The 485000-nt window shown below is 38.5% G+C and overlaps 2 protein-coding genes across 5 annotated transcripts; one reads left to right on the top strand and one right to left on the bottom strand.

Annotated features, from left to right (window-relative positions):
* Positions 1–56356: 56356 nt before the first annotated feature.
* LOC130071773 (leucine-rich repeat transmembrane neuronal protein 4) lies at positions 56357–324702 on the bottom strand. Of its 3 annotated transcripts, none has more exons than XM_056236641.1 (3): positions 324618–324701; positions 188234–189774; positions 56357–56887 (listed from the first exon to the last, which is right to left on the bottom strand). In XM_056236641.1, the coding sequence occupies exons 1-3, from the start codon at positions 324643–324645 to the stop codon at positions 56666–56668; spliced, it is 1791 nt and encodes a 596-aa protein (XP_056092616.1). In that variant the 5' UTR covers positions 324646–324701; the 3' UTR covers positions 56357–56665. The 3 variants fall into 3 exon arrangements, with proteins under 3 accessions (XP_056092616.1, XP_056092617.1, XP_056092619.1); XM_056236642.1 differs by lacking the exon at positions 324618–324701 and adding an exon at positions 197353–198062; XM_056236644.1 differs by having other exon boundaries at positions 56751–56887; positions 188184–189774; positions 324618–324702.
* A 125910-nt stretch (positions 324703–450612) lies between these two features.
* lrrtm4l2 (leucine rich repeat transmembrane neuronal 4 like 2) lies at positions 450613–479131 on the top strand. 2 transcript variants are annotated; one of them, XM_056236647.1, is made up of 3 exons: positions 450613–451058; positions 457884–459496; positions 478989–479131. In XM_056236647.1, the coding sequence occupies exons 1-3, from the start codon at positions 451055–451057 to the stop codon at positions 479055–479057; spliced, it is 1686 nt and encodes a 561-aa protein (XP_056092622.1). In that variant the 5' UTR covers positions 450613–451054; the 3' UTR covers positions 479058–479131. The 2 variants fall into 2 exon arrangements, with proteins under 2 accessions (XP_056092622.1, XP_056092621.1); XM_056236646.1 differs by having other exon boundaries at positions 457884–459545.
* Positions 479132–485000: the final 5869 nt, after the last annotated feature.

Here is a 485000-nt window from a genome sequence, read left to right as displayed (position 1 = left end):
TTCAGGATTCTTTGATGAATAGAAAGTTCAAAAGAACAGCATTTGTGAAACATCTTTACAAACATTACAAATGTCTTAATGTCTCTTTTTGATCAATTAAATGCATCCTTGCTGATTAAAAGTATTCAAATTAAATTTAACTGACCCCAAACTTTTGAAATGTAATATACGCCCCTACTCCAGATAAATACAGTAGCCTATGTGCAAACATGACAGGTTATAGATGTTACATGCTGTTAAACCAGCGATTATTTTCCCTAACACTGCGACTTCCATTCACAGAACTTGTTTATTAAATTGGAGATATCCGTCATATAAAGAATGGGAATATTTTGGCTGGTGTGCTAACCGTGATACATGAACCGTGCACACTTTCTAAAAAATAAATGGAGCCGTGGTAATGTTCAACGTTGTATTTACGAGGCAATTGGCAGGACTTCATATTTTTCCCATAAAGACTGGTCCCGCCTGACTAATGCGCGCACGCAGACACAACACAAGAGCCTCATTGAGCAGGACACGCTCTTCCCGATCCTTGACCTGAGGTGAGGCTTGCTCTTTTTCTGAAAATGAACTTTCGGGAGCAGGTGAGCTCTGTTGTCCATCAGCGAAGATGAAACGAAGCAGACGAGATTGTTTTCAGACTTGATCTGGCCATGTCTGTCTGCCGTCGTGGTGTAAACATAACAGGAGTACTATTGATTTTTGCCAGCAGGAAATCACTTTGTTGAGGATGTGTGGTTTATGGAAACTATAACACATCATGGTGTCTATCTCCGAGGCAGTTTGTGCCGTGGCATACTGAGATCACTCATATGCTCTTCGCTTTTATGCGCTTTAAAGGGGTTGCATCATATATTTTTTATTATTTATTTATGTTTCCCCCTCAGGTCCACTTGTACTATTAGCACCAAAACAGGTTATTAATACACTTTTCATCTCTAAGGAGTCATATCAAGGGGAACCTTTTTTTTTTCCTTGACCTAAAAGTGTTCCTGAGTTCTATTAAAACCAAAATAAGACCAAAAGAATAATTTATTGAAGCTGACCTGCAAAAACGTCTAGTCAAAAAACCAAATTCATGAAGCCATGCTGTTCCAAACCTGCATGCTGTTGCTTTTTAGTAGAATACAAAATAAGGTGCAGTGAATTAATAGAAAAATCAATGCTGAGGTTAAATGAAAAAAATACAATTGAAAAGGTGTAACATTTAATCCATCCGATAAGAACATGTTTTATATAAAAACTATAATTTGTTTAATTCTATTTTATTTGTTGATGTCTAAAACACTAATGACACTTATTACACTAATTAATACTCAAGTTATATTGTTTTATGATATAAAATAAAGGCGCAGTCCATAATTTTTTAATTCATTGCATATTGAGACAAAGTATGTTAATAAAATATTGATTGATTGTGAAATATTGTTACATTTTAAAGTAAGTGTTTTCTATTTTAATATGTTTGAAAATGTAATTTATTCTTGTGATCAAAGCTGCATTTTTTTGCATCATAACTCCAGTCTTCAGTGTCACATGATCAGAAATCATTCTAATATAATGATTTGCTGCTCAAGAAACATTTATTAGTATTATCATCAACGCTGAAAACACTGAAAAAAATGGAAACTGTGATAAATTACTCAAAAGTTCAACAGTTTTCTGCAGGACACATAATAAGATGCATCTTTATGCAGCTGTTTTCTACAGCGACAACATCTGTAAAGCTCCAAAAAGGACAAAAAAACACCAAAACCAATTCTTATGAAGAAAGATGGTATGTTAATCACTTCAGGGCAAGCACTTCCTCTGAGGTGACGGACAGCTCGGCTCTTTTCTCAGCTAAAGTCACCTTTCCTGTCGCGGCTCGCGGAGAGGCATCCAGTGACATGATGCCAGGTATTAAGCAGTTTTAATCTCTCTTAATCTCCCTCGTGTTCAGACCAGCCCTTCAACTTCCAAGTTGAAACTTTTATGATTTGCATTTACGATACCACCTTTATCCTTACTGTTCTCCACCATCATAAAAACACTCACCTTATTCATTAAGACAAGGAGAACGTGCTGGCCACCTCTTAAGTGCTGTAAAGAGAGTCATCTCTGAACCTGTCTGACCCCACAATGCACTGCTGCATCGCCACCGTCTGGTTTGTCAGCGCTGGTATACACATCTGTTTGGCACACGAATAAAATACTGTTCAAAATATATCCTCGAATTACAGACAGATGGACCTCTTGTGCACCTTTAGTCACTTCATGTGCTTTCATTGATCCAGTTGCTATCGGATCGGATTCGCTCGCTACTATCCGATTAGTAAAAATGGAAAAAAGTGGAAATACCCTTTAAATGTAAAAAAAAAAAAAAAAAGTCTGGGGAAATGTTGCTAGGAAACTGGGGATGCTGCTGTATATTACAACTCTGGATTGTGTTTCTCCTTATAAACCTCATTTAAAGGTCATGACCTGCATCAGGTCTTTGACCTTTGCTTTAAACGTTCATTTCTGTGACCTATAAATCAATTTAGGACTCGAACGTAAGTCAAATCGGTAACACTTTAGGATCCAATAGTTGCTTATTATCATTCAAATTACTTATAAAGCACATAATAATGACTTATTCTGAATGACCATATTCCCTTAATCCTCCCCAATACCTAAACTTAACAACTACCGTACTAACTATTAACAAGTAATTACGAGTTTATTGAGGAAAAAGTCATAGTTAATAGTTAGTTAATAGTGAGAATTGGACCCATAATCTAAAGTGTGACCGTAAAATTTGTTTTAAAAAAGGTGGTCTACATGCGCAAATAAAAATTCTTAATAAGTGTATAATTCTTATTATGTGTTGAATGTAACAACATTTGAAAATTATTAAAATAGCATATTTTAGAGAAGAATGTGAGCTCTGGTGCAAGATTATTATAATGGCATTGAGCCTGAATAATACTATTTGGCCAGTTATGAATAGTAATTTCCATAGGCTGGACATTTCCCAAACACGCTCGAAGTGCTTGACCAATCACAACACACTGACCCAGCCGACCAATCAGAGCACATTGACATTTTTGGAAGGAGAAAGCATTTCTGACAGACAGGGAAGAGAGGAGCTGTAACAAGATATGTGAAAAATAATGTGTTTTTTGAATATTCAATCATTCTAGTAGAGCTCAAAAACAAAATCAAGACTTTGTAAAAGGGCATAATGTGGCCACCTTAAGTTGTTGGATCATGACATCTAAAAATAACCATGCTTATATTTTATATAAAATATAAAAAAGTTTTTAAAAAAAAAGTGCCATTGTATTACCATGCTTTCACACCAATTTGAAGTACCATGTAAATACCATAGTATATGAAAATGGTAATATTACCATGATATACTGCATATCAAAACATCTGACTGTACATTTTTGTAAGGGTTATAATCTATCTCTCTTTTAATCTTGGGATGCATTTAGTGTCACACTGAATATTTTACTATATCAAAGTACTATAATCATCTTTTTATTAAGGACAAGCTCAACACAATAAATCAGCAATTCAGAAAAAAAAAAAAAGACTGAAATAAGACATCAAGAAAATGTAGGTTAAATGTCCACGGTTCAATGATTATGGAGGATCATCTGCGTAATGTAGGCTTAAGGCTGCCAGCTGGTGTTTCTTAATCAGTGATCTGATTAAACACCGCTTTTTCTGGTTGTATATAATCATAATAGAAGATTTTATTCTAACAATCATCAAGCTTGTGCTACTATTTCGCCCTGCCAGGGTATGACATCATTAAAACAGAAAAAGTCTCTTGATACTGTGCAGTGTTTTGTCAGCGAATTACAAATTACATCTGCACTTCTGAACATACTAAGTGTTCCAGATAGTTCCAGAGTCAAGAAGACAGAGAGATGAAAAGTTAAACAACACTCAGTGAGTTTTGTTTGATCAATGATTGATAGCCTGTCTGATGGTCGGAAGTCATAAGCCATTTTTGCTGAAGATCAACTATTTTCTTTTCATTTTGTGAGAGGTCTCAATCTTTCACCCTTTCAATATTTCACAAGTGACAAACAAGATGTGACTTCCATTCAGACCTTGGCCACCTCCCCAGAAAACATTGCTTCGTTAGAAATGCTGATTCAACCTTTTCACAGCTTTCTTATTTTCCTCCGGTGATGCAGCATCAAAGCCAAAACCAGCACTGGGAACTGAAAATAAATATGTGGTCAAACACTTGTCTTTCTTCCTTAATTTGTTTCTTTCTCCGATCAATGGCAGATGGGGAGTGTTCAGGAAACCTGTTTGGAAACATCACGCCAAAATTGATTACACACTTGATTATCTTGCACTGTGATATTAATCGCATGGTAATTAAAAGGAAGGGTAGGGGATTTTCAGAGAGGCTAGCAATAAGCTGATTTCACGCAGCCGCCATTTTGAAATGGCTCCGGTGGGAAGAAAACCGGAAGTGTCGCCTTTAATCATAGGAGAGTCGCGAATGCGATGGCGTATTGTTGTGTTTAATGTAGAAATTAGTTATTCTAAAAATGTACATACATTTCTTTAATACTTTAGACTATATACAGTGAAATTCATTTATAAATAAAATTATTTTTTTATATACAACTCAGAACGTAAAAAAAGAAGCAGGAACGAACTATATACATATCCTGTATTGGATATTAACATCCAATAGTGTAAATCGCGGCAGCAGCTTCAGGTTCGTAGTCCAAGGCACTGTTGTCTATCTGTACTTCCGGGGTTCTTCCCACCGGAGCCTCGCTTTCGATTTTAAAATGGCGGCTGCGTGAAATCAGCGTATAGCGAGCTAGCAAAAGAAAAGCAAAAGATCCCACCCTCCCTTCAGAGCGTCTCCGAAGACACGCCTCCTTGAAAACACATGAACGCGGACAGCAAGGAGCAAACAAAAGCGTCACAATCTCTTCTTTGTTTGCTCCTTGCGGCGTTAAAATACCTAATGTCTCAAAGCACATAACATTACAATAATAATGAACACAACTTAAAGCGCACTGACCTGTATCACCTGACTGCTGCAGTATCATTTCGGCGTTGATAGTGTTGACATAGAAACACCTAAATTCAAGTCACGAACCGCTCGGAGTTTAACGTCACAGGTTTCCATCTCTTCCAAATGATGGTAGTTATGACATGAACTACCATAAGCTGGTTGTTTTAGTTCTGGAGGAACTGTATAAGGCGGCTGCTGTTTCGGTTGCGGCACTCGGTGACTGACGTCTGTTTAACTCTGATGACATGTGATATGTACATGAGCCGGTGCGCAGAGATAATAATAATAATAATTCATTACATTTATATAGCGCTTTTCTAGGCACTCAAAGCGCTTCACATGGAAGGGGGAATCTCCTCAACCACCACCAATGTGCAGCATCCACTTGGATGATGCGACAGCAGCCATAGTGCGCCAGAACGCCCACCACACACCAGCTTACTGGTGGAGAGGAGACAGAGTGATGAAGCCAATCAGTGTATATTAGTGCTGTCAAACGATTAAAATATTTAATCGCGATTAATCGCATTAATGTCATAGTTAACTCGCGATTAATCGCAATTATTCGCATATTTTTATCCTTTCTAAATGTCTCTTGATTTCTTTTTGTCACATTATTTTTTTTCTCATTTTAATGCTCTTATCAACATGGAAAAGTGGATCGGCTTGCTTTGTGCAAATGTTTTTTATTGAAAACAACATTGGCATATACTGTGTTCAATTTCACACTAACATTCTCACTTGGAGCAAATAATCTCTCACACAATGTAACACTGTCCATCCATAAAAGGGTGAAAGAAATACTGACGAGGTGATATTGACGAGGGGGCGGAGCATTCGCATCAGCTGTGTGTGTGTGTGTGTGCTTGGCCATCAAGTGGTATTTCAGACTGGACGTGCTGTGCTGATGATAGCTCAGTTCACAACGACAAAACACACAGATCACTTTGGTCTTGTCAATGGAACCATTTGGCAACTTTTTAAAAGTAAACTTTCCATTCAGAATCTTATTGGCATCCATTTCGGCGTCTCGCGCTCGTCATCCACTCAAAACCAACTATTTGGCCGGCTCGCAGACCCAAACGAGTGTGTGCCGCGTGCCTGTTGTTTCAACGCTATCTCACGACCAATTCGTCCGAATTTGACGAGTCATTAAAAGATGGCTAATTCGTACGAATTCGTACGACCACATTCGTACGAATTTGTACGATTTGTCTAAACCCACGTGATGGGTAGGTTAAGGGGCGGGGTCAGGGGTAGGTCATTCGTACGAATTCATACGAATTGGGCAACTCGTCAAATATGTACGTTTTAGCAAAAATCGTACTAATTCGTACGAGTGAGGTCGCACGAATTGTTACGAATTAGCCATCTTTTAATCACTCGTCAAATTCGGACGAATTGGTCGTGAGATCTGGTTGGTTGTTTTGTTTCCGGTCTAGCTAGATCCGCTTGCGCTTTGGTCGACGAAGCAACAAAACGTCCTCGCGCAGCGCAAGCCATTGAAATGAATGGGTTTCATAGCGTAGCGCCGCGCATGCCGCGTCCTGTTGCAAAAGCATGTGAAAAAAAACTACAAAGTTTGCTAGACCAAAAAGACCGTTAATCGCGCGATAAAAAAATTAACGCCGTTAATAGCGCGTTTAACAGACAGCCCTAGTGTATATATATATATGGGGATGATTAGGAGGCCATGATGGACAGAGGCCACTGGGCAAATTTGGCCAGGATGCCGGGGTTACACCCCTACTCTTTCGAAAGACATTCTGGGATTTTTAATGACCACAGAGAGTCAGGACCTCGGTTTAACATCTCATCCGAAGGACAGTGCTCTTTTTTATAGTATAGTGTCCCCGTCACTATACTGGGGCGTTAGGACCCACACAGACCACAGGGTGAGCGCCTCCTGCTGGCCTCACTAACACCTCTTCCAGCAGCAACCTGGTTTTCTCAGAAGGTCTCCCATCCAGGTACTAACCAGGCTCAGCCCTGCTTAGCTTCAGTGGGCAACCAGTCTTGGGCTACAGGGTGATATGGCTGCTGGCTATGTATTTTCATTTTAGATATGAAAATACATACGCTGAAAGGGCAGGTAGGACATTGTATCATTGCATTCGGACCGAATGCACTAACTGGAAAGTAAAGCATGATCAATTACATTTCACTGTGGGTGGGGCTTGAGAAGAATAGCATTTATTTATTAACGATTGTATGTGTGTGTGTGTATACACACATAATGGTCTATAATGGAAAAAACACAGTCTAAAAATTATCCTCTATTTATCTTGTGCAAAATATTTTTCTTTTTTTTTCTTTTGATTTTAAGCTGAAAATGTTATCAGGACAAGTTTCCATGAGATCCACCCTCATATAGCAGAAAAAAAAAAAAAAATTCCGACTGCCCACGAGATCTGAATAACAGGCCGAATAACTCATTCATACAGTTCCCATTAATCAGCTCATTTGTTTGGTCTGCCATGGCCTTGATATTTCAAGCTTCCCTGAGTCTGTCGCTGGACGGTAATTACGGTAAATGAAATCAAGAGAGCCATGGAAATACTTTATGCCAAACTAATCGAGCAAACAAATAGACTTCTAAATCTACACGCGCTAACTACTAAAACCCCTCACTCGCCGCACACACACACACACACACACACACACACACACACACACACACACACACACACACACAAAGACGAGGCTGTGCTGTGCAAACGCTTCCCTCCTGTGAGATCTCTGCATGCTGCTCACAGGTCAGGTTTGAATACTGTCTGAAGAGAGGAAGGTGGCTTTGGCACATAAGAGACCTTTGAAGCTTTTGATGGGCAAAAAGTCATTTTCATATTGTTAGAGCCGGCCAATGAGCTCGAATAACAATATACATTAGACGCTTGGTCAGCGGAATAAAGCGGGGCTTCGGAGCACAGAAAAGGCCTTAGTCCACGGATATGTGTGGATGTATAATTTCCCCGGCTGCATTATCTCCGAATAAGCATGTGGATCCAATGCAAATCCCAGAATTCTAGGGAATGAGTAATTTGCAAATATATCTGCTTCCATCCTGCTCTGACACACCATGAATAAGACTGTTTTAAGCCGAACTAATGACTCATTCCACTCATATCCGGATATAGCGCTTAATTGGCACGCCGTATTCCACAGGAAAAGTATTCATGGTTTCATGCATTCATAACCAGACTATTAGTTTAGATTTACATATATGAACAGCCTGAAGGAGAGAAATACAACAAACGAGTTCACAAAGAGTTTCTCTTTTACAAAAATCAGGGGGCAAAGGTTGACCTTTCGGGACCAATGAAACCAATAACCAATAAACAGCTGATTAAGTCTCCTGAGGCATTAAGCAACATTTATCCTGAAAGAAAAGGCTTTTTTTTTTACCCCTTTTCTTTAAAAAACCCCCACCTAAAATCCCCAGAAAATCCAATAAAATCCCCTATCCACAGAATATCAAACAAAAAAACATGCTCTATTGAGACTTAAACACTGAAAAAAAATAGTATGTTAGTAGGCTTTAATAAACCCACTTAATATTCCCACATATTCCCAGAGCGACAACTAGTAAATGAGTGGATAGTAAAGTAAACCGAGGATTTGACTGATGAAGTTAAAATAAGTTTCTGTAATAGCCAAATAAGGAAGAAATGTTAAAACAGTAAAAAGCTGATAGCTTGAAATATTCCACACCAGATGTTAAGGATGTGTAATGACGCAGTTGCTCCATGACGTACACAAAATAGCTGATTCTGTGTTATTAACATTTTTATATGGTAACAGTCTAGTTTTTTATTAAATATATTTATGATTATTGTTATTACTATTTTTTTTTACTATTATTATTATGAACAATAATATTTATTTTTCATTACATTTAATTTGTATGATTAAATAGAAAATAGTGAATACAAATTTTTATATATATTTATATACATGTATGAAACTGATTACATTATCCCTGGAAAAGAAAGGTTATTTTCTTAAAAAAAAAAGAAAATCAAAACAAGAGACACATTTTACTCTGTTGAGTCTGTACTTAAACACTGAAAAAAACTTTGTGATGCCAAGGAAACTTTAATAAGCCAACTCAATTATATCAGAATTATTATTATTAATAATACAAATAAAATTATTATTAAATAAATAAATAATTATTTATTAATGAATACATTTTAGACTGTAGAAGAAACTATTATTATTATTTTTTGTTGGCTGGTAATCTGTTAATACGCTGTATTAGTCGACAGTATTTTCAGACGTGCAATTTCTGTTCTTTTTGGTTCTGTTTTTTTTTAGTACAGAGGAGAGCATGAATATACATGAAACCAAAATATGGTGTTCTGACACTACGGGAAACAATTTAGAGCTGTAACTTGCCTTACAAATGAATTCAAAAGCACATCATTTTGCCGAAATCCCAACATCCAGTCACATTCTATTGCAAGTGTTTTGCTAGGGCGTAGTTTGGTATACTAATGATCTGAAATGTGTCTGACTTGAGAAGATAATGCTGTAGGACAGCAGAGGAGCGAGCGGCACCTGTCACCGCACATCATTTCACAGCTTTGCATTCTTGAATAGTAATAAGTTGTTTAATTCTATCATTCGTGCATTTTGCGAGCGCCCGCGAGTAGATGATGACATTTAATCTATATTTCATTAAATATCATCTTCAGATTATTTCCGAATAAGACATTATTCTTGAATTCTTCTCATGGACGCCATCCCGCAACAGTAAATCCCGTCTCGAGTGATTATTAGAGGAGCGGAGCGGGTCTTCTCTGTCCCAATGCCCCGCTTTGCCGATTTCTCATTTCCCATTACAAGAGCCCTTCCTGATTCTAATTGTGACACTGGTATTTGAACGCCCGTGTTTGCATGGCGAGCCTGATAAGGGCCAAGGGTAAATAAATGAAAAAGAAGTGACAACAGCAATCTATCTGCCCTTTCTCCTTCAGCATTCATTGGACGATAACTCTTCCCGCTGTGTGTGTATTTGCTCGCCTGTCTTCAGCTGCAGTGAGCTGGAAACGCGAGGTGCCAGGGCCCTTGATAAGCATCCCGCCACAATCATGACCGGGCCGATCAGTGCGAAAACGTGAACGCGCTTTGTGTCCATCTGATGGGGTTCTGTGTGTGGACCCTCAGGTGCAGTGACAGGTGCCGCTCGCTCCTCTGCTGCTCCTCTTACAGCATTATCTTCTCAAGTCAGACACATTTCAGATCATTAGTATACCAAACTATGCCCTAGCCAAACGCTTGCAATAGAATGTGACTGGATGTTGGGATTTCAACAAGCATCTTTAGAACAGGTTTTTTTGCGGTATAGAGCTCTAGAATCGCTGTCGAAGAGTAATCAGCTGGTGAAGAGGATTGACTTATTGTAGAGTAAACCAAAGTTATCATGAGTATTGTAATGTTTGAAGCGGATGTCATAACACATGTCTGCAGACCAGGAAGATTTTTTAAATGAGCGGTTCATTCAAAAATCTGTAAGATCTTACCTTCATGCTGTGCAAATACAAACGAATCGCTACTTTTTCAAAAAGAATCGCTACTTTTTTCAAAAATAATAATGTAACAAAATAATATTGTAACAAATGTATAATAATAATAATGTAGCAAATGTATAATAACACTGTAATAAATGTATAATTACATTGGAATAAATGTATAATAACACTGGAATCGCTACTTTTTCAAAAAGAATCACTACTTTTTTCAAAAAGAATAATGTAACAAAATAATGTAACAAATGTATAATGATAATAATGTAACAAATGTATAATAACACTGTAATAGATGTATAACTACATATTAATAAACGTATAATAACACTGTAATGTATAATTACATTGTAATAAACATATAATTACATTGTAATAAATGTATAATAACACTGTAATAAATGTATAATTATATTGTAATAAACGTATAATTAAATTGTATTAAATGTATAAGTCTGTAACAAATGTATAATTTACATTTTTTACTCTACTTTTTTCTAAAAGAATCACTACTTTTTCAAAAAGAATAATGTAACAAAATAATAATGTAACAAATGTATAATAATAATGTAACAAATGTATAATAACACTGTAATAAATGTATAATTACATTCCAATAAACGTATAATAACACTGTAATGTATAATTTCATTGTAATAAATGTATAATAACACTGGAATCGCTACTTTTCCCAAAAAGAATCACTACTTTTTCAAAAAGAATCGCTACTTTTCCCAAAAAGAATCACTACTTTCTCAAAAAGAATCGCTACTTTTTTCAAAAATAATTGCTACTTTTTCAAGAAGAATAATGTAATAAAATAATAATGTAACAAATGTATAATAACACTGTAATAAATGTATAATTACATTGTAATAAATGAATAATATCACTGTAATAAATGTATAATTACATTGTAATAAACGTATAATAACACAGTAATGTATAATTACATTGTAATAAATGTATAATAACAACCTTGAAAAGAATCGCTACATTTCTAGAAAAGAATCGCTACTTTTTTACTTCAGAAGTAAACAGTGTAGCTGACATAATGTTTAGCTGACACAATGTTTATTTTTAAACCACAACTTCAATGTGTGCTTCTTTTACAGATATATTTAACGATATCTTTAGCATTTCTAATCCAAACAGTGTCAAACTCGGCACTGCACTTACTCCTGCCCGTAGCAAGACACCTGTCAAGATTGAAATCCATCGGACTAACGGTTCGAGAGATATCCGATTAACAGACAGACAGACAGACAGACGTTCCTGTAATTTATAGATAGATGTACATATGTAATTTTTTTTTTTTTGCATTAACCATCCAGCTTTTTATCTATCGTTTTATCCATAGTGCAGTTTGCAGTAGAAGTGAATGTAGGCCCACCTCTGTGTTTGTCCTCACTTCTGCATCCTGTAGTAATTCTTCGATATGCCGTGCCAGGCGACAGTCCCCAGGTTTTTTTTTTTTTTGTAATGTCAGGGAAATTTGTAGCCATGGCAAGGCGACTTGTTTAATAAATCAAAAGTTTGTGGCACGCCTGCTGCCTCTGCCGTGCTGCTCAGCACATAAACAACATGTCGCAGCATCTGAATTTTGTCACTTACAGATGAGACAACAGCTCAGTGTTGGACGAAGGCCTGTCCTAGACGACCCTTACAGAGACGTTTTGTCTACAAGCTTTTCTCTGCATGTTGCCTTTTCTGAGAAATGCAATTTGGGTTTGAATTCCAGATTCACTGAATGTAATGCATTTTTTATCTAATGAGAAAACATGTGCATAAACAATAACGGAAGCACATTTACCGCATAAATTCCAGTTCACAACTAGTATTAAGATGCGTTTCGGTCGATCGGATCCCAAGTAGACGAGGGAGACACATTCCTGTTTACACCTGGTGTTTAATCCGTCTCTTTTGTCCACTTTCAGCCACTTCTGTCCTGATTTCTTCGACGGGAGGGTCTATGGGCGGGTAAATGAATGTGTTTTTTCTAGTGCTGTCAAACGATTAAAATATTTAATCGCGATTAATCGCATTAATGTCATAGTTAACTCGCGATTAATCACAATTAATCACACATTTTTATCTAAATGTCTCTTGATTTCTTTTTGTCGCATTATTTTTTCTCATTTTAATGCTCTTATCAACATGGAAAAGTGGATCGGCTTGCTTAGTGCAAATGTTTTTTATTGAAAACAACATTGGCATATACAGTGTTCAATTTCACACTAACATTCTCACTTGGAGCAAATAATGTCTCACACAATGTAACACTGTCCATCAATAAAAGGATGAAAGAAATACTGACGAGGACCGGATATTGATGAGGGGGCGGAGAATTCGCATCAGCTGTGTGTGTGTGTGTGTGTGTGTGTGTGCTTGGCCATCATCAAGTGGTATTTCAGACTGGACGTGCTGCGATGATGACAGCTCAGTTCACAACGACAAAACACACAGATCACTTTGGTCTTGTCAATGGAACCATTTGGCAACTTTTTAAAAGTAAACTTTCAATTCAGAATCTTATTGGCATCCATTTCGGCGTCTCGCGCTCGTCATCCACTCAAAACGTAACGTTAACCAACTATTTGGCCGGCTCGCAAGCCCAAACAAGTGTGTGCGGCGTGCCTGTTGTTTTGTTTCCGGTCTAGCTAGATCCGCTTGCGTTTTGGTCGACGAAGCAACAAAACGTCGCGCATGCCGCGTCCTGTTGCAAAAGCATGTGAAAAAACTACAAAGTTCGCTAGGCCAAAAAGACCGTTAATCGCGCGATAAAAAAAATAACGCCGTTAAAATGGGTTTGCGTTAACGCCGTTAATAACGCGTTTAACTGACAACCCTATTTTTTTCTGATCTTTCGATCCAATGGACAAAATAACCATAAGCAATTCATATATGAATGCGCCCGGAGACGACGGAGAAACACACGAGAGCATCAGCTTTAGTTTCGGCTCTGACAGCCACAAGACCAGCTAAACACTGTGAGTGTGTGTTAGAAATCAGGAATAGTGAGAGAACACTGTGCTTGATACTTTTTCGTCTTCAAACCAAACTTGGGTCTCCAGCCGACAAAGTTTAAACGCCGGTTGTTTAGCGCGCTTTCCATAATGTTCACGCATCAGGTCAGTAGGCGGAGAGTAGATGTCTTTTGTGACACATTCGTCCACATGAGCGTTTACACTACAAAAGCAATCGAATGTGTTTTCGACTATCTCTGGAAGTGGTGGAAAGTGGACAAGCTCAAACCGTTTTAGACCCCTGTTTACACCTGAATTTGGCGTCGTCCACTAGTGATCCGATCGACCAAAACGCATCTTAATACCAGGTATAAACAGGGCCAAAAAAATCATGCGACTTTGCGCGATGGGCCGGCGGACCGAACTTTATGTACAGCATCTGAAATGACTGTTCAGACTGAGGTCGCATTGCAAAACATCTAACCTGTATCGGCTTTGGCAGCAAAAAAAAAAAAAAAAAAAAAAAAAAAAAAAGTCATTACATAGTGTGTGAGTCCAAACGACCTGTTCACCTAAATGACATTCCAGGCCAAATCTCAATTCACAATCCCTATTTTCAGTAATCCAAACAATCCCAGTGCTCACTATGGATCCAAACGCACTTGCTCTGTTCTCCCGCCTCTGAATGCCTGATTAATTAATGTTCCTTGTTTCATCAACGCAATAAAACAAAATTAATTCCCTTGTCATTAATGTAATAAAAGCAGGCGAGAACTAGCGTATGGCTAATCAGCGACTGAATCTAGCAGTGGTCTGCAGGGGAAAATTAATTCCTGTTTATATTTGTCCTACAGTAATAGTGGCCTGGAGACGAACCAGCGTATTAATCTCAGCAATGCTCACAAACACGCAGATGTGGAGATAGCACAGGAGTTCTTGTGAAAAGAGGAAACAATGAGGAATCAATATGCCGCGGGGGGGGGGGGGGGGGGGGGGGGGTATCGAATGTTTGCATATGTCCTGCGAGCACAAGTGGATGCATTCATCATACGTGCAATATATGCAAGACTCAGAGCAGTGCTACTTGGTATTCATTTTTTTATATTAGAAATATAAAAAATGAAAAAATGAAATCAAAACTCTGCTTTTCTTTTGCCACTTTCGTCATGGCAACAGCACGGTACACACAAAATCAATTTCGATTCGTGGAAATGTAGCCAGCTGAACAAGGGCTTTTGACATTGAGCAGAAAAAGCTGATGACAGAGTGTATTGTACTTGCGCTTGCTTTCACAAAGACTGATCCAGACAGCCATAGCTCCCGCCATACTTACAAACCACTATAGCTCTCAAGGTCTCTGTATTTTCCATGGGATGTCAAGTGGAAGAAACAAAACAAGAACAAAAAGAAAACACTTAGTGTATTGTTTAGGCTTGCTAAATAATGCAGTCCTCATGAGCGAGACTCAGAACAGGGCAAGAGCCGGCTGGGGGAGAATGGAAGAATGCTGGTTTTGTTTTTGTCGTAAATGACTTTCATACTACACTTTTCTTTATGTGTGTGTGGAAAGAGCATACTAGCACTTTAACTACTGTATTCCTTCAGTATGTACGATGTGAACCAGTGTATTATAAGATTAGACAGTAGTATGTAGTAAGTGTGTAAACTATTTACTACACTCATGACCCAAACTCAATGTGGTGGGTCACATAAGCAGTATGCAAGTATTTCATACCGAACACAGTTCATGTCTGCCACATTTAACCTGGAAGGACAGTCTTTGTGGACGTCTAAGGTGCTTTGAATTCTCTCTCACCCACCTTGATGCCAGATGTGTAGTGAAGCTCTGTCAGTCTGCATCACCGGCCCGACACAATGACACTGTGTGTGTGTGTGTGTGTGCGCGAGGCCAACTGTCAGCAGGCGACACAAATATCAGCATGACCAGAGAAGCCAGCGTGTCCTCTACAACCTCTGAGTCTGCATGCCACTACGGCACCATGTGGGACAGACCCCAAGGAACGCAGAGGATGCATATGGCAACAGGCTGGGACAAATCGCCTGGAGGAGTTTGAGTCTTATCCGAGTTGGTGCCATGACCTGGTGCAGCTGGGACCAGTCCAGTCGACACACACACGCACACACACAAGTCAAGTCACCTTTATTTATATAGCGCTTTTTACAATACAGATTGTTTCAAAGCCGCTTTACAGTGATAACAGGAAAATAATGCAACAGAGTTTGTTTCGGCTGTACAGCAGATCTAGAAGAAAATAATGTTTTATTAAGAACTTCAAGTTCAGTGATGGTTCATTTCTGACCAACGAACAGTGTATGATTATGATTCAGGCAGCATTACAGGTCAGAAGTCAGATTGGATCAGAACATTCAGAATATCTTTCCAGATGGATGGACACACACAGACACACACGGACACGCACGCACGCACACACACACACACACACAGACACACACACACACACACACATACACACACACACACTGTTTTCATGTTTAATGGAGTCTCTCTATAAACATAATGGTTTTTATACTGTACAAATTCTATATTCTAACCCTACCCATTACAGACAACTTTCTGACCAAAAAAGGGTTTTGGATATTGCCATCTTTGTGGGGAAATTTGGTCCCCATAATGAAGGGTTTACCTGGAACACACACACCATATGAAAACAAAAGCATTTTGTGTTTGACAGAAAATCAACGCTTGGGACGGCACAAAGGTGAGCAACTGACACCTTTTTAATTTTGTGATGAACGAGTCTTTAATAAAACAACATTAACATTACTTAAAAAAGCTCAATTGCATAAGATAGTTTGTGTTTATGTTCCACAGAATAATGAAAGTCATACAGGTTTAGAATGACATGAGGGTGAGTAAAAGATGACAGAATCTACATTAATGGGTGAACTGTCCCTTTAAGACTTTGTAGAAAATGTAAATGGAATATGTAAATTTTGTCTTGCTCTTTTGAAAGACGTTCACTTGATAGCCTACTCCTTTAGACTTTTACAACTTCAATTGAGAGACTTCTATGTTTAAAACGAGCAATACAAATAAAGACAATGCTCTTCAAGAAATATTTTCTTTTTAATGGAAAACCAGACAAATATGCTGATTAAGAACTAGCATAACAGTAGCAGAGAGTTTTTCTCTTATAAAGCTTGTATTCTAAAAAAAATGCGGTTGTCAAAATTCCCAGTAGGTGGTCCAGATCTATTTGTTTCTCATGGAACAGTGAAAGCGATTGTCCTCTCATAAATTCCTTCCACCGTGGGTGACTGAGCCGCTCGGCTATTTTCTGAGTAGCTTTGAGCAGTTGTCGACCCAACACCCAAAAACCTATTTCTTACATGTCACTGTGATTCGTGGAAAGCTCGGACATTCTATTACGACGCCCCATGAGGACTACAACTTGTAAATCAAATGATTCATTGGAAACAAGAATCTGTCTAGTGGAAGCTTGTGCTGCGTCGATGCATTATTCGTAAGATCGGACAATATAGCATTGTGTTGCGTTCTGACCCGAGGGTCGCGTCAAACGAGAGAATCCTTTTGTTTAGTTTATTACATAAACATGTTGGTTGAAAAGTCATGAAACATGAATTAATCCTAGTGACGTAAATGAAATTAAGGCAAAGTCAATGTATCAATTACATGGTGTCCAGAATGATGTAAAGAGATATTTATTCTACAATACATGTGTTTTTCACAACCTGAATTACTCTTGCCCTGACATAAAAACTAAATGACATTGTGCAAGGCCCGTTAAAGTACTATAAGCCAGTGGTTCTCAACTGGTTTGGCCATGGGACTCACATTTTCCCATGATTATTAAACCGTGACCACTGTTAGGTCGCGACTCACCGGTTGAGAAACACTGCTAAGAGCAATAAAAAAAATAAAAAAAAAATGCAAAAGCATGAAACAATCTTCTTAAAAATAGCGTTAAACCCATTGTAATTACATAAGAGTGGCTGACAGCAGGTGGCTTTGAGTATGATGATTATAACTAAGCGGCGGTTAACCATGTTTCCACCTGCAGACAGCAGGAGCTCTGTTTCCATTACATGCGGTTTAGGAGGACAAATCCCGTTGTGTTTGGGATGGCATGGGCGTTTTATGCATGAGTTCCATCCTGTTCAGAGAAATGCACTTGTTCTTTAAGTGTGTGCTGCTGCACTGTAAAAAAACGATTGTGATTTTAACGGTAAAAGACTGTAAAAATGCTACAGTGAAAAAAACGTTAATTGGTTAACAGAAAGTTTCCTTACTATATACGGTAAATGACTGTGATAGATCTGATAGTACATTTAATGTAATTTTACTGTAAAATACCATTAAATTCATTGTATAAATTACAGTGAAAAAACGTTAATTGGTTAACAGAAAGTTTCCTTACTATATACGGTAAAGGACTGTGATAGATCTGGTAGTACATTTAATGTAATTTTACTGTAAAATACCGTTAAATTTAACAACTCATTGTATAATTTACAGTGAAAAAACTTAAACTGACATTCCCACAATTCCCTGCGTGACACTTCACATTTGATGTATTTTTTGTTGAAATAACGGTTTCTTTATAGTTTTCTTAGTTTTTTTTCTAATCAGTTATGTTCATTAGGGTTTTATGTTACATTTAATGTTGTTAAATTAATGTTTATTGCATTTTTTTAATTTCATAAGTTTTTAAGTTAAAACCAATAACGTTTTTTTACTGTAAAAATTACGGTTTATTTTTTACAGTGTGATTCTCCAAAACTGGAGAGCTGACACCCGAAAATTGTCAGGTCTGAACCTGAAAGTGGAGATGTGCTCATAAATGCAGAAACATTCCTATTGTCTCCGAGAGGTTTTAGTTCGGTTGGTCTCGTGTTTTAATGTCAGAGAACTCATTTAAATATGGATAAATTCTCAGAGGCCTGTTTAATTCATATCCACCCTGCTGAGAACACCAGCATATGTTGTGTTTTGGACGCTGGTCATCATTTTAGATGCTAGTGTTTCCATTAGGCTTCTTAACTAGCTTAACCAGTGACACTTCCCAGTCAGCCAGCAAGAAAATCAGTAAACCAGCTCATAAACCATTTATGCTGAGGTAAGATGTTGTTCAGCAGGGCAGGCATGTTTTATGGACTTTGATTAATACAAAAAAAAGTACATTTTGGTGAAAAATTTAAATAAATAAATAAATAAATAGTCTTTGCATTTTTCTTGTTTTCCTAAAAAACTAAATTCTCACAATTATGTCAGACTTGTTTTCAGAGATTAAAATAGAATTAAGGGATTTGTACCTGAACAAAAACATATATATTTTGTACTCATGTCGTTCCCAAGTTTCTTTCATGAAACACAAACGGAGGTAGAATGACAGAATTGGTCACCATTCACTTTTATTACATTGGAAAAAATATGCAATGAAAGTGAATGGAGACAGAGACTATCATGCTACCTAACATCTCCCATTAAGAAAAGCAAGGATTTTTTTTTTTTTTTTTGCAGTGCAGTTCATGGAATGTGATCCCGCATAGGAAGCATCACAAATGACATCTCTTTAATTGAATCTCCTAAATAAATAATATTAAATGGAGTGACTTACTGTACATACAGTATGTCTCCTCAAGAGAATCAGGAGAGACCTCGACGTCTCAAACTGTGCTCAGATTTGCCAAGACATCAAAATCTGCAATCAAAAGTCCAAGATCTCAATATGAACTCAAACCTTTTTCATCCAATTCTTTGATCAAATGATCTGAGCAGTTATCCACATTCATTTAGTAACTCAACGCTTACTGAATGGCAACTATAGTGACACATTTCTGTCTCTTTTTATTTCTCTAAAGTGAGCCTCTGAGACAAATCACATGAATATAATATAATATAATATAATATAAAAGCACAACCAATCACTAAATTACCTCTACTAAGATAATGTAAAAAGGAACAGGAATATTCCTGAACCTGAATGAGGGATATTGGGAATTGTCTGTGGAACGGTGGGTGTTTGGATTGATCATCTTTCACAGTTGTTCTGGTTCCGGGTCATCTGTTGTCATTGAGTCATGGGACAGCTTGCATTTTCGCCTTCTCTCCCTCTCTCTCTTACAGGTGTGCACACGCAGGCTGGTGAAGCCGAGAGGATTTATCGATGGTGAGAGTGAAGCTGTCATGTCGCGCTGGTGTTTACCACCAGCCCCATTCTCTGAGCGCAGACCGGGTTTGTTTTGGAAGGGATCTCTATCGCATCCTAATGAGCTGCATCCAGCAGATGGGAGAGACCACACCACGCTTTCACACACATGGGATCGGAAAAATCAACAGACCACCATCCCTGCTGGAAGAACAGCCTCTCAGGGTCACAGTAATGTCAGGAGCAGAGCGGCACTCCAATTCTCATGACAGACATTCCATGAATAAACTGAAAAATATATATATTTGTCAGTATTTTGTGTTGTTTTCCAGTCAATTTAATATTAATAAACTTTCTCTAAAGGCAAACTGAAGCAAAACGGTGTAAGTTATTATAAATAATATATATATATATATATATAGTGATGTCTGGCCTACAATTGATATCTTCAGGCTTTATTCAAAAATGCTTAAGGATTTGTTCAAGATTTTGCAAACATATTGCATAGTTACTCTGAGTCAATTGTTTTATTTGTGATAATATTGCGTATTTAAATAAGCCAAATTGTGTGGACATAATTTTTGGCCTTGCTTTATATATATACAGGTCCTTCTCAAAAAATTAGCATATTGTGATAAAGTTCATTATTTTCCATAATGTAATGATAAACATTAAACTTTCATATATTTTAGATTCATTGCACACCAACTGAAATATTTCAGGTCTTTTATTGTTTTAATACTGATGATTTTGGCATACAGCTCATGAAAACCCAAAATTCCTGTCTCAAAAAATTAGCATATCATGAAAAGGGTCTCTAAACGAGCTATTAACCTAATCATCTGAATCAACTAATTAACTCTAAACACCTGCAAAAGATTCCCGAGGCTTTTAAAAACTCCCAGCCTGTTTCATTACTCAAAACCGCAATCATGGGTGAGACTGCCGACCTGACTGCTGTCCAGAAGGCCATCATTGACACCCTCAAGCAAGAGGGTAAGACAGAAAGAAATTTCTGAACAAATAGGCTGTTCCTAGAGTGCTGTATCAAGGCACCTCAGTGGGAAGTCTGTGGGAAGGAAAAAGTGTGGCAAAAAACGCTGCACAACGATAAGAGGTGACCGGACCCTGAGGAAGATTGTGGAGAAGGACCGATTCCAGACCTTGGGGGACCTGCGGAAGCAGTGGACTGAATCTGGAGTAGAAACATCCAGAGCCACCGTGCACAGGCGTGTGCAGGAAATGGGCTACAGGTGCCGCATTCCCCAGGTCAAGCCACTTTTGAACCAGAAACAGCGGCAGAAGCGCCTGACCTGGGCTACAGAGAAGCAGCACTGGACTGTTGCTCAGTTTTGCATGTTATTCGGAAATCAAGGTGCCAGAGTCTGGAGGAAGACTGGGGAGAAGGAAATGCCAAAATGCCTGAAGTCCAGAGTCAAGTACCCACAGTCAGTGATGGTCTGGGGTGCCATGTCAGCTGCTGGTGTTGGTGCACTGTGTTTTATCAAGGGCAGGGTCAATGCAGCTAGCTATCAGGAGATTTTGGAGCACTTCATGCTTCCATCTGCTGAAAAGCTTTATGGAGATGAAGATTTCATTTTTCAGCACGACCTGGCACCTGCTCACAGTGCCAAAACCACTGGTAAATGGTTTACTGACCATGGTATTACTGTGCTCAATTGGCCTGCCGGCTCTCCTGACCTGAACCCCATAGAGAATCTGTGGGATATTGTGAAGAGAAAGTTGAGAGACGCAAGACCCAACACTCTGGATGAACTTAAGGCCGCTATCAAAGCATCCTGGGCCTCCATAACACCTCAGCAGTGCCACAGGCCACAGTTCCCGACCAAGTATTGACTATTGAGTGCATAACTGAACATAATTATTTGAAGGTTGACTCTTTTTTTTTTGTATTAAAAACACTTATTTTATTGGTCGGATGAAATATGCTAATTTTTTGAGACAGGAATTTTGGGTTTTCATGAGCTGTATGCCAAAATCATCAGTATTAAAAAAATAAAAGACCTGAATTTTTTTCAGTTGGTGTGCAATGAATCTAAAATATATGAAAGTTTAATTTTTATCATTACATTAAGGAAAATAATGAACTTTATCACAATATGCTAATTTTTTTAGAAGGACCTGTATATATATACACACTCACCTAAAGGATTATTAGGAACACCTGTTCAATTTCTCATTAATGCAGTTATCTAATCAACCAATCACATGGCAGTTGCTTCAATGCATTTAGGGGTGTGGTCCTGGTCAAGACAATCTCCTGAACTCCAAACTGAATGTCAGAATGGGAAAGAAAGGTGATTTAAGCAATTTTGAGCGTGGCATGGTTGTTGGTGCCAGACGGGCCGGTCTGAGTATTTCACAATCTGCTCAGTTACTGGGATTTTCACGCACAACCATTTCTAGGGTTTACAAAGAATGGTGTGAAAAAACATCCAGTATGCGGCAGTCCTGTGGGCGAAAATGCCTTGTTGATGCTAGAGGTCAGAGGAGAATGGGCCGACTGATTCAAGCTGATAGAAGAGCAACTTTGACTGAAATAACCACTCGTTACAACCGAGGTATGCAGCAAAGCATTTGTGAAGCCACAACACGCACAACCTTGAGGCAGATGGGCTACAACAGCAGAAGACCCCACCGGGTACCACTCATCTCCACTACAAATAGGAAAAAGAGGCTACAATTTGCAAGAGCTCACCAAAATTGGACAGTTGAAGACTGGAAAAATGTTGCCTGGTCTGATGAGTCTCGATTTCTGTTGAGACATTCAGATGGTAGAGTCAGAATTTGGCGTAAACAGAATAAGAACATGGATCCATCATGCCTTGTTACCACTGTGCAGGCTGGTGGTGGTGGTGTAATGGTGTGGGGGATGTTTTCTTGGCACACTTTAGGCCCCTTAGTGCCAATTGGGCATCGTTTAAATGCCACGGCCTACCTGAGCATTGTTTCTGACCATGTCCATCCCTTTATGGCCACCATGTATCCATCCTCTGATGGCTACTTCCCGGATAATGCACCATGTCACAAAGCTCGAATGATTTCAAATTGGTTTCTTGAACATGACAATGAGTTCACTGTACTAAAATGGCCCCCACAGTCACCAGATCTCAACCCAATAGAGCATCTTTGGGATGTGGTGGAACGGGAGCTTCGTGCCCTGGATGTGCATCCCACAAACCTCCATCAACTGCAAGATGCTATCCTATCAATATGGGCCAACATTTCTAAAGAATGCTTTCAGCACCTTGTTGAATCAATGCCACGTAGAATTAAGGCAGTTCTGAAGGCGAAAGGGGGTCAAACACAGTATGGTGTTCCTAATAATCCTTTAGGTGAGTGTATATACATTGTTCAAAAAGTTTTTCATTTGAATGATTTTTCTTACTCAGCGGTTTTGTCTTGTTCTCCAGAATAAATATCTAAAAGTGCTTAAATCAAGATACATTTATTTAAAAGAACGCAAAAGAAGAAGCTTAAAACAAGAACAGAAACAGAAAATTCCTCCAATCTTTCATTGCAAAGAATTTGGTTAGCCCTCTCCATCTACATCAACACGCAGCATTTTGCACTGGTCTCAAATAAATGTGCAGCCAGCCTCAAGTGCACCAGTGACTCCATCAATCTGCTCATGCCATGTTGATTTACATTTCCCTGACAGAAAGCAATTTATGGCATGCAGAAATCCAGAATATTTAACCCCCCCTTCTTCTCTTTCCTTCTTGATCCTGAACACATCACAGGTGATTGGATCAAAATAAAGGCACAGGAAAACTACCTAAAAGAGAACCATTGATCACGGCACATCTCCTGCCAGATCGTCTTTTAATCTTTAAACAGAACGATAATTTGCACTCGAGTTCATATGGAAATCTTTGACTTTGGTTTCATGGCAAATCTGCGCACAGTTGATTTCGGAGCCTTTTTCAGAAGAAACATCTGAGAAATAGGAGACACATGTAACAGTCTATATTTTCTCCATTTAATCTAATTTCATCCCATTTATCCATTGATGCATACAATGCTTTTCTTTTTCTTCAAAATATATATTTTACAACCCAATTTGGACTCTAAATTACTAGAAAATCAAAGCCAAATGTCTAACCAAAAGTCCCCATGAAATTAAAATAGATTTTTTTTGGCTTTTAGTATGAATATGTTAATACTGTTATCTATAAGCTATCCAAAACAATGACAAAATTCACATTTAGAAGATATAAGGATTCAAAACTTACAGTCTCTCACTTCCACCAATATGGATTAACGATTTTGATGACATCATTCTTCACTTCAGCTTCTCATTAGATTTTCTGTCCAATCAAATGCTCTCTAGAATCAAGCCCTGCCCCCTACAATATAAATAGACGCTGAAGCTGCGGCAGAAATCGGTCACTTGTTCACACATTTACTATTTCTACATGGTGAATGGCACATAGTGCACTATATAGGGGATATGGAACAATTCAGACAGTGTAAATATGCTTTCCATTGAGGCGATTGTGTCACGCGAACCCCCACAGCTCCGGTCCAGAGACACGATACACACAGCGGATCATATGATCGAGTCCCGCAGACGAGAAAACATATCGGACCCTTTGAATACTGGACAGAATGCTGTATTTTAAAGCGATATGGAGAAGATTAGGAGGAGAAACGGTTAGAGATTTAACGGCTCTGGCTGAGCTGTGATATATAAACGAAATGCTATTGGCTGTTTTTAAAAAGGGGAGGAGCTGTACGATATGCCCCGCCCTGTATTTCTGTTTCAGTGGAAATAACGTCAACACATTGAATAATGCTGCGCGTTTCAAGGCACTTCAGTGGACATTAAAATGTTTTTTTTTTTTATTCTTATATTTATTGCAGAATGTACATAAGACAGTAGACCTTTAAAGTAGAAATTGATCCCGCTAAAAGGTTTTAAAGTAGCATTTCCATGGTAAGGCAATGTCCAATTAAAAAACAGTTTTCACAGGATGACCTTTAAGTGTTTAAGCTTTCAAATGACCTGATTTATGACGATTACTAAAATATGGGCCGCTGTTAACAGGCTATACTTGTATGGATGTAGTCCATGGAAATAAACCACCAATATTTTGCTCATATCTCACAAGAAAGTTGAAGGACAGCCTTCAGATGTCTCTAAGACCTATTGAAAATATACTGTTTAACTGCAAAATGACTTCCAGGCAATGGTCCAACAACCAGCACACAGAAATGAGAAATGAGAAATGACAGATGCACTCTCCAAATGCTTTTAGGCTTTTTATCCTACTGGGCATTTAGTCTCACTTTTTTTTTGCGAGTTTCAAAAGATCTACGAACCAATCATCTAGGAGAAATTGACTCGCGCAGCCGGGTTTCCTATAATTGAACACAAGCCTTGATTGAACTGTCTGAGATTTGCGTGCGGCACATTTCACAGGGAAGATCTCGGGAGCGATCTTTGAATTATTTAGGCGATGCTTCACGGAGCCTGTTGATTTTAAGACGTCGTGTATTTGGCAAACAGAAAACTGTTACCATATTTTGCAGCCGTTCTCCGGAGAACAAACAGTGTATGCCAAGATACTGAAGGCATTAATATTGATATCAAAATCATGAGTCATGTGCGATTCTCTCTGATTCACTCTTGCTGCGGTTCTGCTATCTGTCACATATAATCCCACCATCGGTGCTAATTGAGACTCAAGGCAGACATTAATCGCATGTCCACATAATTAACACGTTACAATGAATTTGCTCCTACCTGGGTTATTTTAGTACGTGAAAACAGAATTCAGCTCTACTTACAGTAATAGATTAGAAGAGTATGTTTGGAGAAGGAAACTCACTTGTAGTTGGACCACAGAATGAAACACTAGAAGTTTACTGCTAAAGTCAAGGCTGGAGCAGAGCTTGAGTCCTATTTTAATGGCTTTCCTTATACTGAAAAGTTGTTTGGAGAAAGCAGTAAATTGCCATCTCCACACAGCTCACTATTCAAAGTCTCACAGAATGAAACAGACGACTTTTAAAGCTGCCATGATTCCGGGTTGTGGCTTGAGGGGGAAATCATAAACGCTGTGTTCAAGGTTACCAGGGTCTGCGCTTACAGTCTTTGATGGATATATTTGACATCACATTCTCTTCAAATCTCTTATAGCCCGAAGAGCATACAGTTGTGCTCAGTGTGAAAGGAATGAACCGGGTTCTTTCAGAGGCTATTGATTACCACAGAAAAAAAAATCTGTCTTTTAACTTGTAACTATATAACCAAAAGTAAATCTGCCAAGTTACAGCACTAAAAGGACAAAAACAACTTTACAGCTCGAATAACACGATTTTTGTAAGGAAGAGAAACTACAAGCATCGCCTTTGGTTGAATTTCTCCATATTGTAAGTGTGAGGGAAATAATTTTTTAGCAGTTTTTTCCCCCTCAATGATTTCCTATAGCACAGAAAATATGTAAAACATCCAATGAAGCCATTTAGTACGGAAGCCCTGAACCGCAACGTAAAAAAAAAAAAAAAAAAAATCAGTAAAAAAAAAAAAAAACCTAGCATTTCGAGATTAAAGTCGAAACCGTAAGGTAAAACCCCCCAAAAAAATCCGTAAAACCCCCCCCAAAAAACTAGCATTTCGAGATTAAAGTCGAAACATTTTGAGATTAAAGTCGAAATATTTCGAGAGTACGAGAATACAGTCTTCCGTAGAAGTTGCGTGTGTGCTTGCCATTGTTTCACATTGCCGCACACACAGGCATTCATAATGGTGCATAGCGAGTGTTTCACACTGTGTGTGTGTGTGTGTGTGTTTTGTTTCAACAAAAGGAAATTCAATAGGTGACAATCTACCAGCATTAGGCTACCATTATAGGACGTTATAAAATATACTGCGCTGGAATAGATTTTAGCCTATAGGAAAACCAACCTGGAAAACACTTTTCAGACTGGATGGAGATATCCAGCTTTATGAATGAATTAATGAATTAATGAATGAATGAGGCATTTATATAGCGCTTTCATATGTCTACACTCAAAGCGCTTTACAATCATATCAGAGAACCATTAGTGGTTATTAAATCTGAGGAAATCACAGGATCCGGCCAAATGATTGGATACAAAATGATAATGTATCCAGAACGTATTTACGGTGAAGAGGGAGACAGAACGGTTACTGTTGTATTCTCGACCCAGATAGTGTTGCCTGGACGAGCACGAAAACATTTAAAAAACACTGCCACATAAAGTTTGGACCATTGTGATACCTACTCCGGCGGAGTCTGTGTGCTCGTCTATAGGCAACGCCGTGGTAATTCTTGTTGGTAGATTAGCACCTGTGTAGAATTTTGTTGAAAGCCCAGATAACACACACACACGCGCGCTCTGAGCCAGTGGACGCGCACTGTTATATGCACACACTTCTATGGAAGACTGTATTATCGTAATGTTTCGACTTTAATCTCGAAATGTTTCGACTTTAATCTCGAAATGTTTCGACTTTAATCTCGAAATGCTAGTTTTTTTTTTTACTGATTTTTTTTTTCTTTTCGTTGCGGTTTCGACTTTAATCTCGAAATATTTCGACTTTAATCTTGAAATGCTATTTTTTTTGTACTGATTTTTTTTTTTACGTTGCGGTTTCGACTTTAATCTCGAAATATTTCGACTTTAATCTCGAAATGCTTTTTTTTCTTTTCTTTTTTTTTTACTGATTTTTTTCTTTTCTTTTTTTTGCGGTTCAGGGCTTCCGTAATACGGGCCTGATTATGGCCAATATTTTCTTTTTAAGTATATTAATAAATTAATTGTTTGAAAAGGTACACTACCATTTAACGGTTGAGGTCAGAAAGATTTTTTTGTTGTTTGAAAGGAATTAATACTTTTATTCAGCATAATATTGAACAATAGTGGCAGTAAAGACTTTCACATTGTTACAAAAGATTTGCAATTTTACATAAATGGAGTTTTTGTTTTTACTTTCTATTCATCCACTAAAATAATAAGCAGCACAATTGATTTCAACATTATTGATAATAATAATAAATGTTTCTTGAGTATCAAATCATCATATTAGAATGATTTCTGAAGGATCATGTGACACCGAAGACTGGAGTAATGATGCTGAAAAAATCAGCTTTTGATCACAGGAATAAATTACATTTTAAAATATATTCACATAGAAAACAGTTATTTTAAATTGGAATAATATTTCACAATATTACTAATTTTATTGTATTTTTGATAACAAAGGCAGCCTTATCCAAAGCAACTTACCACAGATTGCATTTAAGATAAATTTGATCATTTCATGCAGTATTTCCTTAGCCTGGGTAAACCCAGACAACTTCCGGCACATTTAGATTTGCTCTGAAAGTTAGTCTGGCAAAGAGCTCATTCAAGCCCATTTCCAATCCGTCGAAATCGAGGCACCAATCAGAAACGTTGGGGCGGGCTTTACACGATGACGACAGCGCTGGGATTTTGAAGCAGATTTTGTAGCCTACATTACAAAGATGGATGCCGCCGTCGAACATCACTTGTTCGAATCAGCTATCGCGTCTGTTTTAAGCAATTTGAACGTTTCCTTTTAGTTAAAAACCGAGCAAAGAACAACACTCGGAGATGTTTCTCCGCCGCTCTGCATGCGTCATCTCCTTCATCGCTCTGATTGGGTTTAGGTCTATCCGCGACGTCCGTTGGTGACGCCCCTCTGGAAATGATTTGTCTATGACGCTTTGCCAGACCATAACTTACAACTGAGGATGGTCTGGTTTTAACCATGCGAGTATTTCCTAGTAATCAAACCCATGACCGTGATGTTGCTAGCGCCACAACAGTTTGAGTACATTATGATTTTCTAATTATTTCCAAACATAATGCTCGTAACTTGCAATGCAATAGGCCTACCTCTGGTCTCAGTCATCTCTAGTCCTGCTGAAACATCACATGCTGGTATACTGACATGACTCAAAAGGTGTGTAAGGATCAATGAGATCGCGTCCCTGTGAAACAGCACAAATCCACATGGTTTAAGCTGCATTATTCTCATTTATTCCAAAGAGGAAACATCAAGGAGAAAATGTGATTTAACACAAATCCACAAGTCTGCCAAGCACAGCTGGTTACTCGCGGTGGTCGCGGTCACGACAGCTGTTGACACACACTCTCCATCCTTTAATCTGGAACTTCTCTCTGTGTTTATGCCATTAGATCAGATTTACACAGCTCTCCCTGCATCGCCTGCTGGAGAAAATATATCTTTTTATCAAGCATACTGTAGATAAGAGACCATCAACACTGGAATATTTGCGTTAAATGATGTGATGGCATAAACATGATCCGGTGGTGGTACAGTGATTTCAAATATAAACCGTTCAAAGGTTTGGCGTCGGTTAAGATTTTTTATGTTTTTTTTTTTTTTAATGAAATATTTTGCTCTTCAAGGCTGCATTTATTCAGAAACAAACTTTGAAATATTACAATTTAAAATAACTAGATCTATTTGAATTTATTATAAAATGTTATTTTATTATCAAATGTAATTTTTTTTGTGAAAAAGAAAAATGTAAAATGTAAGTTTTTGTGATCAAAGCTGAATTTTCAGCATCATTACTCCAGTCTTCAGTGCCACATGATCGTTTTAATATGATCATTTTCTGCTCAACAAGAAACATTTCTGATTATTATCAATTTTGAAAACAGTTGTGCTGCTTCATATTTTTGTGGAAACTGTGCTCAATTTTTTTTTCAGGATTATTTGATGAATGGAAAGTTCAAAATAACATTTATTTGAAATTATAAATGTCTTAACTGTCACTTTTAATCAATACATAATGCTGAATAATTTTTTTTTTACCCCAAACTTTTAAATGGTAGTGTATTATTTTTACAGTCAAATACTACAATATTTACATGGTACCTCCAGAATTACCATGATGCATGTCCAAAATAAACAATTATGTTCACAATTTGAGATCTGATGTGATACTTTTCTCAGGAATATAACACTCAGTTTAATCTCTTCTATTAAATCAGGATTTTTTGGTGGTCAGTAAAAATATTTATTACCTCTGTAGCTACGACTGTTAGACAGAAATTCCTAAATTGAGATTTCACAGCGAGTCAAAAGCATGTCAGTATTTAATTCTGTCACAAATGCATGTCAGACTGTTTTGTTTTTAACTTGTGTTGGAATGACCTTGGAAAATCCAGCAATTGTTTGGTCACACTTTGATTCACACCGCTGTGTTCTTTGGTGTTTGTGTTGTGCTGCGTTTGCCCTCCGGAGGCCCCAAAATGATGAGAGTCGAAGCTGTGCTTTCTCCTCATCAGAATAACAATGTCGCCTTCGTCTCGACGCCTTACCTGCAGTTTGTCAGAGTCTGCGTCTGAAAACTCGGCGAGGCGGCGGTACACAGAACCGGTTTAAGTGATTTAAAATGGCCTTCCTTCGGGATCCAAAGAACGCTTGGCATCAATAATGCAACAAACTCTGGAATGTGATAAAAGAGAGTTATGATACTGTCACATTGGCATAGAGCTAAAAAGCAAGATGAAATGGCCAGTTATTCTGCCTTGATTTGCAACAGGAAAAATATGATGACTTATGACAGATCGCAACATTTCTTATATTTTGAACTTATTTTGTAGAGTTCTGCACTTCTAGTGGCACACAACGTTTCTCTCCACACTTTATTTGCAGTTCCTCGTCATAACGGTAAAGAAACCCAATTCTCTTTGCATCCTTAAAATAGACCAGAGTAAAACTCTCTATGCAATGGGAATTTAGTGCTTACCTTGGCACAAATCTGCATGTGTTCCTCCTGATTTTTGTCTTTCTGAAAAGGATGCTAATACTCTGAAGTATGTTTGCTTTCATAATTCATCTAAGCTAGATCTATTTGTTCGCATCCCACTGGCACAGTAAACAATCATTCGTGCCTATATTTAAGTCTTATAAATTTGGGTTTGGCAGTGGTAGAAACACAAGATCTCCAAGTCTTCCCGCATGTCGGAGATCAAATGGCAAGCTGTTAGTGCGATCAATCGAGCTCTTTGTTCTGGCCGTCTTCATTCAGGGCTGCATCTATTAGTTTTTATGTAAATGCCCTCAGCATCAGGGTCGTGTCAGAAGTCAACGCCTTTTAAATTCCGTTTCAGTTATCATACACATATTTCCAGAAAAATTACATATATTAGCGTTTAAAAGTTTGGGGTCTATGACATTTTTATATGTCTCTTATGCTCACCATAGGTTGCATTTATTTGATCGAAAATACAGTGGAATAATTTTTTCCTTCTTCGAAAATCATTCAAATATGCTGATTTTGCGTTAAAGAATTTTTTTTAGTATTATGTTGAAAATAGCTTAATATTTTTGATGGAACTGATTTTTTTTCCCCAGTATTCTTGATTATTAATAAATAGAAAATTCAAAAGAACAATTTTTTTTTTAAAGAAATCTTTTGTAACATTATACATGTACAGTGGTGTGAATAAGTTATTACCCCCATGCTAAAGTTGCCTAAAAAGAGGAATAAAAAATCATCTTTTGGAAATTGATCTTAATGCCTTAATTAGAAAAATGAGGAAAAATCCAACCTTTAAGGACACCAATTTTCTTTGTGTATGAATAATGTATCATAAATAAATAAATGTTCTTCCTTAAAATACAGGGTGCATAAGTCAGGCCCCCCCCTATGTTAAATTCCCATAGAGTCAGGCAGATTTTTATTTTTAAAGGCCAGTTATTTCATGGATACAGGATAATATGCATCCTGATAAAGTTCCCTTGGCCTTTGGAATTAAAATAGACCCACATCATCACATTCCCTTCACCATACCTAGAGATTGGCATCTCTCTCTCTCTCTCTCTCTCTCTCTCTCTCTCTCTCTCTCTCTCTCTCTCTCTCTCTCTCTCTCTCTCTCTCTCTCTCTCTCTCTCTCTCTCTCTCTCTCTCTCTCTCTCTCTCTCTCTCTCTCTCTCTCTCTCTCTCTCTCTCTCTCTCTCTCTCTCTCTCTCTCGTCTCTTCTTCCGTGTTTAAAATCGTATGAATATGTAAATTGGCAAGACAAAACATATCCAAATGATAAACTTTCATCACCGGGGGTGGTGATGGCGCAGTGGATAAGACACATGCCTTTGGTGTGAGAGACCCGGGTTCGAATCCACTGCAAGACACCAATGTGTCCTTGAGCAAGACACTTAACCCCTAGTTGCTCCAGAGGATGGAATGGCATATATAGCAATTGTAAGTCTTTTTGGATAAAAGCGTCAGCTAAATGAAGAAATGTAAACGTAAACTTTCACTCTATGATTGTGAAACTTAGCAGTTAATCCGCGAATCACATGCGTGCCGAACCATGGGGCCTCAAACAAATCACGGATCAACTGTGATCCATCGCACCCATAATAATTAATGAACACACTTATCATATCATCATGATTGCTATCTTACAAGAGATGGAGAAAAATCCTATCCAGTAAATCTACCACTGCCAAACGTGTCCCTGTCCCCAAAAATCTTGCACCCCTGCATATAATTATGCAGACTTCCTGCATTAAAAGAGAAATAAATTCTTCATTTCTTCAGGATTTGCCTGAGCCTGCTCGCTGTACTATTTTTTATTGATAATAGGTCAAGAGGTCTGTATGCTAATAAGTGTGCTGATAACAAGCTTTGATGTTGCAAATCAACTGTCAGATCAAAGCCTGGTCTCGCAGACCCGTGAGGGTTTGGCAGCCACAGTCTCCAACCTCCCTGTTTTCAGAGACCAATTAACACCTGCCTCCGTCTAATTGCCTAATGCCCTCCACACAGCAAAACTGCTTAGCAGGTGATTAGCGATGCAAAATAGGTGCTGGCGAGACCAGCCATCCAAAGCCTGCGTGTTTCAAAACTCCTGTAAAGTTGAGCCAATCATTTGGACGGCTGTTCCCCGGGCAGAGCTCTCGGCATGCTAAAAAGAGGTCAAGATGAAACCTGCTGAGCGGATCCTGAGGCTCCGCAAGTGAGTGTTCGGCGAATTAAGATGCAAAGGAACATGCAGTGCACAACAGTGCAGTTTTGGACTGTAGAGATCTGGACATGTTTGAAAGTGTGTAGATTTACTTCAACCTCATTTATTCACAGCTCTGATTTTGGTTAAAGGAATTAACTCACCCAAGAATCGTTTACTTACCTTCATGAACCTCTTTTCTACGGAGCCCCTAAAGGGACATGGTAATGGAAAAATGAGAAGAAAAAATATATTTCAATGATTTTGCGCGCTCTCGCAAAAGTTTTGCGTTCCCGAGAAACTTTGCGTTTGATTGCAAAACGTTTGAGTTCCTCGCAAACATTTTGCAAGTGAACGCAAAGTTTTTTTGGGGAAACGCAAACATTTTGCAAGCAAATGCATAGTTTGTTGGGGGAACGCAAACATTTGCAAGTGAACACAACGGTTTTTTTGGGGGAAACGCAAACATTTTACAAGTGAATGCAAAGTTTCTCTGGGAACGCAAACATTTTACGAGCGAAACGCAAAGTTTCCACAAACATTTTACGAGTGAACGCAAAGTTTCCGTAAACATTTTACGAGTGAACGCAAAGTTTCCGTAAACATTTTACGAGTGAACGCAAAGTTTCCGTAAACATTTTACGAGTGAACGCAAAGTTTCCGTAAACATTTTACGAGTGAACGCAAAGTTTCCGTAAACATTTTACAAGCGAAACGCAAAGTTTCCGTAAACATTTTACGAGTGAACGCAAAGTTTCCGTAAACATTTTACGAGTGAACGCAAATTTTCCGTAAACATTTTACGAGTGAACGCAAAGTTTCCGTAAACATTTTACAAGCGAAACGCAAAGTTTCCGTAAACATTTTACGAGCGAAACGCAAAGTTTCCGTAAACATTTTACGAGCGAAACGCAAAGTTTCCGTAAACATTTTACGAGTGAACGCAAAGTTTCCGTAAACGTTTTACGAGTGAACGCAAAGTTTCCGTAAACATTTTACGAGAGAACGCAAAGTTTCCGCAAAATTTTTCAAGCAAACACAAAGTTTACTCACCATCATGTTGTTCCAAACCTGTACGACTTTCTTTATTTCTGTGGACACAAATCGTTTAATGAATTTCTTTTTTTGGTGAATTTACTACAAAAGCAGTGCATCATGACTCATGTTAAGGATAAATAAAAACCTCTCATCGATCATTTATCAAGAATTCAGTTTTCATGAAAAACTGCACAATATTTGAGTAAAATCGTGAAGATCACCACTGTTCTTCTGTGCACCAACAATTGAGTTACTCAACATTTTCATGTCAGATTGAGCGGTATATTTAATTTGTGCTTTTATTTCATGGACAGATCAAAGACGAGGAATTTAAGATCACACTGGCAAGCAAGCAACCTCAGCCTGAGCCTCTGTTCTCTTCAATGATTTGAGCCGTTGTAAACACTTAAGTCTGCTCCTTCAAATCGTTTCAATGGCTGAGAGTAAGTGCATGAGCCACGGTGTAAAAATAGTGGCGGGAGGCAGTTTCTTCATGATTTGATCATATTTCAAGTGGCCAAATCCACAGATCCCAATCCATTGGCTGAATGTGATTTATTTTCACAACAAGCTCTATCTTTCAATCAGAAATCTCCAGCTCTGCCATTTGCACCATTTGCATATGAACGTGATTGTTTAGTGCATGAGAATGAGTTCTATTTATGATCCTCTTTTCGTAAAGCTGTTTTCTAACCATGCACAGAAAATACATCAGTCCAAATGACAGCTCAAAAATCATGGCCTGTTTGTGAATTGGAGAATTTAATATCTAAATGAAGATATGCCGGGCATTTGTTTACTGTCAAATGTAACGTGATGGTAATGTTTGGCATTCACTCCTGAAAAACATAAATGTGAGATTAAGTTATTTTTAATTCTCTTGCAGTGAATGAATTCAAGAAAATGAATATTGCTTGTTTAGAGTCCATCTTTCCTGTCTGCACAATAAATGTGGCAGCAAGTTTACATTTACTCCACCAACAGACTCTCATGACAACATAATAATAAAATGTATGAGATGGTACAATTGCATGATATTGTAAGAAAAAAAAAGGGAATTAAAGAGAAACGAACAAAAAAGCTATTAAAGTTACTATAATCTAACATTTAACATTTTTATTGTTTCCCATTCTGGGGACAGGAAATGTCCTCTAATTGAAGAATTACCCATCACATCTGTTTCTTCTTCTCATATCACATTTATTTCTATCAAGGTTGTGTATGGAATGCTATTAAAGTAATGAAACCCCTAAACACAAATAAAACAACGAGTTCCCATTAGACAGACCGATTGCTCTTTGTCTCCTTGTGAAAAAACACATTTCATGTAAAATAGAGTATTGCCTCATTTTCCTTCACCCTTCCCAGAGATTGGATTGAGTTGGTTCAGTTTTCATTAGTTCCGTTCACACCACAAATGAATATGACAGTCTAGATCTGATTTTTAATCTGTGAAAAGCAAAAATGGCTGATTAAATTAAGATTCACAACCCATTTCATAATGGGAAAATTATAACCCAATATATAATTTCGTTATGACGATAACATTCCCATGTCCAACGCGTCTGTGTACGAAGCCAAAGGTTTCTCATTGAAAATCGATGGAGTTCTCTGTTCGTCGATACCGTGACGGCTAGGATTACCTGTAACGGCTAATTTTAATGCGGAAGGCATTGACCATGCGTCAGTTTTTGACGCATTGGGAGTGAGAATGGTTTGACAATGGGTTGACTTTTTTCTTCCAATTGGAAGTTTATATCCCACAATTAAAATTTTGTTTTGTGCAATTCTGAGTTTATAACTCTCAATTCAGACTTTTCCCCCTCAGAATCGTGAGATTCAATTGATTTGATTACTTTATTATCCCCATGGGGGAATTTGTGTTGCCTGTTTTTCAACATGCGTACACACAAAGAACCAACAATATACATACTAAAAAAATAAAAAAGTGTGAGGAAATAAGTCAGAATTCGCCTTTGGCTAAGCCCCGCCCCCCTTGGTTACTGTTGCTATGTCCGACAAACAAACTTCATCTGGGCTCTGGTATCAACATGGCTGATGCTGTGACAGCTCTTCCGGCTGAAATTTTATCAAACTTTTATAAAGCAGCAAATAAAGTGTCCGATAGAAGTAGGCAAAAGCGGCTGCAATATACGTTCGAAGGCTATATTCACGACATACAGGTGAAACGCAAGGAACAACAAGGCATCCAAATAGAGGCAAAAGCATACCGGTCACAGTCAAAAAATGAACCACCGCATATCCTACTAATGGAGACGGAGGCTGGGACTAACAATATCAAGGAGCAACACTGTTCATGCAAAGCTGGGTAGGTCTCTATTCACTTCTATAATCGTTATTACAAAGCAAACGGACTACGCGAGTATAACGTTGTATTTATTAGCAGCGTGTGCTAGACGACACTTGTCAGGATTTGACTTCGGTTTGGGAAGGGAAAAAAACGGACACCCCCCTCCAACCTCTCTGGGAAACGCGTATCTGTGTTACAAATGCCCCAGGCACAACGTTTAACCATATTTTTGATAAAACTATGACGGTAGACCAAAAATATGAGACGCCTGTGTTAAAGTCAATGGAGCGCTGTGAAAAAGTGTCGGACCTCTGTGGCAGCTCGTTCTTGGCTGCGCTGTGATTGGTCAATCTACATTCTAGGGTGTGGCTTAGCCAAAGGCGAATTGTGTCTCTTTTTTATTTTTTTATTCCGAGAGGGAAACACGCTTCCATACCTTTGAAACCACTCTGTCTTGATCTAGTTTAAATCTTCCTGTTGTATGAATCCACTGTGATGATGTCAAACGCGCTCTTGGTTCTCTAACCCGAGGTTGATTGAAGCCTTCTGTCATGGTATTTTAAATGAGCAATAATAACTTAAGCTTTAATTAAATCTCCTGCAGAGAGACTGAGAATGGAGAAGTTGTAGTGTGTTTTCAGGTGGTGTGAGTGAGCAGTCATTTAACTGCATGATTACAGTTCATAATTAGACACTGATATTACAATTATGGGAGGAGTGTAAATCTCACACATCATGGATTCACTTCTGGATTTACGGCCTTCCCTCCCAGAGATTTGCTTCGGGATTAGTATTGATTGGGAAGAAAGAGCCCCGTTATGAAAATGAGTCTTTTCATTTGTTTTTGAGGATGTTGTATATCCATTCGGGCAGTTGCTCACTGACACTGTGCGTAAGTAAGCCTTTCAGGTGCGATTATGTAAATTGCGTCTCCGATTGTAGATTACGCACTGATATGTTACTGCTCTCCCCATGGGGACTAAAGCATCTAACGAGAAAGAAATCCTATCTGGAATTTCTCTGAATCTCATTATTGCTTAAGCAAACTTTTATCGGGTCCTTCATCAAGACTCAGATACTGGCTAATGCGTTACATTAATTAGAGATACATTTCATTAGTTTATATGGATTGCTTGCAGAGAGCAGATAATGCAGGAGGACACGGGCTGCGTACTGGATCAACAAGGGAAGCTTGCTCAAACTAAGGAGGTCTGTGGAGAAAGCAATCCGTTTGCATTTCCATCAATCTCGACTGGCGCATGCCTGCTATATGTCAAAAAAAATAGTTGTCAATGGTCAAACATCTACAGTTACATAATAAGATATTTGTAATTTACACTTGCAATAATAAAAAGTATTATTTTTTAGTGCTTTCAAATCGATTAATCGTGTCTAACATATTTTGTAACATGCACACACACGCACACGCACACACACACGCGCACGCACACACACACACACACGCACGCACACGCACACGCACACGCACGCACACGCACACACACACACGCACACGCGCACACACACACACTTTTGTTAGATGTGATTAATCGCGATTAATCGATTTGACAGCACTAATTGTTACTGTTATTATTATTAATGCCATCATCATCATCATCATCAACAACAACAACATGTTTGTCTGTCTGTATGTATGTGTTAATAATTATTATATATGTATATTAATAGTATTGATATTAAGTATTATTCAGCAAGTTAGCTTTGAGGTCATCTCTATGACCTCACTCCTAAATTTTAGGTTTTAAGTAAATGAATAATTTACAAATAACATTTATTTCTGTATGCTTTATACAATACAGATAGTTTCAAAGCAGCTTCACAGACATAAACAGGAAAATTGGTGTTGCAAAATTAATCAATTATGAAATGAAAGTATAGTAATGCTAGGGGAAAAGTAACTTTAGTGACTTTATTGATGACATGGGCTTATGTATTTTTAGTCCAATCAAATGCCACGGAGTAGCAAATAATATTTCATGACTGCAAGCCTTTTGATATGATCAATAGAAAATGCATCTGGAAATACACAAAACTGCACTATTCAATCCATTTCAAGGAGCCATAAATGCCTGTGTGGACCTCTGGTCACCAGCAGACTTCATTTACTCAGCAACATTTCTTTGGTCAACCATCTTCACCAAAAACACTGTGCTGGTTTGTCAGCATTCATTTGTTTGAACCAGCCTGGATCAGTAGAAATTCAAGGTGCTCTTTTCATCAGAGTACCAGATTCATATAAAGGGTGACTCTACAAAAAACAGACTAACCACACAGGAGCCTTATCCCACCGTTCTCAACACATGCTCCTCCCTTTTCAATGCAAACGCAATTATCTCTTTCACAATTGACTTGCATTTGACACTTGCTTTGACAACAGGTTTGTAGTGGCAAGGTTATTTTCAAAGCAAATTTCAAAGCACTGACAAACGGCATCCAAAAGACAGATGGCCGTACGGTTGCCCGTGTGCTCACATTAACAGGGGAAAAGGCTTTGGCTCTTCACAGTTTTTCAAAGAGTCCCATGTCACATTTTGTCCAACAGACATTAGTTGGGCTTTGTAAACAGAGAGCACAAGGGCGTCTTGCTCCCTCCTGGAATAGCAAAGAGCGGGCAGAGCCGGAAACGGGGCAAGTGATCTTGTGCTGAGCCGTCACAGATATAACAGTGCAAATACTGTATACCTGTGTAGTATCTGACTCAATGTCCTCTTCCTGCTCTCATTTATCTTTCCTCATATCAAGCTTTCCCCATCTGCTTTTCAAAGAGCCTCAAGAGGAACCCATATCCCCCCTGGGACCCGCTATTCATTGTTGTCCTCTGTAGAGGACTTTTTTGTTGTTGTGGGCTTTTCAGAAATACCAAATGTTTTAAAAAATATATGTTTATTAAAATATAAGTTTATAGAAAGAGGAATAGCACTAGGCATTAGGGATGGGGTACAAATATATTTGATATTCTAAAGTATTCTAGCACCTGGAATCAATATTTGTAGTTTGTTTGTACAGTTTTTAACATTAATATTTGGGCCAAAAAAATAAAGTAAAACATTGCAATATATATATATATATATTTATAATAACTATACATTAAACATATAACAATAATTGGAAAAAAAAAATCGTAAAGATTTAAAATGTTAAAACCAAATGTCTTTGTGCGGATATTTGGGTTCCACAAAGTAGGGTTTACCAGGAACACACACACACACACGTTTGTTTTGCTTAACTTGTGTGGACTCTCTATAGACGTAATGGTTTATATACTGTACAAACTGTGTATTCTCTCCCCCTACACTAACCCGACCCCTAAACCCATCACAGAAAACATTCTGCATTTTTATATTTTCAAAAACCCCCACAATTTATTATGTTTATTAATCAATTTCCCTTGTTCCAAATCCCACAATGTAGGTAATCTCAGGTTTTATATGCTCGTGGGGAGTATAGCAAAGTATAGCAAAACACAGAGACACGCACACGCACACACACACCTGCCTATTAAAAACAATTACTGAAATCATATGTAGACTCTTAAACATAAAGGTCTTTTATTGTCATTGATGGTTCCATGAAGAACCTTTAACATTCACTGAACCTTTCCATTCCACAAAAGGTTCTTTAGAATTTTTAAATGTTTTTTTTACAATAATATAAATATATATATATTTTGAGAACTCTTCACTTGCAGGTTATTTGGGGAACCAAAAATGGTTCTTCTATTGCATCACAGTTTTTTTCTGAATTGCCAAAATACTAAATCCCATTCTCTGAACCAAATTCTCACAAATAAATCGCTCTTTCCGTAAAATGTTATACAAGTCTAGGTTGTTAAGACTATATTTGCAAATCTCAAACACTCTAAACACATTCTCACTCGCTAAAACACATTTTGCAGTGTGATGCACTTATGTTTCAAAACCGCTAAACACAGGCTAAAGTTAAACACATCTACAACACAGTTGTCATCATTTACATTCAAAATTGTTCACACTTATCTCTAATGATGTGACCAAACCAACTGTACATTCACGAGTTCATTTGCCCATGTAATCTTTAAGCTAATAAGATTAAGCGTCTTTGGCTTGCTGTCCGCAGTGTGGGTCTGGAGGAAGCTTCGATACACCCCCCAGTGGGACTACCAATGCGTGGATGATGAGTAAGGTGCCTAAATGATGTCGGTGGAGTTGGGGAGGTGGAGGGATGCCAAAACAGCTGATGCCAGAGCAAGGTGAGCGGCTGCTTATGCTCCGGTGGTTAATTGAAAGATTAGATGGGTTCACTCCTCCCGAAATCACGTTTGTGAACTTCACTAACACAAGTCAGTTCAGAGTGCCAAAATTGACTCAAAATGTTGCACTGAATGTTGATACCAACAATGGATGGAAACAATATGAGGGAGAGGAGGAAGAGTATGTGTAAGAGGTGGTGAACAAGGAGGATGAGGACGAGAAAGAGTAAAGTGTGGAGAATGTTGTCAAGGATCCGGCACACCAGATCCGGATTTTCCCTTTGCCTGGGAAGAAACAACATTGCCTGTGATGTGGACAAACAAGAAGACGTGACGCGGAGGCAGAATGAATCTCTTGTTGAGATTTTGCCGTTGCACAACTCTTTCGAGTGACTGTAACATGCTTTACGTTTTTTTTTTAGACCTTTTTGGCTTTTGCAGTTGGGTTACTATGTTTTCACAGTATGCAAGTGCTGAATAAACAGACATTCAATAGGCCTACTATACAATATTCAGTACAATACTATACTTGCAGTGCATACCTATACAATTTATTCACCTTAATACTGCAAGTTGTGTTTACTATACTTTTTTATGTACAGTAATTCCAAAATTTGTTTACTTTGTTACAATTTACTTTTGTTCTGTAACCGCATGCTTTGGATTTTTTGATGTAGTGTCTAATAGATGATCTGTAGTGTTTATATTATTGACTCATGTGTGTATGATCTGAAAGCGTTGGTTGATTTCGAGGACAGATAAAATAGTTTTGAGGCATCTGTTTGATTTTGCCAGAAGAGTCAGAGGTTCTCTGAATGTAATATGTCGTTTGAAGATTTGTTTTTGTGTTTAAGGTTTCGAGAAAGTGGGTGACGCTTTAACAGAAAAACTGTTAAAGGGATAGTTCACTTTGAAATTAATTTTTGATATGTTTTAGCTTACCTCAAGGGCATCCAAGATGTAGGTGTCTTTGTTTCCGCAGTAGTTTCAATTTTTATATTTTTAGGTCAAACCGTTCTTGTCTGTCAGTCATTTAATGCAGGTCTATGGTCACCACCTCAAAGAGCATGCACAGAGAAGTCCAAATTAAACATGATTTAATGACTCGTAAATGTAAGTACACATTGATGGCCTAAGACACGAAACGAGCGGTTTGTGTGAGAAAACGAACAGTATTTATATCGTTTTTACCTCCACAGCCACGTCCAAGTGATCTGAGGGCGCGGGCGCTTCGGTCTGCGCAAGCGCTGGAAGTTATATCTCGCGCGTGTACGTCACTCATTGTTTACACAGAGATTTCAGAAGTGTTACCTTTCACTGTGAAGATCTAAACATATTTAGATATACAGGAAATCGCAATGGAAGACGATTTCGATATATCAACAGACAACGTTGAATTTTTTTCACAACTGCGCGAGAGATCACTTGGACGTGGCTGTGTTTACAAGATGTAAAAACGATATAAACACTGCTCGTTTTCTCACACAAACCACTCGTTTCGTGTCTTAGGCCATCAATGTGTACTTACATTTACGAGTCATTAAATCATGTTTAATTTGGACTTCTCTGTGCATGCTCTTTGAGGTGGTGACCATAGACCTGCATTATATGACTGACAGACAAGAACGGTTTGACCCAAAAATATCAAAATTGAAACTACTGCGGAAACAAAGACACCTACATCTTGGATGCCCTTGAGGTAAGCTAAAACATATCAAAAATTAATTTCAAAGTGAACTATCCCTTTAAACCTTTTTGGAACCTTTATTTTTGTGTAAAGTGTGAATACAAAAAAACACTGAGCATAATTTTTCTTATAGAATGAATATTACACAGGACATGTTTAATAAAACCTGAAAGCAAAAATAGATTTTTGAATGGAAAAACACATTTACCTGCAGTGTCCTGTCTTCATTTCCTGAATAAATGAAAGTAGATGTGCATCAGGGAGAGCTGTGGTCACGATTCACTGTTTGGGTTTGGAAGTGATTTCCTTTAAAACAAGTTTAAAACGGGTGAAATTGCTGATCCTTGATATGGAGGCTCTGATGGCCTCCTCATACCTTTTTTAGGCCGCAAAATATAAACATTTCACAGCTTTATTTCATTTTCGTGACTCTTGGCATGCTTTAACAGAAGAGCCATGACACAGCTCTCTCCAGTCGATGGGGTTAGTGAGTGTTTTTCTTTTTATGCTATACTCTGCAATCTGATTTAGGACTCAGGGAAGGTCATTGAGCATCAGTGGATATCTCCAGATAAGAGCCACAATGGAGGAAAGTTAGCATAATAAAGTGAGTGACTGCTGCCCGCACCGCCAAGGACACCTCGTATCTGTACCCGTGAGACGCGCTCCACGTAGACCTTCATTAAGATTAATGCAATGCAAAGTTCTCAAATGAATGCGACAGACGAGAGAGATAAAGAGACAGATTCTCTGTCACGTATCCAGAATACACTTCTTTAAAATAGAATTGACCCCTTTCTCTAATGTAATAAGATATAATCCTCAATATTATGAAGGTACTCAGCTATTAAACTGGAGCATTATTTCATTGTGCATGACACATCCTTGACCTGAAGGGCTGCTCGTCTTTATTGAGGAATGAGAATGAACAGTTTTTTTATTTGTAGGTTAATCTCTCTTGAGCTTAAGTTTAATGCACAGCGCATCAGTAAAATCATATCCATGATCTCCATGACAAAACTGATATACAGTACACAAGCTATTCCAGAAAGAAGATCATGAAGCTAACAATAATGGTAATATATGATGGGAAATATGTCTAAGAATTACTTAATGATCATTTCTGGTTGTATTGGCTAGCAATGTGAAACAGTAACAATTGCTCAAATGCAAAAAAAAAAAAAAAAAAAAATTGGTGTAGGAAAAAAATACAACGCAAGACAACCCAAAAGCATTGAAATATACACTCACCGGCCACTTTATTAGGTACACCTGTCCAACTGCTCGTTAACACTTAATTTCTAAGCAGCCAATCACATGGCGGCAACTCAGTGCATTTAGGCATGTAGACATGGTCAAGACAATCTCCTGCAGTTCAAACCGAGCATCAGTATGGGGAAGAACGGTGATTTGAGTGACTTTGAACGTGGCATGATTGTTGGTGCCAGAAGGGCTGGTCTGAGTATTTCAGAAACTGCTAATCTACTGGGATTTTCACGCACAACCATCTCTAGGGTTTACAGAGAATGGTCCGAAAAAGAAAAAACATCCAGTGAGCGGCAGTTCTGTGGGCGGAAATGCCTTGTTGATGCCAGAGGTCAGAGGAGAATGGCCAGACTGGTTCGAGCTGATAGAAGGGCAACAGTGACTGAAATAAACACTCGTTACAACCGAGGTATGCAGCAAAGCATTTGTGAAGCCACAACACGCACAACCTTGAGGCGGATGGGCTACAACAGCAGAAGACTCCACCGGGTACCACTCATCTCCACTACAAATAGGAAAAAGAGGCTACAATTTGCAAGAGCTCACCAAAATTGAACAGTTGAAGACTGGAAAAATGTTGCCTGGTCTGATGAGTCTCGATTTCTGTTGAGACATTCAGATGTTAGAGTCAGAATTTGGCGTAAACAGAATGAGAACATGGAACCATCATGCCTTGTTACCACTGTGCAGGCTGGTGGTGGTGGTGTAATGGTGTGGGGGATGTTTTCCTGGCACACTTTAGGCCCCTTAGTGCCAATTGGGCATCGTTTAAATGCCACGGCCTACCTGAGCATTGTTTCTGACCATGTCCATCCCTTTATGGCCACCATGTACCCATCCTCTGATGGCTACTTCCACCATGTCACAAAGCTCTAATCATTTCAAATTGGTTTCTTGAACATGACAATGAGTTCACTGTACTAAAATGGCCTCCACAGTCACCAGATCTCAACCCAATAGAGCATCTTTGGGATGTGGTGGAACGGGAGATTCGCATCATGGATGTGCAGCCGACAAATCTGCGGCAACTGTGTGATGCCATCATGTCAATATGGACCAAACTCCCTAAGGAATGCTTCCAGCACCTTGTTGAATCTATGCCACGAAGAATTGAGGCAGTTCTGAAGGCAAAAGGGGGTCCAACCCGTTACTAGCATGGGGTACCTAATAAAGTGGCCGGTGAGTGTATATTTCTCCTTCAAACTAAATTTTTCCCCCCCCACTACCTTTACCTTTAGAGGCTCCGTAAGTAACACATTGAATTAAACATGACATTTTAAAGTAGAAAGTAATATGTAGAATAATCTTTTTTTTTTACAACTTCGGACATTTTTTTTTTTACAGCGAAGTAGCGTAATTTGTAGCGTAGCTGTTGATGAGGAAACCTGTTTGAAAATAATGATTAGTTTTGCAATTCTCTTTTGTAACTCTAGTAGCGCTGAAAGTACATCACTTTTAATAATTTTAATTTGTAGTTTTCCTCTTCATGCCATTTACTGAAATCCTTTCTTTGTTCCTCAGCCCTGGTATAAAGAATTTTCTTTCTTTCTTTTATAGCACTTATGCAATTAGATTTCAAAGATGCTGTGTGTGTAAAAGACAACTAAACAGACGAATTTGCATTTGTTAAAACTAATGCTATAGACTCTGCCATTAGTTCCGTGAAAAGCCGTTTTTGAAACCTTTCTCCATTAGGCCAGTCTTCTTTTTAATACTTGCCTTTACTTCTCACTTTTGGATGTTTATAAGTGTGAATTTTTTGTTGGGAGAAAAAAAAATCAATCCATCTTGAAGAACATGAAGTAGTTTGTTTACTAGCGCAAATTTATTGATGCATGAAGGCATTTTTCTTGCTTTAAAGGATGAGTAATTTTGTGTGTCGTACAATATCACACCGGATACAAGGTCTTGATGGAACAAAACTCAACTTCAGAAAAAAACTTTGCAGGAAGCGAGCATGAAAAAATCAAATCATCTTAATCATATGTTATTTTCCATTTCTATCCATTTTGACACTGTCCTCTTTCCGCCTACAGACACACCATCATTGAACTTTTTTTTTCTGCCTCAACACTGAGGCTTCTTCTACTTCAGTTTGTATTTATGCATATGTATTTATTATTAGTGATTCCCACAGTACGTTGCATTCAACTAAATTTTTTTTTCAATTCATGCATGGATCCCCTGTGAATCGAATTGTTGACTATATATCATTAATTTGTGGAAAGACATGCAAAATCAATAAGGATGATTGGTAACACTTTACGTAAAGCCCTATTATAAAGGGATTCATAATGTACGTTATAATGCATTATGATGTTTGCAGATTTTACATCTGAAATTGGTTGTCATGTGTTTTAATCAATTATACTTTCCAAAGGAGTAACAATGTATAGAATAGAAGAGAAAAGAAGTATGATAATCATTAGATCTTAAAATGCACTGGAAGGTGCATTAAAAGGCATAATTAATGCATTACAAAATACTTTTATAATGCAATATATATATATATATATATATATATATGTATATATTAAAAGTTGCTTCATTTAATAGATTTTTTTTTTTTTTTACCAGTTGAGACTCTTCCACTAACTAACCCTGGCTCTGAAAAGTGTCCTGACATTGACTCGGACAGAATGAGGAGCCTTTGAAAGAGGACAAGGGCCTGTTCAGGCGGGTTTAAAAATAAACCTGATGTCAGTAGGACTGGTGCCATTCTGTAGGTCCACACCCTGTCTGTCTGCTGCCCTGCAGAGCGACCGGAGAGGTGGCACAGCATTCTCGCTCAGTCTTTTTTCCCCTTCAGCATCCCTGGGGAAATCAGCGCCTTTCAGAGCCGCCCTGCCTAGAGTGCCGTCCCTGCGCCTGGCTGTGACAGGACCTCGTATACCGAACCATGAGGCATCAGAGAGAGTGGGGAAGAGACAGCTGCCTTCCACTGCGGTACACCACCTAAAAAACAGCGCGCCACCCGCCACTGATCCGAGCCATCAGTCAATGTGTAGATGCGCACTGGGCTCTGAACCCATCACACTCCGGCTGCTGCATCCTAAATCACTCAGATAAAGCCAACCAAGAATGAAAAATCAGTCATTGTTTACTCATGTCATTTTAAACACATATGATGTTCTTAATTTTGTGAAACCATTCAATAATTTTGTGGAACCATTCATTTTTTTACAATATTGATGCATTTAATTGATCAAAAGCGACATTAAAGACATTTATAATATCACAAAATATTTATATTTCAATTAAAAGCTGTTCTTTTGAATTTTATATTTGTATTTATAAAAAATGTATTAAGCAAAAATATTAAGCAGCACGACTGTTTTCAACATTGATAGTTATGCTATGAGAAAAGTTTCTTGAGAAACGAATCAGCATATTAGAATGATTTCTGAAGGATCATGTGACACTGAAGACTGGAGTAATGATGCTGAAAAATTCAGCTTTGATCACAGGAATAAATTACACTTTAAATGATATTCAAATTCAAAAACAGTTATTTTTCAATTGTAACAATATTTCACAATCTTACTGCTTTTATACTGTATTTTTGATCCAATAAATGCAGGCTTAGCAGTAGAGACTTCTGTCTGAATCCCAAACTTTTGAATGTTAGTGTAGATCTTTTCCATATAAATCTCCACACCGATCCAGTTCCAGAAAGGACTAACAGGCACCATACATGTAATTCCCTTGATATGACTCATACACTATATTCCAATCATATATTTTTAGATGATAAACAGATCAAAATTGAAGTCATGCATCTTCTCACGGTTTGCATCCTTTCAGATGTATACATCCTTCCATGACTGGAAACTGGAAATATTGTGCACAAGTCATATGACCCAAATATATGAAAAGTGTTTTTGTCATGTTGAGCTTTTCACTTTCATTATATGGAAAATATATAAAAAAATCTGTTGTGTTCCACTGAAGAAAGAACGCCATACACGTTTGGAACAACATGAATGTGAGTAAATGACTATATCAACAGTTCCCAGGTTACATTTTGCAAATTAACCTGGAAATGTTTTTTTTTTTTTGTGGAATATGTACAAACTTACGTCACACACACCTGTATTCCAAAACATCTGTTTTCGCTGCCAAAGCAGCACTTGCCCCTTCTGCCTGGCACATATGTGGTACTGACGCAAACCCACAGCCAGGAGGAACCCGTTTAAGAAATATCCAGAGGCCGTTCAGCCGTCTTACCTCCAGTGTCCTTGAATTATTCTTAGAAATTGTCCTCGTGACTTTGACATGTTCATAATAACATTACACAATCGCCACACATCCCCGGAGTAAATGTGTCACAAGTGCAATCGGATGAATAGCATCAATACTGCCTAATTGTTCCATGTACAAACATTTTAATACAAATATCAGTGCAATTCGAGAATCAGACAATATTTGACACATAGAAGACTGTGTGCAAGACAGAATCAACTTCACAGCAACAGAGCTCGGGAACAAGTTAGCCCGCAAATTAGATCTGCTGCATTCATATCTCGTAATATCTTGTAATATGCATAATATAGACTCAAATTGCTTTCGCCTCACAATTACATGATAGGACGTGTCTGCCACAAGTGCGTAGTGGAAAGTCTCTCATCTTCATTTGTATCATTTGGGCTTTCCAATTTAAGTTTTTTATATAATTACCTTGACTGAAAGGGAGAATGTTTCAAAGCACTACTTTTTATTGCATTTATGGCAAATGTAGTCAATGAAGCTGAAAAGCCAGTAAAGCATCTTGTTGGTCTCCATTAAATTTCAGAAGTCAGAGGAAAACAGCTGAGGCTTAATTTGGATGTGATGAGAACAGCAGAATTTATGCAGGAAAAAGGACGTTTTGATCCTACTTTAACAAGTTAAGGGAATAGTTTACCCATAAAATTAATTTTTTGGTCATTTTTTACTTACTCTCATGTTGTTCCATGTCACATTTAGGTTTAGGCCGTTTCTTCTTCTTCTTTTGTGGATTTATTGGCGGGTTGAAAACCGACTGGAAAGCTGCGTACCGCCATCTACTGTGCTGGAGTGTGACGAAAATAACACAAGGAAGATTTTCTATATTCTGTTTTTCAGCTCACTATTTCTCAAGAACGTCATTTAAGCGGAAATTGTTCTTCCAGATTCTAATCCTGTCTTTAAAATATTGTATGAGGTGAATTCTGTAATACCCAAGGCTTGCATATCTCTTATAAGATACATTTTTTTTTTGTGCCCGACCGATGCGGACTTGGCTGTCATGCTTTTGGACTAGTAAGTAAGTATACTGCTTGCATACTATCTCTTTGTTTTTGTTGTCTGCCTTTGTTTTATTATATTATAAATAATATTGACGATATGGTTATTATCTACCACTCAAACATTGCATTGAAGTATCACATAGATTCAGTAAAACGGTAACCAATAGACTAGGCTACTATAATGACGCTGGCTTGTAAACGTGATCATCGCGATCATTTGTCGTTAGAAAAAAAAATAAAACCCATGAAATTATATTCATATGACATGCTGAAATATATGCCACTGTACCTGGGATAAAGACATTTCACACGCGACGCAAGCAGAACACCTGCATGTGACCTCCTCCTACAGTGTTCAGGGCTATCATGGTTGTCAACAAATGCACGTGCATGTAGGATGACAGAGTTTACGACAGTAGTAGAGGACAATACTGTTTCCCAACTGTAGGGGGAGCCCGAGAGCAAAAAGTTCCCTGGTGTTACTTTAATGCTCATTGGTTTAAACAACCGTTTTAAAATGTTTAATTTTAAAACTGTTTTTTGTGTATACGTTATCTGTGAATATTCCCAAACTCTCTGACAGTGCGATCTCTATGGGTTATGCAATGTAATTTTTATAAAAAAAAATAAATACAAAAAAATACAAAAACACATCTGCATTAAAGAAAAAAAATGATTGATAAACAAGTATTTGGAATGGAATTAAATAACAAGTACTTTGGGTGTCCTGTTCATTATATTTGTTTTCATATAAAAGCAACATAACTTAAATTACATCCAGTTTATTAGCAACACTGTGCATGAGCGTGAATCCTGTGAATCCCGCAAAATCGCTGGATTCACAGAGATTTCAAAAGAGATCCAGTCCGCCCCTGTAACTAACCCACTGATGTCACATGGACTACTTTGATGATGTCTTTATTTCCTTTCTGGACAAGGATAGTATACCGTACATACATTTTCAATGGAGGGACAGAAAGCTCTCGGACTAAATCTAAAATATCTTAAACGTGTTCTGAAGATGAACGGAGGTCTTACGGGCTTGGAACGACATGAGGGAGAGTCACTAATGACATCATTTTGAACTAACTAACACTTTAAGGCGAGGCAAGGGGCATCTCAAACAAGCCTATTGTCTTTTGTTGGTGTAATCTGCCTTTTGGTGAGTCAAGTGAAGGTTTTGTTTTTTGTTTACTTTGGATTATCTTCACTAAAACTGCACATGGGTTCGTCAAACTTGCCTTCAGTTGAATTGTTACAGTTCCAAACCATATGCTTGCATTTTTTTTCTGTGAAAATCTGAATGATCTTTATAGATAATATGACGAGTTCATTAAAAAGCAAAAAGAGCATAAAATGAGTTTAAATTACCCTTTTTAAGTATAAGCGTTGTGCATGGAACATCCCAAAAAAAGTTTATTAATACAAAATCCACAAAACTTTTGAAATCTCTTAAACTCTTTACAATAAAGCATTATTTGCTTACATTAGTTAATGCATAATCACATATTTATAAAGCATTTATTAATTGTTGTTAATGTTAGTTAATGAAATATCTAATTGTTGACTTCTAACAATTAAATGTTCTAAATGTCAGCCAATGTGTCTTTGGATTTAAACAAATAACTTAGTAAATGACTACCATTGACTAAGATTAACAAATGCTTTATTGCTCATTGTTATAATAGGCAGATAACTAATGCTAACAACTGAAACCTTACTCTAAACTACAACCAAAAACTTTCTCTTTATGTTCCAAGGAAAAACAGCATACAGTTTTGGAACATCACGAGTAAACGTTGGCGATTTCTATTTCCGCTGGAACTGTTTCTTTGTGTTCTAGAATGTAGTTCAAAGGGCTCAAATATCCCTGAGATTTCTTTCTGTCAAACTCTTGCACGCAGCATCGCAAAAAAAAAAAAAAAAAAAAAAAGACTTCTGAACTGTGCCGTAATGAAAGAAAGGCCTCATTTTGTAAAACTGTGATGTGGTTTTGGAGCCATCGGGGGCAAAACCTAAGCCGTGTTAAAAGCCTTGACTACTGTATCAGCTCCATTTGGCTTGTGATCATCTCTACCGGTATCGGAGCATAACAGACAGTGTGGAACTCAGATGAAAGTGTCAGGAATTCAAACGGTAGCTTTCATAGAGAATAATCACTCTTAAGGTTTTGCATGGTGCTGTAGGTATAAACCAAGAAATGATAAACATCGCACCAATTATTTAAGGTGATATCTATGACATCAATCGGCATTTTACGGGAAGATGAAAGCAACATAAGATAAGAATGTTCCATTACAATCAGTAAAAAATGTTATGAGTTGTGCGAGAGAAATTCAAACGGCATGCATAATGCAAGTAGGAAGATGAGGGGGAAATCACGTAGGCTGCTGAATAAATTCAGAAACAACAAAGCTTTGATTTTTCCCTGTTCTGTGACACGTAAAGTGCCAAAAGAACAATGAAAACCAAACAAAACAGGAAGTGGGATCTTGTGCATGCCCCTCTGGTCATGTCATTTTTTATTGCAAAATAAATATATACCCGATTATTGCTGTTTTTACTTCATTGTATGAATTTGTGTAAATGCATGTTTAATTTCACTTTATGTAACAGAATTAAAAAAAGTGCACAATAGCTGTATATACTTACACTGCATGGCAGCCAAAAGTGTGGAATAATTAAGATTTTTTTAAATGTATTTGATAGAAGTCTCTTATGTTCTGCAAAAATACAGTAACAACTATAATATTGTGAAATATCATTACAATTACAAATAACTGTTTTCTATTTGAATATATTTTAAAGCGTAATTTATTCCTTCCCCCTTTATTCCTTTATTTATTCGTCAAAGCTGAATTTTCAGCATCATTACTCCAGTCTTCAGTGTCACATGATCCTTCAGAAATTATATAGATACATTATTAAATATATGATATTATATATTTATATCTTATAGGCTACACTCAGTGTTGGGAAAGTTCATTTTCTACATGAACTAGTTCAAAGTTCAGTTCACAAATTTTAAAATGAACTAGTTCAGTTCATAGTTCATACTTCAAAAAATGAAGTTCATAGTTCTTTTTTTCCATATGTTGCTGCGAGCTTCTTCTTTTTTTTATTATTATTATTGCCACAGCCCATATACCACAGACAGCATTTCAAGCTTTAGCCTACATAGGCTGTATTTTGTTTCCGTTTTCGCGCTTCAGTTCACGGAGACCATGAAAGCGCGCCTGATTGTTTTATTTTATTTTACAAAACCACAGCGTTTTCTTGTTATTGTGAGTTTACGCAAATAAAAGTAGTTGCGAATAATGTATTATTATTTTCTGTATGACCAGAAATAGAGTATTTTAAGTTGTTTCCAATGTTGATAGGAAAATGCAAGTCTTCCCTGCCATTCAGTGCGCGCTCCGCACAAACACTTGGATATGCGTCAAAATCTTGTGTTTATTTGTGATAATCTTAGCCCCGTATTATTATTGTCCAACCTGTATTTTGAATGAGATGTGATGAATTGATTTGTTCCTTTTTTGGATAAAAGCGTCTTCTACATATGTAGCCTAATAAATGTTATAATAATGATGATAATTATTATTATTATTTGCGGACACGGACCCCAAACACACCGCGTCTTCTAAGTCAGGTGACTGTAAATGCACAAAAAAACCCTGTTTCCATTGCAGTTTTGCAAAATATTCCTTTTTCGAATTGCCTGAAAACCTCCTCATGCGAGCGTAAGTTTTTGCGAAATGGACGTGGTTCCATTGTGCGTATTTTCAATTCGCAATTTCAATTTGAAGGGTAATGGAAACGAAAGCGGAACCGGAGCACGGAACCAAAACAAACTAGCAAAGAGATTCGCGAAGCACACACCCCCCCTAGCGTTGAAATGCACCGCGATGCAACGCAACCTGACGCAGAACCATAAAACGGCCACGACGCTGTAGGAGTGACGGCGTAGCTACACCGTGGAGTTGACGCAGAAGCATAATGAGGCCTTTACGTTCATCAGGCAGTAATTCAGTTCAGTTCACGTTCGCCCAAAATATGAACGAGTTCATGAACTATCGTTCATTGAACGCGTTCAGGCACAACACTGTCTACACTATAAAACAAAGTCTGTAAAAATAGGGCACTATGCACTTCATAAATATGAAGGAATTTTCCGTATTGATTTTTTTACAGGTGTTTTACCTGTTGTTTGAACTCATTAAGGGTTAACAGACATTTCTGTAAAATTACTGGATAATGTCCTTTTACTTTTTACAGTGTAGCAAGATACATTTATCTCAGTAACCATAACTTGCTACATTTAGTATTGAACTAAATTATCTTTTTTTCTCTTTTTTTTAAGCTTGACTGTTGCCTAAAGTCTTTTACCAGTCACTTGTAGTTTGACGAATATGAGTTTCAAAGCAGCAGTCCCATCACTTCTGTACATGAGTTTCATCAGTCGGGCTCCTAGTCGAAGTTTTATCTGAGTTTCACCAAGGTCTTAAGCTGAACGTTTCTCCTCATACATCACTCTCACATTAAAAAGGATTCACTGTGGCACGGCGGTCATGTTTTCGCAGAGATACAGGCTCTTGCATTAGTCTCTGTCTTCTCATGCGATGGAGGAGGATAACCAGGTCATTCTGGAAATACGATGACAAACACCCCTTGAATTGTGTGATCTCAAACTGTCCCCGCCACAAAGTGTTGGTACACTCTTAAAAATACAGGTTTCAAATAGGGGTTTTCACAGTGATGCCAGAAGAACCATATTTGGATCCCAAAAGAACCTTTCAACAAACAGCTCTCAAATGAACCTGTCTTTTCTTAGTGCGAAGGACATTTAATAAAATCTGAAGAACCTCTTTTCCATGAATGAAAAGGTTCCATTGATGTTAAAAGTTTTTCATGGCTCCATCAAATAACCTTTATTTTTGAGAGTGTAGAGGAAAGAAACCCTTTGTTCGATTCTAACAATGTACCTTTGTCCAAACGGCTGAGAAACATGATGATGAAGCAATTTCTGCTGCGCCAGGAGCTTCTGTCCGCTCTTCTTCAAAACTAGGTCCTGTGAATAAAGCAGTGGCAAATTGAAATCTAATAGTCAACAGGGACGGGCTGTTACTCCCTATATATAGTACATAAGATATTTGTTAGCATGCTGCTGTAAAGGGCTTGAGCATCTTTACTAGACGGGCTCTTTTCTCTCCTGTCCTCTCCGCTCACGGCTGCTTTACACCATTGACGACTCTTTCCCCGAGGAATAAAACTTAATGGGCGAAGACTTCGAGAATTCTCAGAAGTCTCAGGGTGAGAGCCTAAATGTCAAATTGAGCGAGTACAAGCGTCTATGATTGAAGGTGATCAAACTGACAGCACAAAGCCAGAGGTTTTGATGGATGCACACGCTATAATGAAGTGTAATAGATGAAACGTCGTATTGAATGTGGAGGAATACATAACCATTCATCACCGACATGCCGTTTGGGCTTTTACCTTTACCGGAGGGTACTTCTGCTTCCTTAATGTTCAGGATTGGTGCCTTTTAAACTAGTTTGAAACACTACTTGAAACACACTACAATTGCACAAACGTTTTAAGCAAATATTATTGTGCACTGCCTCAGTAACAAAATAATGGGCTTTCAATGGGATATTTGCATAATTACATCTGGTCGAACTTTCTGGCTTCTCAAAAACATGGTGCTCATGAAGTCAGACGGCGATGTTCAACAGTGACAACAGTGAACAACAGATGTTCAACAGTGCAAAAACACAAACTGCCACCATGTCTTTATACTCTACGTGTGTAAGAGCATATACTAGATCAACGTCCTCAAAATAGAGAAAATAAGAGACGGACAGGCATATAAAAAAACAAAAACAAATTTACGCTTTATAACTGTTGAATAGACAAAATGAAATATATCGACCTCATTGCTAAGATACAGGAAAACACAGTCAAATGCTTAAAATAATCATCACAATCTTGACATCAGAACTGAAGCGGGTCCTTCCGCTCTACAGACGCAAGTATTGCATTGAAGGGGTCGGGATAATGTAAAATGTAAAAGTATATACTAGTTATCTTCTTTTTTTTCTCACATAAATACTGGTATAAAAACATTTGGTTGGAAAATCACTGTAATCATTATTAGAGGACAGGTGTTTGACGCACCGTGCCACTTGACAGATGCTTCGAACATATGTTGCAATTATGTAAAATCGCAAAGTAAAGTCAAATTTTTTGAAACCAATGTTCTTTTCAAACAGCAGGCTAATATTCAAACACAGCCATCTTCTCTTTCTTTTTCCATTCGCACTTTCAGTTCATGCACTCGCGCTAACACGCACACACACACACACACGCACACGCGCACTCAGAATGCATGTTCACTTCCTCCTGGATTAAAGATAAGGCTCCTCTTCTAGGTAACAAGATTGTGTTTCTGTAGAAGCAAAGACATCCTTGTTTTAATTTACATATGTACAAGACAAGTAGTCCAGTCTGGGAAGAGCTTCCTCCCACTTCATAGCGTCTCTAGGTCACTCCAATGGTCTTTATTTATACAGTTCCAGCTGGAATGTGAGTTGTGGCAAAACAGAAAGAAAATCCATTTCCATGTCATTTAATGGATCGTCCAGGCCTCTGCGAAATACGGCACAATGTCCAAAGGCGGTGTTACATGGAACAAATGGGCAAGATGATGATGGTTAACAGTTTATGGTACTAACATAGTACACTGTAGCATACATCCACTTTCTTAATGGGTACGTAAAGGATGCGACCAATAGGCTTCAACAACAGATGTGGGTGGGTCATTCCTGCTATGCTGGACATTTTCATGTCCCCAAAAACAAGTTGTTAATCTGTAAAATGCTTTTTACAACAACAAAAAAAAGTTCTTTAATGACGAAGTGACATCGTTTTATAGGGAAACAACACCCTGCTTGATAAGCTTTTAAAAGACAATTTTGAAAAGTATCATCGTCATGTAAACTTTCTTGCCATGGTGAAAATAATAATCGTGTTATATTTACTGTAATTTTCATGTCCCCTAAAACACGTTGTTTTAGTTAATTGTCCCTTGTCCTCGACTTTCCATTCTGTTAGTTATTTGTAAAATGCTTTTTACAAACGAAAAAAAAAGATATTAAAAACTATCATTCTCATGTAAAATGTCTTGGTGTTGTTATTTTACTTATGATATAAGTGCCTGATCTTGACCTGATTGTCTTCAAGACCATTTTATTGAAATAAATTAAACTACCACAAAGTCAAGGCAAGGAATGACCCTGGTGTTAACATCCTATAAGTGAAAGGAAACTCAATGTGAATACCTCACAGATTGTGTCAGACATTTTCCACAGTCGGTGTAAAACAGCACTGATAAATGATGTCACAGCTGTCAGTGGTTTTCAGAGTAAAATCAGCATGGCGTGATGGAGTCTTTCATCATAATACCAAACCATCAAGACTCATTTTAAAGATTTACAATAGAGAAGCCGTCAAGTGAGGGTCATATTATCATTTACAATTCAAATTCGCCAGCTCACCTTGAGGAATTAAATTTGGGAAATTTTATATAAAGCAATTATCGCTGACTTCATGGGGCAGGAGTCCTTCTGAAAGGCCTTACTAGAAAGAGATAAAAGAGATTTTTTTAGCTCAGAAATTCCTTTGCTTGCTGCGGCTCTGGTTTCTTGAATCCATTTAAGGGACGGCGTTTTACTTTTAATTACTTCGGGTAACATTTAGTTACCAATGTTTGCTTTTTCAAAGTATGCATGCTCTGGAGTCAATAAAGGCCTTGATGTTTATTTCTCGCTTGAGACGTTTCGCATGACGCTTTTGAAACATTTAGAGGGCAGAGCTCACAAAAAGCATCAGGATAAAATGCTCGCCCACCCCCCTAAAAAAAACATCCTGTTAGATTGTTCCAAACACATCGATCGTACAGTACAATGATGATCCTTGCGAATGACAAACCAGAGTGTGTTTTAACCCACTTCGCGACAAAGACAGAGTCGATCCTGTCCTCTCCTGAGAGTCTGTAGTCCATCACACTGGCCCATATATCTCTACATCAGTCTCGTGGTGGGTTCATGTTGAGGGTAGAGCGTAGGCCCTCCGGGGACATCCAGGCGACAGGGACGAGTCCATCTCCGGCTCACTGCGGGAGGGTGCGGATGTCTGACTGAGGGGCTGCAGGCACGGAAGGAAGGAGGCCGGCGGACGGGACGGCGCAGCGTTCTCGTGCCCCCAGCCCCTCCAGGGCCTGGGGCGGGGGCTCAAATCCCCTGTTCATGTGCAGGGGCTGGTGAGCCTGGCAGTAGTCCACGATGGGCTGCTCATACCTGTAGAACGCCAATGTGCCCATCTGTTGAGGGGCCTGAGAGACAGAGAAGACAAAGAGGAACATGGTTAGAATTAATGCGGTGTTTCATAGAGAGATCTGCTCTAGGATCAAGGATGCCGGCTGTATCTCGTATATGGTGTTGCAACAATTACTATTCATTTAATCAGGATTCAGTTTCAATCTTATAGATTTCATGAATAATTTATTTGATAAAAAAAACAAAAAAACATATAGGCTATAGGCTATATATACGCACAATAAAATATAAAAACAATATATTTATACATAAATACAATTAGGAAAAAACTATTTTTATCCAATGATAACAATAATGTGGGTTAGTCAATCATTGTAAATCTAAAAAAAAATAACATTAATAAAAGTTATAAATATATATGTAAATAAATGGAATATTATATTTATTATTTATGTGTACTGTAGCCTACTATTTCAATATATATTGAAATAGTATAGTACACATAAATAATAAATATATTATTACATTTGGATCCTGGCTGTTTTGTGACGTATTCATGTAAAAACACTTTTATATCTTGAAAGAATGTAAATGGACAGGGAAAAAATAGGATATGGATCTGTGCCTTATAGTGTAAATGCAGCCTTAAATTGTGGCAGTGTCCAACCGAGTGCAGCGTGCACAGATAAAACCTATCTAAAGTGTGTGAAATGTATTTTCAGTGGACTGCAAATGAGTTCCCCTCTCTCGTAAGAGGCCCATGAGCTCTGCAATCAACCCCATAAATACATTCTCCATTTGCAGCAACAGGCCAATCAAAAGTTTAACACACAGCAAATGGAATGAGATTGGCAAGCCGGCCACCCGCTCACTCTCTACAACGGTGCCAATACAACGAGTATTCGCAAATAACAGGAAATGCTTCTGACAGGTGGAGAATGCTAATAATATATTAGATATGGCATAAAGATCACACTGAAAGTGAAAAGAGTGTGCGGTCGTTTCAGTAATTAACAACACATTCAGATTCAGATTTTTCCCTCCAACAACCTTGACAAAAGAAAGCCTAATTACTCCTTTGAGTCTAATTTGGTTGTAATTAGTACCTTTGGAATGCAAAATGTGATAACATCGTTTAGAGTTCATCATTAGGGTAACCAGGGCTCATAAATGAACCTTTTTATCACTTGTGCAAGAGGTATTGTAACATGTCAAACATGCTTTTTATCAGATGACAGTGATGCTGCAATAGAAACACTGAATGGAAATGGAAACTACTACAGTGCAGAAGTAAAAATGTACACTCATTACCTTATTAAAGGGACAGTGCACCTATAATGAACATTTGTGGAAAACAAAATAATTGTTTTGCACAACGGAAATGCACCTTAACCTGTCCATTTGACTTTTGTGGTATATTCGAAATCATATATGATAGATAGATAGATAGATAGATAGATAGATAGATAGATAGATAGATAGATAGATAGATAGATAGATAGATAGAACAAGTTAATGGTAGATGTTACCAAGTGAAGCAAAACCTTTTAAAGTGCACTCTACATTATATAAAATTTCCTGCTGAGGATTTGTAAACCTTTTCCATTCTTCCCTGAGTATGTGTGTGTGTGTGTTGTTGCTGGGAAATTGAGGATAGCCGGCCGTACTGACATTTAAAGCACAGAAAACATGGCAGAGACAGGGTTTAGCACACACAAATGCACACATCTTCATAAGCAGCATCTGAACATGGCATCGGTTGGCCGGCCGCTCTGTAGACCTGATTTATATGCAGTCCCGGGCTCTAGAGAGAAAGCACTTACATACCACTGCTTTTATTCTCTTAAATGGAGGGCTTGACTCCATTAAGTGGAGACCACTTATTACATTACAGCCATTTTGCTGATACCGCGCGTTTGGCTTCCGCCATCCCAACCTCTGCCTCACTGCTGCTTTGAATTGTATATAATTATGTGCTAATTAAGTAATATTAGCTCCTGACTGTTTTAAAGAAAGCAGACCCCAGCAATAATGCGTGAGATAAGCAGGTAAGTTTGCATACAACGAACTGCACAGGTTAATGCTTAGCTTCTTAGCTTATTAAAGGAACGTTCTGAAAGAAAATAGCTGGCGATGAAGACACTAATCATAAATGCAACCTGCAACGTAATGATTGGTGCGAAATATTCTAATGGCGACGCCACTAATGTGGACAGGGAGTGATATAATGGTATTGTCAATTACACTTTTTAATTGCATCACAAGAACAAGTTCCTCAGAGCGATTAAGAAATATAGAGGAGCATCGTTTGATAGCTAAGAGAACTGAAACGCAATCTGTTGTGTTTGATTAGCAGCACATTCACCATCTGTGAACTCTCTAAACCGATTGCGTTAAACTCGCGGACGCTAACGCCATGCAAACAGAGAGAAGAGACGAATTGTCCAGAGATCATGGTGCATGTTCCATCAGCCCACAATTGGATTGTGCTGCATTACCCAACAGAAGACAGATCGATTTACAACGAATGCTTGTCAGATTAAATACGGCCCCTCCCTCTCAGTCGCAATGACGGCGACTGAGATATGTTCATGAAATTCACTTTAGGAAGTGGGCAAAGGACTGTGTGTGTCCGTAATGGCACTCCATTTGTGCGTTTGTTTCCGTTTCCCATCCTGCTTCATACAGCACATTATGGCATTTTTAGGTACACTGGCACCAAAAAGTGTACACTTAAAATAAATGTCAGTGCATTAGTGTGAGGGAAGACAGACATTGTGGATGCGTTGTCAGTTAATTTTTAAATAAATCATATTTGCATAAAATATTAAAATGGGGGCATAAAGTGCCTACGGAATATGGTGCTCCAGTGGAAGGGCATGTGGTGTCCGTGTGGTCCAGCTTCCCTCGAGCATGAGCACACTTATCGAGAAAACATTTCACATAAAGATATTTAAGGTTTAAAAGATTAAAAATAGATAAACTGTTTAAAAGTATGTGTTTACTAAAGCCACACTTGAGCATCTGTGTCTGAAACAGTTTTGATCAAGGATTCAGTCTCTCTAAACCCTCCTTTCCGAGAGCCTACTCTGCTCTGATTAGTCAGATGGCCCAGTCTGTTGTGATTGGTCAACTCTGCTCTGATTGGTCAGATGGCCCAGTCTGTTGTGATTGGTCAACTCTGCTCTGATTGGTCAGATGGCCCAGTCTGTTGTGATTGGTCGACCGCTTACACCACATGCCAGAAAGGAAATGGGCATTACCAAAACTGAATTTCAACTACGGAGGTTTCCTCAGCACTTGATACACAGTGATACGAAGAGTAACGATGGCACCAGTTTTACCGTATCAATTTGAGCATGAGTCCTCATGCTTTGGAAGTGCATGCAAAATGGATTTGCTTTGGTAGCGCAAAAAACAGCATCTTCTCAACATGTCGACAACACAAACCAAACTCTCAACTTTAGTGTTTGAGGGCAGCTCAAAGTAGACGTTGTTCGTAATGAAGACCATAGGCTGGGATTCTGCTAATTAAATATACAAATCGTCTCAGGTTACAACACAAGTCACACAATACTTCATTTTTGTTTTAATAATTTATCGAATATTTACATTATATAAAAAACCCTGAAAACACCTGAATAGTTGTGGGCAGGTGCGTAAGGCCACAGTGAATTCAATGAAAAATGCAAATTCAACCACACTTTATTAAAATTATAACAAAATGACTTATATTTATATTATATATTCTTTATAATGTATAAAGCATCTTTGTTGATGTCTATTTTTTGCATATAATGCAACAACATTCATATGTTTTTAAGTGGGATTTACGTGTTCAAATACCTTTCGGGGCCACTGTATACCCTAAATGAAGAAAACAATTATGCAAATTTGCTTAGTTGGGGGTCCACATAAAAGGCCTGCAGAACGACCTTAAGGCTCAGTTTGCCTAATTACATAGCTGGAAATAAAGAAGTGAAAATGTTGTCTAAGAAGCATTTAAATGAGCGTATGGCTCTTTTGTGTTGAACAAATTGCCACTTTTTGCACATTTACAATCGCATTGAGAGAGGACGGGTCTACTTCAAACGGGATTTCAAGTGCATATAATCTCTTGTTAATTTCCTTGTTTTGCATGTCCTTTTACACGCTTCAACTGTGTCTGCATTCTCGCTATTTAACAAAAGTGTTTTTTAGTATTGTCTCTAGGGCTTTGGCATACCTTTTGAAGGCTGCCCTGTCAGGCACCTAAATCACATCACATTGTTTACATAGGTGCGGATTTGAAAGATCCACAAGGTTGGATTAATCTTCATGCAGCGGAGTCTTCATCGCACAGCTGCGTTTCACCGCATTCATCTGGGAACAAGGACTTAAGAGTTAACGATCGACCTTTGCCGGATACAAACCCCATCTGTACAGCCTTGTCAATCCTATTTCTCTGTTTAATGGACTGCTGGAGCGATCATTCAGTTTGCAGCTATGCAATCAATTATCCATAAATGCAAATGGGATTAAAATTTAACCGTTCCCTTTTCTTTTTATACCAAGATACAACAAGTGCAAAGGGAACATGGGGGTACAACTGCTAACAAAAAAAGATGGATATGCATACGTAAAACAGTATTTCTGATCAAATTCCCAATGAAGTGTTTGACTATGGTGTTGTTTCCTTCACAAACACCCTTCCGCCCCCGTTTCTTCTGAAAACAGGATTAAAGATGCTTGGGAGTGATGAATATTTTAAAAATAAAAGGCTTTTTGGCTTCGCACGCCTGTTGTCCATTCTGGTTTAATCACAAATATTGGGAGCTTTTGCTTTTGGCTGCTGCGGTCAGAGCTTTTAAAGACGTGACTCATGGCGGGTTGCGTCTGGGCTCTTGCCAGCGTTCTGTGTTAAGAGCTAAGTGCAGATGATGCACAGGATTGAGTCTTAGAAACTCCTCTTCTACACAATACAGAGCTTTGGAGTGCATATCCACTACGCTTCCGATTGAGAGGTAAACACACAACAAATATTGGCTATGTTTGGATGAATCCTTCTGCTTACTAAAGGGGCGATATGACCATAATCTTATATCATGGCAAAATAATTGTTTTTTTTCTTTCTGAAAAAAGTTATTTATATAATAGCAGGGTTATTATTGTTAAAGGGTTAGTTCACCCAAAAACTAAAATTCTGTAAATTAATTGTCATGTCGTTCCAAACCCGCAATACTTTCGTTCATCTTGGAAACACACTTTTTTTATTAAATCTGAGAGCTTTTTGTCCCTCCAACACTTTGACATTTCAAAATGTTCATAAAAAGATCGTAAAACGAATCCATATGAAATGCAGTTTAGTCAAAATTTTCTAAAGAGACTCGATCGCTTTATATGATGAACAGATTGAATTTAGGCTTTTATTCACATATAAACATTGATCAGCGAACATAAACAGAAGCTCAACCGAACCTGCTTGATGCATGAGAATGAACCTCATTGGTTCTTGCAGAAGCTCAAACGTGCTGCGTAACACGAGAATGAACCTCATTGGCTCTTGCAGAAGCTCAAACGTGCTGTGTAACACGAGAATGAACCTCATTGGTTCTTGCTGAAGCTCAAACGTGCTGCGTAACACGAGAATGAACCTCATTGGTTCTTGCGGAAGCTCAAACGTGCTGCGTAACACGAGAATGAACCTCATTGGTTCTTGCTGAAGCTCAAACGTGCTGCGTAACACTAGAATGAACCTCATTGGTTCTTGCACGTCAAGTGAACATGCTTGAGCTTCTGTTTACCACAACTGATGTGTGAGTTGATTAATGTTTATACAGTATGTGAATGAAAGCCTAAATTCAATCTGTTTATCATATAAAGCGATCGAGTCTCTTCAGAAATAGTGGATAAATCGCTCAATTCATATGCATTCGTTTTATGATCTCTCTATGAACTTTGTGAGGTGTCAAAGTGGTAGTTGCGTAGCTGTCAATGGAAATCAAAAATATCTTCATTTGTGTTTCCGAAGATGAGCGAAAGTCTTACGGGTTTGGAACGACATGAGGGTGAGTAATTAATGACAGAATCTTCATTTTAAAAACTAAAATTGACTAAAACTACAACTGAAATAAAAATAAATTAAACCTAAATAGCGATATTGAAAATAATAATAATAATAATAATACTGTCAAAAGCACATAGCAAAATTACTACAACTTAAACTAAAATGAACATGAAATCCACAAATATAAAAATAAAAGCTCAATCAAAATATTTATAAAACTAAAATAAAACTGATCTGAATAGCTTTTTGAGTGTCAGATTAAATCAATATAATGTATTACTTTAAAATATACACTACCGTTCAAAAGTTTGGGGTCAGTGAGAATTTTATTTTTATTTTTTGGAGGAAAGAAATCAATACTTTTATTTATCAAGGAATAATTAATTTGATCGAAAGTGACAGTAAAGACATTTATAATGTTACAAAAGTCTTTTGAACTTCCTATTCATCAAAGAATCCTAAAAAAAAAAAAAAAAAAACTGTACAACTGACAGACCAACAACTGTTTCAACATTGATAATAATAATAAATGTTTCTTGAGCATCAAATCCTCATATTATACTGATTTGTGAAGGATCATTTGACACTGAAGACACTGACACTGGTGATGCTGAAAATTCAGCTTTGATCACAGGAATAAATTACACTTTACTATATATTCACACAGAAAACAGCTGATTTACACTGGAATAATATTTAATACTATAACTGATTTTTGTTGTATTTTTAATCAAATAAGCGCAGCCATGGTTAGCAGAAGAGAATTCTTTTAAAAGTATTTAAAATCGTACCGACCCCAAACTTTTGAACGGTAGTGTATGTATGTATATATATATATATATATATATATATATATATATATATATTCAATAGCATGGTTTCTTTTCTGGAGAATCTGCATATATGGATGTGGAATTTAGCCTACGAAAAAACTAAATTAATTGAATATATGTGAGTCTTTTTGAGCTACTGTGAAAAAAAACAAAAAACAACAACGGTGGAATGGCATTTATTTCTCATTCACATCCACTAGAATACTGTGTGTAAGTCACACCTGTTATAATAAAATAACCGTGTGAATGTAGCCATAGTAATTTTTCCTTTTACAAAAAGTTTTACACAGAAATGAATAGTATGTGTCACACCTATTGAAATTCAAATCCACTCACACGAAGAACAGCTCATTCTGCATGAAGGTGATTCCCACCTCCCGGTTGAAATCACATGACCAGCTGGACATTGCTTATATTATGCTGGAAATATCAGGCACTTTTAAGAAAGAATAAACTCATAGTGGGTGACTATTATGCCTGTGAATCTGGCATTTCCATTTTCAAATACCAATAACTGAATGTTTTTGCTTTTGTGTAATGACACACACAGAGGAAGTCAAAAAGGCACATTCATGATTGTTAAGCAGATTTTTTATTATAGTGAGGCAGTTTTGAATGGTTTAATTGCGTTTTCTTGGAAAATGTCTCATAAAAAGTAATTGATTCATTCAAAGATTTTCAGTAATTACCTTCTCTCTCTGACGCTCACCTTATTAGGCTGCCATGTTTAACTTTTCAGCATTGCAAATGATAAATGTTGAAAAAGCTACTTCAGCTGTGTGCGTACAGTGTGCTAAAATATCATGCCAACTCTCAAATGATCTTACTTTGACTGAAATAACAAACATTCCCATTAGCAAACACCACTTAAATTAGCAGGCAGTATAGATATTGCAAAGAAAGATTTGTAGTAGAAAGAAAGAGTATTTATTATGGAAATACTATACTTTATGTATATTTTTATTTTGTTCAAAATGAACAAAATTTAAAAAATGGGTCAATACATCATCAATCCTTCTTCAAAAACGTGGTTTTGTCTTACACTGATTCACTATGGTACAGTGTTTATATTTTAGACCTGACAGGATTGCGCACATGCATCACTCGCCCGTGCGTGTCTCGTCATATCCGTAAATAGAGAAAAGTTGCTTCGGCTACATTGACGCCCGCGTTAGCTGTCACAATGAGTGAGAAAGGTTGACAGCCGCTAAATCTCCAACCTCTCACCCGTTTAAACAAACGCCGAACAGAGGAGAGTCAGCTGGAAAAAGAGAACGAGACAGAGCTCGTAATAAAACAAGAATCAACATTGGCTTGGCTTTTCTGTGAGGGTGACAACTGAGAGATTTGAAATGTAAATGTGATGTGGAGATGTTTTTATTACTCAACAGGAGAATAAAGAATTTTATTGAACACATAAAATGCCATATGTAGCTCTCTAACAGAGTTTGAGACATTGTAAAGCGTTATCTATTGTGAAGGGCCATTTATGGTTGTAGCACTGTGCTGGAATTTATTTTCAAGGAAGTATAGTGTCTACTAATGGGTAAAGCTACAGCAACGTCTTCAGCTAATAATAAACTGTCTATCTAAACTGTTTATATCTGTAGGATAATCTCTCTCTGTTTTTTTTTGTTTGTTTTTGTTATGATAAGGAACCACATTCATCGAAGCACCACCAAAACAATGTTCTTCCACAAAAAATGTTATAGTGTAACTTTAATATTATATTATTTGCAAGTATAGTTTTTTTTGAAAAAATACATACTTTTAAGATTTGAAGTACACTACAAGTGCACATTCAGTATAATTAAGTGCACTTCTTTTTCTCAAGGGAACAGTTTGACATTTTGTCATTCTCAACCCAGCCTGTTCTCGTTTCATTTCCACTGTGGAATATTTGATATTTCTAAGCAGATGTCCATGTTTCTGCTAACGTTCCCTTTCAGATAACGCCAGCTTCACCCTGAAAGCACCTTCATTTATTCAGCGCGCTCGTCTCCACAGCGTCAGAAGGCCGTGTCTGAGACATTAGTATGCCACGCTGCATGCTGGGACACATGATGGCCAATGATTCTAATAGCAGGCTGTCCAAGTTTCTTCGCCTCGGCAGCGGACAGGCCCTACACAGAGCGACCGCACACTGAATGATCCCACAGACTAAAGGACAGGCCAGGAACGCCACAGTTAATATGCAGCGTAGTGGCCGTGGTTGTCACAGGAGAGCCCGGCACACGCAAGCTGTCTCAGATTAGTTTCTGCCTTTTTAGCCCGTCCTTTATTACCGACGTCTTTTTCCTTTAGCGTTGCTCTTAATCACTTAGGCTTATGTTCGCTGTCTCTCTTTCTATCTTCACCCGGGAAAGGCGTTTCGCTGTGACCCCTGATGCAGCGCAGAGGGACACGATCTGAATGAGCAGTTTGATAAGCAATCTAAACCTAATAGCTTAGAAACTGGAATTAATTGTGTTGCACAAAGACATTAAAGTGTTGATCGCCTGTGGTCTCTCGGGTCCACATGCAAATCTACACACTGTATTTTTCTTTCCCACTACTGACACATGGACACATCTTTTTTTTTTTTTATTCTTATTAGTAGTAATAATTACAAATAATTTGTTACATTTATATAGCGCTTTTCTGGGTACTCAACGCGCTTTACATATGGAAGGGAGAAATCTCCTCAACCGCCACCAATGTAGAAGCAGTAGTATTATATTTAGTATTCTTGTTTTAACTATAATATGCAATTCCTTAAAAAGATTATTATTATTTTTTTTTTCAGAATACAACTTATTTTTAGAGAATATACCGGTCATGAGTTTGGTATCCTTACAATTTGCATTTTTTTGATGGCAAAGCTGAATTTTCAGCATCATTACTCCAGTCCTGAGTGCTTTGCATCTCAGGAATAGATTAAATTTTCAAATATTTTCAAATAGATATTTTTAATTGTGATCATATTTGACAATATTACTGTTTTTACTGTATTTTTTATCAAATAAATGCAGCCATGGTGAACACGGGAAACATTGTAAACATTAAAAATAAATCGAGCAGTATCTTAAACCAGAACGATACTGAATTTACATTTATTCTCCCTCAAGTTCCAAACCCGTATGATTCTTTCTTCCATGGAATACAAAAGGAGGATGTACTGGGATCTCTTTTGCATACGATTACAATAAATGAGGACAAAAAAGACTCAAAAGCATCATAATAGTATCACAAAAATAGTCCATATGACCATGTGCACTATACTCTAAGTCTTCTGAATCCAAACGATAGCTTTGTGTGGGGAATTTTTGTCAGGATATACTTTCATGGTGCTTTTGCATCCTCTTTAAAGCATGAAAGCCTTTTTCAAAACAATTCAATTTTACGAACAATGGGGCTAGAAAAACATAAAAAAAAATTTATCTGAAAACAAGACAAAGTATATTACACATTATTTCTTCCCACGCTTTACAGTGAGGTCCCATTAGTTAATGTGGGCTAATGCGTTAGCTGTGAGCAATATTTATTACAGTAATTATTAACATTTACAGATAACATTTTATAACATTTAAAAAAAAATAAAAGTACATAGTTATTGTTAGTTTATTGTAGCTCGGGTTCATAATGCTAACAAATTTTGATTTAAAAAATGTATTAGTAAATGTTGAAATTAACATGGAAGTGTTACCAATTTATCTTGTTATAAGGACGTTTAGATATATTTTAGTGGAAAATATATATATATTTTTTTCCCCAGCTCAACTCTTGACCTACACTTCTGCTCTTGTCCTGAGCAAGATAGCATGTGATATCACTATCGCCCATGTGCGCTTGTTACAGATGAGCAAAAATGAGTGTACAGATACATCAACGCTCCACTGGCCTCATGCCGAATCTGATAGTGGGACTGTACATATGATAGGTGATATATCCATATACCAACATCAATGTAAGGTTTTTGTATATGTTAAGATTCAAATATTTTATAAAATGGACACTCTTAGAAGAAAAGGTTCTATATAGAATCTTAATGCACTTCATTTTGAACCTTCTATTTAGACCCCACTGAAGTGTAAGCATTTTTAATCAGTGTTGGGTAAAGTTACTTTTAAAAGTAATCCGTTACAAAATTGTGTTACTCCCTAACTAACTTTTAGTTAGTAACTAACTTTTTATGGAAAGTAATACATTACGTTACTTTTTGGGTGACTTTCTCTCTCACCTGGGCTGGGCTTGTTCAAACAAAACAGCAAAATAGTAGTTCATATGGTTGAATTCATATTAGCTTTGTGTGAAGAATAGACCCATTGAATGTCTTGACCTCCGCTTAAATTCTCCAGTCGTATGCAAGCAGTGTGAACATGCATTCAAAATCTCATTTTGTGTTCAGCATACAGGTTTGGAACAACTCAAGGGTGAAAAGATAAGGACAGAAAACCCTTGCTTTAAAACGACTCTGCAGTCGCTGCATCGACGTTCCCACCATGTTTAAATATTCAAGCAGTGAATGAGCAAGTCTGTGAAACTAAACAAAGAAGTGCCCACATTTGCCAAAGCCCCGGAGAGAGCATGTCATGTATACGCAAGGCATGCCAGCAGAATGAAAATGCGGGTCTGAAAGCTGTTTTTCTGTTTGTTTGCTTTATTTTTTACTGACATTCTCCTTATTTTGCTCCTTATATTAATCAGGCAGATGGTTCAATATCTCTAAGTGGCTTCTTGTTATTTCCTAAGTAGATAAAGAGAAATATATTCCAATATATCAGAAATCCCAGAAGAATACACAAGAGATTGGAAGCGCTTCTGAAAAACATTTTTATTTGTTCTTGCGACATGCATCACTGTACCTGCAGATTGTTATAAAGTTTATTAGCTAATAGTGGACATTTGGGTATTTTTGTTGTTTCTTTTCCCTCTCTTCATTTTCTGTTTCTTTTTTGTTGTTCTCCAATGCATTTGTCCTGATAGGGAAATTCATGTCCTTCAGTAAACTGATATTTCTTATATATGTTCTGTGCTGTCTGCTTTGGATTTGTCAATATCTATCACCTCATGTTGTGCAACGGCTATTGAAAAGTTCTTGGTAATTGACCGTTCGCAAAGAACCGCCCCCCTTAGTTACTGTCGCTATGTCCGACAAGCTACGCTGCTCACACACACACACACACACACACACACACACACACACACACACACACACACACACACACACACACACACACACACACACACACACACACACACACACACACACACACACACACACACACACACACACACACACACACACCTTGTTCTCACGCAGTGAAAAGTACATCGCGGACTGACAACATGCTGACAGACAGGACAGACCAGGTTACTTTTCGGTTACTTAGTTTTGATATTAAACATATTAAACAAAGTCTCACCTTTTAAATTTGGTCATTTAAAAAAATTTTTTTTTTGTTTTGTGGCTCTTTAAAGGGTAACTAAACACTAAACCAACTTTTTTAAATTAATGATCTGTAAGACTGGGGCTTTATTAGTGCTGTTCATTGATTCGAGTAACTTTTTGGACATTTGGGTATAAAGTGTTTTAAAGGTGCATTGCGCAACATTTCATGTTAAAAATACCCGTTTTTCTAACCCATACATGCTTAAACAATTGCCTGATGGGCTGAATGAGCCCTTCTCTGATCACTGCGATTGCCTCTATAATCCAGTACAGTAAAATAAATAAGAGGGATTCGGGCCGGAACGTGAGACTGGGCGTGACGTCATGCGCGTTCACGCTCCCCTGGCTATGTCTGGCAGGTTTGTGTATTCGCCGCCATTCTCCGTATTAGCGAAGACAACTCGAGAGACAAAACTTCAGTCAACTTTCGACAAAAGTAGAAGATGGATTCAAAGAGACCGGCTTGTAGTTCAACTCCACGCAAGACAAAGACAGTAAGGCAGTTTCGCTTGTCGCCAGAGAAGGGCATAGTTCTGCAAAAACTCAGAGAGGTGCGCAATGCACCTTTAATTCTACAATATATGGTGTAAAAACGTCTGAGTGCTGCCCTCCTCAGGTTGAACGGTGGCTACTGCAGTTGAATTTTCCTATTGGATGTTTGCGGTAGTTCGTGACGGTAGCGGTGAGAGCTGACGTAAGCAGGTTTCAGCTTACCACGTCCATGGCAGTATAAAAACCATCTTGTTTCGTCAAAACCACTGTAGCGAGTCAGGAGTTGGAATTGCGAGTATTAAAAAAACGATCAGGATAGAGTATCCGTTCATCCCCTCTATCTCCGCTGGGCTCCGCCCACTTTTCCAGCATTTTTCAAATATTGCCAGTGGGTGGAGTCAGGCTCTGACCAGGGGTTTAGTTACCCTGTCGTGACCAGTCTATGGTCGTGACAGATCGCTGTAGAGCATCAGTTAAAGCTGCTCGTGATCCGATCATCTCTTCCTTCTAGTTCATTTATATAAATAAACATGAATGAACAAGAAGGAATGTTGTTTTAACCGCAGAAAGGCATCAGTACATTCCGTTTTTCAAGTTCAAATCCTTCCACGTTAATCTACTAACTCTCCTGACTGCTTTGTCGGACAAAATGGCGGATGGCGAAGTATGATTGGTCAGATCACCTGTCAATCAAGCTCCCTGCGAAGGGTCAATTCAGATAATTTGATGCAAAGTTTGAAGGGTTTTTTTCTGAAATCATGCTCAACAACATTCGATTCTTTTGTGTTGCTTGTGGCACTATATGACATTTTGATTACAATAACCCGGTTTTACAGTATCTAAAAATATGCTGGTTATTTAGTTGCATTTGCCAAGCTTCACTTTTACTTTTGGTCATATTAAACAAACCCCTAAAAGTAAGTACTAAACTTTGTATATACATGATGTCATTAGTCCCACACATTTTGTGCTACAGACATGCATGATGTCTCAAAATATACGGTTTGTTAAAAAGAGTTGTGCTGTTATTTTATAATACATAACATTTTATTTTCACCTGATGTATGATAATACTCTGAAAAAAAATCATATCCATATCCATCCTATCCATCCAGACTTACAGAGATATTTAAGCTTGTTTCTGCCACAGAATAAAATATTTTAAAAGATAATTGTGGCTTTTTATCTCACAATTGCGAGATTACATCCGACTTTATTTCTCAGAATTGTAAGATACAGCATAAACTCGCAATTGCAAGTTATAAAGTCCGATTCTCACAAAAGTTTATATCTCACAAATCTGACTTTATAACTCGCAATTGCGAGTTTATATCACGCAATTCTGACTTTTTCTCGCAATTGCGACTTTTTACAGTATCTAACAATTGTGATTTTATAACTTGCAATTGTGTCTTTATATCACGCAATTCTGAGATAAAAAGTCAGAATTGCGAGATATAAACTCACAACAGAGAGAAAAAAACGTGCAAATTTGCAAAGTTGCAATTACCTTATTTATGTTTTATTCTGTGGCAGAAACAAGCTTTCATACAGAGACTTTAAATGCATCATAGAACATGTAATAAAGAAACGGTAGTATGCTTGTTGTCACATGACGTCATTATGTTACATTACATTTCTCTTAAATAAATTTGAGTAAAACACACACACACGTCTGGATTACGTAATGTGGATTATATAATCAGATTCCAAAAAATGATGCACTTCATGTTGTTGATCACAAAGAATGGAATATATATTTCTTTCTCTTTGTATTTTTATATCAATATGGTATACAATTAATCAATGTGATAAACAAGTTTGGTCAAATGTAGTCTAAAAGTAATCAAAAAGTAGTCTACTTTAATAACAATTTTTTATACGGAATCAGTAAGCAACTATACAATTTGTAAGTAATCTACCCAGCACTGGTAGTACACCAGACACTGCACAAGATTTACTATACGAGCGCAGTGCTGACCATTAAACAGAAGCAGCAACGGCTCCCTTGTTGCTAGGCAATAACATGAGATAATGAGAAGATAAATAACTTATACCTAAAATGTAAACCAGGCTGCTACTGGGTGGCCTCATTTATATGATGAATATAAACACCATGCCCTTAGGGTCACTGATTATTAGAGGAACAGCAATCGATCGTAAAGCATGGAATGATGAAACTTAATATCTGTCAAGATCTGAACATGAATGCAAAAGAAAGGACTATTACATAAAATGCATATGCATGCATATAGTCTGTACTAATCACATAATATTAATATATGGGTATTATACAATAGTAAGTAATTCAATATTAATATTACTAATTCAATGAATTGATCAAAATATTTCATTGTGATTCTTCTCATTTTTTGTATTGATTTTGTTTTCTACCCACAAATTGACTACCATTTTTAATGGAAGAAACCAAACGAATTATTTAGGTCTGATTCATGAAAAGTGCTCTTTACTCGCATGCAAAAACAAACAAACACATTCTTTGCATCTAAAACAACATCAAAACTTTAGTTGAAATTATAGGCTATTCCTCAAAGTCACTGTTAAAATGAACATTAATAACTGCTGTTAACCTTCTCCCTCTTCATTTAAAAGCAGTTTGCGCACATTACAGCACGGTATCAGTGAGTATCACACATAGAAAAATCATCTGATGGCAGCTGACAGTTAACAACGTTCTGACAAGCCTTCAGCCTCTGGCAAAATCACATTTAAAAATCATTTAAATCTATTATTCAACACAGCTCGATACGGTCTCTTCCTATACTGAACGCCCTTTAGTGCAGCTTCTCTTCTTATTCGTCACAAGAAACATCTGATATGCTTTTCTTGTCTCTCTGCTCTTATATTGCATCGGTTTGAATGTGATGAACGTCAGACTCTATAAACTCTAACTTGTTCCAGATAACATCATCCGTTGACTGTTAACCGCAATGAATATTGTCTTAAATAGTGCGGTTTATGCATTATCTTCACCTTGCGCTGCAGAAAACTGGCCTTTAGGAAATTAATGGAGGTAAACAGCTGCGTGGAAGGATGCGGTCCTGCATTATTGCTGACTCGGCTGCTTTTTTAATTCAAAATTTGATTTGGAAATGTCAAAGTGGCTTTAATCCATCAGATGGCCAGGTTTATCTCTCTGTAATGCCGTTCATCCCATTTACAGCTCACCAATTTCCCCAAAGCTCAGCCCTTGACCTGCTGTTTCCACTGACACCGGCTGTCATCGGCATATTTCAGGATACCTTCAAATCAAATAATCCATTTCAAAATGACAAATGCTCATCTAGCCAAAATCTGTGCAGTCAATAAGGGAAATACTCCACATTAACCTGGATAAATACAGGCACCAGGTTTAAACTCATATATTAAACTGGATTTCCCTTTTTAATTAGAGAATAATATTATCTCCATCCCTCCCTTCCATCCCTCCATCTATCTCTTACATTCTGTTCCGTTCTGTCCATCCATCCATCCATCCATCCATCCATCCATCCATCCATCCATCCATCCATCCATCCATCCATCCATCCATCCATCCATCCATCCATCGCCTATCTATCTAACCATCCATCCATCCATCCATCCATCCATCCATCCATCCATCCATCCATCCATCCATCCATCCATCCATTTATCCATCCATCCATCCATCCATCCATCCATCCATCCATCCATCCATCCATCCATTTATCCATCCATCCATCCATCCATCCATCCATCCATCCATCGCCTATCCATCCATCCATCCATCCATCCATCCATCCATCCATCCATCGCCTATCCATCCATCCATCCATCGCCCATCCATCCATCCATCGCCTATCCATCCATCGCCCATCCATCCATCCATCCATCCATCCATCGCCCATCCATCCATCCATCCATCCATCCATCCATCCATCCATCCATCCATCCATCCATCCATCCATCCATCCATCCATCCTGAAGATTAACTTTTGCTCAGTTTAATTCATCCTTGTGAATAACTGAGCAAAAGTGACAGTAATAACGACATTCACAATGTTTACAACAAAGCATGTATAAAAATGCTATTCTTAAGTTTTTGTTCATCAAAGAATCCTGACATTTATCAGGTTTTCCTCAAAAAAATTAAGCAGGACAACTATTTTCAACATTGATAATAATTATAATAACCATTGTCAATAATCGAGCAGCAAATCAGCATATTAGAATGATTTCTGAAGGATCATGTGACACTGAAGACTGAAAATGATAAAGATGCCGAAGATGCTGAAAATTCAGCTTCACATCACAGGAATAAATTGCATTCCTAAAATATATTTACATAGAAAACAGTTTATTTCAATTGTAATAACATCACTGTTTTCACTATATTTTTGATCAAATTAATGCAGCATTAGCATAATAGACTTCTTTCCAATTTTGTCCATGCAGCCTACATTCAAATTCAATTCTGCATCCTGCTTTCTACCTTAATTCAAATTCAGGAATTGGAATTTAAAAAGCCATTCTCAATTCAATTCTGAATGGTGCACAACCCTGACACAGTGTTTACGGCATGCACAAGGACACACACCCTGCCGCGCAGCCCAACACAAATGACACCGACAAACGCTGACTGGCAAGATGCAGCCATTTCATAAATCTACAGAGATGACTCTTTAGCGAATGGTAATTAAAATAGCCTCAATCCACAAATCCCTGATAAATATTTAATTAAGCCGCTCTTGGTGGCTGTTATTGTTATGGCGCAACTATATTTCAAAGGCTCTCTCGGTGAAATCATTCCAAACGTTGGGTGGGCTAGAGGGGAATTAACTTTTGGGCGAATCGACGGTGGGCGGCCGTGATTTATTCGGCGCTGGACAGGGGGAAAAATTCAGTTCGACCTCTTACAAAATAATGAATGCGTACACAGACCCCGGCACTACATTACTGACGGCCTAAAACCAACGAACAGAGCACAGACCTTTATATTCAAAAAGCACTTGTGCATTATTTATTAAACATCTTGCCTTTAGCCCGAATCATGTGGAGGGCCTCACAGATGCAAGAACTTTTTTTACTGCATAAAACATGACACAATATGATATAATACAGATTGTCCAGAGCATAACATTGTCCTAAAAGAGGTTCTTGTGGATCTCAAACTCCTCATATTGTTCAGCACTAAGAATGTGCTTTTGTAATCCATAAAAACTCTATTGCCCACTCACCACGTTTTGCATAATACATTAATGTTTTATGCATACTTAGCAAAACAATGCGATGGTTTGTGCTCTGGTCTTGACATTTAAAGCAGTTCTGGTTAAATGAAAGCCTCCATGGCCTTTAAAATATGCTTTATATTCTCATGCAACAGACCCTTTTCTGTTTAAATAAAAGATTTATGATATCTAATTACTACATTTCTGTGATATTCTGGTCCCTAGTTATGACTAACTGAAAGTATAAGTCTATGGGACTTTTTTGGGTCTGGTTTATTGTCTGCCAAGCGAAAACCAAGTTCAGTTGGGCACACGCACCTCTCCGCATGATTTGAGGTATTATTCAAGTTCAGAGCAAACATGGCGTGGGAAGTTTACCTCAGCTGCTAGGTTTTTAACACCTCAGTTAAATCTGTAGGTCTAGCAACATTATAGAACTTAAAAAAAAAAAAAACTTGAATTACCCATTGAGAACAGTGTTTATGTCAATGTTGGGCTTCTCAAGCAAATATACCACAAAACAAACTCCCAATATGATGTTTAGTTCTTTGTTTCTTTGTTTCTTTTTCCATGTTCTTTGTTGCTTTTCTCATTCAGTTGGATGCTTTGATGCTTTTCCTCCATGGAGACCAACACGTGAACGCTCTCTGGCATGTTTCGGCTTGTTGCGGGAGACCGCATCTGTAGATAAACCGCTTCCCATCGCAGTCAAAAACTGTAATGCATAAATGAAGATTTCGCAAGCGCTGTATGTCAACACGACACAACTGTTCAGATTATGATGGATACACATTTTCTGACAACTGCAAATTTCCGGTTTCTGATGTTAATCACAGACAGAGAATGAAAAAAGTCTTTACTTAAGGGAAAAGGAGACTTTAAAGACCCAATGAAATAAATTTATTTACAAATGTGTGTGTGTGCAAGTATGTATATATATCCTTGTATACAGATTATCACAAAGCCAAAAGCCACAAAACTTGATTTTTAATTTCAGGGGATCTTTAAGATATCAAGAATAATCTGACTAAAAATCTTCCGTTGGAACAACTTTCTATAATCTTTGCCCATTTCTATACTTTGGAAGGATAAAAAACTAACATAACATAATGACTAATTATTAAAAATATTACTAATAAACTATTTTTATACTTTCTGGCCTGGTTGAGGACGCACGAGTGTTTACAATGACACATGTGTGACAGTCAAACAAATGCAATTTAATGTCATTTAAACATTATAAAATGTAACATTATAAAATCAATAGTTGACTCAACGCTTGAAGCTGCAGTAAACTAGCTGGTGTACATAGTAAAACTTCAAATAGTAGCCCGGGCTTTTATTTTCCCAAATCGTCGAACTGCACCGGCTTGTATTTGAGACAGGCGTCTATATGAGACAGGCCTTTATAATTTAGTGTTGAGATGTTGTTCATTGAGTGTATAGGCCTGTCTCTAATCGCTAAAAATCTCCAAATGCTCCACGTGAAACTGCGGTCTTCCGACCTTTTACTATCGCGTCAATTGATTTTGATTAATATGCGCGAGGGAGAGAGAGCAAGACAGGGCTCGTGTTGTTTGAAGACGTGAGAGTGCGCGCGCGCGGCCGAGTCTCTGCTCGTAACGCGCCCTGTCAGGCGCAGCAGTCATTCTATTCTACATCACTCATCGATCAAAAAAGGCTTTGGAGGGACAAAAATGTGCTTTGGCGGCCGCCAAAGAGCGGACGATCTGACGGTTTTAGAAGATTAAATACAACCCGAAACTAAAAAACAGACCCGGCCTCTATTTGAGACCGGCCTTTATTTACCCAGACCTGCAGCCACACCAGGCGTGTAAAAGAGACAGGCGTCTATTTGGGACTCGGCTATTATTTGAAGTTTTACGGTATTAATATGGCAAACAACTGAATTCTGCTTCACATTATGAATGACACCCTCATCTGAACCTTCATTGTTTGAAGCCATTACTACAGCAGACTTGCTCTGCAACCTCTCGCCTCTTCAACTTAGCATACTAGTTATGGTGATTCACTCAGGACGGTTATAAACACAGTGTTCCATCACACAGAAGGCTTATTTAAGGGTTTGAAATGCCATTCTTGACTGATTAGTCTCCTTGCGCTGACGTGGTACCATTTATTCTGATGTTTTATTTTTTATTCCGTTCTAAACCTCCAGCACTAAAGCTCGAAACCGTCTCTGCATTTCAATTAGACAGCATGAGGAAGAAAAACCAGTCTCGTCGGACAAGGCCAATGAATAACACTCGGCATTCAGGGAACTGGAGTAGCTGTCCGTCATGTCTGCTTTATCTTTGAAGGGCCCTTGTGAAGCAAATCGATAAATCTCGAAACCAATTTTGCAGGGATAATAATGTTGTACTTGAGTGCGCCTCATTTTCCACAAACACACATTATCCTTTTCAGGTAACTCTTTCATGGCAGGTTCGAATTCCTTTGGATGCGAGTCCAAAAAAGTTGCTTCTTGAAGTTTCTGACATGATCAAAACGAGGTTTTTGGCACAAGTAAAGAACACAAACCCCAGGCGAGCAGAAAACACACGCAGAGCTCGCTGCGTTCACATTTCCGCCAGGAGTTCAGCACAGACGGGACGAGTGCAACTCAGTAACTCAGAACGAGACGTCCTGGGTGAACTCGAGAGCTAACATCAAATTACAAACGGCTAAAAACAGCAACAGTGACAACGTTTGACTCTGCTTAAATGCTGTTAAAGTGCTGATGCATGTGAAGGCGGTTGATTGTGGGAAAAGACTAGCATAAGGAGACACAGCGGGAAGCATCGGATCTCCCCAGACTCAATAAGCCGCTCAAGGGTAATGGGGATATCTCTCTGACACCATTATTTGCACTCAGACTGCAGATTTCAGTGTCTAGTGGCAACTTCTCCAGGCCTCCAATGCTGGTAATAATGACAATAATAATAGCATGCATAATATGCAGACTGTCTGCTTAGACTGGATTACAGAACTTTAGTGAATACAATAAAGGTTTTAGCAACAAAATAACATGGAAAATTCTCATATTAAAAAAAATCGGCATTACTTTACAACAAGGTCTCATTTGTTAATATTAGTTAACTCATGTGAACAATTGGAACCTTATGTTATTAAAAAATCTTAATCTTAAAAGATCTAAATTGTATTCTTCAAACATTACAATACATAATAAAAACGAATGACATTCTACAGTCTATTATAATTAAAAAGTGAAATAAACAAATTAACCATTTCAATAATTGTGTGAAAATAATTAATATCAATGTTTTACACACACACTGAAGGAAATGACAATATTGTGGGTATGTGAACTGTTGTCTCATGGAAACTAAATGAACCAGAAAACTGTATTTTCTCAAAGTGCACAGAGCCAAATGTGGTCATAGTGGAAGAAACAGGCAATTAAGTGAAGCATTTGTGTGAGTGGTCCCAGTGAGCTAATTGCAGGTTATGTTAAAATGCTCAACATTAGTATACTACATTTCCTCTGCACAAAGTTTAGAAAGCTAACTGAAATGACATTATCTTAATTTGATTCACTTACTCTAAATACTAAGGCGCAAATATTGTGTTGTGTTTGATGCTTTCAGCTTTCAGACTACGCTAAGCACACAATTATCATCTTGAATTTATAAATGGTTCATTCTTATGCAGTTCATTTGAATGCTGAAAGCCATTGCAAAGCAAAAACAGTCAAATAGAAGTATGTATAAGAAAAGGTTCTATATGGAACCTTGAAGGGTTCCGTCAGGTGTTTCATATGTGTAACCTTTGCTTACCGTTAGTTTTAACTAATTAATTGTTTTAATTAAGTTTTAATTTTAATAACACTTTATGAATTAAGCAGCTTGTAAACATCATCACTAGAAAAAAAATATAAATACCCTTTAAACATGAAAGTATTATGCAATCATTTTAGACATTTGTCCTTGAACCTTTCTGGCATAAAGTCAAGGATCCTAGAGTTCTATACAGAACCCCAGTGAACCTATGTCATGGTGAGTGTCCTATTTCTCACCATTATTTTGCACATATTCTACACTTATCCAAATATTGCAATTTAGTTTTACAATTACATGTTGTGCCCTCTATGTGACGCAGTTTTTGCTATAATGTACCTTTAAGACTACACAGTAAAAAAATCTGTAGAAATTACAGTATTACTGGCAGCTGCTTGCCAGTAACTTACTGTAGTTTTAAATTGATGTTATTTACTGGCAACAGTTTGGTTCAAAGTTAAATGAACATTAAACATTAACAAGTCTTTGTCTTTACAGAATAAAACTAAAATAACAGCCTCATGCAAAGCATTCTGGGAACCAAAATCTGAAGGAAAAAAAAACAGAAAAAGGTTGATGAAGATTTCTGGTTCCCAGAATGCTTTGCATTAGATTGTTATTTTATAATTTTATTCTGTAAAGACAAAGACTTGTTAATGTTTAATGTTCATTTAACTTTGAACAAACTTTTGCCAGTAAATATACATCAATTTAAATCTACAGTAAGTTACTGGCAAACAGCTGCATAAATACAGCAATTTTTTTACAGTTTACTGTACGCAAATGATTTTATGATTCGACACAGCGCCATCATTTCTCCCACTGAGAAATCCAAACACTTTAGGTAAACGAAGGCCATTCCATTTCCAATGCATTAGCAATTAGCTTTAGCAACTCAAATTGCAACCCATAATGCAACATAATCATCTTCCCCAGAGTTGCTTCGACCAGAAGGCACAGAAATCCAGCCAACAGAATCCCCATTAAAGTCAAAGGAACATTGATAATGCAATAGGCCCAGTTCCATCTGAAAGAGCACTGACTGTCACTACATCAGATTCATGCATAAAATGAAAAGGAAAAAGACATACTTCCAAACATCAAAGCTTACAAAGGTGCAGCAGAGGAGTGCAAGGCATACTTTTCTCCAATACCTTTCATCCCTGGATTTCTTTTTTACCCATCCCATTTTATAAATAGTAAGTAAGGACAAATATATTTGCCTGTTCTTCTGGTACGACACTTGGTTTTTGAAGTGCTTTCAGCTGGGCAACGCTTTAGAAATGAGGGGGAAAAAGTGTTTCCGCCTTTTCCTTGCTAAATGCTCGATCGCTGCTTTACTGATAAGATGTGGCTTCCTTTGACAAGGGCATTTTGTATTGAATCCTGTTGGAGATGGTGATTATAGTACTTTAAAATGATGGCCTGGGTTGAAAGGCTGCTTTACACGTGTAACTCAGCACAGTGACGCTTTACAAACACGGTTTTCACAAAACCCATTTAATGTCTATAGTGTCACTAGAGCAGACTCACCGCCATCATTGTGGACAGGTGTCTTTTCTTTACATCTGCACTTCACAACACTTGGAGGGATCCATTTACAAGAGCCTGCAATCTCTGATCTAGCTTAGATAATCGAGCCCATTGTCAACGGATACAATGAACAGAGATCATCTGTAGCTGTACTTCTTAAGAGGTTTGCAGGACATACAGTATTTTAAAGTGTCTTCTGTCCTTCACGCTTATACCTGTCTGACTGATGTCAAACCGACTGAGTGACACAGTCATTTCTTCTGATTTCAAGTTCTTTGCATTTGTTGTGGAAAAGAAAAACATTAAGATTTTGTGTGTGTGTGAGAGTTAGTTTACTGAAGTTTACAGAAACCCTGGCCCTCAAACTAACTTTAAAACCCATGAAATCAAACAGTTTTGAGTCATTAGTCCATGTCTGCTAGCTCTAAGATCATCAGCATTTCTGCAAGCAACAAAATGCAATTATTTGATTAAAATGCGGTAAAAAAAAGTAATATTATTACAATTTAAAATAGCTGTTTTATATATTTTGTAAATGTATTTTTATTTTTCAGTTTTCAGCATCATTACTTCAGTCTTCAGTGTCACATGATTTACTCAATTTACTCATCATATCCTTAATAATTTCACAGCAAATCTCCTCTAAGCCACCGCCACAGCTTTATCCCACAGCGTATCATATTAATATGGCATCACAGGTATGCAGTGTGCTGAAATCAACCGGTTATGTTCCAAAACACAAACATTCTGCTTCCATCTACAGACGCACACGTAGGAGAAACACATGTAGGAGAAGCACATGTAGGAGGCTTGGATGCGAGCGCTTTCTGAGCTGTGCTTTGAAGATACACACAGAATCACCTCATGCTGCTAGTTTAAGTGCTTCTGTGTTTTTGAGCTGTCAGAAAATGTGTTCACAGGACATTTGATGCTGACAGCCTCTGCATAAATGGTTTTACCAGAACACACCAACACATTTACATGCATAAATAGACTTTTGAAAAAGTTATTGTTAGTTTGATATGATTTAAATCTCTTTCAGTTAACTTCAAAACTGTTTTAAGTCACACTGCATCAAAACTGACTCTATTTCTGTGACCCCAAAGAATGTAAAAAACTGACTAGAGATGCTTTTTAAACAGTATAAATGAAGATCATGCATGACTGCTTTTCACTTACTGTCCAAAACATACATTCAGTCAAGTGTGTTCAAACCTTTGACTGTAGAGTGCAAATCTTTCAATACAGATCAGTCTCAAAAGACAAGTCTTGTAGTCACGTTTAACTGTCGGTTAACAGCTGAAAGTACTTAAAAAAAAAAAAAAAAAAAAAGGGTTTCGATGAACAGCATTTGTTTGAAATATAATTGTTTTGTAACATACATGTCTTTGCTGTCACTTTTGATATTTTAATCGATTTAATGTGATATTGTTTAAAAAGAATTATAATTTTTTAATTACGTATCTCAAATGTTAGTTTCCACAAAAAATATGAAGCTGCACAACTGTTTTCAACATTGATAATTGTAATAAATGTTTCTGGAGCAGCAAATCAGCATATTAGAATGATTTCTGAAGGATCATGTGACATGATAAATGATGCTGAAAATTCAGCGTTCCATCACAGAAATAAAATAAATTTGAATATATATTCAAAACAGTTATTTGAAATTGAAATAACACCTCACAATATTACTGTACTATCGATCAAATAAATGCAGCCTTGGTTAGCCTTGGCATAAAAGACTTTATAAAAAATCTTACAGACACCAAACTTGTCATCAATTAAAATATAAGTTATATATATATATATATATATATATATATATATATATATATACAGTATATATATATATATATATATATATACACTCACCTAAAGGATTATTAGGAACACCATACTAATACTGTGTTTGACCCCCTTTCGCCTTCAGAACTGCCTTAATTCTACGTGGCATTGATTCAACAAGGTGCTGAAAGCATTCTTTAGGAATGTTGGCCCATATTGATAGGATAGCATCTTGCAGTTGATGGAGATTTGTGGGTTGCACATCCAGGGCCCGAAGCTCCCGTTCCACCACATCCCAAAGATGCTCTATTGGGTTGAGATCTGGTGACTGTGGGGGCCATTTTAGTACAGTGAACTCATTGTCATGTTCAAGAAACCAATTTGAAATGATTCGAGCTTTGTGACATGGTGCATTATCCTGCTGGAAGTAGCCATCAGAGGATGGGTACATGGTGGCCATAAAGGGATGGACATGGTCAGAAACAATGCTCAGGTAGGCCGTGGCATTTAAACGATGCCCAATTGGCACTAAGGGGCCTAAAGTGTGCCAATAAAACATCCCCCACACCATTACACTACCACCACCAGCCTGCACAGTGGTAACAAGGCATGATGGATCCTTGTTCTCATTCTGTTTACGCCAAATTCTGACTCTACCATCTGAATGTCTCCACAGAAATCAGGCTCATCAGACCAGGCAACTTTTTTCCAGTCTTCAACTGTCCAATTTTGGTGAGCTCTTGCAAATTGTAGCCTCTTTTTCCTATTTGTAGTGGAGATGAGTGGTACCCGGTGGGGTCTTCTGCTGTTGTAGCCCATCCGCCTCAAGGTTGTGTGTGTTGTGCCTTCACAAATGCTTTGCTGCATACCTCGGTTGTAACGAGTGGTTATTTCAGTAAAAGTTGCTCTTCTATCAGCTTGAATCAGTCTGCCCATTCTCCTCTGACCTCTAGCATCAACAAGGCATTTTCGCCCACAGGACTGCCTCATACTGAATGTTTTTCCCTTTTCACACCATTCTTTGTAAACCCTAGAAATGGTCGTGCGTGAAAATCCCAGTAACTGAGCAGATTGTGAAATACTCAGACCGGCCCGTCTGGCACCAACAACCATGCCATGCTCATAATTGCTTAAATCACCTTTCTTTCTCATCCTGACATTCAGTTTGGAGGTTGGAAGATTGTCTTGACCAGGACCACACCCTTAAATGCATTGAAGCAACTGCCATGTGATTGGTTGATTAGATAATTGCATTAATGATAAATTGAACAGGTGTTCCAAATAATACTTTAGGTGAGTGTGTGTGTATATATATATATATATATATATATATTATAATATAATATAAGGTGAAAAATAATAGTGGGTTATACCAAGATAATGTGAGCACTGAAGTATTGGGCTAGTCATGTGATCACAACCTGGCAGCCAGCAAGTTTTTTTTTTTTTTTTATATATATCTGTGCTCGGTTAATCAAACAGTACATTCAAAACACCCACATGGGGAATTTGTATGATTTATATCGTGCAAGAGATCCGGCAGTCAAAACCTGAGCAATAACCTGGTCACACTTACATCTCTCAGTCATAGAGTCATGGAGGATCTAAACAAGCTTCAGGCTTTCTGCTGCGAACCTAAGCCTCTGAGTCAATATCAATACCTCTCTAATATTGAAGTGTTTTTATGAAATTCCTCTCACAGTTCACCAGCTGGAAATGAATTGTGCGGCGGGCTGAGATCTGTACAGGGCTCAAGGAGGAATTGCAGGTCTCTCATCCTGTCTAAGGCCTGTTTGGATGGGTTCCTCTCCTCTGAAATAGTGCTCCCTGAACCAGAACGCAGGTCCAAAATTGAACTCTGAACATTTCCAATAACCCCTGCCATATTTAATCAGTCTATAGCGACCTGACACCACCTGAGGAGTAATGTTCTTTCTCTCGCTTGAAAGCCAGTGCTTATTCTCCTCTGGGAAGACGTGGTAAATGAGTAATCTAAATTTCGTTGACTTTGTTTGTGCTGTGAGCTTGTCAGGCCGGTGGATGGAAGTATAATAAAGATAACTGATAACAGGCCACATCATCATCAACACCAAGCCAAATCAGTTGTGCATATTAGTCCCAGTCAAAATTGTGCAAAAATGATTTAATCTTGACATTTCCCTCACATTTCAGACTAATAGTCAAGACATCAAAACTTTGAGAACATAAATAAAAAATAAATGATGTAGTGACCCCAAATTTTTTTTAAACTGACTTGGGATGCTTTTTAAACAGTACTGAATGAAGATCATGCATGACTGCTTTTCACTTACTGTCCAAAACATAAATTCAGTCAAGTGTGTTCAAACCAGTGCAAATCTTTTAATACAGATTAGTCTCAAAAGACAAGCCAGTCACTTTTAAATGTTGGTTAACAGCTGAAATTACACTTTTTAAAGTGTATTTAAAGTGTAATGTTTTAAAAAAATTTTTTTTTTAAGAAGTCTATTCTGCTCTCCAGGGCTGCATTTATTTGATAACAAATACAGTAAAATCTGAAATATTGAGACATATTATTACAATTTAAAATAAGTGTTTTCTATTTGAATATATAACAAATTGAAATTTATTCCAGTGATAAAAAAGCTGAATTTTCAGCATCATTACTCCAGTCTTCAGTGTCACATGATCCTTCAGAAATCATTCTAATATGATGATTTGCTGCTCAAGAAGCATTTCTTATTATCAATGCTTAATATTTTTGTGGAAACTGTGATTTTTAAGGATTCTTTGATGAATAGAAAGTTCAACAGAACAGCATTTATTTGAAACATTTTAAAGTCACTTTTGATCAATTTAATGCAGCCTTGCTGAATTAAATTATTAATTTCTCAAAAACCTTAAAAATAAAAAAAAATCTTACAAATTCCCAAACCTTTAAAGGTTTTTGTATGTACGATGGATAAAAGTCAGTATAGTGACATTCTCTAAAAGAATGTGCAATATCATTATATAATAATGCATTTTAATATTCCTACAACCGCATTGGAAAACGTTTTTTAGAACATGCAATAATGTTCACATTTCTTCTACTGATTTAAGACCATCCAAGAAGTCTAAATTTAAACATTTGTTGCCAATCTTCATTATACAATCTTTCACATGAGCTCCTGCAGGAACATCTCAGGGCCATTTAAATCAGAAAATGATGATCTATTTATAGTGAGTTGAGAACAATGCAGGTTTATTCATCTATGGATTGAGAGACAGAGAGAAATCAACCGAGATTTCAAGAGTGATTGGTGTGTAATTGAATGGTTGTTCTGGAAATTTCCTGTGCTGGCTCCATCATAGCTGTGATTTCATTGTAATGCATGGCTAACTCCTGCCATAGCGGGACCTAATCAGAATTAATTCAAACATGGTGGCCTGCAGAAATGAAAGCTGCTAGAAACCATCACCATTCCACTTTCAAGCAGAAGAGACAGCTGTCGAGAAAAAAAAAAAACAGAAAAAAAAAAAAAACTGCGCTCTTTCACATTAATATAGATGCTTCCTTGGCAAAAACTGCAGCCCGTTTTGAAAAGAGTGCTAACATGTTCAGATTTCTGAACTTACATTATGGCGGACATTGTGTGGGTTGCATTAATGACAGATAAAGTGTCACACATGTCACATAACCATCTGTCCAATTCATTTCACGACTCAAAAGTGCACCGATGACCAGCTAATCTTGAAGTGCCATCTGTATATATTAACATGGAGAACGTTTATGTTCAGAGCATACTAGCATACTGCAAATAATATTCATTACTTTTAAATAAAACAAAATTTACCCCCAAATTCTCATACCGTATAAAGCATAAGGAGTAAGGACCTTTTATTTTTTAGATCGATTGACTCTCAGTAGATTCTGGTTTCTGATTTTCGACATACTCTAAAGGACAGTACAACACATTCTACCATAACTACATTATTATTTGCATTATAGCAATGTGAAATGAACAGGTTTAATGAGATTCACCAGCCCGATCTCATGGCAATTCGTACGAATTTTACGAGGCGGCTAATTCGTACTAATTCATACGACCTCACTCGTACAAATTCGTACGATTTCTGCTAATTCGTACGTATTTTACGAGTTACCAAATTCGTATGAATTCGTACGAATGACCTACCCCTGACCCCGCCCCTAAACCTACCCATCACGTGGGTTTAGACAAATCGTACAAATTCGAGTGAGGTCGTATGAATTAGTACGAAATAGCCACCTTTTAATCACTCGAACGAATTCGTACGAATTGGTCGTGAGATAGCGTTGGATTCACCCACATTCTGTATACAGTTAAATAAATAAATAGAATGTAAAAGGACAATTGTATTCTCAAATTATTAATAGCCTATTATCATTTAAGTTACAAAAAATGTGTACACAGATCATTAAAGAAATATATTACTATTTCAGAAATGCTACTGTACTGTACAATAATAACGAAATAAAATACAATTTTAGTATTATTAATAAAAATTTGGTTTTAAAGACAACAGTAAAATTACAATACTAACATTTATGGATGTTTCAATTTCTTTGCTTTCAAATGTTAAATCACAGAGCTTTTATTTTGGTATAAAAATGTTCTTTTACTGGTGAAAAAACACGTGACTTCTTATCTTAAGGCATACGTGAGACTGAGATTGAGCTCTGAGTATTATAACAATTTTGTTTACCTCATTAAAATAATTCCTTGCTGATGTATCGTTTTACCATTTATCTTTAACCGCATCATATTCCTATATTTTACTAAAGGACGGCCCCAGACGCATCCACTGGGTGGAGTCCCGGAGGACCAATGGCCCTAGAATCATACCTGAAGTCTACAACAACACAGTAACATATAGAGGAAGCAATTAACACACAAACACACACACACATGCACAAATATACAGTTTGTACTGTATCTTCCCTCCTTCCCTTCCCGTGTGTGTGTGTGTGTGTGTGTGTGTGGATGCGTGGGTGGTTTGTCCAGTCGTGTCGTGTAGGAAATCATCCCAGCAGGAAAAGCAAACCCGCGTGCCAGTTCGGGAGTCGCTCCGTCTTGGCTCCTGCATGTCAATATCACCCCTCCTTACATGGCACAGTTTCCATGGTGATGACAGCAGAGTGAAGACTGTATATCTAAATCTATGGCAATAACTCTCATAGAAATTAGTGCTGGGCGAAGGTGAAGGATTGAAGAGGAAGAGGAAAGAGGAGGGGGTTCCTGAACCGCTGCCAGCCTCTCTTGCTTCCTGCTTGGCTGCATTAATGGAGTGCCTTGTGCGCTCTGAGGAGGCTTATGGAAGCTTATACCCTAATGTATTTATCCTTCATGCAAACTGTAATATTTACGCAGGATTTTCACGCCTGGATCCCACTCCAAGCCTGCTTTACCCACTGTGCTCAGCTATTTAAGAGCTGATCCCCTGCATTCCCGCCTTCCTGTCCGATAACAACAGTAGGACCACCAAACAAAGTTCAAAACTCTGTAGTCTTCAACTGGAACCCGAATTCACAACCCATTCACTTCTGTGTGATGCACATCAAGACACATTAAGACAATAAAAAAAGATTTCAAGAGTGACCTCAGAACATGAAGAGAATGAAGTCGTAACGTTGCGAGAATTTAAATTGCAATGTTGCAAGAATAGAGATAACTCGAACAAAGTCGGAACATTATAATATAATTGTAGTTATATTTTGAGAATAAAGTACAAATTATGAGGGAAAAGTGACATCAAGTAATTATGTTATTGGAATTAAACTGTGAGAATGAAATAACATCAAATAAATATTTTTTTTTAAATTATAATATTTATTTTGTAAAGGCCAACTTCACTTGACTGATGATAACTTGATTATGATTTTAAACTTATCATATACCAACTGTAATATAAAAAACGGACCTTTCCTAATTTTATTACAACTTTATTCTATATTATTATTATTCTATACTTTATTCTCAGATTATTATGAGATTATTTTCAAAACATTGACTTTTTTCACTTTATTTAACTTAAATATATCATACAAGTGAAGCTAAATATTTATAGGGAAAACAACTGTAAAATGGAAAATAATCAGGAATTATGTGGATGATGATGGAAAATGATGTCAGCTAAAAAGGGAAGTCTTTCAATCTCAGAGCATTTTGTTGAAAGATTATAATGAATAATATTTCTTTAAAGAAAATAACAGGTAACACTTTATTTTAAGGTGACGTAGTTACACGTTACTACATGTTTACTATAGTAATAATTATGCATAATTACAACATAACAACAAACCCTAAACCAAACTCTAACCCTAACCGTAACTCTGTAGTAAGTACATGTATTAATTAGTATAACTCAGTACCTATTTGAGAAAGTACAATACGTTACCTTAAAATAAAGTGTAACTGAATAACATACACCATTGAATCATTCACTATAAGACCAGGAAGTGTACAAATCGAAACGTACAGGCTTCAGCTTTCAAACAGGAGGAGATATGGCAGTCAGTGTGACGCACACATGGGCAAATGTTCTCAAAAGGGCACACAAAGGTTGCATGACAAAGCCGAGGCCATGTGAAATTTGCACCAAGCTGGCGCAAATAAGAAGACAACTGAAGCGTCAATAAAGTGCCTTATCTGCACCCTGAAGGAGGCCAGCTGCAAGTCGACCCAGCTGTTCATGCTTCATAATGAGCGGACCATATCGAGGGTCTATTCTACTTCACAAGCTAGCGTACGGTGAAACCCATACTGAAGAGTTTCTACAGTGGAGCATCCTGCAGCCTTTTCTGGTGGACGGGGAACGCAGCGGACACCAGAACCCCCATCATAATATAAATGTGGCCCAAAACAGGAGCAGACAGGAGATGAAGCAGCCAGATGTCCTTGTGTTATGATATTACCTCCGCAGAATGGGCCGCTGGAGTGCATTGTGATACGAGAGTAGGATGGGCCGTGTGATATGGATGGATGGGCTGCTTTGGGATTACTGTGAACCAAAGGCCTGTGTGTGTGCACAACACTGAGAGAATGACAGACCAATTGAGTGCCTTCTCAAAACACTCATACAGACAAATGGGCGCATTACGTCACCGGCACATTAGATAATTATGACCTATGCGACATGGCAAATGAGTCATGCTACCATTACGTCCACCTACAAACAAGCAACATGCATGGAAAGCAGCATCTGACGAGCTATCAAGAAAACGATTGCATTTTTTTTTTATTCTTGGCATCACTTAATGGATGCCTTTGAAAGAGACACGGAGAACATCCATTTATACCTTCACATTTAAGACAACACAGCGAAGCATCAACAGACACGACCCGTTCACTGCAGCGCCCGCAAAAGGTATTATACCGTAAAATGCCATTGCATATCATAATAATGCTTGTGAGTTCTAAAAGCAGCTGTTTTCTGATCAAAACACAATTTGCATGCATTTCTTTTTGCTTAAAAAGTGTATAACTGACTTGTTTTTAATAGACTGTCTGTTGCCTTTGATATAAACATCATGCTTAAACATCAAACATCATAAACATCATAAAACAACTTACCAATAAGATAAACATAATCCAAGAGCTCGGTTTGCTTCCCAGGCAAATGTATGTAGTTCTAAGGATGTTTGGATATATTTTTACTGTATACAAAGTAATTGAAAATATTATTCAGTTATTATTAAAATTATAGGTCCCACTTTATATTAAGTGGCTTTAAGTACAATGTACTTACATTGAAATTAATCATTTGAATGGATTTATTGTGTACCATACATATTTTTACATTGTACTTATATTTTGAAAATACCTGCATGTAATTACAGATGCAATTAATTTATGTAATTACATGTAATTACACTGTTGACCCGTCCCAACCCACCCTTAAACCGGCCCATACCACCACACCTGTCCCTAACCTTACCCGTATCACACCTCAATAGCAGCAAAAGTGTTTTACAATACAACATGAACACAATAAGTACATTGAACTTATTTTCCGATGTAAATACATTGTACTTAAAGCCACTTAATAAAAAGTGGAAATCAATTAGTTTTCAAACATGCTGTTAAAAAAACACCCTAGCTAGTACTGATGTGAGTGATTTTTTTTTTTATCTCTCTGTGTGTGTGTGAAAAAATTGAAAGTTTTTATAAATAAAAGGCAGGAACATTTAGATTATGATAATTTGGAGTTTCCAAGAAAACACAGCTGGAGATAAGATGTGGGTTCTTTTACTTGTGGGTGGAATGGTTATTTTATAATAACTGCTATTATTTAATGTTCTTTCAACCCTCAACGCTTCACGCAGAGCTGATCAAACGACAGCATTATTGATTTGACACAAACAGCTCCTGAGAGGAGATGAACTTTAAAGAGACCACCCATGTCTGCAAGAAAGTACTTATTTCTGCAACACTGTCTGCATAATTCCCTGCAGATATGAGATTTTTCTTGGTCTTTTAAAATAAAAGAGTTTGAGGTGATATATGCAGTCTAGAGATAGAACATCAATTTAAACTATATATATATATATGCTTAATTTACAAGTATTTTCAAGGTGAGGTGAGACTGAAAGTGCACTAAGCGCTTGGCCACGGTTCTGACATTTAAAGCGATCCGAGGACGCTGCCAAGCAGTGCAAGAAACTCCCAAAACGTTACACCATCTGCCAATACCTGCTATTGTGACCTATGCGTACTGTGTGTTTCAGTGTCAGACATGGCCTGTGTGAGGCCGTGGTGTGTGTGCGGTGAGCTCACAGGTGTGTTTGGTCCGTGAGCATCCTTCAGGCTGTGCTTAGATCGCTGCAGAGCAACACCGGCAGGCAAAACACCAGCTGTGAGGATGACCAGATGTGTGTCATACGTGAAGGTGCACTCGTATCATGAGACAGTGCACACGCTCCGCATGATTAATACCAAACAAATGGTCACACCGTTCATTTGATGTTCAACAGTGATTCATTGCGTATTTCTAAAAGAAATCATCATTTTCTTCAATGCTTGAAAATGGCGACATTTTGCTTTTTTTATAGCATTTAACTTTTCCTTGAATGTCATTTATTCTGTTTTTGTTTGTTTTGTTCCAAGGTCAGTCTTAATTTAGTTTAATGACCATTTTCCACATCTCTGTTTTTGAGTAAACGATCTCTGATCTTCCATCTTCTGCATACTGGTGTTGTAGTTGCTAAACAACGAATTGAGGTTTATTTTCAGTAAATGTCTAGACTATATATATAACCTCAAACTCTTTTATTTCAAAACAACAACAAGAAAAATAAAATATCTGCAGGAAATTATGCAGACAGTGTTACGGAAACCATGTTACAAAGTACTTTCTTGCAGACGTGGTTTCTATAAAGTTCATCTCCTCTCAAGAGCTGTTTGTGTCGAGTCGAATCAATAATGCTGTCGTTTGATCAGCTCTGCATGAAGCGTTGAGGGTTGAAAGAACGTTAAATAATAAAAGCAGTTATTCAAAAATAACCATTCCAACCACAAGAAATAAAATCAATAATGTATCTCAGCTGTGTTTTCTTAGAAATTCCATATTACCATAAAAACAAATGTTTCCGTGCTTTTCTTCTCATAAAAACTTTTAATTTCCACTTTTGCAAAAACGTAATAGTTTTTTTTTTTTGGTACTAGCAAACAGGAATACTATTGCAACATATTTTTGGGCCATTTTGAAAAATGATTGACTTTATTTTTAATTAAATTGAATGTATCATCATCATAACCATCAGGATATTTTTAATTATGGCACCATATAAAATTGTTAAATAAATAAATAAATATCATACCAGTTAAACAAGCTGACTACGAGAGCATAATGGAACATTAAAATAACGCGCCATCTCTGACATATCGTTTCGCCAACAGTGCAACTTTTGGTTAATTAACCTTTCCCTTTAATTAATTGATAATATTCATATCAGTGACACGCATGCAAATCATTAACGTTGATAAATGTCTCAAGTGACATGGAAAAGCTTAACCAAGACATACACAATCCCGCACCTTTGATCAATGTTCAGCTCATCCGATGCATCTTCCTTCCTCTAATCTAAGACATGGCCTCAGTTCAGACTAATTTAGATGAAGTAGCGGGACAGCTGTTCAATGCTGGACAATGATAGGTGTGGTGGTCATAAAAGAGTCATAAATGATCTCAGACGGCACGGCCCACTGTACAAAACACACCGTGATTGGTCGCTTTACTTGTCAATCATATTGACCCATCCCACAGTCATAGAGAGTTCGCTAACCACGGCTTTTCGTGAGCCCAATGTTTCTTTTGGCCACAGACGCCGTACGGTCTTTTTTGAGAGGTTCTCGACGCAGAGGGAAGAGACCCGAATCAGATTCATTAACCTCAGCGGTTTGATGCCCAAATCCGTCACTCCCACTGTGACAGACACCTGGCTATCTTTCCACCCAGCCTGACAGTCCCATCGTGCAGATATGATCCACCCGAAAGGTCAACACAAGTGTAGAAAGCTCTGCCAGTGTGTATGACACATCCTTCTGGACAGACATATCTGTGTGTTTCTCTGTCTCTCTGCCGGCTGTCAACACAAATGCAGCAATGCGTCAGTCTGACTTATAGGCTCCAAAATAAACACACACCAATACAGGTAAAAAAAAAAAATGGCTACAAGTACGTGAAATACTACTTTGGGTAACACTTTATTTTTCAGCGTCCTTGTTAATACACATTACATGTAATTACTATAGTAATGATTATAAATTGCGCATAATTAAGCCAGGCGTGCATGGTGCGGTTGCCGTCGTACGAGCGCAGGCGTTTCTCTTGGAAATTGTTCATGCTCATTTGGTCTCAGCTTGCATCGTGTGAGAGGAATTACGAGCAGAGCCGAGTGTGTCACGAGCACCTCACAACCTCCTGATCATTTCTAAACTTAAAGGTGAACTAAGTAACTTTTTTACCTTAACCGAACAGCTTTGGAGTCATTGTAATGTTTATATTACTGATTTCATGTTGAATGGTGGTCGTCTCGCACCCCCCTGGTGCCTGTGAGCCGCAAAACCACCCTTGCAACTTTGGGCCGGCGGGCTTATTCCTCAGTGTTAGGAAGTATCGTGTGATATCAGGTCTCGTGAGGTAACAAATTGTTTTACGGCAAAAAAAACAGATCTGATAAAATTCGGATAAAATGAGCATCAAACAGAAATAACCCGGCGCCGTATACATGTGGTGTTCGAGGCGCACATACAATACAGACTGCCGACAGTTAAACAGGGCGCGCGCAGCTCTTAAAGGGGCCATACCTTATTTCCACTCGTTACAGCGTCCATCCTACTGAACAGGTACCGGTGTACAGGGGGAGGGGATCCGGCCGTGAGTGCGAGCCATCTCTGCGTGAGTGCTATTCACGACAGTACAAGTACTCCACAGCGACTCTAGGGGGCGCTGTTTGACAAAAACGGAATTCCTACTTAGTGCTGCTTTAAAGAATTCCTGATTTTGACCAGTGTATAGGCTGTCCCCTATTCACAAATCATACACAACCACGTCACATAGTCTAGATCTATGAATGTTATTATAGCCAAGTGGCTGCAACCCTTGTGTACACACACACACACACACACACACATCATTCTAATATGCTGATTTCTTTAAAAAAATAATACAATGAAATCTTACTTACCCTGAACTCTTGAACGGTAGTGTTTTTCTTCTTCTTTTTTTTCCAAATAATAAAAAGTACAGTTATCATGCCAGCAAGAAGTGTTGGTGGCCAGTAAATGTTCTGCATTCACCCATCATCGGCAAGTGAGTCAAAACGTAATTCTTTGACCCTCATTATAAACCAATTCACTGCAAAACAACTTTCATGTACAGTTAAAATATCATGTCTAAAATTATGAATAGAACATCAACTAAATCATGGAGCTAAAAACAATCTTTTGATTAATTAATAACTCTGAATGTTTCCATGCTTCATCCATTATAAATCAATGTATTATTAGTTTTTTTGTCGAGCATGTACATAGTAGCTCAACCCATATTCATACATTTTTAAAGATTCTGTGTCACAGCCAAGTGCAAATGGCTTGGTTTGGGTTAGATCTTATTTTCTGCCAAACACAAAGTCAAATAGTTCTCTTTACGCTTCTCGTTGGCTTATTTCTCTTCAAAGACGGTTTAACTTTGTGACGCCCTGCAACAATGATGTTCATATGGCTTCCCAATTTCTCATTTTCTGCTCCTATCCTTGGAGAATTACTCCAACTATTCAAACCAATTTATAGGAGCTCAACTTGCATTTATTCCCAAACTAGTTTCACAAAGATGAAATGAACACAAATGATCTCCTTTGACCTTGTTTCCCCCCAAATACCCTCTTAGGAATATTAATTGAAACACTATAATAGACCATTCCATCTAGGAAAAAAAAGCACTGCTGATGTAGGTCATTAGAAAACGTCTCGATAAATATGAATTATGAGAAGATTAATGTTTTTTTTCATCCTGCTTTCTCAGCGAGGGTTTCATGTGGCGATAGAGCATTAATTGCAGTAGAAGCAGAAAAATTATACACTATTATTTTCATAATCATTGAAGTTTTTCAGCTAAAAAGAGCAGCTGATAAACGTAAAACAAAGCTCTTACAACAATAGAGTCTAAATAAGCTCTGACAAAAGAAATTATTCCAAAGACGGAAGGCCAAAGATTAATTGAAATGCGTGTACGTGTGTAGAAAGTCAATTAGATATCGGAAATATTCTGGAGAATTAATACTCAGTGATATTTTACTTGAGCAAATGTAAATGTCTCGGGTTGTGAATACGACTTTGGTTGCAGATAAAGAGTTGATATTAATGCATCCGACTCAATTAACAGCATTTCATTATTCTAGCCAGTGACCTTAAAAGCACTAACTTCTCATCTTGTACATCAGAGCGTGATTACCGACACTTCAGACACCAGCCGAAACTCCATTACGGGTGCCAGACAACATCGAGCGTCTACATCACAGTCCGACACACGAACAGAAGGGGAGTCGAGAGTGACAAGATGCCAGATCACTTTCAATTAATAATTTGCTTGGACAGCCGAGCGGTGCGTTCTCCGCGGAGTTCAAACCGCGGCTGACACTGCACAGATAGCAGAGGGGGACAAGGCCACATATCAAAATATATCAAAGGAGAACAGCGGGAGATAATTGGCAGGGGACCGCGGTTAAATTGACAGCTTCCTTAAGACTCAGATTAGGCTTTGCCTCATAGCGGTGTACCGGAGAGACAAGAGACAACTGTTTTATCGCACTTCACCGGGAGGATGATCTGAGGGGTGTTTTGTCAAAGACGAGCAAAATAACGCCGCAGAGAAAAAGGCATGCAAGTCTGTTGATATCAGCTGCATTCGTGGACCTTGTGGGGTCTGAGTTCCTGCGGTTCTGGGCAAGCGAGGGGTGACATTTTCAGCCGGGTTAATTTCTGGGAGTGCTCTGCGGGAGCCAGGGTCAATCTACACTTCTGTTATGGCCTGGAGAGTGATGAACATTTCACTTCACAAAACACAGACTATTCTGGTTTTCAGCAAGGTGGTCTCTTATTAGTAGTGTGTTACAGAACTATCGCTCATACTTAAAGTTAGTGATGTGAACTGCATAGCAACATGCTAACCTCTCTGGTAAGATGCAATAAAATGCGATGCAATGCAATAAAATGCGATGCAATAAAATAAAATGAAATAATAAAATAAAATAAAATAAAATAAACAGACCTATCCATGGCAAATATAATAATAATATAATAAAAAAAATATAAAATTCAATAAAATACAATGCAACACAATGCAATAAATAAATAAACAATAAAAAAATAAAATAAATAAAATAAAATAAACAGTCCTATCCATGTCAAATATAATAATAATATAATAAAAAATATAAAATTCAATAAAATACAATGCAACACAATGCAATAAATAAATAAATAAATAAACAATAAAATAAAATAAAATAAAATAATAAAATAAACAGTCCTATCCATTTCAAATATAATAATAATATAATAAAACATATACAATTCAATAAAATACAATGCAACACAATGCAATAAAAAAAAATAATAATAAAAAAAAGACCTATCCATGCATGGTTATCATATAGCAAATCTTAAACCAAAACTAAAATTATGCGATGCAATGCAATAAAGTGCAATAAAATGCAACAAAATAAAATAAAATAAATGAACAAACAAATGAAATAACTAAATGACTAACTAAGTAAAATACAAACTTATCCAACTAAAATAATCAGCACAAACAAATAATCATTTAAGTAATCATCTAGCACTCTTCACATGTGGTTTTGTCGGACCTCACTGTTTGAAGCCTCAGGCAGTCTGAGGGCCCGGGCCAGGGCACATGCGCTTACATTGAAAATGGACCTTGGGACACCTGGAAGCTTGTTATATCAGTTTGCTTATCTGGATCATTTCATAAGGTGATTGTCACTTTCTTATGGTCTGGCTGAAAACCTTTTTTAAATGGTGCCACAGTAGGCTATGCCAATTTTCTCTCTGGTCCATAACCTTCATTAATAGAATACTATTGAGCAAACTGTCTGCAACAATAGGATCATGCAATATATGAAAAAAACTGTCAGCTGTTATTTCATTTCAATACAAACCTCATTGTACCCTTTCAATCTGTTGCATGCATTTGTTTTCAAACTCAACCGGTTGACTGAATGCCAGGAAGACCTTTCTTTCTGACAGGAGCTCTACGGTATTAAGCCATGTTTTTTTAATTAAAGGAGCCGGTCACACAGGACAGTCTTGCATTTAAAAACAGCTAGACCGACTGCAAGAAAACAGAACGCTGTGGTCTCAAGACGTGTTTTTAAAAATGTAACTACTTTTAGGTCTTCAAAAAGAGCTCATGGCACGATACTAAGCACCAGCAAAATCTGGCATGCAACCAAACAAGTTGCACATATACACAGACTATTAAAAGTAGTGCATACTGAATGCAAGAACATGTCCTGTTTGAACAGCTGCTAATTTGTATATTTTATACACGACAGATCAAAAGTTTGGGGTTGGTAAGATTACAATTTGTGTATCAGTGATACATGATCCTTCAGAAATCATTCTTATAATGATTTTCTGCTCAATAAACATTTCTTAATATTATCGGTAACACTTTACTATAAGGTCTAATTTGTTAACATTGTTAGTTCATGTTAGTTAACTAATGAACAATATATTCTGCAGCATTTTTTACCCTTCGTTTATGTTCAATGTTCATGTTCATGTTAGTTCACAGTGCATTAACTAATGTTAACCGATACAGCTTTTAATTTTAATTATTAGTAAAGGTCATAAATTAACATTTACTAAAACTAATAAAGGCTTTTGAAGTATTGTTCACTGTTAGTTAATGCTAATGTTAACAAATGAAACCTTATTGTAAAGAGTTGTTAAAAACAGCTAAATATTTTGGTTGAAACCATGATACTTTTGGAATCATGATACATGATAAAGGAAACTTCAAAAGAACAGCATTTTTTTATTATACTAATATTATACATGTCATTACACTTATGTTGTAATGCGATATGCTATACTTTTATATGTTATGTGTGTTTGTGTTATGTACGCACCAACAGTGGAAACAAATTCCTCTCGAGGACAATTAAAAATAGATAAATAAATATTAAAAATAGATAAATAAATGCATCCATCCATCCATCCATCCATCCATCCATCCACCCACCCACCCACACACACACACATACACACACACATAAATACATACATACATACATACATACATACATACATACATACATACATACATACATACATACATACATACATACATACATACATACATACATACATACATACATACAACCAACCATCCATCCATCCATCCATCCATACATACATACATACATACATACATACATACATACATACATACATACATACATACATACATCCTATCCATCCACCCATCCATCCAACCATCCATCCATCCATCCATCCATCCATCCATCCATCCATCCATCCATCCATCCATCCATCCATCCATCCATCCATCCATCCATCCATCCATCCATCCATCCATTTATCCATCCATCCATCCATCCATCCATCCATCCATCCATCCATCCATCCATCCATCCATCCATCCATCCATCCATCCATCCATCCATCCATCCATCCATCCATCCATCCATCCATCCATCCATCCATCCATCCATCCATCCATCCATCCATCCATCCATCCAATCAATTTAATGCAACCTTGCTGAATAAAAGTATTCATTTCTTACTGACCCCAAACTTATTATTGGTAGTGTGCACCGTATTTTGCACATTTTTCCTATTTGATTTGACCTCTGTTGACCCCCAGTTTGCCAAATCCTCAATAAGGAAGCGCATATACAGTTTTATTTCAATATTTCAAATCTGACTGCAGAAAAACAAAGTCTTGGCTGTTGAGCTTATATTACGCTTTGGAAAGGTTTGGCATTAATGCTGCAGCAAGATTTGCTCTCTACCTCATATTTTCATATGCCATGCTGTTGTTTCCCTTTACCCCGGGCTAAAGCTGCAGCCCTCTGCCGTACCTGATGTGAATTTCTTATTCCACCAAAAGCCTTATAAACATTGAATGTTTTCAACCACTATTGGAAAAAAAAAGAAAAGATGTTTACTGAAATGGGCTGCATTGAGAAGCGTAACACAGCACAGACCTACGGTGCTTTTCCCAGCACTGAGGCCGTAGCACACTGAGATGTGAAGCATCCATTTTACTGATGGGGGATTTTATAATACACGCTGACCTTCATATCATCGGAGGGCCGCATGGCTGGAGTAATGGATTAGAGTGGGATATGTCACTCTGCCCTTCAGTTCGGTTGTGTCACACTATCACTCACACTTTGCTTTCTTGCACTGATGCACATCGCTTAAAACATGCAGTTGAATTGTGCGTTTAAAAATATGATTTACAGTGCTAACAGGTGCTTATGCTAATACATTTTTGGTGCAACCTAAACTACATTTTCATCAGACTTATAATGTTCAAACATATCCCTTGACTGCTTCAAATGAGTATATCGCACACATATTAAAGGTTTGTCATCATTTACATACTCTCATGTTCTTCTAACACTGTTTTCTTTTGTTTAACATAAAAAGAGAAGTTTCTGAGCTCTCATGTAGATTATAAATGAAAAAAAAAAAAAGACTTCAATGTGGGACTTCTCACTGGGCTAAACATGCAATTGAGTTGTGCATTTAAAAATATTATGTACAATGCCAACAGTTCCTTATAAAAGATTTCAGTAGCTTTGATGATATCTTAAAATAATCAGTAGCTACTTTTGTCCTAAAAAAGAAAGATTTTAATGAAAAGCTGTCGTCGGAAAATCCCGAATATGAAAGCAGATCTGACTTTTTAGCCAGTATATAGTTTAGCCTTTATATTAGTTACTCATTAGACTGAAAAACGCACGTTTAAGATGGCACAAAATGATTCTTTTAATTGTAGCAATGACATCTAAGACAATCTGAAAAAGTATTTTATGTTCCTTCCTCATTTTCCCAACTCTTTGTAAGGCCACATAAGGACATGATAAGAAATGTAAAAATATAAAAAGGGCCCATTTGAACAGAAGAATCGCTGTAAAACCCAATGATGCACATCAAGCTGCTGTTCCGAGGCTACGTCTGCACAATTTGCAACTCTAATTAAAATAATTTCAAAATGTATTTCACAGTTGGGAGAATGGACAATGCTATTACTGGAACATTACCTCTCAGGATACATTTTCCTCCTACGGACGCACTCTTGGAGTTGTATTCTGAGACGTTCAAATACAAAACATGCATGGTTACATCATGAAACGCTCAAAATCCACCTACTCAAAAACACACACCCATCCACCTCCTCACTTCAGCAGGGATGCGCCCAGGGCCAAGCGTCTACTAAGAGGCGTAATCAGTTAAGTTAGTGCGCCGTTGTGAACGCTGCAGCACATCTGACTTGACAGCGCTCGCGACCGGTCATAAATCAAACCGTTCTTTTGCCCAAAGCTCAAGTGGCTCTGGTGAGGATTCTGCATGTGTACATCAACCTGCATTAGAGGTGAAGCGCTCAGAGTGCGATACCCCAGAGAACCTCTGCTGGAACTTCTCGTTGTGTTTCGGGAGTTAAAAGCTGCCGCTTCTCGATGCCTTGAGCCTGGTGCCACATCCAGACATACAACCCCCGAGCACTGCTGTGATATACAGGGATTGAGACTGACAAATCCAACAGTTCACAAGATGTTTTGCAGCCTTAGCCACTATTAATATTCTGCATGACTTAAAGGGATAGTTCACCCCAAAATTTTTATTCTGTCATTAATAACTCACCCTAATGTCGTTACAAACCCGTAGGTCTTTCGTTCATCTTCAGAACACAAATGAAGATATTTTTGATGAAATCTGAGCGCTTTCTGTCCCTCCATAGACAACTATGCAACTACCAATTTGACGCTTTTTTTTGACTAACTTTTCTGAAGAGACTTGCTTTATATGATGAACAGACTGAATTTAATTCATATATAAACATTGACCAGTAAACATAAACAGAAGCTCAACCGAACCTGCTTGATGCGCGAGAACAAACTTTGTGCAGAAACTCAAACGTGCTGCGAAACACAAGAATGAACCTCATTGGTTCTTGCAGAAGCTCAAACGTGCTGCGTAACACGAGAATGAACCTCATTGGTTCTTGCTGAAGCTCAAACGTGCTGCGTAACACGAGAATGAACCTCATTGGCTCTTGCGGAAGCTCAAACGTGCTGCGTAACACGAGAATGAACCTCATTGGCTCTTGCGGAAGCTCAAACGTGCTGCGTAACACGAGAATGAACCTCATTGGTTCTTGCGGAAGCTCAAACGTGCTGCGTAACACGAGAATGAACCTCATTGGCTCTTGCAGAAGCTCAAACGTGCTGCGTAACACGAGAATGAACCTCATTGGCTCTTGCGGAAGCTCAAACGTGCTGCGTAACACGAGAATGAACCTCATTGGTTCTTGCGGAAGCTCAAACGTGCTGCGTAACACGAGAATGAACCTCATTGGCTCTTGCAGAAGCTCAAACGTGCTGCGTAACACGAGAATGAACCTCATTGGTTCTTGCGGAAGCTCAAACGTGCTGCGTAACACGAGAATGAACCTCATTGGTTCTTGCTGAAGCTCAAACATGCTGCGTAACACGAGAATGAACCTCATTGGCTCTTGCGGAAGCTCAAACGTGCTGCGTAACACGAGAATGAACCTCATTGGTTCTTGCGGAAGCTCAAACGTGCTGCGTAACACGAGAATGAACCTCATTGGTTCTTGCTGAAGCTCAAACGTGCTGCGTAACACGAGAATGAACCTCATTGGCTCTTGCAGGAGCTTTAAACGTGCTGCGTAACACGAGAATGAACCTCATTGGCTCTTGCGGAAGCTCAAACGTGCTGCGTAACACGAGAATGAACCTCATTGGTTCTTGCGGAAGCTCAAACGTGCTGCGTAACACGAGAATGAACCTCATTGGCTCTTGCAGGAGCTTTAAACGTGCTGTGTAACACGAGAATGAACCTCATTGGCTCTTGCGGAAGCTCAAACGTGCTGCGTAACACGAGAATGAACCTCATTGGCTCTTGCGGAAGCTCAAACGTGCTGCGTAACACGAGAATGAACCTCATTGGTTCTTGCGGAAGCTCAAACGTGCTGCGTAACACGAGAATGAACCTCATTGGTTCTTGCGGAAGCTCAAACGTGCTGCGTAACACGAGAATGAACCTCATTGGTTCTTGCGGAAGCTCAAACGTGCTGCGTAACACTAGCCTAGAAATCTAGACGCACCCTAGCGGCAGCAAAAATCATTTCGCTGCCAGTGTGGTCTAGCAACTCTCCATAGACGTTTTAGCAGGAAAAACCAAAAACTGGTCAGGCCAATCACATCGTGTATAGAGTTGGTGGGCGGGCTTAACACAATGACGGCAGAGTTGCGACGGTCAGAGCAAGCTCGGACATATTCGGTTTGAAGTCATTCATCCTCGGATGCGGCGCCGCGCGCGCTGTTACAAAAAAGCTGTGGCGAAACGATCAACTTGTCATTTTTGCCGCACTCGTGCGGACGCGTCGAGTATAAAGGCTTTATTTACTCCGTGTCAGCGCGCGCTCTGATCGGTAAAGGACCTCCGAATCATCTCCAGCACTCCGAAGCACCACTACTCCGCCTCCGTTTCCCTCGTAAGCTGATATTAGTATTTAAACATTCTCTATGATATTATTATTTTAATGACAAAAAATGTTTTAATGACTCTTTCTCTCTCTCACACACACACACACACATACTGTCTCTTTCTCTCTCACACATAGGCTAGTTATAAACTCTTTAGACTTTTAATGATTAGTGTTTTATTTTTAAAGTTTGTGGGTCGTGTAAAAAACAAAAAAAATCCCTTATTTTGGGGATGGATTCCTGGAAATCTCCCTTATTTTCAATGTTCAATGTTGACAGCTATGGACTGGATACGGTAAAAGTTTAATATATCAACTTGCTCCGCTGACTACGTCCCCTTCTTCGTTGCTCTGATTGGTTGTAGCGCTATCCAATTGCGTGCTGAGAGAATTTGAAAGACAACCGTTTATCCCGCCCATCAGATTGAGCCCTGTCAATGATGAGTTCCCAGACCTAACATCTTGACGTAGGTCTGGCATGCCAGGCTAGCGTAACACGAGAATGAACCTCATTGGTAGTTGCGTTGCTCAGATTTCATCAAAAAGATCTTCATTTGTGTTCTGAAGATGAATGAAAGTCTTACGTCTGTAGAACGACATGAGGGTGAGTAATGACAGAATTTTCATTTGTGGGTGAACTATCCCTTTAAGACAGCATTGGTATTGGTTTAGTGTTTTTGCAATGCATATCTCTAGTTTATTAGTGCTGTTTGCATAATGCCATATAGCCATTGCTCATACAGCAACGTTATTTTTTTTGGTGCAACCTAAACTTTGATGCATGTACAGAGTTTGTGCTATTACTTTACATATTTATCAGACTTGTAATGTTCAAATGTATTCTTCTCCTGACGCCTGCTTTAAAGGAATATTTCAGCCAGATATAAAAGTCCTATCATTATTTATGTACTCTCATGTTGTTCTTTCTTCCGTTTTCAGTTCTTTTTTCCGTCATTTCAGAGCTCTGATATAGATTACAAGTAAAAAAATTACTTAAATTAGGGTATTTTCTTTACATAAAGCTTTCGTATGACTTGAAATTCAGAGCACAAATCATATGAACTATTGTTATGTTGCTTTTTTGGAGCTTGGCAAAAAAACACCTCGCTTTTTCATTGAGATGTTTTACAGCCTTAGCCGGTATTATTATTCTACATAACTTACAATGGCATTACAATTGGTTCAGTGGTTTTTTTTTGCAATGCATAACACAGGTTTATTAGTGCTGTTTGCATAATGGAATACGGCTATTGCTCATACAGCAAAAAAAAAAACTAAACTTTGGTGCTCATCCTACTTTACATATTCATCAGACTTATAATGTTCAAATGTATATTTTGACTCTTTTAAAGGAATATTTCACCCCAAAAATGTAAGTTTAGTCATCATTTACATACTCTCGTGTATAAGTTTCTGCACTCTGATGTAGATTATAAGTAAAAAATATATCTCACACAAATTTCAATTCAGTGCACAAGTTATATGTTGTCCTTTTGGAGCTTGGCAAAAAAACACCTTCCACTTTCATTATATGGAAAAGAGCTGTTCGGATATTCTTCGTAACACCATCTTTTGTGTTCTACAGAAGAAAGACGGACATTCAGGTTTGGAACAACATGAGGGTGAGAAAAAGAGACAGAATTTTCATTTTTGGGTGAACTACCTCTTTAACTAGGAGTCAGTCATGTGAGTCATGTCAACTTTTTGACAAATGACCACTAAACATCTGGAATTCCAAATTCCCCCTATGTACCTGAACTGAAATACTACCTGCAGTCATGCATATCAGTGTCAGATGTGTCCGCTGGCGTAAAACGATGGGAAAGGAAGGGCAGGTGTTTGGAGAAAGAGAGACAGAGAGAGAGAGAGAGAGAGAGAGAGAGAGAGAGAGAGAGAGAGAGAGAGAGAGAGAGAGAGAGAGACAGAGAGAGAGAGAGAGAGAGACAGAGAGAGAGAGAGAGAGAGAGAGAGAGAGGAGAGAGAGAGAGAGAGAGAGAGAGAGAGAGAGAGAGAGAGAGAGAGAGAGAGAGAGAGAGAGAGAGAGAGAGAGAGAGAGAGAGAGGTGGTAGCAGTGGGGATTTGGATTGGAGAAATCAAATTTTTCCCTGATGAATTCATAATTTTCTGGAGAATAAATTATTCATACATTGTGATTGAAACAATTACATCCAAATCGGAGGCAGCAGGAGCAGAATTACACTGTCAGAAATGGGATTGAGGGATGGGGGAGAGGCGGAGGATTTGTTATGTAAGAAATTACATAAGATGACATCAGAAGAGGACATGGCTGAAAGCAGAAAAATGTCTGAAAGAAGGTGTAGGTGAGCACAGATACAGAAAGTCTCGGTTATGAAGTCTTCACTGCAACAGAACACAGCAGCGGCCTTTCTTCCAGAAGTATTCGTTTTCTCTGAAGAGTTGTCAAAAAATTCTTCAGTAAAGAGTGCTAAACCTTAAACCAAACCAAAACCAGCTCCTATACGATTCACGATATTCAGGGGAAAAAAGTGCTTAAAAAGTATTCAATCCAAAATGTGAAAAATCCACATTATAGCCTTTCAAACTTTCAAGAAACGTCAGTCACTGGGCAACTCCGAACACACATTTTTGTCAAATATGATATTTTTTACAGTTAATGTTAATTATGGAAGCCATAAACTGATGTGGATTATTATTTTTGTCTGATAGTTACAGTCGCTGGGTTTACATTGAATGAAATCATTCCGATTGATGAATCCGAACATAGTGTTTACATGAGCGCTGAATAAAGTGATCGGGTTGATGTGCACATTTATCTGTCACAAGCTTCATATCTGATTTTGGACACAACGCTAGATAAAAACAGTAAAGGTAAATACTGAGCTTTCAATTGCACTTTGAATGGACAATTGCATCTTATATGGAGATACCTCAAATGCATAAACTGTATATGGGGCTGTTGCAATATTTCATTTCAGTAATGCTTTATTGAGCTGCATTTATTTTTATAAACACAATGCACGAATATACCGAGTTTCCCGCTGTTTTGCACACACTAACCATAATCCTGCCATCTCTTCTTTTCTTTGTTTTAAAGCGCAGACTTAATATTGATCTATTCCCGGGTCCTGATAAGGAGAGGACGAGCACATGAAGCTTTGTGCCATGCTGCTTATATTCATCAAGCAGTAAAAACACCCCTTCACACACCCTAAACAAGGTGTGTGTGGATGAGAGTCCGATGTAAAGGACTGCTTTACCTTTAGATACCATAGTACATATTTTAGGGTAGTAAAAATGTACACGTTTAGGGTGCGTCGCTGAGAGCTTTGTATTCTCAGACTGTTCTAGTGCTTCCGTACTGACTTTGAGTAAACTGATATCCTCACTGGCTGGTGTAATGTGGGAGTTCTCTACAGAGAACGACTTTGCTGTTGCTTTCCACTAGTTATCTTCTGAGCTCCGCGGTAGCCGAGACGGTAGACTTGGCTTTGATTCCTTGTTTGTCTACAGCGTACCTGGCGTACCTCACCACCGTTCCTATGAGCTCTACGGCTTCCTATGCCAATATCCATGCGGACAGAAGGCTCTGGTTTTTCCTCGATTGTCTAAAGGGTGTCTAGCTGTCGGTTCACCATCTGTTACAACACAAGACACTCAGATTCCTTTGCTGATCTGTATGGGAAAAGGTGACTCAGCCTAGCAAAGAAACCAGTAGTTTGCTGAATCTCTGTGATTAGTGCTATACAGCAACCAAAACCTTCTGAAGAAACAAAAATGGATTCAAATGATACAATTGACATGCATTGTAAAAGTGATTTTTACAGTGTATTCAAAATTAAAACAAATATTGTGTTCTACTTCAGCCCTTCTACTTCATGAAATGTACTATTAATTTAAGTAAATCCTGCACCAAAGCTGTCAACTGTCATTATCCAAAACTGAAGGCTAGTATCTACCACAACATCCTTGTGTGCCTTACAGCTGTAGATAATCTCTGTTTACCAATCAAACCTGCTTTGAGTTTTGGATTTATGAATTTGCCGGATTATTATGCATGAGCTGGGAATTACAATTTTGGTATGTCCTGAACCTCCTTTTGCACCTCGCTTTTAACCCTCTGGGGTCGGCGGTATCGCAGGCGATACCAGCTCACTTTTTTTCTTATAAGTGCAAAAGAGACTCAAAATACTCTGCTGCAAATATTCTCAGTTTATGTAATCTGTATGAAAAGAGATGTCAGTCTTTTTCCTTTCAGCTCTTTATAGTTTATTACGTGTTAATGTGACCAAACGCAATGTATTCATTGAATACAAACGTATTCAAACGCAAATGTTGAGGCAAGCCATGAAAACGCCCACATCAGCTGGATAAAACATCCAGTTTAATAAGAATCGTGTATTTTACCTCGTCTTGCTGCGCTGTGAGGAATAATACTATCGTAATAATCCTGGAAAAGTTACCTCAAAAGTGCTGGTAGTTTCATTTCGAGGAATGAAACTACTCGCTTTGTTCTAATCGCGTTATTGAATAGTGTCTGTAAACTGCACAAAGACTGTTTAACCCTCTGGGGACCAAGGTGTTTTTGGGGTCCTTGAGATGTTTTGACATGCTCTGACATTTGTGCTTTTTTCAGTTGCTTATAAACATATTAATGGCACAGGTGAAATTAAACTCTATTTAGCACAAACAGGACTACCATAATGTGTGAGCAACATGTATGTACATGTTTGTATTTTTGAGAGAATATTGTTTATGCGTGGTTATTGAAAAAACTAAAAAATAAAGTTTTTGAAATAAGGACACAAAAAACATACTAAATATGAGTCCACAAGACTTTTGACTAATGTACGTTGTTGCCTAGAGTTTTTGCTTCAAAATGATCTGAAAATCATCCTTCCTAATCAATCACATAAAACAATAGATTGTTTTAAATTGTGAAAAACATTTTTTTGTTTGCCAAGGCAATATGCGGATGGGCGGAACGGCCCAACCCCTATCATGAATAATTAAGTGGTTCTCAGACAGTGACCCTGCATAATAATGAGCCTTTCATTCAGGGGTGTCACACAAGAAAGAATGTAAGGACAATATATATATATATATATATATATATATATATATATATTGTCATTGCATTCTTTCTTGTATATATATATATAGCCTACATGTATGTATATATATATATATATATATATATATATATATATTGTCATTGCATTCTTTCTTGTATATATATAGCCTACATGTGTATATATATATATATATATATATATATATATATACACACACACACACACACACACACACACACACACACACACGTATATATATATATATATACAAACAATCAAAATATAAATGAAAGCCAAAAGCACATTTTTAGTCATACCTGGAAACGAATCCTGGTCAAATGCTATATGGGCCAGTCTACAGAATTGGTTCAAAGTTACAGTTGGAAACATCTTGAAAAGAAAATAGTCTTTTCCCATAAATGTCTTATAAAGTATTATTTTTTAAAGTAGACCAATACAATAAAAATAAACCAGTCGCATTTCAAAGTCGCTCGCGAAATGACCGCCAGGTGGCGCAAAGGGACATTTATCAAAACGTAAGTGGGGCTAATGTCAATTAACAGTAAGGATGAAATTCTACAAGTTATGGTAATTTACAAATAAGCCTACTACAAATCAGTGAGGATGAAATTCTACAAGTTATGGTAATTTACAAATCAGCCTACAACAAACATTTATTTTTAAACAAATATTTTTAAATATGCAACATGCACGTTTAAACAACAAACAATACAATCTGAACCAGCGCTTCCTGTATTGAGACATGCAGCGCGTTTCAGTTACGATCCTGGTTCCAGTGGCCTTAATACATTCACGGCTTTTTAAAATGTCACAAAGCGTTTTGAGATGGTTTTGAATGAAATATTGAAGTTTATAATTAGGGTATTTTGGCACACCACGCCGAGTGGCTATGCATTATTCTAAAATCTGGCTTTATTCTGGCATGTTGAATTAGAGTTTGACAAACGCGGCGGCAAGTTCATTTGGATTTATTTTTCTCATAACAGCTAAAAGAACTTACTGTATAATTGTTGGTCATACAGATAAGATATCATCTTTTAAAACTGTAAAAGGTCTACTTTTATTCATGTAGGTAGGCTAAAGTAGGCCTACACTCACAGGCTAACGACAAAACGTTTTCTCGCTCATGTGAAAAAACAAACGTTTGGGCATTTCTCAGTGAGAAAATTCATAGCCGAACGGTAGAACTTACGGTTCGATCATCAAGATGACACGGGTTCAAATCCCGATCAAACATGGTCTACTGCAAATTTTATATTTATTAATGCAGAGAGATTTGTCTAGCTCTAAAACTCTGTTACACCATACAGTTTTTTGGTTATATTTATAAAATAAAATTACCATGCATTTCCATTTTACATTAAGGAACAATAGTATCCAACAGAACGACGTTGCATCTGTACCAATCGTACGAGGCTACCAATCGTAATTTCAAAAGCAGTTCTGTAAAAAAAGTAATTTTACATATATAGCCTATATATATATATATATATTTTTTATTAGGCCTATTATTATTATTATTTTGATTCCCTACAACCTAGAGTTTTTAAAAACATGGTTTTAAGTAAAGTGTGATTTGCCAGGAGGGACGGGGATTTCCTTCTGGTCTAAACATCCCTGCTTCTGCTGAATTATTTGAATCCCCACACCCCTCCCTCCACAGTAATCAATGCTATAGGCTACTTCACCAATAGACCATATCAAATATAAAATAGAGATATGCAACAAGCACGTTTAAACAACGACAAACAATAAAATCAAAACCAGCGTTTCAGTTGTTCATTAGTTCAAGTGGCCTTAATGCATGCACGGCTTTTCAAAATTTCACAAAGCGTTTTGAGATTATTTTGAATGAAATATTGAAGTTTATAATTAAGTGTTTTGGCAGACCACGCCGAGTGGCCCTGTGCATTTTTCTAAAGTCGGGTTTTATTCGAACTTTTGCTAACGACAAAAACAGTATATCTGTTGTCTCTGTCTCCGGGAACTGCGCGTCACAAAAATGAACCGAAAGCCACTTCAGCTCAGTCACTATAAGAAATCGGCTCTGTCTAAAGTCTTTAAATGTCTAAATATTCAGGCTAATAAATGTTATCTGATTATGTAATCCATATTAAAACGAGAGGTACAGAGGATGTACTCAAACATGTAGCCTATGTAAGCGCTTCCCAATGAGAAAATGACAAGGGTGAAAATCTCGCTCTAATTAAATGTAGGCTAAATCGCCCTGAATTAAAATGTAAAAACAGATCAAATAATGTATTTGTCGAAATGTTGCGATATTGTTTCATTTAAGTTCATAATTATTCAATACATGTTATTTAATTTAGCAGCATTACCACGAAGCACCGTGGTTCGATATTTATTTGAATAATAAAAAAAATTTAAAAAAAATTAATTCACAAATTGCATGCCTGGTTGAAAGGATCCAAAGATCCCTGTAGACTTTAATATTGAGTTGAACATTTTGTTCATGACAACAAATTAACATGCGTTTTTTCAGATTATATTTAGTTTTGCTTGGAAAAAGCTGGCCCAAACCAGTTTTATTTCATCAATTACTGAAATAATGAAATATTTAGTAATAAACTTTTATGACAGAAATATCACTAGGCTACATGTAACTTAAATAATTTAATTCCTTCATTATCAACACTGTCTAGAATAGCGATTTAAGTGTGAATTGCGACTTCTCTTTGTGAATCAGCCTCTGTGAATCAGGTTGGAGGGACAGTTCAGTGCTGTATCGAGCGCGCAGGACAATAGGCCTAGGTGTTAATGTTCCTCTTTCATATGGAGAGCGAGGGAGACTAAATAAACTTGTTAAAAAGAGATTCAGCGCGAGAGAGGCAAAGAAAAACGCATGTTTTAATTTAATTATGTTGCTTTGGACAATTTTCGTTTTGTAGGCCTACTGTTTTAATTGTTTAATATAGCTGTCATTTCTTTGGCAATACAAATTTAAAATGTCGCAAGAATAAGATTAGCCTAGTGTTTCTTATTTTGCATCGCAAAAGAAATAAACTCTAAACCCGATGCAACCCTGTTTTAAATAAAAAAAAAACTGTCCCGACACTTTATTTAAACCTTGAAATGTTCGAACTTGGTTTCAAACTTAAGTAATTTTAGTGTTCTTTAACATTACACAATAATGTAATTATTCAATTTCATTTCAGTAGCCTAATTTCAGTATTGTGATTATGAATTATTTTAACTACGTTTCACTTGTTGAATTCATCTGCTACCAGCTTTTAATCGCTCTGAATGAGCCGCGGTGCGGCGGCAGATTACGCATTAGAGAGAATAAACCGGAATAAACGAACACTTTTCAGAGTCTATGATTGTAGCGCCTCTTGGCGGTAAAAGGCAGAAAATACACCCCACATTTTACCGCCGCGGTGGAACGGCTGATGTGGGCATTGTCATGGCTTGCCTCAACATTTGCGTTTGAATAGCGCGCGTCCTCCGTGGGCGTGTCAGATTAACGCGTAATGAAGTGTAATGAGCTGGGGAAAAAAAATCTGACAGCACTCTCTTTTCATACAGATTACATAAACTGAGAATATTTGTTTTTTATATAAATTACTTCATTGAAAAGAAGAGAATTCAAGCTTCATAAAGAAAAATCTCTCGTGCCTGTATGACAAGTATTTGCAGAGTTAGAGTTAATTTTTCGGACGTGTTTCAGAATGGACTGCACTGACAGAGAGAAGGCAAAACTCGCATCATGTTTATTTTTCTTTATTTGACAAAAAGCACAAAACTTTGTTTTTATTGTGAGTATACAGAAAAATAATAGACAATTAACAGGATCGATTGATGTATAACACTTATATGTACGATCAAAATCAACAGAGTATTTTAAGTCTATTTTTCTGCTATGTGAAAAAAAAACGGCAAAACGCGCGGGCGCGTTTCTGGTCCCCAGAGGGTTAAATATGAATTGCGTGTCTGTGTGTGAATGAATGAACGGCACAGACGCGCGCGCGATGTTGTTTACTACAGCTGTACATCGCATCTGTGCGTTCATTCACTCTCGCTCCTACATTAGTAAACGTTATTTTTACATGAACACATCCAAACTATATTGCTATAGCCTACTGAGATTTGTTTTAATCGTGATATAGAATAGTGTCTGTAATGACAACATTTCGTTGACTAGTTTTGGATAGATTATAAAGTTTTTACTATAAAATAGACATCAAATAAGCTTTTTTTAGACAGTTTCTGCTCATATGTTAAATATATAGTATGTTTTGTCAAAAATAAACCAATAAACTGTTATAGTGTTTGTTCCAATGCAAGCTATATCAAAATAATGAATCCTTAACTTTGAAATATGTATGATAAAATGTATTGGCCTACTTTAAAAAATAATATTTTATAAAGACATTTAAGGAAAAAGACTATTTTCTTTTCAAGATGTTTCCAACTCTAACTTTGTAGAATGGCCCATATAGCCTATTTGAACAGGATTTGTTTCCAGGTATGACTAAAAATGTGCTTTTGACTTTCATTTATATTTGTGGAACTTTATTTTTTATTTTTTTCAATAACCATGCATAAACAATATTCTCTCAAAAATACAAACATGTACATACATGTTGCTCACATATTATGGTAGCCCTGTTTGTGCTAAATAGAGTGTCATTTCACCTGTGCCATTAATATGTTTATAAGCAACTGAAAAAAGCACAAATGTCAGGGCATGTCAAAACATCTCAAGGACCCCCAAAACACCTTAGACCCCAGAGGGTTAAATCGCTCAATAAGCAGCAGAAGTCAGATTTAATTTATCACGAGGGTGAGGAGCTGACTGACAAGCCAATGGCAGAAGATTTGGTTTCAAAGCGAAATGTGAAAAGCTCCTTTTTGGCAATATTTTGGAGTTAAACCCAATGCTAATAGGGAACCTGCAAAGGATTAGTAGTGTTTCCCCGAATTGCCACTAATTTGACGTAAAAAAAGTGAAATGCCCACGGGCATTCAGAACGGCTCGCTCCACGCGACATGTGTTATCATGTTTTATAGGGACATTCCATAGACATGATGATTTGTATACTATATAAACATATTCCCCTTACCTTAACCCTACCCATCACACAAAACTTTTTGCATTTTTGCATAAAAAAAAAAAACATCACTTAGTATGATTTATAAGCTGATTTCTTTTTGCGGGAAATTTTTTGGTCCACATGAGGAAAACAGCTTATAAATCATAAAAAGTGATTTTTTGTAAAAAATGTAAAAATGCAAAAAGTTTTCTTTCACACAAGGATTTTGGAGATATTGCCATCTTTGGGTTTAATATTGGATATTGCCATCTTTGGGTTTAAAGATATTGCCATCGTTGGGTTTACCAGGAGGCCTGTGTGTGTGTGTGTGTGTGTGTGTGTGTGTGTGTGTGTGTGTGTGTGTGTGTGTGTGTGTGTGTGTGTGTGTGTGTGTGTGTGTGTGTGTCTTGACAAACTATTCCTACCAAGACATTGAGACTTCAAAAAGGATGAAGAAATGTGACCTCCAACTTCACTATACACAGATTATCCAATGAAACTGTAATTCTCAGGTTCTTGCCTCGTTTAAATAGTGTACATGTGCAGGTGAATTTATATAACCATGTGTTTTTGCCTTAGGAGATTTAAATAATTGCATTGCCCAACAGTTCTCCTCTTCATATTAGATTACTGCAGTATTCTCATTTTCCCCCTCACACACTCGTGTTTTTCAAGCTCTCACTGTTTACATCTCACTCTTAAATATTTCAATCCAAATGCCACAAAATCCTGAATCATACATGAAGCTTTGGAGCAGACCACTATGAAATATTACACGTCCCTGAATCCCTCGGGCACAGCACCAACAGCAAGCTCACATCTGACCATCTCTCCATCTCTCTATCTCTCCATCTCTAATTGACTGCTTTCAGTCCAACTGATATTAACCGCGAAGACAAATCACATGTAATTATTTTTTTCAGTGTCAAAAGGTGCTGAATATGCAACTTTGTTCCAGTTTCCACCACCGCTGCTGTGTGTGTTTTATGCTTTGAAGATTTATACTAAGCGGAAAACTTGAAATGGGTTTTTGGAGCGGGATTATGGGTCCATTATAAAGGGTTAACCGTGGCGTAAAGTATGACGACAGTTTGATTACTTGGAATCTGGCTTTGATCGAGCGCCTGCATTGCTGGGAAGTAAACACACACGCTCATTTATCAGACGAAGGAGGAAAACACCGGTGGTATTGTAGGTCGCACATATCATCGCTATCGCCATTGCACGCTTTGATTAGCACTTAATGACACTCTGCAAAACTGAGCAAAGATTACACAGACCGTTTAGCCCATAGCAGATATCTAATGGATGATTTCTGAATGACTGTCGAGTGGCTTTAATAAGACTGCGGGATATATTAGCGATACGCAGACGAGTGTGCACATAAAATATAACCATGCCCTTAACAAGCTCAAGACTTGATGGGAAAAGAGCGTCAGAATAATCGATGACTCTTTTCCTCTGTGAAAACAAATTACCCTGCGCTGTTTCTTTGGCTGATTAAACACTATCCCGAATGTCATCTTTCTTCTTTCGCTCCCTTTCCAGTGGCCATAAATAGCGTTTATAAGAGATCTCTCTCGTCCGTCGCAGGAAACGAGAGGCCGGCGTGTGTTTCCAGGTGCTCTATCCCCCATAAAAGCCACGACAAACACTCAAACCTCGACCGGTAACCTGCGGGCAGCACTCAATGTCATTAAGACCTGACCTTTGAGGGTGAACAACAAACATAAAACACCAGTTAGAGAGCATGTCACATCTTTAATCATAACTTAAATGAATTTCAGCTTGGGATTTATGTGGCAGAGGCTTTATAGGGTTTTAAATTCATTTTAAGAGGACACATCTGAATTTGTAAAAGCAGGATTTGTCAAGAGCTTTACAAACTCGTAAAGAAAGCTTAAAAATGCTGTAAGTGGTAAAAATGTGGACGTCAACCAATCCAGCGCTTTAAAAGACCGCTTCAGAATTTAAATGAAATTTAATGTCTCAACCAGTTCATTAAGGTTTAGTGGGATTCTTGAGATGAATTAACAGAATTAAGATGTTATATTTGTGCATGTGTCAGATGGGAAAAAGTAAGTCCAAACTCTAGCACGGTGCACAATTGTAGTTATCATTCATGCTTAACAGCATAAGTGTTGTTGGATGAATTACAGGGATGTATAATCAGAGTTTATTCAAATCACTAACCCAAATACAGTAGGAGCAATAATAATACGATACTACATGGGGTTGTTATCGTTAACTAAAGCTAACATGTTAATTGAAATATGAAATATGAAAAATGTTGTCTTGGCATCTAACAGAAATATGTTTAATTTGAAACACTTCAATAATTGTATATAAATAAAAGCTGAAATTGAAAAATAAACTGAAATAAAAATAAATTAAAGCATGTATGTATATGTCCAAAAACACATAAAATCAAAGAAAAGGAAAAACTTGTAGGATTCTTGATTCAATTTTAAAGAACCCTTTATGCCAAATAGGTTCTATATAAGGAGACATTTCTTAATCTTATTTTTTGTTCTACTGATAAAGTATGTTTGCTAGCTTTTTAATTCATAACATTTATTAAAATATTACAATTATTAACAAGATTAATTAATTAAAACTAAATCTGTTAAAATGGCCGCATGACGGAACCCTTTAAGGTTCTATATAGAAACTTTTCTTCTAAGAGTGATGTAAAAATAAAACATAAACAACAATGTACTATATGTAATAATATTACATATCATCCAGCCTGGCTGGCATCCCAAAAATATAACCCAAAGAAACTTTCATCAAAGTGAACTGAATTAATCTTACTGGACTCCGATGCAAGTCCTACCATAATGTAAAATGAATAAATTCTTATAAAAAGGAAGAATAATGAATAAGTACTGTATGTAAGTCATTACTGGAACAAGGACTATAAGCCACCCACATCTCCACATTCATATTTACATGATATTTACTGATGGATTACATTAATTCTCTGATTATAAAAAGTCATACAGTGGTCCAGGTTTAATTTCCATACGCATTAACTGCTGAGTCACATCTGACTAAATGACAGAATTTAAAAAGCGCTTCAACACTCTCCAGGTCTATAACCGGTCTAATAACGCTCTTAAACAGCTAATGCATTAACCCAGTCATGCCCCAGAAAGGCAAAGAGGCAGAAAAATCATCACATCTGGACCCAGCCACAGAAAAGAAAGGCTGAAGATGTTATTTGCGTAATATGAGCCGCCTGTTTGCCCTTGCCACGGGTCTGCTTCATGGGACACGGGAAATAATCTAACAGTCCGAAATCACACACAAAGCCGTCCAAATGAAGGAGGAGGTGAAATTGATTGTGTGCTCGGGGCATCTCCCTCTGGATGCCTGAGGAACAGCTCAGGAACACACTGATTTCATGATAATAACAGTGGTGTGTCAAGTTTCGGATGGAAATTCAATTCATTCTGGGTTATTTCCCATTCAAAAACACTGTTGTATTACATACACAATAGCAAAGACAAGGTAATACTATGGTACGACTGAAATGCATTATAGTGGCGTGAATAGCAGTAATCTATAAGTGCCGTAAAGGTTCACTGGGAGGTAAGGGAAATATCCTGCATCCTCACCAAAAGGGTTCCCAAAGGAATTCAAACGGTATACTGCAAATTAATGACTTTAATACCATCATATTGTAAATTTGATATAATTTGGATATTACTTATTATAGATCATTCAAGTTATGTGCTATGCAAATTAGTAAGGCATCATGTGTTTTTTTCATGTGCATCCGCTCAAATCCACATTTCATCGACATCCGACATCCAAAATATGTCAATAATAAATTATCAATCTCATTTATGTATTTAGCAGACACCTTGTGTCTGTGCTTTTATGTCTGTGTAAGATCATTAGCTCACCAAGCAATGCCCACCATAAAAATATGAAGTAAGTTAAAGACTTTTTTTTTACCTTTTGTATCATCAATGCATTTTTTTTACAACGTTGTCCTCCTAGACGAATCCACGTTGTTTAAGATGAAATGTTTTCTCCATAATCAGAACAGACTAAATGATGTCATACCTAGGCATATAATAAAGTCAAATAAATAAAAAACTTAGCATCTCTTTGTAGCATCAGGTTCAAAAACTTATTTTCTAGAATTATTTTATAGGGTTCATGAGTTCAAGTTTCTTTGGAGATTTAAGTTTTTGGATCAGTATATTGGTTTCTAGGCTTCAGTATATAGAATATTTCAGAAGAACTAGAGAATAAAAAAGCTCTTTGTTCTAACTGGAAACTTTATTTTTAACCCTAAATAGGACATGCATCAAATGATATACACTGTACTTGACAAAATCCTCTGTATTTTAGACTATTTTTTCTGTAAACAGGTTTGGTATTTTATCATCTCTCTGTTTGTTGTATTTCTCATTTGTAAATCACCTCGGATAAAAGCGTCTGCTAAATTGTATATATATTGCATATATATTAATACGCCGTTTCCCTACATATGTTGGTCAAAAATGCTTTACCATCTGTTGGCCATATCAAATTACATATAAGCACTGTTAAATATGTTCATCCTCAGATTTATTAAAAAACTAAATAGCAAGCTGTCATTTAACAGATGCTTTTAAAAAAAAAGAAGCCATTTATAGTTAACATACTAAAGTGACAGTCCCATTGGAGTGACCAGAGGTTAGGCTCACACACACACACACACACACACACACACACACACACACACACACACACACACACACACACACACACACACACATACCTACTTAACCACAATGTGAGGACGTATGACTGGGAACCCTACCTTTAGGGACACCCCTTTCTGAAGGGTCTAGAGACAAAAGAAAGACATGACTGCACTTCTGGAGAAGCTGTCATCACACTTATCACTTGATTTTATTAATAAAAGTCTTCCTTAAAGACCTGACATTTTGCCTTCACTTTAGGGACAGTATTTTTTATGTCCATTTTGGGGACATTAAACACAAACTCTGATCAAGTCATACTTTGAGGACCATGGTGATACACAGACTCTGGTTAAGTCATACTTTGAGGACCATGGTGATACACAGATTCTGGTAAAGGTATAATATCAGGACTTTGTTGAGATGGTATATATTTAGTGAGTAAACAGTTTTTTATTTTTATTTTTATTTCGTCAAGATCACAGAAAATGGGTAGCCAACATTTTTGTCTGATTTGTAGCTTGAGATGAAGTGTCCTTCACTGCTCAGTTGGGGAATGACAATTAACATTCAGAAATATTATTCATTTGACTGTATTTGATTGATTGACTATCAGAGAGAACCAAAGATGGAACTGAAGACAATAGTGTCATTATTCAGCTCAATTCTATTTCAACTGTAAAACAGCTCTACAGAAGTCATTTAATAATTGCTGAAATTTTACAAGTTATGTGCCTGAAGTAGAGGTCAGCACAGGCTTTAAACTTAAGCCCAAACCCGGCCCGTACCCGAAATCATTTAACCTGACCCGAACATTACGGTTATATTTTAAGCCTGAGCCCGACCCAAACCCGAGGTCCGTTTCTCAGTAAATTGCTTTTTTTTTGTGCAATATGCTGTATTTTATGATTGCTTGCCACGATAATTAAAAAAATAAGCTACATGTACAAACACCGTTTCACCAAGGCACATCGGCCCCTCATCAGTCAGCACACAAGAAAAAAAAGAGAAAAAGCACAGAACTTACTAATTACGAAACTTTGATGAGGTTGAAAAGGTGAAACAGTCATAAATTCCCCTGGAACCCAAACATTAAACTTCATAAAGTTTGCGCAGTTGCACAACTATTTACACAAATATAGCCTATCCTTCTCAGTCCGAGTTATGAATGAAGGGAACAGCATCGCGAGCTGATGTTTCAGCGCATCCTCTGACTGCGTGTTGTGACTGAAATTGTGTGTGCGGGAGCACATGCACAAAAAAGTTTTGTAAAATGATATATGATAAAATAAAAATGATTCATATATCATTTTACAAAATTGTTTTGTTTGTTATTTCGATCACATCACAATCAGAGGAGGACGGCTGAAACTGCACACATCTACTTTCTCTCTCGCGTGATCGTATAATTACGATCACAACACAGCAAGCAGCCGAGCACACGGCACGCAAACTAATATATATATATATAGCCTAAATAGTTTTTCTAAGACCACGGCCTGCATCCCTCTAGTTAATTTAGCATCGACTGCAAAATAATCATTATCACAAAAACATCTTGAGTCTTTGGCTACTCACTGGTAGCCTGGTTCTACCAGACTCTCGTACATTTCATTTGTACAGAGAGTCTGGCCTCGCTCCATTGAGAAACGTTTACTTCCTTGTAGGCGGGTTCTCTGTTAAAGTTCAAAACTATTGGATCTGCCCAGCGTCACTCAGGATCTGCCATAGCCAATCGCTAACGTGTGGTCGTGACGTATGTCATGCGCCGTAACCGGCTGGAAACAACAAGTCCGAATTCCATATTCATAAATCTAAATATCTAAATGCTAAACCTCTCTTTCTTATATTTGTGAAAGAATTTTAAAAATACCTCTTTTCAATTAAGTTGTCTGAGAACAAAAAAAGCCTTAAAAACATTAACTGTTTGTAATTATTTTCCTTTTTCAGTGTCATGTAATTCTCTTAACTTGTTCATGTTTATTTTATATTATCCTCCTACTGTTTTATTTTTGTTTTGTTTTTATTATTATTTTTTGTTTGTTTTTGTATTATGTTTTCTGTTATTACTTGTGTATTGTTTTAAGCAATAAAAAAACAAGTCCGAATGATCAGAGGATTATGTTTAGAATAAGATGTCTGTCAACGAGAGCTGCATGTTTTGTTCATCGAATTTAAGAGTTCAAGGAACAATTCTAAATTCTAAATGTTTATTTGACACTAAGGACAGTGATGTATTCAGTCAACTGTCGAAGCTGGGTGTAATCATTAACAATACGCCGCTGCGGTCGTTTCGGATCTGCCGCAAATGCTGTACAGTGATCATCGTGCACGCCGAGCTGCCCAGCACCAACTCCTAACCTTTCTGCCTCCCTCACTTGGTCCTCCATTAGTGCAACAAGAGGAGACGACAACAACTATCGGCTTTGCATCCTATCGTTCGCCTTAGCTAACTCATTCACCACTAGCGGAGTGAGCTGGAAAATTAAACTTTTCCCGAACCCCTTGGGGAGGAGGGCCACAACATCATGGCCACCAACAACACTTAGCAAACATTGATCTTGCTCCGGCTTTAACTTCTGGATATTCGGCAGTTTTGCAACAACGGACCGAATAGATTTTCTCACGTCTTTCTCCGCTGCCATTACTGAACTCCAACTCAAACTGACGCGCTACATCAACGTCATCGTTCTCAGCCACTCCCTCTGTTCGCTGATTGGACCGGTAAAAAAATTATTTCTGGAAACCAAAGTCTACAGCACAATCCCAGACGTAGTACTGAAGGAAAATAAAATTGAGCGGAAGTGCGTAGGAGGGCGGAGCCAGGCTAACTCACTGGGGCTTTAACACATTAGTCATGTTCTTCTGTAAAGTGTAGTAATTGTCCAAAAAACAAACAAAAAAAACACACACTTCAATTAAATGACTCTTTGGGGACTTGATAGACACACACACACTCCGATTAAATGACTCTTTGGGGACTTGAGAGACACACACACTCCGATTAAATGACTCTTTGGGGACTTGAGAGACACACACACTCCGATTAAATGACTCTTTGGGGACTTGAGAGACACACACACTCCGATTAAATGATTCTTTGGGGACTTGAGAGACACACACACACTCCGATTAAATGACTCTTTGGGGACTTGAGAGACACACACACTCCGATTAAATGACTCTTTGGGGACTTGAGAGACACACACACACTCCGATTAAATGACTCTTTGGGGACTTGAGAGACACACACACTCCGATTAAATGACTCTTTGGGGACTTGAGAGACACACACACACACTCCGATTAAATGACTCTTTGGGGACTTGAGAGACACACACACACACTCTGATTAAATGATTCTTTGGGGACTTGAGAGACACACACACTCCGATTAAATGACTCTTTGGGGACTTGAGAGACACACACACACACACACACACTCCGATTAAATGACTCTTTGGGGACTTGAGAGACACACACACTCCGATTAAATGACTCTTTGGGGACTTGAGAGACACACACACTCCGATTAAATGACTCTTTCGGGACTTGAGAGACACACACTCCAAGTAAATGACTCTTTGGGGACTTGAGAGACACACACACTCCGATTAAATGACTCTTTGGGGACTCGAGTGACACACACTCCAATTAAATGACTCTTTAATATTAACAGTCTTGAACACATTGTGTTGAAAGTACACATTGCAGTTAATGACAGAAATTCAAAAACATAAAAAAAAAAAAAAAGAACAATGAAAAATCAATTAACTTGGAGGTGGGAATGATTCTCAGTGCACAACCATCCTCGATATTTCCTCCATCCACCCATCAAAATCTCTACCTCCTCCTTTACCTTCACTCCTCCCTCTTTACCTTCACTCCTCCCTCTTTTCAACCTCTTTACCTTCACTCCTCCCTCTTTTCCATCCTCTTTACCTTCACTCCTCCCCATTTTCTCCCTCTTTACCTTCACTCCTCCCTCTTTTCCATCCTCTTTACCTTCACTCCTCCCCCATTTTCTCCCTCTTTACCTTCACTCCTCCCTCTTTTCCATCCTCTTTACCTTCACTCCTCCCTCTTTTCTCCCTCTTTACCTTCACTCCTCCCTCTTTTCCATCCTCTTTACCTTCACTCCTCCCCCATTTTCTCCCTCTTTACCTTCACTCCTCCCTCTTTTCCATCCTCTTTACCTTCACTCCTCCCTCTTTTCTCCCTCTTTACCTTCACTCCTCCCTCTTTTCCATCCTCTTTACCTTCACTCCTCCCCCATTTTCTCCCTCTTTACCTTCAATCCTCCCTCTTTTCCATCCTCTTTACCTTTACTCCTCCCTCTTTTCAACCTGTTTACCTTCACTCCTCCCTCTTTTCAACCTGTTTACCTTCACTCCTCCCTCTTTTCCATCCTCTTTACCTTCACTCCTCCCCATTTTCTCCCTCTTTACCTTCACTCCTCCCTCTTTCATCCTTTACATTAGCTGTGTTGGACATGGGCTGTGGCTGGATGTAACCGATCGGTGAGAGTTGCCGTGTGGAGGCGGGAGGAGCTGAAAACTGAGACGTGAGTTTGACTCTTTCTGCTTCCCGTAGTGACGCTTGCGCTGTGTTTGCATACTTTACCACAGCTGAAGTGGAATAAATGCATTATTTGCCAAATACACCGATATTTCAGAGACATTTTGATTCAATACATGTACTGCTTAATACAGCGTCTGTTTGTACAAGAATATAGTTCAACATAAGCCTAAATCCCAATGAAGTGGGGTCTACATTGTATCAGTTTTATTTTGATAACCATGACAATATAACATCGCGACTACATGAAAAGAGCTTTCACTGTTATAAAAAACAGATTTGTGCGGTGGATTCGGCAAATCGTGGATCAGTTGTGTCGTCATCAGAGCTCGTGAGTCGCTCTGGAGAAAGTGCTCTGGCTGAGTCCTGCTCTCGAATCGCTCTCGCCGTACTCTGAGACCATACGTCACAGTCACGGGGCGTCGCTGTCTGAAGCCGTACACAAGCTCTAACCGTCATGCACTGCTCAAGTCAGCCGTCTGTGCAGCGCTGTCCAACAAGTTCAACAAGCATAAAGCTCTCCTCCCTCTTTACATCATCTTTATATTCTCCTCCCTCTTTACATCCCCTTTACATTCTCCTCCCTCTTTACATCTTTTACATTCTCTCCTCCCTCTTTACATCCCCTTTACATTCTCTCCTCCCTCTTCACATCCCCTTTACATTCTCTCCTCCCTCTTTACATCCCCTTTACATTCTCTCCTCCCTCTTCACATCCCCTTTACATTCTCTCCTCCCTCTTTACATTCTTTCCCCCCTCTTTACATTCTCTCCTCCCTCTTTACATCCTCTTTACATTCTCTCCTCCCTCTTTAAATTCTCTCCTCCCTCTTTACATCCTCTTTATATTATCTCCTCCCTCTTTACATTCTCTCCTCCCTCTTTACATTCTCTTCTCCCTCTTTACATTCTCTCCTCCCTCTTTACATTCTCTCCTCCCTCTTTACATTCTCTCCTCCCTCTTTACATTCTCTCCTCCCTCTTTACATTCTCTCCTCCCTCTTTACATTCATTCTCTCCTCCCTCTTTACATCCTCTTTACATTCTCTCCTCCCTCTTTACATTCTCTCCTCCCTCTTTACATCCTCTTTATATTCTCTCCTCCCTCTTTACATTCTCTTCTCCCTCTTTACATTCTCTCCTCCCTCTTTACATTCTCTCCTCCCTCTTTACATTCTCTCCTCCCTCTTTACATTCTCTCCTCCCTCTTTACATCCCCTTTACATTCTCATCCCTCTTTACATCCTCTTCTCCCTCTTTACATTCTCTCCTCCCTCTTTACATCCCCTTTACATTCTCTCCTCCCTCTTTACATCCTCTCCTCCCTCTTTACATTCTCTTTATATTCTCTCCTCCCTCTTTACATTCTCTCCTCCCTCTTTACATTCTCTTTATATTATCTCCTCCCTCTTTACATTCTCTCCTCCCTCTTTACATTCTCTTCTCCCTCTTTACATTCTCTCCTCCCTCTTTACATTCTCTCCTCCCTCTTTACATTCTCTCCTCCCTCTTTACATTCTCTCCTCCCTCTTTACATTCTCTCCTCCCTCTTTACATCCCCTTTACATTCTCATCCCCCTTTACATTCTCTCCTCCCTCTTTACATTCTCTCCTCCCTCTTTACATTCATTCTCTCCTCCCTCTTTACATCCTCTTTACATTATCTCCTCCCTCTTTACATTCTCTCCTCCCTCTTTACATTCTCTTCTCCCTCTTTACATTCTCTCCCCCCTCTTTACATTCTCTCCTCCCTCTTTACATTCTCTCCTCCCTCTTTACATTCTCTCCTCCCTCTTTACATTCTCTCCTCCCTCTTTACATCCCCTTTACATTCTCTCCTCCCTCTTTACATTCTCTTCTCCCTCTTTACATTCTCTCCTCCCTCTTTACATTCTCTCCTCCCTCTTTACATCCTCTTTACATTCTCTCCTCCCTCTTTACATCCTCTTTACATTCTCTCCTCCCTCTTTACGTTCCCTCCTCCCTCTTTACATTCTCTCCTCCCTCTTTACATCCTCTTTATATTATCTCCTCCCTCTTTACATTCTCTCCTCCCGCTTTACATTCTCTTCTCCCTCTTTACATTCTCTCCTCCCTCTTTACATTCTCTCCTCCCTCTTTACATTCTCTCCTCCCTCTTTACATCCCCTTTACATTCTCATCCCTCTTTACATCCTCTTCTCCCTCTTTACATTCTCTCCTCCCTCTTTACATCCCCTTTACATTCTCTCCTCCCTCTTTACATTCTCTTCTCCCTCTTTACATTCTCTCCTCCCTCTTCACATCCTCTCCTCCCTCTTTACATCCTCTTTACATTCTCTCCTCCCTCTTTACATCCTCTTTACATTCTCTCCTCCCTCTTTACATTCTCTCCTCCCTCTTTACATCCTTTACATTCTCTCCTCCCTCTTTACAATCTCTCCTCCCTCTTTACATTCTCTCCTCCCTCTTTACATCCCCTTTACATTCTCTCCTCCCTCTTTACATCCCCTTTACATTATCTCCTCCCTCTTTACATTCTCTCCTCCCTCTTTACATTCTCTTCTCCCTCTTTACATTCTCTCCTCCCTCTTTACATCCCCTTTACATTCTCTCCTCCCTCTTTACATCCTTTACATTCTCTCCTCCCTCTTTACATCCTTTACATTCTCTCCTCCCTCTTTACATCCTTTACATTCTCTCCTCCCTCTTTACATTCTCTCCTCCCTCTTTACATCCCCTTTACATTCTCTCCTCCCTCTTTACATTCTCTCCTCCCTCTTTACATCCCCTTTACATTCTCTCCTCCCTCTTTACATTCTCTTCTCTCCTCCCTCTTTACATTCTCTCCTCCCTCTTTACATCCCCTTTACATTCTCTCCTCCCTCTTTACATGCTCTTTACATTCTCTCCTCCCTCTTTACAGTCTCTCCTCCCTCTTTACATCCTTTACATTATCTCCTCCCTCTTTACATTCTCTCCTCCCTCTTTACATTCTCTCCTCCCTCTTTACATCCTTTACATTATCTCCTCCCTCTTTACATTCTCTCCTTCCTCTTTACATTCTCTCCTCCCTCTTTACATCCATTACATTCTCTCCTCCCTCTTTACATTCCCTTTACATTCTCTCCTCCCTCTTTACATCCTTTACATTATCTCCTCCCTCTTTACATTCCCTTTACATTCTCTCCTCCCTCTTTACATCCTTTACATTATCTCCTCCCTCTTTACATTCCCTTTACATTCTCTCCTCCCTCTTTACATCCTTTACATTATCTCCTCCCTCTTTACATTCCCTTTACATTCTCTCCTCCCTCTTTACATTCTCTCCTCCCTCTTTACACCCCCTTTACATTCTCTCCTCCCTCTTTACATCCCCTTTACATTCTCTCCTCCCTCTTTACATCCTCTTTACATTCTCTCCTCCCTCTTTACATCCTCTTTACATTCTCTCCTCCCTCTTTACATCCTCTTTACATTCTCTCCTCTTTACATTCACTCCTCCTCTTTACACCCCCTTTACATTCTCTCCTCCCTCTTTACATCCTCTTTACATTCTCTCCTCCCTCTTTACATCCTCTTTACATTCTCTCCTCCCTCTTTACATCCTCTTTACATTCTCTCTTTACATTCACTCCTCCTCTTTACATCCCCTTTACATTCTCTCCTCCCTCTTTACATTCTCTCCTCCCTCTTTACATCCTCTTTACATTCTCTCCTCTTTACATTCTCTCCTCCCTCTTTACACCCCCTTTACATTCTCTCCTCCCTCTTTACATCCCCTTTACATTCTCTCCTCCCTCTTTACATCCTCTTTACATTCTCTCCTCCCTCTTTACATCCTCTTTACATTCTCTCCTCCCTCTTTACATCCTCTTTACATTCTCTCCTCTTTACATTCACTCCTTCTCTTTACATCCCCTTTACTTTACAGATGTAAAGAGGGAGGAGAATGTAAAGGGGATGTAAAGAGGGAGGAGAATATAAAGATGATGTAAAGAGGGAGGAGAGCTTTATGCTTGTTGAACTTGTTGGACAGCGCTGCACAGACGGCTGACTTGAGCAGTGCATGACGGTTAGAGCTTGTGTACGGCTTCAGACAGCGACGCCCCGTGACTGTGACGTATGGTCTCAGAGTACGGCGAGAGCGATTCGAGAGCAGGACTCAGCCAGAGCACTTTCTCCAGAGCGACTCACGAGCTCTGATGACGACACAACTGATCCACGATTTGCCGAATCCACCGCACAAATCTGTTTTTTATAACAGTGAAAGCTCTTTTCATGTAGTCGCGATGTTATATTGTCATGGTTATCAAAATAAAACTGATACAATGTAGACCCCACTTCATTGGGATTTAGGCTTATGTTGAACTATATTCTTGTACAAACAGACGCTGTATTAAGCAGTACATGTATTGAATCAAAATGTCTCTGAAATATCGGTGTATTTGGCAAATAATGCATTTATTCCACTTCAGCTGTGGTAAAGTATGCAAACACAGCGCAAGCGTCACTACGGGAAGCAGAAAGTGTCAAACTCACGTCTCAGTTTTCAGCTCCTCCCGCCTCCACACGGCAACTCTCACCGATCGGTTACATCCAGCCACAGCCCATGTCCAACACAGCTAATCACTCTTCACTTTATCATCTTTACATTCTCTCCTCCCTCTATAACAGAAATATCAAAAAGTTTAACATGACATTCCATCCAACTTCATTGCAACTGAACAAAGAAAACTGAATAAATGAAATTAGACTATATTACTATCCTCTACTTCTTCATTAGCTTTCTTATACTCTAACTTTTCACTTTATATTCTGTTTCATTCCATCCTCAGAATATTTCTACACCTTTATCCTCATTTCTTTTAATTAAGCTCAATTTCTTACAAAAAGAGCATAATATGCAAAGTGTTGAAGTGTTGATGGCTCCCTACAAACCACCCTTTCTTTTAAGAGTCGTGATCCTGTTCCGCACATAATTTTTCACACCAGTCCATGTTCGCTGCTTCAAAGCTTCTGGCTCTGCGTGAATGCATCTTTCACAGTCTTGCTTACCAGGAACTTTGCATGTCTTGATGAACTTCATCATGTGTCTCTCTACTGCTTTTACCTCACTGTCCTCCCATTTCTTTTTTGGAGCGTGTGAAGAACCTATGAAATAGTTAAAAAGTAAATTCTCATTACAACTAAATCGGTGAGTAAAGACCAAATCAAGATTGTGTCCTCATGTGTTGATTATTTGAATTTGGCTGGATATTGCTGCTTGGAGCTAATTCATGTTTATTTGATTATTGTTGTTTGTGCAGTTTAGAGATTTTTCTTACATTGATCCACCTGTGAAACAGATTGATCAGATTGAACAGGTTGAACAGGTTGATCAGATTGAACAGGTTGAACAGGTCGATCAGTCTCTGCTGGTGCTGTTGTCTGAGATAGGTCACTGTAGTCCTCCTCATCACTTGACATGGAATCACCTTGGGCCTCAAGTTGCTCTAAATAATTAAATGACAATAAAATTAACACTATATTGCTTATACTTAGTATCTGTGACATGATGTGTTTTGCAAATAAGTACAGCACAGATACACACAGACTAAATATACTCATACCATTTGGGTCAATTTCAATGTCATCAAGTTTCTTTCCTTTGTAGTCAGACAGTGTTCCTTTCTCCATGGCCATTAGGACTTTACTCATTTTTGCCAGCTGCAGTGTTCCCTCTGGTAACCGGTAATACTGTCTGTGGATTCTGATATCGTGACCAAGGAAATCAGCCAGTTGGTCTGCTTCATTCTCATCAAGGTTAAGAATTTTAGACATGGTTGCTATGTGTTTCCTGAGCCTAGTTGATGACAGTGCTTCAGGGTTCTTTATGCCACATTCGCAAGCAGCTTTGTTGATGCACTCTCCACCTCTGTAGGCTGACATTGCTCCACATCTGGCAAACATAAAGGGATTCTCTGCTGGAACACCACAAAGCTCCCGCGTTTCAACGAGCAGCTCCATGGCAGAAACCATGGAAGGCTTGAGGAGCACAGGAACCTTTCTGCCTCGTTTACCCCGGATCTCAACTCTTGTGAAGTGCAGACACAGCTTCCTCTCAAACTCAGACAGACAGATGGCAATGTCTTTGTGTAGCTCAGAAGAATCCCTACTTTTAAAAGCTGACAAAAGCATCCGGGATACCTCACCTTCTCTCCTTCGGTTGAACAGGATGACCTGGGACAGTGTGACCTTGGCTAGAGCAGAGTAGCTGTCAGCAGAAGGGCAAGTTCTGAGCTTACTTAGGAGCCCATCGTGTTTCTTTTCAAGATGTGTGTGCAGGACTTTGACATCCTGAGTGAAAGGAATGATCTGTGGTGTGTTCCACTTGGCTTCTTTCAATGTAGTTATAGCACCAGCAGAAATGTACTCATTCCACCTTGCCTGGTGTATTTTCCTGAAGTCTCGGGCGCATTCAGCACGATCATGATCTCCATACATCATGGCATTGCTCTCAACAATGCTACAGACCTTGTTTAAAGAATGCCCAAGTTTGAGAGCTAAAGAAGGAATGCGGTAGGAGTTTTTCTCTTCATTGTAGCCACATAAAACTTTAACAGCTGCTATGACATGTTTGAAGTTTGCTGGTATGAAGAAGTCTACCATTGTTCTCAGTGGGGTAATCTTCCTTGCTTCAAGAAGAAGTCTGCCTACTTCTCTCATCTTCTGTCTGATGTAGTCATGTTTGGTCACATCAGACCCCATCCTGTTGAACATGTGCTCCCCCAGCTGCATGATGCATCTGTCAGTATGAACTACACGCGAAACTTCATCATAGTTCATAAAGGACAGTATTTTCTTGAAACCTTTGCTCACTTCTAAGCCAACTGGTGTGTTTAAAGCACACAGAGATCGAACTCTTTTCCTGCCCTGGGCATCATCCTCTTTAGGTTTAAGGGGACAGTTTTTGATATGCTTCCAAAGGCTATGCTTGTTGTAAAGCCCTTGGCAGTAAATGCAGTGAATAAATTCTTTGGCTCTTTGTCTATTTTTTGGACGGTAGCAGGCAATCATCTCCCCATGTCCTTGTCTCACCACATCTGTGTTGTGGGCAAAGTTGCCCCTTTTTCTAAGGAGGTTTAACTGGACTTGTCTTTCTTTGGAATGTTTTGGAAATGCTATTGCCTTTACAACCCCCACTTCGTTGCGATGGACAAATTCAAGGTGTCTTGCCATTTTTGAATATGGCTTAGAGCAATAAAGGCAATACTGCTTCTTGTTGTACGCCTTGCGTTCCTGCTTTGGTGATGGCATTGACTGAATAAAAGTCTTTTCACCAGACAAAGTGTTTGTCTCTTTAGATTGGCATTTCATCTTTTTTGGTGATGGTGCGGTCATAAATTGATCAGATGAACTACCTGCCTCGTTGGGAGATGTTGGATGTATCAAAGCACTTTTGACCATGTCATGTCCAGAAGAACTACCATCCGATTCATCGGAGCTGATTTTTGGTATGTAGTCAACATCGCTGTAGTCTGTGACATCGCTGTAGTCTGTGTCACAGACGGAACTTCCGGAATACTGAATGAGAGAATTTAACACTTACTCAAGGCAGTGGTTGCTGTAACATTACGTTTCATCATATTGCGGATACTATTATGCAAGCCAATTCATAATTATGCAAAAAAAAATTGCATATAAAGTATCACATGGCAAGTCACATACCTGTCTTTTTCTTGATGGCCTTAAAGAGGATATCTGGAAGAGGATGAATACAAACCAATATAAATGATATATAATTTCATATAATCTATTGTTAGTTCTACCAGTGCAATACACCCCGACCATCCCAATAATTCAGCAAATGAATCTACCCACCTCCCATGAGAGTGTCTCAGACACCTGTGATGAGTGAACCACTGGTGTTGACACAGCACAAGGTGAAGATAAGGGTGGAGCAGGCGAGGATGAGGATGATGAATGCTGCGCATAAGGCGATGAGGGCTTCACAGGCGAGGATGATGAAGGCTGCACAGGCGAGGCTGATGAAGGCTGCACAGGCGAGGCTGATGAAGGCTGCACAGGCGAGGCTGATGAAGGCTGCACAGGCCAGGCTGATGAAGGCTGCCCAGGCGAGGCTGATGAAGGCTGCCCAGGCGAGGCTGATGAAGGCTGCCCAGGTGAGGATGATGAAGGCTGCACAGGCGAGGATGATGAAGGCTGCCCAGGCCAGGCTGATGAAGGCTGCCCAGGCCAGGCTGATGAAGGCTGCCCAGGCGAGGATGATGAAGGCTGCCCAGGCGAGGCTGATGAAGGCTGCACAGGCGAGGATGATGAAGGCTGCCCAGGCGAGGATGATGAAGGCTGCCCAGGCGAGGATGATGAAGGCTGCCCAGGCGAGGATGATGAAGGCTGCCCAGGCGAGGATGATGAAGGCTGCACAGACGAGGCTGATGAAGGCTGCCCAGGCGAGGCTGATGAAGGCTGCCCAGGCGAGGATGATGAAGGCTGCACAGGCGAGGATGATGAAGGCTGCCCAGGCGAGGCTGATGAAGGCTGCCCAGGCGAGGCTGATGAAGGCTGCCCAGGCGAGGCTGATGAAGGCTGCCCAGGTGAGGCTGATGAAGGCTGCACAGGCGAGGCTGATGAAGGCTGCCTAGGCGAGGATGATGAAGGCTGCCCAGGCGAGGCTGATGAAGGCTGCACAGACGAGGCTGATGAAGGCTTCACAGGCGAGGATGATGAAGGCTGCCCAGGCGAGGCTGATGAAGGCTGCACAGGCGAGGATGATGAAGGCTGCACAGGCGAGGCTGATGAAGGCTGCCCAGGCGAGGATGATGAAGGCTGCCCAGGCCAGGCTGATGAAGGCTGCCCAGGCGAGGCTGATGAAGGCTGCACAGGCGAGGATGATGAAGGCTGCCCAGGCGAGGCTGATGAAGGCTGCCCAGGCGAGGCTGATGAAGGCTGCCCAGGCGAGGCTGATGAAGGCTGCCCAGGCGAGGATGATGAAGGCTGCCCAGGCGAGGCTGATGAAGGCTGCCCAGGCGAGGCTGATGAAGGCTGCCCAGGCGAGGATGATGAAGGCTGCCCAGGCAAGGCTGATGAAGGCTGCCCAGGCGAGGCTGATGAAGGCTGCACAGGCGAGGATGATGAAGGCTGCCCAGGCGAGGCTGATGAAGGCTGCCCAGGCGAGGATGATGAAGGCTGCACAGGCGAGGATGATGAAGGCTGCACAGGCGAGGATGATGAAGGCTGCACAGGCGAGGATGATGAAGGCTGCACAGGCGAGGATGATGAAGGCTGCACAGGCGAGGATGATGAAGGTGACGTGGGAGGTGTTGATGTTGATGAGGACAGGGCAGGAGGGCATGAGGTTGATGAGGCCATTATAGAGGTGGACACAGCACAGGGTGCTGATGAAGAGGGTGCACCAGATATGGATGCGACTGAGGATGACTGTAACAGTCTTGATTGAAACCGCTTCTGCAGATATATAAAGAGATATTTAGCTTAAACAAGAATAAAATGACATTAAAAATATTGAAAACTGTGGCACCCATATAAAACAAAACAAACACACTGTAGGGGTAAACAAAAAATAAAGAAACGTGTTTTGCACACTTCAAAGCAAAGATCATTAATAAAATAAAAAACAACAAAATTGTGACAATAGTCAAATTAATAGTTACACTGGTTCAGACATTAAAACTCTGAACCAATAACTACTTAAATGATTAGTTCACTTCAGAATTAAAATTTCCTGATAATTTACTCGCCATTTTCTTCAGTGTAAAAGAAATGAAGGTTTTTGAGGAACACACTCCAGGTGTTTCTCCATATAGTGACTTCAATGGGGTCCAACGGGGGGGCTTGTTTGTGTGATAGACATTTTGAACAATCTTTAATGACTCGTGACTACTGAGTTGTCTCAGAGAGTGATTCTTTAATTTTGTGTTGACTGCGCACACACAACATCCTATAGGTTCTGTACTGGAAACAGAAATGATTAGTTAAATCACTCGAGTCTTTGGGTCCTTCGTTCTTCCCATCAGTCCCATTGAGGCTATGCTGTCAGTACTGGAAAGATAAATGATTAGTTCACCTCTCAAGTCCTCGAAGACTCAAAATATGAACTAATCAATTCTGCATCCAGTATTGACTGCATAGCTCAATGGGGCTGCCACGTGATGAACGAATGACTTGAACCCGAAGTCGATAGACTCGAAACGTGTACGTATCCGGTACTACAGACTGCATAGCTCAATGGGGCTGCCACGTGATGAACGAATGACTTGAACCCGAAGTCGATAGACTCGAAACGTGTACGTATCCGGTACTACAGACTGCAAAGTTAAGTTTATGAGGATGTCACAGGATGAACGAACGGCTTAGATCGGGAGGTGAGGTAACTAACAGACTGCATAGCCTGAAGACCCAAATAAATTAATGAATCATTTCCGTCTCTCATAATTTGGCCTTTTCCTTGCATCGCACTTTTTTTCTTATTCTAAATGCGATCAACATTTGATGTGTTTGGGGAATTTGGCTACCATTTTAAATACATTCTACTGAAATGAACAAAAGGTTTTCGAAAAAAGATTTGTTAATTTTGATGAACGAGATTCAAAGATCCAAGTCAGTAAAATGATCCGAACGTGCCACAACTATTACACACGTGTGCTGGATGAAGTGGATATGCACCTGTAGTCAACTGGTTGCCTGTGTTGTTCATTATTTTGGGGGCGGAGCAATGAAGGGAGGTGTGTGTTTGTTTGGCTGTCGATTTTAAATATCAACAGTGTTTATCAGAAATCACTGACTGCACTTTTAACTAGCTGGCAGTAAACATCAGTAGATCGCTGCTGCATGTATGAGATGGTTACCGTTTTATTCCTTGATGTTCTTGCTTTGCCTGACAGCTTATGTGGACCCTTGCTGTTCACCTTGTCCAATTCAGGAAAGGGAAGAGAAGCTGCACAATGGGGCTAAGAAAGCAGGAAATATTTGTGAAGGACAGAAAAACTTGTTTATGTTCATTTCTCTAGCTGTCCTACACTTTAACTATCATTTCTTTCACACACATCTCTAAGCTGAAATAGTCAATAATATAATGATACAGATGTTTTAAAGTGGACCTACCGATTTCTGCGGGCCCAAACTGCTGGCTGGCTTTTTATCAGTGGATTCTGCTGATGCTTGATTTAAAGGCTTCAGAAATATGAGACCACAATCACATGGTAACTAATCAGAATGACAGTAAAAGATTATCATGAATTACTGATCAATCTCTTTAGCATTTTCTTGATAGTACCTTGACTCGCCATGGCCAATCTGAGTCTCCATAATTGTAAGTGATTTCTTCTCCTGGTAGAATGTCTCGTACAGCAAAGAGACACAGGTGAGGTTTTCTGCTCACTTCAACGGTTCTCATTTTGCAAGTAGGATTTCTGGTCTGATCGTTTACAAGTCTTCCCAAGGACAACCCGTCTTCTTTAGATGCATCCATGCTATAAAGACATCCAATTATCACTCAATACTTGTAATCTTAGTATACATGATAGAAATGTACAGTTATTTTCTATAAGTGGTTCTGAACCCCAGTCCTGGGAACCCACCGCTCTGCATATGCTGTATGTCTCGTGTTTTAATCCAGCTGATTCAGATGAGGAGTTTATCATCAGAACACGGCTCTATGAACTCAACTGAGTGTGTCTGGTGAAGGAGACATACAGAATCTGCAGAGAGGGTCTGAAAACCACTGATATATATGATAGTGTACTGCAACATCCTCTCAGCTCTCAGATAAAGCCATCTCAAATTAAAGGGATACTTCACCTCTGCGAAGATGAATATGTATTTAAAATGGGTCATTTATGTAGAAGAAATGTGAAATTATTTTTGAATTTGGAGCTTTCTACTGTAGACTGAGAAAAGCCAGAAAATGTATTTTTGGCTTATGTGGATGAAAGACAACAACTCCCAGAATGCACTTGCTTCGCTGCCCTAGGAGGCCACGCCTACCGGTAACAGAGCGCAGTAGTTAAACAACAAGTATAGGCTACTAGTGAGTTCGAAAATGTGTTTTGAGATCGCCCAAAATGTTCGGGATTCGGCTTTTGCGTTCTACAGTCACCATTCATTATGTTTACTGTGGCGAGCAGGACGAGTGAGAGCCGCGGGAGAACGACGCGAGTCATGTTTACTGTGGCGAGCAGGACGAGTGAGGGCCGCGGGAGAACGACACGAGTCATGTTTACTGTGGCGAGCAGGACGAGTGAGGGCCGCGGGAGAACGCGCGAGTCATGTTTACTGTGGCGAGCAGGACGAGTGAGGGCCGCGGGAGAACGGCACGAGTCATGTTTACTGTGGCGAGCAGGACGAGTGAGGGCCGCGGGAGAACGGCACGAGTCATGTTTACTGTGGCGAGCAGGACGAGTGAGGGCCGCGGGAGAACGGCACGAGTCATGTTTACTGTGGCGATCAGGACGAGTGAGGGCCGCGGGAGAACGGCACGAGTCATGTTTACTGTGGCGAGCAGGACGAGTGAGGGCCGCGGGAGAACGGCACGAGTCATGTTTACTGTGGCGATCAGGACGAGTGAGGGCCGCGGGAGAACGGCGCGAGTCATGTTTACTGTGGCAAGCAGGACGAGTGAGGGCCGCGGGAGAACGGCGCGAGTCATGTTTACTGTGGCGAGCAGGACGAGTGAGAGCCGCGGGAGAACGACGCGAGTCATGTTTGCCGCGGGAGAACGACGCGAGTCATGTTTACTGTGGCGAGCAGGACGAGTGAGGGCCGCGGGAGAACGGCGCGAGTCATGTTTACTGTGGCGAGCAGGACGAGTGAGGGCCGCGGGAGAACGACGCGAGTCATGTTTACTGTGGCGAGCAGGACGAGTGAGGGCCGCGGGAGAACGACACGAGTCATGTTTACTGTGGCGAGCAGGACGAGTGAGGGCCGCGGGAGAACGCGCGAGTCATGTTTACTGTGGCGAGCAGGACGAGTGAGGGCCGCGGGAGAACGGCACGAGTCATGTTTACTGTGGCGAGCAGGACGAGTGAGGGCCGCGGGAGAACGACGCGAGTCATGTTTACTGTGGCGAGCAGGACGAGTGAGGGCCGCGGGAGAACGACACGAGTCATGTTTACTGTGGCGAGCAGGACGAGTGAGGGCCGCGGGAGAACGCGCGAGTCATGTTTACTGTGGCGAGCAGGACGAGTGAGGGCCGCGGGAGAACGGCACGAGTCATGTTTACTGTGGCGAGCAGGACGAGTGAGGGCCGCGGGAGAACGCACGAGTCATGTTTACTGTGGCGAGCAGGACGAGTGAGGGCCGCGGGAGAACGGCACGAGTCATGTTTACTGTGGCGAGCAGGACGAGTGAGGGCCGCGGGAGAACGGCACGAGTCATGTTTACTGTGGCGAGCAGGACGAGTGAGGGCCGCGGGAGAACGGCGCGAGTCATGTTTACTGTGGCGAGCAGGACGAGTGAGGGCCGCGGGAGAACGGCACGAGTCATGTTTACTGTGGCGAGCAGGACGAGTGAGGGCCGCGGGAGAACGGCACGAGTCATGTTTACTGTGGCGATCAGGACGAGTGAGGGCCGCGGGAGAACGGCACGAGTCATGTTTACTGTGGCGAGCAGGACGAGTGAGGGCCGCGGGAGAACGCGCGAGTCATGTTTACTGTGGCGAGCAGGACGAGTGAGGGCCGCGGGAGAACGGCACGAGTCATGTTTACTGTGGCGATCAGGACGAGTGAGGGCCGCGGGAGAACGGCGCGAGTCATGTTTACTGTGGCGAGCAGGACGAGTGAGGGCCGCGGGAGAACGACGCGAGTCATGTTTAATGTGGCGAGCAGGACGAGTGAGGGCCGCGGGAGAACGGCGCGAGTCATGTTTACTGTGGCGAGCAGGACAAGTGAGGGCCGCGGGAGAACGGCACGAGTCATGTTTACTGTGGCGAGCAGGACGAGTGAGGGCAGAGGGAGAACGGCTCGAGTCATGTTTACTGTGGCGAGCAGGACGAGTGAGGGCCGCGGGAGAACGACACGAGTCATGTTTACTGTGGCGAGCAGGACGAGTGAGGGCCGCGGGAGAACGACACGAGTCATGTTTACTGTGGCGAGCAGGACGAGTGAGGGCAGCGGGAGAACGGTGTGAGTCATGTTTACTGTGGCGAGCAGGACGAGTGAGGGCCGCGGGAGAACGACACGAGTCATGTTTACTGTGGCGAGCAGGACGAGTGAAGGCCGCGGGAGAACGACACGAGTCATGTTTACTGTGGCGAGCAGGACGAGTGAGGGCCGCGGGAGAACGACACGAGTCATGTTTACTGTGGCGAGCAGGACGAGTGAGGGCCGCGGGAGAACGACACGAGTCATGTTTACTGTGGCGAGCAGGACGAGTGAGGGCCGCGGGAGAACGACACGAGTCATGTTTACTGTGGCGAGCAGGACGAGTGAGGGCCGCGGGAGAACGGCGCGAGGCCGGTGGCGTGATTACTGATGAGCGACACCTGTGAGACGAAATTTTCTTAGCAATGTTAAAATGCACATCAACCGATCACTTGTTTAGCTTTCATGTAAACACTACATTCAGATTCACCAATCGGAATGAATTCAGTTAGATTGAAACAAAAGGTGTGCATGTAAACAATGAATGGCGACTGCAGAAAGCAAAAGCTGAATCCCGGACATCGACGGCCGGACATGTCCGGGAAAAAGAGGATGGTAACCCCTACTACTCAGCTTTCGCCACAGAACAAGAACCTGCTAGCTTAGCTTCCAGAAAAAGATGTCTGACACTATGTGTACATTGTGTGAGTGAGATCCCACCCTCTATGGGCGGGTTGAGAACATGCGGGACAGCCCCTACTACTGGCTGTAGTCTTTAGCCTCTGGCCAAAAAATCCTCCGATGACGCAAAATGACGAATTTTGCTTCATCGGAGGATTTTTTCCAGACAAAAAATACATAAATCTCTCGTCTCAGGGGGATATGAGGGTGGAAAGCATGGTAATTCGAAAATACTACAGGTTTTCTACTAATACAAAGCTTAATGCTAAATCCTGAACTATCCCTTTAACCATTTTGTTCTCTTTAGGGAATACAGAGAAAAACTCTGGTGCGGTTTGAATGAAATATGAGCATAACATGGACCAGAGACATATAAACGAACCAAAAACAGGAAGATGTGACCCTAAAAAGGACAAACTGGTCAAGCATAACAGGTTTGACGATAGAAATGCCAATCTGAACACTAAGCAGACCCGGACCAAACGAACCAAGCGAACAGAACTACAGGCATGAACACACCCTGAGTATTTTACAGTTCCAGATATTTTATCATCACTACTACATCAATCCAACAGTTCTTTACTCACCACCAATTTCTGCCATGCCACTGAAAATCAAACAGGAACGTGTTCTCAGCTTCAGTGTAGTGTTCAGTTCGAGCAAGACTCTCCTCTGAACTCAGAAGTTCACCTCTGTATTCAAGAACAAAATCCCCTCTGAAGAAAGCTCCAGTGGTGAAAACTCCACGCCCTGAAGAGGAGAAATTCATTAGCAGCAGTTTCTTTAATGTCAACTATTATTTTGATTATTACTAAAAGTTCTTAACCATATGATGTACATTATATGATGTAAAAGGGAAATTACTGTAGGAAAATAGTCAATAGCCAGGCTAATCTCAAAGTATGCTTTGCTTTTTATACTTTACATTATACTTTTAAAGGGGTCATGACATGAGACCAAATTTGCCTTGATCTTTTGGTATATAAGAGATCTATGTATTATTAAAACTTCCTGCAAGTTTAATAGCTTAAGATGCCCCCCCCCCCCCCATTATAAACGAAGCATTTATTTAATCAAGCTCTAAATACAGCTCGTTGTGGATCCATGGTACGAGGTGACGTCACGGTACGAAGTGACGTACCAGTCGTTTGCATATGACCGCCTCCAGCACAAGACAACTATGCCTCATTTCGCATCATCGCATGCGTTGTCATGCAGCGAGTGGGTCTGTTTACAAGAAGATTGCGATGCCACGCAGACGTGCTGTTCCTGGCTGCGGACAAACAACATGTTTGAATACGCCACCGAACGATCCAGGCGTCAGGGAAAGCAGTTGGATGCAGTTTATTTGCCCCGCCAAACAGGGGTGATTCTAGGATTTTATAAATGGGGGGGCCACAGGGTGGACCAAGGACCAGTCAGGGGGGCCCATGGGAAATCAGCTAGAAAATTCAACTAGAAATAAATACTTGTTTAGAAAATATTAAACACGAATTAAAAAATCTTTGCAATGCCCAGTGCCCTAATATAGATGGTATTAAATGTGGCACTGAACAAGAGCCTGAAAATCATTTTGTATTTAACATGGATTGGACCACACAGTTTTGTTCTTATAAATAAAAAAAACATCACCTAGGCATTAATTAGTCATCTAACATGCATTATTCTCAACACAAACATTGAATGTGTGTGTGAGTGTCGGTGAACGTTCTCTGCATGAAATCGGTCTCTAAAATGATTTCTTAAAGAAATCTTGGATGTCCTGTTGCGGTGTATAAATAAACAAAAACCCATTAAGTATCTAAATTACACAGTTGCATGTAGCTATGGTGTTAGTTAACATTCTCACATTTTAATGTTCACCACGGCACGACTTTTTTGGAAAAAGATTATTGTGCCTTTAGTATTTAAAACAACAGATAGAGTAATCTATTAAAAATCTATAAAAATTATCTATTTTATATTTATGTGGTCGTGCGCTGCCACGGAATCTCTATTCAGTCTGCCGAAATTACGTTAGCTGATCTAACGGTACTGGCTTGATCAGTCACACATGAAAGTAATCAGACTAACATACGGTGCAATATTTACAATGACGTGTCGAGGTATCTCTCTCTCTCTCTCCTACTGTTTTAAAAACGCGGACCTGTGATTTCGCTTTGCGAATCGCAAATCAAGCAGTGATTGACAGCGCTCTGATCCAATGGCGTTGGGCATTGTCAGGTTGACAGTAAATCTAGCCCAATGATGTTGGGGGGGCACCAGGGGGGGGTCAATCATATTCCAGGGGGGCCAGTGCCACCCCGTGCCCCCCTTCTAGACACGCCCCTGCCGCCAAAGCCTTATTTGATCGGTGAGTGATGTAGATGAGTGTGACAGGGCGCATGTTACTGAAAGAACGAGCAGAGCCCCGGCCGCGCGCGCGCCTTCAAACTGTCTTGCTCTCTCTCTCCCTCCCTCGCGCATATGCAGGGATGCAAACACATGTATGGTCCAAAAAGAGAGAGGTAATCGAAGCCCTCGCCCCGCAAATTTTCTTATAGAAAATATCCAGAAACTTACATTGCCACCAACCCCTGCCATCCCCGGCCCACCCCTATAGGCACATATAGTAAAATTAAATTCGAATAAAGTTGACAAAAAAGGTTTTATAAAAAGATAAACCTCATTCTTTTTATAAAAATGATTTAAAGGCTGAAATATACGAGTAAAAAAAGACAAATTACTTGACATGTACATTAACACTAGAACTCCCAAGGCAGTCATTTTGACTGTTTTAAAATTTTGCAATGTAATAACTTTGTTGAAATAAAACCCATGTAACTATAGGACCCTGACTTTTCCTAAATGTGTCTATATTTTATTCTATCATTGTTATTTTATTAAAATTACAAGACACAAAAGACTGAGTTTTGAGTATTTCTACCTTGAATGGTCATAACAGTCATACTGACCGTATGCATTACAGACCGTGTGTCGGTTGCTCCTTTTTCCTGCTCTTGAAGATGCATCACCGTTGACTAGCAACAATTTCTCTTGTTGTTTGTTTAGTCTATTGCAAAGCTGAAATCTAGCTTTAGCTTCGAGCTAAAACCAAATTGAAATATTGAAAAGAGAATATCAGAACAATGTCAGCAAGAAGAATGACTGCCACAGAGGCTTTAGCCATGCTTCAGAGCCTTGATGAGGCTGAGTGGTTGTTGGTTAACTAATACAATTTTACATACATCATAATTAAAATGTAGTGTTCTGATGTTTATTATTACCTATCCTAACATAACAGATCCATTTATTCTTAGATTTGATATAGCTTTTTGAAATGATATGCAAATAATGTATGAGCAGTCAGAATGACTGCTATGGCCATTATAGTAGTTATAGAATTCTGGGAGTCCTAGTGTTAATGCATATTAGCTTATATTTTATTATTAATAGTAAAATAACAGTCTGATTTTCCCGTGGCGTCTGTTGTTGCTATGCAACCATGCACTGCACTCTCCACAATGACAAAGAAGTTTTAGTAGGATTTTGACTGTACCACTTCTGCATGAGATGAGAACACTTTTTGAGAACACTTTTTAAGATGTTCTTGGGTCAAGAAAACGCTCGCTCTGTCTGGATGTGCTTAAATCCACAATAAGGACACTTTCCAGTCACACATGCTCACTTCAATAAGCCACAGAACGCAGGTTAATGTGTTTACATGCTGGGCAAATCTGGAATAAGGGGCAAAAATCTAGCGGTGTCGATTGGTTTATGCTTATGCCGTTTATGATGACCTTAGTCTGCGTTTACATGACCACACGCACTATGGGCTTATTGTGCATAATTGGGCTAAGAATGCGCAAATAAACACTGACTTTGGGTTGATGGAACCAGAAATGCAAAAATGCAACTGTTTTTGTTTTCGGGCTAATGCCTGCAGAACTCTATTCAGAAATCTTGACTGCACAATAAAAATAAATTATATATTAAATTATCAGTTTTGTAGAGTAACGTTATTACTGCTTATTCATAAATACTTGCCTTTATATTTGCTGATGAACTGCTCTTGAAGCTCAGGCTTGTCGGTTTCACAGGTAATGTGATGCTCAGCGTCCTGCAGAGGTTTCTTACGTCTTTTATTTCCCAGCATGGCGACTTACTTTCTTGAAATGACTGGGAAAAAAAAATATATATATATATATATATATATATATATAATGTGAATGAAATAAACAAGCATATTTAAAAAATCTTGTTGATCTTACTGGAATTGTTCACCCAAAAACATACGTAATTAACATACAATTATGTTAAGTGTTCCAATTGAACCTCATGTTGTTCCAAACACGTGTGTTTTTTCTGTTCAACACTTAAGTATATATTTATATTATATCACAGAGCTCTATTCAATGACAGCACGTGTGACCAGTCTACAACAGGAATTTAGATTAAAAAAAGGCAATGTCAATGATGCCAAAAAACATTGGTTCTTGTGTGTCTTGTGACCACAATTGACATGAATCTACTATATTGATTAGCTACAGCATACAGGATATTTTCAGTCAATAACCAGCTAGATTTATATGGACTATTTCTAATGTGCTTTTTGTCTGCTTTGGACATTGAAACACACAATAAAAATACTATAAAGTGTCTATGTACCATCATTGGGCAAAAAAAGATAAAAAAGATAAATAATAAATCTAGAAAAAAACATTCCACTGAAAAAAAGATTTTTGGGCAAATATTGTATTACATAAAATTAAAAATATATCAAATAATAATGATATAAAAATATATAATTAATATTTTAAATCACAGTTGCAATTTGACAACACTTGAGAAAAACAATGATATAGTAGGCTATCACTGACTCGTTTTTTTTTTAATTTGTAGAATCTAAAGTACTATTATATAAGAAATAACAAAATTATATTTACTGGTCAATGCCTACAAGTAGGCAATATACTTTTTTCCTTATTGCAACAAATTATCAAATGAGAAACAAATAAAATACAATCGAGAAGTAAATAAAACCCTAAGCAAAAAATAATTAAACCACTAAAATAAACATACATCTTACTAACTTTCATATTTCACAATGTATTTAGTTATCATGCATTTTCAGGACAAGACTTCATCTCACCTTTCCTGCGTGGTGGAGGGTGGAGGGCTGTCGTCTGACTGTTTCGCGTCCCATTGTCACGTGTCTGCATTTCCCGGGAAAATACATCCACTGTCGCAGACGTGCGTAAATGACGTAGTTACGTATTTGGATTTCACGTTGCAATTGTGACTATTTATTTGACCGAATAGAAAACTCTCTGATGACAAGAATCTTTTTTTTTTTAATCGCAGTAGTGTTTCTTCTTCTTCTTCAAAAAAAAAAAAACTGTCGTGGATCAAGTCTTTCTAGTGGACAGAGCACATGATCACTTGTAAACGAACTCACCCGACTCGAACTAGGAACCAGTGCGCATGTCCGAACAAGCACAGGTTTAAAAGAGCAAAAAATGCAAAATGAGCAACCTAGATATCTTGAACAGACATCTTATTTTCTACTAATAGCATTTATTAATCAAAATAGTAAACTGATGTATGCAAATACACAGCAGGGCTGATATTCAAGCTGGTATAATATGTCTCTACTTTTGGAGTCTGTGTTGTTGTCAATTTATTCGAGTTAAGATGGGGGATGGGTGTGGATTATTTCGAGGCTCTAAATTAAACTTTAACAAGTACTTTAACAGCATTATCTTCTTTGTATTTCTTTCATAAATTAATGGTATTTTACATTACAGGGCGGAGAAGCTAATAGACCTTGTAAAAGTGCTTTAAAAACGCATAGCCACGACAGTTTGTGATCTTTTGAGCAGCACTTCTGCTTAGCTATCTACCTGTAACTGTCAGTCTGTTAGTTCAGCCAGAGACAAGTTCAACTCTCTGTCACTCCAGTCAGTCTCAGTGCTGTGGGGGAAGGGCGCGCGCGCGATCAGTCTCTCTCAGTGCTGTGGGGGAAGGGCGCGCGCGCGATCAGTCTCAGTGCTGTGGGGGAAGGGCGGCTGATCACAGTGTGAGCAGATCTCAGTCAGACTGACAGTCACAGGCAGAGCTAGGGTTAGGGTTAGGGTTAGTGCAGATCCAATGGCTTTTAAAATCAAATTAAGTACAAAATAATTATGTAAACAAACATTTAAACGTGTCAGCTTGATTCATGATTCTTTTAAACACTTTTTTTCTTTTGTATGACTATATGTAACTGCTCTGCCCCCCCCCCCCCCCCTCTCTCTCTCTCTCTCTCTCTCTCTCTCTCTCTCTATCTATCTATCTATCGATTTATATATATATATATATATATATATATATATATATATATATATATATAGGCTATATATATATATATTGAGAGATAGATAGATAGAGAGAGAGAGAGTGAATGTATGCTGTAACTGCTCTCCTCTATAAACAGTTCTTATCAGTCGCTTTGGTACATTTCTTGAATCATCCTTAAGATTTGCAAACAAGGAAAGTGCATTTCGTACAAACAGCAGAACACAATAGGATTACATGACAGCATTTTGACATTCTTGTTTGTGACACAAGGCACTGATATGTTCATTGATATATATTGTACTAAGGATTTTTAACAAGTTACAGGCTTTTGATGGTTGTCAATATAACTGTATCAGTATTTTGAGAAGTAAACACTGGCTACGATTTTGATGACAATGAAAAGACTGCACATTATCTGTATGACACATAAACACATGTACCCATTATGAGACTGGACTCACAGATACACTGTTGGTCTGTTAAAAAATGACAATGCCATTGCGATGAACAGACTATTCAAACACATACTGTATATGTGTGTGTGTTACATTATGTCTCTATCAAGTATATTTATATAGCGCTTTTCACAATATAGATTGCATCAAAGCAGCTTCACAGTATCAATCAAAACATAATAACAATGTTCGTTTCTTAGTGGAAAAACATCCACGTTTGGTAGAGCTGATCAATGGTATTAATGATTGGTTAATTAATTTGAATATCCCCAACTGAGCAAGCCAAAGGCAACAGTGGCAAGGAACCGAAAAACTCCATCAAGTGACCCGATGGTGTCCTAAAACTCCATCAGGGACCCAATGGAGAAGAAAAAAACCTTGGGAGAACCCAGGCTCAGTGGGGGCCAGTTCTCCTCTGGCGTTTATGAACTAGAGGCCGGATTTACAGTAACTGCAAGGTAAAAATGTATATGAATGTCTCTAAACAGACTTTAAACGTGAACCTGTGATTAACGCTGATGGCGTTCACATGCGCATTAAGAATTGATTCTATAGTTATGTGCGTTTGAATATATGTGCGTAGGTTTGTATTTCCCTAGAAAACCATGCCTGAACAAATTACTTGTCTATAAATTTGATACATAATTTTGTTTTATTTTATCACTTCGGGGTAGGTACGCGAAACTAGATTCACAACGCTTTATCTGTAGAGTTTATTGTTTATTGTTTATTATTTAGATCCCCATTAGCTACTCCATTAAGCAGCAGCTATTCTTCCTGGGGTCTTAACAATTTTTCAACAAAATATTAACATCAAGGCTGTACAACAATGAAGACAAATACAGAAGTGCACACAACATCATTTAAGATATCTAATTAGTGGGAAAGGGATCTCTATCACGTATTTTTACTGTCTCATGTAAAATGCAAGTAGACTCCACTGTAATACAGTAAGTCTACAGCTTATGGTGAACAGTACAGTATAGTGAACACTGTCTGATTACACGCATGTTCTGTCTATAAAGACTTGAATGTTTGAGGACACACACGGTTGTTCTCCCAACATTCAGCTCAGCTTTCAACCCGCCTCGGCCATGAGGTCATGAACATGATCTACAATATTGGCCCCTATTTCTTCAGAAACCTACAATCTCTCTGTTTTACCTCTGTATCCTTCCACCACACATCCTTACTCCTCCTCTTCTTCTTCTCGGCTGTTACCCTGTTGTTCTTCCATTCTCAGAGTGTGTATGTGTTGTGCTCTGTCTATATGGCTTCCAGAGGAAGCTTCATGAGATGCACTCTGAGCGATTATAGAGAACTGGTGATCATTGATTGATCTAATGCTTTACATTCCCCTTCATTAGTGAAATTCAAAATTCACATCTGCAATTCAGGACAAAAAAAGTATAATAGAATTGTATAGAAAATATGTTTGACAGTTTATGACAACTAGTAATTTAATGCCTATATGTTTTGAGGGGTAAGACTATTCAACAGAGAACCAGTATAATACATTTTGATCAACATGACATAAGCAATTGATAATGTAAGAAACAGCAGACACTTACATTTATTGCATGAATGTACCAAAGCATTTGCAATTTGTTCAAAAGAATGATAAACTGCTTTCATGATGTGCACAAGTGACTAGATGATGTGGAGGTTGAACAAGAATTTTAGTTGTGATTTGAGAAATGCACCAAAGCGCCTTAAAAAAACGTATGTAATTAGTGTAAACATTTAATTAATATAATAATATAATATGAGAATGTTTCATGCAGCTGCTCTCCTCTATATAATATAATATAAAATAATATAATATATACTACAAAGAGAATGTTTGCTGTAACTGCTCTCCTCTTTATATAATATAAAATAATACAATGCAATATAATATAATAAGAATAATGTTTGCTGTAACTGCTCTCCTCAATATAATATAATATAATATAATATAATATAATATATAAAGAAAAAAGTTAGCTTGTTTGCTGTAGTGAATGTGTTGCTGTGGTAACTGGTAACGGAGTCCTGTCCTGCTCGTGCGGGGGGTGGGGGAGGGGCGGTGGCCACTCAGGGAAATCACTGATATTATGAGAGGAAACGGCAGAACGCAAAGTAGGAGAAAACACTTCAAACAAATAAAATCACTCATAAAAGCAAGCGATTTAGCATGTTTTCACATCTTTTGGTGGCTTGTGTGTTTTTATTAAACAAACTTGGATGAATAAATCATCACATCCATATTGACAGATTTAAACAGCTGTTCCTCCGCTTTTGGAAGAAAATATGTACTTTGTAAATTCACATGACGTAATGTCTCTGTCTCTTCCCCGCTTCAAACTCGTTCCTACATGATTAATAAACTCCTATGTAAGTTACTGTACAGCTGTATAGTCTCGGTGACGCGCAGCAGCGCGATCTTCACACACACATAACGTTACACAGAGCAGACTCCGATGCGAGAGCAAAACTGCGAGGATTAAAGTTTAATAACATGCCCATATACATCGTGAGAGCTCCTGCTGCTCAGGGTAAATTAGTCTATTTTTATTTAAATAATAATTATTGCGAATTTATCTATTATTGAATGTGGATTATCTGTCAATTCATTCATAATAATGATATCGCCTCCGCTCCGCCATTTTTGTTGATGACGTGATGGCCTCAGATTGGTCAGATCATTAAGTCCCGCTCTCATAGTGGCTTCCTGCGCTCTGATTGGTCAGAATCCCCGAAGTGTGTATCTTTTCCGGAAGTGCAGTACTCCTAGAGGGCGCTGTGTTATACACACTTTAGTGGGGGGGCATACACACTTCACATACACAAATCACTTAAAACTGATTTTTTGGGACAAGTGAGATTTTAAGTCTGGACACCATTTTAGAGTATGCTGAATGCCATTATATAGTCAAACAAATGAGGACATACAAAATGTCCTCAATTTTTGAGGTGGTCCTCAGTTTACTGGTGTGTATCCTGGTGAATGTACCCAAAAGGGACATAAACAAACACACACACACACACACACACACACACACACACACACACACACACACACACACACACACACACACACACACACACACACACACACACACACACACACACACACACAATACTCTTATATTTCAAGACCACTGTGTGAACGAGCGGCGGTGTCTTTGGCCGCATGTCTCACAGTTTGCAAACATTCATGCGGTCATGCATGGTGACCCCCTGGATGAGGTGGTGCCCTTGGTCATGTGCCCAAATGCCCATATGGTTAGCTGTTTTCTACAATGTAAGAAAGCCTGATTCAAACACTCACACAACACAGCTAAATTATCATTAAAATGTGTTTTCACTGACAAAACTAGCTGTTTTTCTAAAAAAATATACCTCTAATTTTATCCAACACTGTGTTATTTTAGTATCAGTGAGATACTATTGTGGTTTGTACAATACTCTTTTTTTCCTGTAGAATACCGTAGAGGGTGCTATTCTGCAACTTCTGAAAGAGCACTGAATCTCCTGATCAAAACACAGGCGAAGAAGAAACAGAAACATGCAATATCATATGTAAGATGCATATGTAAAAAAAAAGGCAATCATCAACATTAAACAGCATATATATCAAAACTGTCTAATGTTACTGAATGAAATGTCGACCAACATGAATGTGAAGCTTTGGGGGTGTTGATGGACTCCATATACTCCATCTGTGTTTTGATCATCGTTCTGAATACCATCCAGACGTAGTCTTTGACCAAAAAAATATTTTCTCACCTTTTTGCTCAAAATGTTGCTTTTTTTATGAAACTTACCCACATTCAAGTGTTGATAAAAAGAGAATTTTTGGTTAGTTTTTATTGTTTCATGTTTACATTTTAATTTTAAAGTGTTATTCATTTTGTTGTGTTTTTGTCATTTTAATTAGCATTTGTTACTTTTAAATGTTGCTATTTATACAGTTTATGGAATCTATGGTAAATAGAAAGTTCAAAAGTAAAAAAAAAAAACCCACTTATTTTAATTACAAACATTATAAATTAATTAACTGTCACTTTGATCAATTAAAAGTTTCCTTGCTCAATAAAAGTATCACTAGCAATGAAATACAATAAAGAATATGCATCTAATAATATCCACCATATGCATTCAACATATGGATAAGGGTAAAATAGATTAGCTTGTAGCATCAGATATACGAACACATGTTCTTAGATGCATTGAGAGTAAATGTGAGAAAAATCGAACCAATTAGCCAACAAAAAGTAGGATTTTATGCCATGAAACCATACCCAATGTGCTCAGATTAACAGCATTTCAATAATTCTCACTCAAACACGGACGAGGATGAGCTACAAAGCGATCAATGTCTAGAATACACAGCACAGAAAAAAACAATCAACAACAGCACTTAACCTGGGGGAGTTGTTAATAAATGACAGTCGATGGCGAGATAGAAAAAAGGCTGAAAAATTCATCAAAAGCGGCAGCGGCAGGAGAATCCCACAGGCGCTGGTTCTACACCATGTTAAAGCCGTTTCTATCAGAGGTGAGGGATGGGACGTCTTCAGTGAGGATCAGCTTTGCCAGAAGCTCTCTTAGGACCATCTAGTCCGCTCTATCACCAGACATACGCAGTTCACCCTCGGAGCCACAATTGATTATGGGGCCTTAGCTACAGACAGCTTATTGTGCATTGTTCTCCATCACTCTCAACACGATAGTTCTGGGTAACGTCGCTGGAGTAGACGGTTGTGTCACTGATGTTTTTCTTCTTGGTTGTTGGTTATTTTGAGGAATGGATGTTTACACTTGGTTACTTCATGTGTTTTTTAGTGATCGGATAACCATGGGAATGACTTCCAAGATACACTACTGTTCTTTTGGAAGCTGTTTTTTAAAGAAGTCTCTCATGCTCACTTTATTTGATCACAAAATACAGTAAAAACCTTTTGAATACATTGTAAAATGTAATTTATTCCTGTGATCAAAGCTGAATTTCCACATGATCCTTCAGAAATCATTCAAATATGCTGATTTGCTGCTCAAGAAACAGTTGTGTTGCTTCACGTTTTTTTTTTTTTTTTTTTGTAGAAAGGAGGATTTTTTTTTGTTTTCAGGATACTTTGATGAATGGAAAGTTCAATAGAACCGCATTTATTTGAAATAGAAATCTTTTGTACAAATGTTGGTTACACTTTTATTTAAGGTGTCCTTGTTTCAGTGTAATTACACATTTAATGACTGAGTAATAACAAATAACATGCTCTTACTATAGGGGTAAGGTTAGGTTTTGGTTTAGGGTTAGTTGCATGCAATTATGGATAATTTATAGTTTTTACTACAGTAATTACATGTAACATGTGAAACAAGGTCACTATAAAATAAAGCTTTACCTAAATATCTTTACTGTCACTTTTTTTGATGAATGCATCATTGCTGAACAAAACCATCAATGTTTATATATTTTGAACGGTAGTGTAAATTTGAGACAGATAACAATCTGTTCCCCTCAGAATGCAAGTGACCAAGAGTAAATACCTTCTTTTTTTTTGGCCTTTGTAAATGGATTTCCATGTAAATGTTGTATTCCTTGGCCTACGTCCACCTACTAGCATTTACAGCTATGGTAAGCAGATTGATAGCTGGGTGTGGGGTTTATTTATCATTGTGCAGGGGTCCTACAGTGCATTTGATTAATGTGTCCTCCATACTATCAATCTCAGGGATTGATCCCTCAAACAGAAGCACCACGGGCACTGGTTTCCAATCACTTGTGCTTTTCAAGACGCTGTTTATGAATCTGTGAATGTGGAATAACAGCACTGCAGAACACTGACAGTGTAATTATAAAGGCACGAGTTCCTGCAGAACTGGAAACCAGCCTTAAAATCTCGTTACGGACGGAGAAAAATGGTTTGAGAAGACGCCTCTTGTCATAATTAGCGCTGACAGCTCTTGAGCAGATACGGAAGACAAATGTCACCCTCAAGACGTCATTCTATGTTATTTGATGGACAGAATGTCATTTACTTACACTTCCAACTGTTCCAAATTTAAATGAGCTCTTACAGAGTTAAAGCTACTGGATGGTTCTGAATAAAATAATAGTGCTATTTGCTGAGGTGAAACATGATGCCAGAGGGTTGCTATGCAGTTGCTAAGGTGACCTAGGTTGCTAACAGGGGCATCATGGTACTAACTATCGTGAGAGGGAACCAGTGTCACTTGGTGGTTTATGCAAGGTGCCAACTTTAAAAACATAACCTCTTGACTTTGGGCATTATATAATCACCTAGCAACCAAAAATGCCATGGCTATTCAAGCAAGCACGTGACCCCTCACCATATATATACAGTATACAGTATGCATAATGTAGCAGAAGTATTAACAAGGGCAATATCACATGAGTGCTGTTTTTGTCCCGAACAGCACAAGTGCAAATGTGATAGTGATTTTATAAAACAGTTCAATAACTAAGAAGGTAATATTTGTTATATTTTAGACACAATATTGTCCGCTTTTGCTCAATTTTGCCAACGCAAATATGACCTATAAAGCCACAGGAGAACTGTTGTGCGTCTCCGCCAACGATTCAACGGCCTATAAATAAAGAGAGCCATTTACTCCATTCCTGAATGAATCAATGGATGAATGATTCAATTACCTCCTAGCTCATTTAGACATTTACCGTCACTACTGGCAGTTTTAGTTTCTTATTTAGAGTGTCATTTCATTAAAAAACTAAATTATATTTCCATATTGATAAAAACCCATTAAAGGTATAGGTCACCCAAAAATTAAAATTCTATCATCATATTCTCACCCTCATGGCCCTTGAAGCCAAAAAGTTTGTGTAATAAATTCTATATTGAATCAAATAAATTTATATTTAAATAAAAACAATATTTTTTTTCTAAAGCTACATTTTGTAATGTCTATTTGATGCTTTTCTCATTAACACATTAATGACTTTAAATTATATTTTGGGGGTAATTCTGCAATTAATGTGTGGTTAATTAGATAAATGAATCGCCAAATGGTGTAATTAATTCGATTTTAATCGCTAATTGTTAATCCCCTTTATATACTCTTTAAAGATTAGAAAAAAAAAGCAGCACAATTGAAGGAATAATTCATGCACAAACAGTTCACAGCTAGTAGAGCAAGTGACACTATAAGCATGAGTGGCTGTGCATTACAGTAAATATGCTTAAAGTGTGTTTTTAGGTAAATCAACACAACACAGCAAAAGCATGATGTTTAGAAGCAAACAGTAAAGTGATTATTCCCCTTTTACATAACTAGGCTATTTATGAGGTCTTTGACCTGCAGGTAATGTTCCAGCATTCACTTAGGTAAAACATTGATTCATTGATGCGACTATGACTTAAGGGGCGCAGAAGCGGCTGTCTGTTGACAGTCAATCAATGATATGCCTCGGCTCTCATAAAGAATCACGCTGCCAGGATATGCACGCCAGCACTTCCTCAGGAAACTCATTATAAAACGTGAAACGTGAAAAGAAAGAAAGCTCTGTGGTGATCTATGCCGAACAGAGAATACATTTTGTTGACTGCTGTGAAAACAAATGATGGGATCCTAAATGGAAGTTTTGCTTAAGATTGCTAACACGTTTCGAGAAGAGTGACTTTTTAACGCTTCAGTCCAGTCATAAAGCTATCTTCAGGAAGGACTTTGTTTACTTTATCTTTTTTACTGATTAATATTTATTTTGACCGCTTAAGTTCACTTAATGTGTTAGTCAAGGCTTTGCGCACCACATGCACTTTTAAAAATAAAGGCTCTTTATTTGCATCGATGGTTCCACGAAGAACTTTTAACACCCACAGAAACTTTCCATTACACAAAACGATCTTTATAGTGGAAAAAGGTTCTTTAGATTATTACAATGTTAATTTACACTAAGAATAACATGGTTCGTTTAATAACTGTTCACTTAAAGGTTCTTTGAGGAACCAGAAATGATTGGGACCATCTTCAAACTTCTCAGCCTTAGAATTAAACAGGCTTTCAGATACTGTATCTTTAAGACATACACTCACCTAAAGGATTATTAGGAACACCATACTAATACTGTGTTTGACCGCCTTTCGCCTTCAGAACTGCCTTAATTCTACGTGGCATTGATTCAACAAGGTGCTGAAAGCATTCTTTAGGAATGTTGGCCCATATTGATAGGATAGCATCTTGCAGTTGATGGAGATTTGTGGGATGCACATCCAGGGCACGAAGCTCCCGTTCCACCACATTCCAAAGATGCTCTATTGGGTTGAGATCTGGTGACTGTGGGGGCCATTTTAGTACAGTGAACTCATTGTCATGTTCAAGAAACCAATTTGAAATGATTCGAGCTTTGTGACATGGTGCATTATCCTGCTGGAAGTAGCCATCAGAGGATGGGTACATGGTGGCCATAAAGGGATGGACATGGTCAGAAACAATGCTCAGGTAGGCCGTGGCATTTAAACGATGCCCAATTGGCACTAAGGGGCCTAAAGTGTGCCAAGAAAACATCCCCCACACCATTACACCACCACCACCAGCCTGCACAGTGGTAACAAGGCATGATGGATCCATGTTCTCATTCTGTTTACGCCAAATTCTGACTCTACCATCTGAATGTCTCAACAGAAATTGAGACTCATCAGACCAGGCAACATTTTTCCAGTGTTTAACTGTCCAATTTTGGTGAGCTCTTGCAAATTCTAGCCTCTTTTTCCTATTTGTAGTGGAGATGAGTGGTACCCGGTGGAGTCTTCTGCTGTTGTAGCCCATCCACCTCAAGGTTCACAAGGTTGTGGCTTCACAAATGCTTTGCTGCATACCTCGGTTGTAACGAGTGGTTATTTCAGTCAAAGTTGCTCTTCTATCAGCTTGAATCAGTCGGCCCATTCTCCTCTGACCTCTGGCATCAACAAGGCATTTTCGCCCACAGGATTGCCGCATACTGGATGTTTTTCCCTTTTCACACCATTCTCTGTAAACCCTTGAAATGGTCGTGCGTGAAAATCCCAGTAACTGAGCAGATTGTGAAATACTCAGACCGGCCCGTCTGGCACCAACAACCATGCCACGCTCACAATTGCTTAAATCACCTTTCTTTCCCATTCTGACATTCAGTTTGGAGTTCAGGAGATTGTCTTGACCAGGACCACACCCCTAAATGCATTGAAGCAACTGCCATGTGATTTGTTGATTAGATAATTGCATTAATGAGAAATTGAACAGGTGTTCCTAATAATCCTTTAGGTGAGTGTATATACGGGTAACACTTTACAATAAGGTTCCATTTGTGAACTTTAGTTAACAAATTAACAAGGAAAATTAATTCTAAGGCATAATGTCGGAATGTAAAAAAAAACTAAATATTTTATATATATATATATATATATATATATATATATATATATATACTGTATATTAATGATGTAAGGTCACATATGTCTCTGTCTTCTTGTTGAAGATCTCAAGGTTATTTTGTCTCTTGTTTTCTTCAGCTGAAGTGCTGAGTTTTTCCCTGTGGAGGTAATGGGGCATTTGCTTGGGAAATGCAAAGACAGTGAAATGGAAAAGCCGGTGAAAAGGCACAAAAATAAATAAGAGCAAAAGTGGACAAAGAATGACAAGTGTTGTGTTTTCTCGTGCTATTATGCCCTTATTTACAATCCAGTGAGCATTTCTTTAGTTGAGAGATTTTTGAGATTAACTGGAACAAATATGCTAGGTCAAACTAACTCCTCGCATATGCATAAACAGATTCACGATTCACAAAATACGATTCAATTTGCATCCAGACAATCATTTAAGTTCAACTCTATTACTCAAATTGTCTCATATTATGTTTACTGTTCTCTTAGTTCTTTTTATAGAAACAAATCCAGATGCAACAATCAATATGTAAATATAGAACACCTGATATGTGCATGAATTGTTTTATTTATAGTGAATACGCATTCTAGTCCATTCCTACATGCTGTTAATTGTATGAATTTTGAGACAAAAAGTCAATGAGAAGGATATTGATAACACTTGTGCCACAAACTCAGTCATACGTCAGTATAATCTAAAGTGATTCGTTTATTGCTTCAGCACTGAATAACACCGATAAAGTTTGGGCTTGACTGCTGAAATGTCTTTTTTGTCTGTCAGTGGAGGTTTCAGTGATATTCTCTCTGTCTATCTCCCTCCTCCACCGTCTTTAGACAGTCAGACATTAGTATTCCAGTGTGCGCTCCTCGCAGCAGTAGCCGGTGCCAGCCACTTAATTTGTCATTTATTGCTCTACGACAACTGAAGTAATTGAACCTTTTGCCCACGGAACGTCACTGGCAACCTGGTGGCCATTTCTTCCAGCCAGCCTCACGGTGGCCACCTTTCAGGGACCTTGGGTGGAAAATGGAGGGCAGGGATCTCATTTATAGAAAAGCCAAGATGGTTAGCAGGAATCCTCACCTCTCACCCTCCTCTGGACTTACCCGAGCCCCTCAGATGCCTAGCGGCGCTGGTAGAAGCAGACAGGGATGGGGGAAGGTTGTGACACTTCAAGGTGTGTGACAAGGTGATATGTTCCTAATGAAATCCTGAAGCGCTGCATACTGCATTTTATATGGGTTAATCTCACAATAACCTGCCAGGTCATGGTTTAATGCAAAATCAAAAGAATAAGTAGGAAATTAAATAATAAAAAAGCAATTTTCATGACATTTAGCAATAATAATAATAACAATTAATATTTTACTTATGTTAGTTTTAAATATGATTACAATCACGCAGAAAAACTATATATTTATTCGGATTAAATTTAAATAAATAAATATTAATTATATGTTTTGAAATGTAATGATTTGTAATCGTAATTGTCCAGTACATTAATGAATACATTATAAATGTTAAAAAATAAACACACACACAAATAAGATTTTTACATTTATAATTTATTATGTATAAAAATACATTTTAATTAATATCATTTTTACATATAATTTTAAAATTTATAATTAATTAATTAATTAATTTAATTATAAATAATATACATACATAATATTATTTATTTATTATCATTTAGAGGTAAAAAAAAGTTACACTATGTAATGTGTAAAAATGTCTGACCAAAAAGTGAAGGGGATGTTAACAATCACGGTGGATATTGTTGAAAGTTCATTCAGCACATTGGAAATCACATTTTAAGTTGAGCACATTGGATTTTGGGACAGTTTTCCACACAAAGTGCTTTGGCTGTAAACTGTGCATTCTGGCAAATGTAGCGGGTTAAACAAATACTGTGAACTGAAAAGAAAATGCAAACTGTATTTTGCATTACATTTGCATAATGTGCACAGTGCTGCAAAAATAGCACAAGTACTAAAGTAGTATGCTATTCTACACCTATAGCCTAGGGTTCTATAGAGCGTGCTTCATTCGGTTAGGCTTCAGCACTAGTGGTAAAACCATCTTTCAAAGCCGTGAAGGTAATTTACGTAAGCTGATGTAATGGACTGAAAACCTATCTGTACGTAGGTGACTGTGACTTCAGAAGATGATCCCTTTAAAGGGTTCAAAAGCTCAGTGGAGCTCATATGTTTTGTTACTGGAAATTCACAAAGCTTCAGCAGGCCTTCGCCAGGTTTGAAATCAATCATCCATCAGAACTCGATACGATACGAGAACACAGATCAAACCCCAAAGAATAGCCTTTCCTTTGAAATGTCTTAAAAGAAACCACCATTTATAAATAAAACAATTCACCTGAAGCTTTCTAACTCAGATCCTGTACATAATTCTATAGTGTGTACAGTTCGACTTATCTGATGATGAAAAATGCTTGCACATCTACATAATATGATGAATGCGCTTCATACTCCGGAGGAAAATCAATGCACAGCAAAGGAATATCAATGCAAACACTCTTTATGCTGCATTTCATCTTAAACTTTGACTCCAAAAATCAATTCCTGCTAATTATTGCATTGCATTTATGAAGCATTTACTGCATTAACTGAAATTGCACAAATTGTTGGATTGTGTGAGAAGTCCTTTGTAAATCCAAATGCGTTTACACGAAAACTCCTCTCAAATTAAAGATGTTACACATTGCATTTGTTCCTTTTGTCACATAAATGTTCACACAGGTTTTGTATTCATGTCACGTCACGGTGTCGCATGCATGTTATAACCAGGACTGAGAACCATAAGCACATAATGCATACTTGAAAGGTGTCGTAAATACTTAATATAAGATGTCAGTGGTCTCTAGCGCTCCTCAATCGTTTTTTATGCAAAAGCGTGGCATGAGCATGATCCAAAACTATGTTCAGATAAATTGTAGGAGACACGTCATAACTTTGCAAATAACTCCCTGTGGCAAACAATAAGAAATAGCATGCTACATCAAGAATATCAATAACAAACCCATATATCCTCTCATGCAGGTAGAGAGGCAGTCTGTCGCCACCAGGATGGAGAGCAGATCTTATTCTCTTTCTTTTTACCTGGAAAGATGGCAGCCGTCCTCATGTCTAATTCAGGAGGTGGGTCTCTTTCTCTCTTTTTCATCAGCATGCGCCATGCACCCTCTACGCTGCACGCTGCTTTTTGCCCACACAGCACTTATTTGATTTGATTCGTTCCCAAGAAATTGATGGATGCAGCATCATTGTAAAAATAACTCATAGAAAGAGCCTATCACCTCTCCACCCCTGAAAATGTCAGAGGGCCTGCTGTGCCGGCTCTTTATCACAGAGGACGACGCTTTTTGGCTGGATCTCGTCACTGGTTTTTGCAGGGGAACTCTGTGCGAAAGATCAACACGCAGTTTTTGCTATTGTCCATTGTTCCTCATAATGTAATTGTGTTTAACGGTAGCAGCAAAAAGTGATGAAGAACTTCAGGTTTAAATTTACACACATGTACAATAGGGCTGTCACTTTTGTGGAAAAATCCTGATCGATTTTTGAGACATAAGTGTTCATTGAATCGATTGTAAAATCGATTTTCCATGTCTAAAGACGTTTCCATTTTCAACACCAAATACAGGCAAATCCACGGACACCTAACAGGCATTAGGACGAGCGTAAGAGGGCGCTTGAGACGCGCACGAGTCGTAATATTTCTGATGATTTATTGGTGTGAAGTTTCGTGCACAATGATAACAATTGAAATTAACACCCTCCGACCCGCCAAACGCGGGTAAAAATGAACTTTGGCGGGTAACGCTGTCAAATCACGAGCCAATCTGGCGTGTTACTGTGTTTTCTCACTTTGCTGGGGAAGTTCGTGTAAGACAAATCTGCGCGGATTTAGCGCAAATACGCAACTCGTAAGTCCTCATGATATATTAAATACAGCGTATTGCACAGAATCTGCGCATTTCTGGCATACTTGAACACACACACACACACGTCACTAAGCAACAAATAACGGCGCTTGTTCACTTGCATTGAAGTAATAGCGAATTTGGTTAACAGAAAAGACATTGTTATTTTCCAGCATCCTACATGTTCTGATACTGTATTGATCTGTCCACCTAAACACATTTTTGGTAATTTTTTTTTTTTAAAAAGGCCGTTAAAATCGATTCCCTATTTTCGTTTTCCAAACTTGTGTTGGTTGGTCCAATCGATTGTGCAATCGATTTTCGAACATAAAGTGACAGCCCTAATGTACAAATACAGCTAGACAGACGATGGATGGATGGATGGATGGATGGATGGATGGATGGATGGATGGATAGACAGACAGACAGACAGACAGACAGACAGACAGACAGAGAGACAGACAGACAGACAGACAGACAGAGAGTCAGATAAGCCCTTTCACAAAGCGCGTTGATCCTGGTAAATTGCCATAAAATTGCTAGAGTGCCTTCTGTGTGAACGCAAACACGTCCCGGGATTGATGCCGGGATGGGGACCTAGTGACATTGGCGGGATCAGACCCGGAACGCGCCCTGTGCGTTAGTGTATATGTTTTCGACGCGTACGTTACACGTCACATCCTGACGTCCCGTGACTTTACGGGATGTGTGTGAACGCACTCACAGATTCCGGAAAATCACTGGCAGTGTGAATGAACCAAAATCAAACGATCCCGGCACAAATCCCGGGACACATTATCCGTGTATTTTCCGAAATCGCTGTGTGAAAGGGGCGATGGATGGATGGATGGATGGATGGGTGGATGGAAGGATGGATGGATGGATGGATGGATGGATGGATGGATGGATGGATGGATGGATAGACGGATAGATGAAAAATTTGAGAACCAGGATGCCCTTGATTCAATTTGACTATGGTTTAGGAAATATAACTGACATTTTAAAGAGATCTCATTTGTGATTTTCCTTTTCTAGCGGTTGGGTTTCAGCGTGACAGACATCAGACTGCGGCTGCATATCTGCCATCCTGCCTTTCTAAAGAAGACTGCCGTAGATCAAGTCTTGGCTGACAGCACAGCATGAACACAGAGGTCCATTTTATGTGCTGATGCTCAGGATCTTCCTGCTGGGATCGAGGAGCAGGGACGGGATGTAGATTATATTTATGCCATTTAAACCTCTAAACTTCTACAGCTTTTCTAAATTATTTAAACTTCTTCATTAGTTTGGGGGTCAATGACATGACACTTTTTTCATTTTTTTTGAGGGGCTCTATGAATATTCATATCATATTAAAAATGAAATTCACACAAACAATGATTTCAAAGAGGAACATTCTGTCAGTTTCTAAATTAAAATTAATTTTGATATTTTTTCTGGGACATAAAGCAAAAAGATATCCGGATGCAATAACCGCTCCAAGATCATAATGAATTATTGTGCATGATATTTCATTATTAAAGTAGAGAAGATGTTTTGTTTTGTTTAAAAAAAAAAACAACTCTATTTGAATAACGTCATATCAAAGTCTGTATGAAGCCAACATGAATACTAAAATCACATTTCTAAGAACCTGGCACATATGTTTTAAACTAGATCATTTTTCATGCTTTACATTTCACTGTGTGAGCTGTAGTTGTCAGTATAGATTTATTATGCGATAGAGAATGTGTCTACTACAAAGCAGGGTTGTCTCCAGGGTTAAAAATGGCGGCTTTGCGTATTTGTGGAGCTCATGTAAATCCTCCGCTACCTTGACAGACATAAAGCTGCTGTGACCGAGGAACGTCGGAAACCTTCTCCAATTCTGTGTGGAAAACAAAGCTTGTTGATCGCTTCATTCTGGTTTAAACTGACTTTGAAACAGAATGAACAGGTAGATAATGCCTTGAGGGGAGAAAATGAAGTATACAATAATAAAGACTGAGCATATTTGCTGTGGCTGAGGCGCTGAATGCTGGTAAACCGATCTATCTTGGGACGAGGCCAACTTTGCATTTCAGAGAGGCTGTCCATTTGCACTTCTGAGCTCAAATATGTTTACGGCATTTCTCTCCGCCGGTCCCCAAACTAATTGCTATTGCTTATGCTCGGCTGCGGAGCACTTGGAAGAAAAATATGAGGAATCAGAAAATGTCAGTCCACTTCTAAATCTCAGCTCCCTGTCGTGCTCTAAAATACCATGGAAACACATAAAGCCCTTCCACTCGGGGAGATTCACTCCGGGTTTGCTTAAGCGTCCGAGGTTATGCTGCGTAAGAGCACACAGGTTTATCCCTAAACAAAGACTCGGCGCACACTGAAACGCATCTTAGCGCTCTGTGATAAACAACAGGCAGAGATGCTTCAATATGCAGAATGTTTGCCTGAAAACACACAGGATATTTCCCGCAAGAAAAGTGTGAAGTTGAGAACCACAGTCGAATAACATCCAAGGAGAGCATCTGATCTTCACATGTACCCTCACACAGCAATTACATTATTTTCTTGCTCTTTGTTGTCCAGTACAAATATCTAAACATTCTTAAATCAAGATATGTCCTTGACAAGGGCATTTAATGCCTACATTCTGTCAACTTCAAAAACTGAACAGAGGCAAGCATCTCTCACTTTCTCAGAAAATACGCAAATCTAGTTTGTGCACAGCAAAAAATTATATCTTAAAGGGGTCATGAACTTATAAATCAAATTTTCATTGAACGATATACTTTTCAGAGGTCAATATACTATAAAAATATCCTGCAAGTTTCAAAACTCAAAACTTCCTTGTTATTCCAAAAACAGCTTTTATTGAAACCAAGGCCAGAAAACGACAGGATCGGAAAAGTTTGGAATTATGACATCACCGTGAAAGACCGCCTTTGCAGAAGAAGAGCAACGCCTACATCTACATCACTGAGTCTTTGGTGCCACCAACTGGTGCGTTAGTGAATAGTGACATGAGAATGAGAAAAGTTAGACACGGGGGTCAATAACATTAGCCTACCTTCCAAAGGATCCTAAAGCCAGGAAAGTGTTTTTTATTTCCAACTATGTGAAAGTCTCAGCAGTGCATTATTTGTTTGTATTCGGCACATTTCACGGTGGATTTTTTGGTAATTCAGTCGAAATTTCGCGAACAGAATTTTAAGATATGGATCGGTCAGCACTGCCACAAGCATGTAAGTATGTAACTGTATGTTTATTCTAATGCCTGATCTGTGATCAGTGATTTCTGATGTGTAATTATTCAAGTTGAGACAGATTTTCTTTGTCTCAAAATCTTTCAAAACTGTTTATGCATCAGTAATCAAGCCAGTGACTAAAGGATCAACTTCACATTGTTTCTTTTAGTAGCATGAAAATAATCTGTTATTTAAATTGTGATTAAATTATATACAGAAAGCGATCAAAGAACGCTCCCTTTACAATCGCTGAAGCTGTCAATCACACAGCGCAAGTTTATCTGGACACTTGCCAAAACTCCCAATATGTAATCAATGACGTTGTTACACTGCACAATGAAGCTCTTACCGTATTTACATTGTCTTTGCATTGTTATTTATAGTGAAAGCATTCGTGAGAGTGTAGAAATCGTGTGTCAATGATGAGATCACTGCATTCACGCGATCAACAGACTGTCTGTCATCTGCTCAATGCTCATCACTGCAACCTTTCATGTGATGGGCATACATCAAAATATACAGCCCGTTCTCATCCCAAGGCGTCATACATGTGACGCTTTGTACATTTCGTCGAAATCTTACGCACATGGCATCCTTTAGCATCAATATGAGACGCAGATCCCAAGGCGTCATACAGGTGACGCTCGTCTTAATCCGACGCACATGGCATCGTTTAGCGTCAATATGAGACGCAGATCCCAAGGCGTCATAACCGTACCCTACCCCAGACCTAAACCTACCCATAACAGTGTGTGTTATATTGACGCTAAAGGATGCCATGTGCGTAAGATTTCGAGGAAATGTCATATGGCGTCACCTATATGACGCCAAAGGATGAGAATGTGTTGAAATATAATGCTATAGTCAACACTTTTCACGATTCGTTAATCTTGACAGTTGCAATAGTAAAAGCGTAGTATTCGAGAGGGTTCCACATGTAATACTAGATATTTCATATGCAAAGATGTCAGCCAATCACAGCAGTGGGCGTTACACTGAAGTCTCACAGCAGACACGCCCCTTCAAACAGTGCAATCAAATCAGAGGGATAAAATCAAGGTAGAAAATAGCCATTTATTTCTAAATTGTGACCATTTTTTTAATCTAAAAATCATATTAACATTATAAGTGCACGTCAGGAAACATAATAAAATAATTTAAAAAATCATGATCCCTTTAAGTCATTTTGCTTCCCAGGTAAATGTATTATGATTTAAGAATGAGTAGATATTTTTCATGCAGAGTAAGACTAAGCAAGAAAAACACTTTTGCTGTGCACAAACATGGCGTTCTGTTACTGAAGTTGACAGAATGTAGGCATTAAATGCACTTTAAGTAGCTTTGGATAAATGTGTCTGTCAAATGAATAAATGCAAATGTACAAGAGTACTGATAAAAAGCATTTCACCTCAACCTCGAGTCAACAATATCTCATTCCAACAGAATGAGACGCAGAGGCCTGACCCTAACACCACAACAACAATCATTCAATGCTCAATTTGAGAAGACAAATGGAAATCCTCTGCAGACATGATCAGGGTTATGTGGATTGAAGGATTTTGACATGCTCACATGTCTGTGGTGATGTAGGCCTTTCCTTTGTCCTTTAGAAGAAAGAAAGAAAAGAATAAATCAAACAAATATTTGAATCTGTATGACGTAAATATGTTCTGTATGGCTTTTAAGCATTATTTGACTTTATTAATACAAATACTTTCTGATATCTGACTCTTAAGTCGGATTGGATGAGCCATTTTAGTCACCTTAATTGTAGTAAAATCCCTTTAACACATGGCCTCGAGCAACTTAATGCTTTAATAATTAATTACACACCGAACGATATTTGAATCGTAGTGTATGTGTACATATAGATTAATCCAGATTTTATGAATGCTATTTTATAACTGACACATTAATGAAAGTTAATATAAAGTGCTAAAGTAAAGAAACAAGAAAGAAAGAAATAAGGACCAGACAGCAGCACAAAGCTGAGCTCTATTTCACATCCGTGCTCTCCGGGCCAGTCCAATAACCCGGCAGGACACGAGGGCTCGGTCCAGTGTGTGACATGTTTACGGCGGGCCGGTGTGTGGTGGGCGCTGGTCCGGTGCACTGCCGTTACAGTGCAGAGCTGCTCTAACACTGTCGCCAACATTGCTCTGCAAACTTCAAGTGCTGATTCACTGGGCCTGACCTTCACAGTGACTGGGCCAAAGCCAGTGTCTGTGTCCCATGATTAATGAGAGAGGCCGAGTCCAGACAGAATGAAGGCGGAGGACGAGGAAGAGTTTACGTGTGTGGTGAAGAGAGAGAGAGAGAGAGAGAGAGAGAGAGAGAGAGAGAGAGAGAGAGAGAGAGAGAGAGAGAGAGAGAGAGAGAGAGAGAGAGAGAGAGAGAGAGAGAGAGAGAGAGAGAGAGAGAGAGACCGAAAAAGCTAAACAGAGAGTTATAACTCAACTGCTCTCTCCTGGTGAGGTTTCTAAATTACTAGTACACACAGACAGGTAGTCAATTCTCAAATCAGACCATGGATCTCAGTAACAGCGCACTGCTTTCATTAGGGTCCAATATCAGCGCCGGCCCTTAAATCTTGTCTTCAGATTTTTTTTTCACCCATAGTTGAACTTCTCTCATTTAATACTGAACTCCCTATACGGAAACACTCAGAACATCACAAAGATGCAGCCTCATATAAAATAAAATTATATGGAGCCTTTTCGGTCTTTCGCAAATATTTGCAAAGTTTCTCGGGGGAACACAAAGCATTTTTTTTTTCTCCCCCATCTTTTCCCCCATCACCATGTGGAAAATCTTTCCTATTAAAGAGTCATGAAATGCTAAACGAGCATTATTTTAGTATCATCGAGACGCTGTTATAGTTTTTTAAAATATATATTTCGAATTTGCTTTTATTTTTTAATTTTCTGTTTTCATTTTAATTAGCAGTTTTGTTGTGTTTTGTCATTTAGTTAATTAGTAAGTTATTTTTATTCAGTTTAATTTCAGTTCTAGTTATTTTAGTACATCAAGATGTAAATGAAAATGTGAAATGTTGCTTTGACAGTTAAACCATTAAAAATATGTGTTTTATATTATATTTTATTTCAGTCATGATTTTTTTTGTGTGATTTTCGTTTTGTTTGCTATCTATAATGCATTTGCTGGAACCTTTGATGCTTGTAATGCAAAACAGAGGGTTTCATTCATCTAACCCTAACCCTTTTAAAGTCATAAAGTTACAAACTTCCTAAAAATAGTCTGATTTATGGAAAATGTTGCAGGCAAATATATGAACAGGCAATCATCTGAGAAAAACATCCATTTTGATGCCACAAAGACTCATGTTTCCAATATACAGTACAGTACCTGTTAATCGCGCCACAAGGGAATTATCGGATTCCTTGGATTTAGCGCAGGTACTCCAGGCTATTCAATTAAGTTCAGTTTAGATTAATTTCACACATTTTTTCATAGCTTTTGAGCCTCAGCGGACCCTATCCCTTCATAATTTATTAAACAAACACTAGAACATTTGTTCTTTCATTTCTAATGAGGAATATAAGCCAATTTATTTTTTCTCTCCTAGCAAAAGACTTCATAAGTTCCTGTTGCTTTTCGCGTATATGCCTTCATCCGGCCACTGAGAGGGAAAACCGGTGCGCGACAGATGTGCAGCGCTCCAGATCGCAGCCCGGACTGCAGATTTCCCCAAACGAGACGTACTACTGAGATCTACAGTGGTAAAAGCTCAAAAAAAGGGACAAAAGGGCCGAACATAGCAAGTTTTCTTGTATTACAACTTTACACATTTAATTCTATTTTTGTTGTATGAGCTTTTTAAAAAATGTTATTTAGCATTTTTATGTGGTTATTGCCATGAAAGAGTGTCAAAACGTTCAACTTACTGTATTAAAAGTTGGCATAATGTGCTTGTAATAAAACTTGTAAACAGTAGAAATGCATACAATTAAATAAAAATCTGTGCTACCTGACTAGAAAACAAAATAATTAAGGCTGTTGTCTTCCCTTTTGCCAAATTGGTAGGAAAACTTCAACACTCATAATGCACTGGGCATGTTGCCATTCAAGGGTTCTCCCACCAGTCTGCTGTGGATCCGCTTACCAGAATAAAATACCGCCTTGCTTTAGTAGGAAATACTTAGCAAACTTTTAATCATAATGGTATTATAATAGAGTGAGTTATTTTCGGTTTCCAGTGAAGGATCCAGTGCGTCGTATGGCAGTGACTAAAGACTGCAAAGAAATGGAAGCTTTAGCATTAAGTTCTGCCAGGAAGACTCAATTGCTACGTCACTTATTACCTTCTCATCTATCCAAATCGTGTCTAATACTTGCGGTATAAAAGACCGGTACTTACACATGTTTAAGTTCGCAGATGCTGACGCTTTCATTCACCTCCATCCTCCCCACCACCACCAGGATGGTCCCTTCCCCTCCATCATCCCCACCACCACCAGGTTGGTCCCTTCCTGTACCTCCCAGGGGGTCGGCTGCACCCCTACCTTCGTCTTCAGGCAGGAAAAGCAGAGTCCGGACCCTCGGATTGTGAGCTATGGACGGGGCCTACGCCAAAGAACTTTATTGCTTGCTGGGCTATCAATAAATGTATCTATTGTTACAGTATTTATTCTCCCGAGTCTTTCTGGTAGAACTGCAAATATGGAGAGAACACTGAGACGGAAAATCTGAAAAACCTCTGTGTCTGTAGTCAACATTTCAAACTGGATGACCACAGTGTTTCAAGCCAAACAGAGGGGAAAAACGGAAAGAAACTGCCGTTTTCATGAAATTCCTGGAGCTGTCAAACTTTTGCTGACAAATAAACATGAATTTGTCAGTCCAGGTAACATGGAGAACGAGTAAGCATTGTTCATTTACATGCAATACCGATTGAAACAATACAAAGCAGGTTGAAAATCAGCAAAGTTACACTTTAATGTTGCCTTCATGTCCTACTGGGAATTTGTTACTTGACAGTTTGGATGTTTGGCGATCTCATACCTCTTTTCAGAACTAGTGTAATCTTCGTTGGAAAAACTTGTTGTAAAATCTGGTCAATGGTGCAACTTATTGTTTCCTTTTAGACAGAAAAGTGAAGCGACTGACCACAATTCGTTTTGTTTTTCTGTCTGTAAATGACACATCTGCAGCTGCACACATGCTTCGCTGCCACTTTCCCTCCACTGCAGCCTGCGACTGCTGGGTTGACACGAATAATAAAGATGAGTTTACCAATAATTCAGAGGGGGACTTGAATGACAGCTGCTACAGGACACTATGCCAGGAAATGTGGGGTGGCTCAAGCTCAAGGTCCCCCCCTTGTTTTTTGGAGCAACTTACCCGAGCAGACTTGAGCCCCACCTGAGGGTTTTCTGATTAAAGCGTGTTCGGAGCGGCCACCTGTCTCCCAATGATGAAATCAATCCAGCCCGCCGAGAGCCCCCGTGCCTAAATCGAAAGTTCTCTCGTTGCCATCAATCAGCAAAGGGGTATCTGACAGCCCTTTGAGTGGCATCTGGTGTCTGTGCACATTTTTATGAGCATCAAGGCCATTATTTGCCTGTTCGCGGGTCCTTGCCTGCACTCGACTCACCTTGGGTTCTGCTAATTTGGCATTGCAGAGCAACGTTGACATCAATCACTTGAGAACAACCAATTAGCCTCTTAGCCTTGGCTCTCCCTTGCTCCCATTACGTCTTGGTGGAGAAGCGCCGTGCCAATCAGCAACAACAGATTTCAATCAAATGTGCTCAAGAGTTACCCGAACAAGCTTTGGGAATATATTGACTCAAAAATCTGCCCCCTACCTGCACGAGGAACCTCCAATAACCGAGTGAATTTCACAGCCATACAGTTTTTCAACATTGGGTTCACCTCCATCACAAGATTTCATAAAAATCGACACGTTTATCATCAGGGTCGTGCACCAATTTTTTGGGGCCCCAGTCACTCTATTTCCAAGAAAAGATACAAGAAAGTATTTCGTAATTTGATCTTTTTGAGTAAGATAAGTATAATTTGTTCAAATCTGCTCAAATGTCACACAAAGTGAGTTATAAAAAAAATGGTTTAATAAAAAAATAATAAAAAAAGGTAAAAAAATAATAAAATTAATAAAATAGAAAAAAGATTAATAATAATTTGGGTTTTGGAAAATTTCAGCATGATTCCTTATTTTGTGATGACTTAAGAAGCAAAAAACTATGAAACTGTTTGTTTTTGTTTTTTACATATGTACACTCACCGGCCACTTTATTAGGTACACCTGTCCAACTGCTCGTTAACACTTAATTTCTAAGCAGCCAATCACATGGCGGCAACTCAGTGCATTTAGGCATGTAGACATGGTCAAGACAATCTCCTGCAGTTCAAACCGAGCATCAGTATGGGGAAGAAAGTTGATTTGAGTGACTTTGAACGTGGCATGATTGTTGGTGCCAGAAGGGCTGGTCTGAGTATTTCAGAAACTGCTAATCTACTGGGATTTTCACGCACAACCATCTCTAGGGTTTACAGAGAATGGTCCGAAAAAGAAAAAAACATCCAGTGAGCGGCAGTTCTGTGGGCGGAAATGCCTTGTTGATGCCAGAGGTCAGAGGAGAATGGCCAGACTGGTTCGAGCTGATAGAAGGGCAACAGTGACTGAAATAACCACTCGTTACAACCGAGGTATGCAGCAAAGCATTTGTGAAGCCACAACACGCACAACCTTGAGGCGGATGGGCTACAACAGCAGAAGACTCCACCGGGTACCACTCATCTCCACTACAAATAGGAAAAAAAGAGGCTACAATTTGCAAGAGCTCACCAAAATTGAACAGTTGAAGACTGGAAAAATGTTGCCTGGTCTGATGAGTCTCGATTTCTGTTGAGACATTCAGATGTTAGAGTCAGAATTTGGCGTAAACAGAATGAGAACATGGAACCATCATGCCTTGTTACCACTGTGCAGGCTGGTGGTGGTGGTGTAATGGTGTGGGGGATGTTTTCCTGGCACACTTTAGGCCCCTTAGTGCCAATTGGGCATCGTTTAAATGCCACGGCCTACCTGAGCATTGTTTCTGACCATGTCCATCCCTTTATGGCCACCATGTACCCATCCTCTGATGGCTACTTCCACCATGTCACAAAGCTCTAATCATTTCAAATTGGTTTCTTGAACATGACAATGAGTTCACTGTACTAAAATGGCCTCCACAGTCACCAGATCTCAACCCAATAGAGCATCTTTGGGATGTGGTGGAACGGGAGATTCGCATCATGGATGTGCAGCCGACAAATCTGCGGCAACTGTGTGATGCCATCATGTCAATATGGACCAAAGTCCCTGAGGAATGCTTCCAGCACCTTGTTGAATCTATGCCACGAAGAATTGAGGCAGTTCTGAAGGCAAAAGGGGGTCCAACCCGTTACTAGCATGGGGTACCTAATAAAGTGGCCGGTGAGTGTATATACATTCTTAGTTTTAAAGTAAAAAAGGGACCATTAATGATTCATAATGCATTTTCGCTATATGTGAATCGCTATTTTGTGTTGCAAAGCGTTTCAAATAAAATGAGGATGGTAAATGATGTCAATTTTCAGATAACATGATCTGTGGAAGGTCATATGATTGGACTGACTTATTTTTTCTACAGCAAAGAATTCAAAATTCTGAGGGTGGGCTATATTGTCGATCCCTGTTGATTTACTCAAGACAATTCAATTGCCTGTTTATCGTCCCATAATTTATGCTGTCACTTTAATGTTTACACAGTTGGATGACTGTCTATCATTGTCTTACAAATCTTTGTCTCGGGAGCTCTCGCGGGTATTCTGAGGTTCCTGCCAAACATCAACAAAACACCACTGAAGCTCACTGCTAAAATTATTATTTGATCAAATGCATGTAAACGGTGTGAATTCAGAATAGACACGTCAAACCATGTGTATTGAGCTGTTTTTGGCAGGACAGCAGCTCAGATCATAACACTGTTTGATGGCTTGATCAGAAGCTGTTCTCTTTAAGACATCCCCAATCACACAAACATTTCTTTGAATTTCTGGTATCAGATTGATACTGACATGATCATAAATGTCTGAAAGGGATAGTTTCACCCTAAAAAATGAAAATTCTGTCATCATTTACTCACCTTCATGCTGTTCCAGACATATGCATTTTTTTATGGATAACACAAAAGATGATATTTTGAATAACAAACAACATTACCTTTCATTGTTCATCTTTCAAAAGTTATTGATTCAGTCCCACAGAAGAAAGTGAGTCATACAGGCTGAGTAAATGATGACAGAATTTTCATTTCTGGGTGAACTTTTACAAAATGATTACAGTTCACTTCTCATTTCAAATGCAAAGACGATATAACAGAGCTAATTTACATATACAAGTCTGTTCCTAAAGGGATAGTTTAGCCCAAAAAGAAATGTGTCATAAATTAGTCTTGATTCCCCCCATGTCATAAATGTCATCTATAATATTAGTCTAAAAAAATAACATCTTAGTTGAGAGAAAAGTAAAAACAAACTAAAAAAATTGTTCAAATAGTATTTATTTATACATGTTTCAACTTTCAAAATTTTATAAAAAACAGATTATTATTGTGAACTAAAACTAAAACTATTAAAAACATGCCTGTTTATTGAAATAAAGCTGAAATAAAATAAAATATAAATATTAGTGGAAAAACTTAAACTACATGAAAATTAGATATGTTGCCTTTGCAATAAACTGAAATACATTTAAGTTAAAAACCCCAAAAATTATTAACTGCAAATAAATAAAAACTAATACTAACTAAAAATAAAACTGAAAAAAAAATAGCAATATTAAAAAAAGAAAAGAATAACATGAAAAAAGCATGGCACAAAAAAATTAAAGCTAAAATTAACAAAAATTAAGCTAAAATTAACATTAAAAATAAAAAAATAAAATTTAATTCAAAGTATTAATAAAACGTAAATAACTAAAATAACACTGATAACCATCACAGAAAAGCCCCGCGAAGACAACCGACGCGCCTCAACAGGTCCCGAAAAGGAGAGGAGTTGGGGGAAAAGATGGATGGACGAGGTGGAACAAGTATACGACTCAAATCAGCTACCTCTGCTGATGGCCTTGGATCATAATAGACTTTTGGGATGTTTGACGTGGCACCTAATGCGACTGCAGGTTATTTATAGCTTTCAGAGCTGTGCCTCTGCAAGAAATATTAGAGTTCGCTATACAATTTATCAAGAGCCTCATTAGACATCGGACCAGCAGAGGCAAACAGCATAGATGACATTAGCTGAGGCTTTGAGTTCAAAGTAACTACGTTTACATGCACCCAAATAATCCATTAATAATAGGATTGATCAGATTGAAAGGGGTGGTTACAATCAGGAAATAATAAGCATGTAAAACATTCCCAATTGAATCCAAAAATACATGTCAATTTTCTTTTTTTTTTCCAGATATGTCATCAAGGCAAACACAACTAATAATTAAATACTCACAGTGCAACAAAACTGTTCATGTCTGGTTTCTATACAACTGCTGATATTTCACAAACTGCAAATAGTTTAAAATTTAAAAATGACAAAAATGAGTGCCTGTAAACATGGGTCTTTTTTCATTGAAAGAGAAATTTCGGAGGCTTCTTTTCTGCAAAGTTTGAATTAGGCCGATTCTGTACAAAGAGCCGGTTCCTTGAAAGCAACTCTCCAAGTTTGCGGTTATGCAGATGTTTGCTCCACTGGCTGGTTAAAACTGCAGCAGAGTTACTATCTTTTCACAAGCAAAGAGATTATTGAGCCCTCGGGTCCCCTTTTCCGTAAATTGGAATATCTAGCAGGAAGGAATATCTTGAAAACGGTACTCTAGGCAAACAATGAAAAGCACAGCGCCTCGCGAGACATCCCCGGAACATGGCGGATCTGGGACTCGATTCCATAAAGTAAGCCTCTGTGCACCAACGATAAGCAAAAGTGAGGGGAAATGGTGTATTTTAAAACAATCATAAAACACCAGAGGTTTCATGGGTCTCTTCGCGAGGCTGTTATTGCGCGTGTGTGTGTGTCTGTATGCCAAGGGAAGGGCAGGCGATGTATGAGCGAGTTTGAAAATGAATCAGTCACTGCTGCAGAACTGGAATTTGAAATGCATTATGAGATGTCAGACACATATGTTTCCATTCGTCTGGCCTTATAGAAGGACTTGTGTTCGATATTCAATTTAGACTATGGCTTTAGCTTCCCTTACTCTCACATTCACTCTCTTCTCTTATCCAGTAATTATGCTGGAGCGGTCTAAGAATCCTATAGAAAGCAACCCACAGTAAAAAAAAACATAAATACCAGAAAGGAGGTCTATAATACAGGAGACGGTTACAACTCATCCTAATGGCAGTAGACAATCTGAACTTTGCAATCTTAGCCGATGGGCACTCAGTTCAGTTATGGATTCTGTTTCTGTCACCTAACCCGTAAATGCCATGTGACTAATTACTCTGTAGCTGCAGGAAAATGATGTCACGACAACACTGATTGGCTGATAGTATCACACAACACACACAGGCCCAAACGATTTACTAAAGACTATCCAAAGCTGTGATGTCAAAGACAGCAGACATGCAAATATCAAAAGCTCAAATCACGCTTTTAAGAACGTAACAAAAAAAAATATGATTATATGTAAAATATAAAAATGCTCATAAATAAATATATAAAATATACTGCACTCTGATATGCTTAAAGTAATGGAAATGCAAACCAAAGGGAAGGTGTAAACATGTATGCTTCAAACAAAGTTGTATTGAAAAGTGTCCGTTATTCCTCCATCACTCCTGTTGTGCCACAGGATGTTGCGCATTGACTCGGTCTTGACCCTGACTACACTGTCACTACTCTGACTAGTGGACAAATCCGACATGACAGGCGTGCAATGTGATCTGAGTGTCAAGTAAACTGCTTCGGACAGAGATGTCCACCTATGTCGTAATTAGGACTGGCAGTTTGAACTGTCACGGTTTCCGCCATAACCTCATATATAAACAATGCAGGTTTGAAAGCATTGATCATTTAATCAAACTGAACAACAATTGTCCCTTTCTCCGCTCAGCGTGAACGCTCACTGTTAAATCTTTGATGTGATAGACGCATGCAAGGACATTTAGTCTCTTGCATCTGCTTAAACAATCCTTAATCAAGACCTGTTTGGTAAAAGGCTTGGCGGCTTCAAATGCCATTGGCAGAAAATAACTAAATCAGCCGGCTCTCCTTCAATCTTTTGTTTAACGCATTTTCAATCAGCTGAGCGGGATGCAGGGAACGCTAAATGAATTGCACGAGGCAGAGAGATGCAGCCGGTGTCAAACATGCGGGACAGCCGTGGAGATCAATACCAGCTCCTGATCTGCAATTGATGAAAAGCTTCTGCTCTCTGCTCTTGGTATAATCTCAGATCCTGATTTATCTGCGTAGGGAATGTTTTACCGAACATGCGATATCGATTGGCCATCCCATCAGCCCGTGTCTCTCATCCCTCGTTTTTTTTCTCTCTCGCATATCTATTACTCTTCTTTGGTCTTCTTGTCTTTGTCGGTCCATCTCTCAGTTTCGTTCTCTTTTCTATTCCTTCCTTTTGCATTTGCATTTCCCATTATACTGTAGGATCTATAACGACAAGAAAGAGCCGTTAGCTTTCGCATTCTTCTCAATGGAGGTCGTTTGGCTGACGATGCCAAAGTTAAGAAGTATGAAATTGACAAACTCTCACTATCAACTCTCAAGTTCCAATTACAAGCAACAAGGACTTTACAGCCGTTCTTAATCTTTAAAGAGACAAAACTAGGCGAATCAAAGAACAGCTGAAGAACCTTTATTTTTAAGAGTGGCAGAGTTCAAATGTTGCCACCTGCCACTTTTAAAATATGTAGCATTTTTAAATATGTTTTTTTTTTTTAAGCAGGTTTCTCCACAAAGTGCTCTTACTGTTCCTCTAGATAGTCAAGAAGGAAGAAAAGGGTCAAAATTCAAAGGCTTGTATAAGACTCTCTATTTACACAGCAGCTGCTGGCAGATGGGCTGTAAGTATGTCCTATCCCTTACTAAATTGCTTTTACCGTGATATAGCACTTCTGGGTATCATTTTCACAAGTCTTTGAAGTCTTTTTACTTTTTCACTTGGCAGCAACCTGTTCCACTTCTTCTTGCACCCATGGCCTCAAATCATGTGTTATCAGAAGAGAATATTTTCTGTTAAATTCAGCACTTTCAATCTACCCAAAAGCTTATTTTATATGCCACTATTTATTTATATTGCGGAATGCCTTGCAGGAGCATTCAAAGCCTTAATGTACCATATTACAAAGGCTTTGAATTCAGTTTTCTGTAATATTTTAAACCATTTATTTGGTTATTCCACAAACCGCCCAATGTAGAACAAACAACATATAGCCAAAAAGATGTATGCAGCTAAACAATAGACAATATCCAGCTAATGATATTATATGATGGTATATATGACATATTTATTTTCCAAAATAAATATTTGAAGTACTGCAGCTTTTATTTGATTATTTGAGAAAGAAGTTAAAAAGAATATCACTTATAAAAAAGTTTGTGTTGCATAAGCTAATTTAAGATCAAAAACAGCAGCCTTAACGAGAACTCAACTTGTTAATAATTAGTACAGTAGCACGTTTTCTAGATGAAAACAACAATGTCATTATTTAGGTTGTAAAATCAGGTTCAGCTGGATAACCTAACACAATTAAAAGAAGTAAAATAAAAACATTAATGAGGAAATGGGTACAAAAATAACCAAGTGTTTGGTTGTCAGGGTACGGAGCCCCTAACGGGACATGGCGGTGGAAAAAATAATGAGTCAATGCTTTGGGTTCTCTCACATTTGTTTTGCGTTCCCCTGATAAACTTTGCCTTCGCTCACAAAACCTTCTGAGTATCCTTTCTATCATTGAGTGGGAACACAAAGTTTCTTGAGGGACGCAAAACATTTTCGAGAGAACGCAATATATCTTATATCTCTTCCTTCATTAATTTTTCTTTCCCACCACAATGTCCCTTTAGGGGCTCCATAGTCAGGGAGTGTATGCTACATCAAAACAAACTGTATTCTTGGTTGTTCCTCAAAACTCACAGAGCAAATAAAAAGCACTTGTGAGAGAAGCTTCAGAGAGGCCCAGGATGGCTTTGAAGGAGCTACAGAGTCCAGTAACTGTGAACTGATGGCAGTCAACCATATAGAGTCCGGTATGAGGGACACAAAAGAAGCTATTACTCAAAAGGAATGGTACGAAATCACCTCTAGAGTTTACCCATAAGAATAACAGTGACCCTGCTGCAGTGTGGGGAAAGATTCAGTGGTCAGATGAGACCAAGATAGCTCAAATTCAAAGCTATATGTGCAGTGCACCAGCAGTTCTGCCCACACCTCAGAAAAACAGCATACGTACAGTGAAGTATGAGCTGTTAGCATCCTGCTGTGGGGCGGCTTTTCATCAGCAGGGAATGGACATCTTGTTAAAGTGGAAGGAAGAATGGATGGTGCAAACTTTATGGAGCTATTGCAGGAGAATCAATGTCAGTCTACTAAGAAAAATAAAACAAATCTTTTAGTTGGAATAGCATAGTCTTCTCAGTGCACTTGAGAATGTGTAGCATTGTTTCATACAACGTGAAGCAAACCTCCCTGGAAGTACGTCAAAATGGCACCTGTATAGTATGCAAATGTAGTACATACTCTGTACACACCCTGAAAATTGTCAGTGCTGCAAAGACAGCGTTTACACTGCGTCTCAAAGAACGTAAATGCATCACACAACCAATTTATAAGAAAATGTAATGCCCATAACTGAAAAAAAAGGTGTAGGATTTACTTTGAAACAATTTACACTCACAAATATTTACAAAGAAACGGCAAGTAACATTGAATTAAATGTGAAAATTAAATTTAGAAAACTAAAATAGTATTTACTAGTAAAATATTCTCCAGTAATCTTTGTTTTATTTACAGCTTCTAAAATATTTGTTTAAACTCTACAGAAAGTTCTAATAGAGTTTTTGCCCTAGACCATTTGTGATACATTAGCATTTCAACTTTTAAGTCAACCATTGGTGGGTATATATCCATAATATCACATCAAAATAAAATAAATGAATAAAGATGACTTATTTTGATGTGATATTATTATAGAGGTTGGTAATGTTTGGACACATAACACACATATCTGTGAATATCTGTGTATTATAAACAAAATATGCAGCCCAAACACACTTTAAAAGCAAGTAATTTCAATAAAAAGAGGTGTGTATATATGATAACAGTACAGATATATTGTTTAAAGTGAAAACATTTTGACACTGACAATCAACACATGACTAAGTTTGGAGAGAAAAGTTTTGGCATCATCATTTGTTTGCAGACGCCACTTATTTATTTAGTTTTGAATGCAATGACATGCATATATTTTTAAGCATAACTTGAGGGGCACAAATACTTTTCTATATATAATATCGGGTTTTGAATTTATATAGGCTTATAAATTTGAATATACAGTATATGAGCCTGAAGATATGTAAAATACCAACCTGTTTTATATTCTATTCATTGCCCTGGTTTTGAGTTTTTCTTCAGCAAATTCATATTTATCATGCAGGCTGTCAGGCAATCTCACAAATGATATGCCGCATGTAGGATTTCTCTCTGCTGACATGTCCCTCTCATGAACCGACACACTCATTCTTAAATACAGCCTCTGGCTGAGGGAATCTGGTAACCACAGTAACTGATCGAGCTCCCGTATCTCCACGGCAGCACTTGATGATCTGCACGGCATTGTCTGCGCTGGCACTGATGTTCTCCCAGCTGCCAAGAGGAATCAGTTTACTGAGGAGCCAGCCAGACAGCGTCCCTTAAAGCCGGCCTGTCACGAAAACTTCCAATCCTCCCCAAATGGAGGAACAAAAGCTTTAAAAAATCTTCTGAAAGGATGCCCATGGTGAGGATCCTACAATTTAAGTGATACCCTGCACGGCTTCCTCTTCGGTGTGCGTACGTGATTTAAACAATGCTAAACTGAGTAAAAGGATGGGCAATAATGGACTTCATGTTCCTAGTGCGTGTTTGGAAAAAGCGAGCAAATAAGTCCTGCCTAAGTGTTTTCATTGCTGATGTTTTTTGGGGTCAATGGCTGTTTGGACTGGAATAATAGCTACTTTTTTTATAAATAGAATGTAAAATGAAAACAACATGATGCTACATTGCTGTCACGTGACCTCACTACATTATGAGTCAAAAAATAGTCAAATAAGAGATTTCCGGTTCATTCGTGACACTTAAAATGGCTCTTTTGTTTACAACACATTTTTGTAAGTGTAGGTCCATGCCTACAGAAAATGTGCATACTATGAATACTATTATATGTACTGAAAAATAAGTAAGAGTGTTATAGTATGCCATTCCGAGCACAGAAGTGATGCTTTAATTCTTGTTTGGGGAATAAATTAAAAAAGTCATATTTTTAATGATAAATTAAAATGGCTGCAATTGACAGGACTTTCAAATGTCTAAAATATAAAAAGAATATATATTTGTATGCATAGTACACTAAATTAGTTAAATTTTATATTAAGTAAAAACATGTAATGTTGTTTAAGTCATGTCAACTTAAATTGCATTAAACTGACTTAAAAAATGAGTTGGATCTTGTATAACTTATAAAAAAATTGAAAATTGCTTAACTTATTTTGATGAGTTAAAGCAATGTAAAGACATACTGTATGTTGTCATAACTTATTAATCATGTAATTTTTTACAGTCTAGTAAAAACATTATGCCACAACACATAATTTATTACTCAATATTTGGATGGATAATATCTATAAGATATAATAATATGAATTTTTACCTGTCAGCTTATATGATATAAGCACATAAGTGTACATTTTATTAGCTTGTTTGGTATATTTCACTTATATAAAATGCATTTCAGTCAAGCATAATGGCCGTCACATTAGGGACACTGAGCAGTTTTACAATGAAAGCCAAGAGTTTCAGGTGTGGTACGTGGCGGTTTTGCTTGGTTTGTTTTCACAGAGCACAGAAGGCTCTCAATTATGCCGTGCGGTTTAAATGTTGATGGCCAAAACTCACTGTAATGAAGAGGTTTGCCTCTTGTCTCCACTTTCAGGCACTTGTGATATCCGGTGCGTTGCTGCTCCACGCCAAGAAGCGGCACAATGAGAGCATGTGAAGTATCCACGCAGGCTCCCTCACCTCTGGAGAGGCACACAGATGAAGTGGAGCAGACGTTGAATTGTTTTGTCAGAATGCTTGGCAGCGCTTAAAAATAAGTGAAGCGTTTACAGCATGCAAAATGCTCACAGAGCGCTGAGAAGGAACATAGGTTTGAGCAAAGTAGGCCAGGTAATTACTCTTTTGCGCTTCAGGCTTAAAGCGAACGTCAGGCACTTCATCAGATTTTTGCTTTGTGTCTCGGACAGATCTAATTAAAGCAAAAGGAATGGGAGAATATTTTTGTCTGTGAGAAACAAAACACTTTAATTGGGGCCGTTCATCCACATTGCTTTCTTTGAAAAATTAGTTGACGACGCCATCTTAAAGTTCAAACTTTAGTTGTGTTTTTTTTTTTTAAAGATAAGTTTATTGGGGGATTTCATGATGATACACATTAACAAGTAATCCACATGGCTGAGGTAATGTCAGCCAAAAAGAAAAATTGTTACAATAGGATGAAATTTGCATAGAATACGACCAAGAATTGTATAAATATGTCCGTTTTTATAATATACTGACTTAAAAAATATTACAAAAAAGATCAAATAAAGTTCAAATGAAATAATAAAAATAAAATAAAAATGTTCTGTTCTATATTCTTATGGAAGATAACTTTTAAGTTCACCCATATTCGGCAGAAACAGTGGTGCTATTCCATTTGTGCCCAGATCTGATTAAAATACAAAATATCCAAAGAAAAGTGGATACAAAAACTTAAAAAGCTGAACTAGTTAAATAATTTAGAGACAAATCTACAGTTACGAATCACTCACTGACTGAGAAGAAAGTCAGACAGAAATGGAAGAAAGGGAACAGGAGACTGACCTAAAAAAAAAAAAAAACAGGGAGAAGCAGAGAAAGAAATAAAAGGCAGAAGGGACTCTTGCAGGGAGTCTGGCTGCCCCGCTTCGGGTCGCATCATTAAATGTGCTCGGGTGCAAAGTGACTCATCACTCGTTGACATTCCACTGCGGTTCCAAGACACAGTGTTGTTTTTTACAGCTAGAAGACGTGGGAGCAAGAGCGGGTAGGCCGAAGAAAGTGGAAAGGTGGGACGCAGACAAGATGTCACTCCACCTGACTGTCTCGAATGCATAAAGTGCTGTTAAAACTTTAATCGTCTCATTTCAGGGGCGAAAAAATAGCATATGCCTCCATGTTAGGGCCAAACCAATGAGAATTGCTTCTAGCACACAGGACAAAAAAAAGACCTTATTAGGCTTTAACGGCCCCTTTAGGAGCCGCAATGCCTTTGGATCACAGAAAAGGAAAAAGATGTGGAGAAATTAGTTATTTTATCCATAGGAAACACGATTAGGGTCTCACGTTCATTGGTCCCATGCTGCATTTCCAAATAAAAGCCCAGATTGATAGACAGGCCACTTTCTCAGCGAAATCTCTTCCGCAACACGTTGCATCTGTTTGATGGTTGCAGTGCTGCTTAGATGTTAAATAATTTAGGATATTGCTGAGAAACATCTTTATCACATTTGTGCTGGTTTCTGCATTGGCATGAAAGTGCACTTGATGGTTCATGATATAATAATGCGGCGGTGAAGTCATTAAGGCCACGTTTACACCGCAGGTCTTGATGCCCAATTCCGATTTGTTGACTAGATCAGAATTTTTTTGACGACCAGCTTACATTTTTTACAAGTGACCCATATCCGATATCTGCATTTACACACTTGGCGATACACAAGGTAGACGTACTGACCTGGGAAAGTCAGGAAGTAAAAAGAGAGCGATTTGCAATGGACTCAGATGAAATGATAATACAAGCTTTTGCTTTCCGCGCCATCTTTACCGGTCAGCCAAGCTTTAAGTTGAGCCTTCGTCCTCCATTGCGCCATTGAAAAGAGTCGCGTGATCGCGGTTGGCGTCCACGTGAGTTGACGTCATTCGCCACCGTCGCTTTTTTCAATGATGTATGACTTTCATTGACGGGAATATCCAAACTGTCCTCTTCATGGCAAGCGCAAATGTATCCAATTCATATCAGATTTACTTCCACATACAGTATGAATGAGGCATGAGACCGATCTGAGAATATCTGAATCCATGTGCTTTTTTCCCGAATTGGGTCACTTGAACCATGTAATGTAGACGCGAGTTTCCTAAGAGAGTTTCTTTAAGAGAGCAAAATGAAATGTTACTGCATGAATAAATAATATTGTCATCAAGTTGTCTCTTTATCACACATATTCTCTTTTAAAACTATCTGATGGATTCAATCTAACAGACGCAGCACGGCCAGAGAAAATACATGTCAAGGCTCGCGAGGGGCGGTTAACGGTTGACTGACTTTGGTCAGAACTGGATCAACTGGGGGTTTGGGCCCTAAATTAAAATGAAATCACCTTCCTGTCAATCAACCCAGTGGACCTCGGCATGAGAACCGAATGCAGTGCTGATAGAGGAGGGAAAATGACATGTGAGAGCATTTGAGCAAAGAGTCCAAGAAAGATGTGTTGTGTGAAGAGATTCAGGACTTCATTTGAACCAGAACAAGCCAGATTCAGCAACACATATCTTTGAAAGAAATGTATGCTATAATCTGTACATAATGAAAAATAGAGTATAATAATAGTTCAGGTTGACAAAATACTAGACCATATTTGATTTGAGAGCTGCAGCAAAGGTGAATCTGTCTGTGATTAATTACTTCAATTTCAATCTATTAAGAAAGGTTTAGTTTGACCATTTGTAGCTCTGGTTATATAATGTAACATTAATTGAAGTATTCCTTTGCTTAAGACTAGTAGACTACATACTACATACGGTTCTATACATTACATTTAGAAAATTAAATAGCTAACAAGAACTCTTTATCTCATTTAATGCTACTTTCTACATACACAGCCATTCAAAAGTTTGGGAATTTTTTTTATGTTTTTGAAAAAAAGTATCCTAAGTTCACCATAAGGCTGTATTTATTTGATAAAAAATAGAGTAAAAACTTTGTGAAATAATAATATTGTGAAATATTATTAAGGTTCAAAATAGCTTATAACAATTTCATAGGTAATTTATTCCTGTGATCAAAGCTGAATTTTCAGCATCATTACTCCAGTCTTCAGTGTCACATGATCCTTCAGAAATCATTCTAATATGATGATTTGATTTAATGTTGAACATCATTAATGTTGAAAACAGTTGGGATACTTCATATTTTTTGTGGAAAGTGTGATAATTTAAAAAAACAACAACAACAAAAAACATTCATTTGAATTAGAAATCTCTTGTGACATTATAAAGGTCTTTACTTTCACTTTTGCTGAATAAAAGTATTAATCTTACTGACCCTAAAACTTTAGGAAGTTAGTGTATACCAAAACATGTCAACTTATAATGCATAAAATAACATTAGTTTATTATGACATAAAATATCAATGAGCATTAGCATATTTTTAAAGCAATATAAACCTACATTTAAAAAAATATATATAATAAATTGTGCATAGTTAGGTCATGCCATCAAATACAACTAATGTTAACAAATTGTGCCAATTGTGACTGAATCTTTTACAACACTGGATCTGTCATCCAGTCTTTGTCCAGGAACTGGGTAATTTACAAATGAAGCACTAAAGAGAACAGACCTTTGGGAATTGACCTTCCCGAATGCAAAAGCGTGGTTCATTGACATTTTCTATGTTGCACTAGAAGCATAGTTAGGAGATTAGTGCTGAATAGTTGTTCTCTAATCAGAATATACTTAAATAGTTTCCATCAAATTGTGCTAAAAACCTAATCGGTTCCAGAAGAGGTGCTCTTGAGTTTCCTTAACCCATGCAGCTGCGCCTGCTGCGGGTCTGGACTCAATCCCACAGTCAATACAGGCACCTGAGCCGTGTGGCCAGCCAAAACAAAGCTTTTACACTCAGCTGTAACAATGAAGGCGATGGCCTCCTCACAGCTGCCTGCCTCTCTGCCAGGCAATGGAAGCTCAGACAGACAAGGGTGCATCTCCACCACACTGTCTGCCACGGTGTGTGTGTGTGTGTGTCTGTGTGTCTCGCACTGTTTATCGCACTCCAAAAACACTGCCAATACCAGGGAGGCCGCGGGAGAGAAGAGACGGAGATGGGAGGGGGGGGTGTATTTACTTTCTTTCCCCATCCCTTGTGCATTAACGGGGGTCTTTAAAGGGGGTCATAATGGAAAACGAGGATTCTCTTGCTATTTTGAAATAAACTAGTTTATCTACTATGTACTAAATTAGTCACATGCACAGCTCTCTCATTTAGGCCATTTAATGGAACTAAACTGCAAAAGCAATTCAGAAATCATCTTTTTTATGACATTACAACCATGTACTCCATAACATATATTTAAGTCAACAAGAAAATGGTCTTTATTTACTTTCTTAATTTCCTAACAGTTCATCAGTGCATGTTATTCCAATGAAATCAATTTTGTTTTTGTTTTCATCATAATTAAATGCCTTATTCCACCTCTGAAAGGATTTTTTTCAACCACATTATATTGAGCCTTTTAACAATCCAATCAATTCTCGATGAATTATTAAATCCTGCCAACTTATTTATTCTCTTCCACTCAGAAATGGAAGTAAAATGAGTTAAAAATCATTAAAATCATTTAATGTTGAACTTAATGGAGAACTGATTTCATCCTACTAAAAATCACCAAAAAACACGTAATTGAGCAAAGGGTTTGAAGAAAAGTGAAGAGAAATGATCCTGCAACAGTTTTCTGAGTTTGTTGTCTAATGCAATGAAATTTAGGCAATTTTTCGAGTGACAAAAGTGTCCAAAGAACACTGTATTTTCTAAATTGTATCTGAATAATTTTCGGATTATGAGATGCAGAGGAGGTAATTATGTTTTAAATCACTTTTGTAGTAAAAAGGAAAACAAACGAAAATAGAACAGAAGGGTTTCGTTTCATTAGGCACATCTGCAGAGTTTTATGACCAGAATCAAATGAATGATGAAATATCTTATGGTCTCGCCTTGAATCAATATCACAAGTGCTTTCATCCTGGTTCAACTATCTTTCTGACAGTATCAGCAGCGTTCCAGTCATCTAGGGTCAAGACTTGCGACAACCATCTGAAACATACCTTTTGTCTTGAATGCTTGCCTGAATGGAACTGTATAATTGAATTTCATTATCAATTCATTAATTCACTAGATGTCTGACTTTGCCTGAGAGCCACCTCTAAAGCTTAGGCTTTAAACACCCATCAGTGACTTTTATTTTATCTGACCTGACAAGTCAGTGCTATAAAATGCTCTGTTTCCTTAATTTATAAAACTAAAGAAAGGGAAAAGAAGAAAAGTAAGTGAAACACTAAAGCTGTTCCATAGTCAAGAGTTGTTAAAGATCAAACTTTATTTTAATAATAAATGTTCCCGGTCTCATTGTGCACAATTCATCGGTATATGCTATTCTAAAAATAATAAAGTAAAGTGTGGGGAAGCTGAATGGGAAAGCTCCCTCCAGTTGTATTAGAATTCCTTGATGTAGCCAAGGCCACACGGGAAGAGAACAACATGAAGATATAATATCACAACCTAATTTTCACAATTAAAATCCAATCAATTCCCAGCATATAAAATGAAGTCTACATTACAACGACTTGACTAGCAGTAAAACCAGTGAAGACACATTCAGCCTGAGAACATTATGACTTGTATACCCTGCATTGTTTTTACAGTTAAGGTCATTCCTAAATTATTCTGCTTTCCATGGCAATGTTTTTCCAATCCACAGGAAAGCCTTTAGCATCCTTCACTGGCAAGGTGACGCTAACAACCCAAGCAGCATCGCCTCCAGGTTATATTTTGTTACCTTGCGGCCTAGTTTTGTACATTTAAAGTTTGTGAAATTTTAGACATATGTTTAGATGCTTCCTTCTAACTTTTCTACTGCAGCAGTATCACTCTCACTTCTTGTTCATAAAGGACTGTTTGTAGCTGACATATGTTCCTTTAGCATAGCATTCCAGATGCCAAATGAGCGAACATACTCTTTATGCATTCAAATGCCATCTCTTCCCTGAGAATTTCACTTTTATTATAAATACACAACAGCTCTGCTCCAAAACCTTGGGAGCTGTCCTGCTGTCTGCTGCCTACTCAGCCAGATGTCTAAACTAAACTGGAACCTGATAAATGTCTGATTTGAAACATTGTACTACAATGAAATTGTACACATGAAATGCACAGGACAGTCAACTCATTATTCATTCCAATAGAGTTTAGAATTAGTATGTTGCTATTCAAACAACGCAATACTCCAAGCATAGCAGCACACTAGTAAAATAGATTTTTAGATGGTATTACTCAATTATTAATAATGGTTCCTATTATTACCAATGCTTAAAACAGTATTTGTGCTTAACATTTTAGTGGAAACATTGATACTTTTGTTTTCCAGATTTATATATCAAATTCATTCTCAACAAATTCAGTATTACTGTTTTCATGAAAATATTAACTATTTTAAGCATGGATGATAATAAGATTCCTTTAAAAAAAAGAATACAATAGACTATAATATAGATATCCTTCTCATCAGGAACATGCCTATGCCCGAAAAGTAGAAAGCTCAATAAGTAGGTCTTGGGACAGAGATAGTATGTTGCCTGAATCACGGTAGAGTCACATTCAGACTGAATATTCATAGCAATAGTCCTTGAGAAGGATATGCACAACCACCCCGATAAAAACACACCCACGAATCTTTAATTCCCAGCGCTGCGTTTATATAAACTAACCAACTCAGCCCATCGAGTAAGGTCGGGTTGCCCGGGACAGTTGCCGTGGAAAAGGTGAAGCACTGCTGCTTGGGCCAGAAAACACCGGGAAGCCGTCCAGAACTCAAGGACGAAGGCTTCGCCATTTGGAGCAAAAGGAGCTGACCCAACAGAGAGCTCTGGGAGGGCCCTGTTCTGCTAAAGAGGACATTTGTAGTTTCAGGGAAGCTGTTGTTCATTTTAATACGCTGAAACAATGCTGCCAAAGCCCACTGGCTTTTTACAGTATCTCTGCTTCTGGAGAAACGCCAAAACGTGGTCACAATGATTAGGCAGGGATTTCACAGTGCCGTTACACATAACGAATTGCTCATTAATACATCTGCAATGACAGATAGGAAGTTGTAAGATCAAACTATTCTTTTTTTTCATCCTCACATTTTTGATCTGGCCAAAAAATGATCATAGTGGACTTGAAGTGAGTTAGTTACATTTGAAACTTACTTACATCATTACCAGAAGTGTCAAAGGGATTCACAGCAATACTGCAAAGAAACTACACCAAAAAAATTATGGTGAATGAGTAAAAATATCATTACGTTTCAATTCTGCTAGACTTTTTTCTTTCTTCCATGGAACATAAAAGGAGATGTCAGGCAGAATGTAGACCTTTTCTGCATATAGTGACCAGGGGCTGTCAAGCTCCTCATTTGTGCTAAATTACAACTGAAATGTACATCATCAATTTACAAAAGACGTGAAAAATCACATTTCCAAATATTGATTGTGCAAAGCATTCATTTCAAAATGGAACAAGACCCTGCGTCCTTCATCTGTTATTCTCTGCCCATTCAAACAGATCTATCGCTGTGAGTGTAGAAGAGAGTCCAGTCGTCAATCACACAGTAATGTCAGCGCAAAGTTCACATTCAGTCTTTTTCTACACCTTTTCTCTTCTGTGTATCTGTGTGTGTGTGAGCAATGCCTCTGACCATGGTCACAGTAGGTCACAGGTTATCACCGTTCGATAAAAATTGCTTTCTGACAGCCATAGCTTTATGTCTCTGATCTCGCTCTTTGACACTTCCAATTTTCCGAGATAGAATCACCGTCCTTCTTGCTGTAAATATGGGCAGCCTGACTGCTCACAACAAGGGGCTTCAGTAATGGCCAACTGCCTGGACTTCCTGTGGTTCTGCCTTGTCAACAAAAAGCTGCCAGGGACTCATCTAACTCAAGAAGGAGAGCAACTGCACGATTAAAGAGAGAGATATAGGGCCCTATCATACAACCGGTTCAATGCAGCGCCTATGCGGGACGCAAGTCTTTTTTTTACTAGTTTCAGCCTGACACAGTTATCATTTTCACGTCCTGCAAATGCATTTGCGCTCATCTGTTCGCCCATGGGCGTGCGGGTCTGAAAACAAGGTGTGTTCAGGCGCGTTTTTGGCGTGTTGCTATTTTGAGGCAACTGAAATAGATTGTGCTATTGACCAACTGAAACCTGGTCTAAAGTCAATGCCGCAATATTTTTTTGTTATTTAAAGAGCGCGTTAGTAATGCGCGCCTATAGGCAGGTCCACTCTGTGAACACTCTGCTTATTACACACACAGCAGCACACAAATATTAAAAATGAAAGGATTCAAATGTAAAAGATTATTATTGTGTAGATATGGTGGAATCCGGCTTGTCCCGTAGATGGTCTGCTTGCTTTTACCTCGCGCACGAGCAGATCCACTTCCTCTCTGGAAAAGCGTTCAGTCTTTCCACTATCAAATTCCGTCATGTAAATAGCGAATCCGCCATGGCGCGAATGCAACTGGCTTTTAAAGGGAATGGGAGATGAGACTCTGATTGGTTTATTGCACATAAAGCCCAAAACACACCCATTACTCATTAAGAGAATAGAGACAACCCTTTTAGACCATGCGCTGACCATTTTTCCTGTTTCCAAGATTCGGATTCGGACTCGCCTCACCCTAAGTGCGCTTGCGCCGTGCGATTTAGACCATGCGCTTAGATCGGTAGAATAGGGCCCATAGAGTTAGACAGACTATAAATATTGATATTGATTATACACTCACCGGCCACTTTATTAGGTACACCTGTCCAACTGCTCGTTAACACTTAATTTCTAAGCAGCCAATCACATGGCGGCAACTCAGTGCATTTAGGCATGTAGACATGGTCAAGACAATCTCCTGCAGTTCAAACCGAGCATCAGTATGGGGAAGAAAGTTGATTTGAGTGACTTTGAACGTGGCATGATTGTTGGTGCCAGAAGGGCTGGTCTGAGTATTTCAGAAACTGCTAATCTACTGGGATTTTCACGCACAACCATCTCTAGGGTTTACAGAGAATGGTCCGAAAAAGAAAAAACATCCAGTGAGCGGCAGTTCTGTGGGCGGAAATGCCTTGTTGATGCCAGAGGTCAGAGGAGAATGGCCAGACTGGTTCGAGCTGATAGAAGGGCAACAGTGACTGAAATAACCACTCGTTACAACCGAGGTATGCAGCAAAGCGTTTGTGAAGCCACAACACGCACAACCTTGAGGCGGATGGGCTACAACAGCAGAAGACTCCACCGGGTACCACTCATCTCCACTACAAATAGGAAAAAGAGGCTACAATTTGCAAGAGCTCACCAAAATTGAACAGTTGAAGACTGGAAAAATGTTGCCTGGTCTGATGAGTCTCGGTTTCTGTTGAGACATTCAGATGTTAGAGTCAGAATTTGGCGTAAACAGAATGAGAACATGGAACCATCATGCCTTGTTACCACTGTGCAGGCTGGTGGTGGTGGTGTAATGGTGTGGGGGATGTTTTCCTGGCACACTTTAGGCCCCTTAGTGCCAATTGGGCATCGTTTAAATGCCACGGCCTACCTGAGCATTGTTTCTGACCATGTCCATCCCTTTATGGCCACCATGTACCCATCCTCTGATGGCTACTTCCACCATGTCACAAAGCTCTAATCATTTCAAATTGGTTTCTTGAACATGACTATGAGTTCACTGTACTAAAATGGCCTCCACAGTCACCAGATCTCAACCCAATAGAGCATCTTTGGGATGTGGTGGAACGGGAGATTCGCATCATGGATGTGCAGCCGACAAATCTGCGGCAACTGTGTGATGCCATCATGTCAATATGGACCAAACTCCCTGAGGAATGCTTCCAGCACCTTGTTGAATCTATGCCACGAAGAATTGAGGCAGTTCTGAAGGCAAAAGGGGGTCCAACCCGTTACTAGCATGGGGTACCTAATAAAGTGGCCGGTGAGTGTATATTCCCATTGCACAAGGATGTAACCAAATATTCCAGATTAAGGAATTTACATCCCAATATTAATGAATCTCAAACTGTAGCTAAATTCTAAAATCATCAGGATTCAGTCAGATTTACTCAAAAGGAAATGTTTGTGTGTCTGTCACTATGTATAGGACATCTTATTTCAAACAATGGTGATTCACTTTGGAGCTTCATAAAAGCCTATATTGCAAAAGATAAAAAAGAAATGAATTGTGCATTTCACATGTTTTCTGCTGTGTATAGCATGAAACGCACCATGAAAAAAAGCCTCAGCACTTTACTTAACGACTCTGCTTGCATCTATGAATCTATGTTCTTCCAGTCCTGTACATCTCTGAAAACCATAATTACCTGTATCCTAGCATTATGCAGAATACATAATACTGTACATTAAATGATATGCTTTCCCTTTTGGGTTCTTAGCAATAGGGAAAACACATGCTTCACAAAAGGTCATTCACACAAATCACCCAATATCACTGTTACACATAGTGGTAAGGGTGACTTGCTAAAATGCAGGGTTTAGTTCTGCAGTTTTCATTTACGGACAAAAAAATTCAATCACAATTGTCAAAAGGCTGAAAAAACACATCAACAGGAGCAACAAAGGGGGCAAAGGACATGATGGATACTAACAACAAAAAGATCATAAAGCAAATTAATCAACACAGCAACAATACACAAGTGGAAAAGCACAGCACCTTGTTTACATTTTAGATTCAACCACTAATATGAAATATTAAAAGTTATTGGTACAAAAGCAAAGACAATCACCATAGCACTTCCAAACAAATCGCTTAGCCTCTTAGTCAAACACTTGTAAATTCCATCCATTTGTGAATTTCATTAATTCACGTCGACAATTATTTCCTCTGACCTTGTTTCACAGGACAAACTCCTTGTTATTGCTTCCTTTGCACAACTAAATGGAAACCAGCTTTATCACATTTTAGAACTGTTGAAATACATCCCTTGGGCTTGCTCATTACTTACAATGGGAATTTAACTGCCATACAAATTTACCTACAATCTACTGAATCAACAATCCAAGACAAAATGATGTCTGTCCCACAAGTTAGGCACCCAACGGATCTCAACCTTGTTCTAACATTTCTGGAAATGTGATGGAGATGATACTCAAGATGACCTTTGCTGAAAGCCATGCATAATTAGACCTACCATGAAGATTGCCTTTGCTTTTGCTGTTCTATGGCTGCTAGAATAGAAATGTAATATGTATTGTTTGCATACCCTGACTCCCCTGATTAGCTATTTCATGCCAAAAGGCTTTACGTTTATTTTCCCCATGTCTGGACCTGTGCCTTATCATATTTATTGCGGAGAACGCATGACACTGCATAAATTATGGGATGCATTTGCAAGACAAATGTCTAGCATCCACGAGTAGCCATGTGGCGGATTACGTAAGGATTAGCGATGTGTACCTTTAATTATGTCCTGAACAGCTGATTTGTCTGACAAAGTGCATGATTAAGGAAAATCTCTCCAACCCTTCAATAATCTGGTCATCGCTACCAAAACCACTGAGTCCAAAATGAGGCAAATATTTATCTAGGAACCAGACAAATATATTAGCTCTCACATTTCATCAATGTCTTTTTCGGTCTCTTTTCTTTAAAAAAGCAGGCCACCACAATTAATTTGACTCAACAGCCATTTGCCTGGGGTGTTGTATGTTGATAATAATGTAAAAACACACAGAGGATAGGAAAGGAGCAATGCACAGAGACTTGAAACTTTAAAACTACATGATTTTTTTGTAGCCAATCAGTGGTGTATTTTAAAAACAGCACACAATGTTTTGCTTTAAGCCTGTAGAGAGTAACAATTCCCCAAACCAGTGCTGCTGTTTGATATATAACAAGGTGTTTTTGGCTTGAGGATGTTTTATCTTACTATACCTGAGGTAAAAGAAGTAAATAAATCTTTGATTACAGCCTGAGAACATAGGACTCAAGTTGCCATGCACTGACCCATGTTTCCTACCCATTAGAGGGGAACAGCTAGCAGCGGAAAAGGGGGGAGACAACACATTTTTTTGCCTCACATCGACTGGACATTTACCTCTTGTTCCCCGCAGTGGTAATGGGATTTAGGAGGGCGACGGATCATACCTCACATTCTCGGGAGCCGGAGATGGTGTAGGTACAGGGTCCTGTCCCATTGACCAGTACGTCCATGGTCTCAGAGTTTGTGGGTTTGTAGTCCACATAATATTCCTGAAGTGGGGAGCTGAGGGTGCGCTCTGTCTCCCGTGCCTTTTTCCGGCGTTTTCTCACCATGGAATGCTGCTGCAGTTGCTTCATGCTGCTGGGATAACGCTTCCAGGAGACGTAGATCACTAGCAAGATCATGGCCACGGATAAAAAGAGGGCAACACTGCCGGCTATTATCTTGTGGAAGGAAACATGCTCAAAGTCCTGCTCAGGGATGGGTGGGGAAGCAGCTGTCGGGGAAGGCGCAACAGGGTTTTTGCGAGTTATTTTCTCATTCACCCTGAACATGGTGGGCAGGGGGAAACGTCCAGGTTTGGATGGGGAGCTTACAGTGGAGGAGATCGGTAGGTAAGTGGTGGGGGTTGTCTTACAGATGCCATGTGTGTCAACAGCCTCGATGACTTTCTCACCCTGAACCTCCTTTGGTCCAGCACAAATCATTGTGGTCTCCTTGTTCCCCTTGAAGTTTCTTAGCCAGCCTACAAGGGGGCATAAGCTGGGGCTGCATTCCCAAATGTTTCCTGCAAGGCTGATGGTAGTAAGAGAAATCCAAGCTGATATGGCCTCTTGAGACACGTTGCTTAGCTTATTGGAGTCCAGATTAAGAGTCTGCAAGTTAGGGAGACACTGGAAGATGCTTGAATCCAACACTTGCAGGTCATTCCCAGAGAGATCCAGCTTTTGCAAAGAGGTCCATGTCCATGTAATTCCCTGGGTTATTGACTTTATCCGATTCCACTGCAGATACAAAGCACGGAGGTTGTTCAGCCTTGGGAAATGAGAAAAATTGATCTTTGAGAATTGGTTGTGCTCCAAGTGTAACTCAGTCAGCTTGAGAAGTCCCGCAAATGCATTACGGGTGAGACTTCGCAGTCTATTGTAGCCCAAATCAAGGAACTCTAGGTTTCGACAATCCTGAAACACTCGCATGGGAACCGTCTTTAGGGAATTCGATCTGACGTGGAGACTCAAAAGTTTGCGCAAGCCTTGGAACTGATTCGGCTGCAGGACTTGGAGTTTATTGTAAGAGAGGTCCAGATTGCGTAAATTGGGGATCGAATGGAACGTGTTGTTTTCCAAATGTGTGATCTTGTTGGAGCTGAGAATCAACTCCTTCAGTCTTCGAACACCCTGAAAGGCTTGTTTGTCCACTGCATTGATGTAGTTGTGGTCTAGGTACAGCCAGACCAACTGGCTGAGGCTGGAAAACTGACCAGCCCTGAGGTTCACCAAGCTGTTGTAACGCAGAGAGAGGCCCTGGCATCCCACGGAAACATTCTTTGGCACATCACGGAAGGCATTTGACTCGCAATACACTATTTTGCCATCGCAGCGGCAGCTTCGGGGACATGGTTTCTCTCGGACTCTGCCTTGGGAAGCCAATAGCCAGGCCTGCACGAGCAGGGGGATCATCAGCCAGCGGGATCTGACCAGGGATCCTGCATTAAACACAGAAAGAAAGAAGGGATAAGCCATGATTCAGTCAATTCTGATCCTAGTCTGCCATTTTGCGTTTAGTCAAAAACTGATAACTTGCTTACAAGGATTAGTAAATACTTAATTAGTCCCGCTACACAGTTTGCAAAAAGTAGGTTATCAAATTACATAGCCAATGTCTACTGAATCAAATTTTGTACGGAGGAGGAAAGTATGAACTTACTTGTCTTGCTTCAAGTCAGAATTTTATTTAACTTCTTTTCATTTTACATTAAATGTGATTATTATGCAAATTGTTCTTCTGGCATTCTTAAAAGATGCCAGTGTCAATTGATTTTCCATGCTTATTTCATGTACTTTAATTAAAAAAGAAAGCAAATATACACCTTTACCTTGAAGCAACTGAAAGAGCTTAGAGTAATTTTAATAGAGTAAAACATTCCCCTTAGGGAATGTCTTCAATAACCATAATTACACATTGGCTCCAATAAATACTCTCTGATAGAGAAACCGGACTGTTGAGGTAAGAGAATACTGTTCTCTATGTTCATTGTTCACAGTATGATATCAACACATACTACATACAAAAGTCATGGAACATTTTCTGATAAGAAGACTACTGTGTCAATTAAGGTAAGCTACAGATAAAAATAAAGACTCAAGTATCACAATAGTACAGAAGAGAGAGAGAGAGAGAGAGAGAGAGAGAGAGAGAGAGAGAGAGAGAGAGAGAGAGAGAGAGAGAGAGAGAGAGAGAGCTGAGTGATGCCTGCATGTCCTTGTGATTGTCTTGTTCTCTAATTGAAACAATGATACAATCAAAAATCCATTGCTAGAAAATACTAACTGATCAATTGTGCTTTATCATTCTGTACCAAAATCTTAAAGTACTTCAGTTGCCATTACAGTATTCCAAAACCATTTGACTTTATATTAAATTTATTTGAATATAAAATGAGGACTGAAGCCAAAAAAAGGGACTTCTTGTTCAAATGACTTATACAATAGCTGGATAATTACGTGAGGAACAGTCCTTTGGTCTGTTAATGAGAGAAGTAGTGATTGAGTGATGAGTGAATCATTATTTTGAGTCAAATGAATCGGTTAATCCAGTTCCAAAATGAATGGTCTGAATAGTTTGTGATTCAAACGATTTGTTCAGAAATTGGACCGATGTGGTTCTCAAACTCAAATAACTGACTCAATGAGCCGGTCGCAGAGGTTAACAGCTCACTGGAGAAAAAGATAATTAGTGAATAATGATGTAAATCTAGGTCCTTTCATCACACAAAGCTATCATATGAATATAGTTCATAAGTCAGACTACTTTTGTGATACGTTTATAGTGCTTTTGGTTCTGTTTGAAGCTTGAAAGTGTCAGTCCCTATTCAATGTAATTGCATGGAAAACAGTGACCAGCAAAGTAATTCTCCTTTTGTATTCCCAAGAAGAAATATGAGTTTCATACTGCAAATAATAAGAGAGACAAAATTGCTATTTTAAGGGAAAAAAAATACAGGATGTAAAATATTTAAAATAAATGAAAACATCTTTGACGATCAATAAAGGACAGTGAAAATTTCCATTCCCTCCTTGGCTGGCTCAGTGTCTCTTTATGCTTTATCCTCAATTTAGGCAGAAATTAAGCTTTTTTCCAGCTAAGGGTGTGCCAAAGGTTATAACAGCATTTTCTCTGCTGTTCTTGGAGCAAAAACAGGAAATTATTGGTTTATCTCGAGTGGCCAGCACAAAGCTGTACCATATGAATCTTTAATTATATTACAACTATTGAGTAAATATAAAAGTAATTGTATAAATGTACAATGGTGATCAGCAATGCATTTGAATCATCCAGCCTGACCACTGTTTACCAGCCTCCAGATCCAGATCTAATCGAAACATTTTGTGTAGGTCAATTGAATGAAAAAGGCTAATCTAATAGTCTTGAAGACAGAGCGTAGGCCGGCTGAACAACCTGTTATCTGCAGAACAATCAGTTCTGTGTGGCATTGCAAATTGCCATTGAATTCATTTGAAATAATCAGAGAAAAACACAGTCCCTAATCTTCTTGTGAATAGTCTAAAGTAAATGTGTTACAGTGCAAAGTAGCCGAGGTTTATGGTTACACAACTTAAGGCCTATTTCCCAGTGATTTTACTCGAGTAAAAATATTCCTAATCAAAGTCAATGTTACCGCTGATTGTAAATGAGAATGTAGTGCTACATAAAGTAAAGTATGACCTACTTTGAGCTTCATAGAAGTGTTCATAGAGTGTTTTTGCCATGTTGCTATGTGGTTGCTAGGATGTTCGTAGGTGGGTTTTAACATGTGAAAAATCCAATAGACAACCCGGAACACACTTTTTGTAAAGCATTCTAGCCCTTAAAATTGTCCACATGTCGCTTGGGAGGGCAAGAACAGCCTAATTAGAAAAAGAGGGACAGGTAAATCAATTTAGTCTCTGCAATATTACCAGTTACACAGAACACCTTGGGCAAGATCAAATGAAGTTATGCAAAAGTACGCAAGGACACAAGGAGCAACTGTACAAGCCAATAGGGTTTGCATGCAAATTCTCAAAGTTTTAATTAACTCTCACAGCGTAACGGCTGGAGTCACCCTCATGAGTCACGCTTTACGTACAAAAAGAGCAAACCTGAAAACCTCCACTTAATTTGTCTTTCGCTGCATATATGCATGATAGCATAAGTGCATCTTGGCCTCCCCCACCTTCCTGCATCCAATTCATCACGATAAAGGAACGGCAGCCAAGATGCAGTCAAATAGTGCGTGTAAACCAGCCCTTGATCTTAAAACTCATTCATCACGCCACCAACATTAAAACGCGTCCACATATCCAGATCTCAAAACCGCAGTTTCTGCAAAGCCTTTTCTGTGCTAAAAGCAATCTCACAGGCTGGATGCTAGATACCCATGGGAAAGAAAAATCTAAATGAGATCCCTTTAATATCTCAATTGTTTTTCTTACGCAGCAAGGGAATGACATGGTGTACAAAGTCTCTCCAGCTTCTCAGGTTTTAATCCTGAGGGAAAAGACCTCAGTAATCTCAATTCAATGTATACTGTATTAAAAGCTGCATACTTTTGTTGGGTTAAAAATGATCCAAAATAATTTTTTGAGCAAGTACATAACAGTGTTCAAAACTCTCTGCTTGCCTTAGCTCGATTCAAAACGGTAAGCTTGTAATAATGTTTTTAATTCCAGTGGTACTGGTGGATTTCCGTGGGAGATTCGAGCATGTCTTTGCGTCATTACGTCACATCTGTACACACACATCTGTACACATAAAGAAGGAGTCTCGGCTAGTATGTGGTATATTGCGTGTGAGGATGCTGGAGGCGGAGATTTATAGCCTTTTCTCACATCACTTGATATAATTATAAACTTATCAATTTGATGGCGGATCCAGAAAGGTTCAAACGACAATCACCAGTGATTACTGGAGATTCACACGTTGTAAAATGTAAAAGACTTCGTTCGGACTTCGGAGTGGCTACAGAAAAAAAGAGACTGCAACATCTGCAAACTGCAAACTGCAAAGAGACTGCAAACCCAAATGTTGGGTTAAAAAAATTTACAGTTGAAAGTGAAAGTTGAAGTTGGGTTACAATTTTAAATGACATTTTTAACCCAACATTTGGGTTTGTCCATATTTGACCCAAATTTGGGTTAAAACAACCCAGCATTGTTTAGAGTTTAAAGTTGATAATTCCACGAATAACTGCAATTGCAGATTTCGCACAGAGATGGCGACAAAGAGGAAAAACTACGAACTGCAGCTTTAAATAAAATACGTCTGCAATCAAATGTCAATCTCAAGCATTTCTCATCAAATCGCCCAAGGTCAAATGGTCTGAGCTACTATACACATTCATTTGATAACTCATTTGTGTCTAAACAAGTTTAGAGAAACCACTGAAAAAAAAAAAGCTTGCTATAAAATTTGTCACAGCTCAGATAATTTGGTTCTGATGGTATCTTTCATTGAGAATATCTTTCTCTTTTGAAACTCTACAGGAAACAGATGATAGGTCTTCATCTCAGGAGAAACATCATAACACTTCATCAAAAATCTTCATTTGCTTTCCACTCCATGTCATTGCTGCCTAAGAGAAATAAGTGAGATACAACAGTGATCTTATTTTCTCGTATAGCATTATCTAGGAATCCTAAACTATGAAAGAGCAATATCTGAGCAACACAATTGTCCTCTTTGTAGAAGGGTTTGATCTGTTATGTCAAGATTATGCACTCTCTCATGCAATTACTTTCACTGCATACAATAAACTACAACCATAACTTAAAGTACACACAGCATCGACAGAGCCCTGCAGAAAATACCACAGTAACGGTGGCCAACTTTTCCACTCTAATCCCATCTGTGATTTGTTTCTGTGCGAGCAGGAAAAGCATAATCCCAAAACAGCAGTGCTAATCTCACACAAAGATAATCTGACACAAAATTGAACAGCTCTGAAGTAATCCCATCACATTCAAATAGGAGCCCACGTGCAACAGTCACAAAAGAGATTTCACATCTAAAGATTTTTTTTACTATTATTCCTCCTATCAAACTTAATGATATCTCCATTACCCACATTTTAATTTCCCCTGACAGCACAGGTCATAACCGAGAAACTGTCTTCCCCTTTTTTGGCAATCAAGACCAAGACACAGACTTCCTGCATCCATTTCTCATTCACTGACATGTTTCTGTCTCTCTCTCTCTCCCTCCAGTTATCTGTTTTGACACCCTCTCCACTCTATTACCTGGGAAAGCTCTTAGGCATTTAATAAGGGACATTTGATGTGTCCAGATGTCTTTCAGTGTGCTGTGGCAAGACACGTGAGTAACGCGAGACAGGTAGAGAGAACGAGAGGAGGGGGATTGAGGAATTAGCTTTGGGTCTTATCCTTTATGTAGCGCTGTAATATTGCACTGAGGTACTTAACATGAATATGACAGTAAGTAGTTGTTCTTCATGCTGTGCTATTATAATATTACTTTACAGCTTGTTTAAGTGTGCCAGCGTGGGACAATGGTATCATAACCGAGTGACAGATACTGCAACATAACATGTCACTGACATGAGAGTTAAATTCTGGTTAATATTATTGCATTTATTTGTCTTCCACACACTGCATTCACAGTGCAGATACTGCTTTAAAAACAAAATAAACACATTTACAAAGATTAAATCTCACACTATCAAAAATCAAAAGAAAATCTAGAATATAACTTAAAAACATTTGAAATTAAATGATGGATACAAAATTATTTAATTAATAAATTGTTTATTAAATTATAATAATTCGTTATTAAATAAATAAATAATATATATATACACACACACACATATATATATATATATATATATATATATATATATATATATATATATATATATATATATATATAATAAATAATGAAATAAAGAAAATAATGAAATATTGTTTTCATTGCATACTTTTTTTCATTTAAACTTTTCTCAATATTATGAGATCTGAAATGAGCTGGACAATGACATCACTGTATTCTGCAGAACTGCTTTATAGATGAAATTAACTAATTTAATAATTGATATTCTTTACAATGGAACTGAATCAACACTGAAATGACTTTCTATTAGATCTGCTGTACAGCCGAAATGAACTCTGTTTGCATCATTGAATAATTTTCCTGTTATCACTGTAAAGCTGCTTTGAAACATATGTTTAGTATAAAGCGCCATATGAATAAAGGTGACTTGATTTGACTTGACTTTTATGACCATTAAGCACAGTCAGTTTCTTACTGTATTGAGTACCCAGAAAAACGAATTATTAACTATTACTATTATTAAAAAATCACATTACTGTAACAAAAATATATATTATTTAGACATTTGCAACAATTATAGTTGTTGGATTGAACTAAAATGATGCTGATTGTAAAAAAAAAAAAACTGTCCTCACAGGATGATTTTCAATACTGTATTACAGCAATCAGAATATGTTTTGCTTATTATTTTTTACACTTTAAGGTATAATGAGAATCGAGTTGGGGTGCTAAATTGTTATGATGCAATCAATTTTAATAGCTTTAAAAATATGCTTCATTTTCTTTACGCAACATATCTCTCTTCTGACCGTTTGTCTTTTTCAGAGTGACATATTGTAATAGTCTGGGAGTATATTGCTTTAAGACCCATGTTTGGGGTGTCCCGAGCCCTGCATTCAGGGAGAGAGTGAAAATATGTATTCATCCCTTAACAGAAAACAGTGTCATGTTAATCATTTATAATGCACTCTATAGGTTACAATGAGAACTACCTTTCATTGTGAGGCTCATCCAAACATTTCTGCTAAATGTGTTTAATTATGTTATCAAGCTTTACTCTTAGCAGTCGATATAATAAATGTCAGCAGAATAAGGCTGAGCTGAGCGAGTTGAGCGAACAGCACACCTGTGAGGCGCAGAAGTGAACATCCACCTACATCATCTGCACAGTAAACAGCCATAAAGACACTACGACATCAAGCCATTATGATGACAATCCTCATATTCTGAATACGAGCCTATTCACTCTTACACACTTCCCTTTTTGCTTTTAGCATCGTTTCATTTCATTAAGCCATATTGAATGAATGACTCTTCCATGCAGGGCGATGACTGGAAAAGGAAGGGGGCGGGGTATTATTTATGATCTGATTATGATTATTTATGATGGGGACAACCATCTGTGCTCTCAATAATTACAGAATGATTTTAAAGGCATCTAATGGAAGGATATTCTTTCTTTCCTGAAATTTCAACAGAAAGAAGGAGCCAGCAAAACAAGCAACAGTTAAGAGACTACAATAAGGCATATGCACTCCAAGCAACATGAATGACTGCATAAAACCAAACAGTAAATCACTGCTTTCCACTATGACAGCATCTTTTGCTCTGAAGCATCAATCAAAGTCTTTCTCCTGAAGGATGCAATAACTGACATCACACTGCAGATTTTACCTGTTCTTTACTAAATAAATGTAGTTATTTGTATCCCATATAGTGAATTATAAAGTGCTATATTCCTAAAATGAGATTTGCTTTTACTGAAGTCTGATACACAAGAACACATATAAGGCAGCACCTATTCTCTCCAACAGAAGCGAGTTATCCATGAGAATATGGGCTTCCGAGAATCCAGTCAGGGCAAAAAAAACAAAAAAACAAAAAAAAACATCTGACAGAGAGACAGCCTGTTGATCATATACAAGCACAACACCCACGCGAAATGTAATATGCTGCAATAAATGCTGGTCAATATGATGTCTTCACAGGTATGCATGATGAAAGTTGCGTGCTATCAAGGACATGCTCAAAGATGCTTCAAGCATTTGCCTTAAACACATACACACTCTTATAAAACCCGCAGCAAAGCTATTTTAAGAAACGATCTTATGATGTGAAGCGCAGGTTTCTTTTATATACACCTCATATCGTCACTGTACTGTCAACTGCATCCAAAAAGCCAACCTTACTAAATGTATGGATTTATTTAGAGCCATGCAAATCAACGGAAACATACCCATCTCTGCGTAAATGTCGCGGGGTTTTTTTTTGCAGGTTTTACAGCCCTTCGATGTGCGATTCCAGACTCCGCATGGCACCGTCTTCAAACACACTCAGAAAGAAGCACCTGCCCAAAGCTGCGGTGCCCGAGATGTTGGCGAGGTTCGGAAAACTCCAGCAACAGCAGCGTTATTTCAATCCCGCAGTTGCGCCGCTGCGCAACATGTCCAAGTGAACAACGGAGAAATTCTAAGAGCTCTTCCCAGCGTAAGGGACAAACATTGAGGTTTACTTATACGAGAACGTCCAAAAAGATCATTCCCAGAGCGTGCGTATGCGTATCAGCGATATCCTTCACATTACAATATCCTCCACTTGATTGGAAAGTTTGGAGAGATTTGCGCAAAAGCGCACCATCGGATGTTCGGTAAGGTGCACAGCTAGGAAGAAAACCTAGCGAGGGATGCAAACATATTTCTTATGTCCTGTAAAAAAAAAAAAAAAAAAATTAAGAAGCTGTGCGCAGGATGAGTGATGTATTCCTGATATCTGCTGATCTTACGGGAGCTCAGAGATCGTCCTGTAAGCCACATTCAGTTCGCCATTCTTTCTCCGAACATCTGTCAAATACAGAAGCAGGTTTTTAAGAGGAGTGTGTGAGTGTGGTTGCTCTCAACACTGGTGCAGTCATTGCTTAACCTTCTTTTGCAAGTGCTATGCATCGGATTGCCCTCTTCTGGTGGGAAAAGGAGACATGCGTCGCCCATTCAGAGCATTTCCCTAAGAAAAAAAGTGAGGCTAAGTATTCTTGAGCGCGTCTTTGAAATGACGATAGGTTACAGTGTGGCTTATACACATTACATTATACTTGCATACTTTAGATTTATTGTTGTATATCATGTATAACTGATTTCCCCCCCTCATGAAGCAGTTCTGAAATAATATTGGAACACTATATTTTGGCTAGAATTTACACACACACACACACACACACACACACACACACACACACACACACACACACACACACACACACACACACACACACACACACACACACACACACACACACACACACACACACACACACACACACACACACACACACACACACACAATCCATTTCAATAGATAACAAAAAAAGTCAAAAAGTTCCCAAAAACAAGTTTGTTAGATTTCAAATGAGATATAACGTTCAGAATAAAGACAAGTAGTGGATCATGTCCATAGTTAAAGGTGATGAATGTCAACATGATATCAAGTTATTATGCAGACGCCACTTGCTTTGGTATTTCATTACCCACTGCAAATTACAGTCATACATTTTTAAGTGTGATTTATGTGTCCATTTTTATTTGTATTTTTTTGTGGTCACTGTCGAGCATGAACAAGGGTGCATCCATCTGAAAGGACAAAAACTATTGCCAAGCAACACTGAGACTTTTATCCATTGTGACATCAGCTTGCAAAAGAGAGCAAGAGGTCTGTTTTCAAAACAACTGCCCATCTGTAACATATCTGAAAATCATTTGATATAAAACACTAGAAGCAAGAATTCAAAATTTATATTCAAATAATAATAAAAAAAACATTGGTAACACTTTACAATAAGGTTCATTAGTTAACATTAGTTAACATGTACTAAGAATGAACACTTCTTCCGCATTAATTAATCTTAGTTAATATTAATTCCAACATTTACTAATACGTTATTAAAATCAAAGGTTGTTTTAGTTAACATTAGATAATGCACTGTGAACTAACATGAACAAACAATGAACAGCTGTATCTTTATTAACTAGCATTAACAAAGATTAATAAACACTGTAACAAATGTATTGCTCATCGTTAGTTCATGTTAATTAATGCATTTACTAATGTTAACTAATGAACCTTATTGTAAAGTGTTACCCACACATCACAAAACACAACTAATCCAAAGAAAGTACCTTACAAATATGTAAATAAATAAACAAAAGCTTAAATACAGTATACTAATAAAACTATTTGGTCTTATTTAAAATAGAAATTGCAGTTGGAATAAAAGAGTTCCTGTAAGCTTTCTTTTTGGCCAAATGAGCTCTAAAGCGGAAACCTGATGGCAGTAACTGAAGAGAGCGGGACAGAGGATGAGAGGGGTCAGCAATGATGGAGACTGCTTTCCTCTTTACTGCACAGTTATAGACATCTACAAGTTGAATCTGCGGGGCCTCAATAATGTTAGATGCCTGTTTGATTACTCTGGATTTTTTTTTTTTCTTGTTTTCAGCAGAAGGAAAATGAAACCAGGATGCAATATTAAAGGTCATAACTGATTCAACAAGAGAATGATACACTGCTGTCAAGATATTCTGTCTTACATTAAAACCCTTCAACCTTCTCAAAAGAAATAAGCGCTGTTTAGCCTTTTTATAGACGCTATTCACATGCTGAGTAAAGGATAGATGCCTATCAATATCAGTGCCCAAATATGTGAAGGTCTCAGCTTGTTCCACTACCTGCCCTGCCATAAAATCCTAACAAATGAGTTCGGAAGGTCCAGGTGTCCAGTCACTGTATCCAAGAGAGATAAGCTGGCATCCTCAACTCCCCGTTTTGGCTTATAGGCAAACTGGAGCGGGTCCAGACACTCGGCTACGTTGGTGGTAAGCTCTCCCGCCACCACCTTATCCATACACTTGCAAAGAATCGAGGTGAGTACCACAGGTCTAAAATTTGTCATCTCCTTGACATGTTTTTTTTTTTTTAGGAACAGGAATAATGGTTGTCTCCTTCCATGCTCTAGGTACATACACTGTGTTCAGTGCAGAAGAGCTGAGTCACCATCCCACCTAGTTGGGCCGAGCTCTCTTTCAACATGTGGCCCTCAAGTCCATCTGGACCAGGAGCTTTCCTTGGCTGTAATTGAAAGGATGGAAACAACCCTTTGCTCATCCACACTGATTGGTGTAGAGGCACTACTGATATCAATCTGGTCCCAGTCATTCCCGGGATTAGTCCAATTAAACCTGGCGTAAAAAGTGTTTAGCTGCTCTTCAAAGGAAGCAGGGTCTGGACTATGAACTCCATCCTCCATCTTGTCTTTATAGCGAAGCTTGGCCAGTTTTGTCTCTCAGTTCTTTTTTCAGTTCATTAAAAAGACTTTTATCACCCTCCTTTTTTCAGCTTGATACAATGTTTCATTTCTTAATCAAATGCAAGCAAGCTAAACATTGGAAAAATCATCTTTAAAGGGTTAAGTGGTTTACATAAACAGTTTATTTCTGTTTGTAAGCCATTTTAACAAACATCACACTCACCTTATCAAGCAGTTCAAGATAATATGACCTCCTAATGTCATTCTGCGTCAGGGTCAACACCATAATTTCCAAAGTGGCTGTTTGTGTCTCCCCCGTACGGTCCATCTAATTAGAGATAATGGACACTTGAGCTCATATCTGTAATATGCTGCATTTGGCTCCAGAAAATACAGCTGGGAAGCACCAATCTTGCCAAATCCGCTACTCAGCAACAGGCTGGATTGTGAGGGACTCTGTCCATCGCTATTGAAGATACAGATGATCAAGGACAATAAGGCAACAGCCGGTTCAGGCCTCTGTGGAATAGACTGTTTGTGTTGTACGTGTGTTGTTTGTGCGTTCAGACTCACAGAAGGCCGATCTCTGTTGTGATGATGAGCTCTGGACACACACACTGCAGTGATGCATGGAAAACAAATTGTTAATCTTCATGGGTGGTGAGCACAATGAGAAGTGTTTGAGCAAACAAGAAGGGAATTTACAGCATTCAGAGACACATTAGACTAAATAACCTCAATAAATAAACGTACATACTAAAAATAAGAAGTACTGGGATAAAAACATTTATAGTTTGGATATAAACACTGATGTCTACGGTAGCAACCAAACTGTCAATTCAAAATCAATTGAGAATCGTGATGTCTATTGGAAAAACAAAAGAAACAAAAAAACAAGAATGTGATTCTCAATTAATCCAGAATTGTGCAGCTCTACTATTCCAACTTGAAAAAGTAATCATTTTTTTGACCACTTTGAATTAAATTGCATATCTTTCTTGATAGCAATGCCAAGGTCATGGGTCAGATTCATAAATTGCACAAAGGGAATGCATAAATGGTAAAAAAAAGTGTAGCTTGAATGCAATGGAAGTACCTTTGGATAAAAATGTCTGCCAAACGCAGTTTGTGTTTTGAGTTGACTCATAACTAAACATATATTGTTAGCTGTAACACTTTATAGTCAAACTGTTCAATTCAAACATAAATAATATATTGTATGACTTTTTAAACCAGTTACAAGACAGAATATGAACATGATAAAGGTGTAGATTATTTACAGAACTATAATGTGAACTATAATGAAGCTGCCATATTCATACTAATCTGTCTGTTTCCCAGAGTGATATATGTATTTGAATAGATATACCAACTACCTCAATTGCATTTATGCTTCTTCAAGCATTACACAGCCTGATAATTGGATCTGCCTTTATTCAGCCGGATAAAATAATCTACATTGCGAAAAATAATCTAAGGTGCAAATAAGGCTTCTAGTTTGTTCAAACCAACCAATGTCTTATCTTGCAGACTGTTTATCTGGAAATGATGAAAAAATAGTGTGTCCAAATTGCATGTAAAAAAGTCTTTTTCAAGCCAGTCTGCAGAACTTAAATGGAAAATTGAAAAGACAACCACTAATGATCACACTATTTTCCTGACGGACAGACTTTTTTTATTACGAATTCGAATCAGATTTATGATTATACCTTTGCACCGACTAATTCAGCTGCGGTATTCAGCCATCAGCGTGACACGTCCATTTTGTGAGCAGGATGAAAAATCCTCCAAGGTTACAACAGAAAATGGAATTTGCTCAATGGCATCGCACACCAATTAACCTTATTGTACTAATAAGGATGTTGCTTGAGCTGCATCACCGGCCACCCATAAAGCCAGTGTAGGAAAGCTACCAGTCATTAAGAAAGGTGTTAAAAAGGCCAGTGGACTTGGGAAGTTATAAAAGAAAAGAAAAAAACACTGAAAAAATGAGCCATGGTCAGATATCTAAAAGCCAGTCATCCATTTATTTTTTAATCTCAAATAATGTTAGCATTCTTGGATGAAAAGTTTAAAGGGAAAGTTGACCCAAAAATGAAAATTCTCTCATTTTTTTACCCACACTCATGCCATTCCCGATTCCTTTCTTTCTTCAGATAAACAAAAGCGAAGATTTTTAGGAAAATAATCCATCTCTGTGAGGCCATATAATGCCACTGAATGGCTGCTGCTCGGTTGACGCTTGAAAAACCCCACAGAGCGATATAAATCATTGCTTCCAGTCTATCGTCTTATGAGTGTATGACAATAGATTGGAATATTGCATATCAAAGATTGTAGAAAAAGGTAGTTCTGTCACTGTCATTTTTAGGAAAGAATGAGGTCCTAGAATACATTTCAATCTGGTTTTAGGGTGGCTCAGAGTTGTACACGATCTTCGTATAATCAGAGATTCAGGTAATTCGGCAGCCCTGGTTTTATTGGACTTGAGTGCAGAATTTTATACAACAGACCATGTGATTCTCATTAATATAACGTGGTTGGGATCCATCTCATCCATTCCTAATACGACCTTTCCAAGTCATAGGGCTGGAGCCTATCCCAGTTTCTTAGGCCAGAGGCAGGGGAAAGCACCCTGAATAGATGGCCAGTCCATCACAGAGCTCTGCTTGGGATCCATTGGAGGGTTTTTAAAGTGGTTCAATTAGGATCTTACTAACAGATCAGGGAAGTTTGGTGACTTTGTTTCATTTACATGTGGGGTACCCCAGGGATCTGTTATTGGACCTATTATACTGTATGTTAAAGTCATATACATAAGTGATGGCATGAGGGTGAGTACATTTTTCTCTTAAAGGGGTGAATTATCCCTTTAAGAATTGCAAAAAAAAAAATGATTCCATAGATACGAATGTATGTTTTGATTGGCAATATGACGCATGGACAAAATATATTGTGGTAACAATGAACGTACAGCCAAAGACCTGTACTGTATTAGACTTCTGTAATTTTACACATTCAGTGAGGGAACAGTTGTTCAATTCTTACAATTAGCAGACGGTCCTTTCATTTCAGGCCCAATGTCGGACGGGAGGAATACAAGAACACAGATTACAAGGATGTGTTGAAAGGTTCGTAAGGTCGTTTCAAGAAACCTGCTTTTAGTGAATCCAACACAAAATTCATTCTGGACAAACAAACTATTGCTATTTCTGTCCAGGTGTGTTCTCTGTGTTTGTATATGCCTGACAAGTAAATGCCAAAATAAGGTTCTGCACAGCAGGCACCGGATCCGCCATGGCAGCCATTTAACGCTCCCTCCCTTTCCTACCAGCTGTCAGAAGGAGCCACGAGCTCCGACTCCCTCAGTCGTGAAGATACATTCAGAATAAGCGAAGTGTTTGCGCGAGGTTAAAATGAGCGCGCTCGGCTGTCAGAGTGCAGGGCTCCGTGAGGGAGTTCTGGTGAAATGCTTTGCTTTACTGTATTCCTTTCCACCGGGGCCCAAAACGGCCCTTCCTCCTAGTGTCATTCTGCGTCCGATGGGTCTGCCCGGGGGGCCTGACATCTCACAAACATAAACAAGCAAAGGATGACACTGATAATCAACAGAAAGCAAAGAGGAGGAATACAACCACTGCAAAAGCTCTTAGAGCGGAAACATACTCGACAAGCGTGCATGGGTTTCTTCAACTACAGGCACATTTACATTTATGCTGTTGGGAGACGCGTTTTTTTTTTTTTCAAAAGCGACTTACATTGCATTCAAGTTATAAATTGTATTACTTAATGCATTTTAGTTCATCATTTCCAGTTCATGATTTGATTTTTATTCAAACTAACAGATTTTGTGTTACATTAAAACAGCCTTAGAAACATTTTACCATGCCTTAAACAAAGAGGTTTTGCTACTTTTCAAACGCATTTTGTCTCAAAATTGCCTCTAATAAAGTTTTTTTTTCTCTAAAAGTTCATGCACTTGTATAACAATGTCAGTGAAGAACTTGATATGTCAGCCCGATCTCACGGCAATTCTTACGAATTTTACGAGGTGGCTAATTCGTACTAATTCATACAACCTCACTCGTACTATTTCGTACGATTTCTGCTAATTCGTACATATTTTACGAGTTACCAAATTCATATGAATTCGTACGAATGACCTACCCCTGACCCCGCCCCTAAACCTACCCATCACGTGGGTTTAGACAAATCGTACAAATTCGTACGAGTGAGGTCGTATGAATTAGTACGAATTAGACACCTTTTAAATCACTCGTACGAATTCGTACAAATTGGTCGTGAGATACCGTTGGATATGTTGAAATTAACTTGATTTGAAGAAATATCAGATATGTGAGAGTGATAAGATTGAAGAAAAGTGAAGGGAAAATAATAGTATTTTTGTGCATCATTTCCAATCAAACTGTACTGTGAGTTTGTACAATTATGCAAAAGTGTGAAAATGTGATTTCATTGTTTTTATATAGAATGAATGAATGGAGGAATGAATGAGGCATTTATATAGCGCTTTCATGTGTACTACGGTACACCCAAAGCGCTTTACAATCATATCAGGGGATCTCTCCTCAAACACCACCATTAGGATTAAATACGACAACACTTTATTTTGATGGTCCACTTTAGACACTACTTCTACTAACTATATGTAACTTTGCAAAAACATGTCAACTAGAAGTCATTAGAGTATGTCTGATTAATATCTGCTAACACTTAAATGTGCCATTGCACTTAATGTGCTTCTGATATTGTTGTTTGGACGATTTATTGGACATTTCTAATAATGTTCAAATTGATTATTTATTATACAGTCTCTACAGGCTTAATCTCTGGATCAATATAACACATGTGAATGTTTATTATGTTATTGTTGGCACATAACATAATATCCATGAACTAACCCGTCACCACATTAAAATCAGCACGTCTGCGCACACCCACCCCACTCCGCTGTACTTTTTAAAACAAAGTGACGCCCATGGTTTCCGGCCTTCTGCTTTGCACAGGAAGCTGTCACTGGCCAAGGCTAATGAAGCGTGAGGACTGAGACGGCTCACACAGGCTCGACACAGACCGGTGTGTGGGCTCACTACCGCATTGTAGAGAGAAGCAGAGCTAGAGCTAGAAAAACAGGTGCACTGCGCTCGTGCTCCAATGTGGCTCGTGTTCTAATTATGGAATATTATAGCTGTAAGCAAAAGCTGTGAAATGTAGTTTTCTATAAAGGTGAGATGTTTTTCGGAGCATCAATTGCATTTACAGTGACTCCAGCCACACAGTAAATAAAAAAAACATTCACACTACAAACAAATCTTTAGTCAACCACTGCAGCTGCTGTCTGTCAGCCTACAAAAAAAAAAAAAAAGAGAATGAGTTTTTTCAGCATGTGACAATTCTGCACAAGAGATGTTCTACATCTTCACTCTAGAACGATGTTGCCAATACATTAAATTTAAAGGGGATGGTGCATCACTAGGACGTAGAAGACAGACACTAGGGGTTTTGTCATGCACACAAAAGTTGAGAAAATGTGAATATTTGGAACCATTTTAGATGACCATCAAGTGCCCAATCAAAACTGTCTCTACAACATCTCTCCTGCTTTCCACATGTTTCTCCTCGAATTCCTCCAAGATTAACTTTTCTGAGCTAACACATTCATGTTACATCTGTAATTTCACAGAATTTCAACCCACTTTGTATTATTACATTGTCGGTATGTAAATGAGCAATGTTTACCCGTTCTCCATGTTACATTCACGTTTATTAGTTAGCAAAATGCATCATCTGGTGGACTTTTGACAGCTCCAAGGCATTCGTGAAAACTACAGACTGTTCTTTCGCATTTTTGTATCCCCGCCCACGGACAGTCGGATAAACAGAGGGTTATTAACAAAACAGTTATTGTAAGGGTAAGTTTATAACTGAACACTATGGCAAAATCTTTTTGACCTGTACGCGACGGCTTTGCTTCGGATGGTTGGGCGGAACTGACAGAACGGCAGTTTCTTTAAATTTCCCCCCTAGTTTGGGCCTAAAACAGTCATCCAGTTTGAAAATGTTGACAACAATTTTGACGATTTTCCGTCGCAGTGTTCTCTCCAAATTTACGTTGCTTTGCAACCTTTATTCTACAACACGCTGGATCCTTCACTGGAAACCGAAAATAACTCACTTCCGCTAAATGTTTACTCTTTGACTTCTTGCACCCGGGAAAAGTTGACACCATTATGACTAAAAGTTTGCTAAGAATTATTTCCTACTAAAGCGAGGAGTTATTTGACTCTGGAAGGTGGGAGTGGCCTTGGATGGCAACATGCCCAGTGCATCATGGGTTTTTTCCAGCCCGTTCTCATCCTTTGGCATTATACATGTGATGCTTTGGACATTTCGTCGAAATCTTACGCACATGGCATCCTTTAGCATCAATATGAGACGCAGATCCCAAGGCGTCATAACCGTACCCTACCCCAGACCTAAACCTACCCATAACAGTGCGTGTTATATTGACGCTAAAGGATGCCATGTGCGTGAGATTTCGACGAAATGTCATATGGTGTCACCTATATGACGCCAAAGGATGAGAATGCGTTGGTTTTTTCCTACCTATTTGGCTACCTCTGTTTTCTCTAGTCAGGTTGCACCGATTTAAATTCGTTTCACCTTTCTGCTGTGTAGGCAGTCACGTTTTATTGAAAGGCCACTTTGCCAATTGTAAAGTCCCCATTTAAAAATGTTTAAACTAATCATCAGACTTAACAAGAAATTGATTCTTAAGGAAATCAACTCTATTACATCACCTGAAATATGAATGAGAAACATCTGAGCAATAAAAGCTGGGCAGTTTAGCAGAATCTGCTAGATATGGACTTTTTTTCCCCTTATTCTGTCATTCTTCAAATGCTGTTATGCACTCGTTCATGCCATAAAATCAATAAATGTGACTGTAACTTTAAAATACACCACCAGTGTGCCATGAAGATCAAGATTAATGTTAAGCATGCATGAAACACGTGCCCTCATGAACTCATTGGCTTTGTTGATTTTCCGCATGGCCCCTAAACATTGTGGGATATTTAGTGATTTCTGCATCATGTGTCTAATCAAACGACCCATCTAGTCTATTGACCTCTGGAGGGCTGCCATCTGCTCAAGGATAATTAGACCCCTCCAATCTATCGCATCCTCTTAGCCCCCTTCATTCATCTATCAACTTGAGCCATGACATAACAAATAATTGCATATCAGCTATTACGATTATTGATGTGTTTAAAGGTCTAGGATATTTATTTAGAGCTTCATTTAATTAAGACTTTTAACAAAGGATTAACTGAGCATGTTTGAGAAGTAGTGTTTTAATTGCTACATATCAATGAAAAACAAAATAAGTTTTTGCTCCCAAAAGCAAAATGCAAATGTGCTTAAAGAATGCATGCACTGCACAAAATATTTGTTTTTTCATCAAATATATCTAAACATCCATATAAGACAATAGAGAAAGTCTGAAATATATAAAATAACATTTTATTTTAATTACTTTTTTATTCGAGAATCGAGGATATAAAATTTGACTGATAATTTGCATAAGAAATATATAAAAAAATGTGTTAAAATAGGTATTTTTTTAACCACATTATAAAATTATTTTCCATGTTTTAAATGTAATAATAGGAAAGCTAAGAAGATGACAAAGATTAAGAAGACGATGGAGACGAAGAAGAAGACAAAGTAGACGAAGACTACGAAGAGGATGAAGAAGACAAAAAAGAAGGACAAAGTACAGTAGACAAAGATGATGAGGAGGATGAAGAAGAAGATGAAGACAAAGAAGATGAAGAAGGCGAAGTATATAATTAAGAAGACGGAAAAGATGATGATGAAGACGACAACAGTGAAGAAGAAGAGGAAGATACACTTTTCCAGTGAAGTAAGAAAAATAAACCTAATATAGTCTCAGAAAAAAAAATCTTAATATTTTACACAATTTTGCATTTCAAGCGAATTTTGTGGTTTTAGGAAGGCTCGGCTTTTTTTTTACTGAAAAACAAGACACAAATCTGCTTAAAAAAACACTAATTTACCACCATGCATGAACTATAAACAGCCTATAAATAAAGAAGCTGCCTAATGATTTCTAGTCATTATGAATTGTCATATGTCTGAGCATCCCAGAACAAGCGCATCTGAAGCGAATCAGTAAAGGAATGAAATCCCCCCGTCCCTGCAGCATCCTCAACTGACTCCAGCCCACAGACAAGCGTCACTGTAGCAGGATAATGCTGTGTTTCTGAGCCCTCTGTGATTTCAGTGTTGTTCTAGCATGCGGGAACATCACATCCTTGATTACTGCCAGAGACAGTTTCTACGGGGACTATCAATCTCCCTGGCAACAGCACTAATGTGAGTATGTTTCTATGTTGCTCCTTGAACATTGCTTTCGCCGCACACCTCCTACAGCGGCAACACTCCCCTGACATATCTGGCTTTCCTGCGCAATCCGTAAAACTCAAGAAAAACAATGCATGATAAATAAAGAGAAAAGAAGTGATATGAATAATTCACTGCAAAATAATGTATTGTTTTGATTGCTTGAGGAGGCGTTTGTCAAGCAGAAAAAGTGCTCCTTTTTAACTTGGAAATAATGTTTCTTTAATAAATACTCATTCTTGGCACTAAAATCATTATTTCATTATGAGCAGTAACATCTCAAAAATATTTCCAGAAACCAAAATAAGTAGCTGTTGATTACTGATTACTGATCCCAGAAGAAGAAGAAGACGAAGGAGGAAGAGAAGACGAAGACAAAGAAGATGAAGAAGATGAGAAGGAGGAGGAGCAGGAGAATGAGGAAGAGGAGAAGAAGATGATGAAGAAGACAAAGAAGATGAAGTAGTAAAATAATGATGATGATTATGATGCTGATGATGATGAAGACAAAGGAGAAGAAGAAAGAGGAGGAGAAGATGAAGATGAATACAAATACAAATACAAATACAAAGACAAAGAATATGAAGAAGAAAATGATAATGATGAAGAAGACGATGGAGGAGGGGAAGAGGAGAAGAAGATGACGAAGAAGACAAAGGAGAAGAAAAATATGAAGACGAAGAAAAAGAAGATGAAGAAGACAAAGAATAAGAATGAGGAGGAGGAAAAGACGAAGACAAAGAAGATGAAGTATATGAAGAAGAAGAAAGTGATGATGATGATGATGATGATAAAGGAAGGAAAGAAGGAAAAGGATGAGAAGAAGAAGATAATGATGAAGACAAAGACGAGGAAGAAATAAAAAAATATGATAATGAAGATGAAGAAGAAAAAGAAGATGATGACAAAGGAGAAGAAGGATGAGGAAGAGGAGAAGATGATGAAGAAGAAGACAAAGAAGACAGAATAATAAGAATGAGGACTGATGGGGCGCTCACCCTGTTCTCTGTGTGGGTCCTAACGCCCCAGTGTACTGATGGGGCGCTCACCCTGTTCTCTGTGTGGGTCCTAACGCCCCAGTGTACTGATGGGGCACTCACCCTGTGCTGTGTGTGGGTCCTAACGCCCCAGTGTACTGATGGGGCGCTCACCCTGTGCTCTGTGTGGGTCCTAACGCCCCAGTGTACTGATGGGGCGCTCACCCTGTTCTCTGTGTGGGTCCTAACGCCCCAGTGTACTGATGGGGTGCTCACCCTGTGCTCTGTGTGGGTCCTAACGCCCCAGCGTACTGATGGGGCGCTCACCCTGTGCTCTGTGTGGGTCCTAACGCCCCAGTGTACTGATGGGGCGCTCACCCTGTGCTCTGTGTGGGTCCTAACGCCCCAGTGTACTGATGGGGCGCTCACCCTGTGCTCTGTGTGGGTCCTAACGCCCCAGTGTACTGATGGGGCGCTCACCCTGTGCTCTGTGTGGGTCCTAACGCCCCAGTGTACTGATGGGGCGCTCACCCTGTGCTGTGTGTGGGTCCTAACGCCCCAGTGTACTGATGGGGTGCTCAGCCTGTGCTCTGTGTGGGTCCTAACGCCCCAGTGTACTGATGGGGCGCTCACCCTGTGCTCTGTATGGGTCCTAACACCCCAGTGTACTGATGGGGCGCTCACCCTGTGCTCTGTGTGGGTCCTAACGCCCCAGTGTACTGATGGGGCGCTCACCCTGTGCTCTGTGTGGGTCCTAACGCCCCAGTGTACTGATGGGGCGCTCACCCTGTGCTCTGTGTGGGTCCTAACGCCCCAGTGTAATGATGGGGCGCTCACCCTGTGCTCTGTGTGGGTCCTAACGCCCCAGTGTACTGATGGGGCGCTCACCCTGTACTCTGTGTGGGTCCTAAAGCCCCAGTGTACTGATGGGGCGCTCACCCTGTGCTGTGTGTGGGTCCTAACGCCCCAGTGTACTGATGGGGCACTCACCCTGTGCTCTGTGTGGGTCCTAACGCCCCAGTGTACTGATGGGGCGCTCACCCTTTGCTCTGTGTGGGTCCTAACGCCCCAGTGTACTGATGGGGCGCTCACCCTGTGCTCTGTGTGGGTCCTAACGCCCCAGTGTACTGATGGGGCGCTCACCCTGTGCTCTGTGTGGGTCCTAACGCCCCAGTGTAATGATGGGGCGCTCACCCTGTTCTCTGTGTGGGTCCTAACGCCCCAGTGTACTGATGGGGCGCTCACCCTGTGCTCTGTGTGGGTCCTAACGCCCCAGTGTAATGATGGGGCGCTCACCCTGTTCTCTGTGTGGGTCCTAACGCCCCAGTGTACTGATGGGGCGCTCACCCTGTACTCTGTGTGGGTCCTAAAGCCCCAGTGTACTGATGGGGCGCTCACCCTGTGCTGTGTGTGGGTCCTAACGCCCCAGTGTACTGATGGGGCACTCACCCTGTGCTCTGTGTGGGTCCTAACGCCCCAGTGTACTGATGGGGCGCTCACCCTTTGCTCTGTGTGGGTCCTAACGCCCCAGTGTACTGATGGGGCGCTCACCCTGTGCTCTGTGTGGGTCCTAACGCCCCAGTGTACTGATGGGGCGCGCACCCTGTGCTCTGTGTGGGTCCTAACGCCCCAGTGTACTGATGGGGCGCTCACCCTGTGCTCTGTGTGGGTCCTAACGCCCCAGTGTACTGATGGGGCGCTCACCCTGTGCTCTGTGTGGGTCCTAACGCCCCAGTGTACTGATGGGGCGCTCACCCTGTGCTCTGTGTGGGTCCTAACGCCCCAGTGTACTGATGGGGCGCTCACCCTGTGCTCTGTGTGGGTCCTACGCCCCAGTGTACTGATGGGGCGCTCACCCTGTGCTGTGTGTGGGTCCTAACGCCCCAGTGTACTGATGGGGCGCTCACCCTGTGCTCTGTGTGGGTCCTAACGCCCCAGTGTACTGATGGGGCACTCAGCCTGTGCTCTGTGTGGGTCCTAACGCCCCAGTGTACTGATGGGGCGCTCACCCTGTGCTGTGTGTGGGTCCTAACGCCCCAGTGTACTGATGGGGCACTCAGCCTGTGCTCTGTGTGGGTCCTAACGCCCCAGTGTACTGATGTGGCGCTCAACCTGTGCTCTGTATGGGTCCTAACACCCCAGTGTACTGATGGGGCGCTCACCCTGTGCTCTGTGTGGGTCCTAACGCCCCAGTGTACTGATCGGACGCTCACCCTGTGCTCTGCGTGGGTCCTAACGCCCCCGTGTACTGATTGGACGCTCACCCTGTGCTCTGTGTGGGTCCTAACGCCCCAGTGTACTGATGGGGCGCTCACCCTGTGCTCTGTGTGGGTCCTAACGCCCCAGTGTAATGATGGGGCGCTCACCCTGTGCTCTGTGTGGGTCCTAACGCCCCAGTGTACTGATGGGGCGCTCACCCTGTGCTCTGTATGGGTCCTAACACCCCAGTGTACTGATGGGGCGCTCACCCTGTGCTCTGTGTGGGTCCTAACGCCCCAGTGTAATGATGGGGCGCTCACCCTGTGCTCTGTGTGGGTCCTAACGCCCCAGTGTACTGATGGGGCGCTCACCCTGTGCTCTGTGTGGGTCCTAAAGCCCCAGTGTACTGATGGGGCGCTCACCCTGTGCTGTGTGTGGGTCCTAACGCCCCAGTGTACTGATGGGGCACTCAGCCTGTGCTCTGTGTGGGTCCTAACGCCCCAGTGTACTGATGGGGCGCTCACCCTGTTCTCTGTGTGGGTCCTAACGCCCCAGTGTACTTATGGGGGGCTCACCCTGTGCTCTGTGTGGGTCCTAACGCCCCAGTGTACTGATGGGGTGCTCACCCTGTGCTCTGTGTGGGTCCTAACGCCCCAGTGTACTGATGGGGTGCTCACCCTGTTCTCTGTGTGGGTCCTAACGCCCCAGTGTACTGATGGGGCGCTCACCCTGTTCTCTGTGTGGGTCCTAACGCCCCAGTGTACTGATGGGGCGCTCACCCTGTGCTGTGTGTGGGTCCTAACCACGGCCGCATTAACAATAGGGCTAGGCGGGGCTAAAGCCCCGGGGCCCGAGCAAGGAGGGGGCCCGTGATTGGCTGTGGAGTAGATACTAGCCATCTGATTGCCAAAGCCTTACCACGCAACGCCCCCCACAAATTAGCCCTGTTATTTAGTGGCGCTTTGCCGAATATTCCATTCATTATCATGGAATCATTATCATTATTATTATAGGGACCGTTTGCAAAGACCCGCCTTTTTTAGTTACTGTGTGACAAGCCAGGCGGCTCTCACGAGTCACGCACATGATCATGTTCTCACTCACGCAGTGAAAAATACATCGCGGGGCAAAGACTACACCGAGTGACTACGAGAGAGAGTTCAGAACAGCTTACTGTTGATATGAAACAAAGTCTCAACTTTCAAACATTGTCATTTAAGTAATTTAAACAATACCGTTTTCAAGTTCAAGTCCACCGACGTTAATCTACTGACAGCTTTATTGTCGGACAAAATTGCGTATTCGGCGTTATGATTGGCCAGTTCGCCTGTCAATCAAACCCCCGTGGGCAGCAGGGCATGGTGAATTAAAACGTCACGTTTTAATTTGATATAACAAATACATTTATTCTATAAAATTGAAACGTCACGTTTTAATTTGATATAGGCTAACAAATACATTTATTCTATATTTAACTTGTGAACGATCTACCTGCTGCTGCACGTAGGCCTATAGATGGCTGCCTGCGCCTTATTAGAATATACGCATCAACCAATCAATCGCCTCCACTCTTCACTTCATTCTAGACTATTCTTAAAACACATGCGTCATCATCGACCCCACAAATTTTCGTAAGTTTGATTATTAACTTGATGGATGTATGATGCTTTTTGTGTTTGATCAAACTCTATTTAACTCTTGGTTTTGAGACCATGGTGAACTTGAGACGGTTTTGCACAGCGCACTTGAGTTCCGACCCTGAGTTCTTAAAGTGACAGTAGCTGCTAATAAAGCTGCTGTCGCCATTTGTGTCAATGATGTTAATCAAACATCAGAAATAAAGTAATTTACTGCCCTTGACTGAATCACTTTTGTAAAATTAATAAGAATGAATGTTGAATTTATAGTGAAAACTATGTATTATTTTATTTGATTACTTTATACAATATAATATTATTCAGTGCTTTAAGTTTTTCAAGTTGGTCGATTTCTTATGTGCCTTTGTTCTATTGTTATTTGTGACTCTTGTCATCAGTAAGCTTGAGATTCTTTTCTTAAGCTGCTATTATTTTTTGTGATATTGAAATTGGTCTCAAGAATTATGAAATTTTAGTGGCATAGAATTTTGATATGATAAAAAATCGTATTAAAAGTAATATAACTTAACTGTGAAGTATATCATAGATGAATAAAATGACTCGTATAATGATAGAACATTTAGCTCATGTAGTTGGTGACCTAAAGTGGTGGTGGGGGGGCCCTGCAGTAACTCATAGCCCCGGGGCCCAGTGAGCTCTTAATGCGGCCCTGGTCCTAACGCCCCAGTGTACTGATGGGGCGCTCACCCTGTGCTCTGTATGGGTCCTAACACCCCAGTGTACTGATGGGGCGCTCACCCTGTGCTCTGTATGGGTCCTAACGCCCCAGTGTACTGATGGGGTGCTCACCCTGTTCTCTGTGTGGGTCCTAACGCCCCAGTGTACTGATGGGGTGCTCACCCTGTGCTCTGTATGGGTCCTAACGCCCCAGTGTACTGATGGGGTGCTCACCCTGTTCTCTGTGTGGGTCCTAACGCCCCAGTGTACTGATGGGGTGCTCACCCTGTTCTCTGTGTGGGTCCTAACGCCCCAGTGTACTGATGGGGCGCTCACCCTGTTCTCTGTGTGGGTCCTAACGCCCCAGTGTACTGATGGGGCGCTCACCCTGTTCTCTATGTGGGTCCTAACGCCCCAGTGTACTGATGGGGCGCTCACCCTGTTCTCTGTGTGTGTCCTAACGCCCCAGTGTACTGATGGGGCACTCACCCTGTGCTCTGTGTGGGTCCTAACGCCCCAGTGTACTGATGGGGTGCTCACCCTGTGCTCTGTGTGGGTCCTAACGCCCCAGTGTACTGATGGGGCGCTCACCCGGTTCTCTGTGTGGGTCCTAACGCCCCAGTGTACTGATGGGGCGCTCACCCTGTGCTGTGCGTGGGTCCTAACGCCCCAGTGTACTGATGGGGCGCTCACCCTGTGCTCTGTGTGGGTCCTAACGCCCCAGTGTACTGATGGGGCGCTCACCCTGTTCTCTGTGTGGGTCCTAACGCCCCAGTGTACTGATGGGGCGCTCACCCTGTGCTCTGTGTGGGTCCTAACGCCCCAGTGTACTGATGGGGCGCTCACCCTGTTCTCTGTGTGGGTCCTAACGCCCCAGTGTACTGATGGGGCGCTCACCCTGTGCTGTGTGTGGGTCCTAACGCCCCAGTGTACTGATGGGGCGCTCACCCGGTTCTCTGTGTGGGTCCTAACGCCCCAGTGTACTGATGGGGTGCTCACCCTGTGCTCTGTGTGGGTCCTAACGCCCCAGTGTACTGATGGGGCGCTCACCCTGTGCTCTGTGTGGGTCCTAACGCCCCAGTGTACTGATGGGGCACTCACCCTGTGCTCTGTGTGGGTCCTAACGCCCCAGTGTAATGATGGGAGCATAAAAAGTTGAACAGAGTTCATTCACTCAAATATATGGTATTGCCAACTGGGATTGTGCATTACGGCCTAATACAACGAACATGGCGAAAGTCTTTGTAGTCAATTAAGATGGTTACAATGGTGCATTTCGTTGCCCTGAAAGCAGGTTTATAACCCCGCTGAAGGGTGACGAGGGACGGTCTTAGCACAAAGAAGTGGTAATGTATGTAGATTTGGCGGTAGGGGCCATTCTTCATTGATGCAGTGTTCAGATGGGGCACACCTGCTCACATCAACCTAAATTATCGGCTTTGCTCTGTAGACTCATGCTAATTACACCCCGGTGATACATCAATGTGGATTGATTTAGCTTTGCTCCATAGAGCACAAAAAGCCCTTTTAATCATTTCCCCATCTACCCCAATCGGAGGGCCGCAGTCTTCTACAAGGCCACAGGAATGAGGTACAGCGCTCCCAGAGTAATTACATGGAGACTCCGGGACTGATTAGACGCGTCCCAAAAGCACTCGCTGTGTTTTCTGCTGTCATGGTTAAGGGTTTGTTATGAAAAGCTTTCATGGTGACAGAATTAAAACTGACCTTTTAGAAGAGCGACTCTAATGACTGTCATTTTCCTTCATTTGTGATATGAAATGTTTGAAATGATATAAACATATAAGAAAAAAAAACAACTTTCATGCCACACTTTTCTCTTAGTGGATCGGATTTCCCTAAAAATCAATCCTCGGTTACATTTAGGACATTGTGATTTCATGGAGAAGACGAAAAATTAGAAGTATGTAGAAACCTACGCATTGCTTTCATGCAAATAGTTTTCATATAATTCAACAATATTAATATTCTAATATTCGAACATTCACATACACAGTGGGCACAAAAATGAGTAGGACGGTTAAGTCTAGAGACGTAAATGTCTGTATTTAATAGCATTAGACAACAAAATATCAAATCAAGTGTCTGTATCTGCATTCAAAGGCAGGAGATTACTTTAAAAATAATATAAATGTCAACTGGTTTAATATTTTATTATACAATGACATTCGAATATCTTTAAGTGTATCTTAAAGTGATAAATATTACCTTTCAAATAGTGTGTAATAGAGCTGTTTGTGAATGTAAAAGGTCTGCAAAGTTTCAAAGCTCGCACGATAAAGAAATGTATTATCTCCTACAAGAAAGAATCAATTCTGAACTGCCAAATTACAAGTCGTGAGTAATTCCAGTCTCACTTCAAATTTCAAATTTGCATAATGCCAGTCTATGGTTTTCATTGGCTGCCTGCGAATGACGTCTACTTTGACCCGCCCTCAAAAACTGCAGTTAAGGCTGAGACTGGAAGAGTTTGTTTTGGAAGATGCTGTTTTCTGCGCTGCCAAACCACTTTGTTGCACTTCAAAAGGATGAGGACTCGTGTTGAAATTGATACGGAAGAAAATGTACACCATCGTTACTGTTGGTATAATTGTGTGGCATGTGCTGAGGGGAGCAGAAATTTAGACATGGTAATGGGCCTTTGCTGTAAGTGGTCGACCAATCACAACAGACTGGGCAATCTGACCAATCAGAGCAGAGTAGGCTCTTGGAAAGGTTGGGTTTAGAGTAGTCTCGCGTAGCCAGACCTTCAGACTGACGGCTGAAGGTCTGGAACTCATAGCAGCTTTCTTTGGCCGAGGCCCGCCCATAAGGCCGTTTGACCGACATGTCAAACAACCAATTACAGTTCGTTTCGTTCAGCGTCACGTGGAAATGTCCCCACAACAACAGACCGGCGTGCAACAAGTCAGTCAGCATAGAAAATCAAAGGAGGAGAAGAAAACCGAACACAATACTGAATCGGCCAGCTGCGATGTCAGCGTCTGTTGTTTCATGTTTGCCCGCAAACGCGGCTGATATCCCCTTCACAGTTAGGTATTTCACTTGATCTTCCATAATAGATCATAGCTGTCAACATTGAACATTGAATATAAGGGAGATTTCCCGGAATCCATCCCCAAAATAAGGGAATTTTTCTTACCCACCACAAACTAAAAATAAAGCACTAATCATTAAAAGTCTAAAGAGTTTATAACTACAAATGAGTGAGAGAGAAAGAGACAGTGTGTGTGTGTATTAGAGAAAGTGTGTCATTTTTTATCAGAGAATGTTTAAATACTAATATCAGTTTACGAGGGAAACGGTACGTGGTGCTTCGGGGGCTGCTGGAGATGATTAGGGAGAGGTCTGTGCTCCTTTACCGATCAAAGCGCGCGCTGACACGGAGTATAATTGTTTATACTTGACGCGTCCGCACGAGCGCGGCAAAGATTACGCGTTGGGTGCGCAAGACCGGCAAGACCCCATTTCGCTTGGCTGTGTGCACAGCTTTTTTTGTAACAGCGCGCGCGGCGCCGCATCCGAGGATGAACGACTTCAAGCCGAATCTGCCCGAGCATGTACGTCTCACACAATCAGAGCGTAAAAATACGGGATATTTTACGGGAAAATAATAAAACGGGAAGACAGCGGGAAAAGAGCTAAAATACGCGAGAAACCCGGAAAAACGGGAGGGTTGACAGCTATGTAATAGATAGGAGGGGACACACAACTAGTAAAGTTGGATCTGCTGGGAATCCTTATAAATGCTGACAAAGGGTCGGCCAGGCTTGGAAAATAATACTCTTCCCAAATCCCGTCGGCAAACAGGCTAAAATATTTCTTTTTGTCTCCACTAAGTGCCTCAAACAAAACTCCTGGACATCTCTTAAAGAGTCTACGCCATGAACCTCGCATACTTTTGAGAATCCTACGTTTAGCTGATCTTGATAAATGCTCATTGTCACTCATGTAAACACAACAGTTTTTCTTCCGCAATCACACGTCTGCGCTTTGTTTCCCGGCAGACCGAAAATAAACGCGACACTCGCACCCCCCGGAAATCCGATAAAATTCAACCAATCAGATGACGACTTCGACATTCCTGAAGTGTTTCCAGTTAAGTGTACCATATGCATCAGACGTTTAGCCAACGTTCCGTGGGCGTGACGTCTGAGGCTGAGACTAGGTTTAGAGAGACTTCTTCGAACTAACCTTTTTCAGACTTTTGGAGAAATGAGGTGATGTGTAACGTATATTATGAGAAAATTAAAGTCCTTTTTGAACTTGGATGCATGCAAACCTTTTGTAGGAGACCTCCAAAACAAAATCAGGAACCTTTAAAATAGCATAATAGTGGCACTTTAAATGTCCAAATTGCTTCTGAAGCCACTGTAGTATGAAATGCAGAACTCACAGACATACTTCAACCCCTGTTACAACAGATCAAAGCCATGAATAATTCAATCTGTGCAAGTTTTGCACACATTCTGCTCTGTGAGCAGCAGAACTGTTGTGTACTTCAGCCTCACATTTATCATTAGTGGTGAAAGGTGCACTCTTCAAAAAGAACTTCTCTAGTGGCATTTCACTGAAGTCATCATCATTGCTTTCATGATTTACCTTTCCTTAATAATTACAGTGTTCGAGGCAGTAAAATCAGGCCTCATAACTTCATGTTCTGCATCATAAAACAAAGTTAATCTTGCCGCACAGGCCCATTATTGGGCATCAAAGCTCGCGGCGAGGCATTGCCGGCTGATAATTGTATTTGTTGCACGGACTCAGTAAAGGCCGTCGAGCTGTAAGGTGTGAGAAACAGATGCCTGCTCCAGTGTGCCGAGATGCAGCGGAATTAGATTTCTCCCCCGTGGCCATGAATTGTCAGCTTCTGTGTGGTTTTTAAATAAGGAGTGTGAAAGTGAAGCATCTTAGTCTGGCGACTGTGTGGTCACTGGAGTGGAGGGGGGCAAAATGTGTTTCTCAGTCTCTTTAGGGACCTGTACGCTTTTTCAAGGGCTTCCCTGGAGATTTCTGTTGATTGAACGGCTCTCTACAGCATACAACAACATCTTTTCCATCCATTTAGCTTGTCACAAAAATGTGTTCTTCTCAATTTTCAGCATCAGTAATTAAATAAAAATGGTCGAAAAGGTGCACTAAACTTAGCATTTTAGGTTGCTGCCACTTTTCACATAATAATTTGAGGTAATTAAACGTTTAGTGAGCTCAAATTAGTCACAGTGTACATTAACAAATGGTTAATGTTGCTGAAACTGCGATCTGTATTTGTAAAGATTCAAAGATTGGTTCGTATTGTATTCCTGTTAACACATTTCTTCTTGAAGCCGTGTCCGGAGTCACCTTGGGCAGTACTGGCTTTTCTTCAGGGACCTGATTAGGACCAAGTCTCCGCTCCTGTAGCATCTTGGGACTGCTGTGAAAATGACTAGTGCAACATTATTTCCCAACTTTTCAGTTACAGCACTTTTGTTTCCCACTAAGAAAACAACCCCATTTAAACCCCTTTAGACCTTTGTTAAGATAGGCCAGCTAATGGCTTTCTTCTTAAACATTTTCTTTCCTTTGTTATTGTTGTATGCGCTTTATTTGAAAAGTTGAATGAGGCCAAAAGAAATTCCAGTGATGCAACCTAAGATCAACACTTTCCTCATCTCTATTTCTCAGTGGTACATCGGGAGGTATTGGGGTCAAATGCAACTGGGCATTAATCCAGTTTTCGAGAACATTTAAACAATGAAACAGATAAAAGAAAATGATACAGTTTCACGTGACAGTGTCAATAAAACAAATCAATCTATCAATCTATCTATCTTATCTATCTATCTATCTATCTATCTATCTATCTATCTATCTATCTATCTATCTATCTATCTATCTATCTATCTATCTATCTATCTATCTATCTATCTATCTATCTATCTATCTATCTATCTATCTATCTATCTATCTCATTTTTTTTCTGGCATGCTTGAACAGTGTTCTTTCCACTCTCGTCACATGGCATTAACAGCAGGGTTCCTGTCCAATTATTAACCTTCATTTGGCCTGTTATTTCCTGCAAACGTCCCATCGTGCCTTCCTGCAGAGAGCCGGGAAACCTCCTGTTGGGTGAAAGTGTGTGACCATCATCTGTCACACAATACTTTTTTACCAGCAAGCTCTGACCCATATCCTCTCTTTCTTCATATGTTGCATCTTTCAATGGGATTCTGATGATATCTTGACAGGTTTTAGAATTAATTTCTGTTTTTCCTGAAGGTTCTTTGGGAAATGTGAAATATCATTTGGCTTTGATATGTCACATCTCATAATTGGTGGGATGTCAGAATAACTGTGCCAGTAAATTGTGAGTTCAACTGTAAGTGACATGTATTAAACTGGACTGCAAATGCTGTCAAGAACAGATTCAAAAGCTGCTGTTTGTAAACAGTATTGCATACTACATTTTTATATTTACTGAGTGGTGTTTGCCAATACAAAACTATCCACTAGTATGCTATTGTGTGTCCAAACACTGGCTCAATCAATAGCATGAGTTTGTGCACCAGTGGAAGATGGGACTATTTGGGAAACATATTGGAATTGAATCATCTTTTCAGAAATGACACACAGTCCCTTTAAAGATAAAATTGTTGCATGAAATTAGATCAGATTTTTTTTTTTTTGTGAGAACGTGCATATACTAAGATAATTTTTTAAATGCACAATAAAAATAAAATAAAAATGTACACATTGCGGTTACACTATTTCAATAGTCCACTTTAGACAGTCTACTGACTATAGTACGTATAAGTTATTTTGCAACTACATGTCAACTATCTCTCAGAGTATTAGTAGACTGTTTGGTTAGGGTTAGTAGAATAAGTTGACATGTACTTGCAAAGTTACTTATGGTCAGACTCAGTAGAATGTCTATTGCGGAGCTTCAAAGTAAAGTGTTAGCAGATATTAAGCAGACAGTCTACTAATACTCAAATGAAAGTTAGTTGACATGTAGTTGCAAAGTTGCCTTTTGCTAGTAGAATGTTTAAAGTGGACTATCAAAATAAAGCGTTACCTACATTCATGCAGTTAGTTGATGAATCAATATGATCACAAATATATACATGATTATTGATCTAAATAAGCTAAGGCATAATTCCTAGTGGAAAAACTAAATTTACAAATAAATATTAAGAATGTGATTTTGTCAGTCACGATTCCTTCGACTAGTTCTGTGAAAGTCTTTCAAATTCCTCCATGCATCACACATCATCACATGCTTTTAGGTTCAGTTCTTATCACTAATGCATCACCTGTCCTTGAACTGGCCCGTCCGTTACTGCAGAAAAGTGCTTGCGTTTGGAGAAAGAAGTGACCTTAGTGGCAAACTCTGGATCTTCCTCTCTTGACTGCGTCGCAGCGTTAAGCTTGTCATTAATTCTTATTAACTGCCAGTTGAAGGGCCCATTAGACATTCAAGGAATTATATCATCTTCCATGGTGCATTTGCCTGTTTATTTCCAAAATCAAGGAAACGCTGGAAACATGGATATAGGGTCAACATATTTCTCCATGTTCTCATGCTAGCAAGTGTTAAAGCCAGTGTCAAATAACTGCATTTCAACAGAGAAGGGTGATTTATAAGGGCCTCGACGTTTGTTTTAATGATTCCAAGAAGAGCCAAATTTCAAATCTAGACTGAAAAAAATATTATTTTGAAACTATTTTTACTCAATTGCAAGTCAATTTCGAAAATAATTATAAAGAAATGCCAAGTAACACATTGAACTAAACATGACATTTTGAAGTAGAAACACTGAAATAGTATTATTTCATGATTCATAATTCTCCTTCTTTCTCTACCACATAGAAATCGATTCTCTTAATTGGGAAAAGTGCTGCTTGGCTCTCATATTTGACTTTTGTGAAGTTTGTGTCTAACACCTTCATCTCTAAAATCTCTAACCAAGACTATTGCTCAGTTGCAACAAGTGCAATTCTGCCTCAAATCAAAGTCAGGACTTGAAAAGCATTCGCCAATTCAACTCTGACATTGATGCACGATGTCCTTTCTGTGAGACAAACATCTTCAAAATCCACTCCCCACAATCTCTTAATTACATCACTTCCAATTACAGGCTTAAAAAGATGCAGTCTGCCTGAATAAAGGAGGTTATTTACTGCTCGCACTTATTTATAGCTGTACATGTCACATAAGGACTCCAGTGTTCATTTGAATGACAAGAACAGATTATGACCCATCAGAAAAAAGATTATGGAGCCTGTTCTCTGGGTTCATGCATACAAAAAAATACAGGCGAATACAGATTTGTAGGTCAAAGGAGAATCAATGAGTGACCTGTTGAAAAATAACCCACTGACCAATGAAGTGGCATTGGCAGCCCCACTGCAAGGCGTCCTACGAATACAATGCATATAATCTCTATCCACTATCAAGAGAAATACATAAAGTCAAGCTATTCCCTCCCTCAACAAGAAGGACAAATGTTAGCTCTGTTCCTAGAGAGCTGACATCCTAGAAAGCATAGGTGAACTCCTGACAAACGCTGTTCCCAGAATGCATTGCAAATGAAAATGATGGTGGATAAGTGAAGAGAAGTATTGATGATATATTTCTAATCAGGGTTTGACATTAACACCTGCCAACCCGCAAAATGCGGGTGTATTTCAGCAGTGGCGTGTAACGCAATCATTCCTACTAGCCACTTTGGCAGCTTGAATTTTATAAATAATATATTTTTTTCAATTGTAGTCTTTTAAAAAGGCATCTAAACTAAATGCAATGTAGTGTTGTCAAAAATATAGATTTCTTTTTCACATATTCTCCTTTGTTACAGTCTGTTGAAATGCTCTGTTTAGTTCCTGCCTCTATGAAGCCACTCCTTCCGAAAAGCTCAATGTGATCATAGACTGTAAAAAAAGATGGACGACGCCCCTTCGCTCTTTTCCATTGGAGAGAACTGAAGCCGCCAGTGTCCCGATATGGCGCTGACATATTGGAACTTGAGTCTGCGCAGTAGCGTTTTCTGGACCAGTCATGCGCAGTCGCGAGCAGGAAGTAAAGCCGCGAAATCAAGGCCCCGCCCCCACTCTCGCTGAATCAATCCCAAGAACACGCCCCTGAACTTTTCTTAAGTGGCCTTGTCTGCTCCGTTCCTCTCCAATGATGTCTGCTGATTGCAGTACCTCGTTAAAATAAGGTAAATACAACTACTAACCACATAGTCAACATTATGAAAAAAAGTCCGTTGGTGCTTCAGTGACTACTTCGCACAGAGAAGCTGTCAATCACAGCTGTCAATCATGATGTCACAGCACCGTTTTTATAGCATCAAATAACTAACTAAAAACTAACTTATTTTAAAAACAAACACTTGAAATTACATCACCGTGATAGAAACTACAGTAAATGACAGAAACTATCTTTAGAAAAAAGATATGTGAAGTGTAATTTAATTATTTAGTTGGTCTCACGTCACGCGTTGAATAACATGAGGAGGCGGGGTTTATGACCTATACTAGGACCGGTCACCGGGGGGCGATCGAGACGTTTTGGCTTCACTTTTGAGGGCTTGTGCGGCACGCTTGGCTCTGATTGGTCGGCTGGATCAGTGTGTTGTGATTGGTCAACTGCTTTGAGAGTGTTTGCACCCCTTAGCATAACCACGCATTTCAACAACTAACACAACTCAACCAGGCCTCGCCACTTTCATGCTTTGTGTATGCTGCGGGCGATTATTTAAATGAGGGAGATTGTGATGTGTTCGTTTCTGGAAGAAAACTCAAGACTATGGAGGTGTTTCAGGGAGTTCAGAAACAGTGACACTGATATAGAGAATAACTCACTTTGGAGTGACTTTGCTTTATAACTTTACAGACCTTTTTCATGCTGAAACAGCAACATTACACTCTAAAGAAAGTTAAAAATGTATAAAAAGCATAGTAAGAGCCTTTAAAAGACTTCTATTTACTGGTAAGTTTATTTTTCTTTGAAACAAACAGTCACCCAAACAACATGTTTGTACGAACTCTTACTCTGTACATACATTCAACATTAATGCAATATACAAAAGCTCCTATAAGATGCCAATGCAACGCTTCTCTCGCTTCTGCTAAAAGATTGGCATTGGCATCCAGGGACACTGGATTACATTTGCAAAAACCCTTTCATTTCTAAGCAAATGCCCTGATGTTGTATTGAGGAGATTACGCCATTCTAATCTTAATGGAACAAACAACAAAAATATTTAATTATACCATGTAAAGACATGTAAACACAAGTAAAAATGTGTGTTTTGTTTCTTACGGGACCTGCTTGACCTTCTGTCGGGTGGAAAAGGGGGTTGTGTGTTATAAGCTATGATCATTTGTGTACTCTCCATAAGGTATCCGAGGCTGTCGTTTGTCTTTAGAGGTGAAGTGTGCCATTTCTGTCCCACCAAACAGAATTGCAAGTGTAACCAGTCCGACTCGGGATTCGAACCCTGGTCTCCCTGATATGGAGGCGGGTTATGACAAGGACGCTAAAGAACGCAGTCGCTTACGTCAGTCGCTAGCGAGACTCTTGAGACCAGGGGAGTGAGGTTTACACACACAGCTCTTATGGTCATTAAACAAGAACAATGACTGTTTGCAAATACAAGTTTCATACAAAATCCTCACGGTCTTCCATGAGTTCGACCAAATATGCTGTTTCTCTTTAAATAAATATTTAGATTGCGTAGCAAAGTGATTAAAAACTGTATAAATTGAGAATCAGAATCAATTCAAATGCTTCTCGTTGACACTGAAAAGAGAAAATTCTCATTTGATATAACAGTGTCGGTGAACAAGACATTTCACCAGCATAATCGCCATGAACTCTTTATTATCACCTCTACTGTGACCTGAATAAATATGTAAATGAATTAACCTTAAGTTATTAACCTTAACATGTATCTGGGAGCAAATGTATGATCTTACTGGTTTTATCTGGAATTGAGGGGTGGCAGAGTTTAATTCACTGTCGGAACTTCTCAACATTTAAGTAAAGAAAAAATACATGTCTATCCTTTCATTGGTATGAAATCCTTTCATTGCTCTCCCTTCAGTGCTCAAGCAACACGTTGCATAATATCTGTAAAATTCACTACCCAAACACACATCAGAAAGACTCCTGATTTATATATATATATATAATAAAAGAAAGCTCCCAGTTTTAAGGCAATCGCCTCACAAATGATTTGTTTTAGGCCGGTTATTTGACCTCGGCTCTGACAGGGCAGTAATATCTTATTCTGCAGAGGGAAAGAAAGCTGCTCAGATGAAAATATAACTCTGTGAGTACAAGCACAGTTCATCCGGGGGCCAAATCATCCGCCCTCACGGCACATTACTACCAGCCCTTTATTCCACATACTGCTTATTTTATAATATTCAGCCTAGACATCTTGATTCTAGGCACAAGCTCTTATTCTGGATGTGGTCCAGTCCTGCTGTGTCCTAAAGTAAAATGACAGTGACTTATTTGATTGACACTGGATTTGGACAAGTCACGCATGTCCTTGAAACATAGGCTCAGGGCAATGGGCAATTGTATATTTATACTTTTCTGAAAAACATGCGAGTGGTGCAAAACTGGCCACCACAATTCTGGGGAGTTCTGTGTGGTGTCTTACCGGTCCAAGTCAAAATAGTCCACCTTAAAGTGTTTGCCCATTTTACCACATATAACAATCAAAACCTGTTTGATCGCAATGAATACAACCTGAAGGAAAGCTAAAAAAAAACAACTAAAAAAACACAGTATTATTGGTAATACCATATAATAAGAAATTAGTGAAAATTGTCTCTACATCCATTTTGTTTTCAGTGCAGTTAATGTTAGTAACCCTGCTCTAATGTCATTTTTATTTCTTAAAGACAACAATGAGACTGAATGCAAGTGGACTTTCAGAAGATATCTTATCGTTTCAACATTTGCCATGATAAATACATCAATCACAAGCAGATCTCAATATAAACTCAAACATTTCTGCCAAGGTCAAACCATGTTAACTATATTATCCACATTGCAAGGCTCTATTCCACTAGTTCAATAATGGTCTCATTTCTGTATTTCATTCTTTTTAGACTTTATGAAAGAGCAATACAACTGCTTTGTGAAGTGAATCCGATTGAATGTTGGCTTCTGTAATCTTCACTGCATGGTGTACGTATGCTGTTCTCGGTTTAGATCATCATTCATATAATCATTTATCTTGATCTGTCTCTTTATTTGTGTGTGTTTGTGTACATTATGGAAATAAAACGAGCTTCCCTGTGTCGGCAGAAGGATAGAGAAAGTGAAGGTGCTGTGAGTGGGAGTCATTTGTTCGGGCAAACGCTGTTAGTTGGCCCACACAGCCTGATTCATGAGACTCTTTTGCATTCTGAAGGCTGGAAGAATGCAGGAAAGAAGGGCATGATTGTGAAGCGTTTGTTACGTCCTTGAATGAAGGGGAATCTTCTGTCTGGAGACCACACAAGCAACACGAGCTGGCAACCGATTCAGACAACACAAAGAAAAGGCAAACCTTGACAACGCAAGAACTATAAAAAGAAAATCAATGTTTGATATGTGAAATGTGGTTTAAAGGGGAATCAGTGCAAGTTTTTTTTTAAAGGCATTATTGAGCGAGATTGTATACTGTTTTAGTAATTCCTTTTCTGCTGACCTCATCAAGCCTACTTACTCCTCCCATCCAACTATCTGTTGTTTAATCAGTTCATGGAGGACAAAATAAAGTCCAGCCCAGCATTACTGTTTTACCATGTCACATTAAGGAGAAAAATGGCTTCATGATCACTTATAACTTTGAATTTATTGTGAGTTTGATTAATTCCCATGAATTAGCTTAAACTATTTAAATGAACTGATTTAACAAAAAGTCTGATTCAATAAAATGTTAATCTAAACCTTAACTTGGCATTGCTGTACTAAATATTTTGGTACAAACACAAGTAGCTAAATCTTACTGTTATTGTATAACACATTATTATAATTATAATTTATTTAACTGAATCAAATCGTTGTTTTGGTGAAAGCACACAGACACACACATACACAGACACACACACATTTTTTATAAATTGTTAAAAATCACAATAATTAAATCATAACAATTATTAAAAAGTTGTATTCGTTAATGTTATTTAATGGACCTGAACTAAAAATTAACAGTTGCTTTTTAATGAACTAACATTAACAAAGATGATACTGTAGCAAATGTATTAATCATTGTTAGTTATTGTTAGTTAGTGCATTAACTAATGGGACCTTATTGTACAGTGTTACCTATATCTTTAGGTATATGAAATTTTAAACATGTGGTGCAGTCATGGGTTTATCGACTTACAACAGTAGAAAAGAAGAAAGAATGAACTAGAGGGGGGAAAAATCCCACCCACGACTTGAGTGAAGCCTTGCTCGATCCGAGAGAAAAAATCCCTCTTTCCAGATGAGAAGCACATCTGACACACAAGCAGACATATTTCCAGTCAAGCGATCGCTCATATTTTGTGGGGCTGTGTGATGTCAGCAGTAGATTTTTTTATTTATTTAATTGTTTATTTTCAGTGCCTGCAGAGGTGGGCGGACCGAATTGGCTGTAAAAGCTCACACACACACACACACACACACACCATGTTTCTCACTCCCAGCTTCAGCTTCTAGGCTGACATCACTGCCTCTGCTCGCTGCCACAGGCGTGCAAGTGCCAAGACATGGAGAACACTTGTCAGGTCGGGAAGTGTTATCTATTTTTCTCAACATGCCAGAACGTGTCTCAGTCCGTCAGACGTGGTCCTGGCAGAGAGACGGAGGCACACGTACCTCACTGCAGGCCCAACTCTACCTCCAAATTGCCACCTATGAAAGTTTAATGGTTGTCTGTGACTGCATAGTGAATAATTGAACAAGGGAAAAACCAGATTCTTTCCTGGATAACGAAGCAAGCCCAGCAGTAAACCTTTGTGTGAGCGAAGGGGGAAATGAGGACAAAAATTTGAAGTACTGTAACAAAAAGTGGAAATGCCAAATTTTAGTGCCTCGTTCCCCACAAGAAATGAAAAAATCTCAAGTTTTTTGTCATCTTTGTAGTTTTAGACCACTGCTACTCAGCTGGTTTAGCTTTGGGATCCAGGTTTGACATTGGACATCAAGTCCAAGATTGTTGGGGAGTAACTAACGCAGTTATGTAATTTTGTTAAAAAATAAATGTTACTTGTGAAAATGTTAACGATTACATCTGAATATTTTCTGTAAAAATCTATAGGATATGTTGAATAATATTTATTTTTTATATTCATATTAATCTGTTTTTTTTTTTTTATGTGCACATTGCCTCCTCCATTTATAGGCCATGCTTATTCAAAAACGGTTATATTTCCTATTTGGCTTTAAATATGCTTTATTTGTTTAAGCTTAACTGATTTTTCCCAAGGCATTGCTAGATGCCAGTGTTTGCTGTCATAGCTATGCAAAGATTTGATTTCAAAAACAGTATCATAGCTATTAAACTATTTCTTGTTACGATTTTAAGTCCATATTTAACCTCAGAACAATCTTAAAGTACTAAAGTCTGATTTTGTGGTGGCTTTGCTTTAAAATTAGATTATTATAATTTTAATTCAAGTGATGAATGATTTTGAAAGTCTGACAGTAATGTTGAGTACTACTGTAAGGTTAACCCTGCCTGGTTTAAATGTTTGAAAATGATTGACAGTTGAAAACATTTGTTAGAAATTTAGAAAAGTAATCAAATGTAATCAATTACATTAAAGTAATTGAAATAGTTACACTACTTATTACTTTTTAAATAAGGTAACTTGTAATCTGTAACCTATTACATTTCCAGAACACTGTGTATATATATATATATATATATATATATATATACACACACACACACACACACACACACACACACACTAGCCTAATTGCAAAACTCAGAGATTTCAATATTAACTTTTTTCTTTAAATTCGTCAAATATCAAATGGTCTAAGCTGGTGTCCACATTAATTTTAGCGCTTTATTCTTACTGTATGACAGCTACTTTTTATTTTTCCCAAGGATGTTTAGGAGAAACATCTGAGACTGACACTTTAATGAAACAGCTCCTTTAGGTCTCCTGAGCTATGGAAAGGGAATCCCTGAGCAATAAAATCTTCCTGTGGGTCAGACAGGAAACAATGCATTCACCGGGTTTATAAGACTCTCACGTCAACCTTGTATTTAGGTTCAATTACAGCTTCCCGTCTTTCTGTCCCATGGGATGTGACTAGAAGCTTAAGGGTTTGATGATAAACTCCTGACAGTTTGCCTTATATACACAATACCTTAGTTTAAACCATCGCCACCAGCTTAGTAATTTCATTAAGAATGAAAACCTGCCAAGGAAAAAGGCAATACGAAGCATTTCCTTTGATTAATTGTTTCAACAGGCCTTTGTTCACCTCTATTTTAATGACCTGAGAAAACAGTGACATGGCATTATAATATTCATGAGATTCCAGGCCTCATTATAGTGACAAGATTTGCATTTTAACACTGATGTGCATTTTCTGCCTTTTGCGACTAAACAGTAGAGATGCATTAATAACTTCAACCGCTGTTTTCTGAGGAGGCGTACTGCAGCTGTATACAATCCATTTTATTATTATAGGAATGACAAGTGCTCCACAAGTCAGAACATGTTTATGGCCATTTTAATTACATCTACTGGTTTTCAGGTTTATCCTGCGATAAAGACTGCCATAATCTGGCATGTGTCTCCACTAGAGTTTTCAGAAAAGATTTATAATAATGACTCAAACTGAGCTCAGATTTGCCAAGAAACTAAAGTCTGAAATAAAAAGTAGATGAGCTCAAAGACCAAAAGCCAAAATTGGCTTGCTGGGGTAAAAATTATTCACCTGGCAGATGATGAAGCTAAAAAATAAAATAAAAAATAATAATAATAATACCATACCCGAACATATTAGCAACAACCTAACAACTATTAGAACACTTTACCAACCGCAAAGCAACACCCTGGCAACGAGCCATCATGGCAGTGACTTTGAGATGGACATAACTATAAAAAGATGGCAGCGGCTATAACGATAGATTTTTTATTTTAGATTTTTAGATCATTTTCTAGATACTATTTGCACTAAATGTAAGTGGTTGTTAGATGCTATTTATACTTAGTGCAAACAGTGGCATATAGTGGGCTCAGTGTATAGTAGTACATTACAAAACAGTATGCAATAATAACAATATATTCAGTGCAAAATATTATATTTATAAATATTCTGGCTTATTGGGACATTAATTGTGGTTTAAATTAAACACAAACACACACACACACCTACTCCTAACCCTATTAAACACTTTATTCCCCCTATTCTACACACGTTACCCTCCACTTTACTGATCCTATTATCAGCGGGATTTATTCTGTAGTTTTGTCTGGCTCGATCAGACAATTGGTGGGCGGAGTAAGTGTATATAGCATCTGCCAACAAGAGGGGCTATTTGCACTTGGTGTAAATAGATACTTTGAAAAAGGCGACATACGGTGTCATTCACTTCCCAGAGGGCAATTTTACTTTAAAGAGACCTAAAATGGACACAAATTAGTAACATTCAGAAAGAATATAGTTTTTTTTATTTTTTATAACCATTCAAAATATATCACCAATATCAATCATTTTAATTTCACTGCCATAGACTTGGTCACCAGACTTGATAAAAAGCGTTACTGAAATACAAACAAAGTGCAATATAACTGTACGTGTACAATAAATAATATATATTTGCCTACCTGTCTATTAAAACACATGCGAGAGCGGAGTCTGTCAAAAGTTGAAGTCCCAAGTTTGTTGCGAAACTCTCTCCATCTCGAAAACGCCACGCCAATATTGATCCTTGTTTTATTTCTCAGTTTGTCCCAAAGCCTGCTTGCCTCAGTTGATGTACGTTTACGTTTTTTTTTTTTTTTTTTTTTTTTTTTTTTTTTATATCCCTGGATGTACAAATCCTTGGGAACTTTTGGGATCATGTAAGTACACAACTGCATGGAATATACCACACTGTGCAAGTGGTTTTTGAATATTTTATTACAAAAATCTTACATATTGTACCTTTAAGTTTGAAAAGAAACGTCCAAGGAATATTTAAACCACATATGTATAATGTTCTAATACATCCGAGATAAGAATTATTTTACTTTTTTTGGTAAAATCTCCCATACTACACACACTTTATTCCGCTTTATCCATATGGATACTGTGCCGCCCCTGCCTGTCAGCCCAAGCGTCATCCCGGCTTTGATCTAATTTCTGTTGTCCTGAGTGACCGTCTTTGATTTTTCAGCATGTTCCCTTCTATTCTCACCTGAAGCTTCCTTCACCTTTTCTCTTTGCTTTTTTTCTCATAGAATAGATAATAATCATCTGTGAAAGATGCCCTTTTGACCGGCCGTATGAGGGCAGAGGCAAAAAGCCGAGTTCTGCACTTTGGGCCGTATTTCAAGATATGACATTTATGTTGACATTTTTGTGTTATGAAGGATTAATAAGTGAGTCTGCAATCCACTGTTCTCCTCTCACTGAAAGGTTGAAAGATTTTCTTTTCTGCAAAATAGCTCTCATCTCATCTAAGGGTGTAACAGCACACTGCCTCTCTCCTCTCGTGATATCACCATCTGATGGGCATCGCACTTAAAGCACTGACAAACACATCCAGTATGAATCAAGTGATGTTTCCCTCGTCTGTGAGTCGAGGCATTCTTAAACACTCAACGCTGTAAAACAACACGTTCAAAGATCATGAGTCATTCTTCACAATGCCAGAGCAGCTGAATATGTTGTCATTGATCCACTGTTGCAGAAACTTTCATTACTGTTATTAGCACAGACATGTTTAATACATAATGTATTTGGTCATGGTTTTGTGGATCATGACTCAATACAGGTGTGGGGTCCAAAAGTCTAAGGCCACAATGAAAATCAAACTTAAGTTGTAACAGACTTAGTTCAGTTACTTAGGTTTTTAAAAAAAAAACTGCAATTACACTCCTCACCACTAGGGGTATCAGTGAGACCTCTGTGCTTCGATAAAGAGACAGGTGAGCAGTAGAAGAAATTAGCATGGCTGACCTCCTTGGTCAAGCCAAGGGGGTAATCCATCGACCGGAAGTTGAAGCCGGCCGGGTGCCGCCATGTTGTAGCAGAACTTCACTTGCGTTAGCATTTCCATTGACTCCCATTCATTTTGGCGTCACTTTGACAGCGAATAACTTTACATCTGAGGCGTTTAAAGACTCTATTTGTCCATTATTTATTTCTAAAGAAACACGACAATGTATAAAGGGCTCCATTACCTTCTATGTTACATTATGGCCCCGTAGAAACAGTTCTTGTAAAAATAGGCTAACGATTGCGTCATAACCACTCGACTCTCTGTCGCGCTGTACAGAAATGACCGTACAGACAGGAGGAGAAGCTCGCAGGCAATCGGGGGGACGTCCCGTCAAGGGAGAAGCCCATCGATAATGAGTCCATAAAAGCAACGGAATACTTACTCCTGCTCACTCACGCCAAAGAACACTTTGCTCAAGTTCCCCGTCTCTGCAAGATTAACGTTGGCAATTTTCACGCACAGCTACTAGAAGAGTAACGTCTGTCAGACAGGTTGCTCACGTCATCAAGCTTAGTTTGAGTCGGTTTGAGTCTGCGCGTCAGGAACGGAAGTGCTCAAAAATCGCCTAAAATGGGCTTCAACTGTCTCAACTGAGTTCCAATGAGATGGCTCTGTCCACTTCTTATACTGTCTATGGGTCAAGAAAAGTCCTGGTTGGGAATCATTCTGTTTCATGCTCAACTAGGACTTTTCTGTATCTGCTGAATGAATATGTGTGTCATCTTTGTGGCCCTGGTTGGGATTGTGCCACATTGAGTCCTGCTACGAGGTTCATGGTTGGATGTAGCTACATTGGGCAGTTTGATTACAGCTACAGACTTCCTTTAACAGGAAATTTATATGTTTGAAGATGGTCCATCTACTTCATTGGGTTGCATTTCCCATCAAACCTCCACATCATTGGACTCTTTAAAGAGAGTTAAGACGTGCATCTGACTTTCACAATCACCTTAACTCTCTACAACAGTGAACGTTATATAGACTGAATCATATATTGCTGGAACTTCAACCCATATAAAGAACCATATACAGTGTGCGCTGGGTGTTTTTGCAATACTGTTTGAATGTTGTTTCTTTGTTTTGAGTACATTTAGGTGTTTATAATAAGTCACAAACTTACATTGCTGTTTTTATTTACTCATTGGTTTAAACATATGTTGATGCTTATGACCCTACAAACAGATTATTAATTAGCATTTACTCAGAATAGCACATGTTGGTTATAAAGTTTAGGGATTTTTAGAGCTATTTACAACAAATAAACAACGATTATTCAGTAAAACAAAGAAGAAACATTTCAGACTCACTAATGACATTTTGAAATAATGAAAATTAATTAATGATTTCCTTGCTTCCACTGAAGCTAAAGACGCTCTTTGTAACATTCTCAGGGATGGAAAATGTGATCATCAGGTTTTGTTCATGCCAGCTCATGTGCTGCTGTTAATAAAGCAAAAAAAAAAAAGCAAAAAGACACATACCGTGGTAACAAATTCTCTCTTTACCACTGTTGTTTCGCTGATAATTTACACTTCTGGTAATACGTTTGGACACAACTACTCCTTGTAAATATTTTTCACATTTTATTATCTTAGTAAATCATGAATTTTTTTTATAAAAAAAAAAAGAAAAAAAAAAGTATAAATATTTGTAACTAATAAATAAAACATTATTTAATTAATATTTATTTTAATCAGTGTTATTTTAGTATCACTGAGCTATATTATAGTTTGTATTACTATTTGTAACTAGTTTTTATTTATATAATATATATATATATTTTTTTTAGGTAATTTTTTTATTTTGTTGCATGTGTTTTGTCATTTTATTAGTTTTTTTAAACATGTCTAATTGTCTCTATATTTTCTTTAATAATTTTTTATTTCAGTTTTAGTTATTTAAGTGTATCGTTAAACTACTATTAGATGAAATGAAATACGTTTAAAGTATTTTATTTCAAGTAACGATTTTTTAAAAATGTTTTAGGTAACTAATAATCATAAAAGGGGGGGAAAAGTGTGTCCAAACCTTTGACTGGTAGTGTAATACAATAAACATACAGTATCTTATTTACAAACTAGCAGTCTCAAACCTTTTTCCTCAAATCCGTCCCTCACAGATGACACAACAGAGAGAAAAGTTGCTTGCTTGAGTTGTAAATGACATTTTACACATCGATTCGTGACCAACCCTCAATGCTATCTATTAAACTCCTCTCCTGCTTGCCAACGACGGACCGGCCAATGAGGTCGCCCTGCGGTTAGCCAGCTCTCACACCTCAGCACTGTTGTACATGGGCCATGTAGAGCCACCCCAGCTCTCCACGTCAACCCATAAAACAAAGAGGACTGCCTTCTCATTCAGATGATTTAATTTAGCTGTGGTCACCGAAGAATGATTCCACTGTTTGAGATGCTCCCACATGCTCCGGCATGTTAATAAGACTCGAGACCCTGAATATCTCAATGCTAGATGAAGTGTAAAGAATGACGGCTCCACTCAATTACCGGCGGTGAGGTGCGACACTCGTGTGCACTTGTAGTTTTAATGCATCGCTCTCTTCCGATTCGGCCCCATCCTCAAAGGGACGCTGATGAGAGTCAATTGGCTTTGTTTGGGGATAAATCTAGAGGAAGCAGTTTGAACATCGCAGATAAATGTTTGTCATTGGCATCCCCCCGTCTGTCTCAAAGAAATCCGATAAGGCTGTGAAGACACATGATAATTGTGCACTGATGTAACACATGTGACATTTAACAAACAAACTCTGCATAAACAGATCAGCCGACTGATAGCGGGTAATGGATAGTGGTGGAAGGTCACGGGCCGCTGAATAATCCCCGTATCAAACGGCATCTCTTTAGCAGGGGTCAGCGCACGTACACTGCGGCATATTTGTAGGTGATGAGATGGCGAGATTTGTGTCGGTTTAAACACTGCGGCTTATCTTCTCAAAGCCAAGGATTTGTGAGAACGGATCAGCTGGTAAAAGGGTAGATGTTGCTTTATTTAAATGAAGGAAGTTAAGCCTTCAGGAATACGAGGATCTCCTTAAAGCGCTAATGGCGCACGTGTCAGAGCGAGAAGGCGCCAGCTTGACAGGAACGGTCTATAGTCATATAGGGAGCTCATTACATTTGCTATTGACCACAAGTGACTAGTTTTTGACTAGTTTGTCTTGAGGAAATGCCATAGTTGTACTAAAACTTGTTCACTTGTCTTTACTTGAAGATAATTGGAAGATTAAATCCATGTTGAGAATAATAGTATTTAGTATTTAAGACAAAAATATCACAACGTTATTTAAATTGAATTCATACAGTGACATTAGTAAACATTCTAGATTATATTAAGTGAAATTGACATATTATCACTTAATTTAATTTTGAGACATTTAGCTGATTACTTAACTTCCATTTTTGCTTTAAGTTTGCTTTGCAAAGGCGTTACTGTGTGGATGAATATGACCTTTTACAATAGATAATGCTTTACAATGAACTCTGTTAGAGAGCACATATTTTACAGCAATGTATCTGTTCAATAAATTACCATAATCTCCTGTTGAGTAAAAAAACCCAAGGATTATGCATTGCCTCATTATTCAAATTGTGTTCATTTTGAACTAAAAAAAGTTACATAGTTTACCTTTAAATAGCTAATTTCTGGCAAAACCAACCTGATCTCTCCGGAAAACATAACCATGTTATGAGGTGGCGATTTTGTATCAATTTGTACGATGTGAATCTATAAATTAAAATATTAAATAGTTACCACTTTCCATGCTCTCAAAAACTGAAATCATTACCCTTTATTTGAAGAATGTTTTTACACTATTGAATTTATTTCATTCCAATGAAATCAGTTTAGTTGGGTCAACACAATTTAGTTGGAATAGGTCAAATTAATTTACTATATGTTTACTAAACCTTTTTATGGTGGGTGAAGCAATTAAACTATATCATACGCTATAACTAAATACAGCTGTCCACAGGCTAAGCACAAGTGCACAATGGTAACCACAAAATTAAAAAAAAATTACAGAAACTATTCTAAATGTCCTACATAACTGAACATTACACACTAATATGTCATTCCCTTACAGAAAAACAATACATAGCGTCCAAAATTGCATTCTGTATAGTTAGTGCTATATAGTATACGTTCTACATCCGCCATGTTGTCATTGTCATGTGACCTATGGCGTCAGTTGAGTCGCTTCACTTTTTTTTATTCACAAATCCTCTACCGTGGCCTTATGGGTTATTAAAGTGTCCATCGTATACACACTTTAGAATCTCGCCAGAAGTAGTAGGACATCCGGGGACTTTTCGTCTATACTGTTTTATGACTACTATGAACTCGGACGTACTACTCGGCTCACATACTGCTTTTCACATACTATATAGTATGGAAGTTGGCATATTCGATTGCAGCGGTAATCTCTAAATTCACTCTACTAATGCACTCCCTTGCAAAGCATGCTGGGAACTACAGATCAACAAAAATGATTAATGTAGTCTTAACACAAATTAATTCACTAATCTTCAGATTTAAATATTTTATGTGGCTTGAACAATGAAATGTTCAGAAATTGTAACTTTAGCTCATTTTAATTCATTAAACTGAACGAGGGATTTTTTTTTTTTTTTTTTGGAGTGTGAGATTGTGTTGGGCAAAACACATTTATCAGCTTATACCATGAATAAAAACAATGAAGGCACTTTCGAACTCAACAACTTTCCGACACTGCATTTGTTGTTGATGTCAATAGCTGAGCTTCCAGTCAAACTCTGCTGTATTTTGACACAAATCCATCTGTCACTTGATAGAAGCTAGTCAACATGACATCATGGACAACATGTCCTCATTCTTGACAACCATGAACAAAACTACAGAAGAAGAAAAAAAAAAACCCTGCATTAAATATGAATCCACATGCAGCAAACATAAGCATGCTGACCACAATGTGTTTTGTGCAGTGAATTATTGGCTGAAATGCAAGAGACGTTTAGAAACCTAAATGTTTTAAACTTAAATAATTCATTTCGCTGCTTCTTAAAACCTTAAGTTGTGGTTAGCATTTCTCTTATGTTTCTCCAGCGTTTCTACTGTTGATTCTCTTCTGCGTGTTTGATGAAAGACTATTTGGATAGTATTTTACTTGTTCTTGCTTGCTTACAACAGCGATGTTTACTCTAAGAAAGACATTGCACCTTTTACACAATAAGCAGTGTTAAGTCCTGAATCAAACTAAGAACCCATACTTATGGGTGCCCTCAAAGTCAACAGACACAAATAAAACACCAACATAACCTCCAATATGTTTTTTTTTTTTTATTTTTTTACAAGATTGACTGTTGTGAACCACAAAGGAGCTGTTCATTCAGCACTGCATGAGAGATCAGCACCACGGACAGCAACTGCTCATATCCCGCCTGCCTCGTCTCTTGCTGATATACGCCAACTCTTTGTCAGCTCTTTTAATTCCTCTAAAAATCTTAATCCTAAAATCATCTCAGATAACTCTAAATTATCGGAGGTTAATAGGAGACAGAATAGTCTATGAAACCCTGAACTGTGTGGCGAATAAATTGCTGCGGTCATAAGATCTAGTCTGAATATTTTTCATTTTACAAAACATTGTACTCGATTAAACTGAACAGAACACACTTTCTTTACATTGTCCATTGGCTTTTATTTCCTTTCTGTCTAAGCATCCTGAGGTGAATGGATAAGGTCGGCTAACTCAAAAACGTCCTGAAGTTGAATATTGTACACAACAAGGTCTAGTTTGGGAAATGTAAATGTTGTTATGCTTGAGTGAATTTAAATTTGGGGCCTTTAAGAGTCCCTGATATCTACATATGCATGTGATCAGTGGACCAGACGAAATTTACAAGAGGGTGGGCAGGCATTGATTTTTTTTTTTTTACCTCGCTCGCTTAGCCAGAATAATGCAACCTTCTAAGTCTCTGCTTATTCTATTTGCAAACCATTATTTATTTCCTTGGCAAGTAATTTTCCTGAGAGTGACAAATATCAAGGTTAGGTCAGGTTCCCGAACTGCCTTGTTTCTCCTTCACTCTTGCATAAAGCAACTTAATGCACGTTTCTCTGGAATGCTTGATTCTGATTGGTCAGTCAGAGCATTCTGCTGTCAAATTATTTTGTATAATGACAACAGACCTTATCATTTACCATTGTCACAGGAAACATAGTTTCATGCCTCTCATATCAATCCTCATTCTGGTTACTCTCACATAATGCAGTAATTTTAATTTAAAACAATGTCCAAATGATTATATATGATCATTGTTCTACTGTTCATTCTGCTTTAGGTTTATTTTGTGATAATGAGCACCTCACTATACATTAGCCCTTACATAACAAAGAAAAACACATTCATCAACACAGCAACAACACAGATACAATAGTCAGTTAATATTATTTACTTGAACTACTTTTGACCCATGCTTAAGTCCACACAGAAAGTGTTGAAAGCCATTAGGCAGCAGAATGAGTTTCTTTCTCATGCTGTGTGGTAGATTGAGCAACTCTTCAAACTGTTTTATCACAGTATATACTGAGACTTTCGACACTGAGGGTCTCATAATAGAAGTATAAATTAAATATTATGATGGTCCAGGACCTTTAACTAGACCATTAGGAAGAAAACTGAGAACTTTGCAATGTAATAACTCTACTGAAGTGTTTTCAACAACTAAATCAACTGAAAATATATATTATGCCAGGGTGATCTCATTCATATTCAAAGGTGTTTGTTTGATTTATTTCTGCTTTTTTCCACAATAGCTAAATGAGTATTAAACTACAATAAAAACATACTCTGCAGGGTTTAATTAAATTATACTTAAAACATTTATCTTTTAAAAACACATTTAAAAAGATGATATATATATATATATATATATATATATACACACATACACACACATATATATATAAATCCAATCAATAAATAGGTTATATCTGTGAATATTGTTATCGACCCACAAAATAGTGTATTATAACATTATCCATGATAAAGTGTGAAGTGTGAGGCATTACCCAAAGCGTCAATCGACGCAGTGCGAGTTCCCTTTCGAAAGGGAACCCTACATTATGGGGACAAAATGTTTTGGTCCCCATGAGTAAAACAGCTTATAAGTCATATTAAGTGATGTTTTTTGAAAATGTAAAAATGCAACAAGTCTAAGGGGATATAATATACAGTTTCTACAGTATACAAGTCATTATAGAAAGTCACCATAAAACATGAAAACACAATGTGTGTGTGTGTGTGTCTGCGTGCGCGTGCATGCTTTGCTAAATCGTACATATTTTATGAGTTGCCCAATTTGTATGAATTCGTACGAATGACCTACACCTGACCTCGCCCCTATACCTACCCATCACGTGGGTTTAGACAAATCGTACGAATTCGTACGACCCAATTAGCCCCCTTTTACTCACTCAAACGAATTTGTACGAAATGGTCGTGAGGTAGCGTTGAATATTTACATCAAACTACCTTCCTTAACCTTTGCAGTGGCCTTGTAACATGAGGTCTTGCGAGTGTCACAGTCCTTTCGTTACATCACTAGCATAATTTGAAGCTCTTCTTCAGGAGATCGATGCTTCCCTTGAACTGGATGAAAAGCTTTAATGGTTTATCAGTGCAAGATAAAGTAATCAATAGCACTGGAGTTAAATGGAGGCCGTATATTCAATCATCTGATCACAGGTGATGAGAGGGTCTTTTGCCCGTATAATCACACCTCTTGAGATTTTCTCAAAGGACCCCATTAACATCTCCATGCTCCATAGTCTTTAACATTTTCATAAGCTACTCAAAAAGTTGCTGACAAAGCTTTGCCATTTCAGGAAACGCCGGCTTTCCCCGTAGCAAAGTCAAACACGTCATAAATTTCCAACTGTTGCATTTGCATAACTGACTAAATGTTTGACTTGGCACAAAAGCAGGAGTTCTGAAAAATGAACGTGTTTACATATGATTACAACATGTAATAAGTCAAAGTAATCATAAAAGACAACTGCAGCCATCCATTGTGGTGCAGAAAATATGCACTTCACATTAAATACAAGAAAAATAAAAGTCTAAAAGTATATTTTCCCAAGTTTTTCATTAAAGGAACACACACACACACAAAAAGAATGAAGAAAAATCATCATTATATAATAATATTCATTTATATATGCACCAATATAACAAAACTACACCTACTAATACTCTAATGACTGCTTGTTGACATGTTGCAAAGTTACTTATAGAATGTCCAAAGTGGTCTATTGAAATATAGCATAACCTAATTTTATATTGCCAGCAAAATCATCACAAATATTCTTTGAATATAACACATTGCCCAACTAACAATCCAGTTGCGAGAAAAAAAAGTCCAAAATCTGATATCTGCATTTTAAGCAACAGCATGATCTCACAGCGAATCCCATATTCAATTCAATTTAATTCACATGTATTTGTATAGCGCTTTTCACAATACACATCGTTTCAAGAGTCCACATTTAGAGTAATCTGTTATCAGAGGTAACTGTCTAAGTTATGTATTTCAGAAATGTACATATACAGAATCACAGTTAGCTAAAAATGTATTAATTTCAACTAAATTAAAGGTAGAAACAATGAGCTCATTAAAGTAATGAATACTTGTGTGTTAACAAATGATTATGACATTTAGAAAAATGTAGCATTGGTGGATGTTGATTCAGAGTTGCGTTTTTATATTAAAGGTTTGCTATTCACCAGCTGATATTTTCAGAAAATAGTCACACAACAACTGATCATGTTCTTAAATAATTATCCAAATGAACAAAAATAAGTGTGAAAATATTCAATGCAGTGATGATTTTGCAGCAAGCGTGAAGAGAATATCACCCTTAAATAAACGCTAATTCAATATCATACAATATTAATGCAAATGAGCGCAAGTGTGAGACCTGCTGAAAGATGATGAGGGCTTGAATCATACAAACGAGGCTTTTGAATGAGAGATAGTTCTTCCCAGAATCACTGAACTGTCTAATTGCATTAGCCCCTTAAATGGCGAAATCTAAACAAGAGCGTTGAACGCTTCGTTTGGCAGATAGAACTAGTACAACACTCATGTTGAAACGAGGGCAGTGAGTCAGCGAACGACAGACCAACCCACATCATTAGAGTCAAGCTGCCTCCAAAACAACATATCTGCCATGAAAAAAAACACGCTTTTGCTCGGAAAAAAAGATTTTTGCACATTTTCCTCAGGTCAAAAACTACTGCAAATCTACCTAACGTGGTTGATACAAGAAACGTGTGCCTACAGAAACGTTACCATTGCAATTTTTACACTGAGAAAGAACAAATCATAATATTAAATTTAATATAGGATTTCATTTAACATGGGACATCTTATTCAAATATATAACAAGGTGTCATTTGTAACACTTTAAGAAAAAAAAGATACTGAAATACAATATTAATTAAATAATATTTTAAATTATAAAATTAATATTAAAAATTAATAATATTATTATTAATATTATTAATAATTATTATTATTCATTACATACATATTTAATATTTTACACCTGATTACTTAACTAGTTATTTTTAGCTGTCCAGAATATAATATATGTTTAAAAGCAAAAGTCAAAGTACACTGAACAAAATTATAAACGCAACACTTGTTTTTGCCCCCATTTTTCATGAGCTGAACTCAAAGATCTAAGACTTTTTCTATGTACACAAAAGGCCTATTTCTCTCAAATATTGTTCACAAATCTGTCTAAATCTGTGTTAGTGAGCACTTCTCCTTTGCTGAGATAATCCATCCACCTCACAGGTGTGGCATACAGAGATGCTGATTAGACAGCATGATTATTGCACAGGTGTGCCTTAGGCTGGCCACAATAAAAGGCCACTCTAAGGCCTTGTCCACACGGACACGGGTATTTTTATAACCGGAGTTTTTCCTTCAGCGTTTTTAAAAAAAATCCCGTCCACACATGCTCGGTCTCCGTCTACATGAAAACGTAAAAACACGCAATCAAGCGCGGTCAAGAGCATGCCACGCCAGCAGGCGGCGATATAAACCTTAACCCTAAAGCCACATTGGCCAATCAGAAGCGCAAATCTGACGTCAAACACAGCGGATAACGGCGCACACTCTGACGTCGCAAGGCAAAAACCCCGGTTTCACTGTTTACACGACAACACTGTAACCGGTGTCTCTGAAAATCCTCACCCTGGCAGGGGTTTTCAAAAATGTTCGGTTTCAGTGCGTTTTCGTGTGGACGAACGGCCGAACCGCGTAAAAAAAGTCACGGTTATAAAAATACCCGTTGTAGCGTTTATACGCACGTATAAATATAATTAATTATTATTCATAACGGATTATGATTAATAATTGAATTATTTTCAGAATTTACTGTGGCAGAATCAATAGTATGATCATTTTATCAGTTCATCCAATGAACGGAAAGCATAAACAATTATTAATTATAGGAAATATAATATCTTCTTAGCCAAGAAAGACTAATTCCCAGCTAACAGCTAAATTAAGAAATAAATCAAGGGTCAAAGCATAGGTAACTTAGATCGAAGTTCAAGACAATAAATCTGTAAGCACATATCACAAGTGATGCTTCTCTTTTCAAATACAAACAATACTTTATTGATTATAAGCCTATGACTAACACATAAAACTAATATCTAACACAAACACACGCACACGCATTCATACAAGTTGAAGAAAGACAGAGAGTGAGGAAGAGTGAGTTTTAGGAGTTAGATGGTGAGATCCCAAGTTTCTATATGCACTTAGAAGACATGACCTGAACGAACCATCAATAATTAATTTCACCCTTTTATCGTTTCTTGGGCGGGTAATTCAATTTGATATTAAAATACACCAGTTTCAGCTAAAAGTCTGGAGGTACTTGCTTATCCTTGCGTTGCTTTTGGGGATTCCCTTTTGTCGGTGTGAAGGTGTTCCCCGGGTCCGTTGTTTGGCTGGCGGTCTCCTCGTGCTTGATAGATCTTGGGCAGCCAGTCACGTGGTGTGTTGGCGGATGGATGGAAGTCTTTGAAGTTGGAAGCGTGTTGCAGTCGAAACGTTTTAAACGAAACTTTGCAGCAAAACTTAACTTAGAACCGAGACTTTTAACGGAAAAGAAACAAAGGAAAAGAAAGGAAGGTGAGACGAGATGGCTTGAATTAAATCTGTTTTAACCCATATCTTGATTTGGGTCATTGTCTCTGCGTCTACATGGTTACTATAACCATCGTCGGCTCCACCCGGCTTTTTCTGCCGAGACCTTTTCCGAGGGAGGGAGCAAGAGCACCAGAGAGCTGAGGGCAAGAGCCCCAGAGAACCAGAGAGAGCACAAGAGCAAGAGAACGAGAACACAAGAGAGCATCACCAGAGAGAGATTATGTGTTCGGGTCTAAGATTTTAAACTCAAAATGTTTGTCCCGCCTCCTGGAGGAATTTGGAATTCGGACAATAATTTACTATATGGTTATTTGAGAAGGGGGTCTTTTCTATCCCCCCCCCCCCCCACCACACCCCCCCACCCTCCCTCCCTTTCTCTCATCGTGAATCATGTGCTATCTGTGGTCTGCTTAGTCATCAGCTTGAACATAGGATTCAGTTTAGACATAATTTCCATTTTAAGAACATAAACATTTTTAGACAGATTTCAATCAAGCCACCCTCTGAATTAATAATATATGAGCATAATGATAGGAAACACGAACACTTTCATTCCAGCATAACAATTACATGACTTAGATGTGATCTAAGCAGAATAGACACATACAGGGGTTGTAAACACAATATATAATTACGTTATGTTATATAATTTTGCTTATGGGTCAGTCAAGAATTGTTCTGGGATGAGTTTTATGGAGTTTGATATGGAGGAAAGTCCTTATGTGTGTGTGTGTTTGTGTGGGTATCCTTATGGTCAACATCTGTCGCATTCGTGGTGTGTACCACGTGAGGGTTTAGTTCGCAAATGGTTGTCTTCAAGACAAAGGGTAGTTTTGTATGTACATCCACAAGGAGACGTACTAATTGATGAGGGGAAAAACTAGCTCGGGACCCTGAATGGTTCAGTCTGTCTAGTCGCAGGGGTCAGGTGACTTCTTGTTAGGGCCTCTTGTTTCACCATTTCTGAACAGATCTGTTCTTGCCAAATTATAAAACATTGACAACGTTCTTCCTTTAGTTAAACAACAAAGGGTCTTCTGGCTTCATAGCCTAGGGGTAATCTGGAAAATGCAGCCCCTTGTGTTTGATTATGTATGTATGCCTCACTCGTGTGGGTTTCATTCTCATTGTCGCTCCACCGTGTCCGTGTGGACAGGGCCTAAATCTGTGTTAGTGAGCACTTCTCCTTTGCCCGAGATAATCCATCCTCCTCACAGGTGTGGCATATCAAGATGCTGATTATTGCACAGGTGTGCCTTAGGCTGACCACAATAAAAGGCCACTCTAAAATTAGCAGTTTTACTGTATTAGGGGTTCGACGGGAGTTGTTGATTGTGGCCTGTGGAATGTTGGTCCACTCCTCTTCAATGGCTGTGCGAAGTTGCTGGATATTGGCAGGACCTGGAACACACTGTTGTATAGAGCATCCCAAACATGCTCAATGGGTGACATGTCCGGTGAGTATGCTGGCCATACAAGAACTGGGATGTTTTCAGCTTCCAGGAATTGTGTACAGATCCTTGCAACATGGGCCAGTGCATTATCATGCTGCAACATGAGGTGATGGTCGTGGATGAATGCCACAACAATGGGCCTCAGGATCTCGTCACGGTATCTCTGTGCATTCAAAATGCCATCAATAAAATGCACCTGTGTTCGTTGTCCATAACATACGCCTGCCCATACCATAACCCCACCGCCACCATGGGCCACTCGATCCACAACGTTGACATCAGCAAACCGCTCACCCACACGACGCCACACACGCTGTCTGCCATCTGCCCTGTACAGTTAAAACCGGGATTCATCCGTGCAGAGAACACCTCTCCAAAGTGCTAGACGCCTTCGAATGTGAGCATTTGCCCACTCAAGTGGGTTTCAACGACGAACTGCAGTCAGGCCGGGACCCCGATGAGGACGACGAGCATGCAGATGAGCTTCCATAAGACGGTTTCTGACAGTTTGTGCAGAAATTCTTTGGTTATGCAAACCGATTATTGCAGCAGCTGTCCGGGTCGCTGGTCTCAGACGATCTCGGAGGTGAAGATACTGGATGTGGAGGTCCTGGGCTGGTGTGGTTACACGTGGTCTAGGGTTTTGAGGCTGGTTGGATGTACTGCCAAATTCTCTGAAACGTCTCTGGAGACGGCTTATGGTAGAGAAATGAACATTCAATTCTCGGGCAACAGCTCTGGTGGACATTTCTGCAGTCAGCATGCCAATTACACACTCCCTCAAAACTTGCGACATCTGTGGCATTGTGCTGTGTGATAACATTTTAGAGTAGCCTTTTATTGCGGCCAGCCTAAGATACACCTGTGCAATAATCATGCTGTCTAATCAGCATCTTAATATGCCACACCTGTGAGGTGGATGGATTATCTCGGCAATTTAGACAGATTTAGACAGATTTGTGAACAATATTTGAGAGAAATAGGCCTTTTGTGTACATAGAAAAAGTCTTAGATCTTTGAGTTCAGCTCATGAAAAATTGGGGGCAAAAACAAAAGTGTTGCGTTTATAATTTTGATTAGTGTATATATAAAAATGTATTAAATCATTGAAATTTAAAAGCATCATAAAATTAGACAGCAGAAGGAAAAAAACTGAACATCCAAAAATCTCCTTTTTATACCTTAAATGATTTTTTTGTGTAAACATTTTCTCAAAGAAGTTTACTGAGAATGTGTTTGAATTAAATAAATTTGTCATGTTACAAATGACTTTACGCCCACTAGAATACTGTGACTCGAATTACAACCCTGAGCATTTCTATGCAATATAGAAATGTCCAGAAAAAGCAACTGTATTCCTTAATATTCCAGCTCCACTCCATCCCTGCACCAGTTCTTTGCTTGTCCGATGCCAAACTCCATAGAATGCTAGAATGTTAAAGATTTACATGCTTGGGAGGAGTTTCAGAAATAAAACTTTAATAGAGTTCTCACTAAGTGCCTCAGTGGCAGTAAAATGCATCCGTCTTGCGGGCTCATAAGGCCTTTTTGTTAACCCACTTACATTAGACAATCTTTTTTTATCCCAACATTTTAGCGAGTTTGTACTTTCGCCGTCCCCCGGAGCACAATGAATCACGGCACTTTATGACTTATTGGCCCGGTCTATACATCGGAATCAATTTTCATGGAAGTGCCGAAGAGATTAGTAATGATATGCTCTGCAAGTCTATGGTGGAGATTTAATCCATCAGTCATAGACCTGTAATATCCTAAAGACTGTAGGACTTAACAAGATCTGTGCGTTTTGGCTGCATTTCTATGCGTTACAACTCTTAAAGTGCTTGAGTTTGAGCAGCTCACACTGGTTATCTTAACACATCCTTTATAAATGAAGTTATCATGAATAATAGAGCAACGTTTAGAGTATGTTTGTGTTGTATGTTAAGACCAAGCCAGTATATTGACTACTATAGTGCAGCTTAGCACTAGAATCTTGTCTGTGGGTATTAAATATGCACCAATTTGCAGCTTTTTTTGAAGATTTCCAAGAATCACCCACTTACACTCAAAAACTATTGTGGCAAAATAAATCCTGGTTGGCCTATGTGAGTTTTTAGTCTGTGTTGCATGTGATGCAATAAAAAATGCACTGCAAAAATAACTGCAGGTAAATCTTCCTATTGCATTTTTCACATAACATCAACATGCAAAGGTAATTGAAAGAAGTCTCTTCTGCTCACCAATGCTGCATTCATTTGATTCAAAATTCAGTAAAAAAAGCAATATTGTAAAATATTATTACAATTTAGAATATGCTTTCTATTTCTATTTTAAAATGTAATTTATTCCTGTGATCAAAGCTGAATTTTCAGCATCATTACTCCAGTCTTCAGTGTCACATGATCCTTCAGAAATCATTCTAATATGCTGATTTCCTGCTCAAGAAACATTTCTGATTATCATCAATGTTGAAAACAGTTGTGCTGCTTCATATTTTTGAGGAAACTGAGATACACTGCCATTCAAAAGACTGCAGATACGATTTTTTAAAGTAAGAAATAAACACTTTTATTAATGGACGCACACGTATAACATTTATCAAAAATGACAGTAAAGACATTTAAAATGTTACAAAAGATTTCTATTACAAATAAATGCCGTTCTTTTGTTCTTATACTCCATTGTTTTTCTGAATTTGCTGTTTTATTCATCAACGAATCCTAAAAAATAAAAAAGTCATTGTGAAAAAAAGTTTTCACAATATTTCAACAATGATATTAATCAGAAATATTTATTGAGCATCAAATCAGCATATTAGAATGATTTCTGAAGGATCATGTGACACTGAAGTCTGGAGTAATGATGCTGAAAATTCAGCTTTGATCACAGGAATAAATTACATTTTTTAAAATATATTAAAATAGAACACAGTTTTTTTTTAATTGTAATAACATTAGTGTTTTTACTGTATTTTTTATCAAATAAATGCAGCTGTGAGGGAGTATGCATATATAAACACACAAAACTACACTGTTTCAAACAAAGTAATTTAATCAGATTTTGAACGCAGACTTTGTATCTGAACCTGGGCTATTAGAACTAGTTCTGTGGCCTGGTTTGCAAAGATTTTCAAACTTTATATATATATATATATATAATTAAGCAGCAGAGACGAAGGACTTCAGTGTCCCCAGACCACAGGGTTTGCAGAACTAATGCACAGCAGTGGGTGGCCAGCACCAGGCTAACGTGACGGCTGATTAACATGCTCACGCAGCGGGAAGAGAGATTCGTGCCCCAGGCGCTGAGCTCCCCTCAGCGGGGGATCCACAGAAGAGGGTCTGTAGATTAAGAACACCCGCCTCCTTGCTTTGACTCCGAGCCGAATATTGACTGATCTGAACAACTACTGCCTCAGGTTTCCGGTTTCACTGGACTCGAAGAGATGGTGCTCAAAACGGCCATGTGAGATTTGCTGATGTATTATGCATGCACAATCATGAGTCAGTGAGGAGAACATAAATGAACAAAGAAACATTTCAACCGTTTCATATGGGCATGGGTCAGATATAACTGAATAGCAAAAATAGCTAAATAGAATAGCATCTACGCAAATGTTAGTCTTTCTGTTTAATCCGTGGTTTACTGTAGTCCGCCGGATCCGGGCCGTATCCAGATCAGATGGAGGACTTGTGCCTAGACATGACCACAACGCATGATGTGATCCGGCGGACTACATCATGCGTTGTGGTCGTGTCAGTGTCGAGTCAGCGGGATCCGGGCCGTATCCAGATCAGATGAAGGACCTGCGCCTAGACACGACCACAACGCATGATGTAGTCAGCCGGATCCGGGCCGTATCCAGATCAGATGAAGGACCTGCGCCTAGACACGACCACAACGCATGATGCAGTCAGCCGGATCAGGGCCGGATCCAGATCAGATGAAGGACCTGCGCCTAGACACGACCACAACGCATGATGGAGTCAGCCGGATCCGGGCCGTATCCAGATCAGATGAAGGACCTGCGCCTAGACACGACCACAACGCATGATGCAGTCAGCCGGATCAGGGCCGTATCCAGATCAGATGAAGGACCTGCGCCTAGACACGACCACAACGCATGATGTAGCAAAATAATGGTTGTAGCAGAACATATGGAGGACCTGTGCCTAAACACAGCCACAACGCATAATGTAGTCAGCCGGATCCGGGCCATATCCAGATCAGATGGAGGACCTGTGCCTAGACATGACCACGACGCATGATGTAATCAGCCGGATCCGGGCCGTATCCAGATCAGATGGTGGACCTGCGCCTAGACACGACCACAACGCATGATGTAATCAGCCGGATCCGGGCCGCATCCAGATCAGATGGTGGACCTGCGCCTAGACATGACCACAACGCATAATGTAGTCAGCCGGATCCGGGCCGTATCCAGATCAGATGGAGGACCTGCGCCTAGACATGACCACAACGCATGATGTAATCAGCCGGATCCGGGCCGTATCCAGATCAGATGGTGGACCTGCGCCTAGACACGACCACAACGCATGATGTAATCAGCCGGATCCGAGCCGTATCCAGATCAGATGGAGGACCTGTGCCTAGACACGACCACAACGCATGATGTAACAAAATTTGTAGCAGAACATATGGAGGACCTGTGTCTAAACACGGTCACAACGCATAATGTAGTCAGCCGGATCCGGGCCATATCCAGATCAGATGGAGGACCTGCGCCTAGACACGACCACAACGCATGATGTAGTCAGCCGGATCCGGGCCATATCCAGATCAGATGGAGGACCTGCGCCTAGACACGACCACAACGCATGATGTAGTCAGCCGGATCAGGGCCATATCCAGATCAGATGGAGGACCTGCGCCTAGACACGACCACAACGCATGATGTAGTCAGCCGGATCCGGGCCGTATCCAGATCAGATGGAGGACCTGCGCCTAGACATGACCACAACGCATGATGTAGTCAGCAGGATCCGGGCCATATCCAGATCAGATGGAGGACCTGCGCCTAGACACGACCACAACGCATGATGTAGTCAGCCGGATCCGGGCCGTATCCAGATCAGATGGAGGACCTGCGCCTAGACACGACCACAACGCATGATGTAGTCAGCCGGATCCGGCCCGTATCCAGATCAAATGGTGGACCTGCGCCTAGACACGACCACAACGCATCCCTGAAGTGTCAGCAGATATTGTGTCAACTAGACTCTCCCCTGTGAAGGCCTCATCGGCACTGATCCTCAACAAACCTGTCTCCATAACGGCATGACTCCGATCTTCAACCAAATGGAACTGGATAAATATTCTGAATGCTCTGATCCAATCTGACTTCTGACCTATAATGCTGCCTGAATCATAATCATACAGTGCTTGTTCGTTGGCCAGAGGAGAACTGTCCTCCGACTGAACCTGCTTTTCTTCCAAGTCTTTCTTCTCCATTCTGTCACCTGATGGAGTTTTGGTTCGCTGCCACTGTCGCCTTTGGGCTTTTGGCTTGCTTAGTAAGGGACACTTAATATTCAACAATATTATTGATCTACCTGCAATGACACCATTATATGAGAACTGAACTGAGCTGGACGATGACATTACTGTTTATTTTATCAGAGCGGCTATATATATATACATATATATATATAAATATATATAATGTATATAAATGAACTAAATTAATAACAACAGAAATGAACCATCACTGAACTTTCTTAAGATGGACTATGACACTATTTCTTCAAAATCAGCTGTACAGCAGAAACAAACATTGTTGCATTAATGTCCCGTTATCACTGTAAAGCTGCTTTGATACAATCTGTATTGTAAAAAGCTCTATATAAATAAAGGTGATTTGACTTGACTTGAATAGCAGAATAGCAAAAATGTTGCTAATTATCTCTGGCTTTAGTATTCTAATTAGCACGTTAATGTATTCAGGATTTGATCATAATATCAACTGTTTAATGATTTAGTATCATTAGATTAAGTTTTCTGTATGTGTGGCGTCCTAGCATGACCTTTGCATCTCATTGAGCCACATAAAAAATCTAGATGTACCTGTGTCATTCAAAAACCCACGGATTAAATCTAATTCCAGATTTTGATTCAAAATCCAGGATTAAAAATGCCCAGAGGACACGTAAAGCATTCACAACATGAACATCTGATCCTGATTCATTCAATATTCGTTCTAAGTTATAAAGTCAAAAATCCACTGGGAAATTTTGAGTTTAAAGTCGAGTTGAAAATAGAATAAAAATGTCACTATAAATTCTCATTTACATTTTCTGTCATTCTTAAACACTAGTTTAATTTCAATGGTATTTTCCACCCTATTTCATAATCCAGCAGACAAAAACTTGTAAGCATGCTGAAACAAACACAATTATATTTAGAGTTTCGTTTTAAAATACAAAGGTACATATAAACTATAAATCTAAGTCAATATTAGTAGGATGTGTATTAATTGATGCAGCTGTTCATTATAAGGAGGGCCGCTTTCTAGCAAATTAAATTTCAGGCATTCTACATTTTCATTACTAGGTCAATTCATAATGTCTGTGTGATTTATCATGCCGTAAATAATGCATTTGTGTGTATTTATATGTGTGCGTATAAAACCGTAAATACTGGTATTTAGAATGAAAAGATATTTATGTGACCTTAGACACTGACCAAATGAAACCTTAAATATAATCATGTTTGCTTATTCCTTTAGAAATGGAAGATGGAAATAAAAAGTACCATATTTCTTTAATTCACCATGTTCTCACCACCAGAAAGCACCAGTTGAATATAAATGCTTTGTGGAATATGAATACAATAATCAGGCATGACATTGTCAGCACACAATGTTTATTCAGATGCTCAACGGAGATGAAACATGTCAAGGATATGTCAACCGACTTGACAAAGTGCCTATTATTGAGTGTTAAATTTCAGTTTTCTCTCTCTTTCTATGTAAAGCTTTTAGCTCTGATTGAAGACTAAAAGCTTGTGCCGTGGCAGAATGTTTTGAGCTTTTTGGCTTTGATGAGCTGTATAGATATTTCATACGGTATGGGACCTCTTTCTTACACTGAATAGGTGCATGTAGGGTCGACATGAGTGACTGAAAACAGGTATTGAGCATGATATTTCTATACTAAAATTGTGCTCTTTTTGTAGAATTTCTCAAGATAAAAATCCTCCCATTGCCATCTTAATTTGGACTTTTAAATCAAAAATGAAAAAGGTCTTTGCATTATTAGATAACAACATACAAACAAGCAACATATGATGCTAGACGGTTTCTCAAAACTAACTTCACTCTGAATAATATTAATAATACTACTAAAAATAATAATACAAATAATAATACATCTTCATAGATCCAATAAAAGCCTTATTTGTCACTGTAAAATATTATTTGTTCGCAGTTGTAAATTTAACAAAGAAAATACTATTTCTGTTTCTTTGTAATTATTTGTGAAATTTTCTGAGTGAAAGTTGTTTTTCATATTTTTTTTCAGTGTAGTTTTGAAAATCTGTGCAGTTTAGTTTATGAACTATACTATACTAACTGTAACTGGTAGTATATTACATTTATATTGAAATAAACAAACAAACAAATAATTTAAATAGCAATAAGAAATGATTGAACATATTTTTGAAAATTGGAAAAAAATTATAATATTCAGAAACTATATGTAAAATTAGTAAATAAATAAAACTAACAGAAAAAATAATTAATTAAGAAAATGACCTCATTGATGTAATCAATCATTTTCTGATCCAATGCATTTTTAAGTGTGTGTGTGTGGGTGGGTGGATGGAGTCATTCACACCAGCGTTACATTTGGCATTGGTCATCATTGAAAACGGAGTGTTAATGGATGTGACAGTCAGAATGTGGAAGCTGCTTTAATCAAGATTTAATTCCACAATGACGTCAAAGGTGTCCAAGTAACGCGACACATCTCCAGATGTTCAATAACACACAAATTAAAGAGAGCAGTGAGCATAAATGAGCACAAAGACTAAGTGCATTCGGGGTCATGAGATAAATTAGACATTTTTTTGCTGTCACATTCTAAGTAAAATGAATACTTTTCTCAAAATGCGTTGACAGAAGTTCAGTGCAAAGATCAAAGCACAAAAGCTACTTTCTTAAAGGTCTGATTCTCTTCAATAAAAAGTTGAATGAATCATAAAAACATTTTATTTTGGAGTAGGTCGCCTTTAAAAAAAAGATCTTTCAAAAGTTGCTAAGAAAATTATATTTCAGTCCTTTTGCTTTCACATTAAATTCAATGTTACCAATTTGTTGTAAATATTTGTGAAATTTACAAGCAATTTATGAGTGAAAACTGTTTCAAAGCCCCCTTTTTTCAGGGTGGATGCAATAGACTAAAAAACAATATTTAAAGGGTAACTAAACCCCTGATCAGAGCCTGACTCCACCCACTGGCAATATTTGAAAAATGCTGGAAAAGTGGGCGGAGCCCAGCGGAGATAGAGGGGATGAACGGATACTCGATCCTGATCGTTTTCAATACTCGCAATTCCAACTCCTGACTCGCTACAGTGGTTTTGACGAAACAAGATGGTTTTTATACTGCCATGGACGTGGTAGCTCGTACTAATTGGGGCGTGGTAAGCTGAAACCTGCTTACGTCAGCTCTCACCGCTACCGTCACGAACTACCGCAAACATCCAATAGGAAAATTCAACTGCAGTAGCCACCGTTCAACCTGAAGAGGGCAGCACTCAGACGTTTTTACACCATATATTGTAGAATTAAAACACTTTATACCCAAATGTCAAAAAAGTTACTCGAATCAATGAACAGCACTAATAAAGCCCCAGTCTTACAGATCATTAATTAAAAAAAGTTGGTTTAGTGTTTAGTTACCCTTTAAAACGACACTTTTGCTTGTATTTTTAAAATACACTGAGCAAGATTATATAAATGCTTACAATTGAAAATCGGTTTAGTTGAATGCTGGCTTAAAGTTGGCCTTAAAGTCTTTTCTTCCTTTTTGTGACGTATGTCCGAGTGAAACGTAGCCTGGATGCCAGCCTGAACCCTCCCCAGTACATTTTTTGTCCGGGAAGTTCGGTCTGGACTCGATCCATTGAGGATGATCGCTTCAGAATTAGTCAGGCCAATCAAATTGCCAGGGCGGGCTTTATACGATGATGGACAGATGATCTGCAGGGACGTAATCATCACGTTATCAAAGAGCGCTTGGGTTGAACTGGTTTTCCTCAGAGATGACTGCAGCTGGAGAACTGAGATCTATAGATTCCGCTATCGCGTCTGTTGTAAAATAAATCGATAGCGCATTAATTTTAAAAGACGAACAGAGAACTGCAATCAAGGCATTTGTCGATCGGAAAGATGTGTTTGCCGTCCTTCCTACGGGATTCGGCAAAAGTTTATTTTATCAGTTGGCTCCGATGGTCGCTGAGAAGATGGGACGCAATGAAAACCCTGTGGTCGCTGTGATTTCTCCTTTGGTCGCACTCATGGAGGACCAAGTAAAAGAAGCAACAATCATTATTTGACTACTTCTTCCAGCGTGCGTGTAGTTGAGTTCTGTTGACAACTATGAGTAGCTCAACATACGTCACATACTGCATTGCTCTGATTGGTTGTAGGTCTATCCAATTGAGTGCAGAGTTTTTTTTTTCCTGGTTCGGTTAAGACACGCCTCATAATCAAAGCCCTATGGAGCAGTATCAGACTCACATTCTGACTAGAATATGAGTATGACGAAGTCAGGCTGAGTGAAACGGCTTCTCTAACAAGAAAAAATGTAGGGTGGGATGGGAATTGATTGGATGGTTGAATGTCATGTGAGTGACAGGTTGATCCCGCCCTCGCTTTAGTAAACACGTCATCAGAGAAGAGAAGAGAGGTTGCTGCAAGAGGGAGTGGAAGTTATTTTGATTAAAGAATCAAACATGAATACAAATAAAAAACGATGTGCACTGATAAATAATAATAATTCCATAAAACATAAAAATAGCCCATTTTGATGTCATGTTGATGTCATTTTGACTAAGTATTAACCACAGAGAACACATAGCAAACACCCCTCACGGTGGCATTAAACAACATGTTGTTACATCAGGGTACATTATGCAGATGTTCATTATCATACAAATATAACAAAGCAGTGACGTGACATGACCCTCCACCTTCAGAAGCACTGACTCCCACACACAGCCGCCTACAGGGTGCAAGGGTATTAATAAAGGGGAATGAATATGTTTGAGAGTCATAAATCCAATAGACTGGGCGCTCTGGAGACCTGCGGAGCCTTTAAATCTAATGATGGATGCACAGAGAGAGTTTTCACTCCCTTCAGCCCCTGAGTCAGCAGCTGCTCAGCCTCACAAGGCAAATGCGGACGGGAGCGGGACATACATCAAAACTAAGGTCACCCCGTGTGACTGAAGCACTCCATGTCATCTCAACCGAGACGGCCTTAGACTCTGGAAAGAGCCGGTGGGATCTTGAGAAGCGGGTGGTGTTGGCAAATCAGCCTGTGAAAGACGCCCCCGGGGAGTTTAGGTGAGCATTTCAGGTGTGGAGAGGAAAGCGACAGAAGCAATGTTGAAAACCTAGTGAACTGCTTCCTTAGACTGCATTTTAAAGGTGCTGTAAGCAATGTTAGGCATTCGGGAACTTTTACCACCCTTAGCCAATGAGTTAGATAACTTCCCACTTCAAAACCACACCATGATAACTGATGGCAAACTGAAAAGGGTGTTGAACTACAATAATCTGCTTAAACTATCACAGTCTCAGCTTTCCGCTTCCCATATGTACAAGATGACTGACAGGCAGAAAGTAACAGCAGAGTGTTTTGATTGACTCTAAGATATCTAAGATATCTTGCTTCTGCAAAAAAAGGAGAAAAACAATCAGCATGCATCCTTTTAAGGTGAAAACAATCCCAACGTGCATTATTTACCAAGCCAAGTGAAAAAATAAATCCAATATGACAGATGTACTTATTTCTTATTAGTATAAGAAATATGTTGATACAATTCATTACTGACAATTTTTTCTACTACTTGTGTGTGTTATGTATTTTTAGAAGTGTGTGTGTGTGTGCGTGCGTGTGTATGTGTGTAAAATAGTTTTAAATTAAATAAAATATAAATATCAGATGAAAAAAAACTTAAATGAAAATTATAAATATGGCATTGTGATGTCAGCATCATTCTGCAGTGGATTAACAGAAATTCGTAAGAAAATGACCCAGCACACATTCATTTCACTGTAAATTTCTGACTACGGTAATTTATTGTAAAAAAAAAAAGCTCTTTAATCCTGTAAATTCCTGGCATTTTTTTAGTGCGTTTTTGCAACTATCTAACCAAAATAAATACATTTAAGTTGAAGAACTAAAATTACTAAAACTAAAACAAATTAAACATGTGTATATAAATATAAAATAATGAAAAATTAATAATAATTACAAAAGTACATAACAAAATCACTAAAAATGTATCTAAAATTAAAATAATAGTAAAATAATACGGCCAGCCTCAATTGAACCAATTGACAATACGCATTAAAAAAAAAAAAAATTCTGCAAAAATCTAAGGTATTATATGAACTTACAGAAACAATTTAAGAAGGCGGACGAGTCAGCAGAATTACAAGTATATTGTTCATATTTCATTCAATACCAAAACAAACAGAAAAAAGTAACTGTAAACCAGTAAGACTGACTATTTTAGTTGTGTGCACAACAGGATATATGCTTATTAGAGTACTGACGTGATAGTTTAGCACTAAAATCTACGGAAGCGTATTGCATTCACTTGAGGAAAAAAATCTACTATGTTTTTCTGAATTAACGAGTTAATTATCTCAGAATTACGAGAGAATTTTTCATGGAAAAAAAGTTTTTGCTCTGTTTTTCTGAATTAACGAGTTAATTATCTCAGAATTACGAGATCATTTTTCATGGAAAAAAAGTTTTTGCTCTGTTTTTCTGAATTAACGAGTTAATTATCTCAGAATTACGAGATAATTTTTCATGAAAAAAAGTTTTTGCTCTGTTTTTCTGAATTAACGAGTTAATTATCTCAGAATTACGAGAGAATTTTTCATGGAAAAAAAGTTTTTGCTCTGTTTTTCTGAATTAACGAGTTAATTATCTCAGAATTACGACATCATTTTTCATGGAAAAAAAAACGTTTTTGCTCTGTTTTTCTGAATTAATGACTTAATTATCTCAAAATTATGAGTAACTCATTAATTCATAAAAACAGAGTGAAAAAATGTTTTTCAATAAAAATGTATCTCATAATTTCTGAGATAATTAACTCGTTAATTCAGAAAAACAGAGCAAAAACTTTTTTTCATGAAAAAATATCTTGTAATTCTGAGATAATTAACTCGTTAATTCAGAAAAACAGAGTAGATTTTTTTTTCTTCAAGTGAATGCAATACGCTTCTGTAAAAATCTATTGGAATCAGAAAATTATGAGTCAGACTTTCTCTATTTGTGTTGCATGCAGAGTTGCTGTCGACACAGAGCCTTAGAAGGCAGCTGTCCATCTAGACGGCAAGGCGGCAGACTAGGTTTTGGACCAGAGCTAAAGAGCCAGTGAAGGGTGTCAGAGAGAGTGTTTGGAAGTGAGTGAGACAGAGGGCTGACATTAATGATGTAATTAACACAGATAACCACAGGCTTTGCTCTGGAGAAGCGTGTGTTGTTTGTTAAGCCCGGGCTTCTGCTCGGGAGCTAAAAATATCCTCGGCAGCAGGGCAGAAGGGACATACAGTATGTCAGAGCAATGAAGCGGTCCCACATGTCAACTCATGCCTGCTTCACAGACGTGATGTGTGGCATCAGTGACGGAGTGAATCAGACGCTGAGAGTCATGAGTCAGGCAGAACTCGTCAGACTCGGCACAGATGCACGGCAAAGCTCTCCGGAAATATCACAAAGAAAATCCACAAAAAATTTTTCTCAAATGCATTCAGCTAAACATGCAGTTGATTCCAACAGACACACGCACTACAGCATGGGCCATATTCTCAACCCATTAACGCAGCATGGAAAGCTTGAAGACGTCATCATACATATTTATGTTTTATTTTTCCTGAAGCCCACAGAGAATGTTAGTCAAGGTTTCTTGCAGCAAAAGGTCATCATTTAGTTGTTCGTCGTCAAACACTAAGTTGCGGAATGCAGAACAGAGATGGCGCTGAAATTGTTATTGCCCCACATCGCAAAAATACTTTTTTTTTTAATAATGTGTCCTTGAACAATCTGAGGGGATTTGATTCGCAAACAATCAAATGGCTTTTAGATTTTATCTACACACGTTTCGGTTTTATGACTGAATGTGAATTTTAACTACACATTCCTGCAAAGCAAAACATCATCCCCACTGAATGAATACATACAAACAAATAAAGTTTAGGATCAGTAAGATTTGGCTGCAATTATTTGATCAAAAATACAGTAAAAGCTGCAATACTGTGAAATATTTATATACTTTAAAATAACTGTTTTATACTCAAAAATATATTTATTCCTGTAATCAAGGTTTCAGTGTCACATGATCCTTCCGAAATTATTTTAATATGCTGATTTGCTGCTCAAGAAACATTTTTTTATTATTTTCATCAGCATTAAAAACCTTTGTGCTGATTCATATTTTGGGGGGAACTGTGATTATATTCAAATAATCTTAGAAATATATACATATTTGTAAAAAAAAAAAAAAAAAAAAAAAAAAAAATTTTGGTAACGCTTCCTTTTACAGTACAGTACTTACGTGCACTTACAGTGTACTTACCTAGAAAGTACTGGCTAATATAAGGTAAGTACATGGGTTAGGGGTAGGTTTAGGGGCAACACATTCTCATCCCGTTCACACCGCTAGCGACACGCAGCGACAAAGCGGCATGATCCCATTCATTTCAATGGAGCGCTGGCGACATCCGGCGACACGAGCGACAGTGACCGTTGGCGACAGAATGTGGGCGTGTCAAGCGACAAAAGTTGAGAAATTTCAACTTTATGCAAATGAGAAGCGATTTTCGCGAGCGACAACCAATAGGAAAGAAGACTTTCAGTGGAGCTCACGTGGAGTGCAGGCAAGACAGAAGAGTTTGTGGGAGATTTCACTGTTTTATATGATTTGACTGTAACCACATACATGGATATAATAAAATGACGAATGGAAAAGAAACTGCCACCAGTCTCAGTGAGTTTAATTCATATACATTTATAGTTCGAGTGTTGTAATTTTATGATGCAAGTTTAGCACTGCTGCAGATCATTTTACAGTTTCCCTGCATTATGTTGACTATTAGGGACAAGAAAATTGATTATTTGTCAAATTCAAATGAAGTTTTAGTAATTTATGACAGAATGAGTGAGTTTAATTTGTTGATTGATCGATCGTTAATCTAGTAAATGATTTAATCCACTGAACACTGCTGTGGTGGTAATATAAAAACACTCTCCCAACAGCATACTGTTTCTTTTGAGCCTAATTCCTAGTCAAATTAAATAATATAGTTGTATATGTCACTTCTGATGGTATTTTGTATAGATATATGGCTAGACGTGCAGTCTACCAATAACATTAGAGCGACAGCACTACGAACGCCCACAAGCGACTTCACAGTACAGAGACAAGCGACATGTAGCGACAAAATCGCTGGTGGTGTGAACGGGGCTTTTGGCGTCATATAGGTGACACCATATGACATTTCGTCGAAATCTTACGCACATGGCATCCTTTAGCGTCAATATAACACGCACTGTTATGGGTAGGTTTAGGTCTGGGGTAGGGTACGGTTACGACGCCTTGGGTTCTGCGTCTCATATTCACGCTAAAGGATGCCATGTGCGTAAGATTTCGACGAAATGTCCAAAGCGTCACATGTATGACGCCTTGGGATGAGAACGGGCTGGTAGTAATCACCCAGTAATTATAGTTACTATAATAAGTACATAGTAAGTACATGGGTAACAGGACTGTAAAAGGAAGCGTTACCCTTTTACATATGTTTACTGTCACTTTTGATCAATTTAATTATTTTTTGAATAATTTCTTTTGAATGGTAGTGTGTGTTTGTGTCTGTGTGTGTGTGTGTGTGTGTACATACAGTATATATAATAGAGTGCATAATCTTACTAATGTTACACAGTTTATTAAGAATGTCAAGTTGCACTTTATTTTACAGTAAGTACACTAACATGTACTTATAGTGTACTTAAGAAAGTACTGGGTAACTTACGGTTAGGTTTAGGGGTAGGTTCAGGGTAAGTACCTACATTACCCAGTTGTTGTAATTGCTATAATAAGTACATGAGGAACATGACTGTAAAATAAAGTGCAGTCGAATGTCATGGCAATTGTGTGCAGTGAATGTAAACAACAATCTGTGGCCGCTGGTGAACTTTGCATGTAAAACTTCCTCTCTGTATTGCATCCTAGGTTTGCAAAGTATTGTATTTCACAAGACCACAAAGTTTGTTTGTTTTCCATGAAATGACCTCTTTAATATTACTGATATTAATATTTTGAGGGAAAACTGGGTCATAGATAGTTTTTTTGCTGGCGTGCTGTGCTATAATATAACCCGTTCCCCTGCTGGCAGTGTAGGCTGGCCTTTTCCTTCCCTGATCATTAGATACATTTACTTACACTGGGTCACTAGTGTTTGAGCAGCGTGAGACGCGGCTTAATGTAGCCAGCTGGCACTGCGGCATTAGAAAAATGATACGGAGCAAAGAAGCATGAACTAGACTGCTGTTTAGAACATATAAAGTAATCAGAGAAAACAAATACGTGCCATTTAAATGACATTGATGGATGGAATTGATTTCTCTATAATGAGGACATAATGCGTATTAGCCATTTGTTGTGGAGTGTATTTGATCTCCATGTGTTCAATACATCTACTCCTTCCATGTGGTTTATGTCCACTTAATGAAAATATGCCTTTTTTTTTTAATTTGATCCATCCATCAATGACACTGAAGACTGAAGTAATGATGCTGAAAATGTATATTTGCATCACATGAATAAATTACATTTTAAAATATATTCAAAAAGAAAATGGTTTTAAATTGTAATAATATTTCACAATAATACTGTATTAATGATTAAATAAATGCAGCATTGGTGAGCATAAGGTATCGTAATTATTCTAAACCTTTGACTGGTACTGTATATACACATTTAATGTCATAGATAAATAGTCCGATTTGAGCCAAATCTATATGTAGTGTTGGCCTATGCATGCATGCACAAATAAATATAATTTTTCTTTCTTTCTTTCTTTCTATTAGTCAATAAAGAGGGCGATTCATTACTTAAGAGAATAGTGAGCTCACTTCCCGTTCACTGCTTTCATAATAGGTCATCTAAGAGTAGAACAGACTGGCAGATACTTCAGGAAAGTAGGATATTTCCCCAGCATTTCCATGCCGTTCCCTTGGGCTTTAACAAGGTGGAAGATCTTATAAAGTATGAGGAGGAAAAAAACACACTACTGGACTCATTAATCACGAAACACAAAAATAGCCACTTTGATCTATTAGTTGTTGATATATATTACATTTATTTATAATTTAGTTTTGATTCCACTGCTTCTTCTCTATGATAATGTCAAGGCCAGAGTTACCTTGTTTAATTTGGTGTCTTTAAATAAAGTAAATGAGAGTAGAGTAAATGAAGCTGAAGCCCTCGGGGAAATGTCGTGCGGATTTGCTGCGCGTCTAAAGGCCCGTTCTGATGTACGCTGTGCAGAAGGTACATGATACAAGTATCAAAAATTCAATCTGTCTACATTCACTCAACAAGAAAGAAACATAATTAATCTTATGATCTGTGCTTGTCACTAAGAGAACATCTTGGGTTAAAAAAAAATCACATGTATTGTAAAATTGTTATGTAAAATGAGGTCCATTCTATTTCACCAAGGTCCACTCATTTTAAAATTTCTGGCCTTGTAAAGTATTGTAGGTCCTGGCATTACTCATCAACTGAGTACTGGGTCATTTCCTGATTATAAAATGTATTCATTTTATTGTTTTTTTTTTTACAAATCAGCCAAAATCATAAACCAGCCCAGAATGAAACACATCTGATAATTATCCAATAGAACAATGGCCTCAATGACTACATTCACGCCACAAGGGTCGTTTCCATGTTTTATGCTCAAATTTGATAAATGTGTCCTTTACAGACCCACATGCATAAAACACCCTTCCCTGTCATGCTCATAATAGTATTACCATTTAAGATGATATCCTATTTGGTTATTATCTGAAATTTTAGAATAATTGTAGTCATAAATAGTGCTGTGCAACAATTAATCGCGATTCATCGCATCCAAAATACAACTTTTGTGTTTACATAATATATGTGTGTGTGCTGTGTATAATTATTTTGTATATAAATACACACACGCATGTATATTTTTGAAAAATATTTGCATGTATACTGTATATATATCATTTATATTATATATAAATAGAAATATTTTATATATAAATAAAAATTTTTTCTTAAATATATACATGCATGTGTGTGTATTTATATTTACAAAATAATTATACACAGTACACACATATATATTATGTAAACACAAACTTTTATTTTGCCCAGCACTAGTCATAAATGTAGCATTTACTTCTAAAGTCACTGTTCAAAGCAAGTGCCACAACATAAAGACCTAATGTACATTAAATGTGCTGTATGTACTTTTTCACTTTACTAAGCATAAACATACCATAATATGTTTGCAAATATGTAGGAAACATGCTGAGTTCACATATCCTACTCGTTTCTCTGAAAAACACTTCTACAGCCAGTTATTTTACTTTGAAATGTGCGCTCCGTGTTGGAAAGTCTGTTTTTGTTTTGGTCTGATCTCGCCAACTGCCAGTTCACCCAATAGTATTTCGACACCCCGGGGTGCCAGTTGGTAGGAAACACGGCGTATTGCAGCCAGAAAACAAACTGGGTAAGAGATTGCAGCTTCCAACATAAATATATCTAAAAATCTCGAACCAGAGCATATTAAAACCTGGATAAATCAACTCATTAACTTACAGTGTGTCTCCTCGGCTTTCATTGTCAATTGCACTCGTTCCTGTCGCGTGTCCTCAAACTGGCAACCCGCGTGACGTCGAGTCTGATGAGGAAGTGACGGGGGAAACAACGATCTCCGATATTTTGGATTTGGACTGCAGTACATATTTCCACCACTAGCTGTCATTCAGACAGACTCTACCTTTAAGATATTTTTGCACTTTTATGTGTCATGCTTCATATAATGCAATTCATAAATTATTATATGATTCACACGAAGAGTAAAGCAAGCACACAATTATGATAAATATCATTCTGACTAGACCTCACAATGCCAACAATCAGATAGCTTACTTCACATGTGCATTTCCATACATGAAAGTGGTCCAGATTATGAAAACACAATTACTATTTCACGAGTTCACACTTACATCAATTAAACAGAGTAAAGATTATGCGTATTTGGCGTGCTGTCCGGGGGGAGGGCTCCGAGCTCGGAATTTTGCCCGAACCCAGAGTACTCCCCCCGTTGTTGTAAGAGTATTAGGACTATAAGTGAGGAGATGGGGTGGTGGAGGGATGCTGTTAAACTGTCAATGAACGGAGGTTAGTTTGCTGTACATATACACAACGCTTAACTCGTTGATTAAGCACCACTCTTGTCTAATTAGGTTTGATTATCTGAATGTGCTCCACGTGTGTTTAATTAGGTTTAATTATCTGAACGTGCTCCTCCCGAACTTTGTTAATAAAACATCATTTTGTTATTTACACTGTCCCCCAAAACACGTGTCACATGCATGGTCATTATCGTTAACAACAAAAAAAATAATAATAAAAAAATTCTGTAAATCGAAATAAAGCTTTAAATAAAATAAAATATCAATGTAAAAAATAGAAATGTTGCCTTTATTGTCAATAAATAAGTTATAACTAAATATTATAAGTATAACAATTATTAAATAGAAATAAAAAAAACTCAACTAAACTAAAAGTAAAACTAAAATATAAAAATTAAACCTAAATGCATATAAAATTATAAAATGACAAAAGCACATCATGAAATGAATAAAAAAGAAACAGACATTTGTATTTTTTAAAATATTAAAATGTATTAAGAAAATATGAATTAAGATGAATAAAACTAAAATAACACTGGTCATGTGAGGGGACATATGAGACACAATTAGCAGCTTATCTACTCAGAGTAAATTATTAAAACGATGTAGTCCCTGTCAAGCTTTAGACACAAGCGAAAATCACTGGTGACTTGTATGACTAAAAGGGCTCAAATCTGGCAGACGCAAAGACTTCTCATCCCTGATTAACTGTAGCCGGTCCACTACCACCACTGCCACGGGCCACCAGCTAATGAGTTATCTGGCACAGACTTGTCTCATGATAAAACCTGTTGATGAGGAGTGCATGTGGCAGATTCGGAGGGAATCACGGGTCTTGTGAGGACACTGAAGCTGGCCAGCGTGGAAACAAGGGTAATGAGATGCAAATCAAAACTCAAAACATTGGCACCTTTGCATTTGTGAAGAAGTCACTGCAGAGACATATTTCACAGAGTGTGTTGGGGATGCCCTCATGATAAATTAAAGTGCCACTATAATGCTATTCTAAAGGTTCCTAGTTTTATTTTGGAGGTCTCCTAACAGGTTTACAGGCATCCAAGGTCAAATAGCACTTTAATTGTATCATAATATACATGCACATCACCTAATTTCTCAAAAAGTCTGAAAAGGTTAGTTCGAAGATTCAGTCTCTCTTAACCCCTCCTTTCCGAGAGTCTATGCTCTGATTGGTCAGGAGGCCAGTAGTCTGTTATGATTGGCCGACAGCTTACAGCGAGTGTCAGGAACGAAACACCCATTAATATGAATTTCAGCTCCGGAGGCTTCCTCAGCTCTTGAATACACAGTGATATGAACGATGCCGTTTGTTTGATGCCGTCCAGCACGAGTCCTCGTCCTTTTAAGTGGATTCGCAGTGCAGAAAACAGCATCTTCTCGCTCTGCCGACAATACCAACCAAAGTCTTCTAGTCTCAGCTACTACAGTTTTTGAGGGCGGGTCAAAGTAGATGTAGTTCGTGGGCAGCCAATGAAAACCGGAGGCTGGCATTATGCAAATCTGTTAAATGTTACGCATGCATGTACAACAGGAAGTGAGACTGGAATTACTGGCGACTTGTTTTGGCAGTTCAGAATCGATTCTTTCTTTTAGGAGACAATAACTTTATTTATCGTGGACTTTGATCTTTAAAAGCAGACCGTTTACATTCACAAATAGCTAAACTGCATGGAAAGTAATATTCGAAAAAGCATAATAGGGGCGTTAAAGTAAAAATGATTTATAAATAAAGTAAATAATTATTTTAGTTTAAAAGAGCAAAATGTTTCTTTCAGGGATGTGTTTAGTATTTGAATTACGTCTATCACATGCAACTCATATTGAATATATAGAATATATAGAATGATTTCTGAAGGATCATGTGACACTGAAGACTGGAGTAATTATGCTGAAAATTCAGCTTTGATTGAATAAATTACAATTTAAAATATATTCAAACTTTTCATAGAAAACTATGAAAAAGTTTGAAGTTTAAATCTGACAACGCCTCCATTTAAGGGCATCTACAGATATCCTCCGTTGGAAAAAATGAATTGTAAATGAAGCAAATGTGACACACACAAACACATGCTGACTGGCTGATTATAGCGAGCTACAGGCGAGCAGGTAATGCATTATAAATGCTGGCGTGAAGGTTAAATCAGCTTGCTTTCTTCAATCAATAGAATTGACTGCAGAAGATAACAACAGATGCAGATGGAGATGGAGATGGAGATGGTGTGTCTCTTTTGTGATGAGAGCTCAATAAAAAGGCACATGCTCACAACAAAATTTATTCTTTGTATATTCCAGTTATTGCTAACAGCATTAGATAATGTGCGCTGGTTTTGGAAACATTTGTCTTTTTCTGGCTAAATCAATGTTGTTAATAATAATAAAGAGGATTAAGTTGAAGCCAATGCCTAGGAGTGTACATGTTGAGCTATGGTTTATGCCATTTCCTGATCCTTTCAGAAGCAATGCAAATATAGCCATAACAACACTATACTAACAAGGGAATTGGGCTGAGAGAGAAAGCGGAAACAAGGGAGAACAATTTAAGTGGCTCAACACAGCTGTTTGACATTACACCCTCATCAGTGTCTTTTTGTTTTACAGTATTTTGCAGAATCAGCAGCATCCGTGAGGGAGTGAGTCAGCAAGAGGACAAATCTCAATATCTGTCACTGTTACGCCTCCACTATCACTAATACACATCTGCTGTCCTCCTACTGCCAGACTGCACTTCACCTTCCCCGACAACAGAAATACCATGGTAAAAACTAAAACAAATAACACAGGGATTAGGCACTTGTTTCATTAAAAATGAAATTGTACTATAACTTTACAGGATAAATATCAATAACTCTGAGAAACTGGTAAGTTTAAGAGACACTACATTTAAGATACAGTAATGCCTTAATGTACAAAATGCTGTAATTATTCTGAAATCAATATTTTCTCCAAATTACTGTGTATCTAAATTAGTAAGACTTCATTAGTTAGTTATTTAATTTCACTAATGACTTTTAAAGAAGAAATCATTCTGACCATAGGGTACTGAATACATTCTATTTTGTAAAAAAAAAAAGACAAAAAAATAATCCGGGTCAACATCAAGATATAAAATGTCAGTGATCGTATACATGATGGACGCATCATACCCTTTATAGATAGCATGACATCATTGATTCCAACATATGGTGTTGCTTTGCCACCCGTGTCTTTTTCAATTCCCACTTTTTGAAACAGGTTCCTGGGTTCTGGCCAAATGGACATCTCATTGAGATGTTATGTTCGGTCAGTACTCTCAGGACCTGATCTGTGAGTTTCTCCAAGTCTTAACACACACGGATCCTCACGAGAGACCCGCACGGCTGCCTGGACTCACTTGTTCTCTGTGATGTGATTTTCTTTTCTTTTCTTTCATTTTTTTTTTTTTTTTTAATGAGAGTAACATAAAAAAAAAAAAAAAAACTTTAAAAAAAAGGAGCCAACAGCTGACAGACTGGGTTGAGGCTGGTCAAATATTTGAGTACTGGCTTATGCAAATATTTGCCAAACAGATAGCACAACAAATTTGGAACAACAAATTCCCATGCTCAATTACATCATGTCATTGCTAAAATAATAATCAAGTGTGGTAACTGTCAAATATGAAAACCTACAGTGAAAATGCATACACTACCAGTCAAAAGTTTGAAATAACTAAGATGTGTGTTTTTGAAATAAGTCTCTTATGTTCACCTAGGTGTTATTTATTTGCTCAAAATACTGAAATATCACTGCAATTTTAAATAACAGTTTCCTATTAAAATATATTTGATATAAATGTAATTTATTCCTGAGATGCAAAGCTGAATGTTCAGCATCATTACTCCAGTCTTCAGTGTCACATGATCCTTCAGAAATCATTCTAATATGATGATTTGCTGCTCAAGAAACATTTCTGATTATTATCAATGTTTAAAACAGTTGTGCTGCTATATATATATTTTATGAAAACTTTGATACACTATTCAACATTTTAGGGTAAGATTTAAAAAGACAATTAATATTTGTATATTATACTTTTAAGCAGCACAAACTATTTTTAACACTGATAATAATAAGAATCATTGTTAATATTTGAGCACCAATAATAATTGATAACAATTGAGTGGCAAATCAGCATATTAGAATGATTTATAAAGAATCATGTGACTGAAGACTGTAATGATACTAAAAAATTCAGCTTTGCATCACAGGAATCAATTACATTTCAAAATATATTCTAAGAGAAAAAATGTATTTTAAATTGTAATAATATTTCACATTATTGTATTTTTGATCAAATAAATGCAGCATAAGCTTCTTTCATAAACATAAAAAAGAAAAACCTTTTGACCGGTAAAAGAATATAGAATAATTTTCAATATTCAAATTCAATCCAACTGACTGGCTTCTTCAAAATTGTTGGTTACCAGCAACGCCACGTGATTGGTCATTTTGCATGTCAGTCTGACATGATGGTCTATTCCTGTCTACTGTAAATGGGTCAGTGTATGGCAAAATAAGCTGTAATATTGACCAAACGTGAAACTGTAGACTAAGTGTAGGCTACACTTTATTCAATAAATACACTTTGTTTCAAGCTTCTATCCATAATAAAAAGTCATTTCTAGCCACAATCCATCAATGTTTTTTGACGTCCTTCTCAGATATCACTGCTTGACCTCTTCAGCCCATATATTCCCCACTGGAAAATAAACCGTGGCGTTGGTGTGAAAGGCATCATACAGTGCTCCGTGGACGTGCTTTTCCACATTCCTCATGTTCAGATTAAAAAAGACATTTAATCACACTATCAGAGACAGTCTAAGCCCACAATCTGGTCCTGAAAGGGAGAAACTGTGCTAATCCCAATGATTTTCAGCATTAGGCCAGATCTCAAGATTTATATTGACCACTTCTGTCTCCCGCTCATAAATCCCTGCCTGCCTATCCCTCTCAGTGATGGCCGCATTAGAATTAAGATTTCATTAGGTCTTAAGGCAGAGCCTCTCTGACAGAAATCTTTCCCATCTGCCACTGTGACACATGACCACACACTTCCCCTGTCTGTCTGCCGGACTCTTCCACACACACATGTGCATGTAGGCTGTACTTTTACTGCAAGGCCTAATGCACAAACACCAATGGTGTTTACAATAAAGCCCCGCCAGATTGCACTACCCAAATAATATTGCACCACGCTACCGAATGAATTGGGCAAGGAAATAGATTCACTCAATGCATTTCAGTTCCTGTAAATCTCAAAGGGGCGTTGTCCCACTGAAACAACATGATTTTGGTCACTGTAAAATATTATATGGTCAATAAGTCATGGAAACTGAAATTTAAAAATATATTTTTTTCAAGTTACACAAGTTTTATGCATTTATTGCTTTGCATTGCCAATGTGTGAACAGCTTGTAACAAATCTTTTAATTATTTTCATTTAAAAAATGAATAAAATGGACCTTCCTCAAACTTCCTAGGTTGTCTACGAAAGCCAGTAGACTGATTTTTATGTGAATGACTCGGGATGTTTTGGCCAGAAAAATCAAAAGGATGTGACATTTATTCTATAACATATGAAACGAATGCTTATACAATGTTCAGGATAATGCTATTCTGTACTTTCATGCAGTCATGCAAAGTAAAGGGATTAATTTAAACTGTAGTCTCAAAGTCTCAAATATACTTAATAATCAAACCATCATAAAAGTGTGGTTTTAATGACCTCATCTCTCGACATGATGGCGGTGCAGAGCTGGTGCAAAGATATCCACATCGCTACGATCAGATGTTTTCTTAAATGCTGTTTTCTCACCCCTGTCATTTTTGTTGTGTGTTTATTTTGTTTTTGAGAGGAAAGCGTGCAGCACATATTTATATATGGATCTAAACATAACTCTCAGCAGCGTGGACGGCGTCTGGAGCAGTGGCGTAGCGTCTGGGCATGCACGGTATGCACGTGCATGGGCCCGGGCCGATAGGGGGCCCGCCCATGGGGAACTTTTAATTAAAACGAGTTAATTCATTTTTAAAGTGTAGCCACAATAAATATATTTTTTGTATGCATGTCATTTGTAATAATTTCTTGTTTCTCCATAATGTCTAATTTCTCCGTCAATTCTTGTGTGCATTTATTATTCGTTTATTATTTTTTGCACCCCGCGGCTGCCGTAGAACTGTACCGTCATTTTTTACGGCATCGCCGCGACAAATTAAAAAAAGAAAACACAGTGTGAGAGAGGTTACTAGACGCTAGCTAATTGAACATTAAAGGATGGAAAAATACAAACATAAAAGTGGGGCCTTAAAGAGAAAAAAGAAGTTGGAGAAGTTAGTTGCGACACAAAAACTACCTAAAATAGACCGGTTTAGTTCTCTTTCTTACCATCCCTACTGTTGCTTCAGCGGAGCCCTCATTTTCAAAACTGAAGCTAATCAACAGACTATCGGGACTGGCAATTATTTCCATCGAGAATGCACAAAGCCATGAATTAAACACCAATGACATCGTGCTCGTGGATGAATTTGCCGAAAGAAAGGCCCGGAGAATGCAACTAAATGAGTAAGTAGTTTTATGTTTTTTACATTTTGGGCCGTGGTGCCAAGATCAGTAGTTTATTATTGACATTGGCTAAGCCTTAGTTGTTTTTAGACTTGTTTTTGTTCCGTTCTGATTGTGAAAAGTTGTTGGGTAGAGTGTTTTTTATGGTATTGTTTGGTATGGTATTTTCTTGATACACTACAGTGAACGTCTATAAATGCAACAAGTGGCGTGTTATCTATACGCATTTTGAGCTATGCGCGTGTATGTCCACGCCGAAACGAACCGTCATCTTTTGCGTGTATGTCTACGCCGTTAAACGTCCGAGTGATTCCGCGTGTATGTGTACGCCGTTAAATGTCCGAGCGAAACAAAGCAAAATTCAAATCTACATCTGTGGAGCAATATTTTTTTTCCTAGGATGGTAGGGGAACACTCATAAATGGTATTAACCCCAGTGACGGGTAGGTTTAGGGACGGGGTTGGGATAGGTCATATATTTATACAGTAATATAACGTTAAGTCAACGGCGTTGATAAACACGCTGAAAAGCGATTATGCGTGTTGATAGCACGCCAAAAATGGAAATACGAATTGGCGGGTCATACATACGCCATTTCCAGATCAGTCTGATAAATGAATCTCAATGTACTTCGGGGGCAGGGTTAGGGGGGCCCGTACTAATTTTTTTTGCATATGGGCCCGGGACTGACTTGCTACGCCACTGGTCTGGAGGTTCATCAAAAGTATAATGCTGTAAATGTGTTTCCGACTTCTAAGCGAAGAACGAAAAAGAACATTGCCATAGGCACATCATCATATCGATGCACTGAATCACATTCAGCCTCTTGAACGTTACTAGCCTGGTTAAAACCAGACCTTTCTCAGTTGTAACTGAGTTATGGTCTGGCAAAGCGTCATAGACAAATCATTTCCAGAGAGGCGTCACCAACGGACGTCGCGGATAGACCTAAACCCAATCAGAGCGATGAAGGAGATGACGTATGCAGAGCGGCGGAGAAGTGTTGTTCTTTGCTCGGTTTTTAACAAAAAAGAAACGTTCAAATCGCTTAAAACAGACGCGATAGCTGATTCGAACTAGTGATGTTCGACGGCGGCATCCATCTTTGTAATGTAGGCTACAAAATCTGCTTCAAAATCCCAGCGCTGTCGTCATCGTGTAAAGCCCGCCCCAACGTTTCTGATTGGTGCCTCGATTTCGACGGATTGGAAATGGGCTTGAATGAGCTCTTTGCCAGACTAACTTTTAGAGCAAATCTAAATTTGCCGGAAGTTGTCTGGGTTTACCCAGGCTAGAACGTTACAGTACGTGTGTACGAGTGCATTGTTGGCTGCAGTTCACTGAATGGCCACCGGTGTTGCTAATATAAAGGGTTTCTGAATCTACAACCCCCTACAAAGCCCCTTTAAGATGAAATGACTTGTACAGCCAATTTGATTATACTTAATTTAAGGAATCAAGAGAATGAACTGAAGTTTTTAAGTTGCAGTAGGTGGAAAGTTTTTACAGTAATGCTCATTGTTTGTTTTAAATGTTTGCTAATATAAGGAAATTAGCACTGCATGCACATAAAGAATTGTAATAGAATGCCATTAATTGAGTAACTTTATTCTGTGATTCTTTAGTCTATGTTCATGCATATAGCTTAAGTGAGAACTTTCATCCTCATTCAGTTAGCAAGCATGTTCTGTCATTCACTTTCTTATTTTATTAAGTCTATTCTTCACAAGTTAATTCTTACAAATATTCAGATAGAGTAAAAGAGTGCTTGTGTTTGGTGTGCCTCTGAGGGGAGGGTCCGAGCTCAGAAATTGTCCCAAATCCAGAGTAATCCTCCCATATCCCTGGCTGGCGTAGGGATGCAGAAAGACTATTGAGGGACATAGGCGAGTCAACTATGTATATACTCCTCTCATGCTGACTGAGTAGATCATTTGAATATGTCCTCCCAAACAAATAAAACATCATCCCCTGGTTTCACAGACAAGGCTTAAGCCCATAGTGCCAGACTAAAATGCATGTTTGAGCTGATTTATCTGAAAGCAACTTGCACTGAGATATCTTAAAATATGACAGTCATTTTTTTTTTGTCTCAAGATGCACACCAGTGATGTTTTTTTTCTAAGGCACATTTATAAAATCTGCTTAAATGGCTTAATTGAACTAAGGCCTAATCCTGGCTTAAAGGAGAACTCCGGCGCAAAATGAACCTCGGGTGTAATAACACATTGGTACAGACTAAATCGTTCCCTGAGATTTGTTTTCATGATAATCGAATATAAAGAGTTTTATCTCTAAAAACAGTTTAGCTTATAACGCTAGTATATTAGGCATAGAGTAAGCAAAAAGAGATCGCTAGTTAATACCACTAACAAGGCTCAAATTAGCCCCACACTAACACGGCAGCATAATGAGGGTCCTTACATGCAAACCGAAGCATTGAGAACTTTGAAAGTGTATAGACAGTTTAATAAGAAGATACTTTACACAGACAGTACAGTTAGCGCATACAGACAGGAGCCATCTTGGAAAACAGTCTCGATCAGTCAAACCACGAACACGGTGATACGTGAACTGAACTGTGACTTGGAATCTCATATGGTCCGTTGTTTCCGGAAGAAAGCACTGAGCGCATAAGAGAAGCACTTAACGCAACAGAGAAAATAAAAAAATAAATATAATTTATCTTATCTTCAATATCTACACGTACTGTTCGCTCACCTTCGTGGTTCGACTGATCGAGACTGTTTTCCAAGATGGCTCCTGTCTGTATGCGCTAACTGTACTGTCTGTGTAAAGTATCTTCTTATTAAACTGTCTATATTGTCTATATTATAAGCTAAACTGTTTTTAGAGATAAAAATCTTTACATTCGATTATCATGAAAACAAATCTCAGGGAACGATTTAGTCTGTACCAATGTGTTATTACACCCGAGGTTCATTTTGCACCGGAGTTCTCCTTTAATATAAGTCCTTACTATGAAAAAAGGCCCAGAAAACACACTTGCTTACACAATCATCATGAACAACGATGAACATTCACAATATTTGGCTTTGCATTTGCAGAGGCAAAGTTAAAAAAATGGCGCGGTCATTTGAAGTGGCCCAAAATGAATGCCAGAAAATGTTGCCGTTTACAGGCATGCTTAATCTGATCTATGGCAGACGACTGACAAAAATATTGAAAACGACGGCTGCAAATGTGTCACTTAAAAAAAAGGAGCCAAATCATATGTAGGTTATAGATGTGTGCGGAGCGAAACAGTCAAGGTCACGGTCATGTCCAGCAAGTTGTAGCACACAGTGGGATTCTTCAGTCTAATAATAGAAAATATGACTGGCCTTATTAGTGTTACGAACCATCACGCAGCTCTGGAACAGGTCTTGCCTCTTCTTTATTAACCTGCGGACACCGAGCAGAAATGAGCCAGAACAGAAGTAAGGTGAGAATGAGCACGCTGTCTGCCTGGTAATTGCAGATGGCCCTTGATTAATGATTTCGCGTGGACGTGAGTTAGAATTAGAGCTTCTTGGCAAAGGAAGTCTGTTAAATTAGCTGAACTTGCACTCAGGCTCATTATTATCTATCCAGCTACACAACGATATTCTTTGCAAGGAAAAAAATGGCATAATGATTTTGTTGGGAAATGTTACCATCATTAGCATGGTTTGAGAAGGGGCCGTCTTCGCTCGATTCAATGCTCGTCCCCTTCGACTCTTTTCCCTCTGTCATCTTCTGCTCTGATTATTATAGGTGAAGGTCCGGTTCTGTTCAGCCTTCTCAATTTGGCTTTAAACTCTGATCTTTTGATATTATGAGAACAAAGTTTGGCTTTCTTCTTCATGGCGTTAATAGAGTAACTACAGCTTATGTGTTGAAGACTAGACATGTTAGCTTTATTAGTAATTAAATGGTCAAAGGGGGCTTATTAATGGTTCTTGAGACATAAGTGCTATTTTTGCTAAATGTATAATAGTATATTTCCAGAGGAAAACAGCACTGCACAGACATCTCACTTTCAAAGCTCTAAAGATTTTTAAAGATCTTAAATAGATACAAATTAGTCAATAGTTCGTGTGGTTATACAATGAATGCGGATAACAGCTCAGATCATTTGACTTAAAATGAGATTTGACTCAAATGTATTTTGCACATTTCAATCTGAGCATAGTTTGAGGCATTGATGAGATCTCCTCTGACGCTCTAGAAGAGAAATACTGTGCTAGATTTCTCAGTAGAAACATCTGAGAAGTCAGACAAATTTTTCAAAATTTCCTCTCCATTTAATCTCATGTCTTCTAATAGAATTAATGAGTAGGTAAACATAGAGGAAATGAACATGCAAAATGAATTTAAATATCCAAAATCGACCATACAACTGATATTATACCAATATATTGTGCATAGAAACAATATTGTGCATATAATCAATATTTTATCACAGTACATTGCATTGGTCTTTTCAGTGCATCTTAAAAATGAGCAAACACATAACTGTGTGACTGTATGGTACTCGTGGGCAGATGTGTCTGATGTCCTAGACCTTTCATTTGTGAAATATTTACCATCGACTCCCTATGGCATTTTTTCCGAATTTGGGGGATTTATTTGACGTTTCTTTGATATCCAAAGCCTGATGCCTGATATTACCCAACGGAGAAGGAACTTCCTTCAAAGTGCTCAGAGGAACCATAACATGTCAAAAAATATTTATTCCCACCATAAGATTGATTGCACAGCAAATAAACCCATTTCCAGCTGGCTTAATATCATTTAACAAACATAATACTTCATATTCACTTTACAGGTTGTCTGAAAGAACCATTAAAGAGCAGTTAAGCACCTCTTCTTATCACAATTAAAGATTGAAGTAAAAAATCTTGGAATAGAGCTGTGAATTTAGAAAAGTGAACACTTCACTCATTTTCATAGACAATTACAAACCTAATTCGGTAACACTTTACTTGAAGGGGTGTGCATAAGACTAACATGACACCTTCATAATCATGACATGACACATGTTATGAATATGAAGGAAGTTTTATGCATGTTTGTGACAACTGTCATTAAGTGTCATTCGCTCAATTATGACATTTTTAATGCAAATAGGCCTATGACATTGTTTGAGATGTCTTTGTTATGACACCTTGACATAAGCCAATACATCATAACCTGTCAGTGTCTTTGTCATGACAACTTGACATTACTAAGACAACACAACCTGTCATAAACATGACATAGCAGATTAATTATCAAACTTAAGAAACCACTCAGCTTTATGGGTTAACATTACATTAAACTGTCAGGTGGTTGGTTTTGACATTGGCTGTCATGAGGCCATTATAACTGTTTAATGACAAATTCAATTTGTACCACTGTAGTTGATGTCACGAAAAATATTCATGACACAGTTATAATGGCCTTATGACAGCCAATGTCAAAACCAACCACATGACAGTTTAACTTAATTTAATGTCAAGTTGTCATGACAAAGACACTGACAGGTTATGATGTTATGGTTTATGTCAAGGTGTCATAACAAAGACATCTTAAACAATGTCATATTTGCATTCAAAATGTCATTATTGAGCGAAAGAAACTTAATGACAGTTGTCATAAACATGCATAAACCCTACTTCATATTCATGACATATGTCATGTCAAGGTTATGAAGGTGTCATGTCAGTCTTATGTACACCCCTTCAAGTAAAGTGTTACCCCTAATTCTAATAGCATCAAACATACAGTATCAAAATGTCACTTTACATTTAAATGTGACTGACTAAATGTAGATGATCTCTACATTTAGAATGATTTCTAGTGTGGATATTTAAGTCTCATCACTACATTTGTTAATCCTCACTGAATTAATTGTTTTCCAATAAAAACCCAACAACTTGCACAACAAATGTGAAATTGGAAACTGTTGTGCTTTAAAAACTTAAAAGCTGTTCGTAGTAAATATGACTACTACCTTAAATGTAACATTGGATCTGTTCATCCGCATCGGGGGAATAACATTATAATCTCGTTCACGGTAGAGAAAGATGCATGTAGGCTGTACAGCAACAGTAACCGTGAAGACACTGAATTTAACATAAAACAGCCGTCATAATAATGACGATAAAATATACACAGATACACTTAAATTGCTGTAAATGAGTTTTTATCATAGACAGTATAAGAAGTGGACAGAGCCATCTCATTGGAACTCAGTTGAGACAGTTGAAGCCCATTTTTAGCGATTTTTGAGCACTTCCGTTCCTGACGCGCAGACTCAAACCGACTCAAACTAAGCTTGATGACGTGAGCAACCTGTCTGACAGACGTTAATCTTCTAGTAGCTGTGCGTGAAAATTGCCAACGTTAATCTTGCAGAGACGGGGAACTTGAGCAAAGAGTTCTTTGGCGTGAGTGAGCAGGAGTAAGTATTCCGTTGCTTTTATGGACTCATTATCGATGGGCTTCTCCCTTGACGGGACGTCCCCCCGATTGCCTGCGAGCTTCTCCTCCTGTCTATACGGTCATTTCTGTACAGCGCGACAGAGAGTCGAGTGGTTATGACGCAATCGTTAGCCTATTTTTACTAAATCGGTTTCTACGGGGCCATAATGTAACATAGAAGATAATGGAGCCCTTCATCCATTGTCGTGTTTCTTTAGAAATAAATAATGGACAAATGGAGTCTTTAAACGCCTCAGATGTAAAGTTATTCGCCGTCAAAGTGACGCCAAAATGAATGGGAGTCAATGGAAATGCTAACGCAAGTGAAGTTCTGCTACAACATGGCGGCACCCGGCCGGCTTCAACTTCCGGTCGTTGGATTACCCCCTTGGTTTTTATAAATGAATGGCTTGCTCTAACTGTTGCTCTGGTCCTCAACAACACGCGCTAGCCCATAAAAACGCAAGCCCTAAAAATACAATGCATTAAGATGCAAGCATGGGTAATGCAATGCCTTTTTTTTTTTTCAAGTAGTGCAATTCAACAGGCTTTTTTATTTCAAAAACATTTGCCATTATTTTACTTCCATACAGCATTACTTGACAGAATGTGTTAAAGGGACCATCCAAATAAAGTGAAACCAAAATCGTATATGACATATGATGTACAGCTTGATACAAAGCAATATGACAATGATTAGCAGGGCTCAACAATAACAATATTTTTCAATCCATTCCAACTGATGCTTCCAAGACTATCACAAGTCATTCTCGCAATTTCAACAAAATCTCATCTTTGTCAGCCAGACAGATAATATTACCATGCCGACACATTTAGATCAGCAGAAATTGCAAAACAGCAGTGCAAAAGAAAAACTTACAAGGCAAAAATGATGATTCAAAAAAATCAATAACGCTGGAAACAGAAAGACAGGCCCAAGAGGGGAAAAGTAAAGTACACATCAAAATCACAACAACCTGACCAAAATCAATGGTCTCAAACAATAGCAAATAAATTCAAATGATTAAAAAAAAATCAACACAATATAAAAATGAAATATATAAAACTATATGCAGATTTTTATTTAATGATTTAAAAATCATTTTATATCATTATATGTAACTTTCTTTGATTTGACTCAGCAAGCTAACCGACTAGCCAGCAAACTACTTGTAAAGAAAGAATGGGGACACAATTCAAAAAATTAAACAATGACAAGATCATAACTCACTTAATTATGTGGTGTATTGTACTCCAGACTATATTGTCACTTATTCCCATATAGTACAATCCCTCCTTTTCTCTTTCCAAAACATGTTTGTTTGATTCTTTCCAATGGCTGCAGGTGAGATAATGCTGATAAAGCCAGCCAATCAGAATTTAGCCCCTCATATTTGATTGGCTGAAAGTATGGCACGCAACTGGGCTGTACCTAGCAACCTAAATCAAAGTTGGGTTTTACTGGTTATGGCCCAGTTATCCTTTGCTGGTATATGCAATACTTTTCTCTACTGAAGCAGTCATATATTCTGACAATGTTTTATTCATTATTACTGCAAGCTCTGTATAAATTATAAATATTTAATTATATTATAGTAGTTGCTTTGCTGTATGTATTTATGCACAGAATTCCAAATGTGATCATCAGAATACTTTCAGATAAACTATTTTCAAATTCAAAATTGATTTTATTTATCTCAGAATGAATTATTCTTTGCAAGACAATTTCCCTACAACACCGAGCTCATGTGAAATACCATTGTATGCGCGATGCCATTTTCACATATGAAATGCCTTTGTCTAGTCATTATCATGTGTGTCAGTATGCTGTTGGCTACAGGCGGACAAAATCAGGTCACTTGAAGCAGTTCAAACCACATGCAGGTTTTGCAGTATGGCCAGGTGGCAGAGCCAGAGGTGTCAGGTGACCCGACGTCACCCCTTTACTCTCAGGCTTTGGCCCATAATGAGCTAATAATGCATCCTCCAAAGCGGACTCTGCCTTTTCAGCGCAGTTTACACCACGATTTTACACCCGTAAAAGAACGTGGAGGTCAAACAAACAGCAGAACAAATAGTGCATTCATCATTATCAGTGTAAAATCCAGCGGGCTGCACCACAAGCTATTGGCGCACATGCAGTGAAATGTACAAATCCACAAGCAAAACATTTAGCCTGGAAATTGCTCTTTGAGTTTGAATTATAAGACAGATGAGTCTGGCCTCAAGTCTGCATCTGATATGGAAAACATTCATCAAAGGAAGACCGGGGAAACAGCATCTATTATGGCGCTATAGACTTCTGCGAAGTTGCGCTCTTCTATTTCCACCTTCTTCAGAGTATCACATAAATCTTGCATTGCATTGCATCAGAAGAACAAACACCACAGAATGTAACCGATAGCGACATTTATATTCAAATCCAAAAATAATCTCCTGGGGTAAAACAAGAGAACTTGGACTGAGGCACTAACGTGTTGCTCTGAATAATCTTGAGTTAGTGCAGTGTCTTTTTAAAAAAACACAATTCAACATTTTAACACACATCTCACAGTCAAATTCAATAAACAATCAGGCAGTCAGTCAATACAGAGAGGTTGAGTAACTTTTATATCAAATTAACTATTAAAATGCATGAAAAAATATAATTAATTTGTGAATAGTTTTATCGACTGTTGTTTCAGAGGCTATCTTGAACTATTTAAGATCGCATGCTTCCAGCTCCACAAATTAAACAGAACTTTTTCACAAGCGTGAATACAATATATCTACGTTCCTAATGTGATTGAAAACCCACAAGTTAAATTTTCCAATCTGGGTAGATTAATCCGTGTGATATGCTAGATCAGGAAGAATTACTGCAAGAGTGATTTGATTATGCTAAGGGGGAAAAATGAAAATTTGACATTGTTTATTGATATGCCTATGATATTTATGAGGCTCCATAAATAAAGCATATAGGAACCATGCCAGACGGACGCGGCCATGGCCAGTTCGCATAGAAAGTGATGAGAAATGTGCCCTGCATGCTCACTACTGCCCTCACTGAACATAAATTGCACGATCCAGAGAACTACATGTACATTCCAGCTCTTAAAGTTGTTGGACAGGTAATCACAGGTGAGTTGAAGCTGCTAGACTGATCACCAGAGACTGAATACAAGCTGATAGCACTTAATTGCTTTAAAAGTGGGGTGAGAATGCATCTAAGAACATAATGGATTCTTTCCACACATATAGACATGTTAATGATTCTTCTGTCCATTACCTGCAATCATTAAAGGATTGAACATCTTTGGTTAATGCAATTGTAAATGTAGAATGTCCAGATCCAGTCTAGACGAAATGTTAATGCTACAGTACATGTAAAAGAAGAAAGAAAAGTCTAAAGCATAATGGCTATAGCACACATTCTATGATTAGTTTAAATGCTGTGAACTGAACTGCAAAGGACATTAGTTTTCTGTCACATCATTGATATACGAATGCTTTGCAAGTAATTTTTTCTAATGTTAGAGCTGTCAATCTCTCTCAGGTGATGAAAATGGCATAAAATAGATGTCCGATGCGATTGCAGAGTGAAACACGGTTGAGTGTAAAACTCCGATTAAGTGTTTGAGGAGGAGAAAAAAAAAGAAAAATAAGACTTTTTTGGCTGAATATCTGAGAGGATTAAAACAGCAGGAGGTGCCCTAAATAGTTCAAAATAAAAAGTAAATCCTTAGAAATGCAATTTGAACAGTTTATTTTATCATTGCAGTCTGCTGATGAAAATGTTCTATATTTCATCATGTCAAATTATTTCAAGTCCATTTCACAGTGACTGAATGTAATTTTCGTTGACAAAATAATATTAAGGTTGACAATGTGCAAAATGATAAAACTGTTAAAACTTTAACAAAATGTTGAATCATTTTGGAAAATGTATTTATTTATTTAATAAGCATACAGAAAGCACATAAAATATGTATCAACATAAAATATATCATGTGAAAAGTGTGCCTGTGAAAGCTGATGCTTATGTTCACGTTGAGAATTTTATTAATGTTCTGTTTTAGCACATGCTATACCTTTCCCCATTTAATTTCCCAATATTTTTTTTTCTCTCTTAAAAAAAATCAAACATTGAAAGATAGTAGCAATTACCACAATGTTATTTTTCATCATATTTTTTTATCAACAGTTTAAATAAAATCAATATTCACTCTTAAAAATAGATGTTCCAAAAGGGGGTTTTCACACAAAAAGCAGTGTTAACACACAGTTTACATACTAACTCCACAAACATGAAGGACAGATGCCGAAGTCCAGGTACTTCTCAACCTTTACACTACAGAGTTGTTGAATGCCACGCTTAAGAGTCACTTCAGAGTTTCTAAACTGGCAGGAAAATGGCCCTAGTTCTTAGGGGAACTGCTCTGATGGCTAGGGCTGAAACGTATGTTCTTCTTCTTCTTCTTTCAATTTAGTGGCTGTTGGCAAGCAAATGTATAGTGCCTTTCCGCCACCTACTGAGATGACTGGTGTGTTCATTCCTAATCCCCTGTCATGTTTCACACAAACCAAAACTCTAGATCAGATGCTAATGGATAGTATGGCAACGCAGCTTAATACGGTTGCATTCATACAGCGTTTGTTTTTCACCAGCGTGACAAGTGCCACCTGCGCATTTTCAGGACTCACAACCGAGTTCTCGACTACGGCGCACTGGACAACTAGTCTGTCGCGTCATATAATGTGAGAGCCACAGTGAACTGTATAATCATTGCAGGTTTAGTTTACTCACAGAGATGGAGAAATTATTGGCGTTTATGCGCAGATCGACCGCAGCTGCAGTGGGTGCGAGCTGCTCAAACTTACGCCCGTTTCACACATACTCCGTTAGCAGTGCGTATTTTTTTCCGTACCCATGTTAACAGGTTAGAGCTTTCACACTGCACGCGGATGCGGTCCGTCGATCCGTTCCAGTTGCGGTGCGTATACAGCAGTGCAGAGATCGTTTCCGCAGTTCCGAGTCTATTTTTGCTGTGCTGCAAACGCTGAATTAAAGTGACTGCGCATGGTTCGTGGTCAAAATGAACACAGATTGGCCTGAAAATGTAGTAATTTCACCATAAATGCATTTAATTCAATAACATGTAGTAATCTCACCATAAATGTATTTAATTAAATACTACTTTTCATCTTTTTAAGACCGGGGTTTTAAGAAAGGAAAACGACAATTTACCTCAACAAGGACATAATGAACGACACTCGTCTCATTCGTGGAGGTTGGAAAAACAAGTTCTTTGTGACATGCAAGATTTATTGTATTAAAATTTGAATGCAAAAGAAAAGGCGTGAGAGTCGGCTGTTTTTGTCAATTTTAAGTTTTAATTTAAAATGTTTGCGATTTTAATATAAGTAGGCTACATGGTTAAATATTTGACCACCTGCTTAAGCAACTTAATATATATAGAAGTAATGCATGGAATTATAGGCCTCTATGCTATGTTGTTTAAATTGTGTTTAAACGTGCATTCAACGTCCATTCAAGTTTGTATGTGCACAAAGAGAATCGCAATGCTGACAAAACTTTTTTTTAAAAAATAAAAGTAGCTGCATAACTTCTGGATTTGAAATAAAAATAGTGAGTAGGCCTAGTGTTTGTGGTACAGCCTCGGATCAGTTACGCACCGCAAACGTAGCATATGTGAAAGCACTATAGCGCGTGCTGCTCCTGTACCGCAGACGCACCGCAACACGCACCGCATACGCACTGCACACGGAGTATGTGTGAAACGGGCGTTACTCTGCACGCGGTTACTAAGCATTTAAAGTCCTGGTTGTTTAAAATATTTGATGGATGAGCTAACGCCTCGATTGGACTCGTTTATTTAATAACACGCTGTCAATTGTGAAAAAACTTGTTATGGAAATCACCATTTTTGGTGCTGTCGCTGAATGTAGTTGAGAGTCCTGAACATTTGCAGGCTCAGTGCTGCCATACTAGCCATTAGAGTTTTGTTCTGCGTGAAAGGCTGTAAAGGTTCTTCATGAAACCATCGATGCCAATAAAGAACTTTTATTTGAACCTTTATGAGTGTAGGAGTTTGTTGATCAAGGAACATGTCCTACTTGGTTCAAAGACGGTAAGCATTGTGTGTATGACTAAGGGCATGATGACTTTCTTTCTACTTGTGCCCCATATTCCTCACTTTTTTATGTTCCATAATTGGAACAAGTACTACATGAAACCGTGCTCTGCTCCAGCATAAGCAATCTGCAAACTAAGAGAGAGAGAGAGAGAGAGAGAGAGAGAGAGAGAGAGAGAGAGAGAGAGAGAGAGAGAGAGAGAGAGAGAGAGAGAGAGAGAGAGAGAGAGAGAGAGAGAGAGAGAGAGAGAGAGAGAGAGAGAGAGAGAGAGAGAGAGATGAAAAGAGTCTCTTGGGAAAAGGCGACAACCAGCTGTGTGCTACATAATGGTGGAGAGCAGTTTCCAACTCCCACAATTAACACTGTTTAATTAAGGTGGGCTTCTCCTGCAGTCTGAGGAGGGTGCCATTAGTAGGGTGGAGAGGAGAGGACTCAGGAGAGACAGAGCTGAGAGCAGAAACCATCTGCTGTGTTGGTTTAGTTGGAGCTCGGAGAAGGTTTTCAGTGCTGTTTTTTCCTTTTCTTTTGGTATACTGTATAAAACCAGGATTGGAAACACTTTCAATGTATTTTCTCAATGTTTGCACATTTTACACCAAGTGAGAGCCGTTTTCTTGGCCGTTCACATGACTTTATCATTAATGAGAAACTGTTGTGTGACAAGTGTGTTTTTTTTATCTCACTAATTTGTCACCTGATGGTATATGAGGTAATTGGAACGCGCAAGGGAATATTTGTAGGAACTAATGACAGACTTCAAGCATGTTTGCGCTGGGTAAACAGGAGTATGCTAAAGATTTAATAGCTTAAAGATTGTCTAGGTGTTGAAGACTTAGAGAAGGTGTTATAGTGAATGGATAATTGGCTAGAGACACAAATGCTGTGGATCTTGCAGAGTCAGACTTTTGACTATCACCATTCTGGTTCATGCTGCAATGTATTCTGGCCAGAAATACACCCGGTTAGACACGAAGGAAAGGCTTTAGTGACATGGAAAGTGGCCAATCACAGTTTGCAGGAACCCTGGACATAAACTGTGGCCACAGAGACATACTGCAATCTGTTCCCACACTTTCTGACTAATGTATTGCATTGAAAAATAACCAATGAAGATTTTACCATGAATTTTCCATGCAGTCATTGGTGCTGCTAGGATGATAATTATTTTGATTATCTATTTTTAAGAGATTACACTCAGAAAAAGTAATTTTACAATGGAGTAACTGTACTATACGGTCTCATTACTATTGGCTATTAATGAACAATGATCAATTCATTTGTTACAGTGTTTATTCAACTTTGTTAATGCTAGCTAATACAACTACAGTTGTTCATTGTTAGATCATTAGGTCAGGTCAATTAAATAACTTTTGATTTTAATCATGTAAATTAGTAAATATTGAAATTAACCTTAACTAAGATAAATAGATGCTTTAGAAGAAGTTTTCATTGTTAGGCCATGCTAACTAGTAACTCAACTGGAACATTGGTAACATTTATAATGCAAAAAAAAACCAAATTTAAATAAAATAGAAATTTCAACAACTTTTCCGTGACCTTTTAAGAAGTCACAATACAATCTGAAAATGGATATAACCACAAAAGTGGGATTGTTTTTATTTGAAAACCTTCCCTTCTCTCATATTCTCACAAGCTCTTGTTTTTCACATATTCAAATTCGTCATGTCACATGATGTAAAAACTAGCCATTCACAGCTGACCTGGTCTTACTGATGCAAACCATGGCTTCTTTATGCTTACATTGTATTTAAAGAGATGTCTGGGAATTGTTCTCAATATCATGTTTCAGAGAAGGGGAAAAAAGTCTTCAGTTTTCAATTGACATGTAGGGTGGGTGGGGGAAAAAAAAACTTTAACGGGACAGTTCCTCAAAAAATTATCCATGAATTTGATCATTTACTCACCCTCATGTCATTTCAATCTCTTTCGACTTACTTTCTTCTGAAGAAAATAAAGATATTTTAGAGAACATTGGGGTCCAAACATCACTGGACCCCATAGACTTTTTACATTGTATTTAGAGAGGAAAAAACTCTGACAAATATTTCAAAATATCTTCTTTTGTGTCATACGAAAAAGAAATTCATGCAGGTTTGGAATGACAATGGAAGGAAATGTACAGAATAGGTACATGCACCAGAGAGCTGCCCTGAAAACAATCTTTCCAACAAAATATAGAAAGCTCAGATCATTTTAGTACTTTTTTTTCCCACCAGCTGAAACCGGTTCGCTCCTTTACTTTACTTTGCAGTGAACACAATGTATTTTTTATAACACTCTCTGTTTTACTCAATCTTCAGTGGGTCACTTCAGGTGATGGTTTTGAGTTAGAACAGCAGCCTGTCATTCCTGGAAGGACAACCAGGACAAGGGTACATTATTGCCGTGAGGTGCCAGGTTAAGGGAGGAGAGTTATGCAAATGTTTGAGAATGATGACAAAAATGAGCCTATTCATCAAAATCTGACATAACTTTCCTCTTATTATCAAGCTCTGTTCGGCCCTCTGTCCTAATCAGGCTCATTTTAGATACAAACCAGAGGCGGTGAGTATTAACATTCATTTTCCCTCCGGCGTCCCAATTTCAGAATATAAACGTGTTAGATGTCTTGATTGAGCCAAACAATTAATTTTCATCTGGTGCTGTTGACATGTCACTATGTCTTTTTTTTTCTTGACCAATATGGATTGATATGACTGTGACTGTTACACGTAGGGTGTTTTAAGGTCAACGTGTTCATTTTTTCCCACATCAGACGGGTTGATCTGAACAGGATAAAATGTGGCATGCATGAGCTGGACGGCTGAAGATACTTGCCCAAGAAAATGTAGCATTAAGAAGTTAATTAGAGTGTTCAAATGGATAGTTTTAATGTTTAAGTGTTCACATTTAAACCTCTGGAACATTAGTGGCACCAATCTATAGAAACTGCAATCTATAGTCTGTCACAGACAAGAGACAGGAAAAAGTGGATCAGACTCGAACTTTGGTCATAGGTTGCTTATTTATAATATATGCATACATTTATATAATATATATATATATATATATATATATATATATATATATATATATATATATATATATATATATATAAAGATTCATTTTCATATTTTTCAGCCCTCTTAAGTATTCATTATTTTTTAAGCCAAGAAACATCTTATCTAGAAAGCCATGTTAAGGGTATAATATCTCAAGAATTGTCAGCCGGCCTCATCGGAGTTGGTAGATAGACAAAAAAATTCCCTTCAAGTACAAATGATTCAGCATCTCCTCGGAGTACAAATGTTTTCATAACTGCCTACTAAAGTTGGAAAAAGGAAATAAAAAAATAATACAAACTTAGACGTGTGGAATTGGGACCTTAATTAAATCCATTAGAAGAGCAAAGTTAGGCAGCTAATAATTGTTTTGCACCCAAACATAAACTTTGATTAAAATTCAGGCAGTTTCATATATGTGGATATGAAAATGTCGAGGGCGGGACACACCAAGGCGACGGTTGGCTGTCGGCCAACGCCAGGCCAATTTCAAGCGTCAGTCGGCTTTTTCAGTGTGTTCCGCGCCGTTGGCTCCAGTCGGACACCATCGTTTTATGTTTTGTTTTGTTTCAAAGACCACATTAACCCGTTTAATCCCAAATTTGCATTTTACTCCTTAGACCTCCCTAACACTCAAACATTATGCCCGCTTTGATTTTATGTTGGTTAAGTTAGTGAAATATTAGGTTTTATACTTGGTCAAAGTGACCGGTGGGAAACACCATAGTCATACAAATTCTTCAATTAGACCTATTTACACAATACATTCCAAGACATCCAATACCTCGTTTTTTCACATACGTCTAGAAAGTCCAACACATTGAAAGTTTCTGGGATACTGATAACTACACTGAACAAAATTATAAACGCAACACTTTTTTTTTGCCCCCATTTTTCATGAGCTGAACTCAAAGATCTAAGACTTTTTCTATGTACACAAAAGGCCTATTTCTCTCAAATATTGTTCACAAATCTGTCTAAATCTGTGTTAGTGAGCACTTCTCCTTTGCCGAGATCATCCATCCACCTCACAGGTGTGGCATACCTTCAGTGTAGGATTAACAGCCAATACCTGTGTTTTCAATTGAAGCACTGTGTTATATTACCGGTCACATTTGTGACCGTTAACAAATTTACACGTCTTACGAGCAAAATATATATGCAGGAGTATAATTCTCAAAATATATCAGTAGTAGACCCTTTAAAGAATATATGTACAAAATTTGATAGTTCTATCTGTTAATTAAGATGTTTTACATACTACTTTTTGTAGTAGTCTGAGGAAGACATCTTCTAGATGTGCAAGCAGGAAGTAAACTGATCTGGTCATGTGACCTTTCACATTAGTCACATAACATTAATAGATTTTAATCAAGACAATCTATTTTATCATTTAAAAGTTGAATTTCTTGTCCAAAGTCAATAACAATATTTTTAGAGCTTCCAGAAATAAGAAAAAAAGATGCGGTCACAATTGTGACCGGTGGGATTAAACGGTATTACGATATTAAGATATTAAGCAGACAGTCAAATATTATAATGACTGGTAGTTGGCATGTAGTTGCAAAGTGACTTATAGTTAGAAGAATGTCTAAAGTGGACTATTGAAATAAAGTGTTACCCTTTATACAGTAGTTTTAATAATCTTTATATTGCAATAATCATCACCCTTGGTGTAATCAGCCCTTTTACTCCTAAACAAAGTTTGCTTTGCAAATTGGTAAGAGCAAAACACTAAAAGAAACCTGTTCAAAAATAACTGTTTGTGTAACATAAAAAGAAATGTAAGACACACGTGTCACAAAAGATCCATGACATTGAGGTCTGAACTTGTCTGAACTAAACATGCATGTCAACACCTCCACACATCTTCACTCCTCACTGCTATTGATTTCCTTCAGCCCCTTGTCATCCTTGTTTCTCAGGCGCTGTAGGACACTTCTCAGGGAGCTGTAGGGGAGCATTTGTCTTATTCATGAGAAGGACCCCACATAGCAATCTGTGGTCCTCTTTTCCGACCTACAGAAACTGCTGACCCATCCAGAAATTTGGTAACAGATGCTTCTCTGCATTCCCCTCTCCAGTGTACCTGCTGCCTGAGTCTGTTTCTTCTACCCCATCGCCCTGGTTCCTCTCTGATTTCCCAGGCCTTGGGTCTGGACATCTGCTAACCAATTCCCAAGCCCCCATAATACATCTGTGTATCTCACACATTAGTCCTTGGATAAAGTACCCTTCAACTGCATAAACTGAAGTTCTGGTGACATACTGGTCAGACTGAGGATAGTTAACTCCTACTGGTTGTTACGAACTTGATGTTGTCAAGGGATGATTGCATAACATTTAAGTGAGATATTTTTGCTACAGTATGTGCAATAAACAAGAAACAGCCAACGACATGGAATAAAGTACAGTAAAGAGTATTATTTAATAGCTAAAGCGCAGAGTTGGTCATTTACACAACAATAGAAATAAAATAAGTAATCATAGAGAAAGAAAAGGAAACAAGAGAGTCGTCAAATCAAAGAAAGGATCAAAACCAAACGATTCCCCTAACTGATAGCCCACACCCTCTAAACTGTATACCTAAAAGAAAATCTTTGGCGTATTCAGCACTTTAAATAAACTACACTAACTAAAACCAAAAATACAAAGGGTGGCGATCACTTGACCTAACTAACAGAGAAAGAACTACCTGTAGATATGTGTAAATTACTATGAGACACATTTAGAAGATGATACAAATCAGCAACATAAAATAAACTAAACAGGTAGTAAACACCCCGCGTTAGTCATTTTGGCTAGTCATAATCAAAAACAATTGTTTCATGAGTTCAGCTCTAAGATCGCCTACACTGATATTGCACTTGACACATGGGATCAAACAGAGTAGAGCGCAAAACATCAGTAACAAAAGTACGAACCCAAACATGGTTTAAAGTTCAAACCCACACAGCAAACACATTAAACAATCATCGCTGACCTTTAGATGAGGCTCGACTGAAGGCAATTGAGGTTGATCTGGCACACTACCCAAGCAGTGGAACTTGTGTCCGAAATTGGCCCCTATACCCCTAAAAAGGGCACTATTTTAGGGGGCAGCCATTTGTAGTTGTGTCCGAAAACATAGTGGACATTATCGAGTGCACTCGTTCAACCCCATAATGCACTGCAATAACGAGTGTACAACTGATGCACTCTCAATGGCCAGAGAACACCCATAATGCACTGTGAGGGTTGTGCCAAATGAATCCTTGCGTCTCACCAGAAGATGGTGCCTGCAGCTGAATCATCCATCCATCCATTTTCCAAACCCCTGGTCCAATGTGTGTACAGCGTAATATCATACAGGTATAAATTCCTTTTTATTTGATTATTAAATTGTTTAATTAAGGTTTATACATGCTAGTTTTCATGACAAAGGTCAAGATCAGTCTTTTCACTTATAAGTCTTAAGTGAAATAAGATAAGAGATAAGAGAAAGATAAGTCTTTTCACACTTCTAAAGACTTCATTTTACTACAGGAGCTGCCAGTTTGCTGAGTTTATAATATTTTTTAATCAGCAAGCACAAACTATACAAAAGCAGCAGCCCTTCCGGCGTACTAAGTGTCCGAATTCACTCGTTTTCATTCACTCCTTCAAGTGGACTATTTTAATGGACTAATGTAGGGTATAGTCAATGAGGGTATAGGGGGCGATTTCAAACACAGCCAAGGCCTTTTCCTCAAGCAAGAACGTGTGTACAACACACACACACACTCTCTCTCTCAGGAATGGCCAGAGTCATAAAATGCTTGAACATTCCATGCCCTCCCCCATCTCTGCAAGAGAGATAACAGAACTCTAACACACACACACACAAACCAACACACACATGATGGACCTTTACATTACACTCATAAAACGAGCCATTACCAATTGTATACGATATATTCCTGTATGTCTGTGTGTTTCCCAGTCCATGGTAGTCTAGATATGATCTCCTAGCGTATCAGTGAAACTCTTGAGAGTTTATAGTTATGTATTAAGATGTATCTTCGTATTCCAATTATGTGTAAATGTTTTGTTTGGTGCCGTTTTAATTATCTCGTTCCAACTGATTTGGTTAGATACAGAAGATTACAGTAAAATGTATGTTTTCTATGTTTTTACCATCTTGTGGAATGATTCTGACAAATTCTGACTGGTCATAAAAGAGGCGGACACGGCCATAGTTTAACTTTGACAAGACAAAGAGAATTTGGCCGCCAAAAGTTTCGTTGAATGTCATTGGCCAGTTCGCACCTCAGAGGTGTGGACTCCAGTTCCTCTAAAGAGGACTGAACCTCCCTCCGCTCGCTCTCTTCCTCCCTTGTCCTCGTGTCATAATGTAACGTCTCGCCTCCGGGCGAGCTCTTCGCCTTTCTTTTATTTGTTTCTAGTTTAGTTTGTGTTTTTCAGTTGTAGATAAGTCTCTGTGTTTAATTCCAATCGACGATTGAAAAGAAAACCCCGTGACATATCTCTTCAGCAAATCCATCTACAAGGGACCTTTAAACGAGCGCGCGCTCGCTTTGAAGGAGAAACACGCGCACGTGACCGCGTGACGCGCCGGACCGAGCGACGCACGCGCTTCTTCACCAGCCATGCAAAGATGTAACGTTAACTTCGCGTGATTTCCCCGTAGAGATCTTTATTTCTTTTTTGTTAGTCAAAGTTTTGTTTTCCGTAGTCGACTCAGTTCACTTCCACGAAGTGAAACGAACTTAGCCGAACTATTTCCCTTTGGAAATGTTACCCCAAAGACTGTAAACCTCCGTTCAACACGCGCGCCAAGCAGCCCACGTGACGCTTCCTCACACACAAAGGACTCAGCTCACGCGGCCAGACAGGGCCGTACAGGAATGCCTCGACACACAGAGAGACCATAACATAACTTGTGCAAGTATAATCTCTTTATAGAGCTTCTAAGAAGTTTTAAGATGATGTTTCGTGTTGTAATCGGAGAGGGGAATGTCTTTCTGCCAATGAAATTCTGCCAATGTTCTCTCTCTCTCTCTCCCCCTCCCCCTTTCTCTCTCTCTTACTCGCTCACGCGTGTACGTTATCCATTGTCCAAACTTTACGCATTTCTCGTTCATTGATGTCTTATTGTATTGTTCATTGTTGTCTATGTGTTTGTAAATACATATATATCCCGTGTAACCGTAGTAAATACATAAGTAGTCATGTCTCTATTAAATTAAATATATATTCATTTGATTGATGTACTCTCTCTTTGCTCAGTTTCAAGTCCCTTAAGTGCCAAAGATCTTATTGCTACAAGCTTACTAAAATTAAATATACCTTAAAAGTATGTGTTTATAGGGCGGGAAAACCAATTCTTCTGGCCAGAGAATTGCGTTTCCTGAAATCCTATAAAGTAAGATGATATTGTGGATCCCACAAATATTATCCTGACAATTGAGCTAATTCATTTTACCTGTTTGTGAAACGTGGTCCGTGTAATTAATTGCAATCAACTTGTGGTTAATTTCAAGGATTCACATGCATGCATGCAGGTAAAATGACAGATCCTCCCTTATCGGGAGATTTATTAACATGTAAGACTGGTCTAATCCAAACATGCATGAATAATTATTAATTACCAATTATTACTTATGATATGCAAATTCCCCGCGGATTAGATCCGCCCCTGAATCCTTACAGTACCTTTTACTGAATAAAAGAAGGGGGAAAAAATCTAACTACCCCAAAAACATGTTCAGGCAAAGAAACATGTTATACGAAGCAATGTTTATGGTATTATCTCTCAAGAATTATGATGGCGGGTTGGTAGATACAATGATTCAAAGTCTCCTCAGAGTGACTAAATTCATGTCACTGAATAAAGGCATTCGTTTCTTTAAAAAAAAAAAAAAATAATAATCTTACTGACCTAGAATATTTTCATGGTAAAGTATGACTAAATGACTTTATCTACACAGCAATGATTAAAATTTGTAATCACTTTTTTTCATTGTTCTCTCACAACGGTCTTCTCTTATTCTCCTTTGTCCTTTCTTGCAATCTCTCCATCTTTATCCTTGAGGAATGAAAATTTAATGGTCTCAGCTGTTGCCAGCTCACACCCCAGCTGTCGCCCCGGTGCAACAAGCCATCCTTAATCATTAAACAGCCACAGCTTCCATTTTGTATCCTTTTGCATGTCTTTGATGTGAGTGAAGGTTCAGTTTAGATGCCAACACACATCTGCGGTTGGATCTGCATGCACCTTCAAATACAGGGCCAGGAGTCTGATGGCCGCGTGCCGGCGATTTACTTTCTTCTCGCTATTTTTTCATTAGGAAGAACCTGGTCCCACAGCAGGATTCTGGCAGGCGGCTAAATGGATCAAACTAAAAACCTGGAAGAGCATAACAGCTTACTGTTTTGTACGTTAACAAAGACTAAACGTAATATATAAACCAAATTCTGAAATGGTCTGTTTAATATTCTCCTATCCTAAAATATTTCGAGATGTCTCGTAAAAGAATTTACCACGGTAATCACATTTTATGCTGAAATGCCATAATTACCACATTTTTTACTACAGTAAAAATCCATAGTCCTCAAAACAAGTAATATAAACGAGAAAAATAAAGTTTATTGGATGGACAGACAGATTGTTTCTGCACTGTAAAAAAAAAACTGATTTTTTGAGTTTGTGAATAAAAAGATTATGATGTTTAACAAGAAAATACTATTTCAGTCTTTCTACTTCTAAATTTCACATTTAATTACTAGTCGTTTCTTTGTAATTATTAGTGAAATTTACAAGCAATTTCTGAGTGAAAATGGTTTCAAAGTAAATCCTACTCCCTTTTTTCATTGTACACGGTGTGCATTCAGAGCCAGATAATTAATTACGTTATTTTAGAAACAACATAAAAATTTAAACTATTATAGCAGATAGATGGTATTTTGGCAGAAACTTCGCTTACCATACAGTAGCATATTTTTAGCATCTCAGTCATGTTATTTCAACGCCATAAATATGACAAGAAAACTTTGAATAGAACATTAGACAAAATAATACCATATATTATGTTTGTCTTCATTCATTTTTTATTTAGTATGCTCTTCTAAAGTCCATTTTCCCCTCGGTCAGAACTGTTTTTTTTTTTTTTAAATAAAAACAAACAAACAAAAAGTTAGCGTGGTATTTTAGGATATGTGTATTTATTTCTTGTTTAATTAACTGTTGTATAAGAATACCCCACAGATAATTCTTAAATAAACCGATTCCTCTTTGTGACTCATGTCCTCATTTAATCAGATTCTTTTTTTGTTTAAAGTTGAGCATCTACCTCATGGGGTTACAGCTCCGTCTACCCAGCAGGCAATTGTGAAAAATCTAATAGAAGTAGAAATCTAATTGCTCTCCAATAGAATTACTCGGCTGAAGATAAAACCACAAGCTATGGTTAATGTGCCAATGATAAAAACACAGATAAACTCGTATTTGATGACGAAAGCTCCAGATTCCTGCGTATTCTCCTCATCTTTACCAGGTGGGCTATTTTTGACTCGCCCCATAATGTTTGGGCTATAAAACACTTCTGTGGGAAAAAAAAAGCACACAGTGTAGCACGCAGCGAGTGAGTGGATGAATCGCTGGGTAACTGGATATTCTGATGAAAAGTTACTCTCTTGTTAGTGTTAATGCATCAGGTATCCACAGAACACATTTTATGATTGGTATTAAGTCATAAAAATGCAGAATTATGTCATTTTGTATGAATTTGGTATAGTATATATATATATATATATATATATATACAGTAGTCAACATTGGAAATGGATCAAAACATTTCATCAAAGATATACGTGAATTTTGAACAATACCCGTTCTTGTCTCAGGACAACTTTGAGGAACTTTTTTGACACACTTCACATGTTGACTACTGTATAAATATATAGTGTAATGGAGGCCAGCTAGTAAGAGCTGTGCGGGTAAACTTCACTCCCCTGATCTCAAGTTTCGCTCCTGCAACTGATGCTGTGGCAACTGTGGTCTTTAGCCTCCTTGTTAGAGCGCCCGCCTCCCATGCTGGAGACCTGGCTTTGAGGCCAGCACAGAGTGGGGCGAGTAGGACCTGAGGGGTCACACACACCAGGGCTGGACTGGCCATCGGGCATACCGGGCATTTGCCCGGTGGGCCGACGTGCTTTGTGGGTCGATACATCTCATACTTAATTTTTTTTTTTTTTTTTGTCTGAACGGCCCATAAAACTCGTACATCGGCGGCCCATTGCGTTTAGTTTTGTTTAATTGGCGGCTCTGGGATCTTTGTGCCGGTGTAATGCATTGGACAAAAAAGTCAGCGTAGGTTTTTCTTTTTCTCACAGAGCGGCGCATGATGAAACGCGTAAATCAGCAGCCCATTGGTTATTTTCTTGATTGACACTGGGCTGGTCCAATCACATCTTTAAACTCCTCCCCCTTTGAGCTCTGAGTGAGCGAGCAGTGTCAGTGTGTATCTGTCAAAATAGTCAGAGCGATGGGGAAGAAACGCAAGGAATGTGCAGAGAAATAGCGTGAAAAAAGAAACTTCAAAGGCCCTTCAAGTGTCTGAGGAGGATAAGGAGAGAGATGAGTGAGTGCAGAGAACTGTGGTAAGCAGAACTAGGCTATACTGTCACAACACTTTTGGTGTGTGTGTGTTCACACCGAACGCGAATAGAGCGTCAAATACGCGTCTATCGCGTTTAGTTAGACGCTTGAACATTCGCTCGAGTTCACATTTTTCAACTTGCGCGGAAGACACACAAACGCGTCGCACAATTCGCGTCATTCGCAACGCCCGGCTTAAATGATGCGTCTATTCGCGTCTTTGCATTGACTTTGTATGTAATCTACTCGCCCAAATAATTAAATTCGCGTTGTAGGAACCCACTACCCAGTTACGCATTATTTACACATCTGCATATTTGACGATTACGCATTTGATTAGAATTGTAATGAGACAATAATGAGTAATGAGTTTGTAAACCATATTATTCTTCAAAATAAAAGCTCGATGCCGTTTCCGTCAAAATAAAAGATCATGTGCTTATCTCTGTATAGAAATTAGTACGAAACTATTTATAAAAGTTGCTTTTATTTTTCAGTGCATTTGTTTAACAACATATGGCTATTACTGTCATGGGATTAATATTATAACTATTATTATGTAGTAGTGTAATGTAGACAGACACTATATCACAACTAAAAGAGTTTTGAGTTTTTCTTTGTTGAATTTGCACACTGAATATGGGTTGGAGCTCTTTGTTTTTAACTCTCAAAGTGCACCAGATTGATGAATTTAACATTAAAAAGCACACAATTTTCTTACGGGGGGAGGATGCCCCCGAACCCCCCTAGAGGGACAGAGGTGCACTCACCACAGATTTCACAAAAACCTGTGGGAAAAACCGGTATTGCTATCCCAGCTTATAGCTTTCTTTAGGATTCATCACTGTGTGGAGTATAGTTCAACTTAGTAGTTATTTCATCGGTTAACTCTTACTCACTCCTATTCACTTGTGGCATTAGTGGTTTTAATAGGAGTTGGTATACATATTCAAGGGCGTGCAAAGTTCGGTTGTGTTATATAGTGGGCCAGTCTGGGCCAAAATGCCCGGGCCGATTTTTTGTCCCAGTCCAGCCCTGACACACACACACACACAGGGCTTGACATTAAAACACCCGCCAAATGCGGCTGGTGTAATGTAGTTACTCCTACTAGCCACTTTGGCAGGTTGAATTTTATAATATATACATTTTTCAATTAGTCTTTTAAAAAGGCATATGAAATAATGAACTAAGTGCAATGTAGTGTTGACAAAAATATAGATTTTCTGACTCAACAGTCATTTAAAAAACAGAACATTTATGTTCATTTAAAAAAACTGGCATTTTGACATTATTTTGTCAATTTGACTGTTTAACCGCAATAAGCAGAGAAAAAGAGCTAAATTTAGAACTAAGTGGCGGCTTTATGTGCGCACACTTTGGGTGTGAATACAAAATCTGCGGGAATGAGTACAATTATGCGCAATATGTTCAATTCCACAATGAAATTCAAGCCCTGTAACATGAACAACATTCATCTGGAGCAATTGAAACGAGTGAGAGAGAAGGCCTATTGGAAGCGTTTCAGATATTCCAGTATCGAAAAACCCATGTTTAACAGTGTAAAGGATCTGTGCGTCGTGTCTTAAAGTTACTGCAGCCTAATATACCTGTTTCCAAATATCTACAGTATATGACAGTTTTCCTCATGGTATCGATGTCAAAATTGTGGCCAGTGAAAATGCTGAATGGCTTGGGAATACCACAAGACACAGTGGCTGGTGAGCAGAAAAGTTAATGTATACCATGGCATTTACGAAGATATTTCAAAGAATACCATGATATATGACATGAAAAAACATGATATTATCATGTTTGACAATTCAGGAAATGTACGTTTTGTACTTATTAATATAGGTTTATATGAAAAACATGTGTCAGGTTTCTGAACATCTGTTTCATCCATATGCTATTTCATGTGTTGTGTTGTAGGAGATGGAAGGTTAATTACTGAGGAAGCACAAAGGTCTCTCAGAAAGATTGACATGACCACATTTCTTGCTCGAGGCACATACGCTCAGCTCAAAGACAAACGTCTCTCACAAGTTTGGTGAAATGAGTTCTAGCAGTGTATGCCACACACACACACAGTTTTAAAACATCTAATTTAATCAAGATGACTTGATTAAAATCTCTCAGGGTCTGTCGAGCCGGTCTGACCCCTCACCAGTTTGCTTTCTCGTCTGTCTGCCTCCGAATCCTCCGTCTTTCAATTCCTCCCTCACACAACCAGTCATGGAAATGTGAACCTGTCATTTGCACTTACCCCTTAAGAAAATGACAAAAACAGACATTTGCTACAGCCATTGGGTATCTGTGGCAGTCTAGAGCATAATAAGGAAACAAACGGTTTCCTTTGTGAACTGGCAGTTTAGAGTTTTCTGAAATAGATGCAAAGAACTGTGAAGGGGAAAACATTGAGTGTCAATTTCATGCTTTTAAGAGCCCTACAAAAACAAATCGGCACTGATAAACACATAATAAAATTTCGGAAGCCCTGAACCGCAACGTAAAAAAAATAAAAAAAAATCTAGCATTTCGAGATTAAAGTCGAAATATTTCGAGATTAAAGTCGAAACATTTCGAGATTAAAGTCGTGATATTTCGAGAGTAGCTACGAGAATACAGTCTTCCGTAGAAGTTGCATGTGTGCTTGCCATTGTTTCACATTGCCGCACACACAGGCATTCATAATGGTGCATATAGCGAGTGTTTCACACTATGTGTGTGTGTGTTAGTGTGTGTGTTTTGTTTCAACAAAAGGAAATTCAACAGGTGCCAATAATCTACCAGCAAATGCTAGTTTTTTTTTTGTTTTGTTTTTTTACGTTGCGGTTTCGACTTTAATCTCGAAATGCTAGTTCCCTTTCGAACGGTCACTTCGTATTGCGTAGCTATACGCAGTGGGGAAACTCCCTTTCCTCGATTTACTGAAGCTTATATGTAAAACGCATTTGCAGCTGCACAGCCAGCCCCCTGAGCGTCTGACCCGCTCATAGGCTGTGCTGCAGCAACTGCACATCCAATGGCGCGGGCGACTCTGACGCACAACCAATAAGCTAGCCCAACGTCAGAGCCCGTCGAGGGGGCGTGCCCCGCCTATATAGACCCCCGAATTCGCCATTATAGCAGATTTTACTCCTTCAGTGACAGTACACATGTCCCTGAGCTTTTTACTGTAGCATTCGCCGTCGAACAAGCCTTTCAGCCTGAGCGTGCTTCTCTTCAGCAGACTTCGCCTGCACGTCGATTTCTCCTGACGCCGTCTCACCTGTGGCTATCCGGCGACATTATATCCTTTGTTCTATATTGCTAACATTCTTTTCAGTATGCCTCGTCCATCCTGCGCCACGTGCGGAGGCCGTCTGCACGAGGCAGACCAGCACACGAGCTGCATTTCCTGCCTGGGGATCGACCACGCAGAGAATGCTCTCTCTGCCGGCGGATGTGAGGCCTGTGACTGCATGCCTATATCCGCGCTGCGCAATCGGCTAGCTCTCTCCCGGGACGGCGACGCCGCTTCATCCACGCTTTCCGTTCCAAGGAAGAAGAAGCGTCGCAGCCAACGGCAACCGGAGGGTATGGAGATTTGTGAACGCACGCCGGCCGCGTCCCCGCGTGCTTCACTTTCTCCGACTCAAACGCCATCACCGGTCCGGTTCGCAGGAGACCAGCGCCCCCCCCCCTCACGTGGCGGGCCTCGTCTCCTTCGGCGGATCTCTCGAGCGCGACGACAGCTGATCCATCGCCGCTTCTGAGGACGAGTGGCCGGGCTCTCTCGACCCCGTCACCGCTTCTCAATCGGTGGCCAGCGGATTAGCGACCAGGACGAACTCCGACGCCGAGATGCTTCGGATCCTGACGAAGGCCGTCGCGGACCTCGACCTCGAGTGGGCCTCGCCCGAGGAGCCGCCTCGTAGTCGGCTGGATGGATGGTTTCTGGAGGGGCGCCAGCAGGCCCCGCGTCACAAACCGGCGCCATTTTTCCCCGAGGTCCACGAGGAGCTAACCAAGGCCTGGCGCGCTCCATACTCAGCACGTGTGGGATCCGCAGTTTCCGCGACGCTCTCCTCCGTGGATGGCGCAGCGGAAAAGGGTTATGAGTCTTTGCCGCCCCTCGAAGAGGCCGTGGCAGCTCATCTTTGCCCGAGCTCTGCAGCTAGCTGGCGAGCTAGAGCCGCTCATCCCAACAAACCCTGCCGTAACACCTCAGCCCTCGCTGGACGCGCGTACGCCGCCTCCGGCCAGGCTACATCGGCCCTGCACACGATGGCCGTGTTGCAGGTCTACCAGGCCAAACTCCTCCGGTCCATGGACGAGGCTGGCCCGGACCCGGAGACGTTTCGGGACCTGAGGAGTGCTACGGACTTAGCGCTGCGGGCTACTAAGTCTACGGCACAAGCCATCGGCAGAAACATGGCTAGTTTGGTCGTGCTCGAGCGCCACCTGTGGCTTAACCTCACCGAGATCAAGGAGGCCGACAAAACGAGGTTTCTCGACGCTCAGGTGTCCAGCTCCGGTCTCTTCGGCCCGGCGGTGAAGGGATTCTCGGAGAGGTACACGGAGGCACAGAAAGCGTCCCAGGCCATGCGACACTTCTTGCCGAAGCGTTCGGGCTCCGCGTCCAGCAAGCCCAAACCTCCGCCTTCGCCTCATCCAGCCAAGCCGGCGAAACAGGCCTCTCAGCCCCGCCCTGCGGCTGATAGCCAGCGCCAGTCAAGGCCCGCTAAGCGCTACCTGCTCCCCAGGCGTCAAGGCCCTCGACCCAGCGCCGCGGCCGACCAGGCGCCTCCGAAGTCGTCCTAGCACGGAGGGGAAAGAGAGAGGGCTCGTGTCTCGCGCTAGCCGGACCACCCTCGAAGAAACCAGCAAAACTTCCCACAGCTCCCTGTTCAGTTCAGGCGGCTGGGGATTTTATTATTGTAAACAGGCCCGCAGCAGTGAGCGCGTCTCTGCAAACAAACGCCGTTTTCACGGCGACCCAAATAAAGCACAAAAAGAGCATGTTTCACAATCACAACACACGGGTTCACGGTCCCCCTCCACTAGGCGGCCCCCGCCCTGTTGTAACACTGACTTCCCCCCAGGCAAAAGCCTATATAGTCAGTCAAACACTCAGTATGTGCACAAATCACATTATAAGGGTATCAGGTCCCCCTATGTTAGGCGGTCCCCCCCATTCAGTGTGTCACGCCCTAGCCACACGAGTGATGGCCTGGCAAGCCATCCCTGGTGTGTCGAGTTGGGTCATAAACACTATAAAGCGAGGCTACTCGCTCCAATTCGCTCGCAGACCCCCGAAATTCCAGGCGGTTATCGAGACATCGGTGAGAAGCGGCGTGAATCACGTGCTTCGCACCGAAGTTCAAGAATTATTAGCAAAAGGAGCGATAGAGTCAGTCCCTCCCGCGCTAATGTATTCGGGGTTTTACAGCCGCTATTTCCTAATACCAAAGAAAGACGGCGGGCTCAGACCCATTCTAGATCTGAGGCGTTTGAACAGGGCTCTCATGAGACGGCCTTTCAAAATGTTAACACTCAAACAGATTCTCGCGCAGGTTCGCCCGGGGGACTGGTTTGTTTCAATGGATCTGAAAGATGCATACTTTCATATTCAGATCGACCCTCGTCACAGGCCATTTTTGAGATTCGCCTTCGAGGGGAGGGCATATCAATACACCGTTCTGCCGTTCGGTCTGGCTCTGGCACCCCGTACATTCACGAAATGTATGGATGCGGCGCTCTCCCCGCTGAAAAGCCAGGGAGTGCGTGTGCTGAATTATCTCGACGACTGGCTGGTGCTAGCGCAGTCGAGAGACGAACTAATAGTGCACAGGGATTTGATTCTCAGTCATTTAAAATGCTTGGGTCTCACAATCAATGTTGCCAAAAGCGAACTGAATCCCAGCCAGACTGTGGTCTTTCTGGGCACGGTTTTGGACTCGGTGACAATGAAAGCGCGGCTCACTCAAGAGCGCGCGCTCTCGGTACAGACACTGGTAGCCGCATTCAGGGCGCGCGAGCGCGCGCCTCTTAAGAGGTTTCAGAGACTGCTTGGTCTAATGGCAGCTGCATCATCAGTACTCCACTTGGGATTACTGCACATGCGCCCGCTGCAGCACTGGCTGAAATGCCGTGTGCCAACCCATGCATGGCAGTCAGGCAGCCTGCGCATTATGGTGAATCAAGGGTGTTTGAGAACACTGGTTCCCTGGCGGGCTCAGGACTGGTACTGCAAGGGGGTGACCATGGGGATAGTTTCCAGGAGGAATGTGGTTTTTACAGACGCATCCAACATGGGTTGGGGAGCGCTGCACGAGGGCAAGCCTGCCTCCGGCCTCTGGTCGAGCACGGAGCAGAGCTTACATATCAACTGTCTGGAAATGAAAGCGGTTGGTTTGGCCCTAAAAGCTTTTCTGTCAAACCTCAGGGGTCACCACGTCTTGATCCGTACAGACAACATGTCTGTGGTGGCCTACATAAATCGCCAGGGTGGCATCAGGTCAGGCAACCTGTATGTGATGGCGAGGGACCTCCTCATGTGGGCACAAGCCAATCTGAGCTCTCTGAGAGCAGCGCATGTCCCGGGCGTCCAGAATGTGGGCGCGGATATGCTCTCAAAGGGGCAACACTCCCCTAGGCGAGTGGTCCCTGAACCCTCAGACGGTCAGACTAATATGGGAGAGGTTCGGCGAGGCCGAAGTAGACCTTTTCGCCTCGAGAGCCAACACCCACTGCAGGGTGTTCTTCTCGAAAAACATTGATGCGCTGGCTCATCTCTGGCCCAGCCGTCCCCTTTAAGCGTTTCCCCCCGTCTCGATGATCCCACAGGTTATCGAGCGGGTCAGGGAGAGCGGATGCCCAGTCCTTCTGGTGGCTCCTCTCTGGAAATCCAGACCATGGTTTCCGGAACTGGTTCAGTTGTCGGACACGACCCCCTGGCCTGTTCCGATGAGGAAGGATCTCCTCACACAGGCCAACGGAACGATGTGGCATCCCCGACCCGACTTATGGGCCCTCCATGTGTGGCCCCTAAACGGGTATCCGGGGACCTGCCTGACAGGGTCTTAAGCACTATCTCTGAGGCAAGGGCCCCGTCTACTCGGCGCCTTTATGCTTTAAAGTGGTCGGGTTTTTCCAGCTGGTGCTCGAAAAATCGTATTGACCCAGAGTCATGTGAGGTTTCAGTGGTGCTCGCCTTCCTGCAGGAGCTACTGGACGCGGGCCGCACCCCGTCCACGCTCAAAGTGTATGTGGCAGCCATCGCAGCGCACCATGCTCTGGTGGCTGGCCAATCACTGGGAAGGAATGACCTGGTGGTAAAGTTTCTGAAGGGTGCTAGGAGGATTAACCCCTCCAGGCCCCCTTCGGTGCCGCCTTGGGACCTCTCCACGGTCCTTAGGGCCCTGAGGGGTCCACCTTTTGAGCCGCTCCAGTCGGTTGATCTAAAACCACTTTCGCTAAAGACTGCTCTCCAGTTGGCATTGGCATCTATCAAGCGAGTGGGAGATTTGCAGGCCCTCTCAGTGAGTCCTGCATGTTTGGAGTTTGGATTGGATGACTCCAGAGTCATTCTCAAACCCAGGCTTGGTTATGTGCCCAAGGTGCTCTCAACGCCGTTTAGAGCGCAAGTTATTACGCTATTAGCCCTTCCCCCTTCTGCTGAGGATGGGGAGGTTAATCTTCTCTGCCCTGTCAGGGCGTTGAGAATCTATTTGGAGCGTTCTGCGTCTTTTAGACAATCAGAACAGCTGTTTGTCTGCTTTGGGGGCCGATCTAAGGGTGATCCAGTCACTAAGCAAAGACTGTCTAGATGGATAGTGGATGCCATCTCTTTGGCCTACACCGCAGTGGGTCAGGTTTGCCCCATAGGTGTCAAGGCCCATTCGACCAGAGGTATGGCCTCGTCGTGGGCTTGGTCTTCTGGTTTTCCCATTCAAGATATTTGTGATGCGGCCGGCTGGTCCTCGCCTTCCACATTTATGAAATTCTATAATATGGAGGTACCTTCCCTGCAGGCGAAGGTGCTTTCGGTATGATTAAGACCTGACAGTGGCTGGTCTTGCCTACAAAAATTACTGTGCATAATCACATACATATTATATAAACCCGCTTCGGCCGGTAATAAAGTATACTAATAATCCCGACGGTGTCTGGTTTTGTTAGTATATTCTGTTAGTGGTGCCTGACTTATTATGTATATTAGGCAGACCCGACTGTGTCTGGTCTGTTATATATACATGTATATGCATATGTTTTTTGGGTTCCTGAGTGGCAGGACATCCAGTTACTCAGGGTGCGGCGTTTTGCATGGTGTCCCCCCTGCGTATAGCTACGCAATACGAAGTGACCGTTCGAAAGGGAACTACTCGGTTACTATCGTAACCTCAGTTCCCTGAGATAGGGAACGAGTATTGCGTAGCCGGCCGCACTTTATTAACTGGTGAAGTTGTCCCTTCAGTCGTATAACCTGCTATAATGGCGAATTCGGGGGTCTATATAGGCGGGGCACGCCCCCTCGACGGGCTCTGACGTTGGGCTAGCTTATTGGTTGTGCGTCAGAGTCGCCCGCGCCATTGGATGTGCAGTTGCGGCAGCACAGCCTATGAGCGGGTCAGACGCTCAGGGGGCTGGCTGTGCAGCTGCAAATGCGTTTTACATATAAGCTTCAGTAAATCGAGGAAAGGGAGTTTCCCCACTGCGTATAGCTACGCAATACTCGTTCCCTATCTCAGGGAACTGAGGTTACGATAGTAACCGAGTAGTTTTTTTTTTTTTTACTGATTTTATTTTTTTTACTGATTTTTATTTTATTTTATTTTTATGTTGCAGTTCAGGGCTTCCGTACTAAATAATACAAAATTATGATATAATTTTAATGGGCAAAAGAAAAAAAAAACATGGGCGGAGCCAAAAATGACTAAATATTTAATGGTATTTTAATGGTTTTAATCATTTTAATCACAAATTACTGGTCAGGAAATTAGCAATTGCACAATACTGTAGATAAAGCAACTTAGCACCAGTTTTCCAAACTCCCTGAAAACTGCAGTTGTCAAGCCCCTCCTGAAAAAGAGCAATCTGGATTAGACCATATTAAGCAACTATAGACCGATCTCAAATCTTCCTTTCATAGGCAAGATCATTGAAAAAGTTGTCTTGGTAACACTTTACAATACGGGTGCACTAATAAGGATTAATTCATGCTTAACTAATGCACAGATAATACTGAATTAATGTGTAACTAATGATTATCTAAGCTATTCATTAATGATTACCACATTAGGAACTAATTAAGAGTCTGTATAGTTAATGTATTAGTTCATACATGAATTGTTATTAATTAAATATGTAATTGTGAATTAATTCCCTAATAACTCATTTTTTTAACTAATAGTGTTAATTAATATGTTAATTACCAGAATGAGCCAAAGCCTTGTATTTCAACTTCCAGATAATACAGGTACACTAATATGCATTAATACATGATTAATTACTTCATTGTTAGTGCAAATTCATGTGTAAATTACTACAATTACTAAATGACTAGTTAATAATGATGTGCCTCAACAAGTAAAGTCATAACATAATGATACCTTTGCAAATCATTAGCTAATGATTAATTAAAGCAGACAACTGGAAGTTGAAGTGCATAGCTTTGACTAATTGTGGTAATTAACACATTCATTTACACTATTAGTTAATAAAATAGGTTATTAAGGAATTAATACACAATGACACATTGAATTAATAGCAATTCATGTATTACTTAATCTATTAATCATATAGACTCTTTATTAGTTGCTGATGCAGTAATCATTAATTAATGGTTTAATTCTTCATGAATCATACATTAACTCATGATGCATTAGTTAAACATGAATTAATGCATATTAGTGCACCCGTATTGTAAAGTGTTACCGCTGTCTTCAATCAGCTGAAAAAATTCTTAAGCTCAAATGGATACTTTGACAATTTTCAATCTGGTTTCCGATCGCATCACAGCACAGAGACAGCGCTCATAAAGATAATAAACGATATTCGCTTGAATACTGATGGCAAATTATCAGTACTGGAACTACTCGACCTCAGTGCTGCATTTGACACTGTCGATCATAACATACTTCTTGACAGGTTGGAAAACTGGGTCAGGCTTTCTGGGATAGTCCTAAAATGGTTCAGGTCATACTTAGAAGGGAGAGGTTATTATGTGAGTATAGGAGACCATAAGTCTGAGTGGACGTCCATGACATGCGGAGACCCTCAAGGCTCAATTATTGCACCACTCCTATTCAACCTGTATATGCTCCCACTGAGCCAAATAATGAGAAAGAACCGAATCTCTTACCACAGCTATGGAGACGACACACAGCTCTACTTAGCCCTATCGCCTAACAACTACAGCCCCATTGACTCCCTGTGCCAATGCATTGATGAAGTAAACAGTTGGATGTGCCAAAACTTTCTTCAGTTAAACAAAGACAAAACTGAAGTCATTGTGTTTGGAAACAAAGATGAAGTTCTCAAGGTGAACGCATACCTTGACGCTAGGGGTCTAACAACTAAAAATCAAGTCAGGAATCTTGGTGTGTCTCTAGAGTCAGACCTTAGTTTCAGTATTCATGTCAAAGCAATAACTAAATCAGCATACTATCACCTGAAAAATATTTCAAGAATTAGATGCTTTGTTTCCAGTCAAGACTTAGAGAAACTTGTGCATGCTTTTATCACCAGCAGGGTGGATTACTGTAATGGACTCCTCACTGGCCTTCCTAAAAAGACCATAGACAGTTGCAGCTCATACAGAACGCTGAGAACCAGAACATATGAACACATCACACCAGTCCTCAGGTCCTTACACTGGCTCCTAGTTACATTTAGGATTGATTTTAAAATATTATTACTGGTATATAAATCATTCAATGGGCTAGGACCTCAATATATTGCAGATATGCTCACTGAATATAAACCTAACAGATCACTCAGATCATTAGGATCACATCAGCTAGAAATACCACTCTAAGCATGGAGAGTCTGCTTTTAGCTATTATGCTGGAACCAGCTTCCAGAGGAGATCAGATGTGCTCCTACAGTAGTCACATTCAAATCCAGACTCAAAACACTTCTGTTTAGCTATGCATTTACTGTGCCACTGTTCATCCGACTGTTTGTACTGTATTTAATTTAATTTTTTATTCTATACTGTTTTAATTATTCTTATTTCTTTTGATTATTTTAATTTCTTCTATGTAAAGCACTTTGAATTACCATTGTGTATGAAATGTGCTATATAAATAAACTTGCCTTGCCATAGCACAGAATAGCCTTCCCCTTTGTTTGTTGATGAATTGGGTGAAAATGTTATCTAATGTAATAATGTTTTGTGTTGTTGATGTGTTCTCTTTTAATTCTAGGGTTTGACAAATTTACATGGTTTAGTGATCTTTTAGTAGAATAAGTTAGTTGCAAAGTTACTTATAGACAGTAGAATGTCTGTTAGGGCAGCATCAAAATAAAGTGTTAGCAGATTTTAAAGAGACAGTCAGCTAATAATTTAATGACTGCTAGTTGACATGCAGTTGCAAATTTTGTTAATTATAGTTAGTAAATGTCTAATAAACAAAACAAAACAAAAATAATAGAAAAAACCTGACCAAACAAGAAATATATGTGCTAAACTTTAAATTCACTCAACAGTCCCATAAGCAAACTCAACAACAATACCCCACACACTTTTATGTTTTTTTTTTTTCAGACTGTGATCTTCCTTCACCGTCGTGTCCCAGTGATACTTTCCCTCAAATGCAAACAGCAATAAAAGCTTCCCTTGGTCCAGGTGGGTTGCAGACCGACTGAGCGATCCGTGGGCTGTGCAGGGAAATCAAAGCCTATCCTCCATCCACACCTTCCTCTCTCACCCTCTCCTCTCTAATGCTGCAAATCAATTGGATTGTAATCAATACGGACTTGTGTTTTCTTTATATATTTGAAAAGCAACAAGAACAACACTCTAAAACTTGAAAGGTCTTTTCCCAGGGAATTGTGGCAGCGGTGGCGGAGTCAAAAGACACTTGTTCCTCCAGACATGAAAGGTTCCCGAGATCAAGCACCTTAAAAGTGAAAAGCATTCTGTCTTGTAGATTCAGGTCTGACAGGAAGCAGGTGTCTCAATTTGAACAGAAGCAAGGACCGCGCTTAAGGTGACACAATAAATAAATCCATATGTGCTTAGAATAAAATGGACAGTTAGATTCAAGATTGATCTTAAAACGGGCCACTTACAGTCCTAGTTATTGTTTTAAAGGTCCCGTTCTTCGTGATCCCATGTTTCAAACTTTAGTTAGTGTGTAATGTTGTTGTTAGAGTATGAATAATATCTATACAATTATAAAGCTCAAAGTTCAATGCCAAGCGAGATATTTTATTTAACAGAAGTCGCCTACATCGAACGGCCCGTTTGGACTACATCCCTCTACTTCCTTCTTTAATGACGTCAGTAGAACAGTTTTTTGACTAACGTCCGCCCACAGGAATGCTCCCTCAACTCCCTCAACTTGCGCACTTCTTATAACTTACTGTGTTTACTCAGCTCTTACGGTGATTTTCTGAAGTAAAACTGACGCTTCATCTTTTGTGTGATGTACAATACACTTTATTAAACTCATCAGTATATGTTTTGATCATCATTCGGACCTGGGGCCTCATTTATAAACGTTGCGTACGCACAAAAGGCGGCGTACGCCGCTCTCTACGCAATAATTGGTATTTATAAAAAGCAAACTTGACGGTAAAATGTGCGGTCCTTCACGCAAGCTCTGACCCAGGCGTACGCACAAAAACGGGTGAAATGAGAAATGGCGACACCGTCGGCAGATGGAAGAAACACGTGAAAGTGTGTGAAACTGTAGACCGTTGTGTAATGGCAATACTGCCTCTCATAAATAACACGAAGACTTCACAAAGCAAGTCTTACAATTAACAGCCTACACGAACACCCGTTTGATCGATCTGCAACAGAAATGCAAATTAACACATATTTGCAAAAAGAAAAGTGAAATATGTTCTGCAATAATATTGGCATGTTATACAATTCATCCTCATAAATAAGATGGTAAACAGAACGAAATAATGTACAAAACTGATATTCTCGCCAATGTGTCTAGATAGATAGATAGATAGATAGATAGATAGATAGATAGATAGATAGATAGATAGATAGATAGATAGATAGATAGATAGATAGATAGATAGATAGATAGATAGATAGATTATTTGTCCACTGGGGAAAGTTGTTTTCATAGTAAAAATGTCTTTATCAGCTACGGAATCATGGTATTCATGCATATGCCTTTAGTTTGTTTTATTTTTGATAAAATAACGTATGACGTAGACCTATGTCTCAATCATTCAGAAAGCTGCAAGAAATTACATTTGCGCTGAACTATTTCCCATTTCCAAGTAGATTATAACCGACATCTGTAGCTTGTCATTTCTTTTTTATTTCGGCCACAGTCCGAGGTTGTGAGGCTACAGCACTTACGGCGTCTGCAACCTTTTGCCACTCAAGTGCCTTTTTGGCATTAGTAATGCCCACACTGTGCCCTCCAAACAACATTTTTCTCCTCTTTTCCACCTCGCCAACGATAACTTCTACTTCACATTGAGTGAAGTTACGTTTTTTTGATTTCCTCTCTATGTTTGCCATGATTTCGCAATCGATGAATATTAACTTATGGGCGTTTCACAGACTATTTATGGGCAACTATGGGCGTGACATGAAGCCGCAAAAGCTGCGCTACATTTAGAATTGATTGTGATTTATTAAGGGAAAAATGCGTAGGATGTGCGTGCGCACGGTTTTATAAATCCGAATATTTCTGTGCGTACGCACGTCCTATGTTTCATCCGTACGCCACTTCTGACGCAAATCCTACGCAAAGTTTTATAAATGAGGCCCCTCTGGTCCGAAACAGCAGACTTGTAGGCTATTAATAAATAATAGATACATACAAGCAGATGACAAATACGTTATAATAACCGTAATTAAACTACTAAACTATACCTGTTCCATCTCTATACAGCACTCTGACTCTGTAGGCATTATTGTCCGACTCGAAATGAACACCGTTACTGAGAGTTTCTGATATTATCATCATTCCGTGAGATGAAATTGTCCTGAGAGACTGAGCGCGAGCTCATGAAGCTCCGCCCCCTGTGCCGGCAGCAGCAGCTTATTTGCATTTAAAGGGCACACACTAAAACAGCGTGTTTTTCTGAGCCCCAAAAAATGACAATTTAAAGCTATGGTATACGATTTTGAAAATCGGTCGAGAAAGGCGGAGACGGTTGGGAATTTAAAAAAAAAACTCATCCCACCCCTCCACACACACACCCCTCCCCTCTGTGCTACCTGATCCCTCCCACCGAGAAACGAACTGAACTACGTCACTCAGTCAAGCTGTGATCACCGGTAGTAAACATTGGAACAGAGATGTACGTGCGATGTCGGATTCAATCTAATGACCTCGCTAATGACACTTCATATGTAGAATTGACTTTCGACACTTGAACTTAGTTGCTTCATCAACAATGCAATGTCACGTTTAAGTTCACGCCAACGCAAGATTAGCAACACATGAAATGTTCTAAACTCCCCACCACCATTAGTATAATACTACTAGTATTGCTAAGGTTTTGAGTAATTGTTATAGCAGCACATAGCGCATCTTGTTCAAATTCCGATCGGCTCGAACAGAAACCCGCTAGGTCTACTGAAATATATTCAAGCACTTCAAAAAATATAATTACTTTGACCCGTGATAGGCGATGCTAAACGGCTAACATTCCAATGCCGACCGACAGCATGAGCATGTTGTCAGACTGATAAAAAGGTATTTATGTAACACGTCACACCATAAAAGTATTAATAAATGTTTTACGTACCTGCTCAACAAAAAGTCAGCCGTGTCAGCGTCGGTTTTCAGTCCCAGATCTCCCCGAAGCTTCCTCCAACGGTCAATGGTGGACCCTATATTTATTCTACTTTGAGTCCGGCGATCTTCACATTTTTTTTATCTCTGCTCTTTCCACTAGAGACGTTCTCTTTCGTCCAAACTTTACACTCGGGGTAAGCCGGGTGTCGCTTGCTGCTGTCTTTTATTTTTTTATCCATTTTTTATCTGATACTACTTAGCTAGCTAGCTACCATAGACTGCCAGCTGCTTTTTCGCGCAATTTCATGTCGCAGGAGGGGGGCGGGGTCGGGTGCGGTGGGGTGGAGACGCGAGCACCAGGCGGAGTTTAAGTGGAGCTGGTGATTGGATGAGAGCAGTTGACCAATGTAAGCTGTCCGGCTGGACAGCTTACATTGGTCAACTTCTCTGCGGCTGTACAGCCAATAGAGTGAATGGATTTTATTCATTCTTTTTTCTATTCATATTGTTAGGATTGTACTATATAACCATAACCAGCATCTAAACGAAGATATTAATAATGAGCAATCTTTGAAATCGTATACCCTAGCTTTAAACATGCTGTAAAAAATGATCTGTTGGGTATTTTGAGTTGAAACTTCACATACACATTCTGGGGACATCAGAGACTTATTTTACATCTTGTGAAAAGGGGCATAATACGGGACCTTTAACAATTAGTATTATTGTTAGTAATTTGGCAGATGCTTTTATCTTAAGTAACACTTTACGGTAACACTTTATTTTGATGGAACCTTTTGAACATTCTGTTGACTATAAGTAACATTAGAGCAACATGTAAACTAACTCTCATTAGAGTATTAGTAGACTGTCTGCTTAATATCTGCTAACTCTTTATTGTTATGATCCTCAAACAGACATTCTAATGACTATAGGTAGCAACTACTTGTCGACTTATTCTAACCCTAACCCTACCAGTCAACTAATACTCTACTAAAAATCTACTGAGAGTTAGTAGACATGCATCACTTAGTCAACCAATTAGTTAAAGGGACCATCAAAATAAAGTGAAACCAAAGTGACTTATAGTGCACTTCCAATTACATGTACATTTATTCATTTGGCAGACACTTTTTACCAAAACGACTGATTCAAAGTATACATTTTACTAGTACGTGTGCTCCATGGGAATCAAACCATGACCGTGTCGCTTGTGCCTTCAGAGGTTAATTTGGGTCAAACAGCATTCATGTTGTTCAGGATGCTTTAAAATAATTAGTAGTTTGTTCATTCATCCATTCTGCCTCAAATGTGTTTGCTCTGGACTCCTTTCAGAACTGCTTGTGTTCACTGCAGTCAAAAATATGCACCACAAAAATGTATTTTCTTTTTTTTTTTTTTTTTTTTGGATTTCACTCATGAGTTACAGCAAAACACATGACAATTATTTTAACATTAATTACTGAATTTCATTATTTTAAACAAAGGATTGCTGTATTTAATTAATGAAAGATGACACTAATGAGAATCATAATTGAGAATAATAGAAATTATAAAAATCCATTATAAAAAATAATGTGACTTTAAAAACTGGTGATGCTGCACCAATGACATTTACTAAACCTAAACAGTAGAAAATATTTTTTTTTTCTGAGAGAAAACAGTGTCTTTCCACAAATACATTGTCTATCCTCTTAACTAATTAATTGCAATAAAAAGACATTTGCCCACACAGATGCACTCATCAACAGCATGAAATTGCTTATTTACATGTAAACTGCTCTCAATATCAAGACAATATTTTTCCATACTTACCAAACCAATTATCATTGACACTAGTGACATAAGAATGCAGTGTGCCATAATAGTATAATAATAATAATAAAACTGTTTTTGTATTTAAATGATGTTTTAATGATAGTATTAAGCTTCTTAGTTGAATAAATGTTGTCTACCTGCAGTATTGTTGCTAATGAACACAAATCTGAGCTCTCTGAGGACATCTAAACGAGTAAATCAGTGTATCGAAGACATACAAATTCAATACCTTAATCAGCTTAAAAAGCAGTGATACATATGATTGGTTTATTAGGTCTTGTGGGCATTAGGACATTGGTAGAGTGTTAATAGGTGTCTGCATTGGTCTGCGTTTTGTAAACGAGAAAGTAATCCCTTTTAGGAGCTCAACAATCACTGGGAAAATAAATACACAATTCTCTTAAAACTCATATATGTAGGCCTAGTGATGGATTTTACAGAATTATTCTCATGCATGACATAAACTGCGAGTTTGACCTCCTCAACTCGTGTTTTGTATTGGTAGCCAACTCTCTCAGGAAAGGAAGGCCAAAAGTGAATCGTTATATTTGAAAGTTTAAACAGAAAATAATTTGAGGGTGGGATATTAATGTGCATCTGTGCAAATAATGTTTTGCCTCTCCCTGAGCTTTTGTAAGATGCGTACATGTGATCAGGTGTGTTTCCAGTTTGATGAGGTGATTATAAGTACATTTATAATATGATTTTGAACAAGCATGAGAAAAACAACTTGATAAATTGCATTGTTTCATCTCAAGCCTTATGATCAAGGTTATGCAACTGAGAGGTGCTTATTATTAGAAAGATAATTCATTGCTGCTATATCTATAAATATGTTTACGACAGAAACATATTGTGAAACTGTCAAGATTGCTTACCAATAAACAAAAACCAGGATAAACTGAAAACCGATGAGACCTTAATATAAGTTTACTTCTTAAAATGATGATGATGATGATGATGATGATGACATTACAATGAGGTTTTTTGACACATAATCTGGGGTCAGAAATCTGGATTCAACTTAAATAAAAATGTCAACTAGAATCAATGTGCTTTAATTAAAATTTGCATATTTTCTAATAATACAGCAAGAAGACTTATAGAACACAAAAAAAAAGGCAATCCCACTCTTGAAAATAAAATTGTTGGTTTTGTTCTTCCCTCTTCAGATTTTTAAAAAGTTCTTCACACTAAGAAAAAAAAAGTTCTGTTAAGAACTGTTAAATGAAAGATTCTTTGGGAAACCCCCAAAAAACATTCTTCTATGGCATCACTGCATGTAAAAAACCCTTTCGGAACCTTTAATTTTGGGAGTGCAAGAAAAAAAAACATTTTACTGATAATCTGTTATCATCAAATTTTCAGTAAAATTCAACAATTCAATAACCAACAACTCCATTAGCGTATTTTTTCTTGCCAAAACTTAAAAGTTTGTCTATACAGAAATTTACGTCTAAAATTCGTATAATGTTTAAAGGAGCATTAAACATTGCATATTCAAATAGAAACATTTCATTAATGTAAGTTGATATACATTTTTATTTGAATGCACAAGTAATTTCTTTTTAAAACATTATTAATGTTAATGACTTCTTAATGAAATATTTTGAATCAATCATTCATGCAGTTAGCTTCTTTTTCACATATACACTCAGAAGGGAAGATAGTCCTCAAACAAACTCATCTCGAGAGCAGATGGTGGTGAACACCTGGATGATCCACAGAGACAAACGCTCTGAACATCTCAGCTGATTCCCTCAGCTGCTTCTGCCGTTCCCTTTAAAATAATAGAGATCTTCCAAGATGTCTGACATCCCTCCAGTGCGTATAGGGAGTACTTGGATTGCAGTTCGCTTTTAAGGATCCCGGCACGTTCCACAGCGAGCTCTTTTCTTTCCCTGTGATCTCTCCAGGAAAAGGCTTTTGAGTGCAGATCTTACAGTGCGGGCTTTACCACACACAGCGGATATGGCTGGGAGGTCATAGTGTGTGTTTAGGCTGAGGATTGCAGTTACACTTCAGCACTTCAGACTGCATATGCTAGCTGGAGCTTACCGGAAAAAGATCTAGGCTAATAACCCAAAGGCCCTGGGTTCAAACGCTAGAAGGACTGATCTCATGTCAGCCTCAACCTTACAGCACAGCCATGCATTTCTGATGCATATTTACACAAAAACAGCAACTAAAGCCGGGCTCAGGAGTTTTAGGCCGATTTATGCCAGATTTACCCCTCCCAACATTTGGAGGAAATGGACATCTTCCAGGACATCATGGGTTCCGATGTTAATCTGGTAATGTAAGGCGTTTACAGATCAAATCTTAAACCTCCACATCTGTACGGCTCCGACAATATTAAACATGTTTGATATTTTAGGATTTTGGTAACACTTTACAATAAGGTTCAATAGTTAACACTAGTTTCTTATACTAACCAAGGCTGATCAAAAATACAGTTAAAACAATATGACATCAAACATTTTTGATTGGTAAATGTATATTAATTTTTATTTTTTATTTTTTTTGTAGGAGAAACCAAGGCTAGTTGTCCTACGGCATGGCACAATTTATCCGTCAGTGAATAAAATACTTCAGTGAATAAAAGTTTTGAAAACACAAACACACACACACACACACATAAAAAAGCTATCAAGCTGGAGAAAATTGTCATAATGGAAATTTGCCATTAAGCAGGTTATTGTAAGTTTTTCTGCATAATATAGACAGTAAAATAGTTATAATATCGGAAAATAGGAAAAATATTTTTGCAGTTATTTTCCTTATATTCAAAGGATATACATATAACAGCCTTTAATCAAACTACATGTCTGCACAGCCAAGCACTTTTAAGGTCTTGTTTCAAGATTTTTTTTTTTTTTTTAAGAAAACTACTGGAATATTTAATAATTGGTTTTCCTGAAGCTCAAACAGTAGAGCATGGCACCAGGGATGGGCAGTATTTCAGATACATGTATTTAAAATACGTATTTGAAATACAAAATACTATTTTGTATTTTGTATTTTGAAGCCTTTGGGGAAAATCAAATGTAATTTGTATTTAAATACATTTAAGATGAGTATTTTTGTATTTTCAAAATACATAAAATACTTTTTGCCAGTCAACCTCTTTATCCAGGTGCTGGTTTCGTGCATCAACTAGTTCAGACTCATTTATAATTTTAATGAACCTATAGAAACAAATAAACTTTACATAAAATAAATATAAAATTACTATACTTAAAAAATAGGGGTGTAACAATATCGTGTCACAATATATCGCAATACAAAAATGCAACAATATGTATCGTGGATAATTCACCCCCCCCAAAAAAAAACTAATGTGTAAGAAAAAATTCTAGTTTACAGAGTTTTAGTGTCAGTACTACATTTAACTACTATATAGTGTTGAATATAATAATAATGCAATTATTAGGGAATATTTGTGGGTCCTGATAATCTCAAATGTCTGATGTTAAAGGGATAGTTCACCCCAAAACTCATGTTGTTCAAAACCCCATAAGACTTTCGTTCATCTTCAGAACACAAATTAAGATATTTTTGATTGAATCTGAGAGCTGGATCACTCCTCCATAGGCTTAATTTCCTTCTCTGTTGGCCTCGAGATAGTTGTAGTGTAACAGCGCAGCGCTTCTGTGTTGTATGTCACACATAGGCTCACTATTGGCCAACGCTGGTCATGTGTGTGATGTGTGTGACGTACAACACAGAAGCGCTGCGCTGTTACACTACGTGAATTCTCGAGGCCCACAGAGTAGGAAATGAATAGTTGAATAAAGTCGTTATTTTTGTTTGTTTTTTTTGCGCACAAAAAGTATTCTCGTCGCTTGATAAATTTAAGATTGAGCCACTGTATTCACTCGGACAATTTTAACGATGTCTTTCATAACTTTTGGGCTGGCCAGTTCAGTTTCGATCCCTTAGAAGCCTATGGAGGAGTGATCCAGCTCTCAGATTTAATCAAAAATATCTTCATTTGTGTTCCGAAGATGAACGAAAGTCTTACTGGGCTGGAACAACATGAGGGAGAGTAATTACTGACAGAATTTTCATTTTGGGGTGAACTATCCCTTTAACTGTAAAGTAAAGTATGTGGCCGACATTATTTGGCCACATACATATCTAGTCATTGAAGTGCAAGCATATTTGTCTTAAATAATTCTGTTTTCAGCTTCAGAATCATGAAAATTGTTATTCTGGTGTCTCCATTGTCCTGTGCTTTGGGTTTCCAGCACAGAGTCCAAACCTATTCATTTACACACACAATGTAATATCAAATTTAGCATTTTAATCAACAGTAAATTTTGTGTTAACCTTTTTATCATATGTCTTGGAGTATCTCAATAATATCGTATCGTGAGTTCAGTATCGTGATATGTATCGAATCGTGAGATAAGGGTATCGTTACACCCCTTCTTAAAAAGCATTGGACTACCCGCAAAAAAAAAAAGTTTGAGTTTGAAATTCACTTTTTGCTGTTGTATTAACTGATATTGAGAATTGTGAAACCATGATATATATTGTTACTGTGAAGTCAGATTTTGGGACATTATTCTTTGCTAGAAAGCAGAAAAAGTTCCCACAGTTTTACATGCAGTATGAATTTTTTAATAGTGTTCACCAAAGTAACCGACTACATTGTAACCTGGTCAGATATAAATATATAAATGGCTGCTATTTTGCACAAGTTTATTTGTAATGGCCAGAAATTAGGCCTATGTAGTTTCTTCATTCACTGTGACATATGCCTGCACTGGATGGCCAATTTCACATGTATTTTGTGTATTTTCAAAATACAAAATACTGTATTTGTATTTAAATACATTTTTTCACACAGTATTTTGTATTTGTATTTAAATACATTTTTTCACACAGTATTTTGTATTTGTATTTTAAATACATTTCCATGTATTTTGCCCATCTCTGCATGGCACTAGCAACACCAAGATCATGGGTTCGATTCCCAGGGAAAGCCAGAACTGATCAAAAATGTGTACCTTGAATGCAATGTAAGTCGCTTTGGAAAAGCATCTGCCAAATGCATAAATGTAAATGTTAGGCATCCGATCCTATCAATGATGGCCATTACGATTTTAAAAGTCTTCTAGCATACCAGTACCTGTTAAATAGAGAGCTGTAGTACCTTTGGCCATTAGCTATTACAAACATTTACTTCCCTTTGTGATTAATTGTTCGTTCCACATTCTTGACACAGCAAAGTGTATACTGAATACTTCTGCAGCTGCATTGTATTTCTAAAGCAACTAACAATGTCAAATTATGGATATATAATTGCAATTAGGTCCACATTTAACCACATGTTAGAACAATTAAGTAACAAATGAGCACCACATGTGCCTGCAAATACAATGCTCGCTTTTACTCTATAAAGTAAACACATCATTATATGAACTGAAAATACTGTATATCACCTCTCGCTAACAGCACCAGCAGTGAGCGTCACTGAAGCCCGTTAAATGGATGGAAACTGTTAAATTACCCTATTATTTCTCATTTACATCCGCTGTGCATCTTGATGCAGTTTGAGAAACACTACATCTGTTTGTTGTTTAACCGCATTTACATGGATATTGTTTTTTTGTGCTTTGAGTAGTTGAGGCGTGATGGAATGAAACATTTTGTTTTCTAATACTGTTGAAAAAAATAGGTTGTGTTGAAATAGATTCATAGTGTAAAGCTTACTGCACACTATGCATTGCCCTCTACAATTGGACACACACTACAAGATTTTCAGATTTAGAAGAAGAAGTTTTATTTATACAGCGCCTTTCCGTAGCTCATGGTCGTTTTAGCACCTCATGTGATCTCACGGGGAAAGTCGTGTTGTTGCCACATTTCAACCAGCAGTTCCTCCATCTCTATTGTCCGCAGGACCCGTATAGCTGTGTACAACACATTCTCATCCCAAGGCGTCATCTAACTGACACTTTTGACCATGCGTCAACATGCCGACGCACATGGTACCCCTTAAGCGTCAATATGAGACGCTCACGCTCGGGCGTCATCTAACTGACGCTTTTGACCATGCGTCTAAATCCGACGCACATGGCACCCTTTAGCGTCAGTTAGATGACGCTTCCGTTATGGGTAGGTTTAGGTCTGGGGTAGGGTTAGGGTTAGACCACTAGGAGGCGCGTCTCATATTGACGCTTAAGGGGTGCCATGTGCGTCGGCATGTTGACGCATGGTCAAAAGCGTCAGTTAAATGACGCCTTGGGATGAGAACGGGCTGCTGTGTACGGCTGTTGTTTCGCGGTCGCCATTTCAAAAGTTCAATTCCTTCTCCTTGTAGACGTCTTTCATTGGCTAATGCTGAAGTACTAACGTTATCATAGTCGTAATCATCCCGATTTAAAATCCTGGTAGCGGTGTATATGTGTATAAATATAAAAATGAACTTCTGAACAAATATACACATAGTTATAACATGAAAAAAAAGAATCAGTAGGGGTCTGAATATTTGACAGGTATACTGTACCTCATCTCAATACTGTATCTTAACAGCACTCAATTTCCTACTCAGCAACATAACTTTTTCCTAACTAATGAACTCTTTTCTTTCGTGCTTCACCAGCAATGCTGGTTTCGGTGTGACGTGAGCAAGAATACACTCTATGGATTTTTCCATAAACACATGAAATAGAGAAGAGCTTACCAGTTAATCACTTACACGCTCTACAAAAACGTGTTTAATTGGAAAGTTATCAAATAACTCACGACACAGTGTGCCTCCTGAAAGCGGATATTGATTTCAGGTTCCCAGAGCTATTGCACAAATGCCATCTCCAAGAGAGTTTCCCATCAGCGGCCGTCAACGCGCGCACAGACAATGATTGATCTTTTACAAAGTGGATGACCATTGATCATTACTCAATCATGGAGATGATTCCAGCCTGTAAAACGTCCCTGTCTAAACAGGTCATTCATCTTTAGATGTCCCCGCTGTCACAACGGCTTCATAACAACAACAACAACTTCCACCAAACGGGCAAATGTGTTGCGATTACTCTGCCCGCTCTGCCAGCACGCGGCTGGTTAGGCAAACCCGCAAACGTCAGATTTAATTTGCCCAGATTCCGTCTAAAGTTGATATCTCATGCGAGAAAATGTTCCACTGGATTGCTACGTTTTCCAGTTCTTTAAAATCATGAATGCAAAACGAATGCTCAGCGAAGTATGAACCGAGCAATTGCAAACAAAGTTAAGGCATGCTACATTTCACATAATACATTTCATGCTGCGGACTTTAAGGGCTGGATTTGGATAACAGTTCTATTGTGCCATGCCCTATATCTGTCTGCGCTCAATCAGATATGCCAGTTTGCACCTGCTGGGCCAATAATTTGGTCCTGCCAGACCTGGCACTGCTGCGAGTGTAAATTAGAGAGACGATTTTGGACTCAGGGCCTGAAATGTCTGACATCTTGGCATTTATCCCTGCTGATCATCAGTAAACTGCTATGGACAGCTGATCCAGACCTTTCCTTATGAAATAATGGCAAGTAATTAGCTTAAAGGAACCAGGTTATATAGTTCTGTAGCAATTAAGTCTCATAGAGCAGTAATTGAGTATTTTGCGAATCTATTCATTTGATTCCTGTTCAACAGCTTTGCAAAGGAATAGTTTGTTTAAGTTAACATTTGAATGACATGAAAATTCATTCATTCACTCTTGAAAAAAGGCATCCATGTGGTTTTATGAAGAACCTTAAAGGGAAACTCCACCCAAAAATCATTTACTCACCCTGAAGTTGTTGCAAACCTGTATGAGTTTCTTTCTTCTGCTAAACACAAAGGGAGTTATTTTGAAGAATGATTGGAACCAAACAGTTGTTTGCCACCATTGACTTCCATAGTAGAAAAAAAATACTATGGAAGCCAATGGTGCCAAAGTTCCAATCGTTCTTCAAAATATCTTCCTTTGTGTTCATCAGAAGAAAGAAACTCATACAGGTTTGCAACAACTTGAGGGTGAGTAAATGATGACACAATTTTCATTTTTGGGTGGAGTATCCCTTTAAACATCTATGGATCCTTTTCCATTCCAAAAAAAAGTTCTACAGATTATTCTTCACGCTAAGAAAAAATGACTTTTCACTGAAAGGTTCGGTGGGGAACCAAATTAGTTTTTTTTTTCTATGCCATGCATCACTACGAAAACCCTTAGTGTAGTTGCCCTTATGTTATTCTAAACCCTTTTGACGTTCGTACTTCTGTAGAACAAGATGAAATGTTGCATAATGTCCAGCTAAAATGTCATCTTTTTCTTAATAATAAGGAAAGCCAAGCTCCACAAATGACAAAAAAAGCACCGTAAGATGCCATGAAGCTACAAATATTCTCCTCCGCTGAAGCCCTCAAATGTCAGATCATGCTCAGTTTAAATTCAAATATGACATGTGTAGTAGCGAAAATCCAAACAACAAAATAAAAATGGGTGGAAAGTGTACAAAATCACTTAAATTGCACTCTAAAAAATGATGGGTTGTTCTAACCCATTTTTGGGTCAAATATGGATGAACTCAACTGTTGACCAAAACATGGGTTGAAACAACACAGAGTTTTTTTAGAGTGTGTATTGTCTCTGTTGCATATAGAATTGTGTGGTTTGAAAAACATATACTCACCCCTGCAAACAGTTCAAAACATCTAGACAAACCAAAGAAAGGCGGGAATATATGAACAACTAAATGAATTCAGGTGTATACAGAAAAATAAATGTTCATCGCTCAATAATGTCAAACATTCCTTGTATGGTGGTGTGTGGAAGAGAGAAATGCAACCAGGTTTGAAACAACTTGAGGGTAAGTAAATAATGGGCGAGATGTTCTCTTAAAATATCATCTTTTAAAAAAATCCCAGTTACTTGACAGGATCAATCAGGAATATTTGTGATTTAAACAATCACGCTTGTAGCTGATTTATGATCCCAGTGGGCTGGAAGGTTATCAGACCTGTGAAAACACACTTATCGCTCCTGGACATCCATGTCTCCTGTTCAGAAACAGAGTTCAAGGTGTGTTATCAGAGGATGTTGATGTGCCTGATAATGTCCTAAAGGTGTCGTTTTGCTGGTATTAATATTCATCTTGTGTGATTAAACTATAGTTTATATATCCGTTGCAGGTGCCAGCTTTTTACGGCCTCATTGTTCTCCTGACACCAAAAGCAGCTGTAAACAGTAAGCATCAATCAACATAATGCTGGCTCACAATATACCTCACTTTGACAACATTTCAGTGCATTATTCTTGCAGAAGGACAGGTAATGCCAGGATGCACTGCAGCTAAAAAAAACATTCAAAATGTGCAGACGACTCAATATAAATGTTAACTACAGACTTATGTTTCAGTCAAAAAAAATTTTTTTTGCAGGTTTATATTCATTAATATTCAACTTTTGTAAAGTGTGTTCAGTCCCATTTCAGTCAGGATGCTCCCTTAGAAGGTAGCTGCCCATTTAGACCGTAGACTGCAAGGCAGCTTGCTAGGTTTTGAAACCGAGCTTATGTCAGTGCTGCATACTGACACTTGTGTGCTGTAGCTTGTAAGAGTGTGTGTTAGGGTTCAAATATGATAGTGGTCAGCAGTTTCCGTTGACAAGCATGACAGGTATTACTATTTTCAGCTAACTCGTCTCTCAGGGCTATTTGAGAACACGTTTGTGCATTAGGGTCACTTAAGAGTAACATGCCTCCTTCTCCCTCAAGATCAATACTGTTGAAGTAGACATCACCTGCTCCTTTTATCATGTGATAATTGCTGATGCTCCCTACACTATATTCCAATACCCTTCTCCTTTCCCTTCCAGGACAGGCAGCTTTACAGCCAGACTTGTTTACTATTTACAAATCTTGTCCATTTTACAGCATGACAAGAACCGCACACTAATACAGGACTATCAGACTAAGAGGCGGTTTACACAACACCGTCTTCAACTAAAAACGGAAAACTTTTCATCCATTTACTGTACACATTTACTGTATTGCCAGCAAACTCTGTTCTAGCACAGAACCTCATGGCTGTGTCATACTTCATCACAGCTTTTGATAACTCTGCAGATACTATTGAAAACATTATGGATTCAATTACATAAGTAAGGTAATGCACATGTATTTTCTAATGTGGCAACTGTAACCTGTAATACTGTAATTATTTCAGCAACAAGGGTGATTTGAAACATCTTGCATTTTTTGCTGTTGAATGAACTGATTGTTAAAAGTACTTAGTTGAAAGAAGATCATACTGTTGTGTTTCTGTGATTAAACCAAACGTTCTCATTACATATTACAATAATCTTGTGTTTGAAACAATGATTATGTGGACTAAAAAATTTATAACTGTAATGAAAGCATGGGATCTTGTTTTGAAAGAATGAGTAGCGGTGTTACAAGTGTGATCAGTTTGGATTTGTTTACTAAGAGTTTTGAAAATGTACACCTTACTTGTGAAAATAGTACCAAAGCGAATAAAAACGGTAATTCAATACAACTCTGCTAGATTCTAAAAACAGCATGAATCATAATAATTATAAAAGAATTAGCAAGCCGCTGTTTAAACGGTTCATGAAATGTAGGATGTCACAATAGGACAAGTGAGATGCTAACATGAAGCAAATTAAATTCAAATGTAAGTCAATTTAAAATAAATTGAAATTCAAAGAGTTTCATAAAACTGATTTTTAACTGCAAAAACAAAGTTTGAATGTTGGCTTTTTTGAAAGTTTTAAAAAAAGTTTAGAAAGCCTTAAAGTTTAAAGATTTGTGAGACTTACAGATAGAGAGAATGACAGATGGAACGATAGATAGATAGATAGATAGATAGATAGATAGATAGATAGATAGATAGATAGATAGATAGATAGATAGATAGATAGAGAGAGAGAGAGAGAGAGAGAGAGAGAGAGGGGGGGGGGGGGTTCCCTTATACATTGATATAATGCAAAGCTAACAAATCTGATTTGAACGTTGAATTTCTTGTTATTTCTGCATGCATTCTACTTCAGACAGTCAGTAAACAGTGCCGTCTGAGGGTGTTACTGCATGAGGGTTTATGCCATAGTTTACAGGTGCTGTTGTTCACAGAGCCAAACCATCAGCAAGACTTTTTTTCCCCTGTGGCCGCTTTATTTTTGATATTCTAGTGGGCATTTGGCTTGTAAAACTGTCTGCCACTGAACTCAGCGTGCATTTGAGAGCCATGAATGCAACGCCTGAAGCCAAAACACGCGATACAGACTCACAAACACACACACATAACACACTCACCACCTTTCAAAGAATGTAAAATGACTTTAAACATTAATTCCCACAAATCTGCTTTATCATTGCAGGGTTTGCTAACTTCTGCATGCATTTAACCACAGTATTTTTTTGTACTGACTTGCAGACGTCTCCAAACTAAACACATCCTGGTCTATGCAAAATGCTGATAAGTAGCCGTGCTGTATCAGCTGTAGCAGAAGCGTATCTTCAAATATTCAGACACTGAAATCCCGCTCGTCTAATTTGCTTTAGTGGTGGTAGACTCATTTTCCTCTGCACTGCAGGTGTCTGGCCATGATACAGGCGTGGGATACAGTGAGAGATAGTGCTTATTCTCATGAACTATTGCTGAGCATTTTGATTGAACTGTCAGATCAAGTTGCTATTCTAACAAGAAATCTGTCAAGCACGCTTTTTCACCTCATGTTTATTTTCTGTCAAAAGCCCGGGCCATTTCCTTCAAATGTCATTGTGCTCGAGTCCACATATCACCCATCCTACCATCACCATGCCCGTTCAGCTTTTCTCAAAAACAGTTTGCAAACATTTAATTCATTAAATGTGAAATTTGGTTTGGGTTCCCGGGGAAAGAAAAAGTGTTAATCAGAGGTTGCTCTTTCACAGCTCAGGAGACTTTATGGAGCTCTCAGATTTTTCATTTAATTGTCTTATCCTTTAAAAATGTCTCAAATGTTTCCCCTAAAATTCCATAGAAAAATTGATTTATATAGAAAGAAATATATTTAAAAATATATATATTTTTCAGACCCTAATCATAATCCTAACCCTATAGTAAGTACACATAGTTAATTATTATGACTTAGTTACACTGTAACACAGTCATCTTAAAATAATAAAGAGAATGCATAGCTTAACATGAATTGCAATAAATGAAATTATAGACAAATTAGGACTTAAACAATTAAAATGTTTTAATAAACATGTCAAATGATTGTGATAGCCACCAGGTTTACAATAACATTAACCAATGTAATTGTTGTCATATGCTCATAACCTGCTCTTTAACCTCTTGTAATGGAGTTTGACATGCTGTAAGCATTTTTCCCCTTCAGTAATGAACTCAATCAGCACATTCCCATCCATTCGTCTGGGGACAGATCTAAACAGAACGCCTTTGCAGGTTAAGGGAGGATCCTGTCACTAATTGGACCAATGTAAAGGCACTTAATGAGAATGAGGAAACAATATGAAATGGGAAACAGTACAAATGTCCCTGTGTTTAGAATATACCCCCAGAGGAAACTTGTGCTTTGACATTAAAGCAAACAAATCCATATGGTAGGTTTGGACGCCCACACATTAAGAAATGTGTGACAGCAGCTCTCTGCGATGAAATTGGATTACTGTATGCTTTGAAATCCCAAAGCGACAGAACGAATGCGAGGGCTAGACAAAGAGCGAGCTCGCCCCGTTTCTAATGTCTGAAGAGTCGGCCAAACCGCAGCTAGAAAGCACACATCTTCGATGGTGGTCCCGTCCTCGTGCGGGAGAGCTATCAGCAGAGCTAAAGTGCGACATGCAGGGCATTCTGGGAATTAAACGTGTCACAAGTCATTAACCCTGAGCTTAGTGTGGGATATGTGGACGCCCATAGGCAGGGCAGAAAGCTATTGATCCGCCACATACTGAACCCTGATGCTGGGGGCGAGGTTAAGGCAAAGGGGACGTTACCGTGAAATCCACAGCTGCTCTCCTCCATTCTCACCCTGATGTGGGGTCTATTCCTCTGGGTGACCTCAAAGTGAGTCGGCCAGGCCGTGAAGAGACTGTAAATGTCTCATTCAGTCTGTAATATGTTGCTGTGTCTTCTGTCAGCAGTCCTGCTATAGTGTGCATGAATGTTGGTCATTTACTTAAAGGGATAGTTCACAAAAAAAAGTATGGCACCTTTTAACTATGGCACCGCTACATAATACACAGCACAAAACACAATGCATGACAAGTGTAGTTCGATTCCCGAGTAAATTACTATTCTGAGTCTGCTCACTTTTGTAAATCAAATCATACTGCTTAGTCCGGTTCCTGAACAAATGACTCTTGTGTGTAAGTTCTTATTGGCATATGACCGTGCCCCCACATCGGGACGCTCCGCCTCCCATGTCTGGGCCGGTCATTCCGCCTTGCTGCCCCATCGTGGGTAAGTCTGTGGTTCACATGACCCCGCTGGTTCAGTTTTGGAGCTTTCCTATCTGTCCCGCTGGCTCACGAGAATCATCAGGCTCGGCCATGTGATTCAGTTCGCATGGTCTCCTCCCCGCTTCCGGGGAATCCGCTATACCGTGGTGGGTGGCAATGCCCCTGTCATACGTACGGAGATCGTCACCCTACTGGCGAAGGGTACGATCGAGACCACCCCTCCAGCCGAAATGAAGTCCAGCTTCTTCAGCCCCGACTTCATTGTACCCAAGAAAACCGGTGGGTTCGACCAATCCTGGACCTGCGTGTCTTGAACCGTTCCCTTCTAAAAAGTCTTCCGTTCAAGATGCTCACGGCCAAACGCATTTTCGAATGTGTCCGGCCACAGGATTGGCTTGCAGCGATCGACCTGAAGGACGCCTACTTCCATGTCTCCTTTCTTCCTCGACACAGACCGTTCCCTCGGTTTGTTATCGAGAGGCGGACATACAAGTACGCGTTTCTCCCATTTGGGCTAGCCCTGTCTCCTCGCGCCTTCACGAAAGTCGTTGAGGCAGCCCTTGTGCCGCTCAGCAACACGGGGTTCGCATCTTGAACTATCTCGACAACCTGCTGCTCCTAGCTCACTCTCGAGACCAGGTTTGCGAACACATGGACCAAGTGCTCCGGCACCTAGCTCGTCTGGGCCTTCTGGTCAACTTGGAAAAGAGCAAACTTTGCACCGTGCAGAGGATCTCTGTTCTCGGTATGGAAATCGACTCGGCCGCCAAGTGCGCGTAGCCTAGGAGCAAGCGCGCGCTCAGTCACTGCTGACTTACCTTAGACAGTTCGAGGGCAAGAGTGCGGTTCCACTGAAGTTATTTCAGAGGCTCCTGGGGCATATGGCATCCGCAGCTGCAGCAACGCAGCTCGGATTGCTTCATATGAGACCGCAGTGCCTTTGGAATGTCGATTGTCTCGAGTTGCTGGCAGTACGTCTTGCTCTGCACCGCTCCATGCGTTGCTCAAAAACCAGCAAGTACTAGTCCAATCAGACAATACCGCGATAGTAGCGTACATCAACCGACAAGGTGGTCTACGCTCCCGCCGTATGTCGCATCTCGACCGCCACCTCCTCTTATGGAGTCAGAAGCATCTGAGGTCGCTTCGAGCCATTATAATCCGGGAACCCTGAATTGTGCAGCCGACGAGCTTCACGGTTTCAGCCTCTTCCTGGAGAATGGCGACTCCATGCCCCAGTCGGTTCAGCTGATTTGGGATCAGTTCAGGGACGCACAGGTAGACCTGTTTGCCTCCCACGTCTCGTTCCATTGCAACCTGTTTTACTCTCTGACCGAGGGCACGCTCGGCACGGATGCACTGGCGCACAGCTAGCCGCGGGGCCTTCGCAAGTATGCGTTTTCCCCAGTGAGCCTTATTGCACAGACCCTGTGCAAGATCATGGAGGACGAGGAGCAGGTCATGTTGGTTGCGCCTCATTGGCCCAGCCGGACCTGGTTCTCTGAACTTGTACTCCTCACCACAGCATCTCCCTGGCCAATTCCTCTGAGGAAGAACTCTTTCTCAGAGACGGGGCACCCTATGGCACCCTCGTCCCGATCTTTGGAACCTCCACGTGTGGCTCCTGGACAGGACAAGGCAGGTTTGAGTACCCTACCACCAGCGGTGGTGGCTACCATCACTTCCGCTAGAGCATCGTCTCAGAGACATGCCTACGCGTTGGAGTGGAACCTCTTTGTCAACTGGTGCTCTTCTCACCGAGAAGACCCCAGAAAATGCCCAATCAGTGTCGTGTTTTCCTTCCTGCAAGATGGGTTGGAGCGAAGGCTGTCTCCCTCCACCCTGAAAGTTGCTGCTATCGCCGCACATCACGACACAGTTGAGGGTAAGTCCGTGGGAAAGCACGACCTGATCATCAGGTTCCTGAGAGGAGCGAGGAGACTGAATCCTCCTCGCCCTCCTCTCGTTCCCTCTTGGGACCTCTCAGTGGTTCTAACTGCCCTGCAGAGGGCTCACTTTGAGACTCTGCAATCAGTGGAGCTTAAGTTCCTGTCAGTTAAGACAGCGCTCCTCGTTGCATTGGCCTCCATTAAGAGGATAGGGGACCTGCACGCATTTTCCGTTGACGAAGCGTGCCTCTCACATGATCCTGAGAACCCGGCCTAGATATGTGCCCAAGGTTCCCACCACTCCCTTTCGAGATCAGGTGGTGAACCTGCAAGCGCTGCCCCTGGACGAGGCAGACCCAGCCTTGGTACTGCTCTGTCCAGTACGCACCCTCCGTGCTTACGTAGACAGAAAGCAGTGTTTCAGGACCTCAGACCAGCTCTTTGTCTGTTATGGTGGGAAGCTGAAGGGAAAGGCTCTCTCCAAGCAGAGGCTGTCTCACTGGATAGTGGATGCCATTGCTTTGGCATACCAGCAGCAAGGTCGACCATGCCCCCTTGGTGTGAAAGCTCAGGAGTGTGGCTTCCTCTTGGGCTCTAGCGCATGGCGCCTCGCTAACAGACATCTGCAGAGCTGCAGGCTGGGCGACACCCAACAGATTCGTCAGATTCAACAGTCTCCGAGTTGAGCCAGTGTCCTCCCATGTACTCGCTTCAACCAGCCGGTACTAGGACCTGCTCAGGTGTCTTCGCTTGCTCGCCATTCCACTCCACGGACTGGATACGTGCGATATATTCCTCAGGTGAGCTTTCCCCAAGCCCTGAGTTCCTCCAGCGCTGTTGATGTCAACGCCCGAGTCTATGCCTCCGTTGGCTAGGTGCCTCCATGTGCTTGGTTCCCCAATGGTGACCCCCACATGTGTATTTCCACTGTTAGCCTCTCCGAGCATGTGTCTTTCCCTTGGGAAGCCACCTTGCCAATCCTGGGGTTGAAACATTCCACCCTGCGGGCTGAACACCCCAGTGTTTATCCATATGCAGCCCCCTCCCGGGTCATATGTGTATTCTGTAAGTCACGCTATGCAAAATCCGCAGACCCATGGCATTTCTTTGCCATTGGCTCATTTTGTAATACTCAAAGTTGATAGGCTTTCTAAGCGAAACCCCATTTTGTCGTCATTCGACGTAACGAGGGTTACATACGTAAACGAGACGTTCTATGGTGACTTTTCTGAAATAAATTCCACATACTTGCGTGGTGATAAATAAAGATTGTAGATTATCTTTGCAATGGTTCCATCATTCCCCTCTGACCAGGAAATGGCTGAAGCATCAAAAGCAAAGACTCAAGTCTGAGACCAATCCATCACAGGGGTGTTCTGAATGGGAGTCTCTCCTGTGTGTGACCACAGTAAGAGACGCACAACATCAATCGGGAAAACATTGCCGGAGACTTTGCACTAAGAGCATCGTGAGGATGTCTGCCGAGACCCGGCTGACACTCGGATAAATAACACTGGGAAAGAATGATGTCACATCAAAAGCAATTTGATCACACAGTGCAGAAAATGAAAGGGGAGAGAAGTGTTGTCAGACTAAAAGGAGTGTGAGGAGAGGAGAACGTTCAAACACATCCAGCAATCTAAGATTTAATTTACTTGCGATAGAAATTCCACAGGAGTGTTGTCATAAGACCAGCGAAGCAGCTAGAGATGCCAAAACTAAAAATAACAGCCCTTTCATGACTGTTACTCCTGTTAAATCAATGATGGCTTTATTATAACTTTCAAAGACAGGAGTGTGATGACATCTCTTCAAATGAATCTTTCCACAGTGAAATGGCTGATAGACTCTTTTTAGTGAAGCTCTGTTGTATTATAGTTCACACAAAGGGCCCTATCATACATCCGGCGCACTGCGGCGCTAGGCGCGACACAAGTGGTTTTTGCGTTTTTGCCAACGCAGTTATCATTTTCACGTCCTGCGCCACGTTGTTTGAATAGCAAAAGCATTTGCGCCCATTTGTGAGCCCATGAGCGTGCTGGTCTGAAAATCCGCCATGGCGCGAGTGGAATTGGCTTTTAAAGGGAATGGGTGATGAGACTCTGATTGGTTTATTGCACATAAAGCCCAAAACACACCCATTACTCATTAAGAGAATAGAGAAGAGAATAGAGACAACCCTTTTAGACCATGCGCCGGGTGCTGACCATTTTTCCCGTCGTTAAACTAGCAAAAGTGGATTCGGACTCACCCTAAGTGCGCTTGTGCCATGTGCTTAAGACCATGCGCTTAAATCCTTAAAATAGGGCCCAGAATGTTATTGTACAAACCCCAAAGCTAGAGTACTAACTAAAGTTCTTGCACCTTACTCATCATGTACCTTTCTCAACATATGTCTTGTGCTATTAATGATCAGACTTGCTAAAAAAATCTAAATGTCCAGTTATTTCTATTATATGATGTTTTATAAACAAAGTTCGGGAGGAGCACGTTCAAATAATCATTCCAATCAACTTGTCATCAAACAATTACCATGTCTACCCTATCAGCACGAGAGGAAGCATATAAATATTCACTCTGTCAACTCACCTAACATTCCTTGACAGTTTCAGCATCCCTCCACCACCCCGACTCCTCACTCTTGGCTTATCTTATTTATTTATTTCACAGCCAGGAATACGGGGGGAGTGCTCTGGGTTCGGGCCGAATACCTAACTCGGAGCCCTCTCCTCGGACAGCACGCCAAATACGCATTTATTCTATCTGACTTATTTGTAAGTGTGAACTCGTGAAATTTCTGTCATGAGAACTCTCTGAGAGATTGGCATGTTAATGGATATGGCAATGTTAATGTATTTGGTACATTCACAGACTTCACAGATTGCTGTGTCTTAGGCCATCAATGTGTACCTACATTTACGAGTCATTAAATCATGTTTAATTTGGACTTCTCTGTGCATGCTCTTTGAGGTGGTGACCATAGACCTGCATTATATGACTGACAGACAAGAACGCTTTGACCTAAAAATATCAAAATTGAAACTACTGCGGAAACAAAGACACCTACATCTTGGATGCCCTTGAGGTAAGCTAAAACATACCAAAAATTAATTTCAAAGTGAACTATCCCTTTAAGGACCTATCAGCCTGTACTATCTAGAGTTTCATGCCAGAACTTGGTATGTTATTCTAAATCCCCTTTGAAAATGATCATATAGTAACCATCGTTTTCATGCCATCAATACAGTGGCAATTTTGTCTGACTTTTAGCAAAACTATGGTTACTATGGTAATTTTTTTGAAAGAGAATTAGAATACAAAACAATAACGAGACAAAACGATGTGTTTCAGATCAATATTTGCTCTCAAAAGCGTTGCGTCCTCTCTCAGGCAGCCCGTGTCATTCTGGGCCGTGCCGCTAAACGACAGCTTTACTTACGGCTGACAGCCTGTCGCCACTCACAGATCAGGTCTGTCTCCTGCATATATTCTAATTGATACAGCAACCGTGAAAAGCTATTCTGCGTGTCCATCAATCTCTCATCTGCAGACAGCAGGTTGAGGAGAAATGTATTCTGGGGCAAGGAAATATGATGAAATATATGCAGTGCCTTGTTATTTAACAGTCTCTTGAATATTGAAGTGGAGGAGGGACGGTAATGCAACTGTGGTATCCTTCTCATAAAGCGCCTGCGGTCACTCGTCTCAGCACATGGGGGAGTGGATATACACATTCTTTTGCATAATGCATCCCAGCATGCCCTGTATCTGAAAGAAGTACTTTCTGAGAAAACAGGGAATTTAGGAATATAGTATGCATGATATCTTTCAAAGCTCCGCACCACGGGCAAAATTTGTATTTATATATGTAGGCATGTCCTAAAACACAGAGCGCTGAAAACAAGCAAACGATTGAGACAATATTTCTGTGACTCCTGGGTACTACAACGGTTGCGAAATAAAGGCAGTCTCTTAAAATACCTGTGATTTTGGTGTCAGTCCATGATAGACAAAATGCTTTGGGATTTCAATTTTTGTTTTACATGTGACAGAACATTAAAAAAAATGTATAAGGAATAATTTGGAAAGAAAGTCACAATGAATTTTACATCAAACCCTTTCACAGCTGTCTATCATCACTTGGGTTTCTTCATCCATACCAACTAATGCTGTTCCTTATAGCAGTTAGCTTTATTTGGACATGTTTTATACTATGACTAGCAATATAGATTTACCCTGTTAATCTCAATGCCTATGATAAATCGAACACCGTGCAATTTATTTCTTGTGGCATATGAAATGAATTCACTCAGGCGGTGATCAGGATGTTGATCAGCGGTTTGCAGAATAATATTAATCTGAAGAGCTGACCATCCATAAAAACTGCATTTTTGGGCAGTGTATAGCCTACATGGTACAAAAAGAAGGATTTTTATAGTGATAAGAGACAAAAAAAAAAGGTGAATGTTTAAGGTCTGTTTTTACAGACAAGGCTTGGATTAAGCCAGGAGGTCTTAGTTAAATTTGAACATTTAAGTAGCTTTTTAAAACATAAACTTTAAAACTTTGCCCTTTTTTGCTGAGGTCAAAAGCATAGGATGACTGAGAATATTGTAGTCAGCCTCTATTTCAGAATGATAAAATCAAAGCACAAAATCTAACATGTGCTTTGATGGAAAAAAAAACCTGCTCCATAAACGTAAATGAATTAATACATTATTAAAGGAATATTTCACCCCAGAATAAAAATTCTTTCATCATTTTTTCACCCTAAAGTCATATAATGAAGGATAATGGACATATAGATGGGCAAAAAACTGACATGAGAGTGAATAAATGATGTTAAATGTATTTGCTTAAAATGGACCCATTATGCAAAGTTTGAAAATAAATTTGTGTAAACAAAAAAAGCGTGTACACAACCACCCTATAATGTTAAAACCACCCACTCCTCTTTTTTTTAATCCCCATAAATCATAAGCAGTGTCTCAGAACAAATCCGTTTGCAGATAGCTTTTGTGACATCACATATGCTTAGGCCCCGCCCACTACTGTTGATAAACAACTTGAAGGTGAGTAAATGACACAGAATTTTCATTTTGAAGTTAGGTAATTCGTACGAATTCATATGAATTGGGCAACTCCTAAAATATGTACATTTTAGCAAAAATCGTACGAATGTGTACGAGTGAGGTCGTATGAATTTGTACGAATTAGCCACCTGGTAAAATTTGTACGAATTGCCGTGAGATCGGGTTGGTATAGCAGTATATGCATATTGTACTTAACTCAATATTCATTCTGCAAGACAAAGACATGGCTGTGCAAAATAACATTGTAGAATTTATTGTAATGACTAGATCCCTTTGATATACAAGATGTGACAAAAGGAATTGATAAGGAACCGATACACAGGGACAACATCAATACGACTACATACTGTCAATGAACTTTTAGTTAAAATGGTTTCTTTGTCTATGTCTGTCCATTATTAGAAAGACCGTGGCAGGATATAGACAACGATTCTCACCTCCTCCACACATGACTGCTGGAAAATAGATCTGCTCTCCGGCATGTCTACTCTCATTAAGTAAATGTCAGTAAGGGTAAAGACGACCTCTCGTCGGACAATAAAGAACTGGTGGTTTCATCTCATCTGTTTTTTCCAATTGCTTTTCTTTCCCTCTTTATAGTTTCTGCGGAGAAAACCCAAAGAGAATCCACATGCTACCTGTACTATATCGATTGTGAGATAAGGATAAATGATCTCAAGTATGTTGAAAATAAATAGTATGCCATGGTGCATGGGTGGTATACTATTTCTGGTGGATTATTGAAATGCGTATACTAGCATGCTTTTTGAACAAATATTATTCACAACTTGCACTACAGGAGGAAAGTTTGGTATGACTGAAATCTGACACGAGTAGAAACAACATTCAAAACATTTTTCTTCTGTATTTCTAAGTGGAACAAGACGTTAAACGAGAAGGTGTAAAATGGAGATTTAAATGTCATGAATTTAGAAAGACACTAACATGCAATCACATACAATATGCAACAGAGGGGTTTGTGGTATCAACATGAAAATTTACATTGTGTTTGTATGTCCCAATACTTCAATACAATACTTCCCATCACTAGGAAAATACATAATTGTAGAGCATCGTAGAAGTGGGGAAATTGGGTGGCAGATTGTGTGAAATTATTAATGTAATGTCCATCTTGAAACTCAACGCTGTTTAAAGAGCCTGAAATGTTATGGAAATGACTTGTTTCCAATTTTGTTGGCTTTTAATTTGTCTTCCAGCTGAATGCCGATCAAAACCATGTCAATTATTATTATTACAGTATGTTCTTCAAAATAAGCATTTCGACCTGGAACAGGGACGTGGGGTGTTATGGTCCAACTATATGATTGTATCAGGATTATTATTGTTATCTAAAACTAAACCCATACATAAAAAAAATATATATATAAAGTATATATTTTATTTCAGCTAGTTACCAAGGAAACATTTCTCACATAATTTCTCATTCTCTAAAACTATAAAAACACTGGTGTGTATCTAATCACTCTTGGGGTGTTCAGCTGGACTTTGCTAAATCAACGAACTCTATAACCAATGACATGTACAGTTCCCTGTTTAATTGTGTTTGAATTATTAATGCAAATTAATTGTTAATCTATGTCACCACTGAGCATGTTCCATCAGTCTGTGCACAGATGCCTTAGGATAAGTGTTATCTCACACTGCAGTGAACGATGGCACGGTGCTGTAATGAATTACACATCACAAAACTACATAGGCAGCAACCGAATAGTTTTCCACACAAAACAAGACTCGATTTACAGTTCAGTCCAACTGCTAAGCTAACAGTGCAACATATTAAGCAAAACAAAAACACCACAGATGAATTCTCATTTTTGATTGAATTATGCATACTAACCCTAACTTCAGTCAAACCAAAAAATATTCAGACACCAGATATAATCTTCGATATTTTTTACCAGTGGGTGCAGGACACTATAGTTCATTTTTGTAAGTGAGGATAGCAAAAGAAAGTAAACTGTGACATATTATACCCCAAAATTCATCATTCAGTGGACTACCAGCTTGGTAATTGGTTAAGCTAAATTGGTATTATCTAATGGTGTACTTAAATGCTGACAGCTATTCAACCTAATTCATTTGTGAAACAGTCTAACAGAAGATGGCCAAAACCAGTGAAATATCAACTGATTTGATAACTCTGAGGTCTTGTCGTGTTGTATTACCATTTTCTAAACTATAGCGAACACACTGTGATAATGTGAGAGATGTTGAAGGTGTCTGAATAAATTTTGGTTTGACTATGCAAAGCATACCTGTGATTCTGCCTAAGAATTTGACCAAAATGAGGTAACAGCATAATTTAAGAATGGCCTTCGCAACAGGGGCGCACTAACGGCCTAAACTGCAGCCTACGTAGGAAGCAAGAATGTGTTTCGAAACATTAACATCGGTGTAAATTGGAGATGAAGTTTTTCTTTGGTTGCTCTGACCTTGGATTCACAGCAGGCCGTGTAAACATGCTACGCCTGAAAGCAGTGTGAGAGAAGATGTCAGGCCATCTAATTGAATAATCGTCCCAACAGTTCTCATGTTTGCATCTCTCCTCCCCACGAGCTGATCAGTAGACAGACATTCATCATTACACCATCTCTAGTCTCATTTGAAAGTGATATCTGCTGTCCTTATATCCATCTTTACTGTTCAATTATGGTACTACTGCAGTCTAATTTGTCATAGGTATGTGCATATGGAGGGTAAAAAAACGTAACTGAAAGGAAATGCGTCAGATACGTAAATCAAATGAAGTTTCTTGCTCTTTTTCAGCTGTGCTCATTTCCAGTGATGTGTCTCATTCCAGACAGAATATCTGTGATGACACTAAATGGTGTTCAGATGAAACTGTTTACATATACGCTGACTGTGAACTCAACACAGTTGCATTGATCATAATCATGTGCGACATGAAATGTCTTTCCCTGTACACATACTGCAAAAGCAATGCAACAGAATAGATTTTACTTTGTTTTCAGAGTAGGTCTATTATGAAACACATTTTTTAGATATTGCTGTTTTATGAGAAAAGCATATAAATGAGCTAAAAGCTAGGCATGGAATAAAATACACTTTTTTATTGTTGTTGTTGTTGTTGTTTTAAGCTAAACCATGAAACCATGACATGAGGAATGACATTTGATCTTTGGTCTTTGCACTGTAAACAATAAACCGTAAGTTTTACGGTAAAAAAAACGGCAGCTGTGGTTGCCAGAACTTTACCGTCAAAAACACGGTAGCAACTTTATTGGTTTTACAGACTTAACTTAAAATATACAGTATTTACCATTTTTCATTATCTGATATAGTGTTAATTTACCGTCCTGTTGAAGTATTTATATCTGTGTTGAATCATTGTATTACCAACAACCACAGCAGTGATGAGAATCACGTGATCAATCAAAGCTCGTCACAAGCAGATTTCCCACAAGAATGGTAATAATAATATACAGAAGCTGCACAGTGTCATTCACACAAACATTAAACACCATCATGGTAACACACATGAAATTTAAAAAATGCAATAAACATTAATTTAACAACATTAAATGTAACAAAAAACCCTAATGTACACAACTGATTAGAAAAAAACTAAGAAAACTATATTGAAAACGTTATTTCAACAAAAATGCATTAAATGTGAAGTGTCACGCAGGGAATTGTGGGAATGTCAATTTATGGTTTTTCACTGTAAATTATACAATGACTTCCAAATGACTTTTTCACTTCCAAAAACTGTAAATTTAACGGTATTCTGTGAAAAATACATTAAATATACAATTTACCGTATATAGTAAGGAAACTTTGTTAACCAATTAACGTTTTTTTCACTGAAGCATTTTTACAGTCTTTTACCATTAAAATCATTATCAATTTTTACAGTGTGTGCCATTAAAACATCAGCTTAAACAGCTTAAAACATCCTCCTCATTATAAACAAAGCATTTATTTAATCAAGCTCCAAATACAGATGGGCAAAGGCATTTTCATATTCCTGCCTCCAGAGCAAGACATCAACGAATAATTGTAATTTAAAAAATACATCATCACATGATTCGCATCAAAGGCCCCGCCCACTGGCATTCAGTCGCTGAACTGCTGATATTTGCTTATACTGGATGTGAGCAGCCCATTACAATCACTGACGCTGTCTACACTGGATACAGTATACAGATGCACGATCAGTTTCTGACATACTCAATAAAAAAAGTCGAGTCTGCTGACAACACGGACAAATAGAAGAGTGAAAGAACATTCGTTTTGACACGTCCAGTTTAAACAGCTCGTTCACATCTTCAGAAGGATCCAACCATCAGAAACAAGTGGTTTATATTAATGCCGTCCCAGATTGCGTCTGAGGTTTATATGTTTGTTTGGAGAATTTCTATATTGTAATGGAGGCACAGTCTAATGGAGAGTTCGCAAAGAAACTTTTGATGAAAGTTGAAGCATATTGGATCTGACAGCAAACTGTAAGTATATGATATCATAATGTTTCGTCTGTAAATGACGGATTAATATAGATAATGTTTTCAAAACACTAGGTTTCGACGCAATGACGTCAGCCAATCATAACAGTGACCGTTTGGGGAAAAACAGACAGAGGGTCAGAATGAGGGATACAAATAATAATGTTCCACATATACTGTATTTTTGTGCATAACACTTTATTAACATTAATAAGTAAACCTCAGGGGACATTTTTAAATAAAAATAATACATTTAAAAAATCCATGTCATCGCCCCCTTAAAGTAGTCAGAGACACACATTGGCCACATACACACTGTTTCAGGAGTTACAACAGCATTCATGTAAATATCAAAGTACATTAATAACAATCTCTTTTGTAATGTGCTCTAAAAACGTTTCTAGAACACCATTTTAATATTCAGTGAATTTGCTTTACCGTTCTAGGAATATCTCATCATACTGTGCTTGAAAGAGAAAGTAGTTCATGCATCATTGCGTTGGTAACAGTTCACACGGAACATATGGATATGAGGAACAATTAACGCATAGTAAGTGTCTCTTCATGCTTTTAATTATACAGGCTGTGTGAAGCCCTTGAGATCGTATCGTCAGGGAGAGCAGAACTTTCTCCATGTAGACATTGCGTGTCTCTCCTTGAGCAGAAAGCACTCATTGTTCATGTTCTGTAACCATGGCAATGGTCTTGGCTCTCACAGACTGTCACTTTCAATACTTTCAACATTCAAGGCTTATGTAGTCAAATATACAGTAAGTACTTCCAACAGCCCAACCTGTCTATGGCCACGTTTGTTCTGTTGCCGTCGAAATTTCATTTAGTGCGTTACTTGGAGGTTTACAGACCAAATAATACTCAGACGGTTTAATCTATCAGTATCAAACTATCAGTGCATGCACGTGTTCTTCTTTTCTGCAAGTGAACTGTTAAACAGTGTCAGTCACAGGGGTTAATTCACACATTTACAGCTAAATTAGCTGGTCTTGGTGAAAATGTCTTTCATTAAATATGAATTGATGGCTGGAAGTATTTAAACGGAGTTTTGCGGTTTACAGCTTGACACGCAATCTTCCTCTTTCCAGTCTCAGAGCAAATTAAATCAACAACAGCTGGAAAATGACAGAAAAAAAAAAAAGTCAGCTGCAATTGAAAAATCACAGGAAATCATGGTAATGTCACATTTAAAAAGTTTGGTGGGCAAATCACACCTGCTGCAATAGGCTTCATGTTTATTCTAACATGTTTGAATTATTTCAGCATGCTCTCAAAGATTGTCAACTAACTCTAATTAGAGCATTTGTAGACTTAGGGTTAATAATTTGGCATGTACTTGCAAAGTTACTTACAGTAATGTCTGTTGGGGAGCATCAAAATAAAGAGTTAGCATATTAAGACAACGTGCTAGTACTAATACTCCACTGAGAGGTAGGTGCAAAGTTACTTAGAAATATTATTAGTAGAAATATTAATAACAATACGATAATATCTCAATGATACTAAAATAACATTGGTTGCATGTCCAGGAAGTCTTTGATATTAAGTTGACAGAGAATTGAAATGAAAGCCTCATGAGAAACTATCCACAGCGCGAGATTAAAATTAGATAAAACTGCTTATGTAACTGCTCATTCTATTATTACTGTAATTCTCTACCTTTCTTCATTGCCTTCCGAAATGATGTTTAGTTTATAATGACTCAAAAGTCCAAAATGTTCTAAACACCGATTTTCAAATGGGCCTCCTGCTACTCTGCATCTTTAATATACTGTACGAGGATCTCAAGTTCTCTGCACTGGAACCATTTCTATGAAGATGGCATTTTGCCAACTAAACAAGCAGCCCTTTAGGCATCTTCCCCAATTGCTTGCTCTCGTCACACTGAGGGGAAAACAACAACAGCAATATCATCTAAGGCTGAATGAGAATATGTTTTAGTTAACATCTCGCTTTTTCGCAAATCCAGACATAAATCAAAATGCATTTAAACCCAAGGGAAAATGTTATTGTTCAGAGGTATCTTTATAGTTCTCAGCTAGAATGCTAGATGTTCCTACAAGGTGTTTATTTAACAATTGCTTAGAATTAGATTATACATAAAATACATGAATAAAATATAAATATTGGAGAAATGCGACAACAAACTCAGAGGACAATCAAATTGTTCAAAGCCTGAAACCTCATAGTTCTCAGTTATGATAAAATGTTTAAATTCTTGACATAAGCGTCTTCCATATGTAAATTCTTTTAGGATAATTTTCTCTGAAGCAGGAGCTTTAAGCAAAAGTCTCCATTTTTGCTCCATGTAATCGTACTGCTATCCCGAATAAATTTGAGATATATATATAAAAAAAGATCTTTAAAGATAAAGAACACATTATCTTTGGCATTAAAAGAGTCTCAGTAAGGTAACGTATCTCTTCTTTTTTTTTTTTGATAGATGCACTAATACAGAACTGTGACAGACGACCGACAGTGCAAGGATCAGACATATTCTGATTTATAACGACAGAGGTGACTGGATGTGCATTAATAATTTTAATCAACTTCACGAGTGGGTAAAAAGTGATTCCCCTCTCGGCAAACTTCACATGCAGTCAATCAGTGAGATGCAGAAGGAACTTCAGGCAGCAGCTGAGGCCGAGGTAACCCCATTTCAGTGGGTTAACAGAAAGCAGTTTGGACATCTCTGTCTTGTTTGAAAAGTTGGAGCTGAACACTAATAGTAAATGGCTGTTCCAAACTTCTTAACCCAGTACATAGCAACTATGTCAACTGTGTTTTCATGCACCCAAGATAGTCAATTCATGACCCTCTCATGACCCTTACAACTGAAATAGTTATTTTTGGTTTGATACACTGAAATATTTCACTCAAAAATTGTGAGGAAATTTTACAAATAATTACAAACAAACGGCAAGTAATGCATTGAATTAAATGATAAAACTTTTAAAAACTGAAAAACTAAGGCATACATTACTCCAATAATCTTTGTTGTATTTGCAACTTTAAAAATAACCTTTTATAGTGTACCTTTAAGACATCCATTACCTCTTAAAGATGGTCATTGATGTTAAACAAGTAGCAATTCCCTTGCCAAGTGGAATTTGCATTATTGTGATTCACAAATCAAGAATCAAACAAAGTGATCCATACTTTGGAAGCTGTAACATGAAAAGTGCTGTAATAAGTTTGAAGAGTGTTCAGATGAGTAGAAGATAGAATACAGCTGAAAGTAAAAAAAAAAGTGAAAGATGTTTTTTTTAAGCATACATACAAAGATCATTTAGCACATTCACAAGACTTAATCAAGAGCTCACGGACGGATGGATGGATGGATGGATGGATGGGTGGGTGGATGGGTGGGTGGATGGATGGATGGATGGGTGGGTGAATGGGTGGGTGGATGGATGGATGGGTGGATGGATGGGTGGGTGGGTGGGTGGATGGATGGATGGATGGATGGATGGATGGATAGATGGATGGATGGATGGATGGGTGGGTGGATGGGTGGATGGATGGATGGGTGGATGGGTGGATGGATGGATGGGTGGGTGGATGGATGGATGGGTGGGTGGATGGGTGGGTGGATGGGTGGGTGGATGGATGGATGGATGGATGGATGGATGGTTGGGTGGATGGATGGATGGATGGATGGATGGATGGATGGATGGATGGATGGATGGATGGATGGATGGATGGATGGATGGATGGATGGATGGATGGATGGATGGATGGATGGATGGACGGACGGATGGATGGACGGATGGTCGGATGGATGGACGGATGGATGGATGCTTTAATTGATCAAGGAAAGTCCAGAGGCCGTCTGACTGACATCTGAAGCAACCAATCAGAATGTTTTGTTCAGCGTCATGTTTAGTGGCATGAAAAAGTACTGAAAAGTCGATGTCCCTTACAACAACAGCCAATCAGCAGTGTAAAACTCTTGGACATACTTCAAAGGTTCTTTGGTTTCCGTGGATCACAGATTAGGTTACTGACATCTTCTATCAGCATTTACTTTCACTGCACCTTATTTTCCATACAAAGAAAGTGACTGCGGGTGTCATTCTGACAGACATCCCATTTTGTGTTCCACGGAAGAAAGTCAGTCATATGGGTTTGAAACAACATGAGGTTGAAAAAATGACAGAATTTTCATTTTGGGGTGAACTATCTCTTTAATGCCTTCAAAACTGTGCAGCACTACTCCTAAATGTGGCCGCTTTATTGCATGAATTTATATTTTAGTTTGCAGATAAATAAGTGCATTTGGTATTTAGCTATAATTTGAGTGCCGTTGATGCCTATCAGCCCCCGACCAACAAATTGCATTACGTCTTGGAAGAATAGAAAGGAAGCATCTGGAAAATTGTTCTTATGAAGTCTGCATCTGGACAAATCGGTTGCCTGACATGAAAGGCATCAAGTGGAGGTCAAGTAATAAAGGCTCGATTGGTGCCTTTGATCTGCCAGCAAGCAAATCCCCTGCAGGACCAAGGACACTTTCCTTTTGCTTTTATTTTTTATGCCATTTTTGTGATCACTTATTATTGAGTTTTACTGCACAATCTCAAAGGGGAAATCTACTTAGAATGGCGCCCATCGGTTAGATGATTCACCACCAATACTTAATGATGTCTGATGAGAGATGATGGGGAAACATTTATAAAAGGCCCTTCACTAGCGGGCATCTGACATCATTTGTACCTTAAAATCAAACTTGTATATGACATTACACAATGCAATATGCATTTACAATGCAAAACGTGTAATTCAAGATGAAGGTGTCACACAAGACAACAATTACAATTTATCAATGCATTCACGGCATATAATGTATTGCGAATAATGTAATATCAAGTAAATAAAGTTTCACTGTCGGCATTAGGTAATTAAATAGATTGAATTTCATTAACACACAACCCTACTAAACTGATATTAAATATTTAAAAAAAAACTAAATAGTTTGCATGTTTTTATGCAGCATTAGAAACATATAGGGCCCTATTTTAACGATCTGAAACGCAAGTGTCAAGCGCAAAGCGCAAGTAACTTTGTGGGCGGATCTCGACGCTGTTGCTATTTAACCGGCGGGATAAATGACTCTTGCGCTCGACGCAAATCTAAAAGGGGTTGGTCTGAAGTAGCTTCATTATTCATAGGTGTGGTTTGGGCGTAACGGGAAACAAACCAATAAGAGCGTCATATCACATTCCCTTTAAGAGCATGATGAACGAGGTGCGCTTGTTCCATGCACAATACTATTATAACGGCGCATTTACCAGGCGCGCTTCAGAATCGGAGATTGATGTTCTCGTCAGGGCCGTAAAAGAAAGAGAAGTGACATTGGGGATGGGACAAACCCACCCAAATTAGCTTCGGTTAAACATGCATATAATAATTTGGGTAAATGTGTAAGCTTTATGCCTAGTTTTCCCATCGTCATGGACATAACAATGATTTCCCTCGTGTTTTAATATTTTTCCTTATAATAATGTATCATTTGCAAAAAGTAAAATGCATCTGTGTAGATGAGAGAATCATCTACAGTGTATGCGCGTTGTTCACACTCTGTATTATGGCCAAGCATGCGCGCTTAAAGTAGCATCCGAATGTACGCGCAACGCGCCACTGACTTTAGACTAGGTTTTTTCTGGTCAGTGGCGCAATCGTTTTCTGGAACTGCAAAATAGCACCAGGGATTGTTTGCGCCGGAACACGCCTCCTTTTTTTGCGCTGAACCGCCCAGGGAGCGCAAGTTCATTTCCTAGTTTGCCGGTGTTGTGCCTAATTTTGACCCCCTGCCAAATTATTACCCCCCTCGTTGAAGTCGGTGCCTGATTGCCTAATCCCAACCCCGCCCCTAATCCTACCCCCTCCCCCACAACTAATCCTAAACCTACCAATGCTAGGGGGGTAATAATTTGGCGGGGTTTGAAATTCGGCACAACGGCGGCGTGCGTCTGTGGAGGGAAAAGTCCGCTTTGCACGGGTGCAAAATACGAATGATACATGATAGGGCCCATAGTCCTTGTTGGACAAGACATAATATTCAGGGTTTCATTTGCTAACATATAGACCATTTACTAATCTTCGTTAACATTAATCTCAAAATTTAATACAACATTTTTAAGGTCAAAAGTTTTATCAATTAACATTAGTTAAAGGTGCAGTAAGCGATTTCTGAGAAACACAAAGAAATAATAAAGTGGATCGGACCTATCCACGGAGCACCAAAACACTCTTATAGCCAATCAGCAATAGGGGGTGTATCTGCTCATGATGGGGGAGAAAAGAGAGAGAGAGAGAGAGAGAGAGACTATCCTTTACTGAGAGAGAGAGAGAGAGAGAGAGAGAGAGAGAGAGAGAGAGAGAGAGAGAGAGAGAGAGAGAGAGAGAGAGAGAGAGAGAGAGAGAGAGAGAGAAAGAGAGAGGGTTTCATATAAAAAAGCAATATTTTGAACAAAAAGTTTAGAAAAAAGAAATAAAAAATGCAAGACTACAACGTGCATAAGAAATGCTTTTATGTATTAGTAGACTGTCTGTACTATAAGTACTACATGTCAACTTATTCTATTAACCCTAATACGCTAATTTCACACAGCTGCCATTTTGAAATGGCTCCGGTGGGAAGAAAACCGGAAGTGTCGCCTTTAATCGAGAGTCGCGAATGCGATGGCATATTGTTGTGTTTAATGTAGAAATTAGTTATTCTAAAAATGTACATACTTTTCTTTCATATTTTAGAGTATATACAGTGAAATTCATTTATAAATAAAATATATATTTTTTATATATAATTCAGAACGTAAAAAAAGAAGCAGGAACGAACTATATACATATCCTATATTGGATATGAACATCCAGTAGTGTAAATCGCGGCAGCAGCTTCAGGTTGGTAGTCCAAGGCATTGTTGTCTATCTGTACTTCCGGGGTTCTTCCCACCGGAGCCTCGCTTTCGATTTCAAAATGGCGGCTGCGTGAAATCAGCGTATACTTAGAGTTAGCTGACATGTAGTTGCAAATTAATGAGAGTTAGTTGACATGTAGATGCAAATTTACTCGTAGTTGAATGTCTGAAGTGGACTGTCGAAATAAAGTGTAACCGTATAAATATTAAAGGTACAATCTGTAATTTTCTTCCCCGCCAGAGGTCGCATTTTCAAAACAATAACAAAGACGAAACTTAATGATGCTATGAAGGAGAGTGGAACGATGGGAGATGTCGTTTGCTCTATCCAGAGATGTATACAATTTATTTTCTGTACTCGCCAATCAATAATCGTGAACCATGATGGCTGAACTACACAACAGCAGCCATATATATATATATAAATACATAGATCCCTCATTAGCGGCTACGTATAGCGGCCAATTGAAACGGCCGCTAATGAGGAATCTATGTCTTATACCTATTGTTTCTACAAGAGGAAACCGAGGATATCGCGGATATTACGTCATTGATTTGCAACAATGACAAGGGACGAGCCATTATTTAAAACTGGAATTTCTTTGGATTTACACATCCTTGGGAACTTTTGGGATAATGTAAGTACACAACTGCGTTAAATATCACACCGTGCAAGTGGTTTTTTTTATATTTTATTACAAAAATATTGCATATTGTACCTTTAACTTTAATAAATGTTAATAAATGCTATCAAATTTACATTGCTCAGTTAGTTCATGTTTACTCATACATTATAATGTTAACAAAAAATGAGACTACATATTGTAAAGTGTTACCCATAAATGTATTTACTGTGATTCTCAGACCAGTGCCAGGCAAAAAGCAAAAGACTCCAAAATCAACATAAACCTAAAGGTATTTAATCTACACATTTCATCCATGTGCAGTGGCAGAGATTTATGGCCAGACCTTTCATGGATGCCGGACTTCACACGATGTGCCCCGTCACAGTGGCCCAAGGCAGGCGGAAAAATAAGACTGACCTTTTCCCAGGCCGCTACACTGGGACACGTTTATAGACTTTAGTGTTTGGACCAGAACGGGTGAGCGAGAGCTGCAGAACTTCAAAATGTACAAGCACTTCAGGAAAGGAGAAAGAACATCTGGACTTAAAAGACAAGAGATTGAAAAGGGAGAACAGTAGAATGATAGGAAGGTGTTCGGGGGTTTGAACGCATGACTTGTATATACTTTATACTGCAGTGCGTTCCAAAATATGTTTTAGAAAAATGCAATTGTGGTAAAATCAATCGGGACCAAAACAGATGGTAAAAAGAAAGTTATTGTTTAGATTAACAATGTTTTGATGCTTTAATATCATGCAAAACAAAAGAGCGTGGCACTAATTTGAAAATCGTATTATTTTATATAATAAATGTTTGTTTTTTTCGTCAGTTCATTAGATCATACCAGGAAAACTGCATCGCTGACAGAGGTTTGAACTTATTTCAGTTGACTCAGAGACAAAAGAGAATGATAAATACAAGGCTGTTCCCTCAAATCATGCCAAAACATAGATCAATACGACTCATTTTGTGTAAACAAGACCTCCCAACTCTCGCTCTCATCAAAGCGCTACATGGCGAGAATTGAAAAAAAATCTTTTGTTTCACCTCATCTAGATGTGAAGGCTTTCCTTGGAGTCGGTGAGAGCTTGTTAAGTCAGACACATTTGTAAAAAATTGGGAAAAACTGACAGACAGAGAATAGGGTGTTCAGACGCTCTTCATTGGCCTGTCATACAACATCTAGAGCGGCAAAACTGCCAGAAGACATTTTCATGACTCACATTTTACAGTGGTGACTGTTTATCTTACCAGTGTTGTTGTTGTTAGCTAAAACTAAAAATATTAAAAAAATCGCTTTTGCTAATTAAAATGAAGATTATATATATATATATATATATATATATATATTGAAGAAGATGAAAAACCTAGAAATAGTGCCTTGGCAACTAACTTAAATAAAATAAATTAAAGCTAAATAGGAAAAATAATTAGTTAAAGCTAAATAAAAATGAAAACCAACTAATGAGAAGGACAACAGCACATAACAAAAATACTAAAACTTAAATTAAAATGAAAACTGAAAATATAAAAGCAATTAAAACTATTGGTCACACTTTATAATAAGTATACCGTAATGAAGTACTTTAAAATCATTAACAAACTATTAGTTTATTCATTTTGTATGTTGTAGTCTCTACATTTATGTAGGCTATAAATAAGCTATACAGTGAGTTCTTCATTCATTGTCACTGTAATTAACTAAACTTGTATTGTTTAATTAGCTTGTAAAGGATTTGGTTTATAGTTCTCACGGAAAATATCATTAATTAAGTGGTTTAAACTGGCTTTTTTTGGTAACAGTTAAGGGTCCAATTCTCACCAGTCGCTTACTCGCTTATTAACATTACAAGAACATTGGCTGTTTATTAGTACTTATAAAGCACATAATAATGCCTTATTCTGCATGACCATTGTCAGGGTTGTGCAGGGGACTGAAGACGAGGACAGAATGAGCTCAATGAAGATGCTTTATTCATTAACTCAACTATCAAAAACCAAAAGAGAAAACATTCCAGGACTTCAAGAAACACAACCATACATCGACGACGATCAACAAACACTGAGGGAAAACACAGGGCTTAAATGAACAGGGCCTAATGGGAAGATTAGCTGAACACAGGTGAAGGGAATAGCTAATTAGACAGAGCGGGAAAACTAACAGGACTGAACCAAAATCACAAAAGACGGGGGGAAACAAGATCTCAAAACTGAACTAATAACAGGACTTAACCAAAATCACAAAGACAGGGGGAAACCAGATCACAAAACAGAACTTAAACACATAGAAACGTGACAACCATATTCTACATCCCTTAAACCTCCCCAATACCTAAACTTGACAACTACCGTACTAACTATTAACAAGCAGTAATTAGGAGTTTATTGAGGGAAAAAGTGTAGTTAATAGTTAGTTTTATTTAACTATTTAAGGTTAATAAGTTGTAAACAAAGCATACAAAAAAAACATCTAACTCTTTACATATTTAAACAATAATAATTTGGTTAATTACAGTAAAAATTTATGAAAAACTCACTATAGCCTATTAATATATTAACAATGTAGAGAATACAAGATATTATCTATGATTGAACTATAAACTAATAGTTTGTTAATGATTTGTATTTTATTACTGTATTCTTATTATAAAGTGTCACAAATACTTAATAATATTAAAAAACACTGTATCATACAAAATTAAACAAAAATGCCATAAAAATGGCAGCCAATATTTCACTGCCAAAACACATTGCGCTCAGCACAAACACTTTTCTCCTTGTTTTAGCCTGTATTTAATAGTCTAGGCGGTATTTGCTTGTACCTTGTGTATTTTTTGACTCCCATAAATTACATTCAGAAATCTGCTCATGATGCATGCTTGTTTTTCCTGACGCCTCACCTCGGCAGGCCATCTCTCTCAAGGAGCTGCTGAGAAAACATCCCAGACATCAGCTCTGGCTTACAACACAGTTAATGGCCCATCAACAGGCAAGTTCCTCGCCCACCGGACCAGTGCGGTTGGCTGCTTTTGGCTGATTTACTCATTTCTAACACCAGGAGAAAATCACTTGTCACCCAACAGTAGGTCCAGAAACTTTTCTCTTTTGCACCCATGGTTGTAAAACGGCCCTCTAGCCACTGTTAGGACAGTCTACACACTTCACCTCTAGTTAACATCGGTAGAGTTCTGCTGTCAAGCTCTACTGCATTATTTTTTATCATGCATTCTCTTGTATAAACTTGGTATTTGTGTACAAGATTTGTGTTGACTTTAATTGCTGAGTCCCAATTTTATCAAATGTGATCTTATGAAATATAAGTGTAAGGAATGTAATCCGGATGTATATGTTGTAGGGCTGTCAGTTAAACACGTTATTAACGGCGTTAACGCAAACCCATTTTAACGGCGTTAATTTTTTTATCGCGCGATTAACGGTCTTTTTGGCCTAGCGAACTTTGTAGTTTTTTTCACATGCTTTTGCAACAGGACGCGGCATGCGCGGCGCTGCGCTATGAAACCCATTCATTTCAATGGCTTGCGCTGCGCGAGGACGTTTTATTGCTTCGTCGACCAAAGCGCAAGATAGACCGGAAACAAAACAACAGGCACGACGCCGCACACACTTGTTTGGGCTTGCGAGCCGGCCAAATAGTTGGTTAACGTTACGTTTTGAGTGGATGACGAGCGCGAGACGCCGAAATGGATGTCAATAAGATTCTGAATTGAAAGTTTACTTTTAAAAAGTTGCCAAATGGTTCCATTGACAAGACCAAAGTGATCTGTGTGTTTTGTCATTGTGAACTGAGCTATCATCATCGCAGCACGTCCAGTCTGAAACACCACTTTTCTTTTCTTTTTCAAAATTATATGACAAAATACAGTAGATATAAATGTTTCACATATACTGTTCTAAATTATTACAAATCATCATAAGATATGAAGAGCATTAAAGAAATTAAAGAACATTCGAATCACATATTAGAAACAAGAAAAAGAAAGAAAGAAAAAAAAAACAATGGAAAGGAGGTATACATGTATAATTAAAATAAAGAAGAGGAATTTATTTCTTTTGAAACACCACTTGATGGCCAAGCACACACACACACACACACACACACACACACACACAGCTGATGTGAATTCTCCGCCCCCTCGTCAATATCAGGACCTGTCAGTATTTCTTTCACCCTTTTATTGATGGACAGTGTTACATTGTGTGAGAGATTATTTGCTCCAAATGAGAATGTTAGTGTGAAATTGAACACAGTATTGGCAATGTTGTTTTCAATAAAAAAAAACATTTGCACAAAGCAAGCCGATCCACTTTTCCATGTTGATAAGAGCATTAAAATGAGAAAAAATAATGGGACAAAAAGAAATCAAGAGACATTTAGAATAGATAAAAATGTGCGATTAATTGCGATTAATTGCGAGTTAACTATGACATTAATGCGATTAATCGCGATTAAATATTTTAATCGTTTGACAGCACTAATATGTTGTCATTATCATGTGACCTACTAGCATCAGTTACATCGCTACACTGCCATTCACAAATCCTCATGGGATAGTAAAGTGTCCATCGTATGCACACTTCAGAATCTCGCCGGAAGTAGAAGGTCACTCGGGTACTTTTCGCCAACTCTTTTATGAGTACTGTGAATTCGGACATACATAATAGGGACGTATGTGATTTCCGATTTCCGATGCAGCATAATCTACATCCCTGCAATGCTCCATTCACATTTAAATTCTCTGACATAAACACTCTAATTTTTGTAAAACATGACTAGGACATTTTTTGACAGATTTTGTGAGATTCACCTCAACAGAAAAGTAAGCGATGTTCATTAAAGCATTTCATGGGGTCTTTAACTGACATAATGAATGCACTCGTGTTTGTTAGAGCTTTCTTACTGCACTAATTACTGTTAGTTGCACAGAATCTTCAGCCAAAACATTAATCTTGTTTATACTCTCCAAAGATTTGACAAGATGCCTATTTTCATTTGCTAATTCTCAGAGCAGGCAACACTTTCCTCCCCACCAAAAATCGGAAACCATCTTATGCTAATTAAAAGCACAAGTATGTCTTATACTTTACAAACCTAAACTCATTACTTCAGACTTATGTGCCATGCAGAAACTTGCGCTGTGCAAGTGAACGTCGTCTTATGGTGCCATCTCAACGATGCACAAAATCTCTTTCTCGGACCTTTACCTTGACTGTTCTCTGCTGGTGGAATGATCTGCCAAACTCAACCAGAGCTGCCGAGTCTGTGACTATTTTCAAGAAACGGCTGAAGACGCATCTTTTTCGGCAGCACTTGATCCAGTAATGCTAACACTTTCTCTTCTCTTCTCTTCTATTTATTAAAAAAAATAAAAAATTACATGTACTGCGTTAGATTGAGAAGGGTCATAGCACTTGCATATTGTTGTCCTACTGTTAGTTGAACTGCTTCTATTGTTCTCATTTGTAAGTCGCTTTGGATAAAAGCGTCTGCTAAAATGAATACATATAAAAAAATAAAAATGTAAAAGTGAGGAAAAACTTTTTTTAAGAGGCGCATACCATCACATTAATCTAATTAAGGGAAATATATATATATATATATATATATAATATAATAATATTATATAATACATATACCTAGGTGATCTAGGTTATGATTGCTGTTATTTGAATTATTAATTTCCATGTGACAATTTTATGATCTCAGGATTACACGGACTCACATCCTTGCATGCATAAAGCAGGACATTTAAGATATGTATAATGCATGCAACAATAAACATGCCCCTGTGACTCAAGAGAAGCATTTGTTGCTGTATAATGTCACTGTAATGTGACATAAAAGCAAAGCATTACTGTGAGAGAAAATATGCTTTTTGTGCTGTATTGATTCAATTACCCCACACATTTCTTCGAGTCAGCCTCGAGGCGCACCTGTGAGCTCATTTAAACCAAGCTTATCGTGAAACTGTGTGTGCGTGCTGGTTTGCATGCATGATGTGAGTTTGTGTTTGCAGCTAGCAGAAAATAGACAGTTCATGCACATATTGCTCTATTGTCCATCTGATTGTATTGAAGTAAAGGAGTGTGAAGGCACAGCAACAGTCAATAGCATGAAATTGGAAACTATGAGGCCGCGTTTCAATCAAGGGAGGAGGGAGAGCCGCGGCGCTATTGACTTACGATCCTGTCACAATCCCTTGATTAAAAATATAGCTTGGTTCAATTTCACAGCATTGACTGACTTATTGATTGCTATTTCTGTACTTGAAGTAGCTTTCGCAAGAAATGAATTGTAGTCATTTGGACTAAGGGAGTACATAACTGAAGGCCAAGGGAACCATTCACAGTCTGCATATCACTTTGCTCAGCGCTAAAACCCGGAAAGTATTATAAATTGTATGCACTTTACTTTTCAACAGAAAACATTCTATGAGCTAAAAAAAAATGCTAATAAATTTCTCCAAGAATTCATAAAATCTAAACATCATGGAGTTTTGTGGCTTTTAGTCCATGCGTGTAGCTTTGAACTCCTAAAAACGGACTAAATTAACCTGTTTTACATGCATTTAAAATGTACAAATTCAAAAATATTGATATTTATGCAAACTAAGCAAATTATAGTTTTTGGCTTTTAAAAGAGGAGAGCAGTCATAAGTAAATTTCTATATTATCTGTTATTTAAAAGTATACATTAATATGGGTAATATATACCTATACGGTAATATAAATATATATATATATATATATATATATATATATATATATATATGTTAGGGGTGTCGAAATCAATCGTTTCTACGATGCATTGCAATGCAGACGAGGACGATTCGGGGTGATTAAGGCTGATTTATACTTCTGCGTCGGACCTAAGCCGAAGCCTCTACGCTATAGACTACGCGTTGGTTTTCATTTATACTTCTGATGGTAGGGATCCACTTTTGCGACACGACAGTCGCGTGGTGTCGCGACGCCTCCCCACATTTGTACTTTGATGGGCGTTCCTCAAGTTTACCGCTATGGGCGTGGTCATATGCTCTACTTCTATTGGATAGTCGCGTCGCGTTCAACGGAATTCATTTGCATAAAGATGGGCATCGGCCAGCTTTTTGACGCGCAGCATTTTTCCAAATGAAACGCCCCCTTCCCGGGATGCTTTGTGGGCGTGTTAAAGTCGCGTGACGTCACCCATAGGAATAAAGCGGAGCGCGGCGCGTCAGAAGTATCGCACGGACAAGTGGATCCGCACCCTGAGTCGTTGTCCGCGTTGACGCGCAATTACACGTGCAGAGGGAGCATGTCAAACCCGAGGGAGGAGTTCTAGCAGACCAATCACAGCGCTTGCGTCCGCGTAGAATTGACGCGTTGTTACATTTTTGGAGAGGTGCACGTCAGGGTATGCGCGCTGCACACAGCCTACGACGTAGCTACGGCGTGAGTTCGACGCAGAAGTTTAAATTGGGCTTGATGAATGAGCGCTACTTTTAAATGAACATTTCTTTTAAAAGAAAATTAATTTGACAGAATTTCATTTTCTTAATGGCATGAACAGGATTTACTCCCTTGAAACTTAAACTGGAATGTCACTGTTTCTGTCACTGCGACTTCCCGAACAGGCAAACACGCACGCACGCACACACACACACGCACGCGCGAGGGCCATGGGAGAACGACACGAGGCCGGTGGCGTGATTAATGATGAGCGACACCTGACCGACGCACAGGTATCGTATCTCTCATGGAGGAGTGGAAGCATAAAAGGAGAAGCGACGAAGGTGAAGATCGAGAGAGGAACAGACATGCGCTTATGTTGTGTTTTGTTTATGTTTTATTATATGTAACAGCAGTCGCCCGTGAGGGTCCATGCAAGTTTTGGGCACTTGTGATCTATATACAGCACCTGCTGCAGTATTTCAATCACTGAAAACAGCGGAACATTAGAGTGAAAAACACTTACACTGCATTCACACGGGGCGTTGACGCTTGACGGAGGGCGTGACACTAGCTGACGGGACCATCATAGTGACAAAAGCCAATCACATTACTTTCCAGCGTAGCATGAACGCAATTAGCTAGCATCTGCGCTAGGGTATTTGAATAAGGCAATTTGATTGGCTGACACCTGCGTTGGCACTTGAAAAGTTGAACATTTTTCACGTTTTGCCGCAAGCAAAGGCAGTGACGTGACGCAACGGAACCCACAATTCAGTTCAGCAACGCATGACGTCACCTATTCAAAGTAAATGAGAAGCGTTAACGCTGACGCCCCGTGTGAATGGACTGCATTTATATAGTGCTTTCACAGACCCAATGGCCACCAAAGCGCTTTACATTTTTCCCTCACATTCACCCACCCACTCACTCACTCATTCATACACTCATGGTGGTGTCAGCCATGCAAGGCGCCATCCAGCTCGTCGGGAGCAACTGGTGTTAGGTGTCTCTCACACACACACAGCTGGGGTTAGGTGTCTCTCACACACACACAGCTGGGGTTAGGTGTCTTGCTCATGGACACCTCGACACTTGGTCAGGTCGAACCGGGGATTGAACCACCAACTTTCCGGTTTGTGACAACCTACATGAACCACTGAGCCACTGCCGGCCCGAGGTCTAATTTACAATAAGATGTAAATTAAGCAAAGTTTAACGCTAAGTTCTTTATCTGGGTTTTATTTTAAAATGAGTTGTGTTGCACCACTTAATTTTAAACACAGATTATCAAATCACAATTCTAACCTGTGATTAAAACCTTAATCTACGATTAGGCTAATTTTCTCCGCCATGATGGATTAATCAGCAACAATGTTAATATTCCATTTCTTTTTATATTGACCACCAGAAATGAGTCTCTCTCTCTCTCTCTCTCTCTCTCTCTCTCTCTCTCTCTCTCTCTCTCTCTCTCTCTCTCTCTCTCTCCTCTCTCTCTCTCTCTCTCTCTTTCTTTCTCTCTCTCTCTCTCTCTCTCTCTCTCTTTCTTTCTCTCTCTCTCTCTCTCTCTCTCTCTCTCTCTCTCTCTCTCTCTCTCTCTCTCTCTCTCTCTCTCTCTCTCTCTCTCTGACAATGGTAGCTCTTGCCTATAAAGGAAATAAACTGTCTTTATAAACTGCTAGAAAGAGCGTTAGAATTAAAGGGCTGATCAAGCAAGGGTAAGGAGATTCTTAATCCTTATTGGATTAAGCATCAATTGGATTAATCCTACCCTTAAAGTGCCCTAATGTACTAAAACAGTGATATTAAATGATCAAATTCAGTTTACACCTTTTTGATGATGCATATATACAGTCAGGGAAGCAGATGAGCCGTTTTCATCAACGCGTTTTCTTTATAATGGTTTTCGATGAAAAAAAACCCCACTTAACAAGAAACCTTGTGTTGCGTTATATTCTTCTGCTTGCCTGTCGAAATACTGTAGCTATGCATCATCAGTAAGGTGTATATTGAATTTGGTCTTTTAATATCACTGTCTTGCCTTGCGTGGGCTTATGTTATTTCCTGTTTTGCGCAATGTTTTGTAGTCCTTCGTAGTTTTTCTTGTTGATTAGTTCCCAGGTGTGTCTTGTTTACCCATCACCCATTGTGTATCTGTACCTTAGTGTTTCTCGTGTGTTCTTGGTCTGGTGTTGTTCTTTATTGGATGTTTCGTTGATGTTCTCAGTTCTGCTCCCTGGTTTTCTCGTGTTTATTTTGGTTTACTTTGGTTGTTATTGTTATTAATTTAATAAAGTTCTCCTGCAGATGGATCCTGCCTTCACTCATCTCTGAGAGCACTCGGAGTCACAGTCTTACTACATTAGTGCTTAGTACAAACCTGGTAAAAATGACTAGTGGGCAGCGGAGGAAAACCTTGTGTTGCCGTCCGGGTGGGCGTTTCTATAAGGGTGTGACGTCACGTGAAAACTATGAATAAGTAACTGCAACATGTCAATTAACTCTCATTTGAGTGTTAGCATGAATGATTGAACAATCATTTACAATCTTTACAATCTTTACAATCTTTACAAGCTTTACAATCATAGTAGACTGTAAGGGTTAGAGTTAGTGTTAAGTTTTGGGTCAATAACTTATAGTTATTAGAGTCTAAAGTGGACCATAGAAATATTATTTCAGTTTTAGTTATTTTAGTACATTTTTGTTTCAGTTAATTATAATAACCCTGGTCCACACAGCATCCGATAATCATGAAATAACCACACACTTTTGCAAGCACATGCAGTAACTAGTTGTAGTTACTGGTAAAGAAGAAAAATAGCCATGTATCTCCACCCTGACTCCTTGAAAAAGCCTAAAGCCATCAAATCAGATTTGAAGCTTGGAGCTCTTGCCATTTCTTGTGTGCAATAATAAACATCAGATGATCAATGAGCGGTTGGTGCACAGTGGCGTCTGAGGCCAAGACTATCTATTACCCCTAATGTTGAGCTTTGAGGAACATCAGTCTTTCCAGAACGCAGAACAGAACCATAACCCGACTTCTCTTGGATGTCTTAAATGTGACCTGATGCATTTGGTGCCTGGTGATGTGAGAGGTCAAATCAGATCATGTTTCAAGTTCTTTTTACTTTTCTTGGAGAAACTCAGCCGTCTCTTCAGCTTTTCACTTCCATCTCTGACACTGTCTGTATTACGCATTGACACACAGGTGCAGGTGTTTGATGGGCTGGAAATGGATGTCAGTCCATAAACCGTCCCTATATACTGCATCGCCAACTCTGTCACAGCTGCCGGAAAGATGATGTGCTTCCTCACATTCAGCCTTCATTTTGGCACTGATTTTCACTGTCTTTAACCCTCTGTTGCACAATGTTGCCTTTTCTTAACGACGAATATGAGATCAAATAAGCACATAAAATGGTTCATAAAAAAGCGACGAATAGCAAATACTTTCTAGTCATTATAGGCATTTTAAAATTATTTTCTGCTAAGTGTAAGACATATTCTTATTATTTCTTTTCTTCACCGTTCAAAAAATGTAATGCACATTTGGTAATAAGTAAACCTAATTTTAGAGTCATTGTACAGCCATATAGTGTAAAAGATTTGTATGTTATGAGGAATTGCACAAATAGGCTGAGTTTCATAAATAAGAATGATAATATAAGTTATAGGCCTAATTGTAGTTATGAAGTATTAAATTTAAACTATTTGCAAATAATATTTTATTTTAAAATATTAGAGAAGGCTTATAATATGTGTCTCTTTTTGAGCTTGTTTATATGTAAATGTCTTTGTGTGTTATTTTATTGTTTTGATTGGTGTTGTTTGTACAACTTTTGTACAGCACAATGGTCAGCAACAGTTGTTTTATTGTGCTATATAAACTTAAACTAAACTAAACTAAACTAAAATGTGCACACATTCACTCTTCGTATGTCTAATATATTGAAAATGCAAACGTTTCTTGTCTCGTCACATTCATTTATGAATAACATGAATCATGATAGCATATTTTCAATTTAAAACATTGAAATTTAACTTTATATTATCCATTATTAAATAACCTTTTCAGTATTAAATTGAAGTAAAAATAAAACGGTAAAAGGAGCATATTCTATAAAAATTATATCATGTTCGATTTTATTCTGACATCAGCCAAATCTTTATAATATACACTCACCTAAATGATTATTAGGAACACCTGTTCAATTTCTCATTAATGCAATTATCTAATCAACCAATCACATGGCAGTTGCTTCAATGCATTTAGGGCTGTGGTCCTGGTCAAGACAATCTCCTGAACTCCAAACTGAATGTCAGAATGGGAAAGAAAGGTGATTTAAGCAATTTTGAGCGTGGCATGGTTGTTGGTGCCAGACGGGCCGGTCTGAGTATTTCACAATCTGCTCAGTTACTGGGATTTTCACGCACAACCATTTCTAGGGTTTACAAAGAATGGTGTGAAAAGGGAAAAACATCCAGTATGCGGCAGTCCTGTGGGCGAAAATGCCAGAGGTCAGAGGAGAATGGGCCGACTGATTCAAGCAACTTTGACTGAAATAACCACTCGTTACAACCGAGGTATGCAGCAAAGCATTTGTGAAGCCACAACACGCACAACCTTGAGGCGGATGGGCTACAACAGCAGAAGACCCCACCGGGTACCACTCATCTCCACTACAAATAGGAAAAAGAGGCTACAATTTACAAGAGCTCACCAAAATTGGACAGTTGAAGACTGGAAAAATGTTGCCTGGTCTGATGAGTCTCGATTTCTGTTGAGACATTCAGATGGTAGAGTCAGAATTTGGCGTAAACAGAATGAGAACATGGATCCATCATGCCTTGTTACCACTGTACAGGCTGGTGGTGGTGGTGTAATGGTGTGGGGGATGTTTTATTGGCACACTTTAGGCCCCTTAGTGCCAATTGGGCATCATTTAAATGCCACGGCCTACCTGAGCATTGTTTCTGACCATGTCCATCCCTTTATGGCCACCATGTACCCATCCTCTGATGGCTACTTCCAGCAGGATAATGCACCATGTCACAAAGCTCGAATCATTTCAAATTGGTTTCTTGAACATGACAATGAGTTCACTGTACTAAAATGGCCCCCAAAGTCACCAGATCTCAACCCAATAGAGCATCTTTGGGATGTGGTGGAACGGGAGCTTCGTGCCCTGGATGTGCATCCCACAAATCTCCATCAACTGCAAGATACTATCCTATCAATATGGGCCAACATTCCTAAAGAATGCTTTCAGCACCTTGTAGAATTAAGGCAGTTCTGAAGGCGAAAGGGGGTCAAACACAGTATTAGTATGGTGTTCCTAATAAACCTTTAGGTGAGTGTACTTTAGAAATGTATATCATATAAAATATAAATATACATTGTCAACATTATTTATTTTAAAACTGCTTTCATAATGCATCCAATTGTTGGGTTAAATAAGAAGAACAAACACATGAGATGCTTTTTGTCTCGTTGAGAGTCTTGAAGGATATGTGCGAATTGCAGATTTGTCCTTCTTGTTGGCTCTTGTTCACATATCAAGGGTCGAATCAAATCAGCATGACGGCCGCTTTTCTGTCTTGTTTTTTATAAACAAATCTGCCACATGTGGAGCATCAGATGTTTGATGCTACGCCTATAGAAAATGACGCAAAACACTATTTTCTCTTCCATAATAAAAATAAGCCCACTCAGTTAATCCAGAACTAAAAAAAAAACAAGTCTCATTTGTGTTGAAACAAAATCACTAAACATTTTAGCCCAAAAGATTGTAAATATGCAAATAAGAAGAGTCTTAAGCTTTCCCAAGTGAAATGGCAGAGTTAGATTTCTAACATTGAATGTGTCTTTACACTTTCAAACTTAAGGCACCTAAAGAGGCAATCTTGTCTGGTCTCCATAGCAACAAATAAATTTTAGCTCTTGACCTTTACTGAATAACAGAATTACGCACAGCAGTCATGTTCCAATTAATAAAGGCCTGGAGGAAGGCCATTTACTACCCAAAAGTGTGTTTTGGAAGGCACATTCTAAAATCAATGAATTTCATAGTTTATTTGTCATCTTAATTCTTGTGTTTCCTATAGACTCGAGCCTCGGCTCCAATCAAAGAAAGTTCAGTCTAATCAAGTCTGAGGTTACACTGGAAGCAATAATGCACGACCAAAATAAGAATGCAAAATTCATGTAGGCTGTTATTATATTCTCAACTTAAACAAAAGAAGCAGACAGCACAGCCTCCTGATACACCAACATGGAGATACACCAGAGATAATGAGTTCACTAGTTTAGCAATGCATTTGCATTTTTTAAATCAGAATACTGTCAATTACAAAACAAAGTCCAGATTAAGTCATCATCATCATCTCAGAACACAAATTTCTTCACATTCGCTGATGCATAGTACTTCTGTACAGTATGAGCTGAAATATTCAGGTTTATTTATTTGAAAAATATATATTTTTATTTTCTTTTTATTTGCACACATACATGTTGTTTTTTTCATGATTTATGGGGACTTCCATACATAATGATTTTTATTTTTCCCCCTTATACCCATCACACAAAACTTTCTGCATTTTTACACTTAAAACAAAAAAAAAGCTAAGAAAGCTGGAAAAAAAATGCATTGTTCATCTTTTAGATTTTTCATTCCAAAAAGTTACAAAAATCTAACCTTTCATTGAAGTAAATAAATTGAAAGTAGGGGGTAATCACATTATAATAATAAATGTTGGCCACAATTATTAGAGCCCTTTAGAAATTCATATGAGTAAAATATCTCTGAAGTATATTCCCATTCATATTTAAATTTTTAGCACGCCAGAGTGACTAGGAACATGAAATTGGCCAGCCATGACTTCCTGTTCCACAGGAGTAAAAATATGAGGAAACACAAAGGCCAAATTCCCTTAATCATAATCAGTAATACCAAAGAATATAGTTATGATGTGCAGTAAAACGATTGTTGAGCTTTGCAAAATAAAAAACTATGAGGAAAATAGCTAAAGCATTGAAATTTCCCATTTCCTCCAAATTCAAACAACTGGTGATGCAAATCTGCCGAAGAGGACGTGTGTCTATATTGTCTATATGCATGGAGAGGAGGTTGATAGCCAAAGACTCCGCAAGGATCACAGATGGAGAATTGCAGGGATTATGTGAGGTTTGCATATATATATATATATATATATATATCTCAAACAGCCCCTACATTACCACAAGTTGTTTGGGAGGGTTTCAAGAATAAAATTGTCTGCTATCATCTAAAAACAAACTCCAGCATATTCAGTTGTCAGACACGACTGGAACTTTAAACGGGACCTGGTTCTATGGACAGATGAAACTGAAAAAAAAAAAACACGAGATGGGTTTGGTGCATGCAGGGCTAAAAAAAAAAGTACCTCATTACATATACTGCTGGATCCTATATTTCTACTGGAGGTCCTGGCCATCTTGTTCAGATGCATGGCATCATGTATTCCATCAAATACAAACAGACAGAAAATCAAAACCTGACGGCATCTACAAAACAAACATTAAAGTGCCCCTATTATGCTATTTTTAAAGTTTCCTAATGTTGTTTTGGAGTCTCCTACAACAGGTTTACATGCATCAAAGGCAGGGACGGACTGGGGCTAAAAAACAGCCCTGGACTTTCTCCCAAATAGGCCCATCATCCAGCCATTCGCCCCTAGCCACTAGGATGTCCTGATACTATGCCACAATACTGTAACCTATATCAGACAAGGTATTCACAGCAAGTAATATCTCAAAAACAATGATGACAATTGGGGTTTTGTTTATTAATGAAGCCTCAGTCTTCAAATAAAAAACAACAAAATGTACAATGCCATTACATCTGCATTGAAAATAAAATACAAATAATGAAATGTCACTGGCTACAGAAACCCTAATTACACAAACTTGTAATTATAAAACATTTAGTTACTATATACCAGGGGTCTCCAACCTTTTTGTGTGCGAGGGCTAAAGGGATAAAATAATCTAGAAGGGCTATACTCAAAAATATTTATTATACATATAACATGGTGGTGTTTTTTTTACCTTACCTTTACCTTTACTTTTAACTTTAACTTTTTTACTTTTCACCATCATATGCGAAATAATAAAATATCTTGATATTCTGGTTCAACAATTCCTGAAAAAATTGTAATATATATATATATTATTCTCTAAAAACCTATTGTAGCATAAACATTTAGTATAAATATTTAATGCAAAATAAATAAATAAACTGCCATAACTTCTAAACAAAAACATTACTGCATTACATTTAATAGCCTACACTTATAGGCCTACATGACTATTAATATAACAGCATTTTTAATATGAATACAGGCACATTTCTGCCAAAAAATTTGTTTTACTAAGTTACAGTTAATTCATAAGTTGTGGAGTGAAATGTCTTCTAACTGGTTTGTTCTTGGAACAATGTTTCACCTGTTTTTTTGCGTCAAGATGTTGAGAATATCAGCGCCGTTTAATCTGGCTTTTAACTAGCTTAAATCACAGCCATCTGTGGGTTTATAATAGAGATAGAGAATTCTGCACTGAATTGAAATGCTTCTCAGTGGATCGCGCAACTATGTGTAATAATGTTCGCGTGATCGAGATCAGTCCGCACAGCTGCTTCGGCCGCGATCGCAGTTTTTTTGGGCCGAGCTGATAATGCTCCGCGCTGGCATCCAACTTAAAGGTGCATTGCTGCCACCTACAGTACTGGAGTGTGAAACAGATTAGTGGGGGGAAAAAACAGGTTATGACTGCGTGTGTGGCGGGTGGTGGGCCGGCCCGCCGGCCGTCCTGGAGTACCGGCCGTTCTGTGATACTCCAGATCACACAGATGGCCAGTCCGCCCCTGATCAAAGGTCAAAAAACTGTTTCATTTTCTCATAATATACATTTGCACATCACCAGATTTACAATGATTCTCAAACGACTCGTCAGATGAATCAATCTCTCTAAATCCCTCCTTTCCGCGAGCTACTCTGCTCTGATTGGCCAGACATCTCAGTCTGTTGTGATTGGTCTACCGCGTACAGCGTGTGTGTTGAAAACAAAAGCGCCCATTGACATAACAACGTCAGTTCTGTTGTCCTGAGGCTTCCTACACCATAAACTAAAGACAGTAACGAACAATGAGGTCGATTTTACCATATCAATCCGAGCGCGAGTCCAATGATGAAACATTGGAAGAACTATTCATTAAACCCGGACCTCCATTACAAGGACGACTCGAGCAGGACGTTTCTCAGTGATTTACTACTCAGTTTGAGGTACATTATGAGATGTTGCAACTGTAATTCCTCACCATCAGCAATAACATGTGCATGTCCATCAACAAACCGATTATTTTACTTATTTATTTACAGAGTATTTTTCTAATTTATTGTGGTGAACATGTGGAAACTGTATCAATAACAGTGCATACATTAGCCGAGCTCTAGCGTGAATGACTGATGTAACGTAAACATGGTAAAACCAATCTTGCTCCATTAATCTTTCCTCAAAGTAGTGAGGACGACAGACAATCTGCATTAATAGACAGTTTTAGGTAATAGTGGCCCACAACTGATCAGCAGAAGTATTTCAGTAAGACAGCAATAACGTGAATTTAGCAGGAGACCTACACAATATAAAACTCAAAACTAAGTATTTTGAACACCATCTTTTAAGAGCAAGCGTTTTGCGAATCCTGTATTGAACTCCGAGATTTGACAAGCAGTCGTCAGTAAAATAAAGGGAACATATACGGCTGTGGTATCGTGGTAAAGATTAATTTTAACCACTGATTCTTCACATGCTCACCCTTGGGCAGGCTTTACCTTCACATTGTAGAGCACAGCGCCATCTTCTCGACATGATGCTATCCAGTATCCACAGGAATCAGCTGCAGTGTTTGAGGGAGTTCAAGTTTTCCCTGATGTCTGCGCTCGCAATAAGTGGGCGGGCAATATGCTAATGTTTTGTCTTGACGTCACAACGAAACGACTTATGACTTGTTTGAAAAACGATTCCCATTTACACCTGGTATTAAAATGCGATCTGTATCCAGATAAGTTATCCGGATAATAAAAAACGCATGTTAATGCAAGGTGTAAATACGTTGTGATCGGATTGTGATCGGATCTGCCTGACCACATCTGGAGGTAGTCTGGCTCACATCGTGTTCCTCGGATCTTTACTAGGTGTAAACGCAATCTGGTTGTTGAAACCACATATGTATATTTTACTACTCCCAAAAATGCTAAAAAAATAAACGTGGGAGAGTGTTATATAGGCTATATTTCATGTCAGATATATGACGACGCTACTGCAACACGCATTACCGCAGATGAGCAGCTGAGCGTCTATTCATCAAGCCAACGTGCAAACATCGCAAATAAAAGTGAAAGTAAGTCACAGACGCTTAACACACAATCATCTTTAAGTAAAGAAACGAAATTATCTTACCAGGGCTGTTGCCACTCTCTCTTATTGCTGTCTTTGATTTTGAAATGAGCTGATGATGATCAATAAAATGCAGCTCACATATGTTGCTTTCGGTGGCGTGCAATCCATTAAATCTGCATATAGCGCGGGAGTTGAAGTTCGGATTTATATCCGTTTGGCAAAAACACATTTATGTGGCCAGGTGTAAATGGAATCGGTAAGATCAGAACACTTATTATCCGGATAACTGATCTGGATACAGATCTCATTTTAATACCAGGTGTAAATGGGGTCAGAGTCGACTCTTACTTTTGAAAGACAATAACTTTCTATACGGTGCACTTTCAGATTTAAAACTTTGCAGGATGTTTTCATTCACTTAGAGCTTTGTTACACACTACATGAAAAGTCATTTTCAAAAATCCATAATAGGGGCACTATAAAATCAACACAAAAATGTATCACCGAGCACAAAATGAAGCTTCTGCCATGACCACGCCAGTCCCCTGACCTGAACCCTGTAGAAAATGAGTGGGATGAACTGAAGAGGAGAAGCACCAACATGGAGCTGGGAATCTGAAGGATCTGGAGAGTTTCTGTATGAAGGAATGGTCTCTGATCTCCAACCTCATCAGGAATTAAGAAGACTCAAGAGCTGCTTCCTTGGTAAAAGGAGGTTACTGAACAAAGTGAATAAATTGTGGCCAATGTTTCATAATGAGATTCCCCACCCCCAATGCAACAATGCAGATGTATTTTCACAAACTGCTTTGCTCATATGGCCAATAATTCTGATCACATACATATCCCATATGTTATAAATCAAATATTCACACTACAATTGCCTCAGAAAATTCTGGTCCCTATAGTTGGATATACTAATCCTAATGATGCTGAATATTGTTGCTATAAGAAAACTTTTGTGATCACTCCTTTACAAGGTTCTGTTGTGCTTTTATGTGCCAGAGCGTATCAAAGTTCTGTCTTGTGTAGCTAGCTGTGCGAGAATCAGAGCCAATGGAGACAAACGGCCAATGAACAGCTGCTTTATGCTGATAAGAAACCACATGATCACCAGAGAAAACCATATCATTATTGAGCATAAACAAATGTTATGGTCTGGTCACCTTTGAGACGAGGCGATCTACAATTCGGACGCTGCTTTCCACGGTTATTTAAGACGCACACTGCTGATGCTCCAGAAATGCCTGGTGTTTGCAGTTGCAATTTGAATTTACCTGCATTAAACGTGCTGTGAAAGCGTAAAAGCACAAATTGAAAAAAGCAGAAATAAGCAAGGATTATAGACTGATTCCTTGCTGCATAAAATATGAAAAGTATCTCTCACTGCCACTGTCAGTTAAGTCCAATAATATTTACTTATTAAAATCACCATTCATCATCGCTCTCAGTGTTGCCAGTGTCATGGTTTTCCCTGCACAATTGGGCTATTTTGAAAATGCTGTTGCAGGAAAAATTACCAAAAGAGGTTGGGTTTTTTGGGCTACTTTTATAATGTACCAGCTGCCAAAATATTTATCTGTAGACAAAATGCAAATGGAGCCTTTTACTAATGTGTATTGATCACTGGAATGAATACCTGGCTAACTAAGGACCGCTGAAAGAGCAAGTGTGTGAGAGATGGTACGCCCCTGTGATGTTACATCGCAAACTAGAGGTGACGTGAGTTTCACCCAGAAATTAGAAATGAATTAGATTAATTGAGTTTGCCATTGTAAATTAAATGGACATTGATGATTGCGTGTAGAAGAAGAGTGAAGCAAACAGAAAAGGATGTAGCCTATAATTAATAGTCTTTAATCAAATGATCATAACATTCCAGAGAGGATTTTAACTTAATGAATGGAGATTTAAAAAAAAAAAAACACAGGGAAGTGAAAGGACAATTTCATTTTAAGGCAGAAACTCGACAATTTTAAACACAGTTATGTCATCGTATTGTGTGTCTATCTGTCTATGCTGTTGGTCCTCCATCTGCTGCCAAAAACAGCACCGACCCACAGAGGCATGGAGTCTAACACTCATGAAGGTGTCTTGTGGTATCTGGCACCAAGATATTAGCAGCAGATCCTTCAAATCCTGTAGGTTACAAGGTGGAGCTGCCGTGGCTCGAACTTGATGCTCAATTAGATTGAGATCTGGGGAATTTAGAGGCAAGGGCAACACCTCGCTGATACTCTGGCTTTTGGCTTGCTTAGTTGGGGACACTTATTCAACAATATTATTGATCTGCCTGCATTGACACCATTATATGAGAACTGAGCTGAGTTGGACGATGACATCACTCTCCAGAGCAGCTATATATATATTCAATTCAATTCAATTCAATTCAAATTTATTTGTATAGCGCTTTTCACAATACATATTGTTTCAAAGCAGCTTTACAGAAAGTGCATTTCAGAAATGTACATAGAAAAATACAGTTAGTTAATCATGTATTAGTTTAGGGCATAACATATCGCCGGCGTTGAGTCGTCTCTTCACAGGCGTCGAGTCGTCTCATCGCAGGTGTTGGGGCATCTGAAGTCTCCGTGAGAGACTGGATACAAACTGGAGCTGACGAACGCTATTTACCTCGGGACTAGCCTCCCGAGATAACAGCAGAAAAGCAGATGGGAAATAATTAGCATAGCTGCTGTTCATAATATTAATGCATTCGATCTGATTCAACAGTGGTATAAAAGGTAAGCATTATGTGAATGCTTGGCTAAAGAGATGCGTCTACATATACAGTATCTCACGAAAGTGAGTACACCCCTCACATTTCAGCAAACATTTTAGTGTATCTTCTCAAGGGACAATACTATAGAAATGAAACTTGGATATATAAACTTGGAGTAGTCAATGTGCAGCTTGTATTGCAGTATAGATTTACTGTCCTCTGAAAATAAGCTGGAAACCATAGCTGAAAACAAAAGTGAGTACACCCTAAGTGATAATAGCTGTACGTCGTTTAACATGCAAAGCCACATATCCTATTCATCATTTTCATGTTTTTGTCTGCTTGACAGGACCATACAAATTTGTGTATCTTGTATTAGAGCAGTTGAAATTTGTGCTTTGAGTACAATTCTCTCATACTGACCATGTTCAACATGGCAAAGAACTCTCTAAGGATTTGAGAATTAGAATTGTTGCTCTCCACAAAGATAGCCAAGGCTATAAGAAGATTGGTAACACCCTGAAACTGAGTTACAGAGGTTTTCCAAGACGGGTTCCACTTGGAACAGGCCTCGCGAGGCTCAATCAAAGAAGTTGAGTCCTCATGCTGTGCGTCAGGTGCAGAAGCTGGCTTCAAAAAACAGACGTACATACATGTCCTGTGTCCTGATGAGACTAAGATGAACTCGTTTGGCTCAGATGGTGTCCAGCATGTGTGGCGATGCCCTGGTGGAGTATCAAGAACATTGTGTCGTGCCTACAGTCGAGCATGGTGGCGGTAGCATCATGGTGTGGGGCGTCATGAGTGCTGCTGGTACTGGGGAGCTGCGCTTCATTGAGGGAAACATGGATTCCAACACGTACTGTGACATTCTGAAGCAGAACATGATGCCCTCCCTTCAGAAACTGGGCCGAACGGCATGATAACGACCCCATACACACCGCCAAGATGACAACTGCCTTGCTGAGGAAGCTGAAGGTGAAGGTGATGGAGTGGCCAAGTATGTCTCCAGACCTGAACCCTATTGAGCAGCTGTGGGGCGTCCTCAAGCTGAAGGTGAAGCGCCATGTGTCTAACATCCAGCAGCTCCGTGATGTCATTATGGAGGAGTGGAAGAGGATCCCAACAACAACCTGTGCAGCTCTGGTGAACTCCATGTCCAGGAGGATTAAGGCAGTGCTAGATAACAATGGTGCTCACACAAAATATTGACACTTTGGACACAGTTTTGACATGTTCACTTAGGACAGGGATGGGCAACTTTAGTCCTGGAGGGCCACTGTCCTAAAGAGTTTAGCTACAACCCTGAAAAAAATCACCTGCCTGTAACTTTCTAGTAATCCTGAAGACCTCGATTAGCTTGTTCAGGTGTGTTTGATTAGGGTTGAAGCTGAACTCTGTAGGACAGTGGCCCTCCATGACCGAAGTTGCCCATCCCTGACTTAGGGTGTACTCACTTTTGTTGCCAGCTATTTTGACAATAATGGCTGTATGTTGAGTTATTTTCAGAGGACAGTAAATCTATACTGCTATACAAGCAGCACATTGACTACTCTAAAATATATCCAAGTTTCATTTCTATAGTATTGTCCCTTGAGGAGATATACTAAAATGTTTGCTTAAATGTGAGGGGTGTACTCACTTTTGTGAGATACTGTATAAACGAACTAAATTAATAACTTTTTACAACAAAAATTAACCATCACTGAACTTAAGCTGGAACTTACTATGATGCTATTTTCTTCTATCTGCTGTACAGTTGTAACAAATCTGCTTTGAAACAATTTGTATTGTAAAAATGCTATATAAATAAAGGTGACTTGACTTGACCCAGTCACCTTGCTATAACAATTTGGCACTTGTCAAAGTCGCTCAGATAGTTATTCCTTCCCATTTCCCTTGCATCCAACATGTTGATTACGAGAACTGATTGTATAGCATCTAATCAATAGTGGCCTTGTTAGGAGATGATCAACGATATTCGCTTCACCTGCTGGGACTATAATGTTCACCATATTCTGTGCCTGAACGCAGGAAAAAACTCAGGGTCATTGGCATAAAACTCTTCATTCATATCTGCGAAATACAACATATATAATTGCAGTTCATCATCCGTAAGGGCCAACTGAGTGTCTGTCATTTAATTGGCTCATGTTGAGCTTTAAACGCAACTAGCTTTGTAAAAATGGAAAGAAACTCATATTACTTGAACCATCTTCCTCACAGTTCACCATTTTAATCATTTTCCAGCGGTACTACTATTGCCTGACCAGCTCTCCTAGATCATTACTGTGTGTATCAATACCGTCCTTCGCAGCTACCTGCATTTTAAACACAAATCTCCTTTGCATACATGTCCTGAAAAACCTTTCTACAAGTAAACAATTTCATTATGCATGTTCACAGCAGTCTATAAAAACTGCTTTGCCTGCTGGACTGTAGAGCAAACCTCTGAAAACATCATTTCACTCCTCCTAACCCCTTCTTATAGTGTGTGAACACCACAGTAAAACATACTTTTACCCTGATTTATAACCTGCTGCGACAAAGACAGATCTCTCCCAGGTGAACACTTAATGCAAATTTAAAACCACAGATGCCCAAAGGAGCACAAAAGTTATGGCGGTGCAAAAACAGGGCCGTAAACAGAATCAACAGCCGCATCGTTCATAAATAATGCTGCTAATAACTCAAAAACACCACTCGGTTTCAATTGTCCTGTGGGATGGACTCATATTTTTAGTGCAGCGTCACACTGTGCTATATAGGCAGACGAGTGAAAAATACAGAGAGTTCATTGAGCGAGTCAGAGATGTGGATCTTGAATGTATAAAATTGTAAAATATCTGATAGCTTCAGAAGAATTTTGGAGGGACTCAACTCAACGAAATATGTATTTATCATCACAGAAGTATTGTACTGTCTGCAAAAACAGTCATAAATACAAGATTTAAGCCAGTGATGTCACTAGCGCCAATGCATCAAGGTCTGAACATTACATTTGTTTGATCGTTTTGTTCATTTTTGAGAGACTTTCAGATTATGTTATTAGACATTAATTTATAGATGAAAATGTCATTTTACAGTTAAAATGTGCAGTAATTGCAGTAAACACAGAAGGAAGGAGCCATCTGAAAAAACATATCTTTAAAATCATATCAAATGGCAGGTCAGACGTATAGATAATAATCAAAAGATGGGGAAATAACTCAGAAAGTACTCGGACTTCTCTTTGAAACGGAGAAATTCTAGCCATATTCCATATACTGTAGCAACATATTAAGTGCTGCTTTTCTACAGTCAATCAACATGAGAGTTATGGAGCACAGAGATCCTTCACAGCACAGAATCATGGAACAACCTGTCTCCATCAACCTGATTCCACAGCTGTCAGCCGCAGGGACTGGTGTTAGCTGGGAAATTTGATGCACTGTTGACTTTTCTTATGTTTCTTTTCTCATGTTTCTTTTCTCCTCCGCTGATCTGAGACAAAGTTCTCAGTGCACATCTCAGACAACAGATTCAGGTCTAAATGCACAACTGCTTTACTAACATGAAATTTTTTTCTTTTCTTTTTTTTTTCATTTATGAAAGGTGAGTTAAATGGTTAGTTCACCCAAAAATGAAAGTTCTGTCAGTAATTACTCTCCCTCATGTTGTTCCAACCCCGTAAGACTTTCGTTCATCTTCGGAAACACAAATTAAGATATTTTTGATTAAATCTGAGAGCTGGATCACTCCTCCATAGGCTTCTTAAGGGATCGAAGCTGAGCGGCCCAAAAGTTATGAAAGACATCGTTAAAATAGTCCGAGTGACTACAGTGGCTCAATCTTAAGTTTATGAAGCGACGAGAATACTTTTTGTGCGCAAAAAACAAACAAAAATAACGACTTTATTCAACTAATCATTTCCTTCTCTGTGGGCCGTGATATTTCACGTAGTGAAACTACGCAAACTTCTAGGTTGTACGTCACGCATCACAAACATGACCAGCGTCGGCCAATAGTGAGCCTGCGTGTGACGTGCAACACAGAAGCTTTGCGCAATATCACTACGTGAAATATCACGGCCGTACAGAGAAGGAAGTGATTAGTTGAATAAAGTCGTCATTTGTGTTTGTTTTTTGCGCACAAAAAGTATTCTCATCGCTTTAAACTTAAGATTGAGCCACTGTAGTCACTCTGACTATTTTAACGATGTCTTTCATAACTTTTGGGCCGGCCAGTTTCGATCCCTTAGAAGCCTATGGAGGAGTGATCCAGCCCTCAGATTTCATCAAAAATATCTTAATTTGTGTTCCGAAGATGAACGAAAGTCTTACGGGGTTGGAACAACATGAGGGTGAGTAATTACTGACAGAATTTTCATTTTGGGGTGAACTATCCCTTTAAGCTTTTAAGATTTTAGACTTTGTGGGTGTTGTATTTTGAATATTATCTCGCATTTATTTGAACGATTGTCAGAATAAAATGGTTCTGATAAGAGCTTTCATTCCGGTTTTGACACTTGCGGTTTTTAACTGGTTTTACTTCAGGTGACCCAGATTTTAACTTCACAGGCTCAACAATATGCAAAATTAGTAACACGCATGGAATGAACAGGAAAACTGACAATCTTCTAAATGCATAAACAGCAGCAGACGTGTGATTTACTAACCTAACACAGAATAAACACTAGGACCATTTTTAAAAGTAACATTATACAGTAACATTTGGGCCAACATTTATACTACTATTATTTTTAGGGTTTGGTTTAGGGTTATTTGCATTTAGTTATGCATAATTTACTGTTATTACAATAGTACATAACATGTAACAAGGACACAGTAAAATAGTGTTTTAATTTTGTGACAACAAACAACTGTTTTCCATTTTAAATTTGTGATTGTGATACAGAAAATCATTATATGCATATATATGTATATGTATATATATATATATATATATATATATATACAATATATATATATATATATATATATATATATATATATATATATATGTAATACGTAATATTGGGAATGTGTGTGTGTGTGTAAATTATAAATATATTGTGTATTATTAATTTATTCATTATATAATATATTTATACACACGCACACGACGTAACATATATTACATTATAATATTTTAATAATTATAGTTAATATAGACTTACTAACATACTACTAATATATACTAAATAATAATAATAATAATAGTATTAAATATAGTAAGTAATATAAGAATAAGTCATAGAAGTAATAACGTATTATAAGGCATTTTAAAAAGAATGGGGAAAAACTTATTTTAAGCTATTTTTTGTTATTGTTATTATATTTTACTATTACTATTTTGTTATTATTGTTAGCTGCGTTCTATTATTTGCATTTGCCATAGTTCTCCCAATCCAAACCGACTTGTGACTCACATGAGGTGCCACCCACCAGCTGAGAGCCTCTGCTACACTTGTCAGTTCACACTTACTTTCATGTCCCCTAACAAGTCGGCATACCCCGCCAACATGATTCACCGCTTCTTCATAACAATAGCGAAGACTTTTTACAGAGTTTCTCAAAGAGTACGCCATCTTAATTACTCCAGGAATTGACAGCCACCTGTCAGACAAGAAAACTGATGTGAACTATGAGTCAAAGACTATTATTACATATCTTTCATCCCTCGCCATTTCCACCCGACCGCGCTAGAGACGTTTAATCGTCTTCTTTTTAGCAGCTACAGGCAGCCCATCTGAGCGACCGTAGGAATGCTTTAATGAGCTTATCTGAGTCAGGAGGCAGATGGCGTTAAGATGCTTGATGCTTTACGGGAAAAGGCCTCGCTAAAGGATGGAAGCGGCGTGTCTTGCAGGAGATGAGGCAAAAAGGTGAGTCATTAGTAAGGTCCCAGCCAGTCAGGTTTTTCTGATCCCTGGAGTTTAGAATTACAGATCATGGAGTGAGAGGTAAACAGGTTGTCTGGCCTATACCGCAGGTTCAGAGGGCTAAAAAAGTAGCGAGGATTCGCATGCGCCGCGTGAACAAGCTATGAGCCCATTAGCTCAGCGGTGCTCAGGTGATGCATCTCACAGGCGGTGAGGTGTACATTAAATATAGCAGAGGTCACAGCTCATTCAACCTCTGAAAGCTGCCGCATCTGTTTGGGGGATTAATACTTCAGACCTGAGGACTGTGGCGAGGTTGTTTGGTACACTGGAAAGAAAGACTTCGGGTGTAAATGAGGCTCCGTGATGACAGATGATTAATGACTATGTAAAAATCGAACATTATAAAAAGTAATGATCTAGTGCACGTGCTTTAAGTTGCAGTGCTCATACAGGCAATGCGAGTTTGAATTTATTCGTCTTGGTTGCTTTGTATCTGTATCCATCATAAACATGGCAAAAAAGGCCCAAAACAGGATACTCTAATGAGCATGAACATGAACACTGCATGACGCACAAATGCTTTGTGATACTCCACCTGATCTGCAGAGGACAGCTGCTCTGAAGGACAAACCAGAAGAAAGACAAAAGTGCTGACGGACATGCTGTCTTAATTGCCTACTGTTCTTGGACAAGAAGATAGAAAGAGGAAAAACAGACAATGATGTGTTTGGTTCTGGTAAACTCTACATTATGGGGACAAAGATGGCGATAGGTATAGGGTGGGGCTTAGGTTAGACGATCGAATATATCATTAACCTGATTTAAAAGCAATGGATATCTATGCAATGTCTTCACTGAGGTGTGTGTGTGTGTGTGTGTGTGTGTGTGTGTGTGTGTGTGTGTGTGTGTGTGTGTGTGTGTGTGTGTGTGTGTGTGTGTGTGTGTGTGTGTGTGTGTGTGTGTGTGTGTGTGTGTGTGTGTGTGTGTGTGTGTGTGTGTGTGTGTGTGTGTGTGTGTGGGTGTGTGTGTGTCAAAGCAACTGGCTCAACTCTGAGTTTAGCCACCTAGTGCACATAACAATAAGTGCAGCTGGCTTTTGCCTTGCAGAAAAAAAGAAAACAGGCAAAACAAATCGCTTACATATAAAATGAGTTTACACAAAAAATCTTGTCCGAACACCTTAGCAACCGCATATCAAAAAATCCCTGTCAGTACACAATTGTAACCCTGGCAACCAGTCACAAAACAAGCATTGTGCATGGTCAAACACCATTCACATTTTTCACGTTTATGAATAGTGATATGAAAGAAAAGATGCTTGTGATAAAGTTCACACTTGCTCCATGACTCTGTGTGTTTTTATCAAGTCATCTTGAATAAGTGAGACTTTAGCCCTTCTGTGCTGGCAAAATATGAAATTATGATCAATTATGCACAATATACTGTCACTTCAGTGTGTGATATGAATTCCAATGTGACTCAGTTCTTTGCCTCTGTTTCTGAATGTTGACATGTTTGCAGAGGGATTTAGCCATCCAGGTCTGCAGCATTTCATGAAAATGGTTTCATTCAAATGAACAAAAGAGGATCTGTGTGTGTGTGTGTGTGTGTGTGCGTGCGTGTGTGTGCGTGTGTGTGTGTGTGTGCGCGTGCGTGCGTGTGTGTGTGCGTGCGTGCGTGCGTGCGAGTGAGTGAGTGAGTGAGTGCCTGCCTGCGTGCGTGCGTTTGTGTGTGTGTGTGTGTGTGTGTGTGTGTGTGCGTGCTGTATGCATCAACACTCCCACCAACTGGAGAGCAGATGAAAATAGTTTGCTTGCATGTCTTGCACACAGATTCCCGTTTATATTTTATGTATGTCCATGAGATTAACTATTCTGCCTGAATCATTATTAAAATAGAATATTTACTTGGTATAATGAGAATCCTGTTATATCTAGTAGTTCAATAGTTAGTAAGTGTTTTAACATCTGTTAGCTTTCCAGTTCATCTCAAAGGCATGTTCCCTCCTACTGCTCATGATACAAAATTATACAGTAAATACAATTGAAAAAAATGTAGCACTTTCTATACTGAATAAGTTGAAATATTAAGCAAGTCTACATGTGTGCTTAATTAAGGCATCCAAATCAAGTAAATATTAATACATATTATTTGTTTTTTAAAATGAGTTCTCAAGTATCAGTCCCAATTAAAAAGTTGTATTCACCGATTTGAATAAGGTTTTACAATCTACTTAACTTTCTGATGCAGATGTTTCCAGCATGTACCAGGACATGAATAATTAATAATGCTGCATGGTTTCACAGTTTGACAGTTTTCATTTCACTGTTGTTGATTTTATCATTTCAGTAACCTGTTGTTTTGTGACGTCTGGAGTTCATCTGCTTCTACTCAAAAAGGTCTGTGTGTGCTTCCTAAAGCATTATGTTCTCTCACAGATTAGACAACATGCATTCAGTCCTTCGTATAACTGGGCTTTTAGAAATGTGCCACAATAACTGTTCAAAAATCATATCAATTTTGTTTATTTATAAAAAAAAATACCAAGTTAAGTGCAGGAATCAAAATGCATGTATTGAATCCTCGTGGAAATTTAGTTCTCAAGTCGTGTCTTAGTGAGGAGAGGTTTCTTTATAAGATATAAAATTATTGCCTATAGCAAACAGTAACATTAAAAATATATAACATAGAGACCAGAATATCCAGAAGATACTAAAGAGACTTCTCAACCCAGAAAAGCATAAAACTTAAAAACTTATGATTTTCATTTTTAGGAGCATGCAAACATACTTAATTAAATAAAAAAAATATTTAAAATAATTACAGTTTGCCGGCAAAAAACCTGCAACTCCGATCATCTGTGCTTGAGGCCTGACTCATTCTACTAAAGGCTGCTGCATTATCTATTAGGATTTCAGCTGTGTTTTATCGTTACACAGATGTGCTTTGTTGCATTCTGTCCTTGGAGAAACGAACAACAGACACTAGAAGCTGGTAGGTTTCACCGTGTTGTTACAGTAATCATGTTTTTTGCAGATATTGTTGTTTTCGGTCCTTGGGGATGCGAGCATATTCCACTGCCGGCTGAGAGAGCTCCATTTCAAAGTCCTCTGCTTCGCTTCAAGTACTTTTGTATGGAAATTGGACAGTATTTTCCCCATCTAAAACCACGGGTCACCGCCTGCCTCCTCACTTATGAGGAGACGTGGCCATGAGAGGAGAGACTGTGAGAGTTTGTGAAGTCTTTCAAAGAACCAACTAGTGCACTATCAAATGGAAATCTGAGATATTTGCAGGACAAAATGAAAATGATTGTTGTTGTTCAGTCATCTTGTATTAAGAATAAAGATCTATAAACATGGTCTTTGTGGGGTTTTTCTGGTTATAAACTAAATACTATGTCCTGTGCTAGTTACAAGAAAGTAAAGCTTTTTTTATTATTTTAAGTACAAACGCTGACATGTTGACACATCTGCTTTGAAAATGAAGCGGTATTCTAAATAATAAGCCAGCGGATGAGTGTGCAACTAAGCACAGCCTTCAGACACGAAGCAAGTGGGAGCCGTCGCCTATAGTCCTTATACAAATCATATCAACAAGAGTTTGTCTTTATTGCCAATATGAGCTTTGAAACAAACCTTAAGTTGGTTGAAGGTTGATTGAAAAAGTATTCCCAGTATCATAAAACCGTACGCCCACTCTTTGTTTGCTGACAGTCTGATGTTGCACACAATACTGGTAAGACATTTTTCAATCGGCCAAGTTAGGATCTGATCAGCTGACTTTATGCAACTTCCACGAGTAAAGGCTCATTCAAGGACGATAACTGTAACGATAATGATTCTAAATGTAAAAGAATAGCAGAGTCCACACCACAGCTATAACGGCACAGAGAATCGTTTGAATCACTTTCAGAATGATTTTTTTTTCCAGTTGATGAATGATAAAAAACATTGAGAGCAAATTAGAATCCATACTGCTTTAAAGAGCTTGAGCATTTAAAGCGGCAGACGACAAAACTGCTGCACACGCTACGGATAAACACAACAATATTGTGAATGCTGATATAGTTATCTTTATAGTTATTGTTCTTGATGTGAACGGGCCTTAAGGGCAGAGGTATTTATTTTCCTCAGACCACATTAGTCAAAAGCCAAAAGCATTTTGTGCATTATTTCTGAGATTGCTTCATTACTTTTTTTTTTTTTTTTTAGTTAGTTAGTTAGTTAGTTACAGAACTTTTAATCTGTTAAGTCTCGCCAAACATTATAACTGGGACATATTCCAAAATAAAGCAATCCGAGTTTACCGTCTATATTTCCAGACAGACAGACAGAACTTTTCTGATTCTACTTGAAGTCGTTATGTTGTAATTCATTTTGATTCATGACTCAGAACTCATTATTAAAGAATAGTTGTCTATGGAGAACATTAATAAGAAAAATAATATACGGGGTGGTGATGGCGCAGTGGTTAAGACACATGCCTTTGGTGTGAGAGACCCGGGTTCGAATCCACTGCAAGACACCAATGTGTCCCTGAGCAAGACACTTAACCCCTAGTTGCTCCAGAGGCGTGCGACCTCTGACATGTATAGCAATTGTAAGTCGCTTTGGATAAAAGTGTCAGCTAAATGAATAAATGTAAAAAAAATGTACACAACGGGCTGCTAAAACAACAGGATGCTACATGGTTGAATGTCTGAGATATCAAGTACCACATCTGAATTTATGAAACACAACACGCAGTCAACATATTAGACGGCCAGAAACACTGGCAGATTAGTTTCAGCTCTACTTAAAATGAACAAGAGAATGTGTTTCAGTTATTGATTACTTCAGAAATCACAGGCGAGGATGAGATATTGGCTATAGAGATACAGTAGTGGCCAAAAGTGATGTCCGGCCTAGGAAAATGTACATCTTCACCCTCTATTAAAACATTATTTAAAATTAGTTGAAGATTTTGTAAGCATATTGCATAGTTTTGCTTCGACATCCGGACATAACATTTGGCCACTACAATGCACGTTAATACACTGAAAGGACTTGTCCGAAAACCTTAGATCCATTAGTGCAATTGCCCTGGTTAATGATTGACCTGTTTGTAATCGCAGATTTCCACAGGACACCAAATCTAGCAAAAGCAGAACATAATTTAGCACAGTGTCTATTTCTAACTCAAATTTGCACTGCATTTGTCCTTTGCACGTTTCCCAAGAACACCACCAGGAGACTCTCCTTTGGATGTCACTGTGGTGTTTTTGAAGCCCATTTGATGAAGAGCTGATGGGGGACAGAACACATGAGAACTCATGGAACAATTTAAAGCCCCTGTGCATCAAGTTCACTTACATTCTTCCCAAAGTTTTAGCTTGTTGTTCCAGATGTGCTTTTTGTGCCATGGAAAATTGGCCCTATAAGTTCTGGCTCAATTGTAAATGTCTTTAGAGACATTTGCACATCCTGTAATTAGACTCATAAACCTAAATTAGTAGCTCAAATTAGCAATGAAGTTCAAAAGTGTGCATTAACATGGCAAAAACATAGCACTGAATCGTGTAGCTTGACATTAAATTACACTTTCAGTAGGTAAGATGTTCATCACAGAATCAGAAGGCTGATATTGGTTCTGACCCAGATTCCAGCTGCCAGTTGTTGGTTGGCTGAAAAGTATTTGTTATTTCAGGAGACACATGCAGCTATTCAAACCAAACAATGGAAACTGTACTAGTCTTGATTAAGGTTACCCAAAAATTTCACCCTATAATGCAAAACCTTGAAAAAGGCAACCTGGAATCCAGACTGAGACAAATACTGTTGGTCTGCACATTGTTAGAGAAAATACTGTAACTCATTCTTCATTGTGTTGATGAAACCTCTGGAGAAAGCCGTGTTAATGAGTACAAATTCATTTTTAATTTTGGAAGAAAGTCCAATCCATTGACCAAAGTTGCAAAAGAGAAAAACACACATTCACTGTCTTATGCACGATTCAAATATTACCATTGAGGTCAAAAGCCTGAAAAGTGTGAGCCGGTGAAATACTGAGACACTGATATGAACTTTACACAACATTAACCTTAATCAGCATTAAATGAATGCATTAACTCTTTTTAAGTTTTTTAGAAGGCATCCATTACCATCAACAGTTGCAGAAAACAATGTCTATTTGGCTTTTAGTGAACATTAACGTTAACCAATAGCCTGCATGACAAAGCCTATAGGTGACGACAGTTGAAAAGAAACAGAGCAAGTTTCTTTCTCCGTAGATTTCCGTAGATTCTCAAGTATATTTCTGTAAGTTTAAGAAAACAAGCATTTTCAACATGCACTGATGAATCATTCACAATAAAAAAAGAAAGTGCATCAAAGTACTGTAAATAGAGTCATTTGTGAGTTCATGTAAATTTAAGGAAAGTTACTGTGTGAAACCGATTATCTACCTACTTTTCAATATCTAAAGCATCAAGGACAATGTTCAGATATTCTTGTTGCAGTAATTACTGGTTTAAAACGCTTCTGTTATTCATTAGGCTGCAATGGGTTTTTCATTCTATATAATGGCTAATGTTTAGATTATGGGCTGCATAATTCCAAATGAGCTTTCCCTGTAGACTACATAGTGTGATCCGGTGGATTTATTGGACTATAATATACTGTGATCTCAAGTACACTTGAACAATACGAAATGCGACATCAGCAGTTTTGAAAGCCAGAAGACAAGTGCTTAAATTTTACTTGTGCGAGTCAAAGGAGGTGTATACATTTATGGTGTCTTAACTCTTAATTAAGTAATTGTACTCTTTACTTAAGTAAATCAATTTAACCATTTGCTTAAGCCATGCTGTAATTTAGCTTGACCCATAAAACCTGCTTTGCAAAGGCCTTCATTTAATAAACTTTTATTCTGAGGGCATCTTCTAGGCTTAATGAGGGCCAAATCCACCCTAAACCTTACAAAGAAAACTTACAAAGTGAAGTCAAATTTAGCGCTTTTCACAATACACATTGTTCAAAGCAGCTTCACAGAAAATCATTTTGTTAAAGGGTTAATTCACCCAAAAAGGAAAATTCTGTCTGTAATTACTCGCCCTCATGTTGTTCCAACCCTGTAAGACTTTCGTTCATCTTCGGAACACGAATTAAGATATTTTTGATGAAATCTGAGAGCTGGATCACTCCTCCATAGGCTTCTTAAGGGATCGAAACTGGACGGCCCAAAAGTTATGAAAGACATCGTTAAAATAGTCCGAGTGACTACAGTGGCTCAATCTTTAGTTTATCAAGCGACGAGAATACTTTTTGTGCGCAAAAAAACAAACAAAAATAACGACTTTATTCAACTATTCATTCCCTTCTCTGTTGGCCTCGAGATTTCACGTAGAAAAACTACGCAAAGTTCTAGGTTGTACGTCACACGCGTCACACACATGACCAGCGTCGGCCAATAGTGAGCGTACGTGTGACGTACAACACAGAAGCTTTGCGCAATATCACTACGTGAAATATCACGGCCGTACAGAGAAGGAAATGAATAGTTGAATAAAGTCGTTATTTTTGTTTGTTTTTTGCGCACAAAAAGTATTCTCGTCGCTTGATAAACTAAAGATTGAGCCACTGTAGTCACTTCGGACTATTTTAACGATGTCTTTCATAACTTTTGGGCCGGCCAGTGTCGATCCCTTAGAAGCCTATGGAGGAGTGATCCAGCTCTCAGATTTACTCAAAAATATCTTAATTTGTGTTTCCGAAGATGAACGAAAGTCTTACAGGGTTGGAACAACATGAGGGTAAGTAATTACTGAGAGAATTTTCATTTTAGGGTGAATTAACCATTTAATATGTATAACATCGTAATATCTTCAAGGCTTATATAGTCACATTTAGCTGATTAGAGCTGCATGGAAGATAATAAAGTTTATATTTTGCCACAATGCATGCAATCTTTAAGTTGAGAGATTTGCTATATTGGGTATATCACCCTACGCCAGCATACTTTACAGTATGTATGCAAATATAGTTGGACAAAACATAGTTATCCAACTTCATATAAAGATCTGTGTGAATATTGTCATTGCTAGTACATTAAATTCCAATCAAATAGGGTCTGTCAGATACAAAAGCCACCTAACAGCACTCCTTTCTTGGTCCTTATAGGTTGCTTTACTTTACAGAGCAAGAAAAATAATTGAAGTAACGAGTGACATCTTGCCTGAAAGAAGTGCAGGGATCTTTTAGATCAGTCAGTACAAATATGACACCTCATCCAGAAAAACTGATTCATTTTGGAAGTGATTTCATTGTGGACAACACAAATGAATCCCATTCGCACTTTGAGATGGATCAAATGACTTGTATGTTGTGCATCTTTACTCTTTAAAAAAAAAAAAATGAAACCCAAAACAAAGAATTAAGTGAGAAGGCCGAAGAGCCTTATTTCCAGAGGAGGGCCGTGCAGAATTATGTAATGCTGAAGCCATTTTCAGCCCAGGATATTTCTCTGGTCCTTGTCTGAACCGCAGGACAAAGGAATTCAATTTGCATTTAAATAACCTCTTTCATCCCCCGTACGGAGCCGAAAATGACTGAGGTAAACTCAGATCTCTTTCTCAGCTGCTCCCAAAAATGATACGGCTCATAGCTACACCGAATTTAATAACCTTCCCAAATCTACCTTTACAACCCTCGTCCTGTATCATTGCATGTGAATCACTAAATCGTCACCTGACGCCTTTAATCTGCTTTTTCAGGTTACGGAAGCTCTTCAGAAGTCTGTGTTTATAATATGATGGCTTATTCATGGATAATCCCTGCTCGCTGCTAATCTCAGCTTGCGAAACTAGAAAAAAACGTAATCACCTTATAATGTTACTAACCAGATCACACCCAGAACAGCGTTGATAATGATGGGACCGAACTGCTATGACACAATGATACGTTTTTTTACGATCTCAATATTATCATTATAAAGGAAACATCATTATATTCTTCAAAGAACAGCACTAATGACCTCAGGTAACTCATAAGGGAGAGATTCATTAACAAGCCTGCATCTCTGAGGAGAATTCACCAGAGACCTCATTGAGCAACTCAATGGTCAGTTAATCATTGCTATTCTTTTCATCTTTCGGCATACTACAATTAATACTAATGCTATTTTGGCAATGAGAAGTATGCACATGATATGTGGATTTTATGTATATATAACATATCCCACCAACCTCCAGACTTTCCAAAATGTGAGTGTAAATGAATGAAGCATCATCTGTCTGCTATCTTTTTCCTGTCTCATTAATTGACTGGACTGTCAAGTTAAGAAAGGTTACACTTTATTTCAATGGTCCACCTAATATATTTGACTAACTATAAGAAACTTTGCAACTGCATGTCAACTAGCAGTCCTTAGAGTATTAGTAGACTGTCTGCTTAATATCTACTAACACTTTATTTTGATGCTCCCCAACAGACATTATACTGATAATTAACTTTGCAACTACACATCATGACGTCAACTTATTCGACTAACATGTCGAGATCAGACGTCCGCGAGTGAAATATTAATATACTGGAGCTGCCTTATAGTTGAATTTAAAGTGTAATTCTAATTGAAACCAACACGATTTTTTTTCATGTTTAATACTGTAAAGCTATTTGGTTTAAAGCATTTTATTGTATAAAGTGTTATATTTTTTGTTCATAAGAGGAAATGGAGCAGCACGTATTTGCAAATTCATCTAAACGTTGCTCTCAGCTGCATGGGCGGCGTCGGGATGTTCACTAACAATATATCGCTGCAAAGGTATTTCAAACGTCTTTTTCCCCCTAAACGAAGAACAAAAAAGAACTTTGCTGTGAGTACATCAGGGTCTTAATACCCTAATGAGAGTTAGTTGACATGTAGGTGTACTGTAGTTGCAAAGTTACTCATAGTTAGTAGAATATTTAACGTGGACCATCGAAATAAAGTGTAACCTTAAGAAATGTATGAACTGAAATGAAAAGAGATGTTAACTGGATGGCACTGGAAGTTTTCCTGACTCATTAATTGTCAATGCAATGCAAAGCAAACGCGAGAAACGCAATATTTAAACCTAAATAAATATGATAACTGGATATAACTGGTAAAATGAAACACGTTATTGTAAACCATACACTAAGCCCCAATTTGATCACAGCTTCATTGTTTTTTTTTTGTTCTATGAAGTCATACTGTAAGTGATTTCATCAGTGACATCAGAGATCATCAATTGGATTCTGATCAACGACCTCATCAGTGACTGCGTTTGTCTATTTGACATTAATTTTACCGATGATTGGAAAATGTTTTGTAATAAGTATCATGCGGCAGAATGTATTTTCACAGTGAATGCACTTCACTTTGTATAATGCGTAAATGATCAGAGCATTTGTAATTCAACTTAACTGCTCAAGTGTTTCCACCACGGACAAAACCTGTAATTGAATAAATAATTTAATACATTTTTGTTACTCTATAATTTTGCAATATATAATCCCCAATGGCATTTTGAATTTAACAATGTATTCATTTTTCAACTGAATTCAAGGACTCCCAATGAAAAAACAACAACAACAAAAACCCGGTGGATTTATTTAGAAGGTTATTTTGTTTACCCTGAACCTTTTGTGTTTTTCATAAAATTTAATTTTCAAGCCTTTAGCAGCCGATGCCTGAACCCTTCTGTAAGATATTAAAGGCCCTTTTAGATGTTCGGAGCGAGCTGTTTTAAACATTAAGTCTAGAATTAATATCATCTCTTTCATAAGAATGTTTTTTTTTTAACTCCATTAGGACAGCTGAATCATGTACACAGTGTCTCTCTTTTGTATCTGAATAACTTTATTTTGCGCCACTTCTCATGTCTCTGTACCTGCAGGATGTCAATCAAATATCAGGGGGTGTTCTGAGTGAATTTAGATGAACATATACTTATTTTTTTAATTGCAGCTTTTGCTTAATCAATTGTAATATCTGCCATGACTAGTTGCTGTTTTAATATTGAGTATTTGGGCTCATAGCCTCCTGTTGCTTTCACACATGAATGCTGATCTGATGGTGGGCTACTCTTTGCCATAATGAGACATTGATTTTGTGCTGGTCAACCCCTGTTCAAAGAAAAATCTATTGGAGACTGCTAATCAGACTTCGCCTCAGAGGATTTGGGACAAAAACATTGCATTGAATGACATCTTCATAAGGAAATCCATTAACATGCGTGCCTGTACAAATTATGAATCAATTAGATTCAATATTTGTCTCCTTCCAATATAATATTAGTGTAATATTAATAACTCATAATCATAATGCTCAGTGTGTAATATTACTTAATGGATTCAACATAGAATTTACAAAAAAAAGTACCGTGGTACTTGTAAACACCATGGTACAATACAACATGGTCATAATTTAAAGCCACCATACTACCATAGTAGTTTTTTAGTATAATAATAAGGATACTACTACTAATAAAGTTGTTGTTGTTGTTATAAAATCATTTATATTTTTGTTATTAGTAGTAGTCGTTTTCATCTCCCTATTTTCCTTTAATTTACTGATATTTGAAATTTGTAGGCCAATTGCCAAACTCATTACATTGCTGTTTTACCTGTTAACATTAATATGTATTGGTTAGAATATGATATTTAAAATATATATATAGTAAAAAAAATACCTTTCTGATGTGAATGTGATGCATAGATATGACTAGCCTGGTTAAAACCAGACCATTCTCAGTTGAAACTGAGTTATGGTCTGGCAAAGCATCATAGACAAATAATTTCCAGAGGGGCGTCACCAACGGACGTCGTGGATAGACCTAAACCCAATCAGAGCGATGAAGGACATGACGTATGCAGAGCGGAGGAGAAACATCTCCGAGTGTTGTTCTTTGCTCGGTTTTTAACTAAAAGGAAACGTTCAAATCGCTTAAAACAGACGCGATAGCTGATTCGAACGAGTGATGTTTGACGGCGGCATCCATCTTTGTAATGTAGGCTACAAAATCTGCTTCAAAATCCCAGCGCTGTCGTCATCGTGTAAAGCCCGCCCCAACGTTTCTGATTGGTGCCTCGATTTCGACGGATTGGAAATGAGCTTGAATGAGCTCTTTGCCAGACTAACTTTCAGAGCAAATCTAAATTTGCCGGAAGTTGTCTGGGTTTTCCCAGGCTAAGATATGACATAACCCCATTCAAAAGTTCACACACGCCTGATTCTTAATACTTAATACTGTGTGTTGTTACCTGGATGATTAATTTTGTGATAGTTGTTCATGAGTCCCTTGTTTGTCCTGAGCAATTAAACTGAGCACTGTTCTTCTGAATCCTCCAGGTCCTGCAAATTACTTGGTTTTCCAGCATCTTTTGCATGTCTGAACCCTTTCATCAGACTGCATGATTTTGAGATCCATCTTCTCACACTGAGGAGAATTAAGCAACTCTTATAACAACTATTACAAAAGGTTCAAACATTCACTGATGCTCCAGAAGGAACCATGATGCATTAAGGGGTGAACACTTTTGAACAGGGTGACGATGTGTACATTTTTCTTTTGTTTAAAGGTCACGTTTTTCATTTAGTACTTCCCTTTAGAAGCTACAGAAGATACTTGTTTCCCAGACAAAGACTAAAGTACAAGTTACCCCTGATCTTCAAATTCAAAAAGTTTTCATCCCCTTCCTTCCGGAGCATCGGTTAATCTTTTCACCTTTTGTAGTTGAGTATACGCCCCTCAATTGTCCTCAGTGTGAAAATATGGATCACAAAATAACACAGTGGTGGAAAGGGTTCAAATATGCAAAAGTTGCTGGAAAACCAAGAAATCTGCAGGACCTAGACAGGTTTTTCTGAAGAACAGTGCTTAGTTTAACTGCTCAAAACAAACAAGGTATTTATGAACAACTATCACAAAACAAAAAAAGTGCTTTTTTATGATACCTCTTATTTTGAAAATTCTGCAAGGTGTATGTTAACGTTCGACCACAACTGTGTATGTGTATATGCAGTATATATATATATATATATATATATATATATATATATATATATATATATATATATGGTCACACTTTAGATTAGGGTCCAATTCTCACTATCAACCAACTATTAACTACGACCTTTGCCTCAATAAACTCCTAATTATTGTTAGTTATTAATTGTTGTTATTAATAGTTAGTAAATTAGTTGTTAAGTTTAGGTATTGATAAGGATTAAGGGATGTAGAATATGTTCATGTCGAATAAGGCATTAATATGTGCTTTATAAGTACTAATAAACAGCCAATATTCTAGTCATACCATGCATGCAAATAAGCAACTAGTTAATAGTGAGATTTGGACCCTAAACTAAAGTAAAGCATATATCACAAGTTGAATGTCACATAGATCACATGCACATCATACATGTTTTTCTGTATATCCCAATGTGTTTTGAAATGTAGTAAAAAATGATACAAAATAAACTATATAATGTTACAAAAGCTATATACAGTTTAGAATATGCAAAATAATCCATTATATGGAGCAACCACAATTTCCTGCAGAAGTGTATAGGGAAACACTTATAAATATGCAAATTTTAGTCAATAGAATGCTTCTGAAAGTAACAGTAATGTTCGGCCTAAATGATGATTTCATTGGATACCACATTTCAATATTATTCTTTCATCTTATTAATAATCCATGCATTTTGAACAAAGTCAACATTCATGAATAACCCATGTTTCCGTTGTCACTTTTCCATTATTTTTTTGTTGATTAAATTATTTATCCATTTTTGAAAGAATGTAATCAGTCCACTATCTTCTCTCAGTAGCTCAAAATGACAGACCCGCATTCAGCATTTCATTTCCTATCCAAAAACGCCGTTTAATTTACAAAACCAGATTGGACTCCACATGTTTCCACAGAGTGCTAAACCATTCCTGTGCTTTTAACCGAAGGTCCCTGAACCTTCACAAGTTTGTTTTTTAACAGTTAGCCTGGAAATTGAACTTGACCTATAATTATCATGGCGCCCACTTGATAGATTCAGTCGGTGCATTTTTATTAAACCGTCATGGAAGAGAACAAAACAACGGGGAAATAAACTCGGGCATGCACCGAATCTTCAATGTACTCAGGCAACAAATTTATTTCCTCTGAGTCTGTCAAACTGTGAACATCTATCTTCTGTACAGCGGACGCTCCCAATGCTCTATTTTTGGAGACTGTATCAGTCAGACTCTCGGAACAATGTGGTCGTCATCTAAATGTGAATAAAATCTGAGGCGGAGAATGAAAAAACTATAATTGCAGAAGTGCAATTAAGGTTCAGATATGGGAAATAGTTCTGAATGGTTTGAAATGGCACTCTGTATAAAGTAATGAGAACGTACATCATCTTTAAACTTCAGGTCACTGAGGAACAAGGTCTCCACTAATCAATACACCAATAACGAGAAAGCCTTTCCTATCTTTCATGTCAGATCACATACATTCTGTTATATTGAAGTGCTCACTGTGAAATATTACCTTATGGATTATCTATAGAAAAAGTACCATGGCTGTACAATGTACTGTAAATACCATGGTATGTGAATATGATAATCATTCAAGGCCACCGTACTGCATAACAAAAGTGTAGACTTTAGTATAGACTTATTAGTGTAGACTTTATGAGCATATTAGATTACATAAACTGCAACAATACTCAGTATTTTTGTCGTTTTCCAATCATTCATAAATCAAGAAGCAAAGTTTCTTAAGATATTAAGTCTTGTTTACTGAAAAACAATCACAGTTAAGTGAGTTAATGGTTAAAAAAAGAATAAATATCTGCCAATGGGGGTCAGAATGTTTTTTTCTGACCCCATTGACTTTTTGTTAATGTTGCTGTTGATTTAAGCACAAACTTTCATCATTTTGATGATTTTTTTTTGGTTCTCTCCAGAAAACAAAACAAGTATTTTTGCTTTTCAAGTAAATGTGTCTTGATTTAAAGGGTTAGTTCACCCCAAAATGAAAATTCTGTTAGTAATTACTCGCCCTCATGTTGTTTCAACCCCGTAAGACTTTCGTTCATCTTCGTAACACAAATTAAGATATTTTTGATGAAATCTGAGAGCTGGATCACTCCTCCATAGGCTTCTAAGGGATCGAAACTGGCCGGCCCAGAAAAGTTATGAAAGACATCGTTAAAATAGTCCGAGTGACTACAGTGGCTCAATCTTAAGTTTATCAAGCGACGAGAATACTTTTTGTGCGCAAAAAAAACAAACAAAAATAACGACTTTATTCAACTATTCATTTCCTTCTCTGTTGGCCTCGAGATTTCACGTTGTGAAACTACGCAAACTTCTAGGTTGTGCGTCACATGCATCACACACATGACCAGCGTCGGCCAATAGTCAGCCTGCGTGTGACGTACAACCTAGAAGCTTTGCGCAGTTTCACTACGTGAAATCTCAAGTCCCACAGAGAAGGAAATGAATAGTTGAATAAAGTCGTTATTTTTGTTTGTTTTTTTGCGCACAAAAAGTATTCTCGTCACTTGATAAACTTAAGATTGAGCCACTAGTCACTTGGACTATTTTAACAATGTCTTTAACTCGATCCCTTAAGAAGCCTATGGAGGAGTGATCCAGCTCTCAGATTTAATCAAAAATATCTTAATTTGTGTTTCCGAAGATGAACGAAAGTCTTACGGGGTTGGAACAACATGAGGGTGAGTAATTACTGACAGAATTTTCATTTTTTGGTGAACTAACCCTTTAAGAATTTTGAAATCTTTGTAATGAAAAACAAGACAAAAACACTCACTTTTTGCAGTGATCATTTGGGTTGTATAAGCTCAAGTTTAATTTGACACAGAATACAAGACAGAAAAATAACACTATGCTTTAATGTTTGTAAGGTTAGAACGCTTCCTTAAGAGAACATATGTGTGATTCAAAACAATCTTACAATGACAAAAGCAGAAAGTAATGCTGTATTCAGAGCAAAAAATAACAATGCTGCAACAATGGAGAGAATTATAGCCAGTAACATCATGGATCCTTAAAGGTCAAACACACCTCGGCTTGCATCAGAGACGTATAATTATTCATTAGTGCTTTCACATAGAGCCAGGCTGTAATATTCATACATCTACCTTAAAACATCACACTGACAAGACTGACTCCTCAGCATGAGCGCTACAAAGTAAGATAATCACTGCATGTCCATGGGTTTTTAAGACATGATGACCTGTCAAATCAAATAACCGATCCTATTTCAGAGGATTCACTGTGATTGTTTCACCATTATAGATGCTAATTGACCCCCACGGACAGGCTGTCAACTGTAAAACAAGAGAGCTCTCCAAAACACTTCACTGTCAGAGCCAGTAAATGCACAGCGCTGTAAAGAGAAACGCTCAACCAGTGCAAAGCCTGTGAATGCATAGTTCATGGAAATGGTCCTCTTAAATGACGCTGTCCTTTTTCAATGCTAAAATATTCTATTCTGAAGAGTCTAAACAATGCGTTTCAAGCAACCAGTCATGCCAAATTCTGACTCGACCAATGGTGTGATTTTGAGATCAAACCTGTTTATGTGAACAATGAACTGCCGTTCACTTTGAGGTCTGTGAGATTTCTCTTCTGCTCACCAAGGCTGAATTTATCTGGTCAAAAATACCGTAAAAACAATAGCATTGTGAAATATTTTTACAATTTAAAATAACTTTTCTGTTTGAATATATTTTAAAGTGTAATTTATTTCTGTGATCAAAGCTGAATTTTCAGCATCATTACTCCAGTCTTCAGTGTCACATGATCCTTCAGAAATCATTCTAATATGCTGATTTGTGCAGTAATGTAACTGTAATGCATTTTTTTTTCAGGAGTCAAGTCAAGTCATCTTCATTTATATAGCGCTTTTAACAATGAATTGTTTCAAAGCAGCTTTACAGAGATAAACATATAATTTAAGGTAACAGATTGTTTGGGCGTTATAGCGGTTCTTGAATAATGTTACTTCCAGCTAAAGTTAACTTTGATTGATTCACCTCCGTCGAAATGATCAGACTTTAAACGCGAACCTGTGATTAACGCTGACGGCGTTCACATGCTCATTCAGAATTCTATAGTTATGTGCTTTTTAAAATATGTGCGCAGGTTTGTAATTCATACAACCCAGTCTAAACAAACTACTTTTCTTGCCTATAAATTTTGATACAGAATTTTGTTTTATTTTATCACTTCGGGGTACGCGAGCCGGAATTCACAGCGCTTTATCTGTAGAGTGGGAAAGGGATCCTCCATGGGAGAGGATAGTGGATACTTCAGCACTGCATTGTCATCGGGTCCAGGCGAATCTCCTTCGTCAGATCTGGACACGGCCTGGATCCGGCAGGCTGCGGGAAAACCTCGGGATAAACAAAGACACTAATATTAGCGTAGATGCCATTCTTCTTATGATGTAGCGAGTACATCAAGATTTAAGGGAAGTGTTCCCAGTTCCGGCTGACCTAATCTATGCAGCCTAACATTGAATTTATAGAAGTCTATAATGTATTATGTGTATGCTAGGTCAAAGAGATGTGTTTTTAGTCTAGCTTTGAACTGACAGAGTGTGTCTGCTTCCCGGACAATGGTAGGAAGACTGTTCCAAAGTTTTGGTGCTAAATAGGAAAAGGATCTACCGCCAGCAGTCGATTTAGATATTCTAGGTATTATCAACTGCCCGGAATTTTGAGATCGCAATAGACGTGAAGGACTATAATGCGTTAAGAGCTCGCTCAAGTACTGCGGAGCTAAACCATTTAGTGCTTTGTAGGTAATCAACAATATTTTAAAATTTATACGATGTTTAATAGGGAGCCAATGCAGTGTTGACAGAACCGGGCTAATATGGTCATATTTCCTGGTTCTGGTAAGAACTCGAGCTGCGGCGTTTTGAACTAGCTGTAGTTTGTTTATTAAGCGTGCAGGGCAACCACCCAGTAGAGCATTACAATAATCTAGCCTTGAGGTCATGAACGCATGGACTAATTGTTCCGCATTTCCCAATGAGAGCATATGGCGTAATTTAGATATATTTTTAAGATGGAAAAATGCAGTTTTACAGATACTAGACACGTGGCTTTCAAAAGAAAGGTTGGTATCAAATAGCACACCCAGGTTCCTAACCCACGACGAAGACTTGACAGAGCAGCCATTAAGTGTTAGACAGTATTCTGGGTTATTACGTGTGGAAGTTTTTTGTCCAATATTTAGAATCTCTGTCTTTTCAGAATTTAGTAGTAGGAAATTACTAGTCATCCAATTTTTTTTTTTTTTTTTATTATATTAGCTATGCATTCCGTTAATTTTGTGAATTGGTAAGTTTCGTTGGGTTTTGAAGAAATATACAGCTGAGTATCATCGGCATAACAGTGAAAGCTAACTCCATGTTTCCTAATGATATCTCCTAATGGTAGCATGTACAGAGTGAACAGCAGCGGTCCTAGTACTGAGCCTTGTGGTACGCCATACTGAACTTGTGATCGATAAGACATCTCTTCATTTACTGCTACAAACTGATAACGGTCAGTTAAGTATGATTTAAACCATGCTAATGCAATTCCACTAATGCCAACATAGTTTTCTAGTCTATTTAAAAGAATGTTGTGGTCAATGGTGTCAAATGCAGCACTAAGATCGAGTAACACTAATAGAGAGATACAACCACGATCGGATGATAAGAGCAAATCATTTGTGACTCTAATGAGAGCGGTCTCAGTGCTATGGTACGGTCTAAATCCGGACTGAAAATCCTCGCAGATATCATTTCTTTCTAGAAAGGAACATAGTTGTGAAGATACTGCTTTTTCTAATATCTTTGACAGAAAAGGCAGATTCGAGATCGGCCTGTAATTGACTAATTCTGTAGGATCAAGTTGTGGTTTTTTAACAAGCGGTTTTATCATAGCCAGTTTAAAGGTTTTTGGTACGTATCCTAGAGACAAAGATGAATTAATGATATTAAGAAGAGGATATATGACCTCTGGAAACATCTCTTTCAGTAGCTTAGTCGGTATAGGATCTAACATACAAGTTGTCGATTTAGATGAATTAACGAGTTTGCAGAATTCTTCCTCTCCTATAGCAACAAATAAATCAAGTTTTTCCTCAGGGAGACTACAATGCACTTCCTGATGCGATACTGTGGTAGACGGTTGCATAGTTATAATTTTGTCCCTGATATTATCAATCTTATAAGTGAAGAAGTTCATAAAGTCATCACTGCCGTGTTGCTTTGACACTTCTGAGCTTGAAGCTTTCTTTTTCGTTAGTTTAGCCACTGTTTCAAATAAATACCTAGGATTATGTTTATTTTCTTCTAATAGGTTTGAAAAATAAGCAGATCTAGCAGCTTTTAAAGCCTCTCTGTAAGCAATTGAGCTCTCTTTCCACGAAATCCGAAATACCTCTAGTTTAGTTTTCTTCCAGTTGCGCTCCATTTTTCTGGCTGCTCTCTTTAGGGCCTGAGTGTGCTCGCTGTACCACGGCGTTGGACTATTTTCTTTAATCTTCTTTAAGCGCAACGGAGCAACTGCGTCTAAAGTGCTGGAAAAGAGAGAGTTAAATGTTTCTGTTGCAATATCGAGTTCTTCTAAGCTATCTGGGATGCTGAGATGATGAAACTGATTAGGAAGATTATTGATAAAGCAATCTTTAGTGGCAGAAGTTATAGGTCTAACGTATTTATAACACGGAGTCAGCTTTGCAGCCTTGGCTAAATGTAATTTACATGAGACTAGATAATGATCTGAGATGTCATCGCTCTGCTGCAGAATTTCAACAGCATCAACATCTATTCCATGTGATAATATTAGATCTAGAGTATGATTACGACAATGAGTAGGTCCTGACACGTGTTGTCTAACTCCAATTGAGTTTACAATGTCTTTAAATGCCAATCCCAAAGCATCTTTTTCATTATCTACATGTATATTAAAATCACCAACAATTAGTACTTTATCTGCAGCCAATACTAAATCTGATAGAAAGTCCGCAAATTCTTTGATAAAATCTTTATGGTGCCCTGGTGGCCTGTACACAGTAGCCAGCAGAATTCTTAAATGTGATTTATCGTTTACACTATATATTTTTACATTAGCACCAATGCTTCAAAAGAAGTATATTTAAAGCTACATTTCTTAGTGGTTTTGAAAATATTACTATAAATTACAGCAACACCTCCCCCTTTGCCTTTCAGACGAGGTTCATTTTTATAACTGTAATCTTGTGGGGTTGACTCATTTAAAATAATGTAATCGTTTGGTTTTAGCCAGGTTTCTGTCAAACACAGCATATCAAGATTATAATCTGAAATCATATCATTAACTATAAGAGATTTTGAAGTAAGGGATCGAATATTCAGCAACCCAAGCTTTATCATTTGCTCATCTGTATTATATCTGTTTTTTATTTGTTGAACATCAATTAAATTTTTAACCTGACGTTTTTTGGATTTCCAAATTCGGGGAACAGACACAGTCTCTATAGGATGATATCTAGGTGAAAGAGGCTCTATGTGATGGGATTTATCTGACCTTGGTGACGTGAGGCCGCTAGCAGACGGTCGGATTAGCCAGTCTGTCTGCTTCCTGACCTGAGCCCCAGATTGTCATGTTTTAGCTCTAAGACTATGAGCCAAATTACTAGAGAGAAGAGCAGCACCAGCCCAGGAGGGATGGATACCATCTCTTTTCAACAGATCAGGCTTGCCCCAAAAACTTTTCCAATTGTCTATGAATTTTATATTATTCTGCGGACACCACTTCAACAGCCAACCATTCAGTGAGGCCAATCGGCTAACTATCTCATCACTCCTGCGTACAGGAAGGGGGCCAGAGCAAATTACAGTGCCTGACATCGTACTTGCGAGTTCACACACCTCTTTAATATTAATTTTGGTGATCTCCGACTGGCGGAGTCGAACATCATTGGTGCCGACATGAATAATGATCTTAGAGAATTTACGATTAGCATTAGCCAGCACTTTTAAATTTGCTTTGATGTCAGGCGCTCTGGCTCCCGGCAAACATGTGACTATGGTGGCTGGTGTCTCTATTTTCACGTTCCGTGTGATCGAATCACCAATTACCAGGGCACAATCAACAGAATTGAGAGTCTTTGATGGACAAAGTTAAGTGGACAGCATTTATGAATTTATGAAATTTGAAAAGGAAATCTTTTGCAACATGTCTCTACTTTCACTTGTGATCAATGCTTAAAGGTACACTATGCAACTTTTCTGTTCAAAACTAAAAAACTTTAGAGGGGTCCTATAATGGTACATGCACTTTTACAAGTTGATTGTACTGAAATGTGTGTTGGCAGTGCCTGTACACAACCACCATATAATGATAAAAATCCATCCAGTGTTTTTGTTTTAATCTCCTTATATGTTTTCCCCTGTCTCAAATTGAGCCGTTCGTTTTTGTGACGTCAATAAAACGGAAGCCCCTCCCACGATTGTTGATTGACAGCAGTGTTTAAACACAGACCCGCCCTGAGCGAGCTGTCATCATAGTCCGTCATTGTTGATACACTGGAGCAGAATGGCGTCTAAGCGATTGTGGTGTTCTGTTCTTGGGTGTAATAACGAACACAGTCATTTTGATGTTCCTAAATCCGAACCGCTGAAGACGCAGTGGCTGAGTTTTGTTTTCGAAGGGAATATTCCCCACGAGCAACATCAATGCGTTCATGTTTGCGAGAATCATTTCTCAGCAGACTGCTTATACAAGGGTCAGTATAAAGCTGGTTTTGCTAAGAAGCTGCTCCTGAAAAACGAATCGGTGGCAACTATTTATGTTCCCTCTGCACCTCCAGAAGAAGTAAGTGTAAAGTTTTATTAACCTTCATATTAATCTTTGCAAATCGCGAAAAAAAGCTTTTCATGACCATTAGTTGTAATGTCAATCTGTCAATGAACTAACGTATACATCAGCAAACATTTTACGTTCGTATCTCACTACTCTACCGTTACCCTGCCAGTGCATACAAAGATAGATCAAAGTGACATTACATTAACCAACCATTCAGAAACGTCCTGTTCTAGCCTTAATTGTCGAACTTCTTTGCGGCCGTCATCTTTTTCCGGGTCCGACTCCGGTTCAAACTGATACGGTTGCACAGATGTGTCCTCAGAGACTCCCGCTGCCATTCTTACTCCAAAATATACTGTTGTCAAGGCAACACTCCACGTGCGTTGTGTCAAAGCGCCCGCAGAACAGAGGGGCGGAGTCAGCGAAGCTCATGATCATTTAAAGGCATATGCGCTGAAACGGCGTGCTGAAAACAGAGCTGTTTTTGACCAGGTAAAATTAGTGTTTTCTTAAAATACTAATGAGAATTTTTAATAAAAGTATATTACAAAGTTTTCGTTTAGACCCTAAACATTCATATTAACTTGTACAAAAATGGCATTATATGACCCCTTTAAATGATGTGTCAATACATCATTAATCCTACTTCCAAAACATGTTTTTGTCTTACCTAAATTATGGCTCACTATGGTAAGCCTATTATAAGTGTTTATATTTTAGACCTGACGGGATGATGTTTGCGGGAAATTGCACACATACTTCCCTCGCTTGTGTGTGTCTCGTCATCCGAAAATAGAAAAAAGATGGTTCGGCTACTTTGCCGTGTGTCTGGTGTAGGAGAGGCAGAGGTTAGTTGTCACAATGAGTGAGAAAGGTTGACAGCCGCTAAATCTCCAACCCTTCCACGTTCCCTCAAAACTTGTGACGCCTGTGGCATTGTGCTGTGTAATAAAACTGCACATTTTAGAGTAGCCTTTTATTGTGGCCAGCCTAAGGCACACCTGTGCAATAATCATGCTGTCTAATCAGCATCTTGATATGCCACACCTGTGAGGAGGATGGATTATCTCGGCAGGAGAAGTGCTCACTAACACAGATTTAGACAGATTTGTGAACAATATTTGAGAGAAATAGGCCTTTTGTGTACATAGAAAAAGTCTTAGATCTTTGAGTTCAGCTCATGAAAAATGGGGGGAAAAACTAAAGTTTTGCGTTTATACTTTTGTTCAGCGTAGCTCTCTAACAGAGTTCATTGTAAAGCATTATCTATTGTGAAAGGTCATTTCATTTACCACTGTGGTGGATTTATTTTAAGGAAGTACCGTGTCTATTAACGGGTAAAGCTACAGTAACTTCTTCAGCTATACAAACTGGTTACATCTCTTAAGTCTAGTATGGGTGTTTTATGAGCAGAAGGATAATCTCTCTCTCTCTTTAAAAAAGAACCATATTCATCCGCACAGTCAGGCAGAGCCGAAGCACAACCAAAACAACGTTATTCTGCAACATGCATGCAATTTTGTTTTTTAACCGCAAGAGGGCCAAAAAATGTATAAAAGCATTCATTTCTTTAAAAAAAATCGTACTAACCCCAAACTTTTGAACAGTGTAGCAGTTTCTGAGCAAATTATTTGAAATAGTCATTATTCTTTACACACTTCACCGCAAGGTCAACCTGAAATTAATTAGAAATTTGGAGATGAAATCATTTTACTTTTATGTAATGTGACGAATGTCCTGATTTTCCCGAGTTAGAAGTTTTCCTTGGTCAACATATTTTGTTGCTCCTGGAACAATATTCCTTTCTGAAATTTTCTGTCCTAAGCCTACACGAAAGTTATCCCTAAAATCAGAGGGAAATGTTAAGTGAATAACACTGATGTAGAAGCACCTAACCCTGGTTGTAAGCCATAAACTGTCAGGTTCTCCTAATGTGACATACAGCGAAATGTTAATAGAGCCAGAAAAACTGTGATGAGATTTGTGAATATGGCTGATAGAATAACAGGTCTGATTTGCATACAAAAGAGGAATGTTTGTGGTGAAAAGAACAATAATGACTAAATTTAGATGCAGATTTGAACACATTTAGCAACTGGTTTAACTGGATTGCAGGTGGTTAATGAATATGACGCTGTTTTTATACTTTAGAGAAGTTGGTCTAATTGACCATATCAGTATTGGCATAACATCCTTTCCTAAAATTTAAGTGTTATTCCACCATAGCTTGCCATTTAGCATTTGCTCAGTCTCACAGAACCGCCACAGTAAGTAAATGTGATTACCTGGAACAATTAGTCATCTTCAAAGAAGGCCTGTTTCACTTTTCTCGGGCACCGTCTGATAGCTTCAACTAAAAATAATGTCGGGGGAAGATGAAAGCAACTCGATGCTTATTCAGTGGCTTATTTTAAGAGAAGTTTTGATTATCTCCGCTTTCTTTCATGAGCAAGATGTCAGCAGGACAGCAAACAAGTTAATTAAAAGAGTGTGAACGTCCAGGTGTAATTATGCATTTTCAGAACAGGATCTGGAAAGAAGAGACAGTATGACACAGAGAAAAGGAGGTGGGGAGAGCGTAGCGTCTATGGGGGATGAATCGCAGCCTATTAAATTTAGGGACATAGGTCTGCTGTTTACTGTCCCTTATCTCTGTCTCGCTGCCAAGCCATGGTGGAATATTCAACAAGAAATGGACATCTAAGAAATAATTCTGCTCCAAGTACAGAAGCCCCAACAACGATTTGGACTGCCTTCAAAGAAAAAAAGCATTGCATCAATATCAATATCTGATTGGACCAAAAGAGAGTTTGTCCTCAAGCATGTCCTCATCATGGCTTGTGAAAAACTGAAATGTAACAAAAAAGATTTAAACATATATTCTTAAAATTATTCTTAGGCTCTACAGCGATCTGTCAGACACATTAAAGAGCCACAAAAAGGTAGCAAAGACCCGCCCCCTTTAGTTACTGTTGCTATGTCGGACAAGCCACGCCACATCATGATCTCATGCAGTGAAAAATACATCGGGGAGCAAAGAGGACACTGACAACACACACTGACAGACAGGACAGACCAGGCTACTTTTGATATGAAATAAAGGCTCTACAACAGACAACAGAACCGGAAGACAATACAATGCTGAATAAAGTCGTAGTTTTTGTTATTTTTGGACCAAAATATATTTTCGATGCTTCAAAACATTCTAACTAACCCACTGATGTCACATGGACTACTTTGATGTCTTTATTTCCTTTCTGGACAAGGACAGTATACCGTACATACATTTTCAATGGAGGGACAGAAAGCTCTCAGACTTAATCTAAAATATCTTAAACTGTGTTCCGAAGATGAACGGAGGTCTTACGGGGTTGGAACGACATGAGGGTGAGTCATTAATGACATAATTAAAATTTTTGGGTGAACTAACCCTTTAAAGCTGCTCGTGAACCGATCATCTCTTCCTCATTTATAGCATCATATAAACATGAATGAACATAAGAAGGAATGTTGTTTTAACCGCGGAAAGATGTCAGTACACTCCGTTTTTCAAGCTCAAATCCTCCAACGTTAATCTGCTAACTCTCCTGACTTCTTTGTCGGACAAAAATGGCGGATTCAGCAGATGGCGTATTATGATTGGTCAGATTGCCTGTCAATCAAACTCCCTGCGAAGGGTCATTTAAAACAATGCACCCCTCCCCCCACCCTCTGACGTGACGACGTGACGACAACTCAACGGTTGAGTGAGCGCGGGCTGTTTGAATTCTCTCCAGTCTCCAGAACAGTTCTCTTCTCTTCTCTTCTCTTCTCTTCTCTTCTCTTCTCTTCTCTTCTCTTCTCTTCTCTTCTCTTCTCTTCTCTTCTCTTCGGCGCAGAATTAGTGCATTTCCTCTGTGATATTCCAACGCATTCTCATCCTTTGGCGTCATATAGGTGACGCCATATGACATTTCGCACATGGCATCCTTTAGCGTCAATATATAACACGCACTGTTATGGGTAGGTTTAGGTCTGGGGTAGGGTACGGTTATGACGCCTTGGGATCTGCGTCTCATATTCATGCTAAAGGATGCCATGTGCGTCGGATTTAGACGAGCGTCACCTGTATGACGCCTTGGGTTCTGCGTCTCATATTGATGCTAAAGGATGCCATGTGCGTAAGATTTCAACGAAATGTCCAAAGCGTCACGTGTATGACGCCAAAGGATGAGAACGGGCTGGATATTTCGGTGTGTGTATGTTTCATTTTATCTATAAAATCATTACTGTGCTTTAAATCATTTTATTTAATCCAAAACAACATAAAACGCAATGTGAGTCACCTAAACAAGTGTCACCAAGTCTTTCCCTGATTGAAATGCCTGATGCCTTGCATAAAACACACAACTTTATTCCTAAAGATAATGAATATAATTAATTTGGATGATAAAATTTCCTCAGAACTGTGTAGTGTTTGTTTATTGGCAGGTTATGGAATCAGTCGCATCCAACGCTATCTCACGACCAATTGGTACGAATTCGTACGAGTGATTACAAATTTGTACGATTTGTCTAAAGCCACGTGATGGGTACGTTTAGGGGCGGGGTCAGGGGTAGGTCATTCGTACGAATTCATACGAATTTGGTAACTCGTAAAATATGTACGAATTAGCAAAAATCTTACGAATTTGTACGAGTGAGGTCGTATGAATTAGTACGAATTAGCCACCTCGTAAAATTCGTACGAATTGCTGTGAGATCGGGCTGGTCGCATCGCAGCATCTTTCGGCTATGATTGAAACGCAGGGCGGCGGTCTGAAGTTCGAAGTTCACCCGCAGAGTGAGAGTCAATCTCTGGTACGAGAACCAGCGCTGATCCGGTGGAAACTGGATAACAGACCTGTTGATTACTCTTGAATTACTTTTTAAATTTTTAGTTTTTACTTCTATTTTTGTTATATGAGTTTAAATGTAGGCAATGGTATATATACATGTTAAAACAATATAAAATATGCTGTATTGCTGTACTCATCGACAATAAAGGCCGATGACATGTGTAACGTTACCTGGGGTTGTGTGGAGTATTTTACAGAGGTTTACAGGAAATTAAAAGGTAATATTACTCATAAATAAAACAATATTAGTCATAAATTTTTTTTTTTTTTTAAGTTTTGCTTATAATTATTTCTACTCTATTGTATTTGTTAATGTACCAAATACAGTTACTCAGATCTACTTAATTTTTTTACTTACTCAGTTCATATGGTTTAATGTAATTGATTTCATTGCATTAACCCTCTGGGGTCCAAGGTGTTTTTGGGGTCCTTGAGATGTTTTGACATGCCCTGACATTTGTGCTTTTTTTCAGTTGCTTATAAACATATTAAAATGTAATCAATATTTTTAAGTGTAAAAATGTTTCACTAAAAAAAAAATGTAAATCATAGTAAACGTTTTTAGAGTGTATGAAAATGTATGGATCACTGTCGCAATAATCGTGTTTCCTGTGGGACAAGTTTTCAAGCAATGACAGCACGTGGGTGTATCAATTTGCCTTCAATTTGGGCCGCTCTCACTCGCTGTAATGATCTGACAAAAGTCACAGTGAACCCAAACTGAGACAGATTATACCGTGCTGATGCCAGACAACAAAGATTGTAAAAGCACAAGAGGGTCCCTTTCAATCCGGTTATGACACTGAATCTGCCAAGTCATTATCTGACATATGCCCAGAAAGCATTCAAAGCGTTCAGCGACTGAAAGGGGAAAAGAAATGTCATTTGGAATGTTGAATGTTGGAATTATTTCTTAGGCTATAAGAACACAACATGTTTGTTATGAATTCCCACCACCTTTAATGGATATAAATTGCACGATGAGTCCAATTTATTCTGCATCAAGGCAATACCAGAGGCTTTGGCATTCAGTGAAGTTATGGGGCAAATCAGATAATGCCAGTTTCGCCTGCAGAAACAACAGCGACAGATTTAGTTTAATGGAGTACTTGAATGAACAGACTTTGCAATAAATGCAACAAAATGACACTTTATTGGTACGGTGAGCGGCTGTAGACAATGACTACAAGTCTTCTGCAGAATAAAGAGAACTCGGTTCAGAAATGCTCTCACTTACGTTAGTAAGCTGTGCTTAGGCAAGGCAAGGCAAGGCAAGGCAAGGCAAGGCAAGGCAAGTTTATTTATATAGCACATTTCATACACAATGGCAATTCAAAGTGCTTTACATAGAAGAAATTAAAATAATCAAAACAAATAAGAATAATTAAAACAGATTATAGAACAAATCTCATTTTAAAGCTCACAAACCTGTTTTACCAGAAAAACACATAGGATAGTATATACTGTAATCTCCTAAATATCTCAAGTGTTTCTCCTACACAGGAAAGAGATTACATGGACAACAAATGGAGTCTGCTGCTTCTCAAATTTCTCCTCAGAGTTTCAAAAGACATCTTAAAGAGGATCTATTATGCCCTTTTACAAAGTCTTGATTTTGGGCACTACTAGAATAGGTTTTCATGCTGAATGTACAAAACACACGTAATCTTTCACACATTTGCCATCATTGCAGCACCTCTCTTCCCAGCCTGTCTGTAACGCTCAGGGGTGCGTTTCCCGAAAGCATTATTGTTAGCCAACTATGGTCACATGTTCTGTCGTCATCAAAGCATCGCAAAGTTATGTTGTTGGAACGAAAGCTCTCGACCTGTGGACCGGAGCATGTTTTGTGTTTTTTTACAGTTTTGGGAAACAGTCATGACCAGCTACTCAATTTCTTCAACGATGCATCGTAACATGGTAGTTAAGCAGCGAGTTACGTCGTTGTACGAGAAACGCACCCCTGTTTAGTTCTTGTCTTTTACGAAGCCCCTCCTTCTGAAAAGCATAATGTGCTCCGATTGGTCGGCTGGATCAGTGTATTGTGATTGGTCATTGGTTTGAGCATGTTTGGGAAATGTCCCGCCCCTTACCATAACCGCAAGTTTCAACACACTAATCAAGCTCAACCAGGCTTCGCACCCTTTTTTTGTGTATGCTGTCAGCGGGAATTATTTAAATAAGGAATATTGTGACGTGTTCGTTCCCGGAAGAAAATTCAAGACTACAATGGAGGCATTTCAGGGAGTTCAGAAATGCATAATAAGTCCTCTTTAACATTACATTATGAAGCAACTGAGCTGCTATGCACATTCGTTTTATGGATTTACTGTTGGGGATTGTCTCCTTTGTGTCTGATATTATTTTTTGGTAACGCTTTAAATTACAGCCCGGAAAGTACAGCGTAATTAAGACGAATTTACAGCTTTCGGTAATTATAGTGAACCTATGAAGTACTTGCATGTAAGTATAAGGAAACAGCATGTAAAGTTTGCGGAATAAAGGGGTAACAACCAGGAGAATTAAAAAAGATATATACTGTATAAGTATTATAGAACTAAGAGGTACTTATTCTACTATTATGATACAACAATCTTACATTTGGGAGCAATTTTGCAAGAACATACACTGCATACCTTTTTGTAATAATTGTGTACCAATACATACTGTATAGGCTTTTTAAAAATTACAGGGTAGACATATCTATGTATTTATATCGTTGTTGTTGTTTTGTTTTTTTTAATAGCAAAAGTGCAGATGTTTATGTTTGGGCTTTCATGTTTCAAGACAAGTAAAGCTATTGCATTTTTTTTTTTAATACTGGGAAATATACTCTTGTTCCATGTAGTTACAAGGTAAGTACAATACAAATACATACACACAATCTAATATCACTGACTCGGAAACCTTTATTTGAAAAACAACTTATTACAGTTGTTCTGAAGTGATAGTCTACAGTTTAAAACGTTTAAAATATTGTAATTTTTCTTACAAACACCCATCGTTTCCCTTCAGAAGACATTGATCCATCCATTGGGGTCGTATGGATTTCTACAGTTATTGCCGTATGTGCTGTTTGATGCTCCAATATTTAGGAACACATGAGCTTGCATTATATGTATTCCCAGAGATGTATTTTTTATTTTTCTAAAAACCTTCATTTGTGAAGAAGGAAAGTCGTATACATCTTGGATGGCATGAGGGTAAAAGATGAGTAAATGGTGAGGACGTATTTCTGGGTGTACTGCATTTTCTTTTTAGCCTAGAAATCTAGATGCACCCTAGCGGCAGCGAAAATTATTTCGCAGCCAGTGTGGTCTAGCAACTCTCCATAGGCTTTTGAGCTGTAAAAACCAAAAACTGGTCAGGCCAATCACATCGTGTATAGAGTCGGCGGGCGGGCTTAACACAATGACGGCACAGTTCATGACGTTCCGCGTGATTTCCATAGGTGATTTTCCTGCTACTTGAAAACAATGAAGATGCAGCGGTCTTTCGAATCGGCTTTGGCCGCGACTCTGCAGGACTTGGAGTTAAGAGAACGAAGTCATTCTTAAAAAAGGAAGATGTGTTCGGAGTTTTACCGACCTGATACGGCAAAAGTTTAATATATCAATTAGCTCCGCTGGACCGCTGGTGGAAAAACGCATGGGACTCACTCATCCACAAACGTTCGTTGCTCTGGTTGGTTGTAGCGCTGTCCTATTGCGTGCAGAGGGATTTTGAAAGGTAACCGTTTATACCGCCCCTCGGATTGAGGCATGTCAATGGAGAGTTCCCAGACCTAACATCTTGATGTAGGTCTGGCATGCCAGGCTATTTTCTTTTAATACATAATACAGAATAGCAAAGAGACATGATTTCTTCTTCAGATTCATCAGTGGAAATAAAGAAAAAGAAGAGGAACAAAAGGAAGAAGCCAAGCAAGAGAAAAAAGGGGGGACAAAACGTGCTACTTTCTGTCAAGACTTTGAAATGAATTGTTGATTTAATAAAGCAGTTTTAAGCGAAAAAGAAGTGTTGTAAATCTGTTTTGAATTAAGTTGTTTTTCAAATAAAGGTTTCCGAGTCAGTGATATTAGATTGTGTGTATGTATTTTATTGTACTTACCCTGTAACTACATGAAACAAGAGGGTAACAAGCACCACTACATGAAACAATATCTTTCCCCAATATTTAAAGGTTGTATCAGCGATTTCATGCCCAAAAAAGGCCCAAACATAAATGATCACATTGATCTAATCTTTCGATCCGCTAGCTGCCCGCTCCATAAGCAGGTCGTCAAAAAAAAGCGTCTCTGTAGGCAGCCTAGGCTCTGAGATCTGCAGGCAAAAACAATTGGTTTCACCAACCACTCAAAAACAAATAAATAAATAGTGTTCCAACCAATCACCGACAGGGGCGGGGTGTTGTGAGGTTTTGCGCTCGTGCACGGCTGCATGCGAAGTCGGAGCTGAAGAAGAACCCAGCGTCTATCAACGAACCCATGTCGGTGATTGGTTGGAAGTTGGAACACTGTTTATTTTGGTTTTGAGTGGTTGGTGAAACCAATTGTTTTTGTCTGCAGATCTCAGAGCAGGGCTGTAGTACTCGAGTCCGGTCTTGGACTCGAGTCCGGACTCGAGACCGTTTTTCTATGGTCTCGGACTCGCTGGTATTCGGACTCGGACTTGTCTAGCCTCGGTCTCGGCCACTGGTCTTGCCAAATATGGCTTTTGGTCTCGACCGAGTCCAGGTGTCTTTTTTATGTTCCCAGTAACGTATTATTGTAGTATGCACCCGCATACTTCCACAGAAACCTCCGCAGATTACCACAGATTGTAGTGCCCGTCATTGACAAGTACGACCTGCGCGTGTGTGATTTTTTTTCTACTATTTGCTACTGCAATACCGGCGCATCGCTGAAATAACAGATCTGTCTATTCACTGCCGATCATAATATGAAATTGCTATATGGACTAGTCACTGTGAATATTAAAGACTGCTATCAAATCTGATTTTTCAGCGAGTCTCTGCAAGTGAGTGCCGCAGGTTCATGACCTACACGTACTCAAGTACACGTTTATCTTCAGCATTTTATCGTCAGATACACTCAGAAACCCGTCAAAATAAAAGTTCGGTTTAACGTGAAGAAATTACCACAGATATATTTTACTGGAGTGAAGCTATATTGTCATTTAGTTGCTCAAATGCTCAGTAGGCTACTAGTACCTAGCAGTGGTAATAGTAGTGGGTTGGTGTTTGTATCAGTTCTTACACTGCTATTATGAGGTATCACCATATGTCATCATTCTTTTTTCTTTAGATTAGAAGATTATATGATATCAAGGGGAATGTCTATTCTTAAAAATCCTGGGTGTTGTGACACTGTTTTTGCTTTTAGATCAACAAATAATAACCCAAAATGATTGTCATTTAATGTCATAATGCCAAGACTTTTTTTCCTTTTTGGACTCGGTCTTGACTTGGACTCTAACCTCTTTGGACTTGGTCTTGACTTGGACTCGACTAGTCCTGGTCTTGGACTTGTCTTGGACTCGACAAAGGTGGTCTTGACTACAGCCCTATCTCAGAGCCTAGGCTGCCTACAGAGACGTGGTTTTTGACGGCCTGCTTATGGAGCGGGCTGCTAGCGGATTGAAAGATTAGATGAATGTGATCATTTATGTTTGGGCCTTTTTTGGGCCTGAAATCGCTGATACAACTTTAACCCTTTAGAACCGGCTGTGTCATCGCCGACACAGACAAGCAAGCTGTATACATTGTACCCTAACTCTTCAACCGTTCGCACTATCAAAACCATTCAAATTGCCCCTGACAGTAGATAACATGCGCTTTTCGGCAATATACGGCTTATTACGGTAATTCCGTCAGCAAATGACAGCAGCTTTCTGGCAGAGCGGGAAGGAAGGATTTGAACAGAGAGATACGAAGCACGGCAGGTTAGAGTGTTTTGGATTGCATAAAACAGTAAAAGAAACTAACAAATACATCGCGAAAGAAGTGGTAGACAGCAAAAGAGGGGATTGGGATGATTTTTAATGAAACTTGGGAGGCGGATGGCCGTTACTCTTTCACGTATCTTTACATGTGGTGTATGCGTGTGTATGTGTGCGTGCCTATGAATGGACACATTTGTATGTGTGCGTGTATGAAAAAAAGTGTCCTAAATGAAAACTGTGCAACCCAATGTCACAAAAAAGACTTGTATCTGATGTATTATACTTCATTTTTCAACTTTAAAGAGTTAGTTCCTTTCGTTTGTGATTTTTCTGTTTTTTTCTAAATAAAAATCAGAAAATGTATTCTCGTTTTCAATTTTTCTTTGTCTATTTAAATTCTATTTACAAACTCACCACACACAATAATGGTCAATAACTGTAATTTGCTGAAAGCTAATCTTTTTCTGAAAAAGATGACACCTTGCACATGAAGATAGCACATTATTTTTTAATTTTACAGTCAAAAAATCAAAATGTGTGAAAAACACCTATTTTAGCTTCAGGTTCTAAAGGGTTAAGCAAAAGTTGCATTTGTTTTAGTTTTCAGTGCACTTTTGTTAAAAAGATTACTGCATAAATACATAGATATGTACCCTGTAATTTTTAAAAAGCCTATACAGTATATGTATTAGTACACCATTATTACAAAAAGGTAAACAGTGTATGTTCTTGCTAAATTGCTCCCATGTGATTGTTGTATCATAATAGTAGAATAAGTTCCTCTTAGTTCTATAATACTTACAGTATAAATATTTTTTTTATTTATCCTGGTTGTTACCCCTTTATTCCCCAAACTTTAAATGTTGTTCCCTTATACTTACATGTAATTACCGAAAGTTACACTGTAAAATCGCTTTAAGTATACTTTCCGTGTTGTAATCTAAAGCGTTGCCTATTTTTTTATGGAATTTTCAGAGAAACATCTGAGACCAAGTTGATTTAATAATCATACATAACTGAAACTCTTTCTAAAAGTTTGGATTTTACTGCTCCCCCTAAAATGTTTCATCCAGCTTGAGATGTCATCTTGTTTTTTATGACTCGAAATCCAAATGTTAATTTAATCACACATGCTGTGTCTTCCATCTGAGAAAAACAGTTTGCAGAATAAATTATTTATTTCTGATTTGAGGTAAAACATTGCGCACAGAGGTTTAATTCCATTTTCGGTTGATTTGTCAGCACAGAGGAAACATCGCATTTCTGATTGAGACTGAACATTTGTTAAGACCTCTGATAAATCAACATGTTATTCTCTTTCATTCTGATCCCTATAAAGCTGATGAAGTCATTTTCTGATATATCTGTGAAATATCTGTGAAAGTTTCGTTCATTTGTGTTATTGCAAATGAGATGTCTTAATTAACTTGATTAATCCAATTGCAGTTCCTTTCTACAAAACAAATTCCACCAAACAAGAACAAGCTGTTTTTTTTTGTCGCAAAAGAGTTAAGCAGGTTAGTGTCATTTGAAAACGAATATAATTAAAATTATTATTATTTTGTGTTTACCAAGCATCACTTGCACTAGCAATTGCTTTATGAGAAGATATTTCTTCACACAACAATGGCATGACAACAGTTGGAGCCTTCTGATGCTTTGAGTTTGATCTGAATTTTCTCTTGTGTCTTTTCTCCTCTGGCCAGCATTTTCATCAGTTCCAGTTAATGCCTTCGATATACTTGTGGAGCCGGATCAATCTGACCTCCATAAGCCAGCTGGATATGATTCCATTGGCCCTGTCTCTCTGAAAAATTGTGTCTAATATGGTTTTTGTGGCAGTATCTCATTGCTGTAATCTCTTATATGACATGACTGAAGGCCCCGGGGCCCATTTCTGTTCTACCTTGACAAAGTTGTCTGTCATTTTACTCTTAATACCATGTTGTTATGAATTAGTGCAAAGGTGTCTGGGTAACCGACCCCAATCAAGTTCAAGCCTGAACTCAGGCATTTGAATGATATCTTTGTGCTATATATGACCAGATGACTCTTGACCCAGGTTTTGGCGTACACCGAGAAATTAACTTGATTTGCATACACCATCAGAAATCCATTTTCATCCACCCTTCTTTGTGTCAAAATGAGTTTATCATTAAGTAATACTCCAGGTTCAATTCTTGTGAGTCTCTATGTGTGACATGCCACAGAAAATAATTAACTTGTTCTTCAGCTTATACAAAAAATTGAATAGGCAAGACAAAACATTTTAATTAACATCAATTAGGCTGTAACCACAGAGGTCTCTTGAGAACATCTCTTCCAACTCTCTCATCCCAGTCTCGACAGTCAGCTGAGGTCGTTTTAAGAAATGGAGAAAGTCTGTCATCTGCTGTTTCATATGAGAAACTGCAGCATTAAAAATGTTTTGTTTGAAGTGGAGCATGCTTGCTCTTAATTTCACAATGAACGTCGGTTTATGCAAAAACCTCAAATGTAGTATATATACCGGTCAAAAGATTGGAATAATTAAGATCTAAAAATAACAATAATAATAATTTATTCAGCATATTCAACGCTCCAACACATTCTTATCCTTTGGCGTCATATAGGTGACGCCATATGACATTTCGTTGAAATACTACGCACATGGCACCCTTTAGCGTGAATATAACACGCACTGTTATGGGTAGGTTTCTGAAGGATCATGTGACACTGAAGACTGGAGTAATGGTGCTGAAAATTCAGCTTTGATCATAGAAATAAATTACATGCAATATATATATATATATTACTGTTTTACTGCATTTTTTACAATATTCCTGTTTTGCTGCATTTGTGATGAAATAAAAGTCATCTTTCCAAAACATTTTAAAAAAAATATATAAAAAAAATTACCCCTAGTTTACACACTTATGTTATGCAATAACACAAATTGAAGTGTGGGAAGAAATGTAAAGTCAAAACTCTCATATTTGTGTGCCTACTTTGTATTTAACCTAGTTTATGAGGTGCATCCAATTATGATCCAATGAACATTGCTGAAAGAGCTCAGAGTTAATAAATACATTTTTTCTTTTTATGTAAAACATAAATGGAGTTCTACCAGAAATACTCGGGAGGAAAAATACCGTAACAAGTATACATTTATTAACAGCCCAGCAAGCAAATATTAGGATATAAAGTTCTTTGGCTGCAGTCAGCTCGCATTTTCAACAAAGACGATGACGCTATGAAGGAGAGTGGAATGATGGGATATGTCATTTTCACCATCCAGAGATGTATGGAATTCACGAATCATATAAACTATATCAGCTAATAAATTAGTTTTTGTATTAGGCTACCTGTACGTTTAATCACACTATTTTATGTCATCGTAATGAATTAGCTGCAAGGAACGTGAAATGTAATGCAATAGGGGAGAGCGGGGTACACTTTTTGACTTTCTCAGTTTGTGTAAATCTACTTAGAGTAGGCCTATTTATTTGTTCCTACATCCATTTCATACATGTCTAGAACAATTATGTGTTTGTTTGTTTTTTTCTTGATATACCCCGAAAGAATGGAAGTGAAATGTGACATGTCCCATAGGTGGGACACATTGTAACATAACCATATGACAGCTTATAATGCTATCTGATCTAATAAAACAAAAACAACAATAAAATACAATTATTAAAATTTTCATATCAAATAATGAAATTTTTGAGTTTGACAACGAACACACTGGAAAACACAACAACATAGTTCAAAACAATAATAATGAATAATTTCTGAACACTGTCTTTATTCACCTTTTTCTCATGTTTTCTCAATAGAATTCATAAAAGTATAGAATAGAATAGAATAGAATAGAATAGAATAGAATAGAATAGAATAGTTCTAATAGGAACGCAGTGTTAACATGCCCCATCCGCACAACTGGGATTTAAACCCTGCTAGTGTCTTCTGCTAGTTATGAAGCATTAAAGAACTATATCAACTTAAATAGCATATTGGAGATTGAAATAATATCAGATTTGTCTCATTTTAAATAAATACAAAAAATAGAGATGAAAAATTAACATAAGTAAGAAATGTACTTTTGTTATGGATAAATAAATGTTCAGTGACAAAGATTTCTGAATGTTGGCATCATTTTTTCTCTATATAGTCTTGATATGGCAACTAGTAAATCCCAAGAGTGTAATCCACCAGCCGGAGACTGAAGCCTCCCCGGGGGCCGCCATTGGTCAGCAAGCCTTCACCTGCTGTTAGCATTCCATTGACTCCCATTCATTTTTAACAGCGAATAACTTTACATCTGAGGTGTTTAAAGACTCCATTTGTCCATTGTTTATTTCTAAAGAAACACAACAATGTATAAAAGGCTCCATTACCTTTTATCTTACGTTATGGCCCCATAGAAGCAGTTTTTGTAAAAATAGGCTAATGATTGCGTCACAACCACCCGACTCTCTTTCGCACAGTAGAGAAATTACCGTATAGACTGAAGTAGAAGCTCGCGCTCGGTCGGGGGACGTGGAGGCATGAAGTCCAGGGAGAAGCCCATAGAGTGTCATAAAGTTGCTCCTGTTCCTGGCTCATGAACAGCTAATACTCACGATCTCCGGCTCTGCAAGATTCGGAAGGGAATGATTCAGATTCCTCTTGGCACAGCTACTAGAAGACGTGCAACTGTCAGACAGGTTTCTCACGTCACATCTAAACTCTAACACGCGAAACTCTCTCCAGCTCGAAAACGCCACGCCGATATTAATCCTTGTTTTATTTCTGTTTGTCCCAAAGCCTGCTTGCCTCAGTTGATCTACGTTTACTTTTTTTTTTTAGGTATTCTGTATACTCGCCAATCAATAATCATGCACCTCGAAGACTGAACGAGAACGACACAACAGCGGTGTGTGAGATGTTGTAGCATAGATCTGTATACAGTCATCAATTAGTCATTGATATGCGATAATGGCAAGGGACGAGCCATTATTTAAAACTGCAATTTCTCTGGATTTATAAATCTTTGGGAACTTTTGGGATAATGTAAGTACACAACTCCATGTTACATATTGCACCTTTAATGTAAGTTGAACACAATAGAAATTATTTAGCAAATTATCTGCTGACCTCATAAAGGGAATAAACTGTAATGGTGGCTGTTGCAAAAAGCACATATATATGTATCCTATATGACTTGTACATTGTGCATGACAGTTTTGACATCATCATCGAACTACTCCTTTAATACACTGAGAATACTTTGATTTTTAAACGGATTATTGGTGCAGATTTAAAAGGTACATTATGTCATTTTTGACCCTCTTGCAATTAAAAACAAAACATATATTTAATAAACAATATTTAAATGTTGTTACTTTTGAACAAAAAACCTTACAGAGGAGCTACTCACTTTAAATGCTTGGGTGATGTACTACATCTATGATCCACCAGAGTACACTAAACTCCATCATTTAAAAACCTCATACTCAATCACAGCAACAGCATGCACCGAATACGAGGCATTTATATTATTTAGCTTTTTTAATGAATGAATTTGGTAAATATATTATCAAGCTGTTTAGATCCAAGAGAACATCAGTCCCAATAGTCATAAACATATTAATCATGCGCATGTTGATTTTAGCACATAGAAAGCCTTTGCAAACAGTACGATTTTTAACTCAATAAGGACTGCGGCAATGAGAACGATCTAATTATTGCTGCACTCATCATTGATTTATTATTATTTTCACATTCAACACAATTATTAAGCAGTACAATCAGAGGCTTTACTTTCACAATTACAAAGCCTATAAAATGTCTCCAAAGTGTCACACAGTAATTACAGACACAATCCCTCTGGAATCTCCTGAGGTTCAGCGTCTCTCAAGGACACAAGATGATGGTTGTAAACAAACAAACAACCACCCAGTAGACAACTGTCATTTTCTCTGGACTTAATTTCGATTATAGGTATCAATTTAACTACTAATGCAGGCTTAGATTGTATATAATCCTTCATTAGCTCTATATTATTAGGCAAAAGATTGTATCCACAGCGGTGCCTGATCCCTGTGCACAAAAGCACAGTGGGTTAAAGCACAGGCTGTAACCTGAAACATCCTTTGAGAATGAAAAATTGATTTTATTTTTTCTTTCGTCCTACGAGTGTCACCGTCATTTCAGCACTGACACATCTCAACCTTTTAACCCTTTCTTTTCACATGCATAGAAAATGCCATATTGGATTTTCGACACCGTCAATGCCAGGTTTCTCTTTCTTGCCATCTAATTTCCCCCCAAGCTTTGATCAATTGTTATCACCTTTCTCGCGGATGAAATAGACAGGGATTTGAAGTTCACGTCGACCGCACTGCTCAGACCTCAATCCTCTTTGTAGTGCATCACTTTAAACTAACAACAGTTTCTACCAACTACTAACCCAACAATCATGTGTCAGCTTAAACCAGCCCCAAACTCCTGTAATCACAGCTGACTGGTACACAAACAACTCCAAACAACCATACATGTCCTACAAAAGCCTGAGTGTGTAGCTTCAGGTGCATCTAACATCGCCAAATGGAATTGCTAAACCCCGGCCAAACCTCATGTTGGCTGATATGCTTAAACTAAAAATAAATACATATAAATACATAACATGCACTACTGGTCAAAAGAAGTCTCTTATGCTCACCAAGGCTGGATTATTTGGTCAAAAATATAGAAAAACTTTAATATTGGAAAATATTGTTAACCTGTAAAATTATATGATCGATAAGTTGTCGACATGTTTTTACAGTGCTGTAACTCATCAAAATAGGTTAAGCAATTTTCAACTTTTTTATAAGTTATACAAGATTCAACTCATTTTTTTTTAAGTTAGTTTAACGTAATTTAAGTTGAAATGGCTTAAAATCCAAGTTGATTGTACTTAAAAATTAAGGCAGCAATTTTTTTGTTGATTATATTTTAAAATGTAATTTATGTTATGTAAAGCTAAATCAGCATCATTACTCCAGTCTTCAGTGTCACACGATCCTTCAGAAATCATTCTAATATGATGATTATTATCAATGTTGAAAACAGTTGTGCTTCTTCACATTTCTGCAGAAACCAGGATTCTTTTATGAATAGAAAGTTCAAAAGAACAGCATTTATTTGACATGGAAATATTTTGTAAAATCATACGTGTCTTTACTGTCACTTTCATTAGGCAAGGATGCACTCAACTGAAAAAATATTCCAATTATAAATTATAAATATTTCAAATGGCACATCGCCTTTTTCTACAGAAAAAATAAATAAATTATCTTTGTACAGCGAGTATGTGTGACCATTATGATTCATTCAAGTCCTCAAATACTTGAACTGAACATATTATCTGATATCATTATCATTAAATTTGCCATTCTATGGCTGAAGGACAGACGCTTATTGGTTGAAAGATGAGATTAAGAATTAGTTCAGTCCAGATACGAGCTTCATCGGATTGTTATAAATGTTTATAATTATGAACAACAACTTTGCCCAGAACACCAAAACTGAACACCATCTGTCTTCCATTATAATTACCCTTATCATTCTCCATCTTTCCAAAAACAGAGATTGACAGTGAAGACTTTCAGATTCATGAGTTAAACAGTCTGGATAATGAATGAGAGGTACATGGGAAAACAGGTCAATGTGAGAAAGTCTAAAAGTGTAAGCTTGTTAGGTTTGTAAGGAATTGGGAAAAGGATGTGAGGAGATGAAAGAGTGGGAGCAAGCTGTGGGAATAACATTGAGAAAAAAGCTCTACTCTACACAACATCACAGAGCTTTGACAGGATACATTTCACAGTTTCACCTACACATTAATTGTCATTGTAGTAGTTGTTTTCCCACTCACTTCTAAAATTGCCAAAAACTCCAGGTCTAATCAAGGGTTTTCTTGTGACCGACTGTTGGAAAGTTTTCCTTCTCCCTGTGGTTGGATGATTGCAACAAACTCTGATTATAGCAGTCAAATCGGCACAAATGTGGATCTCTTATAGCAAGTTGTTCAAGTTCAAATGTCAAAAAATGCACAAAAATACACTGTTGCAAAGTATAGTCACATGCTGAAATGAGACTAGAGTCCAGCCAATAAAATGATCATTTAGACACTTACGGCACAGCTCAAATAACACATTTTTTATTTTGGAGGAATTAATAAGTGCTTTAAACAAAGTGCTGTTGCAAAGTAATTATTTGGACTGTTGCCCTTAGACTTCCATTATAAGTGCATTACCGAAAACATGATTTTTTTTTGTCATTACAAACTAAGGGATTATTCAAAAAACATTTGCTGTTGTACTTGACAGCTCTCCATTTGAAATGCTTCAGCATTCATGAACTTGTGCATTGTTGTACAAGTAATTATGAAGTAGAGACTTTGCTTTTTTATAAAGCTTTGGTGGTATTTAAATGCCATCAGTCTAATTACATAAGCAGACGACACAAGTGATAACAAGTAAATAACTAAAAGTTCTGTCTCAGGTACCTGTAGAGAACACCTAAACGCTATAGATAATGCATGCTCTGCTGTTGTGCGTCTTGAGGACAGTCTTCAGACAGATGAGCTTGTGAAAATTTCATTAGCCATTAGAAAAGACACGAATGAATGCTTCTCCATTCATGCAATATGCATGCAAATAATTTCTGAATAAACCACATGATAATGTAGAGTGAGCCACCCCACATTAGGGAACTCGTAACAGATAATTTAAGTCACAAAAAGTAGCTCAAATGAAAATGCCAACTCGGTTACACATTATTTCGATGGTCCACTTTAGACATTTTACTAACTATAAGTAACTTTGCAACTACATGTCAACTAGCAGTCATTAGAGTATTAGTAGCCAGTAGTAGACTGAAGGTTAGGGTTAATAAGCTGACATGGGGTTGCAAAGTTACTTATGGTCCGCATAATGTCTTATGGAGGAGCATCAAAATAAAGTGTTATCAGATAAGACAGTTTACTAATGCTCTAATGACTGCTAGTTGACATGTAGTTACAAAGTTACTTATAGTTAGTAAAATGTCTAAAATGGACCATCGAAATAAAGTGTTACAGACAACTTTTTTCCACTAATAATCCAAATTCAATACTAACTTAAAGTCTTTTCTTAAACTCCATCAATGAAAACCACAGCAACTCAGAAACTTTGCTTCGCAAGTATCTTAATCAAGAATGTTTAGATGTTTGTACTAGAAAAGACAAAAATGCTAAGTAAGAAAATGATTTTTTTGCAGTGTATCTGGTTTAACTTCTGAGTGTGTCAAAGACTTTAAGCTACTAACCTTGCAAACCAAATCCCACAACTAGTTCCCACCCACTTTGTGTTTTTTAATTGTGTTTGCAGGCGAACTGATGCACCCAAACTCCCAAAAGTTGCAAACTGCATTATTATTATTATTTTTTGCTAGTTCTTGTCAGTTTTGTATGCAATATATGCACCAACAGACCGTGGGTGCACAACAGTAATTGTATAACTGGGGAGTTTGTGCAAAACTCCACCACCATTATTTCTGTGCATGTTTATAATGGCGTCACTGTAGGTTACTGAGGCCACTGTCACTACACTGATGTTTTTATTAATCGCCTACCTTTTGTCACACAGAATCAAATGGATTGTAAGCCAATCAACGGCGACAGTAGTATTGACCCTTCTTTATATGAATGCCTGGCCATGGATACAGAAACTAATTTGTGGTCATTTAAAATATGAGTATACTCTCATATTCCAGTTTTGCTTTTGTCTTCTGTCTGTATAATGGTGAGTTCTACCAGAAAGACTCGGGAGAATAAATACTGTAACAATAAATACATTTATTGATAGCCCAGCAAGCGATAAAGTTCTTTGGTGTATAGCCCCCGTCCATAGCTCACAATCCGAGGGTCCGGACTCTGCTTTTCCTGCCTGAAGACGAAGGCAGGGGCGCAGCCGACCCCTGGGAGGTATAGGAAGGGACCATCCTGGTGGTGGTGGGGAGGATGGAGGGGAAGGGACCATCCTGGTGGTGGTGGGGAGGATGGAGGTGAATGAAAGCGTCAGCATCTGCGAACTCAAACATGTGTAAGTACCGGTCTTTTATACCGCAAGTATTAGACACGATTTGGATAGATGAGAAGGTAAGTGACGTAGCAATTGAGTCTTCCTGGCAGAACTTAACGCTAAAGCTTCCATTTCTCTGCCAAACATAACATGTTTCAACACATCTCTGGCAAAAGCAGGTACATCTCATCAGTTGGAGAAAGTAAAGGAATATTTTCATCACTGAAATCTGAGCAGGTGATTAATGAGGGTATATGAAGGTATGTGAAGAGTGATTTAGAAAATAAAGCAATATCTCTCCTACATTCTCAAATAAATATTAAAACAAACATCTGTTGTCGGAGTAGGAGGGAGAAACGGGGTAAATTTCATTATGCCGAGATTAATGACAGAATTCGAGACTGAGTGCCAAAAATCCCCAACATTATCAGAGCACCACGATATTCGGTCAACAATAAAAGAGGATTAAAACGGAGAAAACACACAATAATTGACACAAGAACTGGTGTTTGTTTTTTTCTTGCTATAGCTTAGATTAAATAATATAGCTAAAATTATTAATATTATTATAAATAAGTACAGACAGTGTTTTCTCATAAAAATCCATTCACTGAAGACTGAATGGGAGTTACTCATCAGTCATCAGGAAAAAGAGAAAACCATTCTGTGAGACCCAGTATGGTGCACAAACTCAAACTGTGCAATTTCTGAGGCTGAAAAAATAATGTCAAAGCTCACCTCTGATGCTGTGGCTCTAAAATCTCACTCACACTTATATTTGTAAATTCAAATATGTCACGTTAAGGTTTGCAGACCAACCAATGATATCACTGCCATCAAACGCCATGATGCATCTAGATGAGTTATGGATGGCGGATGGGATTTTCAGCTAATATGAAACATTTTCTGTTCTTCTTTACACAAAGCCATCACATGACTTCAGAAAACTTAAGTTATATATATATGCTACTTTTATGGTAAATTTTACCCTTTTACTTTCAGCCAGGAAATCATCTGTGTTGCACGACAGACAAAAAAAAAATTGAGTATGGAATGGCGTGAGGATGAGCTCTTAAAATAAACCGATAAATATCCTCTCGTATTTGTATCTCTCTCAGATATACAGTACAGCCACACGACCGCATTTGAAATGGTGGAGAGCACTCTAAGTCCTACGCCTCTGATTGTAATGCTGAGATTTCGGAGGTTCTTAAATATGTTCCAGCGCATAGATTCCACTAATTCACATCATTGTGCTTGAATCAGCAGCCGACTGCGATCGTTCTAGGCCTCTCAACCTCCATTTGCTGTTCCTCTCCTGCAGGCTGTTACCCTAATGGAACTAATGCAGTCCACTAATACAAGAATCACACTGCACAGAATAACAGATTTTCATTAGAGCTGTATCGGCTGAAATGTGAATACTTTCTGATTGCATGAGACAAATTCTATTCTGAAAAGTCCTGTATGTAAAGTACGGATAGGGTAGATGCGTGTTTGACTCGCAAAACAATACAATCTACAACTAAAGTGCTGATGTGATTGATAAAAGTTCCACGACTAGCGTATAATATTATAATTATTCTCCAGATATAGTACAATGCTTTTGCTATATACAGTAATTCATAACAGCCTTAGTTCAATCATTTACTGTAATACAAAGCACACAAAAAACAGCCAAATCAGTAGGTCCAACCTGATTGGCTGGTTTTGTACAACATTGAGAACAAAGGCAATTTGGAAACAAAAGCCATTTCAGAGGTCAAACTTAGAACTTGAGAAGTGTTGGCATCAGTGGCATCAAATCTTTGAAAGATAGTCAGAGTTTTGTTTAATACTTTTAGATATCCATGAGCAGAACTGCATAATTGTGTTTTAAATGTAAAAAGGAACTTTTTGTGTTTGGATGAACAGATTTCGATAACAAATTCTACATAGGCTATATTTGTTGTCAACACAATTGATCAGCCAAGTTACATTTACTAATTTAGCAGGCGCTTTTGAATTATAAACGAGTATATATTTACAGTACAGAATACCAAATTCAAAGGTTAAAGGCCTGTTCACATGGAGGACTATAAATATAATGATGAAGATATAGAAAAAAATGGCATTGAAACAATTTTCACTCAGAAATTGCTAAATTTCACAAACAATTACAAAGAAATGGCAAGTTTCTTTGAAATGGCATTGACACAAATGACTATATTGTTGCTGAAGCATTTCTATCATACAACAGAGACCGAATACTGACGCTAAATACATAGACCTTTCAAAAGATATATAATTTGTCCAAATTTGCAACATTTGTGGACCGCTGTCTATATAGTGAACGTCAGGCCCGAGTGCGGGAATCAGGCGCGCCGACTGGTTAAACATGCAATTTTGAAGTAGAAAAACTATTATAGTATTTTCTTGTAAAACGTCCTTTAATAATCTTTTTTTAATCTTTATTTGCAACAAAAACATTTTTAGTGTATACTGCATGATAAAAATCAAGACTGGCTTCATTCCTATATATATATTTATAAAGTTTTTTTTTTCCTGAATCAGATGTATTATGGTGTATACTGTAATGCAGATATAGGCAGATGTAGTATGTCAGCAGGGAATCAAATGTAGCATATGTACCATGAACTCTGCACACTGAATTCATTTTGAGCCGTATAGGCTACAGCTCTATTCAGAGATTTCTGCTGTAAAAAATAAGACCGCAGCTATGATGGTGCCACAGCAGGTGCAGTTTTCAGATACAGACCGGCTGAGATGGACAAGACCAGCTGGACCGCATGAGTTGGAAGAACACCAGAGCTGCTCGCTAGTATGGCAGAATGATGATGCCATCTTCAAATCTTTGATTATTTACTAGTCATTTGTGGCCTATCTATTGCTCTGGGTGCTGGGAGGCAATGCAGTTGTATTGAGGATTTGATGTAAAGCACATTGAATCTGCATCTGACGTGTAATCTGATGTGTCGACTGTCAATAATAATAATGACTAAAAACTGACAGTGGCTAATGAGTGTATGGAGGGATAATCTAAAACTCATACTGAACATGTTGCCTTGACTGTATTAAAAACGTCTATCGTTCCATCTGTCTCTCCATCTAGCAATCTTTCTTTCAATCCATCCATCCATCATTCATTTAGCAGATGCCCACTATTTCAATGGTCCACTTTAGACATTCTTCTAACAATAAGTAACTTTGCAACTACATGTCAATAACAGTCATTAGAGTATTAGTAGACTGTCTGCTTAATATCTGATAACACTTTATTTGTATGCTCCCCAACATACATTTATTGACTATAAGTAACTTTGCAACTACATGCCAACGTATTCTACTAACCAAACAGTCTACTGAGACTCTATTTGAGTTAGTTGACAAGTTATTTAAAGTTAGTAGAATGTATAAAGTGGACTATAAATAAAGTGTAACCAACACTTTCATCCAAAGCTGCTAAATGCATAAAATTAAAAAGGGAATGTATTATTTTTTTGTAACTGTAACTACATTAACGTCCAGCTCTTTATATAAAGTTGGATACATAAGTATGTCTGGCTTAATCTGCATACATACAGTATACTCATGTACATATAAGTACATATATAAATACAGTATGTACATGTGATATATGGCAAATCTCAACTTCTTGATTGCTTGTATCACCACAAAATGTAAACTATTATCTGTAAACTATATTATCACCTAGCTTTAATATTCTAAATGTGGCTGTAAGGTAAGAAGATATTATAAACATTGACATGATTTTCTGCAGTGCTGCTCTGAATCAATTTTGTGAAACAGGTTATACAAGTTGAATCATTTGGTCAAATTGCAAGACACACCTGGTCATGCGATTTTAAAAACAGCTTCGATATGACTCTTCACCTCATGTGAACATATTAATGTTGATATGATCAAAATGCTACTGAGTGCACCTTTAACTGTGAGGAAACTCAATCATAATTACAAATGCATTTGGAAAGGTGAGTCACATTAAATTGATTGCTAATTAGCAATTAGCATTAGTATCTGTGAGAAATAAAAGAGGTCTGACAATTAGCATTTAGATAAGCAAGATGTTGAGGCAATGTGTTCTACAGAAGCCTGAATAGACAAACATGATTGAAATGGAGGTGCAACATTCAGAAAAACACATTCTTGTATGGCTCAAGGAGAAGGTCTTCAAAATAATGAGTGCAATTTCTATACTGCACATGGACAAGCTGTGTTCGGTAAAAATAAACCACTAACAGGTACAAACAAAGAAAGGAAAGATCAGATCCTTATTGCAGAAAGGAAGATCTGAATCAGTACTGATATTTGAATTATAAACATAAGACTGTCTCCTATGAAATACAGAAAGACCAACGCATTCTCATCCTTTGGCGTCATATAGGTGACGCCATATGACATTTCGTCGAAATCTTACGCACATGGCATCCTTTAGCGTCAATATAACTCGCACTGTTATGGGTAGGTTTAGGTCTGGGGTAGGGTACGGTTATGACGCCTTGGGTTCTGCGTCTCATATTGACGCTAAAGGATGCCATGTGCGTAAGATTTCGACGAAATGTCAAAAGCGTCACATGTATGACGCCTTGGGATGAGAACGGGCTGGAAAGACATACATGAACCACTTGGTTCTCATACCAAAACATAAAAGACATACAACCATTATGGTGCACAAAACCTGGAGCCCTGGGGAAAATGATAATGCAATTGAGTCATGCGTCATCCTATTTATACCTCCATATGTGTTTAGGTTTTGGAGGAAGCCGCCATCGCAAAATACAAAGTCTGTAAAGTAGATTTTCCCCTCCATCTCACTAAGATCCGGAAACTTTTCTACTTGAAGGATGGAACAATTACTATAATACTACTACACACTTGAGGACTTGTACGACATTACTTCAAGGAAGACTGCCATTGTTCTAAGGCTAACATCATTCTTACTATTGCTCATATAAGAGAATGAGGTTGGTTCTAAACCCCTAATGCAACGTATTACATTTATCCTTTACCGTTTATGCTATACTGACATGAATCATACCTCCAATTATTTGGTTTGTTCAGGAGAGATGTGTCATAACTATCTATTCTAAGTGATTAGATTTGCGAGAAAAAGAAGACTACTCTGAGTACACGACATTGACCAAATCTCAAATCTTAAAGGAATTGGATAATTGTGCTGCCAATCATGCATGACCTTAAAGGACAACACTACGAGCTGGAAAAGCCTTAATATGCAGTCATTTTCCTTTCAATCACAAAAAAAAAAAGTGTCTCACAAAAGTTAAATCAATATTTTTGTTTATGTGAATGTGCAGGATGATTCTCACATCATTTTGTTGCGAAAACTGAAATCCAGTACTCAAAAGTCTTGTGTTAAATAGCTCAGTTTGTGTTTTATAACATTATTGTGCCTTTTTTGTTTTTAAGACTTTAGCCATTAAAATGGTTTAAGAAACATAAATAAGGTCAGGTCAGAGGTCAGAGCATAAACACCTCAGAATCCAGAACCCATGACTAGTTTGGATTAGAGTTTAGAAATTTGTCATATTGGTCTTTTACATACTACCAGAATTAATTAAAAGCACAAATCATGCACAATAAGATCAAGAACATGTATTAAGAAAGTCAATGTTGATGTCATGTTGAACATAATTCCTAAAGTCAATATTTTGCGCCAATGTCTAACCTTAACTTAAGAAAGTATAAAAAGTGTGAATTGTTAAAGGGACACTTCACTTCACCCATTTGCATTAAGCTTTGTATCGTTAGAAACCCAGTCATATTTTCGAATGGTCGTGCATTATTCCCTCATTTTTTCCATGAGACGGGAGAAATAAGGATTTCAGTGTTGCAGTTCCTGCTTATAATGATGTAAAAATTGTCATTTTGCGTCATTCTAAGCAGGAAGTCCCATAACTTGGTAGAGGGGTTGAGACTACAAACACTAGTTCCTTATTTTTCCAGGGGGTGGGACCCACTCACGCTACAGACCTATTACAGATCAGTGGGTGGGACTTCACTTTCTGAAACTAAAAGCAATATCCTCCATCTTGTTTGGAAGCTAAGCTAACAGGCGCTGTGGAGCCAGATGTAAAGTTACGACAATGATGAAATGTACTTAATATGATATGGAAGAAGAGGACTTCGAATGTCTGATGCTCGAATCAGTGTTCGTGGCTACTTTTACGAGCCGCAATATAGTGAAGAGCAGCTGAGGCTGATGAAAGAACAGGCTGCCTGTCGCGGACGAGGAGCCCGTACTCGAGCTGGTCGGTCTGGTGGTGCCTGTGCTCTCACTGTGAGCCTACGGACACAGATAGAGTCCGTCTGCTGCAAAGAATTTCAACGATGCCAATTTCTCCTGGACGAAATCTCTGAATCAGACCAGGATTCTGAATGAACATCCCGGTATCATACAATAATTCACCATTTCGAAAGAAATACAAATGAGGAGTAATTCACTAATGAGTTCGCCAACTAACTAGAACTTTTGTGTGAAATGAATTTCAAGCTCTGGTGGTAGCTAGCCTTGTAGACGGAAGAGTGATTTCTCTGATAGGCGGATACTTCATAGGCGCTGTTCTGGATTAGTGGGAGTGGTTTGCGAAGCTGTGCAATGTGGTGCATTGTGGGAGTTGTTGTCTTTCATACAAATGCGCCCTATAAAGTTACTTTGTCTTTTCTCAGTCAAGAAGGCACCAAATTTGAAATTTAAGTTACATTTCAACTACATCCATGGCCCACTTTCAATAAAGATTAATGTTCCCACGGGTGAAATGCTACTTTCACTTAATTATAAAGATGTGTGCTTAAAGCTCACAAAAATATTCTCACTTAACTCATTTTCACATCCTGAGATTGGTCCCTTTGTAGATCCAGTCTGTTTTCATGGTATTTATCTCGTACACCTACTCGGAGGATTCACAACCTATACCATCTGCTACAAACTGTGAAGATAGTTAGGTTGAAATTTCACATAATTAGATATACGGATGTCATTAACATACGCTTCCAAGCCATTTCACCACAAAACTAGACCGTACAATCTGTGAGGATCACTGCACTTAACGAAAACTGTTCCAGGATAAAAGTTTAATTCCAACTCTATAAAGTATATGATCTGGAAAATATAACTTATAGGGTTATCACCAGTTGAGCGGAGAACAGTCCAAACCTTGTCCTTACAGTCCTTGCCACTTACAATACATATGATCTACATGAACTTCCTTCGGTAACACATTATTTTGATTGCCAGCTTTAGACATTAGAGTTAGACTAACTATAAGTAACTTTGCAACTACATGTCAACTAGCAGTCATTAGAGTATTAGTAGACTGTCTGCTTAATATATTAACACTTTATTTTGATGCTCCCCCAACATACATTCTTTCTACTGACTATAGGTAAACTTTGCAAGTACATGCCAAGTTATTCTACTACCCTTAAACCTAATCTCACAGTCTACTAATATTTGAATGTGAGTTAGTTGGCATGTACTTGCAAAGAAAAAATGTCTAACCAAGGAAGTTTCTTACAATTGACTAAATGGGAGTACAGAGGTTGTTTGGGACATTAAACATCATCATGTGAAACTCATCAGGTAAACTCATTTACTCGCTATTCCATTTTTACAGCCTTGTTGTGTTTTTGCTCTTGCAAATTATTCGAACTCAAAGTTTCCAACTTGTAGATTTTATAGATTGAAAGAGTTGTTGGAATCTTAGTGTGACTCTGGTGTAATTCCTTTACTGTAGTCTAACTTTAGCATGCCGATATGTATTTAAGCTTCACATGCCTGGTTTCACAGACAGGCCTTAGAATAAGCCAGGATTAGGCATTAAAATAATTATGACATTTAAGTAGCTTTTATAAATGTCCCATTAAAAAAAAAAAAAAGATTACTGGTGTGCATCTTAAGACAAAATGGAACTGACATATCTTAAGATATGTCTTATTTTAGTCTAAGATAAGGCTTAAGCTTAAAATATTATTTAAACTTGAAAAAAGTTGTTAATTTGTGAAGATTATCTTGATGAAAAAAAAAAGTAAGAATCATAAACTTATTTTCTGCAATGATCCAAAACCCAATGGAATAATCCTATTTTTTTTTTTTTTTTTTTTTTTTTTTTTGCTTGATTCTGAAGTATAAGTCTGAATTGTAAGTCTGAACACTTAGAAAAGTAACAGCACACCTCTCCTCATCAAGCCCTACAATCCGAGGTATCATTCATCTCCACATGCAGCGTAAACGGTGTGCATCAAAGTGTGATACTTAATGGTTAGTATGAGCAATAGTAACTGATGGTTGCTTTAGCAAGCGTCAAATGAGTGCATAATAAACGTCAACATTTTAGATGCTTAAGGCATTTAACTAATCTATGCTTTGATGCATGACAGATCAGCATCTCGGGCTCGAAAAAACAGAACATATTTCACAATTCAACTGTCAAGAGAAAATGAAATGAGTTTGCTTGCTGTCAGAGTTTCCAATAAGGTTTTGCAAGGTTTATTTGATTATATCCAAGAGTTTATTTTCCAATACGAGTCTCAGAACTCCTCCAGCTAATGTTTAAGAATAGTTGTCAGACAGGGCTGCTGAATAAATCACCATGAAAAAATAACACAAACACAACTTTGTTTAACAAGGTAGGATGACTCCATATGGTATCATAGAGACTCCATATGCTGCAATACCTTTATGCAGTGTGAGGCACAATACCAGTTTGTGAACCTCTGAACCTAATCTGAATTGACATTTCTGTGTTTTTGTATAAGGAGAAGGAAGATTACACTGTATTTCGACATTCCACTAGACATTCAACTAAACTACAAGTAACTTTGCAACTAACTCTTATTAATTTGCAACTGTATGCCAACTAACTCGCATTATTAGACTGTAAGGGTTAGTAGAATAAGTCGACATGCACTTCCAAAGTCACTCATAGTCAGTAAAATGTCTATTGGAGGACCATCAAAATAAAGTGTTAGTAGATATTAAGAAAACACTTATTTTTTTCTACAATAGTTCTCTTCGTTTTTACATTTTTGTTCCTTTAACATAATGAGTCCAATTTAGTGTAGTAATGGTTAAAAAAAAGTCCTTGCAGCCAGTCTGAGGTAAATCATTTCTTTTTAGGAAGGATTTTTCAGTTCTGAAAGCCCCACACCTGCAGCAACTCTCCTCAGCGATAAGCTGGCCAGTTCAACCCCTCGCAAGCACTCCATCAGAGGACAGAGAGTCGGCTGCCAGCTTCTTCAGATAGCAGGTCAACAGACCTGAAGTCAGTGAACAACACAGCTGTGCTCTCAGCTGTTCACCAAAATCTCCCTGCATAACAGATCTTCAAAGACTGCCGTGTGCCGAGATGTGATTAGTCTTGACAAACACTTGCTTCCCCAAGTCTCAGTAGAGCAAAAAAGGGAGGTAGGGTTGTATTTACTGTAATTAATTACTTACTTTATTCATGTCCTGCAAATGGCGTTACAAACATGTTGAGATAGCAAAGAGGTAATGCAATGAGTTTAGAGCTCCTCACTATTTGACAATGAGGTTTAATTTAGAAAAGCATGGTGTTAATTAAACCGAAGGATTTCAGATATTACTCTATTCACAGACTATTCAAATGCTAAATACAGTAAGTCTTTTATGCATTAAGGCCGTGAAAGGAACAAATGCATGAGGTTGGACGTTTAGGTTCAACACTCAGTGCTAATACATAAAACAAATTTAGGCATTTTATCACTAAATTGCTTGCATTCAGAAACTCTTGCGATACATAAGCCATGCATTGACCAAAGCATCCTTCTGAATGTTGTCTGTACATTTAAATAGCAACTGAAAGTCAAGGTGTGATGAGCCATGCATTTACATAACTGCAATCCTTTTTATCCTTTTCCTTGACATCTTTGTTTTTGGTCCGTAAGAAGTAGAGGGTTATTTTCCCCAGTTCTCTAATACAACCTGGTGGAGAAATCACTGCCGTCAACATCAATTTCCTTCTCATAAAAAGTGAACAGCATTGACAGTAGCCCATCGATTTCAAGCATTGATTGTGGTCTTGAAGCTCATTGAAGTGCCATATATTTATTCCTCACGCGTAACAAGTAAAAGGCCGTCAAATGCAGAAGGAAGCAAGGAAGGTGAAGGCTTGCAATCATCGGCCAGATAAATGCCACCGGCTGACACCAGTGAAATATGGGTGTCATTACGAGCGCATGGTCAAACGTGATTGGGCAGTGAATGTTTACGGCCACCCGAGATGACTTTCGTACCCTATTATCTTTCGACCCTTATACTCACAGCCTTGTAGAACATGGAGTCGCTGATGAGAAGGGGTCAGACTTCAGGAAAAACCCATCCGTCTTGTGGATACGACACAGGTAAGAGGCACACAGAGAGTGGCGCACGAGAAGCATGAGTCACGCCAGCCTGGTGCCGCCCGCTGCTGTGCTGAGCTGAGCTGTCTCGATTGGCACTGCCTCTGCCCCATGTGCTTCGGTGAACACAGCCAGACAGGCATGTGGAATAATGAACAACAAGCCTGTCACTGTTTCGGGCCCTTAAATTAGCATTAGCGGAAAGGGCTTTCTCTTTCTCACACACACACAAGCACGCTACGGTTATCTCACCGACTCCAAAGTGATGACTCAAGAGATGGCTGGTGCTACACCTAATTTACATGACTTGAACGAAATGATGGAACCCCCATTCCTTAAATAACAGTGTGGCACAGTGCAGTCCGCTGTCTTGCGTGCCATCGTGAGTCTTGGATTGTAGTGAAAGTGTCTTGGCTGAAATTATTTTTAGGCATTGAGGAGATGTGCTGAAAACAGATAAACTGACAGCGAGAAGAGTTGCTGGCCTGTTAAATGTAACATAGATGGTTTATTTGTCCTCTAATACAGTTTCAGGTGTCTAATATTGTCCTAAATTTAAACAAAATAAAAGGACATTAAGATTTTTAGATTTACTAAAGAAATTGTGAAAGTGTTTTTAGCATGTTGCTATGTGTTTGCTGGGGAGTTTTGGGTGGGTGCTATGTTAAAAGAGTCCACCCTTATGTCTCTGTGATATTCTGACAGGCGGACAGTTGCATAAACATAGCCACCATAGAGCTGCACGATTCTGGATTTTTTTTTTTTTTTTTTTTTTTTTTGCTGAAAATAGAGATTGCAATTGTCCCACAATTCGGAACAGACAAATAATCAAAATAACATGTAATTTACTAGAGGTTCTGACCAAATGTTAATTGCAGCAGTCTTTTTAATGTTTAATAAATTTGAATTAATTATTTATTTTTTTAAATCGGGTTGAATGAATGATTCAATGACTCACTCATCTTCACTTGTTTCATTACTGGATGATTCAGCATTTTTAAAGGAATATCTTGAATGAATGATTCAATGACTCACTCATAAATACTTCACTTGTTTCATTACTAGATGAATCAGCATTTTTTAAACGAATATCGTGAATTAATGATTCTGTGACAAATAAATGTTTTAAGTCACTTATCGCCAACTACTGGTGTAAGATAGTCGATACAATCGTTATTTGAAAGGTGTTACGTTATGTGTATTTGTCTTCATGTTTAGTCCTCATGTATTAAATATAAGACTTGTGTATGCTTTGTTTCCTTTGGGTTTCAGATTATCGTTGATTTGATAACAGCCTGCCAGCGGTAATTGGACGATCTTAATTACAATAAATTGTTATAATTTATTCTTTGGTTTCGTCCTTTGGTTCTTTTGGTCTGACGGCCTGCTGGAAGCCTATCGTATCTTTTCATTCTTATTTAATTATTGCATCTTACCCCTAGCGGACGTAATAAAGGCCAAGTTACTTTCAAAGGGTGATTTTCTCTATTTTGATTGCTACCATTAACATCTATAACTATTATATATATATATATATATATATATATATATAATATAGCTATAAATAATATAGCTATATAGCTCTTTTTTTATATATAATATAAAAACTGTTTGTGAAGCTGTTTAATACCACATGATAACTGCTCTCTCTGTATCAGCGGCAGCGCCAACGCAGATCTGAATGCCCCACTGTGATTTTGCAAAGGTTTAATAGACACAGGCGAATCATTGTCATTTAGGATTATGATCGCGTGGGTGTTTGGATCGACATCTTTAGTTTTAACAATTGATCGTGCAGCCCTGCTATCACCATGTTAGGACTCGAGTCCGTCTTTCAATGTCATTTTGTAGGATTCTTTCACCTGTATTGTACACGAGGTAAAAATCAACTTTCAAGTAACTAAATGAGAAATTAAAAGGACAGTTCACCCAAAAAGATATTTTCTTTTTTCCACAGAAGAAAGAGTAAATGGCAGATTGTTCAGTTTTGGGGTAAACTATCCCTTTAACTGTATTAGTGCAGCAGGCCTATTTATCTCATGCATGATAGTAATTCTCTCTTTTAAAGGATAAATTATTTAAATGTACAAGCTGGTAATAATGAAAGCGAGAATTATGAAATGAATTATGAATTGTTTGCGAAGATCAGTTGGTGTTTTAAAGCTGCAGTCATGAAGGACAGTATTATGGCACTATAACAAGCATTTACAGGACATTAAACTCAAGATTTGATGGATTCACAATGAGTCACGACCTTTTATTAATCAGTGCGTTATATTTATTTTTGCTCTGCAAATGCGCCATGAAGCCTTGTAAAGCATTTCAAGGATCCTCTTGGCTTTATGCTCGTACAGTTTCAGCACGCTTGGAAAGACCCTGTAGTTGTGGCAATAAAGCAGCATATCATATAGAGTAACTAAAAAACGTTAATCTGTTTCACTGAGATCCGCACCTACAGTGTTAAAGAATTTCTAATGTCAATGTGTATGTACAGAATGCTATGCTAGAGGTAATAAAGATAATTTGTATAACTATTTGGCAGAATTTTAAGATATCATATGAGTTGGTTCAAAACAGATCCAATCCAAAAATTCATTTCTAGGATGTGAAAAGGTGCCATTTTGTGATGATTTTGTGTGCGCTGGTTGGTAGGTGGATGAAGGTCTTCGCATGCATAACTGACATAATTCCTGTGGGTGGAATTTGCTGGCTTGAGTCCAAATTATTGCCGTGGCCATTGAAAGCATGACGTGGTACATAGACATTCGATTCTGAAATCAAAAGGGAGACTTTTGTCAGATGGCATTTTAAATCAGAACATGCACGCACTTAATAGTCTCCATCTATACTTGAGTTATATCTTTTTTTTATATATCAAAGTCACGAAATATCTATATAGTTTGAATAACCTTGTGAACTTATGCTCAGGATAAAATCATGCAAACAATCTCAGCTCCCAGGTCGTCAGAGATCAGAGCCTCGTATATTTCTTTTTCACTATGACAATGAAATAAATTATTCATGTTATTCAAATCTCACAAACAAGCTCAACAAGTAAAACCTTCATTTTCGAATATTCCATGTTTGAGTCCGTAAAGATGTTTGACGCAGGCTGAGTCTTGTAATGGGGTTATACATCATTTTTGGCAATGCATTTCAACAGAGCAATCTATCACAAAGAATTACACTGCTGTATTATTTACAAACATATGATTTAAAAGTCTAAATTCCACCCTGAAGACTGGCATCTCTGTTTGTGTCTACAGAAATTTGGAGGGAATTTGCACAACCTTCTTTGTGAAATAATTGTCCGAACCTAAAGCATTTTTCTTAAATATTTCTCTTAAAGGGATCCCACAGACTTGTAAGCTTTACCTGGAGGAAGGAAACCTCAAAGAAATGGAATGATCAAATTCAGGAAGCCGGGCAGGACTTTAGCCAGAGGGACAAGCTCATGGTCAAGCTCAAGTCCCATAATCGGAATATTATTCAAGACACAATGATGATCTCGGTGACATGAAATACGAGGTGCCAAGAGGCGAACGTATGAGCTCTAAATCGTGAAAGAGGGTTTTCAAAGTAAAGCTTATGAAACAATGCCTAAAAAATCTCTGTTCAGATCGGCCTGTTTAATTAAAAAGGGGTGCGGGGTCAAAGGGATTCTCATTTACTAATTGTATTAATTATAAACACTATGCTAGATGTTTTAGTTTTCTGAAGAAAATGTGAGTAGTGCAAAACTCCGTGCCATTTTTTAATCACATGACCAATGCTATTTTCATCCTCTGATTCATCATCTAATAAAGGCTTTAAGCACAGCTAATCAGTGAATCACTCTATATCAATTCATATATTCTCATTAAACACCCACCCAGTGTGTTGGATGGCATCATTCTTCAGTGAAATTCATTTATAATATGATCAGCTGACAACACAAGAGAACAAGGCTTTTCTCTGGAATCAAATAAATGCCCGCATGAATAGACATGCCAGTAAAACCCTACAGACTTACATTGAAGGAGGGACCTGAGCAGAATATCAGACAGACTCTTTTGAATTGGCTAATAAGTAACCTCCCAAGCAACCACATACAGTAGCAACACAGTAAAAAGATCTCAGAAGCAACCATGTACAGTAGCATTGCCTCAGCAACCACCCACAGCACCCTAGCATTGCGGTGGTGAGTTTTGCACAGGTAAGCACCACTCAGAAATTCTTCAGAAAATGTCAAAATCTAGTTTCTGAGTTACTCTGACTCTAACACCTTCCACCACTCCAACAATTAAAAAACATTTAGCAGTACATTACATATCTGTATAGGCTATTGTGCGAAATCAGTTGCTGGAAGCAACATAACCTCTTTTACTCTTTAAAACTCTGAAATCACAGAAAATGTTCATTTAAATAATCCAAGGCACTTCAATATAGCTGGAACATTTCTCTGAAAGCACTTAAGACTTAATATAGCGATTCAGTTCTGAATGCTTAACACACTCTGGATTGAACCCAGTTGCCATTTCTGCTCTTACGGTTTTATTACACAGTTTGCGGTTCAAAAGTTTTGGTCAGTGAGATTTTTTTTTAGTAGGCCCTATACTTTTATTCAGCCAGGATGCAATACATTTATCAAAAGTGAGAGTAAAGACAAATATTTTGTTACAAAAGATTTCTATTTCAAATAAATGCTGCGCTTTTGAACTTTCTATTCATTAAGGAATCCTAGAAAAGAACGTTTTCCACAAAAATATTAAGCAGCACGACTGTTTTTAACATTGATAATAATAAGGAATGTTTATTGAGCAGTCCGTAAAAATAGGGCCTGATACACTGTTAATATAAAGGAGTGTTCTGTATAGTTACCCGAATTTTGAATTTTTGCAAAATTACCAATACCTTTTCGCTTTTTCTACAGATTTTGATTCATACAGTGTGGATTTACAGCTAGACAGAAATATATTGAATTGTCTATGAGGTAGTACAGCAAGTGAGGTACGAGACAATTGTGTTCTCTCTCTCTCTCTCTCTCTCTCTCTCTCTCTCTCTCTCTCTCTCTCTCTCTCTCTCTCTCTCTCTCTCTCTCTCTCTCTCTCTCTCTCTCTCTCTCTCTCTCTCTCTCTCTCTCTCTAAGTGATTAGACTATCGTTATGCCTGAGGGCCAAAATATCGTCCAGATTATCGTAGATACTTGAAGGTGGGCTCTGTTCACCTATAGTGAGCAAACTCTTAGAAACCACAGAAACCCTATAGCAAAGTGCTAAAAAAAAACTTCTTCTGCACGGGCAAACATCAATCATACGGTTATAGATTATCTGGATTATTATTCTTTAACATTTACTCCATGTTCCTTTGTACCTCTCAGTTTAACTTTACCGATTTTTCAAATTTGAGGAAATAAAAGATATAGCTACCGCCGCATATCTGCTTACTTCGGTTCATTTAAACCTTTGAACGTTTCTGATCAGAGAGTAAATCGTTCGGGAGCTGCTGTAATGGGTTTTACAGCCATGCACTGAATGTGAAAATACACCCCCTGTGAGAGACTCCGGGTACGAGGAGGAACAGTGAGCTTGTTCACATTGGCTAACAAATGCATCTATTCATTACATCAGCATGCAGAAGCGCTCAGATACGGCCCAGATTCTGCTCAGATACACACACACACACACAAGAACTGCGTACACAAAGATGGTGCATCTCCTGCCAGCATGGACTAATTTTGCTGTTCACATTTATTGGAGATTGTTAATGGAGCCATATCAAAAATCAAATGTTCTGATCAAAAGCACACTCAAAAAAATTATTTTTTGATGTTGTTCACTTTGTTCAAACCATTCATTTTGATTTAACACCATTGTATCAGGTTTAATGTTCAACACTATTGCATCATGTTAAACTGACTTGAAACGGTTACTCTTTGACTTAACTTGATGTTTTCATTTTAATAGAACACGTTCCAATTCAAGTAACTCAGCAATTAATTTAATCTGATATCTTACGTCTATGCCTGACCACAAAATATATGTAAAAAAAATGTCTTAACTTACTCCATGATTTCTAATTTCTTTTAAATAATTTTCTCTGAGAGATTACGTTTGTAGGCTATAGCATAAGGGCTCATTTTATTATGCCGTTTTCTTTTATAACTAAACTAAAAGCTAATCAAATAAAAACATAAACAATAGTAAATACATAAATCTATTTCATATTAAGCATACATTAAGCCTTAACTACTTTTACTAATGGCAAAATATTATCCAGGAGTGTTTCACAAGAAGAAGAAAAAAAAAACGCGCATTTTCTCTCAGGCAGGCAGTCGTTTGCCCAGCAGGCGCCCATCCCCCACTGCGCGCTCACATCACTCCACGGGTCACGGTAAGCATTTCGAACTTCTTTATCCCCATTTAAAGCACATTTGAACGTTTTATGTCTTATTGTCGTACTTCTTTATCTGAAGGTTAACCATCCCAGTAACGCTAATGTACGTAACGTTAACGTTAGCTAGCAAAGAAGCGAAGCCAACGCTCCATTAGCAGCTAGCTAAGTTAACTTACATCAAAGACAGTTAACTTATCAGCGGCAAGTGTTAAATATGCAGCGTTTTACGCCACAGTTTGTCAGTGGGAAATTAATAAATATTTTGTGTGCTTTCTCACAGTTGGACACGGACAAACAAGTTCCGACATTTTTTATTATTATTTTAAAACACAGACGGCTGACAGACGGACCATCTTCCACATCTCTAACCGTCATTCAAACGTGTATTTATTATAATATGGACAAAGAAAAACCAATACAAAACTACTCTCTCACAATGAGAGAGCAGACAATCAAGATAAAGCAAACAATAAACACAAACTAAATAACTGAGAAAAAAACAAGATTCAACATTAACTGAACTACTAAACAATCCTCTCTCCACTGAGGAGGTTAACACACGAAACACTGTTCTAAACTCACAACACGATGCAAGTTGCTGTTCAACCCACAGTATCATGCATTATCATGCATTAAATGTATCCTGTGATCTCACACCAAGATAAATTCCTAATACATGAAAATGTATATGGTGAATAAAGTGATAATAACGGACACATAACCAAACTTGAATAGATTATTCAATAGCAGAATAGATCTTATTCACGTATACACACTTGAAGCAGCTACATTTAGTGCAGAGAGCAAATTAGAAAACATTTCAGTGCTGATTGTTGTGTGAATCTGTTACTTCGTTTCATTTTACATGCAAAGACAGCATTAATGCATGGCGTTTTCTGCTGCTGTGCCTTTAAGGCGTCTATTTAACTCTAAGGGTCAGAGAAAGGGCAAAAAAAATTTTGTCATAAACTATAGTACTATGACTGTTTTGGCAGACACAAAAAAAACTTTTCTAACAATACAAGTGAAAAAAATTGATGACATGACCCCTTTAAAAGAGAATGCCACCTCATTAATCTCCTTGACTCTGGCATGATTGGGAATTTCTGGCACGTTGTGCCACCCATAGAAGGCTTAAGCGATGCCACAGGGCACAGCTCCTATTGAGCCTCAAAATTAAAACACCGGCCTCCCTTCCGCCTGTGGATTTATGAGGAAGATTTCAAAGCTCAATAACTGTGTGCAAATGGCCAAACTCTCAAACTATTCTGCTTTATAGCATCATTTTAGCATTGCGTGTGTTTTGTGACCGTACAACCAGTCCTGTTCACTCAGCTCAGCTTTATCATTAATTCATTACCTGACCTTTCGGAGGGGTAGTTAGTTGCTCCGGCTCGGTTCTAGTTTGCTTCTCGCGACTCGCTTGAATTTAGGACAGTATTTTCATAATCAGTATTTTCATAATGCACACTATGTCAGCAAGATGCAGAGGAAGTAAATTATGGTGGATAAATCTGCAAAGTACTTTATTTTAAAACTTGATCCTACCTTAATATTTTATATATGTATAAACTATAAATATATACACACACAATACTTAATATAATATAAAATAATATAGTAATATGTTACTTTATTTACTTAATTTTATTATATATACAGTATATGTATATATATATATATATATATATATATACACAGTATATATATATATATATATATATATATATATATACAGTATATATATATATATACAGTATATATATATATATATATATATATACACAGTATATATATATATATATATATATACAGTATATATATATATATATACAGTATATATATATATACACAGCATATATATATATAGATACAGTATATATATATATATATATATATATACACACACATATACACACACACACAAATGCATTATATAAACAAAAAATCTACAATTTATTAAATAAAAATAAAATAAATAAATGAAAGACAACAACATATTAATAAATTATGTAAAAATAAATATTATATAATATATGCACACTTTCAAAAAGGTTTAAATGCTATGCATAATTATGTAAATACTCATTATTTTTAATTGTAAACATGTACAGCGAATCTTATAATGCTGTTGCCACCATTTTTTATAAAAGCTACACAAAACTATAGGCCGTTTGTTAGTGTATTCTTAGCCACAACGTGAAAACCAATGTAACACATGGCCTTTATGTAGGTTATAGCTTATTTTCCATCAAGGCTGACATTAACACTGTAGCTTTACACTGTGTTCAGACATTATAATCTGTAGGGTAATGCCATGGCTCAGCACGCTGTCATCTTATGTATTATAGCTACATGAAAAAAGAGCTGTACCTATAGCCATGAGAGACGTGTAACACGTGTCTGAGAGACTCCAGTACATGATGATTCGGTTTTACTTACACGTTCACTTCATACACAGAACACCGCGCATGTTAACCTTCTCTTAAAGGTCAAACGACAAAGTAAAGATGAAACCGCAAGACCGGCGACGTATACCCTGGAAGAAATGACCAAAGAAAGTCCGCAAATGCATTACGAGTTTAAGTTCAATTCCCATACCTCCAATTTCAGAACTTCTTGAGCCCTTATTGGCTTTCAGTGGAGATTCTGAGTGAGCTTTTCTGCAGGAGAGAGTGAGTGTCTCATATGTGGGTGGGCGGCAGTGAGCCGAAGAGGAGCCGCAAATACAACAGAACTGTGAAAAGCCCTGAGATCTACACATGCTCTTTCTAAAGACGTTTGACATCTTGCTCCCGATGGTAACCTCAAAGAGGAAAAACAAGAGAATCACATTGGATTCGATCCACAAATTTGATGAAATCTATCGCTGAAGGTGAAGTGTGCCGTTTCTGCGCCACTCGCTGCATCAAACGAACTCGGACAACTCTGAAGAAACTGAAGTGGTGTTTTCCCATGCAAAACTGACAAACAAAGATTCCAGTGTGTTGTATGCAGTTGCAAGGTGAAGCGCATTCCAAGCCTCCAGAATAGTCTCCAGACATGGCTTCAATACAATGCAAGTCTGTGGCAGTTACAGTGTTTACACTCGAAACAATAATCAAAAAAAAAAATAATTCAGAGAGACGACATACTCAGACCAGGCTTTCTGATTTTATTGACAGCTAGAATTAGCTGTCAGTGTAGGCTATATATATCCTTGAGCATCACTCATTCCTTATGAAGAACGCTTCAGTTCATCAATTTAAATAAAAGATGACAAACAGATGAAGAGCATTTGATAGTCACTATCAGTCATTTCAGTGCAGTCCAGAAATAAATAAAAAAAAATTTCAGCTGCAAGTGTGCTGTTGATGGGATGAGCTATTGTACTGTTTTCATATTATGAATACAATAGCAAGAGCTGCATGCTAGAACGTAACTTATTAATTTGTTCGCGGCACACAAACAAACACGCCGGAGTGTTGCTGTACTGTGCGCTCATAAAGGACATGACACATTAAGCGAGGCTGTCATCCACTCGTTTCACAATATCCATGCAATGTTTTCAAAAGGTTCTCCCCTTCCCCGCAGAGACGAGTAACACCACAACACAAGGGCAATGCTAGAGTCCCTGTGAATGCATTAATGAGCCTGTCGTTCATTTTAAGCATATTGACAGAGACATTCACGGAAAGGTTAGCAAATACTGCGTTGTTCTGATCAAACGGTTTGCCATTTACAACCCCAGCAAAATATAGACTCACACAAGCTGTATAGAGATATTCTATTCAAATGATGTTAGCTTTACAGTACTTCCAGGTTTGCGCTTTGACTTCGAAACAATTCACAGGTTACAATCAATTAGCATGTGAGGCTCGTTTCTGCAAAATTACGTTCTGCATGCAAGTTCTGTGACATTTTCAAATTGGCACTAAGGGACCGTTCACACAACACCGTTTTCAACTAAAAACGTAAACGTTTTAATGCGTTTTGGCCGGTTATTTACACAACGGTGGCATTTTGGGGGCCTGAAAATGCTAACTTTTGAAAACGGGTTTCAAAGTGCATGTTTTTGAAAATGATACTGGTATTGTCTCTGTGTAAACTACAAAAACGCAAATTTGTGGAAACAGTGACGTCATGCGCAGGCATATTACGTGCGTTCAGTCTAGAGGTTTTTTTTTTTTTTTTTTTTTAAGTGACATCGCCAACAACTGGTCTGGCATGAATAATGCAGCGGTTTTAGTCTTTTTTCGCGGATCCGTGTGAACGGGGATCAATTGGACAACATTGTCATCTGTTCGTGAAAAACACAAAGGAAAAACTTTTCCGTTTTAAGCACAAAAGATTAAGGAAAAGGTTAAAGCATATCGTGTTTAAAAATGACGTACCAACTTTTAAACTTAACCAGCGTTAACAGAAGCAAATGTGAGATAAAAACACATATGCTGGAGGAACCATGACATTTTAGCTTGCTTGATGTTTTTTCTTTTTTTTTTTTTTTAAAGAGCCGACTGCATTTTAGATTATGGCAGGCACTTCCAGTTTAGGTAAGTTCGGCTCAAAAAGACTGAAATAATCATTTCAAATCATAAGGTTGTGATATAAATAATCCTTATCCATCCGTTTGACTGAATGAGCTGTAAAAATTCCTTCATGTTCATTAGCTCAATAACGTAACGCTTGGTATTTTAATGTGATGGTATAACAAGAACATCTCTGGCAAGAGCTCTTTTCAGTCGCTGCATTCTTTTCCTCCTGATTATTTTATTATTATTTTTTTTGTCTTTGTATTCCACTGTATGAAAAAATACAACATATACTGCACATTTGGTTGTCCATGAATAATTCACTGGAGTGCACTAAGAATCTCTCGATTTCTCCCCAAATCCTCGTTCCAGGTTTGTTTTCACACGCATTGTCTCTCCTTATCACTTATTCTAATCCCTATTTGCAGTGTTTTCTAGAATTTTTCTAAAGCAGGTAAATCTGTCAAAATGACAGAAATCCCTTTGAAATATTATCACTCAATGTTCCAGTTAATGAACATTTTGATTATGGCAACGTACAGTGCAGACATTACTACAGTGAAAGTCCGTATTGCTGCGGAAATAATCAATATCTCGTGGGGTTATACATGGTTCTTAATTCTTTTAAACGTTTAAATTGAATTAGTTGAAGGGTGAGTAGAATAATGTCATCTCATTAGTTTTTGAGAGTGCTTATTATTGCATTCAACGAGCGAACCTTTCGCTGATTGTTTACAGTTTAACGGAAGATACTCCCATAATTCATGCAAAGGGCCGTAGGAAAATGTGGATAACGACTCTTTTATCGCAAGTGCAATGCCAACGCATTCTCATCCCAAAAAGGCGTCATAAACTGACACTTTTGACATTTCGTCTAAATCCAACGCACATGGCACCCTTTAGCGTCAATATAGTTATGGGTAGGTTTAGGTCTGGGGTAGGGTTAGGGATTAGGTCTGGGATAGGGTTAGGGTTTAGGTCTGGGGTAGGGTTAGGGTTAGACCACTAGGAGGCGCCTTCTGGCCCATATATATCTGCGTCTCACATTGACGCTAAAGGGTGCCATGTGCGTTGGATTTAGACGAAATGTCAAAAGCGTCAGTTTATGACGCCTTGGGATGAGAACGGACTTGCAATGCTGTACCAGGTGAGCTGGACTTTATTCTACACCGCTAACCTTATTAAACTTATTAAAGCTCATAACTCATACCACATCTTTTCTGCAACACATAAATTAATCCTCAAATCATGCAGCTTATAAAGATGTGTGCTATTACTTTTCTAAGCAATCAGAAATGCACCTTGTGGATAATAAACAGCTAAAAATGCCTTAAAAATTGGGGATACGAGTCATATAGAGACAGGGCTTGATGTTAATACATCATACACTTGATGTCAATGAAATTTACATATAATATATACTTTTTTGTCAAAAGTGTGGTCAAAAATATAGATTTTCCAATACGTATGGACACTGAAATATCTGAAACGCTTCCAATACTAATTTTCCACAGAATAGATACACGATACCAGCTTCTTTTTTTAACGCTCCGACCGAGAGTTGAGACACAAACCTGCCTCCCCTCACTCACTCGTTTCTTTTGCTCCGGATGAATATTGTTGGTGTTACAGGGCTTAAGTTTCGGCTTGGGATTGTGTGTATTGCGCATAATTTTACTCATCCCTGCATATTTTGCGCTCACATCCAAAGTGCCCACACATAAAGCTGCCTCTACTAAATTTAGTTATTTTGCACTGCTTATTGCGCTTAAACAAATTAAATACACACAAAACAGTGTAAAAATGCCAAAATTGGCGAGTATTCAAGCAAACACATCAGGTAGGTTTTAAGTGAACGTAAACAGTTGAGAAAGACAAAACATGTGTAACAGTATAATGGATCCATGCATCAGGTCTTAAAGTGACAGCAGTATAATATACCTGCTGCCAAATTATGAGATAATATAAAAAATATTTATATGGCAGATTTTCCCCATGGTATCGGTGTCAAAATTCTGGCCAGTGAAAATGCTGAGTGGCTAGTAACTTTGAAAAAACACTAGTCAAAGTGGCTGGTGAGTATAAAAGTTAATGTCAAGCCCAGTCTAGAGACTAATAGATGGATACTCCTGACCTAGCAACAACCAGAAACCCTAGCAACCGCATAGCAACATGAGCACCGGTGTTTGAACTAACATAACCTGAACTTTCACTCTTCAAAATCTCTCACCTGTCTGAAACTACAGGAGACTGGTCAATTTAAGTTTTCCAAAACATCATTAAAACATGTCTCAGCTTAATATTAAAGTTATAACAGCTACAGAGATGAGTCAAGAGAGCCTTATGAGGAGATGTGGAGAGGTCGGTGAGTCAGTACTGAGAGTCGCGGTATGAGACGGTGAAAGAAAGACTTTGAATCAGACGTTGAAGTGGGTCTGAGATTAAGAATAAAATCCTAGGGGGAAGAACAATGTCACACTGCTGGTGGACTCAGTCAGACAACACTCTCCTCTACTTTTTTGAGGAACTTGTTTGATGTCTTCCTTTTTAGATGCATTGCAAAACTTTAAACTTGTGCAAAATAGTCGAACGCTTCAAGACAAACTTCTGAATAATTTTAAACTCTAAATGTGGACTGGTCAATATTTCTTTATTGTCCCAACTAACCAATTCTGTACAACAACAACAACAAAAAATCGTCGTCAATGCTTAATTTATTCTTTAATCAAATCACAACAAATAACTCAATTTCTCAATTGGTTATTCTAAGCAAAAATAACATCAAATGAAGAGCAAAGGCAGTTCACACCAAAGAAGATAACTATAACTATAAAGTTTTAATAATTGTTCTGAGAATAGCAACCATAATGATAACGACCCAGAGGAATAATATTTGTGGAATCACTTACAGAATGATCTTTTTTCCAGCTGATGAACGACAGAAACATTGACAGGCAATCAGAATCTGGCTGATTTTCAGTTGTTTCTCTTGAGAAAAAGACCCCAGTAATCTTGCATGTCTCCTCTAGAGTTTTAGAAGAGATATGTGTTACTATACACATAAAAAAAAAAAAAAAAAAAAAAAAAAAAAAAAACACACACACATACAAATGAGGAGAAACAAAATAATTTTGTATACAATTCAATCATATGTGATGTGTCCTGCAGGGTCTGGGAGTCTCCTTTTACTGTTTTTCACTGTAAATATTATGGTAATTCATAGTTTTTACTTTTAAAAAAAACATTACTTACGGGTAGCCAATTAAGGTTTAAATCGTAGCATTTTTCTGGTCTTTTTCTGTAAAAATTACAAACATTTACAGTTTAACTATATGCTCAAATATTCCAATATGCCAAAGTCTGCAATTGAAAGTCAGTTATCAATATGAACGCACATATTTCTCAGTTAGTTTTACAGCACTACACTCTGTATGTCAACAACGGTCTGTTTTGAGACTCAAGAAAAACCATTTTACATGAAGCTGAGAACTCAATTATGTCTCCTGAGTTATGCAAGAGCAATCTCCAAGCAATACAATTTTCCTTTTGGTTAAATGGTTTGTATGTCTTCCACTTTGATATGGTTTTTTTTTTCACTGAGAGGACGGCGGAACAAATTAATTATTTTCAGTGACAGCACAATATGCTTAAGGTGTCACAATAAACTAAGCAATATGTCTTTTCTTTGGGACTGAGCCCAGAGCGCTGTCTAAAGTGAGAAATATGACGCTTTCCTCTCATTTCCATAGTTCAGCATTTCAGAGTTTATTCAATTGAAATGCAATTGTAATTTGTATTCGTTTACAGGGATTTATTCTACATCAATGTCATATATAACATGGCTGTGTGGTCATAATGCAGAACAACATCACGAACATTGGCATAAAGGTTGTCCAATCTCACATGGAGTGAATGAATCAACCGTAGAATAACAAGAACACATTTATCACACCATAAAAACATGTAATTCCAAGTACCCTAAACAACTTGGCAACTCAATGGCAGTTGATTTACCATGCCATTTTGAGACAAAAGCCGACTTATTTCAGAATAGCTCGGCCTGTTGTGCAGTCAGAGAGCGGTTTTGCTGACAAATTGCATCTTGTCATTTTCTGAGCAGTATTCCCCATTCAATGAGATTGAAAGAGATTATCGATTAGGTGAATGTTTTAAGGGTTTCATGATGTGAACCGCAAACCAGAACAAAAGCAAATTTGGAACAGGGCGTCTCTCATTTCTGTCTTTTTAGAACAAACCAAGAGAGTAAAAAACTTGCTAAGAGCTCACAAGTGCCACATGAGGTCCTCAATCGATCCACAAGACTTTCTCTCTCGCCTTACGTCTGCCAGGAACTAAAAGCTTTCTCATCTCACACTCGTTCCAGACTCGTGGCCCTCTTCTCTCCTCTATTCCTGCGGCAGTATCAGCAGCTCGCCTGTCTTCTGAACCATTTCTTAATTACTTTCAGATGAGACCTGACAGAGAGCGCTCCTTCTGATTAACTGGACGCAGCGAAAGCTTATACCTCCAGCAGCATTCAGAAAGTCCATGAGGGGAGTTTCGGAGCATTGCTATGATACTGTTCTCCATTTTTGCATTGCTTTCCGCCATCTTGAACAAAGTGCGCTGTCGTTGGGCTCCCAGTGGGTTATTTTATGGCAAGTATGAGTCAGTTTAAGCGCTCACAGTGGGTGAAATTAAAAAACACCAGCAGTCTATGCTGGAAAAGACTTTCAGAATGTGCATTAAAACTATGGAAAGAACTTCCATTATCATGCAGTGATTAAAGTCTGTTCTTAAAATACAGCCGAGAAAAGTCTTCAGAAAACTGTTGCACCCAGATATTGTGGCACAAGTTACCCCAAAAAGGGAATAGTTCCTCCAAAACTGAAAATCCTGTCATATACTCATTTACCCTATTGTCGTTAAGATAAGATGATATTTTGAAAAATGTCTTTGGGTCACACATTATTTCAATAGTCCATTTTAGACATTCTACTAACTATAAGAAACTTCCCAACTGTCAACTAACAGTCATTAGAGTATTAGTAGACTGTTTGGTTAAAGTTTGGGTTAGTAGAATAAGTTGACGTGTAGTTGCAAAGTTACTTATAGAATGTCTGTTGGGGAGCATCAAAATAAAGTGTTCTTAGATATTAAGTAGACAGTCTACTAATACTGAGAATATAAGACAGTCTACTAAGAGTTAGTTGACATGTGGTTACAAATTACCGTGGTTTTTTTTTTTTTCTGTCCATACAATGAGTCAATGGGCTCCAATGTTGTTTGCAGCCCAATAATCTTCAATATATGTGTGTGTGTGTGTGTTCCACAGAAAGCCATACAGCTAGGTTTAGAACAACATGAGGGTGAGTAAATGATCAAATTTGACATTGTTAGGGTGAACTATCCATTTAATGCATTAGGTATATCATGAAATAACAATGAACAATATTTTTCTAGAATTTAGTAATTTAGATGTTATTCGTCTAATGTTAACTTAATGTGCCAGTGCATTTTATTAAATTGCAAGTGGATGGGGAAAAAAATGCAATGAAAAATGTTTTATTACAAATATGTCTTTTTACAGCCGATGAGCCAAGAAGAGTCTTCAAGCAAATACTAAAATACATGTTCATTACTTTAATAATTATCACACAGTAGCACTTCAGCCGACCTAAATTTGATCCCCAACTCTAGTTCCTTTTCTGATCCTGTCCGCTCCCTCCTTTCCTATAACTTTGTGTCTTTCTTTACTCAATAAAAGCCAAACAAAAAAACCAACAACAGATAGAAATGGATAGGCTATTGAACAACCAGAAATGCACTTCTCAGGCATAAGAGCACTTTTGTGTTACAGAAATGTTGTGTTACAACTGACCCTGACCTCTCCTATTTAACGGTTCGAGGTTTCATTATGGTTGTATAACATCATACATTTTAAATGCTATGCATTCTGTCAGCCTCAGTAATCTTATGGAGCTGAGGTGACGTTTAAAATACTGTTTTTGACATTAAAAGGTCAATACACAAACACTACACAACACAAACACAAAACACACACAAAACCTTAGAGTATAGCATGAAGACGCTTGATAAAGCAGAATAAAGTATGTATAAATGTCATGTCTTTCTCCAAGGATAACTTATTCCTGAATGAAAGAGATTTTTAAGGGGCCACAGATTATTAATTCATGCTCACTCTATAGAGACACACAGAAAAATGTTTAAGAGGCTTATTGAACGGGGGAAATAAACAGTAAATTGTGTTAACACTCCAGTAAATACCAAAGGTGCATGAATAAAGTCCATGAGTCTGTCGCCACAGGTAAAAAGAAACTAAATGCTTTTAGAATCAATTCTCAATGTCAGTCATTGTCAAGAAAAAAAACGTATAAGCATAAAACTCGAATAAATCATGCACTGACAGCAGTAATTATGCAAGCGAACAGTTTTTTTAGTGGTTTTACTGGCACATAGTTCATTTAAGTAATTACCCAGAGGTCAAAGCAGACAGTCTTGCATAAGCCAGGGTAAGTCGTTTTTTTTTAGATTTGATCTTGTATTTTCCAGCGCTAATGTGATCAGAAGCGTCAGGATTAAAGTTATGGCTTATGGTCTGCACAGCTGTCGGAGAGCAATCTTTCAGATTACAATATCAGCTTAACGTGTTAAAGGTAGAGCTCATCTATGCCTTTTCTTCATGCTCAAAAAAGAGTGGCCATAAAGATGACAAATGGCATGAAAGTAGCTTAGCTGTTTAATCGGTGCTGGACTCTTTACAAAACTTCACTGAGAAGTAATTGATACTGCTTCAAAATGTCATGCTTCATGATATACAACCAGATAAATCCTTTAAACCCTTCAAATGTTTTCAGTGACTCGGTAGCAGAGGTGGACAAAGTACACAACTTCCTGACTTGAGGGAAAGTACAGATGCTACTGGTCAAATATTACTCCGTTACAAGTAAAAGTTATATTAAAAGTAAAAAGTAAATGTCAATGCATTGTTTTATTATTGTTGCATTGTTGTATGTAATACTTACAGTGCATTATGCCTCTGAATCTATGCCTGCCTACCCTCATATCAATATCACATGTATTTCTAGAACACAGTACCAGTAGTGTGGGATTGAATGTGAGATTGAATAAGTGCACTCAATAACGTCCACAGTGTTTTTTTGGATTTTTGAATGAATATGTTAGCCTTACTGTTATCTCTAAGCTAGTGTGCTCCAAAACAATGACAAAATTTGCATTTAGAAGACCAAACCCAATGTTGAAAATGAAAATGAAAATGAAAACGTCAGACGACGTATTGTTGTTGAAAATGAAAATCGGTTTGACATCAGAACCCGACGTTAGATTGACGGCAATCCGACTTTCATTTCCAACCAAAATCCAACGTCGATCCGACCTCGGGTTCTGACGTCAATCCGACCTTAATTTCCAACCAAAATCCAACGTCTATCCGACATCGGGTTCTGACGTCAATCCGACTTTCATTTCCAACCAAAATCCAACGTCTATCCGATGTCGGGTTCTGACGTCAATCCAACTTTCATTTCCAACCAATATCCAACCTCTTGCAACCAAAATCATCCCCTGACTGACGTTACTACTTTCTACTCAAGGACCTTGACAGAAATATAGTAGAGTAAAAAGTATGATATTTGTCTTTCAAATGTAGTGAATTTAAAGTAAAAAGTTTCCAGGAAAAAGAATACTCAAGTAACGTAGAGATACTCAAAAAGTGTACTTGAGTACAGTACTCAAGTAAATGTTACTGTCCACCTCTGCTTGGTAGTAGGGAAATAAACTTCTTTTAGATGTTTCTGACTATATTCCAACTATTGATGCCGTTTTCATTTTCGAAACTCAGGAAGTGTTGCTGTGCTTTGAAACTTTGACTTTCCCCTCCAAAGAATCCTCCGGGAGCTCATAGAGCTACACAGAGACTGCTGTGTACTTCAGCTGTTGATATGAGATGAATTTTTCACACAACCTGACATTTAAAAAATGTATTCTTTGGGGATTCAGTATACCAAGACATTCTGTCCTGGTAATTTTAGCGATTCACACATATATATGCCTTTAATGTGAGGTTAGGACAAAAAAACAAAACAAAAATTACAGACTAAAGCCCTGCAGTTTTACATTATTCATTGTACACATATATACACTCACCTAAAGGATTATTAGGAACACCTGTTCAATTTCTCATTAATGCAATTATCTAATCAACCAATCACATGGCAGTTGCTTCAATGCATTTTTTATTTTTATTTTATTTTATTTTATTTTTTTATCAGGGACAATGCACAAAGTACATTAATCTTTCGAAAATATGTTTTGTGCCAGAGTTAGCCGAAGCTAATTTTCATCCGCAGTCCCCGGGCAGGTGCACGCAATTTTTAAAACATTACATTACAAAACCACTGTCAATAGTAAAAATAATGGCAAATAGGCTACACATAATATTAGTCAATGGAGATGATTTAGGGGTGTGGTCCTGGTCAAGACAATCTCCTGGACTCCAACTGAATGTCAGAATGGGAAAGAAAGGTGATTTAAGCAATTTTGAGCGTGGCATGGTTGTTGGTGCCAGACGGGCCGGTCTGAGTATTTCACAATCTGCTCAGTTACTGGGATTTTCACACACAACCATTTCTAGGGTTTACAAAGAATGGTGTGAAAAGGGAAAAACATCCAGTATGCGGCAGTCCTGTGGGCGAAAATGCCTTGTTGATGCTAGAGGTCAGAGGAGAATGGGCCGACTGATTCAAGCTGATAGAAGAGCAACTTTGACTGAAATAACCACTCGTTACAACCGAGGTATGCAGCAAAGCATTTGTGAAGCCACAACACGCACAACCTTGAGGCGGATGGGCTACAACAGCAGAAGACCCCACCGGGTACCACTCATCTCCACTACAAATAGGAAAAAGAGGCTACAATTTGCAAGAGCTCACCAAAATTGGACAGTTAAAGACTGGAAAAATGTTGCCTGGTCTGATGAGTCTCGATTTCTGTTGAGACATTCAGATGGTAGAGTCAGAATTTGGCGTAAACAGAATGAGAACATGGATCCATCATGCCTTGTTACCAATGTGCAGGCTGGTGGTGGTGGTGTAATGGTGTGGGGGGTCCCACTTTATATTAAGTGGCCCTAATACCTGTGAACTTACATGTTTACTAGATATGTACTTAGTATGTAACAACAGTGTAAATACACATTGGTACATAGTATTTACAACTGTAATATTTGTGTAACTACACATATGTAACAACCCACGGAAAGGTATGTGTAAGTACACATGTGTAACAGGACATTTGTAACAACACTTTTTCCACTACAGTAAGTACACATGTGTAACAGGCATTATGTAACTACATTTTGTAACAACAATATGTATTCACACAAGTTGTTCCACTTCCACACGCAGTCTTCCATACTGTAGTTACCAGTTAAGAACACAATGAGACCATGATGATTCCTATGTGTATACCATGTAGGGCTATTTACTATATGACCGGCAGGACTTATGTTGAATTACAGCTAAAGTTTTCCCTTGTGGTACCAGTGTTCTTACATGGTAACTCCTCAGGAACTCTGCACTTGATACAATGTGTTAAACTGTCATAACTTACATGTATTATGCAAAACCCAAACCTCTGTGCAACTGTACTAACAGTGTAACATGGTAACTCCTCAGGAACTGTCCACTTAATATAAAGTGTAAAATGGTCATAACTTACTGTCTATTATGCAAAACCCAACCCTGTGCAACTGTACTAACAGTGTACTAACATGGTAACTCCTCAGGAACTGTCCACTTAATATAAAATGTAAAACGGTCATAACTTACTGTGTATTATGCAAAACCCAACCCTGTGCAACTGTATTAACAGTGTGCTAACATGGTAACTCCTCAGGAACTGTCCACTTAATATAAAGTGTAAAACGGTCATAACAGAGACCATCTCAGCAAACCCAAACCTCTCATAGTTTTATTAACAATAGCATTAAAATATATTTTGAGCCACTAGTCCTACTCATACCCCTAAACCTACCCATAACCATTCCTTAAAACTACGTAGGCTACACTTATTAAAATTAAAACATAACAGACAGACAAGTAACGTTAACGTTATAAATTTCACAATATTTTGTTTATTGCGAATATGTCAAAACCGGTACCAAAAGTCGTTCACATGATGATGCGTTGCAGCCGCAGTCCTCTCTGGCAGTATTATAATAGTTGTGTATGAGGTACAGATCAGAATATAAATTATTAATCCATGAAAATGTTAATCCGGTTTCGGTTCGCTCTGTGAAGGCGTGCGCGCTTCTCCATTTACTTCACCGACTGAAACACGGCATGTCGCAATCTGTGACGAAGCAGGCGAGAGCCAATGAGCGTTTGATATCACGGCCGTAAAACATGTCGTAACGCTTCTTGAAGGCGCATTTTTTTTATTTGAATTCATCACCAGCGCGCCTGAGCCATAGACAGTATAAGAAGTGGACAGAGCCATCTCATTGGAACTCAGTTGAGACAGTTGAAGCCCATTTTTAGCGATTTTTGAGCACTTCCGTTCCTGACGCGCAGACTCAAACCGACTCAAACTAAGCTTGATGACGTGAGCAACCTGTCTGACAGACGTTAATCTTCTAGTAGCTGTGCGTGAAAATTGCCAACGTTAATCTTGCAGAGACGGGGAACTTGAGCAAAGAGTTCTTTGGCGTGAGTGAGCAGGAGTAAGTATTCCGTTGCTTTTATGGACTCATTATCTATGGGCTTCTCCCTTGACGTGACGTCCCACCGATTGCCTGCGAGCTTCTCCTCCTGTCTGTACGGTCATTTCTGTACAGCGCGACAGAGAGTCGTGTGGTTATGACGCAATCGTTAGCCTATTTTTACTAAATCTGTTTCTACGGGGCCATAATGTAACACAGAAGGTAATGGAGCCCTTTAAACATTGTCGTGTTTCTTTAGAAATAAATAATGGACAAATGGAGTCTTTAAACGCCTCAGATGTAAAGTTATTCGCTGTCAAAGTGACGCCAAAATGAATGGGAGTCAATGGAAATGCTAACGCAAGTGAAGTTCTGCTACAACATGGCGGCACCCGGCCGGCTTCAACTTCCGATCGATGGATTACCCCCTTGGCCTGAGCGCGGGATTTGACGTTTGCGTTCGCTGCTGAGAAATGGAGATGAAGATCATAAAGGGCTGAATTTGGATCTGTTTCTTGCAAACAACGTATGGATTATAAAGATTTGGATTACATCAGGCTAATACAATTGATGTTTTTTTGTGAATTTATGTTGTGTTTTATTGGAGAAAACACTTTTTGTGTCTCACGGTAAATAAACTAAATACTACAAAATGGTTAAACGATTAAACAAGGTATTTTTAAGGTTTTAAAGTGTAGGCTATTCTTGTTTATTGTTTACAAAACACTGTAATTTACTGTAAAGGTAAATAGGTCACCACAATGTCAAATCAAAAAATCTAAAATAAAGTGTAAATCTTTAAAAGTGCTCTGCCGTAATATCCCAGAAACTATCAAAGCATAACTATCACATTTATATTTCAGAGTTTACTATCCACTACGTAACATTGTGTTTTGCATTTACTGTGGTACACAACAATGACCCAAACAATTACACTTTATATTAAGTGGACAGTTCCTGAGGAGTTACCATGTAAGTACACTGTTAATACAGTGTTGCACAGAGGTTTGGGTTTTGCATAATACACAGTAAGTTATTACCGTTTTACACTTTATTTTAAGTGGACAGTTCCTGAGGAGTTACCATGTTAGTACACTGTTAGTACAGTTGCACAGGGTTGGGTTTTGCATAATACACAGTAAGTTATGACCGTTTTACACTTTATATTAAGTGGACAGTTCCTGAGGAGTTACCATGTAAGTACACTGTTAGTACAGTTGCACAGGGTTGGGTTTTGCATAATACACAGTAAGTTATGACCGTTTTACATTTTATATTAAGTGGACAGTTCCTGAGGAGTTACCATGTTACACTGTTAGTACAGTTGCACAGAGGTTTGGGTTTTGCATAATACATGTAAGTTATGACAGTTTAACACATTGTATCAAGTCCAGAGTTCCTGAGGAGTTACCATGTAAGAACACTGGTACCACAAGGGAAAACTTTAGCTGTAATTCAACATAAGTCCTGCCGGTCATATAGTAAATAGCCCTACATGGTATACACATAGGAATCATCATGGTCTCATTGTGTTCTTAACTGGTAACTACAGTATGGAAGACTGCGTGTGGAAGTGGAACAACTTGTGTGAATGCATATTGTTGTTACAAAATGTAGTTACATAATGCCTGTTACACATGTGTACTTACTGTAGTGGAAAAAGTGTTGTTACAAATGTCCTGTTACACATGTGTACTTACACATACCTTTCCGTGGGTTGTAACATATGTGTAGTTACACAAATATTACAGTTGTAAATACTATGTACCAATGTGTATTTACACTGTAGTTACATACTAAGTACATATCTAGTAACCATGTAAGTTCACAGGTATTAGGGCCACTTAATATAAAGTGGGACCGTGTGGGGGATGTTTTCTTGGCACACTTTAGGCCCCTTAGTGCCAATTGGGCATCATTTAAATGCCACGGCCTACCTGAGCATTGTTTCTGACCATGTCCATCCCTTTATGGCCACCATGTACCCATCCTCTGATGGCTACTTCCAGCAGGATAATGCACCATGTCACAAAGCTCGAATCATTTCAAATTGATTTCTTGAACATGACAATGAGTTCACTGTACTAAAATGGCCCCCACAGTCACCAGATCTCAACCCAATAGAGCATCTGTGGGATGTGGTGGAACTGGAGCTTCGTGCCCTGGATGTGCATCCCACAAATCTCCATCAACTGCAAGATGCTATCCTATCAATATGGGCCAACATTTCTAAAGAATGCTTTCAGCACCTTGTTGAATCAATGCCACATAGAATTAAGGCAGTTCTGAAGGCGAAAGTGGGTCAAACACAGTATTAGTATGGTGTTCCTACTAATCCTTAAGGTGAGTGTATATTACATATATATTTACTTCTAATTGAAGCTACTTGAACTAAATTATATTCAAAGTCATTTCAAATTACCCTGACCAAAAGTAAAGTAACTTAGCACACACTACACATTTAGTAAATGATCCCACAAATCATGCTGAGAGGTTTGTTATTACTTTTGTAAACACTGGACTAAAATGGGGGGGGGGGGGGTCTTACATTGGAGGAAGCATTGAGTATTTCCTGAGTAACAGCATGCAGAGACGTGATTCTACAACGCAACCACATAGTAACATGAAGGAAACAAAACATTTTTAAAAAACACAGAATACCTTCACATCAACATTGCAAGCTCTGTAGCTGTCAATTTTTAAAAATTGTGCGTGCGTTCGTTCGTGTGTGTGTGTGTGTGTGTGTGAGGCAATTCAATTATGATTTAAATAATCATATCTGCACTTATTAAGGGAGTAGGGTATTATATACGGTTCTTCAAGAATAAAAGACATTGTGCATCTGGTTTTTTTTTTCAGCATATGCAAGAAACTGAGGCGGAAATGAACAAATAATGCACTAATGATAATGACCACATAATGTCATTTTCTCAGAACTCCTTTCATGGTCAATTAGAAATCAAGCAAGCATTTAAATCTAACAGCTCCGATAATACTGTAAACGTACAGGTTACTCAACCATCATTTGATCATATACGTCTATCATTATCTCTGCGACTGCACAGAGGTAATTCAATGTTTAATGAAGAAGCACAGGGGGTTGAGAATAAGCGTTCTTGATTAAATATAGGCTACAACACCCATGTTGGGCCAGGACAAAGACATCACAGATCGTAATCGTATGAGTCATGCTAATATGACCTTTAAAAGTCCTTAAACACATATAGCTCTGTATCAGAGCTGATCCCGGTCCAAACCGATGGAGCTGCTAATCTGTGTTTAGCTGGTGAGTCAACTTTGGCTGATGATGAGAGAATTACAACATAATTACATTTGACTTTAATTGGAGATCACGAGAGCATCGCCTACTGTCTGCCAACAACTTTAATTTATTCAAAGGGTGATTTCAATGAAGCATTAAATAGTCAAAACAGCCCCCAAGGCACACCAAATCGTTACAAAACTATCTCACTTTTGCATCGATGAATGATGGTTTCTTTCCTAAACATCTGCAGGGCAAACTTTAAAATCATACGGTCATATAAAACTTCTGATATTTATAGTGCCCTCCATGGAATCACTGAGATATTGGGGCTTATTGTGCACAGACTGATTTTGTTGGCGGTGAGATCTGTCATCATTTACTCACCCTCATTCCAAACTCGCATTACTTTCTTTTTTGTTTGGTGGAAAACAAAAAGAGATGACTCTTTTCCATAAAACGTGAATAGGGATGAACGCCATCAAACTTTAAAATGGCAAAAGCACCATGAAGGTATCATAAAAGCGGTCCATGCAACCATTCCAAAGTATTCTCCAGCTTCAGTAAAATATCATAAAGACCTGATGCAAATGATATATAGAAAGATCTGATGCAGATATATAGATCATTTTGTGAATATAATCTCTTAATATAAAACCTGAATAGTGTCCTTCTGCCTGCTTTACAGACGGCACTGAAAGAGTAGGATCAAGGAGACCTCATATACATATCAATCAATGTCTCCTCTTTCTTACCTTCAAAACTTTGAGTTTTCACTGTTTGATGCAACAATTGAGGGATCAGGCTTTTAACATGAAATGGTTTGACAAACTCGGTTTTCTTTCCTGTAATGATCCTACTGAAACAAGAAGTCAGGAATCATCTAAGACCTTGTCCCTCTTTTCAAATAATCAGTTTGTCAAATGGTCAAATCACGGTTGGCTAGTTGTTTAGTTGCTTTTGACTCAAGCTAAATGGAGTAAGAGAATAAAAATAAAGGGGAAAAAACAAACAATTAAAACCAAACAACAAAACAACATGGATGAAAAATCGAATTCATTGCTAATACTGATCTATATGGAAGCCCATTACGCGGGGGTAATTGTGCCTTGGTAAATCATAATTATTGCATTAAAAGTAAAAAATTTGACATACTAAGTCATATTTTTGAGATGAACATTCAGATGACATGCAAAAAAGTTATATTTTTTTGATGAAAAGTAGAAATTATGCCTTAAAACTCGTGTCAAAATAACATGAAACAGATGAAATTATGATGACATGCTAAACCATAATTATGAGATTAAAAAGTTAACATTATGACTTTTTAAGCCATGATTTCGACTTCGTATCTACATAATTATGACTGTTATGTCAATTTCAATTTTCATGTCATATGATTCAGTCATCATTTCGACTTTCAATAATTATGATTTACAACAGCATGATTTTGTATTTTTATTTTACTTATGTGGCAAAAATGGGCTTCCATAGATATATCTGTTGAACTGGATTTTACAGAAGACTGACAGGATGGAAAGTGATATTATGTCCAGAGGAAAAATATATAACTATCATATCAACTGAAATATTCTCAAGAACGAGTGTTTGATTAGAGAAAGAGGAAAATGAAGATTTTTTTTTTTTTGAATATTTATTAATAAATTGCCCGATTTTCTCATGCGTGCTAGTGGCATGTTCAAAATCAACATACTCAAATCTAAGTTGTGACATCAAGTGAAATGAACCCCTCTGTTAAAATACAACTGTTATGATGAAATTGAAATGAATATTTATTTAAACTAATAATATTTCACCCGGTTATAACACAACATGGGATAAGACAGACACATGAGAACGTAGATCCTTTAAAGTGCCTGCAAGTAAAGAGTAGAGATTAATGAATCAACACTTGTTTGAGTTGAGTTGAGAACATGCAGCCTATCCGCTAGCAGCACAGATCTTCAATCATTGAACCAGTAAACCACAGCCACCCCCAGACGCGTGACGTGTGATCGCTGCTGTCCATCCGCGACGCTGCTGAATCGCTCGCAGCGCAACAACCGGTGGATGCAACACGTCCCTCGGACTCACTGGTGCTGAAGCTGCGCGCACTCGAAAGATTCCAGCATTCCGCAACCCTTCACATCTACAGTATGGATCGTGATGCCTTTTATCGCCTGATGAAACTTCCCTTCGTTTTGTTTTTTCGCTTTAACCATCACGTTCGTGATTTTATGCAATTTAATGTTCGTGGGAATCAGTAACCTGAGGTATTAACTCGGTTTTTTGGTAGTTATGATTGTCAATTTGACTCGCGCGCAACTGCGCTCAATAAACTGACGCTTTCATTTAGTTGCACTTCAGCTTCACCAAAAAGCGCAGAGAGATTTCTGGAGTGAATCGCCTTATAAACGCGCAACTGGAGCAGAACCAGTGCCATGGGTAAGAACATAAAGCAAATAAACATTTCTGTTGGTTTGCTAAATGACCGTGCTCTCGCATTTAAGTGCGTAATGACAAACAGCCTCTCATATTCGAGGCGCATGCAAATCATTGAACTTGAATCATCTGGTGCAAATTAGATAATTGTGTGTTTTTGGACGCGTTTATTGATTATGGATTTGTGCGTGTGTTTTGCCTGCATTTTGATGGCCAATCAATTTCTCCATTCCCGATTTCAGTCATGTTCTTTTCCACCTTCCTGGGCATTCATCACTAGACCACATGCATTAACGCAAACGCCTTGTAATTTATATAGTGAATTGTGGTGCTAAAATGTAAAAGCGTGAATGCTTCTGGACTTTTACATGTGAGACTTTGTACAGAGCTAGCTTAATCATGCGAAATTTTATGAATTTATGAACAAAAGCATATCTTTTTCTTGTTTCTGATATAGCCTTTTTCTTCAATGTTGTATTTTTCTAATTTTTAATGAACATTGATCAACAGAAAACAAATACTTTCTTTTCTTTACTGAGAACTGTGTTGCCCACAGTAACGAGTGCGGCAGTAGATGTTGCAGTTGCTACATTTAGTTTATCAACATTGTTGAAAAAATGTCTCATTTTTGCTATCAATAGTTTTTATTTATTTTTATTTTTTTAATGAACATAACCATTTGTCATACTACAGGACTATTTAAACTGATCTGAATGCAGAAAGGTGACATGCTTTATTTTAAATTCATATACATTGTAACCTAAAAAGATGATAATTATCCATAGTGTCATAGTTATTTTAAAGATGCAAGCAAGCATAATAATAATTTTAAAAAAAGAATGATCACAACGTTGCTTTTGGCACACCCTATTAAAAGCTTAGAAATGTTTTATGATAGGTCTGAGCTTTTTACAGTGTTGTAATTGGTCTGTTGCTGGCAGTCCAGTGGAACATGATAGACCTTGTCTTTGTAATTTGCATTCTGTGCGGCACTCAGCAGTTGCTAGGCTTCATAATGGTAAATTTCCTTGTGCTTTACACTGAAATCCCAAATTACCTCAATCATCATTTGAATCAGTGGCCATGTTACAATCAATTAAGGATGTGCATTAGAGAGCGCCTCCATCTGTGAACGCTGCTGATTCTTTACTGAATAAGGTATAAATAGGAGCATGTCCTGGAGCACGTTACGCTACTCAGACTTTGATCATCAATATAGATCACTTACTAAACAGAACTACGTTCTGCTCGTCCCCAGATGCATTGATGCCTCACTCAACACTCTAACATACGAAATTTATATTAGTTCCACAAATTATTCCAAGTATGTGTAACGGAGGCCAGCTTGTTAGAGCTGTGTGAGTAAACCTCACTCCCCTGGCCTCAAGAGGCGCACTAGCGACTGACGCTAAAGACCGCAGCTTTTGTTAGCGCGCCCATCTCCAATGCCGAATCCTGCTCAAAGCGGAGCAAGATGAACCGAAGGGGTTACATATGGGAATTTTGATAAGGTTTTGAACTTTATATAACATTCTTTAATCATTTGGATAATCTATATGTTTAATTATATATAAAAACCTGCGTAAAACCAATTTATATAGCCAATTTGATCAGCTTGAGCTAAACCTGCTATTAAATTTAAAATTTAAAATTTAAAAATCCATGAATTACTCACCATCATGTCGTTCCAAAACAGTAAGGCTTTCCTTCATCTTAGAAACTCAAATTAAGATATTTGAATGGAAATCTGAGATTTCTATCCTTCCATTGACAGTTCATACAACCAAGTTCATAAAGAGATCATAAAACTAATCCATATGAATTGAATGGTAATTTTCTGAAGAAACTCGATTGCTTTATGTGATGAACTGATTTAATTTAGGCTTTAATTCACATATAAATATTGATCATCAAACATGAACAGAAGCTCAACCGTACTTGATTGACGCAGGAGAGTGAACCTCATTGGTTCTTGCAGAAGCTCAAACGTGCTGCGTAACACGAGAATGAACCTCATTGGTTCTTGCGGAAGCTCAAACGTGCTGCGTAACACAAGAATAAACCTCATTGGGTCTTGCAGAAGCTCAAACGTGCTGCGTAACACAAGAATGAACCTCATTGGTTGTTACTGAAGCTCAAACGTGCTGCGTAACACGAGAATGAACCTCATTGGTTCTTGCACATCAAGCAAGCAAGCATGCTTGAGCTTACCATATCTGATGTGTTTGTTGATGTGTTTGTTCATATGGATTAGTTTTACAATCTCTTTATGAACTTTTTGAAGCTTCAATGTTGTACTTGTGTGGACTGTCAATGGAGGGACAGAAATCACTCAGATTTCAATGAAATATCTTAATTTGTTTTTCCAAGATGAACAAAAGTCTTTCAGGTTTGGAACGACATAAATGATGAGAGAATTTTCATTTTTGGGTGAACTAACCCTTTAAGTTGAACTAAATGCAGAAAGAACTCCAGCCATCTGTGAGAGGAGCATGTGAAGTTCTCCTACAGAACTACACCTGAAAACCAGAGAATCCCCTACTTGGCATATGTGTGGATTTGAAGATCATCCTATAATGTTAAATGAAGAATTTACTTGGCAAATACTCATTATCACTGGGACCATTTAAATCTCAGAGCTTCAGTGTTAAATTAAGTATGTTGACATGAAAAATGCATTTTCAAACCACAGATATGTTAATTTGAGCAAACACTTAATGTATGCCAGAATAACTATGAGAAAACACCATCTGATAACTGCATGCTCTATCAAGATTAATCTAATTTAATATTATTAACAAAATGCATTATCTTAAGGACTCCAGGGCAAAGAGGGGCTTTGTCCATATGGCACAAGTCCAAGCACATTAGGAATATTCTAAAATTCCAGTCATGCACACACAACTACCTTTAATATAGTATTAAAATAGCCACGACTGCTTATTTTTGCCAGTCTGTACATGCAGCCACAATCCACTTAAAACATGCTTTATTGAATACTTTCCTGTTTTTAATATTATTAGTTTTAATATAATAAAGTATTCATCCATGATTAGGGTTAGGCTTTTTGGCTATAATGCTAACATATAGTCAATTTGTTAAGCATACATTAGTTTTAAGTTACTGTTTTAGGTAATGCTGCCTAATAATGATGGATTTGAAACAGCAGTTTTTTTTTCCACTGGGATAAACAGAGATGCTCTGTAGAGTAAACTTGACCTCCACGCCTCCACATTCCAGTCCTCAAAAGCCTCCTCAAAAGTGAGTGTTTCAGGAGGGGAGTAGTCCTCCACATCCCACTGCAAACTCCATTCAGCTATGAAACGCCCACTTTAAACTATCCAATCAATTCTGATGATTCATTTTAATCAGTCCCATTTTTTAGTGGCATAGGATATCCTGTTTCACTAAATATATATATTTTTTAAATACACACACTACGGAAACAAATGGCTTGTCAATAAGGTTTTATGTTGGGGGAATAATTTACCTTACATTCGACATGTACTGTATGTTCTACCTGGGATTTGAACCCTTAACCTTGACGTTTCTAGCACCAGTTGAGCTAGCAACTGCATAGAGAACAGATGAGGTTGAATGCTTGTTAATTTCAGCCTCGCCATTGACAAAAATAATGAAGTTCTCAGAACCACATTATGTTTTCACCTTTTTCTCTGGCAAGGTTTAGTTCTCCCCTATGGCTCTTGACAAGGCTTGTATTCCAATCAGATTATGATCGGATGACACAAAATAGACTCAAATTAGGATTAGCTACTCCCTTGAACATTAAACTGAGGACGGAGAGGAAAAACATTATAAAAAGCACTGCAAACTCGTTGCAGGGGCAGTCCATTGGGAAAGGCAGTCCCTGTGGACTGAGAGTCTGAAAAAAAAAGGAAACCTAGAGCTCAATTGGAAAGTGTTGGTGGCTCATTCTGTGCACTGGGAATTGAAGCTTGAGTGAAAGTTAATCTAGCACAAAGCATGACATCAAGCAACATCCTTCAAAGTTTAAACCTGGGCTGTCAATTTATTAATAATGTTAATTGAATTAATTGCATTATACGGCGTTTAATTAATTTTCAAGTTGATTGCATAAATCAATATAAGCTGAGGAAATCTCCTAAATGATAATGCATTAATTCAAGTTAAATTCATTAAATAGTTTATAGTTTATAGCCATAGTTTAAACACAACACGTACTATAGAGTAACTCTTGACCTTTCTCCATCTGCTGCATTTCTGGCGGTGTTGGTGGTTGGATAAAAAGACGGCAGTCTCTGCTAGCACCAAAGATGTGTACTCTTGTGTACCTGAAGACATGGATAAATGTGGCTTGTTTGACACATTTGCTTTATTTGTTTTGTTACCCTGCAACATTATTTCTCAAACCCTCACTGCATTCATCTTGCTTCTTAATCATCTCCTGCTGAGTCTGGCCCGTGTATTACTCTCCATGTCAGGGTAATGGAACAGTGTAGGATTCATTTGAAATATCAACTTGTCTTTTTTGCCAAAGGAGATGGCAGCTCTCGTTCTCTCGTTCTCTCACCCTCTCTCCCCGTCCTGATGTCGAAAGCCCTGTTAATGGCCTTCTGAACCATATAATCATGAACATGAGTGTCCTTGAATCTCAATTAGTTTTCCTTGGGCTCCCAAAAAAGAGGTCTGTTAAAAAGTGGTGTCGACACATGTGAAAAGTTCACAGTTCTACATTAAACTATTAACGTCATCTTGTGCATCCATCAGATCAGAACTATGGCCTTCATAGTGAGACATTGAGTGAGGTAAGAGACAGGGAGCAACAACAAGAGACAAGATGAAAGAACACAATTTTACCAAAAAGTAATGTGATGAATTTCAGAATGAAACAGGAAACCGCAAGCCAAAAGGAAGCAAAGCTATTTACATTTTGAAAAAGGTTTACAAACACAGACTTTTATTTTAAGGAATCATGCTCGTTAAAGGAATAGTTCACCGAAAATCATTTGAGCACCCTCAAGTTGTTCCAAACCTGTATGTATATTAATTTTTTTCTTCTCCTGAACACAAAAGAAGATTTTTTGAAGAATGTCAGTAACCAAACAGTTGATGGGCCCCATTGACTTCCATCGTTTTTTTTTTTTGTTTGTTTGTTTGTTTTTTTCCATACTATAGACGTCAGGGGAGGGGGAGGGGGGTCATCAACTGTTATCGACACTCTTCAAAATATCTTCTTTTGTGTTCAGCAGAAGAAAGAAATTCATACAGGTTTGGAACAACTTCAGGGTGAGTAAATGATGGCATAATTTTCATTTTTACAGCCTGGATTGTGTATTGAGGAAGTAAGCAGATCCATTTATAAGTAAAATATACAAATACAAAGAATGTAGCATGTGGACAGTCAGGAACACACACTACAGCTTCGATAAAACTCTCCCTCCATGAAGAACACATTGGGTGGCTATGCTTTTAAAAACAGCCTTATCTGCTCTTGATTTTAAACAGTTAAGTGAGAGGAAAACCTTAAGCGAATCAGCTCTGCAAATCTTTAGCCTCTAATGACTCTCAAAGGTTTAATTTGCTCATTGATTTCTTTAACAGCCAGACCTGGAGATTGATTGCAGAGGTTCACATGCAGTCTTTTTTTTTTTAGTTGAAGTTTTTTCCTTTTGTACCAATTTAATAACAAGCAAGAGAAAATGTTCCAAATCCACTGAGTTGCTCATGAAATACCCTCGAGAAAAACCTATCCATATCTCATTGAGAGTGCAGCTCTCATCGAATATTTTGCCCCCAATTATAAGAACGTGCAGTATTAATGGGTCATATAATTATTTTAAAAATGTTGTCTTCTGAGGCAGCTATATAAGCCAGCCTACTTGGTTGTTCGGTCTCCTGTTGGAAGAATTACCACATTCTTATGGGGTCTTTATCCATTAAGACCATGTCGCTAATGATCTCTGCTGCTAAGGGAAGTGATGTGCTCTCAATACCATATCTCTGTTCCAGTAACTAGTCAGCAGGAGATGGGTGACTGGCCTTTAGCCACAGAACGAAACATATTTACTGCCCCAATAGGACACTATTATATAAAATTGATTACTGTGTAAACCGTTTGGTATGCCCCATTACTGTTGCACATCTCTTCTTGTTAAAGCATCAGCGCAAAGCAGCAGAACAGCAGGAATCTTATTTGTCATGTGTTCCTTGCTAATGATACAAACAAACTTTGAGACGGATGACCCTGGTGTTGCCTTTCTCTCACTCTTAATTTAGCATGGCGCATAAGATGCATTCAGTGTTTGGCTGCTTTGAGCTACATAGATTGTGAAGGCATGCTATTTTTGATCTCTATTTTTAAACATTAGTTAAATCTTTTGAGGGGGTGTACAAGCAATGACGGACTGCTCTGTGCATATGTTAGACGTATGCTGATTAGCTCCGCTCTGATAAGTGGAGCTCATTGATTTCCATTCATTTAAAACGCTCTCTTCGCTTCCCACTCACTTCCATTTTGTCTGAAACCAGGGTACATTAAAAGGTGTAGCGCTAAATGATGGATAAATCCACTCGAATCCTCGTATTCAATTAGAGGGTCCCCAGTGTGTTTTTTAGATGTCATGCATTATGTCTTAATAGCTTGCAAACACTCGCCACACTCTGCAGGATGTCCCCCATCCATCACAGTCATGAATCGTTTTCCTTGATGATGAAGGTGAGGGCGTGCATAATGGATGTGCTGCGCACACATGTACTCAGTCACCTGCAAACCTGTGATCTCTTGGGTGAATACTAAAACTGACCTCAAATGTTGTCTGTCTGTGTTCTGTCTGTGTCTCTCTGCAGGGCCCTTACTCTGGGAAGGGCGCCTGTCGTGTTTTCTTCTCCATGCTTCTGTTCTCCTGCTGCTCAGCAAGGGGGAGCGGATGTGCCCTGTGAGTTGCCGCTGCGAAGGCAAGATTGTTTACTGCGAGTCTGGCGCCTTTCAAGACGTCCCGGAGAACATCTCTCTAGGGTGCCAGGGTTTATCCCTGCGGTACAACAGCATCCTGTTGTTGCTACCTTACCAGTTTGCTCACCTCAACCAGCTGGTCTGGCTCTACCTGGACCACAATTCCATCAGCGTAGTGGATAGACTGGCCTTCCAGGGACTTCGTCGGCTAAAGGAACTAATCTTAAGCTCTAACAAGATTGTGCAGTTGCAAAATGGCACCTTTGAGACTGTCCCAAACCTGCGCAACCTTGACCTGTCCTACAATCAGCTGCAGGACTTGATACCAGGGCATTTCCATGGACTTCGCAAGCTTCAGAATCTTCACCTGCGATCAAACAACATCAAAAGCATCCCTGTCCGTACGTTCATGGAATGTCGGAGCCTGGAGTTTCTAGATTTGGGTTACAATCGCCTACGGACTATCACTCGTACAACCTTTCTGGGACTGCTCAGGCTGACAGAACTTCACCTTGAACACAATCAGTTTTCCAGGATTAACTTTTTCCTATTTCCACGCCTCTTAAATCTACAGGCTCTTTATCTGCAATGGAATCGCATACGGACTGTCGTCCAAGGTTCGCCTTGGACTTGGCACACTTTACAAAAATTGGATCTATCAGGCAACGAGATTCAAATTTTGGATCCTGCTATTTTTAGGTGTTTGCCCAATTTGCATACTCTCAATCTGGAGTCTAACAAGATCAGTAATGTGTCCCAGGAAGTGGTTTCATCATGGATCTCCATTAGCACTATCAACCTGGCAGGAAACATATGGGACTGTAGCTCTAGTATCTGCCCTCTGGTGTCTTGGCTGAGAAACTTCAGGGGAACTAGAGATGCCAGCATTATTTGCAGCACTCCCAAATCTCTTCAGGGAGAAAGAGTCATGGAGGCAGTGAGGAACAACTCTGTGTGCGAGGAGATATTTACTGTGGAACCGACCACGGAATTAACACTTCTTTTGACTACTGCTATGACAACTCTTTATGTGACAAAGCCACCCACAACCACCACTACAACCCCACGCACCACAACTAGACAGCTTTCCCAAGTTACTCACATACAAAGACTCACCCCAAAAGTTGTATTCCCTGTTCAGTCTGACAAAGAATTCCTACCACCTCTATCAGTGACGCCTAGCACCCTACCCTTCACCCCTGAACCTGAGTTTGAACATATGACCTTCCACAAGATAGTCGCTGGCAGCGTTGCCCTATTTCTCTCAGTCTCATTAATCCTATTAGTGATTTACGTCTCGTGGCGACGATACCCTAACAGCATGAGGCAACTCCAGCAGCACTCCATCCGACGCAAGCGCAGGAAAAAGACTCGAGAGCCTGAACATAACATCAACTCACAACTGCAAGAGTATTACCTAAGCTACAACCATGCCAATGCAGAGACGATGGACTCTTTGGTTAACGGGGCGTGCACCTGCACCATCTCGGGCTCCAGAGAGTGCGAGGTATGACCTACCATTAAAAAAACGCATTCTCTGCACCGGGGAGTCAGAGGTAAACTTTTTTAAGAGCATGACTGCCCGTATAATTCTTTCTTCTCTTTGCCCTGTCGTTACTTTGAAATGCTCACATATATTTGCACGAGTAGTAGCATAGTTCACCTAAAAACAAAAATTCTTTTTTTTTTATTCACCAGGTCATTTCAAACATGCATGTTGTTATTGGTTTTCCCCAAATGAGAATCTTAATTCAGATTTTTTTCATACAATAATAGCCTGTCAAGCTGTAAAAAGGACATGCAATTCTCTTCATGAAATGAGCATAAATGCAGTCCATCTGACACTATATTCCAAATATTCTGAAGCTTTAGTGACATGAACACCTTTTTTGGTTTTGCTATTTTTGGAGCTTGACAGACATTGCCACTATGACTGTTCCCTGTGTTTGACTCTTTCCCTGCCAGCGTTTTTTTTTTTTAAAGTTGCCACCCAGCATTTATGATAATTTCATAAATGTTTCATGGCCCCCAGAATCTTATTTTCTTGTATGAATATCTGAATATTCAATATATATCAAAGAACAGACACACATGCTTTTAAATAAATAAAAAAACTTTTTTTCTAGCTTCATGCATTCCTTTTTTATCAACACTTGAATGTGGGAATGTTTAATAGTAAAGCAACATTTTAAGCAAAAGCTGAGAAAATCGTGTTTGTCAAAGACTACATCCAGTTCGGATTTAGAACGATGATCAAAACATTGATGGAGTAGATCAAGTCCATTAACACCCCCTAAGGTTGCACAGTCCTATACCTCGACATTGCATTCGGTAACATTAGGCAGTTTTGATTTATATTCTGTTGGTGATCGCGTTATTTTACACATGCATCTGCTTACATATGCTATTGCTTGTTTCTGCTTCTTCTTCGCATGTGGTTTGATCAGAAGATTCAGTACTCTTTCAGAAGATACCTTATAGCGCCCCCTACCACATAACAATGAAAACACGGAAAGCTGGAAATTTCCATCAATCGCTGGGAAGCGTTGTCTCACAAATAACGAAAATTTCCGTGGCGGGGAAAGAGTTAAGAAAATAAAAGACTTCAAATGATTCCCCTTGCATGTTCTACAGAAAAAAATAACAGCATACATGTTTAGAAAGAGTAAATAATGGCAACATTTAGCATTGTGGGTATAGTGCTAGAATTGATGGGGGGCTTTTGGACCCCTCCAAAGATTTATCCTGTAAACAGTCCACACACCCCATATGATCAACACTGCACAGAATGATAGTCACTATTAGTGAAAAGTATGAACGTAAATCAGTGGTGGTTCACAACAACAGTAAAGGACTGAGGCTGTTCACTGAGAATTAAATATGTCTTATCGTGGCAGGTAACCGAGCAGCATCTGATCATGAGAAAATCTCCTAATCTGCAAGCAAGGAGCCAAAAATGAAAGAGGGATGTTAGAGGTCAGATCAATCAAGTCAGAAGCTGTGTCCCAATGTGCATACTATCCATCCTAAATAGTATGTGACATTAGTAATTGTCAATACTATTTAGGGCATAGTATGCACATTGGGACGCAGCAAGAGAGTATATTAACTTTATAAGATAAACAACAGGATTCAATCACATGATCTCTCCCTTAATATGGAAAGTCATACTACTATACTACTAGACATCACAACACCTGAACCAACCAACCAATAAATATATATATAACTATGACTCACTGGTTTTAAGTGAACTATTTCTTCATGCTGGAGTGGTTAGAGCCGTGGCACAGTGACTAGTAGTGCATGTGCTCATAGGACAATCTGTTCTGCTACATTGTTTTATACATTGACAATTGAAAACTTGTAAACAAGTCCATCCTTTGACCGCCATAGTAGTTCGTTCAATTTTACAACCCTTGAGTGCTTTTAAATTGGCTCTATAATTTTCTCTTGATGGTCTCCCTCAATTAAACCTAATTCATAGCTAACAATCCCAGCAGAGTTCTGTCATCTTTAGTTGCCTTACAGAAACTAAGCCTTTTGACACAAAACAACACTCACAATGACATTCTTGTGAGTCACTATTATCAGCCCTGTGTTTATCATGGGACGAGAAGGAACTGAAATTGCGTTCAGTAATTATGTACTTAAATTATGGAGCTTTATTTTACAAAGCATTCTTTTTTCTAGATGCATTATGCTGCATGACTACATTCTTTGCCCTTTACCAGTACCAGCTGTTGGAAATCAATGTACATATTCATGTTTTCCATCACCTTCAATTATTGCCTAGTCTTCCAACTCCTGCTTGGGGTTGCTACATCATTTATTTGATCACTTCTTTGGAGCTCTGTGTTGTAACAGGTCATCACGTATTTAGTTTTGACATTAAATGAGCGGGAGTACTCATTTATGTGTGTTATTATTTATAAAAAAAAAATCCTGTGTTTTTGTCAAATTGGCCTGGCTCTAGTTTAATCTCTCATCATTTTGGAAAGCTTTTAAAAATCTAACCAAAAATGCATGACATTTTTGATGGGGAAGATATCTGGCCTAATTTTACCTTGTAATTGTAATTTGACACAAAGCACAGCAATTGTAGATCACACTGACTGGCTCTATCAAATCCTCAGGCTGAAACACTTTTCTGCTGTGCACCACAGTGGTTCTCAACTGATGGGCTGTATGGATAGGGTCACAGAAAGGGAGAGCAAAAGATAAAAATAGGCTTATCAATTTAACATGTTCATTTAGTGTAATTAATAAGTAATGCAATTTATCATGCCTCCTAATACTCATGTGAATTCCGTAGTAAGGGATTTTCTTTCCATGGAAATTCAAGCTTGAAATAACTCTGGCTAGCTTTTGCGAGTCGGCAGTCAGCAGTCTCATATGCTTCTATAATATGTTTCATAAATAGCCGCTATAAAGGCTGAGGACTTTAGGTCAGGGTTGCACTTTATTTCGATGGTCCACTTTAGACACTCAACTGACAACTTTGCAACTACATGTCAACTAACTCTCATTAGAGTATTACACCGTGTCCTAACCAGACGCGATGCGATAAGATTCCAGCGACAAATAATTTGTGTGTCCACACTAGATGCGACGCGACTGCGAGATGCGTCAACATCAATCAAAACCCACACCCAATCAGAACAGTGTGTGGGCGGAGTCTCGCGGCAAGTGCACAGCACCAGAGGCCCTGTCCCAAATGGCACACTCCGGACTTGTGGACTTCCTCAGAGTCCACACTTCGGTGACGTCATGTAGTGCAGACCTATAGGGCCCTTAGCGCGAGTCCGCGAGGGCGCATTGAGAGGTATTTTTGGGACAGACTCGATCGTCACGCCGGAAACAGGAAGACGGTCTGATTGTTGTTATGGACAGGAGCTACAGGTTCGGGGAAATATGCTGCCTATTGTTGTTGTGTTTACATATGACTCAGTAAAGCCCTGACATTCTGTTCTATTTATTTAATGAATCATAATGCGATCGTATTATTCAGCTTGCTATTATTAGCCTATGTTTGAGACATCAACCACTGGTCGATGATCATAATGTTTGTATAAACTTGTCATAAAAACCGTAATGATAATTACACTTAAATATTTTCTTCTCAGCCATGTTAACAATTGTCCGTGAGCGAAATCTCCTCCCATCCGTTGTCTGATTGGCCTTTCGCAAAGGATTCCTGGGTAGTTAAAGTGCGTGAAGCCTGCATCTATGCGGGCTTCGCGGAAGACCGCTTCAAGGGTACTGCTGAGCACACTTCAGAGCGTTAAAATGCTAAATGGGACGGCCTACGGACTCGTAGACTCGGCGAGCACGCGCAATTTAAGTCCACGAGACCGAAAGTCCCCATGAAGTGCGCCATTTGGGACAGGGCCAGAGATTCATCTTGACGGCACTCGCAAGAAAATGGATAAGTAGGCTACATAATCAAATTCACAAATATTACACCATTTAAACATTATTAAAATACATAGGCTACTGAGTTACTAAAACAATCTTTGTCAAAGAATACACTTGTTTGTTCACAGTTTTAACGTTCTTGTTTCCATTTGTTTAATTTCAAGATCTGAGGTGAATTATCCATTGTTGCTTTTACAGCTACAAAGCTGGGAGCACTAAATGATATTCAAAGTCACATTGCATGATTTTAACATTAAATAAAGCACATAAACAGTACCGAGATTATCATTCCCACACTTTGTGTTTGTTGTTCCAAAAATAGAAACTGTTTCTAAAATTGAATCATCGCGCGCGTCACGTGTCGCCGTCGCGGCTGGTTAGGAAAAAAATTCTGATTAACATGGAAAAGAAGATACCTTTTATCGCGCGTCGCGGCGTCGCGTGTAGTTAGGACACGGTGTTAGCAGACTGTTAGGTTAGGGGTTAGCGTTCAGGGCTGCGTTTCCCAAAAGCATCGTAAACCTAAATTGATCGTAAAAACGATCGTACGACTGATCTTAATATTATGGTCTGTTTCCCAAAAGCATCGTAACTTAAGTAGCACTTGAAAATCTTCGTAGAACTACGAGTGCTCTGGAGTAATCTTAAATCCCCAAGTGCATCGTAAGAAGACAGAGTTATGAGCTCACCTGCAGGACAACCGTCAGATTACACTTTTATCTTGATTTAACAGATTACACTGCAACGTAAGTATAATATAAGGTTTTGATTGTACTTTATTGTACACTTTGTTGTACTCCTGTTTTGTTTAAATGAATAAATGAATGAATTAAAAAGCGAAGAAAAAAATAGAAATACATCTTAATTAAACGAATGAACAAAAAAAACAAAAAATCATAAAATAAGTATGCCTAATCTGGGAAATATGCTTTAAAGACCGGGCAAAATAGGGATGAATTAAAAAAAAATCTGTCAATGACTTGCTGACGTGCACGAAAACCAGCCATGTATTGGGCATTTCTTGCGGACCTCCTTCCCTGATCTTTGAACAGGGTTGCAGATAGTTTGCAATGTGACAACGTCCTTCCAGATGTTTTGTTTTTCCTTATTTGTACGGTGTCCTTTAAATCTGTTAAAAATAAAATCTTTGTTTCCCTCTATCTCCTCTAAAAGCACATTCATTTTATCTTTTTGAAAGGTATCTTCTCTTGTTTTTTTGTTTTTGTTCAGCCATTTTGTCAGTCTGTATAGGTGCTTTATATCCATATAGACTTGTCTTGATTTCTAATCCACAACAAATGACGATTATTAGGTTAAACGTTCAGAATACGATTCCATATAAGGTTATATTTCAGCACTTCGCGAATGGACAGCGACGCTTAAGTAGCACGTAGAACGCGTTCTAGCGCGTTCATGTTAAGTGCATTTTTGGGAAACGCGCGTGGAATTGCGGCGAGCCTAACCTTGCACGTAGAGGGCGCTCTTAAGAGCTAAGATAAATCGTTATCGGGAAACCCGGCCCAGGGGCCTCATTTATAAACGTTGCGTACGCACAAAAGAAGGCGTACGCCGCTCTCTACGCAATAATTGGTATTTATAAAAAGCAAACTTGACGGTAAAATGTGCGGTCCTTCACGCAAGCTCTGACCCAGGCGTACGCACAAAAACGGGTGAAATGAGAAATGGCGACACCGTCGGCAGATGGAAGAAACATGTGAAAGTGTGTGAAACTGTAGACCGTTGTGTAAAATAAATGGCAATACTGCCTCTCATAAATAACACGAAGACGTCACAAAGCAAGTATTACAATTAACAGCCTACACGAACACCCGTTTGATCGATCTGCAACAGAAATGCAAATTAACACATATTTGCAAAAAGAAAAGTGAAATGTTCTGCAATAATATTGGCATGTTATACAATTCATCCTCATAAATAAGATGGTAAACAGAACGAAATAATGTACAAAACTGATATTCTCGCCACTGTGTCCGTCTGGCGGAGCAGATATAGCTAGATAGTCAGTCAGATAGATAGATAATTAGGGAGAGATAGATAGATAAATAGATAGATGTATTATTTGACCACTGGGGAAAGTTGTTTTCATAGTAAAAATGTCTTTATCAGCTACGGAATCATGGTATTCATGCAGGTATTTCATGCATATGCCTTTAGTTTGTTTTATTTTTGATAAAATAACGTATGACGTATGTCTCAACCATTCAGAAAGCTGCAAGAAATTACATTTGCGCTGAACTATTTCCCATTTCCAAGTAGATTATAACCGACATCTGTAGCTTGTCATTTCTTTTTTATTTCGGCCACAGTCCGAGGTTGTGAGGCTACAGCATACGGCGTCTGCAACCTTTTGCCACTCAAGTGCCTTTTTGGCATTAGTAGGCTAATGCCCACACTGTGCCCTCCAAACAACATTTTTTCTCCTCTTTTCCACCTCGCCAACGATAACTTCTACTTCACATTGAATGAAGTAACGTTTTTTTGATTTCCTCTCTATGTTTGCCATGATTTCGCAATCGATGAATATTAACTTGTGGGCGTTTCACGGACTATTTATGGGCAACTATGGGCGTGACATGAAGCCGCAAAAGCTGCGCTACATTTAGAATTGATTGTGATTTATTAAGGGGAAAATGCGTAGGATGTGCGTGCGCACGGTTTTATAAATCCGAATATTTCTGTGCGTACGCACGTCCTATGTTTCATCCGTACGCCACTTCTGACGCAAATCCTACGCAAAGTTTTATAAATGAGGCCCCAGGTTAGTAGAATAAGTTGACGTATTTAGAATGTCTTTTGGGGGGCCGTCACAAACTGTTAGCAGATATTAACCCAGACAGTCTACTAATACTCTTATGATAGTGACGTAGCCTTCTGTATGTAGTTGGATGTAGTTCCAATGTAGTTGGAAGGATGTCAAAAGTGGACCATTGAAATAAAGTGTTACCTGAGTCAGTGATATACTTTATTTCTATATTATTGAAAATCAGTATATTTAATGATATGTTGACTTCTAAAGCAACTTTTGAAATAAAATTGTATTATTTTCATTAGATGATTTTTCACAAATCAATTAATTTGATGTATTAATTAGCATGTTTAAATTGATGCACAGCCCTATTCACAGTAAATGTAACTAACCACATTATTGTGCATATAGTTAGGGCAGGGCAATAAATATGTTTATTAAAAGGAAGGAGAAGACACTTCCCATTCCATCAAAATTATATTTCTGTGCTATTTCATCTGTGTATTACAATCTAGCCAAATTACACAGATGCCAATATGAGCAGATGCATGAAATGCCTTCATCCATGAAAACCACAAATACACTAAAATTACACATTACAAGGTAAATAGCTGCAGAGAGCATAAATCCATTGCAATTCAGAAGACATTTAGAAACCAAAAACTGAAAGTTGTCCTATTCCTATCCCATTATTGACACCCAATGCAGCAAAACCAGCTGAGAACCATTGCCTTAACTTGTCACCATAATGATGAAAGTGATGATACTGGCTTGTCTCCAAAGTGCTGATGTGTGACATTCAGAGAATGTCACATTTTACTGTGCTTGATAGTTCCATAAAGATGTCAATCATTTCCCCACCAGTCTTGAAAGCTCTCAAATTATAGAAATATACAGTGTGGCATATGCTCATATGCATCATGCTGAAGGCATTTAGAGCTCATACCTCTCAGGGATCAGTGAACTGCATCATTCATCTCTCTGTTCACCCATACAAAAATTGTGAATGGTTTTTAGGAGGCTTGAGTATTTTAGGATCAGTACTGTAATTGTTAAATGTAACACCATGGGCAGAATAAATTTTGCATTTGCGTAAACATCATATTCACATGCTGTTCATGTGCTAATTTTTTAGTAGATCTCCCGTATTCGGTTGACAGTTCCCAATTCAAAACCAGCTGTCGGTCCTTTATGTTTTGATTGATTAAGACAACCCGATGGAACAGGAATCTTGAATTTCAAAGGCAATGGTCTTGGCATAACCGCTGTACATCAAGCTCTATTTTAATCTGTACCAGTACTGTGACTAACTTCTCCAATCTTCTGGTGACCCTATAATCGAGATTGTTTTCCTAGTCTTTCAATGACACTTCCACCTTGGCTTCACACTTCTAATCTCAGCATGAAATTGCTCGTTTTTGCATCCCTGCTGAAGGTTCCTAAGTGGATTCTTGCTTGCTTGCTTCTGCTGCAGATAAGGATGCTTTGCCTCCAGAACCATGAAGTGAAGTGAACTTGGGAGTTGTAATTTTAAGCTTATTTTTTAGACTGAATGCACATCACTCCGGGTCCAATTTCAGCCAGCGCGTTTTCAAGGTACTTACGCAGCAGGTCGACATGACTTTTATAGAACAAATCAAGGTTTTAAAGTATATGTGTAGGTGATTAGAGGTTAGATTAAGTCCTTGTGTGAATCTTGTGAAGCCCATCAAGAACATGCCTGAGTTATAATATATATATATATATATATATATATATATATATATATATATATATATATATATATATATTGCATAAAGATATCTAAGCATATTTGCATTATGACAATTCACATTTCTACACAACATTCTCATTACCATAATGTATTCTTAAGTTTTAATTTAGATTTATTTTAATATTTCCATTATTCCTGCTGTAATTTATTGTGTTTTTTAATCAGCACAAATTGAAGACAATTAAACAAATATTTATATGAATATCTTATAACTTTTTATTGTATTACCGCAATGAGAATATGGGTGGAAAAAATGGCTGAATGATACAAAAAAGGCATAATTTTCTTCATGCAAAACGTAATTTATTAACTGTGTCAGGTAAGTTACTCTAAAAAAAGGAATTAGCCTAATTACTAGCTACTAATTACATCTTCCACAGTTTAATTAGAATACTGTAATAATTATTGTCTAGTATTACATCTCTAATTACTTTCTAAATTCCTAATCGACCGCAACCAGTTGAGCAATATAAGGATAGGCATGAAAATGTTATTTTAATTCTGTCAAATAAATAATATAAAATTGCATAAATTATTCTTGAACTGACCAAAGTATTTAAAGTGAGAAGGTTACATTAAAAACATAAATTTTAACATCAGACATTACATTTTGAAATTGATATTATACACATAAAGAATTTTTCTACAGTATTTCATACATCAGACGTAACTGTAATTACAGAAAGATAAATAGTAATTCCTTTCTTTACTCCATTACAGTGTAGCAAATTAGCTCTATTAAATATTAATAATCAATCATAACTTGTTATATTTGACTAGCTACAATAACATTACAACCAATTACTCGGTTCATCCCGTGAACACTCACTATTGGTTATTGATTGATTAATAGAAATGTACATTTCCGGGGCATGGGAAATGTCTTTCTTACTAAGTACTACTAAGAGCAAGTAGTCAAGATCTATGATTAGTGACTCCAGATATGAGCTTGAGACACGGACAACTTTACGTGTGACATGAACAAGATTTTATTAACTAGACTAAACATTTAAACTACTCTAACATACACATACATACATGCATACAGTTTACCAAGGGAAAGAGAGCTGAAGCAGAATACAGGAAAGCAAGAAGTTATAGCATTGTTTGATGTTCAGCAGATCAACAGCCTGAGCAAACCACCAGTTTAGTTCTAATACACCCTTCTTAAAAAGGGCTAAGGATACTTAATGTATCAAATAATGAGACTAAGTTTGGTACTTGCATGTCTCGTCCATTTGAATTAATCTGTCCTGATGCAATTTGTTGAGGCTCCAGTTGATCTTTGCTGATGTGGTCTTGATGAGAGAGAACCAGTGGGTGTCAGAGGATCTTTGGTGAATGGAAAGACAAGGCCGCAGCCTGGCGCAAGCTTGGGGGTGCTTGGGGGACTTCTAGTTCAGCATCATCTTCACGTTAGGACTTCTCAGGAAGGACCAAGAGAGTAAGAGAGCAAGAGGCTAAGAGAGCTAATGTGATGATCAGTGATTTGTAAAGCGTGAAGATGTCACACCCTCTGGAGGTTTGCGAGCCTAATACCAAGATGTCCCTTTGGAGGGAGTTTTTACGACCCTTTGTGTTCTAGCAGGGCATTTGAATATTTCATTTCATTGGGTGTTTACGAAAAGAATCTTCAAGATTCTTATAATACTAATGCGTCATAAAGTTAGCAAAATGTAATGTAAATTAACAAATGGGGGACGAAGATTGGAGTTTATAGAGACTAAACATGCTACACATATGATTTTGGTTAACTATAGTATGCAAGTCATGTTTCAGACCAAAATAGTTTAGAAGAGAGAATGAAGACATAGGCCAAAACCACATTAAAGGAAAATCATGAGTTGGAAAATTAGACACATGTTAATACATCACATGGTTATATATCTGGAATATATAGGATTAAACGGGTTAATTTCTCCTTCTCAGCAAGTGAGTCACAATTCCCTGCATATTCCTTTTGGTCGTAAAACTTATCTTACTGTGATAGTCTTACGTAATAGTCTTACTGTGTCCTGTAACAGGACACCGAGTTCTGCCAGTGTGTTAGCTTCATTTGGGATGTTAGTTTTTGGGGGAAGTTTCGTAGAACTTTGTTGGGAGAGTGAGTTTGCTGGATTATTCATTAAATATAATGAATAATTTGTGTATCTGATTGGTCCAGACGCTACAGCAGTAATTAATTACTTAGTAATGTATTACACCCAACACTGTTTGTATTTTTAAAAAATATATTTTAAAATCCTTGCAATATTGATCAAAACTGGGAAGCTGTGTGAACAGGCCTACATTGATTGTGATTGTGGCTCATGCAGATCATTTAGGCAACAACACTATCAATGAACCGATAACTCCATCACTTCCTGCAACAAAACAGGCCTAATAATAATAATAATAATTGCTCGAAATTTGCACTCAGAATTAAACTGCACGCCTCTCTTCCCATGAACATAAGCCAACAGTGTTTACACAGACATCACGTTTATTAGCAATCTTAAAACAACTGGCTAAACGGATGAGATAAAAGACGAAGTGTATTAATAGACTGCAGTTGGCACATTTTTCGGAGCCTGCGGTGTTTTCCGAGGGAGAATGCAGTGCTTGTTTTGTGTCAGGAGCCTGCAGACTGACAGATCGGAGTGAAGATACTAATATTATGCATATGTGCGTTACATGGGAAATGGATTGTGCTGCAAGGTGAAGAGGGATTTGTTTCATGAGCTGTGAATAATCAAATCATAAAGATCAATGTGAATTAAAAAAAGGGTTTCTGTATCAAGATTTCATATTTATTAAGTAATATTGTAAAATCTGCAGTGGGGTTTGGTGACTCATACCTGTCAAATAAAATGCATTGAATTCTGAGGAATATTAAGTGGCTTCACATAAGAATATCAACCTGCGTTGTCATATCTCGAGGAAGCCATTCATATGAACTCAGAATATTGCGTATTATGTGTGTGAGGAGAGAAAACATTACAGATAATCCAACAATGCTCTTCAATCCTCCCTCCTGAGACTCACGCTCTTTGCATAAGATGCAAAACCCTTGTTTTCACTTGGATCAAAAGCAATGTTTAAGTCAACCTGATATCCAATCTAATTCCATTTACTTTCGTAACATTATAAAATCTAATATCGATCATAAAAAAATATTATTTTTTTCAGTGCATATTATTGCATAGAAACAAAGTAGTATTTACACTACCGTTCAAGTTTGGGGTTGGTAAGAGTTTTTAATGTTTTTTTATCATCAAAAATACTGTAAAAACAGTAATATTGTGAAATGTTACTACAATTTAAAATAACTGTTTTCTATTAGAATATATTTTAAAATGTAATTTATTCATGTGATCAAAGCTGAATTTTCAGCATCATTACTCCAGTCTTCAGTGTCACATGATCAGAAATCATTCTAATATGCTGATTTGCTGCTCAAGAAACATAATATCAATGTATGAACAGTGAACAGACAGTTCAAAAGAATGTATTTGCATGTATTTTAAATATTTTTTTAACAATGTAAAAGCGTTTACTGTCAGTTTCGATAAGTGAAACCCCAAACGTTTGAAATGGTATTGTACATTATCCATTATAAAAAGCAACTATGTCATCAAGCCCTCTTATTTTTCAACCCCTCCTCAATCTGTCATATATATAGAGACCATGAATAATTTCCCTAACAGTGTTGGGGAAAGTTACTTTTAAATGTAATACGTTACAATATTGTGTTACTCCCTAAAAAAAGTAACTAATTGTGTTACTTAGTTACTTTTTATTGAAAAAGTTCTAGGAATAAATGTAAAGGCCCTTTCAAACCAAAAGTGAAATGAATAAGCCTCAGGCTGCAGGAAATGCACATTTATGACCAGCTCAAAGAAACCTTTCAGCAGTGCTGCCATTCTGGATTACAGAAGAAAGTTCAACACTTTTACTTCAGCAATTAAAATAAAACACAAATGTGATATATTTAACTCAAATCATGTTTGCTTATTCGTATGGTTGAATTGGATCATCAAAGGTCAGCAGCAAAGTGAATAAAGTGAGATTAAATACATAAAGTATATTTGCATTATATTTAACTATAGCAGGTTTGCGTAAAATTCTGAGTTTGCATTTCACAGCTTTTCTTCATTTTGAGGAATACTGAATCGGTTTTTGAGTAAATGAATGCTCACATTCAGTCTAGAACTACAATATCCATCATGTTTGCACAACGCCTCTGCACTTATGCTGCGTTCACGTCATGTCATAATTACCGAAGTCTCGAGATAGCAAAGTGATGTTCTTGGAGCTGATCACGCCCTCGGACTGGGAATTATGTGTTTCTATGGCAACACTATCAATGCCTAAATGGATCTGCAGAGGTCACGTGGTACAAGTAGGAGCTCTCAGAAAATTCCCATCTTACATACTGTAATAATGAGCTCTATGAGGACATAAATCTTGTTATTACGGTTATACAACAAGGCGTGAACCTTTGCCCCGATTTCTCTCAACATCAGGACAGGAGACCTGTCAGGTAATAAATGGGAAAACAAAGTAACTTGAGTTACTTATTTGAAAAAGTAACTCAGATATTTTGCTGTAAATTTAAAAGTAATGCGTTACTTTACTACTTGAAAAAGGTAATCTAATTACGTAACTTGCGTTACTTGTAATGCGTTACCCACACACGTCCTGATTTTGCCGAGTTAGATGCGTTCCTGGGTCAAAATATTGTATTGCTCTTGGAACAACATTCCTGTCAGAAAATTTAATCCTAACCCTATCCCTACCCATAAGTTATCCCTAAAATCAGAGGGAAATGTTAGGTGAATAACACTGATGTAGAAGCACCTAACCCTGGTTGTAAGCCTAAACATGACATAAACTGTAAACTTGCCCCTCAAATCCGATTGGTTGATCGGAATATTGTTCCTGGATAAACAAAGTTGTTGATCCAGGAACACGTTGTACTTGGTGAAATCAGGTTCTGCTATTACCCCCAAAACTGTTCCCAAAGGATCACATCGGCCCAGAAACGACAAACGTAGAAGGAAGAGACTGTCTGACCATAAACATGACAAACCACAGTTCTTATCTGAAATAGCTCATATCACAATAATAGACCAATCATTTAAACACTGTAATTGCACAGCAGTGCTGGTACGTGAGTGCTTATACAGAAAACACAAAAGAAACCTACAGAAATGTGTGCAGACATAATCAGTATTTTTTGTCTAAAAGTAGTAAGTAGTGATTATTTCACAGAAACAAGCCTAGAAATAAGCGGTTCTTCTCATGGATATCTAGTTCATTTTATCTAGTTCAGTCTCAAACAATACACAGGAGTATCTTTCAAATGTTTGATGCACTAATCTGGAAATCTTTTGCCAGTGCACTCGTTGTATCAATGCTGAGTTGTCAACGTTTCTGTAGCTCTTGCTTCTCCTGACCTACTGACATAATGCAACCATTTCTGTTTCTCCTCCATTTAAGTTAAATATGGCATATGCACATACAGTATGCCTGCACGCGCGCACACACACACACACACAGTGCAACAGCAGAGGTGCAGAGCTTGAGGGACGGTTGAGCTCAGAGGTTAGAGGAAGTCCTCCCTTATTAGAGAAATCCATTGGCACAATCGCTTCATTACTGCCCTTATGGTCTCCTCTCTCTCTCTCCACTCTTTAAGGAGTGAGAGAGGAAATTAAAGTGAGCAGAGAAGCATAGAGCAGAATCCATCTTGGATTAAAGGTGCAGATTAAAAACAAACTGTGCGGCAGGATGTGAAGGCTATTTATATCACACTGCGATGAGACTTCATCAGAGAAAGGAAGAATTTGCCTGAACCCTCGACCCAGTGGCTAATTAAACAGAAGGGTAATTCTCAAATTTGCCGTTCCTTCAGAGCTATCCTCTTTTAGTTTTCTTTCTTCCATGGAACACAAATGATTTTTGTTTCCCCTGAATGACTGGTATGTTTCCATTCAATAAAAGTGAATGCTGTAGAACATAATAATGTGCTGTTGCTTTATATTCTCAGGGTCTATAATAGACTAAGTTATTTTAGCTTATTTCTGTGTATGCGCAGCGTAAGTGTGTATTATAGACATTTTCACATATGCTTGTTGAACTCATGCATCTTGATTAGTAAAGATACAATTTGTTAAAGAGAACCTTTGGCTACCCATTCGTCATTCAACAGATGCTATCAAGCTCCAAAAATGGTAAAAATACATTATATTTCAAGTCGTTTGAAGTGAAATGACAGCTTGGTGCTCATACTGTCACTTTTAAGTTCAACAGGCCTCGTCCTCGTCTACTTTAATTGCATGAAAAGAGCAGCTAGGACGAAGTGCCTTTGTGTTTCACAGAAGAAATAAGGATTTTATGACAAAAAATTTGGGTGAACTACTGTAGAGCTAAAACACACACTAACCGGTTAAGGCCCGATATACTCATGGCAAAGTTCTGTCCTTTTCTATGCTTTGGGGTGAAAAGAAGTTCGAAATACGTGACCAGCAATATACTGTTAGCGAACATCTCGACACCACCCACGCTGCTGAAAGCGACGTTTAGATGAATCTGTAAATATGCGTTGTGCACTTTCCTTTCAACAACAAAAATTAAAGTAGTAAAAAAGCGGCAGTTAAAAAAGCAACTGATCTTAGTGATGTGGACATGTTTGCCTGAGCTCCGCAATTCGATAGTCCAGTAATGTCACGTCACGTTTAGTTATATAGCATGTTATGCATGCAGCTTTACAGCATCAAACATGAAAAAACAGTGTCAGTGTCTTTCAATTAGAATTACAACTTCAGTTTCTACTATAAAGTGACTCTCTACCAGTGAATTCATGTTTTTACTTGCTGACGTCTGACCTCGATGGACTAAACAGAAGCAATGAACCGGAGAAGATTTCCAGGTCAAAGAAGGCGGAGTCTCAGAGCCACACCTATCTATTACATCATCGCCACGGACCAATGGTAGTTCGATTGTGTTTACCAGCCAGAGCAAACTTTTCCGGGAAGTTCGCAATGGCAAAGTGTTTAGAACTTTCTTTCTAAATGACATCACACCAGGTCATTTTTCGATTTCGCTTGAAGTATATCGGGGCTCTCAAACTACTACAACACATACCAAAATGTGAAGTATAAAAGCACGCCATGTTGAAAAGATCAGAAGTTGAAAAACTCAAACTTGTGGAAACCGACTTCAGGACTTGGAGAAAAATAATTGCGGTCTCAACTTAAAGTTGTTCTGTGCTTTCATCAAACATAATATAAGAAATTCTATATACTTGATAATAACAATATATGTTCTTTACTAGTAAATACAAATTTAATATGCTTGCATTTTAAGTTTAAGATATTATCACTACATAACAGTGATGTTGAACTTTCTTTGTCTAACCTGTGTATAATAATAATTGTAGTATCAAATATTGATATTTTTCAAGGTATTGCATCGAAGTTCCAGTAGCGTGCCAACACTACAGCACAGTATGCTAGTATTCCCTTTCAAACATAGCCAGCTTCCAAAATCCAAACAGCATTGAAGAAACCAAATTGCAGTCTAATCAGCAAGCAAAAGAGTCTTTCCTGCAGAGAGCTTTAAAAGGTCAAAATTCTCTCTCAGTTATCAATACGCCGGCAATTGTAGAACTTATTTAACTTGATTCGGTTATTCACAGCTAACAAGCTGTTCCACATTTTGCCCTCTTTCATAAAGGGGGAACTTAAAAGTGCAGTTAAACTTTTCTTGAAATGTCCCCTCTGAGAATGTCACAGTATTGTGAAGATATCACCATCTCTCCCAGCAGATGCTTGTCTATTTTTTTATTTTTTTTTAGCAATTACCAACATTTGACATATAAAAGTCATTCTCCTGCTAGTAATAGAGACAATTATGCAGATCCAAACCCTTTACGACCCCTCTGGGTGTGCATTTGCATACTGCCATCACAGACGTCAAAAAGGAAATTGTTGCATGACCTACATGCTCATTTCACTCCGAAGGTTTTTCCCATTTCCATGTTACCTGATGGGAGTATGAGTGAATATTGCGGGTGGGTGTGTAAACGCCATGTCCACATTCATGCAATCACCTCTGGGATCGGATTCAAATTGGTATAAATGTATAGTTACAAATTAGGAATGATTGCACATGCATTCTTCTTCCCAGACTCTTTTATTGTAAATCCTCTCCCGTTCATTCCCAGAGGAAAGTAAAAGTACTTTCTTACACATCCTTTTTTTTTTCTTCTTTTTTTTTTTTGCATGTTCTACATGTGTCATGCTGTATAATACCTTAAAAGAACCATGGAAGTAGTCCGTGTGACTTGTGCGTTATATCAAGTCTTCTGAAACAAACGATGCTTCGATCATATGGCTCCATTTTTTGAGTTTTAGAGGGGAAGATTATAAATATTTCCCTTGCACATGCTATCATTTGACTTCAAAAGACTTGGAATATAGCACATGAAAGTAAATGAAGAGCAATAGCATGAAAGAGCCATATTTACCAATTTAATGGTGTCAAGTTATGAACTCTCATTGTGTAGCAAAGCACTGCATGAAGATTCTTCAAAATATCTTTTGGATTCCATCCAGACAGCAACATAGTGTCAGCCCCAATCCGGGCCACATCTGGCACATGTGGATTCAACACGTACCAGATGTGGGCCGGATCTGGGCCGACACCATGTTGCTGTCCGGGCATGGACAATCATGCACTCAAGCACATTTTTATTTTTTTCCTAAGAAATTGAAACATCTGATGCATGTCGACAGATAAAATGACTAACAATTACATATATCAAAATTCTATAAGACTCTTGAGCTTTAAAAGATAAGCCTCAACCTTTCTTTTTTTTTTTTTTTTTTTTTTGGTCTCTCTGCTGTTCGATTCACTTCATCCATCTGCCATATAATATGAAATGTGTTCAAACCAGCCAAGTGTTGATGTTGACATTTTTATTTGTCATCATAAGAATTTATGTGGCCCATCAGTTAATTTGCTTCACCGCATGACTCATGATTCTATTGTACAGGCGGAGGTAGAGTGGCCATCAAGATTTATATGTGTGCACGTTTATGTGTCACAGTGTTTGGCTCGCTTCTCCTGGAGCTGCTGTCCTCTGTTCACAAGGGCTGATAAATCAAGGGCAAGTTTGCATACAAACACATGCACATGTTAACACGCATGAGTGCAGACGTGTGTGGAAAGGGCAGTTTGGCTACAGAGGTGCATTTATAACAATCCAGAGCTGGCATTATGATAATAATTTCTATTGTACAGAAATGAGTACCTCTGATGGACAGACTCATTTAGAGTCTCTGAGGGAGACTAATCAATGATAAGGTGAGCGCAATCCATTCTCCGTCTGGAAACCTCTATTGCAGGACTGATGAGGTGCAAATTAAAAAGCCATTAGTGAAGCATCTCCCACCACGGTGAACAGAGTCCCTGGCTAAGTCTATCTCTGAGGTCGGAGTGATTTATAACAATCAAAGAAATCTCAAAACTCAAGATAAAAAATAAAAAACACACACACACACAGTTGTTTAGCAGTAAACATCCTCCACATCACAGACGGATAGACGGATAGACGGATAGACGGATAGACGGATAGACGGATAGATGGATAGATGGATAGATGGATAGATGGATAGATGGATAGATGGATAGATGGATAGATGGATAGATAGATAGATGGATCTAACCAATCAAACTCTCTTGTTACTTTGTAGAAGATTGCTAAATTGTGCTGGTTGTATAGCACTCCCTCATCCTTAAAAGCCTTGAACAAAACTATGAAATGTAATAAAAAGACCCAATACGACATCAGATAGTAGTAAACATGGTCTATGCTAATCATTTGTGCTAATACAGCCTTTATAATAGTCCTCTCTAAATAAATCAGTCAACAGACTCACCGTAACACTAACTGGATGTTCATTTGACAATGTCAGTTATGAAGAGCTTTGTTGTAAAATGTTTTGTAAAAAGTTCATAAAAAAATGTCAACTTTTGACTTTCCTAAGTTGTTTTGATCATGTCAACATATCAACATATGTCAATCATGTCAACATATTATTACATATTAATATGATATTATGCATATGTTTCCTGCACATAACTGTTTTTTTTTATTTGCCTATTTATTCAATATAATAACACTAGACACAAAGTCATGCTCTTGCTGTCACCATGTTCAGCTCAGGATAAACATGGATACTGAATCCCACTCGCTCAACTTTGTGAGACATGAAAGATGATTTATTCATAAGCTCAATAATTACAACTCTGTGGAGCCCTGTGATTGAGAGATTAGACCCCTACTGTTTTTGTGTCTTCCCACAGAATGAATATCATATATTCAACTGCAAAATATAAGCAGCATGTAAACTCCTCCGTTTGGCATATGATTACACAAAAAGATTGTTGGCTGGATGAAAGGACATTGTAGGGAACAAACTGCACTTTTCTGAACAGTGGTTCCACGTTAATGATCTGTATGTATGCGGTAACTCGCACTTAGAGCAAAACGACCAAGCATGCATGGCGTCTTTACCAGAAGGGACCGTTTTAATGATTAATTATTATTTTAAACATGAAGAGCTGTTCGCCACGCAGCATAGGTTACTCTCTATTTGAAGATGAGCGGATGTGAAACATGTTTATGCGAATTAAGTGAACCGTTCAGCTCGCGAACACGCCATTTAGAAGTTAATTGGAAAAAGGCATGCGTTTTAAAAATGTTCCTGGCTGCGTGAAGAAAGATACCAAATATATAGTTGTGACAGTTAATTGATTCCTCAATGAGAGTCTAAGACGGCATAGCTCGATTAAAAGCAAAGGATTGTTTGCACAAGAAACATCATCTTGGGAACGCTATCAAATTAAACACATTTGAAAGCTAATTTGTCAGGCTGCATTGAGTCTGGGTGTAAACAACATGCTTAGTGCATTCCAATTGTGCTGGAAAAGTGCCCATTACAATGCTATATTTGTTGTGTAAACCTAATTCCTTCTTGGTTGTTTTCACAGAATGCATACACGACGTATCCCAGACCGCTACCGGGGACCTGGATGGGAGACATCCCCACAATTCACTGAGGGGGCCCTTGAGAAAATACACCACTGCCCCATTATGATTTGCAGTGGCTCAGATAAAGCCTTTCCTGGATTTTGCTTCAGCGCTGAGAATTTTCCAACACAAAAGGAGCGGAATCTGAAAAGAATTAGGCTGGATGGGCGGCACACATCCTCAAACGCTCATTTGGGGCCCTTTCAAAAGTGGAGCAAGTGGATACGGCATCAATTTGACACCCCGTCCTCGAGTCAAACCGGTTTGGTAGTCACTTCGACCAACAATAAACGTCCCCCACAATGGGGCTGGCAAGCATGCAAGGCAAATCTATCCGTAATGAACCAGCAAAATGTTTCTCGATGCTGCCATTGTTGCTGTATGATAGCTACTGCCTGCTCTCCCCACGGAATCGACACCTACCGTCCGACTTCCTCCAAACTCCCGTCCTGTTCATCCCTTTGTGTTGTGTTGTGACGTATTCATGTCGATCCGTTGGAAACATCTCTCATGATCAGTGGACGGTAATTGCTCAATTGAGCACAACCCACGAGGACAACAAAACAGAAGATGTTGTTGACTGCTGTGAAAACATAATGAAAAAAGCCTGTTTGTAAGGACTGTAACCTCACCACGAGTTCCCACTGTGATTTGATTTCAACCCTGGCTGAACGTGGACTCACCACAAGAGAGTTGAGTTGTGGGTATGTGTGTGTTGTGGATGTGCTTTGTTTTCTTTTTCCGTTTAAATCTGGAATTTCCATGCTTTCCCTGGATTTTTGTTTAGGAGTCCTTTCTCTTTGTTCTGACCGAAAAGTTAGCTGACTATTTTTGTATGAGCACACATTTTTTTAAACACTTGCATCTTGATGCCTTCTTGTCGCCCAACATCTAAACCCACTGATCAACCCATCAACAAACTGGACATTTTCTACAACAAGTACTCTCATTATTTTGTGCTGCAAACTTGGCATAGCATAAAACTGGTTCTAAACTGATGGGACGCAGATCTGTTCTGATCAGGGTCGTAGACAATAAATAATAAAATGCAGCTAACAATGTAATCATGCATAGTCAAGAGAGCAAAATAAATGTGTGCACAGTTTTTTTTTGGCACAAATGTATTTACTAGACAAAATATGATGGCAAAATGGAGAGGGTACATGAAAAACCATGAACAAAACATAATGAACATAAGGAAAATGTGACCTAGGCTTTGTTAAATACGGGTTCACAGGGTTTGCATTGACCACAATGTGTTTTATATGATGAATTATTTGTCTGGTGACAGCATCATACTTTAGAAAACAAAATTTTTAGCTTTTGTCATGGTAATAATTTAGCATACTGTCAGGCCTTAGCATTTCTTGGAAATATTACTACATTTTAAAGTTTGAATTTAAGGACATTTTTTTACTTTTTGTACGACAAACAATTTAGATATCACTTAGGGTCATCACTTGATTTTCAATCCGGGTCCTGTTGAGAACCACTGACACAAGTACACACTACAACCATCTACATTCATCACATTAGTATTTCCCTTCTCTGCACTATGAGGAGATGTACAGGACCAATTCAGAATGATTTCTGAAGGATCATGAGACAAATTTTGCCGACCCCAAACTTTTAAATGCAAGTGTATTAGCTGAAAAAAAAACACATGTAACAAGTGTGTCTGTGCAACAGGAGGGGGAAAAAACATATTAATGTAGCTAAGTGTAACCAGTACATCAATGAATAAATGGAAATGGACAGAAAGCCACTGGAAGGATTATGCACATGCACATCCATCCGGCCCCTTACATGCATCATAATTGGTTAGCTGTGTCTTTAACAAGTAACTTGCTGAATGAGAAGGAAACCTGCCAAAGCAAAACAAACGGTTATTGTTATCGGTCAAGGTTATTGGCTAAAGAGAGCTGGATTTGAGTTAGAGAAAATGTGATGCTTGCACATGCAAAACTGCCCAGCAAGGGCATTGCTATGCAGTTGCTAAGGTGTACTAAATGGTGTAAGTGCATTGCTATTCTGTTCTGGGTTATTGCAATGTCATAAAAGGCCCACATGCAAGTATTTATGATTTTCTGATCTCTAGATTGAAGGCTTGGGTCCTTCTATTTCTGTGGTAATGTTTTGCCAGACAGAAACCATAAGTCAGATCGCTTCGAAAAGTAATAGAACATCTGCATGATTTGTGGTATCACGTCCTAAGCACAAATGCTGCCGATGAACCACAAATGGATGAGTCACGCACTAAAGCGGCTCTTAATTCTGAGCAATAGTGATAGTTATGTTTGCCTATGCAAACTCCACTGAGAAAATATGTAAAGCAAACCATGAAGGTGTGCCATCATGTGTCCTTTAGTGAGAAATGCCCACCCTAAAAGTCTTGTGTAATCAGATCCTCTTAGGGAGAACTGCGTCTGCCAAGAACGCACAATCTATCAATGTCACTGGCAGGATGGTCTGACGGTGGGGGTTTCTGTGCAATTTACTTAGTAACATTCCACATCCTCTTGAAGAACAATAAGCCAAATCATTTAAAGATCTCAGAAAGGGAAAATGGCTCTCCCCTGATTTATTGATTCTTCTGAAATCTTCAAGTCAGTAATAAAAAAAACTAAAAAGGGGTGCTCAATCATGCATCTCGATCTAAAGCACGATATAGTGTCTTCATACCTCCCACGAAAGAACTGGTCTCCTTTTTGGTCAGATTAAATATCTTTCAGTTCTCTGAGGCTTTTCACAAGTTGATCGCTCAATACGAATGCATATTTCTGCTATCCATCCACTTCTCAGAAAGTACAATGACCTTAGGTTTCTAAAGCAAAACTGGGCAGTTAATGCAATTTGGTTCTATAAGAGGCATCTTTTAGATGAACATGTTCAAGGTTCTGTACCATTATGACTGATTTGAAGTAGACAGACAGTGGAGATGTGTGTTTAGAGCTCATGCGTAAACAGGGCCATGGACAAATTGCCTAGCTTTGCTCTCTCAAGGAACCCTCACATTTTATTAATTTAAGGACATATGTGTTTTGTTTGAAAATGAGGATTTTCAAAGCATTGTTTAGGTTCTTTTTTAAACATAGAACCGCTGCGATGTTATATTCTATGGATTTGTTATTCGACATTCGAAATCCAACGTCATCAGAAAACTCCATTTGTTGATGTTTTGAATTTCAATGTAGCCTATGTAAGTGATTCTTAACCCAAAATGTTACATATTGCTAATATATTCGGAGGTCCAAAAGTTCACAATGAAAACCTGGGATTATTTTCCCCATTAAAACCTGGAAAAAAAGAGAGAGAAGCTATTCAGTACGTCCCATCCTCATTTCTTGTTTCAATAGGAATCAAGTCACAGGAAACAAAACATACTCGTCCATTACTTTCAACAGGTCACCTATTTCCAGGTCATTAATGCAAGAGAATGACATCGACCTTAAATCCATGTTAATATGTCGGATCACCTTTTTATTTAAACTTTCCACTCAATTTGCCATGCTGATAATGTCATTTGCAATGAAAAACATTTACCAAATTAAACTAAAGATGCAAAATAGAAAAATCTCTTTGTAGAGTTAGATTTTGGATCCCAATGAAAAGTAAGCCAGTACCAGCCAGTATGGACATGAAAACCAGGAGAGAGAAGCTGGGTTGGTTGGAGGTTAACTGCACTGACAATCTGAATCTGTGCTTGTGTTTGTGCAAAGGATAAACTGCTCCTCCTCTACTGTCATACCAGAAACATCATGCATGAGTTCAAGGAAAACAGTCACCCATATCATATGCAACACTCACAGGATCACGTTGACAGAAGAGACATTAGAGAGTGAGTTCAAGGAATGTTTCCGGGTTCAAGGCAAGTTAAAGTCTATCGATAGCTTCTGTGACATAAACTCAACCACAGAAAGACATTGATTTGTACAAATGATTCAATTTAACCAGATCAAAACTGTAAGATATGGATCATTCAAATAGGAACTGCTGCTTCATAATCTGATTTGTGCACTTTGGATTCGAGTTCCTCTAATGCTTTTGGATGGTGCATTATTGTCGTGGCTTCAGAGAGGTCTTTTGAATGTTGGGATATTGCACACATGCCAGTCTATACCTCGTATGGATTGACTTTGGAAATTTTTTTCCTTCAGTTTTCATTTTTGGAGCTCAATAGCACCGGTTCTCATTCACTCGTGGGAAAATTAAAAACGAAAATTTTAAATTTCCTTTTATGTTCCAAAGGAAGAATAAACAAAGGTTTATGTTCTTCTTTTGTAAGTCTCCTTAGTGACAAAATCTTACGTCTTTCCACTTTCGTCCAATGTTTTCTTTCATAACATAATCTTGGAAAGCAAGATAGCTAAAACGGAATGAATTCTCCCTGGAAATGTGTAATTTGTGTATAGGGAGCAGCAGTATTGACCTTGGTTAACAACATGAGACCAGTTTAATGGTTTACATTGATGCACTTACAGTGGAAATCATTCTGAAGAGTTTTATTTTGGATATGACTTTGTACAGAAAAGTTTTTAATCACACTATCTCTCATTAACACATAACTAGTAGGTAACACATTATGTTTAAGTCTTGTCATCATACTTTTAAAAAATGGTGTACTTTAAAGTTTATCCTTGTTCAGTGTCCAGTGTAAGTGCATTAAGGTAAATGAACCTTGTGCTTGTTTTTACAAACTGAAGTTTTGAAGTTGAAAAGATTTTCTCTGGTAATCAACAGCATGTCACAGATGTTATCCGTATAACTTTACTTATTGGACCTAGAACATTCCTTCATTAAGAACCCATTATAAAGATACATCGAGCACACTGTGACAAACTCTGCTTTTGTACGTTCACCATTCTCTGTGATCTTAGTCCCGCACCTGGCTGTGCCTTGCAGTGTGCATTTCATACAAATATCACAAAAAAACAACATAATGCTTGCCATGTTCATGTGTACAGACTTAACTCCTGACCAGAGGTAAAAGATATGTTGATATTTGTATTTTTATCTGTATCCTCGGTATGTATGTTGCTCTCTTTCTTTAGAATAATAAAAGTAATACTTTTCCTGAAAGACTGTGATTTGTCAATGTTAAAAATATGAGCTGCTGACGTACATGTTGCAGGTTTGAATCCTGCGGGTCAATAACATTCACTTATTTAAAATTGTGCTTATATATTTTTTTTTAAAAAAAATAAATTGTGTCATTCCAAAATGCTGTTTCTCATGAAATTTATCATGACCATACACTGTAAAAAATATTGTTGGTTTAACTTAAGTTACCTGGTTGTTTTAATACAATGGAGGAGATTGGTTTAATCAACATAAATTCAAAATATTATGTTATGTGAACCACATTAATTATCCAAGTTGATTTGACAAAGAAAAAAGTTGTGATAAATCATGAAAACATTTTTTTTACAGTGTATAGCTATTGTCATCCCATTTTTGCCCTCCAGATGTCTTTAAAATGCACATATACTGTTTGTAGATCTGGGGAATGAAGTGTACTTACACACACACAAATTGGAATGTATATATTGAATTAAAAATATATGAATAATAATTATTATTTAAATGCAATAAATTACATAGAAAGATTTGAATGAGAAAGGGAAGGAAGGAAGGAAGGAAGGAAGGAAGGAAGGAAGGAAGGAAGGAAGGAAGGAAGGAAGGAAGGAAGGAAGGAAGGAAGGAAGGAAGGAAGGAAGGAAGGAAGGAAGGAAGGAAGGAAGGAAGGAAGGAAGGAAGGAAGGAAGGAAGGAAGGAAGGAAGGAAGGAAGGAAGGAAGAAAAAAGTCTGCTTAATGACTACAGCATAAAGATTTGGGAATTGGTAATCAAGGCATTTTCCCTGAAATGCTGTATTTATATGTGCCTAATATAAAAAATTAATCAGAATGGCTGGCAGTGGCCAATCAGTCCCATTCTGTATTTCATAATAGCATAGCAAAGAAGAAATTGTTT

Source organism: Rhinichthys klamathensis, unplaced genomic scaffold (genome assembly GCF_029890125.1).
Source record: "Rhinichthys klamathensis goyatoka isolate OS25496 unplaced genomic scaffold, OSU_Roscu_1.1 h1tg000459l_1, whole genome shotgun sequence".
Lineage (NCBI taxonomy): Eukaryota > Metazoa > Chordata > Actinopteri > Cypriniformes > Leuciscidae > Rhinichthys > Rhinichthys klamathensis.
Note: the sequence above shows the minus strand (reverse complement) of the source record. Positions and strands in the feature narration are given on the sequence as shown.

Excerpts from the sequence above, each read along its gene's own strand:
- lrrtm4l2 (XM_056236647.1), top strand. Across the intron at positions 459,497-478,988 it reads CGGGCTCCAGAGAGTGCGAG|AATGCATACACGACGTATCC; the intron begins GTATGACCTACC and ends TTGTTTTCACAG.
- LOC130071773 (XM_056236641.1), bottom strand. The coding sequence starts at position 324,645 with ATGGAGGAGAGCAGCTGTGGATTTCACG. Across the intron at positions 189,775-324,617 it reads GAGCAGCTGTGGATTTCACG|GATCCCTGGTCAGATCCCGC; the intron begins GTAACGTCCCCT and ends TGTTTAATGCAG. Across the intron at positions 56,888-188,233 it reads CCGGCTCCCGAGAATGTGAG|GCCCCTCAACAGATGGGCAC; the intron begins GTATGATCCGTC and ends TCTGTCTCTCAG.